We start from the raw sequence: 529,968 nt of genomic DNA, 5'->3' as shown, positions 1-529,968 counted from the left end.
AAAATAGGGAAGGGTTGATAAGGTTTAGGTTAGAATGAAGAAGTTACTAATATTCAACTTAATCTTTTTGTGCTCATCAAGTCAGAATAGTACCTATTATTCTGTCCGTCAACTCTCTGTGAATGGCATCCCTTGTACCACAGTCTACCAGAGCGTTGTGTATCAGCCCATGTGCTGCTAGTTTTTTTTCCTCTAATTAAACAGGATGTTCCAGGCCTCAATTTCTTGAACTGCTGAATCTGGTCCCAATGACAGTCAGCCAGAGGACTCCTACTAAACAGCTGCTCTGTGAGGGTAGATGCTACAAAGGCCCCAAAATTACTATTTGTTTTTAAAACTAACAATTTTGAGTTTTCATTCTTTACAAAGATATCATGCTTGGTCCTGCTCCATACAACTAGTTGGTATCTTATATCCCAAATAAATTATATGTACATAAGGTGTGGGTAAGAGAGCCCTTTCCTTGAAAGGTGAAAAAATGCAAGCGAATGGGTGACCTATCAAAGAAAAACAAAACACTGAAAAAAGAGGGGGTCGGAGACAGACAATAGTTCTTGCTATTTAGCCTTTTCTAAAATAAGCATTTTCTGAGGCTTGTCTGCCTGCTGTATAAAGGGGAGCCAGAGTATTCAACTCCTTCACAGAGGATGTAACCTAGATGGCATCACAAAGCTGATGGGATGTTTCTCACAACCATAATGTTGATATTATCCCTATCAATCAATTCAGGAAAGGGAAAAAGAGAAGAGGGGGGAGCACTAAGTGGTGGGGGGGGAAGCACTGTGCACACTTGGCAAAGAAAACCCCACTTCACGTTTGAGGATCTCAAAGTGCTTTACAAAGACAAATTTACTCTCTAAATAATATCAGAATAAGGAAACTTCAGTACAGAGTTTAAATGACCTGCCTGGGGTTTCACAAATTTGAGCTTAACAAGCAGCTAAGAGGATAAATACTTTTAGAAAAGATATGAGAATTGGGGTGGGGGAACGACACAGCAATTGGCATCTGTGGAAGAGCACTAAGATAAGCAAAGAGTGAGTGAAAAATTCTTGGATCAAGGCGCGAGAGAGACCACAGGATAGCATAATCAACTGCCCAGAAGTCTGGAATGACAAATATAATTAAAACTAAGATTCCTAAGTTTTCTCTAGTGAAAAACTTCATTATGCCAAGAGCATGGTATCCTGGCAGATGCAAACTCCTCGTGGGTAAATTTTCTACTAAGAGGGAGAAAAACTACTGAGAAAGTAAATAACAGAAGTGTTGAAACTAGTGACCAAAGTATACTTGAAATAAACATACTGAAGACTGAGTTCACAGAAGATATGGATTTCAAGAAAGTAAATATTGGGGAATTAACAAACTTAGTGAATAATAGGTGATGTAAAGTATTAAAATTCACCAATGTGAAAGAAGGCTGAGGAATCTCAAACTTCTTAATTGAGATTACAATTCCTCTGATGAAGAAGAAATATGAGACAAGTGTGGATGCACAAGATTCTGGTCCAAAGAAATGAGAACCTGCACTGGGAATGGAAAAGGGAACAAAAAAAGACTATACCATACAAAATTTCAAGGTAAAAGAAGAAAACAAAAAAATACCACTGAACTTCTTCATATTAAGAAGATATGTCTACACCAGGGGTCGGCAACGTTTGAGAAGTGGTGTGCCAAGTCTTCATTAATTTAAGGTTTTGCATGCCAGTAAGAAATTTTACATTTACAGGGGCCCCCCGACGGAACCCCAGACTGGCAGCGGACTGAGCAGAGCCAGCAGCCAGGACCCCGGCTAGCAGGGGGCTGGGCGGCTGGAACCACAGACCAGCAGCGAGGTAAGCGGGGCTGGCGGCTGGTATCCCAGGCCAGCAGCAGGCTGAGCAGGGCCGATGGCCAGGACCCCAGCTGGCAAGAGGCCGGCAGCCAGAACCTCAGACCGGTAGTGGGCTGAGTGGGGGTGGCGGACAGAACCCCAGACCAGCTCACCCACTGACAGTCTGGGGTTCCGTTGGTTCCTGCCAGCCAGGGTCCCGGCTGCTGGCCCCACTCAGCCCGCTGCTGACCGGGGGTTCCATTCACCCAGGCCGGCAACTGAGACCCTGGCTGGCAAGGGGCCAGCGGCCGGAACTCCAGACCATCAGCAGGCTCAGCAAGGCCAGCGGACAGAACCCCAGACTGGCGACGGGCTGAGCGGCTCAGCCCACCGCCGGTCTGGGGTTCCGTCTGCTGGCTCCTGCCAGCCGGGGTCCCGGCCGCCAGACCCGCTCAGCCCACTGCCAGCCTGGGGTTCTGTTCACCCAAGCAGGCAGCAGGCTGAGTAGGGCTGGCGGCTGGCAACAGCGTGTCAGTAAAAATCGGCTCGTATGCCGCCTTTGGCATGCATGCCGCAGGTTGCCAACCCATGGTCTACAGTAAGAGCAGCATATTGAATACAGACACTACATGCTCAGCTAGCACAGGTGTAAATAGCAGTGAAAACAGTGAGGCATTGCTTAGGTGAGTCAAGTACAGAAATGTCAGAACTCTAGAATGTATACCCCACACGGCTCGCCACATGCCAAAGCAGTGCCTCCCATTTCTATGCTGCTATTTTTGCAATGTAGTTTTCTGCTGCTTCCTGGCTTCTGGAGCTTTTTCCTGCCACATTGAAAGGCTCTGGCTGGGGGAGAGCAGTGGGAGTTTCTGGAGCCTTCCCTGCTGCCAGAGCCTTTCACTGCCCTCTGTAGCCACACACCACCATGTGGACACAGACTGCCTATCACTGCTACATGTAACTACATATACCCTGTACACTGCTGCAAGTGTGAACACGGCTGAAGAGAATAAATGAAAAATAAAAATATTTTAAAAGGCATTTTAATGAGCACGTCTAAAATGGTTGAGCTACTGAACTACTTCTCAAAATTCTATCTTTAAACAATGACTAGTATAGAAAAAACAAACAACAGACTTCATGAATATAGTGTAACCCCCCTTTCCTCTCTGTGTTACTTGGGAGCAGGCAACACTCACCGGGGTGCCTAATGCTGTTGACAGTAAAGGAGATCCGGAGTATCCCAGTGATGATGTTGGATAGGTGGGAAACCTCTATCCACCCCTCTGTTGTAGTCCCTTTACTTGCAAAGGAAATTAAAATTGGTGGTGCCTCCACTTACCTGGACCCTGTACACACTCAATGGTGTGTCTTGGGAGCCTCAAGGAATAAATCTAAACTAATCCGTGCAATGGGTCTTACTCAAAAACACCAGTTCTAAACAATATACACTTAGACTGGAGTTAACACATCTTTACTTAACAATTTAAGAAAACATGATAGACTGAGATTAAATGTCACCACTAATTTAAATCAGCAGGGGGCAGTTCAATAAATCAATTAACAAATACAGTGTACTATAATAAATGAAACTTATTCTAACTTGCGTTTACACTGCCACCATTTACCCCACCTCTGAGTGAACTCTCCTCTGGATTTCAGAGATCTAAATGCTTGCGTAGGTACGCTTGAGGATCTTGAAGCTGGGGACAACACTCTTGGTCCAGTGAATCAGTCCAGCCAAGGCAACAAGAGGCAGGGCAATTCTAATTTGGAATCATTCCAAACTGCACAACCCCTCTGAAGATGAGAATTGTTTTAACCAGATGTCAGGAACCCTGGGTTTGGTTACATAACAAGACCATTCCATCTCTTCTCAGACCCAGACAACCCCTTACAGTCTCTTCACTGGTTTCAGAGTAACAGCCGTGTTAGTCTGTATTCACAAAAAGAAAAGGAGTACTTGTGGCACCTTAGAGACTAACCAATTTATTTGAGCATGAGTTTTCGTGAGCTACAGCTCACTTCACTTCTCTTCACTGTCCCCCTTCCTGGCAAGTACTTTCCCAAACAAGGGTGGTGGCTACTCACATTGCCTTCACTGGAGGCCCTCCTCAGTCAGTTCTGGGCACAGCAACAGTCTCTGCCCTGGCTCCAGTGAAGCCACCAACAGCCTCTGAGGCTCCCTGCTTGGTCAAAGCCCCTGCAGGCTCTCAGCTGAGTTCCATCGACCAATCTCAGCTCCTCTCCCAAAATGGAGCCCACTGCATGCTCTACCTGGCTGCATTCCCAGTAGAAGAGGAAGTTAGTTTCTCTCTCTCTCTCTCTCTCTCTCTCAAGGCATCATGGGAATTGTAGTCTCCAAGGCTGGATTGCAACACTCAGGATCTTCCCAACTGGAACACTCCCAATTAAATTCAGAGGCCTCTATAGTAAAGGGTGCCTACATTAGCTGTCAATAAAAGCATGTAAGGAAAGACATGGGAAAACTGACTATTCATCAGACTGTACGAATAAACAGGCCCAGAATCTCGGGGATCTAAGAAGATTAACTAATGAATTTATTGAGCCACTGACAATTAGTTTTATCAAATCTTGGAGAAGGAAGAAAATAGACAAATGCAGTAACAATCTTAAAGAGGGCAATATAGAAGCAGTCCTTATACTTATCATCCATTAAAGCTGATTTCTAGGACTCAGGAAAAAAAAATGAACAAAAATAAAAATCTGCCAAACTAATATTATAGTGTTAGGCACCTTAGAAATGTATGTAATAATCTGTAAACACCTTGGTGACACAGAAATCAGGAAAAATATACAATCAAAACCATGCAAATCAAACCTGAGTGCTTTCTGTAATCAAAGTAACAAAATGAATGGACATAGAAGAAATAGTCTATGTTCTCCATCTAGATTTTAGAAAAGAATTTAAAGAGTACCTCCCAAAATTGTACTTGAAAATGTAATTCAACATGTCTTGGGTGAAAGTACTGTCCCACAAACTGAAATACATCTGAAAATAGTCCATAAACAAATATCAGTAAATGGCAATGTATCGCACTGAGGGAAGTGTCCAGAGAGGTGCTTCAAAGTATCTTTAAGACCTGGTTGCCTTTAACTTTCTTTGACGGATTAATGAACTTGAAGGGGTAATAAATAATAGTCAGTTGGGAATAACAACTGCAAACAACAAACCGAGAAAGATTAGAAAATGGGCAAGAAATAGTGCTGGGATTCAGTCTACAAAAGTAGAGCCCAATGTCATCAGAGAGAACTCATTCACAACACAAATCCACCAGGGAAGGAGATGTTTCAGAAGTCCTAAGATGAGACCAGACCAATGGTGACAGTGGTTAGCAGATTAAATATGAACTTGCAATGGGCTGTTGTAGCAAAAATGTTGTTTTTTGTCTGCATGTACAGTTACATCCTGGAACAGGGAGATGAGAATACCTTGGCTCTCAGGGGCTCTGAAATACTGCATTTAGTTCTGATCACCTTTAGTGCTAGAAAGATTAAACAGTCTGAAAAGAATTCTGAGGAAAACAATGTAGGGGCTGGAGACACTAATTTGTGAGAAGATTAAAAGAATGAAATAAGCATAGCTTGGCTAACCAGTTACTAAGGCTATGTCTATACTGTGAACTAGGGGTGTGATTCCCAGCTCATGTACACATACTTGCACTAGCTGTCATCAAGCAAGCACACTAGAAATAGTATAGTGACAGTAGCACAACCAATGTTGGACCACATTGGACCACGTGACCTTGGGAAAAGGGTTTCACATCGCTGTGCTTAATTTAGCCTCTCCGTAAAATGAATTGAATTGAATTACTTACATAGTTCATAAGGGTGTCAAGAAGTTTAATGTTTCTAAACTGCTGAGATTCTCAGGTAAAAGGAGCTGTGAAAGTAGTATTAATGCAATTGTATTCCTTAATGATATCAGAAGATACTTTTGAAACTGCAATATTTAAAACTGTAGGGTTGTACTTAGTTAAAAGAAACACCTGTTAACTTCTACAGCACAATTTAGTTAATTTGGGTCTTCTCTTTATAAATACATATCTATTTTATAATTGGATCTTTCTACTATCTAGTGATATGTTAACCCATGTGTTGAATATTCCTCTCCTGATACACTTGCATGTTTGGGGTAAGTGAGACATTTCTGAGGGGAATTTTGAAAATCATAAGATCAACAACTAGGCCTCTGGACCCTGCATAGAAGAAACAATGAACAAAACTATTCTGGCCTTTTGGGATGCCAGGCTTATTGGGAGCTACAGAACAACCTTGTTGCTTCATTCAAATCAGTGTATTTTCTAAGGTAGTGCTTTACACAGAATGAGCTCACACATACAGATACAAATTTTAAATCTCAGATATAAAATATACCTTCTGTATTAAGCGGATGTTAGAATTAAAGGATTCAGCAGACCCTAGATTGCTCCAAATTTCCTTTTTTTATACTAAATTTTACATATTAGTACTTCATTTTTATTAGAATAATCCTTCTTAGTTTTCATTCACTCATGTCTAGGGGGAAGCTCTTCCAGTTCCTGGTAGTGAAGGAAGGAGGATACCAGCAACTGTTCCAGGAGAAACATGGAACTATGAGCTTGGGTCTTGGCCAGCAAATCAAGGAAGATCTACTGTAAGTACCTTTTCCCTTAGACTTTTTAAAATGTTACGTCTGTGCCTGCTCTGGTACTGATCCAGAGTCTTAAATTTTAAGTTTAATGTGGCTACTGTGCAATCCACAAGGTCATGGAACTGCAAAGCATCTTCAGAGTGGGAGGACACAGAAGCTACACCCACAAACTCATAGGATGTTACATCTAGATCAAAATCTATATCCATTTATTCCTGTTCAAAAATAGGAACTATCTCCTTACCCTCTTCTTCAGAAAGCATATCAGTTTCTACCATCTGAGCTACCAACAGATACGGAAGAAACAGATCTGAGAACTGTTGAGTAACCAGATCCTTAACGGATTAAACTTCACCTCTCCATCCATAAGGAGGGTGATCCAGTAACTGTGGTGGTGGAATCCAATAGGGACTTGAAGACCAGAGCTGCCAGTCTCTCCAGTAGCGGGGATCTGGAAATATACCATAGGAGGAGGAAAAGTATAAGGAGGCACAACTCAGGACAAATCAGGTCTCTTGATTCTTCCTCCATCTCAGATCCACTATGGATCTCACTGGAGACAGCAGTGGAACCTTAGGGTGAAAAGAAATAAAGGATGAGAAAGATCTGTCCATAGGGGTCTTAGGAGGAGGCAACATAAAAGGGTCAGGAAAAAAACTAACAATCTCCTCTGCTCTTCTCCTTTTTTCAGGTGACAATGAAGCAAATTGTGGAACTGAGGAAGACTCTCTTCCTCATTGCCAGATTTTTGTCAGACAGATCTGAGGAACATTTAGAGCAGGTCTACACTTAAAACTCTGCAGCTGAGCTAAGAGGCAGCTTCACCTCCCCAAGAGGCAGTAGCTATGTCATTGGGAAGTCAGAGGTTAGGTCAGTTTTACTGTCCCTCAGGATTGGGGAATCATAGAGGCTAAGTCAGACTCGGACAGATTCAGTAAGTCTAATGTACAGGATCTGGCATTGCTTACAGTCACTGTCTTCTCTTTCAACTGCTTCTTCAGAACCAATACAGTCAGAATCAATATGGATTTAGGTACCTTAGCAGGCCATCGACCCTTTTCTATCAATGGTATCTTCAAAGCCTTGACAGTTTTAGCTAAAGGATTGGAAACTGGAACTGATAAAGAACCCAATGACTTGGAACTCAACCTTGCTAAAAAATGGGGGGAGGGATAGCTCAGTGATTTGAGCATTGGCCTGCTAAACCCAAGGTTGTGAGTTCAATCCTTGAGGGGGCCATTTAGGGATCGGGGGCAAAAATTGGGGATTGGTCCTGCTTTGAGCAGGGGGTTGGACTAGATGACCTCCTGAGGTCCCTTCCAACCCTGATATTCTCTGATTCTAAGCCATCAAAGCCAAATCAGGCCTATTAGTTTTCAGATCCAGTGATCTTCCAGAACCGGTTGATTTAGCAGCCAGAGATTCCTTGAGCAGCAGCAATGTCTGTTCTGCCTCTCCTTAATCTGGGAGTGAAAGTCCGGCAAATAGAACACCCATAGAAAAAGTGTCCTTCTACCAGGCACTTAAGGCACCTCATGCCTTTATCTGACACCAGGATGACAACTGGTAATGAAACATTTCTCTTAAAGCTCAGCAACAGCTTCACCTGCAGTTCCACCATAACACATGGAATTGCCTTATGAAAGTTATATTAAACTATCTATATTCTACTGTGCATAAATTACCTTACACAAAACCTATACTAAGAACAACAGCTATAACAAGGCACTATAACTGGAGAAACTCCGGATCTGAAGGACCAACCTAGTTCATTTCTGTCTGGCATAGCAGGTGAAAGGAACTAAGACGGTAGAGAGAGAAGCACCCCCTTCGTCTTGCCCTTGGAACATTCAAAAACATCAAAGGGAGAGTCAGATGGGGCTCACATGCGCTCCAACAGGCACTGCTTGGAGAAGGTTCTACTGTTGGGCACCACACGGTGGCAAAGTGCCCCACAAGTGGGAATATGCAGAGCCACTCAAAGAAAAAGCATGTGTCAGTACTATCTGGCCCATACTGGAACAACTAATATGTCTGCGTTCTATCTTTTTCACCACAGGTGGGATTAAAGGAAACAATGAGAATATATAAGGTTCCTCTATGCTCTGCTCTCAACAAAAATACATGGGTGATAGTCTGTCCATCCCTGCTCTGAAGCAGAACAAGAGAAACTTTGCACTGCTGTTTGACAGGAAGAGGTCTATAAATGGACAGTGCCACTTCTTGAATAGACAGGTAGTCAGGAATACTGGCTAGCAGAGGGGATGCTGCTGCAAACATTTCTCCTGGTCTGGGAAGCAGATACAATAACAAAGCTGTCTTACGAGAGAGAGAAAGGTGAGGAGGAGTCTTATGGCTGATCTGTTAAATCTCCAGACTCCCAAGGGTAAGAGGAAAAACCCTGCCATGCTAGTGAGGCTACATAGGAAGAGAGACTGAAGTGGGATACCTAAAGAGACTACAGCAACTGAAAGAGAACAAGAGCCCTGGGATGTCCCGCTGTGCTATACAAGCTGTCCCAAGAAGCCTCTCAGTTTTCCCCAGGAAGTTCCAAAGCTGACCAGGACAACCCATGGAACTGAGATCTCAGCTAAAGCTCTTTGCCATCTAATGCTCTGGATCAGAAGAGGGTGCAGGCAAGGGCATGACTATATGTTCCAGTAATGGAATACTGGCCACATATGAAGGAGAGGAAGTTGGGATCCTAGAGATCAACAGCAGACAGAGCAGGAGAAGCCCTTGACACCATGGTATGAGGGCAGACAGCTCATCCACACAGTCTGTGGACTAATTGGGATGTTTTTCTTCTGGGAAGGAGCAATGGGTGGTGGGTGACCCACTGGCTTGGGGAGACTAGCCCCCCAGTCCCGTCCTTTCCGTCCGAGGCAGCCCCGCCCCTTCCGCACCCATTCGAGCCCAACCCAGAACCCCTTCCCCCACCAAGGCCACTGGCCACTGCCCCAAGCTCGCATCCCCAGCCCCAGAGAGACTGGAGACTGGGCAGCACGGTCCCAGCCCTCTCCCTCACCCCAGAGCGCCAGGAGCCAGGAAGTGTGATCTCAGCCTCGCCACTGGCCAGCCCCGGAGCACCGGGAGGTCCGGCAATGCGGCCCCAGATCCACAGTCCCAGAGCACCGGGAGGCCAGGCAGTGCGGCCCCAGCCCCCCAGCCCAAAAGCGCCGAGAGGCCAAGCAGCGCAGCCCCAGCCTCAGAGCACCCAGTGGCCAGGCAGCGCGGCCCCAGCCTCCCCAGCCCCAGAGCACTCAGTGGCCAGGCAGCGCAGCCTGGGGCTACGGAGGCTGGGGCCGCGCTGCCCGGCCACTGGGTGCTCTGGGGCTGGGGCCGCGCTGCCCGGCCACTGGGTGCTCTGGGGCTGGGGCCGCGCTGCCCGGCCACTGGGTGCTCTGGGGCTGGGGGGGCTGGAGTACCCAGTGGCTGGGCAGTGAAGCCCCAGCCCCAGCTAGGACCATGATGGCACAGGGAAAAGATGGCCGCCCGCAGAGCGGGAAGCAGATGGAGGAGGACTGGGGGTGGAGTGTGGGTGGGGCCACACCTGTCTGTTTTGGGAGGCTCAGCCTCCCCCAGCCTCTGATACCCGCTGCCTATAGAAGGAGCTAAGAACTCCATAACAGAGGAACCCTGAGCACTTCTTTCAGGTTTTGAGGGCAGCCAGGGGAGACACTGTGGCATCTTCTAAATGCATATGGGATATGAGGGAAGGTCCTCTCCTAGATCGTTAACTGGTTAAAAGATAGGAAACAAAGGGTAGGAATAAATGGTCAGTTTTCAGAATGGAGAGAGGTAAATAGTGGTGTCCCCCAGGGGTCTGTACTGGGCCAGTCCTGTTCAACATATTCATAAATGACCTGAAAAAAGGGGTAAACAGTGAGATGGCAAAATTTGCAGATGATACAAAACTACCCAAAAGAGTTAAGACCCAGGCAGACTGCGAAGACCTACAGAAGGATCTCTCAAAACTGGGTGACTGGGCAACAAAATGGCAGATGAAATTCAATGTTGATAAATGCAAAGTAATGTACATTGAAAAACATAATCCCAACTATACATATAGAATGATGGGGTCTAAATTAGCTGTTACCACTCAAGACAGAGATCTTGGAGTCACTGTGGAGAGTTCACTGAAAACATCCACTCAGTGTGCAGCGGCAGTCAAAAAAATGAACAGAATGTTGGGAATCATTAAGAAAGGGATAGATAATAAGACAGAAAATATTGTATTGCCTCTGTATAAATCCATGGTATGCCCACATCTTGAATACTGGGTGCAGATGTGGTCCCCCATCTCAAAAAAAAGATATATTGGAATTGAAAGAGGTTCAGAAAAGGGCAACAAAAATGATTAGGGGTATGGAACATCTGCCATATGAGGAGAGATTAATAAGACTGGGATTTTTCAGCTTGGAAAAGAGATGACTAAGTGGGGATATAATAGAGGTCTATAAAATCATGACTGGTGTGGAGAAAATAAATAAGGAAGCATCATTTATGCCTGGTGACACAAGAACCAGGGGTCACCAAATGAAATTAATAGGCAGCAGGTTTAAAACAAACAAAAGAAAGTATTTTTTCCACACATTGCACAGTCAATCTGTGGAACTCCTTGTAAGAGGATGTTGTGAAGGCCAAGACTGTAATAGGGTTCAAAAAGAACTAGATAAGTTCATGTAGGATAGGTCCATCAGTGGCTATTAGCCAGGATGGGCAGGTATGGTGTCCCTCACCTCTGTTTGCCAGAAGCTGGGAGTGGGTGACAGGGGATAGATCACTTGATGATGACCTGTTCTGTTCATTCCCTCTGGGGCACCTGGCATTGGCCACTGTCAGAAGACAGGATACTGGGCTAAATGAACCTTTGGTCTGACCCAGTAGGGCCGAGACTTTGACGGCTGTCTCAAATGACCTGAGTGTCTCTGGATTAAGTTTAGAAGTGTGTGCAACAAGAGTGATGTAGTGGTGGGAGTCTGCTATAGACCACCGGACCAGGGGGATGAGGTGGATGAGGCTTTCTTCCGGCAGCTCACGGAAGCTACTAGATCGCATGCCCTGATTCTCATGGGTGACTTTAATTTTCCTGATATCTGCTGGGAGAGCAATACAGCGGTGCATAGACAATCCAGGAAGTTTTTGGAAAGCGTAGGGGACAATTTCCTGGTGCAAGTGCTAGAGGAGCCAACAAGGGGGGGGAGCTTTTCTTGACCTGCTGCTCACAAACCGGGTAGAATTAGTGGGGGAAGCAAAAGTGGATGGGAATCTGGGAGGCAGTGACCATGAGTTGGTTGAGTTCAGGATCCTGACGCAGGGAACAAAGGTAAGCAGCAGGATACGGACCCTGGACTTCAGGAAAGCAGACTTCGACTCCCTCAGGGAACGGATGGCCAGGATCCCCTGGGGGACTAACTTGAAGGGGAAAGGAGTCCAGGAGAGCTGGCTGTATTTCAAGGAATCCCTGTTGAGGTTACAGGGACAAACCATCCCGATGAGTCGAAAGAATAGTAAATATGGCAGGCGACCAACTTGGCTTAATGGTGAAATCCTAGCGGATCTTAAACATAAAAAAGAAGCTTACAAGAAGTGGAAGGTTGGACATATGACCAGGGAAGAGTATAAAAATATTGCTCGGGCATGTAGGAATGTTATCAGGAGGGCCAAATCGCACCTGGAGCTGCAGCTAGCCAGAGATGTCAAGAGTAACAAGAAGGGTTTCTTCAGGTATGTTGGCAACAAGAAGAAAGCCAAGGAATGTGTGGGCCCCTTACTGAATGAGGGAGGCAACCTAGTGACAGAGGATGTGGAAAAAGCTAATGTACTCAATGCTTTTTTTGCCTCTGTTTTCACTAACAAGGTCAGCTCCCAGACTGCTGCGCTGGGCATCACAAAATGTGGAAGAGATGGCCAGCCCTCTGTGGAGATAGAGGCGGTTAGGGACTATTTAGAAAAGCTGGACGTGCACAAGTCCATGGGGCCGGACGAGTTGCATCCGAGAGTGCTGAAGGAATTGGCGGCTGTGATTGCAGAGCCACTGGCCATTATCTTTGAAAACTCGTGGCGAACCGGGGAAGTCCCGGATGACTGGAAAAAGGCTAATGTAGTGCCAATCTTTAAAAAAGGGAAGAAGGAAGATCCTGGGAACTACAGGCCAGTCAGCCTCACCTCAGTCCCTGGAAAAATCATGGAGCAGGTCCTCAAAGAATCAATCCTGAAGCACTTGCATGAGAGGAAAGTGATCAGGAACAGCCAGCATGGATTCACCAAGGGAAGGTCATGCCTGACTAATCTAATCGCCTTTTATGATGAGATTACTGGTTCTGTGGATGAAGGGAAAGCAGTGGATGTATTGTTTCTTGACTTTAGCAAAGCTTTTGACACGGTCTCCCATAGTATTCTTGTCAGCAAGTTAAGGAAGTATGGGCTGGATGAATGCACTATAAGGTGGGTAGAAAGCTGGCTAAATTGTCGGGCTCAACGGGTAGTGATCAATGGCTCCATGTCTAGTTGGCAGCCGGTATCAAGTGGAGTGCCCCAAGGGTCGGTCCTGGGGCCGGTTTTATTCAATATCTTCATAAATGATCTGGAGGATGGTGTGGATTGCACTCTCAGCAAATTTGCGGATGATACTAAACTGGGAGGAGTGGTAGATACGCTGGAGGGGAGGGATAGGATACAGAAGGACCTAGACCAATTGGAAGATTGGGCCAAAAGGAATCTGATGAGGTTCAATAAGGATAAGTGCAGGGTCCTGCACTTAGGACGGAAGAACCCAATGCACAGCTACAGACTAGGGACCGAATGGCTAGGCAGCAGTTCTGCGGAAAAGGAGCTAGGGGTGACAGTGGACGAGAAGCTGGATATGAGTCAGCAGTGTGCCCTTGTTGCCAAGAAGGCCAATGGCATTTTGGGATGTATAAGTAGGGGCATAGCGAGCAGATCGAGGGACGTGATCGTTCCCCTCTATTCGACATTGGTGAGGCCTCATCTGGAGTACTGTGTCCAGTTTTGGGCCCCACACTTCAAGAAGGATGTGGATAAATTGGAGAGAGTCCAGCGAAGGGCAACAAAAATGATTAGGGGACTGGAACACATGAGTTATGAGGAGAGGCTGAGGGAGCTGGGATTGTTTAGCCTGCAGAAGAGAAGAATGAGGGGGGATTTGATAGCTGCTTTCAACTACCTGAAAGGGGGTTCCAAAGAGGATGGCTCTAGACTGTTCTCAATGGTAGCAGATGACAGAACGAGGAGTAATGGTCTCAAGTTGCAGTGGGGGAGGTTTAGATTGGATATTAGGAAAAACTTTTTCACTAAGAGGGTGGTGAAACACTGGAATGCGTTACCTAGGGAGGTGGTAGAATCTCCTTCCTTAGAGGTTTTTAAGGTCAGGCTTGACAAAGCCCTGGCTGGGATGATTTAACTGGGAATTGGTCCTGCTTTGAGCAGGGGGTTGGACTAGATGACCTTCTGGGGTCCCTTCCAACCCTGATATTCTATGATTCTATGATTCTATGAAATGGTTTGTCTACACTGCAATTAGACACTTGTGGGCACACAGGTGGGGGTGACACAGGCTTGCAAGGGTTGAGCTGCAGGGCTGTTTTATTGTGGTGTAGACATTCTAGCTTGGGCTGCAGCTCAAGCTTTGTTACCTTCCCACCTCACAGGGTCCTCAAATCTGGGCTCCAGCCTGAGCCCAGACATCTACACTGTAGTTAAACATTCCCGCAGCCCAAGGCCTGTGAGCCCAAGTCAGCTGGCATGGGCCATCTGTAGGTTTTTAATTGCAATGTAGACATACCCAAAAAGTCTTTGCACTGATAGCCTCATGGCATGGCACCAGCATCTTCTTGACTATAGAAGATCCTGGTACTGAGGGAGGTGCAGGGGTGGGGAGATAGCTGCACTGGCTTAATCCAACACAACAAAGCTCTTCAGTACCAATGGAATCTCTGGTGTCAGCGTAACCCACACACCTCCTGGGTGTGGTGTTCTGTCCCATATAGTGACACTGAGACCGCTTAAAGAGAGAGATAAAGTGAGTCTGCTCTGCAGCCTTAGCTACCAGTCAGCTGGCTTTTAGCTCATGCGGTAGAGGCTCATGCACTAAGCTCCAGAGGTGACCAGGGTCTGTCGAGGTTACATCAGCACAGAAGTAGGTGTCTGCTTAGGACCAGGTTTCTTCAGTACTCAGGAAAGACCCAGACCAATGGGATCCTTAGAAGACAATGTCTGCTTCTGCACTGATAAAGTTCTAGCACTGGAAGGCTCTCTCTTCTAAGCCAGTGTGGTCTCGTGCCTAATGAAGACTAGGCACTGAAGCCATGGACCTGATCTATCTAATTAAGTGTGGCTCTCAAGCTGATCATTATATATATTGTGGTAGTGCATAGGAGCCTGAGCTATACCTTATATACAACTATCTCTCACAATGAATGTTTCCTTTAATCTCTTTAGTTTATTCCAGTCTCATCAAAACCTCTTGTTGTGCGAATGTACAAATGATCCTTACAGATAGAAACTTGAATTTTGAAAGGCAGGTGCTTAAAGTTAGCACCTAAATCAAGCCTTTTATTTAGCATGCTGGAACCACTTTGACATCTGGGACACGATTAAAGCAAAACAGTAATTTTGAAGGTCTGGGAGCCTACTCTGACCTCCTTTGGCTACAGGGAGCTGTAGTTTTCTAAGGGTATGTCTTCACTACCCACCGGCTGGCGGGCAGCGATCGATCCCGCAGGGATCGATTTATCGCGTCTAGTCTAGACGTGATAAATCGACCCCCGAGTGCTCTCCCGTCGACTCCTGTACTCCAGCGCCGCAAGAGGCGCAGGCAGAGTCGACGGGGGAGCAGCAGCCGTGAAGCAGCACGGTAAGTCAATCTAAGTACTTCGACTCCAGCTACGTTATTCACATAGCTGAAGTTGCGTAACTTAGATCGATCCCCCCCCCCCGTAGACCAAGGCTTAATGATAGTCATGGTGATTGAGCAGGGCCCACAGAAAGGCTCTAATAACGTTATTACATTTTTAAAAATAAGATGGAGGGACATATGTGGGTACGTCACGCAGAATATAAAGGGCCCTAACACAAGCCTTTTATAACCTCAGCTGTCTGGTTAAAGGGCAGCATGTAGCTCCAGTGGACTATGCTTTCCAGAAACTAACCAAAGCTCAGTGGTAATGTGTGTCCATCCCACCACAAGTGGGACTGTGTAGAGATCTGGTCCAAAAAGATCCTCCCTTTGTCTAAACTGAGGACTGGCCAATGTTTCCTCCAGAGCCCCTTAGCATTATTCCTCATATTAGCCTTATGGCCTTAATAGGTGTTCCCTACTGCCACCAGGATGGATATTGCTCAACTATGTTCAGCTGGTCTCTCCTTCACAGGAGGGCAGCGTTGTTTTTGAAATCTGTAAGTATACTGAAGTATATTTGACAGACCCGCAACCACCTCTTTTTTCATGCAGCTGCAGGGGAACCCCACCTCAATAGGTAAGGGCCCAAATTTCACCATCATTTAAAATTAAAATACATACACCAAGGAGGGTATAGGTACACCCCCTTTATTTTAGAGAGTTTTTGGAGAAAGTTGAGAAGGAGCATTGTTATAGCTGATTCACTAGCTGGCTGAGCTGTTAATTTGTTCCTGTCTGAATGTTTGCTTTTTAACTGTAGTCGTATGTTTTGCTGTTGTAAAATTGAATATTGGGGGTTCTTAAAGCTATACCTTATATACAACTATCTGTCACAATTAATGTTTCCTTTAATCTCTTTAGTTTATTCCAGTCTCATCAAAACCTCTTGTGCGAATATACAAATGACCCTTACAGATAAAAACCTGAATTTTGAAAGGCAGGTACTTAAAGTTAGCACCTAAATCAAGCCATTTTATTTTCATGCAGCTTCCATAAGTTTCAGAGGGAGCTATGGGTGTGGCCACTTCTGCTGAGGAAGCTAAAGATGGACTCAAGTGCCTAATTTTAGGAACCTAAATTTGAAAAATTTGGCCATGGTATTTTTTTTCCTCTTTGAATGTACAGCTCCAACATTTTTTTAAACTTTGCATTTAAATAATATATGGCTTAATTTTCTCAAGATGCACTACCCTAAGTGAAGCTAATATACACATTTGCATTATGGGGTATTAGAGGTTTAGATTTGTAAGCAAGATAATCAGATTAAAACCCCAAATCTGTCTTTATTAGAAATGAGGGGATATTAACTTTTGACATAGTACAGTAGAACCTGCACAGGAGACTACCCTTATTAGGCATCCCCCGTCTTAAAAGACTATGCCAAAATATCCACAAATATACTGAGTACACCTCTGCCCCCCTTTTATTAAGCCGCCTCCATGAAGTAAGCAACTTTTTGCCAAATACCTGAAGTCACTCAAGACATATTTCACTGTACGTAAAATGAGGAAACAAGAAATGTTACCTTCTGAGGCTATGAAGTACTTGGAGAAAATAATCTTAGCACATTTTATTAAATTAATTTAAAAGTTTCTGATCAAACATGTTCTTCTGTAAATTCAGACTTTCAGGGAAAATTGTTGACTATTGTTAATTGCTGGGTTCCTTTTATAAAGGAGGAAATAATTATTTTTTAAAAATCTCCTGGAAAAGAGCGGTTGTGACAAATCTTAGAAGAGTATTTCAGGGCCCCCTCATTAATCAAAGAAAATCCAGAGTTAGTGAATTTAATTATTTGCAAGATGCTTCCCTTGTCTGTATAACTGTCTTGTAATGAAAAGGTCAAGTGATTTTTTTTTTAATCGTTCCAAAATAAAAAAAAACTGTTTTCTTCTCAATCATGGTCTCACACTCTTTATAAATTGGATCCAGCTCTTAACAATATTTGCCAACTTGAAAAGAGACTCAGATGTTCATCTTAGAACATCTTGAGGGGTTTTAAAAGGGCTTCCTTTTTGCAGCTTTAGAAGCAATACAGATGTTTGGCATACTCCTTCTTATGGATCTCTAAAATAGCTACACAAAAGCGTAGCGCAGCCTCTGGTGCCTCGCCAGCCCTTCATGCACAGGCACACATGGCTCTCAGGGATGGGATAAAGCCATTACACCTATACAGCCACCTAGTCGTTAAATGACAACGTCCTGAAATAAGCTTTTGAACGATTTTTCACCTATTGAATTCTTTTATTCTAGTGTTTGGGTCCTACTAGCTCTCTGATCAGGTATGTAGACGTTAGCGGTCCTGGTCACTTACCTCCAACAGGAATGGCAGGTGTGTGGGTTCCTCTGGAGAGAAAATTCCATGGATAAACAGGCCGTGAAGCTGCACAAAGGACCCTCTCGTCCCCCAAGAGTGAACGCATCACTTCCAATGAGTCAGCCAGGTTCTGCCATAGGGAGCTGTGAGACTCTCCAGGCTTCCACTCTGCTTGGTGGCAGTTTGGCTCCAGCATGCCAGAGTTCACAATTCAGCCAGAGCTGTCAATTCACCGCAGAACAAGCTCAGCAGGGAAATTCCTTTGGGGCTGTCACAGCCTAAATGCTACTGAGATTGTTTCTGGGTAGAATCTTTAACTGTTTGCCACAATCTTCTTTTCCATGAGTCAGCCCAGTATGTAGTCCAAACGGTCACAGCTGAACAATCCCCGTGAAGCTCCTCTCTTCACACTAGGGATAACTGCTAGCATCAGTGGCTGATTCAAGAGATTTCCTGTGTTCAGCTGTATGAACCTGACTGGCAAGTCAGAGCTGTAGCTGTTCCAAGTTAAACATGTGGCCCTTCTGCCTGTTATCCTCTCTAAAAATTAACTCCTTACAAAACACTGTTGGTGCCAGAAAAGCCTCAGTATCACCATCTGTCAGCTAGAGAAAAAAGCCCACTATCTTCAGCAGCAGAGCTGCACTGGGAGAGAGGCTGTCTGTTCTGCCAGGGTAGAGGTATTTATTGCTGCTCTGCTTATTGCAGCTGTTAGTGGGAGCTGATAAGCACTGATCTTCCCCCCAGCTACTGGACTAGCTGTGTGCCAGTGCTTCCTATCCCACTCACTGCACCAGTGCCTACTAATAGAGGCAGACTCGGAATTATGAGCTTACTTCACAGCTGGTGGTCGTATACTCCCAGCACTCTGCACCATTCCCTACAGTACCCCCTGCTGGGAGAATTAGAGTGAAATATTCCCCTGTGAAAGGGAAAGACAGCATTAGCACACCATGTAAAGAAGGTTGGATTGAATTTATTGATTTATATAGGATCTTTTGTATCCCTCCAAATGCTTTACAAAATTACAGGCTTAGAATACAGTGTATGCATCACCACAACTTCCCTCACCCCTTGAAATGCAGCCACTTCCAGTCTGGAATATATCAGCCATTTAGTTGTGGGAAATGAAGAATATCACGTCCAGCCACAGCAGAGAGGGAATTTCATTAACAAAGTTGAAATTTGGCCTGGACATCGAGGGCCTCAGTTCCCGTTCTCCAACCCAAATTACATGGATGTAGCTCCCATTGAATTTGTTGGGAGAAGCACCTATGTAGCTGGAGGGAGTGGATTTGGCTTTAAGACCAACAATCCCACTCTTGCAAGAAATTGCTGTGGGATCTCTGAAGGTCACGGGGGCGGGAGGGCAGGGGCTGGATCTCAGTTTCAAGTCTCATCTAGAAGAATTTTCCTGTATCATAACTGAAGGAAGAACTTTCCTCCCGCTATTGGAATCGCTAAGGCTACTTACCGCACCAACAGGAGTTTTCCTGATGATTTTCCAGACAAGCACTGACCAGTTTAATACTGCTTAGCCAGAGATCTAACAAAAACCATCTGCGGTGCTCTAGGTGGAGGTTATTTAATAAGGCACTATCACCATAGTGTGAACCACATCTCAATAAAGTGTCTCATGGAAAACAGCTCCCCTTCACAAATGAGTAACATCCTTGTGGAAGCTTCAGCAGTATTTTAAGCTGACTTTAATGCCATGAGGGTTTTGTCCTCTTTGGATAAAATGAACCACATTTTGCTTTTGCTTTCTCTTCCCCTTGCACCTATTCTATTTCAGTTGGAAACCAGGAGAGTCGATACCATGTGACCAACAGGATATCCCCAGACCAGCACCAAGAGCTGCCTGAAGTGCAGTTTGGAAATTGCTGCAAGCAGATATTAATGCTAGATATATTTTGAATCAATAGAAGGGACGATGCTGCCTCCAAGAGATATGGAAAGCAGGACAGGCACAGGCTGCATATGTGAAAAATGCAATGTAGTCAGAATGGAGTCAAAATAATGGCATTAGGGATTCTGGCCAGAATAGCTTGATGCTGCAGTATGTTGAACTGGAAAGAGAGATTGCATAGCAACTTAAAACTTAGTTTTAAAATTATTTGCTCTTCCAGTTGGCACTTGCTGCAGGGCACTATTTAGCATTTAACATAAAAACAGCAGAGGAGAATGAATATAAAATTAATGTATTTACTGAGCAGCAGAGAATACAATTGGGATTTAGATTAGATCATTCTTAAAAGGACAATGCAGGGGTGATTTAGATAGATGGAGCAGCCATAATGCACTTAGGACTACAGATAGCCTTGGCTGTTGTGTATTGTGTACCTCTTATGGTGAAAAACTGTCTTTAAGACAGAGTCCCCTCCTTCTATTTGAAATGTATCCCAGCATTCTTCTAGTTGACCAATACAGTGTAGCTCAGTGGATCACAACCAAGAGTAAGCAAATTCCTTGGGGTACGCAGAGATCTTCCAGGGGGTACATTAACTCATCGAGATATTTGCCCAGTTATACAACAGACTACATAAAAAGCATTAGCAAAGTCAGTACAAACTAAATGACAATGACTTGTTTATACTGCTCTATATACTATACACTGAAATGTAAGTATTAATATTCCAGTTGATCTATTTTATAATTATATGGTAAGAATGAGAAGGTCAGCAATTTTTCAATACTAGTGTGCTGTAACACTTTTGTATTTTTATGTCTGATTTTGTAAGCAAGTAATTTTTAAGTGAGGTGAAAGTTGGGGCTACACAATATAAATCAGACTGCTGAAAGGGGTACAATCGTCTGGAAAGGTTGAGAGCTACTGGTGTAGCTTACTGCCTGGTCTGCAGAACGTAGTTGGAGTGGTTAGATCAGATTCTTCTGGGTTCTGTTTTTATCAGTGCTGGACTGACTTGCTGCTCTTGGGCAAATCATAACTTCAGTGTACTTCAGTTGCTGTAGGGGTAAGAGGCTCTTACAGCAAATGTCAACACTTATTTTCAGGCTTTGGGGTCCTGATTTATAACCTATTTCAGTCCATTCAAAGACTCCCATTTACTTTAGTCTTCACTACACTGTTCACTAGGACCGTGATCCAAAAAACACTAACCAAATGCAGAGCAACATACTGTCTACCAAGGAAATAACTTATAAGCATCTGTCTTACTCTTAATAACTTTTTCTTCCAGTAAAAAGCAGACCTAGGATGTCTTCTGCTCTGACTGGATTCTCTGCTTTCTGGATCACACAGCTGTCTTCTCATAATTCAGGAACCTCTTTCACAATACGTGTTTGGCTGCATGTTATCCCCAACAGCTGTCTTAAATCATCCTGCAAGTACAGGAACTTCTGACTTCAGCCCAAGTTAAGGCCAGGTGATTCCCCACCCCGACCCCATTTTCTCTCATGCAGATGTCCCCTTTAATGTCTTCCACCTATTTTCCATATCTTCTCTTCTTAAGTTAAGAGTCTCACAAACATACTCACTCTTTAAATAGTAGCTTGGTAATTTTGTTGAATCACTGAATAGTTCCTCTACTGTACCCTCTTTGCATTTTAATTTAGTAGCACTTTCCATTTTTTCAAATCACTGCACAAACTAATCATTTTCATATATAGCTTGTTTATTCCAGTTGTGAGACTGTAGCCTTCTGCAGCATAGGCATGAAAAACATGGTGGAATGATTCGGTTATGTTCACTAGGTCACAATCCCCATCTCTCAGTCACACTTCTAGTTTGATCTGCTTGCTTCCCCTATTCCTTGTATTTGGGCAGAGAAAGTTCAGTTCATGTTTGTCTGTTACAGAAAATCTGCCTCGTCTTTATATTTTATATTAGATTGAGTTAATCAACAATGCTGCCTCTGTATCGTGAATTTAAAGCTTGCCTAGGAACACTTATTTCACTAAATAGGTTTTGTCCAGCATTTAGGGGCAGACTAGAAAGGCCCACTTCTAGGGGTTGCTCACTTTTGTCTTACTGGGTTTCCCCTGCCCCCTTTACTCAGCTAGCATCAGTACAGCCCCATGCTTGTCAGCTCTTTCCTCAGTCTTTTCACTTTCTTCCCAGCTGCACTTATTCTGGGGTACCCTCTCCCTGCTGCGCAGCTACTTCCTTCTCCTCCTTAAACCTAAACCCTTCACAATAGGGATTCTCTTTTGTGTGTTTGTACCTAGCACAGTGGGGCCTTTGGGAGCAACCCTAATGCACATTTACTGCAACAATCACAACAAACTACAAGAAATCAGCCCAATTGTAAGAGCTGGACTAATTAGCAGTTGGAGAAAGCAGGTGTTATTCATATATGTAATTACCAAAAATAGTACAAGTGTATAATTGCATACATTTCATGGCTCCCTCTCCCCCATCTATCTGAAGCTTTTCTTCACTGCCAAAAAACACATGTTTAATTAGGGGATAATTAACACATGCTAACTATGCCACTGTAAAATCCTAGTAGAGACAGGTACTACAGTTTTACTGTGAGGTAGCTAGGAAAAGTCAACACTATACCCGTGCCTATGGTAGGCCTCACCTAGCTACCTCACAGTAAAAACGATGGTGACTTCTCTCCGCTAGGATTTAACAGCGAGATACTTAGCATGTGTTATCTCACTGTAAAAAAAATCACCATACTTTTGCAATGCGGACAAAGCCTCGGATGATGAGGTCTTTGGGACAATCCCTGTCCCAGCTTTGTTTGTATACCACTAGCACAGCAGGAGCCCTGCTGGGAGCTCCATTTGCTACTGGAGTACACAAAGGTCCAATTATAGAAGACAAGAGGCTGTACTTAGTTTCATATTAGTAGGAGTTAAGAACGTCCCCTATAGGACATCTCTCAGGTTTGTCTGAATAACTGATTTGATCCTTGAACATTTCACTTCCTGAACAAACCAACTGAAGTTTAGTAGAATTAGACAAAATAAATGAATAGGTATCCAACCTCTTTACAGTTCTGCTATTACAATCAAAAAATGGTTCAGATTCTTCCAGTGTAGCTTAGAATGAGAATGTATAAAGGAAACCCTAAGAGCTGCTATTACTATGTGGAATCAACATACATCCCAGAAAGGAGCAACTCTGAGAAGTGGGAAGGTGAGATCGTGGTTAACAGCATAACTATCTCAGACAACCATTTAGATCCTAATTACAAATTTGTAGTTGCAACAGAGAAAGAGATCATGGTTCCAAAGAAACCGGGCACCATTTTCAGCAAGAATTCTCTCTCTAGGAGACTGAGTTAACCCACTATTGTGGTACCTGTGCACCTCACAAAGTCTTTTCGTGCATGGATACATTATTTTATTACAATGTTTAATAACTTTTTTAATGTAGGTCATTGTGGCATTAATTATATTATGCAAGAAAACACTGAACTCTGCCTGCACCATGTTTTGTCCAGAGGCTACAGCTTTCCTGAGTGTTTTGCAAGAAACAAAATCTTTGGCTTAGGCTTTCAGGTGAACTGGTGCAATCTGTGTGGATGGGAAATCACAAATGCTGCTGCTGTAGTCTAGTCCTTCGTCTGAACAGATGCAGTCAATGTGAGACCTTGAGTTTGAAAAATGTGAGAATGATCTGCCTTCTGTCAGGACACAGAAAAATAAGCAGAGACTCAATCCGCCACAAAATTTTCCAGTTTTAGTATAACAATTGAAGGAAATCAGTTCAATACAGAACTATGCACTCATTAGCTGTACAGATGCTTATTTTTAAAAACTATATAATCCAGTGTTTCACTGGACAGACAATATCCAGATACAAATTTGCATTGTACAAATCGTTATAGTTTCAGAACCAGGTAGCTTCCTAAATTCTTCCCATCACAATCAGCAATTTACTTAGATCAGTTTCCAAGACAACCAGATCTGAACCTTGGCTTTACAGACAGACCTGTACCTTGTTCCCTTGCAATTTGTTTCCTTTATCAGGTAATTTCAACAGAAATGAAAACAGACTCAAATCTGGCTCCCTGGTCTTCCTAGCATCCACAAAGCCAGTGTTACACTTGCATTCATATGTCAAGGAATTTAGGTTCCTGAAGAGTCAAAAACCAATAGCAGTCCAAATACTCTGGCACTCTGGAGGCCAGTTTAAATTTAGTTACATTAATAATTTTAAAGCTGCCTCTGGTCATGTATACAGTAGTTTAGTAGAATCCTTTTCCAAAACACCTGAAGGGAACAGACCCTACACACCCAGCTTTATTTTCACTGAAATATCTTTATTCCATGGATGAAAGCGGAGACCAAACCTTTATCATGTAGCAGGTCTGGTAAACTTGCTCTGAGAGAAACTGGGTATAAAGACAAAATATTTTTGTTTTTAAAAAATCCTGAAATGAAAGAGGTAAACAAGCTATTGTTAATGTTTCTTTGTTCATTCAAGTTTTAAAGCTGGTTTTAGTTGGTAAAACTCAGGGTTAAAGCTATAATCCACATGACTTTTAAGGAAAAAGGAATGAAAAAAACTGGATGAACCCATTACTTTTTAAAAAAAATAATTAAAGGAAGTGTACAAGCTTGGGAAACTTATGGACTGATTGCATGGTCAGTCACGTCAATGCTGGCACCAGCTAGGTATGCGCCTAGCTCAGTTCTGCAGGTGTGCTTCCATCTGGACAAGTAGCACCATCCTATTTCAGTCCTAGACAATCCAACCTGCCTATCATGGCTGCTCATCTGATGAATTTTTGGTCCTACAGCACAGTCAACAAACTTCCAATTGTGTTCGTGGCCAGCTCTCCAGCAGCAGGAGGTAATTGAACATGCCATCCTTACCCCAGGAATCAGATGCAACTATGTGCTGCCATTTTACAGTATTAGAGGCAAATTACTGCTCCAGGAATCAGTGCAAGTGTCTGTCAAACACATTCACTGCACTCAATTAGACCAAACAACTGTTTTAGCTCTCCTTTCAAATACATATATAATATGATCCTACTAGAGGAAACCCAGAGGCAGATATTATTAGATGCCAACTAGGTCTTCCACCTTGTGAAAACTAAACTCAGTAAAATAGCAATACAGACTTGAAAACAAGCCCCTACTGCTGTTAAGAAGTAAACAAGTCACTCACAAAAGTATCCCCTTTGTCTGGAAGAACTCGAGGCCAGATTCACAGCTCTCTTACAGAGCACTATGCTTCCCCAACTGTCTGCACCCCAGATATTTGCTGACTGATTTCAAACTGTGGACTGCACCACAGTCTATCATCAGTGGAAATAGACAAGCAAGAGCCCACAGTGGACACTACTGGCTGAAATGTGACAGTTTCCACAGATATTAAAACATGGCTCTCACTGCCTAAGACAATAAATGTAGTGCTGGGGGAGGGGGAGGGCAGGGATTTCTATATGATGGATATTTAGTTCTCTCATAAGGATGAAATAGATTGTACATATGCTTAACTCACAATGGATTAAATTCTTTATTAATGAAGTCCTGTATCAGACGTTCCATTTTTTTGCCTAGGATTGATGTCAGGCTTACAGGTCTATAATTAGCCAGGTCATCCCATATATCCTTTTAAAATATTTTAAAAAGCACAGATATTTGCAGGATCTTTCCCAATGGATTTTGCTTGGCTCAAATTTATGCCCCTCTTACAATTGGACCCAAAACACACACACAGTAATCAGGCTGATAAACTGTTAAAGTTAACCTTGGGTTCAGTCCCTTCCCTTGTAGCAGCAGACCAAGGACAGCTTGTAATGGATGGAATGACTAAAAGCAGTGTTAGGAATTCTCAGCACCACACAGTAACCCCAGGGTTCCCCACACTACGGACGGCAGCTTTCTACCTCCCGCAGTTCACAGTAGAAGACAGAACATAATCCAGAGCAGGGGAAGGGAGTCCTGCACCAAAGAGAGGGGCCTTTTGATAATTCTGTTCTAAGGAATCCCGATATGGAAGAGGACTCCGAGGCAGCAGCCCCAAAAGCCTGCTAATTAGTGCTAAGCCACATGGGTGATGTGGTGGGAGCGACAGGATGCCGCATGTTGGAGGGGAGTTAAGGCCATTTCAACAGTCATTCTTTCCCATCAAGGGAGACTTCACGGCCTTTTATATTGAAAAAACCTAGCTTGCAATTCCCAGAGTTCAAAGACAACTAAACAGTAACTTCGGGGAGCACACTGGCTGCCTGGAGTCGGGAATAACAAGCAGCTAAAACAACACACCCCCTTCCAGAGAGTGTTCTCATATACAGGACAGAGGGATGTAGTAAAAAGTGAAGCAATAAAGAAAGGAGGGCATTCCTTATCTACTATCCAATGACAAGCTCTGCTACGGTGCTCTCCTCATTGCTAAGATGCCCCCAATTGGGAAAAAGAAAAGGAGGACTTGTGGCACCTTAGAGACTAACCAATTTATTTGAGCATAAGCTTTCGTGAGCTACAGCTCACTTCATCGGATGCATCTAGCTCACAAAAGCTTATGCTCAAATAAATTGGTTAGTCTCTAAGGTGCCACAAGTCCTCCTTTTCTTTTTGCGAATACAGACTAACACAGCTGTTACTCTGAAACCCAATTGGGAAAGAGTCTCAGAGCAAGTTAGAAACAACAGAATCACAGAGGGATGATAAGAACCAGAATTCCTCTTTTCTATCTGGTGTTGTGTTGTATTCCGCACTGCAGTTAGCACAGATTGTAGAGTCACAGGACTACACTACTGGAAGAGATAAGAAAGATCATGCTTTATGATGCATAAAGCATGGTTTGTGCTGCCTCTCTTCCCTGTTTGGGGCTGGCAGCAGAAGGGTAGCTTCTGGAATAGTCTCAGGAAAACAGGGAACACCCACACTCCAGTCCCAACAGAAAACCAGAACATCATACACCAATCCCAAGCAGGGAGTTCTAACTGCTACTCTTCCCGCTAGCCCTCCCCAGGAACCCAGGCTGTACGAGGGAGGTGTCCAGTCCACCCTCATGTTTAAACAGGAATGTGTTTTACCCCGTCTACAGAGCTCGGGTAGAGAGAGAAGAGACCTGTTCCAAGAAGCCAGCTATCAGTCACTATGGAGGTAGGGTCCCAAGTACAACAGCTGTGAGCTCTCATTTTACAGGACAGACATAAATATTAGAAAGTGAAATGGATCATTTTTAAAATATATATTTGCTTAACCATTTAAACACAGCCACATATATGAAGAGACAACAAGAGCTAGCAATTTCCTGCTGCTCCTGTTACTGTTGCCTGGGTGCACTGGGAAAGCTGTTCTGCTCAGTCACAGAACGCTTGCTGGAGGGGATCGTAGACAGCTTGCAGTTTCTTTGACAATGCTCACATGAAAGACAGAGGCATTTCACAGGCTCACACGCTAGCAGCTGTTCCACATTGTTGGGATTAACAAAAAGGTGTTAAAAGTTACCCATGATTAATTATTACAGGGAAACAGACTAGATATATAATGGAATATTAGGACACTGCACCTCACCCCCTACCTCAAAACACATACAAAGACACTGAGGAGAATGTGAGACAGGGCAGCGGATCCCAGAGTCAGGACAGACTCTCTAACACTAGCTTGGCTCTGCAGACACCACCGTTGCTAGACAGACTCAAAGCTAAGAACAAAATATGCAAGGTTTAAGAAAACCAAAACCCCAGAGCTCTTGCTTGCATGCGTGTGCTCTCATGCTTCTCAAGGTTCCAGCGAGGCCAGATCAAGAGGATTTCCCATCCAACATGTAATATCGGTACATTAAGCCTATGACCAGTGCGCCGAAGATGGGGATTAGCCATGTTGACCAGAAACTACAGAAGAGAGGGGGAAAAAAATCAACACACAACACAAAAAAACAGAAAAGAGCAGCAAATTAATAATTTATTCCTAATGTCCAACATGCTCAAATCTGGACTGGTTTGATCTGGGAAATTCTCTGAGAAACCACATATTTAGACACTGAGAGGAGCTCACCTCCAGCCAAGCTGACTGGCCTCCTTACAGAAGAGGGCCTTCTACATCAGTCATAGAAATCCAGAAACCTGTTCTGATTCTATATACTTCTTGGACTAGGGCTGCCAACTTTGTAACTGCACAAAACCTAACACCCTTGCCCTGCCCGAAGGCCCCACCCCTGCTCACTTTATTTCCCCCCCCCCGTCCATCACTTGCTCTCCCCCACCCTCACTCACTTTCATGGGGCTGGGGCAGGGTATTGGGGTGCGGAAGGAGGTGAGGGCTTCAGCTGGAGGTGTGGGCTCTGGGGTGGGGCCACAAACTAGGGGTTCAGGGTGCGGGTGCAAGAGGGGGTGAGGGTTCCCCATGGCTCCTGGAAGCACCTGGAATGTCCAGCTCCTAGGCCAGCATGTCTGGCTCCAGTGGGAGCTCTGGACTGGTGCTTGGGGCAGTGTGCGGAGCCCCCGAGGCTGCCCTTGTGCCTAGGAGCCGGATATGCTGGTCACTTCCGGGAGTCGCAGGGAGCCTGCCTAAGCCCCGTTGTGACGCCGACCAGACTTTTAGCAGCCTAGTCAGCAGCGCTGACCAGAGCTGCCAGGGTCCATTTTTGACTGGGCGTTCCAGTCAAAAACCGGACACCTGGCAACCCTATCTGGGACTACAGCAAAACTAGACTGGCCACTCTACAGTAAAACAGCAGCTCCCACAAATTTGCCAATCCATATAACGCATTAACAGTGTGCCAGGAATCTGTGACATTCACCTAAATTAGCATGACAGTGGAGCAGTTTGCAGCCATAGTAATATTTAAAATGAAAGTGTGAACCAGAGGCTGAAAGTTCCAGGTCGCTAGGAGGCCTAGCTGTTCTGAACAGGATGGAGCTTTGCATGCTGGGACTTGTCTCCATGGATGGCTCCTGCATATTAAAGGGGGAAACTGTGGACTCACATAAAACTCATTGGGCTGCAATTTGGCTACTTATCTTGGACTGGCTGCACTCAAGAGCTTTGCATTAAGGTTCTGGGATTTCTGCTCTGTACATTGACAAGGCACAGAATTAATATGTAATGCTACAGAGTGCCCCAGCCCTCAGACCTCTTTATTCCTATATAAACGGTACTATACCTTGACTGGCTTGAGGGTGTCGTGTTTGGATCCTGAGGAGAAAGAGAGATACATTATACAAGTTGTACTGACAGAACTACAACCCTGAACATGTAGCTGCCATAGAGAGGGGACAGAAAAACCCTCACATCTTCCTCCCTTTCCCATACCTCTCTTTCCCTTCCATAACCAACACAGGGTTCTCACTTACTCTCTGCCACATCTCTTCACTTGCCTCCCTGACTCCACCTCACACTCAGACCTATTCTCTAAATACAAGCATATGCTGGATTTACCCATCCTTAAAAGCAAAATGAACTCTTTACCCCACCTGTCTGCAGCAACCATCCAACTTCCTCCCTTCACCTCTGAACTCATTGAATGTGCTATCTACAACCATTACCTCAAGTTGCTCTCCTGCAACTGCATCACAGATTCCCCCTCCAGTGTGGCTTCTGTGCCCAGCATTTGACCAAAATTGCTCTCACCAAGTCTGAATGATCTCTTCCTGGCTAAATCGCTGAGCCTGTATTCCATTCTCATCCTCTTGACCCCTGCTGCTTCACATGGTCAGTCTCATCCTCCTCAAACTCTTGCCTCCCTTGGCTTTTGCCTGGTTCTGTCTGATCATTCCTTCAGCACCTTTTCTGGCAGGTTCATCTCTTCCCCATCTCCCAGTCTCCATTGGAGTCCTACAGGGCTCCATCCTCGGCCCTCTCCTCTTCTCTCTTTCTCTGGGTGATCTGTTCACACTACTTCATATGCTATGGATGATTACTTGTAAATCTACCTTTCCACTCCAGACTTCTTGTCCTTCCACCAAATTCCATGTCTGACACAGATGTCTCACCAACAACCTAATGTGCCCAGAAATGGACTCCAAACCTGTATCTACTTCCCCCAGTGACTGACATCACCAACCTTCTTGTCACTCAGGCATAGGATCTAGGAATTTTCTTCAACTCCACATATCCAGGATGTCTCCAAATCCTAACACTTCCTCCATCAAATTTCCAGAATTGATCCTCTTCTGTCCAGGCAGCTGAAACTCTCAGTCAGGCCTTCATCTCCGGTCTTGGCTGCTTGAACCTCATAGCCACCATTGCTGCCCTCCAATCTGGTCAAAACACAGCTTCTAAAGTCATCTTCCTTGCTCACATGTCTAACCACATCACATCCTCCTCCTGTAATTCCCTCTGCTGCCTAATCCTCGTCCACCACGTCAAATTCAAGTTTCTTCTCTTTACCACCAAAGCCCTTTACTACTCTGTCCTTCCATATTTATCCCCAACTTTCTTCCAATCTCCTGGTGATTAAGTTACTGACCACTCACTTGTCTGTTCCTTCCATAAATAGCTTTGCGCTTTCTGCCACGTCATTCCTTATTTATAGACTCCCTCCCGGAAGTGATTTGTAAGGCTAACAACCCTGTCCTCCTTCAAATCACTTTTAAAGATCTATTTCTTCCATAACACCTACAAGAAGTCAGTCAACAATTTATGCCTACAAAGGGGCAGGTAGGGCAAGTTGATATTTATGTATTAAGAATCCTTAATTTTTATACACATTAGTCTCAGCCTCCCCCTTCTCTTCTTTTATTATAAGCATTTCAGGTCAGAGACCACATCTATCTCTATGCACAACAGGGCCCAATCTTGATCGGAGCCTCTAGTCACAACTATACTTTATTACACAGGGATACTATGTGGATAGATACTACAGCCTTTAAGAGACACGCTACCCCATCTCCTAAAACAGACAAAGCCTGTAACTAGCCCACATCACAAAAGAAACATGGGATTTGCCAAAACATCAAATCATTGGCTCAGCTAGCCAGATACCTTGCATCCAGGACAAGTACCTGATGTTTCAGAGGAAAGTATAAACATCTACAAAACATCTGGACAAAAGCATAATTTTGTATTTAACATAGAGATTGGGAAAGATTTTTCCCCCAGGCAATCAACTGATGCCATGATGTCTAAGAGATTATTCCCCTTCTTCGTTGAGCTTGAAGAGTTGCATATGGTGTGTCCACATCATCATCCACTCCTCCCACCTTTTTTTTTTTTTTTAAAGTGAGTTAGTTTTAGTGTTTGTGAAAAGGTGTCAGATAACAAGGAGACACAAAGCCAGCCCGGGGATGGTTTGGGGTTTTTAAAATATATGATTGTATATACAAGCAAGAGTACTGACCTTCAGTGAAAGTAAGTTTCACAAAGTGACTATACAATGTGTAAAAATACTTTCTTTCCTTTGACTTACTGTGAAACGGATGAAGTATGAAAGTGATCCCCTTGTTTTCATGCTATGGGGCAGAAGAAAGGAAGGACCTCCTAAGAACTGAATACCCCTACAACACTTCCCCTTTCCAAGGTCTTCTACAGTGTCTCATCCTCCGTAAGTCCCAATACACCTCTAACCAATGTGCTGCCCTTTGCAATTTATGCTGTCTTTGAAATTAAGATGCTGTTTTAGATGCAGGGATACCATCATTTGTGCTTGAGAAGAACTTTGAGATCTTCAAAAGGAAAATGATATCAAAGGGGCAACATCTTTTATCCATCTTTTGTTATTTTTAAATACACCTGAGCACCTACTTGTTCCCCTAGATTGCTGCAGCACACTGGACTGATCTTCTCCACTGAACTAAGGACAGCAGCAGTGATCTTTCTACTTAGAGCATCCTGCAAGTTCAGAACCTATCAGAAGAGGATAGAACTTTCTTCCCCTCCAGTGAGCATTATGTTGGATTTATCCAAGTTAAAATGCACTTTCCATAGTGCTGCCCAATCTTTCAGTTTCTTTAGATCCCCTTGGAGGCTCACCATCCACCATTTTGACATATCTAAATATAGCAAAAAGAAAAGGAGTACTTCTGGCACCTTAGAGACTAACCAATTTATTTGAGCATGAGCTTTCGTAAGCTACAGCTCACTTCATCGGATGCATACTGTGGAAACTGCAGTAGACATTATATACACACAGAGACTATGAAACAATACCCCCTCCCACCCCACTGTCCTGCTGGTAATAGCTTATCTAAAAAAAGAAAAGGAGTACTTGTGGCACCTTAGAGACTAACTAATTGGTTAGTCTCTAAGATGCCACAAGTACTCCTTTTCTTTTTGCAAAGACAGACTAACACAGCTGTTACTCTGAAGCTTATCTAAAATGATCATCAAGTTGGGCCATTGGCCCACCTTGATTATCATGCACATTGTAGGGAGAGTGGTCACTTTGGATAAGCTATTACCAGCAGGAGATTGAGTTTGTGTGTGTGGTTTTTGGAGGGGGGTGAGAGAACCTGGATTTGTGCAGGAAATGGCCCACCTTGATTATCGTACACATTGTGAAGAGAGTGGTCACTTTGGATGGGCTATTACCAGCAGTGGGGGGGCGGGGGGGAGGCGCGGAGGGTGAGAAAACCTGGATTTGTGCTGGAAATGGCCCAACTTAATGATCACTTCAGATAAGCTATTATCAGCAGGAGAGTGAGTTTGTATGGGGGTGGGGGGGTGAGAAAACCTGGATTTGAGCTGGAAATGGCCCACCTTGATTACCATGCACATTGTAGGGAGAGTGGTCACTTTTGATAAGCTATTACCAGCAGGAGAGTGAGTTTGTGTGTGTGGTTTTTTGGAGGGGGGTGAGGGAGTGAGAGAACCTGGATGTGTGCTCGAAATGACCCACCTTGATTATCATACACATTGTGAAGAGAGTGGTCACTTTGGATGGGCTATTACCAGCAGGAGAGTGAGTTTGTGGGGGGGGGGGGGCGGCGGAGGGTGAGAAAACCTGGATTTGTGCTGGAAATGGCCCAACTTGATGATCACTTTAGATAAGCTATTACCAGCAGGACAGTGGGGTGGGAGGGGGTATTGTTTCATGGTCTCTGTGTGTATATAATGTCTACTGCAGTTTCCACGGTATGCATCCGATGAAGTGAGCTATAGCTCACGAAAGCTCATGCTCAAATAAATTGGTTAGTCTCTAAGTTGACACAAGTTCTCCTTTTCTTTTTGCGAATACGGACTAACATGGCTGTTACTCTGAAACCTAAATATAGCAGTAAGCTGTGAAATGCCCTAAGTTCTCCTCATACTCAGCACAGCTGCTCAGGCTGGCACCCATTGCTATACACCCTTTATTGAAGGATGTGGCTCTGCATCAGCTTATGAAATAGGGTTGAAATGAAAAAAGAATAATTTGAAAGGCCTGCTGTTCTGTATAACTAACCTGGGATTTGAGCTAGTTTGAACGATACTCTCCATGGCTGACCAGAACAAACAGACCCTCCCAACAGACTGCAGAAAAAGAAGAGGTTGCCTCTTGATGTCTAATGAAAGGGCTGTCTAAAGCAGAGCTGTTACCAGGCCAACTCTCCTAGTCAAGTACAAGGAGAAGCCAACTGCAAGACACACATTTAACTCCTTAATTAGATTCCATTTACTAAAGATTCGCCACCCCCATCCTTTCAAGGGTAGTTTTCCAATATGCCTCCCCACCCAGGTTCTGATCCAGGAGTCCCCAAGTTTTCAGCAGAAGCCCTAGAGATCACTTGCTGATGCTAACACAGAATTAATGATTTCAGGCCAAACCCAGGTGGTTGGGTCTGTCTCCTGGGTTGAATCTGACAACACTAACAGTTCAGTGATCAGGACACACTGAATGATGCAAACAGAGGTCTGCGGTTCAAGGTGTGGAAATAACACTCTGCTGATGTCAGGGGAGTGAGGTTCAAATCCCACACTGAGGTGGTGCTGCTGATCTTTAGAACAAAAACAAAGTAATAATTTGCTTGCAAGGTTTATTCAGGATCCCAATTTGTGTAAACACAAAACCACCAGCTCTGTGGAAGAAACACTGAATGACTCAGTTTTTTCCCTCTGGGCCTGAGCCACAGGCAGCAATGTACACAGTACACATAGGCCTGGAAAGATGGAGTTTGGGGCTTCATTTTCCTAGAGCAACTAGTAAACTGGTCAGCTGTTTTGGCAATCTCCAGAGGGAACCATGCCTAGCTCTCCTGGGCTAGAGCAGCGAAGGCTGCCATTCAATTCTTAATCCACCCCCGTGAAATTTGGAGTATCTACACAGGAACCACCAACATTCAGAGAGTACACTTTTCCCCATCAGTCTCTTGGATGGGGTTGTTCATTGAGGTTAGTCGAGGAAGGGACAGTTCACAACCCAGTCCGTGTTCTTGAACAATTATACAAGAGATCTGCATAGTAAGGCCAGCATACTGTCTTTTCATGTTCTGTTTTGAAATGGAATTGCAATTAAAAAAAGGAAGTAGAGTCAAATGCTGTAGGAGAAGACTTCCAACACAAAGTCTGAGTTTCCCCGATATCTATACATTAAAAGCTGCAGATTGCGCAAATTTTTTTTGGAGTAGGAGAATGGGTTGGGGACAGGTGGTGTCAAACAAAACAATAATATTTTCAACAGGCAAAATAAGCACAATTCCAGTCAAAGAGTGAGATTAATATCTGATTCAAATATTAATCTGATTAAAAGATTCTTAAGCAAAATAAGCAGTCATGGGATAAGAGGGAAGGTCCTCTCATGGACTGGTAACTGGTTAAAAGATAGGAAACAATAGGGTAGGAATAAATGGTCGGTTTTCAGAATGGAGAGAGGTAAATAGTGGTGTCCTCCAGGGGTCTGTAGTGGGCCCAGTCCTTTTCAATATATTCATAAATGATCTGTAAAAAGGGGTAAACAGTGAGGTGGCAAAATTTGCAGATGATACAAAACTACTCAAAATAGTTAAGTCCCAGGCAGACTGCGAAGAGCTACAAAAGGATCTTACAAAACTGGGTGACTGGGCAACAAAATGGCAGATGAAATTCAATGTTGATAAATGCAAAGTAATGCCCATTGGAAAACATAATCCCAACTGCACATATAGAATGATGGGGTCTAAACTAGCTGTTACCACTCAAGAAAGAGATCTTAGAGTCACTGCGGATAGTTCTCTGAAAACATCCACTCAATGTGCAGCGGCAGTCAAAAAAGCGAACAGAATGTTGGGTATCATTAAGAAAGGGATAGATAATAAGACAGAAAATATCGTATTGCCTCTGTATAAATCCATGGTATGCCCACATCTTGAATACTGGGTGCAGATGTGGTCGCCCCATCTCAAAAAAAGATATGTTGGAATTGGAAGAAGTTCAGAAAGGGGCAACAAAAATTATTAGGGGTATGGAACATCTGCCATATGAGGAGAGATTAATAAGACTGGGATTTTTCAGCTTGGAAAAAAAAATTAAGTGGGGATATGATAGAGGTCTATAAAATCATGACTGGTGTGGAGAAAGTAAATAAGGAAGTGTCATTTACTCCTTCTCACAACACAAGAACCAGGGGTCACCAAATGAAATTAATAGGCAGCAGGTTTAAAACAAACAAAAGGAAGTATTTTTTCACACAACGCACAGACAACCTGTGGAACTCCTTGTAAGAGGATGTTGTGAAGGCCAAGACTATAACAGGGTTCAAAACAGAAGTAGAGAAGTTCATGGAGGATAGGTCCATCTATGGCTATTAGCGAGGAGGGGAAGCGATGGTGTCCCTGGGAAGGGCAACAAAGAATGGATCACTTGATGATGACCTGTTCAGTTCATTCCCTCTGGGGCACCTGGCATTGGCCTCTGTCGGCAGACAGGATACTGGGCTAGATGGACCTTTGGTCTGACCCAGTATGGACGTTCTTATGTTATGTTCTTATGAAATGTACATTTCAGAAACAAGCAGACAAAAGGTGTGTTCCAGAGTCAAGTGCTGAAAAGAGTAAGGAGACCATACGATCAAAAAGCAGCAAGGACTTAAGAAATCCCACTTAAGGAACACAGAGCAGCCATCTATTTGTAGTGTGAAAAAAGCTGCTATGGACTTGTTGGGTACCAAACCAATGCATACTAGAAACTGCTGGGGCACACACCACCTTTCATATCTAAGAAGAAATCACTCAGTGCCAAAATGCTCCAGAAACAGAAACTTGCAGCAGCATCTGAGAACCCTTACCCAAAAACACCAAAGCAGGTTCCAAAGAGCACAATGATGCAATAGCCATATTTTTAGGTTACAGCTCATCACTGAAGAAGTGAACAAGATGGACATCAGCAGATAAGGGAAAGCATTAGACATATTAGTGATCTTCTTGATCAGGGGTTCTCAAACTAGGGGTTGTGACCCCTCAGGAGGTCATGGGGTTATTGGGGGGGGGGGGGGAGTGTCACGAGCTGTCAGCCTCCTCCCCAAACCCTGCTTTGCTTCCAGCATTTATAATGGTGTTATAAATATAAAATATTAAAAACACATATTTTTATATTTATGTGTTATATAAGGGGGGGTTTGCACTCACAGGCTTGCTGTATGAAAGGGGTCACCAGTACAAAAGTTTGAGAACCACTGCTCTTGATGAATCATCCTATAATTGTAAGGCCTTCCTGTGAAAAAAAATCTTGATACCAAAACATGATGTAGTCCTACAGCAGAAGGGTCCATGTAATGGGAAGGCAAGATTCTCTTCTACTCTCACCCTGTTAGAACCATATGGGAAGTGTCAGGTTAATTCCTACTGAATTCACTGGGACAGGGATGACTCATTTAACTCCAACCCAAATGCGAAGGGAGGCGGAACAGCTCTAGAAAGAGCAAAGTAGGGTCTGCAAGAGACAGACAGGAACTCTAGGGTAGCCAAGCCTGTGGAGAAGGCCTGAGGAGTTTCTTAGGTTGAGTTTGTGTTACTTTCAGCAATACAGCCAAACCCGGTTTGGGGTAATTTTTGACCTTACACAAAGCGTATGTAGCCTTTTGTTGGACTGTGGTGGGGAGCAGTTTACTGTCCACAGAACATCTAGCTCAAGATAGAATCTGGCAAAACAAAGCTGCATCATCTTCCTTCTGTTACCATTCTTCCCTGCAATCTTGTCTGACACCAGTTCTAAACTAAAGAGTTGTGTAAACATGCCTGCCTCAAACATAGTATTGTCTACTACCAAGTGGAAGGAACTGTACTGATTGGGAAAGCTGCACATGTCAACATGCTCTTAGACATAAGAAAGATTACCAGCTTCCTTCCAGTAGATAAAAGAAGCTAAAACATGGCTCTTCCACACCTATGAACAAAACTTGTACTTTAAAACAGAAGAGAGTCTTCACCAAATCACATGCTAACCATCAGCTGAAGAGATCATGTTACAGTGCAATCAACCACAATTAAGGCTACGACTTTGTCATGGACATTTTCAGTAAAAGTCACGGACAGGTTACGGGCAATTAACAAAAATTCATAGAAGCCGTGACCTGTTCCTGACTTTTATTAAAAATGTCCATGACAAAAAGCTGGAGGGAGGAGGGTCCAGTGCCCTGCTGTGGTTGGGAGCTGCGGTCCCTGCCCCATGACTGGGAGCTGGGAGGGACCCCGCTGTGGTGGCTGGTGAGCTGCGAGGGATCCCCCGCCGCCTGGGGAAGTCTGGAGGATTCCCCACCGGGGGGAGCTGCTGGGGCGCTGCGAGGGGTCCCCAGCACCCGCAGGGCCTGAGGAGTTCCAGGGGATTCCCCCCACACCTGCGGCAGCTGGGGAATCTGTGGGGGACCCCCACCACTCCAGGCGGCAAGGGTACCCCGAAGCTCTTAGCCACCACGGGAGGGTGGGTAGCCTGCAGCTCCCAGCCGCTGCGGGCTGAAGTCACAGAGGTCTGCTGACTTCCGTGACCTCTGTGACCAAACCGTAGCCTTAACCCCTTCAAGCAGCATCTAAGCATGCACTGAAGGACATCACCACAGGTTAGGTGAAAGCGCTAGTTTAACCACAAACAAAGACTGTATAAGCTAGAGGACCTGACTGGGGGACTCACCGGGCAGATCAGAAAGGCCCAGTGTAGTGAGGTGGAGTGGCCTCCCACTGAGCCAGAAAGGGAGGAGCCACTTTGATCCCAGGCCCACTCCTCCCACTGGAAGCTAATCACAGGACCTTTAGCCTCGTTGAGCCTGAGCCAGGGAAGGAAGCAAATGTCTCCAACCTGGTGCACAACCCTGGCGCTGAACCTAAGCTGCGCTGTGCCCTGCCCCTAGAGGAGACTGACCCAGGAAAAGAGCTGCCAGGACTGCTGCTTGCCATATATCCCAAGGCGACAGAAGACCCCAGGACACAAAACCCCTCATCAAGACCATGGTAGGAAGTAGCCCAGGGAAACCAGACGCTGGTCGGTTTTGGTGTTAGAACCCGAGTCAGCATGTTGCAGTAGGAGCCCTGCTGACCCAGTGGTGGAACCCTCTGGCACTGCTAGGGTCTTGGGCTGGTGGAGCACAGTGGGCCTGGATCCCCCTAGCTGCTGCTGCCAACCCCACCCGGGGGTGGCAGCCTCCCCATCTTTGAGCAAGAAGCCTGCATTTGTCTGCCATCTGTCTGAGCCAGGACTTCAGGCAACAGACCATTTGTTTGTGTGCTCTGCCCTGCCTAAGGACCTGAGCTCCCTTAGAATCATAGAATATCAAGGTTGGAAGGGACCTCAAGAGGTCATCTAGTCCAACCCCCTGCTCAAAGCAGAACCAACCCCCAATTAAATCACCCCAGCCAGGGCTTTGTCAAGCCTGACCTTAAAAACCTCTAAGGAAGGAGATTCTACCACCTCCCTAGGCAACGCATTCCAGTGCTTCACCACCCTCCTAGTGAAAAAGGTTTTCCTAATATCCAACCTAAACTTCCCCCACTGCAACTTGAGACCATTACTCCTTGTCCTGTCCTCTTCTACCACTGAGAATAGTCTAGAACTATCCTCTCTGGAACCACCTCTCAGGTAGTTGAAAGCAGCTACCAAATCCCCCCTCATTCTTCTCTTCTGCAGACTAAACAATCCCAGTTCCCTCAGCCTCTCCTCATAAGTCATGTGTTCCAGACCCCTAATCATTTTTGTTGCCCTTCGCTGGACTCTCTCCAATTTATCCACATCCTTCTTGTAGTGTGGGGCCCAAAACTAGACACAGTACTCCAGATGAGGCCTCACCAATGTCGAATAGAGGGGGACGATCACGTCCCTCGATCTGCTGGCTATGCCCCTACTTATACATCCCAAAATGCCATTGGCCTTCTTGGCAACAAGGGCACACTGCTGACTCATATCCAGCTTCTCGTCCACTGTCACCCCTAGGTCCTTTTCCGCAGAACTGCTGCCTAGCCATTCGGTCCCTAGTCTGTAGCTGTGCATTGGGTTCTTCCGTCCTGAGTGCAGGACCCTGCACTTATCCTTATTGAACCTCATCAGATTTCTTTTGGCCCAATCCTCCAATTTGTCTAGGTCCCTCTGTATCCTATCCCTGCCCTCCAGCGTATCTACCACTCCTCCCAGTTTAGTATCATCTGCAAATTTTCTGAGAGTGCAATCCACACCATCCTCCAGATCATTTATGAAGATATTGAACAAAACCGGCCCCAGGACCGACCCCTGGGGCACTCCACTTGTCACCGGCTGCCAACTAGACATGGAGCCATTGATCACTACCCGTTGAGCCCGACAATCTAGCCAACTTTCTACCCACCTTATAGTGCATTCATCCAGCCCATACTTCTTTAACTTGCTGACAAGAATACTGTGGGAGACCGTGTCAAAAGCTTTGCTAAAGTCAAGAAACAATACATCCACTGCTTTCCCTTCATCCACAGAACCAGTAATCTCATCATAGAAGGCGATTAGATTAGTCAGGCATGACCTTCCCTTGGTGAATCCATGCTGACTGTTCCTGATCACTTTCCTCTCATGTAAGTGCTTCAGGATTGATTCTTTGAGGACCTACTCCATGATTTTTCCGGGGACTGAGGTGAGGCTGACTGGCCTGTAGTTCCCAGGATCCTCCTTCTTCCTTTTTTTAAAGATTGGCACTACATTAGCCTTTTTCCAGTCATCCGGGACTTCCCCCGTTCGCCACGAGTTTTCAAAGATAATGGCCAATGGCTCTGCAATCACAGCCGCCAATTCCTTTAGCACTCTCGGATGCAACTCGTCTAGCCCCATGAACTTGTGCACGTCCAGCTTTTCTAAATAGTCCCTAACCACCTCTTTCTCCACAGAGGGCTGGCCATCTATTCTCCATGTTGTAATGCTCAGCGCAGCAGTCTGGGAGCTGACCATGTTAGTGAAGACAGAGGCAAAAAAAGCATTGAGTACATTAGCTTTTTCCACATCCTCTGTCACTAGGTTGCCTCCCTCGTTCATTAAGGGGCCCACACTTTCCTTGGCTTTCTTCTTGTTGCCAACATACCTGAAGAAACCCTTCTTGTTACTCTTGACATCTCTCGCTCGCTGCAGCTCCAGGTGCGATTTGGCCCTCCTGATTTCATTCCTACATGCCCGAGCAATATTTTTATACTCTTCCCTGGTCATATGTCCAACCTCCCACTTCTTGTAAGGTTCTTTTTTATGTTTAAGATCCGCTAGGATTTCACCGTTAAGCCAAGCTGGTCGCCTGCCATATTTACTATTCTTTCGACACATCGGGATGGTTTGTCCCTGTAACCTCAACAGGGATTCCTTGAAATACAGCCAGCTCTCCTGGACTCCTTTCCCCTTCATGTTAGTCCCCCAGGGGATCCTACCCATCCGTTCCCTGAGGGAGTCGAAGTCTGCTTTCCTGAAGTCCAGGGTCCATATCCTGCTGCTTACCTTTCTTCCCTGTGTCAGAATCCTGAACTCAACCATCTCATGGTCACTGCCTCCCAGATTCCCATCCACTTTTGCTTCCCCTACTAATTCTTCCCAGTTTGTGAGCAGCAGGTCAAGAAAAGCTCCCCCCGTAGTTGGCTCCTCTAGCACTTGCACCAGAAAATTGTCCCCTACGCTTTCCAAAAACTTCCTGGATTGTCTATGCACTGCTGTATTGCTCTCCCAGCAGATATCAGGAAAATTAAAGTCACCCATGAGAACCAGGGCATGCGATCTAGTAGCTTCTGCAAGCTGCTGGAAGAAAGCCTCATCTGTTTGTTTCCCTTAAGACTGTTTGTTTGCTCTGCCTGGCCTGAGGGGCCTAGGCAGTATTATTGCTTGACCCTACCCTGGCACTGGAGCGTGGCCTCCCACTGAGCCAGAGGGGGAGGGACAACTGTTAACCCACTGCACCCAGCATAAACCTGATCCTGTCACACTGCACTTCAGTGATATTATATGATTATGGCAATTATAAATGTATTTCATGCAAGATAAGTTATGTGGTGTCATTGAAAGGGTTATAATTTGCTGAATATGATTATCCTATGTGTATGCAAGTATCATTTTTGTATCTGAAGTTATGAATATTGACTATGTATCTGTATTTCAAATGTAGATAGACCTGGGGAACGCCCACTAGACAATATGCTTTCAGTGTAGACAATGAATGGGGAAGGGCCTATTTAGGGCAATGGGCCATTAGGGAAAAAAAACAAATCTCCCATCTGGTAAGCCTTCCTGTGAAGGCTCCAAACAGCCTGTGAGCGATGGCTGCTACAACTCTACAGCGACATGTGAGGAGACCACGTCTGCAGACTGGTCTGGGAACAAAGGGTTCATGCCATATGCAAAAAGCTATATAAGGCAGGGAGTGATATCCTCTGGTGGTGTTCTTTGCTCACCAAACAAGAAGACTCCTGAAAATCTCCTGAGGAACAAACACTGAACTGGGGAAAGTGCTGGACCCAGGCTAAAGGGATTTTTAGCCTGTGAAACGAAACACTTGGGGATTCCAAGCTGTAAAGCAAGTGCAGCTTGCCCCTTAAGAATCTGCAGCCTGCTTGTATCATCTCTTTGGATATGAATAGCAGATTCTCACCCTATCTATTTAGTATATTAAGCTTAGTTTGCGTTTTTTGTTTATTTGCTAGGTAATCTGCTTTGATCTGTTTGCTATCACTTATAAGCACTTAATCTATCTTTTGGGTTTTTGCTTCATCTGAAGCAGTGTGAGAATCATATCTCTGGGCAAAAGGCTGTTGCATATTCCTCTCCACATTGAAGGAAGGGGCAAATTTTATGAGCTTATGCCGTACAGTTCCCTGTCCAGCACAAGATGGTATAATTTTGGGTTTATACTCCAGAGAGGGTGCATGCCTGAGGAGCAGGGAGTAGACTGCCCATGCAGAGGCTGGTCAGAGAGCCTGCTTGTAACTGCAGCTGGGTGTGCCCCTACTTGTATGTATGCTGGTGAAAGTGCAGGCCGGAGGGCTTTGTAGCTTGTCACAGTAGTACAGTGTGAGAGGGAACCCAGGCTGGTGGCTCATGGAGCTCAGCAGTACCCCAGTTCTGGGTGGCACTCTGGGGGGATCCTCTCACACATCCATCCTTCAAATATTTTTTTCCCTCTATGGAAGGTAGACCAAGAGAACACAATGTGAAGCGTAAGACAGCAAGAGGGATACCCACAGGCTTTAAGGCCAACTACAGTAGCAGAGTCTCGTCAAAAAGACACTAGTCAGTAACTAAAGACAGGAAACAAGTCCTACACACACGTCTCCCCCCCCCCCCCAAGCATTTAACAAGTTGGCCCTGTCAAGTCCAAGTTTTTTTCTTTTGATACTTGAACACCAGACAGTATGATACACTTTCATATTCTGGCACCAAAGCTTTCAGTTTCCAGTTCTTTTAGTAGTACCCAAAAGAGGCCTGAGCTACCATCACCATGACTCCTTTCTCATATCAGTATGAGATGGTGTGGTATATGTCACTATATCCAGACTCTCAGGGTAACAATCACTACAAAAGTGCTAAATGAGAACAGTGCATTTTGATACTAGTATTTGAAAAAGCTGGTCAAGCCCTGCAAGCCTGCTCTGCAAATCTAGTGGCTAATCTTGAGTTAGGTGAGCAGGTTGCCTCTCAGAGGTTTCTTCAGCCTTTAGACTAGGAAGGGCCTGGATATGAGCAACCACTGGTACCTTAAAGCATCTTCCACTCCACTGCTGGAGTTGCAACTGGAAGATTTTGTTATTTCTTTAGACGCACAGGAGTAGCCTTTTGCTGAGCACATAGTGAAAGTGAGGAAATAAACACTAAATAAGTAGTTAACAAGAGTGCAACTGTTCAAAAGCAACCCATCAGTTGTACCTGGCAGCGGGGAAATTTGGATGGAGGGTTTTTTCCTCCTTCTGTAGGGAGGTTTTAGAGATTCCTGTCGCATCCAAGCGGAGAACCATGTCACACTAAGACCTCTTTAGCTACACAAATGTTAACTAAAGTTAAGATACAGGAGGTGATCTTAAAAGTTAGATACCCAGGGGACAGGTGCCTTAAAAACACCCACAAGATCAAAGATTACTTTATTGCAGTGTTGATTTTACTGCAGAACTGTGGTTTTTTCCTATACTTAGAAGGAAATATGACAGTGTGGTGTTTATAGGACAGGAAGCAAGGTAAAATATCTCCTTTTCTGGCCACCACTGCATGCATAAATTTGCAAACAAGTAACATTAACATAAATAAGACACGTTCCTCCACTCACTGGCATACAAATAGGAGTGACCTTGCTAGGATATCCTTACACATTTTCGTTCGCTAGAATGGACACACCGTTTCGGTGGTTCTGTAGTTGGCTGTGTGCTGGTGCAGTTTGTTTCTGCATTTGAAGAGGTTACTCATATTTTCAAGGATCTTTTGCCCTCCAACACGTCACAAACTAAACCCTGGTATGGATTTTACGACCTCTCGACATTGATACTGCACATGGGAATAGCAGATCCTGCCTAAGCAAGGCCGTTTTCAACGAAGGCCACAAATGCATGGTGATATTGGCTTAAATTTTTTGGCTGCTGGGGAACACTTTCAGATTAGTAGGACACTTCCCTGGACATGGTGTTTACAATCAAAAGTTGATGTTCTCAGAACAAGTTCAATAAACTGTGAACTAGGACATCATGGTTGTTTCAAATCTTTATCAACAGGAACTGGGGAAGAAGATTTAAAAAGAAATGAAAGGCACAGATAATGCTTAGAACTAGTTCAAAGAACCATTTTATTCCTCTTTCAGTAAATGTGTGGTGTACCAGAACTGAGCATGGATAGACTCCATAGGCCTCATTTACACAGTCAGAATTGCAAGGCAACAGATGGCCCTTCTGGGGACAGACGGGTGCTAAATACACTCCTGTGTCTGACCCAGAACTGTTGGCTGTACTTCACATGGTGTGCAATTTAGGCCATCATACTAAAAGTTACATCTACCATGGGTGTCTGCTCAATAATTCTTGTGTGGTCTTCACCCTGCATATTTCCCAGCTCCTCAAACTCAATCTGCGTAATCTAGACACTGGATTTGCAATGAGAACTCAGAGAAGTTGGTATTACTGTGGCAAAAAAAGAGGGAAAGACCACTCTAGCAACTCAATCATCTGTTTTAAACAATGGGCTTTCTGTCTAACGGCTCATGCTGAAGTGCTTTACAAATATGTATACAAAAATAACTTCTCCTACCAAATAAATGCAGCTAACCTTGAGTGTAAGATGGTAGCTGTGTAGCAGCTCACAGCAACACTACAGAAGAGATTAGGAATGGAAGGAAGATACTGTAAGTAAAATTTTGGGGGAATTTAGGTAAAAAGATGTAATTACTCAAATTGAAATTTGGCAGGACACCAATGCTAACACCCCAACTCTCGGTTTAAATGCCATGAAAGACTCTGGAAGAAAACGATGCCCTTCCCCAACTAGGGTAAAAATACGACAAATCGCTACTCTCTAAAGAATGAGCCATATCTCATTTGCAAAGCATGATACCATCTTTCTCTTCCACTTCATATCCCATGTGACAGTCCTGCTGTTCCTGGCACGGCCGTGAGTCCCTTCTTCCCCAAAGCAGCAATCCACTAGTAGTTTCTCTATTCAACCCCTCCCCTGCACAGACACTTTCTTGGGTCTCTTCACCAGAGTGTCCAATCCCTACGGTTTGTGTAACCTCTTCCATCTAGGCTAATGCCTAACATACTGCGTAGAAACAAATGAAATATCTGCTAATTGAACCCAGCAGACTCCTAGACACTAAATTATAGAGGTTTCAGAGTAACAGCCGTGTTAGTCTGTATTCGCAAAAAGAAAAGGAGTACTTGTGGCACCTTAGAGACTAACCAATTTATTTGAGCATGAGCTTGGTGCCACTAGTATCCGATGAAGTGAGCTGTAGCTCACGAAAGCTTATGCTCAAATAAATTGGTTAGTCTCTAAGATGCCACTAGTACTCTTTAAATTATAGAGGGGGAATAAACAATTGCTTCTTACCTTAGAGCCTTCAATGTTACGATCACACTGCAGGTTTTTGGAGGGGTTGGGGGAGAAAAGAGAAGAGAAAAGATTACAAACATTGTAACTTTGCTTTTTGGAAGGAAGTTTTCAACCATGGCAGAAGAATCAGCAGGCACCCAACCAGCACCACCTGCACAGCTGCCTGGAACATTTCAACTCCAGCTCCTAGCTGTGACCAGCAGCAGATCCTTAAGAGCAGCGGGACCATCAGTGCCCGAACTGAGGCCACTGCCGCCTGAACAGGGTCCCCGCCCCTGCGCCACCCCTTCCCCAGAGGCTCCACCCCACACTGACTCTTCCCCCCCGAGACCCCGCCTCCCACTCCTGCCTCTTCACTCCCTTCCCCCCTCATTGCTCACCCTTACGGCCAGTAAAAAGTGGGAGGACATAGCCCTCCTACTTTTAAAAGTGATGGGTCCATCCCCCATTCTGGTACCCCTGCCTGTGACCAAGACCTTGACATCTGAGAGGCACTGGCTTTACAGCAAGTTTACTCACAACGCATGTAGAACGCAAGGGTCCACAGCATCAGCTGTCTCACATCATCAATCCCTGAGCCACAAGGCAAGGAGGAGTTTAGACCCCCCCCCCCCCCCGCAGAGTCAGCTTCCCAAAGGAATTTCTTTAAGGGACTGCAATTGGGTGAGCTCCCACATTGGCCCTGCAGGAGCTGAACTGGGTAAGGTGCAGGGGGTTAATCAGCTAATTCAGCTGCAAACAGGGGAGCTTTAGGCTACAGGCAGTTAATTAGAGGCTCATATGTGAAGAAACAGGTGTGGCCTGTAAAGCCAGGTAGTGGGTTCCAAACTGGGTGGCTAGGAAAGGCTGCAGGAAGGTAGGCAGCAGTCATTCCTGGGGAGGGGATTCTTGGAGCTGGAACACCCAGAGAGAGAAGGGGAGCCAGACAGGTAGGAAGCAGTCCAGGAAAGGAGCAGTGAGGGGAGAGAAAGGAGCCCAGAACTGTTGAGCCAAGAGTCCCTGGACTGGAACCCAGAGAAGATGGCAAGTCCTGAGTTCCCCTACCAGCCTCCGAGGGCATGGCCCAGAACTGAGGTAGTGAACAGCAGATTGCCTAGCACTGTTGATGGACTGAACCTTGGAAGGGGGAATGCTGAGTGACCTAGCTGGAGGACTAAATCACAAAGGAGCTGCTGTGGGTCCTGGAGCAAGAGGAGCTGCAGACCAGAGTCAGAGTGATGGTGTGCAACCATGACCAGGAATGTCAATCTCGAACTAACCCCACAGTGACCAGTGGGAGGTGTCAGCCCAGCAGTGAGAGGTGCACCCTGTGACAGGGACATTGACTAAACTGCAATCAGAAGAAGCCTCTTGATAGGGGAGATTTGTTTAGATTTTAATATACAGCCTCCATTTCAGCATGTGTTTGGGGGTTTGTTTGGTTTTTTGGGTGGAGGTACACAGCAACTCCCCATTTAGGAGGACAGATCTTGATGTAGTTGTCTGCTGGATTACCCAGAGGGGGCATGCACACTGTTCCCTCTGGGTTTGTCACACCCAGCTGTTCCTTACCGGGTGAACCTCTCCTATGAAGTACTGTTTGAGCATTTCCCTGGCATCCGTGGAGTGTCCAACATCTTCAAAGCTCTCTGTGGCATCCCTACCAGCCTGTTCCAGCAAAACCTCCTCTCCACCTGGATGCTGGAAAAGAAGGAATTCAGTGAGCCCAGGGCTGAGGGATAAAAAGCAATGAGAAGAATTCCAGTCCCCTTCCCAAATGCTCTGGTAATGTCCTGGGCCCAACAATGCAAACGTACTCCAACTTTTTCAGTTCATCACAGCCCCTGCAGAACAGCTCAAGAGAACCCCACTGAAGGTCCAAGTCTGCAGCCTCCCCTTCAGGCAGTCATGAGTAATGAGAGAGCACTGCAGGGTCTGGCAAGCACCTGGAATCCAGCCTTACCTGCTTTACAGACAGCAAAAATCCCTCCACCAACAAGAAGCAATTCCTCAACATCCACAAGGAACCCCTGACTCAGCCCTCTCGGTCACATCTGCTCTGCAGCCCCTAAGGTTCATCGCCAAGACAGGCTGGTCTGACTCCTGATGCACCTATACATATTCTCGTGCAGAAGCACAACATAGGATATGAGCAGGAGTTCACCTCTAGAGAAGCCGTAAGTGCAAGCAACACAGGAGCCCTGAACTGCAGACCATAAGGCGCTGAGTATACTCCATCAGTGACAGTGACGATTTAGGCACAACAGAGAGCGTGCCTCCTCGTGGCTCTTGAACAGAGCATGCTGGGTAGGCCAGGCACTCTCGCTTGCAGAGAGCTCTTTCCTGCTGTGTGCTTTCCCCTTTCCTTCTATGTATGAACCATTCTTATTTCTTCTTCACCTGCTGGAATAAAGGCTGCTAGGGAAGGGCTCATAGATGCTCATTCTAGGATGCTCCTCTCCTGGATGTCAGTGGAGGCAACATTGCTATTCCATTTCCCCAGGGTGCTGCAATAAGAGGATCTCTGTCTGCTTTAGTTAATCTTTCCACTTACAGTAACAATAGAGAGAGGGCCAAGCTTGCCAATGGTATAAGCTGACAACTCTAGTGACCCTCCTTGAAGCAGCCTCTGATTCACCAGCATTGCATTTGGCCCCCTCTGAGATCCAGCCAGGGCCAAACACTCAGCAGCCAGGGGTAGTGAAGGTCCTAAAGAGAAGTTTTACTGTTTGCACTTTGACTGATTTAAAAATTCATCTCTGAAGTGTCTAAATCACTGAAATTAGTCTCCTTCCCCCTCAAGGCTGCATTCCTCCATAGAACCTGTATCTAACTTATGTATAAAACACCACAGGCTATAGAAGATACCTGTTCACCCTTGAAAAGCTGTAATCAACAACAGAATGATAGCTGTGCACAGACCTACTGTCAGGGTTCCTTCCACACTCTGAACTCTGGGGTACAGATGTGGGGACCCGCATGAAAGATCCCCTAAGCTTATTCTTACCAGCTTAGGTTAAAACTTCCCCAAGGCACAGATTTCTTTCTTGCCTTGGGATCGCTGCCACCACTAAGTAATTTAACAAACAATCAGGGAAAGGACCACTTGGAGTCCTAATTCCCCCAAAATATTTCCCCAAGCCTATATACCCCCTTTCCTGGGGGGGGGCTTGAGAAGAATATCCTAACCAATTGGTTACAAAATGATCAAAGACCCAAACCCCTGGGTCTTGGAACAATGGAAAAATCAGTCAGGTTCTTAAAAAGAAGGATTTTATTTAAAGAGAAAAAGGTAAAAGAATCACCTCTGTAAAGTTAGGCTGGTAGTTAACCTTACAGAGTAGCAGAAAATTCAAAGAGCACAGAGGAACCCCTTCTAACCCTAGTTTCAAAGTTACAACAAAACAGGGATAAACCTCCCTCTAGCAAAGGGAAAACTCACAAGTTGAGAAAAAGAAACTAATACACCTTGCCTGGCTGTTACTTACAAGTTTGAAATATGAGAGACTTGTTCAGAAAGATTTGGAGAACATGGATTGATGTCCGGTCCCTCTTAGTCCCAAGAGCAAAGGAACACAGAAACAAAGAACCCAAAACAAAGCCTTCCCCCCTCCCCAAGATTTGAAAGTAGCTTTTGTCCCCATTAGTTCCTTTGGTCAGATGCCAACCAGGTTACTTGAGCTTCTTAACCTCTTACAGGTAAGGAGGAATTTAGGCTACCCCTATGGTTATGACACCTACCCTGAGTCAGAGTTCAGAGCGGGTGTTGCATATGAACATGCTTCTGTAAGGAGCTGGGAAGAACCATGGGGAGTGTTCTCCACCCAAGCTAAGCCTTCCGAGGGTGAGGGCAGAGGTTAAGTGTCACTTTCATGATGAACACCACAGGCCTTTCCCATTGGCAGGTTTCACACCGCCAGCCTACTACCTCCAAAGTGAGACACAAGAGCGTGCAGAGATAGTGGATGCAGGTGGGCAGTACAGGAAGAAATGACAGATAGGAAAAGCATGATTAAATCCCTTAGGAACTGGATTTTTCCTGCCTCTGGTTTTGTTACAGAGAGCAAGAATGCAGGAAAGAAGATGGAAAGATGCTTACTGAAACCGAACAGCCTTGCCCAAGGCAGAGAACATGCATCACTAAGAAATTAGATGCATTCTGCCATGACAGCCAAAGCATGAAGTGCACCTCATCTTTCCACTCTGCATTTAAGGGAGTTGTGCCCGAAAACTAGCCAAAGTGATTCATCTAAAGCTGTAGATCTTCAAGGGTAGTTTTCAGGGCTTGAAAAATTTACCCAACACCTATTAAGCAGAAGTCCATTAGCCAGGAACTAATAACTTAAACACTGTGCACTGTAAGTTGCTATTCAACGTAAGGGTAGCAGCTAGGGCCCTTTCAATTTTTGCCTCAACATAGCAGATGTTGTCAGAGAACTAGCTACGGTGACACCAAGAGTTCTTTCCTGAGGGGTAACAGCTCATTTAGACCCCATCGTTTTGTATGTATACGGGGGATGATGTTTTCCAATGTGCATTACTTTGCATTTATCAACACTGAATTTGATCTGCCATTTTCTTGCCCCATAACCCAGTTTTGTGAGATCCCTTTGTAACTCTTCACAGTCTGCTTTGGACTTAACTGTCTTGAGTAATTTTGTATCATCTGCAAACTTTGCCACCTCGCTGTTTCACCTTTTTCCAGATCATGTATGAGCAGGTTGATTGGCATTTGTCCCAGTACAGATTCTTGGGTGATCCCCCTATTCGCCGTTCTCCACTATGAAAACTGACCGTTTATTCTTACTCTTTGGTTCCTATCTTTTAACCAGTTACCCATGAGAGGACCTTCCCTCTACCCCATGACTGCTTACTTTGCTTAAGACCCTTGGGCGAGGGACCTTGTCAAAGGCTTTCTGAAAGTCCAAGTATACTATATCCACTGGATCACTTTGTTCACATGTTTGTTGACCCTTCTCAAAAGAATTGCAAGAGATTGGTAGGGCATGATTTTCCTTTACAAAAGCCATATTGACTCTTCCCCACCATATCACGTTCATCTGTCTGATCATTCTGATCTTTACCACAGTTTCAACCAGTTTGCCTGGTATGAAGTTACACTTAGCAGCCTGTAATTGCCAGGATTACCTCTGGCACCTTTTTTAAGCAAATGAAATAACATTCATTATCTTCCAGTCCTATGGTACAGAGGACAATTTAAGTGATAGTTCTGCAATTTCATATTCGAGTTCCTTCAGAACTCTTGGGGAATACCATCTGGTCCTGGTGAGACTTATTTCTCCTAGCACTCCAGCTGTGCGAACCTGATGCAGGGAAGGAACCTCTGCTAAGAAGTCAGTTTGTTTCAATATTGCAGGGACATCTGCTCATGTACTGCTTTTTTAAATCAGGATAGAAGTAGTGAAATAACTAATACAGGTACAGTTGCTATCTGCTTCTCATTCCCCTGTTCAGCTAGGCAGAGGGGGCCCTGCAGAACAGTTTATGTGCACCAGGATGTCCCATAAATCCTCCATAGAGATCTCTAGGAAACTTTCCTGGAGGTAATCTGAAATCCTCTGCTAAAGGTTTCTTGGGAGGGCTGCCTTGTTTCTTCCCCCCATGGTAGGACACTGCCATGCTATTCAGTGAATTACTTCAGCAGGCACTATTGCTAGAGCCCTGCGTGGATACAAAAAGGCATATCCGCATCCAATCCACAATCCGCCAAAATTGCCTGTGGATTTGCAGGGCTCGAACTGGCTCCATAGGTCACTATGCCGCAGTGACGCAGGGCTGTGTCAAGCCCCCAACCACCACATTTCTCCCCAGAGACCTCCTGCCCTGCCCCCCCACTCCACCCCTGCCATACCTCCTTCCCCACTTCAGGCAGGGAGACTAAAATTCTGGGCCCTTCTATGCAGTGCCACCCTCTCCATGGGGGGCTCGGACATGCCTACACAGTTGCGGCACCTCTAATGCACGCAACCATTGCTGCCTGGCTCCTTTAAAGAGCAATCCCTCCTTCAAAATGGTGCTTGGCTCACTTCCTTCTGGGAGTTGTAGTTTACCTCCTCCTGCTGCGCAAACTGGCGACTATAACTCCCAGAATGTCCAGCACACTGCTGCGTGATTCAGAGAGCCAAGCTGGAGCCTGCAAGCTGGGTGACAGCCGCTCCGTTCGGGTGATTGTGTGCTGCAGAGCCCTGTGCAGATACAAAATTTATATCTGCATCCACGCTGCGATCCGCAAAAATGGTCTGTGGATATACAAAGCGGATACCAGTGGATTTTCAGGGCTCTAACTACAGTCCTGGGGGAATTCTGCAACAAAAAAATTAAATTCTGCACATAATATTTTCAAATTCTGCATATTTTATTTGTCAAAATAACATAATATAATCACACCAGTTTCAATTATTTTTGGTCATTTATTTCAAAATACATGTCAGCAAGTATGCCTGTAACAACACAGACAACAAAATAGATTCAGAAAATGTTTTTTGACAAATAGATTCCTTACTAGGCATATTAATACAGAACTCTGTGTGATAATTCATTTAAACTACAATACAGAACCATATTTCCCGCATCCCCCAGAAGCAGTGCAAGGTTGGGGAGAGTCGGGTAATGGAGGAGCTGAGAGAGAGGGAAGTAAATTGCTGAGAAGGAGCGTGGGTGTGAACTTGGAGGGTTATTGAGTATGGGTGGGAAAAGTATGGAACAGGTTTTTTGGGGGGTGGGGAGAGATTGTTAGGGAGCTTTCCCCATGCAGACCCTGGCTGACCCCTACCCTCTCCTGTTCAGTCAGGCACATGTGTCCCTCCATCCCCACTCAAACCCCAATGTGTGTCTATGCCCCCACTCAGCCACTCCTCCATCCCTTTGTGGCCCTGCACTTCCACTGCCATTCAGCCCCTGCCCCAGTCTGTCCTTGCCCATTAGTCCTTATGAGCCCCTATCTGATCCCCCAGCACCCCACGCTGTCTGTCGCCCCATAGCCCCATCTCCTGACCTGGCTCAACAGCACTGTGAAGAAGGCTCTGTGGCTCTGCAGGCTCTCTCTCTTCCCTAGCTGGCTGGGAGAGGGTGCTGTGTTCTATCACCACAGCACATTCTTGTGGGCAAAAGATGGAACTGCAGCATCTTTTCAGCAGAAGCTTTTTTCTACTCAAAAAAATAAATATGCACAGCTCATTAATTATGCACGTGCAGTATTCCCCCCAGGAGTAACTATTGCAGCGCACAGGCTAGCAGCATACAGACCTGGTCTGCAGCCAGACACATGCAGGAGCTGCTCCCTTGCAGCCTCGGTTACCCACAGAAGTGAGATATCAGCTACAATCAACACTGCCTGTGGAAATCAGTGCCAGCATTCAGTACAATAGCCCTATCTGCTTGTACAGATACCCCATTGCTACCCCATTTCCCCCACCCCCCCTTTTTGGGCCATACTCACCATGGCTGGGGCTGCAACCCTGCTCTGTGACTCCCAAGGGAAAGTGAGAAAGTTGTGCTTGTAACTTGTTTGGATTAAGGGGTGTAAGTGCACTGACAATGGTACCTCTGTCCATTGTCTCTTTACCAGCTACAGATGTGGCCTTGAGGGTCTCATCAGGCACACTGATGGAGCAGATCATACAGATGCGGAGAACGAAGAGGAATAAGGAAGACATGTTCCAGGAGGTGCTGCAAGCCTCTGGAGCTTCAGATTACTCCCTAAGCAGCATTGTCATCTGCTGCCCATATTTCCCGTCCCGACTGTCCCTCTGCATTTTGTCATTGATTGTGAGCAGAGAGCTTGGAGGGTGGCAAACAGACATGCTGCGGTCTCAGATTCAACTTCAGGCTGAACACATTTGTGCTCACCTCCCCCTGCAGCCCACAGAAAATGGCATTCCAGGACCTACCTACGCGCCTCCCCCCGCACACTGCATGCATCTTCCAGGGCTGCAACAGTACCCAAGTCACTCCACCCAACAGGGGATTAAACAAATTGACAACCCCACATACACCCAGCTGAGAGAGCCTTGCTATTGTGTGTGCTTGTAAATTCCCTGTTCCTTCCCCTTTGAAGATACTTTTCTCTGTATGTATGACATTTACCTCAGCATTACACAGGTATGTTTGCAAATAGTTCTGCGCTGAGCCCGTTATAGCCCTGGTATCTGGCTGCTCAAAGTAAGCAGGCAGCCAAACCACCTTCACGTTCCACCCCTGGGAAAACTTCTCCCTCACTTTGCTTCACAGATATTATGATGTGTACAGCTGGCAGCTATGACCACAGGGATATTGTCCTCATGGAGGTCGAACCTCCTGAGGAGACAGCACGAGCGACGCTTCAAACAGCCAAAGGCACACTGACCAGTCATTCTGCACCTGCTGATTCTATTGTTGAAATGCTCCTTGCTGCTGTCAAGGTGGCCAGCGTACAGCTTCATGAGCCACGGGAGCAAGGGGTAGGCTGGGTCTCCCAAGATCACTATTGGCATTTCCACACCTCCAATAGTAATCCACTGGTGTGGAAAGAAAATCCCTGCTTGCAGCTTTCTGTCATGCACCTTCCCTGCCCAGCCCACGTTGATGTCGGTGAAATGACCCTGGAGATGCACCAATGCTTGCAATACCATGGAAAAGTAGCCCTTTCTGTTGAGGCACCCTGTGGTGTGGGGCCAAGATAAGGATATGCATGCCACCTATTGCCCCACCACAGTTAGGGAACCCCACTGCTGCAAAACAATCCCCTGTCCACGCACACTGCCCAGAGTCACAGTCCTTTCTTAGCAGGAGGCAATTAATAGTACTGCACATTTGCATCACAACAACCCCCACGGTGGATTTCCCGACTCCAAACTGATTTGCGATTGATCGGTAGCAGTCTGACGTTGCCAGCTTCAGCACAGTAATTGCCAATCGTTTCTCCACTGTGAGCATAGCTCTCATTTTAGTGTCTCTGCACAGGAGAGCTGGAGCAAGCTCTGCACACAGTTCCAGGAAGGTGGCTTTGCACATCCAAAAGTTCTGCAGCCACTGCTTGTCATCCCAAACCTGCATGACGATGTGATCCCACCACTCAGTGCTTGTTTCCCGAGCCCAGAAACAACAGTCCACCATGTGCAGCTGCTCCGTGAACACAAACAGCAATCTTGAATTGTTTCTTTCACCATAAGGCAGACACCAAGGCATCGTCAGAGTCACAGCTCATGAAAAACTGCGGGATTAGGTACCTTGTGTTCATAACGCTCATCAAAATAGTGAAGAGCAGTCCAGCATCCATACTTCCTGACAGAGATGGCGGGCGCGCAGGTTACAGGGACTGTTGAAAAGCAGCATGAAACGTACTAGGATGCACATTGAATTATGGGATAGGGAAAACTGCATCATGGGATCCTGAACCTGCCCCCATGAGTAGGGCCCTACCAAATTAGTGGTCATGAAAAATGCGTCACAGACCATGAAATCTGGTATCCTACTATAGAATCTGGTCTTTTGTGTGCTTTTACCCTATACTATACAGATTTCATTGGGGAGACCAGCGTTTCTCAAATTGGGGGTTCTGACCCAAATGGAAGTTGCAGAGGGGTCGCAAGGTTATTTTAGGGGGTCTGCGGTTTTGCTACCCTTACTTCTGCGCTGCCTTAAGAGCTGGGTGGCCGGAGAGTTGGAGCTGGTGGCTGGGCGCCCAGCTCTGCAGGCAGCAGCACAGAAGTAGGGGTGGCAATACCATCCCAGGCCAGCCTGCTGCTGGCGGTGGCTCTGCCTTCAGAGCTGGGCGCCCGGCCACCAGCCACCGCGCTCCAGCTGCCCAGCTCTGAAGGCAGCACCGCAACCAGCAGCAGGGCAGAAGTAAGGATAGCAGAACCGCAATGCCACTCCCCTCCCCTTAACTCCTTTTTGGGTCAGGACCCCTACAATTACAATGCTGTGAAATTTCAGATTTAAATAGCTGAAATCATGAAATTTACGATGTTTAAAACGCTATGAGCATGAAATTGACCAAAATGGATGATGAATTTGGTAGGGCCCTATCCATGAGGCACTGCAAAACCTTCCCAATAAATCCTGCGGTAGATGGTCGTGAATTGCACAGTGGGATAGCTACCCATGACGCACTCCACCGACACAAGAAGCATAGTGTGGAGATGCAACAGTGGTTTAATTACAGTGGTGGCTGTATGTCACGAACCGTAACTTAAGTCAGCCTAACTCTGTAGTGTGGACAAGGCCTTACTCTTTCTGTCTGGGTCATACATGTTACAGGCACTGTCATCCATGGTGGACCCATATACACACAGGTTCTGGCTACACTAGATAACTTATAGCAGTGCACTGTAAGCTCTTTAACGTAGCTGCTCTAAGCCAGCCCCCGCAAACAGCGGTAATTACGTTGGCCGGAGAAGCTCTCCTGCTGACATAGCACTTTCCACACTGGTGCTTATATCAGTGTAATTGGTCACTCAGTGGGGTGGTTTATGCACACCCCACAGCAACAAATTATGCTAACATAAGTTGTGGTGTAGACAGCCATAGGTACTCATAATAAAGCGGTTCTTCACGATACAACTTCACAATATCAACCAGAATTCATGTAGAGAGCCCCAACTCACCACTCTTCAGTTCCTGATCTGTAAAATACAAACAACACCACTGCCTACCTCAGAAGGGGGCTGTGAGGAGAAATCCAGTAAAGATTTCAAGCCCCCCCCACTACGATGTTTATGAATACCTTAAATAGAAATACAAGGAGTTTTGGGAGGGGATGAGTTAAGTGCCCCAAACAGTAGTGTGCACGTGGTGGAGAAAGGGGCATGCAGCACAGGGCGACTTACACTTCACAGCACTAATCAAAAGGTATATTTACCCCTGCTCCTGACAGGCCATTTCAGCACATAATTGGAACGTTAACCCTCTGCAGTTTACCTGTAATATTTAAACACAGACATAGTTTTCATAGCTCATACAGTTGCAGCACAGAGACACCACTGTAACCTGCATTCTGGGGCTTATTTTGTTTCAAATGGTAAGTGAATTACCCTTTTGATATTTGGGAGATATTTACGGAAATGGTTCTACTTCAGCTGAAACACATCAGGCATACCCCCCACTGCAGCCCAGCCAGCTCTGGAAGAGAAACAGATACCAACTCACTATAGGTTTTACATGCAACTTGAGGAGCTGCCTTTGTACATCTCCCTCATTCTGTCCACGTTCTTATGACCTGATGGACTTTTGCCATGTGGTAAGTCCAATGTCTTAGAACTTCTATTATGTAACCAGCAACATAACATGATAAAGTTTAAAATAATCCATATTGCAACGGACACACTTTAGACAGACTGACCAGCACCTGACCCACTGTGTCTGGTTTGCAGGAACCAGAGTGGCCTCTCAGAGATTATGCAATAGCCCTGCAATAGCACTTCAATGAGCTCAGCAATTCTGTACAAATAACATGTGGCCAAGGGCTAGACCAGGCAGCAATTAGCAATTCCCCAACCATTACAGAGGATTGAGGGGGAACATTTCATGCTGAATCCCTGACATCTGCAGTTACAGCAATTCAGGCCTTGTTTACACTGGCAAATTTCTGCCAGCAAAGCAGCTTTCTGCGTTGTAACTCTTGAGGTATACACACTGCCAAGCCACTGCGTAGTTCCAGCGCTATAAAAAAAAGCCACCCCGACAAGAGGATACAGCCTTCTGTGCCGGGGCTACAGTGCCGTGGTCCCAGTGTAGATACCCTGGTCAATTGCAGCACTGCGACTGGCCTCTGGGAGGTGTCCCACAATGCCTGTTCTAGCCTCTCTGGTCATCAGTTTGAACTCTACTGCCCTGCCCTCAGGTGACCATCCATCAGCCCCACCCCTTAAATTCCTTGGGAATTTTGAAAGTTTGCTCAGTGACGCGTGCAGTGGTCTTAGCGCATCTTTCCAGGTAACCATGGCTGCTCCACGCACCAGACAATCTCCGGCTTGGAGCAATGCCGAGCTGCTGGACCTCATCAGCATTTGGAGAGGAGGAGGTCCAGTCCCAGCTGCGCGCCAGCCGTAGGAATTATGACAACTATGGACAGATTTCACAATGCATGACAGAAAGGGGCCATGACTGGGACACACTGCAGTGCAGGATCAAAGTGAAGGAGCTGCGGAATACCTACCACAAGGCGCGGGAGGCAAACTGCCGCTACGGGTGCTGTGCCCACGAGCGGCCAGTTCTACAAAGAGCTGGACGCAATACTCAGTGGTGACCCTACCTCCACTGCAAAGGCCACTGTGGATACTTCGGTAGCTCACATGCCAGTCAACAGTGGACTGAGCCAGGAGGAGGAAATCTTGGATGGGGAAGGGGACCCAGAGGCAGAGGACGACTTGGAGGTCAGAGATGCATGCAGTCAGGAGCTCTTCTCTACCCCAGAGGAGGTTAGCCAATCACAGCTGTTGGAACCTGGTGAAGCGCAAACAGGAGGGCCCTAGTAAGTGGCTTTGATTTTGGGAATCACTGAAGCGAGATGTTGGGGGCAGGAGAGTTGCAGAAAGCAGGCTTGTGTCTGTATGATGCATGTACCACCACATGCCTAGTCTGAGCGGTGCAACAGGGTATCGACTGACTCCGTCACTTCACAGGAATCTGCCTCAGATCTCCAGGAAACTCTCATGGAGATATTGGGCAATCTGTTGCCATAGGTTCTTTGGCAGAGCTGCTTTGTTTCTTGCCTCATTAAGGGTAACTTTCCCGTGCCACTTTGCCGTCACGGGGGGGGGGGGGGGCAGGGAAGAGGATCATTGCTGCACACAGGCAAGCCACATAAGGGACAGGGCAGAAGCTGCAGTCTTGGAGAAGACCCTCCCTTGATTCCCTGCTCACCCTCAGCAGCGAGATAGCTTCCATAATGATCACATCCTGTGGAAAATGTGGGGACAGTAAATGGTTATAAGGCCCCCACCTACAGTGCTGGCTCTCCCCAAGAGCCGTGTGCCCAGTGTAAAGTACGGTCCTGGAACACCGATTTCCCCTGCGGTTCCTCATCATTTTCAGGGTCTTGTGGCTCATGTGTACTTGCCTGGTGTCAGCCAATTAGTGACAGGTATGTGAATAGTGGCTGTGTTTTAAATCAGTGGTCTGCGTGTTGCAAACAATACGGCTTCTGTAAAATGTTGCATTTTGGCTTCACAGATATGACCTTGGGAGCCCAGCCTTCGTCTTTGTTATCACCGGCTGAATGGCTGCGCAGAATTAGAAAGTGGCCATGAAGAATTTCTGCATGATGTCATGATGCACTCCGAAAAACAAGAATTGAAGGAGTGGCGGGACAGCGAGAAGAGGGATCAAAAGGAGAACACGGCGTGCCAGAACAGTGCGGGATTCATTCCTGCAGACTGAAGAGGCAGAGCGCGCAGTACACAAATCATTGAAAGATGGCGCCAAATCCGGACGAAAGCACAGAGATTGTTGGGATGTGAAGCAATGCATCATGGGGCATTGGGAAAGGACCCAGGATGCCCCACAACTCCCTCCGCCTTCCCACAACTCTTAGCAACAGAAGAGGAAGAGATGCTCTGTGGGATAGCTGCTAAGAGTGCACCGCTCCAAATACCACTGCAAGTGTCACAAGTGTGAACATTCTATTGTACAGGCAGCTGACGGTGTGAACACACAACAGTGGTTTCCCTTCAGCATTCTCTGAGCGGCGCTGTAACTCTGCTAGTGTAGACATACCCTCAGAGATCTCATGCAGAACAGTTTATCAGACACTGGGCTTGTTTAAAAAGAACAGGAGTACTTGTGGCACCTTAGAGACTAACACATTTATTTGAGCATAAGCTTTCATGGGCTATCAAATAAATTTGTTAGTCGCTAAGGTGCCACAAGTACTCCTGTTCTTTTTGCGGATACAGACTAACACGGCTGCTACTCTGAAACCTGGGCTTGTTTAAAATCCATTAAAGTGCCTGGGTCTGACACTCTCCAGGAACTGTATTGACTACATAGGGCTAATGAGGATTAATCTTGCTTTCGTCTGTAAAATAAGGTTTGATTTACACTTAAAAATGTAACTGGTATAACTATGTTGGTAAGGTGTATGATTTTTTTGCCTACATAGTTATCGCACTAAAAGCTGTAGTGTAGATGCAAGCCTAGCCTACATTAGAACAGATTTGCTGGTATGGCTATACAGGTATAGCTATATCAGCAAATCCCCCAGTACAAACAGGGGAAAAAGTGCTTTTGCCAGTACAACTTAGGGTACTCTTGTGATCAGTACCTATAAATACCCAACAGACAGTGGCTCGGCAGGTTACATTTCAGACACTGCAGCATGCAGATGCAGAGCTGAATGCAATACTAGAATATAAATGGCACATCTAGATAGGCAGAGGATCTGGGAGCCAAGACCCCTTTATAGTCCTGCAGAGAAAGGCTGTGTCCACATTAGAAGTGCTTTACCGACACAGGATTACTGCTATGCCATACTGGTGAAGCACTCCTAGCATGGATGCAGCTAAACTGTCAAAGTTGTGCTTTGTACCAGTATAACAAGATCACTCCCTGTGAGCAACAAACTATACCAGTAAAAGCCCAGTTTTGCTAGTATAACTTTCTCTACCCTAGCAGCTTCTGCTAGCACAGCTCTATTGGTCAGGGATGAGACCTCTTCACACTCCTGACTGACATAGCTATTTCGTCAGAAGTCTGTACTGTAGACCTCACCAAAGACAAGAAAAGATTTCAGTTCCATTTCACTATGAAAGCTGCAAATAATGCAAAACTGACTCAAGCAAAGAAGGGACAGCCTAAGCCAATGCAGTGTGAAAGACCCCAAGGGGCACGGAGGCTGCCTGCCTTTTACAAGAGTCTTCCAACAAGATGACCATGACTGTTATCATTATCACAAATTCCAAAGGAATGCAGCCTCCTTGCAGAGCAAGCACTACCCAGATCAATCTCTAGCTAGGTCTTTAAGACAGTCTTGCTGGATGTTCAGTCTATGATCATCACTGCCAACCTCACTGCATCACCATAGCTTTTGGCATGTAGGCCATCATTGACCATGTAGCAACATTCCTTCATAAGTGTGCTCAAAATTCACTGGTCTTCTGGCCTAATAATATGTCCATACCAAGGAAGATGCCAAACCAAAATCTGTGCTGATGGAGGTGGTTGGTGGGTTCGGCTACAAATATCTTCATTGCAGATCTTAGTTAGATGTTTAATATGGATCTGCTGACAAAGACAACAAGAATCAAAGACATCAATCTGGTGCTCTTCAACCTTCCTCAGAGCTCTCATTTCCACTTCCATACAACTGAATTGGTATAACCATAGTCCTGTAGATCCACAGCTTCATAGTGAGCTTGATGTTCCAATGTCACCATGGAGGCTAAAGGGCTTGGAACATGGCAATGACATGGTGATTGCTGACTTGCTTTTTCATCACCTGAGGATTCACAAGCAGACCCCAGTACACTCCACATGGTTTCACTAGGACTCATTAACAGTCGAAGGTGGTCAACCATAGGTGCTGGGCGTGCTGCAGCACCCCCAGGCTTGAAGTAGTTTCCACTATATACAGGGTTTGCAGTTTGGTTCAATGCCTCTCAGCACCCACACTAGGAAAACTGTTCCAGCACCTCTGCAGTCAACAGTCATTGATGTACAAATTGGCAGAGATGCTGAACTGGGCACTGACAATCTGCTTCTGCTTAGAAAAATACACCTCTGACTTTGACATCAGCCAGATAATAGGCTGAAAATAGTCCCATCAACCAAAAGCTCTTATTAGAACCCAACTAACAGACAGCTTCCTGTTCCAAACTGCTCAAGGCTGTTTAAGTGTTAAGAGACCAAAGTTCCACTTTCTCAGTCATCTGATGAGGAATGGCATTGTTTCAAGTCATCAGTGCTGACTGCTGCAAGGTTGGCTCAGGGGCCTAAGCCCTTCAAACATCAACCATGAATCAGTGAGGAGACACTCACGGCAACTGGAGCTAAGAAAGAAGTGAGGCTACAATTTGAATCTTCTAAGATACATTTGTTGAAAGAAAAGCAAAGGCTGAATGAAGGAGTTTGACTTCGGGACATCGTCAAGTCATTGTGTAAGATAAGGAATCCTATTCTAAACTGGCTGCCTGAGCTGCCCAGCAGGCACAATCTCCACAGTCTTTACTCAGCTTTGTAGTATCTGGGGGGGTGAAGGTAGCACTATCTTGTCCAGTGTACAATAAAAATGAAATTTGTCTTACTTTGTAAATCCTGGAAAGCTTCACACACACACACAAAGCCGTGGCCTCCAATATCTCAGATGCTGCAAGATGGAAGGACCCAAAAAGTCTGATGAGTTATCATTCTGTCCTCTATCACATAGCCTGTAGATTCCACTAGATTTGTTTTTTAGTCATCATGTCCTGGAGATCAAAAATCCTGCTCATATTCTTAATAATGTTATGACCACATAGCAGGTGTATGTAAATGGACATTTTCAGCTAGTGGTAAACCCAAGCCAAGTTTACACAGAGTACAAACAGTCCTGAAAAGGAAGATGGTGCTTTTTTCAGTGAAGTGCTTCTGTTTTAGCATTGGTTCAGAACGAGGTGATACATTGCTATGTAGAAGCCAGAAGCTCGGGAGGGTGGTGCTGGCATGGCAGCTGAGGTTTTATTTTGAGGTGGGACAAAAACACAGCTGACAATTTATTGCCATTTTTTGTTCTGCTCAGTTACTGACTTCAAACACTGTTAGGAGCAACCTATAACTTAAAACTTTTCAAGAATCCAAGTCAATAGCAACATGAGTGACCACATAGCACTGCTCACCCCAGAGAATGCAGGAGAACTGCAGACTATACACAGGGATAACTCCCTTCCCAGGCAGAGAGATACACCCACTTCTTGGAAGTGAATAATGTGACAGATACTCATCTGTTGAATCACCAGCATCGTTTCCTTTAAAACCTGGATTCTGCTTGGAGATTGGTCTTCAAAATATTGACCTACCCTGTATATTATTATTATATTACTGACACTACTTAGTATATTATTTGCAGTGTTGTTGTAGCCATGTTGGTCCCAAGGTATTAGAGAGACAAGGTGGGTGAGGTGATATCTTTTACTGAACCAACTTCTGTTGCTGAGAGGAACAAGCTTTCCACAGACCTGAGGAAGAGCTCTGTGTAGCTTGGAAGCTTGTCTCTTTCACCAACAAAAGTTGGTCCAGTAAAAGATATTACCTCACACACCTTGTCTCACAACTTGGTGTAAAATCTTTTACTAATTCATGTAGCCAACGGGAACCAAGATAGAAATGCAAATCCAAGCCTTTAATTTACTTTTTTCATCTCATGAGGGGGGCAGAGATGCCAACGAGAACTCCTTGGTTCAATTATTTGTTCGGAAGAGAAAAACGGAAACAGTTTGAAACTACCACATCATGGGCTACCGCTATCCCCCTTCCCACCTCAAGCCACTTGCTGCGTCTGCTTTAACTCAGACTGGCGGCCGCACGGGGCAGGAATGCGCCCGTCTACACAGGCTGCGTGCCTCACAGACAAGGGAGTCCCGAGCCGACGGGTCCCTCAGGACGCCGCGGCGCTACGAACACAGAACGATGAATGACAAAACCCCGCTGCGGGGCAACCACCGTCAGCGTCTCCCCATCTCCGCCGGGCAAGGGAGGGTCGCTCCCGCCACAGGGGTGCCCAGCAGGGCGGTGCTCCCCCCGGGGACATAAACACCAGCGCCTCCCCCGGTCCCTCCCCAAGCCCGCCCCGCCTCTCGCGGCCGGCAGAGGGTGTCCCCGGGCCGGCCCCGCGGGCCTCACCTCGCCCAGGAAGCGGCCGACGTCGTACACGCGCCCGTGGATCACCAGCCAGGCCTCGCGGCTCGAGTTGCGCTTCGCCACCTCCGCCAGGGTGAAGACGGGGCCGCCCTCGGGCGCCGCGCCGGCCCCAGCTGCGCTGAGCGGCTCGCTCCCCATCCCGGCTCCCGGCTCCTTTACCGAACGGCAAACTAGCTAGGCCCCGCGCGGCCGCCGTACCTAGGCCACACCCCCTCCGGGCCCTAGAGACCAATGGGCTTTTCCGCGTCCCAAGCCGGTTCCCCCCGCTATCGACCAATGGCGAAGAAGGGAGCGGCCGGCCGCTCGTAGCCCGTTGTGGTTCGACTCCTAACAGCCAATCAGAGGTGCCCTCACGCCCCACCGCAGCCAGTGAAAGGGCGAGATTCCACCGACCCGCCCAAGCAGGAGGCGGGAGACAAAGAACCGCGTCCCGCCTCCTCGGGTCTGGTCACGCGGCGTGAGGCGGGCCTTATGCCACGTGCGCGCGGCCCGGGGTCTCTGCTTGCTCCGGGGGGGAGGGGGCGCGTGCCCGGGTGCTACAGCTCACTTCATTTGAGCTTATGCGCAAATAAATTGGTTAGTCTCTAAGGTGCCACAAGTCCTCCTTTTCTTTTTGCAACATTCATAAACCAGCCGGAGAACACTTCAATCTCTCTGGTCACTCGATTTCTGACCTAAAAGTGGCTATTCTTCAACAAAAAGACTTCAGAAACAGACTCCGAGAGACAGCTGAATTGGAATTAATTTGCAAAGTGGATACAATTAACTTAGGCTTGAATAGAGACTGGGAGTGGTTGAGTCATTACACAAAGTAAAACTATGTCCCCTTGTTTATTCCCCACACACACTGTTCCTCAGATATTCTTAAAAAGAAAAGGAGGACTTGTGGCACCTTAGAGACTAACCAATTTATTTGAGCATGAGCTTTCGTGAGCTACAGCTCACTTCATCGGATGCATACCGTGGAAACTGCAGCAGACTTTCTATATACACAGAGAATATGAACCAATACCTCCTCCCACCCCACTGTCCTGCTGGTAATAGCTTATCTAAAGTGATCATCAGGTGGGCCATTTCCAGCACAAATCCAGGTTTTCTCACCCTCCACCCCCTGTTACTCTGAAATCAGATATTCTTGTTAACTGCTGGAAATGGCCCACCTTGATTATCACTACAAAGGGTTTTCTCCCCCCATTCCCCCACTCTCCTGCTGGTAATAGCTTATCTTAAGTGATCACTCTCCTTACAGTAAAAAGAAAAGGAGTACTTGTGGCACCTTAGAGACGAACCGATTTATTTGAGCATGGATGAAAGCTCATGCTCAAATAAATTGGTTAGTCTCTAAGGTGCCACAAGTACTCCTTTTCTTTTTGCGAAGATAGACTAACACGGCTGTTACTCTGAAACCTCTCCTTACAGTGTGCATGGTAAACACCCATTTTTTCATGTTCTATGTGTATATAAATCTCCTCACTGTATTTTCCACTGAATGCATCCGATGAAGTGAGCTGTAGCTCACGAGAACTTATGCTCAAATAAATTTGTTAGTGTCTAAGGTGCCACAAGTACTCCTTTTCTTTTTGCAAATACAGACTTAACACGGCTGTTACTCTGAAACCTGTCTTTATGAATGTTATCATTCTTGACATCTGATTTGTGCCCATTTATTCTTTTAGGTAGAGACTGTCAAGTTTGACCAATGTACATGGCAAAGGGGCATTGCTGACACATATCACATTGGTAGATGTGTAGGTGAACGAGCCTCTGATAGTGTGGCTGATGTGATTAGGCCCTATGATGATGTCCCCTGAATAGATATGTGGACACAGTTGGCAACGGGCTTTGTTGCAAGGATAGGTTCCTGGGTTAGTGTTTCTGTTGTGTGCTGTGTGGTTGCTGGTGAGTATTTGCTTCAGGTTGCTTCAGTGTTCACTTCCTGGACACTACGGTGCTAATAAGCGACGGTCACATAAACATCACCCTATACCGGAAACCTACTGACCGCTATTCGTACCTACATACCTCCAGCTTTCACCCAGACCACACCACACGATCTATTGTCTACAGCAAAGCTCTTCGATACAACCGCATTTGCTCGAACCCCTCAGACAGAGACAAACTCCGATAAGATCTCTATCAAGCATTCTTACAACTACAATACCCACCTGCTGAAGTGAAGAAACAAATTGACAGAGCCAGAAGAGTACCCAGGAGTCACCTACTACCGGACAGGCCCAACAAAGAAAATAACAGAATGCCACTAGCCGTCACCTTCAGCCCCCAACTAAAACCTCTCCAATGCATCATCAAGGATCTACAACCTATCCTGAAGGACGACCCATTGCTCTCACAAATCTTAGGAGACAGGCCAGTTCTTGCCTACAGACAACCCCCCAACCTGAAGCAAATACTCACCGGCAACCACACAACAGAAACACTGACCCAGGAACCTATCCTTGCAACAAAGCCCGTTGCCAACTCTGTTAATGATAAACACCCATTTTTTTCATGTTCTGTGTGTATATAAATCTCCCCACTGTATTTTCCACTGAATGCATCCAATGAAGTGAGCTGTAGCTCACGAAAGCTTATGCTCAAATAAATTGGTTAGTCTCTAAGGTGCCACAAGTCCTCCTGTTTAAGGAAAGAGAGCCATTGTGTGAGATGCACCAGTTGCGATAGGAGTAGGAAAAAACATTCAGCCAAAGAAACATCTCATTCAGACCAATTTTGTGCTCTTACAGTATATCGTCTATCCCTCTACTCCTCCAGAAACAGGGAGTTATATATTAAACTCATTTATACCACTCATCAGAATGGCACATTCTTACTGTCCTTTGATATCCGCTGGGGTGGATAAATGTTTTCCTCATGCAAGCTGCATTGCACATGACGTGATATTTTTCACAGCCCTGAGCTATTCAGCTAGGTTGATCTAATGTTTAGGCCTAGACAAGTGCTCAGGTTCTACACTGTATCTGTCCAAAGGAAGCTGCTCTCCTGTATTAATGCATCAGATTTCCTTGTGCCTGACAATTACTATATAGACCTTTATCATAATTCTTATTCTATGCTCTGCTGGCACAAACTACTAAGGGCTGTTCTACACGACAAAATTAGGTCAGCTTAACTATATCACTCAGGGCCGTGAAAAATTTCACACTCTGTGCAATGTATTTAAACTGACCTAGCCCCTGGTGTAGATGCCACTAGGTGTACGGAATAATTCCTAGTCACCGCCCCGTGGAGAGGTCAATGGAAGAACCCTTTCCATCACTGTGGTAAGTGCCTGCACTACAGGGGCACATTTTGTCCAGAGCTGCTTTGTGGAGACATGTATGTGAGCTCCTGTGTGTGTAGTGCAGAGTCCTGGGGAGCAAGCAAGTTACAACTCTATCTTGTCTTCATTTATATACAGAACGAAAACTGTGTTATCGCTTGCAGCCTCTCTACTCCCCTCTCTCATCATCCTTTCCTGTCCCGTGCAACAAACATCCACCTTTTCCCCTTTCAGACACTTCAGATGTACTCTTAGACAGCCCACCCTAATCAGACACATTGAGATCTTCCATATTTATTTGCCTAAAATAAAATAGCAAAATAAAGCAATAAACTCATCCTTTGGCCACTATTACTCCTTACGGCTCTTAGACACCAATGGGAGCCTGAACATTATCGTTCGTCTGTCTAGATAACAAACACGTTCGTGCAGGGATTATTTTCCTCTGTTTTGTACACACAGCTGGTGCTCAATAAATGATAAGAGAGAAAGAAGCCTGTGGTGACCAGTATGTTCCTTGTAATTTTCCTGTTTTGTTTCCTGTCCCCTTTACAGTAACTCAGGCAGAAAGGCAGGCATGAGACACCAGCAATGTGCAGGTCTTGGCCTCTGGAATGTTTTCTTTCATCTCTAATCATTGCACTGGGGCTCGTAAATCAAGCAGTTGGGACAAAAAGCACAAACATGGCTGTGATTTGTTCCTCCCTGCTGAGGTTGGGTTTTGGGGCTTGTTTGGTTTTTTTTTCATAGAGAAAACCAAACCTTTCCTTGGTGGGGGATTGATAATGATTCTGGGCTGTTAAGAGATGTTCTGGAGCAAATAATTTCTTACATTTCTATAGGTCCTTTAAAAATGAGACATTAAGGTGCTCTGCAGACTTTGTGTGAGACTTCACTGCCCTCTAGGATGAAATGCAGTGCAGTGCACACCCTAATTGTTCATGGGTACTTTGGCTAGCTGAAACTATTAGAGTAAATTAGGTCAGCCAGAGAGTAATTTACCTGAGCTGGAATTTGACTGGCACACCAAGACTAACATTTCTACCTTGGCAAAAACTGTCAGGGGATTTTTTGTTACCATAAAGTGGCTCAGACCTTCCTCCAGAAATAAGTACTCCAACAGTACTGGGGTCTTTCTTCAACACCAGGCTGAGCCATGAGGTTCAGCTGTCATACAGAGGGAAGAATGTCACGTATTCTGTAACCAACAACACTTCTTGAAGCACACTGGGGATTTCTGTGGATATTTCCCATCCACGTGCCAATCAGGCCTAACATTGTGTAGTTTAGGGATCTGACTAGCAGGGGAGTCATTTGCTATGTGTTGGAGGAGTTGGTATAGACTTTTCTATATTCTCCATTATCTCTTCCACTCCTGCCCCCTGCAACTTTGCAGGATATAATTGTGATGCTGGCAGACCAAGTGCCAGCTCATGGCATGGCCCCAGGCCTCACTGAACACTGACAAATGCATAGCTGGAAACCAGTCTGACTCTCCTGTCTGTTATATTGTTAAGATAGATATTAGAGTTGTAAGAATGTGTTTGGTGTTTAGGCCTTATGAATAAAGCTACGATTTAGTCTCAGGTACTTTTAGTAAAAGTCATGGACAGGTCATGGGCAGTAAACAAAAATTCATGGCCCATGACCTGTCCATGACTTATTCTATAAATACCCCAGACTAAATCTTGGGGTGGCTGCTACTGTGGTGTGCACCCCAAGGGGTCACTGCTGCGAGGGGCACACCGCTGCTGGGGGGGGGCAGCAGCACCAGCTGCCAGGGGCCGTCAGAGCAGCCGCTGCTCTGGCTGCCCCAGGGACCACTGCTTGGGTGGTCCCCAGGGCCCGCTGCCCTGGGACACCCAAGCAGTGGCCGGTGCAGCTAGCTGTGGGGCTGCCTAAGTGACTGGCTACAGAGCCACTCCAGCAGCAGCCGGTGTGGCTGTCCCTGAGCTGGCTGCTTGGGTGGCACTGGGGGCAGCCATAGTGGCTGTTGCAGACGTCACAGAGGTCTCAGAAAGTGACGGAATCCATGAATTCTGTGACCTCCATGACAGACCCTGAGCCATACTTCTGAATAACTTGTAGGATGCTGCATAGTCTCACTCATCAGTACACCATGTTATAAAGCAATAGCAAATGTTTGCAAGGTAAACCTCATCAAACAGGAAAGGAATCATCTCTAATGCAAATGGTGGCTTCCTACAGAAGAAGTAAAGTCCTGCCCAACAAGAATGTCTTTGAAACTCAGCCCTGGTCTACACTAGGACTTTAGGTCGAATTTAGCAGCGTTAAATCGATGTAAACCTGCACCCGTCCACACAATGAAGCCCTTTATTTCGACTTAAAGGGCTCTTAAAATCGATTTCCTTACTCCACCCCTGACAAGTGGATTAGCGCTTAAATCGACGTTGCCAGCTCGAATTTGGGGTACTGTGGACACAATTCAATGGTATTGGCCTCCGGGAGCTATCCCAGAGTGCTCCATTGTGACCGCTCTGGACAGCACTCTCAACTCAGATGCACTGGCCAGGTAATCAGGAAAAGAACCGTGAACTTTTGAATCTCATTTCCTGTTTGGCCAGCGTGGCAAGCTGCAGGTGACCATGCAGAGCTCATCAGCACAGGTGACCATGATGGAGTCCCAGAATCGCAAAAGAGCTCTAGCATGGACCGAACGGGAGGTACGGGATCTGATCGCTGTTTGGGGAGAGGAATCCGTGCTATCAGAACTCCGTTCCAGTTTTCGAAATGCCAAAACCTTTGTCAAAATCTCCCAGGGCATGAAGGACAGAGGCCATAACAGGGACCCAAAGCAGTGCCGCGTGAAACTGAAGGAGCTGAGGCAAGCCTACAAGAAAACCGGAGAGGCGAACGGCCGCTCCGGGTCAGAGCCCCAAACATGCCGCTTCTATGATGAGCTGCATGCCATTTTAGGGGGTTCAGCCACCACTACCCCCCCAGCCGTGTTGTTTGACTCCTTCAATGGAGATGGAGGCAATACGGAAGCAGGTTTTGGGGATGAAGAAGATGATGATGATGATGATGAGGTTGTAGATAGCTCACAGCAAGCAAGCGGAGAAACTGGTTTTCCCAACAGCCAGGAACTGTTTCTCACCCTGGACCTGGAGCCAGTACCCCCCGAACCCACCCAAGGCTGCCTCCTGGACCCAGCAGGCGGAGAAGGGACCTCTGGTGAGTGTACCTTTTAAAATACTATACATAGTTTAAAAGCAAGCATGTGAAAGGATTACTTTGCCCTGGCATTTGTGGTTCTCCTAGATGTAGTCCTAAAGCCTTTGCAAAAGGTTTCTGGGGAGGGCAGCCTTATTGTGTCCTTAATGGTAGGACACTTTACCACTCCAGGCCAGTAACGTACTCGGGAATCATTGTAGAACAAAGCATTGCAGTGTATGTTTGCTGGCATTCAAACAACATCCGTTCTTTATCTCTCTGTGTTATCCTCAGGAGAGTGAGATATAATTCATGGTCACCTGGTTGAAATAGAGTGCTTTTCTTCAGGGGACACTCAGAGGAGCCCGTTCCTGCTGGGCTGTTTGCCTGTGGCTAAACAGAAATGTTCCCCGCTGTTAGCCACGGGAGAGGGGAGGGTTGAGGGGGTAGCCACGCGGTGGGGGGAGGCAAAATGCGACCTTGTAACGAAAGCACATGTGCTATGTATGTAATGTTAACAGCAAGGATTACCCTGAAAGAGTGTAGCCACTGTTTTATAAAATGTGTCTTTTTAAATACCGCTGTCCCTTTTTTTTTCTCCACCAGCTGCATGTGTTTCAATGATCACAGGATCTTCTCCTTCCCAGAGGCTAGTGAAGCTTAGAAAGAAAAAAAAACGCACTCGCGATGAAATGTTCTCTGAGCTCATGCTGTCCTCCCACACTGACAGAGCACAGACGACTGCATGGAGGCAAATAATGTCAGAGTGCAGGAAAGCACAAAATGACCGGGAGGAGAGGTAGCGGGCTGAAGAGAGTAAGTGGCGGGCTGAAGACAGGGCTGAAGCTCAAATGTGGCGGCAGCGTGATGAGAGGAGGCAGGATTCAATGCTGAGGCTGCTGGCGGACCAAACCAGTATGCTCCAGTGTATGGTTGAGCTGCAGCAAAGGCAGCTGGAGCACAGACTGCCACTGCAGCCCCTGAGTAACCAACCGCTCTCCTCCCCAAGTTCCATAGCCTCCACACCCAGATGCCCAAGAATGCGGTGGGGGGGCCTCCGGCCAACCAGCCACCCCACCACGGAGGATTGCCCAAAAAAAAGAAGGCTGTCATTCAATAAATTTTAAAGTTGTAAACTTTTAAAGTGCTGTGCTTAATGTGCTGTGTGGCATTTTCCTTCCCCCCTACACCACCCCTCCTGGGCTACCTTGGGAGTCATCCCCCTATTTGTGTGATGAATGAATAAAGAATGCATGAATGTGAAGCAACAATGACTTTATTGCCTCTGCAAGCGGTGATTGACGGGAGGAGGGGCGGGTGGTTAGCTTACAGGGAAGTAGAGTGAACCAAGGGGCGGGGGGTTTCATCAAGGAGAAACAAACAGAACTTTCACACCGTAGCCTGGCCAGTCATGAAACTGGTTTTCAAAGCTTCTCTGATGCGTACCACGCCCTCCTGTGCTCTTCTAACCGCCCTGGTGTCTGGTTGCATGTAACCAGCAGCCAGGTGATTTGCCTCAGCCTCCCACCCCGCCATAAATGTCTCCCCCTTACTCTCACAGATATTGTGGAGCACACAGCAAGCAGTAATAACAGTGGGAATATTGGTTTCAGAGTAACAGCCGTGTTAGTCTGTATTCGCAAAAAGAAAAGGAGTACTTGTGGCATCTTAGAGACTAACCAATTTATTAGAGCATAAGCTTTCGTGAGCTACAGCTCACTTCATCAGATGCAGTGGGAATATTGGTTTAGCTGAGGTCTAAGCGAGTCAGTAAACTGCGCCAGCGCGCCTTTAAACGTCCAAATGCACATTCTACCACCATTCTGCACTTGCTCAGCCTGTAGTTGAACAGCTCCTGACTACTGTCCAGGCTGCCTGTGTACGGCTTCATGAGCCATGGCATTAAGGGGTAGGCTGGGTCCCCAAGGATACATATAGGCATTTCAACATCCCCAACAGTTATTTTCTGGTCTGGGAATAAAGTCCCTTCCTGCAGCTTTTGAAACAGACCAGAGTTCCTGAAGATGCGAGCGTCATGTACCTTTCCCGGCCATCCCACGTTGATGTTGGTGAAACGTCCCCTGTGATCCACCAGAGCTTGCAGCACTATTGAAAAGTACCCCTTGCGGTTTATGTACTCGGCGGCTTGGTGCTCCGGTGCCAAGATAGGGATATGGGTTCCGTCTATGGCCCCACCACAGTTAGGGAATCCCATTGCAGCAAAGCCATCCACTATGACCTGCACATTTCCCAGGGTCACTACCCTTGATATCAGCAGATCTTTGATTGCGTGGGCTACTTGCATCACAGCAGCCCCCACAGTAGATTTGCCTACTCCAAATTGATTCCCAACTGACCGGTAGCTGTCTGGTGTTGCAAGCTTCCACAGGGCTATCGCCACTCGCTTCTCAACTGTGAGGGCTGCTCTCATCTTGGTATTCATGCGCTTCAGGGCAGGGGAAAGCAAGTCACAAAGTTCCATGAAAGTGCCCTTATGCATGTGAAAGTTTCGCAGCCACTGGGAATCGTCCCAGACCTGCAACACTATGCGGTCCCACCAGTCTGTGCTTGTTTCCCGAGCCCAGAATCGGCATTCCACAGCATGAACCTGCCCCATTAGCACCATGATGCATGCATTGGCAGGGCCCATGCTTTCAGAGAAATCTGTGTCCATGTCCTGATCACTCACGTGACCGCGCTGATGTCGCCTCCTCGCCTGGTATCGCTTTGCCAGGCTCCGGTGCTGCATATACTGCTGGATAATGCATGTGGTGTTTAATGTGCTCCTAATTGCCAAAGTGAGCTGAGCGGCCTCCATGCTTGCCTTGGTATGGCGTCCGCACAGAAAAAAGGCGCGGAACGATTGTCTGCCATTGCTCTGACGGAGGGAGGGGCGACTGACAACACGGCTTACAGGGTTGGCTTCAGGGAGCTAAAATCAACAAAGGGGGTGTCTTTACATCAAGGAGTATTTCAGGCAGGACTTCATGGAGGGTTCCAATAAGAAATGGTGCACCTAAGTTATTGTTCTTATTGGAACAAGGAGGTTAGTCTGGCCTCTGATTGATACATGGCTAGATTTACCTCGCTGCACCTTCTCTGTGAGTGACTGCAGTGTGACCTAGAGGAATGAGTCCCCTGGACAGGGGAGGGGGGGAAGCAAATGAGTACAAAACAAATCTGGTCTATTTCTTGTTTTCATAGAATCATAGAATATCAGGGTTGGAAGGGACCCCAGAAGGTCATCTAGTCCAACCCCCTGCTCAAAGCAGGACCAATTCCCAGTTAAATCATCCCAGCCAGGGCTTTGTCAAGCCTGACCTTAAAAACCTCTAAGGAAGGAGATTCTACCACCTCCCTAGGTAACGCATTCCAGTGTCTCACCACCCTCTTAGTGAAAAAGTTTTTCCTAATATCCAATCTAAACCTCCCCCACTGCAACTTGAGACCATTACTCCTCGTTCTGTCATCTGCTACCATTGAGAACAGTCTAGAGCCATCCTCTTTGGAACCCCCTTTCAGGTAGTTGAAAGCAGCTATCAAATCCCCCCTCATTCTTCTCTTCTGCAGGCTAAACAATCCCAGCTCCCTCAGCCTCTCCTCATAACTCATGTGTTCCAGTCCCCTAATCATTTTTGTTGCCCTTCGCTGGACTCTCTCCAATTTATCCACATCCTTCTTGAAGTGTGGGGCCCAAAACTGGACACAGTACTCCAGATGAGGCCTCACCAATGTCGAATAGAGGGGAACGATCACGTCCCTCCATCTGCTCGCTATGCCCCTACTTATACATCCCAAAATGCCATTGGCCTTCTTGGCAACAAGGGCACACTGCTGACTCATATCCAGCTTCTCGTCCACTGTCACCCCTAGGTCCTTTTCTGCAGAACTGCTGCCTAGCCATTCGGTCCCTAGTCTGTAGCTGTGCATTGGGTTCTTCCGTCCTAAGTGCAGGACCCTGCACTTATCCTTATTGAACCTCATCAGATTCCTTTTGGCCCAATCTTCCAATTGGTCTAGGTCCTTCTGTATCCTATCCCTCCCCTCCAGCGTATCTACCACTCCTCCCAGTTTAGTATCATCCGCAAATTTGCTGAGAGTGCAATCCACACCATCCTCCAGATCATTTATGAAGATATTGAATAAAACCGGCCCCAGGACCGACCCTTGGGGCACTCCACTTGATACCGGCTGCCAACTAGACATGGAGCCATTGATCACTACCCGTTGAGCCCGACAATTTAGCCAGCTTTCTACCCACCTTATAGTGCATTCATCCAGCCCATACTTCCTTAACTTGCTGACAAGAATACTATGGGAGACCGTGTCAAAAGCTTTGCTAAAGTCAAGAAACAATACATCCACTGCTTTCCCTTCATCCACAGAACCAGTAATCTCATCATAAAAGGCGATTAGATTAGTCAGGCATGACCTTCCCTTGGTGAATCCATGCTGGCTGTTCCTGATCACTTTCCTCTCATGCAAGTGCTTCAGGATTGATTCTTTGAGGACCTGCTCCATGATTTTTCCAGGGACTGAGGTGAGGCTGACTGGCCTGTAGTTCCCAGGATCTTCCTTCTTCCCTTTTTTAAAGATTGGCACTACATTAGCCTTTTTCCAGTCATCCGGGACTTCCCCGGTTCGCCACGAGTTTTCAAAGATAATGGCCAGTGGCTCTGCAATCACAGCTGCCAATTCCTTCAGCACTCTCGGATGCAACTCGTCCGGCCCCATGGACTTGTGCACGTCCAGCTTTTCTAAATAGTCCCTAACCGCCTCTATCTCCACAGAGGGCTGGCCATCTCTTCCGCATTTTGTGATGCCCAGCGCAGCAGTCTGGGAGCTGACCTTGTTAGTGAAAACAGAGGCAAAAAAAGCATTGAGTACATTAGCTTTTTCCACATCCTCTGTCACTAGGTTGCCTCCCTCATTCAGTAAGGGGCCCACACATTCCTTGGCTTTCTTCTTGTTGCCAACATACCTGAAGAAACCCTTCTTGTTACTCTTGACATCTCTGGCTAGCTGCAGCTCCAGGTGCGATTTGGCCCTCCTGATAACATTCCTACATGCCCGAGCAATATTTTTATACTCTTCCCTGGTCATATGTCCAACCTTCCACTTCTTGTAAGCTTCTTTTTTGTGTTTAAGATCCGCTAGGATTTCACCATTAAGCCAAGTTGGTCGCCTGCCATATTTACTATTCTTTCGACTCATCGGGATGGTTTGTCCCTGTAACCTCAACAGGGATTCCTTGAAATACAGCCAGCTCTCCTGGACTCCTTTCCCCTTCAAGTTAGTCCCCCAGGGGATCCTGGCCATCCGTTCCCTGAGGGAGTCGAAGTCTGCTTTCCTGAAGTCCAGGGTCCGTATCCTGCTGCTTACCTTTCTTCCCTGCGTCAGGATCCTGAACTCAACCAACTCATGGTCACTGCCTCCCAGATTCCCATCCACTTTTGCTTCCCCCACTAATTCTACCCGGTTTGTGAGCAGCAGGTCAAGAAAAGCACCCCCCCTAGTTGGCTCCTCCATCCACTCCATCTATCTTTTACATCTTTGGCTGGCAGCAGACGGTGCAGAAGGACTGCTACCCATCCTCATCTCTTGCCTGCCAGGCAGAAGATGGTACGACTGCTAGCAATCCTCATCTCTTGCCTGCCTGGCAGAAGATGGTACAGTACGACTGCTAGCAATCCGTATCGCCTGCCTGCTCACCATAAGATGGTTCAATAGGACTGACTGCAGGACTAAAGAGAATGACCTGGTCAAGTCACTCCAAATTTAGTCCCTGCGCCCATGTCTGTCCAGGCGCTCCCAGCCGACATGGCCAGGAGCACCTCGGACATGACGATGACGGCTATCAGTCGTACTGTACCGTCTGCTGCCACAAGGCAAGGGGTTGCTGCTACTGTGTAGCAATGCCGTACCGCGTCTGCCAGCACCCAGGAGTCATAGGGTGACGGTTACCTGAGCGGGCTCCATGCTTGCCATGGTATGGCGTCTGTACAGGTAACTCAGGAAAAAAGGCGCGAAATGATTGTCTGCCCTTGCTTTCACGGAGGGAGGGAGGAAACGGGGGCCTGACGATATGTACCCAGAACCACCCGCGACAATGTTTTAGCCCCATCAGGCATTGGGATCTCAACCCAGAATTCCAATGGGCAGCGGAGACTGCGGGAACTGTGGGATAGCTACCCACAGTGCAACGCTCCGGAAGTCGACTCTAGCCTCGGTACTGTGGAAGCGCTCCGCCGAGTTAATGCACTTAATGCACTTAGAGCATTTTCTGTGAGGACACTCACACTCGAATATATAAAACCAATTTCTAAAAAAACGACTTCTATAAATTCGACCTTATTCCGTAGTGTAGACATACCCTAAGTGAGCTATTGTGAAACATCAAAAGAACAAAGACTTTGTTAATTGCACTCCTCACTCCTTCCAGGAAGAGGAGACCTGCATATGAACTCATCCCATCAGTTGGGCTCTGGGGAGAAAGAGAGAAAAATCCCTGACACAGAGAAACTTGGCTCTTTTTGCTGCTTGCACTCTAAAGGGGTAAGACTCACTAAGCATAAGCAAAAGCCCCTAGTTGCTTTGCCTGGGTTAGCCCTAATGGACATATGGAGTTTGTTATATTTTGGAATCTAAGACTAACTCATTTGTGTGTCTATGTTACTTGCTTTAACCTTGTAAATAACTCTCATTTCCTTTTCCTAGTTATACATCTTTAGTTAGTTTATTACAGGATTGGCTACAAGCATTGTCTTTGTGAGAGAACTGAGGTACAATTGACCTGGGATAAGTGGCTGGTCCTTTAGGACTGGGAGTAACCTGAATACTCTAGTGATTTTTCATATAAGGGACCATCTGTCAATGAGTCAGGTTTGCCTCGGTGGCAAGATAGACTGGAGTGTCCAAGGGGTCCATCTGTGACTCCATGATAAGGCTGTTACAGTGCTTGTGGAGTTCACACGTGTTACTTGGTTGGTGAAATCCAATTATAGAACACATAACCGATTTGGGATTTGTGCCCTATTTCCTGACAGTCTGCCCTGAGGTTGGCACCCATGTTCGTGAGCCACTCCAGACAGCGTGACAATAATATAATCACATATCATATTATGTGTGCTGACACAATTTTGTCCTCCCCCGCCTGAATTTTTCAGAAATGACATCCCTCCTGACAAGATCCTCATTCAAGGTCGGATATCTACAGACTACTAAGAGGACCCACTTCATGGAGTCAAGCTGCATGTCTTCCGTAGGTGCCCAAATCCATGTCTTACAATGTCCTTTATGAGTGCGCTAATTAAATGAACCCATTCTAAATGACTGGGATGATTAATGGTGCCTAAATAGATTAAACAAAGGTTAAATTAGATTAAACAAAGGTGCCTTCATAACCTGGGAGTGATATCTTGGAGTCTGTTATTCCAGTTTTCTAGTCCATGTTTTGAACACTGTATGGTCCAAATTAGACCGGTTTAACCCGGAGCTGAATTGGGCTCCTTGTGGAACCCCCTAATTCAACCGTTTTCTTGATGCTGATAGTGAGAATTAATGCCTGACAGGCACTTGAAAGGCAGTCCATGAGTTCTTGTAGTAGATCTTCATTGTGGGCTGTGAGGCATAGGCACCAGGGCTGGAGCACCCACAGGAAAAAAAAATGGTGGGTGCTCAGCACCCACCAGCAGCTCGCCTTCCAAAACCTTCCTCTCCCCCCAGCACCTCCTGCCCGCCAGCAGGACCCGCCGATCAGCAACTCCCCCTTCTTCCCAGTGCCTAGTGCCTGCAGCACATCAGCTGTTTCGCGGCATCAGGAGGCCTATGGGGGAACGGAGGAGGAGCGAGGGCACAGTGTGTTTCGGGGAGCGGGTGGAAATGGGTGGGGAAGGGGTGGGGGTGGGGGTGGGAAGAATCAGGGCAGAAGCAGGGTGGGGGTCGGGGCCTTGGGGAAGGGGTGGAGTGGGGGTGGGGCCTTGGCGGGGCCAGAGGGAAGCCTCCCGTCCCCTCCCCTCCCTGTGGCAGATTAGAAACTCAGTGCCTATGCTATGAGGGCAGCATCATCAGCGAATAGAAGTTCCCTGATTAGCACCTTTTTGACTTTGGTCTTTGACTTAAGTCGGGACAGTTTGAAGAGTTTCCCATCTGAACTTGAGTGAAGATATATTCCATCTTTCGTGTCCTTAAATGCACAGTTCAAGAGTACTGAGAAGAAGATTCCAAAGAGCGTAGGGGCAAGAACACATCCTTGCTTTCACTCCGCATTTCATCCCAAAGCTGTCCGAAATGGACCCGTCAAACTGGACAGTTGCTCTCATGTTGTTGTGGAATGAACGTATAAGCCTTAACGGAGTTGGTGGGCATCCTGTCTTTTCTAGTATTGCAAATAGACCTTCTCTGTTAACAAACCAGCTAGAAGTTGTCCAAAAGTTCAGCTATTTAGGTTCTACAGTGACCATCAACCTCTTATTGGGTGAAGAACTAAATGTTCGCATTGGAAAGGCTGCCACCACCTTTACCAGACTAACTAAAAGAGCCTGGAACAACTCAAAGCTTACTGTCAAGACCAAAATGCTAGCATACCAAGCTTGCATCCTCAGCACTCATGTATGGTGGGGAAACATGGACAACTTATGCTCATCATAGGAAAAGATTGAACGGTTTCCACCTACGTTGTTTATGCTGCACACTCAACACCAAATGACAGGATAAAGTCACCAATGCAGAGGTTCTTCAAAGGGCAAATTTACCAAGTGGGACAGCCCTGCCCAAGCAAAGACAACTGCGCTGGCTGGGACCTCTGAGTAGTTTTGGAGATGGATGCAGACCCAAGGATATGCTATACGGGGCGCTATCAGAGGGGACAAGAACAACAGGATGGCCCAAGATTTGCTATAAAGACACATGCAAGCGAGATGTGAAGGAATTTGGAATTGATCCTCACCAACAGGAAATTTTGGCAAGTGATCGTAATAAGTGGCGCCATCATCTCCATCAGGGTATCAAAGTCCATGACAGAAGCTGGCCCCCCAAAGCTTGAAGAGTAAAGAGCCAGTCGGAAGCAAGCAGCTCCCAAGATACAGACATTTGCAATAACAGCCAAAGATCATGGAAATCTCAGATTGGACTATTCAGTCACGGGACATTGCAAACCATCTACATCATAGGCTGCAATTCCCACTGTCTCTCACAGACGAAAGGGTGCCAACAACTTGAACTGGGCTCCATAATGTAAAAAAGCATAGTTTATTGACGTTACTGATTTTAACCAACTGAACACAGAATAGTAGAAGATAGAAATTGAAAAGACCTATAAGGTCACATGAGTTCTTTCCCTCCTGTTCACCCCCATCCTTGCAGAAGCCATTGCAGGATTGTTCATTACCCTGTAGTCTCCAGAGCTTTGTCCAGTTCAGTTTAAGTGACGCAAATGGTGAGGCTTCCACTATTGCCCTTGGGTAGTCTAATAGATCTCACTTTCCTGATGTTCAAGCTAAAATGAACAAAGAAGCTCAAGCTCCTGAAACCTCTATAGTCTGCTGAATGCAGTTGCATCAACCTTGGCTGAAGCTGCTGTATCTAATAGGAGTAATGTTTCTCAGGAGGGTGAGAAAGCTGCTGTGTTTAACAGATCCTGGATGCTTTAGGATGTCCCAGCCTGAAAATTAAGAATGTATTTAAAAAAGTTAGAGTAACAATCTTACAGATGTTTTCCCTTGCTAATAATGTCTCCCTTGGATCATGAGTAGCAAATACAACTCACTAATACCAAACTGATCAGCTGTTGTGCCATGGTCTTATGGGTTGAGACCTGAGTCATAGAATCATAGAATCATAGAATATCAGGGTTGGAAGGGACCTCAGGAGGTCATCTAGTCCAACCCCCTGCTCAAAAGCAGGACCCATCCCCAATTAAATCATCCAAGCCAGGGCTTTGTCAAGCCTGACCTTAAAAACTTCTAAGGAAGGAGATTCCACCACCTCCCTAGGCAACGCATTCCAGTGTTTCACCACCCTCCTAGTGAAAAAGTTTTTCCTAATATCCAACCTAATCCTCCCCCACTGCAACTTGAGACCATTACTCCTTGTCCTGTCCTCTTCCACCACTGAGAAGAGTCTAGAACCATCCTCTCTGGAACCACCTCTCAGGTAGTTGAAAGCAGCTATCAAATCCCCACTCATTCTTCTCTTCCGCAGACTAAACAATCCCAGTTTCCTCAGCCTCTCCTCATAAGTCATGTGTTCCAGACCCCTAATCATTTTTGTTGCCCTTCGCTGGACTCTTTCCAATTTATCCACATCCTTCTTGTAGTGTGGGGCCCAAAACTGGACACAGTACTCCAGATGAGGCCTCACCAATGTCGAATAGAGGGGAACGATCACGTCCCTCCATCTGCTCGCTATGCCCCTACTTATACATCCCAAAATGCCATTGGCCTTCTTGGCAACAAGGGCACACTGCTGACTCATATCCAGCTTCTCGTCCACTGTCACCCCTAGGTCCTTTTCTGCAGAACTGCTGCCTAGCCATTCGGTCCCTAGTCTGTAGCTGTGCATTGGGTTCTTCCGTCCTAAGTGCAGGACCCTGCACTTATCCTTATTGAACCTCATCAGATTTCTTTTGGCCCAATCCTCCAATTTGTCTAGGTCCCTCTGTATCCTATCCCTGCCCTCCAGCGTATCTACCACTCCTCCCGGTTTAGTATCAGTTTAGTAGAGTCACCTGGCGTGCTCCATTAGCTCTTGCCCATTTTATACAGTAAGGGACTCGAAGCAAACTGTATCATTCTGTCATCCTCCTCACAGAACAGGAAAAAGTATGGATCTGTAGATTTCTCTGTATCCTTCCTAACCCTTCAGTGCTGCATTCGAACAAATTAACCTTGTGACAATCAGGTTATAATTAGTTCCATTCTAACTGCCCCATGACTGTGTATACACTGTAGAGGTCACTCAACTCAATCCAGAGGTGAAAACACATCATCCTCGTGCTCTTGCAGATTTTAATTATTTTTACTTTCCTTTGTTTGTTTGCCAATAGCATTTCTTTCCCTCCCAGTTTTATTGTTTTCCATTTGACACACATTAATTTTTCTTGTTTGTTTTTCCTCCTCTTTCTCTTCCAGTGAGCCCCTGGAGGGGAGGGAAAGGGTGTGGATGTCCTGAAAGCCAAACAGAACTCCCATTTGTAATGACTTTTCTAACTGACTAGAAATGGATGAACAATCTTTTTTGGAGCCTATCAGTGCAGTGCTTCAAAGAGGGGTCACTGTTAGGCACTAGGAATCTATGTAGGGTTATTGTTTGCAACAGGAAATGTTTTTATAGGAGGCACACACCAAAGAGATAATTTAGGTCCATTGGGGATTAGAACTGGCATCACATAGGAAAGGAATCTAACAGAAAAAGAATGTTGGGATTGAAAACAAGAAAAGAAATAATGAAGGCAAGGCAGTCATTGGCTGATATGTTATAAAGTAAATCACTCACATAAATTATTTGTCGATGGGAATAAATCCTGCAGTATGTTAACTGGAATATTGAAAGGAAGATGTCTTCAGATAGGATTTGCATTAGGAACAAAAGAGGGGCAGGACGATTGATCCTCCTAAAGTGAGTTCAGTTTCCAAGATTCCTGGAAGGAGTATTATATGTGAGGGGAAGAAGAAGAGTTGTTGTCAATGAAAGATGAATTTACAATACCACCAAATATACTAAACTAGAAGAGAACGAGATCTATGAAGAAATTAGGATGAAGCGAGGATATCCTCAGGTCTGGGTGAGCACTATTGTATAGTATGCTAGAGAGTGTTACTCCCTTCTCTCTTTCACATATTCTTAAATGCAAATGAAGAAAGGGTAGTACATAAGAATGGCCCTACTGGGTCAGACCAAAGGTCCATCTAGCCAGTATCCTGTCTACCAACAGCGGCCAATGCCAGGTGCCCCAGAGGGAATGAACAGAACAGGTCATCATCGAGTGATCCATCCTGTCAAGGTTCCTTCACCACTCTGAACTCTAGGGTACAGATGTGGGGACCTGCATGAAAAACCCCCTAAGCTTATTTTTACCAGCTTAGGTTAAAACTTCCCCAAGGTACAAACTATTTTACCTTTTGCCCTTGGACTTTATTGCTGCCACCACCAAGCGTCTAACAAATATATAACTGGGAAAGAGCCCGCTTGGAAACATCTTTCCCCCCAAAATCCTCCCAAACTCCACACCCCCTTTCCTGGGGAAGGTTTGATAAAAATCCTCATCAATTTGCATAGGTGAACACAGACCCAAACCCTTGGATCTTAAGAACAATGAAAAAAGCAATCAGGTTCTTAAGAGAAGAATTTTAATTAAAGAAAAAGTAAAAGAATCACCTCTGTAAAACCAGGGTAGTAAATACCTTACAGGGTAATCAGATTCAAAACATAGAGAATCCCTCTCGGCAAAACCTTAAGTTACAAAAAGACACAAAAACCGGAATATACATTCCATTCAGCACAACTTATTTTATCAGCCATTTAAACAAAACAGAATCTAACGCATATCTAGCTAGATTACTTAAAAAGTTCTAAGACTCCATTCCTTTTCTGTTTCTGACAAAAAACAACACACAGACAGAGAGAACCTTTGTTTCTCCCCCACTGTAGCTTTGAAAGTATCTTGTCTCCTCATTGGTCATTTTGGTCAGGTGCCAGCGAGGTTATCCTAGCTTCTTAACCCTTTACAGGTGAAAGGGTTTTGCCTCTGGCCAGGAGGGATTTAAAGGTGGTTACCCTTCCCTTTATATTTATGACACATCCCCTGTCACTCATTCCCAGCTTCTGGCAAACAGAGTCTAGGGATACCATTCCTGCCCATCCTGGCTAATAGGCATTGATGGACTTATCCTACATGAATTTATCTAGTTCTTTTTTTAACCCTGTTATGGTCTTGGCCTTCACAACATCCTCTGGCAAGGAGTTCCACAGGTTGACTGTGCGTTGTGTGAAGAAATACTTCCTTTTATTTGTTTTAAACTTGCTACCTATTAATTTCATTTGGTGACTCCCACTTCTTGTGTTATGAGAGGTAGTAAACAACACTTCCTTATCTACTTTCTCCATACCAGTCATGATTTTATAGATCTCAATCATATCTCCCCTTAGTCGTCTCTTTTCCAAGCTGAAAAGTCCCAGTCTTATTAATCTCTCCTAATACGGAAGCCGTTCCTTACCCCTAATCATTTTTGTGTCCCTTTTCTGAACCTTTTCCAATTCCAATAGATTGTTTTTGAGATGAGGTGACCACATCTGCATACAGTATTCAAGATGTGGACATACCTTAGTAGCACAACTTCAAACTGAGGGTGGTACATAAGCAAGACTCAAACATAGTTCATCCAAGATTATTAATGGGACTCAAAAGGGTGGTGTCAAGGGAAGACAATATTTTCTGGGCCTCTGAGTTGTTGATACTATATTCTGGACAGTTAAGAGAAAAGGTGGTCACTCAATTCCTGCTTTTATATGTTGAAAAAGCTTTTCAATCGTCAGTAATTTGTTACTAGCGATTAGGAGAATGCTTTTAGCCAACTTGTAGTTATGTGTATGAGGAAGCTGGAACCAAGGCGATTACAAAGTGTGGAGCCGCTTTTAATCAGGGCACAGGGACCAGGCAGGGGTCGCGGGTCCCCGTCTTTCACTGCTCGGCTCCACAGGACAGAGGAAAGGAAAGCGGCTGATACTCCCGAGGAGTGGATGGTGGGTACAATAGGCTGAGTGACCCCCAGAGGACCCCGCGGGTGCAGCACCGGGGATGGACTTGGGCCGGTCTGTTTGCAGGCAGGGGCTGTTATCGTGTGGACCAGGCCTGACAACGGGACGGGGAAGGGCTGGACCAGTGATGAGCTGCCAAAATCTCAAGAACGGGTTCCCTCCTCACCCCACGAGGGGGTCGTTGCCCACCCCCGCCCCCCGGGAATCCTGCCCCATCCAACCTCCCCGCATTCCTTGATGCCCCCCCAGGACTCCTGCCCCATCCACCCCCCTCCCCTGACTGCCCCCAGAACTGGGCAGGAGAGTCTTGTGGGCCACCGTAGTGGGTGCCCACCCCTAAGAGCCAAAGGCACCTGCTGGGGGGCGAGGTGGGGAGTCCTGGAGATGCTTACCTGGGGCAACTCCCAGGAAGCATCTGGCAGGTCCCTCTGGCTTCTAGGGGTGGAGGGGTGTAGCTGGGGGGGAGCAGGGGGAGCGACCGCTCACCCACTGATCACATCAAAAGTGGCGCCTTAGGCACCGACTCTCTGGGTGCTCCGGGGCTGGAGCCCCCACGGGGAAAATTTGGTGGGTGCAGAGCCCCCAACGGCAGCTCCCCACCCCACGCTCACCTCCGCTCCTCCCTTGAATACGCTACGCTGACCTGCTCTGCTTCTCCGCGCACCCTCCCCGCGAATCAGCTGTTTGGCGGGAAGCTGGGGAGGGCTGAGAAGCAGGCGGGGGCTTCCTGCTCAGGCCCAGGGAGGTGCAGGTGAGCTTGGGCGGGGAGCGGTTCCCCTGCGCCCCCCCTCCGGGTTATCTGATGCGGCACAGGCAGCCCTCCTTGCACCCTCCCCAGCTCCCTTCCTCCTCCCTGGGCCTGAGTGCGAAGCCGCCTCCTGCTTCTCAGCCTGCCCCAGCTTCCCGCGCGAACAGCTGATTTGCGGGGAGCTGGGGACGGGGGGTGGGGGGCCAGAGAAGCAGAGCGGGGCGGCGCGTTCAGGGGAGGAGGCGGAGCGGAGGTGAGCTGAGGCCGGGCGCGGGCCGGGGAGCTGCTGGTGGGTGCTCTGCAGCCATCAAATTTTCCCCGTGGGTGCTCGAGCCCCGGAGCACCCAGGGAGTCGGCGCCTAAGGCACCACTTATGCCGGTGGTTAAATTTAGAAGCCCTTTTAGAACCAATTGTCACTCGTGGAACAACTGGGTCTCACGAACCGGCTCCAGCTCACCACTGGGCTGGACCTGCTGGCTAATGTCCGGGCTGCGGGTGGGAGCCGGCTCCCACGCAGAACACGGGCTTAAATCCCCCTCCGCAGGGGCTTTGCGCAACCAGCCGGCCACTGCATGGCTCCTCCAGGCCGGCAGGGGGCGCGCAACGCAGGGCAGGCCGGGAGATCCGGGCGGAGGGTTGCGGGGCATGTTGGGAGCCGCCGGCCGCAGTGCATGCCGGTCGTTGTAGTCGTCCTTGGGCCCCGCTTAGCAATAAGAGGCGGAAGTGTAGGGGGCGCTCGCTTTCCCTCAGGAGGGGAGAGGGCAGCGGCGGGATGCCGTCACTTCCGTCGTGCTGGGCGCGTCACTTCCGAATCCTGGCGCGGGATGGCCGGCGGGCGCGGGCGGGTCTCCCGGAGCCGGCGGGGGCCCATGGCGGCTGGGAAGGGGGCGCTGGGGCTCCGCGCCCCCGAGGAGACGGTGAACCGCTGGGTGCTGCAGTTCTACTTCCACCAGGCCGTGGGGGCCTATCGGGCCCGTCGGTACCAGGACTTCCGCGAGTTCCGCGACGTGATGCAGGGTGAGGGGCCGCCCGGGGAGGGGCCGCCCGGGGAGGGGGCCGGGGCCGGCGCCGGCGCCCGGGCAGGGGGCTCTGGGGTCCAACGGCGGGGCCGGGGGGCGGGCGGTGTTTCTGACTGGGGTGTCCCAAGCTCTGTGTCCTCCTCTCTCTCCAGCTCTGCTGCTGCGGCCCCTGGTTAAGGAGCCTGCGATCTCCCGGCTGCTCCGGATCATGCAGTTTCTTTCAAGAATTGAGGAGGGAGAGAACCTCGGTACGAGAGAAAAGCGCCACAATTCGTCTTACTGGTGCTCAGCCCTGTTCCCAAAACCGCATTCACCTCACTGTATGGCCCCTGCACAGTGCAGCGTGGGACCGTTCTGTTTAAATCAGTCTTTATCTACTGTTTGGCCGAGGAGAACCATCTACTCTGTTCGGATTTTTTAAAATTGGAGTTCAGGTTTGGATAAAGGCCTCTGAAACTTCTGTTGTAATTCCTTGAAATAATCTGCTTGTGGTTTTTTTTATTTATAAGGATCATTTCTCCAAAGGAGGGGGCATGGGCCTGATAATAGTAGGGATAGTGCGTCTGACCAGAACCAAAATAGTCAAAAGTGGCTTTTCTCAAAGGTATCAGAGGGGTAGCCGTGTTAGTCTGGATCTGTAAAAGCAGCAGAGTCCTGTGGCACCTTATAGACTCATAGACGTATTGGACCATAAGCTTTTGTGGCTGAATACCCACTTCTTCAAATGCATGTCTTCTCAAAGGGTAGTTAATGTGCAGGGTAAACAATCTGGGAAATAACGAAGTAGTTTTCAGTTATAGGAATCGAACACTAATAGGTAGAACTTTCAGATTGAAGTACGATTTCTTTTTTATTTTTCTCTTTTTTCCTGTTTAGCATTGTCACTTGAAAGCAACATGTGGGGTAAACTTCAAACATTCTGTTAGTAAGAGCCTAAAACCCAAACAAAAATTTTTGTTTAAGAAAAACCTGGCGTCTTTGCAGGGATTCTGTTTTCTATCTCTGTCATCTGGAACAAAGTCCCTTCTGCTTTCTTTTACAAACAATGTATAGGTAAATCAATTTCATTCTTCATTTCTCCTGTAATAGAACAAGAACACAATGTTTGAGTGAAAACTCTGTGAAGAAGGCTTTGTTTTTGCTTTCACTTGGAATGAAAACCTTAAGTAAAGTAACCACGTATATGAGTCTTAGATCTAGTTGTACTTGAGCAAAACTTAAACTTGGGGATCAAATTTGATCTGACAGCAGTGTCCTTTCAGTATTATGGCAAGAACTTTACTTTTGAATTTCTTGATGTTTGAGCATTTAAACTGCATTAGTATAGTCTTATGTAACTTTTATTCAGTGTGTTAATTCATGATTTTTCTCTTTATAGTATATAGTAAAGCAAACCTCCACATACTCAGCTCACAATGGTTATTGCTTTTAATTTCAAACTCACCAACTGTCATGTTTCTTTTCGAGGATCTCTCATACCTTCGACAACCTTTCTTGATCATAATTGTTTTGTTTGTGCTGTTCTCTGCTTGTCCGTTACTGCAGCATTAGTGGCCTAACTGAGCAAATCTGAGCCTATTTGTTTTGGCTGCTTCCTGTGGAGGATTTCTTGGGCTCAGGTAGATTTGTGTCTGTTTTAAAACCAATAGGAATGAATTGTTTCTTTTAATTGTAGATTGCACCTTTGATACAGAGTCAGAGCTCACCCCTCTTGAATCCGCAATCGGTGTGCTGGAGCTGATTGAAAGAGAATTTCCTGTGTCTGAGGTGGCAATGGAATCTGTTAGAAAAATGGTGAAACAAGCTGTAAGGGTCAAGTTCTCCTTTTTCATTCAAATATTTTAGAGTTTTGTAAGCTTTAATCTAACTAAAAGAAAAAAGCTTCCCTTACACTGAGGGTGGTTGTCCCTTCTCAGGTCTTCTCTCCATCATTTGCCTTACTTCTGGGAGCTTTCCATTGTTAGGAAGATAGTAAGCTATCAGGATCTGTAACTCTATTAAAGGTGAACTGAAAAGCAGAACTTTTCTTTTGCTATTACCATTTTCTCTATTGAATATATTAGAAATAATGCATCCTTTCTCACTTCTTTTTACTGGAGGACCTCTTAAATGTAGAACCAGAATGCTCTTAGAGTCTAAGAATCCCTCCTAAAAACTTGCTATTGCAACTAGTCATCCCCTGCAAACTGGTCTGTTCAATTTGCTGGCCTGGGATAAAGTTTGCATGTATGATATATGTAAAATGTAACTATGATGTTTTATTGCATATTATACTACAATAAACAAACCTGAGGCTACAAGACACTTGCTGAGCCTCATCAAGATGTCTTTGGCACATTTTCTCCCGCTTCCTACACCCACATGCTGTCTACCTTTACTTGTAAGCTCTTTGGGGAGGGGCCACGTCAGCTTCTTTTAGTATTGACATGCCGGGTAACTCTAGTCCTGTAGAAGGCTGTTTGTTTAAAATTAAGCCAAGGAAATTTAGTGAGAACTGATGGGTTCTCAAACTTCAGGGGTGTCCAGCAAAATACTTATTGTAAACGTAGATTAATTGAATGGCACCATACAAATGAAAATCAGGTAATGCAATCCTTAATTGTAACCTTGCATTAATGGGATAGTTAGAAGGGTGTAGTAGGATTTCAGGTTAGCAGCTCATTAAGGTGTTTGCAAATAGCGTTATTTCTATGTTACTTGAATAGCGTTTGGAAGGAACATCACAGACTTTGTTTGCATTTTGCTTTTGCTGTTCATAGAATCATAGAATATCAGGGTTGGAAGGGACCTCAGGAGGTCATCTAGTCCAAGCCCTGCTCAAAGCAGGACCAATCCCCAATATTTGCCCCAGATCCCTAAATGGCCCCCTCAAGGATTGAACTCTCAACGCTGGGTTTAGCAGGCCAATGCTCAAACCACTGAGCTATCCCTCCCCCAACCTGTTTGTGAAGCTGATTTAGGTGATGTGGTTGAATTGCTACAACAGAGATCCTTTTTTTCCTCTCTAGGCTGTTATTGTTTGTATTAAAAAGAGAGAATTTGATAAAGCCTCAAAAATTCTGAAAAAAAACATGGCAAAGGATCCCAGCACCCAGGTGAGTTTGATTATGTGAGTTTTTGGGGCGTGAGATGGAGTATCTTGTTGGCTGTGCAATATGTTCGCAGACATGGATTTCCTTTTCTTTCCTTCTGTCTGCTGCTACCATTGCGTAGTCTGGCACTGAAAGCGAGTGTAGTTGGCAATGCTGACAGACTCCAGACTTTTTGGGCTTTTGCTTCCTAATTTAGATCAGTGTAAATTAGTTGGTAATGTTGTAGTGTCAGTGGGGAAGTCCCCTCTCCACCCAAACCCCCAGCTCCTGTGTTTGTAACTTGTATTATTTGTAGATATTCAGAATGTTCTTGCCTCTTGACTAGAAACTGAGGACAGAGTTGCTCAGCATTATCCGTGAGAAGAATTTGTCTCATATGATGATCCGAAATTTTTCCTACAAGACTTTTCAGCAGAGTGCGTTCCAGTTCTTGGAGACCTACCTGGAGGATTCAGAGCCCTTTCTCTTGACCGTATGTGTCTACCCTGGCTACCCACATTTCAGCCCCACCCAGCTGTCACCCCTCAGGGTCTGCAGAAAAATGGCATGTGATGCATGTCACCTCTAACCCCTCTGTACTCTGTTCAAGGGATACACCCTTAGGTCTCAGGCCTCCAGCTGTCACCTCTCTATAGGCAGAGTCTTGTGACACTCCCCCTTCTGATCTGGGATTTAGGCTTGCATTTCTCTGTGACTATCCCAGCAGTCTGACCTAGCTCCCCACCCCTGGTTTCACTCTTTTTCCTGAAGGACAAGGAACCAGCTGGCCTTCACAAAGCAAAGCACATTTATTTAAGAACAAAAGAATTACACAGGAAAATTTGTCATAAAACCGTAAAGTGCATATTAAGCTTACCAGAAGCCACTCATCTTTCGCATGAGGGTCTGGTAAGAGTCAAAGTCCTTCAGATCCTTCCACTAGGGCTTGCCCTCTTGTTAAAGATTCAGGTCAGTTTTCAGGTCAAGAACAACCCCCCAATCCCCCGCTTTAAGTTCACCTTTTGTACCGAAAGCCTTTCTTTGTTTCCTGGGCCTCTGGAAACTGGTCTGATCCACTATTTGTAAAATCCTTTGGGGTTATACTCAATTGATAGTGTTTACCTGTCCCACCTCCTGTGATTGTAGATACTTGGAGAAACTTGGTGAATCACCTCTGTGCAGTTAGAATACAATCTCTGGCTCACAGAGGTGCAGTTAACTTTTATAATGTTGATACAATGGTCTCAAATTATATGAATTGGAAAGAAGTTACCAATTTGTTTCTTTCTTATTGACATGTAATATTTTTGACTTGTACTCAGAAGTCAGATACAGATGTCTGGCTCTAAAGTTTTGGGACCAGAGCACCAAGGGAATAAATTTTTAGCATTTAAAATTCAGACCCTCTCTTGAGGTTCCATGCTGTAAAATTACTTGGTCATTATTATAATTCTTAATCAAGGTAACTTAACTCTGCACATATAACTACTGCAGAACACCTGACAAATGACCGCAGTTGTTATCTTATCTCCAATATACCAAATAGTACCTTGACCATAGAACAGCAAATAATTGCAGGGAATGTGCACTTAATTAATTAATTAATGTTCCATGCCTGTGGAATGGGAGTAAAATAAATGCAGTTCCATGGAGTTCTCTTTGTAATTATTATGCGCTTTCTTCCTGTCAAAGATGGCGAAAAACACTTTGAATTCAGAATATATTGATGAAACTAAGAAGCTGGCATTAGGTCCAGACTCTGTGGAAGTAGCTAAGCAACCACCAGCGGTGGCTCCAGACTCTGTGGAAGTAGCTAAGCAACCACCAGCGGAGGCTCCAGACTCTGTGGAAGTAGCTAAGCAACCACCAGCGGAGGCTCCAGACTCTGTGGAAGTAGCTAAGCAACCACCAGCGGAGGCTCCAGACTCTGTGGAAGTAGCTAAGCAACCACCAGCGGTGGCTCCAGACTCTGTGGAAGTAGCTAAGCAACCACCAGCGGTGGCTCCAGACTCTGTGGAAGTAGCTAAGCAACCACCAGCGGCGGCTCCAGACTCTGTGGAAATGTCTTCAAAGGACTCTGGGAGGTGAGCAGCGATGGTGATGCATTCGCAATGTGGAGAGGAAATCTGGCCACATATGGTGGATGAAGTTTGCCAGAATTTTGCTTCTGAATTATAGCACCCACTGCTTTCACTGTGTGCAGGCAGCTATAATTTTTTGCCATGTGCCAATGCAGTGGTGCTGCCCCAGGGGCTACTACTTTAGGATTTTTCACCAGGCTGTCTATCTCTGAATTAAAATGTTGATCTTTTTTCTGAAGAGTACCCTAGTGAGTGTTTGGATTAAAGGAAGGGAAGGAGTCCCCTTGTGACAGGTGGTGAATGAGAGAGGGTCTTATGTTTACAGAAGGGTTTTGGTGTGTCCGTGGTTCAGAGGACATAGGTTTGGTTAATGGCATTTAGTTTGGCATTCTTTGGAGGGATAAAACAGATGAATGCTGTGATCTGAGGTGTCTATAGTAGCCGATGCTGAAAATGCGAAGGTCAGGGCAGGCTGCAAAAAGGAGAGCATGTTCTCCCAAAACTGGTGGTTAACACTGAAGTTAGATTCACCAACTAGTCCCAAACTGTGCTCCTGATCTCCCAGGATGGTTATCAAAAAGCTAAAAAAGAAATCACACAGCCCCCTTTATTGTATTCCAGTTCTCTGGCTCCCAATCAGCAAATAGTGAGAAGTTTTTTAAAACTCTGTTCAGCACACAGAATGTTCTTCTGATTCCCCAAAGGGCCAGCCACATTGCCAGATCAGTACTAGTCTGTATCTTACCCAAAATACCACACTGCCAGTGAATCCTTTAGTATCTAAAACTAAAGGTTTTATTATAAAAGAAAAGAACGAGAAGAGAGTTGTTAAATGGTCAAAGCAGTCAAATTTACTGTCCATTTTGATCAATTTCATGGCCAGAAGGTTTTAAAATTAGTCAATTTCATGTTTTTAGATATTTACACCTGACATTTCCTGGTGTTGTAACCATGGGAGCCCTGACCCCAAAGGGGACTGTGGAGGGGGGGAAGGGAGAGAGGATTGCCACCAGCACTTCTGCGCTGCCTTCAGAGCTGGGCTCTGAAGTCAGCAGCCATAGAGCTTCCTGCAGCTGGGAGAGGTACCCGGAGGTGGGTCTGACCTCCCCCTGAAAGTGGCCATGCTGGGGAAGAGGAAGTCCCATCCCTGACAGGACAGGACTAGCAGCTGGAGCCTGGTGCATGGGAGCGGTCCCTGGTTGGGGTACTCCCAGCCCTGTCTCTCCCCGTCCCCTCCAATAGCTAGATTTCACGGGGGAAGGTCTGATTTCATGGTCTGTGATGTGCTTTTGCATGGATGTGAATTTGGTAGGAGCTTAGCTGTGTGGCAGAGTGAGGGGAGCAGCTGTGATTTTAGTGAAGTAGAGCATTGTATTGTTGAAATTGTTGATGTAACCTGCTTAGCTTCATTTATTTTACAGGCAACCGCCTGGAACTGTAACAACATTTGGGATTTCTGCTCTGAGAGAAGCTTTCAAGACCTTGTCAAATTCCCAAGATTCTGATGCAGCCTTTACCAAACTGGATGAAACAGACTTTTCTTTCCCCAAGCAATTGTCCCCTTCTGTATCCCACAGACTCAAGAGGCACAGAGAAGAGGAGAATCCACCCTTGGAGACCTCTGAGACCTCAGACATACCTAAATCACCCCCAAAGAGTAAACGCTTGTTGACTATAAGCAGACTGATTATGGAGCAGGACAGCCAGATTACTGAGCTGAGTGAGACTCCAGACTCATCCCAGGAGCCGGTGGTATCTTCTGCATTCAGGACTCTTGTTCGAAAGCCACATGTTCAGCGTGTGTCTTCCAGAAGTCCCAAGTATGAAGCATATCTGTGACACTGAGTATTCTAATGCAGACACAATGCTTTGAGAACATATAGCTAACATTGCTACATTAAACAATATAACCTTATCTGAGCAAAACTAGAAAGTTAAAAATCCCTCCCTTTTGCAAAAATGTGGAAATGGATAGTTTAAAGCAAATGTTCTGTTACTCCTGTAGATCATACATGTGGTTAGCAATGTGGGAAATGGGAAAGCTCACCTCCTACGTTCCAATAACCTTAATGCTGACCCTTGACATCCTTGCAAACTGCTTCTCAGTGTATGCATTTGACTATGTAAATCTGCAGTTAGTAATACACAGGTTGGAGTTTGTGGGTATGTTTTGTGGGACAGATTAAGGTAAATTTTCATGTCAGTGATGAATTTAAACCATGTAGGAATTTTAAGAGTAATAGAATATTGATGCAAGTTACTTTAATTCTTCCACACTTGTTTTGTACCTTGTATATGTATTGTATGACTTAGCTGCAAGTTAAACGGGGGAGTGGATGGATGTGTGGGAACAAAGAGTTCTCTGGAGCCAGGCTTCTGGGATGCACGTTTTCTGCAGGACTTGATGAGGGTGTAGCAGGGTTCCCTTCTAATGCATCTTGGAGGCTGTGCAGACGAGGGCCTCTGCTTTTGCACATGTAAGGCGGTACTGTGGATCTGCAGGAATGAAACAGCAGGGAATTCCCTTTCCTGAGCAGTACTTGGGTTCCCCAGGAGAGATGAGGCAAACGTGGTAGTTCCATAAAGTTCTCAGACTTAGGAGCACTTCAGGGTACTGATTGCAGAGTAGACCCTACCGAGCTGCATGAAGTTTCATGCTTGAAAAGAGACACGTTGAGAGCATAGCATTTCAGGTTTTATATGCTTAAAATGTTAAGTGCCAAAGCGCTAAAATGCTCGGAAGTTGACCGCCACCAGCGTAAAATGTTCTGTGCAGTTCAGTAGGGTCAGCTGATCCCAGTGCCCTGCGGCGCGCCCAAGATTGGCATGTTTCCAGTGCTCCCGGACTCCCTGTCTCTTGCCTTTCGTTGTTGACGAAGACCCTAGCTCGGTTGCAATGCTTTAAGTGGCAGTGGTGCTGATGGTGATGGCTATTGGTGACAAAGGATATCAACTTTTGCTTCAGAAGTTTAGCTTCAAACCTTCCCCTGCCCAAACGCTCATATACACCTGTGTGAAAACGCTTGCGTGCTGCCAAGGCGACGGAATGCACAAGCGTACCACTAACAACAGGGAGCGTTTGTCTTCATGTAGTTGCTGTAATATGAAAACTAATCAATTTGCAACATATTTTAAATACACCTGATTTCAGCTGAATCTTCTGTAAGGAGTTGAGTACATGCATGTGAGCAAGAGAAATAAGGAACATAATTGGTTTGGAACCAGCTGGCCTTGCTTATAGTAAAAATTTCATAGCAGCCTTGTGGAGCATATGACCCTTGCTAAGTGTTTCTGCCCCATTCCATTGTCTCTTTCATGCCACATGCACGGCACCTTCTTGGCAGCTCAGGTGTTTGTATCAGTTTGCAGCAACTGCTTAATTCTGACCTAGTTGGCTCTCAGTTGCTTCTTGTGTGTTATACAGGGATCTGTTAAGATCCAAAGAGAACCTCCTGTAGTTATTAAAATGGCACTGAGTGGCTTTGAATGCCAGACATACACATGGCACCCTTTACCTACAAACCAGTCCAATGGCAGTGAACTGAGATGCATGTGTTGTGAAGGTGAAGCAAACATACATAATCCAGCTGTCAGGCAAGCTCCCACATTTCCCAGTGCTGCACACTGATCTTAGTCTTCACTCATTGGAACAAGGTGGTCCTGGACCGTTTTACCAATGGCCTCTATGTAATTAGTCAGTGGTCTGTGGTCCTTTTGGATGTTTGATTTAGCTGTCTGCAGTGACTGTCACTTCAGCCCTCATTAATCAGGCTGGCTTGTTGCAATTAAAATGTGTGTGTTGTGTGTTTTCAGACCACTGAAAGCAAGATGGAACACCTCGAATGGGCAAGAAGAAAAGGACACTTGGAGTGAGGAAGATGAGCTCTTCCTGGACAAGAGTAAGTATGCTATTTTTGCCATGCACACGCTTTAATTCCTGGTCCCAGCCATGCTGTTGGCCCTGGGGCAGTCTGCTGCCTTGAATACTTGACAGAAACCAAAAGACTAGAAATCCCATAACCCAGGAAAGCTTGGGCCTATGGTTGCTGTTATAGGACTGCAGCAATGGAGATGATGTCCTTTCTTAGGCAGGCCCGAACAATGGGAAGCTGCTAAATCCATTGTGTACCTGATCGTGGAACATCTAGCAAGTACCCTCTCATTACAGTTTCAGACCTGAGATAAAACTACCTGTCAGTCATTGTCTGCTATTCTAGTTTGAGACCCTGCCCAAAAGCAGTTCCATCCCGTTAACAGCTGTAGGGTGGCAGATCAGCATTTGCTGGCTTTTTTCAAAAGATGTAATTAATTCCACCTCAGACTTTTCTCCTGGATGCTGTTTAACAGCTGGGATCTTCCCTGCTTGGACCTGAACATGGTTCCATTTATGAACAGGGATTTCTATTGAGGAAGCTTTTGGATCAGACTGTCTTTTTTTTCTTTTTTTCTCCTTAGACACATTTGCTAACCTGAGACAAGTGTAATTCCTTTTGACTCAGTCTTAGTTATGTTTCTTTAGTTACACTTCTTATGAGGTAACCAGGGCTTGGATCAGAATGGCCAACTGTCCCTTCAATACATGGAATTCTAGCAGCTAGAGGAAGTAAAGGCATTTGTTTCTGTTTTCCATACCCTGGCCAAGGGTGTTCCCCTGGTGGCCATGCCGCGCTGTCCCTGTAATCGAACAGGCTAAAGCCAGTTTCTCTGGGAGATGCATGCACAGCAGAAGGTGGATGCTGAAATATGACTCTTCTTGGTTTATTTTTCAGGGTCCCCTGGGAGAAATAGCCACAGCTCTTCAATCCTCGGTTCCAAGAAGCAGGTAATATAGAGCCCTCCAGCTCCGTTCAGCAGCCCAAAGCAGGACTCTGCAGGGGTAGTGAAGCAATGAAGCAATAGCAAAGATTGGGAGGGGGAAATCCCTTTTGCTGTTCAGAGATTTCTACGCCTCTGGAATCAGCTCAGTTAGAAGAGTCCAAGTGATTGATGCACACTGAATGGAGAACTCTCCCAGATGCTGCACTGACAGATGATATTTACTCAGGGACTGGAGTACCTTGATCAATGCTTGCGTTATCTAAGCGTTGAACTTACGAGGGGGTGAGTTGGGTTGCACAGATCTTTAAATTGGGAGGGCCTGGCTTAAGTTTGTCCACTAAAAGCCAGGAAAGTGGTAGAGGCCTAAAATACTGGTGTGCAGCTTATCCTGGCTGGCATCTGCTTCCTGAACCGCTCAGCAGGTAAGTCAGCTAAAGAGGTGAAGAACCAGAACACACTCTATAAACCACATAATTCCTAAATAAGCCTGCAGCTAGTATTGAAAATATAAATACACTTTCGGGAGGTGTCGGGGTTGTAAGAACTATGTTATAAGAAGGTGCTGATAGTATGGATGAAAGGGGGACCAAGGAGGCTAAGAAGCTGTTAGTGCAGAAGTGATAGGACCTCTGCTGTAAGAGTCACTCCTTGTTCTTCTTTTGCAGAGGTGGACAGTACAGGAAAGCGAATGGATCAGAGAAGGAGTGAAGAAGTTTGGAGAAGGGAACTGGAAAATCATTTGCAAAAAGTTCCCCTTTGAGAACCGCACCTCAGTGATGATCAAGGATCGCTGGCGGACCATGAAAAAGCTGGGACTCCACTGAAAACAGGAGTTGAGGAACTCTTCGAGTGACACTTGCTCTCATTTCTCTCCAAAAGATGGACGAAAGCAACACCTGCCATGGGAGGAAGGTTGTAGTCCTCTTCCTAGCAATGTGACAGGAATGATGTGGAGAATTGTCATGGCTGCTTGGCAGAGCTGAATGCTACAGCTGGAAGAAGCAAAGTTTAACTAGAGTTTGGGAAACCTTCCTAGTTCTTGTATTTAGCTGGAGTCACTAAATTTAGATCTTTGTCTGTCAACAGAAGCAAGGCAGCCTGAGTAACTATGGAAATAGTCTTGCAGTAGAAGTGCTACAATACTGACATTTTGTATATGTTCAGAAACAGTGAGGACTCTGGCAGCCTTTGCCCTGTGAGTGTTAGAGCTGGAACCTGAGTGGACTGTAACTGGGATCACGGCTTTCTCTACTCAGGTGTTGGTTGAATGGCAGGGTAATCCTCTCACTGACTGTTTTATCTCTATTAATATTCTTAAACCAATTGTGAATCACTTGGCTGATCTCCATTTGCCCGTCAGCCCCTTCGAGAGGGGAAAGCAGTGGTGTAGGAGCTGTTGCTGAGTTGCACCGGCAGAAGTCTGGCTTTTTGGCCAGGGATCTGGCATTTGTTTCCACGATTCTCTGCTTTGTATATTTTTATATTGAGTGGGGATTTCTTCCTCCACATTTTTTTGATGCTTTAAAAATAGATGTTTTTTCTTTGTGCTCATTAGTTTCTAGAATGTTTGGAGCCAGATGTCACCAAGTTAAAAGTTAGTGTTCAGTTGGTTTGACTTTGTGTTTGAGTTGCCTCCTTCTTTGCAAAATTCCCTTCCTTCTGTCTGTTTCCTGGTAGTGCATTATCTCTGAAAGGTCTCTGGGGATCTCTGGCAGGCACCAGACATGCCTTGCCTTCTAGTGCGAAATCCAATCCCATGTCTAAACCCATCGTGTAAAATAAAGCAGTTCCTGTGTTGGATATAACAATTGCAACAAATTTGATTTGCATCTCCCCAGCATTCTCTCCTCAGGTAAATAATCCCCCTTGAAAAGGGAGAAGCTTGGCATATCCCTGGGTCAGTGGCCTAGTGACAGCTTTGTGGGACACCCTGTTAATGACCAGAATTTCATCCTGCATTCACTTCCTGAGCCAGCTGAAGCCAGGAGCATCGCATCAGCAACTAACTGAATTGGAGTGCCAGAAAGTCTTGTACCCCTATCCGGTGGGATGCTGCTGGTTATTAGGGACAGGTGGATTGCAGAGGCACTTATGTATCATCTTCCCCTCACTTTCACCAACACTCATGCATTTAATTTCCTTTGGTTCTAGCTGCAGAAATACCCCAACTGCAGGGGTCCTGTGAGCTGCTTCTGTTGTCACTGGTGCTGGGTAGAAGTCCCCTGCTTGCCTTAGCCGTGTCCTTTGGCACTAGCAGTTGCTGGAAGGAACCTTGCCAGAGAAACTCATTGCTGTCTGGATACAAGTGGCTCAAGTAATCTCTTCAACTTCGCTGTTAGCCAGACTCTTTCTCCCTGCCCTTTGCCTGTCTTTGGCGTATTGTTGCTCTGTGATCAGTGTCTATAGTTCTTGTACTAAATAAAGTTTCTAGGAATGTTTTAACACACTAATCACTATAATCAAGTCCTTCAGACCAAGGTGTAGGCTGTAGACAGAAGTCTGAGTGCAGGGCACCCAGCCTGCTCCCAGAACAAGCAGTTCCCCAGGAAGGACCGTTTGTGCCTAGTGACGTTTCTGCAAAGTGGACTTCAGGGTTTTACAAAATGTATCAGACTTTTAAACTCTAATGAGGACAAACTGCGCAGCTGCCTATGCAGGCCTGGTAATTTCACTGAGATTACCTTGAGGAGTTGAACTCCTTCCAAGTGCCCCTGAGGTTTGGATAAGTGCAGCTGTGTTTGGCAAAAGCCGGGGAGTGAGGAGTGAAGTTAATGATTATCCCCCTTGCATCCTGGGACCCATGCTCCTGCTCTGCCCCAGCCACAAGGCAGCCTCACAAGGCAGTATGGTCTCGCTCTTTCCTTTGGCTGTGACTGTGGGGCTGCTTAGTCTGACAGGCCCTGCCAGGAGCCCGAAAACTGAGCCCCTGAGTGGCTCCAGTGAGCAGCCTCTCTTCCGTGGAGCTGATCGCTATGACTTCGCCATTGTTGTCCCTGCGGGTGGCACCGAGTGCTTCTGGCAGTTTGCACATCAGAGTGGCTACTTCTACTTCAGCTATGAGGTGAGTGCTGGGGACCCGAGTGCTGGGGAGGACTCTTGCAAACGGCAGGTTTTCAGCTTAATAGAATTTCCTGGTAAAATAAATAACTTCCTGCAGCCAGACAGCTGCGTATCCAACGAGGAATTGCTAGAGTGGATCCATCTGTCGTGGTCTCTGGCAATGGCCAGTACCAGCTGCTTCATGGGGAAGGTAGAATGGATCCTGTAGTCAACAATTAGGCAGTAACCTGCTCTTAGAGAGAGGCTTTCAGTCAGTAGCTGGTTTAAGTCCTAAAGCAGGAGGGCTGATAGCTCCCAAAAACAGTTACTTTAAAAAATCCTAGTTAGTGTAACTCTGGATGTTCTCAGTGTTCGCTTAAATCTCCAACCTTTTTTTGAATCCTAAAGTTTGTCTCAGCTCTTACAGTAGTGAGTTCCACAGATTAACTGTTCATTGTGTAAAATATTGCAGGCAGTTTCTGTACTGTAACATTTGCATCGCATGCACAAAAGATCTCTAACTGAAAAAAGGACAAACTCTTGAATCTTTCCAGCTATCAGGATGGCCAGCTGTCTGGGGTGCTGGGTTATTTGGAGCACTCAACTTCCACTGGAATTTGGCAGCTGTTGGTTCTAATTGCACTCAAAACGACTAGCTAAGGATTTTTTTTAATAAGACTAAATGATCTAATGGTCCCTTCTGGCTTCAGAATCTTTAAAAATGGTATCTTCTATATCAACTTGCTGCCTTTCACTTTCAGTGTCTGCTTGCTGTTGTTTTCTGAGTGGGTGTGAATAGGAGTGCCCCATCTACCTTCTCCACACCTCTATTTTGTCCCTTCTTACGTCTCCTTTGAACTGAACAGTCCCATTCTTCTTGTCCTCAAAACTTCCATCCTTGTCCCTGAACCCCCTCTATTTTTCCTGTATCCCTTGAAGTAAGGTGATGAGTACTGTGTTCTATCCTGGTAGCACACAGGAGTTGTCCTCTAGTCCAGTGCCCAATCTCTGACAGTGGCCAGAACCAGATACTTCAGAGGAAGGTGGAACCAGCCTTGTATTAGGCAGGTGTGGGGTGATTGACTTGTCACCTCCCCACACACACATTAGGTGTTTTCCTAATTCCTTAAAGAGATGGGTTTAAATCCTGAAGCATGAGGTTTGTCTCTCCCAAAATTTGTTAGCATTAACTATTATAACTCTGGATATTTTTGTTACCCGTATAAATGTCCAGTCCCTTTTTGACTCTTGCTAATTCTTGGCCACAGCAACATCCTCTGGCAATGAGTTCCGCAGTCTAATCTCACAGGTGGAAGTGTTTGCTTCCTGTTAGTTTTGCATTTTGCTCTCTCATTTCATTGACTGTCCCCTACGTTATGAGAGGGAGAACAGAAGCCCTGATCTCTCTCTCTTTCATTTTAGCTGATGGTTTATTAGTGATTCATATAATGGCATCATATTTTTCTCATTCTTTAAAACTATTCTTTAAACATCCCCTTTTAACCCACGTGACTTCCATTTTCCCCTCTTACTGCCATAGTTTAGTCTCCTTTCTATTGGCTTCACTGGAGTTGGATTTCTTTCCCCTGAACAAGAGGGTGGCTCAAATACCCTCTTCCCCTGCCCCCACCTCACCTTCCTATTTGGTTTGTGAAGGGGAGCGCCTGCCTTCTAGTGACCTCGCTCCAGGCTGAGTCTAAGGACTGTTTTTAGGGCATTTTTGACTAAACCCCCTTACTAAAAGTTAAGGCCCTGCCATGCTGCTCCTGGGGCGCTCCCCTCTGTTGAGGAAACTGGAACTTGATTGTATTGTGGTGACTATTAGAGGCTCAACTAGTGATTACGTCAGGAACTCCCAGCTTTGGCTTTGACCTCAGTGGAGAGAATGTCTCCTGGTTCTGGAGAATATGCTGTTCCAAAGGTTCCTGGGGAACTTTGCGAAGTTGGTAGCAGAGGGGCGAGTGCTAGTAGCCAGCTTCCAGTGTTGATTGGATCTTCGCTTGGCAGGAGGTTCCATAGTGCATGGACTCAGCTAAGCACTCACAACATGAGACCTTCCTGTCTCCTAGGGTGTGTGTGGAAGGAATATCCCAGGTATCCTGCTGCATGGTTGTTTATCTGGGCTCCAGCCTGGGATGGAGCCCTCCAGTCCTCTTATCTTAAACCCTGCAACTTCCCAGCTTCTGTTTACACAGGCCCGACTGAAGTAGAGCTGGGAGTTTGTGCCTGGCACTCTTGTCACTATTCGGGTTTATCAGCGGCTCCCTTGGCTCCCTTTATCTGTCTGCGTGTGGAGCAAAGCAGCTGGGCTGTAGGCAGAGGGGCTGGAGCTGTTCCAGGATTCGGGGGACTGAGCTGGTGTTCAAGCCCAAGGTGCTCCCCCACCCTTCTTTTAGCCTGTTCCAAAGCAAGGGAGATGTGCAGCTGGACGTACCGATTGCTGCATGCGTAAAGGGTAAGGAGGGCTGGGTTGAACCATAACAGCTCCCGCTCGGGGGTGACTGTACATGGAGGGAAGCGAATTCACTGCCCAGTCATGGAACGTGTTTGGGGGCCAGCCCTGTGCTAGCTAGATCTCTATTAGCCGTGGCATGGATCAGTACACAGACTAGGAATGAAAATACCAGGGTTGATGTCAAGGTCCACTGGAAACCCCCAAAGTGGTTGGGGAGAGAGAGGGGATTGCGGGAGAGGAGAATTACACTGTCCAGCGCAAAACTGGGCCAAATCCTTGGTGTCCTTGCACTGACTCAGCAGGTTCTCCTTGCCCCAGCCTTCCTTTCTGATCCTGCATCCCCTGGAGCTTGGCCTGAGTGCACAGGGAACCACTTAGTTGCCAGGTGGAAGCTCTTATCTTTCACCCTGCAGAGTGGTAGCATTCTCCCCATTTCACTGACAGGAACTGAACCATCCAGCCATACACTGTGTGGAGAGCCAGGACTTTCCCAGTTCTGTGCTCGTTCCTCCAGATGGTGCCTCTGTGTAGCCTGTCCAGGACGCTGTGGCTCCTGTAAACTCACGGGCGCCCACTCAAGGTGAGTTTAGCTGTGTAGTAAATGCCACTAAGATCAGTCATGGGCTTTGCTGCCTTTATAAGCAACATGGCCCCATCCGTTTCCGTGGGAATTCCTGAGGACAGCATCAGTCAGGCTTGTTCTTTGCTAGAACTCAGACCTGCACCCAAAGTTCCCTGTTCTGCTCCATATCTCGGCTTCAGGTACAACGAACTTCGGGAATTGGACATGACAGACACGTCTTGGCCACTGCAAACGATCCCAACGGCCTCCAAATGGGCACTTCCCAGGATGTACGAGGACAGATGAACTTCCCAACCAAAGAGACAGGTTCTTGCCACCCCGCTACTTCCCTGGCCTACATGAGATCTGGACTACTCCAATCCAAGGGCAGCCTGCAGATCATTAATGATCTAAGTCATAGGCCTGTAAAAGTCTTGCTAGACACAGCATGTGTGATATGAGCTCCGAACTTGACTATACGGGCAGCCAAGCTTTTCTGCAGCTGCTAAGCTCAGAGAGACCATGTCTCTGCTGCAGAGAAGGGGCAAATGAGAGCTAACAGTGGGGTAATGTCTGACTGTCACCGCACCTGTTGCTCTCCTCTGATGCTTGGAACCACTTCTCTCTACAGGTTTTTACCAGCTGTGCTTGACCAATCGGCTCAACCATTTCGGTTTCCTGCAGGTTTATCTCAGCTTCGGTGTGTTCTATGAAGGCTTTGACCTGCAAAACTTGCCAGACATAGAAAGGAAGAAAATGAATGACACACTGGAGGCAATTGAGGTAATGTTTTATTTGCACTGTCAGCTGCCTGGGAATCAATTGCAGGGCTGAGGCAAGCTCAAACGGGCATCTTGGTTTTGAAAATGAGGCACATGGAAATAAATGGGGAGCTAAGGATAACTACTGCTCCCAGGAAACATACAAGGGGCAGCAACTGGAGTAGTGTTAAACCAGTCAGACACTTGGCTCTGGAGAGAGCCAGGAATGGGGGTGTGTCACATTCTGGGGTGCAATCCAGATCAGTGAGTAACTCTGTCATTGCCTGCCTTGTAGCCCTGGGGGCCTCACAATGCTTTGCTGCTGTAGCTCCCAACCTGCAATGACCACAAACAGCATGCAGGTCACACCTTGACTGTCTGCGTATAGCCAACCAGCCCTGCAGCCTGTCTGCAATGCTCGTCACTGTCTGGCTTGGTTACTACCTGCAGGGTGACCCTAACACACTCCCAGTCCTGAATTTTCCCCAAAATGTGTTCTGTGCTGTCCAGCCCTCTGCTGAGTAGTTCAGGTATTAGAAGCCCATTGCCCCTCTAAGGGGTCAATACTCAAGTTTGCTACCCAAACTGGAGTTACCCAAACAGTTCAGTTCAAACACAGCATTGGATTAGTTCTGATTGTAGTTAAAGAAACTCATTTTATTTCTTAAAGACATTTTAGGCGAGTACAAGTATAAGGCATTAAAGTCAGAAGTGGTTACAAGAAAACTAAAGATAAAGCACTGTCTAGTAGCTAAAACTCAACAAACTAGACTTGGTTGAAGGTAAAATCCTTAGCAAAATTGCTGACAATTCTCCGGTCAGGATCTCTCCTAAAGTCAAAGGACTGGCTCCTTCGTCATCTTAGGTGAAAGAGAAGCAGCAAGAGCTTTGGGGTGGTTTTGCCCCTCGCTTTTATAGTCCAACCACCTTCTGAAGTGGATTCTTCTGAGGATTAACCCTCAAAGCAAAGTTTATTCAAACTCTAAAGGTGGCGACATGGAGATTGGTGGTGAAAGTGGCTCCATGATCATTTTTCTCCCCTGTATATGCTGAAATGCAGCTTGTCTCCTGTCACTTCCCCGTTTTGCTGTCTTGAGGACACTGTTTACTCCTTAGATCTAAATTGAGGTGCGCACATTCCTGTGTTAAACAGCTCTGTCCTGAACTTCTTCTGCCTAGCCAGGGCTGTGCTATCACCACCATACAGAGGGAATTCATAACTCTACAGATCATGTTGCTGCGTACATCTCACCAGGATATTGACAAGCAAGTTATTAGTTTCCAAATGACACCTCACTATGTTCAACACAGATTACAGTAGTGTGTAGCGTGTGAATACAGTGGTGCTTTCGGTCACAGGGGGTTGTGTGAAAAACAGGAAGGGTGGCTGAGGGAGATATCTATGTCAATGGGGCATGTGAATTTGGATGGGGCTTGCTGCTGGGAATCTGGATGGAATGTATCACTCAACAGGCTCCTGTTCTGTTCCTGAAACACTCTGCTCTTGTCATTCAATCCCAAATGGTGAAAGATCTGTTCCTGCAGGCTCTGTGCGAGGTCTGGGGGGCTTCCATTCTTCCCCTTACTGGTTCTCACAAGAACTTAGTAACTGCCAGACCAGATCAGCCCTAAGGTTCATCTACTCCTGTATCCTGCCTGACAGTGGCCAGCACCAGATGCTTCACAGAAATATTCAAGAAACCTGGGAGAAGGCAGATGTGGGATAATGTCCCCATGAAGGTTTCATCCCAACCCCCACTACCAAAGATTAGCTTAAGCCCTGAAGCACATAGTTAAAGGTATTCTAAAACCATTAGCATGAACAATAATATCCATTGGATCTTGCCAAGTTCGTGGCATTGAGTACCACAGTCTAATCAAAGGTTGGAAGAAGTATTTCATTACCTGTCCTTGTGCTCTTTGCAGGAGAGCACCCACAAGCTGCAGGCCCATGTCTTCCACATGTGGCGCTTTTATAACTTTGCCCGGATGAGGAAAGCAGCTGACTATTTCATCCTTCAGTCCAACTATAACTATGTGAACTGGTGGTCACTGGCTCAGAGCCTCGTCATTGTCCTCTCGGGAGTTCTGCAGCTGTATTTCCTGAAGCGGCTCTTCAATGTGCAGCCCACTACTGCCACCAATAAACCGAGGTGCTAAGGCCCCTAGCTTACACCACTGCGGGACCCATGTAGCAGGAAGGACCAAAGGACAGGCCTGTAACACTGCAGAGCACACTGAACTCCATCTCATCCCCCCCCCCCCCCCCCATGGAAGAATGGGATATCCTACGTGTGGAAGGAGCTGGGCTGTGGGATTTTTCAGGTACAGAATTCCCCGCAATGCTCTAGTGTCCAGCTGGCTCTTTACCTTACCTTTGTTCTCTACCTGGCCTCTAGCACAAGACCCATTTTTGAGGGAGGGAGAGGGGATGGTTCACGGCATTCAGTGCTGGGTTGGGGCTAGTTTAGGCCTAATCTACCCAGTGGTCTAATAGTGAAATGGCTTGAAAAGCTGTTCACATATTATAAATAAAATAAAATAGTTCACACGGTGAAAGTACTGTCCTGTCTGAAGCCACCATCTTCCAGGAACCAGGGCTGGTGGTACTGCCCCAGGAATTAGATACCTGCTCCCTACCATGGAAGCCACTGCTACAGCACCCACTTACACTGCTTCTGATTAGCCCTGGGTGTGTGGTTATGTGGTCCTCGAGTGGCACAACCCTGTTAGCTCTCCCCTGCGTGCCCCCCGCCCCATACCCAGGTCTCTGTTGGGGAACAAGGCAGAAATGACCCGAGGGGAGGGATCACTTTGTTCCTGTTGACTGAAACAGCTGTGTTCACCTCTATCTCCTGTGACACAGAACTTCCAGGTAGCCCTAGCACCCATGGAGGGAGTAGGTGGCTGCATGAAAGTAATCTACGCCCCTCAGCAGCTACTACGGAGACAACTGCCTTTAGTCTGAGAGCCTAAGAGCTGGTCCTGGGCAGGGCCTCGGCCCAAGTAGCTGAGGTCTTTCACTAGGCCACACCAACATGGGTTTTATTAGATAGAAAACAAGTTTTATGTAATCCCTGTCTCCTTTTCAGGCTGGGACAGGCAGACCCCAGAGATCACAATAGTTATGACTAAGTCACGGGTAGATTGGTCTGTAATCCTCCCCAGCAGCCTGCAGAGCCCCATGCCAGGAGAGCTCCCTGCTGCTGCTTTGAGTTCTGATTTCAAACACACTCCATTCTTGCCATGGGCAGCTGAATCCTCAAAGCTTTGTGCTGCTGGCTGCCCTTTAAGTCAGTGTCTCCTCGTGCCGCACGTACTCCCCAACATCCGCCTGATGAAATACTACGATTGCCATGGGGTCCACTTTCCGGCAGTCCTGGGTAGACTTGGCCGCGACTCCAAAACCCTGGGGAATTGAGAATAGTGAAAGTCGGGCACCCGCTTGTATTAACCCCCCTCTACTCAAAGCAAGTTCATCACCGTTTTCTGAAGAATGGTCCACTCCCCCTACCAGCACTGTTGCTTACCAGAGGAACATCAGCCATGGAATACACCACCACACCCTGGTACTGAGCTGTGTTCTCGGTGATGCGGCCTAGGCCAGATTTCAGCACGTGGTTCCCATAAAGGAAGGACTGCTCTGCTCCAGGTTTCACCCACACTTTATACTGCAAGAGAAAAGCACCCATCCTCAGGAGGCAGAGCAGTTGCTCACCCAGATCTTCACAAGTTAAACTTATTGCTGAACCTGCAAGGTTCCTCCTCATACAACTGGGCACAAGGGAAGAGACACAGGTGATACCAACTTATGAAGTGAGGCTCAAGTGGGGTATCTGGGGCATAGGAGACAACAGAGAAGACCTGTAACAGTTCATTGTTTCCTTATGCTCTTCATGCAGCCATGTAAGGGGACCAGAGGCTGAGGCCAGCAGGGGTTTGTGCCAGGGAAACTCACAGAAAACAGATTACTTTGTAGGTAGAGCCTCAGTATAAGGTAAGCCAGAAAGCAGACAGTTGAGACTGGAGACAGTTCCAGTGCCACAAGGGGGGTAAATGGGGAGGGAAATATTAGCAGTAAGTAGTTAGTAGCACCCGAAGACCCTAAACGGGACCGGGGTCCTGGGCACTGTACAAATCTATTAAAGACACTCTCCATGCATCCAATCTAGAGAGACAAAGGGTAGGGGGTACGGGCACTATAAAAGCAAATGAGTATGGGAAAGAATTGGTCTATCTTGTTTAGTTACAGGGTCTGCAGATATATTACACTCTTTTCCCACCCAGGCCCCTCGCACCAGCAATGTTCCCTCTAATTTTTTCCATCAATGTGTGGAATAAATTTTATGATGTGCAGATGTGCACCAACAGTAGAAACAAAAAACCTAGATATATTTTAAAAAAGTTAAATAGGGACAGCAAAGACAGGTTAGGCATTTTAGAACTCACATTTAAATTTAATTCTTTGAGTAGTAAGAGAAAAAAATTATGAAATGCACAAACCAGTCAAAACACTAAAATAATACTTTGAAAGAATAAAATTACAGAGAATATATGTGCATTGCAGGAAGTACCAAGAAGTAACAACAACAATAATACAAGTATATGTTGGGAGGTGCGTGTGACACAGACTGTGTATGTGCTGGCTACTGGGAAAGTTTTTGAGAGATGCCCTACACTGTCTCTTTAAGGCACTCATGGAAAGCTCTTCTGCTCTGTCCTGAGCCCTGTTGTCTCCTCTCCCCTCCCCTGGTCTGCACAGCCAGCAGGAGGGTCCCGGGAGCAGCTGCAGAATGGAGCAACATGGGTGGAGGGGGACCTGAACACATGCTGCCACTGTGCACACTCTGCTAATCAGCTGGGCAGCACTTAAATCTCTCCTGTGCTGCTTAAGCAAGCAGCTTACAGGGAACACAGCACACCAGTACTGCTAAACATGACCAAGGATCAGGTTGCTGCCTGAAAGCTTCTCCTTAGCAAGCCTCTCACCTTGGCATAGGGAGCAAGGTAATCCAGGGCAGTGACATGGAGCCGGAACTTCTGAGTCTTGGTGAACTTCCCAAAGCAGGTGCCCAGTGCCACCAGCTTGTCCCCAGGGATACTGGTCGCCACCTTCAAGATTCTCTCACTAGAAAAGAGCAAATGCAGCCATGTGATTAGTTCTCAGAGAAGCTCAACACCTGAAAGAGAAGTTATAACCTGCACCAGGCACCCCACTGTCAGCCAGAGGCACGATGGGGCAGGGCAACTTGGCTGGGGACCTGCAGTGCATGAATATCTGCCGTCACAAGAAGCATCAGCCCCTCAATCTCCAGGAAAGGACCAGGAGGCAGAGCGTGCTGGGGGCCAGTCCCTGCCCTGAGCCAGGGGAGCTTGTTAGGAGCCAGGTGGACTCCCACTGAGACAGCAGGGGCCCAGTCTGCAGAACTAGTCACTTCAGAGGCAGCTGCGGAGCCTGCGCTTGTGCCCCGGGGACTCTGCAGCCCGGCTGCGCCACCCACCTGACATAGTAAACCCGGTCCTTGTGCAGGCGGAAACAGTAGGAGCCGTCGGGCCGGTCCACCAGCAGCTGGATGTTCTCGCCGATGCTGTGGGGAGAGAGACCGTGAGCGCTGGGCCCTGGGACGGACCACCTAGGGGCCACCCCCCGGGCCGCCCCCCACTGCCCAGCCCCAGCCCCCCGGGCCAGCGCCACACCGCCCCCCACCCCCCCCGGGCCGCCCCCCACTGCCCAGCCCCAGCCCCCCGGGCCAGCGCCACACCGCCCCCCACCCCCCCCCGGGCCGCCCCCCACTGCCCAGCCCCACCCCCCCGGGCGACCCCCCACTGCCCAGCCCCCCGGGCCAGCGCCACGCCGCCCCCCACCCCGGCCAGGCCCCCACCCCCCCGGACCAGCCCTCCACTGCCCAGCCCCCCCCCCGGGGCGGCCCCCCACTGCCCAGCCCCCCGGGCCAGCGCCACACCGCCCCCACCCCCCCGGACCAGCCCCCCACAGCCCAGCCCCACCCCCCCCGGGCCAGGCCCCCACTGCCCAGCCCCACCCCCCCGGACCAGCCCTCCCCCTGACCAGCGCCCCGCCTCACTATTTCGCGAGCTTCTCGAACAGGGCCCGGGTCTCCTCCTCCGTGAGGGGCCGCATCGCCGCACCCGGCAGCTCCGGGCTCAGTCACTGCACGGCTCCACGTGGGGGAGGGGAAAGCCCGGAACCGGAAACAGCTCTGGGCCAGTAGAGCCTGGAACATAGAGCGGCCTCCTGGCCGGCGTGCCCCGCTCAGTGCCATAGAGTCCGGCGGTCACCGCAGGCCCGCGCGCCGGGCTTGGGTTCGCGGAGCTGTAGGGGGCGCCAGAGCAAGTGTCTCCAGAGCAGCGGAGTTGCTGGGGGGGCCGTGGGTAGAGTGCCCCCCCACACCATAGAGTCCTGCACCCTGTGCCTAGCGCGTAGCTGCGTGTCGTGGCGCTCTCCCCAAGATGGCGGCGGCCGGCGCGGCGCTGGAGGAGGCCAGCCTGCTGGCCTGGCTGTTCCGCGGGGCGCCGGGGCCGGCGCCGGGGCCGGAGCTGGCCGGGTACCTGGCGGAGCTGGCGGGGCTGGGGCTGGAGGCGCTGGGCCGCGAGCCGGGCCGCCTGGCCGAGGAGCGGGCGCTGGCCGCCGCCCAGACGCGGCACTTGGCCTTCGCCCACTACAAGATCTTCATCCGCTCGGCCGAGTGCACCAGCGAGACGGGCCGCGGCTTCGGGGGCATCGAGCGCGGCCTGGCCCGGCTCCTGGGGCGGCTGCCCGGCTTCCAGGAGAGCTGCAGGTGGGCCCGGGGCGTTGCGGGCCGGGGGGCGCCCGGGCCCGGGGCGTTGCGGGCCGGGGGGCGCCCGGGCCCGGGGCGTTGCGGGCCGGGGGGCGCCCGGGCCCGGGGCGTTGCGGGCCGGGGGGCGCCCGGGCCCGGGGCGTTGCGGGCCGGGGGGCGCCCGGGCCCGGGGCGTTGCGGGCCGGGGGGCGCCCGGGCCCGGGGCGTTGCGGGCCGGGGGGCGCCCGGGCCCGGGGCGTTGCGGGCCGGGGCGGGGCGCCCGGGGCGTTGGGGGGGGGGGTGGCGCGGGCCGGGGCGGGGCGCCCGGGGCGTTGGGGGGGTGGCGCGGGCCGGGGCGGGGCGCCCGGGGCGTTGGGGGGGGGTGGCGCGGGCCGGGGGGCGCCCGGGGCGTTGGGGGGGGTGGCGCGGGCGGGGGGGCGCCCGGGGCGTTGGGGGCTGAGTTCTCCTTCCCTCCAGCAGGAGCTTCTTGCGGGACGCCGAGGAAATCGCCTCCAGCCGCCGCATGAACAGCCTGACACTGAACCGGCACACGGAGATCTTGGAGATCCTGGAGATCCCGCAGCTGATGGACACCTGCGTCCGCAACGGCTACTACGAGGAGGCGCTGGAGCTCGCTGCCTATGTGCGCCGGCTGGAGAGGAAACACTCCTCCATCCCTGTCATCCAGGTTCGTCCAAACAGCGCTGCCCATGCTGGAGGGGCTGCAGCCCCTGGGCATGGGATGAGCTCCTCAGATGGTGGCTGGCATGGGTCGACTTGCCTCCACGCAGCAGGTGGGGTCTTGCTCTGAGAGGAGTGTGCTTTGCGGGGTGATGTTTGGAGTTCAGGTTTGGGGCATGACGCTTGAAGCCGTGGTGGGCTCTCTCGTAGCTGCGGTCTCTCTCTCCCTGGCTCTAGGGCATTGTGGACGAAGTGCATCAGTCTTCACAGCTGATGCTGAATCACTTGATCCAGCAGCTGCGCACTAATATCCAGCTGCCAGCTTGCCTGCGTGTCATCGGCTACTTGCGGCGCATGGATGTCTTCACGGAGGCTGAACTGCGCATCAAGTTCCTGCAGGCCCGGGACGCCTGGCTCCACTCCATCCAGGCCTCCATCCCTGATGATGACCCCTACTTCCACATCACCAAGACCATCGAGGCCTGCCGCGTCCATCTCTTTGACATCATCACGCAGTATCGCGCCATCTTCTCGGACGAGGAGCCATTGCTGCCTCCCGGCGAGCATGCGGTCAACGAGAGTGCCATCTTCCATGGCTGGGTGCTGCAGAAGGTTTCACAATTCCTGCAGGTTCTGGACAATGACCTCCAGCGGGGGGTGGGCAGCCGCTTGGACTCACTGTTGGGTCAATGCATGTACTTTGGCCTGTCCTTCAGCAGGGTGGGGGCTGATTTCCGGGGCCAGCTGGCCCCGGTATTCCAGCAAGTTGCATTTGGCACTTTCAGGAAGGCAGTTCAGGAAGCTGTGGACAAATTCCAAGATGAGATGAACTCCTACACACTGATCTCTGCTCCAGCTGTCCTGGGCAGCACCATCCCTGCAGCAGTGCCAACCACCCAGCCAGGAACCCTGCAGCCTCCCATGGTGCTGCTGGACTTCCCACCTCTTGCCTGCTTTCTGAACAACATTTTGGTTGCCTTCAATGACCTGCGTCTCTGCTGCCCTGTGGCTCTTGCCCAGGATGTGACGACTTCCCTGGAGGCTGCCCTTGGCAAGGTGAGGCAGGTACCTTAACAGGGCATAGCCGTTTCTCTCTATCTCAGCTTTTTGTACTGGGTTGTCAAGGATGGATCTTGCGGTTCCCTTCTGCACTCACCTTGGGCAATTGGGCAGCTGAGTCAGACTCGGGGTCCAGTATCAGAAGATGAATTGTGTAGGGCAAGGTGGTGGGTCAGTGGCTGCTCTCCAGGGCCAGTCCCCCATCACCCTGAGCAGCTTGGGGAATGTGAGGCTGTTTGATGCAGCTGCCCAGGGTGGAGGTTGCAGGATGAGGAACTGAAGGTGCTTATGTGCGCTCTCTCTCTCCTTCCTGCAGGTGACTAAAACAATTCTGGCTTTTCACCGGGCAGAGGAGGCGGCTTTCAGCAGCCGGGAGCAGGAGCTTTTTGTTCAGTTCTGTACAGTGTTCCTGGAAGACCTGCTCCCCTACCTTAACCGTTGCCTCCAGGTCCTCTTTCCCCCAGCCCAGATAGCACAGACCCTGGGTAAGAATTCCTTCCTCCCTCAGCAGAGAAATATGAGGGAAGTGCCTGCTTTCATGCAGAGCCAGGGCGGATCTGCTGAGCAGGTTGGGTCCCAGAGACCCTTATCTTTGATCCCTTCACTGCCCTGCTCTGGTTCCCATGGGACATCTGTTGCCTGAAATGCTCAGAGCTCCCCCAGTGAAGTCCAACAGTCTACAGGGATCCCTGCCTGAGCTGTGTGGTGTTGTCACTGTCCCCATGTCCCTTCCAGTTGGGCTCTGGGTGAGTTAACTCTCTGCTCTCTTGGCCAGGTGTTCCTCCCACTCAGCTGCACAAGTACGGTAGCCTTGGCTGTGTGGACGTGAATGTGATCAAGGAGCCACTCGCCTTCATCCTGCCAAAGAGAGAGGCCGTGTTCACTCCAGACGAGGAGAAGGACCTGGCCCAGGAGACCCCAGCACCTGCAACAGAAATTCCAGGGCCAGAGCAGGGAGTAGAACCCAATGCGCAGCTGCCTCCTGTGGCTGGAGAGGAGAGCAGCGTGAATGCAATGGCTGTTCTTCAGCCTGATGACCCAGTAGCCACAACCTAACAGAGGGAGGGGACTGCCCCAGCTTGCCCTCCGTGCTGCGTGCATATACTGAGTGATTCTGGCCTTCCGCAGAAGCCTGTGGGAGTCTTGCACGTAGAAAGGTATTGAACAATGGCACTGAGTGTGGGGGTGTAGACAGAGATGAACAGGAGCATTGGCTGCGTCTGCTGATGGGAACTGCACAGGGGATTACAGGCTACATCAGCTGTAACTACTTCCTTGGCTTCATTGTAACCATCAAGTGTGGGCAATGGCCCCTGCAGGTCTCCTGGTGCTGTCCGGGTGGAAGGAGGCTGGGCATAAAGAGAGTGAATGCTTTCTGACTTCGAAAGCAGGTTCAATGATGTACATACCTCTGGAAAAGGCTGATCATTGTATAAATAAAGCTCATTAGTGTGTTCTATGGTGCGCCCGCCTTCCTCCCAGCCCTGCCTGCAAGCAGCTCTCCCCCAGCCTGACAAGCACTCAGCTGTTGAAGACAGTCACAGCTGCTGCTATTACCCCCTTTGAGCTCAAACCTCTGGTAGCTCAAGAGGCAACCGTCGGAGAAAAATCTGTGTATTTTTCATACCGTGGCACCTTGCATGGAGCGGGAGGAGGTGCAGTGGTGTACAGGCCCATCTCCAGGCATGGCTGAGTGGGGTAGGAGCTGGTGCTGGTCCTTGGAAGGCTCTCAGATGCCTTTGTGTTTCTGGAACCTTCAGCTTGGGGCTTAGTCCAGCACTTCCCACAGTGTGGGGATCCCTACAACACCTAACATCCAAAACCCAGCGGGGACAGCTTGTGCCCCCTACTGTATGGGGGTGGGTTCCAGGTGTATTTTGAGCCCAAGTGGGGAAGGGACTGCTAGCTTAGGGCAGGGCTGGGGGTTGTAGGCAATTGGAGGGTAAGAGGCATGGGCAGAGAAGGTATGTTCTGGGGCATGCCCCTTTCCCCCGCCTGTGGTTTCCCTGTGCAGCGAGGGGCCTAGGATGCCCTGGGTGGAGAAAGGCCACCCAGCAGCCTCTGTTCAGTGTAGCAGATCTATCCCCTATCTTCTGTTGCGGCCAGGGCCGCGACACCCCGTCTTCCCCACGCTGGGGCTCGCTGGAGGCAGACCTGCGGCATGGGCAGGAAGTGACAGGGAGAGCGTACAGGCCCATCACCGCGGGGCCTGGATGGATCGCCTTGCTGGGCCCAGGGCAGGGGCCGCTCTTGCTCTCCGCGGAGGGGTGCTCTGCGAAGCCCTGCGGCCGCCCGCGCTGGCTTGGAGCCGGTGACGCCGCCCGCGGCCGCCAGGGGCTGCGCTCTCCCCAGGAGACTACAACTCCCGGCATGCTCCGCTCCTTCCGGTTGGGCGGCCGGGTGCCGCTGGCAGAAGCGCCGCCGCCCTGGGCCCCGCGCGCCTCGCCAGCCCCGGGGGCAGGGCCTGGTGCGGGCGCCGCGGCGGCTGCCCTGCCTGGGGCTGAGCGCGGCCCAGCGCGGGGTGCCCGGCGCGGCTGCTCCCGGCGCACAGGCCGCGCCGGCGGGAGGCCCGGTGGGTGGCCCCGATCCCGCGCAAAGTGTTCGCCAGCCCGGCCCTGAGGGCGCTGGGCGCCGGCCTGGTCCCCTTTCCCGAGGGCTGCGCGGGCCTCCCGGGCGCCTCCCGGGCGAGCATCGCCCTGCTTAGCGTGGCCCACGTCTCCCTGGAGCGAGCCTGGCCCGCGGGCACCGCCCCTCCCGTCCCCCCCCAGCCCCCCCGGCTCCCCCAACCTGGATTTGTGCTGGAAATGGCCCACCTGATGATCACTTTAGATAAGCTATTACCAGCAGGACAGTGGGGTGGGAGGAGGTATTGGTTCATGATCTCTGTGTGTATATAAAGTCTGCTACAGTTTCCACGACATGCATCCGATGAAGTGAGCTGTAGCTCACGAAAGCTCATGCTCAAATAAATTGGTTAGTCTCTAAGGTGCCACAAGTACTCCTTCTCATCACCCGCCTTCCTGGCTCAGCCCACCCCGCCTGTCCCCTTTCCCTCCTCCAGTCAGCCTTGTCCCCGCTCCTGTCCCGGCCCCTCACGCCATCCCTGTGGCAACCACGAGCATTGCTGGGCAGCACTGATCTCCGTTCGGCCCCCTGGCCATAGGCGCAGGCTGCAGGCCTAGTCCGGCGTTCTGGCAGGTCCAGTGGGGCAGCAGCCCCGTTCACTGAACCAGGCAGCCGGGGACAGACGGAGATCTTTGCGGTGGTAACTGTGCAAGTGGCAGGGGCTCCTGCTGGCGTGGGGAGACCCCCCGTTCTGCAGCGCTGATCAGAGCGGGAAATGGCCTGGCCTTCATCCCACCCTGCCCCTAGGCAGGGCCCAAACACCTCCCGCTCTGCCTGTGAGCAGCTCCTAGACAGGGTGAGGCAGCTGGCCCTGCCGCGTGAGCCCTGCCCTGAGGGGGCTAGGACATGCTGTGCCTAGCCAGAGCGGTGGTTGGTGACAGCTGTATTGGGCGCATGGGGGCCTGATGCTCAGCGTCTCACCTGGGCCATGTTTGCTTCTGCAGGCCTGAATGAGGCAGGAGATGCCGTTTCTTGGCAGGCAAGCGGGTGGGCGGCCCGCATCCTCCAGCATGAGATGGACCACCTGCAGGGCATCCTGTACATTGACAAAATGGAGAGCTGGATCTTTGTGAACACACGCTGGATGGAGCTGAGTGCGTGAGCCCCTCGCAGCTGAGGCTGCTGTGCCCAGAGCAGGGGACTGGGTGCTGCATCATGGGCAGCTGGAGTGACCAGCTTGGGTTGTAATGGGGCGAGTCTTCTGCTCTGAGTGAGGGCCAGATGGATGCACTCAGAGCCTCTGGAGGGAGGAGGAAGCTCTCCCACTGACAGCAAGGAAAATAAATGTGTTGCGCAGCTCAGCTGCAGTCTGAGAGCCTGTGGCCAGGTCGGGGGCCAACCTTCCCCTTTCCCTCTGATACTATGGTTAACACTTTCTCCCTGCTGGGAGCCAGAGCTGGCAGACTGGTGCATCTCCTGTGCTTCCCTAGCAGCCCCTGCCTAGGGCTGTCACCTGGCTGCACCGGGGAGGCCTGCCATAGTGGTTCAGGTTTGCCCATCACTTGGAAGGGTAGTTTTATGATGTGCACCCCCAGGGACCACACTGAGATTAACTTGTTTGCCCTTCTGTCAATGCACTGTGTGAAGCTCAGGCCTTAGGGGGAAAGGCCAGTGGATGTCACCTTCCCTCCTGTCAGCAGGAATACTGTCTCCTCCTGCTGGGAGAGGTGGCTAGCAGGTACCACACCAGTGCCGGTGCCTGCAACCGGTTGCTACCCACAGTGCCAGGCCTCTGTAGCAGGGAAGGAACACGATTGCTGAGCCACAGGCCAGGGAGACTCATCCAGCTTTATTACAGCAAATACAGAGAAAGTCTTTCACAATTCCAGCCAGGGTTCCTTTCCCCCCCACGTGCCTCACCTCCTGCCACCCACTATCCCCTGCAAGCTGGATGAGGGCAGGCCCGCTCCCTCCTCACGGGCTAGGCTCATCCAACTACCTGTGGCAGCCAATATGTAAGAGAAGCCTGACACAGGGCAGCTCCCCTATGAGCTGCAGACTCTTCCTGGCAGAGGGACCCTAGCAGGCAGCTGTCTACCTGGGCAGGGGCTCTCCTGCTATCAGCCTGCAAGGCCTTAGCAGGAGTTCTCTTCCCTACTGAGAAGCCAGACAGCAATTGAATGAAACACACATGTTCCAGGAACAGGCCATCTTAGTGGAGAGCAGAGCTCTTCCCAAGAGCCACATCTGCTGCAGAGATTTCATTACAAGATGCTGCTCAAGAGCTGCACACGTTGAAAACAGCCCCCCGGAGTGCTAAGCTCCCATGTAAATCCAGCCCTCAGACGTGGACGGGGTGAGCCCCATTTCCCCAAGGCAGCCAGTGGCCAGCCCAGGGCATAGTGAGCTGGGTGGATGGGTTGGGAATTAAATTCAACTAAAAGGGCAACGTGAGACTATGGTCATGGAGCTAAAAGAAAAACATTCAGGTTACAAGTAGCCTATGGGCAAACACCAGCCGTGACAGCCCTGCTGGGCTAGCCCCTCTGCTGGGCAGCTCAGCAGCTCCGCATTGGGTGCTTTCCCTGCCCAATCTGCACCCCCCCCCCGCCAGCACCTCTCCAGTAGGCAGCCGTGCAAGCTGATCCACCCCCCACAGCAACCTGCCTGGCTGGGGCCTGAGCTGAACCACCCAGGCACATAAGGCAGCAGCTTGGATACTGCAACCCCCTGACTAGGCAGCAGTAGGTGTGGCGGGGGGGAGAGAGGAGATGGAGGTGGGACATTAGTTAAGCACCGGGTGCCTCAAGCTGATGCAGGGGCCTTGCGCCAGGCACCACCCCCAACTCCAGGCTGGCTACAAGCCTCCGAGAGGGACTGACAGTAAAACTGGCCCCAGAGGGTAGTGGGGTAGGAAGAGCAATTGCTGCTTTTCTCCTCCCCACTCCACCCCTTTAGTGGCACCCAAAGCTCTAGGAGACGTGCCAGATTTGGGCAGGGGTGCACCCTGCGTGGCTGAGGGAAGGGCCAGGGGTCAGTGGGGTTTGCTATGGGCCTGGACTTTGTCCCTGCCCGTGCTATAGCCAGCATGAGGTGGCATTAGCAGGGGCCAGCCTAAAACCCCTGCATTGGCAGGACCCAGACCTACAGCATGGTGCAGAGGAAAGTGCGTGGGCAGCACCCCTGTGCCTGTGGGAGAGGCCCCTCCCTCCCAAAAGGTTAACATCCCCTCATCCTTCTCAGTGACTGGTGTGGTGGCTCCTCCAGGGTCACCCCAGAAACAGCCAGCAGCAGCCAAGAACTCATGGCACTGAGATGAGCACAGCCTGCAGGCTGCAGGACCCAGAACATGGCTTGGCTCCAGCAGCAGGCAACATGACTCCAGGGCCCTTACTGGGACAGGCTTGAGGCTTTGGCTCAGAAGCAGCATCACCCTGCCTGCTTTCACCAAGCCCGGCACATGGCAGCCCCTTAAGTCCTGCTCAGCATTGGCAGGAGGTACCAAAGTGCTTTAGAGACTCGTTCCCCCAGCCCTGCATTATCCCTGTTTTACAGAGCAGCAGCCCCAGCGCTCAGTCTAGACTCAGGAGTTCCTGGCTCCCAGTCCTGTGCTCGCAGTACTCACTCAGTCCCCAGAGCCTGGGCCCAGCTTCCCGCAGATGGGGGTTAAAGCTTTCTCATGGCTGTCACCCCAGCCCTAGGCAGAATGGCTGGGGCCTTTCCACTTGCCCCTGGCTCACCTGGCCCCGGGAGGGGCAGGGAGTCTCACACTCCAAGGAGCTGGCTGCAGATCTGAGCACTTTGTGAGGACACAAGCTTTTGTGCTCCAGTCAGCTGGTCTGCCAGGCCCCAGCGTTGTGAAGCAGGCCTCTTGTATGAGTGGTGCTCTGGGATCCTGCACACAAACAGCAGCACGGAGAGAACTGCCCCCATGAGCTCTGGAGCACGGCCACCACCCTGTTACTGCCAGCAGTGCTGGCTACTCCAGCCCATCTGGCTCCCACCCAGCGAGTGCAGATGGGGACTCCCACAAGCAGGCTGCAGCCAGAGCACACAGCAGGTCACTGCAACAGGAGCAGAGATGGCCAGGGGGGTTGCTGTACCAGCCAGGGCGTGGAATTAGCTTATTAGGCTAACGAAGCTCCTCAGATCCAGCGCTGGGGCTTGGCACTTGAACACTCCTATGAGACAAGAATCCGGCGAAGTAGGACAGGGAAGTACAGCAGCCAAGGGGCTGCGGATTGTCACGCCCCTTTGGAGGACGTAGCCCTCAGATCTCCCCCTCCCCTTGACTGTTAGGGAGCCACTCTTGCCCCACATCCACCCCTTCGATTCTTATGGGGATCCTCTAATGCCAGCAGGGTGGGAGGGTGAAGCTGAGTAGCCCTGAGCTCTGCGGCAGGGCCTGCCTTTGAGGGGCCTAGAACCCCAGCTCGCAGCAGGAACGAAGCCTTAGTAATCCAGGAATTGATGGGATTGGGGGCTGCAGCACACAGGAAAGCAAAGAGCAAGGCTCACAGAGGGGATGAAATACCAGCCTCCTGGGGCACTGTACAGCAGGCAGGAGAGGTCCCCCAGCCATGGAAAAGCAGCAAGCCGGGGAGGACTCCCTTGGACTTCTGTTGTGCAGAGCAGCTCCTTACTCCCTGTGTCAGCAGCACTGCAGACGAGAGATCTCCCTGCCATGAAGGGGTGCCAGGAGCAGACACCAGCTAGCCAAGGAGAGACACCACGGCTCTGCCCTGCTACAGCAGGGCCTAGCTCAGGGGTTCTCAAACAGGGGGTTGCGACCCCCCAGGGGGTCGCAAGGTTATTACATGGGGGGGTCTTGAGCTGTCAACCTTCACCCCAAACTCTGCTTTGCCTCCATCATTTATAAGGGTATTAAATATATAAAAAAATTTTCTTAATTTATGGGGGGGGGAGGGAGGGAGACACATGCAGAGGCTTGCTGTGTGAAAGGGGTCACCAGTAAAAAAGTTTGAGCCACTGGCCTAGCTGGAGACAAGGCAGCCTTCTGACCCCCCCATGTGCTGCAGAACCTGACCCTAGCTGTGCATCCAGATCCGTTTCCTGCTCGCAACATAACAGGCTGGGTAACGGGAGGGTGCCTCAGCACCGCTTCAGCGTGGGGCCATTTCAGTGGGGGAGCCTGGCACATGGGGCCTAGCCCAGGGGCTTTCGTCCTTCCACACTCTGAGGCAGAGGAGGGTTACACCCCGCACGGCTGGCCTCTTGGTCAGTGCGATCAGTGCATCGGCATGTGGGCTCAGCTGCCCCAGGAAAGTCCTGTTTCGGCTGGCGAAGCTTTTGGATCGTTTTTATTTTTGTATAAACAAGACAAAACAAGCAGCATTAATTTAAAAAAATTAAAAAAAAAAAAGAAAAGCGGGAAGGAGAGTTGGTGGGGGGCGGGACTGGGTGGCTCCTGGGCTCTGCTCAGCCCCTTCCATAGGCTGGCAGGGCAGTTCTGCTGCGTAACGTGCCAGCTGGGGGCCCACAGAGAGGTGGGTTTGTAGGAGCTGAACATTAGCCTCCCCTTGGCACTGTCCGCCTGCCAGCACGAGGGCTTTGCAAGCACAAACACTGCCGCTGCAAGGGGTGCCCTGCCAGCCCAGCCACCCCCACACACCCCACGGCACAAGCTTTTAACCTTCCTGTCCAAAGTCCTCTGAGAATTTCTTCACCTTCAAGAGGTCCTCGGCGTTCACGGTGGGGCGGGTGGTGGCCAGCGAGCGCAGCATGTCTGACTGCAAACAAGGGGAGAGGGCAACTGAGGCCAAAGTGCAACATCAGAGTCTGCGTTGCTTTTACCTGGACACCCTCGGAAATCCTACCCAAGTTTCTGGTTGTGGGGGAGAAGCCCAGGTCTAAACACCCCAGCCCTAGCCCTAGCCAAGGCAGTGGAGCTAGTACCTTTCTGTCCTGAACAACAGGCATCTCCCTAGAGGGTCCCCCAGGGCAGGTGCGTGGAACGGAGGCCTGGGAGCCAGGACTCAGGTTCGATGCTGTTCCTGGTCTGACCTCCAGCTCCGTGCATTCTCCATTCTGTCCCTTGGGACGGCCATGCTTACTGACCTCCCAGGGGTCACAGGTAGAGAAGGACGCTTTCCTCTTCCAGCAGGCATAAATCACGAGGAGTCCATGTTGTGGACGCTTTCCTCTTCCAGGAGGCATAAATCACGAGGAGACCAAAGCCCTGAGGTAAGTGGGAAAGCGGGATACCGGGAGGAAGCACAGGCAGGAATGTCTGTGAGGGGAGGGCTCCTGCCTCATACTGGCAATGAGGGGCGATCAACAAGTTATCTCAAGTGCTTATATACAAATGCACAAAGCCTTGGAAACAAGCAGGGAGAACTGGAGGTCCTGGTGATGTCAAGGAACTAGGACGTGATCGGAATAACAGAGACTTGGTGGGATAACTCACATGACTGGAGTACTGTCATGGATGGTTATAAACTGTTCAGGAAGGACAGGCAGGGCAGAAAAGGTGGGGGAGTAGCCCTGTATGTAAGGGAGCAGTATGACTGCTCAGAGCTCCGGTACGAAACTGCAGAAAAACCTGAGTGTCTCTGGATTAAGTTTAGAAGTGTGTGCAACAAGAGTGATGTAGTGGTGGGAGTCTGCTATAGACCGCCGGACCAGGGGGATGAGGTGGATGAGGCTTTCTTCCGGCAGCTCACGGAAGCTACTAGATCGCATGCCCTGATTCTCAGGGGTGACTTTAATTTTCCTGATATCTGCTGGGAGAGCAGTACAGCGGTGCATAGACAATCCAGGAAGTTTTTGGAAAGCGTAGGGGACAATTTCCTGGCGCAAGTGCTGGAGGAACCAACTAGGGGGGGGCGCTTTTCTTGACCTGCTGCTCACAAACCGGGTAGAATTAGTGGGGGAAGCAAAAGTGGATGGGAATCTGGGAGGCAGTGACCATGAGTTGGCTGAGTTCAGGATCCTGACCCAGGGAAGAAAGGTAAGCAGCAGGATACGGACCCTGGACTCCAGGAAAGCAGACTTCGACTCCCTCAGGGAACGGATGGCCAGGATCCCCATCCTGGGGGACTAACTTGAAGGGGAAAGGAGTCCAGGAGAGCTGGCTGTATTTCAAGGAATCCCTGTTGAGGTTACAGGGACAAACCATCCCAATGAGTCGAAAGAATAGTAAATATGGCAGGCGACCAGCTTGGCTTAATGGTGAAATCCTAGCGGATCTTAAACATAAAAAAGAAGCTTACAAGAAGTGGAAGGTTGGACATATGACCAGGGAAGAGTATAAAAATATTGCTCGGGCATGTAGGAATGATATCAGGAGGGCCAAATCGCACCTGGAGCTGCAGCTAGCCAGAGATGTCAAGAGTAACAAGAAGGGTTTCTTCAGGTATGTTGGCAACAAGAAGAAAGCCAAGGAATGTGTGGGCCCCTTACTGAATGAGGGAGGCAACCTAGTGACAGAGGATGTGGAAAAAGCTAATGTACTCAGTGCTTTTTTTGCCTCTGTCTTCACTAACAAGGTCAGCTCCCAGACTGCTGCGCTGGGCATCACAGCATGGGGAGTAGATGGCCAGCCCTCTGTGGAGATAGAGGTGGTTAGGGACTATTTAGAAAAGCTGGACGTGCACAAGTTCATGGGGCCGGACGCGTTGCATCCGAGAGTGCTGAAGGAATTGGCGGCTGTGATTGCAAAGCCATTGGCCATTATCTTTGAAAACTCGTGGCGAACGGGGGAAGTCCCGGATGACTGGAAAAAGGCTAATGTAGTGCCAATCTTTAAAAAAGGGAAGAAGGAGGATCCTGGGAACTACAGGCCAGTCAGCCTCACCTCAGTGCCTGGAAAACTCATGAAGCAGGTCCTCAAAGAATCAATCCTGAAGCACTTGCATGAGAGGAAAGTGATCAGGAACAGTCAGCATGGATTCACCAAGGGAAGGTCATGCCTGACTAATCTAATCGCCTTTTATGATGAGATTACTGGTTCTGTGGATGAAGGGAAAGCAGTGGATGTATTGTTTCTTGACTTTAGCAAAGCTTTTGACACGGTCTCCCACAGTATTCTTGTCAGCAAGTTAAGGAAGTATGGGCTGGATGAATGCACTATAAGGTGGGTAGAAAGCTGGCTAGATTGTCGGGCTCAACGGGTAGTGATCAATGGCTCCATGTCTAGTTGGCAGCCGGTATCAAGTGGAGTGCCCCAAGGGTTGGTCCTGGGGCCGGTTTTGTTCAATATCTTCATAAATGATCTGGAGGATGGTGTGGATTGCACTCTCAGCAAATTTGCGGATGATACTAAACTGGGAGGAGTGGTAGATACGCTGGAGGGGAGGGATAGGATACAGAAGGACCTAGACAAATTGGAGGATTGGGCCAAAAGAAATCTGATGAGGTTCAATAAGGATAAGTGCAGGGTCCTGCACTTAGGACGGAAGAACCCAATGCACAGCTACAGACTAGGGACCGAATGGCTAGGCAGCAGTTCTGCGGAAAAGGACCTAGGGGTGACAGTGGACGAGAAGCTGGATATGAGTCAGCAGTGTGCCCTTGTTGCCAAGAAGGCCAATGGCATTTTGGGATGTATAAGTAGGGGCATAGCGAGCAGATGGAGGGACGTGATCGTTCCCCTCTATTCGACATTGGTGAGGCCTCATCTGGAGTACTGTGTCCAGTTTTGGGCCCCACACTTCAAGAAGGATGTGGATAAATTGGAGAGAGTCCAGCGAAGGGCAACAAAAATGATTAGGGGACTGGAACACATGAGTTATGAGAAGAGGCTGAGGGAGCTGGGATTGTTTAGCCTGCAGAAGAGAAGAATGAGGGGGGATTTGATAGCTGCTTTCAACTACCTGAAAGGGGGTTCCAAAGAGGATGGCTCTAGACTGTTCTCAATGGTAGCAGATGACAGAATGAGGAGTAATGGTCTCAAGTTGCAGTGGGGGAGGTTTAGATTGGATATTAGGAAAAACTTTTTCACTAAGAGGGTGGTGAAACACTGGAATGCGTTCCCTAGGGAGGTGGTAGAATCTCCTTCCTTAGAGGTTTTTAAGGTCAGGCTTGACAAAGCCCTGGCTGGGATGATTTAACTGGGAATTGGTCCTGCTTTGAGCAGGGGGTTGGACTAGATGACCTTCTGGGGTCCCTTCCAACCCTGATATTCTATGATTCTATGACGCTTTCCTCTTCCAGCAGGCATAAATCACGAGGAGTCCATGTCTGCTCTGTGGGTTCCCCTGCCCTCCCCACTCCAACACATGACACTGCTGCCCTGGCCACTCTGCTGCCCCAGCTCTCAGCACAATAGAACAGTCAGGGAGAAAGACCCGGGGCTCTCAGCCAAGCATTCCAGATGGGACAGTTGCAGGAAGGCTGCAGGCAGAAGGAACAAGCAATCGCTCAGGGATGCCCACTGACCGTTTCAGCTACATGGGTTGACTCTGAAGCCTAATGATGTCAAGGTGAATATTTTACACTGATCATTTCACCAGGAACATCCAGATACTCTGGGACAGTGACTTGGACCAGGATAGCACCTCTTCCCCCAGCCCAGCAGGAAAGCGGGAGGGCAGAGCAAGGCTGTTTGCACCAGAAAGGGCTCTGCTGGCCTCAGGGGTATTGCACGCTGACTTGTGTCACTGGCCAAGTGATAGTCGCTCTCATCCCAGCCACCCTCTCGCCCAGCATGTCTGTTCCTAACGAATTACTTACCATGCAGATCACTGGCTCCAGCAGCTTGTCACTAGGCACCTCCATCCAAGTCATCTCAATGGCCCCAGGGTCTCCAGGCGAGCATGGGGTCAGGAGGTCATCTACGGTTATGCTGGGATTGGTTCGAGATGGGCCTCGCATCTGCAGCATGGCAGAGAGGAGGTGCACTGAGAGGGCAGATGCCAGGGCTGACTCCCCTACCACTCATGGGGGCCTCTGCCAGGGGCCCTTTGAGGCTGGCCTGGGGGACTCAGGAAGGATCTCAATGTGAGGGTGCAGTGCACACCCGGGTGGCCATGGAGCCCCCCTCCCTTGCAGGCCAGCAGCCCCAGACTTGGGTGCTGGAGCCCTAGGGGAGCGGCAGGTCCTGCACGCCTGCTCTCACCTTCTTGAAGTGCGTGGCCGACTGCACTTTGCGGACAGGCTGCATGAGGGCGTCACGCACAATGATGCTGATGTCAGCTCCCGAGTAGCCGTCCGTCTTCCTGGCCAGCTCGTGGATGTTGGCCTCTGTCAGATGGTGTGATGTGTTTCCCAGGTGCAGCCTAAACATCTGGGCTCGGGCTGCCTCCTCCGGCAACGGGATGTAGATGCGCTTCTCAAACCTAGGCAGCGACAGTGGGCAGAGCAGGTGAGCGGCCGCCCTCATTCCTGCCAGCAGCGTGCGGTGCAGATCACCGCAGCACCGACAGGTTCCAGTAAGAGCTGCAGGCAGGCGGAGTGAGGGGCCTGGGCTGTTGGGTGGGGCTGGGGAGCGCTGAGGCACTCAGTAATGTTGGTGACAGACCTAAGCCTGCCCTGGGGCAGACCACACTGTGTTCTCTGGGCCACTCCCAGAAGGGGGTCAGTGGCTCCTGGCACATTCAGTGTGGCTGCCCTGAGCCAGGCAGAGGAGAGCAGCTCTGGCTGCTGGTTTCCAATAGCTCCCACTCACCTTCTCCTAATGGCCGAGTCTAAGACCCAGGGGATATTTGTGGCACCGAGGACCAGGGTCCCGTCATTGTTATGACCAACACCTACCAGGAAGAAGAAACAGCGATCAGGGAGCAGGCAGGACTGACTCCTCGGAGGGGCCGGAAGAGTGCCGCGGCTGGAGGGTGACAGTCAGGGCCGGATTAATCACCTGTGGGCCCCGGAGCCTGGACCATGGTCCCATCCCCATGCTCTGCTCTATCCCCTGAGGCCCCGCCCACCACTCCCACAGGGTGGAGGGGGCAGAGGACAGCAGATGGGACCACAAGAGGAAGAGACAGAGTGGGGGTGGAGCCACTTCTGAGTCTGGGCCCAGCATCATTCCAAACCCAGTACTGCCAAGTCAGCCAGCTGCCAGTCCAAGACACACCCTTCGCCCAAGCACCCATCAAGGCTGCCCTCGGCAAAGGGAACGAGCAGGCTGAGGACTAGAGCAGCTCCTCGTTCTTCACTTCTCCAGGGCTGCTATGGCACCATCTGAGCCAGCCAGCCCCACAGTGAGTGCCAGCCGGGGCCGAGGAAGGGGTGAGTTCTGGGGGGCCAGAGCTCACTCGCCCCGAGCCAAGGCCCCACCCACCCTGCATCTGCACCAGGAACTCCGTCTTGATCCTGCGGCCAGCCTCGCTCTCGTTCTCATTCCGGGAGCCGCACAGAGAGTCAACCTCGTCGATGAAGATGATGGAGGGTTTGTGCTGCCTTGCCAGCTCAAAGAGATTCTTCACCAGCCTGGGGCAGAAAGACCTGGGGTCAGCGCTAACAGACAGGCAGCCTCCCCTCCAGCCCTGACCCTGCAACCCACACACGCCCCCTGAGCGGGAGAGCGAGGAGCAGCACCCTCGGGCTGCAGGCAGGGAACTCCCCCGACTGTCACTGCTTAGCTTGTTCTCATTTACCCCACTGCATCTGGAGTCACTTTCCTCGGGAGACACACTCGTGCCTGTGACAGGTGGGGCAGCCTCTGAGCAGCGCAGTCCAGCCGCTAACTTACTTCTCGCTCTCTCCCAGCCACTTCGACATCAGGTCCGAGGATGACACGGAGAAGAATGTGGAGTTGTTGGCCTCGGTTGCCACGGCCTTGGCCAGGTACGACTTCCCCGTGCCAGGGGGCCCAAAGAGCAGAATCCCACGCCATGGGGTGCGCTTACCTGCAACACATCACGCACTGAGCAGGGGCAGAGCTGGCCAGTTCACATGCACCTCGCTGCTCAGGGCTCTGCTAGGGCTGTTGGCCAAGGAAGTTTCTGGGCTCTGCTCAGGCTGGGGCCTGTAATACTCCAGATCCCAGGGCGTAGTCTCCGCATGGCACCAGAACTGGTACCACAGGGGCCACGGTCCCTCTCGGAGGGAGCAGCAGCCAATCCACCCTGCCCCAGCCTCACCCCCGAGACCTACCGCAGCAACCCTCACCTGTGAATAAGTGTGGGAATTTAATGGGTAAAATCACAGCCTCCTTCAGAGCCTCCTTGGCGCCCTCCAGGCCAGCCACATCGTTCCACCGCACGTTGGGCTTCTCCATCACAATGGCACCTGCAAGAGGAAGGCAGCTCTCCCTAGTGGGACAAGAGACGACAGCACTCCCGCCTACGGGCTCGCCTGAGCCTCCCTCCCCCCACAGCGCCAGCTGCCAAACTCCATCCGCCCCAGCCAGGCTGTCATCACGCATGAGGGACATCTCCTTTTCGCTAGGGCTCACGAGGAGCCTCCAGTGCTGCCCAGCGGCCACAGAGTTAGAGGAGGAGGCGGCCCTGCGGCCCCTCATCCTGCGCCAGGAGTGGCTCATCTATAGCCCCACAAACCCTGCACCAAGCAGCATGCGCCAGCTGCTTCCCAGGTCAGGAACTCCACCAGCAGGCCTTGCAGCGCAATGCCGTGCTCTCAGCCCCCGCGCTGGACTCTGCATTCAGGCCTCTTACCCATCAGCTGCTCCTGCAGCTTCTTCTTCTCCGGATTCTCGCCCTCGCTGTCACTGTCGCTCCTGTGGAGAGGATGTAGTCATGGTAAGGCCAGCGAAGCCCCAGGTCCCGCTATTGGGGGGAAGTGAGGATCTGGCCTGGCTGTGCCAGAAGGGTCGAAGCCTCACAGTGCTGGCTCTTGCCAGCCCCAACAGGAGACCCCAACGCTCACTCACAAACTACACAGTGTGGAGAGGGAGAAGTGCTGGTTTGAAACCCACTGCCAAAGTCACTCCCAGGAGAAGAGGGGGCACCCAGGGGCCTGGGGCTGGCCTCTCCCATTGTTACAGGGCAAGAGCATGTTTAGGGGGTGCAATGGAGACTGCACACATACCCCTTGCTATCATTTGGAGACTCTTTGACAGGCTTCTTGCTTTGTTTGTCTTTGTTGCGTAGATAATCCTTCAGCTTCTCTGCCCGGTCCAGGTACTGCACGCACTTCGCCCGGATGCTCTCCTTCGCCTTGTCACTGTGAGCCTCATCTGTCAGGGCACCCAAGACAGTGAGCAGCTCTCCATGGGCACGGAGTGAGGAGAGCCCTGCAGCACCCACCCGTTTAGGACCAGCAATGGGAAGAAGAGCTCTCTTCGGGGCCATGAGACACCACCAGCTCCCACCATGTGGGCAGCTGGAGAGAATCCACCAAGAGAAGCTGCCCCTAGAGACAGATGCAGCCAGGGGAAGCCCCACCTCCCTTTGGATAATCCTGCAACTTCAGGGTTTCTGAGCCCAGCTCTACAGTTAGATCATTCCCCAGAGAACGCATGCACTCGTGGGAACTCTCAGCCGGCCATCTGGCTCTGCAACAGGTGCAGGCTGATCTCTTTGGGGATGCGCTATTCTGGGCAGGCCTGACTCCCAGCAGGGGGAAATGGGAAGAAGGATCCCAAGAGGAATAGCGAGGGAAAGATCTTACACAGGCCAGCAATGCAGGAGAGACGAGCCAGACTCACATTTGATGGCATGTAGAAAGTACTCCACTGCATGCTGGTACAGCCGCAGAGCCTCCTCATAGTTCTTGGCCTTATCCTCCTCAGTCGCTTTTGTTACCAGATCAATGGCTTTCTGCAAGGAGAGAGCACCGCTCCAATGACACAGTTGCCCCAGGGCACAGGAGAAGGAGCTATCAATGAAAGAATAAAGAGTTTCCCACAGAGGTAACAGGTTTTTGCACACCTCTGAGAAGCAGCAGCTGTGCCCAAAAGCTCCTGGCGCCTAGAGTCATCTCCTCTTTCTCATGTGAGCCTTCTGCTCACACACAGCAGACAAAACTCACAAGCAGCTCCTGGGCTGGACAAAGCCACCGATTTCAGAGAGCAAAAACCAAGCCCAGACCCTATCTTCATTTGCCAGGGCAGGGCAGCAGCTCCTGTGCCACTGTGACCTTTGACCAATGCCACCACCGAGCATGGGGAGGAGAAAGAGATGCCCCCCTGGGGGCCTTGCAAGGAAAGCCCTGTCCACATACAGAAGTTGTAGCACCTGTTTAGTGAAAGCAGGACAGCTCCCTTATGTGGACAGTTACCCCGGTATACATGTATTTATACCATAGCTATTCTTGTACAGGAAGGGGGATACGCTGTCCGGTAACAGGCACCCTCACCTCACTATAGGGTTGCCCTGGTACAAGCGTTTTGGTAGAAAAGAAAGAAAGAAACAGCCCAACTCACACATGATACAAACACGGGGCGCAGACCTCCCACTGCCCACCGGCAGAGCGCTCAGTCAGCAAGAGTCACCCCAGAAGGCCAGGGGCTGGGCACCCGCTCTGGGGGAAGCTGAAGAAACAGCCCCTGCCCACAGCCCCTTCTCTCCAGGGCACGGCGACGCCCCCCAGGCGCTGGGAGAGGCTGGCGGGCCCCAGAGCAGGCGGCCAGGCGGCTCCGCGGAGGGGCACCGTACGCCGGGAGAGCCTGCTGCTGGCAGAGAGACCCGGTGCCAGGTCCCAGCAGGGCCAACGCCACACCGGGGCGCGGCTGCGAAAGGGCCCCGGCCCCTGGCCCGGTCCCAGGGCACCTTCCCCAGGGCCAGTCTGCAGGCAAAGGCTGCTGCCGGGCGCTGCCCTGCCCCCTGCGTGCCCAGGCCCCACGGATGCCGGCCAGGGGCATCTGCCCGCGGCCCACCCAGGAGCCGGAAAAGCCCCCCGCAGCCTGCACCCCACCTACGGCCCCTGGGGCTGTCGCGTCCCGGGGGCAGGACCCCTCGGTGCCCCCCCACCCGGGCCCCAGGCCCACAGAGCGGCGGGGGGGTGCCGGGCCCCAGGAGCCACAGGTTCTGCCGCGTGAGGAACCCACCGGCCGGCCGACACGGGCAACGGGGCCCGGGGGAGCGCGGGCGGGGGAGGCGGGCCGGAAAGGGGGGGTCCGGGGGGGGGGGGCGCCGGGAAAGGCAGCGGCGCGGGGCGGGGCGCGGCGGGCCGGGAAGGGGGGGTCCGAGGGGGGGGTCCGGCCGGGCTGGGGAGGCGGCACAGGGCGGGCCGGGAAAGGGGGGCCCGGGGGGGGCGCCGGGAAAGGCAGCGGGGCGGGGCGCGGGGGAGGCGGGCCGGGAAGGGGGGGCCCGGGGGGGGCGCCGGGAAAGGAAGCGGCGCGGGGCGGGGCGCGGGGGAGGCGGGCCGGGGGGGGCGCCGGGAAAGGCAGCGGGGCGGGAAGGGGGGGCCCGGGGGGGGCGCCGGGAAAGGCAGCGGAGCGGGGCGGGGCGCGGGGGAGGCGGGCCGGAAAGCGGGGGGGTCCGGCCGGGCTGGGGAGGCGGCACAGGGCGGGCCGGGGCCGCGCTGGGGCCCGGTCGAGGCGGGCCGGGGCCTCCCCGCAGCCGGGCCGGGGCCTCCCCGCGGCCCGCAACGCGCGGCCTGGACACGGCGCGGGGGCCGCGATGGCCGGGCCCGGCTCCCCGCCGCCCGCTACCTGCAGGGTTGACGTGGTCATTGCATCGCCGGTGCCGCCCGAGTCCCCGGGGCGCTGCGAGCGGCCTGGATCCGGCTCCGGCGGGCGGCCCCGGGGCGGGCGGGCGGGAGGCGGCGGCGGCGGCGAACCGGGACCCACCGGCCGCGCAGCTGCGACGCGGGGAGCGAGAGCGGCGGGGCCCCCTGCAGGCCGCGCCGGGAACTGCAGCGAGCGCCGGGCGGGGCCCCCCCCCGAGCGCCCCCCAGCCCCTGGCACCCCAAAGCCCGCCCCCCTCCAAATAGACACCCCACCCCCACCCCCACCCCCAGCAGGGAGACACCCGCAAACCCCCCTCGCCCCACAGAGTCGGGCCCAGTCGCGCTCTGCGGGGCTTTGTTTTCTGTAGGTGCCTATGACCCCCTCATCCCCGCCCGCCCCCCCGCATAGAGCCCCCCCCCGAGGGATGGACCCAGCCCCCCCCCGCACAGAGCCCCCCCTCCCAAGAGATGGACACAGCCCCCCGCCTTCCCCCAGCCTCTCCCAGCGTTTCAGTCTAAAGGAGCCATTAGCTCATCTCCTCTGATCTCCTGCGTTACAGGCGGCGAGTCACGTTCACACCCCGTTACCCCGGTGCTGAGCCCAGTAACTTGCGGCTGGCTAAAGCCCCCCCCAGAAAGTCGGCCTGGCGGGTGCTGGAGATGGAGAACGTACTGCTTCCCTCGGGCGTTTGGTCCGGGGGCTAGTCTCCCTCCCGGCTCATACATCGAGCCTAACTTTTGTTTTCATTGGGTTGGCTTCCGCCCGGGGGTTTGTTACAGCTTCCTCTGCTACACAGCGCTTCAGGAGACAGCATCTTCTCTGGAGAAGAGATCACTGAGCCACGGTTTTTCCTTGGCAGGTCCCTGCGCGGGGAGGGAGGTTACCAGCTTCTTTGCTGACACAAAGAAGCCCAGGCTTTGCACTCTGTTTCTAAAGTGGCATTGTTACCGCCTCATCGCTATCTGCCTTGAACCAGGAGAGCCCCCTCTAATGGGCCGTGCTACCCCCACTTTGGCATTTGGCCGCTAGAATGCATACATCCATTCACACTCAGTCTTGGGGCTTTAATAACCATGTAGAGTCTAAGGGACACCACAGTGCCCTACCTTTCCTTTTCCCAGAGACAGAACTGCCCCACCTTCAGTGGGTGAAACTTGCCTGGGCCCAGGTGATTGTCTGTACATGCAGGCCTTTCCATGGTAGGCAGACTCTTCCATTGTTAAACCCTAACACTTTTCTGAATACTGTGTTGTCTGGGTGAGATTTCTTGCCACCTGGTACATCACAGCAACAAACAGATGCTTATTGGGCCATGGGCCTCTCAACAGAGCCCCATTCATCCAGGGCTGCTTTAAGGCATAGGTTCTGTAGGCCAATACCTAAGGGCCCAGCTCCTCCAATCATGTGCTTATGTGAGAATTTCAGCTTTAACAAAAAAACACACACACACTTTCTTGCCCTCATGGGGGAGAAGAAAAGCTTGATGTAACTGATGCAGGGACAGTTCTCTGAGCCGGCAGAGAGCCCATGTTTCAAATGGGTGGATTGCCTCATGAATCTCAATGGGGCATGAACACCACACATCCACTGTTGTCCTGGGGGTTCTGCCAAGCCCCCTACCTGCCCCTCCAACACAGAACCGTGTGTGGCAGGAAAAGCAGAGGCTCCTGTTCTAGGATTAGGTGGTCTCCCTGGCTGCCAGCTTCCAGGAGTGCTGCACGACTGCATTGCTTGGTGTTTTGGGGTTTTTTTTGTTTGCTCCCCTAAGCTTGTGGCAGAGGAGGGTAGGGAGTAATGTTTTCCATCTTGACTGGCAAAACAGCGTCTCATATCCCAGACAAAACATGTTCCATAGAGAAAAAGCAACATAAAAATCTAAAAGCATAAAAGCCTTTATTGTTATTTACAGTATAAAGGTTACACTTGCCCTTAAGTTACATTTTCATTGTAATGTACAATACTATACAGTTAACATGCAACTCAAGGGACAATAGGTTGTCTATGCATCTATATTTATAGAGTACACATAAAGCTTTAATGTGATTGTAGAATACACAAACTCCCCTGCTTTTCACCATTGGGTTATTTGGATTTGGTAACTTGGAAGTTCCAAAAGCATGAGATTAAAAACCTCAAAAAAGGAAGAATCGTATAAATAGTGAACTACAAAGAATACAAAAATAGAAATGATTGCATGTTATTTTAGTTTTTCTATGGGAGTGTTACAGTCTGTGCCTTGACCATATCATATCAAATGGCATAGAGTTTGCACAGGTTAAAAAACAGTTTATTTGTAGTGGTTCTGTGCAATTTATTCTTCAGATGACCTGGGGCCAGTTATACTTACAGGGTTTTTGTCTTTCGCACCTGGGCCTTGTAATGCTCTATTTACCCAAATTGTAAACTTAACACTAATACACTGTAGTGAGATCCCCAACACTGGCTGATCCCAGACAGGCAGATATGCTACAAGGAAAATGGAGCTCCACAAACATTGATGTGCCAAAGGATTTTTTTTTTTTTTTAAATTTTCTTTGGCAGAGAAGAGATGTCACTGCAAATTAATTTATTTTAAAACCAGGTAGAACTAGCCCTGTAGTTCCCCCAAATTCTAGAACATGAAAGTGAAATCAATGTTTTGATGTACTGTGCTGCAGGCCAAGATACTGTCAGATCAGCAGCAGAAACAGAATTAACTCATGTAGCAAAATCCTGGCAGCATAAAGGCAAAGGCAGAGGTGGGCTGGCTGTAGAGAACGGTTACTTAGCCTTACACCAACCATGGTGCTTCAAGATGCTCTGTACGTGTGGATCCCGTGCACATCTGGAGCAGGATCCGCAGCCAGACTCAAAGAACATTTGCTTTTACTAGTTTCACATCCATTTTCTTCATTGCTTACTATCTAATGCGAAGAGGCTACCGGCCTCCTTCTAAAGGAAAGCGTGGCATCGTTTCTACATGTGATCAGTGCTTAATTTTTGCCAGGGCTGAGCTCCAGCACCTCCGGGCTTGGTGCATCAGTTATGAAAGTAAAAAAACAGCTTGAGCCCTGGCACCTCTTTCATTACAAACTAAGCCCTGCATGCAATGTTGGCTCTCAGTTGTGTGAATTAGCCACAGAAATAGAAATGGTGTATTGGGAAAAGCACAAGCATCTGCAAAGATTTTGCAGAGTATTAACTCTGGGAGTCAATCCCACACCTGCTGTTTGAAGAGGAGCTGTTAGGAGGAATTGATTGAAGAGAAGGGACTTTGACCAGTCTAAATTCCATTCCCTGATAGCTTTTAAAGTCTACACAGTTTGTGTAAGGTTTTGCAAGCACCATTCACTAGTTTAATTACACACCACCATATTGCCATCCAGGCTGATGGCCATATTTAAGACACTTGCCTGCTCTTATTCTGGAAAACACAAGCTCAGCATAGATATTCTCCTCTCCTCCCTCTGGTTTCCAAGGATAACCTGGGATGCCTCTCAGTAGCATAGCTTCCATATGGAACGCTGTAACAGAGCTCTCCAGCTGCCGAGGCATGGGGCATTTTCCAGCTTTCCAACCTCACTCAAAATCCTCACCGCCTCACTCAAAATCCAGAGGTTTGCACAGATTTGAGACAGGGCAGGAGCAGAGTCTCTTGCAGACATTCTGGAGCCCTTTCCCTCACTTACAGGGAACAGACAGGGCAAGCTCCCAGGAGTTTGTACATTTCCCCATGTCTCTACACAGGCTCTGGGAAGACGGGAGTCTGCTGCCACCAGAAACAAATGAGGCCAGTTGAGGCACACAGTGGATGTCCACTGCAGATAAATCTGGTAACAACGCTGCTGGGGAGGAGCTGGGACACAGTGGGGGCTTGAGCATTAGAAATTCAGTCCGCAGAACAGGCTTTTAATACCAAATTAAAACATTAAAAACCTTAAAAGCTAAGAGGACCTGAGATTCCAGAGTAAGCGACAGCTCACAGCATTCCAGATGGGCATGCAGCATTCTGTAACAGGGCAGATATTTGGCATGAATGAAAGACAGCCCTGGGGAGAACTAGGCCAAGTGCAAACTGGCAAGTTTCCCCAAGTACCTCTGATCCGCAACAGACCTGAGCTTCCTTTCAGTGGACACTCATGCTCACGCGAATGAGAAGATGGGTCTGGTTTGGACACAGGTTCTCTGGGGACTAGGCTGAGAGATCTCAGGGGCTTCTCTGGTGAAGCAAGTCAGGATCAAATTCAGGCTTTGTGGCAAAAGGCTCAAAAGTGATTGCTTAAACAGGACAGAATGTAATTCTTAACACAGCGAAGCCTGGGAAGGAACCTGGGTCTGTTGGGAGACAGTTCCAGGCTGGCAGCACGAGCCTTTCTGCACATTAACTATACCATGTTTGATGCAAAGGGGAAGACAGACCATACTGTACTTCACTCCAGCTGGCCGTGCACAAGGGCACCAGCTCAGCCTGTAGTGGGCGGTTATGACAAGGGAGGTACTAAGTACTCCCCCACCTCCCACAAAAATCGAAATGAGTGAAAGTAACCTCCTGTTAAGCCAAGCATCCATCACGTGCAATTCGATTTGGCGTCTACTCTGGACATTTCAGTTGCCACCTCAACCAGAGCTTTGCTAGTGAGAGGCAATTTGGGAAGAGTTCACCTCACTGACAGCAAGGCATTTACACTGAAGTTTTGCACAGATCATGAGCAGTACTGACAATCAGTGACTACCACCAGAGCTTAAAATAGCAACCACTCAACCTTAAGTGTCAGAGCAAAATAAAAAAGCAGAGAAAGTGCTTAAGTCTATAAGTCCTTCCCTGAAATTCTCAGGGATAGCTAACCCCTTGAAATCAGCCAGGGCACAACAGAATTTGCATAGCAGCTTATTAGGTAATTTGCAGAACAAAGGAATAATATGGGGGGAAGGGGAGGCTGTCCCATTTTATGTGATATACTGACACTTCTCACACTTCTAGTAATTATACAACAGGGGTGAATATTCCCCTGCTGATGGACCCCACCTTTACCTTCGGAAACCTGGTTCCTAGCAAGCCATGTTTTCCTGGGAGAAGGAGGGACCTTGTCCAGAATTCCAATTTAAGTTGACTTGTGGCTTTTGGTAAGAGACCAAACTGGCCTAGGCTCTAAATGTAAAAATATTCTAGATGCTTTACAGCCACCAGTGTGGTGAAGCTGCAGATTAAAAAAAACAGGACATTTAGATAAGAAAGTAGTCTAACATGGAGTACTTGTGGCACCTTAGAGACTAACCAATTTATTTGAGCATAAGCTTTCGTGAGCTGTAGCTACATGAAAGCTTATGCCACAAGTACTCCTTTTCTTTTTGCAAATACAGACTAACACGGCCGTTACCATGTTAGACTAGTTTCAGAGTAACAGCTTCATCACCTTGTGGAGTTGAATATTTCTTTATGGGTTGGCTAAGAAACTGAGGCTTCAGTTTACTGTCCCTGCAGCAGATTTTTCAGCATGCAGACTCTGTGCTTTCCAGCACTCGCTGTACTGATGGGACAAACCCCAACCATACTAGAGCTAAAATATCCACTTTAAGAGCAGATAAAATAGATTGAAGAGCTTAACGGCCTTGCGTGGAAATGACAGCTCTTCAGGTTGGTCCACAGAACGGATAACAGTCTGTTGGGTGAACACAAACCTATCCAAACCAGAACTGTGCGGGAACTTACACTTTATATTTACCTTATATTCACTCCATAAACTCCAATCAGCTAAGACACTATTCTAAGTATTTTATAACCTGGCATGATTTGTTGTTTAAACAAACATGTTTCAAATTAATTGTTTTTTGTTGGTTCCTAAAACAGCATTTGGAAATGAGCTGCTAGGCATCGGGCATAGGCCACATGGTTGTGAGGGGCCTGTGAACAACACTCCCTCCCTAGGGTTTCAGCAGGCTGCTGCGCTGGCAGGACACTCTGGTCAAATCAGCTTTGCTTCACCCCTCACTTAAAGGAAGCGTGCCCTCCAGGATCACTGCTTCACACACTGCGAGCCCGTTCTGGAGAAGGCCGGGCTCGAGGAGGCATCCTCTCGGGTTCATCTTCAAATGTTTTGTGCTGTGAATTCTCACCTTAAGTCAAGCAGTTGATCTGTGCCACTAAGGAGATGGTCTGTAGAAGGGCTACCGTACCGGCCTGCAGATGGAGTGAGTGTCCCACAAGGCTCTGGCCAGTCTTGGAGAGCTCAGCACACTGGTAACTTGACAAGCTGAATCCCAGGAGTTAATCCTGAGCAACCTACACTAGGAATCGAATGCTCACAACCGTGAGTGCTAGAGAAGCTCCAAGGAAGCAGGCAGAGCCTCAAAGGACGGTCTAAGCCACCTGTCGTGTGCATACAGTGGAGCTCCTGGAGTCCCTGCCCCCCATCTCTGCGTGTCCCAGCTCTTCCCAAGCATGAGAGAAAACAGGAATCTAGGAAGAGAGCTGGCGGGTGCAGGCCCCGCTGAAGGTCTGGGTTACACAGTGAAATCTGTTTCTCAGAGTTTTGAGCCAGGCTGCATTGCCAGGTGCCCTGAGTCCTGTTGGGAAGAGGTCAGTGATGTGCTGGGAGGGGGCTTCCAAAAGCCCTGTGTTAAAATACTGCCACCAGAGTGAAGGAAGCACTGCAATTTCCCTGCCTCTGGTGGATGAGCTGCCTCCCCTCAGCCCTGCAGATGCTTCAGAAGAGCTTCTTTAGGAATGGGATAGGCTGTGCCAACGACAGGTATTGCAAGCATTCACACAGCTGTGAGGCTCGAAAGCTGGTCCCTCTCACTGACAGAAGTAGGTCCAATAAAAGATACTGTCCCCTGACCTGGTCTCCCAGGTATTTCAAAGTCACAGGCCCCTGTCACCCACCTCTCTGCAGCCCACACACCTGGGCACATGGGCTTAGCACAGGCTGAGGGAGACAGGCAGCCCAGCACCAGGAAAGGAGAGAGGATGCTGCTAGGGTCTCAGAAGAAAGTTGCCAGGCCCAGATGCTGTGTGCATCACTATATGGGCATCAGCTGCTTTATGCATTCCAGCTCATTTCAGAACACGCAGCCAGCTGGCTTTTCTGTGCTACTGATCCAGCCAAGTGGCATCTGTCCTGTCGCATTTGACTACCGGGGGCCTCGGTAAGAAGCATCAATGAAAAGCACCATCTAAGTGCTCTGTATTCAGGATGTTACCAGGTGCCCAAAGGAAGTCAGAAAAGCGACTGAAATCTCCCTGATTATCCATCCCCACTCAGCAAGGGGGATCTAAACCCACTGGCTAGTGAGAAGGGCAGGCCTCTTCCTTACCAAGGACCTCTGGGAAGGTGGCTTTGTGGCAACAGAGGGAGCTGGATCAGTCCTTCAGAGTTCCCATCTCTGACTCAGTGACTAGGGTCAGAAGCCCAGGGGAAGGGGCTACATACTGCATACCGTCCCCCAATATTTATCAACTGCAAAAGGAAGAGGCAGGGATTCACCAGCTCTCAGAAGAGTCCCCCTCCCACCACGAGGAATCCTCACCAAACGATCCTGTGAGAGCTGCCACACAGCCGCAAGTCCATCTTTGTAATGACTCACTTCTCTCCAGAGGAGACCAGGCAGCTTGAAACGAGCTGAGAGCAGGGGCTCATGGAGCACTCTTCCAGAGCGAACAGCACTGAACTCCCAGTCTCCTCATCCCCATCTCCAGTAAAGCACCACCCACCTTCAGCCGAAGGCACATTTGGTAAGCAATAAAAATGACTTCATACGGATTGGCTATAGTTCCTACCCTAACCAGCTCCCCCGCTCACGGCCCCATGACAACGGCTCTCTTCTTGCAGCAGATGAGTGCCGGGTGCTGGGCTTTACGTCGAGCCTTCGGGGTGACAATCAAATCCCAGGGGTGTCAGGAAGAAAAGTCTCTGAAATTGCCAACAGCCAGGAAGTGGCTGGAAAGGGAGAATGCCAGAACTGTGTCTCCCCAGATCTCAGTATTCAGCTACCAGCTGCAGCCTGGCCTAGGCATCATCTAGTCAGGTAGAGCAGTTATTCCAGGGGATTGTGGAGAGGCTGGAATTTCTGGCTATGGCTCTAAGAAGGGCAGGAGCTTCCTTCCACACCGTCATGGTTCTGACATGAGTCAGTCTTTGTCAAGGCACTGGTACTGCAGGAGGACACCACAAACTAGGGTCTTTTGTGCTTTTTTGCTGCTGGGACAGTAGATATGTTGTTCAGAACTGTTGGGACCCGTCACCTCTTACACAAGCAGTCCCATACGGGTGACTTTGGCTGACAAGAAAGTATGCAACACAAAAACAATGGGTTTGGGACAGGAGTGCAGGTCCAGGGTCTGGAGAGAAAGCACAAGAGACTCCGTCAGTCCCACACATAGCACAGGGCTATCCTTGGGGCAGAAGAGACACTATACAGATTGCAAGCAGACCACCCCAAGACAGAGACAGCAGCCTGGGTGCTCACTGGCAAGGTGTTCAGCTCCCACTCAACAACAGAGACTAATGGTTACAAAGAGCTTCTCACACAGCAGGGAAGAGCAGACCCTGAGCTGAGCTTGCCCCCTGGGAACCGCCAATCCCCACACCCCCAATTCCCAAGGGGTTGGAAAAGCTGGGCCCAAAGCACAGAGGGCCTGTAATCACCATTGAGGCTGCACTGCTCAGTCTGGTTTCAACAAGCAACAGACTACCAATCCACCTGCCCCTTGGGATCTGGGAGTGACGTGTCTGCACAGTAATGATCAGCCACCAGCATGGTTTGGGAAGGACTGGCTCTCCCAGTATGTCTAAGCAGGCAGGGATCCTTTGGCCCAATGGTACCCAGCCTTGTGAGAGTGGAATCTCCCAGGGCAGCTCTCTCAGGCTCTGTAAGAGTTCAGCTCATGGAGGTGAGGGCCATAGGGGGTGGGATGGGAGTGTCTGGAAGGGAGAGACAGCTGAGACAGGTTTTGAGCACCTGAAATTAACTCAAGTCACACAGTAGTTTGACAATGGACAAACCCGAATCCTTCCCACCCCACAAAATACAGCATCATGCTGCATCCCCAGCCCCGTTCTCACCAGCTCCCCCTCAGGACCACCAAAATCCAAGTAGAGGTTCCTGATGCCATCATCTGCAGAAACTCTGAGCTTCTCAAAGGGGTAGAGGAACAGGGTGTGGGTGGAGCATGCTTCCTCCCTGGAGAGTGTGAATCCATTTTCATAATGGACTGTGAGCTTCACCTCCTGGCCATTCAATGTGCAGCCTGCACATAAACAGAGCACAGAACTTCAGGAGCAGCCAGCCAGCTCAGAGAACATGCCCCCAAGCCTTTCCCCACCACTGCAAAGACAGAGCCCGCAACCGCTGCGCTGGACACTGTCCCAACATTAAGAACATAAGAACGGCCATACTGGGTCAGACCAAAGGTCTATCTAGTCCAGTACCCTGTCTTCCAACAGTGGCCAATGCCAGGTGCCCCAGAGGAACAGGTAATCATCAAGTGATCTATCCACTGTCGCCCAATCCCCGCTTCTGGCAAACAGAGGCAAGGGACAACCTCCCTGCCCATCCTGGCTAATAGCCATTGATGGATCTATCCTACATGAACTTATCTAGTTCTTTTTTGAACCCTGTTATAGTCTTGGCCTTCACAACATCCTCTGGAAAGGAGTTCCACAGGCTGACTATGTTGTGTGAAAAAAATACTTCCTTCTGTTTGTTTTAAACCTGTGCTGCCTATTAATTTAATTTGGTAACCCCTAGTTCATGTATTATGAGAAGGAGTAAACAACACTTCCTTATTCACTTTCTCCAGGCATGATTTTATAGACCTTGATCATATTCCCCTAGTCATCTTTTTTCCCAAGCTGAAAAGTCCCAGTCTTATTAATCTCTCCTCATTTTGTATGCATAGTTGGGATTATGTTTTCCAATGTGCATTACTTTGCATTTATCAACATAGAATTTCATCAGCCATTTTGTTGCCCAGTCACCCAGTTTTGAGAGATCCTTCTGTAGCTCTTCGCAGTCTGCCTGGGACTTATCTTGAGTAGTTTTGTACCATCTGCAAATTTTGCCACCTCACTGTTTACCCCTTTTTCCAGATCATTTATGAATACGTTAAATAGGACTGGGCCCCAGTATAGAACCCTGGGGGACATCACTATTTCCCTCTCTCCATTCTGAAAACTGATCATCTTTTAACCAGTTACCAATCCATTAGAGGACCTTCCCTCTTATCCCATGACAGCTTACTTTGCTTAAGAGCCTTTGGTGAGGGACCTTGACTAAGGCTTTCTGAAAATCTAAATATACTATATCCACTGGATCACCCTTATCTACATGCTTGTTGACTCCCCCTCAGAGAATTCTAGTAGACTGGTGAGGCATGATTTCCCTGTACAAAAACCATGTTGACTCTTCCCCCAACAAATTACGTTCATCTATGTGTCTGACAATTTTGTTCTTTACTATAGTTTCAACCAGTTTGCCCAGTACTGAAGTCAGGCTTATTGGCCTGTAGTTGCCAGGGTAATCTCTGGAGCCCTTTTTAAAAACTGGCATCACATTATCTATCCTCCAGTCATTTGGTACAGAAGCTAATTTCAATGATAGGTTACCAACTACAGTTAGTTCTGCAATTTCACATTTGAGTTCCTTCAGAACTCTTGGGTGAATACCATCTGGTCCTGGTGACTTATTACTGTTTAGCTGATCAAGTGGAAATTCTTCACCTTCACTACACAATTGTGCACCTAGCCTACAAAAGCAATTGTGCATCTAGCCTACAAAAGCATCACCAAGGGACACCAGGGTGTTTCCTAACTCCTGGGATGAGACTGGCAGTCCCCTTTGCGGAGCCAGGAGCTGGGAAATTCACCATGCTGCCGACTGCCCAGAGAGCACACAAATGGAACCACTGCATAGAAAAAGGGAAGAGACTGGGGACCAGACGGGGTTGAATGGACAAGTCTCTGGGACAGGGATAATGTTGCCTGGTACAGCTAAAAACCAGGAGCAGAGACTGGTAGATGTCACCAAGGGAAGAAATACCTCTGGAAAGTTAAAGCAGCAGCATGGTGATGACACTAGCAGAGGAAGCATCTCAGAAAAGCAGAAAGCCTGGGATCTCAATCATGTAACTAGATGGGTGCATGAAGACTAATGTCCTGCTGGAGACTGGGATGGTTTGTCTGTCAGAGCCACTCTGGCTGTGTCCTGTGACAGCTCAACCTGGAACTTCCTTGAGGCACCAGCATGACACAGGATCTGCGCCCAGGAAGAGCAGGATTGCTCAGTTTGTGCCTTCACAGCCTGGCAGCGAGAGGGGCGGGTGGGGAACATAGGATGAACTAACTCACCAAGAATGCACAGGGCGGTGGCTTAGCCTGTCAGTCTAGGCCTGCCTTCCGCTCTCCAGTCCCTTTCAGAAACCCATCTCATCCAATACTTAAACATGAAAAGAGAGCTCTCTGGGGTTTCTCTGCTCACTGTGGACACAAAGAGCTCACAGTAATGATCAGGGATCAGAGACACCATTAACCTATTCTGAACTCTCCTATCAAGGGGAACCTCCAAAGGACAAGACGTAGGTTTGGGATGTATAAAGACGCCCTGAAAGCATTTTTAAAAGTTGTTTTTTTCTGCTGGTCTTTTACTGTTAGTCATGCTAGTGTGGCTCTCCAATCTTTGCTGGAGGACTCCTGATAGAATGTGAGCCTTTCTCAGGCCCTAATGTTAGAGCGGGACCTGACTTCACAAAACCGCTTTTCTCCCAACTATCTGCAGGCCTTTGCGTTAACAAATAAAACTCTAACAGTTTCGATAAAAATCTATTCTCCTTGCAGCAATTAAGCTGCTATTGCAGCAGGATGAAAGCTGGCCTGCCACCTCATTTTAGTGCTTCCCAGTAAGTTGACCGTGGCAAGCAAGAGGCTCAGCAAAGGGACCAGGGCCAAGATGCTGCGGAACCTGCTGGCTCGTCAGCAAATTTCCCAGAGGACCATAAGCACTGCTTCACGCAGACAAGTTGCGAACACAGTTCCAGAGAAGCAGAAGCTTTTTCAGGAGGATAATAGAATGCCAGTGCATCTTAAGGGTGGACTAGCAGATGGTTTGCTGTATAGAACCGCCATGGCTCTAACGGTTTTTGGAACATGCTACGCTGTTTGAAGCTGCAATGCCCAAGACAGTGAAATGATTCCAGTTTACAAGATGCGTCCTTAATTAATATCTCTTTATCCAATTTCACATAATTCTTCGGGGATCTTGCTTGTCCTTTTCATAAACGGTTGATTTCATGTTTGGGATCAATATTTACTCTCACATGTTAACAGCAACCAATAACGCAGTTTTTACATGAAAAAAACAAGACAAAAACCACAACAATTAAAGCCTTCAAAAGGTGGAAGGACTTGTAGAATGTGTGCTATTCTCTTCAGAACACTAGAGGGAGCTTTTAAGCCATAGGTTTCAGAGTAACAGCCGGGTTAGTCTGTATTCGCAAAAAGAAAAGGAGGCCTTGTGGCACCTTAGAGACTAACCAATTTATTTGAGCATGAGCTTTCGTGAGCTACAGCTCACTTCATCGGATGCATGTCGTGGAAACTGCAGCAGGCTTTATTTATACACAGAGAATATGAAAAAATACCTCCTCCCACCCCACTGTACTTGTGGCACTTGTGGCACCACAGTGGGGTGGGAGGAGGTATTTTTTCATATTCTCTGTGTATATATAAAGTCTGCTGCAGTTTCCACGACATGCATCCGATGAAGTGAGCTGTAGCTCACGAAAGCTCATGCTCAAATAAATTGGTTAGTCTCTAAGGTGCCACAAGTCCTCCTTTTCTTTTTAAGCCATAGGTAACAACAGACCCAACCCCCCCTCTCCTCAGCCTAGAACTTCGTTTTTGGCTGTTTCCATCTCTCTGCTGTTGAGCCCTCTCCTGGCCCCAAGCTGGAAGACTCCAGCTAGCAAGGCTGAAACTAGCTTTTCTAGGTGCACAGGGGCTCAGGACTTCAGCAGAATGACTCTGCAGGGACATGCCAATTCACACCCACACTGGCTGGACTGATTTCCTGCGCCCAGGGCCGTACTGCCCAGCTCCTCTCTGTTCTCAAATTTATAGGCAGCCTCAAGTGTTCAGAATACAGGAACAAAGCTGGCTTTCCCAGTGCTCAGCTCCAGCTGCATGCCAGAAGCATGTCTCAGAATCACAGATTCTGCCAATCACACTGTAGTCACGGCACCTCCGGATATTAATGACGTTGTCCTTACGCTGAGGAGATGGACTAATGGCCAGCATCCAGACGGATAAAACTTTCCACTCAGGCTTCTCTGCCTATCAAGAGAGCCACACATTCCATATAACTCAGGAAACCAGCACACACCTGGAAGTGCTGAGGCAATGAAGGTGTGTTGTGCACCACCAGGGGCTGAGAGATAATTGGCTTCCTTTTGATTAGGCTGCTCCACCAACCAATTAGGTGCGAACTTTAATCAACCTTCCAGTTTCACTGCACTATCACCATCACCTCCCACTAGCCTCAGCTCCAGTGGGACACTTGGCCATCTCTGAGCACATGAAAGCACTCGGATCTTCCTACGGAAAGAAGTAGAGAAGGGCAAGGGATTCGCTCCGACAGTACCTGGGCTTTGTTAGAGACTAGCAAGAGTCCCTCAGTTATAGCAGAAAACATCTCTCACCCAAGACCCAGAGCTCGGTGGGGCCACGTGGCCCCACCGTGACCTCCTGTGTCACTATCTCCACCAGAAGCGCAGTCAGCGAGCTGAGACTCCAGGCATGCCGTTTAGCCTGAATAGGCTGAGCACCTCAGTGTTAAGTTTCCTACGCTTACTTTTCTTGGGTCCCTCTGAGTCTTAATTCCAAACCATGTCCCACAGCTCTCTCTTGCGTGTTTGTGAATGCTAAGCGGCCCCCTATCCACGCCCTCACAGGTCTGACTCTGCTCAGCTAGGGAGAGCTGCTGGGACTCCAGCCCAGAGGGTAGGTGATCAACTGATTTCTTGGCAGTTGAGCAACTCAGGAGGGAGAAGTGGGGTTCCAGACAGATAGTAACTGCTCCTCGAAACAAGATACCAGCCAGCATACCTAAGGACACCTCCTTTATCAGCTCCGCAGCAGCATGGCAGCCCTGAACTAGCATCCTGGTCCAGGAGGAGAGGTCCCGATGCGTCTCCACCCTGAAAACGTGCATTTCAATGCCCTGGCGAGAGCCTGTCCTTGTTGCAAAGGTGAGCTCGGATCCCGGAGGTGATCTGCGTCCGGAGCCAGAGTGAACCAGCCTGCGGATCACATGGGAGAGCAAGAGGGATGTTACTCAGAGAAGAGGGACACATAGTGCAGGGATACTGCTGCTTCCCATCGTGGCAGGGAGCAAGCTGTGCTTCATTAATGACCCTCCATCACAGGGCAGGGAGGGAGATCTCCGTGGGAAGTGGCTGCTTTTGTTCATTCATACAGATTTATTGGCTGGTGCGTGGCTGAACTGAGACTTATGATGCTCCTAAGCCACTGTTTGAGCCAACTTGCTCCTGGACAGTGACCTGGGGAAGCCACATGCATGGGTCACACAACACTCGCCTTTCCACGATGCACACATCCAACATCCAGTCATGCGTCACGGGTGAAAAACTGAGCACCAACCAACAGCCACTCCCAGCTTGATCCCTTGCCGCCTCCCATCACACACAGCCTCCTCTCTGTCGATGTACCGAGGGGCGCCTCAGAAATCTGTCCACCAGAGAGGCAGCCAGGCAGTAATGGAGAAGGTCAGAGCACACTAGGGAGACGCTGCTCCCAGACTGAGTGAGGCACATTAGACAGCCGAGGACTGAATTCTCTGTTTAGGAGGCAGTGCCCAGGGGAGGAGGGCAGTAACACAATTAACACGCTATTTAAACTGCCCTCCCCTTACATGAGCAGCAGGCTGGCAAAGGCACACTCCTTAGTGCTTAGGGCTGGGGGTTCTCTGGGCAGATGCACTCTAGAGATGCAGCTAGCTCCCCTCCGTCCTCCCAGCTGGTGCAGCCAAGGGCTGCCTGGAACCAGCCCTGTGGAGGTGACAGGTGACAAACTGAGCAGCGACATGGGACAATGGGCAAGACGCCCTGCATCTGCAGATGCCAAGCAGGGATCAGCCTGTTCCAGGAGGCCCCAAGCCAGATGTTACAGAAACGCTCAGACTAGAGGAATGTTTCCTCCTATGGTTCTGGCTGCCGAAGGCTTGGCAGGGAACATGAACTGATCCAGCGGCAGGAGCTGCACATGCCCCTATGGGTGTCACCGGGAGGCTTGAGCACGGGATATGAACATGACACCAAGGCACCATGGAGCCTGCTCAGGCAGGCGGAACCTTTTCTCTGGCAGCATGACAGCACCTCCAGCTCCCAGCAAGGCTGGACTCAGGCTGCTAGCAAAGTAGCACAGCCAGGACGACTCACAGGGAGATGGGGCTAGAAATGAAAAGGTAAGTAGCCAAGAGCCCCCTTCCAGCACTCAAGAAGCCCAACACAAGATGCAGGCAGACATCTCACCATGCCGAGAGCCTGCAGCCCCTCCCATGTCAGGGGACCCCTGCTCTGATCACAGCAGCTGCACTCCCTGCTCCAACAATAACAAAACACTCTTGTTTTGGAGGCTGTAAAGGCTGTCTAAAATACAGGCTTGTCAGCACACCATGCCCCACTCCCTTTCACTTGTGGGACTGGCAACAAGCGTGGGCCTGGGAGGAGAACGCATATGCATCCTGCCCCATAGCTTATCATGGAAGGAGTTAGCAGGGGAGTAATGACACCGAGGTCTCCAGATAGAAGGCTAAAGCTTGGCTTGGACTCCAGAGCCCACACCACCACCACCCTCTCCCGCAGCCCAGTGAAACTGAGTGAGGGTGGGGGAAAGCAAGCAACGAAGGGAGGAGGGATGGAGTGAGCAGGGTGGGGCCCCGGAGCGGGGCAAGGGTGTTTGGGTTTGTGTGGTTAGACAGTTGGCAACCCTAGCCCCAGCAGCCAGGTGAGGAGCTGTTGAGAGGCCTATCAGCAGCACACAAGGAAGGACCCAAGCCATGTTATTCCAGTTAATGCCCTGTCTGGAGCTGTGGGCTGAGGCAGCTGTGGTTTAGTGGACTGAAGACTGGGCAGAGGCCAGAGGTCTGATCCTGGCAGTCAGACTCACTGCATGACACTGGGGAAGTCACGTCCCAACTCTGGGCCTCAATTTCCCCTGAAAAGCTGCAGCTTTACAAAGCGCTTGGAGCCTGGTAGGTGAAAAGCGCTAAGTGGGAAAGGCTTTCACTGTACAGGGCAGGGTTTCGTTCATCAAAGAAATGTCCCCCCAGTCAACTTGGAAGCTTTGATCCTACCTGGTAGCAACAAGAGGGTAGCTGTGGCAAGGTGATGCCCATGCGTCTCTTGTCCAGGGCATGCAATCATAGAGCAGCAAGTCCTTCTCCGTCATAGCCATGAGGATGGGCCGCCACTGCTGCCTTCCTCCATCTAGTCTAGCCTGCAAGAAGTCAAGAGAGCTGTCAAGAAGCTGTCAAGAAGTCAAGAGAGCTGCAGTCCAGGAAGCAGTGAGTGCTGCCATAGGGGGCATCCCTATGGCATCCTCATTTGGGAGTATCTAAGATCTGCAGTTTGGGGCCAAAGGACATTCCTGATTAGTGCATCTGTTAAAGCATTTACAATGTGCCAGTGGCAGAGGGGAGAGAAGCCTGAGTAACAGAGCAGACAGGGCGATGCAGACTAAGGAAGGGAGTAGTGAACTGGGTTTGGAGTTTTTCTACTCTCAGTTCCTGCCTCTCTCCCTCCCTCCCTCCATCCCTCCCAGCAGCAGAGCCCAGCACCTTCCCCTCTCCGTGGGGCACACTGGGTTCAGGCAATGTGTTGTAGTGCTCTTGTCTGACCCCATGTGGAATCAATCCAGGACACTTGTACTCACCTCCCTCCCTGGGTGAGGCGATCTGCTCAGAGAGATCAACAGCACTAGGGTGAAAAATAAGCTGGAAAACTAATGAGAGTGGATTTCCTTTCATGCCCAGAGCCAAGCCCTGTCTGAAGCAAGCAGCATGCTGTTCCACCGTACTAATAACCTGCGCCGTACTAATAACTAATAACCGTACTTGCACCCTAAGGAGCAGGCACCAAAGAGTCTAATCTGACCCTGGGTCAAGTGGGCTCTTTATTACTATGCTGTGGGAATGTATTAACTCGTCATCTGAGGAATGCCAGCAAGGCACTAATGGGCCCAGTCACCCGGGAGATCCCATGCCAAGGACAACTGCAGTCCAGCTCTTATCAGGCCAAGAAAACACTTACGAGGTCAAGGATAAACTACAACTTTGGGATCAGCAAATTCACATAAGGGCAAGTCTGGGACTATAGTTCTAACTCCTCGGTGACTGGGCAAATCCCATGGTCGAGGGCTCATGCTGCGTGGGCATCAGACTGACACTCAGAACCTGCCATGCACATCCCTGCCTGGGGGCACTGCTAGATGCTGTCAGTCAGTCCCGATCACACAGCAACTGGGAGAGCCCAGGCCTATCAATGGGATTCACCACCCTAGCAGAAAGCCACGCAGGGTAAGTGCTGGCTTCCTCTCACTCAGACTATGCCCCATCACATGGGGGCAGGGAACAGGACAGGAGCACAGCCCAGAAGGGTATAAGCCCAGCTTGCTGTGAACCTGGCCAGCCCTCTCTAGGCTCCAGGGGTGGAACGCAAAGTGCTTCACAAATGCTTCTGGAGGCACAGACTCCTCTGCTAAAGCCATCCCAACGTTCCAGGCATGGGGACCACGGGCAGCCACAGAGCCTCCTGCAGCAGTGGGACAGTGGAGCACAATGGACCCTGACCTGATGTTACAACTAATTCCTTGTTGTCACAGCAACACTTCAAAGGACACAGTCCCACTGGCCTGTGGGGATCATCCCACTGGAATCGTGCTCTGCCCCGTGTGGAGATAGGCCTACCTTCCTTTAGCTGTTAAAACGCTCACCTGCCTGAATACCTTGAGGGAGACTGTTCCCGTTGCTGGGTTTTCTGCACTGTTGCACAACATACAGCCCTTTAACTCTGCAAGGTTGTGGTTTTCATACTGCACACAGGAGGAGTGCATTGCTTCATAATATTTACAATAGAAATTAACCTTTGCAAACCCTTGAAGTTAGGTCAACATGACTCCTATGTTAGACTGGGAAGTGGAGGCAGAGTGTGACTGACTTGCCCAAAGCCATAGTCTGTGGTAGACCCCGGAACAGATTCCAGACCTAACTCTTGGTCATGTGCTTTAGCCACTAGCCCACACATCCAACAGCTGACATCAAGTGACTGGCTTAAATACACAGGACATTCCACCCCCACAGACACACCTTTGTCTCCTCGTATCTGCAGGAACAAAGGCTCCAGGCCACTCTGAAGAGGATCTAGGAAGCTTGGAGCTGGTTTAACATCTTTAACTGGAAACTGAACACAGCCCCGGGAAGGCTCAGTGAAATGTGAGGGAGTGTCATGTTCACATTGGTTCTCTCACATAGCCTTGCCTACATTAGTTTCAGGGCCCAATTGCACAGCAATGTAGCTGGGAGCCCAGCTGAGCATCAGGTACAGGACCTCAGGAAAAGTCCATGGACTTCACAAGACTGCTGGGTCAGAGATTTTCATTGAACCCAAACTGTCCCTCCCACGGGCCTGTGAGGAATGACCTCTGCTTTACCAGGTCTTCCTACTCACAACAATGCTTTGCTTTGCTTTGCATAGCATCTTGTACCCAAGGATCTCAAAGCACTTCAGTATAAGCAAGTTACTTCCCCTAGCTCCAAGGAGGGTTCTCAACCCCATTACTAGATGGGCAGGGTGGTCGATTTGCCACAGCCACGTGACTCAGTGACAGGACTGTGCACAGGCCCTGGGTCTCCGCTTTAACCATTCTTCACCCCCATCAAGATTATGGCATTGCCAACCCTTTCCTGCCAGTCTGGTTACCCAAGGGGTGCATGCACAATGGTGCGCAGATCGCCAAGCACCAGAAGCTAGGGAGTTTTGCTAGCCTAGGGTCAAGTGTGAAACTGGCACGTGGAACATGAACTCCCACCCAGAAGGGAGGTGTTTTATTGCACACAGAGGCCAGTAAGACAACTGCATACACCTAGCGCCTTTAAATAAAGGGGAAGAGCATCAGGTGAGGTTTTGACCAAAGGGGAAATGAATTATTGAGGGAAGGAGAGAGGACAGACACTCAGATGAGAAACCCTGGAGCCCTGTGTGCATGCAAAGCTGCTGACTGAAGCACCATCCTAGTGCTGCTAGGAACGAGCTCAGGCTTCTGAGAGTCAGAACAGACAAACCCTGCACACAACAGGGATGGGAAGCCTGTGAGGAGGTTACAGCCCCGCCTACAACAGGCAAACACTACTACAGCACATGCCCCTGCAGGGTGGGTAGTGGGGCCACACCTCCAGAGGAGAGGAGGGTTACCGGGATGAAAGCTGGCTCTGAAACATTAAGTGGATCAGGATGGTTTTAGGTAGAAGGTACATTTCCAAAACTGGATTGGTACAAACCCCTCCCTGGACAGGTCTCTAACACAGCTCCGGCTGCCGTTGGATTCCATTACTGAGCTGGCTTCTTGGCTCACAGTAGTAAGTGGAGAAAGGAGAACAGAAAACACACGAGCCACTACCAAAGCGCTGTAATCTCTGCAGTGCTGACCGGTTCCCAGGCCTGCCAATGAAAACGAATCTCTTCACGGCTACACTTTAAGCAGAGTGCTAGACTGCACTGCCACACCTGTAAAAATGAGTTCTACCCAAATAAGGTCAAGACATCGGGGCCCTCCATCCCAGCATACCTGTTCCGCCAGCCAAGCAATGTGCTTGACCTCCTTGCTACTTCCTGTGGCATTGTTGGCACCTAGCATGGCATTGAGTTCGGCCAGCACCTGAGGGAGGAGGGCCAGGATGTTTGTGTGGATGGCCATGAACCAGGAATGTGCTGTTGCTGTATCTTTGCACCGCAGGACCAGGGTGTTTCTGCTGTCCGGTGAGTGCAACTCTATCAACCTGAATAGAAAGAGAGAGAGCTAGGCTGAGAAGTGCAGCCAGGGCTAAGGCAGAGGGGGAACACAGAAGCCCTGCAGCAGACATTCCCTACATCAGTGGGGTTTGGCTCCCCAAGAAAAGTACACATGAAACGCTCAAATGAACCCTCAGCCCTTTGGTGTCTGCTTGGGAGAGCCCCTGGCTGGGGTCAGCTACAAGCAGCCCAGGCAGCGCTCACACAGACTTCACCACAGACGGCGCGTAGGGCAAAGTTGGCTCCATGGCAGGATGGAATTCCAGTGCTGCATGACAGAGCACTGTCTGGAAACTCATCTGTCCAGGTGCTTATGAGACCCACAGCCCTGGAGGCGGTGATGATCCCTGCTCTGCTAGGGCAGGGGGATACCTTGTGAATCATCCTCTCCATCAGATGACTGAAAAGCTGTGCTACTGATTAAAAGATTACAGAGCTTTCTAACCTCAGCTGTCAGGCAACCCTGCCAGGGGCTGATGCAACATCTGAGCGCCCAGGAAGTAAGCGAGCACTCGCCCAGTGCTTGCCGGCTGCTTAGAGAGTTATGGGGGCAGCAAGGGCACCCAGGTTCTGCAGAAACCCTCTTGCGGCAGCTCAGGAGGGGGGGTGCCCAGCCCAGATCCCTACCAAGCTTCTCACCCGATTGCTCAGGCATAGGCTATTAGAGAGACAGAGACCAAAGGACGAGCTGGCATCTCTTCCCTCCAGCAGCCCAGCTGGACCTAGGGGGCAATCACCTGGTGACAAGCAGCTACAGGGATGAGATTGTAACCGCAAAACGTCTGAGACTGGCTGTTAAGTGGAGTGGAAGTTGCACAAATGCCACTCAAAGGCAAGCTGCCTACTATCCTCTTAACACAACAGAGAAGCAGGCGTGAGACCACAGAACACATAGAAACGAGTCAGTGTGCTTAAAAGTACATTGGGGATGGCTAGCTTGAGACAGGAGCGTTTGCACCGCTCCTCGCGAGAAGCCACCAGCGTGCAAAGTCAGTGCAGAAATCTTGCTGCAGAACTCTGGAGAGGCAGCAGATACAGCATGACAAAAGCCTTTTGCAGCGGCAGCTTATTTCCACCTGGATGAGTGGGGGTTGTGTAATTGGATTTGCATTCTCCAAACACAGGCTACATGCAGTTCTCTCTGATCCCGATGGGAACCCCAAGACAACGCTCTGCCCTTCCCACTTGTCTGTGCTGCAGGACCCTAGACAGGGCATTGGTGCTGCCTTTGTCTAGGTCCAGAGCACAGCTGAGACCTCTGGTCATACAGCTCCTCAGCCATCCTCAGAGGCTCACCTCCTTGTCAAGTTCTGGGAGATAGAGGGACTTTGCGCTTGAGTCTAGCTGCAAAATTCTACTTGCCAGTGTGCTGCTTGCCTGGGTACCCGGGGGTACAGACTGGCTTAGTAACCAGCAGCACTACACGGTGAATTGCGAATGGTATCAGGGAGCCCAAGATCTCAGCAAAGATTGCCATGGTGCTAGCCCCTTGTGAACTGCTGCTACTTTTAGTGCTTTCTTGGTACCAGGCTGTAGCTTTTGCGAACGCTCCAGTGCTAGAAATTCAGTCTCGCAAGGACAGAGAAGCAGCACAGCAGATCCAGACACTTGGAGTATACAGACACTGCAATAAAAGTCCTGTGGCACAGCCATGGATGGTCCAGGTCAGCTGACTCGGGCTCGTGGGGCTAAAAATTGCCGTGTAGATGTTTGGGCTCAGGCCTGAGGTTAGGCTCTGAGACCCTCTCACCACATGGGGTCTCAGTGTCTACACAGAAAGAACAAGAGTACTTGTGGCACCTTAGAGACTAACCAATTTATTTGAGCGTAAGCTTTCGTGAGCTCACTTCATCAGATGCTGTAGCTCACGAAAGCTCATGCTCAAATAAATTGGTTAGTCTCTAAGGTGCCACAAGTACTCCTTTTTTTTTTGGGAATACAGACTAACATGGCTGCTACTCTGAAAAGTGTCTACACTGCAATTCTTAGTGCCATAGTCTGAGCCCCATGAGCCAGAGTCAATTGCCCCAGGGTCTAGGATTTTGTGCCATGGGTTTTTGATTGAAGCGCAGTGTACCCTTGGACTACGCTCCTCATCCCACACAGAAGCTACAGGGGAGGCATTTCAGCACAGATCATCGAGCCCCGCAGGTCAGCAGTGTGCATGTCTGAGAGCTCACTTGGTTTTCCACAGCTATGCAGACTGGGTTGCTTGCTGGCTCTCCAAGGACAGACAAAGCCATCATGAAGCTCTTGGCCACTGTTATTTACACTGAAACTGCATTCTCTCCCAGCTACAGTATTCCACTCCCATTCTTGGCACTGGTGCCAGTGCCAAGGGGCCTTGGCTAGCTCAGCCCCATGAAAACCCCCCAGCATTAGGGCATGCTGAAAATGCCGAGTCTGCACAAGCACCTATGCTGGCACGAACTCCAGCAGCCCCGGAAAGGGTGGTTCACCTTACACCAGACATGTTAGCCTCGTGAGTGCGTATTGCTCTGTGGAAGCGGGCTCTCTCAGTTGAGAGCAAATACTGTTCCGAGTTCAGGACATACGAGCAGTTAGCTCTTACTCGCCCATGTACATTTCCGGCAATGTAATTCCATAGGCATTCTAAAAAGATGCTATTTTCCTGGCCCCCTGTCATGTTAGTACTGAAGGCATTACGGCTCTTTCACGCGTCCACCCACCAACGCAAAAGCGAGCCAAGTTGTGCAGCTTATAGCAAAGGGGCAGAAGACTTGGAAGAGATGGTTTAAGAGGAGTCTGCGAGGGAGATTCTGCCCTGTTCAAAAAGGGATGCGCCAGCCGGAAACCTTAGTCATTCCCATCGTGAACCAACTCTGTGCCAGGACAGAGACTCTGGTGGGGCAAATGTACCATGTCAAACGATTTCTGGCCAAGATCTTCTCGTGGGAGCACTGCAAAAGGCAGCCTGCATGCTGCAAAACCCTATGGCTTAGCCACAACTGTTCCCAAGTGCTGAGTGGGAGGCAGCCTCCCAGCAGGGATGTGTGGGGAGCATGGGACAGTGAAGGGACACCACCCTGGAAACTGGTCCTGCAATAAGCGTCAGGCCCAGAGGAGCAGGTAATCAGCCCTGCAGCAGTGTACGTGGGGCAGCGCAATCCCCTGAAGATTCAGAGCTTTCTAGCTATAGCAACTTCCCCATCAGTGAGAGCCTGTCAGCATTTCCCTGGTCCCTAGCACCCAGGGGAGGGCTTTGCATAGGTAATGACAGATACAGCGAGAACAAGGGGAAGTGATTCATGTCATTTCCTCCCTCTAATGACAAACCCAACTCAGAGCACAGCAATGCAACCCCACTCTGCATGGCAGGGCCCAGCCACCTCCTGGGCAAATGGGGAATCAGTTCACATGCTCAGCAACTCGCTGAGAGGAGAAGCAAGTTCCAAGCAGCAAGTTTCCTGCAGCAGAGCCCAGTTTGGGACACCGCTGCTTAGCCAGTACTGCCAACCAATGATGCTCATGTGCCCCGCCTCGAGGCCTGAGCTCGCTCACACAGGACACGCCAACCTGGCTCCAGAGGCCTCATCCGTTTCTACAGAGTTTAACCTTCCTTTTAACAAAGTCCAGGTGGTTGAGGAAATCCTTCCAAATGCACCCAACACAATCTGCAGGAATGAACCACAGGTCCAAGGGCCAGTTCAACAGGTTAACTCTGAATCCTGATGACAATCCTGTGTATATGCCAGTACTTAACTCTCTTTTAAAACAGGAAGGTGCAGCTGCTTTGGGACCATGGGCTAGGTGTGACATTCCAACTCTGCCCCGGCTGGACCTAGGATACAGCCACTTGTATCCCCACGGGGGGGAGGGATAGCTCAGTGGTTTGAGCATTGGCCTGCTAAACCCAGGGTTGTGAATTCAATCCTTGAGGGGGCCGTTTAGGGATCTGGGGCAAAAATTGGGGGTTGGTCCTGCTTTGAGCAGGGGTTGGACTAGATGACCTCCTGAGGTCCCTTCCAACCCTGATATTCTATATTCTATGACAGATACAAAGAAGAGGTGCCAAGAGCAGAGAATGAAAAACACACACAACCAAGATTTCCCGCCCCCACCTGCCCCCCCCCCCACACAAACGGGATCAATAATAGCATCTAACTGCCCCTGGCCACCACTCACTGGCAGGACTACACGCAATACTGCCCCCACCTGACAGGGCAGACAGGCACTACCAGAGCAGGGGAAGGCCTGGGTGAGATTCAGCCCAATCCATCTGAACTCTGTTTTAGAAGAAGGTTGAACTGCCAGCAAGGCAATTCAGATGTGGGGGTTTGCATCCTTCCCTGAGCTGGAGCCTTCTACCCCAGGAGGACAGCAAAATACAAACACTGCCTGTCCCACGCAGCAGCCAGCCAGCTCTCGCTGGGGCTTGGGGGGAGGAGGGGCGCTGAGTGGAGAGACCTGGCTGGCAGCCAAACCACTGAGAATTTCCTGCAAGCTGCAGTTATAATTTGATGAGTGAATCAGGAGACTGGCCTCAGGAGCAGCTATTCCCACCCTAAGTCTCCTCTAGTCCATCTCCTGCTGCTTAGCTGAAGCCTGAGCATCGTCTCCAGAGCCGATCCCAGGCACACAGACCAGCAGAGGAACTGCCATTTCCGCTGGAGTGTGCGTGTGGCACAAGGCCAGGTATCTTCTCCATGGAGAGAGTTCAACACGCAGATTAGCCAAACATCCTGTGGACACCCAGTCAGCCTGCCTGCACCTCCCAAAAGGCACCAGGAGAGGACACTTTGTCTGCCAACCCAGACGCTAAACAAACAGGCGTTACATGTAACCTGGCTGCAAGCAGAGACAGCTGAACTAGATGCCCGGAAGATGGACCACAATCCTCCTTCTCCAGACTCATCTCTGCTCTGACCGTAGAACGAGTGGCAGCGGGGTCTGCAGCATCTATCTGCACAGACGGCCCCTGTGGCCATGGACCTTGCTGCTCCCCTCACCTTCCTGCCCCGTGTAGGTTAGGCGCTGGGTCATTTAGCTCCACAGGCATCCCTGTGGGTGTACAGCATCTGGCACAAAGGAGCCCTAACTGTGTTCAGGACCCTGGGTGCAAACTAATACAGCCAAAGGAGGAGCCTGGCACTTATACATCACCTTCGACCCAGGCAGAGCAATAAACTTGGGTCATGTGCACTAGTTAAGGCTCCCAACCCCCTCTATGGCAGATAAGGAATAACCACACCCACCTATGAAATAGCTACTTCTGGGGTGGAATGCAGGCTCCACACTGAACGCTTTGGGGCAGGAAGTCAACGCTGCCAGATCCTGCTGAAACTTGTGCAAAATAATGACCCCTTTATAACACCTTCCAGCTGAGGAGCTCAGCTCTCCAAAACCAGGCTGGTTAACCCTCACATCACCCTGTGAGCGCAGTATGGTAAGAACTGCCCCAGGGAAGTGACACGCCCGTGCTAGGTCAGAGAACCCTGAGCTGCAGGCAGTGTCAGAACACAGGTCTCCTGACTCTGAGCTCCATCTTCTAGCCAGGCAGGATCAGCCCCGTTGAGGTGAAGTGACCTGGCCGAGACTGAACCAGCGGCAGGGTTACCACCTCGAATGTCAGCAAGCACCAGTCAGGCCACCAGCTACCCAGCTCGCTCAAGCAGTGTCAACCTTTCTTGTAGAAAGCCCCATGGCTGCTGCCACAAGGCCAGCTGCAAGGGCATTCGCACTGCTGGGGGACCCAGCGCACACCTGACTCCCACCTGTTCATCACAGGGATGAGCAGAACAACTCCCCCCAGCTGCCTGAAGGAAAAAACCCATGCCATTGGATCTCGCGCATGTAAGGGGACCTACAAGGGAAGAGAAACATCTGTGCCCTTTCTTGATGTACAGCCAAAGTCTGGTGTGTTTTTCCTGGTTGGTTTTGCATCAGGAATGCAGGTGTCTCATATCTGCCTTTGTTTGCTGGAGGATTCAGAACCAATAGATCTAGCAAGACTAGGGTGACCAGATAGCAAGGGTGAAGAAATCAGGACGGGGGTGGGGGTAATAGGCACCTATATAAGGCAAAGCCCCAAATATCGGGACTATCCCTATAAAATAGGGACATCTGGTCACCCTAAACAGGACTTTGGCATCACAAGGGATTGCGGGGGGGAGCTTTGAAACCCTGTTTGTCTTTGTAAGCACCCATTTAACTCCAGCTCCTATGGGCACCAGGGAGAAAAGCTCTCAAAGACTCAGACACTCCTACCCCCATAACTAGGGCCTGGGACACTGGCCTCCCAAGAGCCCTCCAGGAAAACAGACACATGAGGCTCCACATTCCTGACTTCCGAATAGAAGCCAAGCAGAAAAAGCAGCTTTTTCAAAGCCTCCCAGACTCCTTTACACATTACAAAGCAGGAAAAAAGGGATTATTTCTCACCTTGCATGTCCTGCCAGCATGTGTCAGCACTCCTCCCTGCACCCAAAATGCCAGGCAGATCGGCCCAGAGCAGCCTGCTACGCCCCAAAGCCTCTGTCTCCCTAGGCTCCAGCTCACCTGTTCTCCAGATCCGGCATGCTCAAGTTCCTAGCAGCGAAGCACATTTTCAGAGGGATCACCTTCCTGTCTTTGGTGCCACTGTAGTGCTTCGGTGAGCCGGAGTCCTCACTGCCACTCAGGCTCGGTGACTGGGGAGCTGCCCCATCCCACGGGAGGTCTGACACCAGCGATGGCTTCTTAATGTAGGGAGTCACTTCCCGCATGAACTTCACTAAGAACAGGAGGTGGGAGAGGAGAGTGTTAGCACCTGGGCCACCTCAGGAGGGGTGCACAAAACACTGAATGCACCTGCACAGAAAGGTAAGGCAGCACCTGAGGATCTGTGCAGCCCAGGGCAGTGTGCTGACTCCCCCACCAGCAGGGAGCAATGATCTACACTCACTGTGAGGGCAGTGCCTGCCGCGCCGGGGGCGGGGGCGGGGGGGGGGGGCACACTAAGCAGGCCTCAGACCATAGTCTACTGTGAGGACCAGAAGTCGGCTGCTAGGGATCTAGCTTAGACTTAGAGTTAGTTGCTCCCACCTTCCAGAGAGGACAGGTGAGTGAACCTGCCCAGCTAGCCCCTCATACGGATGCGTGCAAGCTTTTGCCCCTCTCCTCTGTAGGTTGGGGCAGGGGGCGCGCACTGGGGTGCTCTGGGAATCTGGGGAGAATGGTCTATCTGCATGCCAGCTGCACAAGAAATGGAAGCAGGCCCGTTAGCCCGCTGGAAAATGTGACCAGGGCTTTGCAGAGGGAAGGGTTAAGATCAAGCTGTTCCCCTCCCTTCCTATAACCAAGCAGTGGGGATGGGGAGCTGGGGCACGGAAAGTTTACAGCTGCAGAAATTTTGGATAAGTATCTGAACCTCTGGATGTGCTTCCCAAAGCAAATGCAGGCTCTGCAGCAGTGGGGCTGCCAATGACTACACTAGCATTCCCCTTATACCGTGTAGGATACTCTCTGAAACTGGGTTCAGCAAATGATACAGCATTTAAACAATGAAGTGGTTTAGATTTTTAAAACCACAGGAAATTCATGGTTCAGGCCAATATGGTCCCCAACTCACTCTATTATATATTACCAAGTTAGCAAACCTATGTCTAGTCTATGAACACAGTTTGTGGCAAGCCAGGGTACAAATGTACCCTGCACTACCTTGCCACGCACTAAAAGTTCCCGAGTGCACTTTGATGTGCCTGCTTTAAAACAGGGTCAATCAAAGTGCACTAGGGAATTCTGAGTGCATTGCAGCAGGGTCCAGATGGACCGTAAGTGCTTGGCAGGCTAGCACAAGTTTGCTTTACACCTGCTTGCCACAAACTAAGCGTTCATATACATACACACAGTTTAAGTGGGGTAGCAGATTGTACTGCGCTACATAGACTAATGCAACGATTGATCTGGATTTAGCCACCATACAAGGCAGACTGTTCCATAAAACACAGCACGCTATATAATTAGCTATTCCACAGGTACAACTGAGACGGTCCCCTCTAGTGCCTCCCCTCCAGATCAGCTAACGCACGGGAAAGAGCAGCACAGACCCACCTTCCCCTCAACTTCAGCATTGCATTTCCATGACTAGGCTCAATGAAGCGGGAAGGCTCTCTCTGCCCTGGCCTTCTGTGCGCTAAGCCACCATCCTGGCTGGGCTGAGTAAGTGCAATGATGGTTATTTATTACAGCCACAAAGCTTTCGTCAGCTGGTTCCCAGAAACCACTAATTTCCTTCTACAACACAATTAGCACTCCATCAATCCTGCATTCATGCTCTTCGATCCTTCAGGAGTGGGTCAGCAATTCCCAGCAGTTCTCAACCAACATCCAATCCAAACTCTGTAAATGCAGCTTCCAGAAGACACCCCAAACTGGCCTGCATGGGCGTGGACCTTGGGGCAAAATTCCAGTCCCTTCCCAAGCTGACTGTACCTATTTATGTTGCCCTGCTCCAGTTCTCTGGCCATCCCTCCCTTCTCAGCATCAGACTTCAGGCTCAAGCCTGAACAAACCAGTTTCAGGCAGGAGTCTTCTAAACCTGCTCCTTGAGGATGGCCAGCTAACCACCCCCCACCCCTGGCTACGAAGAGCTAAGCCTTGCAGCTTCAGCTGGGATGTGGTCTAATTAAACAGAGGAGCTGACCGAGAGAAGCCCCTGGCACCTGCCCAGAGCACACCAAGATGTAGAATTTGGCTGGACGATCAAAGACTCCACAAAAAACCTTCACAATCTCAACAGCTTCATTAAGCAGGAAATCTGAATCAAATCCCGTTGGCGTGGGAGCCTGTGCCACCAAGGGCTCAGACAGCTCTGCCAAATCAGCCAATGACCGTGCAGGGGACATGCTCTTTATCCTTTATCCCTGGTCAGAAAGAGGAACTTGCCAAAGCTACTAAAAAGGTGGAAAACAGTGTGCACTATTGTCAGCAAAAAACAGAACGCCCAGAGTTACCACACCGATTAGGGAATTGTTCCACATTGCTGACAGTTGCCTATCCAGTCCAGCTCTTCTCTGCAATGCATTCTGCACCATGTTACAGTGGTGGAAGGTTCTTTCCCTTGCACGTGCTCCCTCTAGAAGAATATTGCACGACTGCCCTAGAGTAATCTCATTACTGATTACAAGACAAGGAGGAAGGGTCTATGATTCCAAGGGCGAGCTGGCTCCAATGGTGCCAACAGTGAACGGCGCAGAGAAGAATGAGGATATAACATGCTGCCCCGCAAAGACTCAGATGTGTGGATTGGGACTTCATTTCTGGGCAATTTGAAGCTTCAGAACAGCCTGAGGCAGAATCTCCACAGCAGGCATAGCCTCCTTTCTCCTTCCGCTCCCAGTCAGACAACTGCACTCAAAGAGCAAGAGGTTAATGGCTGGTTGATTGACATCTGCTGTTTTAGCCCTACTGTAGTGAAACAACAGAGACCCACCATGAGTTGTTCAAAGAGGGAAGGGGAGCAACCAGTCCCTCCTGGTTCAGACTATTACCACTACTAAGGGCAGTGAAGACTTTTCAGACCTGGAGAAACTCCTCCGCATTCAAAACAAGAGCTCTTCATATGAAGTTCAAATGCACAATACCTCCAACCTATGAGTCGTGTCCTTAGAAGGGTGGAGGGACCGGACAGCTCATCTCTAGTTACCGGCAGCACAAGGAACGGAACTAAAGCAGGAAAGAGAATATAAACCAGCACAATGGATGTGACCAAGGGGTCAGCTGCCATCCCATCCTGGATCTCATCTGTAGCCATGACTGCGGAAGGATGACGCTACCCAAGTTTCCAAAGCTTTTGACACTTCACCACTAGCCTAGGATCTGCTGTTCACAGCTGCCAGGATTCTGTCATCTTTGGGGATTTTCTAGCCAAGTTGGCACAGCTCCAAAGGCTTCTCTGGTGTCAGCAGTAGGAAGGAGAAGGGGGAGCCATTTGTACATTTCCCCCTAACCAGATCACCTCCCCACAGAAGACATGACTGAAGTACAGCTGAGAAGGAGCATTTCCACAGTAGGCTAACAGACTCACCACTAGCCTTGCCTACACTAAGGACATTTTGGAAAGATTCCTCAATATTGCTAACGTCAGTCTGGAAGAACCAGTGCTAGCAAATCGGTTAGACTTGCTCCCCGCAGGCATGGATGACACAGTGTTGAAAAATGAACTAGCAGCAGGTAGGCTGTCTACATTAGGGTTTCCAATGTCGGTAACTCCAGGGAAGGGGGAAGCAGTGCAAGGGGAAAAAAAATTCACAAGTTTCCTCTAGTGCAGATAAGGCCAGTCTCCTGCCAAACATGTAGGGGGAAAAAGCCCTATGAACGAGGGTGGATTAAAACAGATTTTTTTTTTTAAAAGGATGTATTTAAATTGGATTTTTCTTTGTAAAATAAACCTATTTAAAATTAAATATTAAATCTGAAAATATGACAACCTATATTAAGGCCTCAATTTACTATAATATTTTAAAATGATCTATTTAAAATAATTTAAATAAAAATTCAAGCAGTATATTTGCTATTGAAGTTTTAAAGGAAGTGAAGCCACTGAACAAGGGGAAGTCACTGGCTAAGCACCTGGGACCAGAGCTCGAAAACACTATGCCAACTTTCTGACAGCAGAGTCACTTCTCTAGGAGGTCGGGGGGGGGGGGGACGACGACGGGGACACAGCTCTTTTTCCTTTTCCAATCTTTGAGTACAAATGAGGTTCAAGAGGACGAGATCTAGTTTAAAATTGTTTCTGGTCACCCTGTCCTTTAAAAATCAGCTCAATTCATTATCTACAGATAATACTTCCTTCTCTGTTAGCTTTAAATGCAAAACCTGTTTTGATAAGAATACGTATGACACATCAACACAAGACAAAGTTGTGGTCAACACTGGTGAAGCCCTTCACTTTTACAGCCTCATGCTGTTCCACTCACCAAAGCAGGAAGCTTGGGTTATTACAGTCTTGTGTGATGTCTGACGGCTTCGGTTACAGAGACCCCCTTGGGACTGTCACCTGATGTGCTGAGACTACCTCTGAGCCAGTTTTCTCTGCCAGCTTGGGCCTCCAGAACCCTGCCTTATTGAACCAGACACGCAAGTCTGCTGCAACACAGACCCAGGGTCTGACCCAGGCCCGTAAAGCTGCGGACTTAACTGAAAACGGCTTAGCAAGTGCTCCTGTCTCTAGCACTCAGACACCCAGCTCCCAATGGGATCCAAACCCCAAATGAATCCATTTTACTCTGTATAAAGCTTATACAGAGTAAACTCATAAATTGTCCACCCTCTACAACACTGATAGAGAGATATGCACAGCTGTTTGCTCCCCCAGGTATTACTTACTTACTTATTCTGGGTTAATCAATCAGCAAAAGTGATTTTATTAAGTATAAAAAGTAGGATTTAAGTGGGTCCAAGTAATAATAGACAGAACAAAGTAAGTTACGAAGCAAAACAAAACACGCAAGTCTAAGCCTAATACAGTAGGAAACTGAATACAGATAAATCTCACCCTCAGAGATGTTTCAATAAGCTTCTTTCACAGACTAGACTCCTTCCTAGTCTGAGCCCAATCCTTTTCAGACCAACGTTGTGGTTTATGGCCTGAGTCCAGCACTCTCTCACCCCCCTGTAGTTACAGTTTTGTCCCAGTTTCTTTCAGGCATCTCTTTGGGGTGGGGAGGCTCTCTCTTGAGCCAGCTGAAGACAAAATGGAGAGGCTTCCAGGGCCTTTTATAGTCTCTCTCTTGTGGGCAGAAACCCCTTTGTTCTTCTGTGCAAAGTCACAGCAACAAGATGGAGTTTGTGTCCACCTGGGCAAGTCACATGTCCATGAATGATTCAGCTTTTTGCAGGCTAACACCATTGTTTACATGTTAGTTTGAACATTCCCAGGAAAGCTCAGATGTGGATTGGCATCTCCCAAAGTCCATTGTCAGCTGAGTGTTTCTTGATTGGGCACTTATTCAGAATAGTCCTTTCTCAAGAAGCTGACCAAATGCTTCACTGATGCTACTTAGAATCAAACACACTGAGATACAAGTACATAGCCAATACACACACACAAACAGCATAATCATAACCAGCAAACTACCACCTTTCCATAGACACCTTACTTGACCTCCTTTGTACAAGATTTGATGCAACTATAGGACCTTGGTTGCAACAATGATCTATACAGTCACAGTTCATGTCAATAACGTCACAACGTCCTCCAAAGATCCTGTCCAAATCCTCCAACAGAGACAGTGAAGGGATGACCCAAAACTTAGAGTATCATACAATCATAGAATATCAGGCTTGGAAGGGACCTCAGGAGGTCATCTAGTCCAACCCCCTGTTCAAAACAGGACCAATCCCCAATTAAATCATCCCAGCCAGGGCTTTGTCAAGCCTGACCTTAAAAACTTCTAAGGAAGGAGATTCTACCACCTCCCTAGGTAACGCATTCCAGTGTTTCACCACCCTCCTAGTGGAAAAGTTTTTCCTAATATCCAACCTAAACCTCCCCCACTGCAACTTGAGACCATTACTCCTTGTCCTGTCCTCTTCTACCACTGAGAATAGTCTAGAACCATCCTCTTTGGAACCACCTCTCAGGTAGTTGAAAGCAGCTATCAAATCCCCCCTCATTCTTCTCTTCCGCAGACTAAACAATCCCAGTTCCCTCAGCCTCTCCTCATAAGGCATGTGTTCCAGACCCCTAATCATTTTTGTTGCCCTTCGCTGGACTCTCTCCGATTTATCCACATCCTTCTTGTAGAGTAGGGCCCAAAACTGGACACAGTACTCCAGATGAGGCCTCACCAATGTCGAATAGAGGGGAACAATCACATCCCTCGATCTGCTCGCTATGCCCCTATTTATACATCCCAAAATGCCATTGGCCTTCTTGGCAACAAGGGCACACTGCTGACTCATATCCAGCTTCTCGTCCACTGTCACCCCTAGGTCCTTTTCCGCAGAACTGCTGCCTAGCCATTTGGTCCCTAGTCTGTAGCGGTGCATTGGGTTCTTCCGTCCCAAGTGCAGGACCCTGCACTTATCCTTATTGAACCTCATCAGATTTCTTTTGGCCCAATCCTCCAATTTGTCTAGGTCCCTCTGTATCCTATCCCTGCCCTCCAGCGTATCTACCACTCCTCCTAGTTTAGTATCATCCGCAAATTTGCTGAGTGCGCAATCCACACCATCCTCCAGATCATTTATGAAGATATTGAACAAAACCAGCCCCAGGGGCACTCCACTTGACACCAGCTGCCAACTAGACATGGAGCCATTGATCACTACCCGTTGAGCCCGACAATCTAGCCAACTTTCCTCCCACCTTATAGTACATTCATCCAGCCCATACTTCTTTAACTTGCTGACAAGAATACTGTGGGAGACCACGTCAAAAGCTTTGCTAAAGTCAAGAAACAATACATCCACTGCTTTCCCTTCATCCACAGAACCAGTAATCTCATCATAGAAGGCGATTAGATTAGTCAGGCATGACCTTCCCTTGGTGAATCCATGCTGACTGTTCCTGATCACTTTCCTCTCATGTAAGTGCTTCAGGATTGATTCTTTGAGGACCTGCTCCATGATTTTTCCGAAGTAGTAGAAGTATTCAGAGATCTTTCTGAATCTGGGAGAAGCAGTTTGGTGGGTTTTTTGCCATTTAGACCTCTGCAAGGCCTTTCAGGGATAACCCACTAAAAGTGCCAACCATTTAACATTAAATATGTTAACTACAACATAGGTGAAGGCTGCCTCATGTAGCAGACATATAGCATGTATCCACCTAAGTAGGCACTGATCTGGCCTCCGCAGGATGGACACACCTAGTCCTGAATTAAGTTAGAAAATGTTGTGCTGCATTTAAGTGCCCAAAATTAGGCACCCTACTAAAATGGTCTGATTTTCCGTGCATGGCCCACGCCCACTGAAGTGGGAGCTATAGGTGCTCAGTCCCTCAGACAAGTGACCCACTGTCAGCAGGGTGCCTACTGTGGCTTATACTGTGGCTTTGGGCACCCAGTGTAAGAGTTCTGGCCAGAGCTACTTAGGGCAGGGTTGTTTTGTGTTAGCCTCCTCACTGGTACTGGGCCAAACACGTTTTTTTTTTTTTCTTTCTACAGCCCCGTCAGTTGTAACATACTTTTGTGGTCAGATGAGCCACACTGAGAACACAAGCATTCACACGGCAGCTCCTCTGAAGCTGCCATTAGCAGCGGTCACAAGAGGAGACTCCTGAAGTGGTTCCTGTTTAACAGTTGCATTGTGGAAGACTTCATTGAGGACCTAATCCTATGCTCACTGAAGTCAGCAGCAAAACTCCTATTGACACTTCAATAGATGCAGGATCAGGTCCTAACACGCCAAGTTCATCTGTGTAGCTCTGCACATGCTCTCCCCAGCCCTTCAGAGAGGCTCTCCCTGCATGAACCATTGACCTCAGGGGCTCTGGAAAGGCACAGATGTTTTTGATGCAAGTAGGCTTGGCAGAATTCAATTTTTTTTCAATAACTGAATGATAACATCAATGATTATATTTAAGCATTTTTTATTTTTATCTACTTTAATTTTCACAGCAGTGGGAAATTAATGACAGTACATGTTGAGATTCAAAAAATTAAAGCCTCAACTTAAAATACATCATCAACCTCACATGCCAAAATACTCAACGTAAATATCCTTAAATCAAACTTTAATGTTTTCAAGCAGCATTTTTCTTACTTTGCCTATGTGGAAATTTCAGTAATTGATGGGAATATTCTTTTTACTGATCTGTGTATGTATGATGAAATTGACCTTCACTGTTAAAAATCTAATGCTCCCATGCCCACCTAAAAGGCAAGGAAATAGTGAAAACTTCTCAGCATTCTTATTTTAAATGTCCTAGCTCTGGAGCACGGGAAGGCATGTTCGCAGGTAGAGAATTGGAGGAACCCAGATCCTGAAAACAGACAGTTGACAGTGAATCCTAGTTATACATCTTTGAAGAAGGGGAACAAAGCTGAAGGCAGTAACTAATGAACTACAAGTCAGCAGAGAAGAAAAAAGCAAACTAGCTATAGCCCACTATGAACTGAAACTGTCTACGGCTTGGGGAAAATATCTGAAAAGCCCTCAAAGTCTTTCTTAGTCCTCTCCACATCAAATATTTGCAACCCAATTCATGAAAGCACCATTAAAACCCAAACAATATGCCATCCTGCTCCAACACCACACACACACAGTGGACAATGTGCACTGCTAACATAAAACAGGACGCTCAGGCATTCAGAGCCTCTGAGGTGGAACAATTTGCTTTATTTAGAAGTTCAGGGTTTCAGTAATGAGACTGGCTTTCCCACAGTCTTGACCACAAGGGGGCATCTGCCCACTACATTTTTGGGGATGCCTCCCCTTTAAATCTCTCCAGAATACAAACAGGAGATAAATCAGTATTACAGCAAAACCTGCACTCCTTGCTCACCTCATTCAACACAGAGAATTCTGTGAACTCTCTTGTTTCTGATAGTTATTTTCCCAAAACGGAGAAATGAGTGTCAAAACCCTTACAGTGGACCCTCAAAGTAACCTAAGCCACAAATGCACCCAACACATATCGCCTGCTTCGCATGTTCCCGTGGAGCCCCAATAGCTGCACAAGAGCTGCTGACAAAGGCTCGCCAGCTTACATTAGTGGCACCAGCACCCACACTTCTTGAGCTTCTGTATCATGAAAAGTGAAAATTGTGTGGCTATTTGCATCTGACTTTTGTCTGGGTCTGATCCAAATGGGCATCTGCAATTAACCCAATCATGTCAGATAAGAACATAACCAACAGCAGCAAGGCGAGTGCAATGCTCCGTGGTAAGACAGGATGCAGAAAGCAGAGACAATGAGTTGTGATGACAAGCTAGCAGAGGGGCTGAGAGAGAAATAGTAGAGGGATTACACAAGGGCTGTGCAGCCAGCTGATTCCACTAGTTGGGATTCTAAACTACCTACACATTAGCCAGACTGTCTGATCCTCCGATTTAGGCTTATGACATTTGGTGGAACTCTGTAACAATCAATATAGAATGATCCAATACCAGGCTCTCCTGTAATTTATGCTTAGAAGCGTTATACATTAGGTTTCAAATTTGTTTTTGCCTTTTTCCGCTGAGGATAGTAGCATGTTCTCAGAGGGTAAGAACAAGCTTTTGATATCATGCACTCTGTTAAAGGAGCATCCTGATGGGACTGCTTAAGGCAGCAGAGCTGTCCAGCATGGAGGAGAAGCGACAGCATTAAGATGCTAGGGCAGGGTGGGCAAACTTTTTTGGCCACATTTGGGTATGGAAATTGTATGGTGGGCCATGAATCCTCATGAAATTGGGGGTTGCAGTGTGGGAAGGGGTGAGGGCTCCATCTGGGGGTGTGGGCCCTGGGGTGCAGAAATGAAAAGTTCAGGGTGTGGGAGGGGGCTCCAGAATAAGGCAGGGCGTTGAGGTGCAGGTGGGGGGGGGGGAAGGTGAGGGCTCCAGCTGGGGGTGCAGGAGTCGTCTCTGGGCTGGGACCAAAGGGTTTAGAGGGCAAAACGGGGATCAGGGCTGGGTGAAGGAAGGGGTCAGGGGTGCAGACTTCAGGCAGTGCTTACCTCAAGCAGCTCCCAGAAGCAGCGACACGTCCCCCCCTCCGGCTCCTATGCAGAGGTGCGGACAGGCGGTGCCCCCCCTGCAGATCCCACTGGTCGCGGTTGCCAGCCAATGGGAGCTGTGGGAGCCACGCAGAGCCACCGCACACGTGGAGCAGGTCAAGCCCCTGACCCCGCTTCCCAACAGGAGCTCAAGGGCCTGATCCTGGGCTGTAGTTTGCCCACCTCTGTGCTAGGACTTTTCAGTTTCCACTTCCCTGTCTGCCTGCGCAGGTGCAGGAGGCAGCCTTTTAGCAGTAATGCCAGAAGTGGGCATGTCAGGAGAACATGCCAAGCGTCTTCAGTTCCTTTGCAGAGCAATTGTTTTTTCATGCTCAGGAAAAGGAAGCGATCCCAAACTGGCGCAGCTAATTAATAGAATAGATTATTTCACCTCTTTGGTCTCAGCCTGTTTCCCAAGTTTCAGTCTCACTCACAGTGATCAAGTTTCAAATGTCTCAAAGATGGGGTTTTGTAACAGGAACACCAACAGACAAGGAGACCTCTGGCCTTGGGGCGTGTCACTTACTGGCAATGCTCTGTGCAATGAGTTTTGCAGTAGCCATGCCAACTCTTGAGAGGAATTAAGAATCCTCCAACTCAGAACCCCAGCCCCTCTGAGCACCACTGACAAGTCCATTAGCCTTCATGTGTCCCGGCTTAGCACCACAGCACATTATCTACTCCTCACTCGCATTCCCCAGCGTCCAGGCGGTCTTCAAATTTGGGAAGAGTTTGCCTCAGCATCACTCACGCTGCCCCACCCGTCCTTCCAGCTCAAACCCTTGGTCATCACTCCCTCCTCTGCTCTGGCCTCCCCCACTCCCCTGCCCCATTCCACTCCAGGTGTTGCTGTTAGTCCTACCTATGATGACCAACCACACCCTCTCCCACTCCTGTCACTGTCAGAAGTCTGAGCTCATCCTGCTTCCCAAGGCCATACCCATCTCCAGCTATCACATGCACAGTGCAGCCAGTTGTCCGGTGGCTGCACCAGCCTCGGGGGCCGGGGTGGGGGGTTCAGTCACCAAGCCTAGCCATGGGCTCAGAGCGAGCTCTGACACTGCTGAATTCAGTACCAGCAGGTGCTGCTCTATCCAGGCTCCTCAACGGCAAAGGGGACATTAAAGCAAGGCCCCTCCAGCATCTCTCTGGATTCTGCCCAGACACAAGGGGAGTTCTTCAAATACAGGCTGTAGAGTCTTCACAGACTGTTCCAATCTCGGTTCTGATGACAAGGTATGGGCAGACTTCTGCTGAAGGCAGCATCCCTCTGTATTACCACTCACTGGATTCCCGGGTTCTAACACATCACCCAAAGGCGGCATGAGACAAAGCCAGGCTCTCACGGTGCTTGATCAGAACTTCGCATTTGGTCACGGCCCCCCAAGCTGCCTTCCAAAAGGCAACATTTTCAACTAACCAGGAAGAAGAGAGTCAGTCACCAAAGGGTTAACGCTGCATTGTAGCATCTCCTTACACAGCCAATGAAGTACCAGGGGCTGCACTGAGGGAAAAAGCAGCACTAATGCAGCCAGCTCCACCTGTGGATTAGGTCTCTGTCTGTGACAGGTGCATAGACATGGTTAGCCAGGCCCACCTCCTCAGGACCCATGCTTTGTATCCAGAGGCTGTTGAGCTGTAAGAGCAGTGGGTGTTGAGTGTTAGTATGGCAAAGAGCAAAGGAGCCAAGGCCATGCAGAAAAGTTTCATCTGGTTATATGAGCTTCAAGCCAATAACCCGTCTTCTTCCTTCGGCTCTGTGCTCCCATCAGATTGGTTCAGCTGAGTGGCATGGCTGGACCAAGATCTATGCTGTGATGAGAAGCTTGCCCTTGCTGAGGGCAGCAAACTAGAGTTAATATTAACCTCCTGCAAGCAGTCAGAGCACTTATCCCAGGATTACACAGCTCCATGCACCTTAATCTTCCCCTCCCTACTGGAGATGGGTGAATCCTGCGAGGTGGAGCACTAATCCAGCACTCTGCAAAGGGGCCTGCTATACAGCTGGCCATCAGATGTGGATGTTGGTGTCTTTGTTCTAAGTTGCTTTCCAATACAGTCAGGAAGTTAAATACCACCAAAGCACAACCCACATGATGGAACGCAGGTGGGTCATTGAAACCCCACCCCGACTTTCAAGGAAGGGCTAATGGCTTGACTCTTTGAAAAGGAAAATCTGTGAGCTGCTGAGCCTTCAATGATTTCTGAGTGAGTGAAACGAACCTGATCAGATAATCCCAAAGGCTGCTATGAACATGGCAGCAAAGTGTGTGCACAACCAGAACCTCATCACGTCTGACTGTGCCAAATGCAGCTCCAGATGGGGGAGCCTCATTCAGGATTGGCCAGGTACAGGAAGGTGAAGCTGGAACTGTAAGGTCTAGAATGACATTTGGTAGCTAAAATCCATGTCAGTGAAGGGCTGGCCTCAGCAACAGGCACAATATCCCCTCTGCACATGGAAACCTGGTGCTTCCATTATTGCAGCTCTCCTCCCAGCTAAAGGTGAGCTAAAGGGGACCAATAAAAGGCAGTGTGACACAACCAGTTCTTGGAGGGAAGGAGAAGAGTCAGAGCTTGTCACCATCACTTTCAAGAGTTGCATAATGTATTTTAAGATGGGCCAGAGGGGATGCAAGATGCCCAGCAAGGACTCGCAGCTTGGAAGGTCCATCCCTCTCAGGACAGGCCAGAATTCCTTGTTTATGCTCTGCCCATGCCTGCTAACGCTGCTGCTGTCAGGATTACATCTGGGCCTCAACTGTAAGCCACCCTCAGTGACGGATTCTAACCCTGCAGATTAATTTGGTGTTTGAGGAAGAATGCGTTACAGCATTTCACAGCTTAAATTCACAAAAGAGGAAAAAGCCAACACAGCCCTTCGATAGACAGGGACTGCTGTCCTGTAACAGCTGGAGCCCGCAATCCAACAGGGACAAAACTGGGAGCTCGGTTATCATTCAAGTGTGCAAGCTATTGAAGCTAGGGAATTGGCTACGACCTAGCACCCTACTTTCCTGAGGTTAATATGTATTTCACTGGTCCATGAAAACAGCCCCAAATCAGTGGTTCCTTCTGGCCTTACAAATCCATTAATTTATGGACTGCATGGATGGAAATACCGAGAAAAAGGAGCTACCAAAAGTGAACACAGAACTTCTAACTGGGAGAGGAAAAATATACAAATAAACATGAAAAAGCTGCCTACACAGCGAACAAGTGAGCTTCAGAGTAAGAGACTAAGGTTGGCCTCTACACTATAAACACAGCCACGATGAAACAATTGTAGCAAAGTCAAAGGCAAGAAGTTTGTCTGCACAACAAGGGCCATGCTGTAACAGTGTTAACCACCTAGGTTTTACCTCTGCTAGGCGACCAAACTATGACACAGTAAGAACAGGCTTTTCCCTAGCCACATGGCCAAGAATACACCATGGACTAATGTGGTTGGCTTCAGCAGCTTTTCCACATGGTTATTTTTGCAGCGTACATGAAGGAAGATTTGCCAGGGCTGGTTGGATTTTTAACCCCTTTTAGAAAAGCAGAATCAAGCACTGTGATATACTCTGTGTTGGAGGGAACTCTCAGGTTTTCAGGGACAACTTTGCACAATGCCACTTTTCTAACTGGGGGGACAATACCAGGTGCTTCATTGATAGGCTTTGGAAAGAGAATTAGCCAAAGGGATAAGGAGAAAAGCAGGAGACTAGCAACCAAGATCCCTCCAGTGACTAAATACCACCCCCCATACAAGGTACTCTGAACCAACCAAAACTTGACATGGTGCAAGATTTGGTAAACAGCTACCCAACGAACCCATCAAAATCTCTGCTGCATGCCTCAAGCAGTAAAGCCCCAACAGTCAGGCACTAGCCCCAGCTATGGGAATACATGGGACTCTTCAAACACGGGAGGTCAGCCTACAGGAACAACAGGGACTGGCTGCATTGTAGGTGGCAAAGGAGACTCTGAACAGGAATGTGTTAAGAACCTAGACGGAGGAGCCAAGAATGCAGGAGACATTTTGAGATGGATGCACTTGTGTGGGGGAAGATCAGTCTTCTGCAGACAAGCTGTGCTTCTCTCCCCTGACATGCTGGCTGGACATCTGAACAAAAGATTCTGGACTTCATTTCAGTATGAACAGATGCCATATGCTCTCTCTAATTACAAGAGAGATCATTTTGTCACATATGCGCCCCTTCCCTCCTCCTACTTCTGAGGCCAGTCAAACATTAACCCACTGCTCCCCAGGTAATATCAGGCCTGATGCCTGCATCTGCTCATAAGAAGAGCTTGATCTGGTTCAGCAAGGGTCAGCTCAGTAGTCTGATACCAGCACAGGAAACATCACCAGGGAGGAAGGGTGGGGTGAGCTGGTGATGGTCACAGAAAGACAAGCGCTCTGCATTCCCAGCAGCATTCAATGCAGGTTTGAGTCCAGCACCAACCTGGAAGTGCTGGAGTGCAGCAGACCCCCAGAGCAGGTTGAGAAGGAAGCTGAGAGAGCTTACTGACGTACTAATATAAAACTGCAAAAGCCAGAGACTGGTCTGCAGTTGTTGCTCACAACAGTTTGGCTGTCTCACTATTGCAGCAGGACAGGTGGCTGCACTTTCAGGTTTGTGGTTCTGAAGCAGCCTTGGCCATGCACTCCTTAGTGCAATGCTTGGAAGACACCAAAGCCACTCACCTGCTGAACTCCAGTACACAGGCATTCAGCAGTGACTCTGCTGTCAGCTGGGAGCAATAACGACTGGTAGCCCAATGAATCATTCCTCCCTCCTATGCACACTAAAAGCGCCTGTACTTCGAGAAACGCCTTCTTTGCTTTCAAGTGAACGAGGTAAAAGCAAGGCAAACCCTGCTTCAGAGGATTTCATGCCCTTCTCTCATTTAATCCTCTTCCCCAACCCCATTATCTTCTCTAATTCCAATCTATTGTGAGTGCTGCCGTGTGCCAATTAGTCTGACCCTAGCAAACTGCAGCTGCCATTTTAAAGGTTCATTGTGGTGAGCGTGGCGAGTTAGCTCTGAGCCAGAAATGCAGCCGTATCTGCGAAATGGTTTCAGATAGTTTGGGAAAGGGAAGCAACTCCCAACACTTTACTTCTATGGAATCACAAAGTACATCTAGGGTGCCCGCCTGCTGCTGCAGCCTAGCGCCGCGGGGCCCAATCCCCGACTGCAGCCTCTGGGTGCTACCGCAATAAAGGAACACACATACCGATCACTTAGTTCTCCTTAAGCACCTTGTTCCTGAACTAATGCATCTACGCACACAGCCCTGCCAGGCCTGGCCAGGAAAGTAGAGCACTTACTCATAAGGAATGAGCTAGTGCAGTGACAAAGCCTCACACTCGCTAGTGACATTATACAGAAGAGTCAGTATAAATACAGCCCTCAGGACTTCCCCAGATCCCAGGCTCTTTAAAGCTTGTGGGAGGAGATGGTAGGAAAGTGGGAAGCTGCTATGGTATGGACGTTGCAACAGGACATTGACTTCTCCAAAGTTAAGGCATCCGCAGGTGCAGTCTGAACTTCTCAGGAACTTTTGAACTCCTTTAGAAGCATCTGATCCACAGCCCCTACCTTACAACAAGAACCCTGATCCTGTAAATCATTAACTGTTTGAGTAAGGGGCTCTCAGGCGCTGGCCCCTTGCCGTGAAAAGGACAAAGGAAAGACTGGAGGCTGGAGTCGCTGCAAAGAAAGATATATGGTCTGGGGACATTCTAACTGTGAATTTCTGTACTGGCAAGTGTTTGGGCTTCTTTAAATTGCACCTTAACTCTGAACATCTTGGGTTTCTGCTGCTTGTCTGGTGTATGGCTACAGCTCTCCTGTAGGGTTCACCACTTGTAAGTTACCAAGGTGTTCTACCAACCTCAACTCCAGCTTAAAGTTCATTGCCTGGGATTTAAGATAAAGTTTAACAAATGAGGAAGTGGTCATGTGTGTTTTGAAACCCAGGTTAGCTCTATGCCCTGATGCAACAGAAGCTGCCTTAGGGCTGAGACTTTCTCCACCAAGTGTACTAGGATCTTAACCCCTTCCCACTCTTGTTCCCTCCCTCTCACACAGCCCTTGATGGGGACTCCTAACTCCACGTGTCACTGCCAGGGGTTGATTCATCCCCAGCTATTCAAACGGCCCTTGGTTACAAGCATAACAGATATTCTGCCCGTGCCAGATGTTAGGGAGGGGGCTGTAAAAGCTGCTGTTGAACCAGATCTACCTTGGTTAGTTACTTCATTCCAATTACGGAGTCCTGAATTAAATGTTTAAAATAGGCTCTCCTCACTCCTTAAGCTGAAATGCTACCATCACCGCAAGAGTCAGTTGTCTCCCAATGGCTGCTTGGGGAGCAGATTTTCACAAGTCTCATTCATACTGGTAGGCAGTGACATTATAAAACAAGGCCATACTACAGCTTAACGGTGACGCTGCAGGTCATCCCTAGAACACAGAACATTACAAATATTCAGACACTAAGTTTATTGTTAACCAGCTTTAGTAAGAAGAATTAGGCCTTTTGCAGACTCACTCGCCAAATCTCGGCAATAACTGGAGTGTTTCTGCATCGGCTATGGGCCAAACATGCATCTGCTGGCAAAGTACCTGAGTGGGCATGCCCTCCAGCAGCTAATTAACAAGGTGGCACAAAAGCACAAAGACAGCAACAGTTAGTACTAAAGGGAACGAGAAAGGTTTTGATAAGGTGATTAGAACACACCTTTAAATACACTGATGAAGATACTGAGCCTCAGTAGCTAGAAGAACTCTGTGTGTGTGTGTCAGTCATCAGGGCAGTTTCTTTTAAGCAGTTAGCTGACCAAGCTATCTGAAGCAGTATCAACTGCAGAACCCTGTGGGGAAGACTGTGCAGCACGTTACTCTCTGGGCAACACGACTAGGGGGCCTCGGCATGTGGCTTTGACAGACAGGAAACATACCTAGGAGATAAAGTGTAGAGAACTCTCAGTGACACTTTTCAGTACTGCCACACCCTGCAAGGAGGAGCCTCTGAACTTCACAGCTGGTACTTTAAGATTCCTTAGAACACTTGTCATGCTTGATTGATTACATACCTTCTTCAGGACAGTGTTAGCTCAAGTTAGCCCAGCTCACACCACAACACAACCCTGCAGCTCCACAGGATGAGAGCAGCTGGGTTAGCAGCACAGTGTTTGGATGAGCAGCAGAGTAGCCGAATCCTGCCCCTGCATTACTGGCTGAGCATCAGCAGCGCCCTGTTGATGGCACAGCTAGCTGGAGTTTATAGCTCTCTGGGTGTGCACAGGAGCCTGGTTAGGAGCACTTGCATTATACCATGAGCTAACACCTCAGCGAAGACAAGCCCTTACTCCCCTAGCACCCCTCATGGCCGGAAGTGACTAGAGACATGAGGGTTGCCAACATGTCTTAAAAAAGCTGCAGCTCATACCCCACTAGCCCCTCCACAGAGAACCCTCATCCCTGGGGGCTGCCAGCAAAGCAGCGAGACCTGGAGAGGGAAAACTGTGGAATATGCAGAATTTTATCTAGATTGTGGTGGTCTTGCAGCTCTCCTTCCTCTTTGTGAGCCACACAGGCTGAATTTTAACCTGCCCCATTCCCTGGAAATTCTGCTCTGAAGTCTCAGGAATCTGCTTTAGAATTAATAAGAGGAAGAGCTTCCCATCCCCCAGCTCAGAAAACCTTCTAATCAAATAGTGCACTAAAACACATTCACACACAGCCTTGATTCAGAGGCAGTCCTGGGAGGGAAACACTCAGCATGGGGTCCACCCCCCAGAAACACAGTCTCTCTAACCGCTCCCGTAGCCAACCAGCAAAGGAGGGGCAAGCACTGGGCTACAGATGAGCCCAGTGCCCTGCAAGCATTGCACTGGCTACCACTCTCAAGCCTGAGAAGCAGCGGACCACCAATACAATTGCTGTGAACCTCTAATCACTGCCTTCTTGTCCCTGGATGCAGCTACTAGCTCTGGCTTTTCCAGAGCAGTTGGATGGCATTTTCTTCTCCTGGTATGATGGCACTTCTGTGCCGATCTGTAATATGCCAGTCTGAGGTACTTGGTCCATCCAAGGTTAGAGTCCCCAAATAATACTACTGCACAGATTCTATCAGGTCTCTAACCATTAAATGACAGGGGCCTTTCTATAGAAGGCCACTCTGGCAGGGCTCAGCACATATGAGCATGAGCAGCCTACTGACTGGACCAGTTACCCAGTCCTCACGCTAACTGCCCTTTGCCCACATCTCATGAGACCTCCACATAAGAGATGCTGGAATGTAAGAACAGACACACTGGGTCAAGACCAATGGTCCAGCTAGCCCAATATCCTGTCTGACAATGGCCAATTCCAGATGCTTCAGAGGGAATGAACAGAACAGAGCAATTTCAAATTATCCATCCTGTCATCCAGTCCCAGCTTCTGGCAGTTAGAGGTTTGGGGACACCCGGAGCATGGAGTTGCCTCCCTGACCATCTTGGCTATTCTCCAGGAACTTATCTAATTCCTTTGTGGCCTTCATGACATCCCCTGGCAATGAGTTCCACAGCTTGACTGCATGTTGTGTGAAGAAGTACTTCCTTACGTTTGTTTTAAACCTGCTGCCTATTAATTTCATTGGGTGACCCCTGGTTCTTGTGTTACGTGAATAGACAAACCCCAGAAAGACACTCACTTGAGCCATGGGTCACTAGATAACGTACAGCTGATGCACTAGCAGATTTACAATCCCCACTAGAAAGCAAGAAGCATCTTGTAATGCATTCCAGATTGTAAAGTGAGGGAGGCTGACTTCTGAGCTCTGGCATCTCAGAGCCGTCTCTCTTATGACTGAGGTGAAATGTACAGGACAAACTTCTAAAAATGTACAGTCACTTGTTCTTCTGTACAAGAGGCTCAAAAGGAACCTTACAATATGAGACAAGGAGTGAAAGAGGAACAGATGGAGGAGGAGAAATATTAAGTCTGGCACATAAGACCTGAATAGGTTTCAGAGTAACAGCCGTGTTAGTCTGTATTCACAAAAAGAAAAGGAGTACTTGTGGCACCTTAGAGACTAACCAATTTATTTGAGCATGAGCTTTCGTGAGCTACAGCTCACTATCCGATGAAGTGAGCTGTAGCTCACGAAAGCTCATGCTCAAATAAATTGGTTAGTCTCTAAGGTGCCACAAGTACTCCTTTTCTTTTTGCGAAGACCTGAATAGAAACTCTCTCTGCTTCTCATCCAATAATTAGAGACCAGCCTCCAATCCCATCAGCTAAAAGTAATGCCACGGGGATGTTTAAGTGACAAGTGCATTTTTTGTTAAAAGCAATAACTGTGATTGGAGCTAGTGAAGTGACGTGAAATCTTTTCCCAGCCACCGCAGAGCAATGCTGACTTCTCTCCAGAGGTCCCAAAGGCTCAAATTATCAGGTTACAGCTGAGCTAGGGTAAATCAGCATTCTTTGGCAGCTCTAGTCTTCATGCTGGGGTTCACAACAATTGTGCATCACCTGGAGCCCTTCATGTTATAACCCTAGCAACCCGGCAGCAGCACTACTGAGTCCCTTTGAAATTCAGAGGGGGGTTCAAGGATATGGGTAATGGGCTGCATAGCCTTTTTACTCTAGGTCACCAATTCTAATGCAGTCCAGGTGGAACATGGCCTCATTAGACCCCATATAATGTCTGTTTGGTGCTGTATGTGAAAACGTGTGTTCTCAAGCCAGTTCCGCAGCCCAAAAAATCAACATAAAGCTGACATTTATGGGCAGCCATAGCAAAACAAACAAATGCCAAGATGGGAATGTGCTGAACTGCACTCTGTTACTGAAGGAGGCATCTACACTGCCAGTGCCCAGAATGTACCCAACTACAGCCTATGGGCAGTTCTTACACATCTCTGTACCCTGATGGGAATCAGTGCATTATGCTTGGCCTGATACTGTAATATATTACTACACCGTGACTTTTGAATGGAATCCCCTTGAACGCAGCAATTTTATCTTGGCAGTCCCAAAGCACTGACCATCCACCTGGAATTACTCGTTCAAGCTCTTGGAAGGCTGGGTTATTTTATATTTCTTGTCTGAGCATGTCAAATAATGGTAGTCCTAGAGTCATATTTGCTTTGCATGGCAGAACATTATGCAATCTCTTGTCATGTTGATCACTTTTACACCAATTACTTCCAAAAGGATTGAACTCTTAAAGCTCTGGGGCATGATGCTCTGCTACAGAGACAAACCCAAAGGGAAGTCCTTGTCCCTTATAGATGTATCACCAGTCACTGGCTGTGACAGAAAAGCCCAGGAAGTGCTGGAAATCACCCGGCAAGGTTTCATGAGATTTCTAGCTCAGTTTGCAAACTAGAGGTTCAATGCAGCCAAGCCTTCCACTGCTGACTCAGGACTCTACCACATGTCAGCAACTTTCAGGCTTTACATTTTAAAGGGTTAATGTAATCATTAGCAGCAATCACTGGAAGAAGGTACCTCAGAATCAGCCACAGGAGCACAGGAAGGATTTAGAAAGCTGAACTAGAATTAGAACATCTAGCCTCGGACTCCTGCAGGATTTACTCCGACAGCCTTAGGTCTGCTGCAAGACGGTAGATTCTGGAGGCAGCAGCTACACTTCAAACCCACCCCTGTTCTGGCAGCCATCTGTCAGAGTACAGGAACATAAGAAAGGCCAAGCTGGGTCAGACCAGAAGTCCATCTAGCCCAGCGTCCTGTCTTCCAACAGTGGCCAATGCCAAGTGCTTCAGAGGGAATGAATAGAACAGAGCAATTTCGAGTGACCCATCCCATCATCCAGTCTCAGCTTCAGAAAGTTGGATGTTTAGGGACACCCAGAGCATGGGATTGAATCCCTGACCATCTTGGCTAATAGCCACTGACGGACTTTAAAAGGAAGCTCTATTGGCAGCTTCAGGCATCAGTTCTCACTAGAATCATAAATGTCGTTGAGAAAGGCAGCCCAGGGAAGGCAGTAAAAGAGCAGACTCACTCCTTCTGGCTCTCCAGAGCTTAGAAGCTACCCAGACAGCTCAGTGTGGGAACTGTAGGTCTTAAAATGGAATTACCTCTCCAGAAATCAAGGTTTCTCTGTCTGCTTTCCTGATGCATTTTGCAAACTAAGATTCATTTTTCTGTTCGGTTTAGAAGAGAAATCGCTCAGTTTCCCTTATTTGCAACCACAGATTACTAATGACAGAGTCATTCTCTAGACCAGCAGATAATTTATGCTCTCAACGCCTTTTAATCACAAAGTTGTATAATAAATAAAAAGACAACAATCTAAAAATACCAACATCTCCATATCACAGCATGCAGACTTCAAGGAAACAGCTTCCCAAAGGAATAGCAAACCTGAACCACATTTTACCTTCAGCAAGAATCAAATCCTTTCACAGTATTAAACAAATTATGCGTAAACTGCCTTCTGCCTTCCTGATACAGCAGTGCACTGGACGGCTAAGACAGTGAAATAAAATACACCCCATAATTTACAACCCTTCTGAATATAGCTTTATGGTTTTCTTACTGCTATAATCTTTCAGATAATGCAGTCACCCTCATCACTAACAGTGGGTTAGTTTGCTGCATATTTCAGCTTTCCACAGATAAATTCCTCTTTTAAGACCCTCTGGATCTGCCTCCAATCACCAGCAACTCTCCCATCACATTCTTTGCACCAGTATGTAGAGGCTTTGCTTCAGAAAACAGGTTTTCAAGAACTTTCATAAAACAAGGCTCTTGACAAATAAGTAGTCTGTCCAGGTCAGGATGTTCAGGGCACAGGAAATGATGCTGTGAAGCCATCCCAACTTCTTTCAGACCAGTTCTCAAACTTTTGCATTGGTGACCCCTTTCACACAGAGCAAGCCTTTGAGTGTGACCCCCCGCTTATAAATTAAACACACATTTTTTTACATTTAACTATTATAAATGCTGGAGGAGAAGGGGGTTGGAGGCAGACAACTCATGACCATGTAATAACCTGGGTCACGACCCCGTTCCAGATCATCCCATCCAACCTGCAGTCCCAAAGTGTGAGAACTCAATGTTCTTTGCAGAATGCCACCCACACACAAGCAATTAGCAGTTTGATTCCAGTAACTTTACAGAACAAACTCAAATCCATCACCTAATACTTATTCCCACAAAACCAACACAGCAGCATGGGCCTCTAGTTAAGGAAGGACTGTTTTGAAGAGCTCACAGCATGTGCCTCCACCTTCATGCAAACAGAAAACTTTGGCTGGTTGCTTTGCAGCCCAGTGTTTAAATTTAGTCTGTTCCAGTGGTGTTGGAGTACATCAGTCACAAACCTTACTGCTCAAGCACCCACGGACAAGTCTGTACAGCTACATTTTTAGTTACAGGCCCTCGGCTATAAGGGACTTCCAACCACAAATACTACCTTACGGGTTCAGTTGCAGACGCTGAGCCACTCAGCAACTGCAGAATAGCAGCAGCATCTCTACTGGAGGCAAAGCCACAACAACAGACTTGAGTATCAGAATTGCACTAAAGCTTTCACCATGGGCTGGGGCTTAGCAGCCAGCAGATGCTGCTGCTAGCATGTGAGCCAGGCAGTGAACGATCCCCCTAAGAAAGAAAGGGAGGCACCAAATAACATCTTCACTTGCGGTTTGTGGCCCCCAGGTTACTTCTCATGAATTTCCCTAAAACAACAGGCAAATCAGGCATGGCCTTACACCCACTACCACATCTTTCAACCATGGGAATGCAAGTACACTTCAATTAGGAGATCCACTACAAGGGCTAGGGTGAGGACGTGTCCCCGCTAACACTGGGCTACTTAGAGATGACAGACTGTGAAACAGGAGTTTCACTCTAGCAGCCCTACAGACAGCATCTCCAAAGAGGACTCAATGGCTATCCCCACTGCTCTGCTTCTGTATTACAGAGAACCCAACCGGGACAAATGCCACAGAGTAGGAGCTTTGAAATGCAAATGAAGGAAAACTGCATGTGATAGAGCTGTTCAGTTTAGGACCACACACGAAATCAGCAGGAAGGAGCTTGTTTTTCAGGCACTAACTTAACCTACAGAGCTGCACCTGTGAACAGAGCTCCCCTGCCCAGGGACGGGGTACGAATGAGCACAGTTGCAGGAAAGCAAGATTCTGCTGGACCAACCCAAAGTAACCAAGGATCTAGCTCAGATGTAAACACTGGCCTGCTGCTCCTCCTACACACATACTCCCGCCCTACAAGCCCACCGCTGAGGGGATCATACTGCACCATGAGCCAGAAAAGTTCTTAATTTCATCGCCCACCCTTTGCCTGTAGGCCACACACAGGCAACTCTCCATGCCACCAGGAGTTCAGAGCCCGGACGTACGCTAACAGCAACATGACGGGTCTGGACAGGCCAGAGCAAGCGGGGGGCCACGCGTGTGAGGCGCTGTACGGACATATCGGCCCACGCAAGCCGCGGACCGGCTTCAGGGATTGTCCCGGGGCCACACCGGGAGCCCGGCGGAGCTGAGCACTAGGCCCGACCCCCGTCTCGCCAGGGGGACCCAGGTCCTGTCCCGAAGCCGGCAGCAGAGCCGGGGGGGAGGGGGGGGGTTGTTGTCTCTCACAGCCCCCAGCCCGGAGGGGGGGGGGAGGGGGGGGTTTTGCTGTCTCTCACAGCCCCCGGCCCGGAGGGGGGGGGGGGAGGGGGGGTTTTGCTGTCTCTCACAGCCCCCGGCCCGGAGGGGGGGGGAGGGGGGGGTTTTGCTGTCTCTCACAGCCCCCGGCCCGGAGGGGGGGGGAGGGGGGGGTTTGCTGTCTCTCACAGCCCCCGGCCCGGAGGGGGGGGGAGGGGGGGGGTTTGCTGTCTCTCACAGCCCCCGGCCCGGAGGGGGGGGGAGGGGGGGGGTTTGCTGTCTCTCACAGCCCCCGGCCCGGAGGGGGGGGGAGGGGGGGGGTTTGCTGTCTCTCACAGCCCCCGGCCCGGAGGGGGGGGGGAGGGGGGGGTTTTGCTGTCTCTCACAGCCCCCGGCCCGGAGGGGGGGGAGGGGGGGGGTTTGCTGTCTCTCACAGCCCCCGGCCCGGAGGGGGGGGAGGGGGGGGGTTTGCTGTCTCTCACAGCCCCCGGCCCGGAGGGGGGGGAGGGGGGGGGTTTGCTGTCTCTCACAGCCCCCGGCCCGGAGGGGGGGGGTTTGCTGTCTCTCACAGCCCCCGGCCCGGAGGGGGGGGAAGGGGGGGTTTTGCTGTCTCTCACAGCCCCCGGCCCGGGGGGGGGGGGAAGGGGGGGGTTGCTGTCTCTCACAGCCCCCGGCCCGGGGGGGGGGGAAGGGGGGGGTTGCTGTCTCTCACAGCCCCCGGCCCGGGGGGGGGGGGAAGGGGGGGGTTGCTGTCTCTCACAGCCCCCGGCCCGGGGGGGGGGGAAGGGGGGGTTGCTGTCTCTCACAGCCCCCGGCCCGGGGGGGGGGAAGGGGGGGTTGCTGTCTCTCACAGCCCCCGGCCCGGGGGGGGGGGAAGGGGGGGGTTGCTGTCTCTCACAGCCCCCGGCCCGGGGGGGGGGGGAAGGGGGGGGTTGCTGTCTCTCACAGCCCCCGGCCCGGGGGGGGGGGAAGGGGGGGGTTGCTGTCTCTCACAGCCCCCGGCCCGGGGGGGGGGGGAAGGGGGGGGTTGCTGTCTCTCACAGCCCCCGGCCCGGGGGGGGGGGAAGGGGGGGTTGCTGTCTCTCACAGCCCCCGGCCCGGGGGGGGGGGAAGGGGGGGTTGCTGTCTCTCACAGCCCCCGGCCCGGGGGGGGGGGAAGGGGGGGGTTGCTGTCTCTCACAGCCCCCGGCCCGGGGGGGGGGGGAAGGGGGGGGTTGCTGTCTCTCACAGCCCCCGGCCCGGGGGGGGGGGAAGGGGGGGGTTGCTGTCTCTCACAGCCCCCGGCCCGGGGGGGGGGGGAAGGGGGGGGTTGCTGTCTCTCACAGCCCCCGGCCCGGGGGGGGGGGGAAGGGGGGGTTGCTGTCTCTCACAGCCCCCGGCCCGGGGGGGGGGAAGGGGGGGTTGCTGTCTCTCACAGCCCCCGGCCCGGGGGGGGGGGGAAGGGGGGGGTTGCTGTCTCTCACAGCCCCCGGCCCGGGGGGGGGGGTTGCTGTCTCTCACAGCCCCCGGCCCGGGGGGGGGGTTGCTGTCTCTCACAGCCCCCGGCCCGGGGGGGGGGTTGCTGTCTCTCACAGCCCCCGGCCCGGGGGGGGGGTTGCTGTCTCTCACAGCCCCCGGCCCGGGGGGGGGGTTGCTGTCTCTCACAGCCCCCGGCCCGGGGGGGGGGGTTGCTGTCTCTCACAGCCCCCGGCCCGGGGGGGGGGGTTGCTGTCTCTCACAGCCCCCGGCCCGGGGGGGGGGGTTGCTGTCTCTCACAGCCCCCGGCCCGGGGGGGGGGGTTGCTGTCTCTCACAGCCCCCGGCCCGGGGGGGGGGGTTGCTGTCTCTCACAGCCCCCGGCCCGGGGGGGGGGGTTGCTGTCTCTCACAGCCCCCGGCCCGGGGGGGGGGGTTGCTGTCTCTCACAGCCCCCGGCCCGGGGGGGGGGGTTGCTGTCTCTCACAGCCCCCGGCCCGGGGGGGGGGGTTGCTGTCTCTCACAGCCCCCGGCCCGGGGGGGGGGGTTGCTGTCTCTCACAGCCCCCGGCCCGGGGGGGGGGTTGCTGTCTCTCACAGCCCCCGGCCCGGGGGGGGGGTTGCTGTCTCTCACAGCCCCCGGCCCGGGGGGGGGGGTTGCTGTCTCTCACAGCCCCCGGCCCGGGGGGGGGGGTTGCTGTCTCTCACAGCCCCCGGCCCGGGGGGGGGGGTTGCTGTCTCTCACAGCCCCCCGGCCCGGGGGGGGGGGTTGCTGTCTCTCACAGCCCCCGGCCCGGGGGGGGGGGTTGCTGTCTCTCACAGCCCCCGGCCCGGGGGGGGGGGTTGCTGTCTCTCACAGCCCCCGGCCCGGGGGGGGGGGTTGCTGTCTCTCACAGCCCCCGGCCCGGGGGGGGGGGTTGCTGTCTCTCACAGCCCCCGGCCCGGGGGGGGGGGTTGCTGTCTCTCACAGCCCCCGGCCCGGGGGGGGGGGTTGCTGTCTCTCACAGCCCCCGGCCCGGGGGGGGGGGGTTGCTGTCTCTCACAGCCCCCGGCCCGGGGGGGGGGGTTGCTGTCTCTCACAGCCCCCGGCCCGGGGGGGGGGGTTGCTGTCTCTCACAGCCCCCGGCCCGGGGGGGGGGGTTGCTGTCTCTCACAGCCCCCGGCCCGGGGGGGGGGGTTGCTGTCTCTCACAGCCCCCGGCCCGGGGGGGGGGGTTGCTGTCTCTCACAGCCCCCGGCCCGGGGGGGGGGGTTGCTGTCTCTCACAGCCCCCGGCCCGGGGGGGGGGGTTGCTGTCTCTCACAGCCCCCGGCCCGGGGGGGGGGGGTTGCTGTCTCTCACAGCCCCCGGCCCGGGGGGGGGGGTTGCTGTCTCTCACAGCCCCCGGCCCGGGGGGGGGGTTGCTGTCTCTCACAGCCCCCGGCCCGGGGGGGGGGTTGCTGTCTCTCACAGCCCCCGGCCCGGGGGGGGGGTTGCTGTCTCTCACAGCCCCCGGCCCGGGGGGGGGGTTGCTGTCTCTCACAGCCCCCGGCCCGGGGGGGGGGTTGCTGTCTCTCACAGCCCCCGGCCCGGGGGGGGGGGTTGCTGTCTCTCACAGCCCCCGGCCCGGGGGGGGGGTTGCTGTCTCTCACAGCCCCGGCCCGGGGGGGGGGTTGCTGTCTCTCACAGCCCCCGGCCCGGGGGGGGGGTTGCTGTCTCTCACAGCCCCCGGCCCGGGGGGGGGGGGGGAGGGGGAGTTGCTGTCTCTCACAGCGCCCGGCCCGGGGGGGGGGGGGGAGGGGGAGTTGCTGTCTCTCACAGCGCCCGGCCCGGGGGGGGGGGGGAGGGGGGGTTGCTGTCTCTCACAGCCCCCGGCCCGGGGGGGGGAGGGGGGGTTGCTGTCTCTCACAGCCCCCGGCCCGGAGGGGGGGGGGTTGCTGGGGGGGGGGGGTTGCTGTCTCTCACAGCCCCCGGCCCGGGGGGGGAGGGGAGGGGGGGTTGCTGGGGGGGGGGGGGTTGCTGTCTCTCACAGCCCCCGGCCCGGGGGGGGGGAGGGGGAGTTGCTGTCTCTCACAGCCCCCGGCCCGGGGGGGGGAGGGGGGGTTGCTGTCTCTCACAGCCCCCGGCCCGGGGGGGGGAGGGGGGGTTGCTGTCTCTCACAGCCCCCGGCCCGGGGGGGGGGAGGGGGGGTTGCTGTCTCTCACAGCCCCCGGCCCGGGGGGGGGGAGGGGGGGTTGCTGTCTCTCACAGCCCCCGGCCCGGGGGGGGGGGGGGTTGTTGTCTCTCACAGCCCCCGGCCCGGGGGGGGGGAGAGGGGGAGGGGGGGTTGTTGTCTCTCACAGCCCCCGGCCCGGGGGCGGGGGGAGGGGGGGTTGTTGTCTCTCACAGCCCCGGGGGGGGGGAAGCTCCGCGCCCCGCCCCCGCCCCCGGTACCTTCCAGCAGCACCTCGCGGCCGGCCCGCTTCAGCGCCTGCACGGCCTGGTCGTGGGTGGCGTCGCGCAGGTCGGTGCCGTTCACGGCGAGGATGGCGTCCCCCAGGCGCAGGGCGCCGCAGCGCTCGGCCGCCAGCCCCGGGAAGATGCGGGAGATGAGCACGGGCATGCGGTTCTCGCGCCCGCCCTTGATGCTGATGCCCAGCCCGCCCGCCTCGGCCTTCACCACCCGCACCCGCCGCACGCCCGGCGGCGCCGGCTCGGCCGGGGGCGGCGAGGGCGGGCGGGGCTCCGGGCCGCCCCGCTCGGCGCCGTGGGGCAGCCCGTTGGGCGGCGCGGCGGGCTCGGGCGGCGGCGGCGGCTCCGAGGTGAGGCTCAGCGCCTCGCCGCTCAGCTCCGCCGCCACCCGCACCCAGCGCTCCCGCAGCAGCAGCTCCAGCAGCCCCGCCTTGGCGGCGCGCGTCCACACCGCCATCCCGCCCGCCCGCCGCGCGGCTCCTGCGCCCGCCCGCCCGCCGCGCGCGGCTCCTGCGCCGGCCCCGGCCCCGGCCCGGCCCCGCTGAGGAGAGGGCGGGCGCGGCCCTGCCATTGGCGGAGGGGCGGGGCTCGCGCTCCCGCCCGGCCTCCTTCCCGCAGCGGGCGGGGGCAGCGCGTCGCTGGGAGCACGCCATTGGTGGGGAGCGGGAAGGGGGCGTGCCTGCAGGCCTGAGCCCCGCCCCCCCAGCGAGAGGCGGCAGGGGGCGGGCCGCCCCAGCGCCGGAAAGACGGTAAGGGGCGGGGCTTATGCCTCAAGCCCCTCCCCTACAGCAGTCATACAACCGCCAGGTCGCTGGGGGCGGGGCTTCGGCTGCAGGCTCCTCCCCTCTCTGCCCCGGGGCCAAGGGGAGGAGAGCTACAGGCCCCCACCCCGGCAGGGTGCCCAGCCACACTGGGTCCAAGGGCAGCAGCTACCCCCACCCCGTGGGGCCTGCCCGGAGCTCGGGCTGTCCGCACCATACCCAGCAGGTGGGCACCGGGGGGCCTTCCTATGGCGTAGATCATATCCCCCCCCCCCCCCCCCGCATAAGATAGGTCTCCCTCCTCCTGGCACACCTGAGCCACCACCCCACTGCCCCCAGCCAGCCGCATTGCCTTCAGCACCCACCTGGGAGTCGCTGCCTCTGTCCTCCCAGCCCTGCCCAAGGTGGACTTGAGTCCAGGGCAGGGGACAGCTATGGCAGAAAACTACCATCTCCCCTGGAGACTGGAGCAGATCAGAGGTGAAGTTGGAGGCCCACTTGTAGAAGCCCACAGAGCCCTTCTTACCCTGATAGGCGGCTCAGCGTAGCAGTGAGATAAGACCCAGCTGCTAGAGGTCAAAGCTGTAGCGTGGGTTGGAAACAGTTCAGTGCAGCCTACAGTGCAAAATAATAGGGGAAGAGGGGATAGGAGTATGGCCACTAGGTCCTTCCCTCCTGAAGAACCAGAGTGTAGCCAAAGCCTAGAGGGGAACACCTAACGGTCTTCCAGATCACCTCGCTTTGCTTCAGTTTCTTGCTCCAGGAAAAAGGTAGCCCTGAGCAAGGGGAACATAACCAGGTTTACATAGATGGCATTAGTGCAGCAGCAGATCCAATATTAAGATAGAAATTTGGTTGCAGGCCTACTTGAGAGCAGTGCAGCCCCATCAGCCTGGAGCTTGTTAACTTCCTGCCTGAGGCTGGGCCTTGGCTGCTGATCCTTCAGAGCAGGAGCACTATTTTTAACTCAAGCATATGTAATCACCAGTGATCCCAGACTCCTGAGGACACCTTTTGAGAGAGGGGAAATACAATAAACTCCTTCCAGCCCTTGGGCACTAAGCGTTCAGGCCCAGTACACTGTGATTGCAGGGGTCAGGGAAGGTGGTTCAGGAAGCAAGAACCACACTAAATTGACACTCCATTCTCATTCATGAGAATGAAGGGAATTGTGAATTAGAGCAGTTCCAAGGTTTCAGGGGGAGGCAGGAAATAGGCATTTTTGCTTTAGAAATCAAGTGGCCAAAGTACTAGGAAAAACTCAGTTTAAGAAGTCATCAAGACTAAGCTACATTTCCCCCCCTGTGTTCTAGCCCTGTCGACTGCTCAAACAGCAGTAGATACAAGTTTTATTTGCACAGTCAGGTATTTTTGCACATCAGACCTCTACTAAATATTATATGCAACAAACAGCAATAACACATGCAATGTAAGTTACTAGGATTTGGGAATACTATTTTATAAGACTGGTACCATGTTTAACAGGTGGTTTCTCAAGTGCTTCAGGATGAAGTGATCACAAACCAATTATAAGAATGGGGGGGTATTACTTAGAATGTATCAGGACTGCCTACTCCAGAATTACAAGTCCCGCTGGGTTTGAATGTTAACATGATTGCTGTGTGAGACCAAAAAAGCTGGGAAAAGCAACAACTGCCCTTGTATAACTGGAGGCTTGTTTTAGGTAACCTTCCTGTTGATCAGATGTATAAATAGTACCAAAGGGCGGTAGCCTACAGTATGGGGAGCGGGGGCTGCTTTCCACTGTAGATGGAACAACCTACTCTACAAAGCAATTCTTTGCAACTGTGGTTTCCTGCTGAAGCATGTGAGTGGGCAGAGACCTGCTCTGATTCACTATTTAGTATAAATGTTCTCACCACACATGAGCTTTTGAAGATGAATTGAAAGGTCATCTAATTTTACTGGAGCTGCCGAAATCTGCGAAGCTGCTATTCTGTAATTTACCTGCTGAATGAGTTCTGATGGAGAACTCTTGCCTCCTCCTCTGGACAGATGATGCTGTAACTCAGTCCAAGGGTTGGCCTTTGGTACACCGATGCCAACAGGGCTGCACGATAATCGCAAGTGCTAAAAGGCCAGATGGACTGTTAAAAGGTGACATGCCACACTGAGTTCCAGCGGGAGGGGAATTAAAGTAGCCACAAGAGCCTCTGAAAAAGGAGATGAATGGAAATGCCAGCCCAGCGGAGTGGGGATGGCAGCAGTCACATAAAAGCAGTCTGGCTAAGTATTATTCCCTTGGGGGAGAAGGGGGCAGTCATGGAGCCCTAAAGATGATGTCCTCTTTGTAACCAGGCTTGGGCTCTGTCTCCCTTCACGGATCAGCAGGGAAACTCAAGCTTACGGTGATCAAGGTTTTGCAAGCCTGAGCATATCTCTATTCATCACATTTTGTGAATTAACCTCCTTTCCTTCTGACACCTACCAAGCTGTAACAAGCTGACAGCCCAGAGGGAGCCACCCACGCAGTCCTTTACTCTGCCTCTCACAAGCCTGTTGCTTTGGCCAGAAAATCCAAGTTCAGTTTTGCAGCATCTTAGAATCATGGAAGCGCAGGGCTAGAAGGGGACCTTGAGTGGTCATCTAGTCTAGCCCTCTGCGTCAAGACAGGGCCAAGCACATCTCGGGAGAGAACAACTCAATCTCTCCTCTCCTTCATTAGCAGTATCCTAAAAACTAAGGGAACAGTGCCCCCTGCGGGCACCGTGTTAGAGCAGAGCAAACCAGGGTACTGTTTGATGATATACAAAGGCTGAGTGGGCATCTTCCTGCTTGTTTCTACACCAGAGTTCAAAATATCACCCTTAAAGGCTAGGAAAATGCAGAACAGCAGTTCTCAGACTGGTCAGTAAAGTGCTGGCTGCTCCCATGGGGCTGGCTCTCCAGCCCAGCTGTTAAGTCATATTAAGAGACAACCAACATCCCTTAACACTTCCCTGATACTTCTCTTCCATGTAAACATCAGCTGGAGTTGGCACAGGAAGGTTATGGGATGGGAAGTGGGGCTAAATGATGGCAAATGGGGGGGTGGGGGCGTGGTAAATGGAAGGGAGGCATTCACAGCACAATTTAAGGCACAACCCACACTACGAAAAGAGCCTGAGAACTTTTGGGGTAGAACAGGGGTGTCCAGCATGGGGTTCAAGTGGCTCATAATCACTTACTGAGCCAGATACACATCAGATTAGTGTCCAGGTTCTGGGACAAGATGGAAGTCCATCTATGCTCCTGGGACAGAAGCTACTGGCAGACTGTCCTTTTTAAATGTAGTTAGTAACATTTCAGGCCAGCTCTGCCTCATGCAATGCCCACTGTGGAGAGGACTGGGTCATTTACCACCAGCCAAGGTGCACCTGGCCATGCTGAACTATGTAGGTGCTGGGGCATGCAGAGGAAGGGAGAGGTAAAGCGGGCTTGGAAGAGGAGGTGGGGTGAGAGGCCTGGAGAGGACAAGGAGCTGCCTGCAGCTGCCTTTGCAGTGGGACATGTGAGTGCAGGCAGCAGCTGACAGGTAGCTACAGCACGTACACAACAGCAACAAGTCACTACCTGTATGTGCAGCCCTAACATCTACTCCGGGCCCCCCTCACAGACCGGGAACGGTTAGCCCAGAGCCACCTAGACAAGCCAGCAGCAGCCAGTCAGCGTTCTTGAGTTACGATTTAACTGCCTGCAGCTCCGTCTAGGCCCAGATTTGTACCCTTGCCCATAAATAAGCTGCCAACTGGGCTACGTGCACGTGCAAGTTCCACATTCTAAGATGGGTCCCTGCCCAGGTACGCCGCTCGCAGTGACTTTCATCACGGCACGCGCAGTGAACTGGACACAGACCAAACCCCATCAAGCGCCTGCGTTCCACAGAAGAGCCACAGTAACACGCACATTTCAACCCATGTCCCAGGTGCAGGCACCTACTGAAAACAGGTCGCCAGCTAAAAGAACTCCGGCCTGGTCGGCTTCCAATCCCACGAACCTCCTCCCGCCAGAGCTCCCTACAAAGGGAGAACTGAGTGTGAAATTTGGTTGGATGCAGGGTTTTTGGCATCAGCCGAAGTGGCTATATTTGTTGGTATGAATTTGGGCAAGAACTGACTACATCTGGCAGAAGCCACCGCAGCTTCCCTACCCCGCCCTGCATAGCAAGCGGCCCAGCAGCAAGACACAGGAGTGGGTGGGAAGGTCCAACACGTGCTGAGGTGTCACCAGAATGGATTCTAGCATCTAATTTAGGCTGGAGGTCTTTTGGGACAGGGATCGCATTACCCACTACATCTGCACAGAGCCTAGCTCAACAGGCTTCCAGTCCCAAGAGCGACCAGTGGGTGCTGCTGTCCCCATTAAACAGCAGTAATAGATGGTGAGAAGAGTTCCTTTCCAGTCTCAGTTCTGGGATCAGACTGAGACCCACCAGTGCCCACGAACCAGCCCTGCTGCTGGTTGTCAGTGCCGCAGGAAGAGTGCCCCACCTAGAGCAACACAGCCAATGCCAACCGCGAGCCCGGGGTCTGCGATTACCAAAAAGGGGGAGAGATTGCTGTAACCCTCCAGGAAGTGGGGCCTGGGATCAGGTCCAGCCTCTGCTGGATTGGATGGGGATGAGAGAAGCCCCAGGGGCCCATGCCTCCAGCACACATCCCTTCTTTGGAACCTGACCTTAGAGCCATCTCGGTTGCTAGGAAAGCAGGGAGCCCATCTGGTCAGAGGAGATTCGACAGCACAGCCCTACAGAACAGCTGGGATTTATTATTACGAGTGTCCTCAGGGAAGCAACAGTACGAAGAGTCTCCATGGGCAGAGCACCCAGCTTCACTCTTAGGTGCCAAACTTCTTCTGTTGGACGGGTGGGGGCAGCTGTGTCTTGATGTCCATCAGGGGCCGCTCCACCACCACCAGGGAGCCCTCCTCCAGCAGGTCCACAAACAACAGGGGCTGCAGGGCAGGAAGAGGGAGACAAGACTAAAGCTCTTCTGGGAACAGCATAAGCAGCTCTGACGAATGCATCCCGGAGCCTCTGCAGTAACATGGATCAACTCTCCAGCAGCCCTACCAGTTCCTAGCCACAGGGTTCAGGAACAGGAGCAGCGCGCTCCTCTGCAGCCGTCAGCCTAAGAGCCTCTGAAACCCTGCAGTTCCCTACACCAGGCAGCCCCATAACCTCAAATCAAGTCCTCTCAACCTACTGTTGTGTAAGGTCAAAGGGATGGGCACATATTGCTCCGTAGTGACCAGCCTCCAGCAAGGCAGCTCTGGCTTGGCTCAAGAGGTCTGTGCGATGAGCAGGCAGAAGGGATGCTGCTTCATAGAAATGCACCCCCAGCAGCTGGTAAGCGAGCCGGGGAGATCACAGAGGTCTGTACTGCTGGGGAGGAGCTGAAAGAAGAGGAATACCACTCCCATACCCCTCCCAAGCATGAGAGATTTCAGGCCACAAACACCTGGGCACAAGAGCGGTCTCAGGCCCTCTCAGCAGGAGGCACCCAGGCAGGCAGAAGAATTGGTCTGGATCAGCTGCAGCTGGGGGTAGGGGCTGCTCAGAGTTAAGCCACAACCTTGTCAGAACATCTAACAGAAGCAGCTCCAACACAGTACCAGACCCTGGGGAAGTTGAGCATCTGCCACAACTGCCCAAGACCCTGCAGGAGGGAGGGAGGGAGGGAGAGTTACACACGACTCCCATGGCTGGCAGTGGGGGCGCTATCCCATCAGCATCACGGCCCCTGCGAGAACTGACTGACCCTGGGGGAGTTCAGGAACTAGACAGCCCCAGTCCTCCTCCAACAACAGATCTCACACCTCCCTCCACTGACTGACAGGGAACAGGTGTATCCAGCCTGCTCCAACCTCCATGTGTCAGCCAGCTGCAGTAGCCGTGACATCTACCCCAAAACCCATGGGCATCAAGTTCAGCTTTCTGGCACCACCCTGCTGTTTCCCGAGCCATCCAGCTGGCAGGGCACCCAGGGGCTGATCTTGCTAGCCTGGAATCGCAGCTCTGGCATTAGTCCCCCGGGGCGTAAACATCCCACTAGGGAAGAGGTGCAGCGCAGTGCCTCCCAGCACACATGCACGAGCTTCAGCACAAGGAAAAGCTCTCCTGGCTCCCGTATCAGGGTGCAGGGATGAGCTGTGGGCCCAGCAGGCAGCCGTCCATCCCTCGCCACAGGTGGCCCTCACATTCGCACACTCACCTGGTACTTTTTGCAGATCTTGAAGGCATGAGCATAGCCCCGCCTGGCCTTCTCCGAGAGTTGCTTCAAGGTAGTCTGATTCATCAGGGGGGTTGCATCGTCGGGGAGAGGCTGGGGAGAAAGCCCACACTGTGTGCCTCAGCCTTCCAGGGATTCCACAGAGCCCCCCATCCCTTCGTTTGGTCCATTCCTCCCGCTGCTCCCACCCAACAAAGGATCCTCTCGGGGGGGGCGTTGCTTTGGGGGGACAGGCCGAGCACACAGACACAGCCGTTCTATCAAGATCAAAGCCCCTCGGGGAGCCGTTCATTGGCACAGGCGATGCTAAAGTGGGGCCGCTAATGGGGAGCACTCCCCATCCTGCGCACGACAGGACAAGCCCCTGTATTGTGCAGGTGCACGCTCAGCACACCACCCCTCCCAAACCAACCGGCACGCTCACGTCCCATGTGACAGCCCCAGGCCTGCCAGGGCACGGCCGGCCACCCCAAGGCCGAGCACCATCAGCAGCTACAAGAGCCGCTTCAGAAGGTATCGGGAAAGCACACGTGGGGACGCATGCCACACACGCCCCTGCACCCCACCCTGCCGCACTCCCCTTCCCAGACAGCCAGGATGTCCCAGCCGCCACGACAGACTCGGCCATTGCTAACAAAGCAGCTTGTGCAAGTCACAAGAGCTGTCATGCAGCTGTACACCCCCAGGGATGCCCATCGCCTTGCGCTCCAGGGAACGTCCCTTGATCAGACGTCCAGCGGGGCAAGGCCCTCACTGGAAGAACTGCTTTCCCCGCTCTCTCCGCCTTGTACAACAAGCTGCTTCCCAGAAGTGACCCAGGGCCAGCGCTCACCAGTGACTTGTCGAGGACGCAGAACATGTGTGTATCATGGAGGAGGATGTGCGCTGGTTGCTTGGGGTTAAAGGTGATATGGGTGATGGGCGTGTCCCGCTCCAGCCAACCCTTATGCAGCCCATGCTGCTGCACCTTCCTGCTCCACGTGGTGTATTCTCTGTCGGGGATGCTGAACTCAAACACCTGCAGAGCACAAGGGCAGGGCAGGGAGAAGCAGGATTACAGCCACAGAGACAGACGGACATACCCCTGGCCAAGGCTCTCCTCCGCCCTGCCCCTGAGCCCAGATGAGCAGTCAGCACCAACCTCAGTGTAAAGCTACAGGAACCTCCGGCTGCTCCACCTCCCCACAGCCCGGGCTGACCTGACCCAGCATCCCCTGCAGGACTGAGGTGACTGGTGCCCTGTCCCGGCTAGTCCAGCCCCAAACCGCTCTGCTGGCAGCGAGAAGGATGGTGCCCACAGTGGGAAGAGTTCCCTGTCACAGGGGGTTGACATCAGACATTGCCAACTTCACATCCGGGCTGCGGCTGGTAAATACCAACGTCCCAAAACCGGGACTCCAGCGACTGCAATGGCAGCCCACAAACCAGTCTAATGGGTGCATTCATTCCTGACAGCCTGGACGCATGGGATGAACTCTGATGGCAGGCATGGCGCCCACCTTCCTGACCCCAGGGCCATGGGGGGATGGAGTCCGTATTACCCAAGCACGGGCAGTTAACAGGAAGCAAAGCAGCAGGCGAGAGTGGGAAGCCTGTGCAGGAGACGAGACCCAGCGGAAAGCTCCTACCTGCTGGTCCGAGTGGGTGATGACGAGGTTATTGGTCACGGGGTGAATGGCCAGGGCAGTCACGGCGCAGTTGTACGCGGGCACTGTGCAGTGGAGCTGAGAAGAGAAAACCAGGTGAGATACGGAAATCGGCGGGACTGAAAGGCCAGGCTCGCTGTGTCTGATCAGTCCGAGCTGCAATGCACACAGGATTGCAGCAGAGACTCCCAGGATTCGGCCCTCTAGAAGGGAGCAATGCAGCTAGAGCAGTGGTTTTCAAACAATGGAAGGCACTGGGTCACGGCAGCTCTGGTCAGCACCGCTGACCGGGCCGTTAGAAGTCCCATGAGCGGTGCTGCCCAGCTAAGGCAGGCTAGTTCCTAACTGTTCTGACACCGCACTGCGCCCCGGAAGCGGCCAGCAGCACAGGTGCGGCTCCTATGCGGGGCGGGCACAGGACTCTGTGCACTGCCCCCGTCCCGAGCACCGGCCAATGGAAGCTGGGGGGGGTGGGGTGTGCCTGCAAGAAAGCGCTGCACAGAGCCGTTTGTGTACCTCTGCCTAGGAGCTGGACCTACTGCTGGCCACTTCCAGGGCACAGCGCGGTCCATGGTGCCAGGACGGCCGGGAAGCCTGCCTTAGCACCCCTGCTGCACCGCTGACAGGGAGCCGCCGGAGGTAAGTATGCACCCCACGACCCCCCCCCCCCGTCAAATCCGGAGCCCCCTCCTGCACCCCAAACCCCTCATCCCCAGCCCCACCCCAGAGCCTGCACCCCCAGCCCAGAGCCCTGACCCCCTCCTGCACCCCAAACCCATCATCCCCAGCTCCGTTGCGACACAGACTTCAACAATTTTCTTCAACTGGGTTGCCATTAAAAAATTTTGAAAACCACTGAGCTAAAGCGCCCCAAAGGAGCCCATGCACCAAGCCGGCCGGTCTCCCGGCGACGGCTGACCCCCGTAGGCTATGAACCACATTCAGGTTCACCCTCCCACCACAGGAGGCACCCGTCCCTCAGCTCTCTACGGCCGCTGCCCTCACCTTGAACTGTCTGAGGCTGTAGATGTTGATTTCCCAGTCGCCACCAGCAGCAGCCAGCCAGTCCCCGTCCGCGCTCGCTGCCAGCAGGTACACAGCCTCGGCGCTCCCTGCAGGAGAGTCAGAGCGGCCGCACTGCTCAGCACTGTTTCCTCTCTAGCGCCCATGGAGGTGCAGGGCACTTGAAGGCACCCCAAATCCAACCCCCATCCAAAGCCATAGGGGATCGCTGTCCCCCACCAGGCTCTTCTGCAGAGGTCACATCAGGGCCCCAGGCTGCACTGGGGGCAGATTGGGGGGCAAACCCGGCAGAGTCCGAGGGAGTGTGGACGAAACACGCTCCATTTCAGGGGCAAGGGGCTCCAGGGCACTCTGGGCATCTCAAATGGGGGGTAGGAGTTCACAGGCTCCCTTGGGGGGAAAAATGCCCCCCACCAGCAGAGCCCCAGGGAAGGCAGTGGGGCTGGAATGGCTCTGCCCAGGGCTAGCCTACCCTACTGCCACAGACACAGGTTTGGGAAGAGCTGGGGATCCTTTGAAATTTGCTCCAGCCTGCAGCCACCCAGGACCTGCAGGGAGCGCCTACCTGAGTTTGGGCGGAGGGTCTGCAGGTGCCCGCAGCTCCCTGGCTCCAGGAGCTTGAGGACATGAACGGCACCCTGATCAGAGGCCACGAACAGACTGGTGGAGTCAGCAGAGCACAGGAGCTGGTGGGCGGAGCTCAGCAGCTTGGGCACCTTGGAGACCTTGGAGAGGGCAGGAGAGCAGAGTCAGCGCTCACCTCCTAGATGCAGATGGCAAGGTCACGCCCACTGCTCAGGGCTCCGTGGCCCTCCAGCTCGCTACAAAGGGGCACTGGACTGAGGTCCTTCCCTTCCCTTCCCATCACTGTCTCCCCACTCCATCACACACCTCGCAACCCCACAGAACCCACGCTAATGCCGCCCCATCACTGGGACATCAGCAACGGTCAGTCAGGGCAGAACGGATCAGAGAGGAACAAGCCCCCACACCCAGGCTTAGCCCTCGACAGCAGGGCCTATACTCACCCTCTTGAGGCTGACGCTGCCGTTCTCCCAGTGCACTCTGTGCAGATGAAGCCTGGAGGCCGTGGAATACGCGATCCAGCTGCCGCACAGCGAGATGCAGCTGCAGCAGATGTGCTCGGGGCCCTGGGAACCACACAGAGTGCCGAGGCTGGGTTGGCCAGACCAGCAGGCCACCCTCTGTTTTAGCCCTCATTTTACCTGCACCCCCCCACGCAGATGGGCACCCTCATTTAACAGTTGAGAACGGCTGCCAGCAGAACTGCACTGCGGAGGTCAGAGGGACTCTCCCCACGGGAAGGAGTCCCATAGCAGCCATGCTTTCCCGCACACATCCTGGGGAGCGTGGGGTGCGTCTGCCTTTCACTGTGGGTCTGTCACATGCTGGGTCCCTCTGGGACCAGGACTCACATTAACCAGACAAATCAGCTGCAGCTCATCCCAGCAAGAGGGAGTAGGCAGGGCCGTCCAGGGAGCGAGAGCTGCCAGTGGGATGGCAGGGGCCTGCCTTCCCCATCACACGGGTCTCCCCTTGCTGTCAGAGCCGGATGCGCTGTGCAGAGCGTTCCAGCCCCCAACCTGCCCCCTATGGCTGAGCCATGGGCACAGCAGGAAGCTCATTTCCGCACCTCAGTGCGGACAGCCCCCAGCGAGCCTGCGGCAGCCGGGAAAGCCCCCTCTGCGCCCTCTAGCTCCCGTACCCAGTGGGGCTTGACAGCAGACATGGCCATGAGGGAGCGCAGTGCAGCGGGAGCCAGCGGGGCTCCGAGAGAACAGGCCGGTAGCACAGGGCTCCTGCCTCACAGCATCCGCCAGCGCCTTGGAAGTGCCCTGGGCCAGGGAGACCACAGGGCGGGCAAGGCTCACTCAGGGGCCAAGCCACACTCTTATTCTCTCCAACGCTCCTGTAACTCTCACGCTACCCCGGGCGCCCCTGCACACAGGGATCTGGCCAGGCAGGCAGAGCACATGTGAAAACTTATAGCTGGGGACAGCGGGGGCCTAGGCCAGGCCCAGCCACCAGGGCAATGGGGAGGTGGCACCCATCTGGAGAGGCTGCTCAGCCTTACCTTGCTCTTCAGCTGCAGCAAGTGCTCCGGGGCACGGGAAACTGGCAGGATGTCGCCATCCTTCCCTGGGAGAAGGATCAAGAGCACTTAGTGCAGACAATGTTCCAGGAGCCCGGGTGACCCCTGACCCCCCCCACAGCACAGACGGGGAGAGACTTGCTGATGATCCGTCCTGGCCTGAACCCAGCACTCCCAGCTCCTCCCACAAGATGCCGGGAACAGATTCCGTAGCAGGAGCGGGGAGCTTTGCCCAGAGAGGTGTCCACCCCATGGCTCAGCTCTCCCACACTAAACTCCACTGAATCATTCCCAGCACTTGTGCCAACCCCCGTGACACAAGCTAGCACGCCAGGGATTCGGTGTGTCGAGTGACATTGAGTACAGTGGTTTTACATGGGCAGCACATGATTGCTGCTTGGCCATGTGCAAGCAAGAGAGGGGAGTGGTACCAGCCTCCCCGCCTGTGCCCCGAGTGGGGAATACTTCCGAGTGTCACTTGTCAGGATGCTACCCAGGCCCCTGCACGTGGCTGAAACAGCTGATTCACAGGCAAGAGGTTAAGCTGGAGCCAACCCATTCAGGCCCCTCCCAGGCTCTGGGAGTCCCAGCGGGGCCAAGGCAGGGGCTCTTTGACCCTCCAATCACAAAACTACATCTCAACTTCCTAGACCAGGAGCATTCTCTTTTTGGAACCCTTTTCAGGCTGGACTCATCTGCTGAAGACTGACACACTCGAGACACAGACAGCGGTGGACACTTCCTGCGGGCCATGCTGGCATGGCACAGCCATCGTTGCCCTCTCTGCTAAGGCTGCCAAGAGGGGGCCGGTTAGATACCGCAGGGGTGGAGGGGGTTGGTGGCATGGACACTCGTCCCTTAGGAATTGCACTGGACTCGTTTCATGGATTTGCTAGAAATTCCCTTTTGGGCACTTCACTCTGCCAGATCCCAAGGACAGATTCGGTTTTCAATCAGCACTTGGGAGCCCTCATGTGGTCTTACCTGCAGAATTGGTGGCTCCGAGTCTCCAGAGCTCCAGGTGTTGGGGGAACTGGAAGAGGAGGAGCCCGGCCTTCTTAGCGCACGAGACAAGGCATCGCTGCAACCAACCAACAGTCAGACGGTTATGAGGCCCCTGGGTAACAGGGCAGGGCGAGGCAAGCCAGGCCGGAGGCCGGACGGTTAGAGAGACCAGCATGCACAGCTCCTATTTATGGGTGCAGAACCCCCTGCAGCGATGGGCACCCAGATGCCACAGGATCAGTGCATGGCATGTGGGAAGCCGGCCAGACTGTCACTCAGCACATTCTGATGCCCATTCTCCCCAGCATCTCAGCAAGAGGCACGGGCCGCCCCCAGCGATGGGACTCCCCAGCCAGCACACACACGGTGACCCCACTGGAACCAGAAAGGGTGAAAAAGGACCAGGCTTCCTCTCCAACAGGGAAGGGCCCGGCATGGAGCAATCCCAAGAGCATGAGTGACACAGGCCCGCATTTCTGGGGACCCCAAAGCAAACGGGAGTCGGTGGCTCCAGCAAGGGGACCTGGTGAGCGGGGCTACCGAGGCAGAGCTCACAAGGCGTGGCACTTACGTGGGGGAAGGTGAATTTCCGGAGGGCAGCATCATAGCCCTTTCCATGCATCTTCTCCATGAGCGGGCGGATCACCAGCTGGGCATCCAGGCCTGAAAGAGGAGGAGACACCCAGGTGGCTAAACTGTGCTGAGCCAAGCCCAGGAGAGATCAGAGCCCCCCTTCTAGGCTGGTGCAGCTTCCTCGGCCCGTACCTCCAGAGATGAGTGCTGTCGCGCTATGTGCCACGGCCCGCACATCATGGGTGTGATGCTGGAAAGGCTTTGTCCGCACCCACTTGCTCTCAGCACTGCCCCACTTCACTGGCAGCAGCTGGAACTGGTACACTGCCCCCTCCGAGGTGCCCACCACGATGCTGTCTTCCTCCTGGGGAAGAAACCAAACAGCCATCACTCGCCGTGCCCACAGCGAAGGGTGGGGATGTGAACCCCCATCCCACTAGGTACTGGACAGAGCCCAACAGCTCCTTCCATGCTGGCCCAAGAGGGTGGGAGATGGGTGAGCTCCCAGCCGCCATCAGCCAGGGCGACATCCACCCCAGCAGCCTGCAGTGCCCTTTAACAAGGTGGGGATGGCTCCTGGCCAAGCCGCTCTGGGTCAGCCAGTGTCACAGAGGATGCTGCAGATAAAGGGTGAGATCCCAGATTACTAGCGTCCCTGCACAGAGCCCACATAGTCACCACCCCTCTGCCCAGCCCACGCACAGGGCCACCCAGGAGCCGCCAGGCCCCTCCTACCTCTGACACAGCGAGACACAGAACAGCCGAGCTGCTGACCGGGTGGGTCTCCAGGAGTGTTCCTTTCTCTGAGTCCCAGAACTGCACTTTCCCCACCGAATCGGAGCTGACGATGGTGCCGTTGGACAGGAACGCCACACTCCACACCACGCACTCGCAGCTGTAAAGCCCCCGCAGGCGCCGGTCCACCAGGATCCGCTGGATGGCATGGCCTGTGAAACAGACAACCCCGGATAGCAGAGGTGAGAGGAGATGGGGGGCTTACAGCTCAGGGTGGGGGCAGGGTGCGTGAGCTGGGCCCCTCGCTAACATGACAGATATGCCAGGCCCTGAGCCTCTCTCCTCCATGGCTCAGAAGCCCCATTCAGCTGCATCAGAAATGCCCGGTATGTGGACCAGCAACCCCACCTGGCCTGGAGTCCACAGGGCACAGCTGGCTCCGTCTGCTGCTGTTGGACTTTGCTGGGGGAAGGGAGTCAGCAGCAAGGCCGCAGGAGTTGGAGGGTGAGCACATGGCCCACATGGACAGCAGGTGCTCATGGGACAGCCCACCAGCACATCCAGCACTCAGGGGCACCTGGACGCTAACACTCCCCACTTATACCTCTGCTGGACACTCCTAGTCACCTGATTTGACGTCAAAGACTCGGAGAAGGTCAATGGAGCCAACAGCAATGCGGGTCCCAGAGGGATGCCAGGAGAGGGACATGACACGCCCTAGAGAATTACACAGCAGGGAAGAAGACCTCACATGAGCCAACCCAGACCAATGCCCCTCACCCCCAACCTTCACTGCAAGCCTGCACTCAGCGATTGCCTTGCAGTCTCATGCCTCGGAGTGCCACACAAATAGAAGGCACTGTGCCTTCCCAATGGGGGTGAGTGTACAGGGCTGAGACAACCTATGCTGGAAGACAGTTCAGAAGTAGGGCCAGCGAGATCCAAGGGAGGCTGGCATGTTTCTCTCAGAGAGGTGCGCACCAGCCTCCCCTTCACCACACCCACATCCTGGACTCCTGAGTGACCACACTGTCCCTTCTAACTGCCCTCTGCTCACAAGGCCCCATCCATGGCCACCTGACTGGGGAAAGAGGGCAGGCTGCGACTCCTGCTGCTCAGTGTGGGGCTTCTGGAGGGCTCCCCTGGTGGCAGTGGGTCCCACCTGGAGCAGATTCAACTCATCTAAGGTGCTTCTTTGGAATGCAGAAACGCAAGTCCCACGGCTGACGCAGGGCGGGCGGGGCAGGCTTCAGAGACAGCTGTGGAGGACCAGGCTTGGGGCATTTAAAGAAAGCAGGAAGTAGATTCTGTAGCCTCCCTTCCACCACTCCCCCCAACCAAAGCTCTCCCCATCAGCCTCTGCCCTGCTCTGTCCCCGTCAAATCTACCTTTCTGCCGGTCCAGGCTCCTCTCAAACTGGATTTTATCAGGCAAGACTTGGAAAAGCTTCACTGACCCATCCTCACAGCCAACCTATGGAGGGCAGGCGAGCGAGGAGACAACACGAGAGAGATAATTAACGCCCTTATTTGGCTCATGTGCCACCTGTCTGCTGCCAAGGGCAGGCAGTGACAGGCTCCCCAGTTGCCTGAACATGGAAGCTCAGAAGCAAATTCAGTTCCAGCTCCCAGCACAATAAAGTGCTTGGCACAGCGACCCAGTAAGGCCAGGACTGCTCCGTACTGCCAGCCCAGCCTGCCCCACTGTCTGGTGAGGAGTATTGCATAGCACACCAAACTCCTTTACCTCCATCTCCACAAGGGGAAGAGCTAGGGCTTTACCACAACTCTGTTCCCTGCTTGTCAGAGGTTTACGTTCAGCCCCTTCTGCGTTCTGGAAGAGCCTGGGGCTGGGCAGCCCGAACTCTGCACTGAAGTAGTTCTGAGAGCAAACTGCCCTTGGGCCTCCTGGGCACATCTCACCACAACTCAACTATGATGCCCCCCCACCACTGATGCACTGCTCACAGCCCATCAGCTACCAGCAGTGGGGGGGGGGGAGGGAGCCCCACAATCCCTACCCCACACTGGGGTCTGTGGTAGTGGGAAGGGGCTCTGCACACCCACCCATGACAGGGGGAAGAAGATTCTGCAGTCCCCGCTCCATCACTCCCCCCACCAACGTGTATGATTCTCCCCCTCCCCTAATCTCAGTACTGTCTGCGGCTCGCACCAAGCAGTCCCTTTGCCTGGCACAGACCCAGTCCACCACGCCTCGTGCTGCTGGACAGGAGCGTAGCCACCGAAGACAATCCGAGTACGCACATGGGTTTCAGAACACAAGGGAGCTGGCTAGTTGGGAGCAGCAGCAACGGAGGTAGACCTCATCCACTCCATAGGCCAGCAGCCCCAGAAGTGACATCCTGGCCCAGTGGCAGAGCCAAGCTACAGAGCTGGCAGGCTTCCCTGGGAGTTTTCAGCCAGAGGTACTCACTGCCAGCTCAGTGCCACTGGGATCAGCCGCCATGCTCCAGATAGGGCCTCCAAAGCCATCCAGGGAGTACTTGACTCGCAGCTTCTCTAAATCATACTCGCTGATGTCTCCACCCAGGCCTGCTCCGAAGAGCCGATCTCCGGCTGCCCAGCACAGCGCCTCTGTGGATCTCGTCTCATGGCCTGGGATACCCTGAAAAGATGCACAGATGAATCACACCATCCTGCTTCCCCTAGAGCCTACCCGGGCTCAGACAGCCCAGGTCTGAGCACCATATAAGGAAAAAGTCTCATTTTGTGTCCCCCACCCTCTGCTCCTATAGATTTCCCCTACCTCAATCCCCAATGGGAGGGCCAGGGCTGAGAACGCCCCCAGTAAGTGCCCCTCCACTGTTCCCTATACACTAGCTAGTGGAGGTTAGCCACTCCCAGGCAGTCAGTACAGCTGCACCCTTCTCTACAGTGCTGTCTGCTGGGACAGCCCCAAGCTCCTCCCTCGCCCCTAACGCATGGCAAGATCAGCAAAGCCACTGTGCCCTGGGCCAGCATGTATCGTTGAATCAGCCGCAGCACAGCACCCTGAGCAGCTCCCAGGCCCTCCCTCGGGCACGTATCTGACTTCTCCATTACCCCAAGGGTTTTGGGGGGTCAGGAATGATCCATTCCCATCCCTCTATGAAGTCTCAGCCAATGCAGGGGGGTGCTTGGTTAGCTGAGGAGACCCGTGTTCCATAGCGAGCGAGATGCTGAAGCACAACCAAGCCAGTGACACTAACCGCTGCTCAGCACTGTGCTGCACACTTGGCAATGGTGACAGCTGCCTGCTCAGGGTGCACCCGGAGCCCAGGCTTCGTCTAGGGGCCAAGCAGGTGAAATCAAAGCAAGCACTGAAATCCTAGAGCTGCTGGGGGCCGGCATCCTGCTTTGGGGAGGTGTGGGGGGGCTGCAGCCCTAGGACCCTCTCCCAGACCCATGCACGCACCAGTGGGCCCTCAGGCCCCCGATTCTCTCCCCAAAGTACCGGGCTGGAGTCGGGCCGGGATGACAGCTCTGGGTGGGGGCTGCCCCATACTTTCCAGCAGCAGCTGCCCATGGATTTACCGGAGGCTCCGGGTGGCCCGTTACCTTTTCCTGGAAGTAGTTCGCAGCGAAGTTGTAGACCTCGAGGGCGCCGTTCGTGCGGGCCAGGGCGAGGCGGGCGGAGCGGGGGCTGTGGGCCACGCAGCGGATCCCCGCGGGCACGTAGGCGAAGAACCGCACCCGGTGCACCTGGAACTCCCCCATCCCGCCCCTGCGAAGAGGTGGGCAGGGGGTCAGGGCAGGTCCAGCTCCGGCTCCTCCTCCCCTTGTGACCCCCCGTCGGTCCCCTCGCCCCGTCCTGACCCACCCCTGGTTTGCCCCCACCCGCTGGTCCCCGCCCCGTCCTGACCTGCCCCGGCCCCCGGCCCGCCCCCCCGCTGGTCCCCCCCGGCCCCGACCCGGCCCCCCGGCCTGCCCCCCCGCTGGTCCCCCCCCGGCCCCGACCCGTCCTGCCCCGGCCCCCGGTCTGCCCCCCCGCTGGTCCCCCCCCGGCCCCGACCCGTCCTGCCCCGGCCCCCGGCCTGCCCCCCCGCTGGTCCCCCCTGGCCCCGACCCGTCCTGCCCCGGCCCCCGGCCTGCCCCCCCGCTGGTCCCCCCTGGCCCCGACCCGTCCTGCCCCGGCCCCCGGCCTGCCCCCCCGCTGGTCCCCCCTGGCCCCGACCCGTCCTGCCCCCCCGCTGGTCCCCCCCGGCCCCCGGCCTGCCCCCCCGCTGGTCCCCCCTGGCCCCGACCCGTCCTGCCCCGGCCCCCGGCCTGCCCCCCCGCTGGTCCCCCCCGGCCCCCGGCCTGCCCCCCCGCTGGTCCCCCCTGGCCCCGACCCGTCCTGCCCCGGCCCCCGGCCTGCCCCCCCGCTGGTCCCCCCTGGCCCCGACCCGTCCTGCCCCGGCCCCCGGTCTGCCCCCCCGCTGGTCCCCGGCCCCCGGCCCGGCTCTCGCCCCGCGCGGGAAGGAGCGGTTCTCCCGGCCTCGCTCCCGCCGCCCGCAGCCCCTCACCCGCGGCTCCGGCTCCGGCGCGCCCCGCCTCCTCCAGCTCCTCCCCACGTGCGCGCCCCGGAACCGGAAGCGATGGGAAGCGTCCGGCCGGGCGGAAGTGCGCAGCGGCGGGAGGTTCGGTTGTTGCCGGGAGACCAGGCAGCCCCTGCTCCCTCGCCAGGGCCTGCTGCGTCGACGGCCCCTCCTGCAGGTCGGGACGAGGGACCCTGGGGCGAGGGGCGGGGGTACAGGGGTGATGGAGGGCGCGGGTACTGAACGGGTGGGGGAGGGGCTGGGGGAGGGGCTCTGGGGAAGGATGAGGTGGGGGGAGGGGCCCTAGGGAGATGGGGGAGAGGGGCTAGGGAAGGGGCTCTGGGGAAGGGCTGGGGGAGGGGCTCTGGGGAAGGATGAGGTGGGGGAGGGGCCCTAGGGAGATGGGGGAGAGGGGCTAGGGAAGGGGCTCTAGGGAAGGGCTGGGGGAGGGGCTCTGGGGAAGGATGAGGTGGGGGGAGGGGCTCTAGGGAGATGGGGGAGAGGGGCTAGGGAAGGGGCTCTAGGGAAGGGCTGGGGGAGGGGCTCTGGGGAAGGATGAGGTGGGGGGAGGGGCTCTAGGGAGATGGGGGAGAGGGGCTAGGGAAGGGGCTCTGGGGAAGGGCTGGGGGAGGGGCTCTGGGGAAGGATGAGGTGGGGGGAGGGGCTCTAGGGAGATGGGGGAGAGGGGCTGGGGGAGGGGCTCTGGGGAAGGATGAGGTGGGGAGAGGGGCTCTAGGGAGATAGGGAGGGAGGAGCTAGTGAAGGGGCGCTGGGGGAGGGGTTATGGGGAACTGGTGGGGGAGGGGCTAGTGAAGCGGCTCTGGGAAAGGATGAGGTGGGGAGAGGGGCTAGGGAAGGATGGGCGGGAAGGACTGGGGGAGGGGCTCTGGGGAAGGATGAGATGGAGAGAGGGGCTCTGAGGAAAGATGGGGGAGGGTGGTGGGGGAAGGGCTAGGGGAGCTGGGGCAGGGGGCTGAGCAACACTGCAGGAAGGAGAGCAGAGGCATGAAGGTACAGCTGGGTAGAACCTCACCGGGGTGTGGCATGAAGAGAATTTCTGCGCAGCCTATGGCCACCATTCCCAGACGGAGGTCTAAAGCTCTCCCTTATCCTGTGTCACACTGAGCCTGTGTATGCCTCAGGACAGCAGCCTGTAGCGCACCCAGCACACTGCTTGGACCCAATAACAATACTGATTGAGTTTTATGGGGCACATCCATTTTTTGTACTGTCCCCACAGGAAGTATCATTTCCCCACACAACCTTAGTTTCATTGCAGAGACAGTTGGCTCCTGATTAGAATGCCTGTACTGGAGCATTAAATAGGAGGCGGGTCATGAGAGGGTTTGGGAGTCTGATATTTCATGAGCAATTGCAAACAGGGAGTGTTTCTATGCAGGAGTTTCACGTCTGGCTGTAGCAAATGCCAACAAGAGGCAGAGGAAAGGAGGATTATTAGTAACGGAACTCCCTTTCTTGGGAATAAGGATATTCTGTGAAAGTAAGTTACATTTTAGAAAGTAAAGATTTCCACTAATTGAGTCAAACAGCTATGTGTTCCACCAAAGAGGTGGCTGTGTTGCAGTGGCCTGTGTTGTGATTCCACTGTGTAAAAATTAAAATTTGTAATGCAGGCTGGAATGATTCAGGATGGAAAGTACTATAAGATCTGTTTAATTTGTTAATAATCATTTTAAAATAGCCCCTTTCTACACAACTCTGATGCAAGCACACCTGGAATGTTCCATTCAATTTTGGACACCAAATTGTCAAAAAGATATTAACAAATTACAAGTAATTAAGTGGCTGGAGGGATTAATTTATGAGGAAAGAATGTAAGAACTAACTTCGCTATGTGACAATAAAGGTGAGGGACATAAATCTTCACGTAACTAAACAGTGTAAACACCAAGGAGGGATAGAAATTGCATAGGAAAGTAAAGCGGATGTACATAGGAGGAATAGGATGAAATTAAGCAAGGGGGAATTTAGGTTGAATGTAAGGAAAGAGCTAGTGACAGTGAGATGTATATGGCTGTGGAAGACTCTCAAGGAAGGGGCAGAAACCTCATCATTTGGGAAACTTTAAATTAGGTCAGACAAAGCACGAGAAAACGTCCTGCCTGGAGTAGCTCTGCTATGGCCCTTGGGAGATGGACTCAGTTGGAGCAAAAGGAGCTTTTCCAGTTTTAATTTGCAAGAGTCTTTTATTGTTATGAGTTAACCTAATAAATAAATCTTCAAGAAACGATGAATTAGCCTCTGTAGAGATTAATACTTGGAAGTCTGAGATATTAGTGCAAATTTCTTTCCCCTGCAAACTCCCATGGACCTAGCTTTCACTGCTGAATAGTCTGGGGGAGTTCACATCACACACTTCAGGCTGCCTGAATTAGTAAATTATAGATAATAAGATAATGTTTAATTCTAGCTTTACAGGGGAATTTTCACAGTCTGGGCTGGTTGGCAGTGGGACCTGGGCTGGTTGAGCTCTGCTTCTGGGGTGTTGGGATCCAGGGCCCACCATACTAACGATAATGAAGTAAAAGACAGGCATCAAACTATTTACAGCCAAGGGAACTACACAATCTTGTTGATCCAGAAGGTACTTAAAGATTGCCTCTTCTAAGCACTTTGCTGACATGACATCAACCATCCAAGCAAACTGGCTTTGAGACAGTGTGGTGTTGTGTAAAAGAGAGGGCTGCTGGAGCCACGCGTTAGTCACTAGTCTGCCCTTGTGTTCAAATCCCGTCTGTTGTTGCCAATGAAAATGATCTTGTGTTCCAAGATCATTTTCATTGGCAACAACAGACGGGATTTGCCATCTGGTAGTCCAGCCTCTTCAGCTGTTTGTCACAATCAAACAAACATATTGTAGCTTGGAGTGTAACCTCAAGGATCAGGTATGTGCCAGCCCCCTGCTAATGTTGCAGTCAGGTCATTAGACCATGTTCTTGATGACTCTCCCTGCTCCTGGAAGGCTCCCTCTGGCTGTTTTGGGGAGCACAACAATAACACATCACCCATTGTAGCTGTAAAGGAACATTGTCTGAGTTTGCCAATAGGTGGCAGTAAAATACAAACTAATAGCTGCTCAACCCATCAGGGCACCAAGGGAGCCTCTGTGTCAAAGGGTCTCTTGGGGACTGTGCCATAAGTGGTTCAAACAGTGAGACTTGGCGGTGAGGAGAGAGTGGGCTCCTCCCCTCCCCAGGTACAGCTGGGTGGTCACTTCTCATCTAGTGAGACACTAGTGGCCTAGGAGGTTCAGACCAGGTGCCTGGTCCCTCAGTCCCATTTGCTGATGAATCTGTGTCTCCTTCGCTTTGCAGAGGAGAAGCGGAGCATGGTGCAGATTGTGATTTCCAGGTGAGTTTGGCATGACTCCTTCCTGTGCTAGTGTGAGGAGTTGTCAGTTTCTTGTGTCTCACTGGGGTCTGAACACGCTTCAGCAAGGCGCTAGGTCAGTGTCTAAACCCAGGTATTGCGCAGCAACCAGAGAGCTAGTGGACCTAGCTTGCAGGCTTGCCACATTTTTCTGTAGTGGAGCCTCTGTCTGGACATCCTCCTCCTGGCCCTTTGACCCTTAGGACATTGTAACCCCCAGCCCTTTGCTTTCAGTGATGGGGCTGATGGCCTGGCAGAGTGGGTGCTGATGGAGCTGCAGGGAGAGATTGAGGCTCGCTACAGCACCGGACTGGCTGGAAACCTCCTGGGAGACCTGCATTACACCAGAGAGGTGAGGGAGCTTTCCTTACAGGCTTGGGAGAGCAGCTGCAGGGAGTCCTCTGCCAAGTCAACTCCCACAAAGGCTGCACCTGGTTCTGATGTCCATCTTCTCATGGAAGGGGTAAGGAGCCAGGTCCCTGCAGGGTTCTCACCCTGTGCCTGTTATCTCTTCTTTCCCAAGGGGGTCCCTGTGCTCATCGTGGGCCATCACATTCTTTATGGGAAGGTAGTGCGCCTGGAGAAGCCCTTCGCCGTCCTCACCAAACGTGGTGGCAGCGAGCACGGCTGTGACCACGGCCCCACGGGGGCAGCTGCCCACTATCTGGTGACCGCTCTGATCAAGACCAAGCTCCTCTTCAAAACCCGCCCCAAGCCCATCATTACCAGCGTGCCCAAAAAAGTATGAAAGAGCCCCGGCCCCATACCAGAGAGCGTCCTGCCCCCTGGACACGAGCCCATCTTCTGTCCCGAGGGCAGGGGGCTGGGCCCATGGGGGCAAACTCAGCTCCCTTCCCTAGAGCATCCGGACTCCTGGGCATAAGTCCAGCTCCCATCCCCAGAGGGGTTGGACTCCAAAACATGAGCCAGGCTCTCCTCCCAAGGCCTGGTGGCCTCTTGGGTACAACTCCAGCTCCCATGTCAGGTGGGGCCATGACCTTGGGCCAGAACTGTGCTCCTGGTGTAAGGGGGACCAGACCTCAAGACACAAGTCAAGTTCCCTTCCCCAGGGCAGGTGGCCTCTTGAGCATTAGCCCGACTCCCATCCCAAGGGGCATGGGAGCCCTGGGCCTGAACCCAACTATCCTCCCAAGGGCAGGTGGCCTCCTGAGCACTAGCCCAGCTCCCACCTTGCTGGGAACTGGTGCCATGGGCCCAAGCCCAGCTACCCTACCAAGGGCAGGTGGCCTCCTGGGCCCAAGCCCAGTTCACACCCCAAGGGCAGGTGGCCTCCTGGGCACTAGCCCAACTTCCACCCCCAGGGGCATGGGTGCAATGGGCCAGAATCCAGCTACTCTTCCAAGAGCAGGTGGGCTCCTGGGCTCCAGCCCAGCTCCCATCCCTAAAGCAGGTGGCCTCCTAGGCACTAGTCCGGCTTCCATCCCAAGGGGCACTGGAGCCCTGGGCCCCAGAGCAGGTCCTGTCCCAATGGCGCCCAGCACCCTGGGCCCCAGAGCAGGTCCTGTCCCGACGGCGCCCGGCGCCCTGGGCCCCAGAGCAGGTCCTGTCCCGACGGCGCCCGGCGCCCTGGGCCCCAGAGCAGGTCCTGTCCCGACGGCGCCCGGCGCCCTGGGCCCCAGAGCAGGTCCTGTCCCAACGGCGCCCGGCGCCCTGGGCCCCAGAGCAGGTCCTGTCCCGACGGCGCCCGGCGCCCTGGGCCCCAGAGCAGGTCCTGTCCCGACGGCGCCCGGCGCCCTGGGCCCCAGAGCAGGTCCTGTCCCGACGGCGCCCGGCGCCCTGGGCCCCAGAGCAGGTCCTGTCCCGACGGCGCCCGGCGCCCTGGGCCCCAGAGCAGGTCCTGTCCCGACGGCGCCCGGCGCCCTGGGCCCCAGAGCAGGTCCTGTCCCGACGGCGCCCGGCGCCCTGGGCCCCAGAGCAGGTCCTGTCCCGACGGCGCCCGGCGCCCTGGGCCCCAGAGCAGGTCCCATTCCTACAGCAGGTGGCCTCCTGGGCCCTAGCCCAGCTCTTGGCCCAATGGTGACCAGAGCCCTGGGCCCTAGCCCAGCTCTTGGCCCAATGGTGACCAGAGCCCTGGGCCCTAGCCCAGGTCCCATCACAAGGGCAGGTGGCCTCCTTGGTACTAGTCCAGCTCCCATCCCACTGGGCACTGGAGCCCTGGTCCCGAATCCAGCTCCCATCCCAGTGGAAACGGGAGGTCTGGGCCGAAGTCCAGCTCCCAGTGTGAGGGCAGGTGGCCTCCTAGGCCCGAGCCCAGCTCCCATGCCGAGGGGGACTGGAGCCCTGGGCCCGAGCCCGGCTCCCATGCTGAGGTCAGCTGGCCTCTTCGCCACTCGACCAGCTGACACCCTACCTATGAATCCATTCTCCTTTCCAAGGGAGGGAGGCCCCTCAAGTGCAACCCCAGCTACCATCACAGGAGTTGGCTTACCCTTGACCATGAACCTGGCTTCCAGCCCAAGGGCTGGTTGCCTCCTAGGCATGAGCCCAGCTCCAGTTCCAAGAACAACTAGCTCTCTGGGCATGAACACAGCTCGCATCACACGGGGGCCTGCCATGCTGGACACTAGACCTACTGGTCCCCTAGGTCGGTCTCCCTTCCCCAGGACAGCTGGTCCCCAAAGTGTAAACCTGACTCCCTTCCCCAGGGTGGGTGAGCCCCAGAGCATGAACCCAGTCCCCTTCTCCAAAGCAGCTGGCCCCCAGGGGCCAAACTCAACTCCCTGCCCCAGGCCAGCTGGCCCTTTAGGGCCAAACTCAACTCCCTGCCCCAGGCCAGCTGGACCCCTAGGGCCAAACCCAGTTCCCTGCCCTAGGCCAGCTATCCTCTTTCCTAATGGGATATTGCCATCTCCCATTAACAACACAGCCAGGATGCGGTGGTGCTGATTCTCTCCTGCCCCGGGGTCTGTGGGAGATGATCAAGAGTGCAGACATACTCCTGACACCTGCCTTGCCAACAAGCTGGGACCTAGCACAGTCTCAGCTTTTCCCAGAGCCTTGCTCGGTTCTGGACTCCAGGGGGCCATAGGCCAGCAGCCCCTCGTCCTCCTAGACGTGGTGGAGCACTGTGTGTTTGTGACCTACTCCTCAGGGAATGCAGATCTCAGGCCCAGCAACTCCAGCACTGGCCCCTTGCCTGCACAGCGGGGAGTCCAGAAGCCCGCACCTCCTCTGTCTGGCAGTAGTGCTCAGAACTGGATCAGTGAGCCAGAGTAGCCCGTTCTAAAGCAGCCCCTTGGCGTAACCCCAGCCACGCAGCTGCTGGTGGACACAGCAGGTGGCATCACCTTTCTTGCTCAGCCAGGAGCCAACTGACTTTTCGTTCTGGTTTTGTGTTCCTTCTTGCTGCCCCTTGAATAAAAGTGACAGGAGGGTCAGTAGGCCTGCACTGTCTGTGTTATCCCAGCGCCACGGGGTGGGGAGAGGAACAGCAACCCTGCCGCAGCCAGGAGGGACAGGGCCACTCCAGACACTGAAGCCTCTTTACTGCAGCAGGGGTCAGCTGGTATTCAGCTACGGGAGCAAACCCTTGGGAATGTTTGCCTCCACGGTGAGCCCCCTGCCCCTGCCGGGCAACGATATGGGAGGAAGTGGCTCTGCATGGACAGTTGCAGGAGCCTGTGTAGCAGGAGCATAGGCAGCACTCAGTTACCAAGTCAGGCCCCTGGCAGAGGTGCTAGAGCCACGTGTGGGGACTCGTTTCTAGGGCCAAGAAGGCAGCTGCCCCCCAAGACACGCTCCCAAGCCTTCCTGTGTGCAAATCTCTTTATTGTGACAAATCCATTGTGATATAAAAACAGCCCTTTTAAAAAAAAATGAAAAAATGCCGGTAAAAAATAAATAGATTTACAAACAATGGTAGCAATAAGTGTAAATATCAAAGAGCTAAAAAAGTCTCCTAAAAACCCTGTATTAAATAAACCTCCCCAAACACTCACCTGGAGTAAGGTTTTTGCCCTGAAAAGAGGGCCCAGGGAGACAGCTGTGGTGCAGCCAGGAGCCAGGCTACACACAAGGAATGTGGGGACACTGCTGGAAGGGGCAGGGGTGGAAGCTGCTCTCCCAGGCCCAGAAGGGAGCATATCCTGTAGTCTAGATCCAAAGCCAGGTCCTGCTCAGGCCTCCACCTATGCCAAGGGAGGCCAGGCTCTCCCCCGCTAGCACTTGAGATGAGGGGAGGCTGTAGTGACATGCGGGGAGAGGCACCTGTTCCAGAAGCCCGTAGAGTACAATCGCCAGGGGCCCTCCCTCAGAAGAAAGCACAGAAGTCTGGGAGCAGAGCTGACTGGACCCAACACAAAAGCAAAGCAGCCATGATTAGCTCAGGAGGGGTTCAAAGCAAGCAGTGTTCTGCTGATTACAGTAGTGGGAGCTGGGGGCATCCACTTTCCTGAGGTAACTGCCCACACCTGTGGTCTGTGTCAGACAAGCAGCCTGGCCAGCTGCTGGAATCCCAGCCCTCAGCATTTGCCTTGCCATTAGCAGCCTGGTACCATGGCAGGTTAGTCTCTGCTGGTGCCTTGTTAGGTACTCTCATTAACGGTCCCTGGGACCCAGCTGAGCATCCTCTCAGGCACAAGGAACCATACAGCCAACAAGCTTCTACAGCAGCAGCTTGCAGGCTGGATGCGCTGCCCACAGCTAGAGTAACAGCTTTGCTGTGGCACACCAACCGTGAATGCGGGGCAGGGTAGGGGATGTGTTCTCAGCTCAGACTCTGTCCCTCTTGTATGCGATGGGGGTGGTTAGAAGCTAGCTCCTCCCCCAGGCACTGGAACCTCTCCCCTGCAGCTCCTGAGACTAGGGGAACCCCCAGCCCACTAAACCTGGCTCAGGAGCAGCACAGGGACTTGAGCCAACATGCAAAACTATTCCATGGTGCTGGGTCCCCTGCAAGGGCAGTTGGCACCCAGCTTTGTGCCCAGCACAGCAACTTGCATTACTCAGCCGAGGTACTAACTGGCTTGGGTCCTTATGGCAGAGGCTCTGTCCTGGAGGACTGATGCAGCATCCAGCTCACCAGGACACAGTGTGAAATATGTTTTTTGGCTACAGCCACCCTTGCAGGCCCTGGAAAAAGCCACTTGAGCACTCCTCAGGCAGAGTAGAGGGTAGGCAAAGAAGCTGCCAGCAGCCATTCTTTGGCAGGCTGCTGCTGACTGTGGCCTCTCACTGCCCTTCTGTTCTTTGGCAAAGGAGGCAGAATTTGCTGCTGCTCTCCCATGGGGCAAACCTCAAACTCTACCAACACCCACCGGGGGCCAGAGAGTGGAAGCTGGAGAGGGGGTTAAGGGGCTTTTGTGGTGTTTCTTCAGCAGAAGGGGCCCTCCCAAACTCCCTTCTGCACAGGCTGGGTGGCTGTTCCCAAACCTCAGCCTCCCCTGGCATTGCAGAGTCCCTGCACGAGGCTCCTCAGCCAGCACAACAGGGGCAAACTCTTTTACTTGCTACATTCCTGCTCTGGCTCTGCTTGCTCCAGGCCTCCCTGAGCATCCCTTTGCCTCTCCGCGCTGCCCCTCCCACCGAGCTGTACTGGGCACAGATGCCCTTACGCAGAGCAGCGCTTTGGTTCTTTGTCTGGCAAGTTATCCTCACACGGGTGCTAGAGCAACAGCTCAGGGCTGGGCACCAGAGAGGATGTGGGGCTAAAACCACAACCAGCGGCAGACGCTAGTGGGGGCAGGGATTCTGACTGAGGCTCTTGGCGGAGGCTAGCTTAGCAGTGGGGCCCACAGTGAAGATACCAAACGGTGCTAACCCCTGGAATAGAGCACCTAATTAACTGCCCTGGGAGAGCACCCGTCTCCCTAGGTGCCCACATACCCCCCTCCCCCTCACAGCTGGGGAAGAGACTTGCCCAAGTTTGCCTGAATTGGTGGCAGAGCCAGGAATAGTGCCCAGGCTCCCAGGGCACGGACCATGTGTCTAGTTGTGTGCGGACACATGAAAGCAGTGACGGCAGGGCAGGGCCGTACTGAGCCGCTCTAAGGATGGGGTTCCCTCACCTTTACGTGATGGGGATGGAGCAGGAGTGGCAGGCCTGGAAGAGAGGGGACCTGGCCCTCCTGCGTGGTCCTAGTGCCTCCCTCCCTCCACACAACCAGGAGCCCTGGCCTGGTGAGCAGGGAGGAGGGGAAGCACTGAGAGGCTAAGTAATAAGCACCTTCTAACTCCATCTTTATGCTGCCCCCTCCCCATTCCTATCGCCAGCCGAGGCAGCCAGCCTTGGCCTAGCTCCATTGCAAAGATGCTCCCCCTTGTACAGCGGGCCCAGGGGAAAAGCTCACAGCCATGTAACCTTAGTGCAGCCGCTCACCTTTCTGCCTTCGCCCTCAGCTGCTGGCACAGTCTGGCCCACGGGTCACCCGTAAGTGCTGAGTAACACTGAATGGGGGGCAGAGGCAGGCAGCCCAAGAGAGGCCCCAGGTGACCCTACCGCGGGCTTTGGCACCGTAGGACACGAGCTGTGCGCGGCACTTCACACACAGGGCCCCAGCAGCAGGCTGGGGAGGGTCACTGCTGGTGTATCAGTCGTACGGACGTTGCTCTGAGCACAGCAAAGGCTAAAGCTGGAGCCATGCTGCCTCAGCCTTTGAGGAGCAGACACGCCAGGGTGTGGGCTGGGTGGAGCGTGCACCACTGCCCCCTTGCAGAGACCCAGGGCACAGCCCCACTGTGTGGAATGGGACGGAAGAGTTGCCTGGGGGTCAGCAGCACAGCGGGCAGAAGGGACAGAGGAGCAGCCGTTCATATCACCATCCCCGCCGTGAGCTCACACTGCCACTCAGGCCCAGGGCTTTGGGCCAGAAGGAGCCATGGAAGAGCACTCAGCCACGCAGCAGATCCCTACGGGAGGCCAAGATCATTGGAGTTTTCAAGTGGCACAGGGAAACGGACGTGGTACCTGACTGAGGAAGCCACTTCAGAACAGCAAAGAATTGTCCAGTCCAGGTCATGTTCAGGTGGCCCAACTGCTGCCATCTGGGCCCTCACAAGGGAGGTTCCTTCCCCCTGCCTTGGAAACTCATGTTGTCAAGGTGGAGATCTCTCTTCACCGCATCAGGGAAAGGACTGCGGTGTCCTTAGCAAAGCACCATAGCATTAGGATCCCCCCCGCCCCGGCACAAAGCCTCAGGAGAGAAAGGAGAGCCACAGGGAACACTCCATAGTTCACAGCATTAAATCCACAGGCAGCCAGTCCTGTGCGGGGACTGGGGGGCGGGGAAGGGGGAAGATTTCTGCCCTCTTAAATAAATTGAATATTTATGGACCACTTTCCTGCCTGGGGAGAATGCCAGACTGCCAGGGAATCCAGTGTCTGGGCTCTAAAGCACAAGGGCGGGTGCTCTTGGCCTGCCAAGCACAGCTTCGCCTGCAGAGACTTTGGGGCACTCCTTCTGGTGGCGGGGGGGCGTGGCCTTTGCCTGCCTCAGACCTTGTGAGCCTCGACTCCCATGGGCCAGTTTCCACTGCCAGAGCTCATGGACCAGCACTAGAGGCACAGGGACCTGACCGAGCCTAGCTCGGAGCAGGCCCTGGCTCTGGCTAAGCAGTGCCCCTCTCGGCCTCTTTTGCGGGCCCCAGGCAGGAACCAAGTCCCCGGGCTCCAGGGGCACGCATTGCGGCCAGCTTACTGCGTCACCAGCTGTGCCACCAGTCCAGCTAGACAGCTCCTGCTCCACCGGGCAGGACGGAGTGTTGGCAAACTTGGATTCTTTTAAAGTATGAATTCATTTCAGCGAGTACTCCTGTCCCTCACTGGCTCCTGGGGATCAGGCCTCCCCTGGAGCCTTATTGCTCAGGTTGGAGTCTGCAGGCAATGCCTCCTCTTCCACCTCTGGCCCAGGGCCTTTCCACCAATGGAGCTCAGTGCAGTTCCCACAGCAGGATTTTGTGCCCTGGCAGGTGGCAGACAGGAATCTCCACAGGAGCCATCGCAAATGTTGGAGAGGCTGGAAGCTGCCTCAGGGGATTCCCCACTCCTCCAGCAGTAGAATGGGCCTCAAAACACTGGAGTCACCACACCTGTGGGTGGGTGTGCGTGGCCCAGGCTACCTGGAGCGTTCTCTGCTGGACAACAGGCAGCTTCTCCTCAGGTGGCATTCAGACTCACTAGCCCAGGAACTCATTCCTTGGACAGCAATTTAAAAACCCACAAATAAAATCCCATCTCCTCCCCCGCCCTCCACCTGGCTGCCCCCGAACAATGCATGGCGGCAGCACTAATCCTTTCCCATTGCACTTTCCCCACTTCATCCAGAGCCCCCGCGCCTGTCACACCTCGGCAAAAGCCAGACTGCTCTGCTCCTGCCGTTTCCCACAGCGCCGGGCAATGATGGCCATGTAGAGCATGAGGAGCGCCATCCAGTAGCAGCCGTACAAGATGGCACCAGAGATGAGGAAGGCCAGGTCCGTCTCACTGAAGAGGTCCTGGCAGTACGCTGTGTAGGCCAGGCCTCCCAGCAGGACAGCAACCCACACAGAAACGGGGATGAGGCCGATGAAGTTGACCACAATGGTTTTGCGGCCAGAGGTGCCCCAGCCCGACTTGTTGATGGTGGCGATGGCGAACATTTTGGCTGGCAGGAGGCTGGACATATAGAGCAGGGAGTAGAGGGACATAAATATCATCTCTGCATTGCCCCGGAGGAAGCAGGCGTAGGTGGCCTTGATGATCCCCACCAGCTGCACGGTCAGGAGGAAGAGGAGGATATTCCAGATGCGGCCACGGTAGAACAGCTGGATGACCGTGGCAATGAGGAAGAAGGGGAAGAAGCCAGTCACCACGGACTCATAGGTCATCCAGAGATGGTGCTTGTGGAACCATAAGGCGTTGTAGAGCCACTCCCTGAAGTAGGACTTGCTCCAGCGAGTCTGCTGGTTGAGCCAGCGGAGGTATTTGGTGGGAGTCTCGGTCAGGCACTTGGAGCGGGCGGTGTACTTAGTCCTATACCCAAGGCTCAAGACACGATTGGTGAGGTGTCGGTCATCCCCAAAGCTGCACTTGCTACCAAGAAACTTCTGATTGTACCAGTCCTCCAGGAACTGCTGCAGGAGGATGTTGCGGTACATACCCAGGGGGCCGCTGATGCACTGGACGCAGCCGAAGTAGGACTGGCAGGCCCGCTCCACGTTGAAGGCCATCCAGTACCGCACGCTGCTCAGGAAGGAGATCCACGAGTCATACTTGTTCAGGATCTGGGAAGGCAACACGTGTAAGGAGACACCATTAGTAAATAGCCCTGCAGGGCTTCCTTCCCCAGCCGAGGCAAGGAGAGGAGCATCTGCACTGCAGCCCAGTGTCTCCCGTCCAGTAGCTCCCACAGTCTGCCCTCACCCCAGGGCTTGCCATTGCAGAGGAGCCCAGCTGCAAGAGGACAGCAGCCCAGAGGGGCAGGTGAGAGGCCCTTGCTCTCAGAGCAACAGCAGTAGCCAGGTTTTCCTGTGCACGCAGCCAGGCCTGCAGGGCAGAGACCAGCACACAGACAGGCACCGTGGCCGTTCTAAGGAGAAATGAGGCTCTTGGGAAGGTGCCTCCAGGACCTCAGCCCTGCTGCCCAGTTATTCAGGGAGGCGGTTCCCTGCCTTTCACTAGGCACCGGCCAGCCTCACACCAGTCACAGAGGAGCCCCACAGCAGGCAGCAGTGCAATGGGGGCAGAGGGACATTGTCCCTCCCCTCCCCAGTGGTTGTGCCTACGGGGTGAGGACAGAACCTGTACTGCCATGCAGAGCCGCCACCCCAGGTGGGCCTCCTGATCACTGCCAAAGCACATGCCAGTAGGCTCGTGCTCTGCCTGGCTCTGAGCCACGGCAAAAGCTGCCGCCACCCTCCAGAGCAGCATTCCTTCCTGGGCTGCTCCAGGATGCTCCCTCTACTCTAGGATTTTATAGAGCCTCTTGCCTTGGCATCCCCATGCCTGGATATGCCCCTCCCTCCCAGCACTGGCACAGGGACTTGTTCCCCACCCACTCAGCAGCAGCACGGCCAGGCTCACTTTGAGCCTGGCACCCAACCCCAGAGGAGCCAAGCGATCCCCCCACCCTACCCCCGTTGGCCCAGCATTCCCTGGGATTTCAGGGCAGTCTCACTCAGCTCACGTGCCATTGGTTACAACCCTTGGGTTTGTACCTGAACATCTCCACCAACTGCGCCCACCTGCGGATCCTCCTCCAAAATGCGCAGCATCTCCACTGTGCAGGCCGGGTCCAGGACCGTGTCTGAGTCACACACCTACCGAGCAGAGAGAAATCGTCACGGTCTGCTCAGCCTAACCCTCCTGCTCCCTTCCACACATGCCAGGGGAGCCCAGCCTCCAGCCCTGCATCCAGCAAAGGCTGCGTCACTTAGAACTAGACCAGACAAAGCACCGCAGAACAAGTCCTAGGGGAAGAGACCCATCCTGCCACGGACACGCTGGGGCCTACAGGGACTGCTCCAGGAGTCCATTCTGAGAGGCTGCACAGGGCGTACAGCAGCCAGACAACCTGACTCAGGAGCACGCAACATACAGGCTCCTGCAGGGGAACAGCATGGTATGGCCCAAATCACCTCTCCACCTTGCTCTGGGCTCACAGAACCATGCAGAGCACAGGGGCAACTGGGGCCCTAGTTCTGAGCCCCAGGCAGGGGCTGTGCCACAGAGGGGGCTGGAGGGAAGAGAGACGTGCCTCTATGCTATGAAGTTTTGGCCGGGAAGCGGAGTCTGCCGCTAGGGGGCAGGGGTGCACTAGGAGGCGGAGGTGAAGGGTCTCACTAAGGGGTGAGGGGAGAGGTCGTGAGGTAGTTCTGCTTCCAGGAGCTGAAGTGGCAATGCTAGGGGATCAGTAGAGAGACCTGGCACAGTCCAGGCATTGGGCATTTACTGCAGGCTCAGCATCTCACAGGGCCCAAAGAGCAAACGGCCATGGCTGGGGCATGCGTCCCCAAGCAGGGGACTGCTCGGTGCTTGTCGGGGAACAGCAGTTCCTGCTTGTGGCAGTGCACGGAAATGCCATGCACCTTGGCAAGGCTGCTGGCCTGGCAAGGGGAGCACAGAGACGGCCTTTCTTCTCTCCGGGCAAAGCGCCCTCCAGCCATTCTGGCTAATGCATGGGTCCCAGAACAAGTACCGGGGAGCCTGCCAAGTCCCCGAACACCTGTGCAGGGCTTCCTCAATGGACTGACGCAGTTTTCTCATGCCCAACACCTTGGTAAGAGCCACCTGCACCCTCCTGGAGCAGCGAGGAATGGGCAGAGGCCTGACCTGTGAGGGAGGGCCCCACACATGCAGAGGGGTCACAGCAGTCAGGCCCTCTCTGTATGGCACTGGGGGGTCAGAGCAGGGATCAATGCCAAAAAGAGGGTGACAAACTGAAGGGAGGTCAGAGAAGAGCAAGGAGAGGGATTGGTTCGGTCTCACCTAGCTGAGTCTTTGGAGAGCCGGGGCACAGGCCAGCCAGGGGGATTCACTCATAAGGAGATCAGGGAACGCTTCCTAATGGGGGCTGTGGAATCATCTCCCAAGGGAAAGGCCTGCTGCCTACTGAACACTGGACTGGACAAAGACCTGGAGCAGAGCCTGGCCCTGGCAAGGAGGGTCTAGGCTAGATGGGCTTTTCCACCTAGGATTCTGTGGCAAGCAGGAACCCATCCTGAGCTCCGCTCCCCTGTACCACCCGGGTTACAACCCTGTCCTCCTCCAGCCTTGCCCATCCTGCGGTCTCCTCCCTCGCCGCCTCTTTCTAGGTGGCCTGTACATCTGTGGCCCTACGGACCTGGTGCACGAACACTGGCTCTCCAATGCACCACGTCCAGGGCAGGGCGGCCCTTTGCTAGTGCCTCACTGCCAGGAAAGAGGAGCAGCGATCCCTCCCCAGGGATGATGGCCCCGCACTCCCCAAGTCCCATTCTTGGAGAGGATGTCTCAAGGCAGGAGTGGGAGGGACCCAGTCTGCCTGCTTGGCCACTGCCCACTCAGCGCAGGCTGGCCCAGGCAGGATCCTCTGTGTGACAGCTGCTTTGGACTCTCTCAACCCAGTGGGAAGAGAGGGTTACATTGCCCTGTGCTTGGCTATCCCAAGGGTTTGCACAGAGAGCTCCAGCACCCTCCTTCCCCAAAGAGCCAATTTCTGCCTCCCGCATGCAGGGCTCCAAGCGTCTCCTGCTCCTGTGAATACAGTTACTACTCACTGACCCAGCACATGCTCTCACTTTCCTGAGCTGCTGAGTGACCTTGGGGTGCACTTTGGGATTGGGTGTCAGTTTAAGGGATGCAGCCAAATGGGTTAGTCCCACACATGGTATTCCCCCAGGTTGAGTGCTATTCCCCTGGGCAGTTGGGGAAGTTGTTACCTGGCACCTAGTTACCTCTTTTCCTTCCCTTAGCTTCTCCCTAACCCTGGCCTAAGGAGCTTGTATTTCCCCCAGGGCAGGTTGCACAGGCTCACACCTCACAGCTGCTGCTGGGACCCCAATAGGAAGAAGGAGGGGAGAGAAAATTCAAATCCTGTTCTTGGGAGAGCTCCAGACCAGACCTGCAACCCAAGAGCATCTGAACTTCTGGGCATCTGTCTATTGGACTAAGCCTTTTGAGCCAGGGTTACCCCTCCAATGGCTCACATTAACAACCCTGGGTAATTCAGTCCTTGCTGGGCGGGGGGATCACTGTGGGAATGAGGTCTTTGTACAGAACAGAGCTGGAGAGAGTCCAGATCAGGAACACATGCCCCGCCAGCAGGCAATAACTGGGTAAGCTGGAGGAGCCCTACGGAGCAGAGCCCCAGGCTCCCTGCACACAGCTGGCCAAGCAGAGGTGGAACCAGCAGTAGGCAGGACACGACTGAGCTGGCAGGGGCTGCACAAAGGAAAGGGACAGGACTGAGGACAGTGACTGTGCCACGGCTGCATCCCCCACGTGCCCTGAGCAGCCTGCCTGAAGCACGGCTACGTACACAGCCACAGTGGGCATCAGCCAGCCCAGACTCCCTGCTCTAGCACTGCCTGTTAGAGGATCTCAAACAAATCCAGTCCCCTCCCTGCCCACAGGAAGGCTGGGCTGGATAGGGAGAAGGTGAGTATGGAGCTGGGACTGGACCCTGCCATGAGTCAGCTGGGAGTGCAGCATCCCAACTCTCAGCCTTCGCCACTAACCCATCCTTGCTCTGGCTCTCCAGTCTGCCTGACCCAGCCAATCCCTGGTGCATCAGCTGGGACAGATCTCGGCCTAGCCTTGTGTTCCCTCCCGCTCAGGCAAGGTACAGCGAAGGCTGTGCTGTCCCTGTTCTGGGGCAGCAGATTCCGCCGCCCCAACCCCTCCTCACTTAGTATTTCAAAGCAAAGAAAAATGAAACCGCTTCCCACTGGTTAGCGTGAGAGCTGCGTGGAAAGCCCAGCCAGCACAGTGTGATCACTGTTCCTTGCAACGTGCCCTCCAAGGTGGGAGTATCACCCCTCTCCCATGCTGTTACACCCTCCAGCCATCCCCAGGAGCTGGCCACCCACCTGGATGTAGTCCACAGAGTCCCCGAGTGCTTGGAAGGCTGTGTACATCACCTCGCGCTTCCCCCCCCACTTCTGCAAGATGCAGGAGTAGGTGCTGTTCCGCACCAGCTGCTGGATGTGCCCCATGCCCTCTTGGAGACTGCTATCCGTCTCGCCCTCTCCCCTGTCATGGAAGTTGCTCTTCCAGACGTAGCAGCCTGTTTTCTCGGAGCCCAGGATCTCATTGAAGATCTCCAGCATGTAGGTGTCATCCTGGCCATTGCCATCCACCACCATCACCACCTGGAGGTCGGGGAAGGAGATGCGCTTCACTGAGCGCAGGCATTTCTTCAGGTAGTCAGGGTCCTCCTGGTAGGCGGCGATGCAGAGCGCCACAGAGCGGTGCAGCTTCAGGGGCCGCCCCTCGAGCCGCATGTGCCGGTGCTCCAGGAAGGCAAAGAGGCTCTGGATGAAGAGATGAAGGCCCAGGATGGCACCATACAGGCCGAAGGAGAGGTAGTGCTTCTCGGTGTGGATGAACTGGTAGCCAGTGATGTAGGCTGCAAGAATGCCTCCCAGCACCACCAAGGCGAAGAGGCTGGTACCAAAAACATGAAGGGCTGTGGTGAAGCTCACTGGCATCTGTCAAAAGAGAAGGTACCAGAGGCTCTGTTAGGGGTGCAACACAAAGCGCACAGAGCAGGCTGAGGTCCAGGACAGCAAGGCCTCGCTCTTCACATCACAGAAGCAAAGGTGCTACCCAGGGGTCCCAAGCAACCCTTCCTCCAGTCACCCACCTGTCAAAGCAGGGGGCCTTCATTCTGGCAGCATGCCAAGTGGGTACTGAAGGCAGGACCAGGGGAGGGTGCTACAGAAGGAGAGGGGGTCCCATTCCCAGCCAGCTCCAGCTAGGATGAAGCAATAGTCCAGAGCCCCAGGCCAGCCTGAAGTGCATTGGAGACTTCGCAGTCCCTTTCAGGCCAATGGGGATTGCCAAGTCAGCCCCCTAGTGCCCTCCTGCTCTCCAGGTCTCAGACAAGGGCCTGCCATCGCTCAGTGCCTCGGTTAGCTGGCAAGCCCAGCCCTTTGTGGCAGCCTCTGTCTGCACTCTGGAAAGCGCCATGCACGCAGCTGTTGCCACACCCAGGGCGGCACTGTTCAAACGCTCAGGACACTCACTTTCCCCAGGAGTGAAGGAGCTGGGGTCTGTTCTAGCAGCTGCCAGAAGTGCTGGCTAACCCCTCTGCAGGGATCCCAAACTCCCCTCTCCCCCGTGAGATAGGCTAGTGGGTTATGTGGGAGTCACCTTCAGCTCTGAACCACCCAGGAGCAGTTCACAGCCAGCCACCCATGCAGTAACACTCAGTGTTTGGTTGTATCTGCGACTGTTTCTCCTGCTTCACAACCCACGCCACAGGTGACCTGTCAAGGGGAAAGAGTGGTTGGCTACTCTCCCTACAGTTTTTGCATGTGAATCCCAGCCAATCTCAGGTCTCCTCAGAACTAGTGCTAGAAATCAAAGCATCCTCTCCCCAGAAGTGTCCAAAGACTTTTCACAAAGCCAGACTATGACTTGACACTGGTTCTGTATCCCGGAACCAGGCTGGCCCACAGCATTTCAAACACAGGAGGAAAGGATTATTTCCCCTCCCAACACACATCACACACACCCCGCCCCCCATGCACAGAGTTGCATCTGTTACCCCAGCCAGATGCCCACCTGTCCTGCGCTGTTGCTGGCCATTCAAAGTTAGGCCCTTGGAACAGCTCCCCACTGCAGGGTGTAAAATGCCAGCAGCCAGGAAACCCCCACACAATTTGAACACAGGCTCCAGGTTCTGGGCTCTCAGGGCCAAACACTTCAGAGAGCTGAGCATGCAACTGCTTGATGGTGCATGACACATGGACTGTGTAACAGTGTGCAAAAGTGCATAGGCAGCCATTTGCACAAGCAATCGCAGCAACTGCATGCCCAAGTCAGACATGCAGCATTGCTCCCCAGACCTGCAGCAAAGAGGAAGAGGTCTGTCTCTTGGCATCCCTAGTGAGGAGGGGCTGGACTATCAGTCCCTTTCCTGATCTAATGCAGCTACCCTGCTCCATCCACACCCCCTACAATGGGGAAGAGTTGCCTTCCCCAGTCAGCCAGATGACATTCTCTTCCTCTGGGACGGGCCCAGCCAAGGGAACGGGTGGAGCCAGAGAGCCCCGCTCTGCCTTTGGTCCTTCAGGCGCAGCCTCCCTACACTCAGCAGTAGCCCACCTGCTAGTATGGGTCTTGTGATGAGACCAGCTACGGCCTCCTCAGCCACAAGGCTGCTGACCACAACACCGGCCTGGAGGAGGGAGGTTCCCAGGTCTCCATCAGGGACACAGAGACCCTCTGTCACCCAATGGTGGCTGCGGGGCAGGATGCAGGCTCTCACACTCCCCTGGAGGGTTTGTTTGCTCCTTTCTGAGCACTGTTATTGGAATAAATCCCAAAGCTTAGTACAAAGCCAGTGCAATGGAGGGACTTGGCCCCATATCCTGGGGCCTCAGGCCTGCTTGCATTTGGCTTTGCACTTGCACTTATTACCAAGCAGTGTCAGAGGGACGAAGAATGTCAGCAGCCAGAGACACTGGGAGACTGTCCCAAGCTACAGGAAACCAGAGCCCCCAAAGCCTGGACAGTGGTCTCGTCCTGGGGAGCCAATCACTGGTGGGAAAGCACAGAGCCATGCGTCCCCAGGAGGAAGAGCTGGAGACTTGACCAACAGCCTTTCATTCCCAGTCACACAGGTGAGCAAGGCTATCTGATAACAGAGGGTGTACAAGGGGGGGAAGCCAGAGGGGTTGCTGCAGAGCTGCCAACAGCCATGCAGGCTATGGCACCTGGAGCTTTTCCAGCTGATATCCAGGCTCCTCCCCAGGCGCCTGCACACCCAGGCTGCTGGGTGCCAGGCCCCACCGGAGCAGAGCTCCTGGGTTTGCTGAAGGACGATGAAGGGCATGAAGGATGCCTTCATCCTGCTCCCAGCTGACCCGCAGCAGGACAGACTGTATGCCATCGGCATTCACTTGTACAAATGGCACCGATAGACCAGCCAGGTGCTCGCTGCCCTTACAGAGGTCCTGGGCCCGGTGGGTGTCTGTGGGGGATAAACACAGGGAGTCCCTGTCCGCTTGGCAATCCCACTCCTAAGAGGAGTCTCTGCTCTTGGCCTCCATGGGCTTACAGAGAGGAATGACTGACCCTCCCACCCAGCTCCAAGCCCTCTCCTGCCAATAGCATTTCACAGCTATCCCAGCGCCCCAGGTCAGGCCAATCCCTGTGTGTGAGGGGTAGGGACCCACCAGCCCTGCTGGCCTGTTTCTGCACCACATGGTGAGGTGCCAGAAGGCAGGGGCTAACCTGATGGGTGGAGCAGGCAGGTCCCAGCCCCCCCCACCAGCCGGGGAAGGCTCTCTGATAGTCCCTCCCACTGGCCCCTGACCCACCTTGCCCCCAGCGCCTCTCCCCCAAGCCAGGCAGGTTCTCTCTTAGTCCCCCACTTGCTCTCCCATGGGCGATGGGCCCTGGCTGGGCAGGCTCTCTCTAGTTCCACCCTGTCCCAGATTCCCAACACACACCTTCCTCCCCCGCAGGCTGGCCCCGGCCAGGCTGTGCTGCAGATTGTTTCTCTCAATGCATTAAAGAAAAACTTTTTAGAAGTTTGCCTTGTGCCGGCCCACCCCAGAGCCTCCCTCACCCTGCAACAAGGCTCCTGGGGACTTCCGAGGGAGGGAAGAGGCCTGTTAGGTGCAGTCAGCTCCATCGCTCTAGAGGCCAGGGCAGGACTGGTCCCTGCAGCACATTGGCTTGTGCTTTCTCCAGCCTGGTGTCCCGTGAGAAGCAGGGAACATGCAGGTCGTGAGGCAGCCGGACTCTCTGTTCGTCCACCTATGTGTTTCCCTTGGCTATGGGTCATGTGCCAGGCCTCAGAGGACAAGGCACCAGGTAGAAAGCTGGGCTACGCAAACCACCAGCCTTGGCACACCAGGGGCTGAAACCCAGTGTAAGGAAGGGTCTATGAGCCCTGTGAGCATCTCCCCAGCACTAGCTCGCATGGGCCCAGGGCACTCCAGGCAACCTACAGAACTGCTGGAGTGCCCGGCCTTTTGCCCCAAGGGCTGTACAGATCTGGGCATGGCTGATGGACAGTGGCTCCCAGGGTGGGAGACCATCGCTGGGGCCTGGAGCAGTCATTCCCACAGTGGGGATGGGGGGGGGAGCAGGCTCAGCTCAGTTCTCTTGGCTAGGAGAGCACCAGGGAGAAGAGCTCCCCACACAGGAGAAGCTGGAGGAGGATTTCGGGGGAGCCCGGCGGAGGGCTCCCCTCCCAGGGATGTGCAGCACCCTGCCAGCCTCCCCGCCTGCTGAAGGGTCCCTGGGGGTGAGCTCTGCGTGGCTCAGGAAAGCAGGGCCTGGGGAGGTGGGGCCGAGAGGGGCCCGGGCACCTTCCTGGCGGAGGCTGCCCATTCCAGCTGGCTGCCTCACCTGGGCGGGGGCTGGTGGCCCAGGTACCCGGTGACGGGCACAACGCAGGGACCGGAGAGGGGAGCCGGGCTGGGGCCGGCAGGACCCCGGAGCAGCCTGCGGGGAGCAGGAGGCGCCTCTCACCCTGCAGTGCGGCAGCCCGGTCCGCAGCTCCGGAGACCCCGGCCGGCTCGGCCAGCCCCCGCCGCTGGGGCCGGGACGGCAGGAACCAACAATCCCCCCCGCCCGCTCGCTCGCTCACCGTGCCGCCGGGCTCCCCGGGACGCGCCACTCCCCGCCGCCTGCACCGGCCTCCGCCTCCCGCGCCGCTCTGAGCCCGGCCCGGCCCGGCCGAGCCGCCTTTAAAGGAGCGGCTGAGCCGGCACCGCCCGCAGCCCCCGGGGGCTCCGCCTGCCCGACCGGGAGAGGCGCCCCGAGGCCGGCGGGGGCGCCCCTCTCGCCCGGCTCTCCACGGCCGGCGCCGCCCTTCACCCCCCAGCGAGCCGCCTTGCCCGCCCTCCACGTGCTCCTGCCGGCCCGGCCCCCGGGCACGCTGGGCAGAGCTCCCTCCAAACCAGCGGCCCGGGAGCCCGACACGTTCCCTGGTGAAGCAACCCCCAGCCCCGTCAGCCAGGCTGGGCTTGTGCCCCGGGCACCGGGCCGGGTTCTGTCCCTGTCTCCGCCAGGCTGCCTGCGGGACCCCACTTATTCTCTCGGCCTCAGTACCCGGCTGGCCCTGCCCTGGCCAGAGGCTCCCCTCCTGCAGGGCCAGGGAAGGGCTTGCAGAGATTAAGGATGAAGATGGAGTTTCCCGGACAGCCGGGTACCTGAGAGCCCGGCAGGAGAGGCCCCCAGGAGCTGGTGCCCGAGCAGGACCCGAGGGGCTCAGGAGGGGGGTGAAGGTGCTGCGGGCAAGGGAAGCCCTTCCCAGGGGAGGGGGCGGCATATGCAGCGGCGCACAGGCCAGGGGGGGGGGAGGGAGGGAGGGAGGGAGGGGAGGTGGTTGCCCCCACGCGGGAGTGAGACCTGGAGCCTAGCTTTGGGCTGCAGTTCTGTTTCTTGTAGCCAAATGCATGCAAGCTCTGATCCAGAGCAACCCCGAAGGTTACAGATCTCTGCTGGGTTGGGGCAAGTCCCATTCAGTGCACTGTACCTCTTGGCTGTGTCCCCTTCCCCAGGCCTGGCTCCTGGGCCCAAGCAGCGTGGCGGAGACTGAGCTGCTCATCCTCTGCACACAGCACACAGACTGGAAAGGGTCTCACGTCCCCGCGCCAGGGAGGGACAGGCTGCTCGGAGCCAGGTTCTTGGCACACAGCCGCTCTCCGCCACTGGAGACACAAAGTTAGCCGCCTTGGAGCCGGAGCCAGGTGTGTCGGGGGAAGTTACAGAGATAAGCGAGCACCAGGCCCTGCACAGGTTCCAGCTCTTGGATTAGTGTCGCCTTTCCATGAAAAGGGGCATCGCCCTGAACCAAACTTTGACCCTTTGGGCTTAAATTCTCCGGAACTGGGCTCGGTCTTCGGCTGCATCTATCGGGAACTGGCAGCAGAAGCAGTTCCACCTTTTGGGGTGTGAGAGGGGAACAAGATACACCTCTGGTGCCCGTGCTTCATTTCCCCCCCAGCCAGCACTCTCTGGGGCACCGCCAGAGGTGCGGGAGGGAGAGTGGAGGTGTGCAGGGGGGTACCTGTGAAATCAAAGTCCAGTGCATTAGTCGCAGCAGACTTCAAGGACAAACACATTAGGCAGGAGTTGGTGCGGCAGGGCGTGTTGGAGAGCTGTGACTGGGGCAGATGTAGCCATGGCTGGCAGGTAACGAGCCTAGGCCCTGGCTGCACGACCACTCAGCCAGTGTTTTAAGGAGAGATTGTGCTGGGAGATGACACTTCCTGTTACCTCTTCTGCTAAACTAGAGTGGGGCTTTGGGGGACCTGGCCAGCTGGGAGAATAAAATCATTAAAAGAGCCACCTCCCTCTAAGAAGACAGAAAAGAATCCTGCAGAGGCCTGTGTGCTCCGCTGAGGGTGTTGGGAGGGGTAGGAGCCTCTCTCCTGTTCCCTGCTGGGATTTCATTGGGTTTGACCAGAACCTTGGGCAGACTGAGGGTCCACACACTGTCCCCCAGTCCTGCTCTCCCAGCACAGTGCGGAGGGGCAGGGGATCCCTCTCCTCCGACCAGGCAGCTGGAGCCTCCTGCACATGACAGCTGGAGGCGCAGGCAGACAGTGATGGGGCTCACTTTGTACCAAGCAGCTGACTGGAATTCCCAGAGGTGGCAGTTTAATTGACCCATCTGATTGCTCCCATTTTACAGGCCTCGCTTTAGGTGAGCCTGTAGCAGGACCGGCACAACGGGAGGTTTCCTCTGGCTGAAGTCCCCCAAGGATTAGTCAAAATCCACACTGGAAAGTCCCTGCTCTGGCTGCCAGCAGAGTACCTGGCGCAAACTGCTCTGTGGGTTTATGACTTCACTGGCATCACTGAGACATGGGGGGGATAAGTCTCCTGACGGGGACATTGGTGTAGGAGGTGCAGCTTGTTCAGGAGGACAAACCGGGGAAAAGGGAGGGGGGTTGCAATACATACCAAGAACATATACCCCTGTGCTGAGGTCCAGGAGGTGAGAGACAGAGCAGTTGAAAGGCTCTGGGTGAAGATAAAAGGGGGGGAAATAGGGGTGATGTCAGTAGGGACCCAATTAGTAAGAGGAGGTGGGTGAGGCATTTCTAGAACAAATAGCAATATCCCAAACACAAGACCTAGTTGTTAGGGGGCACTTGCCCTGCCCAGACAGCAGCTGGAAATGTAATACAGCAAAACACAAACTGCCCAATAAGTTCTTCAAATGTCCTGGTGATAACTTCTGGTTTCAGGAAGGTGCAGGCTTAGGGCGACCAGATGTCCCAATTTTATAGGGACAGTCCTGATATTTGGGGCTTTTTCTTATATAGACTCCTATTACCCCCCACCCCCGTCCCGATTTTTCACACTTGCTGTCTGGTCACCCTATGCAGGATGTAGGCAAGGGGGTCGCCATTTTAGGCTTGATCCTGACCAACAGGGAGGCTTTGGTAGTGAACCTGAAGGTTGAAGGCAATTTGGGTGAAAGTGATCATGAAATGACAGACTTCAGGAGTCTAAGGAAGGTGTGAGAGCAGCAGAATAAGGACAATGGATTACAAAAACACATTTTAACAGACTCTGAGAACTGGTAGGTGAGGTCCCATGGGAAGAAAATAAAAAAATAAAAAAAATAATAATAATAATAAAAAAAAAAGGGATTCCAGAGAGCTGGCAGTTTCTCAAAGAGACAGTACCAGGTGCAACAACAAACTATCCTGATGCAAAGGAAAGACAGGAAGACTAGTCAGAGGCCAGAAAGGCTGCATCAGGAGCTCTTGAATTACCTGGAAATCAAAAATGATCCTACAGAAAGTGGAAACATGGACAAATTGCTAAGGAGGAGCACACAAAAAAGAGCACAAGCATGTAGGGACAACGTGAGTTACACCTATCAAGTGACATAAAAGGCAAAGAGAGCTAATAATGGATGACCTCAAGATGCCAGAGGTGTTTACTAACTATTTTGCTTCAGTCTTTACTAAAAAGGTAAATTATGACCAGATACTTAACACAATCAATATTAACAAGGGGGAAGAAACATAAGGCAGAATGGGTTAAAGAATATAAAGATAAGTTAGATGTATTGAAATCGGCAGAACCTGATGGAATTCATCCTAGGGTATTAAAAGAACCAGCAGAAGAAACCTTCGAGCTGTTAGCAATTATCTTTGAGAACTCATGGAGGACAGGAGAGGTCCCAGAGGACTAGAGAAGGGCAAACACAGAACTAATCTTTACAAAGGGGAACAAAGAGGATCCAGGGAATTATAGACCAGTCAGCCTAACTTCAATGCCTGGAACAATACTGGAACAAGTGATGAATCAAACAATTGGTAAATATTAGGGCTGTCGATGAATTGCAGTTAACTCATGTGATTAACTCAAAAAAATTAACTGCGATTAAAAAAATTGTGATTAATCAAACTGTTAAACAATAGAAACCAATTGAAATGTATTAAATATTTTTGGATGTTTTTCTACATTTTCAAATATACTGATTTCTATTCCAACACAGAATACGAAGTGCACAGTGCTCACTTTCTATTATTTTTATTACAAATATTTGCACTGTAAAAGTGACAAACAAAGGAAATAGTATTTTTCAATTCACTGCATACAAGTACTGCAGTGCAGTCCCTTTATCCTGAAAGTGAAACTTACAAATATAGATTTTTGGGGGGTTCCATAACTGCACTCCATAACAAAACAGTGTGAAACTCTAGAGCCTACAAGTCCACTCAGTCCTACCTCTTGTGCAGCCAACTGCTCAGAGAAACAAGTTTGTTTACATTTGCAGGAGACAATGCAGCCCGCTTCTTCTTTACAATGTCACCAGAAAGTGAAAACAGGCATTCGCATGGGACTTTTCTAGCCAGCATAGCAAGGTATTTACATGCCAGATACGCTAAACATTCGTACGCCCCTTCATGCTTCGGCCACCATTCCAGAGGACATGCTTCCATGGATGATGTTCGTTAAAAAAATGATGCGTTAATTAAATTTGTGACCCCACTCCTTGGGGGAGAATTGTGTGTCCCCGGCTCTGTTTTCCCGCATTCTGCCCTGTATTTCATGCTATGGCAGTCTCGGATGATGACCCAGCACCTGTTGTTTGATTTACAAACACTGTCACTGAAGATTTGACAAAATGCAAAGAAGGTACCAATGTGAGATTTCTAAAGATAGCTACACTCAACCCAAGGTTTAAGACTCTGAAGTGCCTTCCAAAACCTGAGAAGGATGAGGTGTGGAGCATGCTTCCAGAAGTCTTAAAAGAGCAACACTCTGATGCAGAAACTACAGACCCCAAGCCACCAAAAATAAATAAATAAATAAATAAATAAATAAAATCAACCTTCTCCTGGTGGCATCTGACTCAGATGATGAAAATGAACATCCGTCAGTCTGCACTGCTCTGGATAAAGAACAGGAGGACTTGTGGCACCTTAGAGACTAACCAATTTATTTGAGCGTGAGCTTTCGTGAGCTACAGCTCACTTCATCGGATGCATGCCGTGGAAACTGCAGCAGACTTTATATATACACAGAGAATATGAAACAATACCTCCTCCCACCCCACTGTCCTGCTGGTAATAGCTTATCGAGCAGAACCCGTCATCAGCACGGACGCATGTCCCCTGGAATGGTGGTTGAGGCGTGAAGGGAAATATGAATCTTTAGAGCATCTGGCACATAAATACCTTGCGACACTGGTTACAACTGTGCCATGCGAACGCCTGTTCTCACTTTCTGGTGACATTGTAAAGAAGAAGCGGGCAGCATGATCTCCTGCAAATGTAACCAACTCGTTTGTCTGAGCGACTGGCTGAAGTAGGACTGAGTGCACTTGTGGGCTCTAAAGTTTTACATGGTTTTATTTTTGAATGCAGTTTTTTTTGTACATAATTTGACATTTGTAAGTTCAACTTTCATGTTAAAGAGATTGCATGACAGTACTTGGATGAGGTGAATTTGGTGATTTGGGTTTGGGTTTTTACAGTGCAAATATTTGGATTAAAAATAAATAGAAAGTGAGTGGTGTGCATTGTGTATTCTGTGTTGTAACTGAAATCAGTATATTTGAAAATGTAGAAAACATCCAAAAATAGTTAAGTACATGGTATTCTACTGTTGTTTAACAGTGCAATTAATTGCACAATTAATCATGATTAATTTTTTAATCGCTTGACAGCCTAGTAACTATCTAGAGGATAGTAGTGTGATAATGAACAGCCAGCTTGGATTTGTCAAGAACAAATGGTGCCAAACCCGCTAATTTCTGTCTTTGACAGGGTTACTGGTGTGGTGGATAAAGGGGAAGCAGCAGATGTGATAGATCTTGATTTTAGCAACGCTTTTGACATAGCCCCATATGACATTATCATAAGCACACTGGGGAACTGTGATCTAGATGAAATTACTATAAATTGGGTGCAAAACTGGTTGGAAGACTGTACTCAAAGAGTAACTGTCAGTGGTTCAGTCAAACTGGGGGGATGTCTCTATTGGGGTCCCACAAGCCACTGTCCAGGCTCCTTCGCATTAACGATTTGGAATAATGGAGTGCACTATATGCTTATAAAATCTGCAGCTGACACCAAGCTGGGAGGGGTTGCAAGCACTTTGGAGGACAGGGTTAGAATTCAAAAGGCTCTTGCTACGTAGGAGAACTGGTCTGAAGTAATCAAGATGAAATTCAGCACAGGAAAGTGCAAAGTGCTGAGCATGGGAAGGAAAAATCAATGGCACAAGGACAAACTGGACTAACCAGGTAGGCGGCAGGGCTGCAGACAGGGATCCGGGGATTAGAGTGGATCCCAGAGGGAACGTGTCAGCAGCCTAAGGCCACGGGGACAAAGAGGAGCAGTGTTCCGACGCGAACCACAGCAGTGTCGGATGTAAGGACCGGGAGGTCACTGTCCCGCTCTGCCTGGCTCCGGTGCAGGCTCAGCTGGAGTCCCGTGTCCCATGGCGGGCGCTGCGCGTTGGGAAAGAGGGGCACACGTTGGAGGGAGGCCAGCGGCGAGCCACACAAATGACCAGCCAGGGCCACCAGAACCAACCTCCCCCCCGCTGCCTCTCCCTGAGGTGCTGTGGGTCGTTGAAGCAGAGGGGAGATACCCAGCTCCGGGGGCAGCCGCCAGGGAAGGGGCACGCTGGGGTTTTGTTCTGGGCTGGCTGCTCTGAGGCACAGAGAGCTCAGCTCCGCCCGGGGCAGGAGGCAGCCTCCGAGGGAGAGAGAGACTGTGTTTCCCAGCTAACTGCCAGGGGCCCGGGTCAGCCCCAGACCGGGGCTCGGGCGGATGCCAGGGTGCCGGCCTGAGTCCTGTTCCCAACAGCCCGGCCGAGCAGGTGACTGTCTCCTCGCGTCCCTCTGCTGCGGGCCCCGGCTGCGGGCTGCGTGGCCGGCCCTCCTGTGGCTGGGCTTGTGCGGTGCGTGCTCGCAGGCCCCAGCGAGACGCCCCCCTGCCTGCACCCGCCTGGGGCCGTGGAGCAGGGAGGCCCCTCCTCATTCCGAGGCGCAAAGGGCGAACAAATCCCCCCCACTTCCCAGCAGCCGCCATTTCCCGCAGGCTTCCCCCCACCTTGCCACTCGCACAAAGCCGGAGTTCCAGCCCCGGCCTTCCCCTCGGGGACCCGGGGCGGAGGGCAATGGGGCGGCCGCAGGGAGCGTGAACCGGCCGGGGGCTGCGCTCCGTGCCTTGGCGGGTCCCTCCCGCTGCGGCGCCCAGCTGGCCCTGGGGCCGGGGAGCCTGGCAGGCGCCGGGGGGTCGGGAGCAAGGCGAAGGACGATGGTCGTGACCAGCCTCCTGCGCTCGGGGCCCAGCTCCCCGCAGGAGGCGAGGGGGGAGCTTCCCCTGGGGCCCGGCTTCCTCCTGCGGAAGCTGCTGCTTCCGACCGGCAGCAGAGCCCCTGAGGGGACGCGAGCTCTCCCCGCGCAGTGGAGGCCGGTCCCCGGCCCCGTCTCCGGCAGCCCCTTGCCCGCGCCCGTCACGGGCAGAGCGGGGGGCGCTGAGAAAAGACCCGCAGCCCTGAGAACTGCCCCCGGGGGCAATTGCTCGGAAGCCCTGGGCAGCCGGTGCCCCGCGCCGGCCGGATGCGCCTGTTACAAGCCGGCCGCACGGGCGAGAAACCCGCAAAGGCCCCGTCGCCAGGCCGCGCCCACGCCCCTGCGGCCGGGTCCGGCGTCCAGCGGCGACGGGGAGGGTTTGAGCAGAAAGCCGAGGTTGGAACGGCCCCGCTCCACCGTGTGTCCGCTTAGAGCTGCCGGGCCGCGGGGAGGGCAGGGGCTTCTCCCTGCCTCCGCCTTCGGGCACAGGACGACGGCGGCAGCCTCTGGCGCGATGCCCGGGCGCAGGGAGGCGCAGGGGGCCTGGGGGCGGGGAGCGAGGGCGGGAGCACACACAGACCCACAGACACAATTAACCTCTCTGCTCCTTCCCAGGTAGCGTTTGAGCAGGTGCGGAACCCCCGGGCCAACTCGTTGTAAAATCGCGGCGCTGCGACGTCTCACCTTCTGAGGCAAACGCAGCTCCCAGACGCCTCTCACCTTTCTTCCCTTCCCGGGGCTGCCCGCAGAAGCACTTCCCAAGGTATAAATAAAATTCCCGTCTTCTCCTGCACAGAAACCCCCTTGTCTGCAGCGGGAGAACTGCAGCCCGCAGCCCAGGAACCAGCATTAAAGAGACTTGTCATTCAAAAATCTTCCGCTGGTGCGAGCCCGAGGCGGGGGCGAGCTCAGGCATGGACACTGCCGAACGGGCAGGTCCCCGAAGAAGGGGCCTCGCCGGCCAAAGCCGCAGGGCAGCAGAGCCCGGTGGAAGCCGGAGAGGGGCCGCCCACGCGCGGGCGCTGACCCCGCAGCACCCCGGCGCCCTCCGGCAAGCCCAAGGCGCCTGCCCTCGGCGGCCGCTTCCCCGCAGATCAAAGCCCAGACCATAAAGCGATTCCTAGACGCCATAAAACCATTTCCCCGGCCCCCGCCGGCGGCGGCAGATCAAGGTGCTGAGCCGGGGGAACGGGCTGGTTTGCCGAGGGTGCGGCGGGGAGGCAGCGAGGGCTGCGAATCAGCCCCCAACCCTGGGGGTCCTGGCACCCGGCCCGGGGACGGCTCGGCATCGCATTTCCCCAGGGCCCGCGCAGAGCACCCCGCCCCGGGCCGGCCCCGGAGCTCCCAGGGGCTTTAAGCCGCCGTGGTGCTGCCCGCCGGGGGAGGCCGCTGGCCCAGCAGCTGCGCAGCCCTGGCGATGGGCAACGAAAGGGCTCGGTGCTTGCCACAGACCCGGGTGTCCGAAACACCGCCACTCGCAGGGGCAGCGGGGCCGAGGGCAGCCCCGGGAAATCCGCTGCTGCGACAAGGCTCCCAGCCCCGCTGGGCAGCGCGGCGGGCCCTGTGATCACCCCGCTGGCGAGGAGCGTGGGCCGCGGGCTGAGCTGGGGGCTGCGGTGCAGGTGCCCAGGGGAAGGTGTCCTGGCAGGCTCCGCTCTGAGCCAGCATGGCTGCGGGTCACCAGAGGGGCTGGGGACACGGCCCTGCAGGCCCCAGCAGCCCTAGGCACCGGGGGACATGGTACCGGTGCTGGGGGGTAGCAACTAGCAGGACTGGGTGTGACGGGACATCTAGGGACCTTGTAGCTCACACAAGTGTTCAGCTGGCTCCAGGCAGGGACCCGGGGGCTTTGGGCTCACACAGATGGGGTGCGGGGTCCAGGCAGAAGCCTCGGGGATCCCAGGTTTTAATGTTTGCTCTCAGGTTATTTCTAAGAGGTCAGGATGCAGTTGCCCCAGCCGCAGCAGTGCCCACTCCTGCAGAGCCTGAGCCAAAGGCAGCTCCTCTCCCTGTCGGAGTTGGAGACACAGGCAGAACCTCTGCACTGACCCCGTCCACTGCAGAGAGATTTTGGTGCATTTTCTGCCAGCCAGTGTGAGGCTGCCCCAGGGAGCCCTGCAGCACCTTGCCTTTCGGGCTGGAGGGCCAGGCTCTGGCTCAGAGGCCCGAGCAAGGGGCACGTAGCATGGCAGGTAGGTGAACCTGCCCCAGCTGGCTCAGCAGAGAGATCTCCCATAAACCCGGCCTCCCCAGAGCTGCTGTCTCCTCCCCACACTGCCCGCAGCCTCAGACGGGATCCCAAGAGAGCATGGAGAAGAATCCTGTCCGGTCGCTGAGTCAGTGAAAGCAGGGCAGCGAGTCATTCTCTCCCGACCCTGGTCTGGTCTCCACCTGTGCTGGAAGCCTGGGCCCCTGGTCACCCCCAAGCAGGAGGGAGGAATCAGACATGCCACAAGCCCCCACCACATCACTTTCCAATCCAAAGCCCCATTATTTTTAAGGGAGGCTCCAGGGACCAGTGGAGCTGGATGGAGCTTTAGCCCAGCGCCCACGATGCCGGCCCCTCCCTGGCTCACCCCATGCAGCTGACGTAGAGGGACTGGGCTTGGGGCGAAGAGGCATGCAGGGCTTCGCAAGCTTTCCCCACATCTCAGAGAGGTGTCCCGGGAGCCTCCCTGCCCCTTCACCAGCCCAGGAACCCCACCTCCTCCTGTGCTGCCCATTGCTGCCAGGTGGCAACTACAGCCACTGCCTAAGTGGAGGTGTCCATTAAGGAAGTGGTCAATGGGTTTGTTCAGTGCCAGGCCCTCAAAAATCACCAGTCAGGCCCCCCCCACAACACAAGATAGGCTTCAATTCAGGAGAGTTTGACAAAGACTGAACCTGGCTCTGGTTCTTTGCCTTCTTGCATTTCCAGCTTTTCTTCACCACTACGAGGGCCACAACCCTCCTTTTAAAACGCACAAAGCTGAGATTCTCCTGTAGGCATATGGCTCCAGGAGCAGGGCTTCAAGAGATCAGCTGCCAAGGAAGCAGTAGCCCATGCAGCTGCCAGCTCCCTACAGCCCAGCAGCAACCGCCCTCAGCTCTCAGACAGGTCTTCGCACCTGCTGGTCCCAAAGTGCTCAGCAGGTGGCCACTGGCAAGCTGCACCTTCCCGCCCGCAGAGTGCTGACCTGCTCCCAGGCAGGGCGGGAGAACACAGACCTTGCAGGTCTGACCTGGCTGAGCCTGTCCGACAGATCAGCACGAGTGCGGTCTGCATCCCCTGACTGCACAGCACCCATCCACCTGGAGGTGTCAGGTACCAGGCTACATGGACAGCTCGAGGGGAAGGAGGGGCTGGATCCTACTTTGCATTTCCCAGGGCACTGTCCAGGTCAATTCCCTTCCCTCTCCTCTGCAAGTGAAAACAAACCCATTTCCTCCGATTTCCCTTCCTCGGGCACATACACCACAGGGCACCCGCTTGGTCTGGGCTACGCTCTCCAGCATGGTACCGGGGGCCAGCTTCCGTGGCGAGAGCAGGACAGCATGCTCTGCCGTGCCCCTCCCTCTGCCCAGGAGATAGGGACCACGCAGGTTGACTTTACAGGTCGTGACATCGACAGAGGTCCTTTATAGCCAGCTCAGGGGGCCCTGCCACCACAAGGTTGGCCCACACTTTAGGTATTGTTAAAAACAACGTCAAACATACCCCACCCGCGCCAGGCACCGCAGCGGGGGCTCATGGGGGAGGTTTTGTAAATAAGTCCCCCGGAAAGGTATTTGAAACCCAGCCCTGCAGCACAGTGCTAATGCCGGAGAGCCCCCAGTGAAACGGGGGTGAACAGCAGTGCAGAGCAACACGCAGCACGGTCAAACGCAGGGAGGGAACCTGAGAGCGGACTTCCAGTCCCTGCGTTTCACCTCTCGCCGAGGAGCCAGTCCCACGGGCGTGGAGAGAGGCCGTTGTTTGAATAAGGTCTCTGCATTTTGAGCAGCGAGTCCCCTCAGTCTGAACACATGGGGGCAGGGGGGGCTCTGCACCTGGCAGACCGGTTGAACTCTCTGGGATGTACCTGGGCCAGAGCCACCCCGATGCCAGTGCCTCCTCACTGTGACGTGCCAGTGGTTTCATTGGCAGCTGTCCCATTAAACATGAACTGAAGGCAGAGCAAATGGATTCTTCACAGGTGGGGATTTTTTCCTGCCCTGCCTTTGGGTTCAGTACAAGTCTGGTTTCGGTTTTAAAAGTGACTCCCGGCATGAGTTCCTGTCATGCTCGTCACTGAGAGAAGCTGCCACCCGTAGCTGTGCCGGCCCTGAGCAATGCTGCAGTCTACACAGGCAGGGAGCCCTCACTGTGACTTTCTGATTTCTTGCAGATTCCACGTGGCCTCATTCATAGCCGAGGCAGACAGGCCAGAACACATGCTGGCAGGCCCCAAGTCACACAGGCTGGGGCAGGAGCCTCTGGAGGACTAGCAAATTCTAAGCACATCCTACAGTGTGTTAAATGCTCTCAGCAAACCGGGAGGCAGAAGGGGAAGAGAGATGAGGCCGTGGGACGCAGGAATCCGGCCTCTCCTGGCACTGCGTGCTGGCACAGACAAGCAGGTGTGAGTCGGCTTGGAAGTCGTGCTGGGGGCACTCGACCCTGCTGGCCTGTTGTCCTGCTAAGGCAGGACCACGAGCTTCTTCTCTAGGGTTTGGGGGGGAAACAAGACCCTCCTCATGATGTCATCGAGTTCCTCCAAGGCCAGCTGAGCGTGAAGCACAGTGACCTCATCCCGGTCAGAAGCCACCACTGACTTCAGCAGGCGGTAGAGATCCCGCAGCACATCCCTGAGAACCTGGGGAGAGATGGACAGTCAGCACCTCCAAGAGGCTCATTATCTGCCTTCACATTAGGTACAGCCAGCCATAAGCCACCAGCGTGTCCCATTGGGGCAGGGACCTGTCACTTTCTGTCCAGCACCCCAGGCTCAGCCAAGTCACAGGACACTACAGCAAATCACAGCAGTAGGATCACTTGGACAAATCCCTGCCCCTCTGTGCCTCAGTTTCCCCACCTGTCAGAGAGGGACTATGATACAGCCTCTCCTCTGTAAACACTGAGAGCTACAACCGAACGTGCTCACTCCCCACAGCAGATGCTGAGCCACTGGGTTTTCCCTAAAACAGGCCGGTGGTGGCTTTTCTCCCCAGGGCAGGTTTCTAGCTCCTCGGCTCGGGAACTGAAGCACATACAGATTAGCCACGTTGTCTGGCTGTGCGCGCCCACCCCTTACTAACCCACTTGCCATGTGACCCGCTGCTCCGTAGGAGCACTGGCTGCCCCCATAGGTCAGAGCTGCACGCACAATCCAGCCTGGCTGACGGGGGAGAGAACCAGAGAAGGGTGTGAGCACGTGTGGCGTTCATGGGGAAGGGATGCACAGAACCAGGCTTTCACAGCTTTGGAGCAGGAGGTTCTAGATCTCTGGGATTTGGGCAAAGGCCTTTCTGGACATGCATATGGGTCAGAAAATCCCATCTCCTAATGGCAGGGATAGATGAAGTCCAGAGATGCCTGAAAACACAAAGTCCTTCCCTGCCCTGGTAGCGAGCCCGCTAACACTCTGGCGTCCATTCTCATCCTGGAAAGGGCCCTGGGGCAGGGGCTGCTCCCCGGCATGGGCTGACACACCAGCAGTGGGCTCAGCTGACGCCCAGGGACACCTTCCTTCAGTGCTGTGTGATGCGCAGCTCCGTATCTACAGTGGCACCATCCCGCAGGGAGCAGGGCAGGCTCTGGCCTGACACACCAAGTTTGGGGGGGCTCAGGGCTGGGGCAGAGGGTTGGGGTACTTGATGGGGTCAGGGCTCTGGGCTGGAGCAGAGGGGTTTGAGGTGAGGAAGGGACTCTGGGTCTGGGGGGTGGTGGCTAGGACAGGGGATTGGGACACGGGATTACCTCGGGCAGCTCCCAGGCAGCCGCACAGCAGGGGTGCTAAGGCAGGCTTCCTGCCTGTCCTGGCACCGTGGACTGAGCTGCACCCTGGAAGTGGCCAGCAGCAGGTCCAGCTCCTAGGCGGAAGCGCGCAAGTGGCTCCACGCAGCTCTCGCCTGCAGGCACCACCCCCCGAGCCTGGCCAATGGGAGTGCAGAGCCAGTGCTCGGGGCTCCATGCACTGCCCCTGCCCTATGGCCCCCCTGCCTAGGAGCAGGACCTTCTGCTGGCCATTTCCAGGGTGCAGCACGGTGTCAGAACAGGGAGGGACTAGCCTGCCTTAGCTGGGCAGGGACCACCAATGGGACTTTTAATGGCCTGGTTGGCAGTGCTGACCAGAGCCACCGCAAGCCAGTGCCTTCCATTCCATGACCCAGTACTGGGTCATGACCCACAGTTTGAAAACCACTGCCCTAAATGATCCCCCTCCCCTCCTTGGCTTTTGCAGCCTTTGGTTATCCAAAGGCTTTGTCCCCTGCACCCCCTCGTCTTCACTGTGTTACCCGATGGCACAGCAATGGGTGGGAGAGAACTCGTCAATGGCATCCACTTCTAGCAGGAGCCGAGCAAGGGCAAAGCGTAGTGCAATCCCAGCCCGTCTCTGGGAATTCCCAAGAGCCAGAGAACTATTTCCTTTAACAAGGGAAAGGTGGCCAAACAAATTCTGCTGCTGGGAACACCAAATAACTGGCAAGGAGAGCGGGAAAAGTCCTTGCCCCTGAATAAAAGGGCCATTCCTCAGTCACTGCATTTACATGAATGCCCCCATGGCAATGCCCACGGCTTTCCGAGATATAGCACTGACATGTTTTACCTGTGACACAGGAAACTGTCCACAGGGCTCCTGTGCCAAGTTCCCCTTTCCTCAGTCTTACTCCTGAGCAGGGGAATTCCACACCCCCTGGCAGGAGAATCCAGCAATCAGCAGTAGAGGCCAAGGAGAGAGAGACAAGGCTAGATGCCTTCCTTGGAGTGAGAGGCTCATAAGCCCATGACCACCTGCAACCTATCAAAACCTCTCCCTCTGGCTGTATTCCTGTAGGTCACCTGCAACTGGCACAGCACTGCCCAGCCTGGGTCCCCCGGCCACATGGGGCCAGGCATGAAGAGAGCAGACTTTCTGCACAGCCAGCTGAGAACGTGCTACCGGAAGGGTTAGTTTTACACACAGCCCAGGGCACTGCCACTTCCAGCACAAATGACATGGACCTTCCACCAGCGCCACCTCCCCTTGCTGTGGAGAGGGATGGGCAGGCAGGCCTGATACGGAGGCAGAGTCCCTCATGTTCACAAGCTGAGGGAAGAAGGTGTCCCATGGGGAAGGGAAGAAACAGGCAAGTCCTTGGGTTCTCACCAGAGCCATTGTCGTTCATCCAGAGACTCAAAGGAGCTAGATACTTTGAATGGCCCGGCCTGGACCTCCCTTCCCCAGTGCCTGGTGTTTCAGCTGTTGGCTCTGAAGATCAGAGGGAGGGTGTGCCTCTTCCGTGCAAAGGGAAATGGGTGCCAACAAAATGTACCAAAAAGGGGAGACTCCAGGGACCTGCAGCTGCTGTCAGCCCTGCCCAGCAGAGATGCTGCAAAGGAAGTGAGGGGCAGCTGGAAAGGACATGCACAGCCAGAGGGTGGGTTGGGAAAGGGGATTTTATCTGTCAGGCTCACTAGTGTGTAAGTCCTTGGGCTTTCTCCACTTTGCTCTGCATCCAAGCCTTGAATTGGGTGTTTGTGATGTTTCTGTGGGACCACAAGGCTGCGAGTCTTCCCAGTGCAACATGTGGAGCCCCGGAGCATGAAGCCCAAGTGGCTGCTGTTATCGCCAGTCCTGAGCGGTAGAGCTCGGAGCCACTCTCATTCCTCCCCAGGAATACGGCTGCCCATGGACAAGCATGGCAAGGCCAGGAACAGCTTTGCTGGACCCAGGCCATTGCTGGCCCTAGCTCTCTCCCCCCATTATGAAGATCCAGTGTGGTGTGAATGGAACACTGGCCCAGTTATCAACTGGTGAGTCCAACCAGGGGTCCCCAGGGCGCCCTGCTGCAGGGGGAGGAAGCTATTGTGTCGACAGGGCTTCTCCGGGATGCGATAGATTAGAACTCAGTTCATGCCTTATCAAACCGACCCACACCTGTGACAGGGCATCTAATCTTCATCCTGAAGATCCCCTCCCCGCCGCACACCTGACCTCTCCCTCGGCCATGCATGCGGCGGGCACTTCCGCAACTGCACCACTGATCCAAAGGGCAGCTGGCATCACATGCCTGCATGAGCGCTACCTACTGCTCCTTGGGGGGGAAGTTCACCTACTGCACTTTTAATGCCAGACTCGCTCCACTCCCCTTCACAGCAATAACCGCACATCCTGCACCTGCTGAGCACCGAACGCAGGATTTTTTTTGCGGGGGGGGGGGGGGGGGCGGCTTTCTACGTGTGTGTGTTTTGGAGGAAAGTGGGAAAGGGGAGGCCCCCAGGAAATTTGCCTATATTGGGATTCTTGAAACAGCAGCTAGGCCTCAGCAGAAACCCCTCAAAACCATAACCAATGCAACACCGCACCTAGCATGCACATTGTCAAACCTCCTATCCCTCCCCAGTGCATGCCCAAGGCACTAACTCCATTTCACAGATGGGGAAACAGACAGAGGTCCCAAAGCAAGTCAGGGACACAACAGGGATTAGAACTCAGGAGTTCCTGACTCCCAATCCTGTGCTCAGTCCACTAGGCCACATGCCTCCCTGTATTCAGCAGGCTACCTCAGTAATTTGTACACCAGCCACCACCTGAAGTTAGTCATTCAACAGGCATTGCGCTGCACTGGGATGGTAGCAAAACTCTTCCACCTTAACCAGCAGCTTGTTCAGGTACAGCAACTTCACTGGAATCCTCCTCCTGGTAAACTGCCATATAATAAATTTTATATAGCATGTTGCTCACACAGGAATAAAACCTTACAAACAGCCAAACAACAGGGAAGAAATGAAAGGCTGCAAGATTGACAAGCACTCCCCCACAGAGAAATTGACACACCTGGCTACACTGGGACAGATAACCAGGACTGGACAAATCCACTTTACCATCGCAAGTGGGAAGCATTCACTGGAATGTGACTGGACACAGGTAGGGGTGTGTATGTGAAACTTCAATTTCTTTATAAATTAATATTCCATTGTAAAAGTTGCTAACTCTAACCCTTGGGAGGGGAGGGGAGGGAAAAACCTTGGAAATATGAACTGAATGTAAAGCAACGCAGTGTCAACTTCCTGAGACTGCAGACAGCTCCAGTGCCTCTGCTGCAGATCACAGCTTTCCCCTAGGGTGGCAGAGGAGATTAACTCCACGCTGGTCAGTTTCACTGCCTCTATCCAGAATTCTGTCCCTAGCCCTGCAAATAAGAATGTCAGTTTCACTCTGCTGCCCAAGAAAACTACATATGGGCACAGCAGAGGCAGGCGCTAGTAGGATTCACTCTCCCTGAGTGGAGAGCTATAGAAATCTGTCCCCGCTTGCAGACACTCTTGAGGGGGTGGAGGGACAAAGAGCAGCTCCTTTTCCCTGTAAGCAGCTAGCAAGAGGAGAAATTATCAGACACCTACTAGGTAGAGGTGGATACAGACAAACCTGCAATAGGAACGCAAGTAAGCATCCCAGTCAGCACCCAGCTCTCTAGCTTCCAGGTTCCAGAGAGAAGCATATTAACCACACACAGCCGAAGCACACTGGGAAACTACCTATGAGTGACGGGAAGTGGTAAAGCAAATGTAGCTGCTGTAATAGAGCTGAGATTGTGATGCTCTCAATCTCTGGTCAATGGTATCAGCCACAGGAAACCTGCCCCAGCTGCTGAGAGCCCTAGGAAAGACGTTTCAGAGTAGCAGTCTGTATCCGCAAAAAGAGGACGACGACTTGGGGCACCTTAGAGCCTAACCAATTTATTTGAGCATGAGCTTTCGTGAGCTACAGCTCACTTCATCAGATGCATCCGATGAAGTGAGCTGTAGCTCACGAAAGCTCATGCTCAAATAAATTGGTTAGGCTCTAAGGTGCCCCAAGTCCTCCTCTTCTTTTTCCAGGAGAGAAAGCGTTCCATTCCCAGCAAGAACTGAGACAATCAATGCTCTGAGCCTGGAGCAGAGTGAGCACCAGCCCCAGTAGGGCAGCTTGCTGATGCCACATGCTATCTGTTGGAGGTGGGGGAAGCAGAAAGGTTAGAGGCAGACAGTTAGCGGGGGAGGAGCACCAACAGGCAGTGCCCAGGATGGGGGGGGCGTGTTCATTTGTTTTCTGCCTATCAAGGACCTTGATGACTGTTTTTGAAAGTTTGCAGAGGAATAAAATTAACCTGGGCGTGAGTCACCCTCATATAAATGTTCTTTTCATTTGTGCACTCCAGTGAGCCTCTGTCTATATGTGGAGCACTTACTGGGGGAATAGCTCGGCAGAGGACACAGGCTGGATCAGCCGATAGCCCATTCTGCAGCCAGTGCCAACACACACTCAAAAAGGTGTCAAAACAACTTGTGGGTGGGGGAGACATAAGACAAGAAAAGGCAGGAAGCTGCAGGGCAGCTCTCAGCCTGTGCAGGGACCACAAGGAGGTGAAGCTAGGACAGGAGCACAGTCTGAACGCAGAAGTCCTGGCTTTAAGTTTTATGGCCTCTCCAGTGAGCGCAGCATGTGCGGGGTGTGAGAAGGGGCTGTGGGGGCTGCCCTGCACTTGGTTTGGATTGCTTTCCCCAGGGGTTGGTTCTCTGGGTGTAAGCTACAGTGACCTGCATTGTAGAAAGAATCTGCAGTGAGACAACCAGGTAGGGAGCTGCTGCTTGGAAAGGCAGAGCCCCTCCAAGCCCCAGCAGCAGCAGCAGCCAAGGTGCAGGCTCTGCAGCCAGGCCTCAGATCCAGTCACCTGTTGCCAGGGTGCTCTTGGCAGCCATGAGCACGCTTCGCTGACACTAAGGAGCCGTCGTGGTTTAGACCCACTGCTGGGCTGGACCTTGGCGTAAGAGCTGTTGCCACCATTGCACGTTGTCCAGCGTGCTGGTGTAAGAGAACAACATGCAGCTTCCCAGATGGGATTTGCTCTTTGCCACCAAAACATTCAGCTCTGACGTGGGATTTCTAGTGAACTCAAGAAATCCAGAGCGACACTTCCCAGATTTTACATATTATCGCATCAGCATTTACAGGGAAGCCTTTACAGTGACGCGCTGTTCGATACCCACCCACCCACCACAGCGCCCACGTCTGGGGTGCTCCGACTGCCCCACAAAGGGCTGCACTGACAACATGCCTGGAGTACCAGCACTGCACCCAACTGGCATGCTATCAGGGTGGTATCAGCTGTCACGCTCTTGAATACAGAAGTGCAGCTGGTGGAAACTACAGATCCCCATGTGCCAGAAGCTGGGACTGGACAACAGGGATGGATCGCTCAAAACTGCCGTGTTCTGTAGATTCCCCCTGAAGCCTCAGGCACTAGACAGGATAACGGGCTAGATGGACCGTTGGTCTGCCCCAGTATGGTGGTTCGTATGTTCTTAATACTCTGTTTTGCCTTGTGGACGCCAGAAGGGCCAGCTCTCAGCACAATAAGGGAGCTGCACTGTAAAACTGTTGGCTGTGCATATTGGCCATGCATCACCTCTGCCCAGGCCAGTTCTGTTGTATAACAAGCCTACTGCCACTCATATGGGGCTAGCTCGTTCAGCAGGACCGAGTCATTTCTGGCAGCACAACTCCCAACACCCGCTGTATTGCACTTCGTTAGCAGGTCCCTCTCACACTGACCCAGTGAGTCCTCCCCTCAGGGTCCCACATGCAGGAGGTAGCACAGAGCAGCTTGGCACTACCCAGCAGGATTTTATGGCTAGAAATCCACTGCAAGGGAAGAATCCAAGGGGCCTCAGCAGACAGCAAGGAAGGGCAGCGTAGCCTGAAACCGCATGGCTCTCTGCTGCACATTGAAGTGCCCAAGACGATCGTGTAGGTTATTACAGGGGATGGAGCTTGGCTCAGACCAGCTCCTGACTTCACAGAAGTACAGTTCAAAGGGGATAAACTAGCTGAAAGTTCAGCAACACCAGTGAAGAACCAATCCTGCTCTGACATCTTTGGTGGAGTGGCTGGGTCATTCCGCACACAGGCTTTACTAATGTGTGATAAAGAGCTGGGCTTTCATCCAGGGACAGACCAAAGGAGAGGCAGTCATCACAGTCTCTCCCATAGGTGAGGGCTCACTGGCGCTTTGCAGACTCCCCAGCTGGCTGGGACCTCCCACTGCATGCAGCCTGCTGCAACAGAGATCCCTGCACAGAGCAGCAAGCCTCAGCTCAGGAAACAGTGGAGGGATCTGGGGAGCTCATGTGGACAGCAAGTGCTGCCCATTCTGTGCAGTGTTTCCCCTTCTCCAGGTGCTGGGCCTGCTCCTGACCCCAGCCGGACGCTGTAGCTTTGGTGGCTTTGCTCTTTTCCACTCTCTGCAAACACATGGAAGATCAGGGAAAAGGAACAGAGCAGCCCAGGGCTAGCAGCATGGCCTGGGTGCTCTCGTATGTCAGAACTAGCACGGATTAGACAGTCAGAGATGGTAGTAAAATCTCTGGTCATGGCAGGAAGACAGCCTTTGCTATAGCAATGCAGGGAGGTTGCTCTGGGGAACAGCCAATACCCAGGAGCTGCTGTGCAAGCAAGGAAGCTGGGATCAGTGTTAATGCAGAACATTAACAGTGGGTGCTGGGAAGTAGAGGAAGTCTGTGGCTTTTAGGGTAATTACTGTTCTCTTAATATTTCACTACATTCATGCTGGTGACTCCTGAACAGGTCTGGGCATTAGGAGCCACGAAACCAGGACAGAGGGCTCATGATTTCTAGAACTCCTGGGTGTTGCAGAGGGGGCGCTCCCTGCTGGGGACTGGCACATGCAGACAATAAGAGGAGACACCGTTGTGCACTAATCTTAGAGCTCGGCCCAAGAGCTAGGCAGGAAACCCTGCAGGGGGAATGAATTCCTACTCACCGTTACACTTTCATTAGCTGTTGCCTAGACATGGAAATTTACCTTGTGAGTTATTAGGCTCCCAAGAGCCACACCTTAGGTTTTACTGCCCACAACGTCTAGAGGAAATGTTTCTCGTAACCCTTCCCAGTGACTCAACTTGCACAATCAGAGCCTGAACGGCTGCTATCTAGAGATTGCTTCAGAGATACCCAGAGAGTTCAGTAAGTTGCTGTATGAGAGCACATTATGCTCACCAGGCTTGGGATGGGTGCAGCGGGCAGGACCCTTGGGTCTGGAGACACTTGGGAGTTTCCTTGCTACGTGGCAGGAACCAGGTGTGTTGACCGTAGGCTCCAGGGAGAATGTGTGAGCAGCGTGGTGCCAGGAGTGAGGGTCAGTCTGCCAAGAGGCTGCTCTGGGAGCAGGGATGGAGGCTTACCTCAGTCGCTTCCTCATTGAGCCCACGGAGCAGCACCACCACCACATGGACCGCAGCTCTTCGGACTTCAGCCTCGCCATCTGTCTTAACTACGGCTGTCAAACAGGAGGTCACCTGGCAGGGCAAACCGGGGTGAGAACTCTGTCAGTGTATGCAGTGCCTTTGCCACGTTCCGTCGTTCCCACCGCAGTGTCTCGGGGCGGGGCGGGGGTGCAGTCAGGAACCCGTCAGCACACCCACACATGATGTGGAAAACATATCAGTGACTGTAACATGCAGATCCACAAAGGCATGGCATACACACAGCAGGGAAAACGCCGCAGCAACAGCCCCCAGGGCCTGCCCACCTGCAGCTCCAGAGCAGGCAGGAGAACTCGGCGCAGAAACAAGCCCACGAAAACCAAGGCATACCTGGCCCAGCAGGCTAGAGAGCACCCCATGACATGGGTCTTTACAGAAGCTGCAGGCAATGGGGGCTGTGTCAGGAGTGGGAAGACTCCTGACACAGATGTTATGCTGCTCTCCTGCCTTTTCTGCCAGCCGAGGTATGGGGCTGCTCATTCAGCATTCCCTGCTGGTGCAGGGGATGATGTCCCACTCCCTGTGATTTCAGGGGATGGGACGGGGGAAATCCTCTTGACAATTTCAGAAGACCTCTGGCCTCTCAAGCTGGCTCCCTACATTTTCAAACCCAGGTGCCTAAAGTTAGATTCCTAAATAAAATGACCAAATTCTCAAAGGTGCTGAGCTCCTGAGACTGCCACTGACTTCAGTGAGAGCTGGGTCATTTAGCACCTTTACACAGATCAATTTAGTGGCCTAAACGTGGATTTGGGCACCTAACTTTACGCATCCAGATTTGATTAATTGTGCAGACGCCACTAGGCTCCCCGTGGATTGGGAGAGGCTTTGCTCTGTGTGTTGTCAGGGCAACGGGGGCTGCAAAGCTGAGCTGGGACCCAGGAAAGCAGCGGAGACTGTGCGACGAGAAAGCTATTGTATAACAAAGGATTCCAAGCGTGGCCAGGTCACGTACTCCCACTCCTTAGAAGGTTTGAGAAGGAATGCTACTGGCCTAGGTATTTATAAGGTACCTCCTGGCCTCTGAATCATTCAGTGGCACAAGACTGGTTTTGGTTCATATATTCCCTTGTTTGGGCATTGGCATCCATGATGTCTGCATTTCTCGGGGCCACTGGATGGTGCTGCGATTCTCTCCCCCAGGAGGCGGGCGCTCTCTCAGCAGTGCCAGATGTTGTGGGTCATAGGGAGACACTGGGTATTTTATTATTTAAAACCCCCTTTCGGATACTACAGGTGATTTTTATGACCCAGAACAGGTACTGAAGAGTCTGTCATACAGACTGAGCAATCCAAAGTGCGTCTCACTGTTATAAAGTAGCTGAAATGGGGGCACATATTGCTTGAGTGAGACTTTCTGGAACAGCTACATCTAAAAACCTGTGAGGAAAACCTGTTGCCCAAAAGGAAAGTGCCTCATGCAGAAAACATGGGCAGCCCTGGATCACTCCTTTAGTGAGCAAGCGAATCTCCACCTTGAGGAGAGAGACTTCACTTGCACAGGGATTCAGCTATGCAGACTGCGTGTTTCTCTGCTGTTCAGCAGGCAGGCAGAGTTTAAAGAGTCTAATTAGATAATCAGCAACAGCAGGGAGAGTTTGCAGAGCTAGCATGTTCCTGAAATAGCTGACATGCGGTGCATTGGCATCTTGTCAAACGCTATCACTACCAGATTGATGCGTGAGCAGAGGCAGGAGGGAAATATTCATTACATCTGTCTGTCTTGCGGAAAGGCATGCTCTGCCAGCTGCTTGCGGACACTCTGCTTTGGCATTGCTGCTGACCACACAGCTTCTAGCCACACCAGTGCATTGGCTTGCCTCTGATGCTAGCCGATCCTCCAGAAACGTATGGGCTAAGAAGGGTTTCCCAGAGCAGCCTCTGAACAAGTGGTGGGGAACCAGTCTCAGCAGTTCACAGGCACAGGTAGACCAGCAGAGAGCTGAACAGCGAAGTCCTACAAGTCACATCCCAGCCCGTGACCCAGTGTGTCTCCATGGCCCCACCCAGATGGACTCTTTTCTTGGGTCGTGCCTGGGAGCATGACCTGCCTTCCTCCTCACATGTGCTGCCATAGTTCCTGGGAGATTCTAACTCACCTGCCTCCAGCTTTGGGGCCGAGACAGACCCAAATTCCCATCATCCAGCGCATACTGCACTTGTGCCTAAAGCTGTTCTCTTCCAGTAGATCCCAGCTTTGCAAAGCACTACCTGACATTAACAGACATGCTCCACTTTCCGTGACTGGTTGGTGCATTTCCAAACAGAATGGAAAAAGCATGAGAGTATCAGCAATTTGTTCAAGGACAGTGCCTAGTCCCCCCGCACCCTGGAGAGTGCATCTCACAGAGGAGCTGGCTGCTGCAATGCCTGCTCATCTCAGCTGGACTCCCGCCTTCTGCAGAGCCAGAAGGGGTTTACACAGCAGCCACAGAGGGGCTGCACCAGACCTGTCCACATACTTATTCATGCCAGAGACTAAGGGCTCAGGGAAGAATGGAGCTGGAGCCAGGGCTTAAAGTGATCTGGAAGCACCCACAACAGACCTGCGCTAGTTTCACACAATTGTAGGGATCCGACAGCTTGTTTCAGGCACATTCATAGTGCCCACTCACTCATCAGTGAGTGGGTCACCTTCGGGGGGGCGGGGTGGGGGGCTGCAACCCTGCAGGACTCAGCCCTAGGGCAATCTCCGGATGGAGCTCCTCAGCCTTCTCTTTCTGCCAATACACAAGCCCTTCAATCCTTGGACCAGCTTAAACACAAAACTACTGGAGATCTACCTGAACAGTAACAAGATCCCCCCAGCTTTCCAGCCCAGTGACTATCTGCCCCAGTGATTCTTCTGAGGTTGGCAGGGAGATGGGAGCCCGCTGCCTAGCACTGTGTGGGAAGGCACAGCCCAGGTTTAAGCCAACACAATGTTCATATGGGACCATACAGCTCACAGGATGTATTACTACAGAAACACTGGAAAAGCAGCTTCTTCGGGCACTGTGGGAATGCCCTGGCCAGCAGGCTAAACTTGGCATCTCCACACTGCTTCCAGCCCTTACGCTTACATCCAGAATTCAAGCAGGCTGGGACTAACCCAGCCAATCCCCAGGAAGAGCCCGTGCTGGGAAGCAACTCACAAGCAGAGGGGATTGCAGAGAGCCTCCCATTGCTGCTGCAGCAGTTCTCCCTTCCCTGAAGCACTTCCACCTGCCATAGGGTCTGAAAAGGGGTCAGACCAGCTGGGCACAGAACAGAGGTGACCTGTTTGTCCTCTGGCATGTGCTCACACTTCTCCCTGCCTCCTAGTGAGCACCTGCCTCAGCCATATCCTTCTGCTCACTCAGCGGGGATGGTGCTGATCTCAGCTTTTAAACTCATTAATAGCCTGCTCATTCAAAGGAGCATTACCGCAGGCCCCATCCCTGCTCTGTAAACCCGGCCCTGCACTGACATGCCTCTGCGGAAACCTACTGTAGCACGCCACTGACCCGTGTGTGGCTGACGGGCCCTGAGAGGCGGCTCTCTCTCTTTTATCAGCATTTCCATAGCACTTGTTGCCATAGTACCGGAGCTCACAAGCGACAATGACATGGCCTCTCCCTGCTCCTGGGAGGGTGGTTATAAATCACATTCATTTCTGTCAGCCCAACACAATGCCTTAGGAGAAGAGGCGCTGAAGACTGCAGCGCACTATTCCAGGCACCTCAGCTTCCGATTAGGAAGCACAGATAAAGTTGTATCAGCACCTGGTACAGGCCATGAGGAGGAGAGATTCCTAGTTCTCAGCACCCTGGGGAGACTAGAGCTCAGTATCATCCCAGACACAGGCCACCAAACTAGGAGTGTCCCTACTTTGCACCGGATGGCGCAGACGCAGGTACCCTGGCCTTTAATATAGAGATGCTGGGTGCAAAGAATGTGTGTGAAGAGGAGGAGAGGCTGGAGCATGGCATGGTCTTGATGGGCAACACTTCCATTTCAGCAAAGGCACCAGGGAGCTTCACTTTTATGCAAATGAGGTTGATCCCTGGGATCCCGGCAGGTTGCCAGGCCCACCGTCACTATCTACTGATGGGCCACACCTCTCTGTGCGGGGCATGGTGTCACTGGGCCGCCAAACACACCTGAGCCCTGTGCTCAGAGAGGGCACCGCACAGACACCGCTGAGCAGGCAACAGAACTGCGACAAGCTGCACTCAATGTTGTCATCTATTGTCCATGGCGCTAGTTACGGGGCTCTATGCTGCAGGAACATTGCTCTGTTATTTATATCACCACAGTGCCTAGGGGCCCAGTCATGGAGAAAGAACCCCGGTGCTAAGCCCAAACACACAGTCCCTGCCCCAAAGAGCTTACAGTCTCGAGTGTAGCAGTTCCCAACCTGGGGCAGGGGAAAGGAGTATACAGCTGTCTGGTCACATGGTGCTGGCTCTTCTCCTCCAACATAATAAAGACTAACAGCTGGATACAGCGAGAAACACACTAGGAAAATATTTAATGTTATTTTCATGTACGTGATTAATCCAGTTGCCACCGAGGTGTGAGAGCACAACTGGAAGGGAGGTGAGGGCTGGTGACTGCAAATGGGAAGGGAAGAGACAGCTTCCCGGATCCTCATGTGCAAAGAGTGCTAACGTGGAATGACATTTGCCAGTTCACTACTTGATCTATGTATGAAAGTGCTCTTCACACATGGCTATTGAGAGGCCATTTTTGGTTGGTTTGTTCCTAAACAATTAAAGCCCTGGACCATGCACACACCTGGGGCTGCACATGTCTTCCACAGAAAGGAGTGATGTATGGGAAGGGAACAACTCTGGGAATGGCCTGTTTGCAGACACACTGGCTGTGCAAGCCCAGAGTCTTCTGGGCCTCAGCAGTGTTCAGGGCTGAGTGAGTGACACGGTGTTCCTGGGTTTAGTGCCAGAGTAGCAGGTTCACTGCCTCCAACACACCAAACAGTTACAATCAGCCAGGGAAAAATGAGAAACTCACCTCTGGCCCTGAAAAAAATTCAAGGGAGAACAGCAGCTGGGGGAACTCCACCTTTGTTGTGCCTCTGATATAAACGAACCTTGCCTAAAGCCTTTCCTCAAAGTGCTCCGACTGCAGCACCCCAGCCACTAGGATAAAACTGGCACAGAACTCTCCTCTTTTGCAGCAATGAAAAGCATAATGAGATGCTATTAACTGGGACGAGGTGCCTGTAGCAGGTACAAAATATGCTTTAAGATCTTGTACCACAGTGAAATTATTATAGGCAGGGCTGGTAGCCTGACGCTTCCCATTATAAGACCCTGTTTTCAGTTGCCAAACTTTAACTACTTGGGCTGAAATTTTCCGTGCCAGGGGTCTGCCTCAGACTGAATAAAAGTACCAACAAAAATTGTTCAACTGATTCAGAGAACAAGAAGAGGGAAAAATACATTGTTCTGCCCATGTTTAAAATATTCTTTCCGTTGTTTAACTGAGAAGCTATAGTGCATCTGACAGCAAGGGCTTGAAATGTGGCACAGATGGTGGCTCCCCCCAGTGTCAGAGCTGTGCAGGTTTCTGCTCCTGTGAAAACTGCCCAGATTTGGTAAAGTGACAGGCCACTGGAAATGCTCAGTTTGCACATGCTCTGAAGGGACCAACAGGTACATTCTCTGAAGATTCTGTCTGCACTGAGCATGCTCCAGGCCAGGGCCACAGAGGCTGAAGGAGACTTTCCCTGTTCTTGTTCCCAGCTGGCTGGGAGCACTGTGGTGGTGGGTACCGGAACTGACAGGGAGACTCTCTCCTGTGATCCACCTGCCAGCACCCCAGCAGGCTGGAGGAGGAAGCTGCCTGACTTGAATGCAAAGGGGACAAGAGCTGAACATGTGAAAGGGGCAGCAGAGGGGGCAAAGTGCTGGGGGCAAGACTGGGAACTGGGGAGTGGGAAAACAGGTGAGCGGAAGACAGATTAGACAAGGAATCTAGGGGCAGGGATGACTAGGACTAGCTAGGTATGGAGTTGCGGGGGGATGGGGGACTGAGGTGAAGAGTCAAGGAAGAGTGACTGGGAACTGTGGGGGAGACACTGGGAACCAGGAGAGGGGGGAAAGGGGTAGGGAGGAGACTGAAATTAGACAAGGCGTCAGGGGTAGGAGACTGGGATGAGGAGCCAAGGGAGGGAGACTGGGAGCTGGGACTCAGATGGCGAGCTGTATTCTGTATCAGAACAGGACTTGACTAGCATGCAGTAAATAGGACCTGGAGTCACACACCAAACAATGAGGATAAAACAAAATATCGAATAGCTGCTCATTCAGCAGGCACCGTCCATCCTGTGCACTGAATGACGGAGGGGTCCTGAGGGAGGGGTAGCTCAGTGGTTTGAGCACTGGCCTGCTAAACCCAGGGTTGTGAGTTCAATCCTTGAGGGGGCCACTTAGGGATCTGGGGCAAAAATTGGGGATTGGTCCTGCTTCGAGCAGGGGGTTGGACTAGATGACCTCCTGAGGTCCCTTCCAACCCTGATATTCTATGAAACAACAGCATGGGAGCACTTAATTAAAGACTATGTTATAATGCATACACACAAGGGGGCCAAATCAAGGTTATAAGCAACCTTAATTCTGGCATTTCTTAACCCGAGTGCTTGACTCTGCAACCTTTACATTCTTTTGCGTGTTGTGACAGACCCAGACCAGTGGGGTACAGGAGTCTGATAGAATGCAAATATACTGGCCACTGGATGAATAGTTTTCTGTTCCTTGAGTGACCAGAGCAGGGGCTGTGCTAGAACAATCAGGAACCTGCTAGAACCATTTAAGACAGACAAGCTAACTAAGACACCTGGAACCAATTAAGAACATACTAGAATCAATTATGGCAGGCAAGCTAATCAGGACACCTGGTTTAAAAAGGACCTCCCATCAGTTAGTGGAAGGCGTGCAAGGAGCAGGGAGTGAGAAGGCGTGCTGCTGGAGGGCTGAGGAGTACAAGCGTGATCAGGAGGAAGATCCTACGGTGAGGATAAAGAAGGTGCTGGGGGGAGGCCATGGGGAAGTAGCCCAGGGAGTTGTAGCTGTAACGCAGCTGATACAGGAGACCTTGCAGACAGCTGCTATCCACAGGGTCCTGGGCTGGAATCCGGTGTAGAGGGCAGGCCCGGGTTTCCCCCATCCCCTCAACTCCTGATCGGACACAGGAGGAGTTGACCTGGTCTGTGAGCAACACCAGAAGGGAAGGTCTAATTTGGAAAGGGATCTGGCCTGTCCCCGACCCACTAGGTGAGACAACAGAGACTGCGGAGATTGTCCTCCATTTCCCACATGCTGGCCAGTGATGAGGTTAGCTGAGTGAACGGCAGGTTTGAGCCTCTAGCAGAAGTGGCCAAACTGAAGGCTGCCGTGAACCTCTGAGGTGAGCAAATCCGCCAAAAAGTGCAGGACCCACCAAGGCAGAGGAGGAACTTTGTCACAGTGTATAATATATAAACAGACCGAAATGGGAGATCCCGAAGACCTGCATTCAAAGGACATACTGCTCTCAGAGTATAAACCGGCCTCCTCATTCCCATCTCAGCCAGCACGAATGGTTTCTAAGATTAGGAAATTAAAAACGCACCTGCAAGATATGCAGCAGCCCTAGGAAGGCTCCTCCTCCACCAATCCCATGCCTCCACTCTGTAGGAGAGGGGTCGGCAGGAAGACACCTGTAACCATGTCATTAAGTCCGCTCTCCAGTGGCAACAGATACAAGGAAAGTGGCTATTATATAGGGGAGATGTACAGTGTTGATACCTCTTGAACCACGGAGCCCAGCTGGAAGTGAAGTCTCTGACACAGCTCTCCCAAGTTGGACAGACTGCTAGCCCTCAGGGTGCTATCCGGGTCTCTTGCTCCTCTCAGGAAGGCATGAATCAGAGGAGCTCTGTACTGGCAGCTCATGTCCCCTGCAGGAGAGAGAGGAAGAAAGCACAGGTTTAAAGAGATTTGACAGGCTTCAAAAGCAAATAGTTTAAAGGCCAGGAGATGCTTCCACTAGTGGGAAGGACTTTTCAGAACTCGTTTCCCGATATGTTGAGCCCATTCCTGGTGCAGTATTGAAAAGCCCTTGCTTCAATTCAGTCGTTTTAGTTGCCAGCATTAGAAATTAGTGGGTCTAGTAGTTTTAACCCCTTCATGACTGTTGGAGCATGGCTGTGTTCCTGTACCATGCTTTCCTATAGAGTTCCCAGATGTAGCTCTTAAGCAGCTTCTCTCCTAGATAATGCAGGTGAGCCAGTGATCAGCTCTTATTATTAAATGACTCGCGTTCTCACTAGCAACGCACCACTGTGCTGTCTCAGACAGGGACTCTGCAGACCTAGTCTCTAGCAGCAATTCCAGAGGCACACAAGAAAAACAGCCCAAGAGTGGATTACCAGCATTCTGAATCAGTAATCTGAAACAGAGACCCGTGTCTGGGGCTTTCACTCTGCTGCGCATGTTCTCGCCATTGTCTGTAATTTCTGTCAGCCTTTACAAATTCAACACTTACAACAACAAAACAATTTCAAAATCAGAATGAAGTGCTAAAGGCTAGAGTTCAGAAAATCCAAAGGTTCAAAAAATCTATATCTAATTAGCATGTGCCAGTACTGTGGATGTGCAAACTGGGTAACTGTGCACACAAATGTGTCTAATTAGCTACCTGCATGCACAATTATCCAATTTATAGGCATTAGGACATGCATCCTGTGTGACTAAACTGAAAATCAAGCCAAAAGCATTGCGAAAATGGCAGGTGCATTGCCATGCATTCTATTTTCTGAAAATAGAAATCCAAACTGTTACACACTACAACTAAAATTAATTTGGGGCACTATTAAAATATAGGTGCAGAGACAACAATGCAGAATACAAACACAGAACAATTACAGACCAACTGGGACAAAAAAAGAGTGTGAGATTCCATGAGTACCTGAAGACACTTTTCTCTCTCATTTTGTCTCTCTGACCCACAGGTGGCAAATGAGAGTTGTTCTGGCCTTCAGGTATTTATTACAGTGTGTCTTGTGATGCCAGCTACTAGGAATCCACAGATATTACCGATACAGAGGGACACACACCGGAGCAGAACTGAGGTCCAAGACCTGGGTGAGAGCTTCTCAACCAAATACAGTGGCAAAACCACTTGTTAATGGAAGTTGCACACTGTGGTAGGCTAACAAGTTCTCTACACAGGCAGCTACTGCACCATGGAGTGGGGGAAATTGACACTTTTAGATGGCCCGTGACTTCAAGTGCCTCTCTCGGGGCTTCCTGCCACAGCCCTCCCAGTATCTGCTCCCTGAAAAACTCTAATCTTGAGTGGCACCAAAGCCATAAGACCACTGAAGCGAGAGCATGCACTTAATGGGAAGAAGAGAATTCAGCAATATATTTCAATGGAGATGAAGCAACTGTGACATTGTATCAGCACAGGAAAGGGTGAGCCAGTAAAGTGGATGCTTCACTGATTGTTCACACCAGAATCCCTAAAGATGGCGTTGAGCAGGGATCATCTCTGAGCAGGCCAAGAGAATCCTTCCATTGCAGCTGGGGAGCAGCTCTCTGTCTTTGATATTTCCTGGGCACCCACTAAATATCAGAGCATCCTTGTGGTGAGCCCTCACTCTGGAGTCACAGATTTTAAAGAGAGAGAGGTTGGATCTTGATCTTTTCATCTGACCTCCTGCCTTACCTCAGAGCACAGAGGCTGGTGTGACGGCTCTCATCTTGCCTCATTAGGCAGAGAGCTCAGACTCCATGCTCCCAAGGGGCGTTTGCTCACTTCCGGTAGTTTTTCAGGTCCCAGTGATACCGGCTGTACATCCGAGACTATAGGTGTGGGAACAACAGACAGAGCCAACCTGGTCAGGGGCCGTGCCCTTGGACATCAGGGCCAGAAAAGGGCAGAGTCAGAAAAGGGAAGAGTCAGAAAAGGGCAAGCTCTTTCGAGAGAAGAGCGTCGCTCTCACCTGGATCTGAACAAGATCCTAGCAGGCTGCCGCGTGCTGCTCTAGGCCTAGCTGATTCTCAGAGCCAGGCAGCCCCTAAACATGCCGCTCTGCTGCTGACCTACTACATGGCCAGATAGCGGAGATGCCTCTCGCATGCACTTCTGCTTGATGAGAAGAGGGCATTACTGCACACACATGCATTTCAATTCAACTACTAAAGCATCACCCAGGGCTTATGGGACAAAGAGGCAGAGTTGCAGTCCTGCTTGTCCTAAACCAGGCCCAGGAGACAGTCTAGAGAGGCACAGGAAGGGATCAAGGGACAGAGAAAGGTAGGGATGCAATTTTGCATAACTGATGAAAATGTGCTAATGAGACGTACAACCCTCTTGTCCAGACACAGAACGTTCAGCGAGTTGTATTAGGGTGGGAGACAGAGTGCTCGAATGGCAGGGGGCTCGAATGGCCCAGCCCAAAGCAGATATACCCCAGTCTCTGTGCAGACAAAGCGGATTCTTCAAGGAGACAAGGCACCCGGGCCACAGGTGTCTCACGTGGGATGCACCCCGCTGGAATCCGCTCATGGCTTCTTGATGGGGGAAACAACCCATCTGCCGCCTTCTTCTTCTTATGCGACACTAGGGACTGTGAGTGGTGCTGCCTGCTAGCACTGGCTTTATGAGCCAGGGAGTGGTGCAGATGCTCCTTGGAGGAGACCCTTCTCGGTGCCGGGGCATCCCGCACCGAGGCTGCTGGTGCAGCTTCTGGTACTGGCTGAGGGCCGACTCCATCAGGAGGAGCTTCAAACGATAGTCCCGCTTCCTCTTAGTCCTGGGTCTAAAGCTCCTGCAAATGGAGCACTTGTCTGTCTGACCTTCTCCCAGACACTTAAGACAAGCAGCGTCGCCTCTGGGCATAGGTTTCGTACACCTCTCGCATGACTTAAACCCCTGTGACAGAGGCATGCCCCGGTATCTGGGGAAAACTGGGGGGGACCCCCCAAAGTAAGCTTAGCTAACTATGAAACTACAAACTACTGTAACTATCACTCTATGAAACTATTTACAACTAAGAAAAGGGGTAGGTAGGCACTTGTGAATGCAAGAGACTGAGCTGTTCCAACGACTGTCACAGGCTGTAAGAAGGAACTGAGCAGGCGGCAGGGACCGAAATACAATGCCATGAAAACGCCACTCCAGGGGACTCCACAGCTGGGTACCACTAGGGGAAAAACCTTCCGCCAATCGTGCACACGGCGCGCACACACCTATTGGAATGGATATGAGCCATCATTTGAAGAAGAATGAATGGTTCAGAGTGGGCAAAGCGGGCACTGTTGTCTAGTCCTTCATACTACGAGAGCAAGGGGACACACGCAGCCGAAACACACCAAAATTTAAAGCTGACAAAAAGGGGTTTTTTAATAAAAAATGTGCCAAGCAGAGTTATCGTGCAGGACTAGCTGCCACAAGATACCACAAGGCTCAGCAGCAGTCACACAAAGATTTAACATTTCTATGAACAACAACAAGAACATCCACTATTACAGTAGGCATGATAAACTCGGGCTTCTGCTGCCAGACATAAGCCAACCTCATTCTCCAGTTCTGAACAGCAGATGGCTTGAACCAAGGACTGGCTTCCATAACAGGGGACCAGAGGTGAGGTGTTCTCAAGAGCGCGTCTCAATGCATTTCCAAGTCATTGTTAACTTCACCTCTCTTTGAATTCTAAGCGATTCCCTCTCAGTTCAGACAGCAGCGCAGAACACACAGCGCTGTATCAGCGTCACACAGCCTGGACTGCTCATTGGCATCCTCCAATTCTACACAGATAGACTTCAGCCAGTTAATAGCAGGGCTACCACCACTGCAGAGTTCTGGGAACACCATAAACTAAAGCAATGGTGCCCTCGCACTACACGGCTGCCCATCTGTAACATTTCTCTGTCCATTGCATTTTCACACCAGACCCTTCGTGCTTCCTCCCATTCTGCCCCTCACATTTTGGAGGAGCTCCCTGGAAACATTGCAAAGCTACCTCATGATCCCCCTTCAAATCTCTCTGTAAAACTCTCCTTTGCCAGCACATCTAAAAACACTTGACAATGGTTCGGCTGCTGGGTGTGCTGAGACGACACCTGTCATACTGGCCTGCACTGTTTCCTTGTACTTCCCTGACTCTTGTCTCCATCTGTTTCTCTTGTCTTACAGTTAGGATTGTCAGCTCTTTGGGGGGCAAGGGCCAGCTCTTTGTTCTGTGTCTGTACAGCGCCTAGCACCATGGAGTCTTGGTCCAGGACCGGGGTCCCTAGGCGCTACACTAATATAAATAAAAGAATGCTACATTTCTTGTTCTGGAATTCACACACTGTACCATGCAGCAAAGATGTCTATACCCCTGGAGGTAATATTGTAGGGTTTTCTCTGCACTGGTAGGCTGGCACCTCCCCTGCATTGCACTGAAAGGCCCATGCCATTGAGGGAAAGCTAATTACTATGGCTCTCTCTTGCTAAAGCAAGTGACAGCACTGGCAGGTTGGTGGATTAGTTACTGAACGAACAAAGCAGCTTCCCCTCCCCCTGCAGAGCAGGGCGGATAATCCCTGACTAACCAGAGGAAATGTCTCCCCTGACATAGCTGTGGCAGATTTAATGTGCCTGTGATGAAGTAAATCCTTCAGGAAACCTCAGAGAGGGAAGGAAAGAGCTTTTTCCCCACTTGCCCCATCCGAAATGAGGCTTGCTGATAAGCAGGGTGCAGCCAGTGATTCAAAGTGACACACACACCAGCATCAGGTTACACAGATTCTATTTGCTTTTCTAGTACTTTCAGCCAGGTAACAGATCTCAACTTGCCTTGAACTATCTGCTGCCATGGGCCAGAAGCAAAAATCTACTTCATAATAAGGCTGAGACAAAGAGCTAAAGCTGGTGCAAACAAGCACTCACTGGATGGGAAGTTTGTGTGCCACACTGTCACTTACAACAGCCTACAACCAAGGGCTCAGCCCTGTCCTCAGAGAGACAAGCAGCCCAGCGCTGCATCTCCTGTAGAGTCCAGCACCACTGGAGATTTTTCAAGGCAAGCAGTGCCTGCTACCCAAGATGAAAATTCAGCCCTAACCGAGCAGAATACAGCGCAAAAGGTTTCTCCTCCAAGGCAGTTGTGTCACAGCAGGAGGGGAAGAGGAGAAATCACCGTTTAATTTGTCTGTGCTGCATGTGGATCCACACGATGTCCACCTCCACTGTCTCCAGAGTCAAACAAGGGACTCTGTAGTATAGTACAGAACAGAATGAATGGCAAGGTCCCTAGAAATAAACCCTGATTTCCAGTCACCAACTGACTGCGTTTCCCGACTGACCCTTCTGTCAGGGCTTGGCTAGCTGGCCAATTACTGAGGAACATTTAATCAGAGTTTCCGCTGCTGTAGAAATCCGGTTGATTCAATTGTCACACACTCGGGGGCTTTTATCCCAGAAACGTACCCTCTCTCTGCACCGGCCAGCTCTTGCCAATCTATCATTGCTACTGCCAGCACCACTGGGAGGGGGAGGGGATGGTTTAAATTGTTTTTCCTTTTTATAATTTTGCCTCATTGTCCTACTAGTTGTCAGTGATTTTCTGGTACTATCATCATCTAGTGAGGGGCCAGTTATTGGCTGGACAGGGCCACCAGGAGATGCCCAACAATACTCCGCTGGAGCTCCGTGATTAGCTGAGAGGATCCCAACCTGGAACCATCTTAGGCATGGTTACTGAAGCTGCAGCAGAGACATACAGATAATTTATTCGTAACCACTTAGAGCCGACAATTACAGCCATAAATTCAGGGTCAAATATCCTGCTGAAGGCAATGATCAACTGATTGGACTTTTATTCTGTATTGAGGCTCTTGTTCCAGCCCAGATTGCTACAGTTTAACCTGCTATGAAGATTGTTTCCCACTGTCTTGAGGGCAAAAGGGAAAGAATGATGTATCCTCTTGTTCCTCTGGAGCAGCTGGGAGCTGAGATAACTAGCTCCCTGGCCGCCTCCGCACCGTGCGCATACTACCAATGTTAAACCACCTGCATGCTGAAGCAAGCTCTCGGTCTTGATGGGACACGCGAGTGCAGCCAGTACAGCCTCACTAAGCACTCACTGGACGGGCAGGCTGCATACGTTTCTACAAAAAGAACAGGAGGACTCGTGGCACCTTAGAGACTAACCAATTTATTTGAGCATAAGCTTTCGTGAGCTACAGCTCACTTCATCGGATGCATTCAGTGGAAAATACAGTGAGGAGATTTATATACACACAGAACATGAAACAGTGGGTGTTACCGTACACACTGTAAGGAGAGTGATCACTTAAGATGAGCTAATACCAGCGGGGGGAGAAAACCTTTTGCAGTGATAATCAAGGTGGGCCACTGTGATCACTCTCCTTACAGTTTTCAGAGTAGCAGCCGTGTTAGTCTGTATTCGCAAAAAGAAAAGGAGGACTTGTGGCACCTTAGAGACTAACCAATTTATTAGAGCATAAGCTTTCGTGAGCTACAGCTCACTTCCTCAGATGCATATCGTGGAAACTGCAGCAGGCTTTATATATACACAGAGAATGATAACACCCATTTTTTCATGTTCTGTGTGTATATAAATCTCCCCACTGTATTTTCCACTGAATGCATCCGATGAAGTGAGCTGTAGCTCACGAAAGCTCATGCTCAAATAAATTGGTTAGTCTCTAAGGTGCCACAAGTCCTCCTTTTCTTTTTGCGAATACAGACTAACACGGCTGCTACTCTGAAACCACACATTTCTACAGTCGTCCCATAGTTCTGCTTTCCTGGTTTGCGCACACGCAGCCACCCAAGTCTATATTTCTCAGTGTCCCATGCACTTTGGGGAACATTAGGCCATTGCTGTTCTTATCGGAGAGAGTTCAGATCCCTGGTCACCTGGATAAGCACAGCCCGAACAGGGGTAGTACAAGCTTCCCACCAGTTGCTCCCCAGACCTGCTCTTACATCTCAAATCTGAACGGAAAGACCTCAGCTAGGGGTAAGAAAGATTCAGTCTTCGTGGCTCTTCCACGCTTGGCTTCTCTACCAAGGTTGACAACTAATGCCAGTTGTAATGTGGGCACCTGTGCACTGAGACCAACCACCAGTGGGTAACAACTTTTGCTCCCGACCAGCCAAGGAAGGGTATTCTGTTCAGCACTGCAGTGAGACAGCCCATTACGGCAGACAGACCGTGCCAAGTATTTCAAAGTTACAGGAGCCAAACATGTACCCATGGCTGCGCTGCTGGAAGGGACAGTTTGTGCCACCAGCCGCACAAGAGCCCCAGGGAGGCAACCGCAAGGCAGTTTTCACCCTCTTAAAGAAACAACAGCCCCAGTCCACGCCATTTGCTTCAGATTAGCAACCACATGGGAGGAGTCAGATACCAGTGCGGTGGGCACGGCCTAAGAACCTAAATGGGGTTAATGGCCTTTGGCTAAGCCGAAGTAGTACTACCGAAGGGATGGCTACGACACTGGAAATGCTCTTTGCCAGGGATGTTCCTGCTACAAAAATCAACATGGAAAGAATTCACGTGTATTTATTTTTGTTGTGAGAGGTTGGGTGTAGTCTCAAGCGGCCTGTCCATTTCTACTGGATCACAGAATCATAGAATATCAGGTTTGGAAGGGACCTCAGGAGGTCATCTAGTCCAACCCCCTGCTCGAAGCAGGACCAATCCCCAACTAAATCATCCCAGCCAGGGGATGTAACCATGTACATTAGCTTGGTTACAACAGATGCTTCAAATCAATATTAGGTAAATGAGATGTTAACACAAAAATGTTACCGGCATTTTGATTTCACATTAAAATACAAAGTTCTTCCAATGGCTAATTTTAGTTCTTGTACGGATTGGCAAACTCCACTCAGCTACAGTCATTTGATGTGATCAGACCATTGCAAGTAGCCTTCCTTCTACTCTGAAGGAGACAAAAGGGTCAGTTGTGCTGCAGGATTGTCTCCCCAGAGGAGATGGAGCTCCAATTCATGGCAAAGTTGAGAAAAAATATAGAGATAAAAAGATGGGTTTAAAATGCTGGATAAACTCTTTAGTGTGTTGCAATATGCACAATTTAAAGACATACAGTTTAATTTAATTTGGTCTATAAATACTCAGGCCAGTCAGCACATGCCAAAGACTAAATGTCTCAGGGACTGTACCGGTAAAAGAGTGTAGTCTGGAGGAGATGGGTGAGAGCCTGGCAACATCACAGCTTGCCCTCCAACCCCCAATGTCAGTAGCCCCTGTGGTGCTCTCCTTACAGTGACACATGATGGCTGAGGCACCCACGTGCCAGTCACAACAGAGCCCCTGTTCTGCCAAGGCTCAACAAGGGGCATCGCAAGGTCCATCTTCTACCCAGGACGAAGGGCTGCAATCGACTGCCAAGGAGCTGATTCCTCCTACATGGCAGGTCCCCGATGGGTGGCAGAGACAGTCACCTACGAATCCCAGCCAAACAACTGAAGTCAGAGTTGAGGCCACAGAGAACTATTGACCAGTTTAAAACATTAGAGGATAATAGTATTAATGAGGCAAAAGTCAAGACGACCAACCATATCAAGGGCTTGTGTATGCTACAAATGGTTGACAGGTTATGTTGGCAAAGCCCCCTAGTGTAGATGCAGCACACGCCCAGAGAGGGAGTTTTCTGTCAGCATAACACCCCCCCCCCCAACATCAGACAGAAGCACTCTTCTACCAGCGGAGTTGCGTCTCCTCTCGGGGGGATTTTGATGGCATAGCTGCGTCAGCTAGGTGGTGTGGTTTTTCACACAGCTGCCCTGACAAAACGTAGTGTAGACATGGTCTTAGAGTTCAGAAACGCTGACCATCAGAGTCAGGGAATACTTAGCTCCTCTTCCAATGCAAACCTTGGCTCTGTCTAGCTTTGGGATTTAAGGTGCCTGTCACATTGGTATCTAAGTGTACACAGGTATCTTAAACCTGACCCCATTTCCTGAGCATCCCTCACTGAATTTTCAAGTATGGACCACAGGCCCCGCCCCTGCTTTTCCCAGACAAAGCTCTCCATAACTGGCTTGTAAACTGCAAACCCGTCTCATGAGAGGCTAGAGACAAGACCTTCCCCAGGGTCTTGAAGTATGTGCCAGAGACCACAACATTACACATCTCCCTGTACATATCACCCACACAAGACCCTGCTCCCCAGCTATTTCTCCATTATTGGCCAAATACCCGATTCTGCCCCCACTCAACCTCCCAAAACTGGTTAGGTCTCTACATTAGCGATACTTGCTAGAGCCTCAGTCCAGAGGCTAGGCTGAATGCAGGAAAAGCCCCAGTCTCCCCATCACGCCCTGCCAAGATGGGCCTGGGAGCCTCCTCTACTCAAGAAAGGCTGGAAGAGTGAATGCAAGCTGTCACTGTACAGCAAAATATCTTGCTGTTGTGATCCAAGGAATTCATTTCATGTTGCCACTAGTGGGCTCCTGCAATCAGTAAGAGGAGGATTAATAAGAGATGAGAGGGCCGAGCCAAAGCTGGAGTGGGAACCTGCCCTTTCGTATTCTTAGCATTGCTGAACACCATGCATGACGTTCAGATCTCCTGACTTTCCAGTCTGGTTTGGTAACTGCAAAGCTCAGGGAACATTTTCACGAATGGTCTATTTAACACAGCCAGCCCTACATTTTATTTTTTTAAATTCAGCCTCTTGCTCCCTGTTCTCTCAGATCTGGAACAGGGCAAAGGCCACCAATCCAAACCAGCTCCCTTGCTTTGGGGAGGAGGAGGAGGAGGAGAACTGCAACTGGTGTGTTTTTTTAAAAAAAAGGAGAAAAATCAGCAATGAGCAGGATACAGCATTGACACACTGCAGTGTAATTATGTTATTAACTTTAAAAAAAGGGCCCTTTGCCAGTTGCAGCTCATGTCTACGAGCCAAAAGAATTTTCCTGCAGTTGGTGGTTTTTGGAGAAGGTTTAGGATAGCAGTGTAAAGGAATCCAACCAGCAAGAGGTGTAACTCTACCTCGGAAAACAAAAAGCCCTTCAAATCACCATACGGCTGAGTGGGAAGCTGAGAGTTAAACATTCTAAATGCTGCAGAGACCACACAGCAAGGGGGAGTTTCTGTCAGTGAAAGACAGTGATGGACTGGTCTACACACCTCCCCCAACCACTCATCTACCCACTGAAGGGGAATGGCTGGGAGGGAGGAAGGTAAAGAAAGAGCGTCAATCATTCAAGAGTTGGATCAACCACTCCCAGTGAGGAGACAGAGTCAGGGGCTGTTTTGCGAAGTAGGGGAACATAACTTATGCTCTGTGCTGAATCTGCAGAATCACTCCATGGTTTCAAGAATCGCTCATTTGTTCGAGATTCCTGGGCATAAGGATATCGCTCAGGACACTGCATTTGAACAATAAGAGGATGGTGAAAGCACAACACTCCATTCCAGGCAACTTGAGGAGATGGGGGCAATGAGAATGCAAACCTCCAGCTAACCCTTCCCAATTCCCACCCCAAGAGTGATGAACCTGCGGATCCCACCAAACCAGCATTTCCATGTTTTAAAGGGAAAGGTCTAGGGAAGAACACTGGACTAGGAGAGCAGAGGACTCAGCAGGCTTTCCAGCCTCACTGCAGTCCATCATTCTAACATAGTCCCACAGTTCTTCTGCAGCAATCTGTAGAAGAGAAGTTTTCCCTTCACCAGGGAGAGGTCTGTGCTACAACTCGAGTGCAGAGAACAGTAGCCACAAAGGGTGAGTAGTAGTGGGGCGGGCGCCCAGAACACAGCACTGCTGATCAGCGTCTTAAGATATTCCATGTCTGTGAGAACACATGTCCCCCAGCCACCTTGCCCACACCCGGGCAATCACCAGAACATCCCTGCTGCTGCTAACCCAGGCTCAGGTCCCCCAGTGGGAGCAATTCCGGGAGGCCCAACAGCATTTTAAGTATGCATTGATTAGTATGGCTCTGAGCAGCTAGAGGCCATCTGCTTACAGTGTCAGCAGCACCTGGCAACTCTGGGCTCCCAATGCTAGCATCCGTGGAGCTGGAAGCCTTAGCCACCAGCAGTGCTGGCCAGGGCAGGATTTCTGCCTCCATCACCGCAGCCTAGCAGCAGCCCAAGGCAGTTTTATTAATCACTTTCTGCACCAGGCCAATGTGAGGGGGGCACAGATGGGGAAGCATCTGGGACAGCTGATAATGTACAGAGTTAAGTTCAATAAAAGGCTAGAAAGGAATCTAGTCAATGGATGCAGCTGGCTCTGCAGTGAAGTAGGAGGAATACTGTCTGTTCTCTGGGGAGCTCACAACACAGGGCTGGGCAGGAGAAGAGAGAAGGCAAGAAGCAGGTATTATTTCCCCTTATCAGACAAGCAGGTCTCCCAAACATCCAGAGGCACCAGACTGGCACATACAAATAACTCCCCTCCCATAAGAGGATTTTTTTTTGTAACAGCAGAACTTGAGGGCACACAGTCACCATCATGCCCAGACAAGCCACAAAGCTTCAGTCCCAGGGGAGCCAGGAAGTGCTGGGCAATACCATTCCATTTTATAACGTGTTGTTAGCCATACAGGAAGCAGGCAGGCAACTCCTGAGCTACCACTGACAGAGAAGTGAAGTAGAGGGAGAGTTTATGGTGCAGTAAACATCACACCTGGATCAAAACATATAGGGAGCTTTGTCGGGCTTCCCAGTGTTTGTCGGGCCAGGGAAAGCGGGTAGAGCTCTGAGAAGCTGGACATTATTGCTGAAAAGACTTTGCTTCTCCTCGCAAGGTTTAGACTAGTTACAACACAACAAGCGCCAAGGCTCCAGTATCCTGAGATGGAAGAGAAGCCAGAGCTGGGTTTATGAGGCAATTGTCTCAGAGAAACTAGAGGGATCACTACTTCTCCAAGGAGCAGAAGGAGATACTAAGCTCCAAGGCACCCTGCTTTGGGACTGGTGCTAGTTACAATGGCATCGGCTGCAGGCCCTGCCCGGCCAAATCCTGAAATCCCACAGAGGGAAATTGTTTAGATCCACCTGTCAATGGGGATCACGGATTACTCTGCACTCTTCATTCAAGGGCATCACTCCTTCCCGGGAGGATCGGGTTCTGGAGGCTCAGCTGATTAGCAGGCCTGGGTCTCCAGGTTAGCTCTTGGGTGAACATAAGCAGTGTGGAGGCAGTACGTTGAGCCCTGGACTCCCCTTGCGGTTCCAAATACCTCTCCTCTGGGGGAGAGCTGCATCTAGCCCTCCTGATTCACAAAGGGAAAGCCAAAGCCTAAGCACCTTCAGGTCAGGAGAGGAAGGGAAATCCTGGCTCTTTTTCCTTTTGGTTTGTTTAGCTTAGCCTGTGAAGAGGCAGGGCACACTTTTAGGTATTACTTGTTACAGCAGCTGCCAGAAGAGACTTGTCCAGCTTTATTTTATCCCTCCACCCTGTGTGTCTTGGCATCCCACAACACCCGCTCTACAGTGAGACTCTGGCAGCAGCAAGGATGAAAACCACCAGCATTAGCAATGTCTGGACCTTCCTGGGCTGCAAGTTCCTGCCATTCTGCTCTCTGCTGAGTAACTTATGATTCAGTTGCCAAACTCCATCATCGACTTGAGGTGCAAGACAGGCAATTGTTGAACATGACAGCACCTCCTGCCCAAACCTTCCCAGTGCTTCCCTGTGGAAGGGAAGCACTGAAGTTTGGAAGAGTCTAATCAACCAACTGTAGCTCACAGGTCACTAGCCCAGCTGATAACTTTCCCCTCTGATTTTGCCTGGGGTAAATACATGAAGAACCATAGAAATGTCAGGCTGGAAGGGACCTGGAGAGGTCATCTAATCCAGCCCCAACTCTGAGGCAGGACCAAGTTAAACACTTGTCCGAGATGGTCTAAGTCAGGGGTCCCCAGTGCGGTGCCTGTGGGTGCCATGGCACCCGCCAGGGTATTTCTGTGTGCCCGCAGGACAACCCGCCGCTGAAATGCCGCCAAGAAGCGTTGCCATTTCTCAGTGGCATTTCAGTGGCAGCACTTCTTCCCGTTGCCACTTTTTGGCCGCGGCATTTTGGTGGTGGGGTGTTTGGCGCCTGCCACAGTCTTCTAGGAATAGCAATATGCTATTCCCACAAGAAAGGTTGGGGACCACTGGTCTAGGTTGTCTAAACTGTTCTTAAAAACCTCTAGTGATGGGGATTCCACAACCTTCCTTGGAAGGCTGTTCTAGAGTTGAAATACCCTTAAGTTTTTCCTAAACTACAACCTAGGATAGAAATCTCAGTTCTTTGTAAAACATGAAATAGGTTAACATTTCTACCAGCAGCTATTTAACTTAAAGGGACAGGCAATCTATTTGGATCATACAGGGAAGGACATGGAGCCCAATCTATTGAGCATTTCCTTAAAAACGATCATGTTAGTTCTATGTCTCCATGACATGCTGAGAGCACATTACACCAGTGCTCTGTGCTGACATCTTACCCAGGGAACTATCCTTCACCCTGTGCAATACCTGCCAATGCAGTCACAATAAGCAGAGGTGCTCAAGCTGAAATCCCATTGGTTTGCGGGATGTTCTTTACAAAGGCTTCTGCATGCTGGATTTGCTTCCTCCCTTGTTCTGTCAGGGTTGGAATTCATTAGCCTTCTGGACACACTGCCAGGCTCATTACCCCTGTAGATATTTGGGGAAGGAGTGGGTTGGTGTGCCTGCGGAGATGTGGGTTGCATCTGGGGCTTTTACACAGCAGTGCGACTCTAATGGTTGAACATTCATTTGGGCATGGCATGTAGTTCTGATAACTATTCTAATGTGCTAAAGGCCTGATTTTAGGGGGTGTGCATTCAAGTCAGCAGGAGCTGCAGGTGCTCAGCGCACCTGAAAATCAAGTCACAAATGAGTAGCTTTAAGTCAGGGCGACCAAAGTGCAGCCGTCACACCAAACAGACGTTCCATCTTGATCCAAGCAGCCTGGCCATGAACAGTAAACGAGGATGTTGCTTGCTGTCTTCTTCATTTTATGCCAGATAGACACTGCCCTCAAATTCCCAGTGTGACCTCAGCTGGGTAAAGTCTGGGCACATCTGGTTTAAGTGACCAGTACTAACCCATCAAACTTACAGTAGTCTCACTACTGGAAAGTGCAAACTTTTCACAATATGTTTTATTTTTGTAGATCTGAAAAAAAAAATTCAATAAACTAAAAATTTGCAGTGAAAACTTCAACTTCAAAGTTTTCTACCATAGAATCATAGAATATCAGGGTTGGAAGGGACCTCAGGAGGTCATCTAGTCCAACCCCCTGCTCAAAGCAGGACCAATCCCCAATTAAATCATCCCAGCCAGGAAGGAGATTCTACCACCTCCCTAGGTAACGCATTCCAGTGTTTCACCACCCTCCTAGTGAAAAAGTTTTTCCTAATATCCAACCTAAACCTCCCCCACTGCAACTTGAGACCATTACTTCTTGTCCTGTCCTCTTCTACCACTGAGAATAGTCTAGAATCATCCTCTCTGGAACCACCTCTCAGGTAGTTGAAAGCAGCTATCAAATCCCCCCTCATTCTTCTCGTCCACAGACTAAACAATCCCAGTTCCCTCAGCCTCTCCTCATAAGGCATGTGTTCCAGACCCCTAATCATTTTTGTTGCCCTTCGCTGGACTCTTTCCAATTTATCCACATCCTTCTTGTAGTGTGGGGCCCAAAACTGGACACAGTACTCCAGATGAGGCCTCACCAATGTCGAATAGAGGGGGACGATCACGTCCCTCGATCTGCTGGCTATGCCCCTACTTATACATCCCAAAATGCCATTGGCCTTCTTGGCAACAAGGGCACACTGCTGACTCATATCCAGCTTCTCATCCACCGTCACCCCTAGGTCCTTTTCCGCAGAACTGCTGCCTAGCCATTCGGTCCCTAGTCTGTAGCTGTGCATTGGGTTCTTCCGTCCTAAGTGCAGGACCCTGCACTTATCCTTATTGAACCTCATCAGATTTCTTTTGGCCCAATCCTCCAATTTGTCTAGGTCCCTCTGTATCCTATCCCTGCCCTCCAGCATATCTACCACTCCTCCCAGTTTAGTATCATCCGCAAATTTGCTGAGAGTGCAATCCACACCATCCTCCAGATCATTTATGAAGATATTGAACAAAACCGGCCCCAGGACCGACCCTTGGGACACTCCACTTGATACTGGCTGCCAACTAGACATGGAGCCATTGATCACTACCCGTTGAGCCCGACAATCTAGCCAATTTTCTACCCACCTTATAGTGCATTCATCCAGCCCATACTTTAACTTGCTGACAAGAATACTGTGGGAGACCGTGTCAAAAGCTTTGCTAAAGTCAAGAAACAATACATCCACTGCTTTCCCTTCATCCACAGAACCAGTAATCTCATCATAGAAGGCGATTAGATTAATCAGGCATGACCTTCCCTTGGTGAATCCATGCTGACTGTTCCTGATCACTTTCCTCCCATGTAAGTGCTTCAGGATTGATTCCTTGAGGACCTGCTCCATGATTTTTCCGGGGACTGAGGTGAGGCTGACTGGCCTGTAGTTCCCAGGATCCTCCTTCTTCCCTTTTTTAAAGATTGGCACTACATTAGCCTTTTTCCAGTCATCTGGGACTTCCCCCGTTCGCCACGAGTTTTCAAAGATAATGGCCAATGGCTTTGCAATCACAGCCGCCAATTCCTTTAGCACTCTCGGATGCAAAGCGTCCGGCCCCATGGACTTGTGCACGTCCAGCTTTTCTAAATAGTCCCTAACCACCTCTTTCTCCACAGAGGGCTGGCCATCTACTCCCCATGCTGTGATGCCCAGCGCAGCAGTCTGGGAGCTGACCTTGTTAGTGAAGACAGAGGCAAAAAAAGCATTGAGTACATTAGCTTTTTCCACATCCTCTGTCACTAGGTTGCCTCCCTCATTCAGTAAGGGGCCCACACTTTCCTTGGCTTTCTTCTTGTTGCCAACATACCTGAAGAAACCCTTCTTGTTACTCTTGACATCTCTTGCTAGCTGCAGCTCCAGGTGCGATTTGGCCCTCCTGATTTCATTCCTACATGCCCGAGCAATATTTTTATACTCTTCCCTGGTCATATGTCCAAGCTTCCACTTCTTGTAAGCTTCTTTTTTATGTTTAAGATCCGCTAGGATTTCACCGTTAAGCCAAGCTGGTCGCCTGCCATATTTACTATTCTTTCGACACATCGGGATGGTTTGTCCCTGTAACCTCAACAGGGATTCCTTGAAATACAGCCAGCTCTCCTGGACTCCTTTCCCCTTCATGTTAGCCCCCCAGGGGATTCTACCCATCTGTTCCCTGAGGGAGTCGAAGTCTGCTTTCCTGAAGTCCAGGGTCCGTATCCTGCTGTTTACCTTTCTTCCCTGTGTCAGGATCCTGAACTCAACCAACTCATGGTCACTGCCTCCCAGATTCCCATCCACTTTGCTTCCCCCACTAATTCTTCCCAGTTTGTGAGCAGAAGGTCAAGAAAAACTCCCCCCCCTAGTTGGCTCCTCTAGCACTTGCACCAGGAAATTGTCCCCTATATTTTCCAAAAACTTCCTGGATTGTCTATGCACTGCTGTATTGCTCTCCCAGCAGATATCAGGAAAATTAATCTTCACTGGAACATGGACACACAGACAGCAATAAAAGCCCCTGGCCATACACAAGAGTAATGGTACAAGTGGCTCTGATGCAGTATTTGGTACACCCTCCAAAAGAGAAACTGCTGTAGACTCACCCAGTGCCCGGGTTACCCGCATCAGCACCTCTCCCACTTTCATTCTGGTCTCTGCAGTCTGGGGTCCTGTGGTGCCTGGTGAAGTGCAGCCATACTGGGCCAGTAGGCAGGGGAGGATTTGCTCTGGGTACACATCTGACAGAAGGGCAACACCTGACGTTCAAAACAAAAAAGGGGTACATGATTCAATCTAAAATATAAGGCAGAGGATGGAGAGTACGTAGTATACACAGTTGTTAGGATAACTGAAGAGAGAATAGGTAGGAGCACCTGGACATATGGACCCAGGATGTCTAACCATGGAGCACCAAACCACAGTGAACTTACAGAAGAAAATCAATGTCAGAGTCTATTCTGGGTTTACTACCTCTCTGCTCAGTGAGCTTCTCTGCCTCAGAGGGCTCTACCCTCCAGGTCAGTCCCTCCCTGGGGCAACAGACTCCCATTCAGCTACACCCAAAACTACCATTTTACTTCTCAGACCAATAAAATGCTAAGAGTATCTGGCCCCAAGGGCTAATCACCTGTGGATCTGTGAATATGGGTGGGGTGGGAAAACTGGTCTTGCAGCTGCAAAATGCACCCCCCCACCCCCGTTCCTCCCCATCTCAGCTCCATTAGTGACTGAGCAGAGCTGTAAAATACCATGGTTCCCACCTCCCATTAATTGCTGCTGGGCAATTGTTAGCAGTACAGGTTACTGCTCCAGCCCTTTGTGTGGTGGATGTAGCTGTCATCCATGATCTCAATCATAGCTGTAGGGTACCAGCAGACATCCACTGGGGCACAGAATGAGAAGGAAGAGAGCTTGCAGATGGAGATTTTTACAGTGATTAGAAGAGGCAGGTTGTAGGCAAACCTTTTTATTTGCACAAGGCAGCGTCAGTTGATAGTTTGGGGGATTCTGATGGTATTTGTTCACTTTGGCATCTCTAGCACACGTCAACACGCTTGCCAAACAGTCTCCGTCTCCTCACACTTTTAAGCCTGAGGATCACAGTATCTTGCTGTCTGTACCAACCTGGGAACCTGAAAGGTAGTTCTGGGCCAGCCCATCACTCCCACTGTCACCCAAGAAAAAATGGCACTGACTGTGCCCTGGGAGAGCGGGGCCAGCTAATCAAGCTACAGAGTACTCACTCCTCCCCAGACCTATCTGCAGCCAGTAGGCAGGGGTGACCAGTGCGCAGCCAGACTGACAGGGGATGTTAACCAGACAAAAACTAGTTACAAAACTGAAGGGAAGGAGAAGGGTCGAAACATCACTGAAAGCTGCCTGAGCTGGCAAACAGCAGCACTGCGGCACTTAATAGTGCTCAGCTAAGCTCCGGAGACAAATTCACCCTGTAGCCTAAGATGGACTCTCTTTGACCTGCCTTGCAATGGGGATTGTGGGAGAACACCAGGGAGTTTATGACCCAACATAGTGGTCTCCTTTGCACCCCTCACTGCTCTCTCCTCAGACTCTCCCTCAAACACCGTACTTGGGGACTGACAGCATGTGTCCTACCCTGGCCTCAGTACTCCAATCTCTGGTGAGCCAAAGTTCCAAGGCAGGTCCCCAAAATCATGAGACTGGCTCAAACAAGAATGAAGGTTGAGGATTCATTTGCTATCTACTTTGAGCCTTTGGGGTGTACCTGGGTTACGTTACAGCTTTTCTCCATGGCCAGGAGGGCTCCAAATGGAGTGAGCCCCTTCTGTAGCACATGACTGAAGGAGCTGGGGCTTCCAGAACACCCGCAATATTACGAGCCAGGCCCTAGCAGCCCGAGGGTTGGTAGGACTGTCCAGTGCACCATTTTCCAGGGTTCAGTCCTGTCGCCAAAAGCTGACAGCGCTGAACGCAATGTTGCGCGTAGCACAGACCAGGACAGGCCATATTCAGCATCCCGTCAGTGAACACAATTGCTGGCATCTGGATTCAGCCCTGGCGAGGTTCTTGCAGCATGGTGCTGGCCTGGAGATCACTGGCAAGGCAAGAGTCAAACAAACAAACAAACAACAAAGGCTGAGGTTGAACACAGAAAAGGCAAGGCCTCAAGGTGCGCTGTACAACAGACAAGGCATTGGGGCAAGGCCAAGGGTTTTGGCTTTCCCAGCAAAGACCAATAGGCTGGGATGAGAAAAATCAAGGCATCAGCACCAAGTCACAACAGGAATTCAACCTGGGTCACATCAATTCAATAAATGAACCTACCTTGGCCCCTACCCCTTTCCCTCTCCCTTTGGCCGTACGCCTGTGAGCTCTGCAAGGCAGCTCCCACGTCCCTATCTCCTCGGACACTTCTGAGCGCTCATAAGAGACCTCAACCCCATCGACATCAACAAGGCAACCCTAGCCAAGCTTCCTCTAATCACAGCCCCTTCGTATCAAATCTCTCTCACATTCAGCTCATGTGGTCTGCCTGTCGAACCGTTTACTCTCCAGTTCAATATAACTTCCAGCAATCTACTCCCGTACACTAAGGCTTGTCTACACAGTGGGATAGTAGGCTCTACAGGGGGTAGGGTGGGGTTGATTTCTAATGCATAACATTTTAGGGCACTGTAATTGGCCTGTGTAGACCCTGCTGGTGCGCTTTAATGGAGTGCTGTTTGCGGAGAGTGCATTGTCCCACAAGCCCTAACTAGTTCAATGAACTGCTCCTTACATAAGCCCCCGGTTGTGGTCCTCCGGCATTGCTGGTCTATTAATAAATAGCTTTTACAGGGGCTGGAAGTTTACTATGTGACAAGTTTCTCTTGAAGATCAGAATGGGCTCGTGTCACATGAGTAACTCATCTTGTACTGCTCCAGGTTGAACACCACAGCAGATGAGAGGAGACAGCTCACAAAATCTGTTTCTAACAGTCCATGCACTGTGTATCTCTCAGCTCTGGAGTTGCTATTTCACCTTCTTAGTCGAGTACGCCCCCCTCTCCCCAGTAGTCTCCAGATTACATGAAACCCATGCAACAACCTAAAGATTCCTGGAGAAACTCATTCTAGCAGAAGACTGGAAGTTGAGAGTTGGCTGGGTCTAGCTATGAAACGAATGTACATCTTCGCCCACACACGCGGAGCGCTGGAGGTACTGGAGCAGGGGAGGGGAAAGGACCCAGTAAGTTAATAGTCTTCTGGGATCCTGGTTAAAATCTGATGTCAGGCCCAGGTGCAGTGTACCTGGAATCTCCGTGCAGACCCTGATGGAACTGCAGGTAAAGACCGGGCCAGCAGGGCCTGTGCTTTCCGACACCATTTGATCCTGGCGCCGAGTGTTAATTCACTGTGATGCCTACAAAAAACTTGGCAGCTGCGCGTGGGGGGGAGTCAGGGCTGGGACAATGCAGGGTGCTGCCGACTAGGATGGAGACGCACCGGCACCGCTGGGTGGGAGAGGCCCAGACGAGAAGAGCAGAGGGTACTATCGGGCAGGAATGAGTGGCATCGGAGCTCCGGCCTTTATTTGAATGAGTAATGAGCTTCATATGGAGTATAAAACTGACATGAAAGTCCTGCTGATATAACTGACGTGACTCCTTTTAGCCATACCCTAATTATGTAGAAAAGAAGAGAAATCCCTACCCAATGCCCTGCAGACAGGAGAAAATGAGGCAGCTGGAGCCGAAGCCTCATCTCAAAGGCCAGGAAGTACATGGATTTTTCCTTTTTAGATCTGTAACCACCTCCGTCACACAACTTCCCCCCTGCCATATATGTAGATAAATCGCAGCACTGGCAAAACCAATGGGAAACTGTTTCCACTTGCTCTGCAGAGAGGAAAACTAACAGCAGGTTTTGCCCACGCAAAAAAGCTACACCCAGCATTGCTCAGCCCTCCTACCTGCAGCCAGAACAGATTTCTCTAGGATCCATGCCTGGGTCTGAGCTTAGCTTTGAGGAGGCCCTTGAATTCCAGGCCCCTGATCCTTCTCCTTGTATGTCTCAGCCCTGTCTAGTTCTGGAAGACCCTTTCTCAGATGGGGTGGCCAGAGCTGCACACGGCATCCAGGTGAGGCTGCACCACTGATTTACACGACATCCATCTCTGTACGCAGTGCTGTAGCTGTGCCGAAAGCTTGTCTCTCACCAACAGAAGTTGGTCCAATAAAAGATCTGACCTCACCCACCTAGCCTCCATGACCCTTCTCTGTATCATTCACCATCCCATTCCTTATGCTTTCTGACATTGTTTGATCCTGGCTGCTGAGTTGTAATTCACAGTGATGCCTACAAAAAACTTGACGGCAGTTTGATTCCTGGTGTGCTGAGACCAGAGCCTGTCATGCTGACCAGTAGTATCTCCTCGTCTCCTTGTCCTCCACCACCAGGCTGTTTTCTGTTGATTCTTGTCTTACACTGAGGTGGTCAGCTCTTTGGGGCAGGAATTGTCTTTGTTCTGTGTCTGTACAGAGCCTAGCCCCGTGGCGTCCTGGTGCGGGACGAGGGATCCTAGGCACTACAGTAATACCCATAATGATTCATAAACTAACTCAGAATTTGAGTTTAATTTTCAGGCTGAGCTAGAGACATGACCTAGCTGGTTACTAAACACACCACACAGTTCCTCTGCTCAGACCTCTGAACAAAGCCAACATGCTATGGTTGGGCATCCAGCTTGATAGCATGCTAACTATGTTTGAGAGAAATTATTTAACAGTTCAAAGGAGGGGAAACTGAGGCAGACATCCCAGTTCTACAGCTGGTGGGGGCGGGGTGCTCCATGTGGAGCCATCCTACAACAAACATACTGAGAACCAACCAGCAGACAACTAGGATGGTAGGAAAGGATGAGTCCATGAAGGGTGTAAGTGCTCTCTCTCAGGACTGAGCCACAGATTGAAAACATTGGAGACTCTCAGAGGCTGAGAAATAGGGAATCTGAACATGCCTGGCCGTTTTGTCTGAACGACCCTGAAGGGAAGCATGACCTTATGATTAAAGCACAGTACAGGAGCCAGGAGACCTGACGGTGTTCCGAACTGCCATGCTTTGTCCAGGATTTGCAGTTCTGAAACTGAGCTCAAATGACTGCAGACTTATTTTGGGTTTGACTGTCAACGTAATAAAAAGCAGATACTAGTCAGTGAGAATTATATAGTGGCACAAAGCTTTCCTGGCCCTGACAAGCAAACAGGCAGTGGTGAGGGCTGACACGCAAGATCTAACTTCCTCCCATCCTCAGAGTAGCAGCCCCCACCCATAGACCCCATGTCATAAGTATCAATGATCTAACACTCCCTGTCAATTACTGGCCACCAGCCTACATAGATACAGTGGGATAGTGCCAGACCCCTCTCCCTTCCTATATCATGCTCTGGGGTGAGACCTGATTTCAGTTCTCAGCAATGCCTACACAGCTTGCAAGTTCCAACACACTTGCAAGAAAGCCCTACCGCAGAAGCAGAATGTGTTGCCCAGAGGAAAAGGGAACCTGCCGAAAGCATCCATCAGCTGCTCTCAACCTATGCCCTACATCCCCGAAGGCCATTTACAGTGTAAGACTGACAATGCTTTCTAATCTTATCTAACCTGTTACTTCTGTGTATATTTAGTGACTCAACGCCACAAGAAACTGTCACAGTTAATCAGAACCGTAAGCGGCTGCTAAACATGTGAGGAGCTGCCCACAGTACACGAATCATTCAAAACGCTATCTAAGCATGCGTGCATATTTCACCTGCAGGGCAAGAATAACCTCATCACACTCAAGACTGTACAGGCAGAGAGGAAAGTGTACTGATAAGCTAATCTTCCAGTTGTTTCGGAAGGGTTGCTCTTCCAGTCATCAATTACGAGAAGCAAATATGGTATTTCTTCTCTTGCTCCTACTCCAGCCAGCAAGAGAAGTGGGGACAGACTGGGGTTTGGGAATTTTTCAGGAGCCAGTCTTAACCACCCCAGACTGCCTTCATCTCAGATTTCTGCTGCACTGCAGAGGAGGTTCAGAGACGGAGGTAACTAATTGTACGGTCCAGTAGTGGGGCAGCTGCCCCACTCTGATAAGCAGGGGTTAAAAGCAGCCAAGCTAAGCTGATTGGTGAAGCAGCCACAGCTGTGGCCAGCTCAATTAGGGCCCAGCTGGCCCTGATAAGAGGGCTGTGGGCCAGAAGCTGGAGGAGTCTCACTCTAGCCCTGGAGTAGGAAGGGCTAGCTGCCTGAGAGGAAGGTACCTGAAGTGGAGCAATGCTGGGGAAGGGCAAGGGAGTTGGGCAGCTCCAGCCTGGTAAACCCCTAGGTTGCAAGCCTACCAAAGGTACTGGGGCTGCAGCGGGGCAGCCCGAGGATAGGCAAAGGCAGCAGGTCCTAACCCCTTGCCAATGATGAGTGGCCATTACAGGCTGCAGTCACCACAGTGAGCGGGGGCTAGATGATGACTGGCAGTAGCCACTGAGGCAAGGTGGGGATAGAGGGTTGGAGCTTCCCCTGGGAGGGGGACCCAGAGTGTGGGGGCACTGCCAGGGGACAGGACCCCAGGTAAAGGGGCATCGGGGTCCAGGAGGAAGCGCTCCATATGCTGGAGAGCCAGTTCCTGAGATAACCAGCAGGAGGCGCTGCGCCGGTGAGTCATCGCTTCACTACAGGTCCGCAGGGGTTTTCTTCCTCCATAGTTATGCGTCTCTTAAGCAATACATTGTTTACCCCTCTAAGAATCTAATTGATCATGTCCCTAAGACTTTCCTTCCAAAGGAACAATGCTACCTTATGCACCCAACCCAGCGATACACAAGAAAGATCTGTCTACTGAAGAGAGAGACCTGGGTCAGAGATGGAAACAATGCACATCTATGAGACTGACTAGGATGCATGGCCTGGTTCCCCATCTGGCTCAACAGTACTAGATTTGTGTGTTTAAGATTTGGAAGGATTAGATGCCGAAAGGTAGAATTCTAAGGTCTTATTCAAGATTCTATTACAGATACACCCGAAAAGACGGTTGCAGGCAAGTGACAACTCTGTCACACGTCAGCCGTGTCTACACTGGAAAAGTATAGATATACTGGTAGAGCTACCCCAGCAAACCCTCCTAGTGGGGGGACAGTTTATTCTGCCAAGAATGCTTTTGCTAGTTGTGATGAAATGGTAATGTTCGGTAATATTTTTATGAACCCTATGTGTATCTCAGTGTCCTCCTGTACTTAACATTGCTACCAAGTAGGTGAGAAAGGGGTAAGTCTGCTGTCGGGGCAGCTAGAAGGCATGAGGTGTGTGCACCATCCCGCTGCCTGGGTGGAATGAAGGGGTCATTAAAGACCTGGTTGAAACCAACCCAAATAAACGGGATCTACAGAGACAATGAGAACCCCCCTCCCCCCGCAATGACTGAGCAATCAACGCTTAACAGTGGGAAGCGCTCAGAGGTGGAGTATGTGAATTCAGCATGGCTCTGCCTGAAAACGAAGGACAGAGGTGGCAGGCAGGGATAAAGAGTTCACTTCTGGAAGCGGCTGGACTGCTCTCCCCTGGGACTGACAAAGGGTCAGAGAGAGCCAGAAATGGGGTCCACAGCAGCTTGGATGGCAGATGACACTATCTGGGCCAGACAGACTATGTCTTAATCTTTATTTCTCTATGCTAACCTGAGGACTTCCAGTGCTGCATTCCAGGTGACTAATAAACCCTGTTCTGTCTGGGAAAGTTTGCCTCATGCAAACACCTGCCGAGGCTCATTAGACTTTTACACTCTTCAGGGACTCTACCAGGTGTCTGTTAGTTGGACGCACAGGGCAGAGCTCACACTATGAAGCAGGAGCCTAGAGGCTCAAGTCTAGGAGCTGGTGGGACCATATGGCCAGCCCTGAAGGAAAGAGTGGGACCCACTGAAGGGGTTCCTCCAAGACCTGGGGTGTAGCACAGATCTTGTGAAGACATGACACGGGGTACAGTTTGTACCCATTCCCCAAGCAGAACAAGCCACACTGGCATAACTTAAGTGTAGACCAAGCCTGAGAAATGGAAGTTTTGGTAACAGCTGTGGCCGCGGACCTGGTGACTGCAGGAGACGGTGTGCACGTGTAACCATCTCCCCGGGGTGCCAGTCCAGGGGCCTCGCACTCATCCTGTGGCAAGCGCTGAATCCCATTTTTAATTCTGGCCCATGGACCAAAGTGTCAGTCTTGTGCAGCACACGCCTGTCCATCCACAGGGGCACCCCGGCAACATCACGGAGATCCAGGGGAGACTCTGGTATCTATGTAGCACTGAAACGTTGCACTACTGTCATTACATGTAGTGTCTGGAACCCAGCTGTCTTATTCGGCAGCCCATAGGGAAATCTGCTCCCCCACAGGATCACCATTATTTCTTCACTGTGTTTCCCTTCCTTGTCTCTCTCTTAACTGCGTCTGTTTTTCTTTCTGCACATCCTTGTCTGCAGCAACTCCCCGTGGCCACCTTCCTCCCCATTCCATGCACTACAGTGATCGTTAATTGAATAGATAACGGTTACATTAAAGTGTCATCACTGGGCTCCAGGGTTAACATATAGAGAAGATTAATAGGGCTTTGGGGAGTTCAGACCTCTCAGAGCCACTGATTCAGGCTGTCTGCAGAGTCAAGCAATCACTACTACACTGCTTACACTTAGGTCACATTTTGGAAGGGTTTTTATCAACCCTGAGAGCCAGAAACAACAATTTTTTTTTAAATAATAATGAAAGCTTGTGTTGTGAATATGTCATTTGGACCTCATGTCTGACATTGTTCTAGTCACACCTACAAGGCTAGAGATCAGTTAGCGGTAATAGATGACCATCATTCCCAACGGTTATGCTATCTGGCATCCCTCAAGCATCCATTCCCCGTCTATCAGTGATTTTATTGAGATAGTGTCCCTATTACTAAGTGGTGAGTACTAAAATAACCCGCCCAGGTACCCCAATACGAGATTTCCTGGAGTGCTGAATAAGATCTCTCCAGATGATCTCTCTTCCTGTGTCTGTCCTCTTATTGCAGGGACTTGGTCTAAGGTAGAAAGCAAAGTCAGGAATCTTGGCACATTTTCGGCAGCCATTTCCATGGAACAGAATGCATGGGCAAGCTATTAACCTCTCTTCACATGCACAGGTTTCTTATGAAGAGATTTTATTTTCCCCACCATGACCTCCCAGCAGCAAATATACCCCGGGAGCTGTACAGCTTGATTACAGCAATTCCCTCAGCAGGACTGCTCCAGCACTTGCAGCTACTTCAGAGTGCAGCCGCGCAATTCCTTGCTGGATTCAGCAACTAATCCCATCCCTGCCATGGAGCCCCCTTTAAAAGCGCATAGCAGCACTACCCAAGAGTTTGGAACAGACTGAAGAATGGAAACCACAGGGGGATTGTTTGGATAGGTAGCACGCAATAGGATTGGAGTCCGGATACCACAGCTTTTCTTCGGAAGTAGCTCTTTATTTGTTCATTGTCCATAAAGCATGTTGGTACAGCTTTATGCCAGATCACCTTGCAATTCTTTATAAGCGCAGCTAAACAAACATCTGTGTTCCTCTAGAAATGACAGGTTTCCCCTTTTAGGAGAGCCCAGATATTTTCACCATGTGGTGGGGTGGCTTATGCTTTCATAGTTGGAGAACCAAACAGCTCAGGAGAGTTTCTGGTGTCAGACTCCCAGTTCCAGATGTGCACGGCTGTGCACCATGGACCAAGAGGCACTTCAGCCTAGTCTACACTACAAAGCTATGTTGACCTAATATCCACAGCTACATGTGTCTCTCACTGAGGTAGCCTCCCTGTTACATCAAAACAGTAACACCATCTCCCCACATGACATAAGACCACTGAACTATCTGTGTCACCTTCAACAGTCCCCCAGCATTTGTCCCACAATGCTACTCTCCCTGGGACAGCAGCTGCTCCGGTCACAATTTTGAAATCCACTGCCCACAGGTCACAGGTACCAGAAGCCTGCCCCCACCCTTCCCTTTAAAATAACCTGTGTATTTCAGAAATGCCTTTCCCTGGTGGCCCAGTTTGGGGAGCACACCTACTAGCCAACCTTTGTAAAAATCTAAGAGTGACCTGTGCTCTATGAACAGCTGCATGCACTGACTAGCACGGAGGTCACCGACCCCGCATCCTGTGCGACTTCCCTTCATTCTGATGGGGAAGCCTTGTACCATGCCTGTGACAGCAACGAATTGTTTGCCCACTCAGCTGAAGAAAAGGTATTTACCACTGTGAATTCTAACACAGCCACCAACACGCTTTCATGGACTGTCTAGATTAGTATTTATGATCATGTTAGTTAACGCAAGTCAACTGGCAATCAATTGCCTTGAGTTACAACATGACCAAAGCTCTAGTGTAGACAAAGCCAAAGAGATGTTAGCGCCAGGAGGCCTGCGATCCCAGTAGAAAATCCATATGGATCCAAACTGCTGACTGGGAGGCATAAAGCCTGGATTTCACAGCCACTGGCTCTCTGGTTTCCTGGGAATTCTTTTCTGCCTTGCCTCTGACTTTCTTGGGAATGTGCAGTGTTTGAGGATGAGACACTCACTAAATCCACAGCACATCCTCAGCAGCAGAATATAATCAGTGGCTTAATTGGTAATGAAACTAAATAAACAAGCCAAACCTTTCAGCTGATGTATGCTAGCAGTTCACAGATAAGAGCATGGGTGGAACACAAAGGACTCATACATATCACAAAACAAATGTTAGTTAACCATAGTGGGAAAAAGAAAAGGAGGACTTGTGGCACCTTAGAGACTAACCAATTTATTAGAGCATAAGCTTTCGTGAGCTACATGCATCTGAGGAAGTGAGCTGTAGCTCACGAAAGCTTATGCTCTAATAAATTGGTTAGTCTCTAAGGTGCCACAAGTACTCCTTTTCTTTTTGCGAATACAGACTAACACGGCTGTTACTCTGAAACCTGTCATAGTGGGAAAGATGCCCTCCGGTATGGCTTACCAGGGAAGGGGGTTTGCCTCATCTGAACAGGGAAACATACAGCACCTGTGCCTCCATGTGCATTAGTCACACCCGAGTGGGTGGCAGGAATCATGAGCTACTAGTTCTATTAGACCAAAAATCTGTTCCCTACTTCCAGACAATTGTACAACCCCGATTTCAACCATGAGATGGTGCTGGGAACAGCTCCCAGGCAGAACCTGAAGCCATGTAAAATGTTTGCTTTTCCTTTTGTTCTAAAAGCAAATCTTTCCCAGCAAGACCCGTTCCGGGAACAGCTGGGTAAAAGATGCAAGGACAGTTGTGTTCTCCTGGCTTAAATGTGTTGGAATTCAATCACCGCTCGTTCATTTCCCTTTGCAGTCATGATGATTTGATCTCCAACTTCAGTTCAGTGAAGCAGCTTTGTTGTACTCTGGGCAAAGTACTGATGAAAGCCAGAGAAAGCTTTACAGCCCAAGCCACAGAGGACACAAAGACAGACCCAGTTGTGAAGAACTTCACAAGAACCGGCCACCTTACCACCTTTTGGACTACAATGGCCTCTCAGACACTCAGAGAAACTGTCCCGAGAGACACTCCCACAAATTGGCCTAAAGACAGCAGGATGCTGTGGGAAACAAGGCCCTCCCTGACGTTACAATAGGGGTTTCAGTACAAATCAATATAAGAAGAGTGGAGAGGTGCAGATGGCACAAACAGGAAATTTCTTTTTTCCCTACCATGCTGCAGACAAGTGACCAGTGTCCGTGTGATTCTGCAGCTAGAGAGGGAGAAAGAGAAGCTAACCCCTCACTGTTAGCAGGTTATCCAGAGACTGGGGTGTTTACTACTGTTGGCAAGGAGGAAACAACAGATTGGGCAGAGAAGTTTCCTACCTAGGCCAGTCTAAAAGTATTGTTCTGCCAAGTGCAGTTCACACGTTAACCCTCAAGGAGCCCAGGAGGTAGGAAATATCCCTATTTTGAGAGAGGGAAACAGGCACAGAGGTGAAGGTCACAGAATATGAGAGTGACATAGCTTGGATTGGAACTCAGCAGTTCCTGGTGCCCGAGCCTACGTTCAGATCTTGCCCCACCTATCTCACCCAGGCAGTGATCATTGTGCTACTCTCTTGGTAGCTGTCTTGGCTCAGACACTTCTTGGAACTGAAAGGAGCGAAGGGCTCTGCATGACAGACACAGTGTGCACGTTTAACTAGCAAATCCTTAGAAAAATAACAGACACCAAACTCAGGCAACTTGGGCACTGCACTCACCTTGAATAGCAGAAAGGTACACAAAGGAGTCCTCATGTTCCATATTTTCCAAGAAAACCTGGAGGACAAAGCACACCAGTTACCTTCTTAGGGGTGTGAGACCCATGTTCTCACCTAAGACAGCTCCAGTCCCACACACTTGGGGGTGTTATCCATACTTCCCCATTTCTCTGAGCTGACCGTACCCCTCTGAGTGAAGCCTCTGTACGTTGCGGTCAAGCTGGAGTTGCAAGCAAGGCCCTGTGAGATCTGTGGGGAAGCAGCTTTTCTCTCCATCTTGTAGGCAAGTCTGGAGCAACAAGAAATTTTGAAATTCTAAACTTTGACAGCAACTAGCTGTTCCACTGCCTCCTGACCCCAACACACGCCTCTGCAGCCAGCAGTGAGGGACCAGTACATTGTCTGGATGCTTCTGCCAGCAGTGAAATAGTAAATGCTGACAATTTAAATCATCACAACTAGGCTTGAGAGTTAGCACCCCGCTGAGATGAATGAGGACATTTACACCTCTCAGAGCTGTCATATAGGTGGATTCCCACAGCATCATGGACTGCACGTGGCCCTGGTTAAAGGGTTTGAGCCTGGGTCATGGTTGCCATAAAGGTAACACTGATTCATGAAATCTGCCAGTGAGACACTGACTCCTCAGCTGCCCATCACTACAGCAGAGACTTCCAGCTGTGGGGTGGGGAGTGGTTCAGGAATCGCCTCTGAGCCCTGCAATGCATGGAGGACAATTTGTTTCCTTAACTATTCACAGGGAGGATGCGAGGTTTTCACTTACAGAGATCCGTGGGCATTTTCCTGTTTTAACTCTGGTTCCTCTCCTTTAGCCCCAGAGAAAAATGGAAGTGACCTCTACTCCTCCCTGAACCCAGGAATAAGGGGCAGAGACGGGGCATGAGAGGCCAACATGGGAATAGTGCCTGGGGACATTAGCCGTGCTGGGTCAGAGGAACCTTGTTAATCTCATGTTAGCAGGGTCAATAACTGGGTCTACCAAATCATCACGTTTACCGCTTCATGGAGCGGGGAGGAGAGAGAACAAACCCCAACAGTTCAGGGGGGAACACAGTAAGAGTTGCTGGGGCCACGAGGACGACGAAGGCTGAGCTCTTCAGAAAAAAACTGCCAACAAGGGACCTGCATGCTCTTCCCAGACATGTGTACGGCCAGCCTGAGTCACTCCCCCAGCGCCCACATTGTCCCAGGTGTGTTGTCATGTAATAAGTGTGAAGACAAGCCAGTAAGTGTGACACTAGGTTGAGTGGTGCATAGTGTCAGAAGGGAATCAGCACATTAAACAAACACAATCTGCAAGCAAGCTTTAGTCCTGAGTTCTGCCTACCTTGAGGAGTTTCTCCTGAGCCTTTAGTCCATCTGGATCCCTCTGCTCTAACAAACGGGAAAGACGCCGCAGGGCAGCTGCTCGTACTGGGATTTCCGGGTCATAGGCTGATAAGAGGAGCTCCTGAAGCTGTTGTGGGGTGTGGTCTGCTGTAGGAGTCTCAACGGGGCACTCTTTCTGCACAGTGGATTCCCCATTCTTTCCTTTAGGCCTGGGGTTACTGGTCAGGCTGTTTGTGTGGCTGCAATTTTCATTACTCTGTGGCTGTCCTAGGATGAGCCCAGCTGTTTTGTTCTCAGGTCTTTCTGTGGGGTTTGTGTGGGTCTGTCCTCCTGACCTGCTTGACCCTATTTTTTCCCCCAGGGTGCTCTGGGCAGCAGTGCCTACAGTTTGGGTGGAGAAGGCTCCGTGAGTGCAGATGGTGATGCGCAGATCAGCTGCAAGCTCCTGGATGACTGGTTCAAGATGAATGCGGGAGATCTCCTCCAACAGGGGCACCAACTGCTTTAGGATGGCAAAGTCACCCGATTTCAGCTGAAAGAAAAACACAACTGTCACTGGCATGGCCTAAAATGAGAGATGCACACATGGAGTTACAGCAGCTCCTGAGAACACTCCCCTGGGCTGAGGGGCCCAGGAGAGAGCGTGGTGGGAGACAGTCTGATGGAGCTGAATCTAATAAGAAACTTCAGTAACTGCACAGCACGGATGTGAGCCTGATGGATCAGATAATAGTGTGCCCCAAACTGGGAAGTGTGACCATTGGGTGGGGTGGGACAGCAGCTTTTCACATTGCCCTACCATCCTCACATGGAGATGTGACTACAGGAGGTCCAGAACACCTCATCCTTGTCTGGTCATGCAGCGTTTCAGACACAGAGATTTTGCGTATGCTGAAAGCGACCGGCAGTACGCAGTCTGACTAGTTTCTGTAAAGCCTCACTGGCTCCTTCTCCTGCGCATCCCCTACCAACACCTGCCACAGTCTGCTTGCAGTGCAGTTTAGCCATACGGCACTAGCTCTGCTGAGCGGGGGGCACTCCTCCCAAGAGGCATTTACTCAGGCCTCACGTTCACTGCAGCACGGACAAAAAGGATCATGAAATGTGCAGGTGCAGTTGTATGAGCAGTCACTTGACGAGCGGCACACACAGATCACATGTAAAAGTGTGCACAGGTAATTAATGACCATCACAACACTCTGCAAGGCCCCGTCTTCAGCCTATGCGTCTGAGGACGGAGAGAGACGAGGGCTAGTTTCATGAGTGCAGATGGCGATTGGCAGCATGCTCCAGGTGTAGGGTGAATGCAAGTGATCTCCTGCACTTGTGCTAAGAGGGTATTTGTTCATGGTTTGAGTTAATCTTTGGTTATTTTTTTCTTGCCTAGAGGCGAGGAGCAGCTGCTGGTTCAACCTTTATGTGACTATTTTATGACAAAGGTGCCCAGATCCCAGGATTAGGAGCCTTTTGTGTATGTTGTAAATCGAAACAAGTGATTGCCTCGCCCTCCAGTATCTGCTAGGAGTCATGTGCAGGGAACCAATGTGCCTGCTAGGACTAGGCAATGAACCTGATCATTTGACAGTTCTCGAAAGCACAGCAAGTGCGTCACCTGCCCCTGAAGCCTATTCCAGAGATGAACATGAACTAGGACACAAAGCACTTTTCACAGACTGTAGATTCCCAGAGCATAAGGCCAAAAGGCACCACTGTGATCATCTCACCTGACCTCCTGTATAACACAGAGCATGGCTTCCTTGCACTAATCCCTGTTTGAACTAAAGTGTATCATTTAGAAAAAGATCCGATCTTGATTTAAAATCTGCTTCCCAGTGGATAGCTTTTTACTTGTTAAATGACACTGACAGGGTGAAAGTGCTGGGTTGTTAGGAAATACACATGAGAATTATAACATGTCTCCACTTTGGACCAATTGCCTTTGTAGTAGCCAACACCTCAACAGATCCATTGAATGGAACTCAGCAAAGGGTGAAGATGCTACTTTAGGGAGAAAATTGCTCTGTGCGTGACAAAATAAACCAAGTGGCAATTTCCTGGATTTAGCACACAGCACCGTAAAGCCTAAAAGAAACTCGGAAGGGAGAAGACTTTGGAGGGCAGGAGCAGGGGGGAGGCAGCTGAAGTCTTATATCAATCCCAAAGGATTGCAGCACATCTCCACGGACGGGGCCAATCCCGTCTCCACCACCAAAGCCAATCCCAGTGCTCCCTCTAGTCTGTCCAGGAGATGTCTGCTTGGCCTTAAAACTTTACTATCAGGTCAGGAATCCTCAAGAGGCTCAAGAAACTGATCACTCCTCAGGAGAGGAAACGTGCCCTTCCAAGACGTGTGATTGCACTCCCTAATCAACAAGCTAGCAGGAAACAGACCATCTCCAGATCTCCCAAAGAGCCTCTTGCAGCAGAGCCCATGTGCTCGGAATGCCTGTTTGGCAACAGTAAGCGTTGAGCTTTAGGACTGACCGGATGAATCAGGCTCCACAGCCCCCTTTGGAGATGGGAAAATAAATATTATCCACTTTCTTCTGGCTGGGAAACTGAGCTCCTGTGCAGTCAGGTCTCGCCCACAACACGCAACAAGAGAACACAGAAATCCAAACTCCCAGTCCCGCTGCTGAAATCACAAGACCTCAAGGTCTTCTGAATAAGGCTCCATTGTCAATGCCTGGTATTTTAGCATCTCATATGCTGGGGAGACTCGGGGAGCAGGGCTCTCGCACCTACTTTGGTTTTCACTCTCTGCTGCACCAATGACGTCCTTTCCCATTTGACAAATATTTTCTCTCGAGGTTGCAGCGATTAAGGTGCATTTTTCATTTACTTCCTTATTTAACGAGCAGCACTGATTGACCCGCCTAGCTCTGGCAAAGTGCCAGCAGGGGGAGCACAAGAGCTACAACCTCGGAAAGAACGTACAGGGCAGGGGCAGGGAGGCATGAGAGAACCACAGGGTTCAGCAACACAAGGGTAGATTATAAAGCTGTCCTCTGCACGCTCCTCCCAGGCCCTGTTTTACACTGGGGAATGCACTGTGCCCAAGCTACTCAAGAGTGTCACTGGGTAGAAGTTCCCTCTGAAGCTGTAGCAATGTGTCATGTATCTGCAAGAGGCACTGCAGGGTTTTGCTAGCAGCATGTATCAGGACGTGGAAGAGGATGGAAAGAAGTTCTTGCACTGCATTTCAAAAATCAGAGAGACCAGGTGAGTCAGGTAATATATTTTACTAGAACAACTTTTGTTGGTGAGAGACAAGCATACAAGCTTATACAGAGCTCGAAAGCTTGCCCCCCTCACCAACAGAAGTTGGTCTAATAAAAGATATTACCTTACCCACACTGTCTCTCTAATGACAGGTTTCAGAGTAACAGCCGTGTTAGTCTGTATTCGCAAAAAGAAAAGGAGTACTTGTGGCACCTTAGAGACTAACCAATTTATTTGAGCATGAGCTTTCGTGAGCTACAGCTCACTTCATCGGATGCATGCCGTGGAAACTGTAGCAGACTTTATATATACACAGAGAATATGAAAAAATACCTCCTCCCACCCCACTGTCCAGTTGGTAATAGCTTATCTAAAGTGATCATCAGGTGGGCCATTTCCAGCACAAATCCAGGTTTTCTCACCCTCCACCCCCCCACACAAATTCACTCTCCTGCTGGTGATAGCCCATCCAAAGTGACAACTCTTTACACAATGTGCATGATAATAAAGTTGGGCCATTTCCTGCACAAATCCAGGTTCTCTCACCCCCCTCCCAAAAACCACACACACAAACTCACTATCCTGCTGGAATAGCTCATCCAAAGTGACCATTCTCCCTACAATGTGCACAATTAAGGTGGGCCATTTCCAGCACAAATCCAGGTTTTCTCACGTCCCCCCCACCCCCATACACACACAAACTCACTCTCCTGCTGGTAATAGCTCATCCAAACTGACCACTCTCCAAGTTTAAATCCAAGTTAAACCAGAACATCTGGGGGGGGGGGGAGAGTAGGAAAACACAAGAGGAAATAGGCTACCTTGCATAATGACTTAGCCACTCCCAGTCTCTATTTAAGCCTAAATTAATAGTATCCAATTTGCAAATGAATTCCAATTCAGCAGTTTCTCGCTGGAGTCTGGATTTGAAGTTTTTTTGTTTTAAGATAGCGACCTTCATGTCTGTGATTGCGTGACCAGAGAGATTGAAGTGTTCTCCGACTGGTTTATGAATGTTATAATTCTTGACATCTGATTTGTGTCCATTTATTCTTTTACGTAGAGACTGTCCAGTTTGACCAATGTATATGGCAGAGGGGCATTGCTGGCACATGATGGCATATATCACATTGGTGGATGTGCAGGTGAACGAGCCTCTGATAGTGTGGCTGATGTTATTAGGCCCTGTGATGGTGTCCCCTGAATAGATATGTGGGCACAATTGGCAACGGGCTTTGTTGCAAGGATAAGTTCCTGGGTTAGTGGTTCTGTTGTGTGGTATGTGATTGTTGGTGAGTATTTGCTTTAGGTTGCGGGGCTGTCTGTAGGCAAGGACTGGCCTGTCTCCCAAGATTTGTGAGAGTGTTGGGTCATCCTTTAGGATAGGTTGTAGATCCTTAATAATGCATTGGAGGGGTTTTTGTTGGGGGCTGAAGGTGACGGCTAGTGGCGTTCTGTTATTTCTTTGTTAGGCCTGTCCTGTAGTAGGTAACTTCTGGGAACTCTTCTGGCTCTATCAATCTGTTTCTTTACTTCTGCAGGTGGGTATTGTAGTTGTAAGAAAGCTTGACAGAGATCTTGTAGGTGTTTGTCTCTGTCTGAGGGGTTGGAGCAAATGCGGTTGTATCGCAGAGCTTGGCTGTAGACGATGGATCGTGTGGTGTGGTCAGGGTGAAAGCTGGAGGCATGCAGGTAGGAATAGCCGTCAGTAGGTTTCCGGTATAGGGTGGTGTTTATGTGACCATTGTTTATTAGCACTGTAGTGTCCAGGAAGTGGCATTGGCACTGGCACCCTGACAGCAGGATTGTCTGGCTATGTAGACTCCCTCCTCAGGCCCTACGCTACCAGCACTCCCAGCTACCTTCGAGACACCACTGACTTCCTAAGGAAACTTCAATCCATCGGTGATCTTCCTGATAACACCATCCTGGCCACTATGGATGTAGAAGCCCTCTACACCAACATTCCACACAAAGATGGACTACAAGCCGTCAGGAACACTATCCCCGATAATGTCACGGCTAACCTGGCGGCTGAACTTTGTGACTTTGTCCTTACCCATAACTATTTCACATTTGGGGACAATGTATACCTTCAGATCAGCGGCACTGCTATGGGTACCCGCATGGCCCCACAGTATGCCAACATTTTTATGGCTGATTTAGAACAACGCTTCCTTAGCTCTCGTCCCCTAAAGCCCCTACTCTACTTGCGCTATATTGATGACATCTTCATCATCTGGACCCATGGAAAAGAAGCCCTTGAGGAATTCCACCATGATTTCAACAATTTCCATCCCACCACCAAACTCAGCCTGGTCCAGTCCACACAAGAAATCCACTTCCTGGACACTACAGTGCTAATAAACAATGGTCACATAAACACCACCCTATACCGGAAACCTACTGACGGCTATTCCTACCTACATGCCTCCAGCTTTCACCCTGACCACACCACACGATCCATCGTCTACAGCCAAGGTCTGCGATACAACCGCATTTGCTCCAACCCCTCAGACAGAGACAAACACCTACAAGATCTCTGTCAAGCTTTCTTACAACTACAATACCTACCTGCAGAAGTAAAGAAACAGATTGATAGAGCCAGAAGAGTTCCCAGAAGTTACCTACTACAGGACAGGCCTAACAAAGAAAACAACAGAACGCCACTAGCCGTCACCTTCAGCCCCCAACTAAAACCCCTCCAACGCATTATTAAGGATCTACAACCTATCCTAAAGGATGACCCAACACTCTCACAAATCTTGGGAGACAGGCCAGTCCTTGCCTACAGACAGCCCCGCAACCTGAAGCAAATACTCACCAACAACCACATACCACACAACAGAACCACTAACCCAGGAACTTATCCTTGCAACAAAGCCCGTTGCCAATTGTGCCCACATATCTATTCAGGGGACACCATCACAGGGCCTAATAACATCAGCCACACTATCAGAGGCTCGTTCACCTGCACATCCACCAATGTGATATATGCCATCATGTGCCAGCAATGCCCCTCTGCCATATACATTGGTCAAACTGGACAGTCTCTACGTAAAAGAATAAATGGACACAAATCAGATGTCAAGAATTATAACATTCATAAACCAATCGGAGAACACTTCAATCTCTCTGGTCACGCAATCACAGACATGAAGGTCGCTATCTTAAAACAAAAAAACTTCAAATCCAGACTCCAGCGAGAAACTGCTGAATTGGAATTCATTTGCAAATTGGATACTATTAATTTAGGCTTAAATAGAGACTGGGAGTGGCTAAGTCATTATGCAAGGTAGCCTATTTCCTCTTGTGTTTTCCTACTCTCCCCCCCCCCCAGATGTTCTGGTTTAACTTGGATTTAAACTTGGAGAGTGGTCAGTTTGGATGAGCTATTACCAGCAGGAGAGTGAGTTTGTGTGTGTATGGGGGTGGGGGGGACGTGAGAAAACCTGGATTTGTGCTGGAAATGGCCCATCTTAATTATGCACATTGTAGGGAGAATGGTCACTTTGGATGAGCTATTACCAGCAGGATAGTGAATTTGTGTGGTTTTTGGGAGGGGGGTGAGAGAACCTGGATTTGTGCAGGAAATGGCCCACCTGATGATCACTTTAGATAAGCTATTACCAACTGGACAGTGGGGTGGGAGGAGGTATTTTTTCATATTCTCTGTGTATATATAAAGTCTGCTACAGTTTCCACGGCATGCATCCGATGAAGTGAGCTGTAGCTCACGAAAGCTCATGCTCAAATAAATTGGTTAGTCTCTAAGGTGCCACAAGTACTCCTTTTCTTTTTGTCTCTCTAATATCCTGGGACCGACACAGTTTCAAAATTCAATCATTAGATCTGGGAAAGCAAAGACTTGAGTAGTGAAGCTAATGGTTTGCCAGTGGTTTCAGGAGATTTTTTTTTGCACAATTGTGCAAAACACTTAATTGAAAACCAAGATAGATATCCTGTGTGATGGCCATTTGAGACAATACACTTAGCCCTGCAGGGATACAAAATTTGCAAAAATGGTCTGTGAATGCAGATATTCACAGATATAAAGCGGATATCTGTAGATTTGCAGTGGTCTAAATGTTAACCTAAATGTCTGCTGTCAACCACCATCTGCCCTGGGAAACCTCTCTCGTTCAATTGACTTGGACACATTAAGTTCCTTCCATTAATAATGGCTAACGAGCTGATATGAGCTAGTGAGAATCAGGTCTGGCTTAGGGGCCCATGTACAAGTGTGGAGCCCTGCTCCGCTACCTCATCCACCGTGGGTCAGGGGCACGGACCTACAGTGCACATTCTCTGGGTCTGAGGAGGTGTTGCTCTGCCAGAGAGAGGAGGGTAAGGGGCAGTTGATCAATGAGAAGACCCCAAAAGGAAAGCAGAAGTCTAGGTGAGAAAGCAAAACAAAGGGCAGTCAGCTTCTGCTCTGAATTTACACCGTGTTTGGCTGTTTTAGCTCATAGCTAGTAGAAGGGACAATGGCCCTCAGTGCTTTAGGCTCCCCTGCAACCAGAAGGGAAAGAAATCAACCGTGGCACATGCCCACCTTATGCGAGTGGAACTCTCCCAGGCAGTGGTTCAGAGGAAGGTAAAACCCTGCCAGGCCTTGGACAAAATTCCTTCCCAGCCTCACATTTAGCTGTCAGTTTAACCCCATGCGTGCAGTCAAAAAGTCAATAGTAACACCCAGTCCTACTTCTTCTTCATGTACGCATAACATGCCTCAGGTGGCACGTGACCAGGATTCATCACCAAATTTAGTCCGCTGGTTGGATCATTAGCTTCCCCCATCTGGGCTGGGCACTGATGGGGAGTGTGACGTGAACACTGATCCATGCCCCCACCCCAGTCCCACTGACAACCTAAAATGCTGGGATTTGGCAGAGTGGAGAATTTTCTTTGTCTTCCTCTTTTCAGAGTAACAGCCGTGTTAGTCTGTAGTCGCAAAAAGAAAAGGAGGACTTGTGGCACCTTAGAGACTAACCAATTTATTTGAGCATAAGCTTTCGTGAGCTACAGCTCACTTCATCGGATGCATACTGTGGAAAGTGTAGAAGATCTTATTATATGCACACAAAGCATGAAAAAATACCTCCTCCCACCCCACTCTCCTGCTGGTAATAGCTTATCTAAAGTGATCGCTCTCCTTACAATGTGTATGATAATCAAGTTGGGCCATTTCCAACACAAATCCTCTTGTGCACATGTATCATGATACAGTCATTAACCACATGATCACAGGCTACTGCTGAACATGCATAGCATCAGACAAGATTCCGCTGCTTTACACAAGTGACACCATGCACCACTTTTTCACACTTACACTAACTTCACTGCCAAGGCTGTCCAGAATGTTTTCACTGAAAGCGTCTCCTCTCCCATTAGTTATTATAGTAACTTGGTGAGCAAATAGAGACAACAAATTCCCTTTTCCATCAGCAGGTCAGCCTTCCTTTGGTATAATTCGGGAATGAGGCAGTTGACCAGAAAGTGAATTTAGCTGCAAACTTAAGTGCTCAGCAAATGTTCACTATTATTCCCATGCCTGCTTAATAGGTGGGAGGATGTCCTATAAGTTTCATTTATTGTGTACTTTTCATGTAAGTGACTTTCAGGGACTGACAGGCATATACAGAGTAATGCACTTATAAGATGCTACATGTGAGCATCTCAGACTAAAAACATGAATATTTAAGGAATACAATGCGATCATGTAGAGGCTCAGATCACGCACACCTGCTGGTAGAGTCAGGGTTCTGCATGAAACTAATTGGCACTTCATGACTTGTGAGCACCCAGCCGCACAGAGTTTTTTGTATGCCATTTTCTAGATTTATTTACTTTAGAGAAAAAACACACCTCAGGAGAAGGTTGATTCTCCAGGACTTGGAAACTGCTGGCATGCAAAGTACATGTAAACTCCATAATCTGGAACTAAGTGGCAAAATATCACCAGAACAACCTGTCCCCTGGACCCTAGGAGTCCAAAGACAGGGCCCTATTCTCCCTTATGCTTTAAGAGTTGTGTAGCTAGGGAAAACATTTTCTGCCTTCCCCAGAAGCAGAGCTCCTAAGGTGCGTCCCAGAGGGGCTCCCTTCTGTGCACCTTACAAGGCGCATGCAGGATCACTATCCTCTTCGTACTTTAGCAGATTTACAGAACTAAGCTAAAGGAGAAGTGTAGTAGTTTGACTAAAAATGCACCCAGGCCATGCTCCTTCACTGGGTCTGTTCACAGATTTAGGGTTTGGTGGCTTTTTTGTTAGAAACACACCACATTGTAGAGACCTTGGTTAAATGAACAAACTGAAGGACGAAGAGGCTGAGAAATGAAGTAGGATCCAAACAGTGCAAAGACCTGCATGATGGCATGACAATGCTTCCAAAACAGGTACAAGTGTAACCTCTTTAGCAACAGGTAGACAGCTCAACTGTGACTCATCTGGTCCCTTTGTTACAACACAGCTACATCCTTTGCCACATTACACTCTAGGCCACTCCAGTTGATGCAATAGCATGAATCAATTTCTTGGCATCACTCTCAGACAAAAATTAGCAGATGTGGGGGAGAGAAAAGGGACGGGAGCATTGTAGCATCCAAACCACAGCTTAAGAGTCATCCTGGTGAAGGGAAACCATGTCTGCACCAAGGGGCAAGGCACAGGAGTGGGAAGAGTCTCTATTTTCAAAATTTCAAAATAATCTGATCTAAACTAACCATACAGTTTCAGAAATTCTAGTTTTTCCTCTTAGCCCATGCACAGGCTGCCATGCATGTTCCAGAGTAGCCTGCATTGCTGGTCAGGGGCTCCAGAGGCCCTTTCATGCATTCAGATCACAAGCGCACACCCCATTGTGTCCTGGCTTACCTGCACTGCCCCTCCTAGCATGGCAGCCACTAGTCCCATGGACATGCTCAAAGTCTGCGCTTCCACAGTGCCCTCTGAACCCTGGGCAAGACTTGCACATGCCCGCTGCAATGTAACTGCCACAAATTCCACCACCTGCCAAAGGAAGGGAGTTTAGGGAACAGAAGAAAAGGAAAGATCACATCATTCCAGTTAGAGACACAATAATCCTTCAGCCCCTAAGCCAAGCGCTCTCATCACACCCATGGGACTGCACCCCTACGGGCTGGCCCGCCGTCTGGAAGACTGGCTGCAGTGCACTACACGCTACAGGAGCCGTGGTCCTCTACCAGGGGCGCAAGAAAAAGACGTATTTACGTGGAAGCGAACTTCCGATTCTTTGTTTGGCACTCACGCAGTGCTCAGTGTTGTACCATAAACAAAAACAGACCGTTCCTGCCCCAAAGAGCTCACAGTGCCGGACAGGCTGGGAGATCAAGGGGAAAAGGAGACAGTGCAGCTTTGCTTAATTTATTTATAAACTCATTTGGTGGGCACCAGGAAGCCATAGGCGTTTGAGAGATACTTTGAGCAAATTAGAAGTGTTTCTGAAGATGTGAATCCCCAGCAGCTGCTCATATATTATGAGCTTGGCCTGTCTAATTTTCTTTGCTATGAAAAGCACCTCAGCAACATTATGCCTCGATGTTCTGGCCATTTTAATTTTAACAAGGAGACCTGGCTGTCAGCACCAGGAATGCAAGGCTGCAGCCAAACCAACAGGCCTTCCCCCTCCCTCCAGTCCTTTAAATTTGAGAAAGAAAACTGATATTTCTGAAACTTGATACTTAAAATACAACACTCACATCCCCCGCCTGAGTCATACATCACAGGTTTTAGCCCAAAGCCTAGCTAGAAACTCCTTAAAAAGCGCACACTGACAGACTGGGCTATAAACAGCAACAGTGGCTTGGCTTCTGTCAAGGCTTTGAGTCCTTTATTCCAAGGGAAGCAGCATTTTTCTTCGTTTCTTTGCTGCAGCCCTTCACAGTCCCTGGATGACTATAATGCAGCTCATTGCATTCATTAGCAGGCCTCTCCAAGGGCAGGAGCCCTGCAAGGTTTCCAGGGATCAGTATATTAGCAGCCCCCCAGGAACTACCCCTTTCTGACCTTAGCTGAGCACACTGCCAGTCTCTGCAGGTGACTAGGGGTTTGTGCAGAACAAAAGGGTAGGAAGTGGGCAAGGACCGAGGAGGTGCTGGGAAACAAAGGGCATTGGACTCATCAGCTGATCACTGTTGGGAGGGATGACAGAGGAGGATTAAGGGTTCAAATACATTAGGAAAAGGCTAGGGCTTGAAATATTAACTAGGTAAATACAGAATGGGTAGGAGTTACACAGTGCAAAATATTAAGAAAGGACCAGGTTTAAAATATCCTGTAAGGAACAAATAGAAAGCTCAGTAAAACAAGGTTAGATTAACACCAGCACAAATCGAAGTCATGCTGGCTAGCTACGGGGTCAAATGGCAAAGCAGGCATTCAGCATGGATCAAATATGGTCATTGAAACAATCCTCCTCTCTCCCCTTTCCTGTAGACTGTCTTTGACTGTAAGCGCTCTGCAGCATGGACTGTGCCCTTCTCCACAATCAGCACAGTGCTTGGCATCGTTTGAAGTATTCAGTGCATAAAGAATAATTGGTCTTTTCCAGAAACACACTGTAGGGTTTCCAGCCCCCAACAATTATTCTTTCTCTAGGCACATTTCATCTGTTCAAAGCACTCCCCAATTATGCAGAGTAAGACAAGGCCAGGGGATTAGACCTCACATGCTCCATGCCGAGTCTGCAGTCAAGAATAGGGTCAGACATTTTCCCCCATGGTTCACAACTCTCTGCAAGAAGGTTTAAAAACACACACACATTTCTTGCCCGACTGGTTTTGGCCTTCTCCATTTTGCAGCCCAAAGGTTTGATCTTCTCTTAGCTTCCTGCATTTCTAATGAGGCTTGACATTAACATGGCTCTTCTGCTCACTCCTTTGTTTGTCCACAAGCAGCACTGATGCAGCACAGCTCTGTGAGGAGGCTCATTTAACTGTTGGTGCAGAGCCAGCACGGAGCACCCGAGCGTTGGTTTGTGTTGGGCATGGAAGACTACTGGCTATTCCTATGTCATGCAGGGCTTTCAATTCAGAGTAATGTTCTTTGGGGTAGCTCCCATTTTGGGCCCCACGGCAATAGGGCAGAGGGTATCTGGTCACCACATTTCCACCAGTTGGGGGCTCCTTCCACCCACTTGCAGCAGCTCAGGCCACCTCTGCAGCTTGGGTAACATGGGAGCATCTGAATTCTCCCAGCGTTATTCAAACTGCGAACAGAAGGCCAGCTGGCTCTGGGAACGAGGGGCTGGGGGACAATATTGGCACTCTTATTAGCCCAGAAGAAGGTGCTGTTGGAAATGGTGCAGGAGCACCAAGTACGGCAAGGCCCGCGAGACCAGTGGTTCTCAGCCTGGGGTCCGCGGACGATGGCCAAAATGTCCGAAGGGGCCCACACCTCCAGTCCCAATTTTTTAGGGGTCCACAAACGAAAAAAAGGTTGAGAACCTCTGCTCTCGATACTCAGCCCCCGCCTCTTCCGCCAGGGTGCCCACCCGTGCACGGTGCAGCAGTGCTGGCTGGGGGAAGCTCAGAGCTACTGCGGCCTCCTTTTCCCAAGCAGAAATCTTTGAGGTTTCAGGCGGAGATTCTCCCCTGCAGTCACAGAAGGAAACGCCCCTCCTCACTGCACCCTCACCTCAGTGCGTGAGATTCAGTCAACAGAAGGCAGCAGCCACGTCTGACTTCACGTCAGACTTGCAGAAGGGGTTCAGCCAAGACATATACAGGACCCACCTCAGGGTCGTTCTGTGAGCCTCAGGTTGGATGGCATTGGCCATATGCAGTGCTGCTGCCAGTGCCATGCCAATGGGCTCTGCCATGACCTACCTGTACAATGTCTGTGAACACGGTGTCTGAGACGCGCTCACACAGCATGGCCACCAGCTGCAAAACAAGCAGCTGCTTCTTCTGCCCCACGAGATGCTGACTGCGGTATTGCTCCAGCTCCACCAGACTCTCACAGGAGAGAGGATCGTCATCCAAGCCGGCCTCATCGTTTGCAGCCATGTGAGTCAGCTCCTGCCAGGGAGGGGAGTGCACGGCCGTCAGAAAGAAAGCTAAATACAGGAAACTGGTTTGAGGGCACACAGGTGGGCAACCTGCCAGCAGCTAACATCCAAGAACAAGGTCAGATTTGAACAGCAGGGCAGTATCACAGAGCAGTCCGTTCTACTAAAGTAGCTGCTCGGCCTCAACCCTGTGCTGCCATCCTCACCTTAGCCCAGAATCTTCACTCCAGGTGCAAGAAGGCAGGGTTGTTCTGCACTGAGGCCTTGGGGGTTCTTCTCCAGCCATTTTCCCAAAGCCCAAGCTTTCCAAAAGGATCTCATGCTAGTTCTGTTATCCAGGCCCGGGATCTCCCACCCCTCTCCTCATACTGCCACCACCGGCCCCAAATGCTGCAGGTGACCTCCTCACACGTATCAGGTGCAGGAACACTAAAAGCTTCCCTCTAAGGACAGTCACTTTAGGGCTGTAAATCTGCCAGGGCCTTGCTTGCCCATTTGCTTTGGCACTGGCCTCAGATACACCAGAGACCCTTTGACCTCTAGGCAAACTAGATTTTAACTGTATATTTCCTGATTTATAAAATGAACAGGAACATCGGCTGAACACATTGAGAAGAGCTTTGTGGTGGCGGGCTGTGGTGCCCAGGCACCCCGCTTGCTTAGCACAGAAGTGCACCTATGCTGCCCGTGCCCCTTCCCAGCCATACACAGGATGAGCTCTTCTGGTGGCCATTGAAAGAAGCCCAGCAAAGGAGCGCAGCACTCTGTGCACAGCAGAAGGGCCATAACACCATGGCACCAACCCCAAAGGGGGCGAGCAAGACACGGATTATACACTCTGACTGGCAGCAAAGGAGAGCAAAGCATGGCCCAGGCCTAGCAAACACTGAGGAGGGACCATGGCAGTGATTAGTCTGGATACGAAGCTGCAGGAAGAAAAGGAAACGCGGGGCGGGGAGCTGGGGAAGTGCCTTTCCTTCTCGAAAGCCAAGGAAGTGGCAGTCTGCAAAGGTAGGGATTATTCACAGCTTAAAACCCACCATTAAACTTCAGACATGTTCCCGTTGTCAGAACAAGGGTTAACGCTTTCACACAGACTGAGGACTCCATGCGCCCCCTCAGGGCTTGGCGCTGGAACTGTCGGGAGATACAGCTACCCTATACCTGTAGCGGCTCTTTACCCACCACTCCCAGGAGATTTAAGTGGAACTTCCCCCTTCTCCCAGTACCCTCCCCACATGCAGCATGGGAAAGTTAACCCTCTGGAAATGCAAGGCACTTCCTGGACCCTTGCACCCAGCAGAGGCCAGGCTGCTAACAGACTGTACCTTCTTACCTTTAAGCAGCAGATGAAGAAGTCTCCAGCTAAGCCGCTCTTCTGGCAGTGAGTCAACAGGGCCACCAACTGCTCCATCTGCCACTGCTCCGAGGAGACCTTCTGGTAGAGTTCCTCCTCCTCATCGCTGAAATGCAGCCAACGTTTCACCCGACAGGAACCCACCCAGAGTCTCTTTGGCACTGGTTTTTGAACTACCCCTGGAAAGAGCATTTCCCTGGCACATTTCATCCCCAAGTGCTGTAGGTATTTCCAGAACACTTCCAAGGGTCTTCCTTTCATCTCCCCATTAAGATGCAGCAGCCAGCACACAGCAGCGCTACACCCCAGTTTGTGATAGGAAGCAGAGAACACCGTATCCAACAGAAATGGCAGGGAAACTTTTACAGAGACAATGTTATCCGAAGATGGAATTTGGCCTGGGCACCAGGACTACAGTCCCTATTCATGCAAAAACCATGCAGGGCTCTAATGGTCAACGGTGGCCCCTGCTGCCTAGCCCATTCTTGGTGCTGCTTAAGCTAGTCAGGGATCAGAAATCTGGTTTTAAGACTCAAACGAGCATGAAAATCACTCCCAACCCCAGTGGGAGAGACCACAGGCGGCTGAAGGTGTGCCAGCAACAGGATGGTCTGTCTGCCTTCTCTTTGGTCAACAGCATTATATGACCTCTCTTCCAGAAGAATCTCTAATCTGTTGCTGTATGCCAGAGCCTTGTCCATGTTCCTGTGAGGGAGAGTGCTGGGGTGTGAACCCATGTTCCAGATCCAGCAGGTAACTCCAGCAAGCTAAGCTCTCCTACCGACATCAGGAAGAGTTCTCAGTTGTATTTAGTATCTACCTCAGTATAAGATCCACTCCTTCCCATCCTGAATTGGCACCCTTGCTATCTCATCCAGGTTTATAATGTGGTTTCAAGCTGTAATGAGCCAAGCCTTTGGTGAGGAGTGCTTTCCATGCAACAGAATCAACGTGAAGTCCCAAAAGCCCAAGGGACTTCTGGCTTATCTGTCCAGCTTTATGTCTCAGTGTTTCCCATGCCCTCCTACCCCACCTGTCACTCCAGGTCAGGGAAAGCTGGGGCAGCGTTTACACTGTTTCATCACTTCCAGGTTACAGCAACACCCTGTGCTGCACTCCCTGAAAGGGGACGGACGGACAGACGGTGGCTGATGAAATATCATTCAGTCTGGGGATGAAGTTGAAATGGCGGAGCATTCAGTTCACTAATTAACCTATATTCATTGCAGGGATGACCAGGGTGGAATCTATGCACACAAAATATTTAGCACATACATAACTCCTCTGTGAAGAGCTGGATGAGCATTAATTAATGAATGCAGCAGCCCTACACTTGTTTTCCCAGCATAAATGAGGGAAATAGATACACTGAGGGGAAGCGAGGCTGTGTCAACATGCAGAGTTGCACTAGTTTAACTTAAGCAGTGATTTTACATTGATTTAGTTAAACCAGTGCAAACCCCTGTGTGACACTTATTTTAATTCTAATTAGGTTCATTCAAGTTGAAGGCACAGGTTTAAACTATACTGGAATAAGAACAGCCATGTGGGGTTCTGCACCAGTTTAACTAAATGGATGCAAGTCTGTGTGCAGACAACTCCAAACTTGACCACCCAGCAGGCCAGTGACAAAGCAGGAGTTCCTGGCTCAGCCCTGGCGTTTTCCACCAGGTAATGCTGGCTCATCGATACATGCCCCAAGCAAAAACTATTTCTTTTAAAACTGAGTGTACTGCTGGTGATAGGCTCTGTCCGGATAGTGCTGGAGCCTGCAGTCTTCCATTTACCCTCAGAGCAAACAGACCACGGGCAATGGCCGTGTAACGTCAGGCACCAACGTGCCTGACCCCTATCCTGGAGGGACCATCTCCAGGAGCACCGGGGGTGTTCGGTCACTATGGCTCATTCAGTCAGTCAAAAGAGGCTGTTAACAAGGGGGTCAATTAATACCATGCTAATGGTGACAGATGTCCACTCCATGCATTTCACACATGCAACCAATCAGCCATTAGCCGTGATTACGTCAGACACTACCAGTCTGGTCAGAATTTGAACCAGTGGTTCAGGAGTGAAAGACCATTTCCTATTCTCAGTCCCCTGAGCCATCCAGCCTCAAGACAAAGGGTTCCCAAGAAGAAATTAATAATGCTAATAAAAGCCAAACATGAATTTTATTACTGGTTTTGTAGGTGTATCAGGGCTAAAAGTCTGCTCCAGCTTCACACCTCGTTGCTCCAGCAATGTTTGGCTCCATTTGCCTGTAAAGTTCAGGCCATCGGTGAAGTTTCACCTGCTAGAGTCTGGCACTCAGCCCAAGCCAACTGTCTATCCCTGTCTAGTGGTGACAATCCACAGGGACTACAGCATCCCCCACCACATCTTGAAACCCTCCCCCGTGCCCCACTTTCATATGCTGCACACGTTGCGGAACTTTGCATGGGCACCCCTTACTGGCTGAGCCATAAAGCAGCCCAAGGTGTTGAATGACGACAGTTCCCCCACACCCACAGGCAGTGGGTGCAAGGCTGCTAACACAGGGTGTCATAATGTAGACTCTTACCTGATGGTCTCTTTGACAGTGATCATGGCACCACCTTCACCAGCTACTTGAAACTGGCACAGCGGATGGAGAAACTGCATGGTTCTACCCAGTCCTGCAAATCCTTCCAGCATGGAGAGCGCCACCTCTCTCTCTGACTTCTCCAAGACCCATAATAAAATCTCCTGGCATGGTGAGCTGTCAAGAAAGAGAGGCCATGACAGAGTCCATTTTCTACCATTGGCATGTTGCCCTGTAACAGACACATGGGGCAATGTAACAATGATGTTTGTGAGCTCCAATACACAACACACACCATCAGAGGGAGCTGGTGGCACCGGGAAGATGGCAGGTGACCACAGACACACCTTGGAAGGTTCCCTATGTGCAGTCTCACAGATACAGTAAATCCTAGGGAGGTGACAGTTATTTATGTGAGCTTATAAGGCAGCTGCAATGATTCACTGGGCCTGAAGACTGCCTGCAGTCACACTCCATGCACAGAGCTGTTTCTGCGCCAAGGCATCGGAGGAGGAGGAAATTGGGAAGAGAGTGAAGTGAAGTGAGCTGTAGCTCACGAAAGCTTATGCTCCAATAAATTGGTTAGTCTCTAAGGGCCACAAGTCCTCCTTTTCTTCTTGCGAATACAGACTAACACGGCTACTACGCTGAAACCTGTCATATAGCCTATAAACTCAGCAACAATTGGATGAGCTCCAGCAGCTGTTTCATGAAGGTGCCAAATTCTGAAAGATTGACCAGTGCTGGGCAGCTGCAGTTCAGTTACCCTTGCTGAATTCTTGGAAAGATACAGCACCCTGGTAGCCCCACTCTCCCTGCATCTGGTTTAGTTTGTTGTTTTCATTCTTTTAAGGAGGTTCCCCTGCACCTCTGAAATTATTAATGTCGTCTTTCTGATGGCAAAGGCTGTGTCTCCACAGAGCTTTTCGTCAAAGCCCTTGTGCCTCTACTGATATTCGGAATGGTGGAAAGGCTTTGAGTAAACCTCCTGGTAACGTCGTTGTCAAACTGTTGTCCAACCCTTCTCAAAGCAGGCTGGGAGGAAAGTGGCAAAAACACCAACAGCTGGTCTGCACTCGTGTGCCACACGACTGGTGCTACTCCAGGGGTGGGAGAACTGAACGAAGGGCTCAGTGTAAACAAAGGTTCAATGGCCAGGAGAGGAGCAGGTCCTGTGCACCTCTGGGAAAAAGGGAATCAGCTCAAACGGGAAAGAAATGACCTTTACTCCAAACAGCCAGTGGAGCACAAGGACATTCAGGTCCATATACTGGAATTTATTTAAAGTTTTCCCCCGTCCCTAAATTCCACCTGCACACAAAACACCCTTCCCCGCCAAGCCCCTCGCCACACACGCACACAGGGCTTTCTGCTGTCCCTGGGCAACCACGATCCCTCCTTCCTAGTCAGTTTCACATAGGCCAGACAGTGAACTAATTATACCCCCCAGTAATGGGGGATTCCCAGCACCCTGTAGGTAGACTTGTCACCACCTCAAAGTACTAGTTTCCAACCTAGCAGGAACCAAGTCAAGCACTATATCTTCCCACACCAAGTTGGGGGGTGGTTCTGGTCTGCTGTGAGAGTCTGACATTCATAGTCAGGGCCGAGTTGGAATCTAAACTCCTTGGGGCTGCAAGCTTTGTCTTCAGCTATGTCCATACAGTGCCAAATGTAGCTCTGGTGCTCAGCACAGGAGTGTCTTCTGGACACTTGCATCTCTACCCAGCACAAGGCACAGATTTCGCGGTCTTTTACAGCTGGGCACCAAGCGGGGAGGATTCCCCCACCCCAGGATACAAAGCTTTACCACTTCACCTAGCAGAAGGGTTTTGCCACATGCCTTACCGTAAGTGTGACACGTTCTGCTTGGTGAAACAATAGAGAGAGAAAATCACTCCCAGAGCTGGCTGCAAGGATTCCAGCAACACGTCAGAGGGCTCATTCCCAACCACATACACCTACGGAGACAGAAAGGTCAAATGTCTGCCTGGAGTGCAGAGGAAGGGAAGGGTGAAAGGCACATGCATGCCTGGTAGGGACTGACTTCTGAATGTACACTGTGCAGGTTACTGCTCCCAGCCCTTCCAATTCTGAGTCCATATCCCTTGATCACACCAGACTCCTGTTTGCTAATAAGCACTGAAAGCAGCCTTCATCAGCACCATCTTCTCCAGAGTCATCTAGGAACTGCCAGAGCTAGCTACAGTAGGGCTTCATGCTATTCGTATATTACAGCCAGTTACTCAGGACGGCTATCACTCAGGGGTAGGGGATTAAAACTACAGACTGCAGTATTTGAAGAGACAAGTCTTTATAAACATACTGCATCCAGAGCCAAATTCCCACGGTCAAACAGATCAGTCCCTCGAAAGCGAAGGCTGGAAGGCAGCTGGGTTGCTATGTGCGGAGTGAGATATCCAAGGAGAAGGCAGAGGACCCCCGACTCAGGCTGCTGACAGGCAGCACTTAGAGGAGACTTCAGAGTGACACTTTCTCCTCCCTCCCTTTATTTCCAAAAGGCACCTACCCAGAGCTCTGTACCCGGATACATTTCAAAAACCATCATAACCGCCCTCAGCAACTTCTCCCCACCTCCAGACCAGTTACCAGCCACACAAATCACCCCATATCTCCCTTCCCTGCCCCAAAGCCCAGGGAGAGAGATCCTGAAAAATCTTACACTTTACAGGTTTGTTTTGAACTATTTCTCTAAAAACCCTCATAGGATGGCTACAGTTATATCAACAACTCTACAGACACCCAGTGCAGAAGGCTATAAGAAATAAAAAGCTGATTAGTTACAGTTACAATTTCAGAGTGTGTGCATTTTTTAAGGTAAATTTCCAATTAACAGGTATGTGGGTTTGTTAAAAATGTTTTTACTGGGAGGGTGCCAGGAAGAGGCAAACAAAATATCGACCCTGTTAGCAAGCTGTTTGAATGATCTTCAACTCAGCAGCTGGGACACTGTGCTGCTTGGAGGACACTGTTCCTTTAAACAAGATTATTCCTTCCAGCTCCAGATTCCCCTTTCAGCTGGAGGGCAAGCAGCAGTTCTTAGGGTTTGATCTAATCTCAGGGCTCACTTCCAAGCGTTGCTATTGCCTGTCAAATGCAACATGCCAGCCCAGAGTGAGAAAGCAGTTTAGGTGAGGAAAGAGATTATTTTGATAATATTTTGGCCTATTGTTTTGATGCAGAGAGTTTTGCCCATGCTAATGCCTGTGGAGCCGTGCTTCCTAACCAGCATCTTTGGTATACAAAGGAGCATTTCCCACTCTAGCATCAAATGATACTTGCTAGGCAAAAAACCTGCACACTTGCAAGCAGAAGTCTCCATTGTTAATCTCTCTGCTGTCAGGACTAAAGCACACTGCCACTAATGAGGGACCCACCCTCTAGGAGGTTAGTGGATCCCTCATCCCCTGCAGCTAGAATGAAGCTTTAGATGGGAGTCTAAAGTGATTCACTTTCATGTTCTTGGAACTACTTCCTCTGCAGATCTTTTTAAATAGATTTTAAGGCCAGAAGGCAGGGCTGGATTTAGGGGCAGGCAACCCAGGTGACAGCTTGGGGGGTGCTGTTTTTGTCATTAGTGGCAAAAGGGAAAATAGAACATTTAAAGTAAAATGTTTCAGGTATTCCATATGTGGCTTCATTGTGGAGGCATTTTCATAATGAACACCAGCCACAGAGCAGCCCCCTGACTGGTCTCTGCCTGCCAGCTAGTTATAACAGATCATTACTACCCAAAACACTACAACAATCACAGCGTTTAAAACAGGGGTAGGCAAACTTTTTGGCCCAAGGGCCACATCTGGGAATAGACATTGTATGGCAGTCCATGAATGCTCACAAAATTGGGGTTGAGGTGCAGGAGGGGGTGATGGCTCTGGTTGGGGGTGCAGGCTCTGGAGTGGGGCCAGAAATGAGTTCAGGGTGTGGGACGGGGCTCCTGGGTGGGGCTGGGGATGAGGGGTTTGGGATACAGGAGGATGCTCTGGGCTGGGATTGAAGGGTTCAGAGGTTGGGAGGGGGATCATGGCTGGGGCAGGAGGTTGGGGCACAGGGAGAGGCTCAGGGGTGCAGGCTCCGGGAGGCACTTTCCGCAAGCAGCTCAAGAAAGCAGCGGCATGTCCCCTCTCCGGCTCCTATGTGGAGGCACGGCCAGGAGGCTCGGCACGCTGCCCCATCCGCAGGTGCCACCGTCGCAGCTCCAATTGGCCGTGGTTCTCGGCCAAAGGGAGCTGCGGGGGCAGCGTGCAGAGCTGAGCCCCCTGGCTGCCCCTATGTATAGGAGCCAGGGGCCACGCTGCCGCTTCCGAGAGCCACCTGGAGCAGCCCGCAACCCTGCTCCCCGGCTGGAGCGCCAGAGCAGGGCAAGCCCCACACCCCGCTCCGCAGCGGGAGCTCAAGGGCCGGATTAAAACGGCTGGCGGGCCAGATCCGGCCTGTAGTTTGCCCACCCCTGATTTAAAAGCTCAGACTGCCAAGGCTTCTGCCAAAGATCCAATCATTAGCTTCTTGCCGTTAAACTCCACTGCTCCAGATGCTGCCCTTCTAGCCCAGAGCTTGGGGCTCACAGTAGAGAGCAAGTTCCCCTGTCAGGACATGTGGCTAAGCCTCAGAGCTGGCTCACTGCAGATGAGTAACAGTCTGAGACTGGTTTGAATCTTGTTTTCTGCTAGACCCAAAGAGGACACTTGCTGTTGTGGTCACAGCAGAGGATCAAGCTCCAACCTGGGCGGAGCCACTAGGGCATTTCTGTTCCACACCTTCCTACACCAAGCAGGGTGGCTAAAGGATGCCCGTGGAGCTCTACAATGCAGCCTGCTGCCTCTCCCACCGATTACAGGTCTCAGCATGCAATGCTCCATCTCGATCCAAGCACTGCTCTGCATACCTAGACTTTCCGGGCTGTAATTCAGGGGTCTGGCAACATGGCCATTTGCTCCTTTTACCCTCTCTACAGCATTTCATTGGGCAGAAGTGACGTGTGGGAAGAGGGGATGAGGACAGTAAGATACCTGCCCAAGCCTCTCTCACCACATCAGATTTCTGGACATAGTTCGGAGCAAATGGATGCAGTACCTTTAACAACCTAAAAGAACATCACAAGGGAAGGTTAGTTCCTCTCCACAGCCATAGCCCTGGGACCTGCATTCCAGACCACCACACCCAAAGTCACCACTGCTCCAAAGAGCCCATCTGAGTCCCTCGGATAGCATTCATCACACTGGCACTTCAGCTAAGAGGCAATAGATTTCATTGAGATGGAGCAGTTTTCTCGCAGCAGCTTCAAGAACAATCAATCATTGTTGGGGGGAGCTCCACATAAAACGCTGAGTCTGCACTATCCTCCCTGCCTGCTGAGATTTCTGCAGTAACATTAAAGACAGTCAGTTATTGGCACAAGCTGACAGTGACAGGCCCATTAGGGTAGTAAGCTCATGTTTCCATCAATTTTCCTGTCCTCTTGAGTTTGCCTGATCACCCCATCTCTTATAACCTGAACAAGAGCACCCCCTGTGGTTTGGAGCAGGAAAACCATCATGTTTCAGTGAGCTTTGGTAGCACTTGGCCCAATCACCATCAATCTTGTCCAGCTCATTCTCCTCCTCTTGATCTACACCATGCAAGAGCAGGTCTTGAAAGCACACTAGTAAATTACACTGCTTGGTAATGATGCTGAAAAATGGGTGGTGACTGCTGACCAGATTACTTGTCTGCAGTGCTGAAATTACACAACACAGAGGAATCCACATGTTGCAGAGTAAGATGAGGGTCCCTGCCATTACGCCAAAGCTGAATTTAAATTTAGAATTAAGCTATTACTTTTTCCTTTGCACGTGGTACAGCATCTACTTACACTGAGAATGTTATAGATTTCTCCAAGGGAATCCAATGGGATCAGGAATCTGGAAAGCACTATACTACTGACCTCCCCTGATTCTCCAACTTCTGTCGTCAGGAGAAAACATACTGACAGTAGCAGAGGTAAAGAGAACTTTGTTTCTTTCTCACTATTCCTTCAGTGTTTTGAGAGGGACTACCCCAGATGAAAGGAATGCATCATGAAAGAGAGGAATTACACCCATACTTGCTTCCTGCCAAGCATTGGGTAAGCACTGATGGTAAAAGCTAGGTTTTGTGGGAATTAAGACAGGTTAGCCCTCTTCCGGGAAGGTTAAAACTGGAAAACCCCTGACAAATTCCAGCTTGACAAAGACACAATGTAAATGGAGATTGCTCCCAGCAGCTAGAATGAAGCTTTAGATGGAGTCTAAAGTGATTCACTTTCATGTTCTTGGAACTACTTCCTCTGCAGATCTTTATTCATAGATTTTAAGGCCAGAAGGCAGGGCTGGATTTAGGGGCAGGCAACACCGGTGACAGCTTGGGGGCTGCTGTTTTTGTTGTTAGTGGCAAAAGAGAAAATAGAACGTTTGAAGTAAAATGTTTCAGGTATTCCGTATGTGGCTTCATTTTTCACTAACCTCCTAGAACGTTCTAGACCTTTATAGAATCTTATGGAACCTTCCAGACTTTCTGAGAACTATATTTTGCTCGAACCTCCTAGAATGTTGTCAGCCATGTCCTCATGTGTATATAAGGGGCAGGGCGTCGCCAGTCAGTGAGATATGAGAACGAACTGAAGTGAATTGACAGCCCAGCTGCGATATTGTGATCCTTGTTTTAGTGTGTAATTGTGAAAGTGTATGTGTGTTTTAAGACTTGACAAGTGTAAGTAGCAACTAATAAAGGACATTTAATGAGACACCAGAGATATCGATCGAACCCCTATCTACGCAACAAAAAATACTGTTTTCTTTTGCCATGCTTAACATGTAATGTTTGATGACTTTCTAAGACTGCTGAACACAGGCTTTTGCTCTCCCTAGTACTGTCTGTTTTCCCCCGTAGAAAATAAAAGATGCCCCCAAAGAAGCCTTCAGGAGCTCAGTATAGGAAGCAAAAAACTCAATTGCAATATAGTTTGCAGCAAGAAGAAAATCTGATAGGAAAATATCTGAAACAGAACAACACAGGGTTAACATTCTAAGGCGGTCACCTGCTACAACACAATTTAATACTGGTCCACCCAACGTTGGGGCACCGTTCAATCTCTTGATGCGAGTACATTTCCATTACTCTGAAAATTAAAAAGTTTCTCTAAGCTTAGAGGAAACAATTTTTTTTTATTTGCTTATATATGGCATGAATAAATACAGCTTTACAGATCCTAGCATGCAAATTATCTTATAATGAGAGGGATAAATCATGCATGCAAATAGTGCAAAGTCGAGAATTGGGCTACAAATGCAATAAAAAATAAGGTATTTGAAAGTTTAAGAAATGGAGGGGAGGCACCAAAAACACTCCTCACCTGGGGCACCATTTGGTCTAGGGCCAGCCCTCCCAGAAGGGACCATTGTGATCATCTAGTTGGACCTCCTGCAGAGCACAGGCATAGAGCCTCACTCAGCGAGCTCTGCATCAAGTCCATGAATTCTGGATGAACTAGAGCATCACTTCTAAAAAGAGACATCCAATCTAGATATAAAAACTCCCAGCAATGGTGAAACTACCATGTCCCTAGATCAGTTCCAATAGTTAATTACCCTCACTGTAAAATATTGACACTTTTTGAACTACTCAAGTTTAGTTCCAGGGAAAGGTATCAGATAACAGCCCTGGAGACTGAAGTTTCCTGTTTATCCAGGAAGAGGAGTGACAGAAACAGCTCAAGTTTCCCCACGTTTCACTCCACCCATATGCCTCAGTCCTGATTTGGATGGCCAACAACAGTGAGGAAGGAATTGTCCCCATAGAATGTCTGGTACCACTATTAAGGCTGCCCACACGATCACTGACAGGTGTCAGTTATGATGTGGACAGCTGCACAGTAAAAACTGGACAGAGAAATTAATTCCACACAGGTCTCCAAACAGCTGCCAGAGGGCAGTGCACTGGTTACTTCCACCCTATGAGAGATCCTACCAAGCAGCCTGCAGCTGCAAGAATACAGGAAAGCACCTCAGTGCCTTAGTCCTTTTGGGGACAGCTGGTGTTTGCAGTGTACAGAACTCTACATGGCATATGTACTGTGTTTGTTTGTCAATGAGAACTTGAGCGTGACCTTGGGTAGGGGACTCAAATCTGAGTTGAAGGGTTTAAGTATTGGATACATCCTTTGAAAGCGAGATTTAGGATAATCCTAAAATTAGTTAGCTATGCTAGCTTCGGCATGCCCACCTAACTGAGCCAGCTTCCCCCAGCTCATCCCCATTGTCTCAAGCGAAAGGCTGAGCAGACAATGACTGCAGTTTCCAGAAGCAGTTGATGCTCTAGCCTTCTTTTGCTTTTTCCAGCCTACTCTACCTGGGGCACTTAGACACACATCCCTGGCCAATAAGTCACTCCATGAATTCTTCATCCAAGCCATTTCCTGACTTTGTACACCCTAGTGTAACACTGGGCAGCCAAAAAGAACAGTGTATCCTTTGTGGCTGAGTGGTGACATTTCTTTTCCTCCCAACTCCTAACAGGCTTTACTTCTGTTTTGTAACTGTATTCAGCCTGACAACAGCCTTACAGTAAGTATAACAATAAATATTTCTGTTCTGTATCTGGGTAAAACAGATGATGTAGTCATATCATATGGTGATGTGAACAATCTTTCCATTCCGCCAGTATCCCAGGAGGATGTTAAACAGCAGCTACTAAAGTTAGACATTTTTAAATCAGCAGGCCTAGATAACTTGCATCCAAGAGTTTTACAAGAGCTGATTCAGGAGCTTTCTGAACCATTGATGTTGATTTTCAATAAGTCTTGGAGCACTGTGGAAGTTCCAAAAGACTAGAAGAAAGCTAATATTGTGCCAATATTTAAAAAAGGTAAACAGGATGACCTGACTTATTTCAGACATGGCCTGACATAGATCCCAGGCAAAATAATACAGCAGCTGATCCAGGACTTGATTAATAAAGAATTAAAGGAGGGTAATATAATTCATACCACTCAACATGAGTCTATGGAAAACAGATCCTGTCTGATTGATTGATATAAATTTATACTAAATTGATATATATATTTTTGATGAGATTACAAGTTTGGTTGATAAAGGTAACAGTGTTGATGTAGTATATTTAGACTCCTGTAAGGCATTTGACTTGGTACAGCACTACATTCTGATAAACTATAATAATATAAAATTAACATGGCACACGTTAAACGGCTTAAAAGCTGGCTGCTAGGAATGCAGAATGGCTAGCTATCCTGTGTAAAGATTTAGATTCTACAATCAGCTCCAAATCACACAGAGACAGCGTACCCAAAGAAGCAGGGGTGTGAGATCAGAATAGTAACTCTTTGCCTCATTGCCTGCTGCAAGACTGTCTCCAGAAAGAACAAAGCCTATTTTACCTCAAGTGTGCCTCCAGAGCGACTCTGGCTTCTGGGGAAGGAGCCAAACAGCAAGTTCTCCTGTGCTGAATTAGCTCTGTGACCCTTTCCAGTAACACTTCTGGGTGTCGGTGCTTGAAAGGATCCAGAGGTGTCTCTGGGTCATGTCAGAAAAGTAGCAGTCTCCCCACAGTTGTACTTGATACAGGGTGATTCTATGGATTTGTCTACATGAACATGAGTTCGCAGCAAGCTAAGGTGCAAATCTACCCCGCTGTAGCCTGCTATGGTACACCCACATCTTGACTACTGCGTGCAGATGTGGTCGCCCCGTCTCAAAAAAGATCTATTGGAATTGGAAAAGGTTCAGAAAAGGGCAACAACAATGATTAGAGGTATGGAACGGCTGCCATATGAGGAGAGATAAATAAGACTGGGACTTTTCAGCTTGGAAAAGAGATGACTAAGGGGGAATATGATAGAGGTCTATAAAATCATGACTGGTATGGAGACAGTAAATAAGGAAGTGTTATTTACTCCTTCTCCTATCACATGAACTAGGGGTCACCAAATGAAATTAATAGACAGCCAGATTGATTGGAAGTATTTTTTCACACAACGCACAGTCAACCTGTGGAACTCCTTGTAAGAGGATGTTGTGAAGGCCAAGACTATAACAGGGTTCAAAAAGAACTAGATAACTTCATGGAGGATAGGTCCATTAATGGCTATTAGCCAGGATGGACAGGGATGATGTCCCTTGCTTCTGTTTGCCAGAAGCTGGGAATGGGCAACAGGATGGATCACTTGATGATTACCTGTTCTGTTCATTCCCTCTGGGGCACTTGGCATTGGCCACTGTCGGACGACAGGATACTGGGATAGATGGACCTTTGGTCTGACTAAGTATGGCCATTCTTATGGACTAACTGTCCACATAGACCTTGCTGAAGCACATAAGCAGTTCGATGATGCACTTTGATCTAGTCCCATTTCAAAGAGGATTAGATCAAAGCACATTAACAAAATGTTAATGTGTGTCAGCAGGATCCACACAGACAGCCTGCTGGAGGCTATGGAGGGGCGGATGCACACCCCAGCTTGCAACAGACTAATTGTTTACATAGACAAAGCCTTATTGACGCAGCCCAGGAGTGCTGGAACCTTGGTAGAAGTGGTGGGGCCACGAGGCCCTGCCCCCTAGTCAGGCCAGAGCTGGAACCGGCTGGGCAGTACTAAGAGCCACCCAGGGAACCCGGTCTGCTGTGGGGAGACTTGGACCCTCCATCTGCCCTGGGTGGGGAACCAGGGGGCTCACCTCAGCCCACCCCACCGAGAAGAGGCTGGTGCCGCTGGCAAGGGCTGCGCTTCATGGTGGGGAAGCTGATCACCTTATCTTCCCCACCCAAAGTGCAGCCCCTGCTGGCAGCATTCTGTGCCTGCCCAAGGCTTGCAGCTTGGGTGGGGTAACGCAGCCCCCTGTCCCATTAAACTATGCCCACATTAAAAAGTGGGCAGGCATGGCTCCTCTGGTGCTGCTGACTCTGCCTTATTTCAGCATTGAGGCTGCATTGGAGATTTTGTTCTCTTTTATAGTTTAGAATATTCATCTTAAGTGGCTCAGCAGGTCCCAGACTTGAAGACTGACTTTGGACGTACAGTTTTCTCTTCAATCCTTAGGCAACAGCTACACATACTAGAGATTCAGATGAGATACTGTACCTTGAACACATCTTCCACGCAGCGGCTGAGCTCTGCCTCTTTCACCAGCACAGTCCCTGCTGGTAAGTCTTCCATTGCCATCTCTGAAAAGAACACAGAGCATGAGCATCCAGACTCTGCTGCCATCTGCACCTTCAAAGAGTAGCCTCTGGGAGCAGGAGAGTGACACCGTCCTGGCACATGGCTACAGCACCCAAAGCAGTTTAGTAGAGCAACACTGGACCCATATGCAAATAGGTTATAGGATAATAGATGGAGGGAAGTGAAGAGTTAAGGGTGAAATCAGCAGCCCCCAAGTCTACTCTACAAAGTTAGGCTGACATAAGCCACCGTGCGTTGATCTAGTTGCACATGTGTCTACACTTAAATTGGTCTCCAATTCATGTAAGTGCTCCATTACGCTGACATAGTACCACCACCTCCCCGAGGGGCATTGAGCCATGGAGGATGTATTGAGGTTGATTCAGCATGAGTGTAAACGCTGTGCTGCCTATGTTGACCCTAACAGTCCTCCAGCAGCTGTCCCACAATGCCCAACACTGACCTCTCTGGTCTCATTTGTGAACTCCACTGCCTGGGGTCATGCAGACTGGAAGAGCGCCAGCCCCAGCCCCCCTCCTTAAAGCCCTGCAAATTCTTGAAATGCCTTTTCCTGATTGCCCGGAATGGTGAGCATGCCTAGCAGCTCTCCATTATTGCATGCAACTGCCCAGCTGACCATGAAGGCTACATGCACTACACACAGAATCACAGGACTGGAAGGGACTTGAGAGGTCATCTAGTCCAGTCCCCTGCACTCATGGCAGGACTAAGTATTATCTAGACCATCCCTGGGATTCCACAGCCACCCTAGGCAATTTATTCCAGTGCTTAATCACTCTGACAGGAAGTTTTTCCTAATGTTCAACCTAAACCTCCCTTGCTGCAATTTAAGTCCATTCCTTCTTGTCCTATCCTCGGAGGTTAAGGAGAATAACTTTTCTCCCTCCTCCTTGTAACAACCTTTTTCGTACTTGAAAAATGTTATGCCCCCTCTCAGTCTTCTCTTCTCCAGACTAAACAAACCCAATTTTTTCAATCTTCCCTTATACATCATGTTTTCTAGACCTTTAATCATTTTTGTTACTCTTCTCTGGACTTTCTCCAATTTGTCCACATCTTTCCTGAAATGTGGCGCCCAGAACTGGACACAATACTCCAGTTGAGGCCTACTCAGTGCGGAGTAGAGCGGGAGAATTACTTCTCGTGTCTTGCTTACATGCTCCAGCCTGGAGCAGACAGGAGATATTGGATCCCCTGGGCCTGTGGGGAGAGGAGGCTGTGTAGGCACTGCTATGGACCAGCCATAGAGATATCAACATCTATGAGCAGATTGCATGGGGATGCAGGAGAAGGGACCAGCAGCAGCGACACATGAAAGCGAAGGCACTGTAGAAGGCATACCAGAAGACCAGGGAGGCCAACAGTAGACCCGGTGTCAAGCTACAGACCTGCCGTTTTACAAAGAGCCGTATGCCATACTTGGTGGAGATACCACCAGCACCCCTCACACCACCATGGATGTTTCCAAGGAGCCAAGCCACAGGCCTCTAGCCTGAAAAGTGAGGAGGGGGAGGAGGAAGGGGAGGAGCTGGGGACATGCGACCAGGGGATTCAGCTATGCTGCACGTCAGGGCCTGTTTGAGACTGCACCACAGTGTAGCCAGGGCAAGGGTAGGGGAGGATGTGTGGGTAAGGACGTACTGTAAATTTATTTCCCATTACAGTGATGGCAATGTTACAAGAGACATTGACTGGCAAAACCACAGCAATTTTGTGCACTCCACCAACTTTAATTGGAAGCGAGAACACCTGATAGTCAGGAATAACTTGGGTGTTGTGTAAGCATACAAAATAGCTGCAGCTGCAGTTTTGCTGATAAGGATAAAAAGTAAAAATTAGAAGAACCATGAGAATGGGTTGAAGTGTGGATAGCTGACGTTAGATCTAGGACAGTGGTCACCAACCCCGTCGATCACAATCGACAGGTCGATCCTGGGGACTCTCCCAATCAATCGCGATCTCTGGTGGTGTAGCAGGGCTGCCGCAGTCCCACATTGCTCCCAAAAGTGGCCAGAGTGCCCCAACGGCCCTGGGTGGGTGGGGGAGCACAAGGGTCTCCGCGCACTGCTCCTGCCAGCAAGCACCACCCCCACAGCTCCCATTGGCCGGGAATGGGAAACTGTGGCCAATGGGAGCTTTGGGGGAGGTGCTTGCAGAGAGGGACAGCGTGCAGAACCACATCCCCCTACCCCCAAGGGGCCACAGAGGTGCGTTGGCCCCTTCCGGGAGCAGCGTGGAGCCAGGGCAGGCAGGGAGCCTGCCTTAGCCTCGCTGTGCCACCAACCAGGAGCTGCCCACGGAAAGTGCCGCCCAGCGGGAGGCCACACTCCAACCCCCAGCCCTGAGCCCCCTCCCGGAGCCAACACCCCAAACCCCCTTCTGCACCCTGATCCCCAGCCCTGAGCTCCCTCCCAGAGCCAGCACCCCATACTTCCTCCTGCACCCTGAACCCCCTCCTGCACTCCAAGCCTCCGCCCCATCCCAGAGCCCCTCCTGTACCCAAAAACCCTCCCAGAGCTTGCACCACTCACCCCCTCCTGCACCCCAACCCCCTACCCCAGGCTCAGCCCAGAGCCTCCTTCCACACTGCTAACCTCTTGGCCCCAACTCAGAGCCCGCACGCACTCCCAAACCCCTTCCCCAGACCAGTGAAAGTGAGTGAGGGTGGGAGAGAGTGAGCGATGGAGGGGGGGGTGGAGTGAGTGGGGCTTTGGGGAAGGAGCGGGGCAGATCCTGGGTTGCCCTTAAATTCAAAAAGTGGTCTTGGGCATGAAAAGGTTGGAGACCATTGATGTAGGTGTTCCTGATTAGGAGTTTTTGCTAACGTTATGGCTAGGAGCTGCTTGCTGATTATGGCTAGGAGCTGCTTGCTGATGACAGGAAAATTGTTCATTTGCAAGGGTTACTATGAGTTATGTGCTTTGTTTTGAGCAACTTATAAAAACATAAGTCAGAATATGTAAATTGGAGAAGTTTTTCTACTTGCTCGGAGGCTGACATCCCACGCCCCAGCAGCTAGGAGGAAGGGTGGCCACCAGAAACCTGCCACTGACCGCTTGACACCACCTCAGACTTTGAAAGTAGCAGGAGCCCTGCCACTTGAGTAATTTAACAGTGTGGCAGAGATTGAATGAAGCACTGAAGAACATAATGTAGCACCTTTGCTGGGTGAGCAAATGGAGCAGGTGACTTAGCACAGGAAGGTATCACCCATCCCACTGCACGCCATACTATAAACAGATTGCGCTCCTCCCACCACTTCCCACAGCAAAAACCAGGCCTCCATGCACGAATGTGACTGATTTCAGAGAACAAAGTCACTCCTCAAACCTCTTTAAGAATGGACCACATGTAGCTATCATGGGGTGGAATCAGAATCTGGGATGTGTCTCAAATGCAACCCACCCAGCTGTTCCTTAAGCACCACAACCAGAAAGAGGCAGAGGTCACAGCAGGCTATAAAGACAAAGTGTTCCTGGACCAATGTCTCTTTCTACATGTTCCAGTTTGAGCCTAGACACTTAGCAGCCAGACAGATAATCAAGAGGAACCCTTGATGGAAGGACCAGGACCCCGGATCTGCAGAGAGATTACTCCATGGGATTCGTTTCAGGGGGATGAGCCCAAAGATATATGACAGAAAGAGAACCGATCTTCCCTTCTCAAGTGAGAGGGTTTGCCGGATATGTTATGGGACCACATGACCAAGACAGATGGACCGTTACCTGCCATATCCCAGCATTGGAGAAGCGGCGCTAGCATGGGATGGAGCAAATATTTCCCTGCCAGCTGAGGGCATTCTCTGGCCATAGTGAGAAGGGAAGTGGTGGCAACTCTCTGGAACTGGTGTGCCATCAGCTTATCCTGAATATGCAATAAGTCTAGAATCTGGAATGGAAATTTCACATACAACACAGGTCAGGAAACAGAGAGAGCATCCAGACTATGGGCTAAGCACACAAGCCCCTGCTCATGAGCACTGCAGACATGCTCTGGTGAGAACGGGGAAAGAAGGGCATACCTGTGGACACACCTGCCGGTAGTAATCCTCCAGGGACAGAGATTGCTGAGGACAGGAAGCCAAGATCCTAGCAACCATGTCACACTTTCTCCAGTCTGCAGCTGCTGCTTCAGCGCCACTGCCACCAGCTACCCCGACTGAAGGCAAAGGAGAGCGGGACACAGACCCCATTAGACTCTGGCATTCCAAACAACAGTTCCGTTTTTTCTGAAGCCACACGTTTAAGGCTAAAAGTTGGATTTTTGTTTTTAACGATCTCCTCAGCCCAGGTGTCTTTCAGATGACTGCCCTGCTGCTTTGGAGGAAGGGAACAAAGTGTTATCAAAGGCCTTGGACTCCAGCAGTCAACTCCAACTCACAAGCATAACAACCAAGCACTGAAGGCAGGTGGTGATCTCAAGACCCTCTCAGAGAGCCACAGCACAAGACTGACCACCCTGGCCGGGGCTCTGGGAGTGCAGGCTATGGAACACACGTCCCAGAGGTCAGGTCAAGAGGTTAGTCTTGGAGAGAAACCCCTTCCTGAGCTAATTGGCCAGAGGGGGGCAGTGGTAAGCCTTGACATCCCAAACCCTATTGGGTGTGGAATCGATCTCACTCCTCTCCCAGATGATCATCATTTACTAACACAGAGCACTGTTCCCGTGCACCAATGCCCTTTACAGAAATAGGAGCTAATAAAAAGATCAACAATACAGATCTTTAAAAACAAACTTATTCTTCACAAGAGTGAGGAACTGGCATTTCATATGCACAGGTGTTTTTGCCCTAGGTTTTGTCATTTTATTTATATTTTCTCAATAATTGTAGAGGTTTCCAGGCACAGAACCCAGAAATGTAACAACACACCCTGACAAAAGGTGTCTTGAAGTTCAGGAGCTCAGTAGTCCCTTTTTAAGATCAGAAGCAAGCATAACCCGTGTGTGTAAGTATTTATAGTCTAATTAAAGAGGAAATCTCTTGTGAGGGTCCCCATAATGCTATTCCAGCTTATTATTTCATGGGATGGAAAGATCTCTGACCCACCCTGGGAAGTCTCATTTCATTCATAATCTGTAAAACAGAAATGACAGTGTCTGAGCAACATACTTACTTCCTGCTCCCTCCATGATGCCCCGGACCACAGCCTGAACCCCACTGGGTTTCATCAGCCTCTCCGAGAGCAGCTGTCCACAGAGACGCCGAAGCCAAACTGGAGCTTGGGCAAGGGGCTGCTTCACCTCTTGTCCAGGGGACTGCAAGCACTGAAAGGATATGGAGAGGGGGATAGGAAATGTATTTTCTTTAGAGAATGGTGCAAGCTCTCTCAGATGTGCAAGACGACATGCTCTCTGCCATGAAGGGCTTTGATGTATGTCATGGCAGGAACACAGCACAGAGGGGAATTTTCTACAAATCACTTCACCACCCAATGGCACCAAGATAATTAGGGTTTAATTAGGTGGGCTGAGCATCCCAGGAGCTTCTCCTCCATGCAGATATTTCTTTCCCTAAATTACATTCTCCTGGGGTTATGCATCAGCTTTGACTGTCTCACTACCAGTGAGACACACAGGGGGTTCTCAGTAGGAATCAGGGCTCACTGCGCTCAAGAGGAGAGCAAGTCCAACTCCAGTGACTGCAGGGCACAGTGATGGAGCACTGTGGTGAGAAGACAGAGAATACAAATCTATAGGTTACGTGGTCAAGAAAGGAAACAACCCGAGTGTGCCTCAGTATTAGGACAGGGGCTGTTCCAGTACAAACACCAGTGCCATCTAGAGTTTGCAAACCTGGAAATCATGAAGTCTGCATGGACAGCATTCGCTGTCACCTGTCACACCAACCGTGGAAAAGGTGGGTGCATGTTTGCTTTACTGAGGAAGTAGCTCAGGGGATTCTCTCACCTTTTTTCTTTACAAGGCAGCCCTCACTTCCAGGTTAAACAGCTACATTAAATAAAAAGGGTGTTTATGGAGGAAGAAAGATCAAATAAGAACGAATCAGTGCAGATTCAAAGCTACTGGCAACCCAGGTCAAAACTGATCAGAAGTGTCCAGCTGCTTTATTTAATGAGATCTGACACCGCGAATCCTTCAACGGACTGTTCTTTCATGTTGCTTTAACCTAACACTCCAGAGGGAGAGGAGCAACCTCCATCCTAGACAGCAGCTTTCTTTAAAAAACATCTGCCCTCCCTTTAAGCCTCCAGTGCTAAGTGAAAACAGTTGCAGCTCAAAATTATCAACTTTGATTGGCACCTGCCAGTCCAAACAGATGGATCAGCATAACGCTACACCGTTGGAGCACAAGAATACTGCTGACACTATTCAGATAAGCAATTAGAAAAGGTATTTAAAAGACTATGTATTGAGGATCCATACAAGATTCTTGAAAGGAATATCTAATATTCTCCTTGCCAGTAAATCTAGCAGTATAAGCCAAGCGTTTCTGAACACACAATTCCAATTTAGGGGCAGTACTGCACTGTGCATTAGGGTTTTAAAACCAAGGCTCAGATTTCTCATTTCACCAGAAGTGGTACACTGAATTCCTGACAGCAACATAGCTCTCAGTGTGCTGAATTCCCCTGGTTCTCCCAGTTTACAGCCCCACAGAGCACCCTGAAACATGGCCTAGTTTAAATTGCTACATGGGAGGAAAGATGTGCATCTAGCTGCAATTCCTCTGTTCATTTAAAGCCAAGTAACAGTCTTTTCCCAGCAGTCCTGTACAGATTGAAATCAGGGATTGTCAGTTTCACAGGCCAATCCCACATTCCCCATAGCCCTGGAAAGTGTGGCCATAATGGGTATTTACTCAAGGTAGCGCCTCATAGCCTGAAGATAAATCGATGCCTGTTTTGCCAGAGTGACATAGGAAAGTTACAGGACAAGACACTTCACCAGAAGGACAGCCATGTTGGAAGCTTGACAAAATACAAACTGCTGAACTGATGCTGTACTGGCTTTGACGGAAGCCAACGATATGTACATACATTCCAGGGAGTTCTGGGCAAAGCACAGCTAACCCAATGAACAAAGCATTGCCAGGAATGTCGATTTACTATTCATAGAGCACCCAAAGCGTACAAGGTGTTTCTCAGAACAATTTCTTTGCAAAGAAGAAAGTGTGGAGCTGTAGTCAGCTTGTGGAATTGACAAGCGCTGTATTCTAGCTACACGGGTAAATGCACAAAAATTAACATTCCAAATTATGGCTCTCACAGCAACACTGCTTTATTGCAGGCATCACAAGTAGAATTTTTATTACTATTTTATGCCATAAATATTTATGTTCAATGTGACAGGGTCACTGTTGCTGTAGGAGCCACAATTTTGCTGATTTTTGTGCATTTATATTCTAATCCATAATGTTTTATTAACATATGTTTGCATTATTCATTACTAGTAAGATAGCCAAGTTTCTAGGACAAATAGCCCAGCCAATCTCAGAGTGGAGGAAGTAGTCATCAATGTGTATTTAGCACAAATTCAGCTGGTTTGTCAGGAAGCAAACAAACCAGCCACAACGAGCCAGATTCATCCCTGCTGATACAACATTATATTTGGTGAAGCAACATAGCAAGGATGGATCCAGAGCATCATCTTCTCTAGGGAAGAAGCTTCTGTGCTTCTATTATCTTTTCAAGAAAATAGATTCACTCCTAGTATGTAGCTTGAATAAAAATAAAACAAAGCTTCCAAATGCAAGTCTCTGCTGCATATTCCAAGCCCCACATCTTCATCCCACTGGTTGGACAGGTAGCTAGGAAATTGCAGTTTAATGCTTTAGCACAGGGGAGGGCAAACTATGGACTGGGGGCCACATCCAGCCCTTCAGACCTTTTAATCCAGCCCTCGAGCTCCAGCCGGGGAGCGGGTTCGGGGGCTTGCCCAACTCCGCACATTCCGTGGGTCCCAGAAGCAGCGGCATGTCCCGCATCCAGCTCCTATGCGTAGGGGCAGCCAGGGGGCTCCGCACGTGCTGGCTCTGCAGCTCCCATTGGCCAGGAGCCATGGCCAATGGGAGCTGCAGGGACGGCGCCTGCGGACAGGGCAGTGCGCAGAGTAACCTGGCCATGCCTCTGCATAGGAGTCAGAGGGGGGACATGCCGCTACTTCCAGGAGCTGCTTGAGATAAGCGCCAGCCAGAGTCTGCACCCCTGACCTCCTCCCGTGACCCATCCCCCTGCTCCAGCCCTGATCTCTCTCCTCCCTCCAAACCCCTCGGTCCCAGCCTGGACCACCCTCCTGCACCCCAAACCCCTCACCTCCAACCCCACCCCAAAGACCGCACCCCCAGCTGGAGCCCTCACCTCCCCCCCCCCCACACACCAACCCCCAGCCTCCTCCTGCACCCTGAACTCCTCGTTTCTGGCCCCACTCCAGAGCCCACACCCCCAGCCAGAGTCCTCATCCCCACTCCCCGCACCTCAACCCCCAGTTTCATGAGCATTCATGGCCCGCCATACAATTTCCATATCCAGATGTGGCCCTCAGGCCAAAAAGTTTGCCCACCCCTGCCCTAGCATATCATATTCCAGCTCCTGTACCACTGGAAGGTGCAGGCACTGGAGACAGCCTCATGAATCAGATTCCCTTCCCTCACCTCCTGACCAGCTACAGAACCAGTTGGCATCCTTGTTACCTGTTTGGATCCACCCTGAAGAACAAGCAGTTCCTGGACCACTAGCGGTTGGTAGACTCGATCCAAGACACTCTTCAAGGCCTCCCTACTGCGGGTTCTCTGCTCTTCTGTAAGGCCCTGAAAAACAACAGGTCTCTGTGCTGGAATATGAATACAGCACAGACAAACAGTAAAGCAGCACAGGGCACGTATTTTGCTAGGTCCTGGCTCCCTCTACTGGACCATTAGCAACGTATAAGACATCGACTGGGAAACATCCAGGTGGGTATCTAGAGACCACTCTAAATTCTGTCTGACACAGGGTGTTTTTTAGTTAAGGCAAATATAAACAAAAACTGTTCAGGAACAACAGTTACAGGGGAACTGCCACACACACACACACGCAAGGAACAAATGCAAAAAACAACCCTGCAAGAGTAAAAAGAATGCAGGCAAAAGTCCAGCAGCAGAGTGGGGTCCATCCTGTTTATTGCACTGAATGCAGCGATTACTTGCCTTGTGGGCAGGTGGTGTAGGTGCATTCGGTGCAAGCAGCTCGTGGCTCTCAGAGACCGAATATGAGCTATTGAAATGAGAGTTTCCGAACTGGAGGAGCCAAGAGAGACAGCGAGACACACAGATGAGACTTTGTAGGACACAGGCCTGGTCTACACTACAGTTAGGTTGACATAAGACAGTTTTCCTTGGCCTAACTCTGTAACTGTCTACACTAGAATGGTGCACCCACCAATGGAAGTCGTCCACTACACTGACCTAATAACTCCACCTCTGCGAGAGGCGTAGCACTCAGGTTGATGTAGTAGGGCGACGCAGTGTCTGTGTAGTAATTGCGTTACTTACATTACCCGTTGGCCCTGTACGGGACTCACAGCTGGATGCCTGACAGCACAGAGCCCCGTTGTCGAGCAGCTGACAACCGGGAGCCCCGCTGCTACCTCCCAGTGAGGGATTGTCAGGGGAGGAGAGCCCGGGCTTGGGCTCTCCTCTCCCTCGCGTCCCTTACTGGGAGGTGGCAACGGGGCTCCGGGTTGTCAATACCTCTTCTCGGCTGTCAGCCCTGGCAGCAGAGCTTACAGTGGGATCCTCCCCATCCCCACCTCAGGGCTGAGAGTCTAAGCTGTGCCACCAGCACTGGGCTCATTTACATAGCAAGGAGCCTACCAGCAGTGAAATTGACATTCTTGTCTGTTTCAGGGCTGCTATTATTTCACATTTCCCCTCTGGCTCTGGCTGTCAGCCCCAGGACAGGAGTCCAGCTGTAAGCCCCACCTTGGACCCGCTGACAGCCAGAGAGGAACAGTGAGATAATAGCAGCCATGAAATTGACAAGCATGTCAACTGTGAAATTGAGCTGGCTCACAGCTGGGGCTGTCGGCCCTGAGGCAGGAGGAGGGCTCCAGCTGTGAACCTTGTGTGACTATCAGTGCCCCACGCTCTGGCTGTCAGTGCCCCACAATGCCCCACTTCAGTTGGTACAAGTGCTACTGGTGAGGATGCGCAGCACCGGCAGAAGGAGGGTAGTAATGGACACAAACAGCCGATTTAATTACTGTATTGGCTGCAGGTCGACCTAACTTAAGTTGACCTAATTTTGTAGTGTAGACAAGCCCAAAGTAGAGCAGTTCCACCCCCTCTATGATAGTCTCTGTGCTGCTGAGGAGAAGGAAAGTCTCAGGGAAGCGAACATCAAGCTGGAGCGGAGTGAAACAATCCCAAAGTTGGGACCCTCCTTCCAGATGATGTCATAGTATTCTTTCACACTGAGGATACCTTTCTGGGGTAGAGGGCCCCTGTTATTAGGAAGAGGCAGGTAATAGTAACGGGGGATTTGATTATTAGAAATATAAATTGTGGGGTTTTGATGACCAAGAGAACCATATGGTGAATTGCCTGCCGGGTGCAAAGGCTGTCAACCTCTCAAGACATTTAGACAGCCTTATGCATAGGGTTGGAGAGGAGCTGGTGGTCATGGTACGTGTAGGTAACACTGACATATGGAAAGGTAGGAGAGGGATCCTGGAGACCAAATTTAGTCTGCTATGTAAGAGATTAAAGTCCAGGACTTCCATGGTAGCATTCTCTGAAATGTTTCCAGTGCCACATGCAGGGCCAGTTAGACAGGCAGAACTACAGGGTCTCAATGAGTGGATGAGACAATGGCATTGGGAGGGGGGATTTAGGTTTATTAGGAACTGGGGAATCTTTTGGGAAAGAAGAAGCCTATACAGGAAGGATGGGCTCTGCCTAAACCAAAATGGAACCAGATTGCTGGTATGTAAAATTATAAAGGTCACAGAGGAGTTTTTAAACTAAGGAGCGGGGGAAACTGATAGGTGCAGAGGAGCACATGGTTCATACATCCCATATGGGAGGATTTATTAAAGGGAATATTCTGTATCCTTGTAACAAGGAGAGGATAGAAGTTGACAAAGTACAGGTAGGAACTGAAGAGAAACAGACAACAAAAAAGAGTCCCTATTCAATTACATCACACGAAGGCAGACTAATTTTATAAGTGCTTGGATACAAATGCAAGAAGTCTAAATAGTAAGATGGGTGAACTTGACTGCCTGGTATTAAATGAGGATACTGATATAATAGGAATCATAGAAACTTGGTAGAATGATGATCAATGGGACCCGGTCATATCAGGGTACAAAATATATAGGAGTGGGTCACACTGGTGGGGGAGTGGCATTGTATGTGAAAGAAAGCATAGAGTCAAATACAGTAAAAGTCTTAAATGAATTAAAACAGTACCATAGAATCTCTATGGATAGAAATTCCAAGCCTGAATAATAAGAGTATAGCAATAGGAATATACTGCCAACCACCTGACCAGGATGGTGACAATGATTGTGAAATGCTCAGGGAGATTAGAGAGGCTACGAAAACAGAAGACCCAATAATAATGGGGGATTTCAACTATCCACATATTGACAAGGAACATGTCACCTCAGAAATACAATGTCTAGACACCAGTAATGGCTGCTTCTTGGAGCAGCTAGTCCTGGATCACACAGGGAGAGAGGCAATTCTTGATTTAGTCCAAAGTGGGGGACAGGATCTGATTCAAGAAATGAATATAGCTGAACTGCTTGGTAATAGTGACCATAATGTAATTAAATTTAACACTCTTGTAGGGTGGAAAATACCAAAGAAACCCACCACAGTAGCATTTAGCTTCAAAAAAGAGACCTACACAAAAATGAGGCGGCTAGTTAAACGGAAATTAAAATGAACAGTCTCAAGAGTGAAATGCCTGTAAGCTGCATAAAAACTTCATAAAAAACACAGTAATAGAGACCCAAACTAAATGTATACCCCCAAATGAAAAAAAAACAGTAAGAGGACCCAAAAAAATGCCGGCATGGCTAAACAACAGAGTAAAAGAAGTGGTTAGAGACAAAGACATCCTTTAGAAATTTGAAATCAAATCCTGCTGAGGACAATAGAAAGAAACACAAACTCTGGCAAGTCTAGGCAGGCCAAAAAAGAATTTAAAGAACTACTAACCAAAGACACAAAAGCTAACAACAAACTTTTTTAATTACATCAGAAGCAGGAAGCCTGGCAAACAATCAGTGGGGCCATTGAGCGAGCAAGGCACTGAAGGAGCACTCAAGGAAGACAAGGCTGTTGCTGAGAAACTATGAATTCTTTGCGTGGGTCTTCACTGCAGAGGATGTGAGGGAGATTCCCACACCTGAGTCATTCTTTTTAGGTGACAAATCTGAGGAACTGTCCCAGATTGCGACGTCAGTAGGGATGTTTTTGGAACAAATTGATAAATTAAACAGTAATAAGTCACAAGGACCAGATGGGATTCACCCAAGAGTTCTGAAGGAATTCAAATATGAAATTGCAGAACCACTAAGTGTGGTGAGTAACATTTCGCGTAAAACAGCCTCTGTTCCAGATGATAGGCAAATAGCTAATGTAATGCCTATTTTTTAAAAAGGCTCCAGAGGAGATCCTGACAATTACAGGCCAGTAAGCTTCACTTCAGTACTGGGCAAACTGGTTGAAATTGAGGACATGGCTACATTTGCAGATGTAGAGCACTTTGAGTCAAACCAGCCTAGGGAAAGCGCTGCAATCTGTCCACATTGACAGCTACAAGCGCACTGGTGTGGACACATTAGTAGCTCTTGCAAAGGCCACAGAGAGCAGTGCATTGGGCTAGCTACCTCAGCATGCAAGTGGCTGCAACATGCTTTTCAAATGGGGAGGGTGGGAGGGAGTGTGACAGGGAGTGTGTTGTGTGTATGTGGGGGGAGAGAGAGTGGGTTTTTGGTGGGGCTGAGGGCATGTCAGCATGCTGTCTTGTAAGTTCAGACAGCAGCAGACACCCCTTAAGCAAAAGAGGCAGTCACGGAATAAGAAGGAAAGTCCTTTCACAGTTCAGTAAATGGTTAAAAGCTACAGAAAAAAGGGTAGGAATAAATGGTCAGTTTTCCTGGTGTAGAAGAGTAAATAATGGGGTCCCCCAAGGATCTGTACTGGAACCAGTGCTGTTCAACATATTTACATACAATTTGGAAAAAGGGGGTAAACAGCAAGGTGGCAAAGTTTGCACACGATACAAAAGTAGCAAGATAGTCAAGTCCAAACCAGATTGTGAACAGCTACAAAAGAGTCTCACAAAACTGAGTGACTGGGCAACAAAATGGCAGATGAAATTCAATTTTGATAAATGCAAAGTAATGCACATTGGAAAACTTAATCCCAACTATACATACACGTTGATGGGGTCTAAATTAGCTGTTACCACTCAAGAAAGATTTTGGAGTCTTTGTCGATAGTTCTCTGAAAACATTCTGCTCAAAGTGCAGCAGCAGTCAAAAAAGCAAACAGAATGGTAGGAAACATTAGGAAAGAGATAAATAAGACAGAAAATATCATATTGCCACTCTATAAATCCATGGTACACCCACACCTTCAATACTGCACACAGTTCAGTTGCCCCATCTAAAAACAGATATATTAGAATTGGAAAAAGTACAGAGAAGGGCAACAAAAATTATTAGGAATACAGAACAGCTTCCATGTGAGAAGAGATTAAAAAGACTGTTCAGTTTAGAAAAGAGACAGCTAAGGTGGGGATAAGATGGAGATCTGTACAATCATGAATGCTGTGGAGAAAGTGAATCAGGAAGTGTTATTTACCCTTTCACATAAAAAAAGAACCAGGGGTCACCCAATAAAATTAATAGGCAATAATTTTAAAACAAACAAAAATAAGCACTTCTTCACACAACACACAGTCAACCTGTGGAACTTGTTGCCAGGGGATGTTGTGCAGGCCAAAAGAATAACTAGGTTCAAAAAAGAATTAAATAAAGTTCATGAAGGACAGGTCCATCAATGTCTACTAGCCAAGATGGTCAGGGATGCAGCCCCATGTCATAGGTGTCCCTAAGTCTTTGACTGCCAGGTACTGGGACTGGACAACAGTGGATGGATCACTCTATAAACTGCCCTGTTCTGTACACTCCCTCTGAAGCCTCTGCCACTGGCCACTGTCAGAAGACAGGACACTGAGCTCGATGGACCATTGGTCCATCCCAGTGTGGCCATTCTTATGTTCTTATGACAAGATCAGATTTGTGGTTCAGCTAGCCCAGTACCCTGTCTCGGACAGTTGCTGGTACCAGCTGCTTCAAAGGAAGGTGCAAGACACCACACAGAAGGCAGAAATGGGATAATCTTCTCCCCAAGGAAGGTCTCATCTTGCTCCCTAATAGTGAGAGATTGGCTGAAGTCCTGAAGCACAAGGTTTTATGTCTCTTCCAGTTAGCTGTCTTTGCCCCAGAAAAATGGAAGCTATAGGATGGGGTCTATACACAAAATTAAGGCAGGAAATTCTAATCAGAATACACACCTTTAGTTGCTCCAATGGCCTGGCTTGCTCACCCTTTCCTTTGGTCGGGCAGAATCCTAGCTGGCACAGACCTGCTATGAGGTCCCCAAGGTGGCGGGTAAGGATGAGGTTGCCTAAAGATGGGTGCTGTGCAATCTGCAGCAGTGCAGTACAGCTGCCATACAGCCTATGCATTGCACTGGGGGAAGTGTTGGGAGATACCACATCTTGAACAACAGCACTGAACTCTGTCCTGTGCTTCAGTGGGATTCCAACCCCAGGCAAGAGATATGGACAAAGGCCTAAGGTAATCACAAACTGCAATGCAGACTGAACAGTCTTCTGCTGGGAGATACTGAGCGTGTCAGGGCTGAGAGCTGGAGCAGCTTCAGCGGTCCTAGGGTTTGGTTTGGCTGGATGGTAAGCAGCAGCTAAGATGATCATGCGCTTTTTCAGACTCAGCAGTAACAGCAGGACTTGACAAGTAAAACTCCAGGTCACATCTGTAGAGCTTTCTAGCCAAACAGCCTGCTCTCTGACTTCAGCTCTCAAGCTCCGCAGTTCATTCCACTGGGGATCCTGACCAAGCTTTTCCTCTAAAGCAGCCAAGTTGGAGTTTAAGGTTTCGAGCAGATCTGCATGTTTTGCCGCCTGGAGAGAACCTGAATCTGTTCCTAAAAGGAAAAACAAATAGATCACGTACAATACAAGGATTGCGAGAGCGGTGCACCTGCCCTCCCCTAAGCCGTATACTGTCCCTCCATAGCTGTTGTTATTAGTTTTCTGCTGCGGCAGGCAATGCGGGGCGGGGAGGGGCTGCTGCGGGCAATGGAGGGGATGGGGGGCCCCACACAGGCAATAGGGGGTGGGGGGGCTGCTGCAGGCAATGGGGGGGCAGGGGGCCCCACACAATCAATGGGGGGCAGGGAGGGGCTGCTGTGGGCAATGGGGGAGGCGGGGGGGCCCACACAAGCAATGGGGGCGGGGAGGGGCTGCTGCGGGCAATGGGGGCGGGGAGGGGCTGCTGCGGGCAATGGGGGCGGGGAGGGGCTGCTGCGGGCAATGGGGGCGGGGAGGGGCTGCTGCGGGCAATGCGGGGGGGGGCCCACACAGGCAATGGGGGGCAGTGGGGGGGCTGTGGAGGGCAATGGGGGAGGCGGGGGGGCCCCACACAGGCAATGGGGGGCAGGGAGGGGCTGCTGCGGGCAATGGGGGAGGCGGAGGGCCCCACACAGGCAATGGGGGGCGGGGAGGGGCTGCTGCGGGCAATGGGGGAGGCGGGGAGACCCACACAGGCAATGGGGGGGCAGGGAGGGGCTGCTGCGGGCAATGGAGGGGGCGGGGGGCCCCACACAGGCAATGGGGGGCAGGGAGGGGCTGCTGCGGGCAATGGGGGAGGCAGGGGGCCCCACACAGGCAATGGGGGGCGGGGGGGCTGCTGAGGGCAATGGAGGAGGCGGGGGCCCCCACACAGGCAACGGGGGGGGCTGCTGAGGGCAATGGGGGAGGCGGGGGGCCCCACACAGGCAATGGGGGGCGGGGGGGCTGCTGAGGGCAATGGGGGAAGCAGGGGTCCCCACACAGGCAATGGGGGCGGGGAGGGGCTGCTGAGAGCAATGGGGGGACCCCACACAGGCAATGGCGGGGTCGGGGGGGCCCACACAGGCAATGGGGGGCAGTAGGGGGGCTGTGGAGGGCAATGGGGGAGGCGGGGGGCCCCACACAGGCAATGGGGGGCGGGGAGGGGCTGCTGCGGGCAATGGAGGGGGCGGGGGGCCCCACACAGGCAATGGGGGGCAGGGAGGGGCTGCTGCGGGCAATGGAGGGGGCGGGGGGCCCCACACAGGCAATGGGGGGCAGGGAGGGGCTGCTGCGGGCAATGGAGGGGGCGGGGGGCCCCACACAGGCAATGGGGGGCGGGGAGGGGCTGCTGAGGGCAATGAGGGAAGCGGGGGCCCCCACACAGGCAATGGGGGCGGGGAGGGGCTGCTGAGAGCAATGGGGGGACCCCACACAGGCAATGGCGGGGTCGGGGGGGCCCACACAGGCAATGGGGGGCAGTAGGGGGGCTGTGGAGGGCAATGGGGGGGCGGGGGGCCCCACACAGGCAATGGGGGCGGGGAGGGGCTGCTGCGGGCAATGAGGGGGCGGGGGGACTCCTGCGGGGGCGGGGCGGTAGAGACACCCAGGGCGTGTGGGGGGGACCCCAACACGCGAGCCCCACAGTCCCCGCCCCTCTCACCGGTGCCTCCTCCGGGCCTCCCCATCAGCAGCGCCAGCGCCTCCGCCACCCGCTCCAGCTTCAAACTCCCGGCCATAGCGCCCGCGCCCTCTGCGCCTGCGCACAATAGCGCACCGAGACGCCATCTTGGGAGGGTCAGACTCGTACCGCCCCCTAAGGGGAGGAGCGGACTGGCCCTACCGCCATCTTGGGAGGGTCAGACTAGTGCCGCCGCGGCCTGGCCCTGCCGCCATCTTGGGAGGGTCAGACTAACGCAGCCCTGTTCGAATCCGCCACAGGAGGACTTGGGGCACCTTAGCGACTAACACATTTATTTGAGCATAAGCTTCCGTGAGCTGTCTTCCCGCCATCTTGGGAGGGTCAGACCGTGGGCAGTTAGTCAGCTTGTAGCATGGCTCAGGGCTCGGCCCTTCCCGCCGGGCTCCCGGGGGTCGTTCCTCTGGCTCCTCTGCAGCCGCGCTGCTACGCGCCCCGTGTCCCCCATGCAGCCAGGCTTTGCACCAGGGCCCCCCGGTACAGGGCCTCGCCGCCCTGCAGGCCCCCCGCTGGGCCCTAGCAGACGGGGCAGCCCCAGGCCGGGGGGGGCCCCCTCAGCCACGAGATGCCCAGTTCAGGGACGCAACAGACCAGTTCCATCTAACCCCCTGTCGCTGCGCCAGCCTCCCGCGCGAGGCCATCCAGGTGCTGCTGGCAGCCCTGGGGAGCGTGGACAGACCCTGGTTTCCCAGCAGCCCAAGTCAGTTCTGTCCCAACAACTCAGGTTTCACTCCTTGCTTACCAGACCCCCTGCACTGACCAGCCTCCAGCCCTCCACCCAGCAGCTGACAGAGGAAAGCTAGCCTCTTGCCTCCATTTCCTACCCCGGATCAACAAATGGAGGATTGACCCACCCACTTGCTACTTTGCTGGACTCCTGCCTCTTCTAGCTCTGCGCAGCCATATGTGCCCCATATGGCCCTTTGGAGAGCGAATAGGTGGATAGTTACACGTGCACACCTCAGGGCTGGCCGCACAGGGCACCAGTGTCCTTCGGTAGTGTGTACAGTACAAGGAACCTGAGGCTGGAGCCCAGATCTCCAGTTCAGCCTTGTGTCCAGTGCACCAGATATCATCATGTCCCACGCGCCCGGGGTCTGTCAGGAAGAAGCTGAGAGCAAGGTAAAACTGCATTCACTCTCAGCAACCATTCAGTTCTCCTTACGATTTCTGCTGCTGAATAGCCAGCATTGATGGTGTGGTTCACTATCATTCAATGGTTATGTCTACACTAGAATCTTTATTTGGTGTAACCATGTCACAGAGGGGGGTGAATTTTGACAACATCTCTACACCAGCAAAAGTCCTTGGGTAGATGCAGCTATACCAGCATAACTTATTTCACTTGGAGAACTGGCATGAGTTATACCAGCAAAACAATTCTTGCCAGTGGAAGCTGCCTCTATACTGGGGTGGGGTGGGGTGAGGGGGTTGCTGGTGTACTTGTATAGTTGGACCAGCAAAACTTTCGTGGAGTAGGCTGGGGCTGTCCTATACCATTGCAGGGAAATGAGCTGTTTTAAGTTAGCCCCAAAACTCAATCAGTCTAGTTCTGACCTTTATTGTGCCTTGTTTGTATAAAATGGATCCCAGCCTGACCCCTCCATTGGTGTATGAAGCAATAGCAGGTGCTCTTCCAGCTGTTTGAATGAGAATGGTTAGCTAGTTCCTGCTCTGCCAGCAGCACTCCAGGTTTGTCCCACGGCGTGCGGCCGTTCCGAAAGCCATTTTCATACAGAATAGCCAGAGGCTGAGGAAAGCATTTGTCTTTTGTTCTTTTCCAAAGGAGCCAGCCGAGGTTGATCAGAGACACCACAGCATTGCTCCTTGAGAGCAGCGGTTCTCAAACAGTGGTCTGCGAGCTCCATTCAGGTGGTCCATGAATCGTTCCCTCTCAGGTGCGTGCCCGGGCAGCCGCACACGAGAGAATGAAGGGCCACCCACCTAACCAGGGGAACCGCGCCAGCGTGACTCCACTAATTAGGTGCCTGGACCCGGGAGAAGATCCACACGTAAGGTGAGGTGGTGGCCTCGGGAGGAATAAGGGGTAGGTGGGAGAGGGCAGTGGGGTGAGAAGAGGGGGTGGGGGGAATTTGGGATGTGCAGGGCTGGGCAGCCAGAGAAAGAGGTGACTTTCCCGAGCTCCAGCGCTGTGGCTGCTGGGGAGAGATGGCCCTCCTCCCAGCCCCAGCTCCGTGGCAGGGGAGAGACCCCCTGTCCTTCCCAGCCCCAGCTCAGAGGCTGCTGCAGTGGGGGAGAGAGGCCACATCCATCGCATTAGAAAGGTAAGACTACGGATATTAAAATATGAGTTGTGTGCTTTTATTTGTAGAACCAAAAAACTTGAATTATTATTAAGTTTTCTTATATAGCACTTTTATCCAAAGCGCTTTACAATAGTTACCTATGGTACAAACAACATTTGGAAAGATCATTAAGTGGGCTGCCGAGACCCTCAGCAATTTTCAAGTGGTTCGCGGAAAAAAAAAGTTTGAGAACCAGTGTTCTACAGAGTATTCACAATGAGCTACGGGCAGCAAAACCGGTTCGGAGACTTTTAGCCTTGACATTAAAAAAGAAAAGTATTTTTTTAAAACAAATGTATTAAAATGTTATAAAAATGTACTCAGATTAACACGAAGCTATTGCTGTTCTCTGAGCTTCCTTTGTGTCCCACCATTCCCCGTCACAGAAAGGTACAAAGTATTAAGGCAGCCAAATACACAGTTTAGAAACCAAATAAAGCCATTTCCTTTTTCTAAAAGCTCCATTGCACAGTAATTACACTGCACACGCTAGAGATTAGACAACACAATGAAGGAAGTAGCCACAATCTGACATTATGGAAAAATATAAATTGGCCTATAGCTATTAAATCAAATAAGACATTCTGCTAAATACTACGTGAAAAGAACATGGCATGGTATTGGCTGGTAATTTTATAGATCCTCTCTCCCCTATTCAGAAATATGAATGAACAGCTTTATACAAAAATATAGCATCAAACTGGGCTGACAGTCAGGTTTTAGACGTTGCATTTATTTATACAGAGCCCCAAGTGTACTAGGCAGGAATATCACGTGACACACTTCTTCAGAGTCACACCTCCAGTCAGCAGAGGACAGACTACAGCCCCTAGCCGCACAGGCGAGAGGAGGGACTCAGGAGCGCTTTACTTAAGAGTTGGTTTATAATCCAGGTTTTTGGAGGGGTAAGGAGTGCATGGCAAAGTGTAGGGATGGGGAAGAATACTGAACTCTAGGGCAATGGAAAGTCACTACTGCAGCACACAGAGACAAATTATCATCAGGTTCCAAGCATATGAACGCTTGGACAGGGACAAGCTGGGTTCATTAAAACCAGCACACAAAGGTGAGTCTGGGGTTCTCCAGGAAAGGGTGTGAATCTACTGTCCGTTCCCTGAGGATTTCCTGGGGGCTGTCCCCCATATCTCCTGTGCCTGTGATTGCTTAGTAAACGGGTTACCATCATCTTTGGTCTTTGGGTTGGCACAGCGCTAAACGTATCAAAGTGCAACTCTTGGTTAAGGGTAACAATAACATTAAAAATAAGGGGCATCTGAAAATTCAATAAAAATATCTCTGGCAAAGTCCCTCGCAATCTGGCTGTGTTCCAGACTGGCCCAGCGGTAGCTGGTCTCCACAGTTACTGAGAAAGAGGCTACTTCACGCTTGCTCTTCAGCATCTCCTTTGGAGAACACGCCCACTCCATGGGCACACGCAGCACCGAACCACACAATGGGTGGCATTAAAAAGTGAACAAATCCCATCTGCTGGTGGAGGGGAGTTTCCCGCTAGGCTTCCTGAATTTGGAATGAGGTATTCTGAGAGCACTGGGGAAATGGTTACCTTTTAATGATACCGCTGGAGGAGAGGAGCCCCAGAAGTTAGCAGGCCCCTGTCCTGGCAGGCCTGCAGCATGGCAGATGAAGACATTGCTACACAGCACCAGACTGGTGTGAGTGCATTCTCCGGGCACCCCTTGCCCAGTGTGCTGCAAAGAGGCAAGACTAGGCCATTTAGCAGGTGGTTGTGAGTACTCACCAACGTGGGCACAGGGAAGTGGAAGTGGCTGTGGCTGGCCATCTGGGGGAAGTAACAGCAGCCAGGAGCTCCCCAGACGCACGAGAGGAAACAAAACTGGGGTAACTAAAGGGTGGGGCACGTCTGCCCTCTCCTAGAACCAGTCAGTCTGTGGAGGCTGTAGATCCCAGCGTGCGTTGCTCTGCCTTGAGCACGCCGAGACCTGCAGCCCCTACAGTGAAGCCGTCAAAGTGCAGCGTGTTCTGGGCAGAAGCCTCACACTCTGGGCAGGCTGCCACCAAGGCCCTTAGTTGACCGAAACAGAATCCCCCCACCCCCATTAACCTGGAAAGCCCTGGCTATCCACGGCTGAACAACAGGGGCTGAAGAAACTGAGCCAGGTTCTGCGAGGAGGACAGATTCACGTAGTGCTGTTGTCTGCTAAGGAAAGGGAATTTCAGCCATCCAGCCTGCTCGGGAAGACCTTGCTGGTGTGTGTCGAACGGGCCGCAGCGACATTTCTCTCACAGCTGCGGCCCGCACACACTGGTGGCACCTACTCCTCGTCCTCGCCCCCGCCGTACATGTCGGCCAGCTTCCTGAAGCGGCCGCCCCAATCCTTCAGGTAGTCGTAGTCCTGGTCCCGGTCCGAGGCGGAGGAGTTGAGGGAGCTGAGCGAGGCCGCCTCGGAGCCGCTGCCCTCGTAGTCAAACACCAGCAGGGAGTCGTATGGCGGGGCAGTGGGGTCAGTGTCGGCCGCCTTCAGGTTCTGGGGGTGGGGAGGAGCGTTAAATCACGAGCTAGAGCAACAGCTTCGCCCTGCCCAGAGGTGCCACTCGGGGAATGCCCTCAGGAGAATCTCAGGCAGACTTTAAATGGAGGAGCAGTACAGTTCTGCTGTCCCAGAATCAGCCCTTCCTGCACACTCTGTATCTGCATCGCAGTTAGCAGCCCATGCAACGGCACCCTGCATCCATGGGAGCTGGCATCTCGTGCTAGAGACTCGGCTTCTCTTTGGAAGAAACTTAAACCTCTAGCTCTCGTGACCACAAAGGAACCCTTCACAACATGATCTGACTGTGAAGAGGTGCGGGGGGATCCACCCGGAGCCCTGTCTGCACTGGGGCTATTCTTAGCAGTGCACACCCCAGTGTAGATGCGCTGCACGTGAGTGCGGCTTATCCCAGTTGAAAACAGGGCTATTTCACGGCTGACAGAAGCAGATGAGGAACAAGAGGGCCAACACTACCATGGATGATCTGGGCAGTCTTCTAGAATTGCACCTGGGCCCCACCGAGGGGTCGGGGGGCAATCCAGCAAGACAGTTAGCTCCCCCAAGGATGCTCAGCAGGAATGCCATCTCCCCTTCCCTTTGTCCCTGTGGGCTTGGCCCCCCAGGCACCCCAGTCCTGACCAGGTGTTTAGATGACTCTGGAGCACCTGTATCTGGCGCACTCTGATACTGCACACAGCTGCGAGGGGGTCCCAGAGCTGTCACCAAGAGAATTAAAATGCTGAGTTCCAAGCATTATAATGAATAATAATCGGACTCCTCTCTGCCTTCGCTACTTGGGGGCAGGTTGGGGGGAAGAGAAGGGCTGTGCACCAGGCTCTGAAGGGGGCTAGTCCTGAACTTCAGGAAAGAGCTCCCTAGCCAGGGCCTGACACCTAGAATGCCCTAGCCCCAGTGAGTTTCACATTCTGGATCTTTGGCTTTAGTGTCCCCACTGGGCGCAGAGACGGAGCCTTAGGAATTATGGTGCAGGGTCTAAGGAAGGGCTTTCGCACAGCCCAGCCCACAGCAATTGATTCTGCTGCACGGCTCGAGCCAACGGGAAGCCTTGCTAACAGAGTCAGAGCTCTGAGTAACCCACTCCTCTGCCTGCCGGGCACTGACGAGCCCCACTCACCTCATCGATGAAGTTGCCAATCTCGTCAGGGTTGGTGGGGCGTGGCCGGTACTGCGGGGCTGGCATGAGAGTTGGGACGACATCATTGCGGGTGACCTCAGGACGAGCATCCAAGCCGCGGTGCAGCTGGCTCAGGTCATAGTCCTATGGAGGAGGGAGAAGAGGTGGGATGTCAGGAAACGAGCAAGAGAAAGCCAGGCTGTTTTGCGAGATGCAGCCAAAGCAAGGTTGTAAAGGGGGGGCCTCAGGCAGGGCCCAACAGCAGGAACTTCCCCCACCACTGTAGTGTCACCCCACAGCAGCGCCTCCCTCGGGATGCATCCAGCTCTCAGCCCTGCACAGGGGCACTGCAGAGAGCGGCTCTGTACCAAGACCTGCCGGGAAGCGGTAGCTGAAGTGGGGGGAGAGGGGCCGGGGGTAGGAGCGCTGAAGGCCGGAGTGGGTTTTCATGTCTCCTCCTCCTTTTCCGTAACTGGCTCATGTCAGTGCTAGAAGCACAAGCAAATCCAACGTTACTGGCCACGAGAAGCCAAGGGCAGCGTTGTCAGGGCCACACTGGGGAACCGAGGCCCGAGAGGCAGCGCAGCTCCACAGGCCCCCCCCCGTGCATCGGCCGCACACACTCAACGTGCCGAGCGAGTCACACTCGGGCTATCCGAACGGCCTGGCCCACAGTGGAGGGGCTGACATGGGGGGTGTCAGAGATCGGAGAGGGCAGCTGGCGACCAAGACGCAGCGTAACTCCAGGCCCTGGGTGATGGCGACCGCCGCATTTGGGGAGCGACGTGGGATGCCCGCAGAGCCAATCAGCACAGCAAGCAGCTGGATCGAGAGGATCCTGGTTTCAGAACTCGGCAATGCCACTGACCCACTGTGTGACCTCGCCAGGCCACACGAGCCTGGCTGTGAGACTGGGCAAGGCACAAAAAGAGCCCATCCTGCCTGCGTCCGGAGGAGGTCCCCGCGATGCTCTCGCGCTGGAGACTTTCAGCGCAGAGCCCCAGCCGCACGCAGGGGAGCCGCTCTGCCCCGAGAGCAGGGCCTTCCTAGAGCAACAGCTTCCGAGCTCCACCCACCTGGTCTTCCTCCCCGCCGCCCTCCTCGTCGTAGTGATAGATGTTGTCTCGAGTGTCGTCCTCGGGGAGAAGCAAGGGCTCCTTCACCACCTTCCTCTTCCTCACGAAGAGCAGCAGCAGCAGCAGCAGGACTAGAAAGAGGGAGTGAAAGCATTGCCTTTATCTGGGCCAGCAACCTGCACTGCCAGGTCAGGCCGGAGAGCAGTGGGAGCAGTTCCCTCTGATGCACTGCTCCAGCCAGGGAGCTCTCAGGCAACGGCGCACGCTGGGAAGTCATTTCAGCAGTGAGGGGAGTTGCCGTGAGTCTGAGGTTAAGGCCTTTTGCAACAGTAACTCGCTTGGCAGGCACGGGAGGCTCCGGGGTGAGGGGACTCCGCCCGCAGTACTCACTCAGCAAGGCAAGGATTCCTCCGAGAATCCCCAGGATGGTCGGGATCCCCAGACCGCCCGCGATGGCTGCTCTCTTCTCGCAGTTCCTGGCTTCCCCGTCACAGTCGCACACACTGGCTTTGACAGTCGTCACCTGGGATTTACTCTGGTTGTCCACCAGCTGCAGGAAGATGCTGTATTCTCCTGGCTCCAGGTATTTGGTTAGCTTTAAGGCCAGGCTGTTTCCTGGGGGAGAGCAGGATTTAGGGCTCGAGTCAGAAAGTGACGGGATCCTGGAGGTGGGTAGTCTCAGCACCGAGGCCTGGCCATGCCACATCAGCACTGCTACAGGACCCCGGCACAATGGGAGGCCAAAGCCGCCAGCCCCTCCAGCTCTATAGCTGGACACACTGCAGAGCAGCCTCCCCGCTGGGAGGGCCTGGCTGTCCGCAAAGCCCAGCTCCTGCAGGGAGGTTTACGGAGTTTGGGGTTCGTAGGGGTGGGGGGAAGCTCGCAACCCTTACAGCTGGCAGTGTGACTGGCATTGGGGGCATTAGGGGGGCGGAGCTGCCACTGGCTACAACCAGCAGGCCCAGTGGGAGTGGGGAAGCTTGAGCCCCCTTCACACGTTCGGGGTCCTTCCTAGGGGGGCTCTACCCTCAGGTACCCGCTGTGGGTTCAGGAGACCGGTAGGGTTGGCTGGCACCTGAAGAGTGGCCTGGCAGACACATGCCTGCTCCAGAGCTCTCACATTCTCGTTCTGAGGAGTGGCGGCTGGGCAGGTTAGTGAGAACGCACCAGGCCCCAGAGGGGGCTGGGGTCCCTGCCCCTCGCTCTGCTGGGGGACGGGGAGCACAAGCAGTAACTGGAACGGCCTTGTGGCTCCGCAGGCTGTTTTGCAAGTCAAACAAAGCAACAAAGAACCGGCGGATGGGCCCAGTTCTACCCCGCAGCCCCTGGGCCACCAGCCCGAGCGGGAATACCAGCGTGGGGTAGCTCCCCACACAACTGACTGCTCTGGAAGGCCGGGGCGGGGGGACAGCCTGCTTCGCAGCAGAAGAAGCCGAGAGGGGCGCACAGCGGCCCAGCCCCTTACCCTGAGCGTTCACAGTTGCTGTCCAGTTGGAGCCGGAGCCGTGCAGCAGGTCCGCCTTGAAGGGGCTGGTGTTTGGGGGAAGGTCCAGGTCCACAATATTTAACATCTGGACCACTGGGTTCTGATTGCAGATGTAAAATTCCCGTGGATCTGGCACTGGCCCATTGTCATTCACATCCGTGAGGGTCAGCAGCAAGGTCCCCGTGCCCGTGGCGAATGGCTGCCCTAAGGGAGAGCGACACCACGGCTCAGTGCAGAGGACACTAGAATCCCACACACTCTGCCGCCCAGCTGACTCCCACACCTGGTACGAGCACTGCATGGGCAGCTGGGGGAGAACCTAGCCATCAGATGGGCCGGGGCGGAGGGGACCTGGGCTGATGGCCTTAAACCAGGGATGGGCAAACTTTTTGGCCCAAGGGCCACATCTGGGTATGGAAATTGTATGGCGGATCATGAACGCTCATGAAATGGGGGGTTGTGGTGCAGGAGTGGGTGAGGGCTCCGGATGGGTATGCGGGCTCTGGGGTGGGGCCAGAAATGAGTTCAGGCTGTAGGAAGGGGCTCTGGGCTGGGGCAAGGGGTTTAGGGCTCCAGATGGGGGTGCGGGCTGTGGGATGCTCCAGGCTGGGACCAAGGGGTTCAGAGGGCAGGAGAGGGATCAGGGCTGGAGCAGGGGGATGGCTCATGGGAGGACGTCAGGGGTGCAGGCTCCGGGCGGCGCTTACTTCAAGCAGCTCCCAGAAGCAGCGGCATGTCCCCCCTTGGCTGTGGTACCTGCAGAGCCGGTGCTTGGGGTGGGGGCAATGTCCAGAGCCCCCTGGCTGCCCCTATGCGTAGGAGCGGATGAGGGACATGCCGCTGCTTCCAGGAGCCATGGCACATGCAGAGCAGGGCAAGCCCCCGACCCCACTCTCTGGCAGGAGCTCGAGAGCCAGATTAAAAGGCCTTATGGGCCAGATGCGGCCCCTGGGCCATAGTTTGCCCACCCCTGCTTAAACGGTGCCATGCTTTAGTGAGCATTCCCACAGCACTAATTTAGTCCATCTCTGTCTCTCAGGAAAGTGCAGACCACTTGGGGCCATTACTTTTCCTGTGGCATTAGCCCTGGTGTCTTGGCCACGTCCCAGCTTGGGCAGTCACGTTTTGCCCAGGCAGTGTCCAATGGGCACTATTTTTCCTTTTCCTGTCCCAGAATATTATACAGTGCAGCCAGGGGCTCGTACGCCACTTTCCCCACCGCCGGGGTAGCAGCTATTTGCTCTCTATTCTGTGGAGCAGTGCAGGACTTCGGGGAGGAAAGCCGCCACATAAGCACGAGGAGAGGTTTTGTCCCTTTTCTCTTGCCAGGGGCGTCTGGATCCAAACACAGCGTGAAGGCAGCGCTGCTGCCGGAGAGTCGCGAGCGATCGCTGCCTTACTGCACATCACACAGGCAGTTCACTTGGACAGAGAACAGGGGCCCGAAACAAGAGGGAGGTGCGTGTCTTTACCAGAGTCGACAGCCAGGACTGTGGCCTCGTAAACGTTGTTGACTACGTAGCTCGACTCCCTGTCCAGAGGGCGTTTGGCTGTGATGATGCCATTTTCGGCGTCAATAGCCAGCCACCCTGCAGGGTCACTCCGCATGCTGTACCTGGAGGGGAGGGCAAGCAGGTATGAGGAGAAAGGTCCAGCATGGGGGGAGGGGGAGTGCGGGGGCTGAGCAGGTGGGTGATGCTCTATGGAAACATGAAATGAATTTGCCAGTGAGAGTTTAAGGCTGAAATCTAGCAAACTAGGTTTGTGAATATGAACAACTGGCCCCTTTCATGCTTACATCCCCTGCAGGCGGGGACCGGTCGCTGCCCTGCCGAGGGCTCTCAGGTGCCTGCTAGGGTTCACTCTCTCTCGCAGACTGCTGGCAGGAAGGCAGCTTCTCTCATTTCAGACCAGAGGGGCTGTTTACTTGCCCTCCAGCCAGCCAGAGAGGTGTCGAGAGCACGCGGCTAAAGGAACTGAAGGGAAGAGCTCAGGAGAGAGGTGCGGAAGGGTGGATTTGGGCATGCCCACACTGCAAAATTAAGGCGACGTTCAGGCAGCCCTGTCATTAATACACTGTTTCCCGTCCACACTTGCTCCTTCTGTCAGCGGCAGAAGCACTTTGACCGACTTCAGTGGGGCACTGACACCTGGAGCCCTGCTGCCCTGGGCCTGAAGCTGGGAGCATAGGCGCCGACTTTAGCCGGTGCTGATGGGTGCTTGCCCCCCCCCCACCCCCATTCCAACCCCGTCTCCAAATCCCCTGCCCCGCCTCCTTCCCCCTCCCCCCAGCCCACCACATTTCCCCTCCTCCCCAGGAAGCCAGGGAGGGGGGAGAAGCGGAGCAGCGGTGCGCTCAGGGGAGGCGGCGGCAGACAGGGAGTAACCTTTGGGGGGGGAGCAGAGGAACCGCTCCCCGCCCCTGCTCGAGCACGCCAGCGCCGCTCCGCTTCTCCCCCCTGCCTTCCGCTCCCGGGCTTGGGGGAAGCGGAGCAGCGCGGTGCGCTCAGGGGAGGAGGTGGTGGTGGCGGAGCGGAGGTGAGCTTGGGGGCCACAGGGAGCTGCCGGTGGGTGCTGAGCACCCACCAATTTTTCCCTGTGGGTGCTCCAGCCCTGGAGCACCCACAGAGTCGGCTCCTAAGGCTGGGAGCCCCACTGCCGGGGAGGGGGGTCCAGCTTGGAGCCCCATGCAGAGCTGACAGCCAACAGGCAAGGTCAGTGGCAGGGTGTCTACACGGACACTACATCGACGAAGCACTACGCCTCTCGCGGAGGTGGAGTTATGAAGTCGGTGTAGTGGGTGACTTACATCGGTGGGAGCTACATTTTAGTGTAGACGCTTACCCAGTTAGATGTAAGCTGCCTTACGTCAACCTAACTCTGTAGCGTAAACCAGGCCTTCGCATTACCAGGCAGTAGCCTGATTTGCCTGGAGCTGCAGGCAGCTTGGCTGTGCTGGACACATAGCTACGCCCCTGATCTGCTTGGTTAGCTGGGCAAACAGCCAGCTCGGTATATTTCCAGTTACGCAATTTTCAAGCATGAGGGTAGATTGTGCAAAGGTAGGTATGAGTTTTGGCAGGGCAATTGTACCATGGATCTGCCTGGAGAATTTGCCTTTATTTCCTTTCAAGAGAGCAGATGATTGAGATGATTTCCGATGCAGGAAGGAGGAGTTTGCCAACAATCAGAACCTCCTTAGTGCCTGGCTTTCCCCTGGGTCCATGGGACACAGAAAGACCATGCACAGGCCATATTGTGTTTGCTCCACAGCATTTCTGGACTGATTAGGGGTGGCGTGAGCAGTTGATGCACAAATCGAATGGCTGCTGTGAGCTCAGTCCCAGGGGCCTGCCAAGGCTTATCTGCAGCATTCCTTCCCTTACCTGATTTTCTGCGTCTGGCTCTTATCTGGATCCCGGGCCACGTAGGAGGTGACTTGCTGTCCCACAGGCAAATCCTCTGAGACCACTGCACTTTTGATAGGTGGATCAAAGATTGGGGCTTCGTTCACATCCTCAACGTTCACAGTAACGGTGGCTGTGGAAGTTGGGAGAGACACGGAGAAGGGAATGTCGTTCACTGCGATAACGTTGAGAATGAACTGTCTTTGCACCTCAAAATCCAGGCCCTGGAAAGGAGGCAAAGGAAGGAGTCAGCTTTCCAGGAGAGACAAAATATAAACCCTGCTAACGCCAGGGAGAATTCCCAGAGAGGAGGGAGCAGGGCTGTGAACGGCTGGGAGGCTATTCATCCTGCCCTTGGAGAGAGGACACACGTTAACCCGGTGGCAGAGGAACTCCGCCCATCACCAGGCTCGCTTCAGGAAGGTCCCTTGAGCGCGCTGTCCCCTTCCCCGGGTGCCTTCCATCCAAGACCCCCCCAGTGCTCCACCAGCATGGGCCCCTCTCCGGGAGGGAGAACCATCCCCACCGCACTGCCGGGGATAAGGAAGCACTGAAGTTCTGTGACAGGATTGCTCAACTCTCAGTCCCCTGGTCTAATCCGTTGGCCGTGCTCCCTCCCCACTCTTCGGTGCAGTCCCACAGGGCCCGTGGGAGGTAGCGCACCAAGCTCTGACCCTCATGGGCAGGCCCACAGCCCCTAACCAGATCCGGAGGGGGGAGGGAGAAATTTTGGGAACCTAAAGCCCCGAGTCCGTCCTACCAGACGGACTCTCCCCCCTGCCCTCCCTGAGCAGTGCTGGGAAGAGATTCAGAAGAGTAAGTCTCAGTAGAGTTGGTTCTGGGGTGGCTGAGGGAAAGCCCCTGTGCCCCCAGACAGAGCTGTACCTTCCCGGGGAAGGACTCGCACGCAGCAGGGCTCTGGGGACTAGGACTGGGAGCTCCCCAGGGCACCCTCTGCTGGGGATCGTGCTCCTGCAGCCTGAGAGCAGTGGTGGGCTGAGCCGGGCCGGATTACGTTCCTGGGGTGAATGCGGGTGCATGCAGGAGGGGGAAGCGGTGCAGCTGAGGACCCCAGGAGCCATCCCCCTGGACCGTAGCATTTTCAAAGTCACGTCAAGGTGAGGCGTGAGAGCTGGGTGGGCACAACTCACCTGGGAAGTTTTCAGGAGCCCGTTGTTGTTGTTGGGATCCGTGGTTATGGTGAAAAAGCCCCCTTCGTTCCCTCTCTCAATCTTGTACTTCGCCTGCCAGGCTGGAGAGCCCTGCTTGTCCCTGTCCGACACACTCAGCCTGGCAACCAGCACCCCCACTTCGTTCTCGGGCACCGTGGCTTGGTACTGCAATGGAAGGGACAGGCTGGACTGTAGGGTGCCGCTCTGACTGGCCGCAACCCTCCACACAGGGGCACAGTGCAGCTGCTTCAGCTGCTGGGCTCCAAAGGGAGCCGCAGCTGGAGCTCCTGGGCCAGAATCACGGCACCTATTTCCAGGGAGCGCTGGTGGACCCAGAGCTGCTACACTCTCCTCAAGGGGCCCCATACATTGGGGGCGGGGGATGGAAGTTGCACTGAGTGTTCCAGCGACAGAAGACATCTGTCCCTGCAGCTGCTATTCCATAACTACACACCCAGGGCCAGGATCCACAGCTAGGGGAAATCAGCAATTTCCACCGGCTTCAATGTAGCTATGCCGAGCTAGGGTCTGGCTCTCAGCACTCAGGTACGAACACACACAGCAAGCAGGTCCCCAGCTCCCGCAATGGCTAGCGGTACTTCCGTGAGGTTGCTGTGACGTTTACCTTTCACTCGTGTTCCTAAAGGGAGCAAGTTCAGGCAACTTCCAGTTAGAGGCAAATGTTTTTGGCACAGAAGAATTTGATTCTCTAACCCCATGGAATAGTTCTGCCCCTTTGATTCTTCACCACATCTGAGGTTTAGTAACTTGACAGTTTTCTCAGGCATCTAATTCACTCTTTGCGCAGCTGTAGCTAATCAACTCCTCTGTGTTGGGAGTGGAGCTCCTGACCCGGGTAGTGCGAACAGAGGTTACGTTACCGTGAGTGGGTCGAACACTGGAGCATTGTCGTTGGTGTCTGTGACCTCAATCATTGCTGTGGCTGTGGTAGTAAATCCTTCGCCTCTTAAGTCGGCAGCCTGGACAATCAGCGTGTAGTTGGGGGTCACCTGCAAGCCACAAAAGCCACTTTGGGGTTAGCACCTGGAGGACACGTCAGCCTGCTGCCATACTGGCTGGGAATGGGCTTTGCCAGGCCTGGCCTCTCTGCCTCTTGGGGGAACTTGTTAGGATTAGTTTCCTTGCGGTCAGAGCAGCCAGCAGGCGAGACAGGAGGTGTGAGCGCCTGAACTCAGCTAGCAAGCGACACCACTCCGCTGGCTGCGGGTGCCCGCTCGGGGGAGTTTCATCCACTGAAACCCGGCAGTAACAGGTAAGGAAATCTGCTTCACAATTCAGCAGGCAAGCTGTCATTGTCCCCTCTACTGAAAATGAATATTTCACATTGGTAGCCTAGAGCATTTTAACCATTCACTTTTCTTTTCAGTATCTACAGTGAACAGCTTGGGGGTTTTCTGCACATCTATCTGGGCTTGGACAATTAATCAATGACATCAGTTTCACTTTGTATTTGTTAGAAAGTGGGTTTCCCTTGATCAGTAGAGTTCCCAGGGCAACCCCTCCTGCTGGGTGCAGGCTCAGCAAAACCATGTTTCGACAAAACCCAACGTGGGGCTGAGATTTGATGCATTTAAATTAGCTGAATTAACCAAACGCGGCCAAACTATCGGGCCTCCCATGGGGGGTCAGTTTCTAGCACTGCAGAGATGCCCGTTGAACCCCGCACTGCCTCCCTGCCAAGCACAATTCACTCAGGCCGAGAGCTGGCCGGGCAGGGAAGGTCTAATATGGCACAAGAACCCAGGAGAAATGGAGACAGCAGAAGTTCGACAAAGACATCCCGCAGCGTGACACGGATTGCGCCGGACACCCGCCACTGTCTATGCGTCTCGATGCGGAGCTCGCACTTCAGAGCCTGGGGCCATCCATCCTCTCTGTGCAAACATAACTATGCCGAGCTAGGATCTGACTCCGACCCAACGCTGCAGCACTCACCTCTCTGTCCAGCCCAGCTGCAATCACACTGATGATGCCATTCTCAAAGTTGATGGTGAACATCTGGTGGTCGGGTTTTTCAGGTATCTGCTGCAGGATGGAGTAAGCAATGACCCCATTGTAGGAGTTTACACTGTCGTCTGCATCTGTGGCTGTCACTTGCATCACGGAAGAACCTGGGCACAAGTTTAGAGCAACACTAATTTTCTCGTTCTAGGACAAAATGAGGCGGGAGACAATTCTCCAGAACGCACTGCCGGAACCAATCCCGCCCTGGCCCGCCAAGGGGAACAGGGGAAGGTGACTAGATCAACCACCAGGCATTTCCCATCCCTAATGTCTGCCGATTCCTCTCTGCAGTCACCAAAGAAAGAGAATAAGATTGTAAGCGCCTCGGGGCAGGGGCCGGCTGAGTCGTCGGCCCAGAGCCATCGATCTCACTGAGGCGATAGAAAGACTGGAGCCCTAGGAGCGTCTCACAGGTAAACAGACGGCACAGTTTAGAGCCACATTTACTGATACCAAATTAGCTCCCCTGTTCCCTTCCAGTTCTCACACCGCCCCCATCAGCGCACGGAGCGCCTGCTCCCTGCCAGCCCCAGAGCCTTCTGCGAAGGTAACTGGTCCCCTCCGCGGGTTCTGTAGAGAGGCAGGTGGTCAACCCCAGGATGCCGACTCTCCTGCAGGATCGGGGGAAGGAACTGCTGGGTTGGAAGGGGAGGGAGAGCCTGCTCCAAGCCCAGCCACCCGCACTCTGGACAAGGCGCGTCTGCTCAGTGGGCAGATTTTAGACCCTTTGGGTTATTCTGGGATTTAAATTCTTCAAAGCAAAATTAACCCAACACTAAAACAGTCCCTGTCTCTCTCTCTCCTTGGAGGGAACCCTCCAAAGCCACATCTCATGACCGGTGTGTCTCAGCCCCCAAGTTGGGGGCTCTGCTCACATACCTGGCTTGGCTCCTTCTTCTATGAAGCCTGTGAAGACACTCTGGGTGAACTGAGGTTTGTTGTCGTTCTGGTCACTCACAGTGATGATGATCTCCATGGGGTCCTCCACAGGCTTCCCATTCGCAGACACAGCGTGAGAAAAGAGCTGCAAAGCCAGCATGGGGTGTAAGGCACCATTCAAGCCACCCCGTGAGGCCACGAGCAGCCAGCAGCGCCCGCCAAACCCAGCCATGACTCTGAAAGCAGCGGCCATGCTTGGCTTGTGCACGGCGTTCCATGTGTCCCTGCAGAACGGGAGCCCGAGCCTGGCTGGCTTTGCCAGAAGGGACTTGCCTTCGATTCCCCAACTCCAGCTGCTGGCTGACCATCCCCACCAGGGTCTTGAGTTCACATGCAGGCCACACGGAACAGGTCCAGCATGGGGGAATTCTGCCCAGCTCAGCCTAAGCCAAGGGTTCGGACAGCAGCCTTCAAAGGGCCCATCCAGCTCCCCTCCACACTCGGAGGATAATCACTGGCTGCCTATAGACAGTGAGGTCCTGTTACCCAGGGAGGGGCCAGTCTGGGCTGTCCTGACCCGTGTGGATTTATGGTTTCTCCTCCCTGCTGGGCCAACATCGGTAATGGACATGGAGCCACTGGCCAGCCCTGCTCTGCCCAGCAGAGACCCACGGGCCCGTGACGAAGCGTCCAGCGAAGCTTTCGGAGACAGGAGGTGCACGCTGAGCGCGTCTCCAAGCAGCAGGGGCCCTGCTGAGGCAATGAGCTGGTGCTAGGCTGTCAGCACGCTCTAGGCCCGATTCTCACCGGTGCTGGGCCCCCTCAGCAGCACTCAGCACCTCGGGGAAAGAACCGGGCCTCAGGGCCAAGTGCTGACGTGGCCAAGTGACCAGGGCCGGGCACAGATCAGGAGGCAGTGCCCAGCTGGGGTCAGCACCTCCTCTCTGGCTTTACTCTGCCAGGCCTCGGGGAAGAGACCATGATGGGGGAGGGGAGGGCAGCTGCCCTCTGGACCGTGCGGTACAAGAAATGGAGTGAGACCCAGTTCATCAGAGCCTCGGGCCCCGTCCCAGCCACCTCCAAGCTCCAGGGGCCATCAGTCCCTGAGAACACGCCCCTTCTCCATCATTGGCACCCAGGGACTCACCGTGTAGTTGCTGATGTCTTCTCTGTCCAGCGGCTTCGTCACCTTTAGCTGCCCCGTCTCCCTTTCGATGATGAAGACGCCCACAGGGGGCTCGTCTGCGCCCCGCCCCGTGATGCTGTAGAAAATGTTGCTGCCGTTGTTGGATTTGATCTGGTGCCAGAGAACGGGGCAGGTCAGCCAGGGGTTTCTGAGCACGGGGGCCGCCCCAGCCTGTGCTCCCCTCCCATCTTGCCAGAATCCCTCCAGTCCCCAAGAAGCTGCCCTTCACGTTCCTGCTCAGCACCACATGCCACCCCATTTACCCCATTCGGGGATACGGCGGAGGAGGACAGGCCTGGAAGGCGGGTTTGGTGCTACACAAGCCCAGTAGCAGACAGAGGGCTTGGGGAGGTTCTGTTTGTGAATGCTGACGGAGCAGCCATCTGGGGGCAGATGGAGCCTTCCCCACAGCCCGCGCTGCATGGCCGCCCTGTGGCAGCCAGCTAGCGCACAAGACCCAGGCAATGAAATGGCTCCTCGGCCCAGCTGGATGCGCAGCCAAGAGCAAGTGGGAAGGCGGAACCAGGGCGTCAGATCCCAAGAGTTCTTCCAAACAAATGCCACCCACCCATCTCTCCACGCTCCCCCTCTGCCTTCTCCCAGCTACTCCCCTCCTCCCACCCCAAGAGTGACACACCTAACACACCACGCCTGGCTGGGATGCCGTGCCAAAGGCCTCCCATACCTGAACCAGCGACTTGGGGAAGGGTCCCCTCTCATTCTCAGGGCAGTTGATTGGAGGGATGACCCAGTCCCTCTTCTGCCTCTTCCGGCTGAGTCGGGACTCTGGGAAGATCAATATGTCTGCCTGAGCATTGGCGGGGGAGTCCTGCAGGGAGAGAGACACGGTTCACAGTGAGGTCCCTGCATTAGACACAAGGGGGCTGGAAGTTTTAACCAACCGTCCAAGATTCAGCCACACCCGTTACACAGACAAATCCAGACACTGGTTCTCCACCTTCTGCTAAGGGCTTGAGGAGCCATTCGCTGCAAGCTCTTACTAATTCACCACAGGACTGGGCTGGACCGGAACAAGCAACTGGAATTGCAGGGAACTTCGGCCTATCCCTTTTATAGCTGGGTATGGTGCTTTGTCACAAGGGACGTAACAGGCCCCAGACCCAGCTCCTTTGACTGCCACTGCACATTGAGTGGATGTTTTCAGAGAACTATCCACAGAGACTCCAAGAACTCTGTCTTGAGTGGTAACAGCTCGTTTAGACCCCATCATTCTATATATGTAGTGGGGATGATGTTTTCCAATGTGCATTACTTTGCACTTATCAGCACTTTCCTATCCACTTTCTCCACCCCAGTCATGAGTGTACAGAGCTCCGTCCTAGCCCCCTTACTCGTCCCTTCTCCAAACTGAACAGCCCCAGGCTTTTTAATCTCTCCTCCTGCAGAAGCAGTCCCATCCCCCTACTCAGTCTCGCTGCCCTTTTCTGTACCTCTTCCAATTCCAACAGATCTTTTCTGAGATAGGGCGACCAGCACCGCACGCAACATTCCAGGTGTGGGCATACCGGGGATTTATGTAGTGGCCTTAGGATGTTCTCTGGCTCCTTATCTGGCCCTTTCCTAGTGGTCCCCACCACTCTGTTCGCTTGTTTGGCGGCCGCTGCACACTGAGCAGCTGTGTTCAGACAACCAGCCACAGCGCCAATCTGAGAGCCCCGCTGCAGAGCACAGGAGCCAGAGCTGGAAGAGGTCCAAGCTCCTAACTTAGCACTAATCCTGCCCGCTGCCGAGTGTCCTTAGCTCCCGCTGACGCGGAGTAAAGGGTGCACAGCAGCTCGCAGCACCAGGCGCTTGAAATGTACAGCCTCCCTTTCACCCCACCCCTCTTCCGCTCGAGCGCGGCGGCTCCCTGGCAGGAGACTCAGCTTTGCTCGGGAGGACAGCGTCCCTGCAGTGCTGTGCTCACTCCTGCTCCTCTGCGGGACCAGAGCCTCCTGCTTCGCCTTGGCCTTTCCTCTCGCTGAGCGGTAGCGGCAATGCGCGTGACCTACAGGAGCCCACATGGAGGAGGCGGCAGAACGGAGACACCCAGGGTCAGGGACGCCCCCGCGTGGGTCTCTCCCCAGTATTCAGGAAGGGAAGCCGTGGCCCCTGGTTCCCAGCGGGCTGAAGCTAGCAAAGCCTCGCAGACGGTACCCAAGGACGCTGACTTTCCTTGCCCTCGTTCGTAGAGTGAGCCAGCCCCAGGAGAGAGCCGTGGGCTGAACGGCTGCCAGCAGCTTTATCCTGCCCAATAGCTGACAGCCGCCCCCCTCCCCCAGCGCAGCTGGCAGCGTGCCACCGGACCCCCGGGGGGCCGCCCAGGCTCTGCAAGGCGGAGGCAGCCAGGCAGTCACAGGAGAGACCGTTCTGCTGGCAGAGGATGAGCCCAGACTGGCCCGGGGCTGGCCTGAAGGGACACAATGGCCCGCAGCGGATGCTGCGTCAGATGGGCCGAGCCGGGGCAGGCGGGTCGCGCGAACCAGGCCCGCTGGGTTTGTCGCCATACCGTGTGCCGGCGGTGCCAGTGCCCCTCTCTCTTCAGGGTGACCTTGGCAGAGTGCTTCTTGCTGGCAGAGTCCCAGGCATGGATGAAAAAGCTCTTTTCGTGCCCGTGGAGCTGGAGGGGACGTTTGACTGAGACAACTCCGTCCGTGTGCACTTTGAAGCGTGTGTCATCCGACAGGTACGCCGTCCGCTTCCTTCCTGCGCAGCTCTCGAAGCTCACTGCGGAGAGAGAGACAGCAAAGCCCGGCAGGAGAAGGGGGTTAGAAGCGGAGCCACCTGCCCATCTGCATATTCCAGTCCCTGGCAGGCCAGCGAGGGCTACCCCCGCCCCGCCGGAGACCAGGACAGCCAGTAGCCGGACGTTCCTCTCTCCGGACCGAGCCCCACCCGCGCTAACCCCGCCAGCCAGGGGCCCAACGCGCCCGAGCGTCGAGATCGCGAAAGGGGACGGAAGGGGCGAACCAGCAGGTCGATGCCTCCTGGAGGGCTGGTGTTAAAGCCTGAGCTTTGCCAGCCTCCTCGCCTGTAACAGTGGGCTGAGGGCAGGAGGTTTCACTGAGCTGCCACCCACCGAGCACAGGCAGAACCCGGCTCCTTTACAGCAGCCAGCGGCATGGCAGCGCCATCCACAAGTCCGCGAGCAGTTCGGAGGCCAGGCCACAGCAGTGCAGAACATCCTGGACTCAGTGACAAGGGCCATGCCGACCCCATTCGTCGCTACGCAGCTCCCCAGCCACGAGGCCTTAGCAACTCAGCCTCACTGCTAATTGCTCTTCCGAGGCCAGGGAGAGACCGCTAGCGCCGGGCGGGGCGGTGGGGGGGTTCATTAGCAAGGTTCTCAGACTGCAGGGACACGGTGGTTGAGGAGCTAGGCTGGGCTATCACTTTAAAGGGAGGTTCTGCTGGCAGCAGTGACAGGGCCGTGAACTCCACCCTGGAGTACTGGGGCGGGAAGTGGTGACCTGCGTATTCGCAGAGTCTTCCATATAGACACCATCGGCGAGCTGTGCGGTCGATCACCTCCACTGGGACACCCAGGCCGGGAAAGCGCCTCAGCCAGTCCTCAGAGGCGGTGACCGAGCAGGTTCACATTGGAGCTAAAGGTTTCAGAGGGGGAGCCGTGTTAGTCTGTATCAGCAAAAACAACAAGGAGTCCTTCGAATCCTAGAGGATCAGGGTTGGAAGGGACCTCAGGAGGTCATCTAGTCCAACCCCCTGCTCAAAGCAGGACCAATTGCCAGTTTTTTCCCCAGATCCCTAAACAGCCCCCTCAAGGATTGAACTCATAACCCTGGGCTTAGCAGGCCAATGCTCAGAGCACTGAGCTACCCCCCCTTGTGGCACCTTAGAGACTAAACACATTTATTTGTGCATAAGCTTTCGTGGGCTACAGCTCACTTCATCAGATGCACCTTCTTGTCAACTGTCTGTAATGGAAAAGGAGGACTTGTGGCACCTTAGAGACTAACAAATTTATTTGAGCATAACCTTTCGTGAGCTATAGCCCACTTCATTAGATGCATTCAGTGGAAAATACAGTGGGGAAATTTATATACACAGAGAACATGAAACAATGGGTGTTACCATACACACTGTAACAAGAATGATCACTTAAGGTGAGCTATTACCAGCAGGAGAGCGGGGTGGGGGGGACCTTTTGTAGTTATAATCAAGGTGGGCCATTTAACGGGGGGGGGGGGGGAATAAACAAGGGGAAATAGTTTTACTTTGTGTAATGACCCATCCACTCCCAGTCTCTATTCAAGCCTAAGTTAATTGTATCCAGTTTGCAAATTAATTCCAATTCTCTCCTTGGAGTCTGTTTCTGAAGTTTTTTTTGTTGAAGAATTGCCACTTTTAGGTCTGTAATCGAGTGACCAGAGAGACTGAAGTGTTCTCCAACTGGTTTTTGAATGTTATAATTCTTGACGTCTGATTTGTGTCCATTTATTCTTTTACGTAGAGACTGTCCAGTTTGACCAATGTACATGGCAGAGGGGCATTGCTGGCACATGATGGCATATATCACATTGGTAGATGTGCAGGTGAACAAGCCTCTGATGGTGTGGCTGACGTGATTAGGCCCTATGATGGTGTCCCCTGAATAGATATGTGGACACAGTTGGCAACAGGCTTTGTTGCAAGGATAGGTTCCTGGGTTAGTGGTTCTGTTGTGTGGTGTGTGGTTGCTAGTGAGTATTTGCTTCAGGGTGGGGGGCTGTCTGTAAGCAGTGCTTACATCTGATGAAGTGAGCTGTAGCTCATGAAAGCTTATGTCAAATAAATTTGTTAGTCTCTAAGGTTTCAGAGTAACAGCTGTGTTAGTCTGTATTCGCAAAAAGAAAAGGAGTACTTGTGGCACCTTAGAGACTAACCAATTTATTTGAGCATGAGCTTTCGTGAGCTACACCGATGAAGTGAGCTGTAGCTCATGAAAGCTCATGCTCAAATAAATTGGTTAGTCTCTAAGGTGCCACAAGTCCTCCTTTTCTTTTGTGAATACAGACTAACACGGCTGCTACTCTGAAACGGTCTGTAATGGGCCACTCTCTTACCACTTCAAAAGTTATTTTTCCTCCCTTGGTATCCTGCTGTTAATTGATTTAACTCGTTACACTGACCTCACACTTGGTAAAGCAACCCCCATCCTTTCATGTATTTATACCTGCTTCTGTATTTTCACTCCATGTAGCCGATGAAGTGAGCTATAGCCCACGAAAGCTTATGCCCAAAATAAATTTGTTAGTCTCTAAGGTGCCACACGTCCTCCTCGTTGTTTTTACTAGAGCTAAAGCAGATGCTGCCCAAGGGCTGCTTTGGAGCAATGTTGCCTGACCTGAGATCTCAGACATGACAGATGCCATCAGCACCCTTCTCGAAAGAGAGGCATCACTCCTGTATTCTTCCAGGTGCCATAACCGCCCATCCAGTCCTAGGCTGCTTCTAATCAAAGCTACAGGCCCTGCTTCCAACAGCCAACCGCCCGCTCCCCCGCCCCGGGGATGCTGTAGAGGCACAGAACTGAGGGGACCTGTGCCAGTGAGTCTCAGCCTCCAGCTGAGGTGCCAGTCTCAGCCAGAGGGCGCCCGTGCCCCAGTCTCCTTGGCCCACGTGCCCCGGGCACAGCAGCACCTTTGACAAAGCAAACAAAGCGACGTTCCCCTGAGTCGGTGCCAGCAGCACAAACCGCAATGCTGGGCTCTGGGAACTGCCCTGGTCTCCTCAGGGTTGGTTTAAAATGGGTTTCACTGGGAGTGAGAGAGTTATGGTGGGTTTCGTGGGGCCCACGCTGGGACTATCTGGTCATGAGCCTGGGCGGGCACGGCCGGGCTGGGCGCTCTGGAGGCCCAGCCATCCTGCGCTGCTGGCACAGGCTGGAAGGGGATTCCTGTAGCTCGCAGCCCGGGAGCCGCTGGGGCGGTTTGCTGCACCCTCTCCTCGAAATCATACCCTGACCGGGGCACCAGCAACTTTATTTATGGGGAGGGCGGGGGCCGCCAGCTGCTGTTCCAGACTCCACTTATCCCACATTTATTAATGCATGCCCCAACTTTGGGGAGGGGGGAGGGGAGGGGAGTTGTCTTCCCCATGCCTGGTCAATGCTGAATGCAGGCTTCCCTCCCCTCACTTCCCCTCCGCCCCCAGCACAGCAGGGAGTCCCAGGTGCTGTCTAAGCCCAGGGCTAATGGCAGCCCCGCTGCTTTGTCCTCACAGCTCCAAGATCAGCAGGAAATGGCTGCAGGACCCCACGCCCTCCCCTCCCCCAGGAAGCCGGGTGATTAACCTGGGAAGGGAAGGTCTGGAATGCGGCTGCTCCCACTCCAGGCAAACATCCCAAGTGGTTACAGTGAACGTAGGTGAGACCCACCTGCCTCTTTCCGGGGGTCAGCCCCCCAGAGCTCCGACTCAGCCGGGGGCTCCTTGCCCCAACTCCCGGATCTCACCCCGAGGAAATGAAGCATTGTCTAATAAGGACCCCCCCGCAGAGCCCATCCCAGCTAGTGCACTAGGTTATTAATGCTCTGCCCGGTGAGAGCCAGGCGGGGGCGGGTCACTAAAAGCTTTCACAGTACAGCCCTGCTTTAATGGCCTCTCAGGCTCTCCTTGCTAGGCCTGCCAGCACCAAACAGGGAGCAGTTCAGGGGGGCGGGCTCCACAACCCGCAGCCCCCAGCTGGAGAAGGGACAAGCAGGGTGAGCCAGTGCCCCTCCGACTTGGGTCACCTCCCACTGCTGGCCCCTGCTCAGCATCGTGTCCGCACAGCTGTACGACAGGGGCGGGAAATGCATCCTAGCAGGGCCCAGACAATCGATAGCGCAGCCTTCAGAGGAACAGCGACATTAAAAGCAAAAGCTGCCAGGGGCGCGGAGTGGGCCGCTGGCTGCCAGGGGCGCGGAGTGGGCCGCTGGCTGCCAGGGGCGCGGAGTGGGCCGCTGGCTGCCAGGGGCGCGGAGTGGGCCGCTGGCTGCCAGGGGCGCGGAGTGGGCCGCTGGCTGCCAGGGGCGCGGAGTGGGCCGCTGGCTGCCAGGGGCGCGGAGTGGGCCCCGCACATCAGAGCAAGCACTGCAGGCATGAGCAGGACTTTCCAGCCAGCCACGGCAGAGGCTCCCTTCACCGCCCATCTTGCAGTTACACAGCAGCACAACTCAAGAACTTTTTGCTTCTCGGGCTGTGAAGCGTCAGACCCAGAGCAGATCCAATACCCCAAAGTGCTCACGTGCGCCGGGACAGTAAGGGCGGCGGGGGGGGGGGAGTGAGGCAGCAAAGTGAGGAACTAGGGGTGCGGCCACACCCCCAGCTTGAAGCGGTTTCCATCATACGCAGGGTTTACAGCTTGGTTCAGTGGCTCTCAGCACCCCCACTGTACAAATTATTCCAGCACCCTGCCAAAGTTATGGGGACAGAAAATCTTTCAGGGGACCCGCTACTCCACTATCCGAACAGGAGATTTTCTTTCTCCCTATTCTCCTGCTGAAAAAGAGGGGTCTTTGTTATCTGCCCTCTTTCCCCCATAAAAGCCATGACTAACAGTCGGCTGCATCTGGGAAGGAAGCCGGGCTGGTTTGAAACAGAACTTTGACCACAGAACCACTCCCAGGGCGGGTAAAAGTGCTACATTCACTGTCCCATCCACCAGCCCGAGGGCACAGCGGAAACGCATGCAATTCTCTCATCTGTCCACATTTATGGTAGCATGAGTCCTCTGCCTGTGGAAGTGGTTTTGTTTGCTTCTCATGAGCAATGTACAATGGGGAATGTTTCTCCGTCTCTAAACATCTAACCCATTGGTTCTCAAACTGTGGGTTGGGACCCTGTTTTAATGGGGTGGCTGGGGCTGGCTTAGACTTGATGGAGCTTGGGGCTGAAGCCTGAGCCCAACTGCCTGGGGCTGAACCCCTTGGGCTTCAGCTTTGGCCCCCCTGCCCAGGTTGGCAGGGCTCAGGCTCCGGTCTCCGTTCCAGGGTCATGTAGTAATTTTTGTTGTCAGAAGGGCTTGCAGTGCGATGAAGTTTGAGAACCCCTCAGCCCTAGAGGAGCTCTCGCCTCCTTAGGTGGCAGATCCCTTAGCAGACGAGCGGCCTCACTGGCCACCAGCACTGAGGCAGGTCGCCCTCCGTGCATGCTCCCAAAGACCCGTTAAGAGCAGGTGGCAGCTGGCTGGATACATGAATGGAAGGGTGCTTGCACCTAGCTCCCCCCCGCAGGCTACGGTCACTGCTATTTTGCGTAACAGCCTACGGCCAATTCCCTCCCACTAAGTATTAGAAACAAACGAGTGTTGGGAAGTTCAGCATCAGTCCATGTTGCTGGGAACCAAAGAGCTTCGCCATTAGCACCATGACACCCAAGCAAGGGAGCGGGGCGGTTTTGGCAGAAACCAGCGTGGGACGTTCTGATTCCAAGCAAAGAAGGCTTTTGGATGCGTTGTGTGTTGTAAAAGCCTCACTTTGTCATGGAGAAGAGTTAGCTCGATGGCCAGACGCCGACGCCGACGCCGCCCCCGGGCCGAGAACCCCAATCAGGGTTAGAGAGCGTGCAGTTCTTCCATCACAGAGGAACGGTGGGTGGAGCAGTTTGCAGCGTACCTGACTTTTCTACACCCAGACTTCCTAAAAACCTGATTAGTTAAACTGAGGCAAACCCCTAGGGGGAAACTCAGCTGGTTTAAAACCGGTGACATTAGGCCCAAGCTCAACCATAGATTTATCACTGAAAGTTACACAGATAAGCCAGATTTAAACCCCGTGAGTGTCCACACCTGTTTAACCCATCACACCTTTCCTTAAACCAGCACTGGTGCATGAGCAGACCAGCCCATCACCCAAGTGACAGTCTCTGCACACACTGAATGGACTGACAGCCCCTGAAGGCCTCTGCCACCACCCGTGGACCAGGCTTTCCTCAGCTCACAGGGGAATGGGGCATTTTCCTTCGGGGTGTGGTGGGCTCTGCCTGACTTTGGCAGGTGCAGATTGGTCAGTCAGAATTCTGCACTGGAAGCAGATCAGCTGCAGGGGCAGCACCCAGATCGCAGGGGAGTTCCTGTTACCACTTCTCTACTCCTTATCATGCCCTGCAAGTCAGTATTCCCAGAATGTCCATTCTGTGGGCTTTCCAGAGTCACTGCACTTGTCTGGAGACAGGCCTAGAAGCTAAAGGAAGCCCAGAACCAAGCACCCTTAGCACGCAGCTCAGGCTGTCCTGGACTGCACACCATCACTCCGACAAGTGCTTTGTAAGACAAAAAAGATCTAAGCCCCTTATAGCAGGGGCTCAGTTCTCCCACCCTTGCTCTCACTGAGCAGCTCCACTGGCTCACTGAGCAAGGGGAGCAGGATCTGGCCCCTGGCTACTGGGATCCAGGTCAGTCCCCAGCATGACAAAATGCATAAGAATCCAGACTGCAATTTTCAGTATTGATCTTCAGTGAAGCCAGGGAGTCCATGGCCACGCACCAAGTCAGCCACTGCAGAGCTTGGTTTCAGCCACATTCTTGCCATGCTGGACAGAAGAGCCAGGTCCCAGGTTCGGTTGTGCATTTCCCCACCTGTGACCATTGGGGGAAGAACCCCAGCCCGGGGTGTTTCCAGGGAAGGCTCCGGGGGAGGAAGATGCATTCCACTTCAGTGATGTCACATGAGTGGGGGGGGAAGAGGGGGACTGTTAAAAGGTTCCTGGACAAACAGACTTTTGTTTGTGGGATTGTTTCTGCGCTGAGTCTGGGAACAGAGGTTTACTGTAACTAATGGCCCAGGTATGATTCCATTGCATGGGTTAGAGCCTTCAGAAGTGGCTTTGATCACCTAGTGACACAGCCTGAAAAGTACCTGCTCCTTTCCCACCCAAGCACTGAGACCAAGGGAAGCATCCCTCAGAAAGGCATCCCTTCAGAGTCACTTCGTCACCACCGGGAGCTTCTCTCACAGTAAATTCTGGGATGGGACCCATTTCGGGAGCAGAATGCTGCTTGGGAGCGGTTTGCAGGAGCCAGCACCCCGGAGAGTGGGCTCAGACTCCCCAGGTGCGGCCAGACGGAGCATGGCCTGCTGTGCAGTGGCTCTAAGCAGCAGAGGTATGGAAGAGCTCTGCCTGTTAAGGGCCACTGAGATAGACCCAGGGAAAACTTCTCCCTAGGAAGAGGGGATGCACTGCCGGCAGCCACGCAGAGGGATTGGGAGATGACTGGCCCAGACTCCTCTCAGGAGGCCACGTGGCCCCAGGAGAGGAGCATGTCCAGGTTCAGACACAGGGGCCAAGCAACTGCAGCGGGCAAGGACGGAGCAGACTTTGCGAGTCCCTGCAGAGAAGCAGAGGCAAAAACAGCTCACCGGCCCGAGAAAGATTCCCGCCTGTGTGCAGCTTGACCCTGCTGCCACGCAAGGAAACAGGACGGGCCTGCACAGTGTAAAACAAGTTACACGAAGACAATTCCTTGAGTCAGCATCACCGATTTCTCATCCAGACAGAAGCCACCCTGCAGAGCCCCGGATTCTGGCTACCAAAGGGGAACAAGCACCATCACAGCACTCTGGCATACCTGCTTCTGGACAGCCCAAGCCTCTGAGCTCCACACTCCAGGAATCTCTATTGAAGCACTCATCCCGGTCTCTCTAGCGGAAGGGCGGGTTGTCTTTATTACAGAGAAACTGAGCAGCAGCGAGGTTAAGTGACTTGTGCAAGGTGTCTCTGCAAGCCAGCGGCAGAGCCAGGAACAAACCCCCAACTCTCCTCCCCCCCAGTCCTGTGCTCTACTCCGGGATACATCGCTGGCCCTTATTTCGTGATGGAAGTTTGAGCCTTTCCACTGGAAAGCGTGCAACAACATTCTCTAGAGAAGCCAACCAGTGGGGTAGCAAATGTTTCCATTAACCATCAGAGTTGGAAGGCTGGGAGCCCCACTGGTTTTGAATTTCACCACAGTTCAAAGGCTGGGAGGCCAGTTAATGCTCGGCATGAGGCATCCTCAGAGATGACTGGCTAATTCAGCCAGGGGAAAAGCTTGTGCAGACGCCCTAGGTCCCAGAAGGGCCTTGGAGGACAAAAGGAGAAGAGCTTTATTGTTGTACCCAAAACAAAGAGCGAGCCCCAACAGGACATAAAGCCTAGAGTTGGAAGAGACCAAGTGGGTCTCCCCCAGGGCTGGTGCAGGATCTCTCTACTGAACATTCTCTGTCCAGCTTGTTCTAAGAGGTGGCAGATTAGAGTTTTGTGGGGCCCTGGGATGGGGAAATGGGGTTGGGGCACAGGGGCACAGCCTGCTCCGCCCAGCCAGCGCTCCTGCTGGGGAGCGGGGTCGGTCAGGGTGCAGGGGTGCCCATTTTTCTGGGGCTCCTGGGCACAGGCTCCGTTGGCCCAGTGGCTAATCTGCCACTGATTGTAAGAAGTGTCCCACCAGACAGGCCTCCCTTGCTTTGTTGTGGATAGCAAGAGAGCGGGGTGGGGTGGGAGCCAAAGGGAAGAATACATCTCGTTGTTACATACGTGTGTGTGTAGTGAGTTTGTACAGCACCTAGCACACCAGGGTCCTGATCCATGACTGGAGCCCCTCGGTGCTACCGCAACACAAACAGTGACCCTAATCCCCACTCTGACCAGCTTCTCCACCAGCTTTCTCCGGATACTCAGCCTGGATTTTTCCTTTCATTTGCTCTATCTAGCCAGCTCTGGTGTATTCTATGTAGAGGGGAAACACTTCTTCCCAAGCCAGAGCCCTGAGCAACGAGATGTGAGAGTTGTTAGTAGCTAAGTGCCTGCAGGATGGCCACTGACTCCAATGGAGCAGGATCAAGCCCTTAGTTTTCCTGCTGACAAGTCATAAAAATATCCAGCCCTTGTAAATCGCCAGCCTCAAGAGATAAGGTGGGTGAGATCATATCTTTCATTGGACCAATTTCTGGTGGTGAGAGAGACAAGCTTTCGAGCTTACACACCACCAGAAGTTGGTCCCATAAAAGCTATTACCTCACCCATCTTGCGTCTCTAATATCCTGGGCCTAACCAGACTACAACTGCAGCCTCCATGCCTGTCTTTTAGCCTCCTGCAGCAGAGAGTTACATAGGTGAACTGTATAAACCACCATCCTTCTATTTGCTCTAGGCTTACTGCTCTTCCAGTTCTTTCGGTGCTCCCCTTTTTCCCCACTGCTCAGACTATGGGACAGAACAAGAGGAGGAAAGGAGCACTTGCCACTGGGTTTTCCATAATTGAATTCCCTAGTCCTCCAGCTCCTCCCTTTAGGGCTAAATAACCACCATGTCCCTGCTCTCTTCCTTTGCCATCTTGGAACGAAGACTGCAGCAAGATTTTAGACCCTGACAACTGGAAAGTGAAACTGACTAGACGCTATAAACAAAAGCCTGTGTAAGGGACCCGGCAGTTTATCGTCACTGTTTACTCCCCTGCTTTGGGTCATCAGCACAAATGGTGAAAAGTAAGTTTGACTTTTAAACCTCTTTCAGTCCAACAACCTAAGGGAAGGAAATGGGTTTAAAAAATGTTTCAGCCTGACTGTGTCCCTAAGGTGAAGGCAGCGCTCCAGACGTGGACAGACTATTGTCTGATGGACACAGAGAACACTCTATTCAGTCTTACAAAAGATAGAACACCCCTCGCATCCCCTTTGCTTTCACGGCTACGGGGCAGCGAGAAGTCCGTGGAGAGCACGGCCGCCATCCTGTCGTAACGGGGCCCTGAGCAGATTTCAGATAGCATAGGCAGCTCAATGTGCATTACGTAAATGGAGGAAGGCAGCTAAACATCTTCTCTAACGTACAGTTTACTTCTGCCTTTGCTCATGCACAACTTGCTGATCCACCCTGGAGTCAGAACGCTTACCCGGCAAACCTGTATGTGTAAACAGGAGCCTGCCCTTGTGAAACGCTGACACCTATCAGAATAGCAGCCGTGTTTGTCTGTATCCGCAAAAAGAACAGGAGGACTTGTGGCACCTTAGAGACTAAAAAATTTATTTGAGCATAAGCTTGTGTGAGCTACAGCTCACTTCATCGAATGCATGCAGTGGAAAATACAGTGGGGAGAGATCTGTAATCACAAAGAACTGCTCAAAGGGATCAAGAGAATAAAGAATTTTCCATGATGCATTAAATGGACAAAGTCACAATTCTGCCTGAACTTAATCACTTCTGTAACAAGTAACCCCTGAGAGCCCATCATTGAAAGATCAGAGCAAAGCACTTGGTTTCCCAGGGTTTTTTTACTTGGTGCAATTAACTGCAGTTTGTACACAGTCAGGTTTATTTCTTCCCCTGTAGATTGTGTTCTTTCCCCTCCCCTTGGGCAGCGGCGGAGAAGAGCAAGCTTGTGTTTGTTTTGTTAAAGAGCAAACTATGGAAAACGCACACAAATCGGTGGGGAACTCTAGGGCAGGTGTACCATTGAAACCACTTTTAACTCATTCTTTGCAGTTGACTTAATTCCCCAGTGATGGGTTCCTTTGAACAAAAGCAAACAATCAATCAGAGGATTAAATCCACACCCTGCCAATTTCACACTGGTTTCTTCTCTCACCCAGAAAGCTGAATTCCACTCAGTATCAATGCGTCATTTGCACTCAGAGGTCAACCCATGCCTACCACCAGGCTAGCTAAAGGAAAACTCTTTGAAGTCATTAGAATAACATCGTTCCAATTCAATCCAAAACGCAGGACGTCTCATCATCTCCTCCAGCAGCAATTTGCAATGGGCTTCTTCCATGGGCCGTGGGTGAACCCCTGGCTTGGGGAGGTTAGCCCCGCAGCCATGCCCCTTCCACCCGAGGCCCCGCCCCTTCCACACCCACCAGAGCCTAGCCCCCACTGTGGCCACTGGCCCCTGCCTCAGGCTAGTGCCCCCAGCCCCCCGGTGCGCCGGAGAGCCGGGCAGCACGGCCCCAGCCTCCCCAGGTCGCACCGTCAGGGCCGTGCCACCAAGCCCAACTCATGGCCGTGCCACCAAGCCCAACTCATGGCCGTGCCACCCCCCTGCCCCTGAAGGCACCCTCTGGCCCAACCCCAGTGTTGAGCAGGCCAGCAAGCAGGCGGCACGGCCCCAGCGCCAGGAGGACGGGTGACATGGCATGGCCCCGGGGGCGTACTGCGGCCCCCAGGCTGCCTTCCCCTGCCCCTGACACAGAGGGAATAGCAGGCAGGATGGGGCCTGGGGGTGGAGCATGGGTGGAAACACGTCAGGCTGTTTGGGACAGCAGATCCTTCCCATGCCTATGATACCCGCCGCCTGTGGCTTCTTCACTGCAGTGTTGCCAGGGTACAATGTTAAGGACTAGATCAGCGGTTCTCAAACTGTGGGTCAGGACTCCAAAGTGGGTCACAAACCTGTTTTAATGCGGTCGCCAGGGATGGTGTTAGACTTGCTGGGGCAAAGCCGAAGACCAAGCTCCACCGCCCGGAGCTGAAGCTAAAGTCCAAGCCCCACCACCTGGGGCCAAAGCCAGAGCCCAAGGGCTTCAGCCCTGGTGGCGGGGCTCAGGTTACAGGCCCCTCACCTGGGGTTGAAGCCCTTGGGCTCTGGCTTTGGCCACCCTGCCCAGGACAGCTGGGCTCGGGCAGGCTCAGGCGCTGGTCCCCCTTCCTGGGGTCGTGTAGTAATTGTTGCTGTCAGAAGGGGGTTGTGGTGCAATGAGGTTTGAGAACCCCTGGACTAGATCCAGTCTTGCAGCAACACTCCCTGCCCACAGGTTTTGGGATGTACTCCCAGGGACGTACCAGGGGATGATAATGCAGGTAACAATCAACACAAACCAAAGGGAAAACATCTCACACCACACCTAAATGGGGGGGACACAGCCCCATGGCTCACTCAGTCCCACAGCAGGATAGGGCAGGCACCACAGAACAGAACATGTTCAGACCTTCCCATTCCTGCACGGCGAGCAAACAGTGGGAAAGGTTTAGAGTTAGTGGTGCTGATTTGCCTGCAACACATGCAGGCTTCCCAGTGACAAGAGCACTGTGAGGACACCCCGCTGCTCTCAGGAAAAGGAAGGTGCCAATTTCTGCATGTCAGTTCGTCCTGGGAATTGCCTGTGCACCCCAGAGGGCAGCCTTGCACCCTGTGGGGGGCGGGGAGGTGCCACGAGGGTTCTGGGGTTTACAGCACTTTGAGCCTGGCTGCTGGAAACACTCTCATGGCTAAAGCTGCCTTTGCATCCTCCATAGCCTTGGTGTCTGTTTCCAGGGTGTGGTAAGACACAACCTTTTGTTCCATCAAGGCAATATGCTGACATGGCATTGGCATGGTTTGCTTAAAGGCTTTAGCAGTCAGCTCTACTTCGTTACAGGGAGCTGCGCTGTGTGTGTGTGGGGGGGAAATCTAACGAGGTGGCAGGTTACAGCGGTTGCTACCAGCACACGCGCCTCAGACACCCCCCGCAGCAGCCAGCGCTCTCATATTTGTGGGTCTGCATGCTGGCTTGTGCCCCACTCAAAGCGGGGGGGGGGGGGGGCACGAATCGCACACGCAGGTAAGGGGGCTGAGCCAATGGAGAAAGGTTGGCAAATCCCAAACACACACACTGTCTGAAGGGATAGGTCATGGTCTTGTGGCCGGCAGGCCAGCTGGCGTTTTGACGACACAAGCAGCAGGGCAAGGGTCCAAACCCCGCGTAGCCACACAGTGTCCCCTCACTGGGAACCCTGGATCCGCTGAACAGCCCCGTCTCCTAGCAGGACTGCGAGGTCCCTTCCGCTCCACAGGCTTGTATCGCCTGGGTCTCTTTCTGACGTGCCCAGTGGCGCTCTGGCTTTTGAGCTGCTGGCTGCAAGGGGATCTCCGTCCACACTCCCCGACAGCCAGAAGGGCCCCACTGAGCACAGCCAACAGATGAACACAGTCCTGCAGCCAGGGGACCTGCCGTCGGGCTCTTGGACAGAGCCGATGTACCCCTCCAGCTGCGAGCGTTGGTTCTCCCACAGGTCAGGAACACAAGTCACCAGGACAGAGTGCTAATGGGGCCTGTCTCCTTTATTTATGCTAGGCCATACAGGGAATTAAATCATGCTGGGAGAGCGGCTTTTCCCGGACCTGGATATTACAATAGACCCGACGATGGGAGGGGAAGGCAGGAGTGAGCATGTGGTTACCTTTTCCTACGAGCTGCGGGTCCCTAGGAAGAGCTTGTCCATGGGGTAAGAGACAGGGGGCCCAGTGTCTCCAATGCCTGCTGAATTTTTACTGAAGTCAGACAAACCTATGCAGAACCAGCTGTCACAGCCGGCAGCTCCCGATTGGCCAAACGGCTCCTGGAGTTTGGGTGCCCCTAAAGCCGAGGCAGGGTCTCTATGGCAAGAGACCCCCAGGGTTCCCAATATGAAAAGGGGGCATCCCATCCTGGGCGCAGTCTGCAGCTGACAGGAGCTGCCTCCTCTGGGTGCCGCGCAACTCCCCACCTCTGCGCAGGAGAAACTCTTCCCAGGGACCCGCCAGGGGGCTGCTGCGGGGAAGTGACTTGGCGACTCCCCCGGCCACCCCGCAGCCCAGGGGCATTGGGCTGCTGCAGGAGCAGCCTGTCAGATGGGGCAGAACAAATCCCAGCCACATCCTGCTGATCTCAGCCCCCTCTGCCATTGCGGGATGTCAGACGGGCCTCTCCACACCTGTGCAAGCCGTAGCGGCAGAAAGCTAGGGATTATATGCAAATACAATGCGCTAATATGTATCATTTACATAAATCCCACAGGTCATTAAAGCATTTGCTTCCTTGCCCACCCTCAAGCCAGCCATCATTCCCTCCCAACCACTTCCCCTTCTGTTCCACCCTTTGCTCTCTCCTGCCTCTCGGCCAGGAGCGTGGCCTCCACCAGCCACAGGCAGATGGCTCAAGTGACATCCTCCATCTCCCCTCTTCCCCCCCCCCCCCCACACACTGTGTGTCGCTGTATTTGCATCTGTAGGGCTACAGGCAGGGTGGGGGCTATGCTCTAGCAGGAGTCTGGCATTCAGACCCTGGAGGATTCTAGCCATTCGGACTCTCCCCCCAGCATTTTGTAACCACTGAGATGCAGCCCAGATGGGCCTCCCCACTGGGAGAAGAAGTGGCTGGTTGGGCCCCCCGGATGGGGACCCTCCCAGCCAGGCAGGGAGATTTAATGCACTTACTTTTGCGTGCTTCCTCCCCTGGCCGTGGCCAGCGTTAATGTACGCGGCTGGAGTTGCAGCGCCCCACCCCAGAAGCGAGGGGGCTGTTCTTTCAAACCCCAAGCCAGGACGCTGGGTGTGAGCGCTGGGGTTAGGAAAGAGGCTCCAGCAAAGAAGCAATTCGTTCAAACCGTGCGGGTGTCGCCACCGATGGCCTCCCGCTCAGCTGCCTCCTGCGTGCGGCTCTCAGAGCAGAGGAACTTTCCCAGTCGCTCAGGGTATGTCTACACTACCCACCGGATCGGGGGGAGGGGGATGGGGGGGCAAGGGGCAGGCGGAGTCGACGGGGCAGTGGCAGCAGTCGACTCACGGCGGTGAAGACACCGCGGTGAGTCGGTCTAAGCATGTTGACTTCAGCTACGTTATTCACGTAGCTGAAGTTGCGTAACTTCGATCCATCTGCCCCCCAGTTCAGACCAGGGCTAAGTGTCTGAACAGGTTTCTCAGGAAACACGGAACCAGTGGTGTGGCCGTTCGCTCGGCACGAAGGAACAGCCCCGAGAGGCTCTGGGCTCCTTCAGCCTCGCTCTGCACCCCAAACCCTGCTCACCACACTGAACGCTCATTCCACGGTGCGGCTTCTTCCTGGCAAACTGAGGAAACTCTGCTGGGTACAGCAGGGTCTTGAACAAACACCAAAACATTTTAATCCAGTGGAAAGTGTGGAGAAGTTCCTGGGATGCCAAGACCTCCTCGAAAGAACTGGGACTGTCTGGTGGTGAGACAAGGACACGGTCACTTTACCCGGAGGTAGCTGCATTCCAGAGATGTGCACAGGGATTCTCTTTCAACTTAGCACACATTTTATTGGGTTTCCATAGCACTGAGATACAAAATGGACCTCAATTTAATATCTTTGTCGCTCCTGGGCACAAGAAGAGTCCAGTCCAGTTCAGAATTTTTCCAGTGTGAAAAATAATCATGAGTTTTTATATTGCCAGCATGTCCCCCAGGTTTTTTTTTTAAAACCCCAGATGATGGGGATAAATGATCTCCCAGGCCCCCCACAGTGATCTGGAACAGAGTCTAGTCTCAACTAACGAGCAGGACATTAGTTCTTTAGATTTCAAATACCGATTTTCCAGAGGGAGGCTCAGTAATAGACCCAGGGAGTCACTGGTAAGTTACAGCCAGCAGAACCTTTCATTTGTTTTCATAGTGGTTTCCAAAGTGTTTCCATTTTAGGGAACACTCATCAAAAATGTATGAAATCCTTCTCAATTCATGCTACAGAGTTTGCAAAGCTCTGGGATCCAGCAACATATAATGCAAGATCATTATAATAATGAGACACTTGCCACTTTCTCCATCACATAATGCAAAGTTGAGTTAGTCTATGGCTGTGTTTAAGGGTGTCTTAAATCCATAAGAGGGATGGGAGGTGGGCAGCGAAGGATTTCCCCACACAGAAATCACAGGTGAAGTAGGAAAGTCCCTAAATTTCATTTCATTTTCCATTTCAATCCAGTCTCAGAATGACTCCCACATCTGTTCTTCCTGCAATAAACCTTCTGGGTGAGAGTAGATGCTTTGGACAATTAAGGCAACAGCCACATTAGGCAAAGACTCAGAGCTGCCCTCCCGCTCGCCATGCGCGGGCAGAAAAGGTTCCCGAAACACCGTCCACGTCCTCACTCTGCCCATTCCTACCCACGTGCCAGCGAGGGGCAGCCTGGTCGCAGGGGGACGCGAGGTTCCATTCCTGGCTCAGCCACAGGCTCGCTTTGTGACCTCGGCCTGGTCACTCGCTCTCTGGGCACCCATCCCCCCACCTGCAGACCGGGGAGAGCAATATTTGCTCTCCTCGGTGGGGGGCCTGGAGGCGAAAAGTGCTCAGGCTTAGAGACCTACAGGCCCAGGCTAAGCACGAAGCGAAGTGGAGGGTTACAGACGCCAACCGACCCCTGAACGGCGCCCAGGCACCGCCTCCAGCCCAGGGGAATGGGGTGGGACGCCCCTTTGGAGGGAGTCAGTGCTGCTCGTACTCCTAGAGAGAGGGGAGATGAGATGTTCTCCTTCTCCCCTCTGCACGCTGGCTCCCCAGCCCCCCTGCTCTGGGCCAGGAGGATGTGCCCAGGGAGCGTGCTGTAGAAAATCTCACGTTGGCCCAAGAGAAGAGAGAGAACCGCCCCTGGCCACCGGGAGCCTCTGAATGGAGGCCAACCGACTTCTTCTTTAAATTGGAGAGAAGCAGCCGCTAAACCTGTTTCTCCAGGAAGCCTGGCTGGAAAGAAAGTGCATTCCTGCCCAGCCACACCCAGACAGCACACAGCAGGGTTCACTTTTACCCTGGTCCCTGGCCAGTCAGATTCCTCCTCCCGCAGGACAGGTGCCCGGAAGCACTACGGAGCGATCCTCGCACAGCACAGGAGCCCAGCCAGGCAGCGTCAGGGCACTGGATTGAGGTTCATGTGGATTTCCCTCCAACCCTCTTGCCTGCTCTGGTGCCCAGGGAACAAACCGACAGAATTTGCCACAGAATGGAGCCACTCAGTTAGAAACTCCTGTAACTCAGCTCTGCAGAGACGGAGCAGCTGCCGCTAAGAGCGGGGTCTGGAGGGGTTTTGTAGATTTAAAAAAAAAAAAAAAAAAATTCAAGATAGAAGCAAAAGAGTTGATGCGTTAGCCACTCAGACAAATGGCTGCATTAGGCTCCTGCGGGATGCACTAACCCACATTCTAATCAACTTTAAACAGCAAAAGGCCAAGATATTAGACACTGAAAAGTGGCTTCTGGCCCACGCAGAACTACTGGCAAATGACGTGCAGTCAGTTATGGGCCTAAAACTCTGCCCTTGCACAATACGGCTCTAGTCCCCTGATCTCCCCCAGCCAGGGCAGGAAGAGCCCCGAGCCAGGCAAAGCTACTTATACCTATGATCAGTCAAACCAGGCTCTCTGCCCATGAAAAAGCTGCCCAGTGAGAACACTGTGTCTACACTGCACCCAGGCACACGTCATGAACCACCACACAAGCCTCCAGCGCCCGAGCTTGGGCAGACAGTCCTACTTTGAAAGGGCAGGCGACGGCAGAGAGCACCAGCCTAGCACTGAGCAGTGTGCGGCCTTCACACGAGATGCTTGCCTGTCCCTACTGCCCTTTAACAAAGTAATGGGGCAGCCTGGGGAGGCCCCTTGTTCTTTCCTCCCTCCGTCACAGCAGCCACATGGTGTCACAGTGTGACCTGCCTGCAGGAGCTTTCGACACAGGATGTGATGCCCAGATCCATCGCCGCTCACTGTGTGACATAGGAAAGAAGGCTGATGCTAGCCTAGATCTGGGAGACCCAGGGTCAATTCCCCGCTCTGCCAGAGATTTCCTGTGTGACCTTGGGCACGGCACTTAGTGCTTCGGTTCCCCATCTGTACAATGGGGGTAACAGCAGTGCCCTGCCTCACAGGCGTGTGAGGACCCCGAGGCGCACGGATCTGACAGTGATGGAGGCCCCTGAGGACCTAGGCCACAGAGACGGCTCCCTGGGCACTTGAGGCACAAGGGCTGTGGGACGTTAAGGGTTTGATGAACAAGGGCTTCAGGATTCCTCCCACTTGTAGAAAACAGATTTTCTGAAGGCTCAGCTAAAAGGAGTCACTGATTCTGGAAGGCTTTGGAATTTTATTGTATGTTGTTTAAGAGCTGGAACTAGGGTTGCCAACTTTCTATTTGCAGAAAACTGAACACCCTTCCCCTGCCCCCTTCCCCAAGGCCCCGCCCTGCCCCTTCTCTGAGGTCCCACCCCACATTAACTCCATCCCCCCTCCCTCCATTGCTCGCTCTCCCCCTCCCTCACTTACGCACTTATTTTCACTGGGCTGGGGCCGCGGGCTCTGGGGTGGGGCCAGAAATGAGGGGTTGAGAGTGAGGGAGGGGGCTCCGGGCTGGGGCAGGGGTTGGAGTGCGAGCGGGAGTGAGGGCTCTGACTGGGGGTGCAGGCTCCGGGATGGGGGAGGGGATGAGGGGTTGGGGTACAGCAGGGGGCTCCAGGCTGGGGTTATGTGGCCTGGCAAGGAGTGCAGGCTCCGGGTGCAGGTTTACTTCAGGTGGCTCCTGGAAGCAGCAACAGGTCCCTCTGGCTCCTTGGCGCAGGGGAAGCCACGGGGGCTCTGCACGCTGTCCCCGTCCGCAGGCACCACCCCTGCCAATGGGAGCTGCGGAGCCGGCGCTCGGGGTAGGCCCCTGCGCCTAGGAGCTGGAGGGACCTGTTGCTGCTTCCAGGAGCTGTGTGGATCCAGGCAAGGAGCCTGCCTGCACCACAACCGGACTTTTAACGGCCTGGTCAGAGAACCACCAGGGTCCCTTTTTGACCGGGCGTTCTGGTCGAAAACCGGGTGCCTGGCAACCCTCACTGGAAGGAGCAAAGGTCTGAATTCAACTAGTCTTGTGGCCTGAGCTGGGGGGGGAAGGGTAGAAAGAGAGGGACAGCCGAATACGCCAGGGTCAGAATTAAACAGAGGGCATGGAAGTCAGTGGCCCACAACAGAGCAGGAGCTAAGCGGTCAGATGTCCTTGTTTGCTACTGCAAGCTGCCTAGTCCCCACTTATCAGCAGCAGACACCCAGAGTCACGTTAACCTCGGCTGACGACAAACCAGTGCAGTGATCCCAGAGTGAGGATGCCACGCTAACCTTTCGTGCAGCGCCGAATATGGTCATCTTAAAGGATGGAGCAGACTTTCGCTCCAGCCCAGGCTGGGCCAGGGAACAATGACATCACTCTCAGCCGACTCAGGGCTCCTTCATTCAGGCCCAGCGCAGGTGGAGGCGAGTCATTCACTGGCCGTGAAACGCCAGCCCCTCCTTAACAGATAAGAGGCTTAGAGCCGCAGATTAGCAAAACAAGCTCTCGCCTCCCACACTGGAGTCAGGGAGGGGTTCTGGGTTTATTGCCAGTCGTAGATTGTTTTGTCACTGCCTTTGTACGATCAGCCCCTGGGTTTGGGCAACAACTTGCCTCTGTGTTTACCCAAATCCAGCCGCTCCTCCGCAAAACGCAGACACCTGTCGTAGGAGGAAGTGAGAGTCCAGAGAGACTCATCAGCTTTTTGGACCCCGGGACAAACAGGACGGCAGAACTCCTACCCCGCCTCTCCCATGGAAATTGCCTGCTCCCGGACAGGCCCCTGATGTCATACTGAAGTTTCACCACGACGTCAGGCTCGCGAGACAGAGTTTCTCCCAAAAGGTGATTCAGGGTGAAATCACCGAGTTTCTCCCAAAAGGTGATTCAGGGCGAAATCATGTACAAAGTGAACAATTCACCCAGGCTGCCAAAGGTGACAACCTAAGAGGGATGCTCTTAGCCCTGGGAAGCTGGCCAAAGCCCCAAACCCTGGCAGCCTTTGCCGCTGGTTGGGGACCAGGTCTCTGGATGAGGCAGTCCCAGCGCAACACAAGCCCACAGACAGAGTGCAGGGGATGGGGCAGAACAAGGTGCAGGGAGGTCAGCAAGGGAGTCGCGCGGCTGCTGCCTCCCCAGAAGCCGGTCACTGAGGCGTTCCCGAGAGTTGGACGCCAGCAGCCACACGGGACAGCTGAGGCCACAAGCCACAGAGACCCCGAGAAGGGCAGAGGGTGTCAGCAGGACCCTATTACCAGATAAGCTTAACAAATAAATAAAACAGGAGGGAGAAGCAGCAGCTGCCTTCTCCAGGAGATGTCACCCTGCCCTGGATTCCAGAGGTTGACCCCTCCTGGCTGCAATCATGGAATGGGCAGGATCAGCCAGAAAAATCTGTTCCAAAGTGCTGCACAAGCTAGTCCTCTCCCTCCACGTGCGGCCACTGTGCCATTTCCTCCTCCGTACCCTGGGGACACAGAGGTGAAGTGACCTGCCATGGTCACTAGTGAGTCAGTGCCAGAGCTAAAAGCTCAGGAATTCCTGGCTCCTAGCCCAAGGCAGGCCAGAAACAGCTGCCATCCAAAGAATGGGTAGCAACCTGCTTTGAATTCAACATCAAATGCTACGGAGGTCCTTCAGAAAGAGATGGCTTGATCCCAGCACCTGCCACCCCTTACGTGAGAGGACGGTTTGATCCCAGCATCTGCCACCAGGCGGGAAGGCCGGCAGACAGGGCGGTTACAAAACGATGTGTAAGGGTTTCTAGCTAATGGCTGCTGAGGGAATAATGCAGCAGGCAGTATCTATTCTTTGCAATTCATTCTTCCTCCATCAAACCCTTTCATTAGCTCTTTAAGGGCTTTATCCTGCAATACCTCTGTAGGAAAGGTTTAGAGCAGGCACCCAGCCTCCTCCAGAGAAACCCCGAGAAGTCCGGGGGCACCTTACAGACTAACCAATTTATTTGGGCCTCAGCCTTCGTGGGTAAAACCCCACTTCTGCAGATGCACGAGTTGGATGGCCACTTAAAAACAACCAGCCAGAGGCCTGGGGGCGGCCTCCGGTCAGGATCACAACAGGTGTTTTTCTCTCCTAAGCTCAATGAGTCCTGAAACCTATCCAAAGCCATCAGCTGGAAAGCGCACACACCCTGAGCTAATCATCCTAATTACAGCCCAACTCATCAGCCTGGGGAAAGCTTCTGTGTTTCAGTCACAGGACCCAGCTGATTCCCTTTGAAGTGCCGTGATTAGCTCTTCTGGAGCATCGGCTCAGTACAACCATCCTCCAGTTCCAGGGGCTGCCTTTTAGATCAAATTTACTGCAATCAAGTTTCTTAAAGATCTACCCCTGTGGCATCTAAGGACCAAGCCCTTAAACCAGAACTTAATGCAGAGTGGACAGTTTAATATAGAACATCAGAAAATACAAGTGATCCCGTTCCTCTCCATGGCACGGGGCTAACCTCTGATCGACCACTGAACTGTGAGAAGCACATGACCCCATTGGGCAGGGACCCCTTCTGTCAGAGGAGCACATCCAAGCTTCCGACAGGCTTCAGCAGCAGGGTTACACTGGACTCACCTCTCCCCGGGAGTCCTACGTTCGCGTTGTGGTCCCTGGAGTCTTTTCCCACCTCAACTGGCTAGGAAGCTGTGGCCATTCCTGTGATGTAGACCTTGCTGCTGGGATCCACTCCTCTCACCTGGAGGACAGATCCCTGCAGAGGGCTCTGCTTGGGCCTCCCAGACACCTCAGCTAGCGCAGAATGGAACAGTTTGTGTCACGTGGCATAAACTGCTATGAGCACGTAGCAGCGGGCTGCATACTCTGCCCCCAGCAGGTGTGGGTTACAGTCCAGAAAGGCCTGAATTGCCTCAGATCCCAGTACGCCCTTCTCCACGTGCCCTATGATGGGAATTACAACCTGCTGAATTGCTCTTGCTGCCAGGCCCAGACCTGGATTCTGCTCCTTGCCACTGGCTATGGAATCAGCAGAGTGACAACACCTGCAACATCCTCCCTCTAGCAAGCCCCTAGGCCTGGGGCAAGACCTTCCTGTTTGCTCAAACTTTGGACCCTACTAATAAGCAGCAAGGATGTCAGGCCTTCTGAATGGGTTAGCCAGACACTGGGCCTTGGAGGAGGGGGACACTCCCAGAGCAATTTCTCTCTCCCTTCCCCCCCCCCCCAACCCGGAAGCAGAACGTGCCAGTGACCAAGGGAATTTCCAGCTACCACCAGCTTGAGGGATCGGGGTGGCTTTGCAGAAAGATGACTCAGGCCGCTGAGCGGCAAACCACCCTGTCACGCCAGCACAGGCGAGACTAGCAGCAGGGCACTTGGCAGAGGGACCCAGAGCAGGGGACCCGCGAAGCAGTTTTGCTAATGAGCAATGACAACAGAGGTGCGAAGTCTAACTTCCGTCTGCCAGGCTCCAGGGGCCCAACGGTGCAGGGCCTCTGAAGACCTCACTCAGCAGGAGGAGCGCCCAGGAGGTTCTCCCCTGCCCTCAACGACTCACCTGCAGGGCTCTGCGCACAGGCGCTAGGCCTGAGCCTGCCTGTCTTTCCAAAGACTGTCAACCTACCCTATCAACCATTAACCAGGAGTACACAGCATTTCCATAGCAACCCTGTCAAAAATCAACAGAGCAGCCCTGAGAACTGCAGCAGGATCCCAGCACGCAGCCAGCCACCTGAACACAGGAGCTACCAGCCTGACAGGTGCTACCCCGAGACCCCACCTGCCTTCCTCTGTCTGCTTCACAAACACAAAGAGAAAGAGGGGGCATTGCTCCCAGGCCTTCCCTAGGGGTATAGGCTCTGCCCCAGCTCCTGCCAACTTTGCCATAACAACTGAAGAGAAACAAGCGCCCCTAGTAGGGGCAGGAGCACTTGCTGAAGATATTCAAGAGGGCACCATACGGGCGAGGGGCAAAGGGACGGGGCTTGATTTTACAGCCATGCTGAACAGACAGGCATGTTTGGACCGGGACACACAAGAGTCACGTCTTGGTAGCCAACGACGCTGCCAGACCAGATCACCGCAGCAAAAATCAAGTGGGTCCTAAGCTCTGCCCAGCACCAGCTCATTCTTGGGCTCAGTCTACCTCCAGCTGCAAAAGAACTCTGCCCCACAAGGCATCCGGGCCCTTAAAAGTGCAGTAGTCACACTGGCCACCACTGTTCCAAATGCCCCAGCAAAGTCTCCAGTCTGTCGCCTTTCACCACGCTCTTCACAGGGTCTGACCCCCCCACAGCCCACTTCCTAGCATGGCTACACATTGTTCCTCACAAGCCAGAAGGAAGCCAGACGCAGGCTAGAGGAGACCCCAGATGGAGTTCTAGCCAAGCACCAGTTTGTCCTCTTGAGAAGAAGTTTAGGCAATGGCTTCTCACCAAGCATTCTGCCAGTTATGGAAGAGACGTCTCCAGGAATGGTGCAGTCACAAGCAAAAGTTGTGACACTAGACACCTCACAACTCTTGGTACCAGTCACACACAAAATCAGCTTTCCTTTGTTCCATAGTAGCCAGTGAAGGAAGCACCAGCCAACTCCAGGACATTGGAACAAAGGCAGCTAAGTACTGATGGTTCCTCTGCACCAGCTCATTCTTCACAGAATGCTGAGCATAGGAATTTCATCCCCAACGTCACTTAGTAGAAGCTTGAGAAGCCAGATTTAAAGGCTGCCAAATCTCTGATGATGTTAGGGAACGAGCGTCTTGGCTCTTTCACAGCCTGCAATGGGAATTGCCATCTGGACAAACCCTCCTTCAGCTCATCTTTGGGCACTTGTCATCAACACTAGGACATGGGAGTGACGAAGTGGGTTTAAGTGGGATTGTGTCTTCTGGAGACCCATGAAGAGGAAGTGGAACTTCTGCTCTCCTGCTAATTTGTTCTTTTGATTTTGCAAGTTTCCTGGGATGACACTATGTCTGAGTGGGCAGCGTTGACTGGAGGAGGTGATGGGTGCAGTGAAGGGTTACGGGGTAGTGGCTAGGTCTACTCCCAGAAGTCAGGTTTGGATGTTTGAGAGGTGCAGCACATTTGTAAAGGAAGTGTGATGTATAGCGAGGGATGGAACCAGATGGAATCACTGACACACCTGCGACCCAAACTCTGCTTTAGCCAGATGGTTTTTGGTTTACAGATGTGGATTGGAGGCGCCTCCAGACAGGGCCCCCCCATCACCTGTGCATCTGTGAAGTGCCTAGTCTGCTAGTGGGAGCTGTAACGAACAAAGAACTATTCATTCTGTCCGAGATGGGTCAGAGGCATTGCATGCAGTCGTGACCCCAGAAAGCATGCTCCAGCTTACACTTGCCAACCGAACCACAACCAAAGCTCCATCAGAGGGTGTCTGCACCGGGGTGCGGGGAGGGCTCACTTAACCTATCAACAAGCTCAGAGAGAACAGAGGCACTGCTTTTGCTGGACTTGCTGCCATCCGGAGGCTGGCAATTACTACTTGTCTAGTGCGAGGTGTTTTACACACAGCCGTGGAAGGGTCCCCCCCCTGAAAACGATACAGTTGAAGAGCCCACAGCAACGTAGACAGATTGTCTGCTTTGGTTTTGTTGGTCATGCCTGAGACCCAGCAATTTATAGCCAAACCAGAACTAAGTCCCCCAATGGATGCCATTTAAGTAATTAATTAATAAGTAAGTAATAATACCCTTATTTACACAACAAAGGCCAAACAGATGACCCACTCATATTACCAAAACTTCAGTAAGAAGAGCAGGAAATGGGCATTCATGCTGCCGGGCACACAGATGATAGTGAAAAGCTTTGAAGGCAGATTGTCAGTGAGTAAACACAAGCTAAACACCCAAAGACTGCTAGTTTGAACAAGTCTGCTCTCAGCTTGCCTTACCCCTCCCATAGCTAGAGGGGAAAGGGCAGATTTCAGTGATCCTCACTGCTTGTTAACACTTTACTGTCAGTAGCAGGAGACACTGATAAACATTTACTGATCTAGTGAAGTGAGCGGTAGCTCACGAAAGCTCATGCTCAAATAAATTGGTTAGTCTCTAAGGTGCCACAAGTCCTCCTTTTCTTTCAGTGAAACTTCTGTCACTGTTACAGCACGGGGAGACGCAAAAGCGTAAAGCAAACTGCGGTCTTGTGACCAGCCATATCTCCACAGCTCAAAGGCGATGGGCTCTCCCTTTTCCCAGCAGCAGTATTTAGAAACACATTAAATCCTTTCCGAACTGTACTTGTCCCCATCAGCGGTACCTGCTGTAAGGATGTTATCTGGTGGTTTCTCCAGCTCCAGTAATTTTTACATCCAAATTGGCTGTTTTTCTAGTTCAAACAGGGATTAATTCGAGGCAGTCCCATGGCCCGAGTTATTGAAGTGGGCTGACGGGATGACCACTGTGGTCCCTTCTGGCTGTAAACTCTATGAACCTATGATCAGGAACAGTCTGTGTGATGACATACACACAGCTGAGGGAAACGCTCTCCACATTAAGGTGTGAGCTGCCCTAAGATCAAGTGGGAGAACACCTGCCTTGCGTGGAGCATTCAAGGAGCTGAGACGTCACCTTACCTTTGCCCAGCACTCGGCCAGTCTCCAGATCCCGCCGGGAGACAGGGAAGATGTAGCTCTCGGAGCCAAAACCTGGCTGGCACTGCGACACCTCCTCGCAAAACCACCGGCCAGCCTGATTCCCAAGAAATAAGCGTTAGTAAGTTGCATGTTCTGGCCTTGCCCTGTCTGTGATTTCCCTTGAACCCCATCGTGCTGACCCCCGAAAATCCTACCTAGAGAATTCTACTCGGAGGAGCCAGAAGGAACGGGTCCCAAAGCTCATGTCCCCCTAGCCCCCAGGGAGCTGTATCTGGCATCCGGGACAGGTCACAAGCAGTAAGCCTCCCAGAAAATCCCCCTGTTTAGAAGGAAATTCCATGTGCAGTTGAGCCCTCCCTTGCCCTCTGCACTGCCAGAATCCAGGTGAGGCAGGAGCACTAGGCTCCAGGGAGAAAGTCTGTGTCACAGACCGGCAGCCTCATGGCAGAGCCTGTCCCATGAGAGTCCCAGCCCTGGATCCCAGACCCTGGAGAGTCCAACGAGCCCTGAACGCTGGAGTCAGCGCCTGGCTACTGTGCACAATGCTGGCCAACGCCACCCCAGCACACCACAAGTACAGCAACCCACTGCCTAGGCAGGGGTGCCTCAGAGAGCGGGGGGGGCACACTGCAGGGGGTGCTGCCCATGAAGGGGGGTGGCAGCTGGGGGGGGAGCGGCCCTTACAAAGTGGGCGTGGTAGTGGGGCAGCCAGGGCGGGTGCTGCCCTACGAAGGGGCGCATGGGAGGCTGAGGGGGTGGCAGCCGGGTGCTCCAGGAAGCGGCTCTGCACAACCCCCCAGAAGAGACACCCGGCCTCGCCCTGGCCTCGCGGAGCTGGGGGGCGCAGTCCAGCCCCAGGAAGGGAGCGGGAGCGGGGACCGGCCCCGTTACCTGCAGCAGCAGCAGCAGCAGGCAGAGCCCGGGCAGGCGGCCCCGCGGCGGCCCCATGGGACAGGAGGCGGCAGGTCGCTGCGGATCGAGGCTTCGCTCTGCTCCGGGCGCGCTGCAGCGCCGAGTGCCGGCCAGGCAGGTGCGGCCGCTCCCAGCGCCGCGCCCCGCCCCGCCCCGCCCCGCAGGTGAGGAGGCTCCGCCCCTGGGCCAGCGGTGGGTGCGCTCCGCTCTGGCGCGGCACGGCTCGGCCCGGTCCGGTCCGGTCCGGGCTCCAGCCTGGACCTGCTTCGCCCGCAGGGCCTGGCTCCCCGGGGCAGCCCTTTGTCTGCCCCAGAGGTGTCTTCCAGCGCCCCCTGCGCGGGGCATCCAGCTCCGAGCCCTGCCTGGTGCCCGGACAGGGGCTCGCCCGCCCGGGTGCTGGCAGCAAGGCCCGGGCTGGCCGGAGAAAGGGACCCTGAGGCAGCACCCAGGGCCCGAGCAGGCCCCTCCGCGCTGGGTGCCCCAGAGAGCCAGTCCCTGCTCAAGAACGCTGCGGGGGAGCCTGGGCTCACGTCCAGCAGAGCTGCCGGGGCAATGCCCCCTGGGCCGACAGACCCACCCGGCGCGGATCCGGCCTGCTTGCATTAGGAGCCTGGGCTCCCCAGGAGGTGCCTAGAGCCCTGAGGGGACGTCAGACAAATCTGACAGGGAGCGGGGGTGTACACCAATGAGATAACAAATGATCCTCACTTCTCTCACCCTGGGAACAAGCCCCCTCAAAGCTGGCCTCGGCGGTGTCCCCAGGGTGTGTGGCAGTTGTGGAAGGCCTGGGATGCGGGCACAGCTGGATGCTGCTGGGAGGGGCATGGTGACATGGCTGGAGAGGGCAGTGCAGCCGAAGTCACAGGCACACAAGCAGATCCAGCGTGTTCCTTAGCCCCCTTATTATTTCCTCCCGTGGGAGAGGGATCATAGAATCATAGAATATCAGGGTTGGAAGGGACCTCAGGAGGTCATCTAGTCCAACCCCCTGCTCAAAGCAGAACCAATCCCCAATTTTTGCCCCAGATCCCTAAATGGCCTCCTCAAGGATTGAACTCACAACCCTGGGTTTAGCAGGCCAATGCTCAAACCACTGAGCTATCCCTCCCCCCCACTTACCCGCAGAGCCCGGATGACGCAGATCCGGCCTCTGCGGGAAAGAATAGAAATGCACTTCTGCAGCCTCAAGGGAGCCGGCTAAGGCAGAACTGTCCCAGCCCCAGCCCAGCCCCTGAAAGCTGCCACTGCGTTTTGTCCTCGCCCTTCTAGCCTCCCTAACTGTGGCACAGGTCAGAGGAGTGAATGTAAAGGCAGCCTTGCAGGAAGTGCATTTCCATTTGGGATTTTCGGGAGAGGCAGATTTCCCAAACCAAGCCACTGTGCGCTGCTCAGAAACAACTCACTGGCCCTTGAACTGCAAGGCCTCTGGGGCGAGGGCTGGCTCCTGCTACTTGTCTGTGCAGCACCCGGCACAATGGGGGGCCCAGCTCAGCTGATGCTTCTGGGTGCTACCCAAAAATACAAACTATCATTACCAGTGAGATGCCTGCTGTCACCCCTCAATCACTTCACAACCTGCCCCTCATCCTTTGTCTGTTGGAATTCCAGGGGGGAATCTAGAACCAAACCAATCAGGCTGTTTAAGTACATGTTTGCAGATTTAGGTTCTCAGACTGTAAAGTTTTCAGGAGAGGAAACTTCTGTCCTGCAATAAGAGTGTCCTGACCTCTCTGGGTTCCGTTGACATTGGAAAGCTTGATCCTGGCTCTTAGGGTGCATGATGGTTGGGATCTAGGGTTAAATATCTTCAGCTGGTGTAAACTGGCAACACTCCGCTGATGTCACTTCCAGGTTCCACCAGATGAGGAGCTGGTCTGTGAACTTTCAGTCTTTATCGCAGGCTCAATGGCCACCTGATGGCAGAAACAGGTGGCTGAAGTGCCCTTTCTGCACAAACACAGAGCAAATGCTTTCCCGGAAACAGCTGTTGTTTGTGAATTTGCCCGATCCTGTCTGGCCGTCAGCAAACAGAAGAAAAGCACAGCAAGGTTCTTCAGCCCGACCCCAGCCTGGACCAGGGAATTGAACGGACCAAGGAAGACAGAACCAGCTGCTTGGTGTGAATTTAGGCCCAGGTCCTCAGAGGTATTTAGGCTCCCACATTCCCTTCAAATCAGTGGAAGTTAGGAGCTGAACTACCTTTGAGGATCTGGCCGTAGCGCCTCCCTCAGCTTCTCTGGTACCTATGTGCCCCAGCCCAGCCGAGAGAGGGTGAGGGCCAGCCCTCAGCCCTGTGCAAATGGTGGGTTCGTAAGTGGGAAGGGCAGGGTACAGCCACATGGCTTGTCACAAATATCTGTAAATCTGCCTGTCAAAGGTAGCATCAAACCTTTCCTGGATCTGGGAACACATCCCCCGCCTGGAAGGCAGGGCCAGACTGTAGGGCAGCCTGGGCTAGGGGAGCCTTCTCTCCCTGTCACTCTAGCTTGTTCAGAAGGACACATTAGCATCCATCTCTTTCCGAGAGGGAGGGAGGGAGCAGCTGGGATCCTGGCCCCAAGGGCCTGGGTAACTCTCATCTCCTGGCTGGCTGGAATTCATCCCTGTGGTGGTGCAGGGACCCAGGAGAGGTGGACTGAATTGCACCTCTTAAGATGAGGGGTTGGTTAGCAGCAGGGAAGAGTTGGGTGTGGCTCAGGAGCCATTGTCCTGGCTCTGTACCACCCAGGGATCCCTCTATGCTCGTAGTGAACCCGCTGGGACTGCGTTAGGATGGCTTGAGAGCAACCTCAGCACCGTGGAAGGCAGAGCACAACACAGCACAGCAGCATTCTCGGAGAGGTCTCTCAGGCCATGTCTACACTACAGATCTGGGCTGACAGGAGCAATGTGGCATAGAGCTGCAGCGGTTAGTATGTTGCACACTGGTAGATCACGTTGGGTCCGGGCATCGGTGCTGCACGAACTCGTCAGGCGTGCGTGTGTGGATGCACAGCACAGCGCCCCAGGGGAGGTTTCCCAGTGTGCCGCTCACCACAGTCCAGCACATTGTCTTCTGGGAAATCTTGGCAATACATGGCAGGGCAGCACTGAGTCACGCAGGGGTGCCTGGGAGCAAGGGGGTCAAGTTCCCAGCATGCAACTTCATCCCGCAGTGGTGCCATCCGTATCCCATGATATGCACGCCTTTTAAAAACATCTCACACACCGGCCTGGCCCTTTTTGCGGTTCATCGTCTCTGACAGAAACACGGAGCCTGCGGCCCTGCACAGCTGTGCACCGTTGGCATGAGCGTTACAAGCCCAGGCTGAACGACAGTCCAGTATTTGCAGGGCTGCACGAAGAACCACAGCACCGGGGAACGGGATGATTTCGTGGAGGACAGATTGCGTGGGACACAACGGAAACCAGTTCAAGATGTTGGCGGCTTTCGAGGAGTAGCTGCTGAGGGTGGAGCGTGCTTCTCGCCCCTAGAAACGAGCACTGACTGGTGGATGGTGTCGTAGTACAGGCCATCTGAGGGCTCTGAGCTCAGTCCAGCCCTCCAGTGCAGGGACACCAGAAGGAGAAATGTATTCCCAGCTGAGAAGAGAACGGTGATTGAACTGTGAAAGCTTGCAACACCAGCTTGCTGCTGGTCAGTGGGCAATCACTTGGGACCTGGAAGATCCACAGTGGGGGCCGTTGGCAGGCAAGTGTGAAGGCCACTCCTCGTCTCCTGCTGGGCAGGTCTGTGATTCTCTGTAACGTGCAGGACATAGTGGATGAATCTGCTGCAATGGTGCTCCCAAACTGCCGTGGGGTGATAGATAGCACATGTATTCCTATTTTGGCACCAGCTCACCTTGCAACACCGTACGTCAACAGCAAGGGCTATGTTTCTGCGGTTACACACACATTGGTGGCTCACCAGGGATGCATCACTGACATCAGTGTGGGCTGGTCAGGGAAGGTGCATGACACACGCATCTTTACGCACACAGGACTGTTCAGAAAGTTACAAGCAGGGGCAGTCTTTGACAACCAGAGAGTTAACTCTGGTGATGTTGAAATGCCAGTTGTGATCCTGGGGGACCCGGCCTACCCCTGGCTCATGAAGCTGTACACCAGCCCCCTCGACAACACCAAGGGAAGCATCAGCCTCTGGCTCAGCAGGTGCAGAATGAGAGTTGAATGTGCGTTTGGTAGGTTGAAGGGAGGGACGCTGGCTTTGTTCACTCACATGATTGGATCTAAATGAAAAAAAATATCCCAATGGTTCTAGTTGCCTGCTGCATCCTGCATGATGTCTGTGAAGCAAATGGGGGAAGTTGCTGCTGGGGTGGGGGTGGAGCGGCTCTCTGCTGAATTTGAACAGCCCGACACAAGAGCTGTTAGAAGAGCTCAGTACAGAGCTCTATGGCTCTGGGAGGCCTTGAAAGAGCCCTTTGACAGTCCGCCCCAGTGATGTGCGGGGTGGGCTGGATGCTCCTTGGCCCTGCAGTTTTGGGGCCTGTTAGGAATTGTGTACATCTATGACTGTAACCCTATCTGCTAATGCACCCATTCACTTTTCAGTGCTTGCTGGACATTTCTAATTACTCTGTGTGTCACTGACCCCATAAGTTCTGCTGCCCAGGACAATGCCCATGTCAAAAATATACAGGGAAGGGTAAACACCTTTAAAATCCCTCCTGGCCAGAGGCAAAACCCTTTCACCTGTAAAGGGTTAAGAAGCTAGGATAACCTCGCTGGCACCTAACCAAAATGACCAATGAGGAGACAAGATACTTTCAAAGCTGGAGCAGGGGAGAAACAAAGGTTCTCTCTGTCTGTGTGTTGTTTTTGCCAGGAACAGAAAAGGAATGGAGTCTTAGAACTTAGTAAGTAATCTAGCTAGATATGCGTTAGATTCTGTTTTGTTTAAATGGCTGATAAAATAAGTTGTGCTGAATGAAATGTATATTCCTGTTTTTTGTGTCTTTTTGTAACTTAAGGTTTTGCCAAGAGGGATTCTCTATGTTTTGAATCTGATTACCCTGTAAGGTATTTACCATCCTGATTTTACAGAGGTGATTCTTTTACTTTTTCTTCAATTAAAATTCTTCTTTTAAGAACCTGATTGCTTTTTCATTGTTCTTAAGATCCAAGGGTTTGGGTCTGTGTTCACCTATGCAAATTGGTGAGGATTTTTATCAAGCCTTCACCAGGAAAGGGGGTGTAGGGTTTGGGGAGGATTTTGTGGGGAAAGACGTTTCCAAGCGGGCTCTTTCCCTGTTATATATTTGTTAGACGCTTGGTGGTGGCAGCAATAAAGTCCAAGGGCAAAAGGTAAAATAGTTTGTACCTTGGGGAAGTTTTAACCTAAGCTGGTAAAAATAAGCTTAGGGGTTTTTTCATGCAGGTCCCCACATCTGTACCCTAGAGTTCAGAGTGGGGAAGGAACCTTGACAGCCCAGCAGTGGGGTCTTTCACTAGCGCGCCGCATTCAGCAGCACGTGTTGTCAAGTAATAAAGATGAATTCATTTCCAAAACCAGGCTTTTATTGCGAACCAAAACCAGTGCAAAAACCCCACGTGCAACTGAAAAATAAATACAAGAAAAACTTCAGAAAGCAATTAACAGATAGAACTTAACAAGGAAAAGAACATTCCAGGCCGTCTCAGCCCATTTTGGCTACACAGACAGCAGCATACAGCAGGTCAGTGCAGGTGGAGTTGTGGTTGTCCTTAAGGTCCGCAAATGTGGTGTGGTCAGGAAAGGGGTGTAGCCCCTGATGCCATGTGGAACGGTGGTGGGTGTAGGGAGTTCTCCATGTACTGCAAAGGGAGGTGAGCCCAGGTCCACCAGAGTCTGCAGCAGCTGTGTTTGCTGTTGGAGAAGCCCCATTACATCCTGGTGCATCTCCCTCTCCTTTTCCTGCTGGGATTCCTGGGCCCTTCTCCTCTCTGCTCTTTCCTTCTCCAGGCTGCCTGCAGTGTTCACCCTCCTGGCCCTGTGCTCACCGGCTGATGCCGCACTGGCCTGCATTATCTCCGAGAACATGTCCTCTCAAGTGCTCTTCTGCCTCCCCTTTATCAGGGACAGGCGTCCGCAGGTGTGGAGGGGACCCTCAGGCGGCCGTGGCAGGTATCAATTGTATTTAGAGTAACAGCGGAAAGGGAAGGTTCAGAACTCCCTGCCCTCGCTCCCCCAAAGTTTTAAACAAGCCATGCTTATTAACACCCTCTGCCTAGCACTGCTCTGCAGTCCAAGGCCTGGTGAGCGTGGCCCAGCCTGTCAGGGGGGCAGGGGAAGAGGGGACATGGGGAGGGAATTGTTTGGCTCCATCGAGCAGTAACGTTTTGGCCCCTGTTGACATGGGTACGAGTGCAGGATGCTGGCACTATTGCCCCAGGCCGGGGGACGGCAGCTGATCTCTCTTGCGTACGGGTACCACACACAGAGAGCACAGCTGCAGCTCCTGTCCGGTAGCTGCCTGGCCCGTACGCCCACAGCCAGCATACCGCAATGGTGCATGCCAAACAGCGCAGAGTGGCGTGGGGAAGTGTCCTGCCATGGAGGAGGAAATAAGGCTGCCAGCCCTAGATCCCTGTGGCGGAAGGTTACCGATTACTGCCACAGAAGGTTCATGATCTCTCAGGAGGACGCAGGGGCCATCCCCGGGTGCATAAACTAACTGCTCCACGTGCTCTGCCCCCAGCATTACAGGGGAATGAAAAGCAGCTCACAATGCTCCCTCTGTTTGTCGATACCTGTGGCCTGCGACACTGGGGTCAGGCACCATCTGCATGTTTAAACATGGTCCTGGAAAATGCATTCACATGCTTAGCCGAGGCTCCTTTCCCTGCAGCGGGCTTGCTCAGCCTCGGCTGCGGTGGAGTCTCAAACAGGTCCTGGCTCGTGGCATAGCTGGACCCCCCGTTGCATGTCCTCCGTCCGGTTCCTGGCAGTGGTCTGTCTCAGGCACTTCAGAGGTAGCCCAGTGCTCTGGGGGTCTCTGCATGCAGCTCGTTATAGAAGGTCTGCAGGTGGGCCCCAGCAGGTGGGCCCCCGGCCTGGCATGCCTGCTGCAGTTCCATCGCTTTCACACTACTCTGCTGCTGTCCCCCGTGCGATCCTTTCGCAGCTGGCCACGGCTTGACGCCTGCTCCACAGCTGTGACAGCACGGCTGCTTCCACCCACAGGCCCAGGAGACCCAATCCTCTTGTGTGCTCCAGACAGGAGCGTGGCCTTGGCCAGTGGCACGCGAGGGAGAGCTGCTAGGTGGGGAGTCGTGCAAAGGCAGTTCAGAAATACGTGGGTTCCCATCCGTTCTCCGTGACCTCTGGGCAGTGGAGTTCACAATGGTCAGGCTCGGACGTTGGGGGACCGCTGCTGGAGGGCTGTTCGGGTCGACAGAGGTAACCCAGGATCTGCACTGGCCTTGTGCCGACCAGGGCTCAGCGCCGTGCGGGGCAGTGATGTTACTGCGGTGGGAGACGGGCACAGCTACGCCAGGGCAAGGCGGCTTTTGTCAGCCTCGCTCTGTAGCCTCACGCTAACCCCTCTGCTGGATGTACGCCCCGGGGACACAAACCACCCCAGGAAAGGAGCAGGGAAGAGCCCTGCCAACTGCCTGTGAAAGGGAAGCCTCAGAAAACACCCGGGAGCCTGCCTTGCCCTCTGAGCAGCTGGGGAAGGCAAATATTTGCGCAGTGCAATGAGGCAGCATGCTGGGGGCTGCCTCGAGAGTCCAGGGTCCAAGGTGCTCCCCGCCCCCAGGGCATTCTCATAGCCTTGTCTCCATCACCCCCCTCGCCTCCCAACGAGTGAATCCGCTCCAGCGTGAATCCACATGTACTCGCACTCTCGCACGCACACGCTGTTTGCTGGCATCACATCGGTCACTTGGCTTTTGTGCCCCAGCCCGGGGCTACCTTGACTCTTTAGCCCTTGGGGTAAGGAGCAGCTACTCTGTATTTGTGTAGCGCCGAGCACAGTGCAACCTGCTGTGAGAACCAGGATTCATTAAAAACCACCCAACCCGAGCCAAGCCTCCCATGCGCGGGGTTTGCAGGTAACACGTTTGCTCGGACAATGGAATGGTGGTGCCAAAAGGTGCAAGCACCCATGGAAAGGCTGGCACAGCTGAGAACCTAGGAATCACCATAGCGGGTCAGAGCCGGGGTCCATCCCCTCCCCTCCCCCTGCCAATAGCCAGTGCCAGCTGCTCGGGAGGGAGGGCGGGGGATGCAGGAAGGCTGATAATGGACCATTGCTGAACCTGACTCATGCTCTTCACACTCCTATTTCCCACATTTTCCTCCTGGCTTCAGTGTCAGAGACACTGAATGAGCCTGGGAGCCGCACTGCTGCTGAGCCCACTCACTGCCTAGCTCTCATTGCACTAGTGCGGCCACCGTGTTTGAGAACTCTGGCCCTGAACCCTGACTGACAGGATGAGCCCTGTGTGGCAGACACGAGCCCCGAGCCAGACCTGCAGCCTGGCCGCGCTGGGCATGAGCGGGGCCGGTACATTTCACTGGTCAGCTGCATTTAAATCCCTGCTACTGACTCCACAAGGGAGGAACCGCAGAACCTCTGGCCCTGGTTCATTGACCCAGGGACATTCGCTGCGGGGCTAAGCTCATGGCACAAAGGGTGCCCAGCACATCAGCCAGTCCCCCCCACTGACTCACAGCAGTCCCAGAGCGCTCATCTCCACAGGCCCTAGGTGCTGCGTCAGGGACCAGACCTCTGCTTCTCGCCTACAGACCAGAGCAGCCAGGCTGGAGCTGGGTCTCCGAGTCACTCTCCCTAAGCAGCTGCTTGCTGCATGTGCGCTGGGCAGTCGGCGCGCTGAGTGGTGGCCCCTGTCAGCAAGTGTGGGTGTTCACACCCTGCAGGAACGTGCTCCAAGGGGAACATGTGCCAAGTGCCCAGTAGGCAGGTCACGTGGCTCCTGCCAGCTGATCTGCATTCCCCAGAGAAGCCCACACAGGCGTCTGAGAAGCACCGAGTCCCTCGTCACTTGCAGGCTGGCCCGCCCCCCTCCCTGGGGTTCTGCTCAGCCCACACACGCAGCCACAGCAAGTCCCACGGGCTTCAGCTTGGGGCATCCCCTCCCTGCCCCCCCAGCTGACTTGGGGATTTGTAAAAGGTACAGAAGGCCCAATGGGTGATAATCCTTCCTTTGGCCCACCGGGGGACTGCCTCTCACCTGTGCAGCGCTGGGCACGGTGGAGCACTGGTCTCCGGTAGGACCTCTAGGTGCTCCCCTCCTAGCGAATACTAATGAACACTGGAGCTCAGGCCTGGGTGACCACAAGGCCTTTCTGGTCACTGTGGATAGCAGGTCGTGGCCCTGGCACTGCTGGGTCATGCGGACGCTCTCCTCTGAGCACTGCCCCCTTCCCCGGGGTAGCCGTGGCACTGCCCAAAGGCCGAGGCCTGAGCCGCCGTTCCCCACCCGTGCTGCCTCCCTGCCATAAGGGACGTGATGGTGCTCACGGCCCAGGGGGCCGGCAGCTGCTGGCAGGCGTGGAGGGGCGAGATGCCAGGGGCAGCGCTGAGCAGAGATGGGCAGGATGCCAAGCTGGGAGCCGGGTGAAGCCAGGCCATAGAGCGGGGGCAGGAAGGAAGAGTGGCGATCATCCAGGGGTCTGGCTGGGGCGGGTGGGCTACAGTGCAAGGTGGTGGCTGAGGGGCAGCAGGGCCAGGGCCAGGGCCAGGGCAGGGGCAGGGGCAGAGCGGAACAGCGGGCTGGCCAGCACCTCCAGGGAGCGCACGGCTAGCTGCAGGGAGATGGTGCAGCTCGGGGAAAGCTGCTGAGCGAGAAACCAGCCGTCAGGGGCTCCCCGGTCAGACAGCGCCCAGCCCCACCCTCCCATCCAGCTTTGCTCCTCAGCTGCCTGTACGACCCTCCTGTGGGGCCTGAGGCCTCAGCTACAGCTGCACGGGGTGCTGTCCCTTCCTCAGCGCCGGCCCCGTAGGCCCTCCCGCAGTCCTGGGCAGGAGCCCGCCACCCTGGCTCCAGCTGCTCCTGCACGGGTGCCCGGCTGCGCCAGCCAGGCCGTCGCCCATCCTTCGCGCCGGTGGCGGGAGCCAGAGCCCTGAAGAAACAACAGCCGTCAACGGGGCCTAGTCTGCAGGCCCCAGCTTTCTGAACTCTCTGCTGTTGGGGCAGGAGCTGAGCGCGCCGGGGGCCGGCTGCAGGTGAGCGGGCCGGAGCCGACGTGCTCCAGGGAGGTTTCCATCCCAGCCCCCGGTGGGATGCTGAAGGGGCTGCTGCGGTGGAGGTCTCGTTACTAAGAGGCTTTGCAAACCCGCAGAGCGCGGATGCTCGAGGGAAATGCAAACCCAAGGAAGAGTTTGGAATGGACGCTCCCTGCCTGTTAACAACCCAGGGGCCCCTGCCCGCCACAGCTAGAGCTGGCCCAGCGCACTGCTCCCTGGTGCTGTCCAGGACCTCTGGGAGGTTACGATGTTTGTAGTGCAAAGTGCCCAGTGGCCCCCCACACACCAGGGCCTCATTGCACTAAGTGCTGTGCACACGGCTAATGAGATGATCCCTGCCCCAAGCCCCCAGGCTGGGTCCAGGCGGGTCCAGGCACACAGAGTGCCACCAGCCGGCTCCGCGTAGCCGAACAAGCAGCAGTCACGGCCCATCAGCCGCCCGGCGCTGGTGCTGTGGGGCAGAACGACAGGGGCACGGAGCCGAATCTCAGCCTCGAGCTGTGTCTGCGCCAGCCCAGTGGTTGCAGCCTTGGTGTAGCCGTGCTTGGTCAGGACAGAGACACAAGCTGGGTGAAGCCCATACACTGGTCCCTCACCCGCCTTGTCCATCACCATCCCCCTTTCAGCTGCTCCCAGTGACAGCCCACGAGGGGAGGAGACACCAGCGGGTGCCGTGCCCACGGTACCCTCCAGGCCTGCTTGGAGCAGGGCAAGCTGCCTCATTGCAGGGCCCTGGGGCCCGCTCTGTGTTAGGGCCCCCAGTGACCGCAGCGGTGGAGCTGAGCGTGTGCCTGCGGGGGGATGCCAGGCTGGGAAGCTCCTGTTTGGGTCGCAGAAAGTCACCTTGTCCCGGGGAAGAGTGGGGGCCCTGCCCTGAGGCCCCAGTAGCCACTGGCCCCGTCCTGCTACAGGCCCCCTGAGCTAGTGCTCGAGGCGGGCTCATGCCGCTGCCCATCCTGGCAACTGGGCAGGGCTGTACTCTCCGGCTGATGCCTGGCTGAGGCGCCCAGGCTCACTGGCTAGCCCCTGGGGAGCTTGCTCCTGCTCAGTGAGAGCCAAGAGTCACTGGTGGGCACTCAGCATCAGTGAGGCCCTTCTTCCTAGGGCCACCTCCACCAGTGGGTTCCTGCCCATGAAAGCAACCAAGGTGCCTCCTGGCCAGTATGGGGTGGGTTGGCAAGCTGGGTGAGAAGCCAATGCCTTCTGCTGGGGGGGGGGGGGGGGGAGGAAGCGAGGGCCCCATCCTGTGCCTTGGGCTGGTTGGTGGGCACAGAGCAGAGCCCTGCGGTGGGGAGACGTCCCTCTGCAAAACGCAGGGAAAGGGAACATCTGATGGTGCTGGGATGTGCTGCCTGGGGGGCTGATCGGCACTGAGCACGCTAGGGGTGCCCAGGGCTCCCACAAGCAATGGGATGTTTGTCTTGTTGTCCTGGGAGAGTTCAGCACAGATCCAGGGCAGCTGCAGGGGGGACCCTGAGAGGAGCAGGGGGTCAGGCTCTGGTAGAGAGAGGCAGGGAGTGTTATTTTCCACTGCAGGCCAGCAGCTGTTCTCAGAGACGGACAGCAAAGGCTGCCCCTGGAACCAGGCCCAGATTTGCGCTTTGGTGCAGGGGGAGGCTGCACCCACATCGGTAGGGTCACATGCTCAGCCACTGCTGGGAACTTCTCGCACCGTCAGCAGCTGCGGGCAGGGCTAGACAGCCCCAGCCAAGCAAACGGGGGCTGGAGCGAACAGGTGGGGTTAAGTGGAGCGGTCCGGGTCTTGCTGCAGCCCCCCACATTAGCCACATGGGGGGCAGGCGGAGACCTGCCTGTGTGTAACTGACAGTTGTCAGGCATCCGGGTTTCAGCTGGAACATGTGGCTGGAAAGGGATCCTGGCAGCTCCAGTCAGTACTGCCCCTAGAAGTCCTGTTGGCCACAGTGGCTGGCATCTCCCTCTGGCTCCTAGGTGCAAGAGGGGCCGGGGGGGCTCTGCACAGTGCCCCCGCCCTGAGTGCCAGCTCTGCAGCTCCCATTGGCCGGGAAGCATGGCCAATGAGAGCTGCGGGGGCGGTACCAGCAGGTAGGGGTGGCATGCAGAGACCCCTGGCTGCCCCTGTGCCTAGAAACTGGCGGAACATGACAGCTGCTTACAGGAGCCACCTGAGCCTGCACCCCCTCCAAATCCCTGTCTGCACCCCAGAACCCCCACCCCCAACTGGAGCCCTCACCCCAAACCCCTGCCCCAGTCCTGAGCACCCTTCTGAACCCCTTAGCCCCACCCCCCCCAGCCTGGAGCCCCCTCCTGCACCCCAAACCCACAATCTTTGACCCCACCCCAGAGCCTGCACCCCCACCCCAATCCCCAGCCTGGTGAAAATGAGCAAGTAAGGGGGTTGGGGGGTGAGAGAAGAGGGAGTGAGCGGGGCAGGGCCTTGGAGAAGGGGTGGGACGGGGTGCTCAGTTTTCTGCAATCAGATAATTGGAACCCTCGTATGGCCCAGCAGGAGGAGCCACTCAGGGTTGTTTGTCAACACTGCAACTAAAATCCCAGAGCAGGCCCCTGCCAGCTGAGTTAGACTCATGGGCTTGGGCTCAGGGGCTATTTAACTGTGGTGTGACCTTTGGGCTTGGGCTGGAGCTCAGGCTCTGGGATCCTCCCCCTTCCCAGGGCACATACCGAGCCCAAATGGTGTTTAAGTAGCGTAGACACCCCCCCCCGGTGAGCATCAGGCCAGGGGGGGTTGGAGCAGCTCCCACAGTGCTCGGTCCAGGCACAGTCTGCATCCAGCCTCCCCCATGGAAGGGCACTGTGGGGAGAAGGCAGTCTGTGGCCCCCCACCACTAAGCAAAGCAAGGAGCCAGGGCCTGGCCTCAGGTTACAGGCAGCTCTCTGGGTTTAGAAGTGGCCCCCTTCCCCAGCCTGGGATTTATCTGGAGCAGGTGGACTATCTCTGGGCAGAAGGAAGGGGCCAGGCCGGAGCAGGGGGTTTCTGCTCCCCAGCAGGGACCTGTTAAAGTAAAAGGTGCCCATGGAGGCTCCCGTGAGCGGCAGGCCCAGACCTGTTCAGTCTGGTGGAGGGTGAAAGCGAGGGCACGTGCTGCGGGAGGGGCTCAGGGCCCAGATACCTCGCTGCCCTCCGACTGGTTGGGCAGCAGGGTTTGAAACTCAGCTGCTTAAATGACTTCCTGGCATTCATCTCTGCAGCATTAAGGTCCTTGGGCCTGGTACCAAGCAGGGCCTGGACCTACCCCTGCTCACGAGCATAGAGCATGCAAGTTTAATCCCCCCAAAACTGCCGGGCACCTCACCACCACTGTAAGAACAGGCACTGGACTCACCCCAGAGCAGCTGCCTCCTCTCGGTTGGAACAGGGCAGTTTTTTCCCCACAGCCACAGTTGCCATCAGTGAAGCAAGAGCCAAGCACGCTTCTGTAGGGCAGGACTCCTGGGTTCTCTTCCCAGTTCTACCACTGGCTGGCTACAGGCTAAATCACGTCACCTGGAAGGGAAAAAGTCTCTAAGCAGCTCCCAGCTCAGCAGCAACTGCTGGGGAGGGTCGTGCTCACTCCAGAGCTCAGGCACTCGCTGGCAATGCAGCGTCTCAATGGGCACATGCACCTGGCAAGCCCAGTTCACCCCCCGAACTCCAGCCCCTGGAGCACAGGTGGTCAGGTTAGCTTAGGGCAGTGGGGAGGAAGCCTTGCTGGCTCCTTCCTGCCCGTGTGGCCGTGGCCCCGGCCCAGCTCTCACCAGCCTCCATCACACCCTCTGCACAGGCCTCCCACCTCCCTGCAGACACAAAGGAAGCTCCCATGGGCAGCGGTGCCACTCGCTCCCTAAAGCCTTTCTGCAGATGACTATTTTGCCACAGCTCACAGGAGGTGTAGTGAAGCCAAGGCCAGAGCAGTCCCAGGAGCCGGACCACTTTAGATGTCATTCATTGTTCTTAACGAGGTCCTGGGCTGGCTCTGGCCCACTGTGGCAGAGGCAAGCAGCTGTAAATTAGGAAGATAAGAAGCAACAGCATTCACTCTTGCAAACCTCTCCTCTGCACGGGATGCTCCTCGCTAGCCAGCTTCCAAGCTCAGCTTCTGCCTAGCTGTGGGAGAGCTACATGCTGCAGCATTGTTTGGAGATCAGTGGCCTTGGCCCATTTTGAGCTCTTGTTTATGGCTCAGGTTTGCAGGAGGGCTGGGACGAGATAAGGGATCAGCAGGGGGCTCCCACCAGCTGCAAGGTGCTGGTCTGCTCCAAACACCTGGCAGCCCAGCTGTGCATTGACTGGGGCATGGGTGGGGCTAGTGCAGGACAGTTTAGTTGGGCTACCCTGGCCCCTGCAGCCATAAACAGCTCCCTGCCCCTGCAAAGTGGGGCTAGTCTCTGGCAAATGCTGCAGCTGTTCACCTACAGAGGGATCACTCTGGACACAGGACGCCATTTCCAGTAGGAGTTTGTCACAACTGGAGGGAAGCAACGGCTGGATTCCCTTTAGATAATAGCAGCTTGTTGGCTGTTCCCAGTACCAGCATTGCTAGAAGCTAAAAATCACTCCACTTCCCCCTGGGCTAGTATCTACAGGCCAGAGGGCTGCTCTGTCTTGCTGTGCTGTTAACACCTCCCTACAGGACAAGGGTGCAGCACTGGGTCACTGACTTGTAGACCAACCCCCTCAGCAGCAATGGCTAGGAGTCCTGCCTTCCATGGTCCCTTTGCCAGGGGTCATCTAGATGACCAGAGGGGTTAGTGCGTAGTAAACCCCAGCCTGATCCTGCCTCTATGTTAAGGAAACCCCTTTCCCCTCCAGTTGTCAGAAGCCCAGCGAGGGCTGGCCTCTCCAGCTAGAGAGTCTCACACAAGAAATGGGTCCCTGCCATCCCCCCTCTCACAGTGTGAGGGGAGCTAGTGGCTGAGTTCTGCTAGCCAGCATGGCCAGAACCCTTTGGAAGTTAGCACCTGCAAACAGGCCAGAGCTCCTGGGCTCCAGAGTGGGGAGGATCTCAACTGCCCAAAGGCTAGGGAGCTTGTTACTGGTCAGTCCTCGAGCAATAGCTCCGAGACAGACATCACCACAACCCACAGCACTAACTGGCAAGAGGGACACTAGGAATAAAGAGCCAAGCCTGTAAAAACAAAAAATCAACTTCCTTTATTAAAAGTTACATCACCCATTGCCCCATGCTTTAGCATCACACTAACTTACTTTATACACAGTACAAAAGAAAAAAGAGGGTGGCCTAGGAAGATATAAAAGGCAGTAGTCAAACATTTTGTATGGAACAGGGCTAGCAGCAGGGTATTAACAGTTGAGTGGTTGGAGCAGGAAGGCAGTTGCACGGGTAGCTGGCCGGCAGCCTACTGGACTGACTGGGGTACAGCACCTTGCACGGATACTGTTACCCTGGTGCTGGAGTTTGACAGACTTCACACAAGGAGGCAATCCAGTCACAGTTTGGAATCAAGAGCCAGAGGTCTCCAGGCCTTTGGGATATTCTAGGAGTTAAGGATTCATAAGACAGGCTTTTATTTTCCCTGGCAGGCAAGTGTGTCTTAAGATCCAAAAGGCACCAGCAGCTGCATAAGGCTTCCAGGCATGGTTGGGTCTGGGTACAAGGCTGTTCACAAGCCTCCAGGAAAGTCACACTAGGCTCCTCAGCTCCAGGAAGCATCTCACACACATGGCTCAGCCACATAGGTGGCATGCAGAGACAGGTGCCCAACAGGAGCCAGAGCTGGGCCTATTTCCTCTCTAAGAAGCTTGAAGATCTCATGTGAAGGGACCCAGGCCAGAGAGTTTGCCCACTGAGGCTCCAGCCTGCCAGTTGCCCCATGCAAGACAAGCTGCTCTATGGAGCTTCCTGGAGAGAAATCCGGCATCCTGGCAGAAGCTGCTCTGTGGGTGGGTGGGCACATGGCATCTGGCCACCCCCCTTACTCGTCCTTGCCCCCACCGTACATGTCAGCCAGCTTCCTGAAGCGGCCGCCCCAGTCCTTCAGGTAGTCGTAGTCCTGGTCCTGGTCCGAGGCAGAGGAGTTGAGGGAGCTGAGCGAGGCCGCCTCGGAGCCGCTGCCCTCGTAGTCAAACACCAGCAGGGAGTCGTATGGCGGGGCAGTGGGGTCAGTGTCGGCCGCCTTCAGGTTCTGGGGGAGCGGAGGAGCGTTTGGTTAGGAGTCATCCCAGCACACGCTCCTGGGGCGACTCTCCAGTGCAGCGAGCTTGGTGGGGGGGGGGGGATTAAAACAGGGCCACCCGCATCGGTGCTGGCAGGCAGCACTAAGACCAGCGAGTGGTCACCTTGAGGGGGGAGCCCTCAGACTGGAAGTCAAGAGGCAGGTTTGTATCATGAGACCAGGGCACTGAAGGGTAGTTTTGCTGAGCAGTGAGACTACCCTCAGTGCCTGCATTTGGGCCTGGGGCTCCCAGATCAGTCCTGATGGAGGGTCCCCTGCCAAACCCATGAGTCACTCAAGAGTCTTCCCTCCTCTTGAGTCACTGGCAGGGAGATCCTGATCTTAGGTCAGCCCAGAGCAACCCCAGCACCAGCTGGCTTCCCACCCCAGAGGCTGGAATTTGGTCCCTCAGCTGGACCTGGGGAATTCTCTGGCAGGAGCCAGGTCCTGAGCAACCCTTGTTCCCACTGAGGTCAGTGGGAGCTGCAGTGCTCAATGCCCCCGAGGAACGACAGCTGCTATGACCAGAGGCAGCCGGTCTGAGCAGAGGGCCTGGCACATCACCAGTCCAACAGCATGTGTACTCGGAGGCTGGGGCCGGTCATGCCAAGCACCCTGGCAGAAAGGAAGAGCTCAGCCTGACTAACGGGTGCCACAGGCCTTCTCCTGGAGGTTGGCCTCCAGTGTTGGCCTGTGGGCTTTTCTAGACCCAACAGGGGAGAGAAAAAAAAACAGGTCTGTGCTCTGGTCACATTCTCCACCACCCTCAGCCAGTTCCCCTGAAATCTCTACACCAGTTCTCAACCTACGGGCCACTTGCAGCCCAATCAGCACACAGCTGAGGCCCAGGTGACATCCTCAGGACCATATCTCATGGATGTGGCCTGCTAGCAGAGAGCTGCATATGCGGCCCACACCTGGACATATCCATCCACCCTCTCCACTCCCCATAGCTAGGTTACAGCCTTGGGCAAGCTACGCCCTGGCAATGAGGGCAGGGATATCAGAGCCTAGCACAGCCCTAAAACCAGGCTTTCCCAGCAGCGATGTAACTGCACCAGGACAGGCAGATAACACTTATTGCTGACCTTGGGCCCCCATGGTGATGGGAAGGGAGACCCTGAAGTGCCACCGCATAGCCAAGAACCAGTGGTCCAGGGAATCCCCACAGCAGCAGAGCCGCAGGTGGCTAGCAACTAGCCCTGAGGGTGGTACGTGCCCAATGTATGCACATCCAGCTAAAGTGAGGACCAGATCTTGAGCTCTAGAAAGGAACTGGTGGCCCTGATCAGCCAATGCCCATGTCCAGAGCTGGCTCCAGCTCCTCACTAGGTGTCATCAGCCCAGGCTCACGTGAGTTTAGCAACACTTGCATCCCTGGCCTCACCTCATCAATGAAGTTGCCAATCTCATCGGGGTTGGCAGGTCGAGGGCGATATTGGGGAGCTGGCAGCAGGGTCGGCACCACATCGTTGCGGACGAGGACTTCGGGGCGAGCCTCCAGGCCGCGGTGCAGCTGGCTGAGGTCATAGTCCTTTAGGAGGGAGATGCACAGGGTCAGGGCCCTTTTCCCAAGTTTGGCTGAGACATCCCAGTTCTGGATGTCTATTTGCCAGGCCACATCTGTCCTGGGGATGGGCATGGGCACCAGAGGGGCTCCAAGGCCATTAGTTTTGAAGGCCCATGTTGCCCACTCCTGGAAACATGCAAAGCCAGAGAGTACGAAGGTGGGACCCAGTCAAGCCCCCAGGGCAAGTCAGTGCTTCAGGTGTGCTGTTACCCATTCCCCACCCCGCAACATGCCATGGGCCACTAGTGCCCACCTGGTCTTCCTCGCCACCTCCCTCCTCGCCGTAGTAGAAGACGTTGTCCCGGGTGTCGTCCTCGGGGAGCAGCAAGGGCTCCTTCACCACCTTCCTCCGCCGCACGAAGAGCAGCAGCAGCAGCAGGAGGACTGGAAGAGACAAGACAGGTCGGCGTGTGCCATGCAGCCTGCTCCAGGGGCGCTCCCCTCCTCCCCGATGGGGCCCCATGCTGCTCTCCTGGGTGCAGTGACGCTGAGACACCAGCAAGCTCCCATCTCGGAGCACTTGGCAGGAGGGCAGGCCCCAGTTTTAATGGCAGGGAACCCAGGGCACAGAAGTGAAACAGCGGGTCAGCAGTGGAGCTGGAACAAGGTCCCAGGTCTGACCATCGGTCCTCTAGCCACTAGGTGAAGCTGCCTCACCACAGGCAGCAGCAGGTCCCATCCTGCACCGCAAGACACCTGCTTCTGCCGCTCACCCTCCATGCAGGCCAGGCTAGCTTAGCTCTGGAAGACCCCACCCTGGCACAAGATGCCCATCAGCCAGGCCTAGAGCAACTCCTCCCAGGCACTCACTCAGTAGGGCCAGAATAGCCCCCAGGATGGCCAGAATGATGGGGACCCCTGGAACAGGCAGCTGTTCCTTTGGGCATGTCTCTGCATGCCCCTCACAGTTGCACACTTCTGCCTTGAGAACAGTTAGCTGGTCTTTGTTCTGGTTGTCAAAGAGCCGCAGGTAAACTTGGTAGATGTCTTTCTTCAACGGCTCCAGCAGCTTCAAGGTGAGCATCTCCCCTGTGCAGACAGACAGTGGGATTATATGGGTGAGACTGCAGCTTGGATACCAGAGGGGAGGGCCACCAGGGGTCAGAGACCAGGCCCCCCACATCCCTTCTACCTCCCAAGCAGACCAAGACCCTACAGTGCCATGAACATGCTCTACTCAAGACCACTTCATCCCTGGAGTTTGAATCTTCCCTCCCCAGTGTTCAACCATGGCATATCTGGGACTAGGATACCCAACACATGACACATGCAGAGAAATCACATAAAATGTAAGGCTGGAAGGGGCTGCAAGAATCATGGAATATCAGGGTTGGAAGGGACCTCAGGAGGTCATCTAGTCCAACCCCCTGCTCTAGGCAGGGCCACCACCAACTAAATCATCCCAGCCAGGGCTTTGTCAAGCCTGACCTTAAAAACCTCAAAGGACGGAGATTCCACCACCTCCCTATGTAACCCATTCCAGTGCTTCACCATCCTAGTGAAATAGTGTTTCCTAATATCCAACCTAAACCTCCCCCACTGCAACTTGAGACCATTACTCCTTGTTCTGTCAGCTACCACTGAGAACAGTCTAGATCCATCCTCTATAGAATCCCCCTTCAGGTAGTTGAAAGCAGCTATCAAATCCCACCCCCCTCATTCTTCTCTTCCGTAGACTAAACAATCCCAGTTCCCTCAGCCTTTCCTCATAAGTCATGTGTTCCAGTCCCCTAATCATTTTTGTTGCCCTCTGCTGGACTCTTTCCAATTTTTCCACATCCTTCTTGTAGCGTGGGGCCCAAAACTGCACACAGTATTCCAGATGAGGCCTCACCAATGCCAAATAGAGGGGAATGATCACGTCTCTTGATCTGCTGGCAATGCCCCTACTTATGTAGCCCAGAATGCCATTGGCCTTCTTGGCAACAAGGGCCCACTCATATCCAGCTTCTCGTCCACTGTAACCCTTAGGTCCTTTTCTGCAGAACTGCTGCTTAGCCAATCAGTCTCTAGTCTGTAGCGGTGCATGGGATTCTTCCATCCTAAGTGCAAGACTCTGCACTTGTCCTTGTTGAACCTCAGATTTCTTTTGGACCAATCCAATTTGTCTAGGTCCCTCTGTATTCTATCCCTACCCTCCAGCATATCTACCTCTCCTCCCAGTTTAGGGTCATTTGCAGACTTGCCGAGAGTGCAATCCATGCCATCCTCCAGATCATTTATGAAGATATTGAACAAAACCAGCCCCAGGACCGACCCTTGGGGCACTCCACTTGATACCAGCTGCCAACTAGACATGGAGCCATTGATCACTACCCGTTGAGCCTGACAATCTAGCCAGCTTTCTATCCACCTTATAGTCCATTCATCCAACCCATACTTTAACTTGCTGGCAAGAATACTGTGGAAGACAGTCAAAAGCTTTGCTAAAGTCAAGGAACACGTCATCCACGGCTTTCCCCCTCATCCACAGAGCCAGTTATCTCATCATAGAAGGCAATTAGGTTAGTCAGGCATGATGTGCCCTTGGTGAATCCAGGCTGACTATTCCTGATCACTGTCTTCCTCTAAGTGCTTCAGAATGGATTCCTTGAGGACCTGCTCCATGATTTTTCTAGGGACTGAGGTGAGGCTGACTAGCCTGTAGTTCCCTGGATCCTCCTCCTCCTCCCCCCTTTTATTTTTATATAAAGATGGGCACTACATTAGCCTTTTTCTAGTCCTCCGGGACCTTCCCTGATCACCGTGAGTTTTCAAAAAAATAATGGCCAATGGCTCTGCAATCACATCCAATTCCTTTAGCACTCTCAGATGCAACGCATCTGGCCCCATGGACTGGTGCTTGTCCAGCTTTTCTAAGTAGTCCCGAACCACTTTTCTCCACAGAAGGCTGGTCACCTCCCCTCCCCCTGCTGTGCTGCCCAGTGCAGGAGTCTGGGAGTTCGTCTTGTTCGTGAAGACGAAGGCAAAAAAAAGCACTGAGTACATTAGCTTTTTCCACATCCTCTGTCAGTAGGTTGCCCTCCCTCATTCAGTAAGGGGCCCACACTTTTCTTGACTTTCTTCTTGTTGCTAACATACCTGAAGAAACCCTTCTTCTTACTCTTAACATCTCTTGCTAGCTGCAACTCCAGGTGTTATTTGGCCTTCCTGATTTCACTCCTGCATGCCCAACCAATATTTTTTATACTCCTCCCTGATCATTTTACAAGCTTACAAGAATTGGAAGATTGGACACAGGCCATCTAGCACAACCCCTGTGCTGAGGAAGGGCCAAGTATTCTCTAGACCAGTGGTTCTCACCCTGCAACCTATGGGCCACTTGCAGCCCAGTCAGCACAGAGCTGCAGCTCCTGTGACATGCTTAGGGCCATACAGCTAGTATTGAGATGGCCCACAATGGTAAATAGCTTGAGAACCACTGCTGCAGACCACCCCCGACAGGTGTTTCTCCAACCTGTTCTTAAAAGCCTCCAACCATGGAGGTTCTGCAGCCTTCCTAGGTAATTTGTTCCAGTGCGTAACTACCCTGACAGATAGGAAGTTTTTCCCGATGTCCAACCTAAACCTCCCGTGCTGCAATGCAAGCCCACTGCATCTTGTCTGGTCCTCAGTGGTTAAGGAGAACAATTTATGTCCCTCCACATACATAAAAGGTTGTTACAAAATGACTGTTGCATGTCCCCTTTCAGTCCGTCTCCAGACTGACCAAACCTAACTTTTTCCAGTCTTGCCTGGTAGGTCAAGTGTTCTAGACCTAGTCACATGAGCGACTCCAAGCCAGCACCACACCACGTCGCATTCTGTGGGCAAGGGCTGCGTCCTGCCCTGCCTTGCCTTTGATCCACAGCCACAGTTCAGGGCTCGTTCCTCCTACTGGAGGGAAAGGGAGGAATGGGGAGGGGGGCAGGCGGAGGGGAAATGGATGGTCTGAGATCTCAGGTGACCAGCAAATCCCTTCAGCAGTTACCTTTGCTGTCCATTTCAGCAGTCCAGCTCGCACCAGATCCATGGAGGAGCTCTGCTCTGAAGGGGGAGGTGTTTGGGGGCAGGTCCTTGTCGATGATGGTCAGGACCTGTGGCACCGGATTCTGGTTGCAGACAGTGATCTCCCGAGGGTCTGGCTCAGGCCCGTGGTCGTTCACATCCAGAAGAGTCAGAAGCAAGGTCCCTGTGCCAGTGGCAGGAGGGGCACCTGTTGGGGACAGAGTGGAGGTTAATCGTGGCAAGTGGTTCAGTCTCCTTTGCCTGGCCCAGAAGGGGAGCGCACTGCTCAGCAGGTGGGAGATGCCTGTCCCGTGCCTGACCCAGAACGGAGCTGCCCGGCCAGCCAGGGGCAGCACGTCGTCAGCTCTGGAGGTCCCTGGTGCAGTCCCAACAGTGACCACCACCTGGGTCCCCACTCTAGGCTACAGGGCCTGCTTTGCCCATGACTCAGGTGAGGCTCCCAAGCCCTGCACCTTCAGTTCCACCCCAGCACAGGCTGCTTCAGACTGGTGCAGTATGATGGAGGGGCCGACAAGCCAGCCTGGGCTGCTTTTAGAAGGACTCCCATTTTCCTGGGAAGGGAGCTGGGTTTTAATTTGGGTGTGGTTTCTCGTGACAGCCTCGGAGGGGGTGTGGCCTTATCACATGTCTCTCACATGGGGAGCCATCACCAGCGCAGGGGAACAAAGATGCTCTTGATCGCGGAACCGCAGTGATCAGACAAGCTCTCAGCCCTGCCCCCCACATTCCAGCTGCAGAGCTGTTACCATCGTCCACTGCCAGCACGATGGCCGTGTAGGTGTTGTTCTTCACAAACACAGCCTCCCTGTCCAGCTGGGCCTTCGCCGTTACAATGCCGTTTTCTGGGTGAATCTCCAGCCACCCCGCGGGGTCATTCCCAACGCGGTACCTGAAGGGAAAGAGCATTAGGGGACAGAAGAGGTGCTAGAGCCGGGGGCAGAAGCCAGTTTGTAGGGGGAGGCTGTTCTGGAAGGTTCTGCCAAGACACTGAGAGGCCAGACTCAGCACCACTCTGACAGCGGGCGGCTTTCGGTGGCACTTGGGCACTGAGCTGGGCAGCTACTGCCCAAATCACGGCTTCCATGGGGGCTCCGTACTCCCACGTAGCAGGTGCTGAACTCCAGAGCGTGGAGCCCAGAGGTTCTGTCCCGCAAGGCCTGCTGCGCCAGCCAGTCTGTTCAGGGACAGGAGCAGTGGCCATGGGATATGGTGTGTTTGGCAAGGGCCAGTCCAGAGGCTTTGCTGCCCATGGTTTACAGGTCCAGACTGTCCTGGCACAGGGCTGTCAAGGCCATCGGTCTCTGTTTGGCCTTGGTGAACCTGGCTGTTTAGGCACGAAGCTGGATTCTGTATGTGTGGTATTACCCGCCCAGGCTCCCAGTCCAACACCACCACTTACCGGATTGTCTGACTCTGCATTTTGTCTGGGTCCTGAGCCATGTAGGAGGTGATTTTCTGCCCAATAGGCACATCCTCCGAGACCTGGGCTGTCCTGATGGGTGGGTCGAAGACAGGTGCCTCGTTCACATCCTCCACGTTCACTGTGACGGTGGCTGTGGAGGTTGAGAGCTTCACGACAAAGGGCTCCTCATTGGTGGCTGCCACGTAGAGGATGAACTGGCTTCTCACCTCGAAGTCCAAGCCCTGGGAGGGACGAGAAGGAAAGGTGAAGCCAGGCCTCTTGCCTCATGCCAAGGAGGGGGGAGGCAATTCCTCCAGCAATGTGGGAGTCGGCTGCTCTAGACTTAGCTAGGTGGCAACGCCATGTGCTCAGCTGTGCTGCAGAATGGCCCCGGGTTTTGATGCAGCTACTTCAGTCTGGCAGGATGCTGGCACTGGGCGCAGCCGGCGCTTCGCCCTGCAGCACACCAGCCCAGTTTTAAGGCAGGCAGATGCCCCTCTCACGCCCGGAGGCGCACTGGTCTAGCTGCCCATGAAACCCAAACCCACCCTACCTTGGTTGTTCGCAGAACACCCTCATTGGTCTCGCGATCCGTGGTGATGGTGAAGAAGCCTCCTTCGTTGCCTCGCACAATGGTGTACACAGCCCGCCACGCCGCTGTGTTGACCTCGTCCGTGTCCGTCACGGTCAGCCTCTGGACCTCGCGCCCCGCTTCGTTCTCTGGCACCGCCATGGTGTACTGCAACACAGGGGCATGCAGGCCATGGTCAGCCACACGGTCACAGCTCAGAGCAGAGAGAGTGCCCCCCTGAGACCTGGGCCTTCTCCACTGGCCAGCAGCACAAAGCAGCCAGTGATTGCTCCTTGCTCTCCCACCCCGCCCCACTCTTCCTGCTCATGGCATAGGACAAGACAATAGATTGCAGTCCTTGCCTAAAACCACGACCTCACTGTCTGTGCAGCACCTAACAATGGGGCTGATCCAGATGTCTCCCTTTCAGGGGCTCCAGCTGGGGCACCTTGGCTGTTTGATCCCTTACAACTGGGGTAGGCTCAGGATAGCAGCAGCCTGTGCAGAGAGCACTTCATGTGGCTCCTAGCCAAGAGATGCTTTGGGTGAAGGAATGGCCACTTTTCCTTGCAGTCTTCACTGTGCCTGCTATCTCCCCCCACCTGATCCCAGGGAGGGGGATGGGACAGGACACCCCAGCACAGCTGGTACTCATGAGAGGGTGATGGAGTAGGGTACCGTTCTGGGGTCAAACACAGGAGCGTTGTCATTGGTGTCTGCAATCTTGATCACAGCGGATGCAGTGGCTGTTAAGCCTTCCCCATCCAGGTCTGCAGCCTGCAGCGTCAGCGTGTATTCTCTCACTCTCTGGGGGGAGGCAGACATGCCAGTCAGTGGTAGAGATGGATAGATAAGACATTAGCAGTGCTGCCTCAGATGCCAGTTCCCTGTAACCCTTTCACACAGTCCCCAGCAGCCAGGGCATGTCAAGCTGGCTACGAGAATCCATCATGCTTCAGGACTCCCTGGGCAGGGGTCTGCTCAGATCTCAGAGGCATGCATCAACAGGGAGCCCTTCTCCCCTGCAGCAGCCCACAGTTCTCCAGCCAGGGAGAGCCACTGCAGGAGTCTTCTGGTGTCAAGCCCAGATTTATAAACCTGGGCATTTCAGACCATTGAGAGGCAGGCTGCAAACGAGGAGCTGGCTCCTTCATAGGCTTGTGCCATACAGCTGCCCTTGCCGGCACAAGCTGGAAAAGGACTCTGTCCTTGGCACACTCCAGTAACTGAAGATGTTGCTGCCCTCCTTCATGGAACTTTGCTATGGCAACAGCTGCCATGCTTCCAAGCCCATGTCTCTGCTCACCTCTCTGTCTAGGCCACTTGCAATCACACTGATGGCTCCAGTGGCTCTGTGGATGGTGAACATCTGGGGATGGGGTTCCTTAGGCTCTTGGTTCAGGATGGAGTATGCAATGACCCCATTGTAGGACTCTATGGCATCATCTGCATCTGTGGCAGTTACTTGCATCACAGAGGTACCTGAGAGAGTGGGGTAGAGTTGGAGGTGGTAGTGGCTCGCTCCTCCCTGATCAGGAGGCAGAACATTTCCCCTGAGGAGTGCTGCAGCTTCATACAAGATGCTCAATAGCAGAGACTCTGCCAATGGAGAACGGAGCCCAGCGTTGGGCTCATCTCCTTCAGTAGGAAGGAGAGCTAACTGCTCTGAGGAGGACTCATTGGCAAGCCACACAAAAGGGTGTGGAAGTGGGCACCACATTCATGGACCAGTGGCTTGAGGAGCCTGCCTGACCCTTTAGGGCTGCCAGAGACCAGAGGCTTGTAAGAGATTATCAGGGCTTGATTTGTGTTCTGTACTGACTGCACATGGGTTGCAGGGGCATGGATGCAGACACTATCAGAGATGTCAAAGGCAGAATCCCACCTGCTAACAGGGACACCCCAGACCCAGCCCATGCTCTGTCCCACTAAGGGACAACGGAGCAGAGTCCAGGGATGCAGATTTCTGGAGCCTGGATCACTATCAGCAGGACAAAGCTATTTCCACCCATTCCTCCTACCTGGCAGTGCTCCTTCCAGAACCGAGCCTTTGAAGAGCTCTTGGGTGAATTGGGGTTTGTTGTCATTCTGATCAGTCACGGTGATGATGATCTCCATGGGCTCCTCCACAGGTTTGCCATTCTCAGACACGGCATGAGAGAAGAGCTACAGACAAACAAGAGGGCTCTGAGCTCCACCATGCTCCCTTCCACCAGCAGCTGGCTCAGAAATGGGCCCCCTGGTCAGTGGGGCTCTGCCCACCTGCCACACACAGGGCTTGGGTGACTTACGTGGTATTTGTCGATGTCTTCTCTGTCCAAGGGCTGAGTCACCATCATCCAGCCGGTCTTGGCCTCAATGGTGAAGATGCCGTTGGGAGGGGTGTCTGCACCTTGCCCTGTGATGCTGTAGATTATCTTGGACTCTCTATCCCTATTGGATTTGATCTAAGGGGAATCAAAGCATGTACATGGCACATGGTGTAACGAAGGCGGAATTAGATGAGCACACTGCAAGTCACAGCTCAGTAACGGACATGAGTAGGGCCAGACTGAAAGATGGATAAACTTGCGTTCAGACAAGATCAACAGTGGGAAACCTTCAGGAATCCACTGTACTCCAGCAAACACAGAAGAATCTACTGCACCAGCGTCTAGGGGAGTGCAAGGATTTTCCTCCACTAATTCCTGACAGTGGGATTCTGTAGTTTGTTACTATTTTAATAGGGATTAAATTGTTAAAATGCCAATGATAGAACATTCCACAACTAGAATATGGAAGTGTATAAATATGCCGAACATAGCCTTGCCCTCCCAAACCGGCAGAGCCCCACCACCTTTTCCAAAGCACCCACTGGCAAAAAGCAGTCAGCACCTGCGCAGCCAGGCATGTGACATGGTTAGGTCCAGCAACAAGAGACCCGGCAGCACCTGCCTGCCCAAGAGGCAGCATTCGGGCGGGTGAATGCAGGTTTGAGATGCTTCCCTACCTGAACCAGCTTTTTAGGGAACGGGCCCCTCTCATTTTCAGGGACCCTTATCGGAGGGATCACCCAGTCCCTCTTCTGTCTCTGCAGACCAGGTCCGGCCTGTGGGAACATCAGCACCTCTGCTGGGTGGCCTGGAGCAGATTCCTACAGGGAGAAGGAGGCATCCATGTGTACAAGAAACAAGCCCAGGGATCCCAGACCAGCCAGCGTATAACCCTGGGTTAGCATGGTGCCAGCCGGCGGCTCCTTTATGCAGAGCATGCTGTGAGCACAACAGACCTGGAGTCAGACTTGCAGACTGTTCAGACACGGATGCTGCAGGAGGCCAGACCATGGTGAGTGGGATGAAGACCATGTATTTCTGTGTCTGGCTTGGATCATGTAAAGTGCAATGGAGAAGGTTGCACTCTGGGCACAGTGTGACCAGGGGCCAACTTGGCAGTCCAGGGAGAGCTACAGGTAGCGATTCCCACTGAGCCCCACGCTCCTGGGCTGCTCTAGCCATGAAAGCAGTTGCTAGACCAGCGTCATTCTGCATGTAACCGACTCCCAGCAAAGCAACAGGCAGTTAGTGGGCTGGGTGCACTGGTAACACTACAGCAGTAATGGCTGTGGGACTGGCCTTCCCACCCCCGTCTCTCGTAGGGGCCATGATCAATCTGGGCACCTTGCCATCCTGTTAGGGGAACGGGGTTCACTAGTGCTGTGTTCTACCCAAGGCACAAAGGTTGCCATAGAGTCAGCCCCCCGCGCTCCCTACAGGCCTGCCAGCTGGCATGAGCGTTACCTGTGCTGAGCGAGGGCTTTGGTTCCTCACAGTCACTGAAGCAGAGAATTTCTTGCCCGTGGAATCCCAGGCACTCACAGTAAAAGTCTTCCCCTGCCCAGGCAGCTGGGTTTGGTGTCTCACCAGGACCGTCCCATCCGCCAGCACTTTGAAGTCAGCATCATCTGCATCGTACAGCGCGAGCTTCCACCTCGTGCAGTCCTCAAACCTCACTGGGGAGGAAGGGCTCTGTTAACAGGCTCCCGCCAAGCACAGGACGGCAGGAGACAGGCTGTCAGGGAGACCCTGGCGCTAAAACTGCGACAGCTTCCAGCTTGAAGGGGTTTGCCTATCTAGTCATTTTCATGTTACCCCTTTCCCAAGCCATTGGGCCCCAAGCACACGTCATCGTTCCCTGGAGTGGCCAGCTTGGAGCTGGCCTTCTGAGCTACCCAGCCACATGTGCTAACAAGTTTCTCCATGCCAGAAGGGAGAAGGGAGACAGGAACATGACTGATCAGATATCTCCAGCGAGACTCTGGGTAACCCGCTAGGAGGCAGTAAGTGTTTAAGCCAGACATGTGACAGCACCAACCAGACAGGAAGAGGCAGGGGAAATCTGGACTTATCCTCCAATGTGATCAGCTAAGTCTGCTCTCAGACAACTGGAGCTGCTGACTCAGCTAAGACAGGCTCTGCCTAGTGCAGTCAGCGAGCCCAAACAGAGGCTGGGTTTCTGAAACTGGCCGTAGGAACGGTTATCTCCCTATAGTAATAGGCCAGGGGCAGAATCCTGATGGGTCCGTCAGCCTGGCCCCCACCACACAGCACGTGGCCTTCCAAGCTTGGGTAAGTGAGGGCGACGGTGCTACTTTAGAGACGCAGCATCGCTTGCTATTACACCTCCAGAACAAGCAGCAAGTCAGCTGCCTGTTGGTTAGCGCCTATGACTGGGTAGTTCCAGACAAGAACTCCGCCATGCTGTCTGCAGACAGCCTTGTTAACAGCAGGCAGAGGGATGGAGCAATTAACAGGAGGGCCAATTCTCCTCTGGCAGGTAGTTCCTACTGCAGAAGAGCCTGTGATGGCCTGACTCAGTTTAGAGGTTTAGTTGCATTAGGAGTTGGGAATGCAAGAGGCGGACTGCAGGGCTGAGGGCCTTGGGCAAATCCCACACCAGGTGCAGGATACCTTGGCAAAGACCAAGCATGAGCCTTTGCACTGCATACTTCAGACATATTGTATCCTGGCCACACCCTAACTCCTTGCACAGAGTGCCCACAGGGCACACCATTTCTATCCCAACAACCATGCTGCTAGGCCAGACTTACCCAGTTCACTAGAGCTACCCCAGCCCTGTGTGGCTGACTGCATTGGGCCAGCAGTTAACGAGAGCACTATAGGTCTTCTTAGACCTCTCTGCCACCAGCTCTTCCACAAGGTAATGCTGCCTAGGAGAGCTGCAGCCAGGACCTCAGCAGTCATAGAATCCTAGAATATCAGGGTTGGAAGGGACCTCAGGAGGTCATCTAGTCCAACCCCCTGCTCAAAGCAGGACCAACCCCCAATTTTTGCCCCAGATCCCTAAATGGCCCTCCTCAAGGATTGACCTCAACCCTGGGTTGAGCAGGCCAATGCTCAAACCACTGAGCTACCCCTCCTTGGGCAGAAAGGCTGTACTCACCTTGTGCTGTAGGCCCATGGTCCCAAAGCTTTTGCAAGACTCTGTAAACTATCCCATTGCAAACACCCACCCTGCCATTCACTATTGCCTGGGCCCCCATTCCATACCACGCCCATGAAATGCATAGCAACTGGTCTGGTAGAAGAGAGACTTCCTGTAAGCCAGGAAAGCCAGCACCCTGTGACAGCCAGCTCTGTAGACTACTGCATGGAAGCCTGTTTGGGGCATGCTCCCCTTTTCTTTGCCATTGAGGGGCTGAGGTCACACTCCGGAACATGGCTTCGGCTGCGACCTGTGTTCTCAATGTGAATACCCTAGGAGACGAGGGCTCCCACAGCCACGTCACAAGTACGGGCACATGGAGAACGCCAGCAGGTCTAAGCTTAGCTGCCAGTTTAGAGGGGTGCCATGCCCTACAGGGGCAGCCAGAGAGCAGGGTAATGGCAGGCAGGCTCGGAACAGTACTCCGGACCCAGGGCTTCCCTATCCCATGCTCTTGTTTAGGAGGGGTTTCTGCCCACGCTTCAGCGGCAGGGAATCCAGGAATCCCTCTGGATAATGCAGTGACCAGTCACTGGTCTCCAGAAGTCCACATGTGTAAGAGCCTGACGTGAGGCCAAGCAGTTGCATGGCCTGTTGGCTAATCTGCCCCCAGCAGCGAGTTACATGCATGTTTCCGGTTTGCTTTCAGACGCTGGGCCCAGGAGGAGTCACTGACTCCCAGGTAGCACTGAGAGGTCTAGCCTTTGCTATGCAGGTATTTAAATGGCCAAGTTATTCAATCAGACCTGTTCCACTTCCTGCCATGCTGATCCAGCCACAGAGCCTCCCTCACCAAGGATGGGGCAGCTGTTGCATGGGGAACACTGTGCAGCTCTGCAGGGTGGCTTTGGAGGTGAGAGACTGGGGGGCAGTTCCTCACAGCTGGAAGGACAGGCCCCCTGCTCCCTGATTTGCACAGGAAGATGCTCATGCTCTGACCACTGCAGCCAAGAGCAGGTGTCGGGCATAACACCAAGTAGCCCATACAGGAGAGGACTGTACTACCCTTAGATCAGGGGCATGGAGTGAAGCCTGGCCCATTCTCCAGTTAACAGCTTTTAGGGCTGTCAAGAGAAGGCTGCAACTGCCCACCAGCATGGCTGGTCTTTGAGAAATCAAGGGTCACTGTGTGATCTCCTCCCTTCCTGGGGCAGGAACAGTCAGGGAGCAGCTTGCTGCTCTGCTCTCACTGGAGATCAGGCCCAGCTAGACTGGTCATGTCTTAGCAACTCTGACCTTCCCCGTGACCTGGGAGCAGTTACAAGAAATTGACTCTCCATGGACTGACTCCTCCACAGGTCCTGGGCTAGGGCGGCTAGCTCAGTATAGGTTCCAGCCTCTCTGGGATGGGTGAGTGGAGGGAGGAGGCTGGTGACAGGAAACCCAGTAACTGCAGTACAGGTGCCTTGAGGCAGCCAAACAGACCCCAGGCCTGGAGGATTCCAGGTGCTCTTCAGTCCTGCAATCACCAGTTTGTTCCCTTGCCATGCTAGGAGCCAACAGCAGGTGCCGAAGTCCTCCCACTCTCACGGGCTCTAGCCTCCAGCAGGCTGTGGCGTTGCCCACGCCTGCTCCGAGCAGGGCTAGCAGCACCATGCAAGCCCAGCTGCTGGGCTCCTATAGTGCTCCCTTGTTACTAGCCCTAGTGAACCGCACTGGTGGGAAGGTTTTAGAGTGCCCGGTGCAGACAGAGCCCTTATCACCACACACCATCTGTGGTCTTGGACAAGAATTCCCGAGGGCCATGCACAAAAACCCATCTCCCAGAGATGCCTCAGCCATTACACACTCAAGGGGAGCTGTACTTGCATCCAGGTTCACACAAACCCTGCAATAAAAACACAAGCTCTTTCCACACTTAACGTGGCCCGGGGGCCCTTAAGGCTTTGGCTCCTTTGTAATTGTCAGCCTGCATGTCCATGAGACTGCCCTGGGCCAGCTCAGCTGCTTTGGCACATTATAAGCCCCAACCTGCAGCAGCAGCCTGGACAGGACCAGGAAGTCTTAGAGTGATACTTTGTGAAACATAGGCCTCCATTTCTCAGAGAAGGGACAGCGTTTGCAACAGACATCTCTGCTCTAGGATGGAGAAAACAGGAAGGCTTCCAGCTCCCCACATCCAGCTAGACCCAGCAGAGGTACTCCAAGTGAGCTGAACACTTGGGTCAGCTCGCCTGGCCTTGGCTCGCTGAAAGCACTCACCACTTAGTGGTATTTTGAGTTCTGCAGCCATTAGCTAAGGCCATCACAGAAGCTAGAGTTCTGCATGCAGTTACTGGAAATAGCCTCCTCCCCCAGGACACTTCAAAACAGAAAGAGTAAACAAGGGCTTGCAATGCTGCCCTGCATCAGACCATGCAGGAGATAGCTACAGCTCCGAGAGCTCTGGGACTGCTGGTCACAGTCCCCACCAGAGGCACTGCAGCAGAAAGCTCCCACCACTGCATAGATGGCAGGCGCTAGGAGGTCTATGGAAGCGGTTATTGCTTGCCTTTAACCCTGAGCAGAGCCACTTCACAGCCCCTAGGTCTTGGGCCCCAGCCCAGCAAGCAACTGCCTCTGCCTGGCATTCACCACAAGGATACCCAACCTTGGTACCAGCTGGACAGGAAGGCAATCCTTTCACTCAGACAGCAGAGGAAGCCCTGTAATAGGCAAGGCCAATAGGACGCCCTTTGCACAAGCCCTGTAGTACAGGCAAGGACTGCACCTACACCCAGGAGTCTTCTGCATCACTTCCCTGGTCAGAGGCTTAAGTGTAATCAGAGCTGACCTGTGTGTCTGAGATGGACTAATAGCAACCGGCCAACTCCTCCTCCACACTGGAGAATTAGCAGTTACACTTCAAAATGCATCTTAAAAAAATCACATGCACTTAATGTTCTGATCCTTGTGTAATGCTGATTAGAGGACTCAAATAGCTCCGGATATTAAATCTCTCCTAACAGCCTGCTTTTCAGCACCATAGTGCTACTCTAAAGAGTAATTTGTAGCAGGCTTTCCAGTACAAGGGGAATTAGAACAAGCTAGGAGATCAGCACCTCCCCTCTCTCCAGCATGCATGGAATTTTTGCAGCCCCTGTGTTGACATACCAAAGGTCTGTCTCAAGGCCTCTACTTTACAAAGGTCAGGCTGTGTGAGAGGTGAAGGAAGAGCAGAAAGCCTGCTTTGGTTAAATCCTCCCTAAGCAAAGCAGTGAACACCACTGTGTGGATACAGCACCCCCAGGGGCCTCTTACAGCAATCCCTGATCTGCAGCCCGCAGTGCAGGGGTTCTAGTCAAGCTCAAAGCACTGGGAAGGCAACATTGCCATGCCAAGGGAACAACTGGCATTTTGAGGAATGTTAATGGGCTTTGGGCACTAACCAAGTAACTGCTCTGCAGGCTGGATTTGGCTAGTTTCGCAGGCCAGTGAATTACTGAACAGCATGGATCTGGCTTATAATGGGAGAGCTCTCTGGATCCACTGCACATTTCTGTTAGGTATTTTATTTGTTTTTACATCTCCAGACAGAAGAGTGAGCTTTGAGAGCTTACAGCTTGGGCTACACTAGAATATTAGGGCAGTTAGCTACATTGCGTGAAAAATCCACACCCCAAGCGGTATAGTTAAGCCGACCTAAGTCCCTGCGTAGATCACACTAGGCTGACAGAAGAATTCCTCAACCTAGCTACTGCTCGTCAGACGGGACCACCCACATGGGAACAGGAGAACCCCTGCCGTCTACACCAGAGTGCTCCAGTGTAGGCAAGCCCGTGCTCACACGCAGGTGTAGCCTCTCCGTCCCCACACTGTGAGGGAGGCTCTGGCCCATGGGGAAGGGAAGTCTTTCTTCCACAGAGCAGGGGGTGACATTAAATCAACTAAGTTCTGGTGTCCTGAAGTCACTCCAGCAAGCATGGAGTTAAGTGCATGCCAGTCCCTGGAGGGACGGCAGAGGAGACAGACCAGCCTCTGTTCGGAGTACAATGTGCACATTTCACATCCCCGGAACCATGCCCAGGACTGGCTCGGCTCATCTCAGCACCTGATCCGCACTCCCTGGGCCCACTGCAGGGTGGGCCAGCAGGGGCAGGGAAGAGAGTCCAAAGCTGAGCCATTCCCCGCACTCGGGACCCTGGGGAGGTCACCCCGCAGGTGACTGGAGCATGTCTACCGGGCAATGAAACACCCACCTCACTTCAAGAATTCTGCACTGGCACCCACTGCCATGCTTGGGCAGGCCTGGAATGCAAGGGCAGGGACAGGCCCACTGACTGCCATTTCAGGCAGTCTAACCCAGGCATCGTCTGGGGGTGGGGGATTTAAATGCCACCCTCCAACGCCCGGCACTAGCCATCAGGACATGGGCTCAGGGGCACTGCCAGCAGGATTCTGCCACATGCACAAAGACCCCCAGAGAGATGCAGCCCTGCCAAGCTGAACCATGCCTGGGGCTCCCAGGTCAGACTCAGGAGCGAGCAAACTTATCCACATCCCCAGCATGGGGGAGACTCCGGCCCAGAAGCAGCAGCCCTAACTCAACAAGCAGAGCGGCTTTAGCTGGAAGGGAGGGGTTGCTGCAGGGGAAGGTGGGGGAGTATCTGTTAAGACATGACACCAGCCAAAATAAGCTAACAGGCCAGGCAGGGCTGGATTAACCATTTTTGGGTCCAGCACCAAACTTATTTGTGGGCCCCCATGGGAGCAGTGGAGCATGGTGCAGGGGGATCAGTCCCCAGAGCGAGGGGCCAGCCAGGGGCAATGGGTCATGGCATGCAAGGGTGGCCCTGTTCCACTCAGCCTAGTGCGAGGGCACTATTTATAAACTGGCAGTTGCCAGACAGTGGCACGCCTGGCCCTTTGCTGCCAGTGTGCCCCCTGCCCTCAGGGGCAGGCCCAGGCCACACCACACAGCTCCTCCCCCTTCCCCCAAATCCTCCTGACTCTGTATGGCCAGAGCCCCCCCCCCCCCAGCCCCATTATGCCAGCACCCCTCCCAGCCCCCTCCACACAAATGCACAGCGCCCTGCACAACACCACCCCTGCCCAGAGCCTCCCAGCCCACAGCCCCACAAAACCCCCACTCCCTAGTGCCCTAACAAACACCCTCCCTGCCCCCTCACAGCTCAGCAGTGCCCCTGCAAGAAACCCACTCCCCCACACCCTGCCTCCTGCCCGCACTCACTGGACCTGCTGGGAGGCGACTGTCTGCCCGGCTGAGCAGCAGTCAGCCAGAGCTGGTCTCGGGGCTCCGGTCCCTCGGGAGTGGTGTGATCTGCCAAGCCAGGACCTGCCCTGGCCTAAGACGCACTTCCCCTGGAGGGGCCCAGTCAAGCTCCCCGCACTGTCCCCTGCCCCCCACTCCCCCGCCCAGCTGAGACTGGCCAGGCTTCTGCCCCAGTCCCAGGTGGCTCAGCTCCAGAGAGACAGGTGGGGACCCACAGGCGGTGGGAAGCAGAGGCTGCCGGGAGCTGGAGGTGTACTGAGGTCCGGCCAGGGCGCAGAGAGGAGCAGAGGGATGGGGCCGAGGAGGCAGCAGGCCAAGAGGAGCAAGTGGTGGACAGGTTGGGGGGTCAGAGTGGTCTCAGGGTGCAGGGCAAGCCAGGTCAGTAACTGCCTCACAGAAAGCTCCCTCCCCACATCTTCTCCCAGGGTTTGCTCAGAGCCCGGATCACAGGACGCTCTAGTCCTGCGCCATTGCCCTGGGCGGGTGGGGCTCAACAAGGTGTGGGAGTCTTTAGCCTTCCAGTCAGAGGATTGTCCTCCAGCCGTTTGGACGTTAGCATTTCAAAGGCTGCATTCCCCAGGACAAAGCCTCCTGCACTCCAGGGGGAGGAGCAGAGATAAAGAGGAGACAGGCCCACTCTTTCTTCGGGGATAGAAGCATGAAGTGCTTTTATGAAGTGTTGTAGGCCTGGGGGATTTATGACCACGGACGGCCAAGTTCACCAGAACGCAGGGCAAAGTTATAAACAGAGTGGAAATTTCCCCTACTTTGGGGTGGGACAGACATGAGACAGCCTTTGCAGGCTAAGCCCTAACTACATGAAGGAAGTTTCCACTAAACATGTAACCCCCCAGTCTGAATTAGGGCTTTAGCAATTCAACTGCCGCAGAAAAGGTCCTTGAGCCGTCCCCCATTTGGAAATAGACTCTCCTCTGTAGGGTCTGATCAGATCATCTGCTGACCACACTTCAGAGGGACAAAGCAGCCAGGGCCTGGCGCTCTCCACTTCCGCTTTCAGAAGTGCCAGCACTGGTCTAACTAACTGCCCAGGGAGCCTGGAGGATTGGGGTTTAGGGAAGGAGGCCACAAGACCTCCCAAACTGCACTGGGTGAGAAGAGGGAATCAGAATTAACCCTCCATTCCAGGACAAGTTTTGGAGCCTGCTGGATACTAGAGAATAAGCTGGAATGTCAGGGCAGGTTTTGAGTTAGGAGCAGCCAGGAAGCTGCTTAGCTGTTATATCTCCAGGGAACCTCACTCAGCATGCAGGGTTTCCTCCCCTAAGCTGCCTGGGTACCCTCAATTATTTGTGCTCAACAGGATCCCAGGGAGAGGAGGTCTCTGCCCCGAGGACCTCGCAGTCTGGCAGAGCAGATGACCAGTGGAGGGGCGGAGGAAGGGAGTGGAAGCCAGCTCTTCCCGACAGGACTCGGAGGCATCACAGCAGAGCATCTGGGGCACCACTTTTCAATGGCTCTCGCGGTGCAAGCGTGGCCAGGGGCCCACCAGAGGCCAGGGAGGGACAAGCAGAGGGGAACGTCCAAGCACAAAGGGCTCTGTGCCAGAACGAGAGTCACACCCCAGAGCATCAAAGCTAGTCTCAGCCTGGGGTAACCCAGAACCACGCTGCCCTAGGAGCCCAGGGGAAGGACTAGCACACAAGGCAGAGGCGATCAGCCGACACCACCCACCCCACAGGCAGGGGGCAGACGGGGCTCATGCGGGAGCACCTGGCAGGGGTAAAGCCAGCCAAGGGCACGTCCCACAACCGCTGCGGCATTCGAGTCCCACAGGGCAGCGAGCAGCACCCCGTGGGCATGACCCAGAGCCCGGGGCAGCTAAGTGTCTCCGCCCCCCGCGGGCTCTGCCCCACTGCCCCCGGGATCCCGACCCCCCCACCCCCCGTAGGGAGGGAGCCTTACCTTGGCCCAGGACCTGGCCCCGGAGCAGCTGCACACGGGGCACCACGAACGCGAACCGCTCCAGGGTAAAGCCAGCCCGGCACGGCTCCGCCGGCTCGCCCAGCGGCCAGCCCACCTGCGCCAGGGAGAGCTGGGTTAGCCCCCCAACGGCGCGGCCAGGCCCCCCCCCCCCACCAACCCCGCAGCCCCCCAACGGCGCGGCCAGGCCCCCCCCCCACCAACCCCGCAGCCCCCCAACGGCGCGGCCAGGCCCCCCCCCCCCACCAACCCCGCAGCCCCCCAACGGCGCGGCCAGGCCCCCCCCCCCCACCAACCCCGCAGCCCCCCAACGGCGCGGCCAGGCCCCCCCCCCCACCAACCCCGCAGCCCCCCAACGGCGCGGCCAGGCCCCCCCCCCCACCAACCCCGCAGCCCCCCAACGGCGCGGCCAGGCCCCCCCCCCACCAACCCCGCAGCCCCCCAACGGCGCGGCCAGGCCCCCCCCCCCAACCCCGCGGCCCCCCAACCCCGCGGCCAGGCCCCCCCCCCCTCCAACCCCGCGGCCAGGCCCCCCCCCCTCCAACCCCGCAGCCCCTCTCCGGCCCCGCACGGCGCCCCGCGGAGGGCTCCCCGCCAGCCCCGGCACACGCGGCCAGAGGGGGTCCGGGGGCCCCTCCCCGGGGTCCGGGCGGGCAGCGAGCCCGCAGCGCGGCGCCGTTACCTGCAGCAGGAGCAGGAGGCAGAGGCAGAGGCAGAGCCCGGGCAGGCGGCCCCGCGGCGGCCCCATCTGTGCGGCGGGGCGAGGGGGACGCGGCGGCTCCATCTCGCCCCGGCTGCCCCGCCCCGCGCCTTTAAAGCGGCGGCTCCAGGTGAGGCGGGACCAGGTGCCGCCCAGTCGGCTCCGCCCCGGGAGGGGCTCAGCCCGTGTGCGCGGCGCGGGGCGGCGCCAGGGCCCGGCCCTTCCCGCCCCGAGAGCCCCCCGGGGCCCCATAGCTCCTCCCGGCCCCCACCCCCAGAGCCCCCCCGCACCTCCCCCCGTTATCCAGCCCCCCGCTAGAGCCCCTCTGTCCCTCCCCCACCCTGCCCCACAGCCCCCCCGCACCTCCCCACATTATCTAATTCCCCCCGAGCCCCTCTGTCCCTCCCCCACCCTGCCCCACAGCCCCCCCGCACCTCCCCACATTATCTAATTCCCCCCGAGCCCCTCTGTCCCTCCCCCACCCTGCCCCACAGCCCCCCCGCACCTCCCCACATTATCTAATTCCCCCCGAGCCCCTCTGTCCCTCCCCCACCCTGCCCCAGAGCCCCCCCGCACCTCCCCACATTATCTAATTCCCCCCGAGCCCCTCTGTCCCTCCCCCACCCTGCCCCACAGCCCCCCCGCACCTCCCCACATATCTAATTCCCCCCGAGCCCCTCTGTCCCTCCCCCACCCTGCCCCAGAGCCCCCCCGCACCTCCCCACATTATCTAATTCCCCCCGAGCCCCTCTGTCCCTCCCCCACCCTGCCCCACAGCCCCCCCGCACCTCCCCACATTATCTAATTCCCCCCGAGCCCCTCTGTCCCTCCCCCACCCTGCCCCACAGCCCCCCCGCACCTCCCCACATTATCTAATTCCCCCCGAGCCCCTCTGTCCCTCCCCCACCCTGCCCCACAGCCCCCCGCACCTCCCCACATTATCTAATTCCCCCCGAGCCCCTCTGTCCCTCCCCCACCCTGCCCCACAGCCCCCCCGCACCTCCCCACATATCTAATTCCCCCCGAGCCCCTCTGTCCCTCCCCCACCCTGCCCCACAGCCCCCCCGCACCTCCCCACATTATCTAATTCCCCCCGAGCCCCTCTGTCCCTCCCCCACCCTGCCCCACAGCCCCCCCGCACCTCCCCACATTATCTAATTCCCCCCGAGCCCCTCTGTCCCTCCCCCACCCTGCCCCACAGCCCCCCCGCACCTCCCCACATTATCTAATTCCCCCCGAGCCCCTCTGTCCCTCCCCCACCCTGCCCCACAGCCCCCCCGCACCTCCCCACATTATCTAATTCCCCCCGAGCCCCTCTGTCCCTCCCCCACCCTGCCCCACAGCCCCCCCGCACCTCCCCACATTATCTAATTCCCCCCGAGCCCCTCTGTCCCTCCCCCACCCTGCCCCACAGCCCCCCCGCACCTCCCCACATTATCTAATTCCCCCCGAGCCCCTCTGTCCCTCCCCCACCCTGCCCCACAGCCCCCCCGCACCTCCCCACATTATCTAATTCCCCCCGAGCCCCTCTGTCCCTCCCCCACCCTGCCCCACAGCCCCCCCGCACCTCCCCACATATCTAATTCCCCCCGAGCCCCTCTGTCCCTCCCCCACCCTGCCCCACAGCCCCCCCGCACCTCCCCACATTATCTAATTCCCCCCGAGCCCCTCTGTCCCTCCCCCACCCTGCCCCACAGCCCCCCCGCACCTCCCCACATTATCTAATTCCCCCCGAGCCCCTCTGTCCCTCCCCCACCCTGCCCCACAGCCCCCCCGCACCTCCCCACATTATCTAATTCCCCCCGAGCCCCTCTGTCCCTCCCCCACCCTGCCCCACAGCCCCCCCGCACCTCCCCACATTATCTAATTCCCCCCGAGCCCCTCTGTCCCTCCCCCACCCTGCCCCACAGCCCCCCCGCACCTCCCCACATTATCTAATTCCCCCCGAGCCCCTCTGTCCCTCCCCCACCCTGCCCCACAGCCCCCCCGCACCTCCCCACATTATCTAATTCCCCCCGAGCCCCTCTGTCCCTCCCCCACCCTGCCCCACAGCCCCCCCGCACCTCCCCACATATCTAATTCCCCCCGAGCCCCTCTGTCCCTCCCCCACCCTGCCCCACAGCCCCCCCGCACCTCCCCACATTATCTAATTCCCCCCGAGCCCCTCTGTCCCTCCCCCACCCTGCCCCACAGCCCCCCCGCACCTCCCCACATTATCTAATTCCCCCCGAGCCCCTCTGTCCCTCCCCCACCCTGCCCCACAGCCCCCCCGCACCTCCCCACATTATCTAATTCCCCCCGAGCCCCTCTGTCCCTCCCCCACCCTGCCCCACAGCCCCCCCGCACCTCCCCACATTATCTAATTCCCCCCGAGCCCCTCTGTCCCTCCCCCACCCTGCCCCACAGCCCCCCCGCACCTCCCCACATTATCTAATTCCCCCCGAGCCCCTCTGTCCCTCCCCCACCCTGCCCCACAGCCCCCCCGCACCTCCCCACATTATCTAATTCCCCCCGAGCCCCTCTGTCCCTCCCCCACCCTGCCCCACAGCCCCCCCGCACCTCCCCACATATCTAATTCCCCCCGAGCCCCTCTGTCCCTCCCCCACCCTGCCCCACAGCCCCCCCGCACCTCCCCACATTATCTAATTCCCCCCGAGCCCCTCTGTCCCTCCCCCACCCTGCCCCACAGCCCCCCCGCACCTCCCCACATTATCTAATTCCCCCCGAGCCCCTCTGTCCCTCCCCCACCCTGCCCCACAGCCCCCCCGCACCTCCCCACATTATCTAATTCCCCCCGAGCCCCTCTGTCCCTCCCCCACCCTGCCCCAGAGCCCCCCCGCACCTCCCCACATTATCTAATTCCCCCCGAGCCCCTCTGTCCCTCCCCCACCCTGCCCCAGAGCCCCCCCGCACCTCCCCACATTATCTAATTCCCCCCGAGCCCCTCTGTCCCTCCCCCACCCTGCCCCACAGCCCCCCCGCACCTGCCCCCAGAGCCCCTCTGTCCCTCCCCCACCCTGCCCCAGAGCCCCCCCGCACCTCCCCACATTATCTAATTCCCCCCGAGCCCCTCTGTCCCTCCCCCACCCTGCCCCACAGCCCCCCCGCACCTGCCCCCATTATCCAACCTCCCCCCAGAGCCCCTCTGTCCCTCCCGCACAGCCCCCCACCTTCCCACATTAACTAATCTCCCCCCAGAGCCCTTCTGTCCCTCCCCCCCGCCCCAGAGGCCCCCCCCGCACCTCCCAACATTATCTAATCTCCCCCCAGAGCCCCTTTGTCCCTCCCCCACCCTGCCCCAGAGCCCCCCTGCACCTCCCCACATTATCTAATCTCCCCCCAGAGCCCCTCTGTCCCTCCCCCCACCCTGCCCCAGAGCCCCCTGCAGTTTAAACCGGGTTCCTGCACAGACTATAACTGCGTCTACACTGGGCCCTTTGCCTACACTGGGCCCTTTGCCAACACAGCTGAACCGGTTAGGGGGGCCCAACCCTGTCACAACATACAAAGGGCATTATTTGGTTCTATTTTGTTTAGGCCTAGTAATGAATAGAGACAAAATTGTACATTATTTGTACTGAGTGCAATAAAAGCCTACATAAAAAATTACAATGATTTGGAAAAAAAAAAAAAACGGTTGGGGGATGGTTTTTTCACACTCCTACTGACATGGCAATGTTAGCAAAACCTTTAAATATGCCTGAGTGATACTTCTTAAAGGAAGGCCTTTACCAGCAGGGTTGGGCGGTGGGAATTCCCCTGGAGCGGGACTCTGCTGTCAGAAGTTTGGGAAGTGCAGCTTTACAATGCCCTGTTTGGGTATTTGTAACAATGGCAGGTAAAGTCATGCCCAGGCTGAGAGTGTGGGTGAAGCTGAAGGAACTGCTTTGATTATTAATAGTTATTTATTATTAATTATCACTGTTTGCTTATTGGGGGGGCACTCTGCAACTGTTACACCTTTTGCTTTCTGTGTATGGCCTCATTCTGTTTCTCAGTACGGGGTGGGATGTGTGTGTTTTACACATGCACGCAGCGCTCAGCAGCCGTGTGTTCGCAGAGTTGGTCCTTGGAGGAGACCTGCACGCTGTGCTCTCCCAGGGAGATTTCATTTTCTTGTTCATTCTCCTGAAATCCAAACTAAAAGTGTTTTCAGGCTAAAAGCATGTGCTTTGGGTGGAAATGAGTCTTCAGCTGTTTGTGAGTTCGACATCTGGGCCTGCTGCAGGGGAGTGAGATTTTTACCAGGACAGCAGCTTTGCAGAGTGGCGTAGGGAAGCTGTTCCCTAACAGGGGCGAGAGGAAGGAAGGCACAGAGACAGCGGTCTGATGATGAGCCGTGTGGGTTTTGGGCCGCAGAAGTGCCAGCGTGACCATGCACAGTGTGACAGAGGGGTGCAGCGACAGGCAGCATCCCAGGGATTACACGCTGGGATTTGGAAAGTAACTTGGGAGACAGAAAACTGGACTAAACACAGAGGGCCCGATCCTCAACTGGTGTAAATCAGCAGCGCTCTGTTGGGTTCGATGACGCTATGATGATTTGCACGAGCTGAGGGTTGGGCCCCTGGAGTGGGGGGAAGGGGCGGCTGTGGAGATTTTTTCCAGCAGGATAACTCTGTTCTCATGGGAAGTTCCTGCGGCTTCCCAGGGTGATGCCAAGGCAGCAATCCCAGCCCCGAGCAGGTCTGCAGGGGAGACGGGACAGCGGCCCTGGACATACGTGCCCCAGCTGAGTGTGTCATGCTAACAGCAATGCCCCCGGCCCATGGGGAGTGGCCTACAGCCTCTTGTGCCTTGTTACCAGGAGGAGCAAATGCCGGGGGAACGTTTCCAGTCGTGTCACGTCACCGGCAGGCCCCAGCCACTGGCCTCGCGCAGCTGCTGAGGACACAAATTGCCAGCGTCAGAGCGAATGCCGTGCCGGTGAAGGCACCAGTGGCACAGCCTGGAGTATGGAGCCCAGTCGCTCGCCCCTGAAGTGGGCAGGGTCGGTGCCCACTCCCCTCCCCTGGTCCCACTGCCGGCCTCGCCCAGGCAGCAGTGAGGGGGAAGTTCAGGCTCCTGGCTGAATCCGCCCTTGCCCAGCAGGGTCAGTTGGTGCTAGCCGGGGGCTCTGAGGCGGATACGCCTCCCCCCGGATCCAGCCTGAAAAGCACTAACTCCTTTCACGTTGGCCACTGCAGACGGGCACGACTGACAGCCGAGGCTGAACTGAACCCCATTCCAGAGCCAGCTGCCTGCCTACGCCCGGGGGTCTCAGGGGGCTTGATTCCTGAGCTAGTCCAGTTCCCTACCGGGGAAGTCAGTTCTAACCCCAGTGATGCTTTCCCAGGGCTCGTCGTCCCTGCAGGTACCAGCAATGCCCTTCCACCGCGGGAGCCGGGGGCTACTCGTTGGCTCCAGCATAATTCTTACATTAAACCATCTCTGCATTCGAAACAAGCTTTTACAATTCCCTCCACTGCGCCCAGGGGACGGATCCTGGGAGGAGCATGAAATACTGGAGGGGTTGGTGTAAATCAATGTTAACTGGCGAGGCTGCTGTTTACCAGCCAGCATTTCATTACACATGGCAACCCAAGGAGGCAGAGTCCACAGGAGCCCAGCTCCCGGTGCCAGGGCTCCGCTGCCGTTCACGGGCTCCTTGGCTCGCACGCTGGCACCCACGCAGCCTTGTGGCCTGTGAATTACAGCCTTGCGCTCACGCAGGGACCGTCTATCTCACAGGGCGAACAGGAGGGCCCCGTGGGGCTTCTGCTTTCAGATTAAAACCGTCCTGCTAACGACACCCAGTCAAAAGGACAGACACCAACAGCAGCAAGTGCCAGTCACTGGCTCAGATAAGATCCGCCCAACGTACGCGTGTGTGTGTGTGTCTGTCTGTCTGTCTGTCTGTCTACCTGAGCTGGTGCCCCTCTGGCAGGCCCTTGTGTGGTTTGAGAAGCATCCACTTTGATTGAATTGGCCTCGTTAGCACTACAAAAAGTAATTTGTCCTCTGTTGATGCTCACCCCTTCTTGTCAACTGTTGGGAATGGGCCACATCCACCCTGATTGAATTGGCCTCATCAGCGCTGACCCCTCACTTGACAAGGCAACTCCCATCTTTTCATGTGCTGTATATTTATACCTGCTTACTGCATTTTCCACTCCATGCCTCCAATGAAGTGGGTTCTGGCCCACGAAAGCTTCTGCCCAGATAAATGTGTTAGTCACTAAGGTGCCACAGGGGCAGATGTGGATGAAAGTACGTGAGGCTCCCCTATTGCGGGTGGGACACCAGGGCAAAACCTTCCCTGGGCGCACATGGGGCCTCAGCACCGCCCCTGCCCAGCTTGAGCCCCAGCGTGGAGCAGCCCTGAGCACAGTTCAGCTACCCTCGAGGGTCTGGCCCTGTCTTCTGGTTTTGGTGGCTGGTCGCTCAGCCGTGGCTGGGCCGCACCCCTTCGAGCACACCCAGTGGTTGGCCCCCCAAGGGAGAGTTCCCCAGAGGCATGGGGCTCACCCCGTGTCTGTCCAGCCCTGGACACAAGGGGGCCCTGCTCTGGTGGGGTCTGGGCATTACTGCAATGGAGACATTAAATCCTAGTGCAAACATACTTGGGCCAGGCCACTGAACAATCGCTGCTGAGCCTGCTTAGGGAGCGTCCCCAAAGCTGGGGTTTTACAGCCTGCCCCCAGCATGGTGTCACTGCAGGGGTGGGGCCTCTCCCTGCTAAGGGTCCAGTACGGACAGGCCCCATTGCGGACAGCTGGCTTCAGAGAGACTAAGCGTGAGTCACTGAAGCAGAGAGCAAAGTCCTACCAGCCCCAGCCCCACTGAGCTGGCGTGTCCCTCCCCACCGCTGGGATTTCAGGAGTTTCTTCTGCCTCCTGCAGTTTGCTGCACAGACGTTATGGTTTGACCCTTTCCCTTGGCGAAAGCCCAGCTGTGGCATGGCCAGATGTGCAGCCACCTGGCAAACCAGCCCGGCTGAAAACTGTCTTCAGCCAAATAACAGTACGGCTCAGGTGTGAACTCCCCATCGGGCAGCCCGTGCGCTGCCAGGGGGCTGGCATGCCCCATCGGGCAGCCCATTCACCACGGGGGGGCAGCACTCCCCGTTGGGCAGCCTGTGCACCGCAGGGGGGCGGCACTCCCCGTTGGGCAGCCTGTACACCGCGGGGGGGGCACTCCCCATTGGGCAGCTTGTACACCGCAGGGGGGGTGGCAGTCCCTATCGGACAGCCCAGTATTAGATAATTAATAATTAGAGCTGGCAGAACATGGGGAGGAGGAGAGATCCATTCAGTACAAGATTCCCTCTTTACTGAAATTTGGAACTTCAACAGAATGTTTCATTTGAAGATTTAGACCCCCCCTATTCAGACCCAGTATCAGTAAGAGCCTAAAACCTTGGAGATCCCCCTCCGCTGCGCCGGACAACGCCAGAGACGTGTGTAACTCCATGGAGGGGAGAGGCTCAGCCGCAGACTGAGTGAAGGGAAAATCCCTAAAGGTCTGAAAGTCTCATGGTGCCTAGTTACTTACAGAGCCCAGAGCATGCTGGGTGCTCCAGAGACAGGCAGGAGACCGGTCTGGGCCCCGAAGACCCTGCAATCTAGGCAGAGAGCCGCGGCTGGGCGAGAGGGACGTGATGCACTGAAAGCCAGCCGGAGCAAAGCCTGAAGGTGAGCCCTTAGCTTGTGAGGTGCTGACACCCCAGGGGTCTGACTCGGGTCTCGCATACTCTGGCCTGGAGATTCAGAGAAACTTGGCCCAAATCGATGAAGTGGCCAGTATAAAGCCAGCGTGAGAGCGACAGCTATTCCTCTGCCCTAGAGCGTCATGCCCAGCAAATAGCCCCTCACCCTCGGCTCTGTCCGAAGCAGCTATTAAAATGCCTGATCTCTGAGGGTTAGCCCCCAGCGTGCCCCTTCTCTGACCCACAGAGCCCTGCTCTGAAGAGCAAACAGTCTGAAAGAAAGGGGTGCGATCTACACGTGGCTAACAGCAAGGCATCTTCCTGCCCAGCGGGCACATCCATGCGTGTGAACCGTGCAAGGTGACCCGGGAGAAAGAAGTCTCTCGTCCAGGCTGTGTGTGGAGAATTTGTCTGACAAGTTTCAGCCTGGAGCAGATGTGACTAGCTGAGTTCTGGGACATGGAGCTTTCCAAGGCCATGGCTTAGCGAAGGGGCTGGGATTAAACAAACTCAAACGCAGGCTGATAACCTGCAGCAGACACCCATTCCACAGCCAGCAGGAAAGCCAGGCGAAGAGGGGCCTGTTCGTTTCACTGCATGACATTCGATGGAATCTGTTCATCCGGCAGCCTGTGTTGTGCAGGTCAGACTAGATGCTCCTGGTGCTCCCCTCTGGCCTTACGCTCTATGAATGAATGACGTGACCCCACTGGGGGATGAGCAGCACGAGCAGAGGAGGAAGGGACCTGCGCGGCTCTGGGCCGTGCGTGGGTCGCTGTGCAGTTGGAGTGCGGCCAGGGCCGGGAATGGGAGCTGTGCCGCATTTCAGCTCACTCTGCAAAACACAGCCGCTGCCCGCATGTTCATCACAGCAGGGCCCACCTGGTGAAGTGTTACACCGGGCCAGACCTGGCACCGTGTGAGGGCAGTCCACACATGGAGCACACAGCAATGCCCGGTGAGCAGGCAGGTGGACAATGAATGGTGGTGAGGCACTGGGAAGCCTGTCGGGAGTCAGGTTCAGGGTCCCGACTGGGGCAGGGTGGGCTGTACAGTTACATAGCTCTGCACGGCCAAGCCCGTCTGATGTGTGACTTCACCAGGTAGTGATGACAGGGCCCTGGCTCTGACCTCGAACATGGCAGCGTTGGCCAGGAATGAAAGGCATAAAGGAGCTCTCCCCTGCCCACCTTGTCCCCCCTGCCCCAGTGGCCGGCTTTATCCCAATGAAACCTGTGGCATTAGACACCAGGTCAGATAACGCCTCCCGCTGGGCCCGTTCCTGTGACACCAGTCACCAGGTGCTAGAACAAGGCTGGGCAAACTTTTTGGCATGAGGGCCACATCTGGGTATGGAAATTGTATGGCAGGCCATGAATGCTCATGAAATGGGGGGTTGGGGTGTGGGAGGGGGTGAGGGCTCCAGCTGGGGGTGTGGGCTCTGGGGTGGGGCTGGGGATGAGGGGTTTGGGGTGCAGGAGGGTGCGCCAGGCTGGGACCCAGGGGTTTGGAGGGCAGGAGGGGGATCAGGCCTGGAGCAGGGGAATGGGTCGCAGGAGGACATCAGGGGTGCAGGCTCCGGGCGGCACTTATCTCAAGCAGCTCCTGGAAGCAGCGGCATGTTCCCCCTTGGCCGCGGGAGCTGCAGAGTGCACTTGTGGCGGGGGCAGTGTGCAGAGCCCCCTGGCTGCCCCTACACGTAGGAGCTGGATGGGGGATATGCCGCTGCTTCTGGGAGCCATGGCATGTGCAAAGCGGGGCAAGCCCCTGAACCTGCTCCCCGGTGGGAGCTCGAGGGCCGGATTAAAAGGTTTGAAGGGCTGGATGCAGCCCCCGGACTGTACTTTGCCCACCCTGTGCTAGAACCTCGGTCGTTGAGAGAAATAATCCACGTGGGACTGAGTTTTGCTGCTTTTTGTGTATATTTCTCTGGGACACCCGATGAAGCAATGCTACCTAGTCCTTCCTCTGGGGCTATGGGCCAGCCTCAAGAGGGAGAGCAACCTGGTCACTGGTCGGTTCAATGTTCAACAACCGCAGCTTGTGCTCATCATAAAGATCCTCTGTGGGCTCTGGCTGCAGGGCCAGTCTGGCGGAAGGAATTGATTATCTCTTCACTGATTTGATTCCTTTGATTGGTTTAACCCAGAGTGGGTAATTCAGGTGACAGGTGAGAGCCTGAAGTTGATTCACTCACCCTGGAGAAAGGCCAGGGGACCGGGGTTTTCCCTGCATTTTTCCTGCTTCTTTAAAGAAGAAACACAAGATGCAACTAAGATCACTGAATCAAAGCACAATGTGGAAATGTTCCCACAGCCCCCAACCAGGCCGCTGCTCAAGCCCACTGGAAGGAGTAGCACAGAAGCGCAGCTTGGCTTCGAGCTGCCCCAGGGCAGGCAGGCGAAGCGGCTGTTTGCACCGGGGAGCTTGCTCTTGCTTGAAGCCAGGCTCAGGTGCCCCAGTTCAACTGGGGGTTTGCAGCAGCCTTGCCTGCCTGGGCTAGGGGTTTGCATTGGTGCTGCTACGCCGAGGGCTGAGGGGAGGGCAAACCTCCACGGGAGGCCAGGCTGCAGTCTGGCTGGGTGAGTCCTCCCCGGGCCAGGGGCCAGGGGCCAGCGTGAGGCCTATGTGCTGCCCAAATCCCACATAAGCCCCGAGGCCTGGAGAGACTCCAGCTCGAGGTTTAGGGGATCGTACAGGGTGCACAGGCCTTGGGTTGGCCCCTGCCGCAGCGGCCTGGTGGCCTGATCCCCGTCAGGCTCAGGTGTGCTCAGCCGGGAGCAAGGCAGAATGAGCCAGGTGGGGACCTCCATCAGCCTTGGCCCAGCCCGTGTGTTCCTGGAGCCCCCTCTTGTGGCCACAACGTGCGGTACTTCCTTCCACTTTCCCACCACGAGCCGAGCGCTCAGATGAGAACTCGGGCGGGTGCCCCAGGCGGGTGCTCAGACCAGGACTTGGGAGTGGGCGTCCCAGGCAGGGTGCTCAGACCAGGACTCGGGGGTGGGCGCCCCAGGCGGGGTGCTCAGACCAGGACTCGGGAGTGGGCGTCCCAGGCGGGGTGCTCAGACCAGGACTCGGGGGTGGGCGCCCCAGGCGGGTGCTCAGACCAGGACTCGGGAGTGGGCGCCCCAGGCGGGTGCTCAGACCAGGACTCGGGGGTGGGCGCCCCAGGCGGGTGCTCAGACCAGGACTCGGGAGTGGGCGTCCCAGGCGGGGTGCTCAGACCAGGACTCGGGGGTGGGCGCCCCAGGCGGGTGCTCAGACCAGGACTCGGGTGGGCGCCCCAGGCGGGTGCTCAGACCAGGACTCGGGTGGGCGCCCCAGGCGGGTGCTCAGACCAGGACTCGGGGGTGGGCGCCCCAGGTGGGCACTCAGACTGTAGCATTGGCCCCATCTCCTGCATCGGCAGGGCAGAAAGAGAGGCACAAACCCAGCCAGGCCTGAGCTCCCAGGGAGATGCACCCGCCCATGCCTGGAGTCTGATGAGCTCCCCCTGCCCTTGATGAGATGGGCAGATGGTCTCTGCTTGGCGCCAGCTGACTCCCTTCCTGAGGGCAGAGCTGGGAGCTGCGTCTGTGAACAGGAGGCCTGTGTTACCCCTGCAGGGAATGGGGCAGAGGAGCCCAAGGGCCAGGCTGTGGCTGACCCTCTCCTGGTGCCCCCAGGGTAAGGTGTACTGGGCATAATTAGGGGGGAGAGCTGTGGGCTGGGGACCTGCTCATACCTGTTACCACCTCTGTAATCTGAGCCAGCAGGAGGGCAGCATTCTCTACCCACAGCAAAGGAACAGGCTAAGTGGGCTGTGGGAATCGTTTACATCCCCTGTGGCTGGTCGCATTGCACAGGCCGTCCCCGCAGCACTAGGAAAGGGTGACGGGCATTAGGGGGCCTTGCTGAGGGCTGCAGCCCATAGAGCCTGGTGACACACCCAGTGTGCTGCCAGGTGCTTAGGGGGCTGGTGTTCCCCAGCACTCCCAGACCCGCCCTGCAATAGGGTCAGCTGCCAGACGTCCCTCAAACCGGGGTGGCCGGTGGCTCCGGCACTGGGGCTCCAGCCAGCTCCCCAAATGCACATTTGCCTGTAGCCCTCTCCAGTGCCAGGCGTCGCGCCCATGAGCAGAGCAGCCCTGCCAGCTGCAGGAGCTGTGCGGGCACCTCCTGCGGCACCGTGTGCAGGCCAGTGGGCAGCGGGCTCCGAAGCCACAGCAGGACCTGACCAAGCTGCCTGGCAGCCCCTGCAGTGGGTGTGTGTGCGGGCACCCTGAGGGTGCCCCGCTGAGAAACGCAGCCCCCCCTTGCCCGACTGAGAAACGTAACCCCCCACGTGCCCCGCTGAGAAACGCAGCCCCCCCGTGCCCGACTGAGAAACGTAACCCCCCCGTGCCCCGCTGAGAAACGTAACCCCCCCCGTGCCCGACTGAGAAATGTAACCCCCCCCGTGCCCCGCTGAGAAACGTAACCCCCCCACGTGCCCCGCTGAGAAACGCAGCCCCCCCACGTGCCCCGCTGAGAAACGCAGCCCCCCCACGTGCCCCACTGCAAAACACAGCTGCCTTGCCAAGTGCCCCGCTGAGAAACGCAGCCCCCCCACACGTGTGCCGGGAAGAGCTGTTGACACGAGGGGTGACAGGGCCTGGGCCCCCTCAAGTGCAGTGAAATGAACAGGGCGCCACAGGGCCCCAGCATTTGGCAAACAGGCCCAGTAACATGCCAGCCACTCCTCTGGGGTGGGGGCCACCCCTCATCCTCTGGGCACTAGGACCAAGGGGGGGCCTTCCTCATCACCTTGGGGGAAAGCTGCAGGGAGGAGCCAGCCAGAGCCTGGAGCAGGGGCAGGATTGGCCAGAGCAGGGACCTTGGAGCACTTGCTGCACCTATGGAAGTCCAGGAGGCAGGGGAGGGGAAGGGGGTGCTGCCCTCCCCCAGCTTAGGGGAGGAGCTACTGGACCCGGGATTGAAATAAGGACTGGGGCCAACTGATGAATGGGAGGGTCAGGAGTGAGGCTCAGAGCTCCAAAAGCAGGATCCAGAGGGGGACACCGAGCAGAGAACCCCGGGCAGCTCCCACTGCTCCTCCCAGGGGTCTGCAGCTGTGAGCAGACTCTGCCCTGGGCTGATCAGCTGCGTGCTCCAGCCTTGCCCCTCCTAGGCAAAGCCACCCTCGAGCGGGCTCGTGCCCCATCGCGTGGGTCACCCTGCCAGCGGACTGTACCCCTTCCCCCACCCTGTGTCTGGCCAGTGTCGCTTGGAAACCTCAGGGCAGGGCCTGGGGACTGCGTCTGCAGCACCTCGCACAACGGCCCTGGGCGCCCGCCGCAATAAACATGCCGGATAATAATTAACTTGGGCTGCCACCCTGCTCCCTCCCAGCTCTTGCTCCAGGCCAGGCTGAGGCTGTTCCCCCAAGCGTGGGTCTGTGTGTGGGGAGGCGGGGATGGGGCCATTCCCCTGGGCTGGGCAGAGGGGATGGATGTATGGGTGGGGGATTCCCCTGGGCTGGGCAGAGGGGATGGAGGTACAGGGTGGGGAGGGGAATCGGGGGCATTCCCCTGGGCTGGGCAGAGGAGATGGAGGTACGGGGGCGGGGGGACGGCTGGGTTGGGCAGGACGAGGCTGCCCCAGAGGCCTGCTGGAGCCTGCAGCACAAACTCTTCCCGAAATCCAGCTCACCACGCAGACTTTGCCCCTGCTGAAGGTCCGGGTGGGGGCATGGGGAAGCCACCCCAGGGCCCAGCCAGCCAGCCAGAGGGAGGCTCTCACTGGGCCAGCAGACAGCCAGAACCATGCACTGCTCCACTCTCAGCCTTCTCTTCCTCCTCACGCAGGTAGGGGATCCCTCGCCCCCAGGGACTGGGGGCGGGGAGGGTCCAACACAGCGAGCGGGGCGGGGGGAAGGGGAGTGCGGATGGCAGAGCGGGCAGTGTCCAGACTCCAGCGGGAGTGCGTGGGTCCCGGGGCGGGCAGGGGGAGCACAGGGCCTGGCGGGGCAGGCAGATCTGGGAGGTGCGAAGAGCCTGCGGGCCCTGGGGGGGGCATGGGATGGGGTGGGTTTGTTGGTGGGGGATGGGGAAGGGGAGCAGACATTGGCAGGGCAGGGGGCAGGGCGTGGGATCAAGGGAAGGTGGCACAGCCCAGGGGGGTCCGTCCCTCTGCCCATGGCTGCCCGACGGCTGCAGCCTGCTCTCAGAGAAGCTGCCCATGCCCTTCCTGAGCCCCACCTGTCCTGGAAGGGGAGGGAGCATTGTACCTAGGGTCAGCTGCTTTGGAAGAGGCCTGTCCTGGCCCCTGGGTGCCGTTGTGGTGGGCTGGGTGCTGCTGCCCATGGTTGTGGGCCGTGGACGACCACGGGGGGGTGTTGGGAACCTGCACTGAACAGGCTGCTGCTGGCAACTCCAGCCCTGCTCCGGAGCGGCCTGTGCCGGGGGCTGGACGTTGCCCTGGCCTCAGTGCGTGCCCAGCCTTGGCTCCTGTGGTATGCTGGGGCATCTGGTTCCAGGACAGGGCTCTGAGCCCCCTCTCATCGAAGGCAGCACCTGGGCTTTCCGGCCAGTTTCCAGGAGCTGCGAAGGAGAGAGCAGCCGCCAAGGGAGCGTAGACTGGTGGGAGCCCCGCAGGGAGCCTGCTGCTCCCGGCCCTGCAGAGCAGCCCCAGGGACACTAACCAGCGTCTCCCACACACTCAGGCTGGCCCCAGCAGCGGGATGCCCAGGCTAGAGCCCTGCACTGGCTCCAGCAGCCCTGATGGGGCATTTCCACATCCAGTCCCAGGATCCCTGGTCGGGATCAGCAGTGAAAACCCTGCAACCCCTCCAGACACCTAGCAACAGGCAGTGGGACAGCACCACTTCCCAGGCAAAACACACCTCCTCCTTTGGCTGTTTGGGGTTCCTGGCGCCTCCCCAGTTCCCTGCCTAGCAGCTGTCTCTGCCCCTGCAGGACTTCCTCCCCTGCCTTCAGGCAGATGGGCTGACGGTCCCAAAGGCCAGCCCTGGCCGGAAGAGGCAGAAGAGGGACTGGGTCATCCCTCCAATCAACTGCCCTGAGAATGAGAGGGGGCCCTTCCCCAAGCTGCTGGCTCAGGTATGGGAGGCCTTTGGCAGTGTGGTGGGTGGTGGCCCAGCACTAGCTGCCTGCCAAGGTGTGTATGGGGAGCTGTGGGGAATTTATACTGCCAAGTTGAGTGCAGCTCCATGTATAATGTGTTATGCAAATCACTAGTGTGCTAATTTGCATAATATAACATAATTTGCGTGTATTATAAACAGCACCTTTAGCAGAATTGTGTGCTGATGGCAAAGGCGTCTGCCCATTTGACAGCTCTGATGTAAGATGCCCTGGTTCTCCTTCAGGGTGGCCGCAAGGCGAGCGTCCTCTCCCCACGTTAACTTGCTGACCTGCCTCACCCTAACTGGGGGAGGGCTTCCTCTGGGGCAACTGGGTAGGGCCTCATTGATGTTTGGGGTGGTAAGTGTCATTTCTCCTCTTCTATGCTCCAGTACATCCCTTTTCAGACCCTGCCCCTTTCTTAACCTTCTATTTATCCCCCACCAGCCCTTACTGCCCCCCACCCGTGTGGCTCAGGCCCCATGTACAATAGTGGCTTTTGGTGGTCCCAACTCAGCCAAAGGTGAGAGATCCCAGCAGAGGCAGCAGGGCTGCTATGGGCGTCCCCCAAGATGCTGGTGCTGCTTGGTGAAAAAGGGGCAGTGTCCAGGAATCTACAAGGGGCAGAAGGGTTTGAGAGGGGAGGGACTTGGGGGGAAGTGAGGCAAGTGGGGAGCAGCCTGGATGGGAGCAGTTCCTTGCAGGTCCTTGACAGACGGGGAGGGGAGCACAGGCTGGGGTGGCTCCGGTGCTCAGAATCCCCCGGCTGACCCGCCCCGTTCTCTGGCACCAGATCAAATCCAACATCCCCACCAAGGTTTTCTACAGCATCACGGGGCAGGGCGCAGACGAGCCCCCTGAGGGCGTCTTCATCATCGAAAGGGAGACGGGGCGGCTAAAGGTGACGAAGCCGCTGGACAGAGAAGACATCAGCAACTACATGGTGAGTCCCTGGGTGCCAAGGATGGAGAAGGGGCATGTTCTCAGGGGCTGATGGAGCTTGGAGGCGGCTGGGACAGGGCCCGAGGCTCCAATGAACTGGGTCTCACTCCGTTTCTTGTACCGCATGGTCCAAAGGGCAGCTGCCCTCTCCTCCCCCGTCACAGTCTCTTCCCCGAGGCCTGGCAGAGTAAAGCCAGAGAGGAGGTGCTGACCCCAGCTGGGCACTGCCTCCTGATCTGTGCCCGGCCCTGGTCACTTGGCCACATCAGCACTTGGCCCTGAGGCCCGGTTCTTTCCCCGAGGTGCTGAGTGCTGCTGAGGGGGCCCAGCACCGGTGAGAATCGGGCCTAGAGCGTGCTGACAGCCTAGCACCGGCTCATTGCCTCAGCAGGGCCCCTGCTGCTTGGAGACGCGCTCAGCATGCACCTCCTGTCTCCGAAAGCTTGGCTGGACGCTTCGTCACAGGCCCGTGGGTCTCTGCTGGGCAGAGCAGGGCTGGCCAGTGGCTCCGTGTCCATTACCGATGTCGGGGTTTGGCCCAGCAGGGAGGAGAAACCATAAATCCACACGGGTCGGGACAGCCCAGACTGGCCCCTCCCTGGGTAACAGGACCTCACTGTCTATAGGCAGCCAGTGATTATCCTCCGAGTGTGGAGGGGAGCTGGATGGACCCTTTGAAGGCTGCTGTCCGAACCCTTGGCTTAGGCTGAGCTGGGCAGAATTCCCCCATGCTGGACCTGTTCCGTGTGGCCTGCATGTGAACTCAAGACCCTGGTGGGGATGGTCAGCCAGCAGCTGGAGTTGGGGAATCGAAGGCAAGTCCCTTCTGGCAAAGCCAGCCAGGCTCGGGCTCCCGTTCTGCAGGGACACATGGAACGCCGTGCACAAGCCAAGCATGGCCGCTGCTTTCAGAGTCATGGCTGGGTTTGGCGGGCGCTGCTGGCTGCTCGTGGCCTCACGGGGTGGCTTGAATGGTGCCTTACACCCCGTGCTGGCTTTGCAGCTCTTTTCCCACGCTGTGTCTGCGAATGGGAAGCCTGTGGAGGACCCCATGGAGTTCATCATCACTGTGAGTGACCAGAATGACAACAAACCCCAGTTCACCCAGAGTGTCTTCACAGGCTTCATAGAAGAAGGAGCCAAGCCAGGTATGTGAGCAGAGCCCCCAACTTGGGGGCTGAGACACACCGGTCATGAGATGTGGCTTTGGAGGGTTCCCTCCAAGGAGAGAGAGAGACAGGGGCTGTTTTAGTGTTGGGTTAATTTTGCTTTGAAGAATTTAAATCCCAGAATAACCCAAAGGGGCTAAAATCTGCCCACTGAGCAGACGCACCTTGTCCAGAGTGCGGGTGGCTGGGCTTGGAGCAGGCTCTCCCTCCCCTTCCAACCCAGCAGTTCCTTCCCCCGATCCTGCAGGAGAGTCAGCATCCTGGGGTTGACCACCTGCCTTGCTACAGAACCCGCGGAGGGGACCAGTTACCTTCGCAGAAGGCTCTGGGGCTGGCAGGGAGCAGGCGCTCCGTGCGCTGATGGGGGCGGTGTGAGAACTGGAAGGGAACAGGGGAGCTAATTTGGTATCAGTAAATGTGGCTCTAAACTGTGCCGTCTGTTTACCTGTGAGATGCTCCTAGGGCTCCAGTCTTTCTATCGCCCCAGTGAGATCGATGGCTCTGGGCCGACGACTCAGCCGGCCCCTGCCCCGAGGCACTTACAATCTTATTCCCTTTTTTTGGTGACTGCAGAGAGGAATCGGCAGACATTAGGGATGGGAAATGCCTGGTGGTTGATCTAGTCACCTTCCCCCGTTCCCCTTGGCGGGCCAGGGCGGGATTGGTCCCGGCAGTGCGTTCTGGAGAATTGTCTCCCGCCTCATTTTGTCCTAGAACGAGAAAATTAGTGTTGCTCTAAACTCGTGCCCAGGTTCCTCCGTGATGCAAGTGACAGCCACAGATGCAGACGACAGTGTAAACTCCTACAATGGGGTCATTGCTTACTCCATCCTGCAGCAGATACCTGAAAAACCCGACCACCAGATGTTCACCATCAACTTTGAGAATGGCATCATCAGTGTGATTGCAGCTGGGCTGGACAGAGAGGTGAGTGCTGCAGCGTTGGGTCGGAGTCAGATCCTAGCTCGGCATAGTTATGTTTGCACAGAGAGGATGGACGGCCCCAGGCTCTGAAGTGCGAGCTCCGCATCGAGACGCATAGACAGTGGCGGGTGTCCGGCGCAATCCGTGTCACGCTGCGGGATGTCTTTGTCGAACTTCTGCTGTCTCCATTTCTCCTGGGTTCTTGTGCCATATTAGACCTTCCCTGCCCGGCCAGCTCTCGGCCTGAGTGAATTGTGCTTGGCAGGGAGGCAGTGCGGGGTTCAACGGGCATCTCTGCAGTGCTAGAAACTGACCCCCCATGGGAGGCCCGATAGTTTGGCCGCGTTTGGTTAATTCAGCTAATTTAAATGCATCAAATCTCAGCCCCACGTTGGGTTTTGTCGAAACATGGTTTTGCTGAGCCTGCACCCAGCAGGAGGGGTTGCCCTGGGAACTCTACTGATCAAGGGAAACCCACTTTCTAACAAATACAAAGTGAAACTGATGTCATTGATTAATTGTCCAAGCCCAGATAGATGTGCAGAAAACCCCCAAGCTGTTCACTGTAGATACTGAAAAGAAAAGTGAATGGTTAAAATGCTCTAGGCTACCAATGTGAAATATTCATTTTCAGTAGAGGGGACAATGACAGCTTGCCTGCTGAATTGTGAAGCAGATTTCCTTACCTGTTACTGCCGGGTTTCAGTGGATGAAACTCCCCCGAGCGGGCACCCGCAGCCAGAGGAGTGGTGTCGCTTGCTAGCTGAGTTCAGGCGCTCACACCTCCTGTCTCGCCTGCTGGCTGCTCTGACCGCAAGGAAACTAATCCTAACAAGTTCCCCCAAGAGGCAGAGAGGCCAGGCCTGGCAAAGCCCATTCCCAGCCAGTATGGCAGCAGGCTGACGTGTCCTCCAGGTGCTAACCCCAAAGTGGCTTTTGTGGCTTGCAGGTGACCCCCAACTACACGCTGATTGTCCAGGCTGCCGACTTAAGAGGCGAAGGATTTACTACCACAGCCACAGCAATGATTGAGGTCACAGACACCAACGACAATGCTCCAGTGTTCGACCCACTCACGGTAACGTAACCTCTGTTCGCACTACCCGGGTCAGGAGCTCCACTCCCAACACAGAGGAGTTGATTAGCTACAGCTGCGCAAAGAGTGAATTAGATGCCTGAGAAAACTGTCAAGTTACTAAACCTCAGATGTGGTGAAGAATCAAAGGGGCAGAACTATTCCATGGGGTTAGAGAATCAAATTCTTCTGTGCCAAAAACATTTGCCTCTAACTGGAAGTTGCCTGAACTTGCTCCCTTTAGGAACACGAGTGAAAGGTAAACGTCACAGCAACCTCACGGAAGTACCGCTAGCCATTGCGGGAGCTGGGGACCTGCTTGCTGTGTGTGTTCGTACCTGAGTGCTGAGAGCCAGACCCTAGCTTGGCATAGCTACATTGAAGCCGGTGGAAATTGCTGATTTCCCCTAGCTGTGGATCCTGGCCCTGGGTGTGTAGTTATGGAATAGCAGCTGCAGGGACAGATGTCTTCTGTCGCTGGAACACTCAGTGCAACTTCCATCCCCCGCCCCCAATGTATGGGGCCCCTTGAGGAGAGTGTAGCAGCTCTGGGTCCACCAGCGCTCCCTGGAAATAGGTGCCGTGATTCTGGCCCAGGAGCTCCAGCTGCGGCTCCCTTTGGAGCCCAGCAGCTGAAGCAGCTGCACTGTGCCCCTGTGTGGAGGGTTGCGGCCAGTCAGAGCGGCACCCTACAGTCCAGCCTGTCCCTTCCATTGCAGTACCAAGCCACGGTGCCCGAGAACGAAGTGGGGGTGCTGGTTGCCAGGCTGAGTGTGTCGGACAGGGACAAGCAGGGCTCTCCGGCCTGGCGGGCGAAGTACAAGATTGAGAGAGGGAACGAAGGGGGCTTTTTCACCATAACCACGGATCCCAACAACAACAACGGGCTCCTGAAAACTTCCCAGGTGAGTTGTGCCCACCCAGCTCTCACGCCTCACCTTGACGTGACTTTGAAAATGCTACGGTCCAGGGGGACGGCTCCTGGGGTCCTCAGCTGCACCGCTTCCCCCTCCTGCATGCACCCGCATTCACCCCAGGAATGTAAACCGGCCCGGCTCAGCCCACCACTGCTCTCAGGCTGCAGGAGCACGATCCCCAGCAGAGGGTGCCCTGGGGAGCTCCCAGTCCTAGTCCCCAGAGCCCTGCTGCGTGCGAGTCCTTCCCCGGGAAGGTACAGCTCTGTCTGGGGGCGCAGGGGCTTTCCCTCAGCCACCCCAGAACCAACTCTACTGAGACTTACTCTTCTGAATCTCTTCCCAGCACTGCTCGGGGGGGCGGGGAGGTGAGTCCGTCTGGTAGGACGGACTCGGGGCTTTAGGTTCCCAAAATTTCTCCCTCCCCCCTCCGGATCTGGTTAGGGGCTGTGGGCCTGCCCATGAGGGGTCAGAGCTTGGTGCGCTACCTCCCACGGGCCCTGTGGGACTGCACTGAAGAGTGGGGAGGGAGCACGGCCAACGGATTAGACCAGGGGACTGAGAGTTGAGCAATCCTGTCACAGAACTTCAGTGCTTCCTTATCCCCGGCAGTGCGGTGGGGATGGTTCTCCCTCCCGGAGAGGGGCCCATGCTGGTGGAGCACTGGGGGGGTCTTGGATGGAAGGCACCCGGGGAAGGGGACAGCGCGCTCAAGGGACCTTCCTGAAGCGAGCCTGGTGATGGGCGGAGTTCCTCTGCCACCGGGTTAACGTGTGTCCTCTCTCCAAGGGCAGGATGAATAGCCTCCCAGCCGTTCACAGCCCTGCTCCCTCCTCTCTGGGAATTCTCCCTGGCGTTAGCAGGGTTTATATTTTGTCTCTCCTGGAAAGCTGACTCCTTCCTTTGCCTCCTTTCCAGGGCCTGGATTTTGAGGTGCAAAGACAGTTCATCCTCAACGTTATCGCAGTGAACGACATTCCCTTCTCCGTGTCTCTCCCAACTTCCACAGCCACCGTTACTGTGAACGTTGAGGATGTGAACGAAGCCCCAGTCTTCGATCCACCTATCAAAAGCCTGAGGCCAGCAGGAGAGGTTGCACTGGGAACTGGGCACAGAATACTGCTCAGGGACCCTGGTCCCGCTTGTTGTGGGAATGGCTGACGGGCGAGCGAGGAGCTAGAGTTACACTTCGGAGGGGAGCCCGTGGAGCACCCAGGCAGGGCTGTGGTAAAGGGGGATGCCCCGATGCCCAGGGAGCTCCGTGCCACAGTGCCCCAGACCAGGGTGTGAGCAGGATGCCTCTTGGCAGTGCAGGCTGCCCGTGGCGTGGGATCCTGCCCCTGCTGTGGGACTGCAACCAGCTCACAGTGACTCCCAGCTGAGCTGGCAGGGCGTGGGGTAGTTCCTGCTGGCACACCCCTATTGCAGTCCCGAGTCCCTCCCCAGGCCCTGCTCCTCGCCGAGGCCCCAAGGTTACTCACTGGCCTCGCTCGCTCAGCAAGCAGAGCCGGGGCCTGGCTCCCAGTGCTAAGCCCTGGTAATATGCTACAGGGAATGGTACCACAGGGAGGGGACTGGAGGGTGGAGTGGGGCAAATGGCCAATGCTCTGCTCTGCCCCGATCCACGTCAGAGCTGCTGGGGCGATGCCCCACGTTCATGAGGTTAGACAACTGCTGGGGGCAGCGGTTCTGCTGTGCGGGCTTCAGAAATCAGGGTTGGGCCCCGCCTCACCCTCCCCCCCCCATCGGCCTGAGCGTGTGCCGGGGGCCCCGCCTCACCCTCCCCCCCCCATCGGCCTGAGCGTGCGCCGGGGGCCCCGCCTCACCCTCCCCCCCCCATCGGCCTGAGCGTGCGCCGGGGGCCCCGCCTCCCCCCCCATCGGCCTGAGCGTGAGCCGGGGGCCTGCCTCACCCCTCCCCCATCGGCCTGAGCGTGAGCCGGGGGCCCCACCTCCCCCCTCCCATCGGCCTGAGCGTGCGCTGGGGCCCCGCCGCACCCCCCCTACACTGCTACAGGGGGTTTCCATCAGGGTCAGACTCGGATTTCCACGCCCCGAGCGATGGCAGCTGGGCGGATGGAGGCATTGTCCCACTGCCCTCCCTGCCTGTACAGAGGGTGAGGGGGTCCGGTCAGCAGAGCCAGGGTGCGCAGGGCGGGTGGAGTTTCCCAGCCTGGAGCACCATCGCGATGGAGTGTAGAGCAGGCTCCGGTGCCCTGTGCTCCGCTCTCCGATCCCTCCCCGTTTACCGGCGCGCGCCAAGAGAGACGCTGTTCCCCTGCTGCACGCCCCAGTGTGCGCCCCGTGGGGCGGGGGAGTGGCTGCGGTGCTTCGGGGGCCCGGCCTGAGGGGCCCCGCTTTGCTCATTAACTTGTGTCCCAGGCCAGAAACGTGCCCGAGGCCCCTAGCACCTCCCTGACCATCCACGTGTTGAACACTCTGACGGGCCAGCCCGCAACAGGCCTGGCAACCCACCTGTCCTGGCTCCAAGGCCCCGGGCTGCAATGGAGGGAGCTGATGACGAGGTAGGTGCGGGGAGGCAGATGGGCTGCCCCTGGAAGGGAAAGGCCACCTGTCACGGAGTCCCTGGGCGATGCTCTGGAAGGGCTCCCCATGAAGCCAGGCAGGACTCTGGGGAAGTCTCCTCTCTGGGAGCAGCCTGTCTGCAGGGCACACAGCTTCCACCTTCCTGGGCCTGACCTTGGAGCATTCAGCATCCTCTGCCCCTCCATGCGCTTCCCACAGCGTGTCCGCTCAGGCGGAGTCCTGGGGAAGCCAGAGGGTCCTGCCCCCCAACTTCACAGTCAGACAGGACTCTCAGCCAGCCAGGAAAACAGAGGTTTATTAGACGACAGGAACATGGTCTAACACAGAGCTTGCAGGTGCAGAGAACAGGACCCCTCAGCTGGGTCCATTTTGGGGGGCAGTGAGCCAGACAACCAGACAACCTTCACTCCATGTCTCCAACCAGCCCCAAACTGAAACTCCCTCCAGCCCCTCCTCCTCTGGGCTTTGTTCCTTTCCAGGGCCAGGAGGTCACCGGATTCCTTTGTTCTCCAACCTTTACCTCTCACGTTGCAGGGGGAAGGGCCCAGTCCATCAGTTGCCAGGAAACAGGGTTTTGGCCATTCTCTGTGTCCAGACCCCTGCACCCACCTGCCCTCTAGGGCTCTGCAATGATCATACACCCTTACCCCACCACCTAGATACTTAAGAACTGCCTAGGGGAAACTGAGGCACCCCCACACTATTCAGAGGAAACATTAAGAACCGTCCCGCTTCGTCACACCACCCCACAACCCCCCTAAGTGCAAAGACCTGGGGGTCGGGGGGTGGTGGCTGAGCTAAAGCCTGGGGGCAGGACAGGAAAGCGTTTTTCCACTTCCTCAGGCTTCCCTCCCCTACCTCACACCTGAGTCTGATCCCAGCCCACAACAGAACAGTTACCTGAGCCCTTCAACCCCCCTCCCCGCGCCCCCCCGTCCATCAGGCTGCACCTGCCCAGCCCAGCCACCAGGGAGAAGGTGGCCCCGGGGGGTGCAGGCTGCGGGATGGGTTCTGGCAGAGTGGGCTGGGGCCTGCAGCAGGCACAAGTTCCATCTCCCCCCGCCAGCCAGCGTACTGGCACAGACCCAGCCAATGCATAGCCATTTCCCCTGGTGCTCCCTTCCTTGGGTTTGGGAGTCTCTTCCCCTCTGGTTGTGGGGTGGGGGGGATTACTCCCTTCTGGTCTCTGGCCTGGCAGCTGCCTCACTGCTCCGCTGGGCCCCCACTCCGCACTCACCTGGCATCATGGGGATGCACTCCAGTGGGGCACTGCCATCCGCTCTGGCTCAGCCTTCCTGGGGTGCAGGCCAGACTGCAGAGGACAGATCCTACGCTCTGACGTGACCCAGAACAGTTCAATCTCCCCATCAACTCCCAGGGTGGTGATGTGCACGCAGCATGAGGTGATGCTGGCCAAAAACCGTCTCCTGGAGTCCCTGGGGGCAGCTTCTGCCGTCTGGAAGGACCTCCCTGCCTGCCCCATCCCCAGGCGCTCTCCCCTGCTGTCACGCCTCTCCTTGCTGTGCCTTCTGCTTCCTGCTCTGCTCATGAGGACCATGCGGGGAGCACGTCATCCCAACAGCTGCGCCTGGCTCCCAGCAGGGAGGCTCCAGGGGACTAAGGAGGGAGCCATGGACAGCTTCAGTTTGATACACTTGTTTTGATTTCAGCCCTACCAACGTGGATGGGTGCTGCCTGCTCTTCCCGGCTCCTGAGCAGGTGAAGGCTGGCACATACAAGCTGCATTTCGACACTGGGGCTTACTGGCAGCGGCTGGGGTACACTAGCTTCTACCCCTGTGTGGAGGTAAATCTACTAACCGGGAGCATGCCTGGGCCCAATTCCTCTCTCACCTGGGTTAAAGCAGGAGCGAGGAGAATCAGCCCTGTCTACAAAGCCCTGTCTGCTAGCACATAAGACCCAGGGGGCAGTGAGCACAGGGAGTGTCTGAAGCCCAGGACGTGGGTTGCTCTGTGACTGCCTCTCCAGAATCTTCTGCTAAGTCAGGGGAAGTTACCACAGACGCTACAAATGCACTGGAGCCCAAGGCTCACATTCGTTGATACTCCACCGTAAACTCTGCCTTGGGGCGGAGCAGGGCAGCAGCTCCAGTCTGACAGCAGCGTACAGGAGCAGACTCTGGCCCCATCTCCCTGCTCCCCAGCCATGGCCTTTGCCATCTCAGAGTGACTAGGCCTCAGTGCAGCACAGATGCACTTTACATGGCTGATCTGCAGCTCTGTCCCCAGCAAACCGCAGCAGCCCTGGAGCTGCTCAGTGTCAACGGGAAAGGGTTGCATTTCCTCCCGCCCTGGCGCTGCTCCGACATTGCCTTAGGGACCGTCTGCAGACAGATCAAACTGCTGTGGGGCTGAGGCTCTCCCCAGCCAGCACATGCTTTGTCACACACGTAACCGGCTTCTCCCTTGTCTCTGCCAGGTTGTCTTCACAGTCACAGAGCAAACCCGGAAGCTGCACATCCCTCTGCTGATCAGTCCCTTCTCCTATACCACCTACAAGGGGAGCTAGAGCACAAGGGAGAGCAGGTCGGCATGGCACAGGGACTACCCCCTGCCGGCCTGGCCTTGGCTCCAGAGACGGGCTGGAGGAAGTGACGCGAGGGAGGGCTCAGGATGGGCTGTGCTATTAAAGGGTTCTTGCAGCAGCACTTGCCTTAGCCTGATGTACTTAGCCGCTCGTTAGCGAGCTCTGTGGATCCGAGTGGTAAAACAGCCATGGAGATGGATAGCTCTGCTCTAGGAAGGGCAGCGTGGCTCTGCTGCTCAGGGGCCCAGTTCTCCCTGCTGGTGAGCGCAGTCCCTCCAGAGCCAGCAGGGCTCATCCCTCTTCCTGAGGCCGAGAGCTGTTGGCATATGGAGGAGACCCATGCAGGCCTCTGGGTTCCAGTCCCTGCCCAGCTGGGAGGCCTATGGGTGCAGGTCTGGCTGAGAACAGGCTGCATGTGGATGCCATGGGTGTGGGTCTGGAGTGGTGACACTCCTCTGCTTATAGTGCTGCAGTACCCAGGGGCCAGCTACCAGCTGGCTCTGGCTGGCACGTTCTCTAGGCAAGGGAACACTGGGCTGTGAGAGGTCTCCTTCCACGCTGAGGCCCGGCCCTGCCCTGGGAAGCAAAAAACGGTTTCTTTGGAGCCTGCTTAAAAACCTTTCTGGGGTCTGTTTAATGAGGCAGAGCCACCAAACAGCCCTGCTCTCTGCCTGGGACAGCCCAGCCCACTCCCTGCGGTGCTGGGACAGGAGCACCTGGTGAGGCTGCTGACAATATTTAGTGTAACCTGAGAGGGGATGGACAAGCACGTGCCCAGCAGTGTTAGGTGGGGGTAGCAACGAGTCCGGCTGGGCCCTGCCCCAGCAGCTGTCCCATCACTGTGGTCTCCAGTGGTTTGAAGCCCATGTTGTCCAGGGGGATCCCGAAGGCTGTGAGCTTGGCCTCATAGGTGCGCAGCAAGTCGTTGTGTGCCTGAAAGCGAAGCAGAGTGTGAGTCCCATACACAGCTCTTCACTAGCTAGCTCCTACCCGCACAGACCACCCACTCCTGCACCATCCCCTGTGGTGCCCGGCAGGGGCAAAGGGGGGCTGTCATTATAACTAGGGAAACCAGAACTCGGCCCCGAAGCCAATCTGGGTACTGGGGGTTCCTAGGAAACCCCCCAGAGAGAGAACCAGCACCATGTGTCTAATTCCCTCCCGCCAGCAAGTTAGCTGCCTAGCAGCGAGGGCTGCACACACAATAGGAGATGCCAACGTGCCAGAGGGCTGAGCTGTCCGGCCAGCTTTTTCTAGCTTTGCCACATAATCAAGAGGATTAAAGGCCTGACACAACAAGGGAAGTGCTGGGCAATGGCTGTGTCTATCTGTGCACACGTGTGCAGGAACAGCCCTTCCACTGCCTCCTCTCCTTCAGGAGAGATTATGTCTAACAGAACCATGTAAGAGCAGTGCCCTGCTCCTCCCAGCAGGCCCTGGAGCTTGATCCCCATTAGGTTTTGCACAGGAGGACTCTCCCTGCAGAGCACAGTAACTATGTGGCATGTCCCAGCGCTGACCCTGCCTGGTTCCACTGGGGCAGGACAGAAGCAGGGTCCCCTCTCCTCACCTTGCAGACTCGGGCCAGTTCGTACTGGAGATCCTTGATGGTGTTGTTCTTGGAATCCAGCACGTCCTGGGAAGGGAGATCAGAGCCTTGTTACTGGTTGGGTCCCCTGGGCGTGGACCAGAGCCCAGCTCAGCGTGGTGCCATGGGAAAGCTGCAGAGATTGGCTTGGCAAGGTTCCCACGGTGCTGCCAGAGGAGGTGGTGTCTGCTGGCTGGGGCTAGTCTGTGGGGGGGACTGGAACGTAACCCCAGAACCCTGCTCAGTGTAACTGGCCCAGGGACTGAGATGCCCGCCAGTTTATGTTGCATCTGGTGGGTTAGACATGGCCTGTGCTCCCTTCGGTAACCAACACTGCGGAGAAGCCCATGCCCCTGCACTGCACTCAGAGAGCTCACAGCCCACTTCATCCCACTCCAGCCTGGTTTCCTCCCATCACCAAGCCAAAGATATGACAGAGGAAATCCTCAGGCCACTCAATGGAATGCGACCTTAGTCCCCAGGGAGGCATTCAGAGTGCTTTGAAACCTTCCACGACAAGCAGTCCCCACCCCTGATCCCACCCTCCTGCCTCACAACCACAGGGTCTGAATCCAGCCCTGCTGGGTGCCCAGTGCCCGTTGACAGCCAGCTGAGCACAGGCCCAGGCTCTCTCTGCAGTTGGGGAAAGCGGAGACCAGAGGAAATCCAGGGCCCTGGTGGCTGAGTGGGCCCTCTCTCTGTGAGGGCTGGCTGAGCCCTCTGTCAAACTGCTACACCTGGTCAGACATTCTGGGATTCAGGAATGTGTTCTCCCTTTGGTTAAGCGGCTGGTTTGCTGCAGAGACTGTGGGATGTGTGAGGGCTACAAATGTGTCTACTAAGCATGAGGTGCCTGACTTTCCAGCAGCCTGTGCTCTGCAGAGGGCAGCAAACGAACAACATGCCCCCACCTGGAACTTCCACTGCACCAGCCTCTCACTGGAAAAGGCTCCAGTTGCACTCTGACTCTTGTGCCAGGGGCCACTATGGCAGCTTCCAGTGCTCAGGGGCTGGCCCCAGGAATGCAGGGGACCCCCAGTTTTGGGTCATATTATGAAAGGAACCCCTGGGCGGGTATGGAGTTGTGGTAAGGCGAGGCGGCTGTGCCTCACATGTGCTGCCTGGCCTTTCCGCTCCAAGAACCCAACCAGGGCCCTCTGGACCTGGGTGCCGCTCGGTGCCTCCAAGAGCTTGTCTACACTACTTAAATTGGTCCTGAGATGTACCAACGGTCCCGCTCCGCTAACATTAGCGAGAGGGGAAGGCCAGGTCTGCGTTTCTGCCACTCCGTCACGTAACTGCTCAAACGTCAGGGCCTGGGCTACATGGCGCCAGTGCAGAGTTACAGACTGGGAGCTTCGCCTGCAGAAGGCAGCTGAGCAAAGGAATTCGGAGACTCCAGCACCGCCAGCAGCTGCTGGAGAGATGTCGCCTTGGTGGTTTCTGAAGAATGTGTTTTGTGATCTGCTCCCCCCAGGCCAGGCAGTGGAGCTCCTACATGGATACATTCCATCCCCAGTGTCTGAGCACTACAGGGCTGTTAATGGTTCACCCTCACAACACCCCAGGGAGGGAGGGAAATGGTATCTCCATTATAGTGCTGGAAGCTGAGCACAGGATGGATGAAGTGACTGGCCCCAGGTCACACAGGAACCCAGGTCTCCCGAGTCCCGAGCCCATTTGAGCTGGGCTGGGACAAAGGCAGACAGCAAGTGCTGCTTCTCCTGTCACTGCTGCCACTCGCTTGGAATGTGGAATCACTAAGCCTTTTCTCCCCTCGCCCCAAGAGCTCCCTGCAATGTATTTTTAGCATGCCAGACATCCCAGAGGCTGCTGTGAGCCACAGAGCCAGGAAGGAAAGCAGGTGATATGGGGGGGAGTGACTAGTGAGATTCATCTTAGTTCTCATTGGTCATTATGTCCCCGCTAGCCCCCATGGCCACAAAGCCCCTCCAAATCTGGCACATTCTGGGTACGCCTCCACTAGAGCTGGAGGGTGTCATTGCCAGCTCCAGGAGACATACCCGTGCTACTCTCATGGAGCTAGCGTGCTAAAATCCGAGTGTCGCTCTAGAGGTGCAAGCAGCAGGAGAGGCTGGCTGCCCCGAGTATGTCACTTCGAGCTAGGAATCACGCCTTCCAGCTCCAAGTGTTGGCAGAGCCAGAGTAGAGCTTGCTTAGATTGCCGAGGGTGGTGCCAGCCAGGAGAGGGCTGTCTCTGCAGAGCTGGCCGGGGAAGCCTGGGTGAGGCTGCTGCTCAGTGTGCTTCCATCCCTCACCTTTACGGAGTACAAACAAGCAGTGCCTGGCTTGCGGAGCCTGGCACACAAAGGAATCAGCAGCCCCAACAACAATTCTCCTGTGGGATGGGACTTGGAACCACCCTTTACACAGCTGAGGGAGCGAGACTCAGCGCTGAACCTACTGCACCTTAGCCTGCCCCTCATGCAAGGAGAATCCTAGTGCCCCAAGGGGGTTACCCATACAATGGCCTTCATGGGAGTTACGGGAGGCCACTGAAACCCATCCCCTTACCACAGCAGTAGCCTAGGGATTCTGGCAGGACAGTGGACCATGTCGGGGCTTTTCCCTAAGTATGCCAGGGCTCCAGCTCTACACACATCTTAGAGGTGAAATTCTTCCAAGATGAGGGGTGACTCTTTCTGTCCTCCCAGTCCATTGGGCCTCTCCTTCTGCACCTTCTGGGGCTGTGCTAACAGACCAGAAACTCTGACAAAACTACCAAGTTCAGCTAGCCACCAGGCGGGAGTAACAAAGAGTGTGGGGTCCCACAAGGTTGGTCCTCGCTCCTCAGGGGGTGCAGGGAGAAGGAGAGGGCTCCCTCCTGGTCATACAGGGACCATTCTCTGATGCCTTCTCCAAGCCTGACTGCACCATGAATGTAGCCCCCTGCTGCCTCCAGCAGGATCCCTCTCCAGCTACAGAGACTGCACTCAACTCTTTGGGGCTGAGGTTAAAAGGCCAGGGATTTAGCCCATGTTTAGCCACAGAGCCGGCCCGGCCCCCCTGTGCAGCCCTATCATCCCAAGCCCTAACCCTTGCAGTGGGGAGGGGGCAAGCCCAGCAAGAAGTGACTCTTCTGCTCCCATCTCTCCCCCAAGATCCTGAAGCAGGCTACAGTACCTCCAGTTTGCGTGTGACCATGGTGAGGGCGCTGGGGTCAAGATTGGAGGCTGAGAGGATTTCATTAAGCTGCACCTCCTTCTTCTCCAGTATGTTGGAGAGGCCCTTCAACTTGCGCTCCAGGAGCAGGTTCTTGAAGCCAGTCTTCTGCTGCACCTCACTAATAGCTTTGGTGAACTTCTGATAGAGCTCGTCTCGTTCTGCCTGCACCTGCTCAGGAGAGAACCACACACCCAGGTAGCAAGGAGAGCTCCATGCTGTGCCTTCAAAACCACCTGCTCTGCACTGTGGGAACAGCCACACTGGGACTGACCAATGGAACACCAGGTTGGGTAGCATGCCCCTGACAGTGGGCAACACTGGAAACTTCAGTGGAAGTTAACATACGTGACTCCCAGTGGGGAAATCCCTCCCCCTGAAGCAAGAGGAATGAGGAGTCTGGAGCATTTCTTCCCTAGCCAGCACCACTGCATGTGTGTCCTTTAGCACATGCACCCCACAGGCCTGACTTTAACAAGCACAGTATACCTGCCAAAGGCAGGAATGTCATAAACTCCCCCCACCAAACAGCTCCTGCCCCAGACGGATTCTCCATAGGAAGGGGGTCTTCCCCCTTAGCCCACTTTCATTCCTCTGCACTGTACTCCCAGTTCCTGTACCTAGTTTCCACCTCAACTGCTACGTTTTGTGCTTATCCAAAGGGGCCCAAGTGCTCTGTAAACATTAGCCAATCCTCAGGTCATCTCTGAGAGGCAGGTATTACTATCAGCAGTCTCAAGATGGGCTGACTGAGAGACTGGCCCCAGGTCACCCCTTGAATCAACAGCAGATATGGGAAGAGAACCCATGAATCCTGGCTCTTGGAACAGTGGTGCCATGGCAGCATGCTGGGCCCAGAGGCTGATGGATTGAAACCATCCTCTGGTAGCCACAGTCTCCTCCTTTATTAACAGTGAGGGGAATTAATCATTGGATCAACTGACTTCGGGGCATGATGGATTCTCCATCACTTGGAATCTTTAAACCAAGACAGATGTATTTCTAAAAGATGTACTATAGCTCAAACCACAATTATGGGCTTAATGCAGAAATCACTGGGTAAGGTTCTCTGGCCTGGGCTTTGCAGGTCAGATTAGATGGTCACAATTGTCCCTTCTGGCCTTAAAGTCTATGGCTGGGAGACCCCAGGACCCTATTCTGGCCCTCAGAGTGACCCCAATGCTAAGTGCCTGAAGGGATCACTCACTTGCCTTGCAGCGGGTAGGAATGGCAGATGTTAGTAGCAGAAACTAAGAGAACCTTGGCTCTTATCTAGTTAATGTGTGTCTGAATTAAGACATATCCTCCAAATCCTATTTCCAAATACACTGAATATGCCGCTGCCTCAATGACAGCTTGTTAATGAGGTCTCATATCAATATTCATATTGCTGGGGAGTCTCCACGAACTGCAGACAAGCTCCATGCTGCCTTAACCCGCTCAGCTGGGTGAGCTGGGGAAAAGACCCTCAGGCTGCAAGCACTTAACCTGAAGCAAGCTCCCTGAAGGGTGGCGTGCCAGTAACAGACTCTGCCTGGTCAGAACAGGGATCATCCTAAATCCAGCGGTTATAGGAGAGCCCGAGGATGATCGTTCCAATGGAAGGGCAGGGACTCCACAGTGGTAATCTGACGCTATGCTGTATCCAGCACTCCCTCACTGTAACAGGGAGACTCTCAGCAACAATCTCTCTTGTCTTCCTCCTGGCCTAATGCTGCAGCCAGGCAGCCCCAGGCCAGGAAGGGACCAGCGGAGCACATGTTATTGTTTAGTCAACTACAAAGCTGGGTCGGTCTACTGAGTACAGGAGATGGCAGAGCAGAGAGAGCTCAGAGGAGGCAGCCGCTCCTAGGGAACCCAGAGGGTGTCAGAATCCAGGACAACCCCGGCTGAGCTGAGGCCCATGCAGTCGTCTACACCATTACCATTGTGACATCATCTCATACCCCCGGATCCCAGCTGTTCAGAGTGGGCTGGGGAGGGACGGGACGGGAACTCCCCATGCCCAGGTGCTCTCGCTTCATGTCCATGGCTCTCACCTTGCTGAACCTCTGCTCCAGCACTTCATGTTCCCACTGAAGGTCTTTTAATTCCTTCTGGGTGACTTTCAAACGGGCCTTTGTGTTCTGCAGAGGGGAGGAAAAAGGGAAAGAGATTAGACGCACGCTATGGGTGCCTGGGGTGGGGCAGAGGCAGCACAGGAGAATACCAGACTCTGCTCCCCAAGATGGGCATCACCCACACAGAATCCTCTCTCTCTTAACAAGATACGTAGGGCTCAGGAGTCAGCCCCGGGGGGCAGGAATCCATTATTCCCCTTCCTCCACTAGAGAGCGGTCCTCTGCACCCCTGAGTTCGGGGATCCCCACCAGATGCTATGCTGAGGACACCAGCGTAAGCCAAGCATGGCTAACGGGGATTCCATTTTGGAGCCTGTCAGTGTAGTTCCCAGATGACCAGCAGAGGCCACTATTCAAGCCCAATCTGTACCCTGGACACAGCACAAGGAGTGCTCTGAGAAGGAGAGGGGGAGACACTGCAGGACATGGGACCTAAACCAGATAAGAGCCGAACAGGTGACTCACAGCCAGTGCCTCCTTGTCCTTCTCGTAGTGGGCTAGCTTCTTCTGCAGCTCGGCCACCTCCTCCCGGGCCCGCTGCAGGGGCTCTGTCTGCCTCTTGTTCTGAAGCAGCACTTCCGCCATCTCCTTCTCCAGATGATCCTCCTTCTTCTTCATCTCCTCCATCTGCTCCTGTTCTCAGGGACAGATACACAATGACTGAGGCCCTGAGGAGGGCTGCCAGCATGGGGCAACGTGGCAGGAGACCCCAGGCCTGCCTGACCCCCAAGCACTGCACATGGCACTGCCATAGCAGCTTCCCAGCAGATGGCTTAAAATGGTGACGTTTACAAAGCAGCTGCATAATCGTCATTAGTGTAATTGTGCAAGAGTGTCACCACTCCTTAGGGTTAGCGGGGCTGGTGCTCACACAGCAGATGAAGCAGCTGGGAAAACCCCTGCAGTGGAAGGGAGTTCAGTGGGAAGCCAATACTGAAATGCATGTAGAGTTAACAGGTAGGAACTGTCACCTCCAAGAGAGCGTCAGTCCTCTGCAGCACTGGGCTTCCGACCCAGCTGTGTCCCCACTCCGGTGCCGGTTACCTTGAGAGTGTTGATGAGTGCCAGGTTGTTGAGGGTGACATCGTTGTAGTAATTCTTGATGTCACTGAAGGCCTTCTCGTGGTTCTTCATCAGTGTGTTGATCTGTCCATTTTTCCTCTCCTCGATCTCGTGGATCTCCGTTTTCCTCCGCAGATCCAGCTCGTCCCGCAGCACGCGCATCTTCTTGTCGTATTTGGCCTCAATTTCTGAAGCGAAACACCACGCATGGCTGAGTGACCAACCCATAGGGCAGGTCAGAGAGGCTGGGACCCAGTGCATGAGCACCCCTTTGCTGTTGCGACAAGCTGCTTGGTCAGTCCACGCCATGGGGATGGTACTCTTGGAAAGGGTGCCCATTAATGGTGCCATATCAGCTCCCATTAGTGTAGGGACCAGTTACTGCAGAATCATGGAAGGGAATGCCCAGAAACCCTGGCTGACTGCGGTGCCCAGACACCACAGGCATGGGAGCACTAGAAACACTCAGGTAATCAGCCCATGCAAATCGAACCACGCTATAACAAAGAGGGCAGTAGTGCAAGACCTAAGCGCCTGTAAAGTCTCCTCCAGCCTCAGAGCCCTGCAGCTCCAGAGAGCCAGTGAGAGTCTGTGAAAGGCACTTACTACTGCTTAGTGCCCACTATGGTGCCCACCAGAGCACAGTGTTAAACAATTTCCCCCGACACAGATCGAGGGAGCAGGGCTGCACTGCCACATGGAGACAGGCAGTGTAGAGTGAGACCGAGTCCAACCTTGAGTGGCAGCAAAGCACCCGCTGCTGGTGCTGCTCTGATCCATTCTGCGGACGCGCAGACAAGCTGCTCCTGGGAATTCAAACAAGCCACTCAGCCTTACAGCCCACAAGTGGCAGAAGATGGAAGGAGGAGGAGAATGGCCTTCAGCCAGCTAGGCCCTGTTTTGCTCCAGGGGAGGGAGCCCAGCAGAGGCACAGTGTGATGAGTGCTAAGAGAGCTTTCACTCTGGGTTTCGTACAGGAGTCCAAGTAGGAACTGACCTTTCACTTGTCTCTCAAAGTCGCTGCGCAGCCGTGTGATCTCCTCCTCTTGTTTCTGCCAGGGAGAAGCTGCACATTAGACCTGGATAGCCAAATAGAGAGAGAAATCCTCCCCTACGCACAAGCTCAGAGTCAAGGGCATCTGCTCACCTGGCTGCAGTGCGAAGCCATCACCGAAAGGCTTGAGGGCTGCTGACCAGCTATGCCAGTAATGCCCACTCTGCCAAAGGCTGCTGAGTGTGCTCGTGGATGTATGGGCTACATTCAGACACCTGGGACATGCACCGAACCTGCAGATGTGTTTGAGGGGCAAACCCCCTGCCTTATGGACAGTATCGCTCTCCGGGAACATTTCTTTCCCTACTGACTTTGGCCATTTCTGCTTGGCAAACACCAATTCCAGCGCCCTCTCCACCATGCCCCAGGGTTCCTTGTGCAGCACACACCAGCTTGGCTCTGCCAACAGTAACCCCCACGTCAGTGCACCAGCACCCAGCATAGCTCTGGGAACAGCACTGTATCTGCCAAATCAAATCAGACCTTTGGTCCATATTACCCAATATCCTGCCCCAGGAAATGACCAAAATCTGAGGAGGACACAAATTCCCACAATGCACCTGGCCATGCCAGAAATCCTTCCTGACCCCATGGGGATCAGCTGATGCCCTGGAGCACATGGTTTGGTTATCCATCCTACTGCAGTTTGCAGAGTGACGCATGCAGTTACTGGTCATCAGGTTCTCCAGCCCCATGTTGGATTCTGACTCCTGCAACACTGAACCTACTGGCTGACTCCCAGCCCCAGGACGACAGACTTCCTTCAGTGACTCTAAATAGATCTCCCACACTGGATAACCCCTTAGTTTCACATTAAGGGGATGGCGGAAGGATCAGGGACTGATCAGTCTCCATTCAGCCCTTCAGAGCCTGGAAGTCTCAGTCAGGTGCCCCCTCTTTCCTCCTTCTCTGACAAGCTAACCTTGGGCTCTCCCATCTCCATTGCACGCCAATACCACCCAGGCCTCGGAATCGCTCTGTCATCTCTGCTGCTCTCTTCTTCCAGGCTGCAGCTAAGGTGTCCCCAGCCCCATGATTATCTGTCTGAGAGCAACGTACCATGCGCAGATTTTTCACTACCACCTCGTTGGCCAGTTCCTGCTCCTTTAGCTCCACTTTCAAGGTGCGCATATCCTTGCGCAGCTCCGTCTCCTGGGTGCGGTGCTCCTTCTGGGCCAGCTTCATGGACACGCTGCCCTCTGCCTTCAGTTCTGTGATGTTGTTCTGGTGCTCATACAACAGGTGCTTCACCTTCTGCTTGTAAACCTGGAAGAAAGGAATTCAGTGGTGTAAAGCCCGCAGACAGGGATGGGAGCAGGGGGAGCCCAGCAGTGGGGACCCACCCCTCTGCAGGGGCCTGGGAAGAGGGGCATTAGCAGATGCTGGCAAGAACACATTTGAACTTTAAATACTGCCCGAGACACTCCTTGCTAGTGTCCTGCCCAACTCACCTTTGTCCCCTCCTTTTATCCCGTGCTGCTCAGGGCTCACTCAAAGAACACCCGGGTGCTACTAATTATGGGCACAGCCAAGCATGGAGCTGTGGCACCAGTAACGAGAGCTGGAGTCCACTAACCGTCTTCCCTTAGCCTCTCACTTTAATCTCCACTTGATGCCGCTCCTCGGCCTCCTCCATCTCACGGTCCTTGTTGCGCAGCTCTGCCTTCTTCTCATCCAGCTGCCGACGGGTGATCTCCCAGAAGGTGTGGATCTTGTCACGCTCCAGCTGGAAGTAGTTGCGCTCCTCCCGTTCACGGTCCAGCTCCTCCCGGAGACGCACAATGTGCTCCTCCAGCTGCAGAGCCAACAAGCACAGCTGGTGAAAGCAACGCTGGGGGAATTCTCCTCCCACAAAATTGCTGACCTATGTCTCTCTAGTACCTGTCACCCTCTGGGGGCCCAAAGCTCTTTCCAAACTACCCACAGCAATCCCAACAGCCTCCCCTGGGTAGAGCATGGCAGCTGTTTAACAGAATACAAAAGTTTAGGACGGGAAGTGACGATGCCATATCCAACAGAAACCACAGGCTGTTTAGGGAGGCAGACTGTAATTAGCCATTAAGATATGGATACTGGGACAAACACCCTGACCTCTGGAAAAGGGAGCTAAGGCATCTTTATTGATCGGAAGGGAACAGACCCTATTTGTCATCTGGAAGAGCAGTGCTGCATCCATTAACAACCAATTCTGACTCAGAATTGCAGGCTCCTCTTTTAGACTACAGGGACATTGAGTCAGGGATCATGTCTTCATATGTGATTGTATAGCAGCCAGCAAAGCAGGGCCTTGATCCTGACTGGGACTTTGGACATTACCATACTAAATAATAATACAAGGGAAGAGGGCTACCTGCTGAATCACTAACTCCCCTTCGCACAGCACCTAGTCCATTCTCTCATTCAAGCACTGGCTTCGCTTAAGATGCGATGAGAGCACAGCAGATAGCATGACTGCAGATCATCAAACCACAGACTGAACAATCATAGAACTGAATCTGAACGCAGTACCACTTGCGGAAATGGTTTGCTTGGGCCCGGAAAGAAGAGGAAGGTGTATTTATGGCATGGGGTGTATGAATGCCCTAGCAACAGACATTGATTCCATCAGCAATTCAAGTTCTAAAGGGGTTATACACCTGTATCAGAGTGAGTGGAGGGGGTTGTTTCCAATAGGAAACAAGGACAGAACAAGACATAGTGCTCAGACTGACAGGGAAATGCTAGACTGTGTCACAGAAAACCTTTTATAACTACTAGACAGTTGAACAGGGTGCAGAGGAGGGCACAGAATCCTGGTCATGGGCAATAGAGTGCAGGCTAGATGAGGGACACGGGGAGGTTATGGAAGCTCTGGAGAGGGAGAGATGAGATGGTTAAACCCTTTGGGAACCCAACTACACCCCAAAGCCCATAACGAGCCTGCTCTTGTGACACCCATGCAAATAGTTCAGGCATGTAAGGGATGGTGCAGTAGTTGGTGTGAAAACCCACCCTGACTTTTCTACTAATCTTCACCATCTGCCATCTCCATGGGTTGAACCAAACCTTGTGCACTTCGTGCAACCAATAATCCTTACAAATGGGAGCCTCCTCTCACCAGGAGCTTGGTGGCCATGTGAAGCCCTAGGGCAAAGAGCCCTAGGAGGGATGCTGTGAGCTCTCACCTGATCCTTGTTCATGTCCTCCGGGGGGATAGCATCCACCACCGCTGCAGCTTTGCCCCCCTTGGCTTTTTTGCCACCTTTCTTTTTGGGTGCCTTAGAAAAGAAAACAATATACATGACAGGCTTCCATAGCTCAGAGGTGCCACTGACCTGGGCTGCTGGGGACCACTGGATGTGGATGTCATTCTGACCAATGAGATGACACAAGGTATGATCATCCACAGGCCACAGGTGCGGCTTTGAGAGGGCTGGAGGGTCAGTAAAGGTACAAGAAACTCCACATCAAAGCAATCAACTAAGAGCACATTTTGGAGCAGCCCGAGCCCTGTGATGAGTTAGGGGCATGCACTTGAGGGGAAGGCAACAGGTGCCAGGGGCTGGTGCAGTCAAGGTCTCAGAATGACCCAGTACCTTCACCCGGAAGGACTGTGCGACTGAGAGCTCAGGGCATTGACCAGCCCAGCTGCAGCTCCAGGAAGGCCACTGCAGCCATCAGTCCAGAGCAAAGTGCCCCAGGCACAGAGGAAACGGGACAATTCTGCTGCCTGCCCCAAAACCCTGCCCCAAATGCTGCTGCCCCCCAGCACACCAGGGGCTCCCAGGGGACCCCTGAACCCAGTGTTTTCCTCCCAGCCACCCCCAGGGGACCCCTCAAACTCAGGGGAGCCACCCCAGCATCCCGGTCACCCCCAGGGGATCCCTCGAACCCAGGGGGTCCCCCCAGCACCCCGGTCGCCCCCCAGGGGACCCCTCGAACCCAGGAGATTCACCCAGCGCCCCGGTCGCCCCCCAGGGGACCCCTCGAACCCAGGGGGTCCCCCCCAGCGCCCCGGTCGCCCCCAGGGGACCCCTCGAACCCAGGGGATCCACCCCAGCGCCCCGGTAGCCCCCCAGGGGACCCCTCGAACCCAGGGGGTCCCCCCAGCGCCCCGGTCGCCCCCAGGGGACCCCTCGAACCCAGGGGATCCACCCCAGCGCCCCGGTCGCCCCCCAGGGGACCCCTCGAACCCAGGGGGTCCCCCCAGCACCCCGGTCGCCCCCAGGGGACCCCTCGAACCCAGGAGATTCACCCAGCGCCCCGGTCGCCCCCCAGGGGACCCCTCGAACCCAGGGGGTCCCCCCCAGCGCCCCGGTCGCCCCCAGGGGACCCCTCGAACCCAGGGGATCCACCCCAGCGCCCCGGTCGCCCCCCAGGGGACCCCTCGAACCCAGGGGGTCCCCCCAGCGCCCCGGTAGCCCCCCAGGGGACCCCTCGAACCCAAGGGGTCCCCCCAGCGCCCCGGTAGCCCCCCAGGGGACCCCTCGAACCCAGGGGGTCCCCCCAGCGCCCCGGTCGCCCCCCAGGGGACCCCTCGAACCCAGGGGGTCCCCCCAGCGCCCCGGTCGCCCCCCAGGGGACCCCTCGAACCCAGCCCCCCCACCATGGCTCCTGCAGCCGCGGCTCGGGCTCGGCGGAGTCACCGAGTCTCCAGGCAACCGCCGGGGCAGCCTCGCGAGAATCCGGCCCGGCCATAGCAACGCGCGCCCCCGGCCCTAGCAACCGCCGGCGGCGCGCGGCCCCAGAAGCTCCCCGCGGCTCGCGCGCGGCTCCGGCCCGGCCCCGCTGCTCCGGCGGCCGCAGGGCCCCTCCCCGGTCCGGTCCGGTCCGGGCAACCCCGGGCGCGGGGCGCAGCCACGCCCCGTCCTGTCCGCGGGCCGAGCCGTCGGAACTGCCCGAGACTGCGCGGGGCCGGGGCCGGGGCCGGGGCCCGCCGGTCCCCAGCGCCAGCCGGCGGGGGCGCAGCGCCGCTGTCCCGGGCCGGGCCCCGCGGATGGACGGCCAGACTTGAGGCTCAGCCTGGTGCCAGCGGGTCCCCCGGCATCCAGACTCCGTCCTTGTGCTTCACCCCCCCGGGCTGCCGCGCTCCTGGACACACGCAAGCACCAGCCACAGGAGCGGGCCGAGCCCGACGGGGCCTTGCCCGGTGTCCCCGGGGCTCGGCCCAGGGCACTGCCGCCGCCGGGCCCCGGCGTTCCTGGGCTGCGGACGCTGCCGTGAGGCGCTCAGAGGCGCCATCGCATCCTTGACCCACACGGAGCCTAGCTGAGCTTGGCCGAGGGTCAGGGCTTCCTTCGCTCGGGCCAGCTGCAGGCCGCTGCCCCACGGAGCAGGACAGAGACCCACCCGTGCTGCTCTTTGAGGGGTGAGGGGACTCCCTCCTCCTTTGTAGGGATTAGGAACAGGCCGAAGGAACAGGCCTCCAAACTCCTGGCACCGGGGCTTCGCTGAGTCTCTGCTATAGCCGGGGCAGGAAACGCCTATAACAAGTTCCCAGATCTGCTCCCTGGGTGTCCAAGCAGCAAATCTGCAGTATTAAGACTGGTTTCAGAGTAACAGCCGTGTTAGTCTGTATTCGCAAAAAGAAAAGGAGGACTTGTGGCACCTTAGAGACTAACCAATTTATTAGACTTAGTATTAAGTCTTAGTATTAAGACTAAGGAGCATCTACTCAGACACCCCAGGGCTATGGGAGAGCCAGCTGGAGTCAGGCCCAGCTGTGCAGCCCCACTGTCGGTCAGGGATGTTCTGCCCTATGGGAAGGCAGGGGAGAAGGTCAGAGGCGGAAGGAACAGCTGGATTTTCAGGTCTAGGGTGACCAGGTGTCCCGATTTTAGGGTCTTTTTCTTATATAGGCTCCTATTCTCCCCCCATCCCCCCTGCCCCGTCCTGATTCTTCCCACTTGCTGTCTGGTCAGCCTAGGTAGGTTCCAGGGGGAGTTTGCAGTTAATAGTGCAGTGTGGGAGCAGTGTGGGGCTGGAAGCCGTAGTAGGAACAGTTACCAGAACTGAGATGCCACTGCATAGGTGCCTTTCTGATGGGACGTTCACCTGATTCAAAGAAACCTGGTCACGGTGCAGGGAGCGTGCAGCATGCGCTCTGCATGGCACTACACTGGGGTGGGCAAACTTTTTGGCCTGAGGGCCACATCTGGGAATAGAAACTGTATGGTGGGCCATGAATGCTCACAAAATTGGGGGAGGGAGGGGGCTGAGGGCTCTGGCTGGGATGGGGCTGAGGGGTTTGAGGTGCAGGAGGGTGCTCCAGGCTGGGATCGAGGGATTCAGAGGCCAGGAGGGGGATTAGGGCTGGGTTAGGGGCATGGGGAGAGGCTCAGGGGTACAGGCTCTGGGCAGTGCTTATCTCAAGTGGCTCCCAGAAGCAGCAGCATGTCCCTTCTCCGGCTCCTATGCTGAGGCGCAGCCAGGCAGTTCTGCACGCTGTCCGTCTGCAGGCATAGCCCCTGCAGCTCCCATTGGAGTGCTGGAGGGGGCCATTGGAGCACATAGGAGCTGGAGGGGGATCACGCTGTGACTTCCGGGAGCCGCATAGAGCGAGGCAAGCCCCAGACCCTGCTCCCCAGTGGGAGTGCGAGGACTGGCTTAAAACGTCTGGTGGGCAGGATCCAGCCCGGGGGCCATAGTTTGCCCACCCCTGCACTACACCCAAAGGCCACTCATAACCTTCAGCAGATGCAGGATGCGGCTGCCTTTTTGCCTAGCAGGGCTTCACACAGGGAGCACAGTATGCCAGGGCTTTTAACTAGTTTCCAGATGCAACTAATGGTGTTGCCTCTGCTGTATAAAGTCCTTTGTGTTTTGGGGTCTGGTCTGCCTCCCTGAGACTGGCATCCCAAGGGTGTTTGCAGTGAGGGAACTGGGACTCACTTGGCCCAAGACCACTCTGCAAGGCTCTCTCCCAGGAGAGGCTGAATTGGAGGGATCTCTGGCAGGGACTCAGTGTTCTTGGGACATGCTGGTAGCTAATGCCCTGTGGGTGCATTATACACTGAAAACTTGAGCAAAAGTTCCTATGGTAGATGTGCAGGGTTTTCTTGCATGTCAGCCTAGATGAGAGGACTGAGCCCACCCCACTGCAGCACATGTCTGCCCGCACGGCCCACAGCACTGCCAGCCTTGCTGGCTATTCTGAGCTCTGGCCACTGCTGCGGTTTGACCCTGTGCAGGGATGAGCTCAGTGCTCCTGGAGTTGGGCTGGAGCCCTGTTCTTCTCAGGCAGCATCTCCACGCTGGCCAGGCTGGGGCATTTGTTACTATCGTTCAGAGTTTGCTCGAAGAGGGTCACTAGGTAGGTTGCAGCTACTTGCAGGGCAATTCGTTAGTCAGGCACCGTGTGCTGTAAGAATTGAGCAGGAAAAAACAGCAGCTGGTACCTCCACAATAGATGGCTGCAATTTGCACTAATTGCCCAGCAAGGTCTCCAAAGCAAGAATTTTCAAATCCTGGGGCTGGGTTCTGCAGAATACCAAGCCCCACCCCCACAGCTGCCACCGACCCCAGTGTGATTCCCTCAGAGAAACAGACCACCCTGACTTTGGTGCGTGACTGGAATTTATTTCAGTTTAATAATAACTTAAGCTTAGGCACCTGGTTTTGACAAAAGTGGCCTAAACTCCCACCCAGTGAGCTGCCCTGAAGCCCACTGCATCTAGCTCCTGTCGGCACTCCAGAGATGTCACTTCTCTGCAGCCAGCAGGAGGTGCTGCTCTGGGCAGTGTGTGTGGGAGGGACGGAATTGGGGGACACAGTGGGGTGCCTTTGACTGTCATGCATTAACGGGAATCACAGGGCAGGGGCCCGTCAGATAGCATGGGAGCCAGAGCACAGCTAGCTTTCATTTGCCAATTCACGCTCATCCCGGTTAGGACTGTATGAGCACTTTGGCTGTGGGTGAGACGAGTCCAACTGGTGGAACGTGAACCGCTGCCCTGTCTGGGCTGTTGTGCTCTGTTCCATTAGGTCCCTTTTCCAGGACCCCTGAAGGCTGCCCACAGCCCGGGAGCAGGGGAGGTACAAACTGCTTCCCCTTGGTTCCCGTGCTGGCCCCAGACGACAGGGTCTTTGTGCCCTTCAGGCCTGGGGCTTGGCTTCACGGGTAACTCAGCTGATGTCTCCACTACAGCTGTGCCACCGCAGCTCGGGGCTTTGTACGTTGCCTGAAGGGGTTTTTCTGTCACTATAGTTAATCTACCCCGCGGAGAGGCAGCAACCAGGTGGACAGAAGAATCCTTCCCGTAGGCCCAGCTGCACCTCTGTGGGGGTCAGGTGGGCCTAACTACATCGCACAGGGCACACGCTTGTTCACTGCCCTGAGCCACGTGGCTGGGGCGATCTAATTTTGAGGTGTGGACCAGGCCTCAGAAACAACACACAGCTCAGCCCGAGCTCCCTCCCTGAGCCTGGCATCCCTAAGATTTCCCTCGGGGCACTCCTCTCTGCCAGCCCCTAGTTCCCTCTCCTCAGAGGGCCGCTGTGTTTCCATGGCACCCTGCCTGCCACGGTGCTGCTGCTGGCTCCTCTGGACCCTGTGCCACGCTGTCCTGTTCCTTTCCTCTTCGAGCTGTACCAGCAAGGTTCCTCCGAGCCTCGTCCGCCACACCTTCCAGCTTCCACCCAGGCCGCACTGCTCCCCGCCTGCCTGTCCTCCAGCGCTCTGCCCCAGTCGTGGGGCCCACCTTTGCCCAGGGCGCGTGCGCCTGTTCCTGCTGGGGATGGGGGGCTACATGTCACTCGCTGCCCCTCCTGCACCAGGGGCTCCAGACTCTTTGTTCTGAGCAATGACAAGGAGTGTGATGAGCTGCTCGGCTTGGCGAGGGCCGCAGCCCTCTCCCGGGGAGGCGTTGCCCCTTTCTGGCTGTGAGAAAGCATGGGAGGGGACCCCTGGCCTTTCCTGCACACGGTACCTTCAGCAGTTCGCAGTTCCAGAAAGGAAGGGGCCAAAGCTACGTGGGAGGGGGAGATGGGAAAGTGGGGTGAGGTTGCCGGTGTTGGTAGCAGTATTCCTGGAGGTTTCACCACATGACATAATCTTCCATTCCTGGGGGCTGCCGGACAACGCTGGAGAGTTGGCTACCCTAAACCGAGGGCAGGGGGTCTGAGGAGGCAGGAAAGATGCAGGGGGCTGCTCTAGAGGCCAGGGTGCAGCCTCCCTCCGGGGAGGTTGGAGCAAGGAGGGCAGTTTGGGGGTGGGGACGGGAGTGGCGTGTCCACATGGACCCCACCAGTGTGCCCTTCGTCCCCGGAAAAGCGGAGAATCCCGCTTCTCCCCCATCACCTCCGGGGTCCGCCACCACCTCCAAGGCCCGGGGCTGTTTCCTTGAGCTGCAGCTTTGCCTGAGCCAAGGACGGGTCGCGCTCGCCCTGCCCCCGCGCCAGCCCCGCCGAGGGAAGCGCAGCCGGTGGGCAGGCGGCTGCCAGGAGCACCCCAGGTCCGCTTCGTCTTTCAAACGCTACAGAGCCGGCAGCTCCGTGCAAGCGGAGCCCGGCCAGGCCCGGCCCGGCCCGGCCCAGGGGGCTGGGAAAAGCTCCCGCCGGGGGCGGCCGCTCTGCGCCCGGCTCGCCGGGCTGCACCTGTCTCCGCCGCTTCCCCGTCCCCGGCTGCTGCCGGCGTCTGCACCCCCCGCCCGCTGCGGGCCCCGCCCCGCTCCGCGGCGATGCGGCGCCGGCTGGGCAGCGCGGGGCTCGGCTCCGGGCGCTGATCCCCCAGCTCGGCCACGCGTTGGGCGCCGGGGCTGCTGCGGGGACCCGGAGGCTGCGGCTCGGCCTGACGCGGCCCCTAGCTCCCCGGCCGCGGGTCCGACGCAGCCCGGCCGGATGGAGGCTCCCGGTGGGGCGGGGACCCCAGGTACGTGGCGGCTTTTGGGGAACTTCCCCGGGCGCTGGAGGACAGCGCCGTGCCGGGCGGGGGCTGGCGGAAGGGGCCGCTCCGCTCCCCGGGGTGGGGTCTGGGGGGGCTCCCACGCCAGAGAAAGTTGGTCCGAGCGCAGGGAACCGCGTCCGCTCCCCGCTCGGGGTCTCGTCCCCCCGCCCATCCCCGGCGCCTCCTTCCCCCCGCAGGGCTGGCGGCAGGCCCGGGAGATCCCTGTCGGGCTCAGCCGGGGTGGAGGCGGCTGCTCCCCGCAGCGCTGGGCGCCCGGGCTGCCCCGGGCAGGTTCGCCCCGCGCCCATCACCGCAGCCACCGGCCCCGCTGAGGAAACGCCTCCCCGGGCACGGGAAGGAGCCGCGGCCTCTCCAAGGCGGGTGACCGGCCGGGGCAGGTGCCGGCTCCGCAGCCAGCCCGTGCCGCGCCGCAGGGACCCGCCCCGGTCCGCTGGCCCGACCCGGCGGCTTTCCCGAGCAAAGCCCAGCCGCGGTGTGCGGGGCCGAGCTGCCGGTGCCCCCCGGGGCTGGCTCAGCCTCTCGCCGGCGCTGCGTGGGGCCCAGGCGGGGCCGCCGGCCCAGGAAGCGCAGCCAGACGTGGGAGTGGCCCGTGGCAGAGCTAAGCGGGGGGAGGGGTAAGTGTGCGGCTGTCTGGCGCGGGGGGAGGGGTGGACTGTGTGCAGTGGGGGTGGGGAGGTGTGCTGTGCATGCGGGGGTGTCTGGGGGGGGTGTGCGTGGGGTGCCCAGTGGTGTCTGCATGTGTGTGGTCAGGTGTGCAGGGATTACAGGGTGTCCTGGGGTGTGTGGGGGTTGCAGGAGGGTGTGCGCAGTGGGTGGGTGTGGGCTGCACTTGGACGTGGACTGCCTGCGGGGTTTGCACGTGGCTGGGTGTATGCGGTGGTGTGCTTGGGGGTGGGTGGTTTGCACGCAACGAACTTTGTATGTGTCTTGGTGTGTGTAATTTGCCTTCACCTTCCGATGCCGCGTTGCCCCGTGTCTCAGGGCCCCAGAATGTCCCAGGCTTTCCCTGTGTCTGGAACAAGGCAGGCCTGAGCCATAAGGGGGCAGCGGTGCCTGCAGGGGGCGGCAGGGCGGCTCTGGGGCCGAGAGGAGATAGGGCAAGATGTGGAGGGTTCCAGTGGGGATGACCCGGGGTTGTCTGGAACATCCCTATGGAGCCAGCCCACGCTGCAGTTTAACATGAGTCAACAGGAGACAGGTTGGAGTAACACTGATCCTAGCCCCCCCCAGGGTGCAGCTGTGGGGGCACCCGCGAAAGGGCAGCGATGGCAAGAGAGTGGAGGACAGAACCCCTTTCTAGAGCTATCCTCAGGGTTCCGCTGGGTTGGGGGTCCAGCCTTTGGCCTCTGGAAACGGGAGCTGAATCCTGATTGTGGCGCAGGGAAAACGAGTCTCAGCCTGGTTCCCAGTTTGATATTCATCCACATTACAACCCTGCAGCTGTTCTCTGCTCAGAAGTGGCTTCGGGGGGGTGGGGGGGATGGTGTGGGTTGGGATTGAGGGGCACTAGCCATGCTGCATGGGGACTGCAGGACAGGAGCATCACAAGGTGCTGCAGGTTCGGATAAGGTGCATTGGCCAAGGTGTGGGGTGAGACTGGGAGAGGGAGGGGCCTGCAGGCCAGGTCAGCTGTGTGTGTGCTGGAGGTTTGCACAGCACCTGTCTGCGCTGGGCCGGGCTGTCCCCATGTTGTGAGCATCTCTCTGCCCGAGAGGCATGTGCCTGCAGTGTGAGAGAACAGAACAAAGCCGGAGCAGCTCTGCATGCATTTAATGAGCCATCGGGGCCAGGATTTCTGCTGGTAAATTAGGGGACTGGATCTGGGAGACAGTTTTATGGCTGGAGCTGAGCCAGTTAAACAGGTTCCGTTAGGCTAGTGCCTGGCTCCCGAAGAAGGGCGGTGTGTTCATCTCCCGTGGCTGAACGTACCGGGGTTATAACGCAGGGTAACCCATGCTGATGAGGCTTGGGGACGTTAGCTGCAGCAGGCAAGGCGTCCAGGCACTGGTATACTGAGCTCCGGAACCCCGCCAGCCTAGGGCCCCTTACAGCTAGCGCAGCAGGCCCCTGCTCTCAAGGGCACATGTCTCCTTCTCAGCAGGGGAACGTGCTCTGAACTCCACCCCAGGGGCAGTGGATCCCCCTTCCACGCACCAAGTCTCCTGGGCCGAATCCCAGCCCCAGGTGGTCTGAAATGGGGCATGTAGCATGTTGTGCCCATGTGTGCCAGCCATCCCCCAGGTGCACTGGGCCCTTTCATCACCAGCAGCTCAGGAGCATGCTGCCCTCCCCACCCACACAGGCTCCTACAGCCCTTGTCCAGATTAGGCTGAATCGAGGGCTCCCCCCCCACCATTGCTAAGGGAAATGTTAATCATCTGGTCACTCTGTGGTAAAGCACCATCCCTCCCCCCAGGTCTCCTGCCTGGATTCTAGGATGACCAGACAGCAAGTGTGAAAAATCGGGATGGGGTGGGGGGTAATAGATGCCTATATATATGAAAAAGCCCCAAATATCAGGACTGCCCTATAAAATGAGGACATCTGGTCACCCTGCTGGATTCAGTCAGGGTGGGAAGGATTTCAGTTCCCCTCCATTGGTCTGGCTAATATATTCCCACTGGAAATCAGTGTGGAGCCCCCCTTGCCCATGAACCCCCATTGTGAGGCCAGCTGGGCAGGAGATGGACAGCAGAGTGGGGCCTTGATCTCAGGAGCTGCAGCAATAAGCCCTTCTTTCTAATCTCATCTCCATCCCTCCGTCCTGTGCGACACCGCCCCCCTCCCCCCCGAAGCGTCCACGTGCTGACAGCCAGGAGAGTTCCCAGTGGACACGGGAAGAGATGGGGTCATGGGACACAGCCCTGCCCTGAGCCTGACTGCCTAGCTCTGCCTTCCCACTGGTCTGCTCCCGGCCCGGGCCCCAGTGACCCTCTTTCGCCTGCTCTACTGGTTTAGAATTGATTTTCAAGGCTCCCCCTTTGCCTGATGTTTCCTAAAGGGGAGACCCAGGATCTTTCCCCTTGGTGGGGGGAGACCCCATCCCTACAGCAGGAACCTGCAAGCCTCCTCTCAGATATATTCAGCTGGTGTAGATATGCAGCCTCCCGTATGGAGTGGCAGCTAACGGAGACCTGGGGCAAGAACAGGCTTCCTGCACCCGGACGGCTACTGGCCACCCATCTAATCAGCGAAGTCCCGCGCACAGGCAGTGGGAGCAGTCAGGCCTTGTCTGGTGACAGTGAATGTAGCCGGGGTGTCCACAAGCTCTTTGCATGCGTACAGTGTCTGTTCAGGGTGGCCCAGCGCATGGCCTTTGGGTGCATGGGCAGCTCTAGTGCAGCCGTCCGGCTGCAGCACACGCATGAATGAGCTCCCTTGCATTAGGCTTGCTGGCTAGCTTGGCTCCAGCACATTTCCCTTCAGGCCAAACCACCCCCAGTGCATGCTTTTGAAACCTGCATGGCCAGGCACCATCCTGAGCAGCTAAAGTCCTGTGCTTCCTTTTCCTTGCCTGACCCTGGTAAGGACATTCTGCACCTGGAGCAGAATGACATGCAGAACAGCTGCTCAGACGAGCAAGCAGCTCCTACTTGCTGTGGTTCCAGCCCTGAGGGCTGGGGTCTTGGGTCCGCTCCAGAAAGATGGCTGCAACTCCTGGCCCCAACCCAGTGTCACCTGGTGCCAGCTCAGTGAGCTGCTCTCCTGCCTTGCAGTGAAAACGGGCTTGTGGGCCTGTTTCCTTCTGTGGGATGTCCAGACGAGGCCTGACCTGGGGTGTGCCCTGCTTGTTAACAATACTGTGGCCTCAGGGATGCCCAGCACACTGGTGCCCGACTCCGATAATGACCCTAGCACTGCTGTCACGAGGATACCTAGGTCTCTGGTGCCCCTGGGGTTTGCCAGCACGTGCCGCAGGTCTCAGGGATGTGGCCTGTCAGTCCCCCAGGCCTCACTGGGGCGGGGCAGAATCTTTCCCAGTAACAGCTTTTCTCCCAGGGGTTTCTCCAGCAGTGAAATCAAACAGGAGTTAACAAACAGAGCCTGATTACAAATCCTTCCCTCCCGTTACCCAGCCTTCCCTGGTGCGCTGCTCCAGTGCCCCGGGGCGCCCAGCTCAGACAGGGGAAAAGCCCCTTCAAACCCCTAAACAGCGGCTCCCTCCTGGTCCCTCTCTCCAGCCCCAGGACGCACAAAGGCCCGAGCCCCCTGCTGGCCCTATTCACAAGGTACCGTGAAAAGCCGTGACCGCTCCCCGCCACGTCCTTGCTTGCCCAGCACAGTGCAGGCCCTGTCCCTGCGCATGCCGCCCCCCGCCCGTGTGCCCGTGCCCAGCGTGGCTCCTGTCCCCTCACAAGAGCAGTCCACACGTGCCGCTGTTCACCTTTCCCTGGGTTCCAGGGGGATACCTCTGGCCCGGCGGGCCCTTTTGATCTCGCTCAGGGCTCCCTGCTCTGAGGAGATGAGCTGGTGGTTGCAGGCCAAGTCACGCCTCCTTGCTGTGGCTTCCCGGCAGCACTGGTGCATCCTGCCCCACAAGTTTGCCTTGGGAAAGCTCCAGCCCCAGCCCTCAGGCCAGCCGTCAGTGCAGGGTCTGGCTCAGCACTGTCACCCCTTGGATCTTGCTCCCCCTAAGACCAACCGCCTCTTATCTCGGCCTTCCAGGCCTCCCCAGAACAGGCTTCTGTTTAGACTGACACAAAGGGTCCCTGTGCAGGGCAGGGCGTGTGGAGCTGCTGGTACAGGTCCATCTGCCCCCTCCCGCAGCCAGGGCAGGGTTCTCACCAGTGCAGTGTCTGGAACTGCCCTTTCCTCCCATTCCCCCCGCGCAGGCTGTTCCCTCGTCTCCCCCAGTGGCTGCGGAGCTGAGCGCAGTGGCTTGCGCTCTCTGAACTGCTCCGCGTGCGTGTCCCTCCTCTCTGGTGTGGAGATGAGGGCAGAGACCAGAGCCTCCCTGACCCCCCCCCCGGTCCTGTCATTTCAAAATGGCCTTCCTCGGCTTGGGAAACTGCGCCAGATGAGTGCCCCAGAGCCACCGGAACTGGCAGGGGCAGAGCATGTGAGGGACAGAGGCAGCTGGTAGCCACATGTGACTCAGGGAAGAGGCTGAGAGCAAGGGAAGAGGCCTGTCTGTGGCAGGGCGGAAGTGCCCCTCCGAGCCCCTGAGCAAGCAGGCGTGGGGCTGTGGGAAGGGACTAGAGCAAAGCCCTGTGTTCCCAGAGCCAGAGTGGTGCAGGCAGCAGCAGAGAGAGCCCTGCGAGTGTGCCTACCACCCACCTGGGGGGACTGGGCAGCTCAGCCTCCATGGCCCGTTCGCTGCAGGGGCCTAGCCAAGGCTGGGAGACCCCCAAAGCCATCTCCTGGTTTCGGGCCACTCGCGGCACAGGCTGGAGCGGAGCCAGTGTCCCAATGGGGAGAGGCTCCATCCCGCCGGCCCTTGCCCTGCCAGGCACCCAGCTGTCCCGGGAAGGGGGGCTGGAGATGCCAGTGCAGGGGTCTCTCTCTCCATCCCCCACCTTGCTGGTGGAAATCCCAGAGGCAGGAGCGTGCTGGAGCAGCCATGTAGTAAGGCACACAGTGCCTGCCTGCTGGCGGGGGCTGTTTGGGGGCAGAGGAGGCCTCGTCCCTGCACGGGTTGGGAGGGGGGCAGAGGGTGCAGAGCCCAGGGCTCGGTCTCTCGGTATCTAACATCGGCAGCGCTTTGTGATTATAGAACGGATTAAAGAGCCCCAAACGCTGGAGCGAGCCGCTGGCATCCCGGCACATGGGCCGGTGGAGGACCCTCCCAGCCCCCCTGCCGAGGAGCAAGGCGGGATCCCCATCCCCAGCTCGGGCCTGCTGCAGGTTGCTGAACGGAGACGTGAGTACAAGGCAGCATCCCCCCCCCCCCCCGCTCACAGCTGTGCAGCTGGCCAGGCCTTCCCTAGGGCCTGCCATGGGCCCAGCCCAGCCAGGAGCCTGCCCCGGGGCTCCTTTGTCCCTGGGCCTGGCCTGCCCCCAGGGCTCCTTCCTCCCCCTGCCCTGGTCCCAGCCCAGCCCAGCCAGGGGCCTGTCCCCCAGGACTGAATCCCTTCCAGCCCTGGGCTTGCCTCCCGCCCAGGGCTCCAAGCCCCAGGGCTCCAAGCCAGGGAGAGGTTGTCTTGGTTCCAGGGGCTCATTCCCCCAGGCAGACTCCAGGGGGAGATTCCCCAGTTGTGGATACATGGTGAGAGCGCAGGATCTGCCATGCGGAAGGAGAGGGAAGCAGGGCCATTACTCTGGCCCCAAATCCCTGAGCTGTCACCTTTGCTCCCCAGAGCCCCTGAGCAGCGTGTCCTCCTTGGAGGTGCACTTCGACCTGCTGGATCTGACCGAGCTGACGGACATGTCGGACCAGGAGCTCGCCGAGGTCTTCGCCGACTCCGACGACGAGAACGTCGCCAGCGAGTCCCCTGCTGGTGAGTGTGCCCAGCCCGGGGGTGGGCAGCCTGGCCTGCCCCGCCCCCCACACACTGGGACAACTCCACTCACCTGGGTCCCTGTCTCTCTCAGCTGGGGGGGTGGGGGGGGTGTCGAGGCAGCACCCAGTGAGCTCAATGTCTAAACACAACACGGGACACTATTAACGACCCAGGCCTGCCCCAGCTAGGGTGTGGCCCCCTCGCTGCTTCCCCTAGCCATAGGCAGCGTGGGATCAGCACATCCTTCCTGTGGTCCATGCGTCCCCTGAGCTGCCTGCAGTGCGGCTGGCCTCGCTGGGGAAGGCAGCAGCAAGGCCCAGGAGCAGAGGCAGGGCCAGCCTCGTCAGTTCCTCCAGCGCAGCCTGAGCCCCGGGGCCGCCAGGAGGGGGTTTGGAGCCAGGCCTTTGCAGACAAACCCCACCCAGTGTGGGCCACAGCCTGTGACAGAGTGCAGCAGGGGGCCTCATTAAATTGCACCAGCTCTGCCATGCATCTTGAGCAAATCAATACTGCTTGACAGGGGCGTCTCCACGGGGCATCACTGCTCCATGGGAGGCTCTTCCCTTCCATCATGTAACTGTCCGAGGGCTTGGGCCAGCCCCTGCAGCAACCAAGGGCACATGGGCCGGGGCGTGGGGCTGCCGTAGTTCTGGGTGCGAGGGCCTGGGCAGGAGTGTGTGTGTCAGGGGATCGGTGAGCGTGGGGCAGTGAGGGGCGCACATGCTCACCTACACCAGTGGATTGGAGGTTGCACATTGGGGCCTGCCACACCCTAGCTTGCCACTCTGTCTGCAGCAGGTGGGGTGCAGTCTCACTGCAGGGCTGCTTCCCTGTTTGGGGCACAAGGGGGAGGCACTTGGGTTTCAGTTCAGCCGCAGCCCTTTGTCTGAGGGGATGGCCCCAAAGCAGCTTTGCAGTGCTGGGGTGGAGGGCAGGGCAGAGCACAGGGGATCTGAGCTGGTCAGTCCCAGCTGCTGTGCAAAGGGGAGGCTGGTACTCTGGGGTGAGGGACTTGGCATTTCCCCACTTGCTCGGGAAGGAAGTGATCTATTGCGCAGGCACTAACATGGATCCACTGTCTGAGAACACGGGCAGCCCTGGGCATTCGGGGGGCTCCCACCTATTCTGTCCCCCCAGCACCCCATCAGCCTGGGGCTCCTGCTCCGCCAGTCTGTGTCTCGGCACATGCAGAAACAGCAGCTGCGGCCCGGTGAAACAGATTTAATGAATATGTAAATCAGCTCCTTTAGCATCTTCAGCGGGAACACGTGACCTGAATCAATTAGCAGAACTCCCCTGCACTCTCACTAGGGAGATGGCTGAAGCCGAAGGTAGCTCCCTGCTGCAGCTTGGTTCCTGCGACACAGCGTGTGGGCACGCACTCATGGCATGGGCACCAGGGGCGTGTGTAAAATGCTCGTCAAACGCCACCAAGTTCACGCTACCACGCCCCGAAAGGAAGATGAGTCAGCACCTGCCAGCCCAGGTGCCCACCCCAGATGGGCGCAAAGAGCTAGTGCAGGGTTTACCTGCGGTTTGCCCACGTAGACACGTGGTAATAAATCCTCTCTGAATCTGCGCCGAGTCCCTTAATGCAAAGGCAAGGGGAACATGAACAGCACGTCTGTGGCCTTGAGTGCACATGCAAAGTGGCAGGTGTGATTTGCACATGCAGTTACCACAGCAGGACCTGCAACTAGCCAGTGCATCTGCCCCATCACTCACCCAGGCAGGTGGGGCAGGGCACAGGACTGGAAGGTTTCTGGTGTAACCTTAGGCAAGACACAGACTCTTTCTCTGCCTCAGTTTCCCCAAAGTTCTTGCATAGCTTACAGGAGGCTATGTGCCACACCCCTGTACAATGGGGCTGAACACCATAGAAATTGGGGACACATGATTCAGAGCACCTCCACTTCTGAAAAGCAGGCCCAGCGCAAATCCCAAACCCTCTTGCCCCTGACTTGACTGCAAATTAGCTTGCTCAGGAATCTGACCCAAAGGAATTAAAACACGAGGAGGAAGGCACTGAATGGCTCTGGCAATAAGATACAGGCCTCTGCCCTCTCCACTGCTAGGGGCCCAGCTGGTTGTAAGCAAAGGTGATTAGCGCTTTGGGCTCCTGGCTGTGGAAGGAGCTGAGGGTCTCACTCCACGTCCCTGTGGCTGTAGGGTCCCAGCCCACTAGCTGCGGCGGGTCCTTAGCAGGCTCACCAGTGATCCTGGGGTTCGGGGCCTGAATGCTGCCTAGAGCTGGTCCCTCAGGAGCGGGGCGGAGACGAGCGCGGGGGGGAGTTTCTGTTGCTGCTGCCCGTTCGGCGGCTGTTGTGGAGCAAGCCCAGCCCAGGCCAGCACCTGCCTGTAACACTGAAAGGGCTGGCAGGGGCGCGGGAGGTGCCTGCTTAGCATGTCTGTCTCCTCACAGGGCTGCACCCTCCCCCCCTTCCTCGGGCCGGGTGCCTGCGATCCCCCTCCTGGACAAGGACCAAAGGCGAGCAGGGGCGGGAGAAGAAACACCTCAGTGACTCGGAGCTGCAAGCAGGCATCGTAGACACTTTCCTGCCGGTGGAGAGGCCCCAGGAGGACTAGGAGGCTGGGAGCCACGGTGGGATCTGAGCCAAGGTGCCAAGCCGAGGGTGTGCACTCTTGCACTTACCCCCAATTCCAGACAGTTTGTGACCTTAACAGACCCCTACTCCTAGAGAGACGAGCAAACCCTGCTGGCTCCGTGTAATGCAAAGCTCCCCCCTCAGTGTGGCCGTAGCACGTGGATCAGCTGTGCCAGGGCACTGGCCCTGCTGGGCAAGGAATTCCAGCGAGGAGACAGATCATCAGCATGCTGTCTTAGCACTTTTTTAACCCTTTCTTGCTCACTCTGTACAAAACCTGGCCAGGCCGACAGCAGCAAGGGCAGGGCCTAGGGCCAGGAGAGAGCCCGGCTGCACGGAAGGGAAAAGCAGGTTTGGGGAGAATTGCGTCTTTCTGGAGAAAAGCCCTCTGGCTGCAGGCGAGTTAGGAGCGGGGGAAAGCCTCCGTTCTTCCCTCAGGGCAGGAGGGAGGTAACGTCCAAGGAACCTGGGGGCAAACAACCACGCTGGTTCTTCCCCAATGAAGTGCTGTAGCTCAGAGCAGAACCCAGCTGCCTGGGGGCCGCCAGCCAAGGTGGGATTTAGCCATCACTTGCTAGAAGCACATTCTCGTCCCTGTGGCTTTACACCTGTACGGGCTTTAGCTCCAGTGTAAGAGCAGCACTACTGAAGATGCCAGCCTGGGAACAGCAGCCTGTGCTCATCTCCCACTGCAAGCCTGCCCAGGGAGCTCTGCAGTGGGGCTGGCTCCTGTGAGCTCACGTGGCTGCGAGGAACCCATGGGTCTGAATTACGACTGCTTTGCCGCTGTTACAAGGAAGCCCAGTTCCATCTCTGGAAGTGGCATGGGGTCGGGGGCAGTTGGACAGACATCTTTCTGTGGTCAAACCGGATTAGGCTGAAGCGAGCTGGAGCATGGGAACATGAGCCTGACTGCACAGATTCTGCTGGAGGGGGCCCTGGGGTGAGGCAGGAGAGGCTGTGTTTACTTGATCCTTTCACCATTGACACAAGCTGCTTCATGCTAAGGAGCAGAACGGAGTCGAGGGGGCCTGGGAGAGGAACGGGGCCTGTGCTGTGCCCAGAAAACAAGAGGGGCTAAGCTGGACATCCTGTCCCCTTCAAACCTTAGCCTCACTTGAATTGTTGCCACACTCCTAGCCCCTGCTGTCCACCTGGAATCTGTCGTGTTACCAAACTTTTCCTACCTCCTCCCGGGGCTGGGGTTAGCCTGTTCAATGCTCCTACGGCCCAATCTCACTAAGCCCAGCTGTTCTGCAGGGGGAGCCGGACGGTGCTAGAATGTCTTCGCAGGCTCCCCTCACAACTGCTGCTGTCCATCCCGCCGAGCCCCCGGGGCAGTCTAGTCTTCATCTCCTCCCTTGTTCAGAGCACCAAATAATGCCAAGGCTGCCTCAGGAGCCATGGCAACTTTCTTAAAAGACAGTTACAAAGGAGGGATGGGGAGGGGGCAGGTCTTCCCCTCCTTCCACCCTCCCTTGGGTAAACTGGGGAATCCTCATTTTCTGCCATTGTGGAGAAGAAACTCTCCTGCCGACCCAACGTCTCTTGCCTCACTGTAGCATGGCGTTGGGCGTGTGGCTGCCTTCTGTCCCTGCGGTTCTGTGTGCGCAGTAGTGTCTGGGCCGGGGCTATGTCGTCCTGTCCCGGCTGGGAAGCACCACTGCTGGCTCTGCTTAGGACCCCTGGCCCCTCGAACCTTGCAGGCTGCAGTTAGTGGACCGCTGGCAAGGTAGCCTGGCTTGGAGGCTATGTTCACAAGAGGGAAAGGAGACAACCCAGGGGTGGCCAGCACAACCAGTCCCATACAGCTCTCTGCAAAGCTCATCTTTAGTGCACAACAGCAGCATTGCGAAGGGAGTATAGTAACAGTTGGGTGGGGGGGGACCAGTCTGTCAAGGGATTTGAAATAATTAGGGCCCTACCAATTTCATGGTCCATTTTGGTCAATTTCAGAGTCAGGACTTAAAAAACAATCAATTTCATGATTTCAGCTATTTAAATCTGAAATTTCAGTGTTGTAATTGCAGGGGTCCTGACCCAAAAAGGAGTTGTGTGTGTGTGTGGGGGGGTCACACGGTTATTGTAGGGGGGTCACAGTATTGCCACCCTTAGCTCTGGGCTGCTGCTGGCGGCTGGAGAGCGGCGGCTGCTGGCGGGGAGCCCAGCCCTGAGGGCAGAGCTGCCGCCAGCAGCAGCCCAGAAGTCGGGGTGGCCTGGTCTGGAATTGCCACCCCGACTTCTGGGCTGCTGCTGGCAGGGAGCTGCCTTCAGCGCTGGGTGCCCAACCAACAAGTGCCAGTCTCCGGCCACCCAGCGCTGAAGGCAAAGTAGAAGTAAGGGTGGCAATACCGTGAACCCCCCTGCCCGCCCCCGCAACTCCCTTTTGGGTCAGGACCTCCAATTTGAGAAACGCTGGTCTCCCCCGTGAAATCTGGTCTTTTGTGTGCTTTTACCCTCTACTATACAGATTTCACAGTCCGTGATGCTTTTTTCATGGCTGAGAATTGGGTAGGGCCCTACAAATAATGCCCCAGTCATTGGACCATGCCCTCTCTCTCCTCTACCAAATTTGGAAAAGAGGGCCAGATCTTTGGGGTTGGAGGAACCACAGCTCTTGTTTCTGCCCTGTGGAGTCCAGCTGCAGTGAAATTCAGATGCAGCATGGAGAGCGAGGGTCCAGCAGGCCTTTCTCTGGGCTGCACCCAAATTTCATGGCCTGACAGTGGAGCTGCTCCTGATTGTCATGTAAATCAGGCCAGCTGCCAGCTGGAGCACACCTCATGCTTCAGCTGACACATGAGCCATGAGGGGCTTCTGGAGCAGCTTCCAAAATAAATTCCCTGCTTCGAGCCCAGAGTAGCAGTTTGGGCTGGTTTGCAGCTTTCATTCAGATCCGTGCTGTTGCTATCCCAGCGTCCCACATGTTAGTTATAGAAGTGCCAGCAGCCCCCTGGAAAAGGAAGGCTCCAACTCTGAGGGGTGCAGGGGGCTTGCAAGGGAGGGATTTCTTAAAAACAATCTCCCACCAAAGCAGGAGCTGGTTAAACTCCTCCTCAGAGCTCCAGCCCGGAGCCACCCGGTCACCAGACTAAAAGAGCAGTGACAGCATGACACTATAAGGACTTGGGTGGTTTTAATCTAAGTCTTGAGGCAGCTCTAGGACACACACCTGCACCCTCCAGCTGTTGAGCCATTCTGCTCTTGTCCTGTACTTTTCATTGGTTGTGTAGCAGCTTTCTGTACTGTTAAAAAACAAACATATCCCCATGTGCCCAGCCGGGTGTGTCCAGTGGTTTCCTTGGTCTCCCACCTCGCCCAGTACCAGCCGCGCTGCACCCAGCTCTGCACACCTGAAGTCGACAGGGGATTGCATGCGAAGGGGACGATCAGAAAAGCACAGCTGCTGGGCTGTGCTCCTGCCCAAGGGGAAGGGGGTGACGTTTGGGAAGGCCTGGCTTTCAGTGTTCAACTGCTGTGTCGCTCAGTCCAGAGCTGGCATCAGCTCATGGCTGTTCTTTAGTCACACTCATCACAGACCACAGAGCTGAACCCCTAGACCTGCTTAGGGGACCAGCTGGGAGTAAAAACATCACTCGTCACCCAGGTGGGCTTGAATGGGACTTCCCAGGTCCATCTCCCCCACCCCTCTGCACAGCAAGGGTCAGTCCCCTCAGAGCCCCTCTCCAGGGATAATGCTCCTTTGAGTCAAAAGCAGTGGCTGTTGCAGGCAGATCCCTCAACAAGAACTGTGAACTCTCACTTGGGTGGACATGGGATTTGATGCCTAATTTGGGCATTTATGCAGAGGGTTAAAGCACTGGCCAGAGGTGGGGCAGGAAGGAATTTGTCCTGCATACCCTGGTATTCCAGTCCCTTCACCAGGGCCTCAGCTCCAATGCTCCCCTGGGACCTGCTGTGCTCCTCACCTGCAGCCATTCAGCTGGTCACACGTGCTTAGGGCCCAGTCACTTAGGCTTGTGGAGAAAGGAAAGTGCTGACACAGGGAATGATCCCTCACCACACAGTGGGGTTGGGTTTATTTGGCACCCTGCATTTGAAATCACAACTCTGCAGTTATCAAAGTGGTAAAGGGGGTCTGGACATGTGGCTGGATCGCCGGAGACAATGACAAAGCTAGTTTTCCTTCGTACTGCCCTCCCCCTCCCAAGCACACGTTGCTACACCAGCTAGACCACGTGAAAAGAAATACATTATAAATAATAATTATAGTCAGCTCCATCTTCTCCTTCCCTCCTTGCTCCCTACCTGCATGGCACCGCTGGAAAGGAAGGCAGGACAGCGGCAGTGCCATGGCGATGGCCCAAAGGGATTCCATCAGAGTGGCTCATGTTTATGGGGGTGAGTCAAATTCAGAGGGCTCCATTTACAAGCAAAGGTCTGATTTGTCTAACTGCCAGTGCCCCAAACTCAGCCTGCCATCTGAACATCAAGCAGGATTCTTCCCTTCATCAGCCACAGGAATGGTGGGGCTCCAGGGTACATTAACACCAGGCATGTAATTCCCCCTGCCTTCACATGATGCCCTTTGTGCCATTGGCGCAGGCCTGCTGTTTCCAGTGGCGTAACAGACTGAATTTTGTGCCTAGCACAATGTGGGCCTGGTCCTTCGGGAGTAAAAGGCAGTAAATGCTTTTCTCACCACTAGTCAGCAGATCCAACTTGGAACAAACAGTGGGCAGCTCTGCTGAGTAAGCCAGGGCCTTTTCCGCAGGCCCTAGTCAGAGGAGAGCTGCAGGGTACCAGCTTCTTGTGTTTTGGAAGCGGCAAATGTCAGAGAACCGCAGAGGACAGCTAGCAGACAAGGGGCGGAAATGACTGACAGTAGCTGCTTAGCCAGCAGAGCACATCCCTGTTGGAGTGACATGAATGTGAAACGCTTCCAGGAGAGCCTGGCACATCTAGACTGGTAGTTTTAGCTCCATAGCACCAGCCCAAGTCAGTTGACCCTGACTCTGAGAGTCAGTGCTCCCCTCCACCCCCCACGCAGATATGCCCAGCTCTGCCCCCCAGACAGTGGGTCCTGGAGGCAAGGAACGAACCCGGCTCTGGAGTATGGACTGCAGTTCCTAAGCCCAAGAAGGCTGGAACATGCTCCCAGGGGTGAATAGCTGAGCTCGACCCTCCTGCAGCCAGGGGAAGTGACTAGACCAGGCAGAGGGGGATGTCAGCGTAACAGATGAGGGTTATGCTGTCTGCATTTGCCTTCGTGAAACGGGAGTAAAGGGACTCCAAAGCTAAACGCCGATGGCTGCAGGGGAAGGCACTACGGCTGCCATCCAGCGGCCTGGCTGAAGCGGCCTCCTCCAGCAGTGGGAGGTGCCGCAATCTTTCCATTGTGTTCCTGGCTGAGGGGCAGGCGGGGCAGGAGTGAAGCACGGCACCGGCGCTAGGGAAGCCCTGCCTGCCAGGCAGCACAGGCCATTTGCAAAGCTGCCTCCCACCACGAAAACGTCACCTTCTGAACTGCCATGGCACGGGGCCCAAACGCAAAGCTCCGCCATGCCAGAGCAGTGCCGCACCCAGGCCCCATCTATCCCCTGCACGCAAGGTAGGCATGGCAGGCAAAGTCCATGCCCTGTCAGGGCACAGGCTCGACGCAAGGAAGGAATCCACGTCTCAGCTTTTAGAAGTTAGGTCTCCCTTTCCACCCCATCGGCCTGAGCTAGGAACGCCCTGCCCGGAGAGAGGATCTAGCCCAGGCACGTCTGGGCCAACAGCTACTCTGCTTTGATACATGGCTATAGGTGCCATAAAGACACCCCAGGCCAAGAGACCCACTGCCAGGCCCCCAGGAACTCACACGGCCAGTCACAACCCCCCAGAACAGGGGTCTGAGCTGGGGAACTTCCGACTACCAGCACCCCGCACTGCCCGACGACTCACCGAGTCCTACAGAGCCAGAGTTACTCCTGCCAACGTCCAACAGGGTGGGTGGGCCAGGCTAGGGGGCAGAGCCCACAGCAGCGTCACTTAATTAGCACCATTTTGTTAGCCCATTTCCATGGAGCTCTTGGCTCCCCTGGAGCCGGGTGCCTCAGGTGAAGGGGAGGCCTTTCTCAGCCTAGCCCTGCAGTGACCTCCCACAGGTAGGCTCTTTCTACCAGGCGCGCGTGGCCGCGGCTCTGAAAGGCTCTTTGGACTTGTTCTGGCTCGTCTCCTAGACCTCTGTCCTTGCTCAGTCACTGCCTATGCATAGGGATACGAGGGCAAAGCAGGACTTCACGGGAATGCGGCTGCAAACCTGCAAAGGCTGCATGGAAGGCACTGAGGACAGGAACTCGCAGGGGAGGATCTTGCCCCGTCTGCGCACCCTCCCCTCCGCTTTGGCGTTGGCTCTTCTAACGCCCCAGGGAGCCATAGGACATGCCCCGGGATCCTTGGCCTCCCTCATACAGGGCTGGCTGTGCTGGGGGGGGGGGGGGTTTACAGGCGGGGAGGATGCTGTGGTAGCACCAGGGTAACCGCATCCTAGACAGAGTCGCTAATCAGAGGAGAGCTGGCTCCTGGACAGCTCACCCTACTGCTCGCCTGGGCTCCCAGCTTCCGCCCCATGGCTGGGGAGTCCTTCCAGCACCCTCCAGGGTTGCTGGCTTTGGGACAGCTACTGGGGAGAGGTGGATGCTGGTAGGAGCATGCTCCATCCACCCTGCACAGACTGAACAGGCCCACAGAGACTGGGCCATGAGCACCAAGAAAGCAGCTGCTGTACCGGCCAGTGGGAACGAGCACTTGTCCTGACCGGGTGTCAGCCAGCCAGGCCATAGGATGGCCCCTGGGGAGAGGAGAGGGCGGGACCCACAGCTTTCAGAGGGAAAGCCAGTGCACCAGCCCTACCACGGCAGTGCAGGGGCCTTGTCTGCTGTTCCTATTTACAGACAGCCTCGCTCCTGCTCCGGCCTCCTGGATGGCTCTGTCCGGTGTCAGCAGTATCACTGGGAGATGCACTCAGAAAGGGTCCCTGGAGACCGGGGCCCACCCAGCGGCAAGGGCTGGCAGCAGCTCTGGCTCTCACTGCTAGGAGGTGCTCTCCCGTGCTCTCTCCTCCTGGCTCTCCTCATCTCTCTCGCAGTTCCAGTCCTTCAGGCCCTCTGGGAGGGAGGTGTCTTCGTCCAAGCTCCCGGTGCCATCTACAAACTCCTCATAGGTGGATTTCTCTGCAAAGGGCCTGGGGCCAAGCAATTCAACCATGTCCACTTTCTCCAGCACTTCTTTCTCCAGGAGACGCTTTCCCACCTGTGGGGAAAATAAAATCATCACAGCCCGATTCCTCAGCCATCCAGCCTCTGCCCTGGGAAGGCAGGGACATGTTCCCTGCCACAAGTCGCACACTTCCCTACAGGCAAATGCCGTGTGCAGCTCCAGCATGCTCTCTCCCCTCCCCTCAGGGTGTCCCATGCCAGCGTGGGAGGAGCTAACCATCCAGCGGCTGATTGTGCAACCGGCCACCAGAGGCCCCTGTGCTGGTGCCCCTGGGGCATGGACCGGGGCCGTTCACGTACCTTCTCCACCTGGTCGTGACACCGCGTCAGTAGCTCCCGGGTCCTTTCGTATGCAGAGTTGATGAGGCTTCGGACCTCCTCGTCTATCAGCTGGGCCGTCGCCTCGCTGTATGGTTTCTCTGCAAGCATCTCGCCCTGCCGCAGGAAGTCGAAGGAGACCTGGCCCAGCTTGTCACTCATCCCAAACTGGACGATCTGGAAGAGAGCAGCCCCGCTAAGCTGGCTAGCTCCACGGGGACGAGCAGAGCCGTTCCCATCCCCCGGACAGAGACACCTGGCAGCATGGTGCCACCTCACGCTCCTGGCTCTGGGCGTTACCTGGGCGTAGGCGCTCTGCGTCACCTTCCTCAAGTCGTCCTGAGCGCCCGTGGTGATGCGCCCGAAGAACAGCTGCTCAGCCACCCTGCCGCCCAGCATCATGCACATGCGATCGAACAGCTGCTCCTTGGTGTACAGGTACTGCTCCCGGGGCAGGTACTGCGCGTAGCCGAGCCCCTTGCCCCTGGGGATGATGGACACCTGCAAGACACGAGGCACCTGGTGAGACTGGCCCCGCCGCCATGGCTCCCGGATTCTAGAATCTGCCTGCGAGAGGGAATGCTGGGGCCACCCCCGTCTTCCCTGCGGGAGCACCCCTTGGGCCCGGCTTTTATCCGGAGACACCAGAGCTGGCCAGAAGGGGGCCTGAGAATGAGCATGCTCTTCCCAGAACAGCCCGGCAGACAATGAATGCACTTGACACGGTCAGTGCAAGGGAGGGGTCCGCAACGCTGCCTGCGTGGTGCCCAGCACCCAGGGGCGCTCTCCTCCAGGGGAGGGTGGCCTGAGGCACAACCAAAATGTTCAACAGCCTCCACAGCCATCTGGCACTGAGGGTATAATCCAGTCAACAGAGCGGGCCCATCCGTGCTGCCAGCTCCTCATCCTGACCTGAGCCCCCTGCCGGTCACGCTTGGGGAGGGCGTGTTGTGAAGTTCCAGATCCGCCAGGCTCGAGGCCAGAGCAATGGGAAAGCCCTGTCAGGCTGTCACTGGGAAGCGGGAGCAGGCTAGACACAAACCTTCAGCAGGGGATCAGCATGCTCCAGGAACCACCCCACCACGGCATGTCCAGCTTCGTGATAGGCCACTGTGGTCCTCTCGTTCGGCTGCAGAACCTGGGTCTTCTTCTCGAGACCTGGACACAGGTTCGGGAGAGTCAGCGACACTCATGGGTAGACAGGTACCAGGACCCCATAGCTGGGAGCCAGAAAGCCCCCTGCCCCAGTGAAACAAACCCAGCCGTGTCCACAACACCCAGAAGGGAGAACCCCACTCCTCTCCTTTCCGAGCCAGGGACAGCACCTGGGGCCTTGGCTCGCTGGCTAGGGATGATTCCTGAGGCCCAGCCTGCTCTTTAGGCTCAGGGGAGGCACTGGCCCCTCACATTTCCCCCCTAGAGGGATGTGCCTGGCCATGGGAGCTGCCAGCTCTCTGCGTGGGTTTCTAGAACACAAGCTCAGGGGTTAGGAGCTCATAGCACTGCCAGGAGGTAAGTTGATGCTGTGGTGATTGGAGGGGCCACAGGAGGAAGACAAGGAACCCCTGGACACTCCCGGCTGTGTGGGAGGACGGGAAGATAGAGCGCAGGAAGGGATTCTGAACGTTCATTCACTCGAGCACCTCTTCTGCGGGGCTGGGCCGAGTTCTGGATGGCTGGAAGCGCTGTTCCGAGCCACTGCAGGCCCAGGAGCTGCACGACCGTTAGCTCAGCAGGCTGAGGCTACAGAGGGCTGGGGGCGGCAGCGCTGGGGTTTGCACACGGCCCAGCAGCCCTGCTGCTTTCCATCCCCTGGGGAAAACTTGGTGCTTTTCATTCCAGCGCCTCAGCCTCCTCCATCAGCTGCAGCCCACGATTCTTCCCCGCTTGGCCGAGACTCCCCAGGGAGCACGTGGCTCTTTGTGCCATGCCTGGGAAGCTCTGCAGATGCTACCCTCACCCTGCAGGGACCCACCCATTGCGTTCCCAGGCTAGCAGGAGTGTGCTCAGCTTAGCTCCTAGGCGGGGGGGCAGGGGGAGGAGGAGCATCACCCCTAAGCCAAGTACGGGGGACAGAGTCGACTTCCTGACAGCACCAGAGGTGGCTCCCCTACAGCAACGCCCCCTAAGAGAAGTGCCTGGGCATCTCCCTAGGACTCTTCCTTCCCCTCAGCTGGGAGCAGGGCCCGACCACCAGTTGAGCCTGGGCTGAGCCCCAGGGCCCTGGAGAACCCCACCTTGCCTAGCGCATCGTCTGCCAGGCTCAGCAGAAGCCCCGAACCTTCTGAGTCAGTCTCTGCTCTAGCAGCAGAGCTGTCTGGCTGTGCGCAGGGCCAAAGCAAGCGGCAGCAGCCAGCCACGCCCTGCGTGGTTCCCAGAACCCCCCTGTAGCCGCATCCCCCAGCAGAGCTCCGAGCTGGCCTCACCCCCGATGACTCTCTCGATGGCCTGCTCGAAGTGCTTCTCGGCAACAGAGGGATTCAAGTGGCGAGCGGCAATCAAGGCAGCCTCGTTGCAGACGTTGGAGATGTCAGCACCTATGGACAGGAGGGCCATGCCATCAGCCTAGTCCCCACGCCCAGGTGAGGAGCCCAGACAAGCCAAGGCAGCTGGAGCGCCCCGCAGCCATGGCTCAGGACAGTCACAGCGAGAAACGGCCAGCAGGGTGAGCGCTACCTCAGTGGCACGGGGCACCACAGGAGCTCACCCGCGTCCCCCAGGCTGCCCGGGCTCTGGGTGTCGAGCAGCAAACCCGGCACCGGTGCAGCACTTGGGCTCCCAGGCCCAGGAGCACTCGGGGCGTAGGGCTTTGCGGGGCTGGAACTTGACTGAACCCCCTGCTGGGAGGCTGCTGCTTCACCCCAAGTCCCCTCAGAGGAGGGTGCTGGACTCCTCAGTCACCCTGCCTCACTGGCACCCGCAGAGCTGCGCTCCCCCGCCATTCACACACAGCTAACAGGCTCCCGCCACCCTCCCCTTGGCTAACGCCCCACCGCAGCACAATTCCAGCAGCAGGACCGGCCAGGCAGACCACGGCCCCTCTGCTCAGGTATCCCAGCTCCAGTCCCTGGGGCTCCAAGGAAGGTGGAACCCCCACCAAGCACACCTGACTGAGGGGGGCGCTCTGGACAGAGTGGTGCATACGAACACAGCTCAGGAATAGCCGAGGCGAGTCCTCTGGCCGAGCAGCACTGCAGCATTCTCGTCCCCGCCTGTGTGCACACGTCACACCCCACCGAGAAAGGACCAGTGCGTGGGGGACGGTCCCATTCACAGCCGAAACGGGACCAAGACCGAGAGAACGTGGGGCAGCACCGGGATCCCTCTGCCGTCCTGCAGAACAGGGCGAGGCCTGGCTGCCTTCTGCCATGAGGGCAGCATGCAGACGCGCTAACTCAGCCCTCTGCAGCAGAGACAGAAGAAAACAGTGACTCCAGTTCACCGTGTATTGAACCCTGCTGGAGCTGGAAGGCTGCAGTGAATATTTACTGTGCAGCTCATGACCATGTCCATAACGGCAGAAGGCTCACAGCTGCTTTGTCTAGGTACTTCCAGAGCCCCTTGGCATCTGTCCTCCCATCACAGCAGATCAGCCAGTTGCTACAGCTCCCTCCCCCCACGCCTCCTCCCACTTGGTATTTCCCGGCCACACACCAGTGAATCCTGGAGTCCATGCAGCCAATTTCCGAGCCAGGGCATCTCTGCTGACGCTTTCCTCCAGTTTCAGGGGCCGGAGGTGGACCTTAAAGATGGATGCTCTGCCTTTGATATCAGGCGGACCTGAGTGAGAACAGAGCCAGAGAGGCTGTTTCAGAACCGAATAATGCAGGGCTCCTACTTCCACACAAGCTCTCCACAGGGACGTCTTCTCCCCACCACCTCGTATCCTCGCCACACTGGACTCACTAGTTAGGGGCCTTTTCTGCCCCGGGTTGGAAGAGAACACTCACAGCCATCTTTATTTACAGTCAGCCACCCGGAAGTGTCCCTGTTTCCCTGACACGACAGCGATGCCTGTATCCAGAGCACCTCCAGCCGCACAACGTACAGAGATCGCTGCAGAGACCCCACAGGCTGCAAAACAGCCCCACAGCGACACCACACAGCCAGGATGGTTCGGAAACGGCTGGGGGACTTGAAGGTGCACAGAACGCCCCCAAACTCTAACGCCCCCAGTGACACTTGCTGGGCTGGGCTGCCTAGTGGCAAAGGCCTGTTTACAACAGCAGCTGCCCTGAGGACAGCTAGAGCCCCCAGTCCCACAAGCCACTGCCCAGAGCCCTGTGCAGCGTGAGCCAAGATGGTATCAGTGTTGCCCATGACCCCCTTTGGCACTGGGATCTTGCACACCCCACCACAGGGGCCTGCAGTAACGGATCTACCAGGCCAGGGTTGGTCTGCTTCCAGCCCTGCCCGTTTTACATTAACCCCCGCTGGGCTCCCCCCACTCCTTGCAACTCTCATGGAACTCCATGTTTACACAGATCCTGCAACTTCCAGCCAAGCTGGGGGAAATTCAATCTGCTCCACAGGGCAGCAGGCTCCCCACACCAGGCAAGGCGAGAACCAGATCTCCCCACCCCACACTCAGTGGCTCAGCAGCTGGTCCCCTGGCTTTGTGAAGGCAGCGTTAGCAGCTGTAGGGCAAGACAGTTCTTTTCTCTACCACTAATGATCAAGTCTAGGCTGGGGAGCAAGGGAGGAGGGCAGAGCCCGAAGCTGCCTGGGTTAGGCGTGGCAGACATTACCAATGTAAATCTGACGGTCAAAGCGCCCTGGTCTCATCAGCGCAGGGTCCAGAATGTCTGGGCGATTTGTTCCTGCGAGCACCACCACGTTGGTGCTGGAGTTGAACCCTAAACAGAGTGGGAGGAGGTCACACAGATACCGGCAGAGGACAGGGGGGAAGGGAACAAGCAAAATGCACAGGAGACTGGGAGGGCTTGGACTGCCCAGCAGGCTGTGAGGGGCTCACGGCTGTATTGCTGTGTGGGCCCAGTAGGCCAGACAGATTCCACTGCTCAAGCCAGATCTTCTGCTTTCACTAGCTTTGAGCAAAAGCCACTATTTAGGCTCTGAGCAGCCGTGCAGCACCCCTCGCCCTGGCATGTCTGGGAGCACCCGGCACTCTGGGCTGGGGCATTACCAGCGACTTTCTAAGGAGCACCCTGATGCCCTGCCGCAGGCTGCTTTAGTTGGGGTTGGTCCTGCTTGGAGCAGGGGGTTGGACTAGATACCTCCTGAGGTCTCTTCCAACCCTAATCTCACTCACCGTCCATTTCGACCAGCAGCTGGTTCAGGGTGTTCTCCTGCTCGCTCTGCCCCCCGAAGTTCCCCCGGCCCCGCTTCCGACCGACAGCGTCGATCTCATCGATGAACAGGATGCAGGGGGCATGTTTGCGGGCCAAGGCAAACATGTCCCGAACCTGAAACAGCCACATGCAATGGGTCCACTGGGGTTCCAAGGCTCCAGACAGGCCTCCACTGGCCACTGCCTTTCCGCAGGGATGGGATTCAGCAGGGGCTCTGCAGAGCCAGTCACCCTCTCCGCACCATTGTCCCCAGAGACGGAGCGTTCGGAGGCTCCCCAGGCACGGCTCTGACTGGTCTGGGATGCTCCCGCCAGGGCTGAGGTGGGAGGAGGACAACAGCACCAAGCTAACCCCTCCCTGCAGCCCCAGCCCATCAGCCCGTGCAGTGCACGCGCTGTCCCGAAGCACCAACGAGCCAAGGGGCTCACATGAGCCTGCGGCTAACGCAGCTGCCCTGGGCCTGGAGGAGCCAGGCCCAGCTTTTGCCCGAGACTCCTTTCTCCTTGCAAAGAGCCTTGGGAATAGAACCAGTGGAAACTGATGGCTCGGGCTGAAAGGACCACACTGCTGGGCTCTCCACTGCAGCAGGAGGCTGGTGTGATGGGACCCAGAGATGCCTCATGGCGCACATATCTTCTCCCCCAACCCTTGAGCCAGCCTTGCACAAGGGGGTGACGATGGGTCAGCAGGAGCAGCTACGCTTGTGGGGGGAGGAAAGTCCCAAGCCATCCCTTCACGGCCTGCTCAGAACCGCCAGTGCCGGCTCCACTGGCTAAAATGTGCCTCCTTCCTGTGCTGTGTACTTGGGCAGCCTCCCCATCACTGCCCCATGCCCCGCTTGCCAGCAGGCCCAGTGTGACAAAGTGGGACTGTTCTTAACGTTTTCTCTGAATAGTGTGGGGGTGCCTCAGTTTCCCCTATGCAGTTCTTAAGTATCTAGGTGGTGGGATAAGGGTGTATGATCGTTGCAGAGCCCTAGAGGGCAGGTGTGTGCAGGGGTCTGGACACAGAGAATGGCCAGCTCCCTGTTTCCTGGCAACTGATGACCTGGGCCCTTCCCCCCAGCAAAGTGAGAGCTAAAGGGTTGGAGAACAAAGGAATCCGGTGACCTCCTGACCAGGGAAAGGGACAAAGCCCAGAGGAGAAGGGGCTGGAGGGTGAGTCTGTTTGGGGCTGGCTGGGGAGGAAGACTGAAGTGCAGACGTGGTTGTCTGGCTCACTGCCCCCAAAATGGACCCGGCTGAGGGGTCCTGTTCTCTGTACCTACAAGCTCTGTTTTAGACCATGTTCCTGTCATCTAATAAACCTCTGTTTTACTGGCTGGCTAATGGTCACGTCTGACTGCAGAGTTGGGGTGCAGGACCCTCTGGCTTCCCCAGGACCCTGCCTGGGCGGACTCGCTGTGAGAAGCGCACGGAGGGGCAGAGGATGCTGAATGCTCCGAAGTCAGACCCAGGAAGGTGGAAGCTGTGTGAGCTTTTTGCCCTGCAGACAGGCTGCTCCCAGAGAGGAGACTCCCCCAGAGTCCTGCCTGGCTTCGTAGGGAGCAGTTCCAGAGCATCATCTGTAGACTCTGTGACACGCAGCTGCTGCAAGTGGGAGCCCTGCACCCAGCCAGCCCTTGCCTGCCCAGCCCCAGACAGGAGGCAAAGAGCCAGTACTGGAAGAGAGGCTGGAGCCCAGCTGCCTTCCTGTCCTGCCACCACCCAGGGAGACCCACGCTCCCCAGGCTCTCATGGCAGCTGAGAGCCACCCCCACCATCTAGCTCCAACACCAGAGATGACCCCTGCAGAAGGGACTTGCGCTTCCCCTGGGGAGCCCCTGTGAGCCGCGCTGCTGCAGACTTACCCGCGCGGGCCCCACACCCACAAACATCTCCAGGAACTCCGAGCCATTCACCGAGATGAAGGGAACGTTGGCTTCTCCCGCCGTTGCTTTGGCCAGGAGGGTTTTCCCGGTGCCCGGTGGGCCCGTGAGCACAGCACCCTGCAGCAGAGACAACAGAGATCAGCGCTAGCGTGGGGCCGTCAGCAGGGCTGACGGTCAGAACCCCGCTGGCAGCCACGCTGCCAAGGCTGCTCCAAGCGCCCTGTCACCTGGTGCCCCGGGGCATGTCTGGGGACTGGTTCCCTCCCAGCAGCCTCCGCTAGAATCACTCGTAGCAGGCCTGGCCCGCAGGACAGGGACAGACCTGGCCGCCTGTTGGCAGAGTCCAGCACTGCCAGCACCCAGGATCACCAGACGGCGCCGTGCCACAGGGCCCGAGGGGAACGGGTCACTGGGCTCCGAGCTGGCTTCCCAGGGCCAGCAAGGGAAGGAAGCTGAGACAGCATGACCATGTGCGTGCACAGACACCTGCTCCCCCTCCCCTCCCCCCCCCGCCTTGCACCCCGCACACCCTGGTGCCTCCTACGCCTCAAAACAGCGCGTTCACCGGCACTTACAGGTGCCACTAAGCCGGCCCACACCAATGACATCATCGTCCCCGCGGTAACCAACGGACGTCCCAGGGAAAAGAGGCGACTAAACCCACAAGTGCCAGACGCCAGAGGCACCGGCCCGGCGGGCGTCCGTGAGTCCGAGCGTCCCCGCTGCACAGCTGTGAAAGCTTCAGTGCTCCTCGCGGAGCCGGGCACTCACAGCACGCCCTCTCCGCACCACGCTGACAAACGCTCCCCACCGCCTGCGACAAGTGAACCCATCGGTAGGCCGAGCTACGGGTGCAGCACGGCTCAGGCCTGGGACACAGGCCACGGGTCTGGACGAGCTGCCCTCTGCCGTCCCGTGGGCCCACCTTTCCTCACTCTCTTCTCCGTTAGTCACAAAGCTCAGCTCAGGGTCCTGGACCCCTTGGAGCCCCCAGGACAGCACTCCAACAGCTCAGCAGAGGGGACCCAGCCACCCCTCCCTGAGACGGCACCTTTGGGATCTTGGCGCCCAGGTTCTGGTATTGTTTGGGGTTTTTCAGGAAGTTCACGAACTCCATGATCTCCAGCTTGGCTTCCTCGCAGCCGGCCACGTCTCGGAACTGCACGTCGATGTTGTCTTTCAGGATCTTGGCCGTGGTCTCGCCAACGCTGAAGAGCCCGCCCCCTCGTCCTCCGCGCCCGGCTCCCATTGGCCCGCGTCTCAGAGTGAACAGAAGGAAGCCAACCAGCAGCAGAGTGGGCACCATGCTCATGAGGAACGTGCTGGGAGGGGAGAGAAGCACAAGCCACTGTCACACAGCAACAATGGTGCCGCGGAGCGCCCGCAGCCGGCCCGGGCTCCAGCCGCTCCCCCGGCTGGCACTCACCCGTCACTCTCCCTGGTGTAAATCACTGCGACCCGCTGAGCGCCTTCCATTCCCAGCTCCAGCTGGGCAGTCTCCAGGTTCCGTTCAAAGGCATCGACGCTGCCGATGTTAAACCAGACGTACCTCTGCAGGGACCAGGGACAGACCCGGAGCCAGTCAGTCGCTGCATCGGCCTCCGCCCCCCACCCATGGGCAGGATCCCCGGCTGGGCCCAACAAGCCACCAGCAGGACCAAGCGCTGCCCCCTGCCTGCTGCACTCACTGAGCTATCTCACAGGGCAGCTGCATCAGAGGCCTCTCCACCCTCCCTGGGCACATCAGCAACATGCAGAGCGCGCACGGCCTCCACTCTGGGGGCAGGGACGCTCTGTGGCCCCAGCAGCCCGGCTTGTGCTGTGGGGCTCTGTACAGGACATGCTCACCTGGGGGCTTCCCTGTCCTCCCCCAGTTCTTTGTGTGCCTGTGCTGAGACCCCTACTCCCCCACACCTAGGAAAAAATCCCATTACCTCCGAGGTCACACCCGGCACAAGGACCACGCGCACAAACTGTTTGTTCACCACTTCCAGACGGTCCACCTAAGACAGACAGAGACAGACAGGCAGGCAATGAGACAGCCCCTCCCTAGCCCTGGCCTGGCAATCGCACCGCCCGTCCCCAGCCCCGGCCTGGCGAGCCAGCCCCTGATCGCACCGCCCGTCCCCAGCCCCGGCCTGGCGAGCCAGCCCCTGATCGCACCGCCCGTCCCCCGCCCTGGCGATACAGCCCCCGATTGCACCGCCCATCCCCCAATCGCACCCCCAGTCCTGGAGAGCCAGCCCCCATCCACCGCCCTGGCGGTACAGCCCTTGTTTGTAAAGGGGCAGCTGCTCTCCCAGGAGTAATTACCAGACACCCTGGGGGAGCTGGCAGCCAGAGGCAACAGTCCTTTTAACCCAACCCCACTGGAAAGGGGAGGGTGCAATTAAAGCCTGTCTACGCTCCCCGGATGGCAGAGCCCCTGTGATAAGCTCAGGCCACCCTCATCCCCCCAGCCATGACAAACTCTAAGCGTTGTCCATCCAGCAGCAATCCCAATAGCGCCTCAGCCGGGACCAGCCGAATGGCGTCAGCCGGGACCACACCGAATGGTGTGGGGAGCGGGCAGCAAGGGCAGTTACGCAGGCATGGCGAGGGGCTCCCAGCCCAACAGCAGAGCAGCACCAGGACACAGGTCTGGGGAAGTCTCCACGTGCCGCCTTACTGAGAGAGCCAGCCCCCACCTGGGGCTTCCCATAATTACTGGGGCCCAAGAAAGCAGGGCACAGAGTCAGTCTCCAGGGAACAATTGTGGGGTGTCTGTTCACATAATATGCTAGCTTTAAGGTAGGCTTCACAGGGTGCACACAACAACCCAGAAGCCCCCACTATCCTGATGTAGTCGGTGGCCAGCCCGGAGCACTGACGGCCAGGAGCGCTCTGGGGCACCCCTGATAAGAACAGATCGGAGAAGTGAGCTCAGAATCTCTGCTTCCTAAGACAGACACACAGAGACACTGACACCCTTCCAGACCTCATAGTTGTGGTGAAACGCTGGACAACATGAACCAAGCATAAATGGACACAGAGATGCTTGCCTGACTCTGCAGAAAACCTAAAACAACAACTTGGAAGTTCAAACCGCCCCATTATTAATGAGGTGTTAACTCTGAACCCTAAGGATGGCAACTTGTGCCACACTGAAAACTGAAATTTTGGAGACAGCATAAAATAGACAAAGTCAAAATAAAACAACAGAGGCTCTGGCAGGGACTGCATTATTAATTCAATACATCCCTCTCCTCCAGTTATATGAAGCTGCTGCAGAACCTAGGGACCTTGCCCCAGGATTTAGAGGCAGTTGGCACTGGGCACACAAGGCCTTGCAAGTTACATGCTAGAGATAAAGGGCAGTCCTGGGCTAGTGTGGGACCCCTCGCACAGGATCATTTGATGTGTAACACCCAGTCCTCTGGGAAAAATTGGCAGGAAGTGCGGAATGGGAGTAAAGGGGTGCCCATGCTCTGATAACGGGGCTCTCCCTGATCAAAACAGAAGTTGCCCCCTGACTCCAGCCTCAGAATGGTGCCTGAATAGTCACTGCTTTCCAGCGGCCCTCTGGGGGTGGTCTCCCCCAGCCTAAAGTCAGCAGGATTCAGAGGTGACTTAGTAGCCCAAGCACTGTGCTAGTAACAAGTGGACAAATGGGAAAAACGTGCACAATGAGCCAGGAGAGAGCCATTCTCACTCACACAGATCACATTTCCTCACCAATCCTCTAGCCAAGTAGTAATGGACAAAATGCTTCCAGTTGATTTCTCTGCCAGGATCTCGCCAAAAAAAATAGAGGAATCCCACGGCAGCGCCTGCCCCCATGACAGCCAGGTAGCCGAAGTTCTTGTCATCCCAGGGGAACTCTCCCTGGGGTGGGAGGAAAGGAAAGAACACTAAAAGTCAGCAGCCTGATTTCAACTGGGAAATAAATACCCAGCATTCAGAATTAGCCTGGGAGCAACTGTCAGTTCCCTGCTGCCCCCTGCCCTGACAGCCAGCCCCACAGTGCTGCTGAACGATTCAGAGCAGGCTGCTGGCACACCAGATTCAAAAGGGGTGCACAACTGCTCTAACTGTGAAGAAACAGCCAGTGCATCTATGCTGCAGCCCCACCCTGGTCTCCGAATGCGGAGCCTGTCTACACTGAGCGCTCACATGTAGAGCTGGAGCCCAGTGCATCAGACTGGAGTCAATGCCTGTACTCGTGCACCAGGGTGCAGTTGGGCCTGGGCCCCCATACTCTGCCTGAGAAGGGACGCGCGGGCAGCCTGAGCACCGATCTGATGTGCTGCCCAACCAAACCACAGGAAACATCAACCATTCGCACCTCGAACATGGAGGCGTGGCCTGCAGAGTACAGGTCCCAGGATGCCTTGGCCACCCGACCCAGAAGGAACACACAGTCTTCACTAGCCACACCTCTGGCTCTGAGCTGCATGTCACATAGCTTTATTCATGCGTCCTTTCCAAGGTAGCCCCCCACCCCACTGTCTCACAGAGCTAATGTTAATCCCGAAAGAAAAACTATACCTAGATCCCTCCAACAGAGAAATTCTGCACCGTTTTTAGTTACTATAGGCAAAAAGCAAAAGGGTTTGTAATCCAGGTTTGTAACCCTCACAGGAAACTCCAATGACTCTGAAAAAAGGAAGCTGATGCAGTTAGTGACTTCTGTCACGTATCTAACTACAGCATTGCCATTAAAATACCCACGTATTAGCGACAGGAAATGACTAGTTCAGATCACTCATGTCAATATTCTATCGATTCACCACTCTCCTGAGGGGAAAGTTCACCCTACACATTCCAACCACCACCTTCACACTGACCTACGGGACAGGCTAAAGAACTCTTTCAATCCAGACGTCCCTCACTTGTGAGTCCGGGCTGTGGGCCAGCACTAAGGTTCCCCCTGGCATTTGTAGAGTTTTCACATGGATACTGTCCTTAGCCAAGGGAACATTTCCTGCCATCGCTCATTTCCTGTCTCTTCAGTGCTTGGGTATTTTGAGTGGCAATGCTATAGGTAGGCATGGTACCTAAGGGTTATACAGCAATTTCAGCTTCCTTAACCCTGAGTTAATTAAGTTTGTGTTTAGGAGTTTCCCAGTTTTTAAAAAACAAACCCACACAAGGAGCAGTGAGTCTGACTGGCAGGAAAACCTTTACATCACAGATCTCAAACTCAAATGACCACGAGGGGCCAACGTACTAGTCCTCATGTGGCCGAGGGCCGCACCACTGACCACCCACCTCCCGCTGCCCTGGCCCTGCCCCCACTCCACCCCTTCTGTGAGGCCCCACCCCTTCCCTGCCCCCATTCCAACTAAGCCCTGGCCACTGCAGCCCTGTATGTGATTTGCTGTGGAATATTATATCCGCGGCTTTTGATGGATATTGTATTCCCACAGCTGCTGCTGGGGCACAAACAGAAACGTTTCGGACACAGGGTCCAAAGTGACGGTTATGGTGAGTGACTGTGGTGAACATTACGCTGGAGCGATCTGAAGGAAGAGCCAGACAGCAGATTTACACTGCAAACAGGGAGTCACTTGAACCACTAAACTAATGAAGAGATTTACGTGGGACTTTCCAGGCAATTCAGTCTGCCCTGCAAGAGACAGGGCGATGAACCCTGTGCGGACGGAGAAGGATTTTCGGAATGAACAAAGGGACATAATCCTTCTGGAACCTTAACTGTCATTGCCCCGTAACAGAGCTACTGACCTTCCACATGCGCCTCCACCACCCAGAATGCTCCTTCTTCCCTCCTCTCTTGCCACCACCTCCTCCACCACCTCCCCCATGACCGAGCGCTTTTGGATCAGGGAGGCCTAGGGAAAAGAAAGGTGCGTTAAGACAGACAATGGGCTTTGAAAAGAGACATAAAGAAGCCCAACTTCCTCATCCCATTCACATGCCGAACAGCCAGCCCATTTATTAAATAAGCCAGCCCTGTTTGGAAGGTCTAATGAAAAAATATTTAAAAAGAGGTTGACAGGGCAAGTGAGATAAAGCCAACTGTACTCAGAAACCTACAGAGCAATGGAGATTTTACAGATCTGAACTGAGGTGTATCAGCAGATCCTATGGAGGTGGGCAGGACTCGAATAGAGAGAGAGTTGGGTGTCAAGACAAGGGCTGAATTCTCAGAGAAGTGGTGGTGGGGAAACGTACTGACTCATGGTCATGGACTATGCGAGTATTTTACACACATCCACACTGTAGCAATCGCTATCCAGCCCCTCACTAAAACTCCCACTCCTGAGCATCTTTTGAAAACCTAAGGACCAGCCCTGGAGGATTTAGGACTGTTTACCTTTAGTCTCGTGAGCATCCTCTGCTGGGCCGGAACTTCTTCCATTCTTCTTAAAATACTTCTCAAAGCCTTAGAGAGAAAGTGATTGTGTTTTGGTTATTTAAAGGTACAGTAACACTGGACAGACACTGTCCAGTCAAAGAGCCCCCTCTCTTTATAGGGGAAAGATTCTGGGCAAACCAGGAAGACACTAAACCAAAACCAAAAGATGAAGGGAAATGATTTTGATGACAGCCTTCTGAATGGACTGCAGGGGGCAGATTAGTATCTACACAGTTGGAGAGAAGGAGGTTACAACAGTCAATACCAGATATTATTAGAGCACATAGTTTTACATTTATTTACTAAACAGCATTGTCCAAGAAAGAAGATCTCTGCTTCTGGGATCTAACTTGGACAGATTGATCCAAGGGAAGGAAGAAACACCTGCTAGCTGGTATGTTGCTGCCTCTGTAGAGTGAAGGTCTCTGCACAGAGGAATGCCTTGCATTGCACTCTTTGAAAGTCTACAGACAAAGACATCCTGATCTCTAGTGGGGATCCATCCCCCCATTCTGTGGTTCAAAGGCTGGAATGCAGACTAAGCCAGGAGAGGGACTCACTCAGCTCACATCGGTTACCTTCGACTATCCCACTGCACAGGGGAGTTCTGGAGAAAAGGTGCCCCAACATTCAGGTTTGAGGTGATTTTGTGGGAATATAGATCAGGGCAGCAGGCAAGAGCCCTGCAACACAACACTTATCAAAGGGCCATGAGCAGTTTGAATCTAGGCAGTTGCAGAAAGTGAGTTACAGTGAGGTTTGGGCCCTGCCCGAGTCCCCCTGTCTGGATTTATAGCCACAAGAATCTCAGCTGTTACCCGAAACACACATTAAAAAAACCTACCCTTAAACAGAAGTGTGATTTTTAAGCTGATGACATCCCTTTAACATCACTAGGGGCTATTATTATTATTATTAATGGGCCAAGGGCCTACCAAGCGATGTACACTATTAGGTGTATTATGGTAGCACCTGGGAGCCCTAATCACGGCCCAGGACCCCATGGTGTCAGACAAAGTACAAACACAGAAAAAATCGATCCCTGACCCAAGGAGTTCAGCCAGATCTCTGGTCCCCATTGTTTTAGATCTTTAATGATCCTTAGACCTGTAGCAGCAGCCCACCTTCTGTGTGTAGTGTTGTTCTGCAATCCATTCCCAAGCCTCTTTCACTCGGGGCTTGCATTCGCTCTCGTCTTGTTTAAGGTCTATATCCCTCTGCAAACCACAGCTACACTAAGAAAGCTAGTGAAGTAAAAGGCCCTACAGGTAGCCTTGCTGGAGACACATACCTTTGGGTGGTTTTGAGCAGAGCCATTGCCAAGAGGATGCTCTGCTCCCCGGGTTGTCCTGCTGCAGGGCGCGGATCCCCTCGAGCCACTAGAACAGTAAAGAGGAGTCTCCCGTACGCCATCGACACAGGACTGTACTGGCTCTCCGGGGGCAGGCACCCCACAGAATGATCAGAGCGCTAGGGTGCTCCAACTGCCTTCTGGGACCGTAGGCCGCCCACGCGTAACCTAGAGCCGCGCCGAGGCTGCTCTAACTGACAGTAGGAGCCATGCAGACCCAGCATGCCAGGAGGCACAAAGCAACCCTCGCCCCGCCTCCCCAGTCCTGCACGCAGTGCTCCTCAGCTGGACCCTGACTTAGCCCCTCGGGGCGGGCTCTGGCAGGGCCCAGGAGACTTGGCGCTGAGCTAGGCCTTGCCTCGGTGCCCGGGCTGGCAGAGGACGGGCCTGGCCCCCGTGCAGCTGCGGGTGGGGGCGCCAAGCCTGGGCGGCTCTGTGGGCAGCTGGAGAACTCGGGGAGGGGCAGGAGAGGGCCGGGCCCTGCCCCCCAGAGCACCGCGATGGGGGGAGGGGAGGGGCCGAGGGCGCAAGGGGCGGGGCTTTCACACCGTTGACAGCTGTGCACCCCTCCCACCCACAGCCTCGTTCTAACAACCAGACCACGCCCCCTGACCAGCGCTTCTCTCCGGACGCAGGGACGTCATCACCGCGCGGAGCGCGCACCGATGACGTCATCGGGGCGACGGTTAGCGCCGTTGCACGGGCATACGGAGCCGTACGTGTTACGACAATGCCGGAAAAGAAACCGTCGCCTCTCACCTGCCGGATCGGTGCCCGGTCCCTGAGCCCAGCCCCTGCGTGCGGCCGGCAGCCCCCTCGCCACAGGGCAGCGAGAGGCGGCCCCAGAGTCCCCGACGCGAGCCGATGAGCCATTCTCCGCGTGCAGGCGCATGCGCATGCGGAGTTCACTCCCGCGAAGTCTGTGTGCACATGCGCCTTGCCCCTCGTCCTGGGCCGGGCTTGGGCGGAAGCGCCTGACGCCGGGGGAGGGACAGGAAAGGCGCCCCTGGGGTCCCAGCGAGACATTCCGGGTAGGGACGAGCGCTGGGGCCTTTGGTTCCGGGCTGCCCAGAGCGGACTCCCAGCGTAGGGACAAGAGGTGGATACCCCCGCCTGTCTGCACTGCATGGGGTGGGGGGATTACAGCCCTGGAGACAGCCCCCAGCTAGCTCCTACCCCCCATGTCTGCACTGCAGTGGGGTGGGGGGATTACAGCCCTGCAGACAGACCCCAGCTAGCTCCTACCCCGCCATGTCTGCACTGCAGTGGGGTGGGGGGATTACAGCCCTGGAGACAGACCCCAGCTAGCTCCTACCCCGCCATATCTGCACTGCAGTGGGGTGGGGGGATTACAGCCCTGGAGACAGACCCCAGCTAGCTCCTACCCCGCCATGTCTGCACTGTAGTGGGGTGGGGGGATTACAGCCCTGGAGACAGACCCCAGCTAGCTCCTACCCCCCATGTCTGCACTGCAGTGTGGGGGGGGATTACAGCCCTGGAGACAGACCCCAGCTAGCTCCTACCCCCCATGTCTGCACTGCAGTGTGGGGGGGGATTACAGCCCTGGAGACAGACCCCAGCTAGCTCCTACCCCCCATGTCTGCACTGCATGGGGTGGGGGGATTACAGCCCTGGAGACAGACCCCAGCTAGCTCCTACCCCCCATGTCTGCACTGCAGTGTGGGGGGGATTACAGCCCTGGAGACAGACCCCAGCTAGCTCCTACCCCCCATGTCTGCACTGCATGGGGTGGGGGGATTACAGCCCTGGAGACAGACCCCAGCTAGCTCCTACCCCCCCATGTCTGCACTGCATGGGGTGGGGGGATTACAGCCCTGGAGACAGACCCCAGCTAGCTCCTACCCCGCCATGTCTGCACTGCATGGGGTGGGGGGATTACAGCCCTGGAGACAGACCCCAGCTAGCTCCTACCCTGCCATGTCTGCACTGCATGGGGTGGGGGGATTGCAGCCCTGGAGACAGACCCCAGCTAGCTCCTACCCCGCCATATCTGCACTGCACTGCAGTGTGGGGGGGGATTACAGCCCTGGAGACAGACCCCAGCTAGCTCCTACCCCCCATGTCTGCACTGCAGTGTGGGGGGGGGGGGGATTGCAGCCCTGGAGACAGACCCCAGCTAGCTCCTGGAGCGCCCCCCTGGCTTCCTTTCAAAGGGACAGCATGACTAGCACACGGAGAGAGAACTGAGCTTCCATTTCTGCTAAAACTAACCCCGTAGCTGCAGGGGCCTAGGCTCACCCCACCAGTGCATGCCCAAGCTGGGCTTGTACTGGTAGGTAGGTCACCAGACCAAGCCAAGCTATTCCCCCCCGTTGGTCCTGGTCTGGCCAAGGCCCAGATGGGAAGCTCTGTTAATCTGTGTGCCAGCAGATGCTGAGTCATGCTGTAATCTTTAATCCATTAGCAACTGGACTTTCCTCCCCAGGCTTCAGTGCAACCAGTTGAGTAATGACAGACCCAGCAGCAGCATGTAACCTCAGTGACCCGTTTGGCCTGATCCCCACCGCCCCATCCTTCAACAAATGAGCAACGACAACGCTCCATTAAAATGATCAAATACAGCGGTTTATTGAATCAATATCATTGTACGTTAGATTCCTGTGCTACTATCCCCCATTCCTCCCCCTTCCTACAGTCACCAAGATGTGGAGTAACCACAGGGAAACTTTCCAGGGGGTTTTGTTTTTGTCATTCACTGTTTCCACTTTTGGATGGCGGAGACATCACTGCTGCAAAGGTCCTGGTTCTGTCCTCCCTTGCTGTGCAGGTTACAGGGCATCTGTGTCAACTAACCAGGTTTGTTCTCATTAAGAAGTGACCCCTTGGCAGGAGGGCAGGCATGGCAAGGAATCAGACTGCAGGATAAAAGGGTATGTTCACAATGTAGCTGGAAACATGCCTCCCATACTCGATATACAGACACACACTAGCTCTGCTTGAGCTTCCGGCTAAAGATAGTAGTGTGGCATGGCCTAGCCCAGGGGTCGGCAACCTTTGACACCTGGCCCATCAGGGTAAAGCCACTGGCAGGCCAGGCCGGTTTATCTGGAGTGTTCCCAGGCATGGAGCCCCGCAGCTCCCACTGGCCGCGGTTCGTCATTCCTGGCCGATGAGCGCTGTGGGAAGCAGTGGCTGGCACGTCCCTTGGCCCGCGCCACTTCCCCCAGGAACGGCGAACCGCGGCCAGTGGGAGCTGCGGGGCTCCGTGCCTGCAGACGCTCCAGATAAACAAACTGGCCCACCAGCGGCTTTACCCTGACGGGCCAGGTGCCAAAGGTTGCCAACCCCTGGCCTACCCCATGAGCTCAGAGCTGCAAGGAGGGCAGATGGGCTTGTACTCATGTGGCTAGCCCATGCCACAACATTCACACTGCTATTTTTAGCCTGGTAACTCAAGCAGAACTAGCTGTATCTGTCTACCCGGCCTAGGAGGTACACTCCCAGCTGCCATGCAGACATAGCCTCTTCCCCTATCTTTACCCTTCCAGGTACAGGCAGGATCATGCCATCTGTTCTGTCTGTGGTACCTTTCACATTGGTGGTTTATGCTAGTTGAAGCACCCCCGAAGTTACAGACTCCGAGGGTCTGGTAACAATGCATGAACACAGATTTGTCTGGGGCTCAGGTGCAACACAGTAGCTGCTGCATTCACTCTTTCCAAGGTGCATTTAATAAAGACCATGGAGCAGCTGGCCTAGGGACTGAGACCATCTCTTGTCACAGGTGCAACAGCGCTGGGTCTAATAACCTGACTGCCAGAAGTTTATACAAGATACCATGGAAGAACAGGTGGGAATTGCACCCTTCCCCCCGGACTGCCCATCCTGCCACCGGCTAGCACGTGGTCACACCTGTGGCATATGCTGCTTGTCTGGCTTCTGCAAGCACGTGGAACAGCAGGTTCAGCAGGTGCTCTTCCATGCCTCCCTCATTTAAACCTAGGCTCTGGTGACTAGGCAGGAGTAGAAAACAGGCTCGCGCTGCTATTCCTGCCCTCTGAACTGGGGGAGGGGGCCAGGAGAACACTTTCTTCTTCAGACTTTGTCATTGCAAGATTAGGAACTAAATTTAAAAAAACCCAACCACCTCACCCCAGCTTCACAACCATCCTCCCCGCTGCCTGCCTGGAGCCTCCTGCCTGCCTGGAGCCTGCCATCTCACTCTCTCACCCACACAGGCAAACAAAGTGTTTCTAGAAACCAAGAAAAAGATCCACCTGTAAGTCAGGGACTTACAGGATAAACAAGGATTCTGTAGCAAGGTTTGTTATTTCTACTCAAATAGAACCAACGTACAGGAATTAAAGTGCTCACACTAGTGTTCAAGCAGTGCACACCCTCCCTGGCAGAATCGCCATTAAACAGAAACCCAGTAAGAGAAGACTGAGGCAGCAGCTCACTCTTCGAAGAGTGTCCCAGACATGTAGTGGTTTATTTTAACGAAGAGACAAGGGCCAGCTTTCTCCGGAGAGGTAGAACTGCTGTCGCAGACCCTTTCTCCAAACGCTCGCCTCTGGTCAGAACCCAGGACAGGGACATTTCAGCCTAGCAGGTGAACGTTAAAAACACCTGAAAAGGGAGTTAAGAGTTTAAGGGCTTGGGCCATGACAACTACACCAGACCCTGAGTATCCAACATCCGCACTGAAAAGGGGAACCAGCAGCATCGCACCCAGAGGCTGAGTCCATGCTAGTGTGAAGTGGGAGGGTTTCAACGTGTAACAGCCCTAGGGGCGGGATGCAGTCAGGGGGTAGGAAAAGTTTCATTTGAGGAGAACTATTGAGAAAGAAATGAAATGAGCATGTGAAAACAGAGTGTGGGGGTTAACAGAAGCCTAGTAATAAACCCAGTGTTTGCTAATAGCTAATAGCAAACACTATAATCCAAGCAGAGGAAGAGGTCAGAGGCACTATGGAAACTGGCAATAATGGCCCTCCACGCACTACACTGGCTAAGGGGGGAAGGGTGCTACCTTTGGCCCATCTCGGTTCCCAGAGGGGTCTGACTGCTCACACCCCGTTCAGCAGAGGTGGTGTTTCCATTCCAATCCCCTTTGATCAGACTCCAGCTCTAGGCAAGAGTTCAGGACCTCTGCTAGCTTCAGCTGCCCTTGGCACTGGGACTAGAAGAAAGTCCCTTATCCCAAGGGAGTGGAAATGGCCCAGCACGTGAAAAGTGTCCTCTGGGAAATCAGGCAAGCGGGTTACAAAGAGGTAATGTGTGTTTCACTTACTATCCAGGGCGTTTCATACACAGCCCCTCCCCCAGGGGTGCGAGAGCCCCACGCAGACCAGCTGAGCACAGCACCAGCTGGGGTGGCGGGAGCAGAACCGACAAGAGGAAAAGCAATTAGAACAAAGCCTGCTAGTTCCCACTTCCCCCAGGGATGGAGGGGCTCGGCCCTGCCCGCTAGTTCCCACTTCCCCCAGGGATGGAGGGGCTCGGCCCTGCCCGCTAGTTCCCACTTCCCCCAGGGATGGAGGGGCTCGGCCCTGCCCGCTAGTTCCCACTTCCCCCAGGGATGGAGGGGCTCGGCCCTGCCCAGAGCCTGCAGCCCTGCTCCCCCTGTTGTAGAAAAAGGAAGACTAAAGGGATCAGTGCTCATCCCTGAGCTGTCACTCAGGAGCTCCGTCGGACTGTCACTGCCCAAAGCCTGCGACCCCCCTTGCCGGGCCCAGCAGCCGCGAGTCCTTGGTTCTGCTTGTTGAAAACACCCACTACTGAAACCCCAAACGGCTGCCCTGTAGTGGGGAGGTGTGACTGCGGCTTGGGGAGACAGACCCCAGCCGGCTCCTAACCCCCCGCAATCTATCCCAGTAACAGCAGCAACAAGACAGATAAGGCAAGAGGCAGGATGGAGGGAGGGGGGGAGGCCATGGTGCCTTTCACCCAAACACCCTGCGTAAAGCAGCAGCAGCAGCCCCCCCTCCGTGCATTGTTTAATTCCAGGGCGTACCACTCAAAAGGGGCCCCAGGGGACGGGGCTGGCTTAGAGTTCAATGCTCAAGGTGCCCATCCCATGTACTTTTTTTATTTAAAGGGATGACTCTGAACATCTCCTGCCTTTCCTGGCCCTGGCAAGGGAGAGCGGCAGCCGCACTGCGGGAGACGGGGGCTGGCAGCCGGTTCAGTTACAGCTGCGTGTAAGGGCCAGGTCTGGATCCCTCTGTCTGCCATTGGCCCTGCAGCTCAAGCAAGGTGGTGGGGGAGGCCGGTGCCATTCTTCACTCCTGCAGCAGTCAGTGGTATGGAGCCAGCAGGGTGTCTCCAGTACCACGCGGAGTGCAAGCCCTACGCTCTCAGCGCCGAGGAAAGATGCTGATCCTGCTCTGGGCACTGCCGGGCTGGGCACAGAAATAAATACAAGACTAAAGCAACTAGACTCCAACCTGAAGCCTTGGCCTCTGAACAGCACAAGAGGGTCTTGGGAAAGGCTAGGTAATGAGTAGCTCTACATCAGCTCCACACTCATCTCTGCGAGTCTCTCTCTCTGAGAGGTGCCACCCACATTTGTGTGGAGCTGGAGGGAGCCAGCGCCAGATGCTGGCAGGCTTTGAGCAAGAAGCAACAAGCTCCAGCCCGCAGGCCATAGCATTCGCGTCCTCTCTCAGCAGAGGGTATAGACTCCAGGGGAGCCAGCGAGATCAGCCTAGCAAGGCTGAGAACCGAGCGCAAACTATTCCACCAGCACGCACCGGTTCCCCCCAGCCTCTGTGCCTCACTTCGGCCCTGCAGAGCCTGTGGACAGGAGAGAGACATGCCAGCTTGATGGCCCAGCTGGGGCTGAGTAACGCCGGTGAGGACAGGGCCATGATATGGACACTTGTCCCCAAGGGACCAGCCTGAGCCTCACATCCTTGCACACAGGCCCCTCGCCAGCTGGGCCACGGCCAGACACCCAGAGGGGATGCTTCCTGGGCCCACACCTGAAGCTAAACCAACGTGGCCCTTTAGACGTGAATGCACCACCCTGAGAGCTCCGAGCAGCTGGCAGAGGGAGCGCTGCGGTGCCAGTGGAGGCTGGCACGCCGAACCATGCCAGGCGGCTTGCTGGGGCGCACAGGCAGGGTTGGACATGGGCTTCTCCAAAGGAGGGGTTAGAGCCGTGATCAGCGTGGGAGGAGAACTGGCTGCTGCACACAGCAGCTCTTCCCTACCACAGCCACCTCCCTCCTCTCCGCCCTCGGCCCAGGCCAGCAAGCATCTGCAGCAGGGAATGCAACACTCAGCACAGGCCAGGGGCAAATCACCAGCAAGTAGCGGCGCCCTGGAAAGCCCCTGCTCCAGGCTGATCTCTTTCAGGGAGGGTGCACAAGTCCCCCTTTGTTAGTGTGTCGGGGACACCAGGCCCCCCCTTTCACCAGGGATTTGTACTCGGTCACCCCTGGTAACACCTGCCGCATGCCAGGGCATGTGCCCTGCTTCATTGCACAGCTGTAGACAGAGCAGCTAGAGGCAGGGCGGCTAGCAGCCCTGCAGATCCCAGCGCTTGCTGTGGGACAGCGAGAGGCCTGCCACCCCATTGCACACAGCCCCAGCCCGTTGTCAGAGCCGGATTCAGAACCTGCGGAGCTGCCTCCTGGCACCAATTCCCAGCAACAGGCAGCGTGCTGGGCTGGTCCCGGAGTCCCAGGGCAAAGCACCCGCTCGGGCCTGTGCAACACCTTGTTCCCTGCCCGGGTCCACCCCCAGTGGCAGCTAGTTCAGATCTCGCAGCTACAGGGAGCCCCAGCACTGCAGCTGCGCCCCTCGAACGCCCAGTTCTCGCCAATGTTCTTTGGTGCCAAGGTCTGGGGGGCGCTGGGGGACCCTAGGCCTGCTCCTCTGCACTGGGACCTCGGAAGAGCGACTGCTTCCTCAGGCTGAGCCGGGCACACCTGGGACACGTGGTCGAATTGTCATAGTAGCAATCCCTGGAAGCGAGGAGGAGGAAGGTTACCCCCATCAGCCCTGCCGTCAGGAGCGTGGGGCTGGGGCTCAGGCAAGCTCTGCAGCCCTCACTGGGCCCTTCTGCTGGCAAAGAGCTGCATGGCCCCCAGAATTCACAGCCAGTGCCCCCCCAGCTCTGGGAGCCACCCATGGTGCCCTTGCAGAGAGCCTCCTCACCAGGGAGACGTGGGTGCTGTGTCCAGGCTAGTGGCCAGCACCAGGGGTGTGGCTGCAGCAGCACCTGAGCCAGCAGGTAGGAGAGGGCAGCATGTCAGGGAGCAAGCCAGCTCCTCCAGCCAGCCCAGCCCCATCCTCCCCCAGCCCAGCACTGGAGAGGTCCCAGGTCCCACGCTCTGGGCCTGCTCCACCCCGCTGCACGCGAACAGACTGGCCAGCCACAGTCACCGCTGCGCTGAATACACATGCAGCATCCCAGGCACTGTCCAGCAGCTTCACCTCCCCAGGGGCCAGGGCCAGGGCATGCCAGGGGCAGGGGCAGCCCAGGGCTGGTTCCTTGCAATGCCACCTGAGGGCACCGTGGGGTCTGCCTCTGCACCCGGCTCATTTCGCAGCCCTGCATATCTTGGGGCTCCCCCAGCACAGAGATCTCCCTGCTCTCCCTGACTGGGCCCCATGCTCCCAGCCAGGGCTGGCACAGGACGCCACAGGGCAGCCCCAGGCTCCTCCCCACCCACCTGTGGAAGACAGCAGAGCAGTCCGTGCACACCGATGTGTGGCTGTCAAACGGGAAGAGCACGTCCCCTTCTTTGCAGAGCTCACACACAAAGCCCTTCGCCTGGCACCGCTGGAGACAAGAGTGAAGATCACTGAGTCTGGTGCTGTGCATGGGCCCTTCCCCCCTCGGCTGCGATCCAAACCCTCCCCCCCCACCCACATACACCATGGAGCTGCTGGCTCCAGCAGATTGCACACTGGGGTGTCAGAGTCCTGGGGTCCAAGTGCTTCCAGGCCCTGCTCCCCCAGTCCTGTCTGCCCCATTCCCACCTCCGTGACCTGGGAGGGGCTCAACAAATACAGCAGGACAGCGACAACGGTGCCTTCATGTCCCACCCTGAGCCTCTCCACAGCCAGCCCCGACTCAAAAAGGAGGAATTCCTCCCACTATACGCCTGCTTGCTACCAGCTTTGTCATCCTAGGGTTGCTACTGGGGGAGAGCGGGGCCTGTGCACCCCCCCCCACCTCCCTTGTCTGCTATGGGAGGGGTTTAAACACTGAAGCATTTGTCTAGCAATGAAGATGCAGAAATTAGAGTCTTTGCAAACATCCAGGGACGACAGGCTGGAGCGGGAGTTTCCGGCCCCTCAGACAGCATCTGCCCCTCAGTGCTGATCCCCAGGGGACAGGTCAGCCCCCAGCCCCACCTCGCAGTCCAGCTTGATGTGCTTGGCGAACAGGGTGTGGATCTCCGCTAAGGAGCAGCTGAGGCGCCCAGCCTGGATGTCGACCAGGTCCTGCAGCGAGTACATCTCGTCGTTCTCCACAAAGTGTTGCCGGTCCTGCAGCTGCAAGGGAAGAACTGTCAGATGATGACACTCCCAGGCCGCCTGCCTGCCCCCACCCAGCCTTCCCTGCCCCCACTCGCCAAGGGGCCTTCCCCAGCCGGGGCTCAGACTGGGAGCAGAGTCTAGCTAAGCCCTGGCCAAGAGCTCTCTGGTTTACTCTGTGGCTGGTCCAACATCACGTACTCGGGTTCAATGTGCCCTTCCTCTCTAGCCCAGGGCTCGTCCCCATCAACCCAATGAGTCTTCCAGGGCTTGGGGCAGGCAGGTGCAGGATTTGAAGTTCCACAGAGGACACAGGGCGATTGGGATACAGGCCACCCAGATCATCGCCTGGGCTAGCGACGGCCATTGGACCCAGTCCCCTCCTCCTCAGCTGGGCTCGCCACAGCCACCAGCGTGGCCTGAACACCTCCCTCATCCTCCCCCGGCACGTGGCTCCTGTCCCGTAGAGAGTCCACTTAACCCGCTGCTGTGCACAGCCTCGGGGGCGTCACAGATCCCCACATGGGAGCACGACAGCAAGGTGTGTCTCAGCAGCTGCCCATCTCCGCAGTAGCCAGCGGTTTGGGGCTGGGAGAATCCTGTCCATGGATTCTGGGCTTGGCCCGTGTGACGCTGACCCCACAGCGCCTCTACCCTCAGGAGAGGACAAGGCGGAGGTGATCCCAGACAGGGACAGGCCAGCGGATCTCTCACCCCCAGCAAGTGGGCAGTGCCATGCCCCCCAGCTGCCCATCCAGTGTGACTTTCTCGGCTGGAGCTGCCCAGGCATGGCCCGTCACCGGACACCAGCTGGGCACAGGTGGAAGGTTTGTACCCTGCCGGGGAGTGGCACAAACAGCTTCATGCTCCCAGCGATTCAGCTCCCTCCCCATCCCAGCAAACTCGCTCACACACACGGTCCCCGCACAGCAGCTCCTCCCCACGCAGACACCCCCACACCTGGAGCAGCAGACGAGCCTCCATGGCCTCTTTGCAGGTGATGAAGTAGGGCTTCATGAGCAGGATATCCTGGCGCAGTTTCTGCGGGGAGAGGGGGCAGGCGGGTTTCAGGAAATAGGGCCCGCCCAGCTAGCCCAGCACCCTGCCTGACAGCGACCGGACACCTCCCAGGAAAGCGTAAGGGCCCTGCAGTAGCAGGTGTGGGATAATCTGCCTCCTGGCCCCAGTGTCTAGGGGTGAGAAATCGGGTGAGCCTGTACAATTCTGTACAAACACACAGCGAAGGGGGCACGCCTGGGAACTGCTCCCAACCCAGCCCAGAGCTGGAAGCCCCATCAAACTCCCGCACACTGGGGGAAGAACACGCTCACAAGTCAGGTCTCGTGATGGGACCCCAGCCCTTAGAACCAGGGGCATGAGCCCCAAGCAGAGCCCAGCCAAGTGGACACAGGCACTTACCCGGATCTCCACCAGCTCCTCCACATAGTTAAAGAGAAGGGGGTTGATTTCCCGCAGCTTGAGCACCGGCCGCGACACCATCAGGGCAAGGTAACGCATGCTGCAGCGGGAAACCTGGGCCCAGAGAATGCAGAGCCCTGTTATGAACCAGGGGCAGGAGGCAGCATCGCCCTGTGCCAGGGTCCCCCAGCTTACTAATCGTCCATCGCCCCACTGAGACAGGTGTAAATAGTAGCACATGGTTCGGGGAGACGGCCCTGCAGGCCCATGTGATTAGCACAGAGGCGGTTAGGGGAGCTGCGGGGCACGGCCCCTCCATGCTGACCAGCTGTTCTGGTAAGTAAAGGACGTGTCTGAGGGCCTGGGAGGGGAAGGGCCCTGCTATGCAGACACATCGGAGAAAGCCAGCCCGACTCCTGTGCTGTACACTGACTCCATCTCTCGCAGGTCACCAGGGAACCATCTCCCAGGGCTGTTCCTGTCTTTAAATAAGCCCCTGGGCTCACATCACATGCCACCAGGTGCAGACAGGAACTAGCTTTGGTCTCCAGCAGCCAGGGCTGGAGTGGATGCCGCTGCCCAAAGGTGGAAGGCTCCGTGTCCCAACCCCCAGCCTATGCCCTGGCTCGGCTCAGGGTAGCTGAGCCTCAGTGTCCCCTAGCGTCACCTCCCATCCCACGCCCCCCACCCACGGGGCCGCCCCGCTCACCTTGCGGGGTTCGAAGTCCCAGTTGTGGATGACACGGGCGGGGATGATGGCCAGATCATTCCAGTGGCAGTTACCGCAGTAGTACAGGCCAGTGTAGTCACACTGCCTGGCCTCGCTGGGCACGCCCCCTGCATGGGACATGGGCCGTCAGCCCCAGGGCCCCAGCCCTGCCAGGTCCCCCGCCCCAACCCTTCCCAGACTCAGCAGGGTCTCTGCTCTCACCCGCCAGGGCAGGGCCTGCGGGTGGCTTCCCTGCTGCTCCGCTGAGCCCTGAGGCTGCAGACCCTCCCAACACCTCAAGCATGCGCCGAGCCCTGCGCTCGGGGAGGCTGAGTGAGTGTCACCGGTCCTGTTCTGCATTTGGGAAACTGAGGCTCGGAGAGGGGAACTGACTCACCCATGAGCATATGGTGAGTCAGGGCAGAGCCGGGACCAGACACCACGTGTCCCGATGCCAAGGCCTCTGCCCCTGTTGATGCCTCCTCCTCGTATCTCTGCTGTCATCTCCTCCCACTGCCCCCTTCACTCCATATACCCAGAGCAACCTCCTGACTGGTTCCAGCCATGCCCCTGCAGAACCCCCACCCCAGAGCGCCAGGGATGCCGAGAGTGGGCTGAGCACAGGCCTGGGAGCCAGGAACTCCTGAGATCTCATCCCAACCGAGCACCGCCCCCTCTGTGGCTCCAGCTGTGTGCTCCAGCCTGCCCACACACCAGCCAGGGCGACCACACTGACGTGCTGGCTGTGTGTGCCCAGGCCACAGGGATCGCCCCACTCCCGCTAACAGAGCTCTCCTTCAGGATGAGCAGGAGGGTCCCTGGGACGTGGGTTCTGGTGCATGCAGGCTGGTAACTGTGAGGGTTAACGGCTATTCCCGGGCACTTAGCCCCAGCGTCCCCTCCCGTGCGGGTGGCACTTACGGAGGGAGATGGGCGCCCGGCACTCCGCACAGCGGTAATCCTGGCTGTCCAGGCCTGTCTCGGGGCAGATGCTCAGCTCGTACTCAGCCTGGTGGCTGACCTTGGACCTCACGCAGGGCTTGGTGATAAGGTTCAGGCACTTGCTGTGACAGCGATAGTAACAGCCTGGGGAGGACACGGCACAGAGACCCAGGAGTCACCCGCCTGGCCCAGCCTCCCCGCTGCTTCAGCCTGACCCGGCTGGGGAGCACCCAGGCCCCTTGCCAACACTCGCACAACACTCGGAACTGGCCCAGCCCTGCAGGAGACAGGCGGGGAACGGCTCAGAGCAGAGGGGGTGGCAGCAGAGAAGCAACTGGGGCATTTAGGCCATCAGGGGTCTGCACTCCTGTCTGCGGCAGAGCCCAGGTGACCGGAGAGCCACCCACCCAGCACACCCCATTCCAGGGGTTCTGCTGCCTCCCACCTGCCCTTCAGCCCAGCGTGAGAGGCAAACTTTGGCTGAGCTCCAGAGGATCAGCCCTGCCGGGAAGGAGAATGAGCCTTCATCCTGCCCCAGGGCTGGGGAGCAGGGAGGCACTGCCCTGGCAGGGCTGGCTGCTCACCTGTGCAGGTGTACCAGGTCTGAATCAGGCCCCAGATGATGGTGTTGCACTTGTCACACGTCTGCTTGACACTCTTACTCTTCTCCTTGTAGAAGCGATGTTCCAGGAGCACCCGGATGTTGGGCTCGTCTTCGCTGGGGTCCTGCAGCACAGACAGACAGACGGCCAGAGCAGGGCTGAGCCTGGGAGACATTCGCCTCCTTTGCACTGAGAGCCAGGCCATCGCGTCCTGCAGGCGCCACTGCCAACATAGGGCCTTGCTCTCAGAATCCTGCTCAGCCCTACCTGGGCCCTGGTTGGCAAGTCAGCAGGGAGGCCAAGGTGCCTGGGACAGAGCAGGGGATCCTGCCCTTTGCTATCTGGGTGGGCTGCTCTGAGCCCACACAGCCGAGGCCTCAGCCAGCAAAGCCACTAGCCGGCCGCAGGCCGCAGCCCCCACCCCGTCCCCAGCCCCCGGGCCACACCTTCAGCTCCTGGAGTTTCAGGCGCAGGTGGATGAGCCTGACCACAGCGTCTTTCTGCCTCTCCGAGTGCTCAGGGAGCTCCAGGATCACCTGCTTGCACTCCTCGATCGCCTGCCGCAGCTGCTGGATGTCTGAGGCCAGGAACAAGCCCTGCAGGCAAGAGACGGGCAATGCCGGTGAGCAGCGCTGCCCCTGCTGGGCCCAGGCATGGTGCCCTTCCCCACCCCGGGCACAGAGACTTCCCAGGCTGCCCCTGCTGGGCCAATCAACGCCTCATCACACACCTGCCAGCCCCAGCCTTCACCCAGCCGCCCCTGGGAGACTCCTGCGCCCCCCCCCCACCCCGCCGCAGTCACTCACCACAGGGCGGGAGAAGTGGTCCTCCGCCAGCCCCAGGTCCATCACGCGCTCTGAGCACTGGAACATGGGGTCCCCGTGGGACAGCCCCAGCAGCGAGTCTGCAACAAGCAGAGACATATGGAGAGGGAAGGGAGACATCTGCCTGGGGAGAGCAGGGAGACAACCCTGACCACCACCACGAGATGGTCCCAGCCCAGCTACAAGGCAAGCGCCAGGCTCGCCCCCCGAAGAACATGGGCACCGGTGCCCAGGAATCCCCACAGCACTGAATGGCAAGGGGAACCGGGCATGGGGGCGGCTCTGGGCATCAGGTTCAAGGAGCAGCAGCATTTAGCGGCCCCTCCCAGGTGCACACCCCAAATCCTGGGGACACAGGAGGTGTGTCACTCGAGGGCTGCCCCTGCACAGACCTTCCCAACTGAACCCTTGAGAGCGGGGCACGGGCGGGTTCAGAGACACCCGCTCACCTCTCCCCCACACAGCCCCCACCCTGGGAGTCTCCGCTCCCACACTCAGCCCCCAGAATGCTGAGAAAGTGCTCTCCCGCCTCACTTTGCAGCTTCCCTACACCCCTGCCCCAAAGAGAACGACCGGCTGCGGCATGCGCGAGACCTGCCAATGCTCAGAACCTCACAGCTTCCATGCACAAGTCACCTAGCCATGCAGCCAGCAGGTGGACGAGCCGGGTTAGAACCAGGAGCCTTGGCTGCCTTTCTGGGAGTCTGCCTGGTGTGGAGAGTCCACCCGGCCCACAACCCCCTTATGCTGGGAGAATCTAGTGTCCTCTCCCCGCTCCTCCAGGCTGTGGGGAAAGCCTCCCAGATAATGGCACTTAGGTCTCTGGCAGCCCAGGGACTGGGCAGGAGATTGGCTTGCAGGGACCTGGTGGGGGAGGACTGGGGTTAGAGGGGGCCCCCACCTCTTTGGTTGCGGCTCTCAGAGCTCCCTGGGCCAGCGCCAGCCCCTGGTCACTGCATGCTCCCCAGCAGCGGGTAGACATGCACACCCCTCCCCACCTCAGCCTGGCGGAGGGAACCCCACACTAACCTCGACAAGAAAGGTCGTCCCCAGCCTCCTGGTCATGCTGGCCTTGCCCCGGCTGCTTGTTGAAGGGGTTGAGGTGGGCCTGTCGGAACCGGACCAGCTTCTCATCACATTCCATAGCAGGCCAACCTGCCGGACCACGCAGAGGTGAAGGGAGCAGCGTGCACCAGAGTCCGCGCCGGGGCACGTCACCTGCCCCAGGTGCTCACCCGTCTCTGCCTGTGGCACCAGAGCAGGGGAACAGGCTAGATCTGGCAATACCTGATCCTTCCCTCCCACGGCCCAGCCCAGGCAGCTTCCACTTAAAACTGAAGTTGACGGATCATTTTTCCCAGCCACTTCCGAGCAGTATCACCCCACGCCGCTCACACGCTCCGCGCGGGGTTTCTGCTCCACCGCAGAGGAGGTAGAAAAACCGGTCTCTCCACCTGCCTATGTCGCCAGACCCGCTTCCAACCAAGTCAGCCAGACACCTGAGAGCCCGGCACGTGGCACCCCATCATTGCAGCACGCTCCCCAGCTCTGGCCACCTGGAGTTATTACCACCAATGGCACTCCACAAACGTGTTCTGACGGTGCTTCGAGGTCCCAGCAGAGCTCAGGGCCACGCTGTGCTAGACACCTACTGAGATACCCCTAGCAAGGGCCCCTGCCCTGAGGAGCAGACAGATGTGTTCACCCCCTCCTACAGACAGGGAACTGAGGCACAGAGACATGAAGTGACTGGGCCAGGGTTCAACAGGCCAAGAATTGAACCTGAGGCCCAGCCCAGTGCTCTACCCACAAGGCCAGCCTTCCTCTGGTGGCCAGGGCTACACTCCAAAGATTGATGTAGCTGGGTCGACCTCTCGGGGGAAAAAAATCCACCCCACTGCGCAACAAAGCTAAGCCAAGCTAGCCTCCGGCATGGAGAGTGCTGGGTTGACAGAAGAATTCTTTCATCGACTGAGCTCCTGCCTCTCGGGGAGGTGGATTGACCCTGCTGACAGGTGAACCCCTCCACTCCTGGAGCGAGCATTTCGCCTGTAGACAAGCCCTTAGTCACACAGAAAAACTCCACATTTTTGAAGAGAAGCGTCCTTGAGCATCTTCTCCTCGGGCACGCAGTGGCTTCTGGTGTTCTGGGAGGGTCTTAACCTAGCAACACAATTACAATCAGACACAGCTGGGGAGTGTCATTAACATCTCAGCGTCTTGCACAGACAGAATGTGCAATCTCTCTCCTCACCACTGCCACCACCTAGGTGTGTGAGAAATCCAGAGCGCTCCTCATGCAAGGTGCTGCACAGACGCCACGGGAAAGGCACCCACCACCCCGGGGCATGCAGAGCACACCAGTAATGTAAACACACACCAGTGGGGCTCAGCCCCACATTCCATCACTACTCTTGGTGCCCCCCAGCCCAGCGCTGGCCTTTGCATACAATCAGTGTCTACCGGCTAACACATGTGAAGATTACCAGCTGGCTCATCCGCAGAATTGACCTCACGTCAGCTAACCCGAGCTACACGCAGGCTCTTTATGGCTAGCGAAGGCAAGGCCGCATGCAGGGACGGGCCAAGCTGACTCTGAGCGGCACGCCTCGTTCAGTACCAGCTCCTTCCCAGCCCCCTGCTTTACACACCGCTGTGCCTCAGTCTGGTAGGGAGTGATTGGTACAGATAGAATCACACGGGTAAAACCCCTCCTGTGGGCTCAGTTCTACTAGTGTAAAGTGCTTACCGGGATAGCTCGTCCCATACGGGAAGGGGAATAAGCTGTAACAGTATAAACAGACCAGCGGCCGTCCCGATTAACTAAACTGACATTGTTATGAGCGGTACAATTTTGGGGTTTGCGTTTGTCCTCGTGTCCAGAAACAGAAGGATGCATGTTCCTGCCAGGGATTTTTTTCTTTCAAGAGGTTTATCCAGCGTCATTGTGGATGTTTCCATACTGGTCTGTATTGAGCCGAGCTCACTGCTGGCACCACGATCCTAATAATGGTCTTTATCGAGTGAACAGTCTGACCATTCGACAGCAATTCTAGAGTCATCAGTTTTACTTCCTAGTTCTCATGAATTAGCCTGATATCCAAAAGGGAAGTTTAAATGCAGGAGAACTGCTTTCCATGAAGTTATGTTGAAACAGCTGCTAAATTTCCAGAAACCATTTCTTATCCCATTTAATAAAGAGACACTGTCAGGATCAGTCTGGCCTCCAATTTTAATGCTGTAAACAAACAGAGACAGCCACACACAAACTTTTCCCAAACCCACGACGCACACAGAAACACGTCTCTTTTCAGAACTCCACAGGGAGCAGTTATTTTTCTAAACCATTCCCCTGGCATCTGACACCCAAACAATTCAGCACCCCGAGGGGGACAGTTTCATTGTGCAATGCCAGAGATGAGCACAGAAGAAGCAGAACCTTCTAAGAACCTTGTCCTTGCTAAGGACAAGGACACATTATTTGTCCACTTCCACTTCCAAAAATCCAAACTTCATTAGCAGTGGGAGAAGGACCTTGGTTTACAACAGGTGTGTTTTTAAGCTGCCATCACACCCTAGTAAATAGGCAGCTCTGTTCCAATGAACGCACCAGCTAGATTTTGGCCCCAAATAAAGCATTTTAGGCCCTTCAATAGATGGCTCTCGAAAAACATCAACAGTGGAGCCTAAAGCTAATTGTCACTCAAGGCCTGGTTGGTAGCCAGAGTGGGATTTCAACGCTGGGCTGGGCTCTTTACTCACAGTGAACGTAGCTGGGTTTTGACAGTTTCCTGTGTGGGATTTTTAAAAGGATCGCTGTGACAAAACTGGCGCTGTGGTGCAATCCACACCCCCAAATAAAACCACGGCCGAGTTGCTGCCCCTCCCCGCACCTGCCCCCCCAGCGCCCATAGCCAGGGCGTGCTGATAAACACGCACAGTGTCTACATGGGGCTTCACAGCACAAGAACAACAACGCTCTACAGCCTGCCGCGAGAAAGGGCATTTTATAGGTGGGAGACCAGAGGGGAAAGGGACCCGCCAGGTGTCACCCGACCAAAGCTAGGGCTACGCTGCAGATTTCTGCAGTGGCCTAGAAACAGTGCAGAACCTGGTGCCCAAGGACCGGGGTGCCGGGCACCGCGGAACCCCCGGGACCCAGAACGCCCAGCCTGGGGCCCCGCCGCCTTTCCTCTGGGAAGGGGGCACAGGGCAGCACCCCACATTCCCTGCTGCCTCTGGTCTGGCGGGCAGGCGCGTGAGAGGGTGTCTGGGGCCCTCTGCGGAACCCCCCCAAGTGATGGGCGGCAGGAGGAACCCTCGAGGTCAGGGGGGGCTGAGCCCCAGGCCAGAGCCACGCGCGCCTCTCCCCCTCCCCACGGAGGAAAGTGACAAGTGGGTCCCCCGCGGGCCCCAAAACCCCCGCCCCCCGCGGGACAGCAGCGACCGGCCCCGGCCGCCCCAGAAGCCCCCACGGTTGGGGGGGCTGCAGCGCTGGGGGGGGGGCGAACTCCCCCCCCCCGGCCGGGCCAGACCCTCCCCAAGCCGCTGCCGGCCCGGCCCGGCCCTCACCTGCTCATGGCCCGCCCGACCCGCCGGGTCCGCAGCGCAGCCCCGCCGCCCCTGCTACATTGTAGCGAGCTCGGGCCGGGGGGCGCAGGCGCAGGCGGCGGCGGAGGGGCCGCTGCTGCCCCCGCTGGCCGGGCGGACCGCGCGCCCCAGCCCCAGCCCCGAGCCCCCAGGGCTGGGCTCAGTGGGGCTGGAACCCTGCCTCGGGTGGAAACCGCTCCGAGCCGGGGGGCAGCCCCACGGTCCAGCCTGACCCCATAGGCGCAGCCCCACAGCTGCGGGAGGGCCAGGCCCCATCGCCCCTTGCAAGGGAAACGAGGTACCCGGGGCTCCCGGCCTCGCTGTGCACCTGCCCAGCGCCCCGGGGCACCAGGCGAGCCGCCCCCGAGTCCAGCCCCTCCGGCCTCGCCTGCGCCCTGGCAGCCGGCCCGCCCCGAGAGCCCCTCCGTGGCCCAGCAGCCTCGGGCCCTGAGTCCCCTGGCAGAGCCGGTAGCAGCCGGCAGAGCCGCTCTCTGAGCTCTCACCCTCCAGCCTGGCGAGGGGTCGGGCCCAGGGCGGGTGGGGCACGGGCTTTGCGGCTGCAGTCCGAAGACGCCATCAAACCGCAGAGGGTCCATTCCTAGCCTAGCCCAGGGGCTGCTCTGGAGACCTGCAGCCTGGGCATCAGGAGCTAGGGCTGGAGAGCAGAGCAGCTGGACGTGCCAGGTGCTGAGCACTGGACAATCTACCCCACAGCTCCTTCCTCCGCCCCCCTTCTCTTCCTCCGCGCCGGCAACTCTCCTCCAGTCTGTACCAGCGCTCGGGTATCCCGAGTGCCGCTTTCTAGCGCTCTCCCCAGTTCCCCTTTGGGGGATTCTTTCCTTTCTGACTTGCCTTTTCCCTTCTGTGTTCTCCCTCCCTCCTTTCCCCATCAATAGCTCCCTCCACTGCTCCTCCCTCCCTCTAGCCCTTTCAGGACCAGGCCTGCTCCTCAGCCACACCAGCGGGACAGTGTGTTCAGAGGGGGAGAGTGGCTGTGACCTTCCAAATCCAGGTCGCTAGGCTGGGCTGGGCTGGGCTGGGCTGGGCTCTTCCCAGTTCATCCTGCTCACTGCTCATTTGTTTGGGGATATTTAAGGCTCCATAAATTCATGGATCTAACTGGGCTGCACTCAGACAAAACACCTGCAGCTGCAGTTAGCTGGCTCATGTATTGCAGTGCTGCCCTCTACTGATTATTATCAGAACTGCTCAACTGTGGGCCATAGGCCAGATGTGTTAACAGCACATGAAGATTCCCCTTTAGTGCAAATAGCGTAGGGTTGTGCTTTGGAGGAATAAAGCTCTGAACTCCGGCCCCACTGCTGCCATGATGTCCAGAGATCCCATAGAGAGCAGCCTTGCAACAAAGGAGAAGCCTGTGGATTTGTAGTAGTAACCCAGGCAATCCCACTCCTCGGCTCCCTTCCAGGCATGGACATGTCTCCTTTGGTCCTGTTCGCCCTGGCCCATGCACACAGACACAACAGGCTTGGCTCCTCCTTCACCCCATGCCAGTTCCTGGCCAGGCTTCAACTGGCAAAGTGGGCTCCTGGAGGCTTGAAGGCATAGAGATTTCTGAAGAAGAAGAGGCCACTCGGCCAGACAAGCTTTAGGCTTCTCTTCATCCAGTCTCCCCACTCAGCCCCCATCTCTCCAGGGGAGCCAGATGACAGGAATCAGAGGCTAATGGTTAAGACCCAGAACTAGGAGATTTGGGTTCTCTCCAACACTCTGCCACTGACTCACTGGGCAGCCTTGGGAAAATCCCAGCTCCAGCGGTAAAGCAGGGCGGCAATACTGCATGAGGGAGCATTGTGGGCTTGACTTCAGGTCTGTAAAATGCTTTGAGGTCAACACTGAAGCAGCACTAGAGAAACGCAAAGCTAATGAATTATTCTTCTGAAGTGCCTGACAGCCTCAGGGCCACGCCCGGCTCACCTTCCTGGCCCACTTCTTTGACCATCTCTCTCTACCTCTCTCACTCATACACACACCTTCCAGCTCCCCCAACTGGCTCGCTCTTCCTCTTTGCATTAATAACCCAGATTTCTTGGCCTTTCCCTTAAGGCACTTCCCTTCTCACCTGCTCTGGTACCCTTCCCTGGCATCCCTCTCCCACATCCGTGGTGCCAGTCTCTATCACTCATCTGGCTGCTTCTGCCAGCCCCTGGCACTTTCTGCCCAGCTGCCCCTTGTCCACCGAATGCTCTCCCCAAAGTAACCCCCAAAGTTTCTCCCTTCTCCTCTGTCAGACCCTCCTTAAGATCTGCTGCCGTTGTACTGTCTGCAGGAAACAGCAGTTTGCCAGGGCCAGCCCGGAGGCCTCTGGGGAGCATTCAGCCCTCATGGTTATGTGTGTCATTAGAACCCATTTTGACTCTCGGCTTAAAAACCAGGCACCCAGCTAGGCTGACCCCAAAAAGCCTCTCCCCACTGCCCTTCCCCCTCCTGTTTGTTGCAACCCCGTGTCTGTGTTACAACAGGAGTAACCTTGTCTCGGGGGAAGGGACAGGCTCTCACCATGTGTCTGTGCAGCACTGATCCCAGTGGAGGGCTTGCGGCCTCCCACAAACAGTGCCCGATCCCAATGGTAAAGGGGCCCGTATTGTAGGGCTATTCCACCTGAGCTCCTGTGGCCCTTTTAAGACCAGGATGCTCTTGTTGTTCTCGGTGGGGGCCCACCGTCGGCAGTGTTTTCTGGGGCCCGCGATGAAGGGCATTGAGGCGTAGCAGCAGTTTCTCTTCCAGGAGAGTCAGGCTCTCGGCAGCGTTTAGGGTCCGACTTTCACATGAGGCAGGATTTTTGCAGCATCTTCCATGGCTGAGGAAGGGTGGAACGGGTAACGTGGCCCACATGTGCACTGGCCCCCACACCGCCTCTGTGCTGACCAGAGTCACACATGCACTGATATAGAGGCAGATTAAGGTTTTGTGGGGCCCTGGACCAGAGCAAGTGGGGGCCCCCCTCCCCAGCCCTTCCACCTGCGGTCCTGCCCCATTCCACCCCCCACTGCAGCCCCAGAGCTCCTCCAGTCCTGGTGCTGCAGCAGGGTCCAGGTGCTGGGGCTTCCCCCACCGCCCTGCACTGCTGTGGGGGACCAGGGTCAGGGCACTGGGACTTCTCTTGCCCCACTTGCCTGGTGCTGCTGCAGGGGGGGGGAAGGGGCAGAGTGGGGTCGGGGCATAGGGGCTTCCCCCGCCCTACTGTTTGTCTGTGGGGGGCAGGGGACCCATTTTTTCAGGGCCCCTCAATTGGCTGGACCCCCTAGGCCAATGCACATTGCAGTGGTACACACCTCACTTTGAGAGATGTTGGGCCCTTGTTCTGCCCTCTCGGAGCCTAGGGAGGGGGGGTCCCTGCTGCTGCCTGTGGGCCCGGCTCAGCTGGCCTGACCCCACTCCAGCAGCTCCCAAGCCCATTCTTCCCCCTTTACAGTTAGACTGGGGACAGCCCAAGGATCCTGCAGCAGGGGGAACAGACCCCAGCTTCTATGGGGGCTCTAACCAGCTTCACAGGGAAAGAAAGAAGCAGACAGTCCCCTTCCTCTGCTGCTAGCGGCCCTCCCAGTGTATCCTCCGGCTGGCAGAGCTACGTGTGTCCAGCAAGGTGGACAAGGAGCCAGGGCAGGTCCTTGTAGAGGCAAGCACTCCTTCAAGGGCTGGCCCTCCTGGGAGCACAAAGCACTGATGCCCGGAGGTCCCTAGGGTTGGGCTTTGCTGCAGACTGGGGGCAGAGACGGGGTGACCTAGATTTTCTTCTTGTTTAAACTTTCAGGTGTAAGCACCAGCTAGCAAAGGAGTGAGCAGGCCCCAGGTGCAGGGCAGGCTGGGACACATCCCGCAGTGCAGGAGCGACTAAAACTCACTCATGGTGTTGTGCTTCGCTCCCCCCGCCCCCCCCCGGGATCAGCCCGCACCGCACCCTCTGCAGAGTGGCCATTCGCTGTGCCTGTGTGGCTGAACAGTGGCCTTGGTGGGTTCAGCGCTAGCCCACCCATTGCCTATGCTGGTGGAATCGGCTCCTGACCAAGGGAGGCTCACCCTGGCCAGCATGGTGCGTTCCATCTCCAGCTGGGCCCTACCAGGTCCTGGCCCCGAACCAGGGCCGGGCCGTGTTACATGGGGCTCAGCACCAAGTGTGTCCCCCACGCCGTGCACCGAGTGACACTTGGGGCTACACTGGGGGAGGCAGCACCTGTTCGCTGTTCCACAAAGACGATGGCTAAAGGAACCTGTTTCTCTGCTCTCCTTGGCGGTTACTAATCCCTTAACTCACAGGCAAAGCAGGTCTGGCACTTCCCAAGAGGATGGTCCCTCTGCCAGCACCGCACGCCCTCCCCCGACGCTGCATCCAGCCTGAGCAGAGACAGGTTCCTCCGACTCGGGAAAGGGCTCCCCTGCTCTCTGGCTGCCCCACAGCAGGTAAGAGGATTGTGTTCCCCGGGAGCTCCCCCCAGGGAGCAGCTGTGCTGGCCTGGCCGGGCCACAGGAGGGGATGCCTCCCCAGCTGCGGGCAGACAGGGCAGGGTCAGGGAACAAAGCCAGCTCCTGGCCAACACTCGAAAGGAAACAGGCAGCATGGTGTGTTTAATCCCACGCTCATGAGCTGAGTGGGGCGGCCCCTTCCCAGCCACTTCTGCAGCTGTCCCAGTGCCCAAGTCAGGGATCTGCCCATGAACAGGGCTAACTAGATTCCTGCATACAGACAGCTCATGCAGTGCCCAGCCCCTGCTTTACAGCTACACCCTCCTCCTGCATGGAGAATCCGCCCCAGCACCTCCCGCACAGTAAGGGCGTTCGCACAATTCAGGGAGAGCTGCTCAGGCCTGCTCAAGGCAGAGCAAAGAGATGCTCTGCAAACCAATAAGTTAATGTGTTTAAAAACCCTGGTGCAGCAGCATCTCCCCCACCACAATTCCCTGCTCAGGAGCTGGGATCAATCCCAACCAGCTGGCAGGTTTTTAAAGGGGCTGCCCCCAGCCTGCACTAGGAGGGGCAGGAAGTAGCGTTTAAACACCTGTGTTAAAGGTGGTAACGAGCTTGACCCATCTTTATCCAAGGCTGAGAGGGTACCAGAGGGAAGGAGCAGGATACTTGTGAGCTAGATGATGGCACAAGGAATGGGCTAGCAGCTGGAAGAGAGCATGATGGGACTGACCCGAGAGCTGTCCTGTCCCAAGCCCACCGGGGAGTGATAGCTGCATTCTGTGGCACTGGAGAGCAGAGGGTTAATACCGCAGTACATTGGAAAGAGGGGATAGGACACTGCAATCCAGCTGATAAAATGCACGAGGCCCAGCACACTGATCCTTAGCTGGAGACTCACCCAAGCCAGAGGCAGCAGTGCCCATCTCTCCCCAAGGCGCATGCTGCGATGGGAACTTGCTCCCTAAGCAAGGAAATAAGAGCCATTAGCGGCTTCCCTCCCAGGGAGAGCCCAGAACATCCAAGGCAAGGTCTGCAGGGCAGGGCTAGCCCCCACCTAGGTCAGTGGGGGAGGGGAGGGCTACAGACAGGAGGCTGAAGTGACCCCTGCCTCTTGCCCCAGACACCAACTGCTCTTCAGCTTTCCCCAGATCAGCCTTATCCCTCCTACCACCAGCAACTCACCCCCTTTACGGAGCACCGCTAAGCCAAGATTCTGTTGTGCTCTCCACCCCCATAGTTCCTCACCCAGGTGGCTGCCTGCTGGAGTATTGTCCCTGCTAGTGTTTGGACCAGAGACTTGATTGTGGTTCTGTGATGAAGTGGGACTGTTCTTAATGTTTCCTCTGAATAGTGTGGGGGTGCCTCAGTTTCCCCTATGCAGTTCTTAAGTATCTAGGTGGTGGGGTAAGGATGTATAATCACTGCAGAGCCCTAGAGGGCAGGTGTGTGCAGGAGTCTGGACACAGAGAATGGCCGACACCCTGTTTCCTGGCCACTGATGACCTGGGCCCTTCCCCCCTGCAAGGTGAGAGCTGAAGGGTTGGAGAACAAAGGAATCAGGTGACCTCCTGGCCTGGGAAAGGGACAAAGCCCAGGGGAGGAGGGGCTGGAGAGAGTTTCAGTTTGGGGCTGGCTGGGGACATGGAGTGAAGTGCAGACGTGGTTGTCTGGCTCACTGCCCCCCAAAATGGAGCCAGCTGAGGGGTCCTGTTCTCTGCACCTACAAGCTCTGTGTTAGACCACGTGCCTGTCATCTAATAAATGTTCTATTTTATTGGCTGGCTGAGAGTCACGTCTGACTGCAGAGTTGGGGTGCAGAACCCTCTGGCTTCCCCAGGACCCCACCTGGGCAGACTTGCTGTGGGAAGCGCACAGAGGGGCAGAGGATGCTGAATGATCCGAGGTCAGACCCAGGAAGGTGGAAGCTGTGTGAGCTTTTTGCCCTGCAGACAGTCTGCTCCCAGAGAGGAGACTTCCCCAGAGTCCTGCCTGGCTTCGTAGGGAGCAGTTCCAGAGCATCGCCCGGGGACTCCGTGACAGGTTCTACCTTTGGAGGCCACTAAAATCCAAAGAGCTTTCAGTTGAGGGGCAGAGTATGGAGAAGGAAGCTTGAAGCAAGGAAGGCACCTGCAGCCCTGGCCCTCCAGCGGGGTGCTCACAGACTCGCAAAGTCATCAATTGTCTACAGGGAAAGCTGGAGCAATGGTGGTAACTGTGCCAACCAACATCTTGCAATGAAGCTCAGAGCCCAGTTGGCTTCCATGAGGCCTCAGCCACCCCTCCCAACCCAAACCATTCTAGAGTTACCCCCGGAACAGGCAGTTCTATCCTACCCTCAGGGCAGGACCAGCTCATGTGCATTGGGCTGAATTCTAGAGCTTTGACAGGGCTGTTCCACCCTTCCTCAGCCATGGAAGATGCTGCAAAAATCCAGTCATTGCCCCAGATGGTGCTCCAGAACCCAAGTGCCTTCAGGCTGCAAATGGAGGGGCAGGTTGGGCAGCATTGAGTCTGCAGAGCCTGAAACAGTAGCGGAGATGGGCACTACCTCGCTGTTCGTTGTTCCAGCATGATCAGAAGTGGATTTCCCCAGCCCAAAGGTGGGATGAGCACAACTCCAGACAGCCTGCCAGCATGCCATAGGTCCCACGTCACCGGGCTGCCTCCAGCACCTGTCTCCCCCTCTGCAAAGCAGTTATCAACCCAAACAGCCGGAGCGTCCTAAGAGTGTAGGGGCAAAGTGAAGCACATGTGGGGGACAGTCAGTCCATGCTGCATTTGGAAGAGCCTCTGTCGTCTGCTTTACCCCCTCTGCTGGAGACTTCCCCGTAATAGAGTTGGGCCCAGCCTGCTGCAGAGCCCGCAGGGCCTGGCTAGCATGGGGCAGGGAACTGAAATCCTGCCAGAAAAGCCTCCTCTGGAGGATTCTGCAAGCCTTTGTCCCACATCTGTCATTTGGCCCCTCTGCCAGCTCAGACCCAGGACATGGCTCTGGGGTGTCAGGACTGAAGGATAAATGCTTCTTACAAGCAGACAGTTGCCCCCTGCTAACTCCAGCAATGCAGTTGCAGGGGTGTTTGTGGAGTGGGTGCAGGCCCACTGATGGGGGGCAGGGGGAGGGAGGAGGAAACTGCCCAGGCAGGCTGCAGGTCTCCTAGGCGCGTGAGACTGCTCTGAGCCCTGCACTTTTGGGGGCCCCCCATAGGCAGACCTGGAAGTGATGGATTCATCACTTCTGCCCCAGGCTCTGCCCCGCCAGGGACGGCCCTGACCCTGGCGCCCAGAATTCCTGTCGATGGGCCTGAGTGGGAGCATTGCCTTCACCCAGTTCTGCTCCATGGAGGAACAGACTAAACTGGCGGGGAGTCCTTGGCTGGCACAATACACAGCAGTCCTGTGCGTGACCTTTGTGGACAGTTCTAGGAAGTGATGTTTGCGGGTGGCTCAGAAGGGTCTGCCTGCTCTGGATTCAGGCTGGCATTTCAAAGCAGCTTAAGACACCCACACAACTCCCACAGACCCTCATTAGGCTCCTCCCAAACCCCTTGCTTTAGCCCCCAGGGAATCAAATAGATGTGCTGCCTGGGACATGGAGATGGACAGCACCCCCACGCTGCTCACAACTGACAAGCGGCACCCCCCTGCTCCCTACCACACCCACCTGTCTGACGTCCCGTTGCCAAGTCCTGGGGCTGGAACAAGGACGGTCTTGCACAGGATGTACTGGACAGCAATACATTTATTAAGTATTCCAAAAAAATAAAAAAATTGACAAACCAGTAAAAAAATCCTCAAACATCAGGGTCATCGACATGATCAGAGTGATGAGGATGGGGTACAGCTGCGCTAACTCAAGGATGGGGAGGGGAGATGGTTAGTAAATACTGAATGATTTAAAATTTGGAACCCTTAATCAGAAGCAACTAAATAGCTGTTGTCTAGTACTCAGCTAACAGGTAGCGAAGATGGAGGACTATGCTGGACAGCAGGGTGCTGGAGAAGCTTGACCTTCATGGTAAGAAACTTGATGCAGGCCAACTCCAGAAGCTTCACTTGGCACCCTGGGCCTCAGATTCCTCCTCATCGTCTTCATACATTTCCCCTTCCTCTTCAGCTGTGGCATCCTGGTACTGCTGGTACTCCGAAACCAGGTCATTCATGTTGCTCTCTGCCTCTGTGAACTCCATCTCGTCCATGCCCTCACCCGTGTACCAGTGCAAGAAGGCTTTGCGCCGGAACATGGCAGTGAACTGCTCTGAGATGCGCTTGAAGAGCTCCTGGATGGCTGTGCTGTTTCCAATGAAAGTGGAAGACATCTTCAGGCCCCGGGGTGGGATGTCGCAGACTGCCACCTTGACGTTGTTGGGGATCCACTCTACGAAGTAGCTGCTGTTCTTGCTCTGGATGGCAAGCATCTGCTCATCCACCTCCTTCATGGACATGCGGCCTCTGAAGACTGTGGCCACAGTCAGGTAGCGGCCATGACGTGGGTCACAGGCAGCCATCATGTTCTTGGCATCAAACATCTGTTGCGTGAGCTCGGGGACGGTTAGGGCTCGGTATTGCTGGCTGCCACGGGCTGTGAGGGGAGCAAAGCCTGGCATGAAGAAGTGGAGGCGAGGAAATGGCACCATGTTGACGGCCAGCTTTCTCAGGTCAGCATTGAGCTGGCCAGGGAATCTCAGGGAGGTGGTGACACCGCTCATGGTGGCAGAGACCAGGTGGTTGAGGTCACCATAGGTGGGTGTGGCCAGTTTAAGGGTTCTGAAGCAGATGTCATAAAGGGCCTCGTTGTCGATGCAGTAGGTCTCGTCCGTGTTCTCCACCAGCTGGTGGATGGATAAGGTGGCGTTGTAGGGCTCCACCACCGTGTCGGACACCTTGGGGGAAGGCACCACACTGAAAGTGTTCATGATCCGGTCGGGGTACTCTTCACGGACCTTGCTGATGAGGAGGGTACCCATGCCCGAACCAGTTCCACCGCCCAGGGAGTGGGTGAGCTGAAAGCCCTGCAGACAGTCACAGTTCTCGCACTCCTTCCTCACCACGTCCAGGACAGAGTCCACCAGCTCGGCACCCTCTGTGTAGTGCCCCTTTGCCCAGTTGTTGCCAGCACCGCTCTGACCTGTGGGGGAGAAGAGACAGTGGATCGCCTCGCTTCCATCAGTAGGGAGTCTGGTGTGAACAGTGACCAGAGCCTTTTGCTGCAGGAATTCGGTCTCTCCTGGGTGTGCCCAGCCACTGGGTTCAACAGACACAATATGCCAGGGAGGGCTGCTGTGCCACAGAGCTGGGCTATGAGAGAGGCTAGATGTTGCATGAGAACAAAGCCTGAGAGCTGCCTGGATCAACTTTCTCAGGCTGGCACCACCCACCACTGAGAGCAGCCATGTGCCAGTCCGGAGGCACTGGAAGGCAGAGGTGATCATGCTATGGGCGTCACCGTGGGGGGCTGACCTTTGGGCTTTCCCCAGAGCTGAACTAGCCAGCTTTCAGGGACAGACAGCCCCAGGGACCAGCTTATAGGCTAGTTGTGTAGCAGGGCAGGCACTGGGGAGCCACCAGCTGAGTGCGCGAGATCTCAGAACAGAAAAGAAAGAAAAATTCAGCCTTGCCTAAGGGTAGAGGCCCTGAAGGGAGGGGGACAGGAAGGGGAGTGGCAGGGGTGGTTGTGGTGAATTCGGAGATGTTCTTGGAGGTCCTGGACACACTCTGCTCGTGTTTCCTGGGCAATGGGAGAGATGGGGCTAAGCTCATGGGCAGGCAGCGAGGGCCTGGCAGGACCATGGATTGCAGCCGAGCTCTTCCTTGCAGCACCTGATCGCATGCCCTACGACTGCTTATGTGGCTATAACCTACTTCGCTCGAGCCCCTCCCCCACCACCAAGCAACGCAAGTTAGAGACCTCAGTGCTGTCCACCCGGGCACTATGTGGGCAAGATGCTCTCCCACCCACCCACCCTCTTCTGCCCCGTGCACAGGCGGAGTAATTTCGGGAAGCAGGAGCGGGCTCCCCCGTCGCCCCGGCACCAGCCGCGCTGCAGCAGCTCCAACGTCGCGCGTCTCATGTAGACTGGCCCAGGACAGCAAAGAACAAGGGGCATTTTCCTACGTTCCCCTGCCTTCAGCCTCCCTGTTCAGTGACCTTCCCACAGGTTTGGCTAGACTTTCTGCCCTGGGCTGATCAGCTGTTTGCTCTAGCCCTGCCCCTCCATCTCAGCTACCCCCCACCCTCTTTACCCCGTCCCACTCACCCACTTCCCTCCCAGGTCCTCTCTTCCTTCACTTTCCTCCCACTGAGCTTATTCTCTCCCCCCAAGCTAAATTCGCCTCCCTCCAAGAGATGCAGTTCTAACAGGCAACTGGCCCCATCACTGGTCACTCTCTGCTAGTCTCCTTCCTCCGCCCCGATCTGGCTACTCTGCTCAGACTAAGCCCTTCTAGGCTGGGACCATCTGCATGCTGTGCAGCACCTCCTGCTAAGCGGCCCGTAGGCACTGCTGGAACAACAGGGAGGTAGACACGGCCCAGCAAGAAGTGACAGCGTGTCGTGGGGAGCAGGGAGAGGGAGCTCTGAGTGGGCAGCTAGGATGGACCAGCTAGGGGCCAAGAGAGAAGTGCCACAGGGCAAGACGGGGTTAGAGCAGCAGCACGGGGCTGGGACGTACCAAAGATGAAATTGTCAGGTCTAAAGAGATGTCCAAATGCCCCCGATCGAACGCTGTCCATGGTCCCGGGCTCCAGGTCCACCAGGATCGCCCGGGGTACATACTTGTGAGCTGGAAAAGAGACCACATGTTCCCTCTAAACTGGCAGGCTCCATGGGACCAGCTTCCCCTGCTTAGCCTTAGAGTCCAGAAGAGCCAGCTCATCTGCTGAGACACCAGCCTCTGCCCCAGGCATTGGCAGCACCCTCTACTCCGTGGTGCTCCAGTCCCTATTAGAATGGGGTCCAGCTCGTTCTGTTCTGTGGGCTGGAGCACTGGCACAGGGCCGTTTGGGTTTGGGGACAAGCTCAGAACTCCGTGCACTGGGGCAGGGCTGGGAACTTCCCCATTCCTGCACCCCGAAGGCATCTCCTGCCTTCCAACGAGCAGCCACAAAGGGAGGCAGGAGCCCAGGCAGTCGTCATATCCCCTCTGGGCGGATGGGGCGTTTCCAGCAACAAGCCAACCACCAACTGAGTCCACTCAGCCCCATGCCAGTGTCCATTCCAGACAGAGTCGGGGGCCTGCTTTGCCCTCCCGTTAACCCCAGCCGCTGGCCCTGCACCACAGTAACCAGCTGGCATCGCCTTAACCGCCTCTGGCTGGGATGAGGAGAGGGAACTATTCCCAAAACAATCTTGCAAGCCAGGACTGGCCAGAAGAATCATAGAATCATAGAATATCAGGGTTGGAAGGGACCCCAGAAGGTCATCTAGTCCAACCCCCTGCTCAAAGCAGGACCAATTCCCAGTTAAATCATCCCAGCCAGGGCTTTGTCAAGCCTGACCTTAAAAACCTCTAAGGAAGGAGATTCTACCACCTCCCTAGGTAACGCATTCCAGTGTTTCACCACCCTCTTAGTGAAAAAGTTTTTCCTAATATCCAATCTAAACCTCCCCCACTGCAACTTGAGACCATTACTCCTCGTTCTGTCATCTGCTACCATTGAGAACAGTCTAGAGCCATCCTCTTTGGAACCCCCTTTCAGGTAGTTGAAAGCAGCTATCAAATCCCCCCTCATTCTTCTCTTCTGCAGGCTAAACAATCCCAGCTCCCTCAGCCTCTCCTCATAACTCATGTGTTCCAGTCCCCTAATCATTTTTGTTGCCCTTCGCTGGACTCTCTCCAATTTATCCACATCCTTCTTGAAGTGTGGGGCCCAAAACTGGACACAGTACTCCAGATGAGGCCTCACCAATGTCGAATAGAGGGGAACGATCACGTCCCTCGATCTGCTCGCTATGCCCCTACTTATACATCCCAAAATGCCATTGGCCTTCTTGGCAACAAGGGCACACTGCTGACTCATATCCAGCTTCTCGTCCACTGTCACCCCTAGGTCCTTTTCTGCAGAACTGCTGCCTAGCCATTCAGTCCCTAGTCTGTAGTTGTGCATTGGGTTCTTCCGTCCTAAGTGCAGGACCCTGCACTTATCCTTATTGAACCTCATCAGATTTCTTTTGGCCCAATCCTCCAATTTGTCTAGGTCCTTCTGTATCCTATCCCTCCCCTCCAGCGTATCTACCACTCCTCCCAGTTTAGTATGGGCATGCCAGGAGAGGGGCAAGACTCCCACTGCTCCCCAGGTGCTGGACACGCCACCTGCCCAGCGTTCCCACACCATGACACCTTGGAGAGCAGGCGGCCATGGAAGGGACCAGCCAGACATCCCAGAACAGCTCCATTTCACAGTCAAACCTCCCTGCTGGCTTGCAGGGAGACAGTGGGGGCTTTTCTGGGAGACGCTGGGAAGTTACAACAGCTCCCCCCGGGCTGAGGGGTCAGGGCTTCCCTTTACTGTGGTGGAGGATCAGCCAGAGCACACGGGAGAGAAGCCTCAGGGTAAGTACATGTATCCCTGGGCAGCACTGCTAAGGGCCAGAGAGGAAACCCCGTGACCTCACATACTGCTCCAGTCAGCCCATTCCGGGACGATTGCAGCAGCCAGCTCAGGACTTACAGGAAGCTTCATTGTAGTAGACACTGATCCGCTCCAGCTGTAGGTCGGAGTCTCCCACATAGTTACCGCTGGGGTCTATCCCATGCTCATCACTGATCACCTCCCAGAACTGTGGAAAGAGCAGGGGACATTCAGGAGGCAGTTAGCTGTGGGCACCCGGGCAGTGACAGGCCCTGCACTGGGCTAGGAGAGGCACCAGGCCTGTTTCCTTTGTTCTCCACAGAACACAAAGCCAAACTGCTCCACTCCAAATGCCAAGCAACGATTTCAGCTTGACCTGTGTGGAGTGAATCCTGGCACCCAAGAGCAGGACTTGAATCAGATTCTGAAGTGACCTCTGCCCCCCTACACCGCAGTGCAGGGCTGGTCCCTACAATAGCATGCTCTGGTTACAATAGCATGGTTCCTAGCATGCTGTCTAGCCTTAAACACTCCACACCACGCTCCCCTGGGGAGTGACACCTTGCTGCCAGGAAACCTCTCTGGCAATTTAGATAGAAGGGGTCTCTGCCAATTGATTCCCCTGACCCCTACCTGGAGGCAGAGAGGCAAGTCTGGCTAAGTACTAGCCTGAGGAAGGGCTAAGGAGTCAAGGGGCGTTGCAAGGCAGAGGCAGGGCACTGGATTTGGGAAGGGGACAATTGCTCTGCAGTCACAACCTAGCCAAGCTTCCTCTGACACATGGAGAGTCAGAGCTGCCTGTGGTACTAGATGACTGACCCAGAGACATTGATTAGGTGCCACCTGTGAGCTCCACAGTGAGCCAGCAAATGGGACCAACCGTGCCCAGAAGCAAGTCACAGCTCAGGGACAAGGGTAGCTTTGGAGACCAAGGCCTGAATTCTCAGTTATCCACAGACCCACTGTGCTCATCCAGTCTGACTTCCTGCACAGCACAGGCCAGAGACCTGCTCCCAAGTAATCCCTAGAGCAGAGCTTAGGAAAACATCCCACCCTGATGTACAAGTGGTCAGCAATGGAGAATCCAACATGGCCCTTGCTAAGTTGTGCCAATGGTTAGATATGCTCAGTTAAAAATGTACACCTTCTTTCCAGGCTGAATTTGTGAAGCTTCCCCTTCCAGCCATGGAATGGCATTAGACCTCTCGGTTGGCTGAAGAGCCCACTGTGAAATGTTTGTTCCCTGTGTTGAGGCTCCACACGCCAAGTGGGGTAAGAACCTGCCAGGATCCAACAAGAAGGTCTGTGTTGTGGGCTCTCCTTTGTCATTGGGAGACACAGCGCTTTGCATCAGTAGATTTCAAAGCTTTACATCCAGAGTCCCATTCACAGGTGGGGAAACTGACTTGCCCAAGGCCACTCAGCAGGCCAGTGAGAGCTGGGAATAGAACCCAAGTCTCCTGAACAGTCCAGTGCTCTATCCACCAGGTGACACTGCCCTTATGTTGTGGTGGGGTAAAGGGGCCCTGGTGTAAGTGAGAATCAGGCTCAACTCTTCACTCGAACACCTCAGAGCTCCTCAGGCCGAGATACCAGGGGACTCCCTGTCGGGGCTAGAGTTGGCTGCTAAGATGCTGGTATTCAAACCCCCAGCAAGCCAGGGAGCCCTTCATGGAACAGCAACACAGTATAACTGCCCAGTGACCAGCATGTAAGGGAAGCCCAAGTTCAAGTGAGCCCTGGGGCAGGAGCTAAGATCCTGCACAAACGCTGCGTCAGTCTGACAGCAGCTGGAGTGCTCCCGTGGGCGAGATGTTCCTGAAGGTTCAATGGTTAAGCAACATGCCTTACAAACGGCTCAGACTGCAGAATTGGGAGCCCGGGTCCTTTTAGCAGCGCAGGGAACTCCCCACGCCTGCTGTGTGCGTCTCAGCCGGGCTCCCGTCGGCCTACGGGGGCCGAGGTCTGCCAGCAGCCAGTCATGTCTACACTGCGGCATTGCCTTGCAGTGCAGCAACAGGCAGCTCTGCACCAGACGGGAGCTAGCCATGGTGCTGCAACACGCTGACCTCCAGAATAGCTGAGCCGCTCGTCTTGGTTCTCCAGGGTTTCATAACAGGCAGCAGTGACAGCCAAAGAGGAGGGACAGGAGGGAGAGTGGCGCCCTGGGAAGGAAGCTTTGGCTTCATGTTCAAAAGATGCCTGAAGCCAGAACGCATTTGAATCTGCTGCTCTCAACTCCCTGGGCTTTGGCCAGGTCTTAGCAAGGGCCCAGCATTGCAGGGAGCAACGTGCTGCAGGAGGGGCGGACAGGCTGCTTGCTGCCACTGTGCCTTCACAGGGGGCAAACTAGTCAAATACAAAAGCCGCCATCTGTGCAGAGTCCCCTACCTGGAGAAACCGTGGCCAAGACAAGCCTAGACTGCACCGCACCCCCCGTGCACAGCACAGAGGCCTTGCATTGATTTCATTTCAGACAGGTCATTCCTCTCCCAGTGCCCTACCTCAGCAGGCTGGGGGCTGCTCCCTCTGGCATGCCTTGGGCGGGTGCGTTATCCTTGGAAGAGACCCTTCCTTCTCTCAGGGGTGTGCTGTTTGTGTGGAGCTTCGCGGGGGGAGGGGGACGGGGGGGACACACTCATTGCCAAATGCCTTAGCTAGAACTAAAGCTCACTCAACTGAGTATTGGGGAACATGCATTAGACGGGAAGCTGTGTTTGGGGGAGCATCGGGGATGCGTCCTGCATCTGACAATGCTGCCTGTTGTGTGCCAGCACTACAAAACGGAGCTAATTTACAGCAGCAGCCTTGGCTGTAAGAGGACAAATTGGAACGGATTGCAAGGTCAGGGCGATCTTAAAATACACAGCCGTGTCTACCTGCTGTGGGGCTCTGTTCAGCTGCTCACTCTGTGCAGAGCTGACCTCGTCTCCCCAGTGACCCTTTGTGAAAGGGACCACACGGAGCTCAGAGCCCACCTCACCTCCAGGGAGCGGAGAGTGCTCGGATCTCCCACCAAGGACCCAAACATGGCTCCAGTTCACCTCTACACAGGCACCTCTATGGAGCTGCCACTCAAAGCAGCTTGCATCCTGCATTGAGCAGACATGTCAGTTACAGGGCTTATGAATTCCCCAGGAATTCATCATGCTGATTAACATATAAATGAGTCTCCTCAGGTCGCAAATACAGAGGTTCCCCAAACAATGAGCGCTCAGGGAATGACATCTGAAGTGCCGAGTGAGAGACATGCTCTGGAGCAGCAAGGTAAGGATTGCTTAAGCAAGGGTTCTTGCTGCCCCAGCCAGACACAGGTCAGCTGGAGACTGGGACTGGACCCAGGCTCAGTCCCTCTTGCCCTCCTGCACTACCAATCCTGCCCCCTCCTCTCATCCCCTCTGGGGGAATCTAGGGCACTGTCATGCTGCTGTGTCCCAGCCAGGGGAGACAAGTCATGGGGATGAGCCCCCAGCTCAGCAGCCCTGGAGCCTTTTCATTTCCAGCGCGGGGGGGCTGATCCCCAACACACATGGGGAAATGGGCTGCAAAGATTTCTGCCACAAGCCCTCCTGGAAATGGGCATTGGCAACCTTCCAGGGCTGATTATTCCACTTAGTAGCTGGCCTCCCCTCCTCCAGCCACTTGGCCTATTAGTGGCAGGTGTTCTCTTGGCAACCAAGATAATGACAAGGCTTTCCCCCTTCATCCCTACTGGGCGCACTCAGCCACAGCTGCACAAGGACTCCCGAGCACTGATTTGATTTCAGTCCCCTCTCCCCAGCTCTCCTGGGAGATGCCAGGAAGCAGCCGAGTCTCCTGGCAGACTTGCCTTGTTCTATATTCAGAGCAGGCACAGATGTCCCCCGGAGGCCTGATTGATGATTAGCTGTCTCACACTAAGTCACCGCAGCAGGTGTCTCAAGAAGGGACAACAAGATCTTTTACACATGCAATTGACATGGAATTGCCAAGCTGGGTTAGTGAGCCTCCCTCCTCCCCCCATGTCTTTCAGTGTCTGCCTGTAACAAAGACACCTTCCCATGTACCATAAGCCCCAGCTGTAGCCTGGTTTGCCTACTAGCCATTCGCCCCTTGGCCACAGGAAGAGGGCTGACAAATGCCCCCCTCTTATTGCTGCATTTCACACCCAGGATGGTGCTAATCTAAGAGGAGAAATCAGTTCCAGATCCCACAAGACACCCCTGACAAAGAGGGGCCGAACCTCGCTGAGTAGGGAGGAGGCTTCTGGTTACATTTGATGTGTCGGGGGGGGGGGGGGGAGGGGCTGAGCACGACTGCTCAATGCTATTGTCCTGCCCCAGAACCAAGGTTGTTTTGTCACCATTTCTCCAGAGCGCGAGAAAGCCCAGGCTGCAGCATCTCCCTCAGACTCCTCTACAAAGCAAGCGGCTATCCAGAGAGGACCTAGTCCAGGGCTCTGGGGTTCTAAAGAGATCACCAGGGCTCCAACCAAGGAGGAGAGTCAGGACAAAGGGGCCTGGTAGCACCGGGCTCCTGACTTCCCTAGAGCAGCTGCCTTTCAGCCCAGCCCTGCTTTCTGCTGCAGAGGTCAAAGAGTATGCCTGGGCCCACGGCAGGGTTCGGCTCCCAGACCTTGGTTCTGGCCTCCAGCTCACATAGCCTGCAATTATGGAGGGCATCTGGCCAGTGAAACCAGAACAAAGCCAGTCACACAAGCATCCCTGATGGTGGCTGGGCAGGTTAAACCGCTGCTGGAGACATTCGGGCTTGGCAGCATCCTTATGCAGGGCACGCAGGGCAGCTCCTGCCCGTCACCATCTCAGGGAGCTTTGGGGCTTCCTTCTTTTCCAGTTTTTCCTCCTAAGAGGCGTCAGACAACGGATGCTCAACAAAGGGCCCCACCTCCTTTGCCTTTTTTGATGCTCCTGGCAGGAGCTGCCATGCCTATGCCAGTCACCCCACGGGCAGGCCAGACAGAGCTCAGCTCCTAGCCCCTCAGTTAGCAGGGCTGCGAGGCCTGCTCTGCCCGTCAGAGCCCTGGCACTCGGGCTGGGGAACCGGGCTCAGCCCCTCACACAGATGGGGGCAGGGCAGGAGGAAGGGCTGGCAGGGGTTTGTGCAGGGAGCAGTGTCACGTGTCTGTGCCACCCACCCAGCCTGTGCCATCTGCAGCGGGCATCCCGCCCCCCAGAACATCTGGGCCAGCTCCCCCCAGGCAGTGCGCTGCCCTGGCACGATGGGGGCTGAGCAGCCACCCAGCCCTGCGGTGGGAGAAGCCCCTGGGAGGGGCTGGGGAAGCGCGCAGAGAAGCGATCCTGGAGCACCACCCCGTGTCAGCCAGTCTCCCTGCGCCACAGCATCCCCCAGGCCCGGGGCTGCGCCCAGCTAGCCCCCGAGGAGCCCCCGGCCAGGCCCGGGCGGGGGTCCCAGCGAAAGCAGCCGGCCCCGAGCGCCCGGCCGCGGTGGCGCAGCGCTGAGCTCATCCCTTTGTTCCCAGCTCCGCAGTGCCGGGGCGTGGCTCGCTCGCTCCCAGCCGCCGCGCCGAGCGCCCGGAGCCGCCCGCCCCTCTCCCCCACCGGCCCCTGCCCCGGGGCGGGGCAGGCACCGCCCACCCCTCCAGGCCGGCCGCGGCTCGGCCCCCGCCCCCGCCGCGCCGGGCTGGGCTGAGGCTGGCGATGCGGGGCCCGTCCCGGCCCAGTGGCCGGCCAGCCCGCCCGGGCGCCCCCGGCAGAAGGCGGAGCCGCAGCCCGGGAAGGGGGCGCCCCCCCGGCCCCGCCAGGCGCCCCCCCGGGCGGTACCTTGGCTCCGATCTGGTTGCCGCACTGGCCCGCCTGGATGTGCACGATCTCCCTCATGCTGGCCCGGGGCGGCGGCTGTGGCTGGTGCAGGCGGCTCGGGGGCGCGGGCGCAGAGCGGGCTGGGGGCTGCGGAAAGCGGCCGGGCGCCGGCCGGAGCCTTTTATAGGCGCCTCCCGCTGCACCGGGCCGGCCGCTGACGTCACCCCGGCCCGGCCCACCAATCAGCAGGCGCCGCCGCAAATGCTGCAACATCCCTGCAGCATCAGCACCAGCGCATCCCTCGCCCGGCGCCGCCTCTCCCCGCCACAATGCAACAGCTGCCGCGCCCCGGAGAGCAGCCGGGGAGCCCCAGATACAGTGAGGGGGAGGGGGCAGAGCCCCTCGGCCTGAGTCCCCCGCTGGGGGGGAATGAGGGGGGCAGGCCCTGGGCAGTGCTGATGTGGTTCCGGCACTGGGCTAGGACCCACCCAGTCTCCCTGGGTGACCTGCCCAAGTCACGGAAGGGGCCCTGGGAGGGGCTCAGCGCTGGGTTCATGTGGGGTGCTGGCCAGTCTGGATCGTGGCCCCCAGTGTCTCCACACGTGTCTCCATCCTTCCTGCCCAGCCCGTCTGGGCCCTTGCCGTTCTGAGCGCTTTGAAGCAAGGCCTGTCTGTGCAGGGCCTGGCACGGGGCGCCCTGATCTCAGCTGCTGCTCTTATACAACCAATGAAAACAGGAGCAGCCTCAGCCCGAGCAGAAGGTGGGACCTGCCAGCACAGATCAGCCCAAGAGTGCATTGTTAGGGTTAATCAGGGTTATTGTGGAGTTGCCCAAGGACTCTCTGAGATGGGGACCCTGTTGTGCCAGGTGCTGGCCTGGGGTGGCGGCTGTGGCTGGTGGAGGTGGCTCCAGGAGCAGCCAGTCCCTATCCTGAAGAGTTCACAGCCTAGACAGACAGACACCAGGGACGCACAGCCTGCAGGCAGAGTGAGCCGTGTATGGGGTGGCAAATGGCCTGTCAGTACCAGTCCCTGTGACCAGCACCCCATGCTTCAGAAGGCGGCATGTGGATCCTTGCTGCTCCCTGTCCAGCCCGTCCTGCACCGAACCAGGAGAGGGCGGCTCCTTCCAGAGCTCTAGGTATGTTCTGCTGGGTTTCTAGCCTCACTCTGATGGCTGGAGCTTCTCACTAGCCGGTTCTGTTCTGAAAGCTTAATAAGCCCTTGGCCTCCAGGAGCCCGTGTGGCCAGGAGTTCCACAGGCTAGTTGTCCATTGTGTGAATGAGGATTTCCTGCCATCCTGATTTGCAGCTGGCTCCTTTCCCATTCCTTGCATGGCCCCTGTTCCTGCCCAGCCACTGTCTGTATCCCAGCCATTATTCCATGTCACTGAGTCATGGCCCCCCTTATTCATCTCCCCCTGGGAGTCCGCCAGCAGCACCCACTACGCAGGAAGGGCACTGCTCTCCAGCCTCAGAGGCACCCACTATGGGGCAGATGGGGAGCACAGACTCTGGGACTCAGATCCACCCACTTTAGGGTGCACAGATCCTTTGGGTCACATCCCTCTGGCAGGGACAGAGGTGATGTCCGTGCCTCCTGGTGATTCAACCCTCATTGTTGGTGAGTGGAGCCCTGAGGGCTGCCCTCTCTTCTTCTCAGGCTGCTGTGGCCCCAGGACACAGGCTGACCTTGCCCACCTCCCTCCTGCCCCACCCCAGTCCTGCTCCCTTGTCTCCGGGCTCCGATGGGGGAAGCCCAGAGCTGCTATAACTGGCTCTGTACCTGCCTCAGAGGCCCCTGTGCTGGGGGTATTTTGGGGAGGGGGATTTATGGCCCCTTTTGCAGCCACTTGACACTGGTGGGTGCAGGGCCAAAGTGAGTTCCACTCTCCCCTGGCCTCGCTGGCTCCTGTCTTGCCCCTTACATAGTCCCTTACCCCTCTGCTGCAGCTAACCAGGCCTCACCATGTCTCTTTGGCCTTGCTTGGCCCTGCACCAGGTGATCCTGTGTTGGGGGGTGGGGGGTGGCTCTGTCACTGTACCTGCTGGCAAGGACCCCTCCATGGGGATATTCCCTGGGCAGGGGGGCCAGACAGGTGCTTTATCGCCCTTTTGTATGGTCCATAAAGCACTGATGAGCCCCAGCCCAGGTTAACATACTGAGAGATTGGGACAGCAGCTTTACTGGCTCCACTGGCCACAGGGTGCAGGGTGGGGGGAGATCTGAGCAGGATATTTGCACAGCGTAAAACTAGCCCTTGCTGGGGCCACTGGAGGGAGGGGAATTACCAGCCCCTGCTCGAGGAGGACATGTGGGAGGACCTGCTGCAGCTAGAGTGAAAGAACAAAAACCCCATCAGAGCTGCGGTGTGAGGGGAGAGGCGCTGCAGGCCAGGCCTGCTAGTCACCTCCCTTTGTTCCAGCCACAGACCTCCAGCTGGAGCAGCCAGGCTGGGCACAGCCTTCAGGGAGAGATGCTTTTCTGAGCCTGCCCCACAACTGGCCCTGCAAACCCTGGGGGTGCTATTGTACTGGGGTGGTTTCCCCTGGGCAGCCAGGGCTTGGGAGAGAAACTGCTGTGGCCCATCCCCACCCTGCTGGCTCAATGATTCTGGTTGCCCTAGGTATTGCCTGCCTCATTGTGTCTGTACAGACTCAACCCAGCTGCCTCTGGGCAGCAGCTGCCCCTGCAGCATCAGGCTGGGCCCCGTCCAACCTTCCCTTAGGCACCACGTAGCAATTCAGGCCCTGGGTCTGATTCTCCCTGGACTGGCAGCTGCATTGCTCCTGGGTGGTGCCAGTGACCCAGCGAGTCCCATTCACACCAGGGAGGCAGAGCAGAATCAGGCCGGCTGAGCCTACATCCCTGTGACACAGCTTGGGGCCTGGAGCCACTGGAAAGGGGTAGTTGGGACTTGCCTGTCCCAGGCTGGCATGTGGGGGTGGGGGTGCAGCTGGGAGCATGGGGAGGGGGTTCAGAGATGCAGCAAGTACAATGCTAAGAACTGTAATTCCATTAACAAACCACTGGCAAAGGGAAAATGCCAACTCACTAGCAAGGAGAGTTCCCTCGCACTGCACTGTGGGGTACTGCCCAGCCCCCCCGGGGAGTGATGCCCATGCCATGGGGCAAGGTATTAATGGGTACTGGTGGTGCCACCAGAGGTGGGAGCTGCTGGAGAGATGCTCTGAAGCTGGCAGGGGCAGTGGGGTGGGGGCCCTTCCCCACCCTCACCCCTGGGTTCTGGATTCCCCAGTCCTTCCCCAGGGTTAGGTACTTGCCTTTTGGGGCAGGCTTGCCAGCCCTGGTGGGTCCCCCCTGTGGGACACTGGCAGGAGATGGCAGGAAGGGAGATGAGCTGGAGGGCAGTTCATTGCTGGGATGCTGCAAGAAACCCTCACACCAAACTGCTCCACTGCAACCGCCCCCCTCCGAACAGCCCCTGGGCCTGGGAACGCTGACCTCCAAGCCCTGCACGGCATGAGGCACCTGGGCCCAGCCTCACCCCTTGCCAGGTGCAGACAGCACAGGGCCCTTGCTCAGTGAACACACCTTGACCCTCCTACCTGGCAGCCAGGGCCAGCACACGTGCCCAGGGACTGCACCTTGAGCTCATCCCGAAGAGCAGCCGAGCTGCCAGCATGCTGAGGGGAGCCGCTCCCCCAGCATGTCCAACCTGGCTGGCTGGGGCAGGAAGCCCCTTGGCTGGAGCTCTGGGCTTGGAGATAGAGGCCTGGTGTCACCAGCTAGCAAACAGAGCAAGCAGCAAGCTGGGAAGGGACTTGGAGCCACAACAAAACCGGCTAAGAATCCCCAGAGCTGGGTGGAATGGGGGGTCACAGCATCCCCCACCCAGGGGATGGGGGGGCTCACAGCATCCCCCACCCAGGGGGGTCACCACGATTGTCCCTCCATGGGACCTGTGTTGGTGGCACAGACAAAGGGCACAGGGTCTGGAGGGCGCAGGGCATGGTCCTGCGGATTCTGGGACTGGCAGTGAGCAGGCCCCGCAGCAGTGCCAGAGTCATAGCAGGGCGGTGAATAGGGAACCCACAGACCCCTCTTTGCACCAGGTCTCCCCACGGCTGTTACTGTGGTACAGGCAGCCTGGCCATGGGCCAGGGGGTGGTGTGGGTGCTGGGGGACCCTCTGCCCATTTCCACTGAATGCCCAGGGTCCTCACAACCCTGTGAGCTTTTCTCTAGGGCTCTCCAGTGCAGGTTTCCACAGCAGCTTCCCACGCCCTGCGACTGAGCAGGAACACAAGGGGCCTGGAGCTGGGATTGTTTAGCCTGCAGAAGAGAAGAATGAGGGGGGATTTGATAGCTGCTTTCAACTACCTGAAAGGGGGTTCCAAAGAGGATGGCTCTAGACTGTTCTCAATGGTAGCAGATGACAGAACGAGGAGTAATGGTCTCAAGTTGCAGTGGGGGAGGTTTAGGTTGGATATTAGGAAAAACTTTTTCACTAGGAGGGTGGTGAAACACTGGAATGCGTTACCTAGGGAGGTGGTAGAATCTCCTTCCTTAGAGGTTTTTAAGGTCAGGCTTGACAAAGCCCTGGCTGGGATGATTTAACTGGGAATTGGTCCTGCTTCGAGCAGGGGTTTGGACTAGATGACCTTCTGGGGTCCCTTCCAACCCTGATATTCTATGATTCTATGATTCTATGGTGCTTTAGTAAATTCCTCATTAAATTCCTCACAGTCCCGCCCTGCTGCTTCCAGTGCCCAACCACATCTGGAGACCTGCCACAAGGCAGATGGGGCCTGCAACCCTGAGCCCCCAAGCAGCAAACAGCCCCCCCTTCCTGGGAGCCCTTCAGGCTTTCTTCAGCCCCTGGCAAAGCCAAGAAGACAGAAGGCCAAGCTCCAGCTGGCCAGGTCCTGTGCAGGTCACATTTAACACCTCTGCTGAGAACATGGGCCAGCAGCCAGAGCCCAGCCCAAGTGGTGGGGAGGCGGCTCCCAGCAGGTGCAGCCCAGGGCTCTGCCCAGGAAGGTGAGCGCAGCCATGAGGCAGCTGTGCTCACAGGGAATAACAACCACAGAAGTCAATCCACTGCTCCGGATTCCCTAACACTGGGACAGGGAGTGTAAATGCCCCTGCCTCAGTGCCCAGCCCCACCACTGCTTCCCACAGGGCTCTGCTGGGGAGGGCTGTTGAGGGCCAATGCTGAGTCAGGGCATTTGGCAGCACCCCCCTTGCCTGCCTTTTGGCCCCCAGTGCAGAGGAGTCCTTGGGCTCTATGAACACCCTGCTCCAGGCAACTCGGCCTCCCGGGCCCTCCGCTGGTGTGTGGTGGCAGATGCCAATATGATCCCCGTGTGCTGATTGCTTCCCCTCGCCTCGCACTGAGCTGCCCCAGAGTCTGGCCCCTATGCTGGGCCGGCCCTAGGGTGCCCCATCTAGTGCCAGGGCTCAGCACCCCACAAACCAATGGCTTTAAAGAGAGGCCTTTCCCCTGCTCCTAGTCCCAGCTCGGCACCCAGGCCCCACTGCTTGCTGGCCAGGCCATGGGATTTGGCCTGGGGGGCCACATGGGGGTTAGCCGGGTTTGGAGAAAGACACCTGCAGAGGGCGACACAGTTGCCTGTACCACGGGGGCAGCATGCATGTGCATAACCGCAAGGTGTGTGCCCGTGTGCGAGGGCGCGAGGCAGGGCTGGTGTGGCCCTGGATGGGGAATGGAGCATGTGACGAAGTGGGACTGTTCTTAATGTTTCCTCTGAATACTGTAGGGGTGCCTCAGTTTCCCCTAGGCAGTTCTTAAGTCTCTAGGTGGTGGGATAAGGGGGTGTAATTGTTGCAGAGCAAAGGGCCAGTGTACATAAATGGCCGACACTCTGTCTCCTGGCAACTGATGGCCTGGGCCCTTCCCCCCTGCAAGGTGAGAGCTAAAGGGTTGGAGAACAAAGGAATCCGGTGACCTCCTGGCCCGGAAAGGGACAAAGCCCAGGGGAGGAGGGGCTGGAGGGTGAGTCAGTTGGGGGCTGGCTGGGACATGGAGTGAAGTGCAGACATGGCTGTCTGGCTCACTGCCCCCCAAAATGGATCCGGCTGAGGGGTCCTGTTCTCTGTACCTACAAGCTCTGTTTTAGACCATGTTCCTGTTGTCTAATAAACCTTCTGTTTTACTGGCTGGCTGAGAGTCACGTCTGACTGCGAAGTTGGGGGGCAGGACCCTCTGGCTTCCCCAGGACCCCGCCTGAGTGGACTCGCTGTGGGAAGCGCACGGAGGGGCAGAGGATGCTGAGTGCTCCGAGGTCAGACCCAGGAAGGTGGAAGCTGTGTGAGCTGTGTGTCCTGCAGACAGGCTGCTCCCAGAGAGGAGACTCCCCCAGAGTCCTGCCTGGCTTCGTAGGGAGCAGTCCCAGAACATGGCCCGAGGACTCGGTGGCAACTGGTGGTAGCAGTGGGATGTTCTGCACCCCGTGGATGGTGCTTCCTGCAGTAAGTGACTGGGGAGCAGTAAAACTAGGGGGGGCTAAGGGGTGCTGAAGGCTCAGAGAGAAGTGGTTTCAGGGGGCGGAGGAGCTACGCTTAACCCCCGGGAGTGTGTGACCAGCGAGAAGGACGGTGCAGTAATGGGGTCCCCCTGGGGACTGCAGTGAGCAGTCTCAGGGGCGGAGGAGACTCCAGCTTGACCCTGGCAAAGAGGTGGTGAGCTCGAGAAGGGCTGGCACACTAGGGGTTCTCCCTGGAAACCGTGGGGAGCTGAGAGCACAAAGGCCTGTGAGTCCACAGCAACTTGGGAGGAGCGGAGTGATGGCCTGTCACCTTCTCCTGAAGAAGGACATTGTAACCCTGTGCAGAAAGGAAGGGTTGAGCACTGGAAAGTTCACCAAGGCACAGGTTTCAGAGTAGCAGCCGTGTTAGTCTGTATTCGCAAAAAGAAAAGGAGGACTTGTGGCACCTTAGAGACTAACCAATTTATTAGAGCATAAGCTTTCGTGAGCTACAGCTCACTTCCTCAGATGCATATCGTGGAAACTGCAGCAGGCTTTATATATACACAGAGAATATGAAACAATACCTATTCCCACCCCACTGTCCTGCTGGTAATAGCTTATCTAAAGTGATTTCCAGCACAAATCCAGGTTTTCTCACCCTCCACCCCCCCACACAAATTCACTCTCCTGCTGGTGATAGCCCATCCAAAGTGACAACTCTTTACACAATGTGCATGACAATCAAGCTGGGCTATTTCCTGCATAAATCCAGGTTCTCACATCCC

General features: G+C 53.8%; 20 protein-coding genes and 1 long non-coding RNA gene across 34 annotated transcripts; 7 read left to right on the top strand and 14 right to left on the bottom strand.

Moving 5' to 3' along the window:
• Positions 1-18,667: 18,667 nt before the first annotated feature.
• Positions 18,668-63,005, bottom strand: CYB5B (cytochrome b5 type B). Its single transcript, XM_084644386.1, has 5 exons — positions 62,777-63,005; positions 46,535-46,663; positions 44,981-45,007; positions 28,752-28,783; positions 18,668-27,480 (listed from the first exon to the last, which is right to left on the bottom strand). Exons 1-5 carry the CDS (start codon positions 62,930-62,932, stop codon positions 27,390-27,392), a joined length of 435 nt encoding a protein of 144 aa, XP_084500512.1. The 5' UTR covers positions 62,933-63,005; the 3' UTR covers positions 18,668-27,389.
• Positions 63,006-84,557: 21,552 nt separating this feature from the next.
• TERF2 (telomeric repeat binding factor 2) lies at positions 84,558-97,187 on the top strand. Of its 4 annotated transcripts, none has more exons than XM_084644792.1 (10): positions 84,558-84,769; positions 84,924-85,019; positions 86,447-86,577; positions 87,780-87,866; positions 88,189-88,335; positions 89,535-89,926; positions 91,501-91,743; positions 93,737-93,822; positions 94,693-94,745; positions 95,407-97,187. In XM_084644792.1, the coding sequence occupies exons 1-10, from the start codon at positions 84,577-84,579 to the stop codon at positions 95,563-95,565; spliced, it is 1,587 nt and encodes a 528-aa protein (XP_084500918.1). In that variant the 5' UTR covers positions 84,558-84,576; the 3' UTR covers positions 95,566-97,187. The 4 variants fall into 4 exon arrangements, with proteins under 4 accessions (XP_084500918.1, XP_084500917.1, XP_084500919.1 ...); XM_084644791.1 differs by having other exon boundaries at positions 91,345-91,743; XM_084644793.1 differs by lacking the exons at positions 84,558-84,769; positions 84,924-85,019 and adding an exon at positions 85,026-85,205 and having other exon boundaries at positions 91,345-91,743.
• A 140-nt stretch (positions 97,188-97,327) lies between these two features.
• TMED6 (transmembrane p24 trafficking protein 6) lies at positions 97,328-104,120 on the top strand. The gene is made up of 4 exons (XM_084644795.1): positions 97,328-97,802; positions 100,998-101,124; positions 101,429-101,580; positions 103,485-104,120. Exons 1-4 carry the CDS (start codon positions 97,542-97,544, stop codon positions 103,716-103,718), a joined length of 774 nt encoding a protein of 257 aa, XP_084500921.1. The 5' UTR covers positions 97,328-97,541; the 3' UTR covers positions 103,719-104,120.
• A 467-nt stretch (positions 104,121-104,587) lies between these two features.
• NIP7 (nucleolar pre-rRNA processing protein NIP7) lies at positions 104,588-107,781 on the bottom strand. Its single transcript, XM_084644796.1, has 5 exons — positions 107,642-107,781; positions 107,060-107,146; positions 106,548-106,686; positions 105,089-105,229; positions 104,588-104,967 (listed from the first exon to the last, which is right to left on the bottom strand). The coding sequence occupies exons 1-5, from the start codon at positions 107,695-107,697 to the stop codon at positions 104,848-104,850; spliced, it is 543 nt and encodes a 180-aa protein (XP_084500922.1). The 5' UTR covers positions 107,698-107,781; the 3' UTR covers positions 104,588-104,847.
• A 112-nt stretch (positions 107,782-107,893) lies between these two features.
• Positions 107,894-114,000, top strand: COG8 (component of oligomeric golgi complex 8). 4 transcript variants are annotated; one of them, XM_084644789.1, is made up of 5 exons: positions 107,894-108,355; positions 108,815-109,022; positions 109,253-110,071; positions 110,391-110,559; positions 113,644-114,000. In XM_084644789.1, exons 1-5 carry the CDS (start codon positions 108,027-108,029, stop codon positions 113,799-113,801), a joined length of 1,683 nt encoding a protein of 560 aa, XP_084500915.1. In that variant the 5' UTR covers positions 107,894-108,026; the 3' UTR covers positions 113,802-114,000. The 4 variants fall into 4 exon arrangements, with proteins under 4 accessions (XP_084500915.1, XP_084500914.1, XP_084500913.1 ...); XM_084644788.1 differs by lacking the exon at positions 113,644-114,000 and adding an exon at positions 110,850-111,531; XM_084644787.1 differs by lacking the exon at positions 113,644-114,000 and adding an exon at positions 110,850-111,531 and having other exon boundaries at positions 108,812-109,022.
• A 3,943-nt stretch (positions 114,001-117,943) lies between these two features.
• Positions 117,944-128,285, bottom strand: VPS4A (vacuolar protein sorting 4 homolog A). 2 transcript variants are annotated; one of them, XM_084644744.1, is made up of 11 exons: positions 128,157-128,285; positions 126,210-126,321; positions 125,591-125,738; positions 125,218-125,279; positions 124,712-124,831; positions 124,293-124,449; positions 123,882-124,030; positions 123,267-123,348; positions 122,718-122,937; positions 122,333-122,473; positions 117,944-118,389 (listed from the first exon to the last, which is right to left on the bottom strand). In XM_084644744.1, the coding sequence occupies exons 1-11, from the start codon at positions 128,175-128,177 to the stop codon at positions 118,288-118,290; spliced, it is 1,314 nt and encodes a 437-aa protein (XP_084500870.1). In that variant the 5' UTR covers positions 128,178-128,285; the 3' UTR covers positions 117,944-118,287. The 2 variants fall into 2 exon arrangements, with proteins under 2 accessions (XP_084500870.1, XP_084500869.1); XM_084644743.1 differs by lacking the exon at positions 117,944-118,389 and adding an exon at positions 118,541-118,838.
• Positions 128,286-130,071: 1,786 nt separating this feature from the next.
• On the bottom strand, positions 130,072-182,845 carry SNTB2 (syntrophin beta 2; the record flags this gene model as incomplete). The annotated part of the gene is made up of 7 exons (XM_084644449.1): positions 130,072-136,491; positions 137,216-137,400; positions 142,250-142,443; positions 144,519-144,661; positions 148,007-148,217; positions 154,750-154,963; positions 182,371-182,845. 7 exons carry the CDS (start codon positions 182,843-182,845, stop codon positions 136,399-136,401), a joined length of 1,515 nt encoding a protein of 504 aa, XP_084500575.1. The 3' UTR covers positions 130,072-136,398.
• A 5,051-nt stretch (positions 182,846-187,896) lies between these two features.
• Positions 187,897-201,031, bottom strand: UTP4 (UTP4 small subunit processome component). Its single transcript, XM_084644996.1, has 17 exons — positions 200,979-201,031; positions 200,032-200,197; positions 198,908-199,099; positions 197,863-197,947; positions 197,102-197,191; positions 196,475-196,686; positions 195,932-196,103; positions 195,738-195,829; positions 195,146-195,242; positions 194,144-194,208; positions 193,077-193,199; positions 192,614-192,773; positions 192,031-192,137; positions 191,008-191,103; positions 190,212-190,397; positions 189,362-189,472; positions 187,897-188,102 (listed from the first exon to the last, which is right to left on the bottom strand). The coding sequence occupies exons 2-17, from the start codon at positions 200,188-200,190 to the stop codon at positions 187,986-187,988; spliced, it is 2,064 nt and encodes a 687-aa protein (XP_084501122.1). The 5' UTR covers positions 200,191-200,197; positions 200,979-201,031; the 3' UTR covers positions 187,897-187,985.
• A 30-nt stretch (positions 201,032-201,061) lies between these two features.
• Positions 201,062-205,128, top strand: CHTF8 (chromosome transmission fidelity factor 8; the record flags this gene model as incomplete). Of its 3 annotated transcripts, XM_084644993.1 has the most annotated exons (5): positions 201,066-201,168; positions 202,390-202,491; positions 204,326-204,362; positions 204,615-204,732; positions 204,904-205,128. In XM_084644993.1, the coding sequence occupies exons 3-5, from the start codon at positions 204,340-204,342 to the stop codon at positions 205,126-205,128; spliced, it is 366 nt and encodes a 121-aa protein (XP_084501119.1). In that variant the 5' UTR covers positions 201,066-201,168; positions 202,390-202,491; positions 204,326-204,339. The 3 variants fall into 3 exon arrangements, with proteins under 3 accessions (XP_084501120.1, XP_084501119.1, XP_084501121.1); XM_084644994.1 differs by lacking the exon at positions 202,390-202,491 and having other exon boundaries at positions 201,062-201,168; XM_084644995.1 differs by lacking the exon at positions 204,326-204,362.
• On the top strand, positions 205,125-207,778 carry DERPC (DERPC proline and glycine rich nuclear protein; the record flags this gene model as incomplete). Its single annotated transcript, XM_084644991.1, has 1 exon — positions 205,125-207,778. The coding sequence occupies one exon, from the start codon at positions 205,125-205,127 to the stop codon at positions 207,285-207,287; it is 2,163 nt and encodes a 720-aa protein (XP_084501117.1). The 3' UTR covers positions 207,288-207,778.
• Positions 207,779-207,926: 148 nt separating this feature from the next.
• HAS3 (hyaluronan synthase 3) lies at positions 207,927-230,583 on the bottom strand. The gene is made up of 4 exons (XM_084644992.1): positions 230,498-230,583; positions 217,884-218,504; positions 214,533-214,634; positions 207,927-213,599 (listed from the first exon to the last, which is right to left on the bottom strand). The coding sequence occupies exons 2-4, from the start codon at positions 218,502-218,504 to the stop codon at positions 212,676-212,678; spliced, it is 1,647 nt and encodes a 548-aa protein (XP_084501118.1). The 5' UTR covers positions 230,498-230,583; the 3' UTR covers positions 207,927-212,675.
• A 2,813-nt stretch (positions 230,584-233,396) lies between these two features.
• On the bottom strand, positions 233,397-326,785 carry TANGO6 (transport and golgi organization 6 homolog). The gene is made up of 18 exons (XM_084644786.1): positions 326,702-326,785; positions 324,481-325,133; positions 318,597-318,713; positions 315,061-315,211; positions 313,968-314,104; positions 313,672-313,834; positions 309,845-309,927; positions 300,562-300,674; positions 298,714-298,890; positions 296,133-296,259; positions 294,615-294,806; positions 291,643-291,777; positions 281,541-282,074; positions 280,193-280,250; positions 268,035-268,187; positions 251,069-251,220; positions 243,219-243,332; positions 233,397-234,648 (listed from the first exon to the last, which is right to left on the bottom strand). The coding sequence occupies exons 1-18, from the start codon at positions 326,775-326,777 to the stop codon at positions 234,472-234,474; spliced, it is 3,312 nt and encodes a 1,103-aa protein (XP_084500912.1). The 5' UTR covers positions 326,778-326,785; the 3' UTR covers positions 233,397-234,471.
• A 2,252-nt stretch (positions 326,786-329,037) lies between these two features.
• On the bottom strand, positions 329,038-373,032 carry LOC311528970 (B-cadherin-like). Its single transcript, XM_084644518.1, has 16 exons — positions 372,899-373,032; positions 371,987-372,101; positions 346,432-346,649; positions 344,608-344,751; positions 343,884-344,033; positions 342,737-342,881; positions 341,789-341,964; positions 340,714-340,842; positions 339,812-339,997; positions 338,640-338,884; positions 336,726-336,868; positions 335,233-335,457; positions 334,158-334,382; positions 333,768-333,898; positions 332,692-332,835; positions 329,038-331,550 (listed from the first exon to the last, which is right to left on the bottom strand). The coding sequence occupies exons 1-16, from the start codon at positions 372,953-372,955 to the stop codon at positions 331,338-331,340; spliced, it is 2,646 nt and encodes an 881-aa protein (XP_084500644.1). The 5' UTR covers positions 372,956-373,032; the 3' UTR covers positions 329,038-331,337.
• Positions 373,033-381,104: 8,072 nt separating this feature from the next.
• LOC311528824 lies at positions 381,105-387,383 on the bottom strand. The gene is made up of 3 exons (XR_014713711.1): positions 387,145-387,383; positions 386,442-386,602; positions 381,105-382,994 (listed from the first exon to the last, which is right to left on the bottom strand). It is a non-coding gene; the product is annotated as an uncharacterized lncRNA (long non-coding RNA).
• Positions 387,384-388,226: 843 nt separating this feature from the next.
• LOC311529127 (B-cadherin-like) lies at positions 388,227-410,294 on the bottom strand. Its single transcript, XM_084644862.1, has 16 exons — positions 410,139-410,294; positions 409,439-409,553; positions 400,599-400,810; positions 399,812-399,955; positions 399,114-399,269; positions 398,844-398,988; positions 398,129-398,304; positions 397,501-397,629; positions 396,805-396,990; positions 396,249-396,493; positions 395,596-395,738; positions 394,812-395,036; positions 391,652-391,870; positions 391,095-391,225; positions 390,659-390,805; positions 388,227-389,241 (listed from the first exon to the last, which is right to left on the bottom strand). Exons 1-16 carry the CDS (start codon positions 410,238-410,240, stop codon positions 389,032-389,034), a joined length of 2,685 nt encoding a protein of 894 aa, XP_084500988.1. The 5' UTR covers positions 410,241-410,294; the 3' UTR covers positions 388,227-389,031.
• Positions 410,295-423,190: 12,896 nt separating this feature from the next.
• On the top strand, positions 423,191-435,184 carry LOC311528785 (B-cadherin-like). Of its 2 annotated transcripts, XM_084644206.1 has the most exons (12): positions 423,191-423,255; positions 423,509-423,668; positions 424,779-424,922; positions 425,740-425,889; positions 426,892-427,036; positions 427,809-427,984; positions 428,931-429,059; positions 429,776-429,961; positions 430,889-431,062; positions 432,352-432,494; positions 434,187-434,322; positions 434,956-435,184. In XM_084644206.1, the coding sequence occupies exons 2-12, from the start codon at positions 423,627-423,629 to the stop codon at positions 435,043-435,045; spliced, it is 1,515 nt and encodes a 504-aa protein (XP_084500332.1). In that variant the 5' UTR covers positions 423,191-423,255; positions 423,509-423,626; the 3' UTR covers positions 435,046-435,184. The 2 variants fall into 2 exon arrangements, with proteins under 2 accessions (XP_084500332.1, XP_084500333.1); XM_084644207.1 differs by lacking the exon at positions 423,191-423,255 and having other exon boundaries at positions 423,467-423,668.
• A 484-nt stretch (positions 435,185-435,668) lies between these two features.
• Positions 435,669-448,734, bottom strand: DRC4 (dynein regulatory complex subunit 4). 3 transcript variants are annotated; one of them, XM_084644209.1, is made up of 11 exons: positions 448,656-448,734; positions 447,235-447,327; positions 445,668-445,865; positions 445,130-445,336; positions 444,014-444,068; positions 442,999-443,204; positions 442,420-442,587; positions 441,874-441,960; positions 439,796-440,005; positions 436,634-436,699; positions 435,669-435,996 (listed from the first exon to the last, which is right to left on the bottom strand). In XM_084644209.1, exons 1-11 carry the CDS (start codon positions 448,656-448,658, stop codon positions 435,847-435,849), a joined length of 1,443 nt encoding a protein of 480 aa, XP_084500335.1. In that variant the 5' UTR covers positions 448,659-448,734; the 3' UTR covers positions 435,669-435,846. The 3 variants fall into 3 exon arrangements, with proteins under 3 accessions (XP_084500335.1, XP_084500334.1, XP_084500336.1); XM_084644208.1 differs by lacking the exon at positions 448,656-448,734 and having other exon boundaries at positions 447,235-447,925; XM_084644210.1 differs by lacking the exons at positions 447,235-447,327; positions 448,656-448,734 and having other exon boundaries at positions 445,647-445,781.
• A 4,704-nt stretch (positions 448,735-453,438) lies between these two features.
• Positions 453,439-466,277, top strand: DBNDD1 (dysbindin domain containing 1). The gene is made up of 4 exons (XM_084644695.1): positions 453,439-453,917; positions 459,667-459,813; positions 460,250-460,390; positions 462,816-466,277. Exons 1-4 carry the CDS (start codon positions 453,887-453,889, stop codon positions 462,977-462,979), a joined length of 483 nt encoding a protein of 160 aa, XP_084500821.1. The 5' UTR covers positions 453,439-453,886; the 3' UTR covers positions 462,980-466,277.
• Positions 466,278-467,009: 732 nt separating this feature from the next.
• On the bottom strand, positions 467,010-486,330 carry LOC311529043 (mitochondrial inner membrane m-AAA protease component AFG3L1-like). The gene is made up of 17 exons (XM_084644694.1): positions 486,191-486,330; positions 485,372-485,459; positions 484,039-484,107; positions 483,447-483,553; positions 481,437-481,586; positions 479,657-479,725; positions 479,149-479,273; positions 478,774-479,044; positions 477,702-477,839; positions 475,813-475,966; positions 475,289-475,396; positions 474,195-474,320; positions 472,967-473,077; positions 471,583-471,698; positions 470,841-471,041; positions 470,523-470,717; positions 467,010-470,256 (listed from the first exon to the last, which is right to left on the bottom strand). Exons 1-17 carry the CDS (start codon positions 486,302-486,304, stop codon positions 470,038-470,040), a joined length of 2,361 nt encoding a protein of 786 aa, XP_084500820.1. The 5' UTR covers positions 486,305-486,330; the 3' UTR covers positions 467,010-470,037.
• Positions 486,331-487,995: 1,665 nt separating this feature from the next.
• DEF8 (differentially expressed in FDCP 8 homolog) lies at positions 487,996-504,044 on the bottom strand. 2 transcript variants are annotated; one of them, XM_084644989.1, is made up of 12 exons: positions 503,956-504,044; positions 500,413-500,538; positions 499,366-499,463; positions 499,006-499,155; positions 498,542-498,683; positions 497,937-498,101; positions 497,016-497,143; positions 496,307-496,420; positions 495,848-495,928; positions 494,765-494,905; positions 494,077-494,186; positions 487,996-493,365 (listed from the first exon to the last, which is right to left on the bottom strand). In XM_084644989.1, exons 2-12 carry the CDS (start codon positions 500,525-500,527, stop codon positions 493,263-493,265), a joined length of 1,347 nt encoding a protein of 448 aa, XP_084501115.1. In that variant the 5' UTR covers positions 500,528-500,538; positions 503,956-504,044; the 3' UTR covers positions 487,996-493,262. The 2 variants fall into 2 exon arrangements, with proteins under 2 accessions (XP_084501115.1, XP_084501116.1); XM_084644990.1 differs by lacking the exon at positions 503,956-504,044 and adding an exon at positions 502,133-502,706.
• An 8,078-nt stretch (positions 504,045-512,122) lies between these two features.
• On the bottom strand, positions 512,123-522,908 carry TUBB3 (tubulin beta 3 class III). Its single transcript, XM_084644693.1, has 4 exons — positions 522,750-522,908; positions 517,069-517,177; positions 515,070-515,180; positions 512,123-513,526 (listed from the first exon to the last, which is right to left on the bottom strand). Exons 1-4 carry the CDS (start codon positions 522,804-522,806, stop codon positions 512,451-512,453), a joined length of 1,353 nt encoding a protein of 450 aa, XP_084500819.1. The 5' UTR covers positions 522,807-522,908; the 3' UTR covers positions 512,123-512,450.
• Positions 522,909-529,968: the final 7,060 nt, after the last annotated feature.

The sequence above is a fragment of the Lepidochelys olivacea genome, assembly GCF_965140295.1.
Source record: "Lepidochelys olivacea isolate rLepOli2 genome assembly, chromosome: 12".
In the NCBI taxonomy this organism is placed as follows: Eukaryota; Metazoa; Chordata; order Testudines; family Cheloniidae; genus Lepidochelys; species Lepidochelys olivacea.
This window is presented reverse-complemented; position numbering and strand designations above follow the sequence as displayed.

Bases quoted from the DNA above. Each gene is read 5' to 3' on its own strand.
- HAS3 (XM_084644992.1), bottom strand. From the start codon at position 218,504: ATGCCAGTGAGCTTCACCACAGCCCTTCATGTTTTTGGTACCAGCCTC. The intron at 214,635-217,883 runs GTGGGTGGCCAG...TCTGCTCGGTAG, and splicing joins ACTCTGTGGACTACATCCAG to GTGTGTGACTCAGACACGGT. The intron at 213,600-214,532 runs GTACAAACCCAA...TTGCCTTCCCAG, and splicing joins CAGTTGGTGGAGATGTTCAG to ATCCTGAACAAGTATGACTC.
- LOC311529043 (XM_084644694.1), bottom strand. From the start codon at position 486,304: ATGGCTCATCGGCTCGCGTCGGGGACTCTGGGGCCGCCTCTCGCTGCC. The intron at 483,554-484,038 runs GTAAACAGTCCT...TCTTTTCCCTAG, and splicing joins GGATGCTCACGAGACTAAAG to GCCTCCCTGATCCAAAAGCG. The intron at 479,045-479,148 runs GTGAGTGCCAGC...CTCCCCTCCCAG, and splicing joins TACACCAGGGAGAGTGACGG to CACGTTCCTCATGAGCATGG.
- NIP7 (XM_084644796.1), bottom strand. From the start codon at position 107,697: ATGCGGCCCCTCACGGAGGAGGAGACCCGGGCCCTGTTCGAGAAGCTC. The intron at 107,147-107,641 runs GTGAGGCGGGGC...CTCTCCCCACAG, and splicing joins TTCGAGAAGCTCGCGAAATA to CATCGGCGAGAACATCCAGC. The intron at 104,968-105,088 runs GTAAGCAACAGT...TCAATTCCCCAG, and splicing joins CCATGGCTGATGTTCCTCTG to GGTTTTGGAGTCGCGGCCAA.
- DRC4 (XM_084644208.1), bottom strand. From the start codon at position 447,351: ATGTATATTGTTTTCTTTTCTAAGGCACCCAAAAAGAAAGGTGGCAAA. The intron at 445,866-447,234 runs GTGAGAGCTCAC...TTGGCTCTGCAG, and splicing joins AGGACATGAACAAGGATCAG to CTGGAGGAGCACATTGTGCG. The intron at 445,337-445,667 runs GTGAGAGGCTAA...CCTTTCTTCCAG, and splicing joins GGCATCAAGTGGAGATTAAA to GTTTACAAGCAGAAGGTGAA.
- DEF8 (XM_084644989.1), bottom strand. From the start codon at position 500,527: ATGGAATGTGATGAGAAGCTGGTCCGGTTCCGACAGGCCCACCTCAAC. The intron at 496,421-497,015 runs GTGAGCGGGGCG...CTCTGGGCCCAG, and splicing joins GGGACTTCGAACCCCGCAAG to GTTTCCCGCTGCAGCATGCG. The intron at 494,906-495,847 runs GTGTGGGGGTGT...CTTCCCTTGCAG, and splicing joins AGGCTCGTCTGCTGCTCCAG to CTGCAGGACCGGCAACACTT.
- LOC311529127 (XM_084644862.1), bottom strand. From the start codon at position 410,240: ATGGAGCCGCCGCGTCCCCCTCGCCCCGCCGCACAGATGGGGCCGCCG. The intron at 390,806-391,094 runs GTGGGCACTAGT...TCCCTCCTAAAG, and splicing joins GAGGTGGCGAGGAAGACCAG to GACTATGACCTCAGCCAGCT. The intron at 389,242-390,658 runs GTGAGGCCAGGG...CCGCTCCCCCAG, and splicing joins TTGGCAACTTCATTGATGAG to AACCTGAAGGCGGCCGACAC.
- TMED6 (XM_084644795.1), top strand. From the start codon at position 97,542: ATGCTCCTGCTCTGCCCCAGCCACAAGGCAGCCTCACAAGGCAGTATG. The intron at 97,803-100,997 runs GTGAGTGCTGGG...TCTCGGCTTCAG, and splicing joins ACTTCTACTTCAGCTATGAG to GTACAACGAACTTCGGGAAT. The intron at 101,581-103,484 runs GTAATGTTTTAT...TGCTCTTTGCAG, and splicing joins ACACACTGGAGGCAATTGAG to GAGAGCACCCACAAGCTGCA.
- VPS4A (XM_084644743.1), bottom strand. From the start codon at position 128,177: ATGACCACGTCAACCCTGCAG. The intron at 123,349-123,881 runs GTGGGTGGGGCC...TCTTCCTGGTAG, and splicing joins GTTCCTGGTGCAGATGCAGG to GTGTTGGTCATAACAATGAC. The intron at 118,839-122,332 runs GTAAGTAATTCG...CACTTACCTCAG, and splicing joins TGGAGCCAGTGATCTGCATG to GGCTTTGGTCTCCTCGTGAT.
- DBNDD1 (XM_084644695.1), top strand. From the start codon at position 453,887: ATGGAGGCTCCCGGTGGGGCGGGGACCCCAG. The intron at 453,918-459,666 runs GTACGTGGCGGC...TTGTGATTATAG, and splicing joins CGGTGGGGCGGGGACCCCAG to AACGGATTAAAGAGCCCCAA. The intron at 460,391-462,815 runs GTGAGTGTGCCC...GTCTCCTCACAG, and splicing joins CGCCAGCGAGTCCCCTGCTG to GGCTGCACCCTCCCCCCCTT.
- TANGO6 (XM_084644786.1), bottom strand. From the start codon at position 326,777: ATGGCCGGGAGTTTGAAGCTGGAGCGGGTGGCGGAGGCGCTGGCGCTG. The intron at 318,714-324,480 runs GTGTGTATTCTG...GTTGTTTTTCAG, and splicing joins GGCCATTGGAGCAACTAAAG to GGCCTTACAGAAGAGCAGAG. The intron at 251,221-268,034 runs GTGAGTCTACAG...TCTCTCCTGCAG, and splicing joins GCGGGTAACCCGGGCACTGG to GGGACATGAGCTGCCAGTAC.
- CYB5B (XM_084644386.1), bottom strand. From the start codon at position 62,932: ATGGGGAGCGAGCCGCTCAGCGCAGCTGGGGCCGGCGCGGCGCCCGAG. The intron at 46,664-62,776 runs GTGAGGCCCGCG...CTTCTTTTCCAG, and splicing joins TCGGCCGCTTCCTGGGCGAG to CATCCAGGTGGAGAGGAGGT. The intron at 27,481-28,751 runs GTATAGTACCGT...TCTCTTCTGTAG, and splicing joins ACACCCTCAAGCCAGTCAAG to TTTCTGGTCAACATGGCTAA.
- LOC311528785 (XM_084644206.1), top strand. From the start codon at position 423,627: ATGCACTGCTCCACTCTCAGCCTTCTCTTCCTCCTCACGCAG. The intron at 424,923-425,739 runs GTATGGGAGGCC...CTCTGGCACCAG, and splicing joins TCCCCAAGCTGCTGGCTCAG to ATCAAATCCAACATCCCCAC. The intron at 432,495-434,186 runs GTAGGTGCGGGG...TTTTGATTTCAG, and splicing joins TGGAGGGAGCTGATGACGAG to CCCTACCAACGTGGATGGGT.
- UTP4 (XM_084644996.1), bottom strand. From the start codon at position 200,190: ATGGGGGAGTTCCAGGTGCACCGGGTGCGGTTCTTCGCCTACGTGCCC. The intron at 196,104-196,474 runs GTAGGAGGGGCC...TTTCTTCCCCAG, and splicing joins TGTGTCTCGCTGTGTCAGAG to GAGGAAGACAGCATCGTGGT. The intron at 191,104-192,030 runs GTGAGGGCAGCG...TTCTCTTCTCAG, and splicing joins ACAGCCTCAGACAGTTCAAG to CTCCACTGCACAGTGCCCGC.
- LOC311528970 (XM_084644518.1), bottom strand. From the start codon at position 372,955: ATGGGGCCGCCGCGGGGCCGCCTGCCCGGGCTCTGCCTGCTGCTGCTG. The intron at 342,882-343,883 runs GTGAGTCCCTGG...CTGGCTTTGCAG, and splicing joins AAGACATCAGCAACTACACG to CTCTTTTCTCACGCTGTGTC. The intron at 333,899-334,157 runs GTGAGTACTGCG...CCCTCTTTCTAG, and splicing joins AGGAATCCTTGCCTTGCTGA to TCCTGCTGCTGCTGCTGCTG.
- TERF2 (XM_084644791.1), top strand. From the start codon at position 84,577: ATGGCCGGCGGGCGCGGGCGGGTCTCCCGGAGCCGGCGGGGGCCCATG. The intron at 91,744-93,736 runs GTATGAAGCATA...GTGTGTTTTCAG, and splicing joins GTGTCTTCCAGAAGTCCCAA to ACCACTGAAAGCAAGATGGA. The intron at 94,746-95,406 runs GTAATATAGAGC...CTTCTTTTGCAG, and splicing joins TCCTCGGTTCCAAGAAGCAG to AGGTGGACAGTACAGGAAAG.
- COG8 (XM_084644787.1), top strand. From the start codon at position 108,027: ATGGCGGCGGCCGGCGCGGCGCTGGAGGAGGCCAGCCTGCTGGCCTGG. The intron at 109,023-109,252 runs GTTCGTCCAAAC...CCCTGGCTCTAG, and splicing joins CCTCCATCCCTGTCATCCAG to GGCATTGTGGACGAAGTGCA. The intron at 110,072-110,390 runs GTGAGGCAGGTA...TCCTTCCTGCAG, and splicing joins TGGAGGCTGCCCTTGGCAAG to GTGACTAAAACAATTCTGGC.
- TUBB3 (XM_084644693.1), bottom strand. From the start codon at position 522,806: ATGAGGGAGATCGTGCACATCCAGGCGGGCCAGTGCGGCAACCAGATC. The intron at 517,178-522,749 runs GTACCGCCCGGG...CTCTTTCCACAG, and splicing joins GCAACCAGATCGGAGCCAAG to TTCTGGGAGGTGATCAGTGA. The intron at 515,181-517,068 runs GTAAGTCCTGAG...TCTCTTTTCCAG, and splicing joins CTACTACAATGAAGCTTCCT to CTCACAAGTATGTACCCCGG.